Raw genomic sequence first — 543460 nt, forward strand, 5'->3', positions numbered from 1 at the left:
CAACTGCCTCCTAGGGGCAAAACCTATAGAAGAAACATAATGAAACAGTCAACATTTAAAAACTGCCTTCAGATGTCTTCTAAAGGTTGCATAGTTACTTATCTCCTTGGCTTGGGGGGGTCGCATAACTCCATACCCTCCAACATTTCTCTGATGAAAATAGGAATGCCCTAAGGAAAAGTGGGGCATGTTGGGATCAGATCAGAAACTGGGATAAATCAGGAATATTGAGACACTTGGAGGGTCTGGTGCTGGTGGGCCAACAACATCTGGAGAGCCACAGGTTCCCCGGATCCCTGGCTTAACACCATGCATGCGCAGGGTCTCTTGCCTAGGTGTGTCTCCCTAGGAGTGAGAAGGGGCAATTCTGTCATCAGAAATGTTTCTCCAGGCCTCTCTTCCGCCTCTTGTCGAGGTATGAGTCACTTCCAGCTCTCTGCTCAAGCGATGGGAGATGGCCCTCTTGCTGCAGTAAATGATGGGAGGCAGCAAAGTGAAGCAGGAACCTTGATCTCCTCCGCAGAGATTGGAGCTTTGCTTGGGGATCGCCGTCTTCCCCCGCCGCTAACGCAGCACAACGTTGCCTCTGCTTCCGAAGCTCAGAGGGGACTTTTTGGGTCTGGTCAATCCAGGACTCTCAAGCGAGTATTGCAATTGGTGTCCTGATTGCAGCATTGCAAGGAACTCTGCCAGGTCCCGAAACCACTGCCAGGAACAAGCCAAGATAGACTGTTTAAGTGGGAGTTAGGAAAACAGCCAGCCTGAGGGAAGGAGAAAACTCATCTCTATGATAATAATGATTGTTAACATAAAGAGAGAGAGGGGTCCCACAGGGTCACTATGCTTTATGAAATGTTTTATTCTTGTTTCCCGCATTTGTGCCTTTCCTCATTACTTGCTGGGATGAGAAGGTGGCAAGTCTTAAAAAGCAACCCCACACTTAACCTGGCCAGCTTCAAACCCAGGCAAACCCACACAATACATTTAAAGCACCTTTATTCTCCCTCCGCCCCCCAAAAATCCTGGGAACTGCAGTTTATTCACAGAGCCACAATTCCCAGCGCCCTTTATAAACTACAACCAGTATGAGGGTAGATGGGATTATCCCGTCATCTCAGCAACTTTGGGTTCATCTTGTCTCTGAACTGTTTCCATTCCACATGCTCCTAATAAGAACTTTGGAACTTGAAGAAGCACCGCCTGAGTTCCCCTCTTCCCTCCCCGTCCTTTCTTCCTTCTGTGTCGTGTCTTTGAGACTGCAAGCCGGTAAACAAGGACTGCCCTGCCGTTCGCCTTTGCGAGATGCTCTCAGAGCCGTGCTTTGTTGTTGTTGTTTAGTCGTTCAGTCGTGTCCGACTCTCCATGATCCCATGGACCAGAGCACGCCAGGCACTCTTGTCTTCCACTGCCTCCTGCAGTTTGGTCAAACTCATGCTGGTAGCTTCGAGAACACTGTCCCACCATCTCGTCCTCTGTCGTCCCCTTCTCCTCGTGCCCTCCATCTTTCCCAACATCAGGGTCTTCTCCAGGGAGTCTTCTCTTCTCATGAGGTGGCCAAAGTCTTGGAGCCTCAGCTTCAGGATCTGTCCTTCCAATGAGCACTCAGGACTGATTTCCTTCAGAATGGAGAGGTTTGATCTTCTTGCAGTCCATGGGACTCTCAAGAGTCTCCTCCAGCACCATAATTCAAAAGCATCAATTCTTTGGCGATCAGCCTTCTTTATGGTCCAGCTCTCACTTCCATACATCACTACTGGGAAAACCATAGCTTTTATTATATGGACCTTTGTTGGCAAGGTGATGTCTGCTTTTTAAGATGCTGTCTAGGTTTGTCATTGCTTTTCTCCCAAGAAGCAGGCGTCTTTTAATGTTGTGACTTTTAATTTCGTGCTAGGATGGGATAGAAACACTCTCCGTGAAGCGTTGGGATCAGTGCAGCAGCAAGGAGGCTGGAGTTACCTATACGAAGGATGCCCTCATGTCCCCACCCCTGAAGCTCCTTCGCAGGTGAGAGGAGAGCTCAGGCGCCACATGCATGCAAAACTCTCTTCTGAAGTGCGCTCAAAGGTGACCCTTAAAGACGTTTCCATGCCATGAATTAATAAAGAGCGACGCAATTCCGCAGAGTACATATTTACCTGTTACGATAGGAGGCCCATTTAGCCTCCTTGCGCTTTATCAAAAGATGAAAGAATATTTTCGCCGGCTTTCTTGGAACATGGTTCCTGCCCCCCCCCCATCACCGAGCTGGTGGCAAGTATGGATGGAAAGGAGAGTAGAAGAACCACCGGTGCTTCCCTAAGCTCCTTGGAGAACAAGCTGCTCCCAGTCCCTAAGAACCTGCAACCCTCGAGGTGTTGCTGGACACCAGCTCTCATCAGCTCCAGCCAGCATGTCCAATGGTTAGGCACGATGGGAACTATAGTCTAAATACAGTCATATCTCGGGTTACAGATGCTTCAGGTTGCGTTTTTTCGAGTTACGGACCGCCGAAACCCGGAAGTACTGGAATGGGTTACTTCCAGGTTTCGGTGGTCATGCATGCGCAGAAGCACCGAATCGTAATCCGCGCATGCACAGACGCGCCGCTGCGGGTTGCGGATGTGCATCCCGCACAGATCACGTTCGCAACCCGAACGTCCACTGTAGAGTGGTACCTTGGTTTAAGAACAGCTTAGTTTATGAACAACTTGGAAATAGAACGCTGCAAACCCGGAAGTAGGTGTTCCGGTTTGTGAACTCTGCCTTGGAAGCTAAACATATTCCGCTTCCTGTTGAGTGTGTTTCGTTTGTAAATTGAGTCCCCCATTGCTAATCAGAGGCTTCCTGTTGAGTCTGTCGGCTGTTGAGTCCCGAGCACCCACGCAACACAGAGGTGATATTTGGAGCTTTTGTTTTTGCTAATTTTTGCGTTTTTGTTTGTGCGGCTTTTTCATTTTTGTGACTGTGGCTTGTGACTTCCCTTTTTGTGACTTGTTTTTGTGACTGTTCAGCTACTGTTCAACCCAGTTCAGCTACTGATTGATTGATTGACTGACTGATTGATTGATTGATTGATTGATTGATTGTGTGACTGCAGAAATGAATAAAAGCCCCCCCCCATCCAAACAATGACTGTCATCAGTGCATGTAAGGGGAAAAAATAATCCTAATTTTTATCATCTCCAATGCTGCCTTATTTATTTTATAGTACAGTACATTGATTATTGCTTTCATTTTATGGATCAGTGGTCTCTTTAGATAGTAAAATTCATGCTAAGTTGCTGTTTTAGGGGTTGTTTTTAAAAGCCTGGAACGGATTCATCCGTTTTGCATTACTTTCTATGGGAAAGTGTGCCTTGGTTTTGGAACGCTTTGGTTTTGGAACGGACTTCCGGAACGGATTAAGTTTGGGAACCAAGGTACCACTGTATCTGGAAGGCACCCAGTTCCACACCCCTGACCTAACATAAGCATTTTGCTGAAAATCAGGACACTTAAGGGACAGACCTGCTAGTTTCCTCCCCAGAGGCGCCAGCTTGAGAAAGAGATTGGAGGAGGGGGAAATGTTATTCATGTGATGTCAGGATGTGGGGAGGAGTCAGGGTGGAGCTGAACCCAGTGGCCGCATGGCTCAATGGTCAGCAGCTCCTTCTCACTCTACGTGGGGCTGCCCTTGAGACTGACCCAGAAACTCCAGCGGGTGCAGAATGCCACGGTGAGACTCCTTACAGGATCCTCGCTGTGGGATCACATTCACCCGGTACTATACCAGCTGCGCTGGCTCCCAGTGGAGTACAGGATCAGGTATAAGGTGCTGGTTTTAACCTTTAAAGCCCTATACAGCCTAGGACCCTCATACGTACAGGACCGCCTCTCCTGGTATGTCCCACGTAGGACCTTACGGTCTTCAAACAAAAACATCTTGGAGGTCCCGGGCCACAGAGAGGTTAGGTTGGCTTCGACCAGAGCCAGGGCTTTTTTGGCCGTGGCCCCGACGTGGTGGAATACTCTGTCAAAAGAGACTGGGTCCCTGCGGGACTTGACATCTTTCCTCAGGGCCTGCAAGACAGAGCTGTTCCACCAGGCCTTTGGCCAAGGCACAGTCTGACCTCCTCTCTCCTTCTGTAATCCTCATAGAACTCTAGCCCAATGGTTGCCATGAATTTGATTCTGAATTGATTTTAGAATGAATTGATTTTAGAATGCTGTGTTACTTTTATTGTTGTTAGTCGCTCTGAGCCCGGCTTCGGCTGGGGAGGGCGGGACATAAATAAAAATTTATTATTATTATTATTCTCCACCTCATCTTGGTGCCGCCCCTGGGGGGAAGCTGTTTGGACCATCCTTCCCTTCCATGGCAGGAGGAGAAGGATGCAGCCACTGGAGGCACCCTGAACTCGGCTCCACACTTCAGATCTGTGCTTTCAGGACCTTGGAGGGACCCAGTCTCTATTCCCCCAAATATGGGGGGGAGCTAGGAGCCGGTACCCCATTCCTCCCTCTTTCTTCATAGGAATACGTCTTCTCCAGCTTATTGATCTAAAAATTAACAAGCGCTAAGTTCAAAGCTAGCCAGTAGGCTGCTTCTTTTTTAAAAGAGTTTTCAGAATTTTATGAAACCAAAAGTTGGGGATCAAAAGGGTTTTCAAGCTATCCTGCTAATTGGCCGACAGTGACAGAGCAAATTAAGCCCCGTGGTGTTTCCTTGGACGCAAGACGTTATCTATCAAGCTGGCCTTTAACCGGCAGATTCTTGCTGCCCCCACCCCCTTAATGATCCCTCGCTAGGAGGAAAGGAGCCAGGGGAGAATGGTAACAGAATGAAAACCATGTCTGTTTTGCTAAGCGGATCCAAATCTCTCCAGAGAACGTTGCGGAAACGAGAAAAACGAAAGGCTTTCTCTGCGTAGCCTGTAACCAATTCGTGGAATTTACTGCCGCAAATGTATGGAATTTATTGCCACAAACTATTTATGGAATTTACTGCGACTCTGATGGTTTTTACAAGGGCTTAGGTAAATTTACACAGGACAGAGCTAGCAACGGCTGTCAGCCATAATGTGGGTGCTGCAACAAAGTGTTGCACCACTAAAGGGCTCTTCGGGGTTAAAGTCACTCCGCTTTCATTCCCAACAGTCAGTAGGCACCCTCTTAGCCACCGAGCGTGCTCAGGCCTCATAAAGTTGTTTTTGAAGTCCTTCCTGCTTACATTTTTATATACGGTATAAAGGTAAAGGTAAAGGGACCCCTGACCATTAGGTCCAGTTGTGGTCGACTCTGGGGTTGCGGCGCTCATCTTGCTTTATTGGCCGAGGGAGCCAGCGTACAGCTTCCGGGTCATGTGGCCAGCATGACTAAGCCGCTTCTGGCAAAGCAGAGCAGCGCACAGAAACGTCGTTTACCTTCCCAGCAGAGCGGTACCTATTTATCTACTTTCACTTTGATGTGCTTTCAAACTGCTAGGTTGGCAGGAGCAGGGACCGAGCAACGGGAGCTCACCTCCGTTGCAGGAATTCGAACCGCCAACCTTCTGATCGGCAAGTCCTAGGCTCTGTGGTTTAACCCACAGCACCACCCGCGTCCCAGGTATATACATTATACCTGCTGATAATAGCTGTGTGTGTTGCAATTTTGCCTATGTAAAAGCAGTTGGCACTCAATGCCTGAACATCTGAAATAGAGGGAATGAGAGGGGACTGCAACAAAGTGTTGCTGTAGGGAGTCCTCCTTCTGCTGGATTCTTGTCACTCGGTTCCATTCCCTTTCCCATCCGATTTCCCATTTACCTCAACTACAGCGTTTCCTGCCCACTGAATTTGTGCTGTCCATTTTTCTTTTTTTTCTTTTTTTGGACACTTTATTTCCTTTATTGCAAAACAATTTACATAAAACATAATAAAACCACAAACCATAGACCCTAACTAACAGCATATCATTTGGCATCACACATACTTTGACTTCCGATTCACCTCATTGTACTTTTTACACATTGTTGGTCTATACGCACTTCCTTCCTTGTTTGTTTTCCCTGTTACATATCAAGAGAAATTTTTGCTTTTATAATTTCCTTGTTATTCAAGATTCAATCTAAATCTGTCAGGAGATTTGCATAGTCACAGTACTTTTTAAGATATTCTTTAAATATTGTCCAATCTTTACTCACTTTCTGGTTTGAGTTTCCTCTTATTCTCCCAGTCATTTTTGCAAGTTCTAAATATTCTACCATCTTCTCTTGCCATTCAAATTTTGGGGGAACTGAATCACCTTTCCAGTTTTTTGCTATTAAAATTCTAGCTGCTGTGGGTACGTACATCAAAACGGTTCTAAATGGTTTTTTTGTTTTTCAATGGACATAATACCTAACAGAAAGGCTTTGGGAGGGGGGGTTGAAAGGAAAATTTAAAGATCTTTTTGAATTCATTATATATTGCGTCCCAGAATTCTCGTATCTTCACACAGTCCCACCACATGTGCATGAAGGTACCTACCTCCTTTTTGCATTGAACTTGTGCAGTCAGTCCTCATTGGCCAGTTTTAGGAACCGCCCCACCTTAAAGGTACAAACCTCAGGGTTCCCTGTAGTCTATGAAAATCTCTCACTTCTGCGTGGGTGGTGCAATTTTGGCTACATATGGACTGTAGCTCAACGAGCTGAGATTCCTATGTGATGATGACTCAATGATGCCTCCATGGACAATGGCAGTATACCAACCATATGTTAGAATTCCTGCTCCATGATTGCAGTCATGGGATTGTTGTCTATCACATGACGGTGTATGTTTTGACTCCACAGAGTGGGAAGTGATGGAGACAGAATGTATGTGTTACTGTGTTCCGTGAAGCGGGACTATTGTCCTTTGTTCTTTTTCTCTTTGCTGTCTGATGCTAGAGAGGAGGGGAGCCATGTTGCAGTGCTCCATGTGTGTTTATGTGTAAATAAAGTAGATTAGGCAAAATGCTGAGTTGCTGAGGTCTGTTACGCAAGCTGCAAAGACTCTGCAGATCCCTAAGTGTGCCAGTGTCAGCTGGCATCGGTCGCTGTGATGTTCGGGCAGAAGAAAGCTTTTGAAGCTCCCAAACGATCGACCAGGAGGGAGAGAACATGCCAGTCGGGCATGTGTCTATGCCAGAGTCCTACTCAAGTGTAGGATGAGCTCCTGACAGCATATACCTCATGGAAAAAAGGATCGGGAACAATCAAGGTGGCCTATTGCTTCTGGGCTTCCCAGAGACATCTAGCTGGCATCTAAATCTGAAGGGCAGAGTACTGATTTTAGGGAGAAGATATATAAAATGATTGGCCCTCCTGTTTGAGGTGGACCTCTATAATTCTTCGAGTGTGGCCAGGACTCAAATGCAACACAACCAGCCGGTTCTCACCGCCTAATCCCAGGACTCCTTATTTCTGGCACTGCCTTACACCTCTGTGGATCTTCTTCTCCAAGTCCTTGACCAACGCAGGTGGCTGTTGGACTTCTTTGGCTAAACCGTCCTTGGCCATTGAGTGGCACCCTACGCAACAATAGCGGGTGGTAGGGTGGGATGTGAAGCCTGGGACTTATTGAGTAGTGCTTGGTGGATCAAGGTAGAGCTTTCTAGGGTGGGGGGAGACCTTTTCAGCACTGCTTCTATGGTGCTTGGCTCGTCTTTCCTGGTACAGGTTGCTGGGCAGGCAAGAGGGCTATAGCAGTAGGTTTGACTCAGTGTGCCGCTCTAGCTCTTCTCCATCTCTATGGTGGCCCCCTACTTCCTGTGCCACTCTAGTCCTTTTGCATCTCTATGCCAGTCCCCTACTTCCTGTGCTTCCCTGCCTTTGGCTCCATTCACTTTCTAGGCTGAGCAAGTGGTTCCATGACCTTCCACGCTACACATTATCTGATAGGGTGCCACCCTGTCGTCCATTCTCCAACCCCTGAGCCCCCCAGGAGTGGCAACACCAGGAGACACTAGCTCCTGTTAGCACTCCTTAGCACCGACTAGCGCATCATGTTTTCTGCGCTGGAAATGGGAGACCGGTCTTTTAAGTCATGCTTCATTTGCCATTGTTAAGCACAGGAGGGCGAAAAAGAAACGGCCACTTTCTTCCCCTTCGTTTTCGGCGTGTGAGGAGAAGCATGTTTCCTTAAACTCTCCGTGACACGCATTGCTCCCGACAGCTGAAATAAAATGAAATTTACGAGCTTTTGTCCACGGGCACCGAGCGCGCAATCGATTCCACAGAAGCACTCTTGCACGCCCGGCATAATTCACGGCCCTTCTTCCCTGTTCTCAAGGCAAGCTCTAATTTAATATCATTATGTTTTCATGCCCCCACACATTCCAGCCGTCTCATCCACTGACGCTTTATTGGACTCCGGATAATTTACGGTTGGATGGGTCGCCTTCAGCCTGTCCTATTTTTAGCGAGTCTCACATCTATACATATTCTTCCCTTCCTTCTCCACAGAACAAAGTGTGTCTGTACACACACGTAAATATATATATAGAGAGAGATATAACTGCTGTGTCAGGCAAACCATGGATAGAACCAGGTACATTAGGGTCCCCGAACCAACGTGTGGTGTTTAGTCAGGTCTGCGTATCGCGATAATGCTGTTTCCATTGCTGCTGCCGCTGCTACTGCTACATCCGTCAAAGTCCTAAATGAGAAGGATGCAAAGTGGGAAGATAGACCGACCAGAGTGGGGAGCCTGCAGCCCATGGGCCTAATTAGGCTTGCTGTGCTGGTCCTGGGGGCTAACCGAGAGGCGAGGTCCGAGTCCAGTCCGAGGTTGATGGTGCGGTATGGAGGCTGTCCGTCAAAGCTGTAGCTGGGTCCAAAGCAGAGAGTCAGGTGGGGTCAGGAACTCTGGCAGAAGAACAGGACAGGGTGCAAGCAGGAACAGGCTAGCAACAACGTTGCTCCCACAACCTGGGACTGGGGCTGGCTGGCTTTTATCTGCCCCAAGACATAGGGAGGCCCTGGTCCACAGGTGACTCACCTCTCCTGGCATGGAGGCGAGCACTCCCCCTGTGGGAACTTAGTTTCCTCCATCTCTCTGCCCTGAGCCTCTGCACCGGACCCATAGGCAACCTCAGCTTCCCCTGACAGGGCTGAGAGAGGTGCACCTGCAGGCAATGGGTCCTCCATCACCTCAGGAGCCAGAGCAGACTCAGCTGATGCCTGCACCTAAGGATCCAGCACAGGTGAGGACCCTTCAGGCTCAGGCCCCAGCCCGGCTCAGCTGGTTCTGGAGGCGGGGACTCCTGTGCAGGCTGGGATTCCTCAGGTTCAGCCTCTGAGTCCGAATCCCAGGCCATCACACTTGCTATTGATCCCCATTTGGCCTGCCAGGCTATGGTGGCCAAGCCACGCCCACCTCCTCTACCCCTAGAAGCAGTGGGGAGGGGAGTCGATTCTGTTTGCATTTAAAGGCAAGCCGATCCAATTTGCACTGCCTCCCACCGAAATCAGTTCTCACCTGAATTTTGCAGCGTATGTCTCCAGCGTAGTCACACGTACAGAGATGTGTGCTCTAGGGTAAACCCTGCGTGTAAATGCATTTGTCAGCCAAAAAAATAACATTTAAAAGTTAAATGTATATGGAGAAGGAAATTGCTTGGCAAAAAAAATGTGTATTTTAAGGCAGAATCGAAATACAAAAATGTGAATATTCAGAGAAATTGGTACTAAAATGTTTGTGAATTTTCACAAAACACAAAACACAAAACACACAAGCTGAAATGAAGGAAATTTTAAAACAAGAAAAGAAATGAAGGAAATGTAATTTAAGATTGGGAATAAAATGAGAAAATGACGTAAACTGAAGTGATCAGATTCACCCACACCCATTACTATGCCTGACATTACATTAGGTGTGTGGCTGAGAGGCAGCAGCTGGCCCATTGAGGTCACCCAGTGAGCTTCATGCCTTAGTGAAGATTTGAACCCTGGTCCCTAGACCACTGTTTGAGAACCATTTTGACAGAAATCATAACTTTCCAAAGGAGTAAGGCATGAGTGCTCTGCTGAAATCAGTCCTCCGGTTTCGCATAAGTTTCCTTCCTTTGCAAAAGAGGCTTCCGTGTTTTTCCAGGGAACTAGGAAGTGTCCTTAGAATGTTGGCAGCTGTGGGATTTTGAGCTTATTATCTCTCTCTAGAATAAAAATGTAAGAATGACATTGCGGAGTCTCCATTGGTGGACTTGTAGTGCCGGGTCACAGTCCTACATTTGCATGAAGTCAGAGCACGGCTTCCATTGGTGGATTTGTGGTGTCGTGTGTCACAATACCGGACCAAGAGTTAAGGCAGGTTGCACAACATCAGTGGTCATGACACAGGAGTGATAAGGGAGGAACACTGAGAGGGGGAAAGTAGTGGTGGGTTTTAAGGCAGAATTTCTGGTAATTTCTGATTTTTTTTAATGCAATTAAGTGATTATTGGTTGGTGGGATACAGGATAATTTATTTTTTTGGCACAACATGATAAGAAATGGCTATGCCTCCAATCATTCTACAGTGATGCAGCCAAATTGTTTGGCTCAGCCTGTGCTATTTACTGCATTTACCCTTCCTGGTTTTATAACAAATGATGGCATTGTGGCTCTGAAGGGTCCTTAGGCAGAATCTTTGAAAGCCTATGTACTGAGCAAATGAAAGGAAAGGAAAAGTTCAATAAGGAAAACACTCAAAAGAAATGAAACTCGGGAGAAAACGAGGCCGGAACCACCAAATTCATCCCACAGCTTGGTGTTTTCTTTACTTATTTCATTTAAAAACCACGGGTACATAGGGAATAGGATGCAGATTTTTGAATTCATTAAAAGAAAGAAAGAAAGGTGAAGGAGAGAGAGAGAGAGAGAGAGAGAGAGAGAGAGAGAGAGAGAGGGAGGGAGGGAGACTCTAGACAGACATTTCCCATCAAAGCCTGCACTTGATTATTCCTCTCCAAAAATAAGCATCTGAAAACAGGCAGCAGAAAGTTGTTTACTGTCTCAAGCACACACAATAAGATGCTGATGAGCATCTTCCTGGTTCGTTGTCAGCCCAGCGCATTAAGGGCTGGTATAGGTTCTGCCACCTCAGCTTTCAGGGCCTGCTTTTTAAGGAACAACAGCTGTGTTTTGCTGATGAAATCAGAAGCTCAGACACTTAATAATTTCCCCCACTCTCCACCCCGATGTGTTGTTGTTGTTGTTTAGTACTTTAGTCGTGTCCGACTCTTCGTGACCCCCTGGACCAGAGCACGCCAGGCACTCCTGTATTCCACTGCCTCCCGCAGTTTGGTCAAATTCATGCTGGTAGCTTCAAGAACACTGTCCCACCATCTCGTCCTCTGTCGTCCCCTTCTCCTTGTGCCCTCCATCTTTCCCAACATCAGGGTCTTTTCCAGGGAGTCTTCTCTTCTCATGAGGTGGCCAAAGTATTGGAGCCTCAGCTTCAGGATCTGTCCTTCCAGGGAGCACTCAGGGCTGATTTCCTTCAGAATGGAGAGGTTTGATCTTCTTGCAGTCCATGGGACTCTCAAGAGTCTCCTCCAGCACCATAATTCAAAAGCATAGCTTTTACTATACGGACCTTTGTTGGCAAGGTGATGTCTCTACTTTTTAAGATGCTGTCTATGTTATGTTAGTTCAGGCATAAGAACTCTGTGGCCGCAGGTTGCTCCCCTCCTATGTTATTATTCACTGATTCGCGGAGAGAGGGAGATGGACACATGGATAGATATTTATTTTAGTTCATTAGTTATTTCATTAAATTTATACAGCGCTTTTAAGGAGGTTCTTTTTTTAAAAATAGAGTCAAACAATAAAAATTTCAGTCAAAACTAATAATTTCAAAGAGAAAACCGGCAATAAACTCAAAATAAATTCAAACACACGCCAACATTCTGCTTGCCTGGGTAGGCTTGCTTAAACAAAAAATGTTTTTTCCACAGTGCAGGACTAGCTTGTAAAACGCTCATTATATATTTACGGGATGTAGCTAGATTGACAATCACCCAAGGATGGAGAAATCTGCTGGGCTTCTCTTCCCTTCATGTTCAGTTTCAGAAGGCTCTGCATATTCACAATTTCAGAAAAGTTGAGTCATTCAAAGCATGTTTCACAAGGCACAACCAAGCCAATGGACTATGGTATCACAGGGTAGATTTATTTGTTTGTTTGTTTAATGATATTTATACATCACCTGAGGGACACGGGTGGCTCTGTGGGTTAAACCACAGAGCCTAGGGCTTGCCGATCAGAAGGTCGGCAGTTCGAATCCCTGCGATGGGGTGAGTTCCCATTGCTCGGTCCCTGCTCCTGCCAACCTAGCAGTTTGAAAGCACGTCAAAGTGCAAGTAGATAAATAGGTACCACTCCGGTGGGAAGGTAAACGGCGTTTCCATGTGCTGCTCTGGTTCGCCAGAAGCGGCTTGGTCATACTGGCCACATGACCCGGAAGCTGTACGCTGGCTCCCTCGGCCAATAAAGCGAGATGAGCGCCACAACCCCAGAGTCGGTCACGACTGGACCTAATGATCAGGGGTCCCTTTACCTTTATACACCACCTGATTGTAAAAAATGGAGAGAGAGAAATCCTTCAGTGCAGCTTAAAGAGAATACGACAATAACATAAGGCATTATGTCCACTGAAATCCAAAAAAACTTTAGAACCATCTTTATGTATGCAACCACGGCGGCCAGAATTCTGGTAGCAAAAAATTGGAAAGATGACTTAATTTGTACAAAGTTTGACTGGCAGGTGAAGATCATAGAATAGCTGGAACTTGCGAAAATGACTGGGAGAATAAGAGGAAACTCAAATCAGAAAGTGAGCAAAGAATGGACAGTATTTAAAGAATATTTAAAACAGTATTGCAAAAATGCAAATCTGCTGACAGGTGTAGACTGGATCTTGATTATTAAAGAAAATTATAAACGTAAAAAAAAAAATTCTGGATATGTAATAGATATAACAGGAAGTGCGTGTAGGTTAAGAATATTCAGAAAGCACAATGAGGTGATTCGGAAGTCAAAAATATGTGTAGATGATGTGTAGTCAATTAATGTTTAGTTGTCATTGTGGTATTGTTTTTGTCTGTTTGTGCTGTATGTTTTGCAATAAAGATAATAATAAAAAATAAGGAGAATAGAACAATAAAATCAGCAATTAAAATAGTTCAAAGAAACTATTTAAAAGGTTCAGCAAAAAAATCAAAATCAGCAATAAACTAAAGCATATTAAAGCACACATCAACATTTTACATTTCCATTTAGACTTGCCTATACAAAAATGTTTTCAGTCCAGTGAAGTCCAGTGAAGGCACCCATCTGATGTCAAAAGGAAGGCTGTTCCAAAGCCAGGGTACTGCAACACACCAGTGTTGCATTTTTCTACACATTACTTGGCTGGAGGACTGCATGGCGAAATTCAGAGAAGTGTGAACCCAGTCGGATGAGCGGGGTACAAATTTTTTAAAATATCATTATTATTGAAGGATGGCTGGGTTTCGGTTCATGTAATGTTTTGAAAAAGTTCAATTCTGCCTTTTATCATATGTGGCAGACCTGTAAGGCAATAAAAACATATTGGGAGATGAGATATAATGAGCTTAAAAAAAATGTTCAAAACAACTTTTGTAAAGAAACCAGAAGCCTTTTTATTAGGAATCACAGGTGCTGAGATACCAAGGGAGCACAAAAGACTATCATGTAGGCAGCCAGGATACTCTTAGACCAAAGATGGAAGGACGATACAATACCTACAAGAGAAGAGTGGACGGTAAAACGGATGGACTATGCTGAGATGGCCAAAATGACTGGAAGAACCAGGAATCAGGACAATAAAAACTTCAGCAAAGACTGGGGGGGAATTGTAGTATATTTGACAGAACTCTGTAAATGGTTGAAAACATTAGCAGGATTGAAATAATGCTATAAAAAGAATTATAGGAGAAAATAGAGATTTATGGATAAATGGAGGATAACAGGATATGCAGTGAACATGATTATCATCGGATCCCACAAAAGGGAGAATGGAAGTCTGAGAATCCGGAGAATTCTATATTTTTGGATTGTATTTTTCTTTGTTTATGAATGTAAAACTAAATTGCAAAACCAATAAAAATTATTATCAGAAAAGTGCAAATCTGGCGGATTTCCCTTTCAATGTGACCAGAATAAAATTTCTTTCCATCCCCCTCTCAGCCTGCTGTTGCCTTCGCCAAAGTAGAACGCTCTGAATGGGCAGCTGTATTTCTATCCAATCAGAATTAATACCGCGTTCCTTCGCTGTACTTGATTTTCTCATTGGTCCGCTGCAGCCAATGAGAGAGCTCGCTGCACATTATAGCAGGTTTTAGACCTGTAGAGCTCTGAGGTTTTGGAGCCGAAGTACTAAGGCGCTACTCTTGGAAGGTGTGTCGCTTGGGATCAAGCGGGACTCAGACAGTGTGACTCCTACGATGACAGCTCCTGGCAACTCTCGATTTAGATATTAAGAGCTAATCTAAGCGTTTGGCTTCTTCCCTGCCCCTTTCTCCTCCGCCTGGAGGCTGATCCCAGCTTGTCCGTTCTCCAAGGTGGAAATAATGATTCACCCAGACTTTAAGTTGACCTATTGAGAAACGATGGAGGGATCGACACGCTTGCCAAGAAAGATATTTGAGGCCCTCGCTGCAGGGCTGACGTTATTCCAAGTCGGAGCATAGCGTGGTAAACCGAACCACTCTTTCCAGTTATCTTGGCACTGAATCTATTGGGCTTCATCTGCTGTGTTTACTATTATGTTGGGCACAGCTACCCATGTTGCCAGGCGGCGTTCAGCGCACCCGCGATAGAAAAAAGCTTTGTAAAAAAAGAGAGCGGCAAGGTCCTCAGTGAAGTGCAAACACTGGTTTTAACTCTGTTCCCTTTTTAACCCGTCCTCTCTCAGAAGATCCAAGCCGGTTTATAATTCAGATCAAGTTTTCCTCGTCCTCTTCTTCCTCCTTCCTGAATTTACTCTGCCCAAATGTTCAAAGGGCCCCACCAGTGACAAACACGCCAGCAATTAAAAGAGCTTCTATCAGAAACCAAAGGCACTGAGTGCATTTGAGATTATATGTTCCGAGATGAAGCATACCATTCCTTATTTGCTTTGAGCTGAAAGTTATCTATCTTCGTTATTTCTTGAGAATGTTCTCATTAGAAGAGTTTCATAATATCATGGCTAGCATTTAAATCAGCATCCCTTCTGACTCTGTTCACATTTTGCATATTTGAGTATTTAATAATGAGGTTGCTGCTTTCATAGCAAAGTTCGTGCGTGGATATAGATCAGCCTTTGCCAAGCTGGTGCCCCCCAGATGTTCTGGGTGACCATTCCTACCAGCTCCAGACAGTGCTTCTTATGTAAAATAAATGCTTAAAAATGCATTGACCAATAACTTTGTCTGCAGCCTCTACATAAAATAAGTAACGTATTTTTCGCTCTATAAGATGCACCCGACCATAAGACGCACCTAGTTTTTAGAGGAGGAAAACAAGAAAAGCCAGCAATAGCCGCAGATACGCTCACTCAGCGCAGCTCTTTAAAGCTAGAGCGGCTCTTGCTGGCTTTTTCAGAGAAATGGGAGAAGGGACTGACGGGTTGCTCTCCGTCCCTTCTCCCACCTCCCTGAAAAGCCAGAGCAAGCTGCGCTCCTCTGCTGAACCCAGCAGAGCAAGAGTGAGAGCTGTGCATCGCCTCTTGCTCTGCTGGCTTCCCAGCAAAGCAGGATGAGGGACAGAAGGGGCTCCATAAGGGCCCCTTTTCTCGTCTCCCTTTTCTCTGCTACGATAAGTGCGAAGTGTTTTGGAAGGGGTTCCATGCAGGTCTACCTATTTGTACTTCCTGAAACAATCCTGCTGCCCTGGGCTGCTTTGGGAGAAAGGACAGAGCAGAAAGTTAACAAATTAATTAATTAAAATTAAATATTTGACGTGAAACACAGCCATCCTTTGGGGCGGGGAGGGAACCTTCACAATTTGCATTTCTCAGGATTTTGCAGCGCAGTTCAGCAGCCGAGTAATCTGTGCAAAAAATCATGCGCTGGAGCGAATTGTATGTAAACATACATATATGAGCAAAAATATCATACAACAATGCACTTTATTGGAGGAAATTGCTTTACAAAAACATACATACATGATTTTTTTGTTTGACAAAAAACATGCATGCATTTCTTACTATATAATTCAATTATAAGCCAGCATCACTCTGTCTTCCAAAATATTTGCCTTTACGCATCCAGTTCCTCTTGTTTCTGCTGTGAGAGACAACCGTCAGTCAGTATTCTTTGCCTATTGGGCAAACTGAGTCTGGGAAAACTAATGGATTGTAGCTCATGTTTAGCACTCATCGTTGAGCTGGGGGGGGGGGAGGGAACTCCCCTCCCTTAAAATACTTTTAGCTACAGGTTTTATTTTTATTGAATTTCTGCAAAACTTAGGGTTCCCCTGAATCTGCTGATTGCTCCCTCTTGTGCATGGGATTGCTGCTTGGGCTAAAAAAGGAAAGACACTCACATCCTGGAGACTGGAAATAGGAGGAATGATATAATCGTTGGCCAATGTTAGAACAGCAACTTTGCACCAGGCATCTTGCAAAACTCCGCTCGGGTCACCCCGCAACTGATACTTGCCTACAGAGTCTGGATTTGCATCAAAATATCCCAGGATGTGCCCTTTGCCCATTGGGGGGATTTGGGCTTGGGGATCCGGGCAGCCTCACTTCCGCTCCACGTTCTGCAGCTGGAGATGACGGCTGCAGAGTCATTGCCCTTCGCCGTTCCAAATGTTAGCCTCAGAGGTTGACGCCGCTCCCTTGGCAACCGGACCACAACAGAGATTCGCTTTCAGTTGCCCCCACTTTCTCTAGACCTCCTCCTTCAGGGCGGAAGGTACACACAGAGGGGGGAGGGTGCTATTCTATTTAAGGTGTGTTGTCGTCAGGCCGTGTGAATGTACAGTGGTGCCTCGCAAGACGAAATTAATCCGTTCCGCAAGTCTCTTCGTCTAGCGGTTTTTTCGTCTTGTGAAGCAACCCTATTAGCGGCTTAGCGCTATTAGCGGTTTAGCGGCTATTAAAGGCTTAGCGGCTTAGCAGCTTAGCTGCTAAAAGGCTATTAAAGGCTTAGCAGCTTAGAAAAAGGGGGGGGGAGCGAAAAAAAATCTCAAGACTCGCAAGACATTTTCGTCTTGCGAAGCAAGCCCATAGGGAAATTCGTCCTGCGAAGCGCATTGAAAAACGGAAAACCCTTTCGTCTAGCGGGTTTTCCGTCTTGCGAGGCATTCGTCTTGCGGGGCACCACTGTATCTGGAGAATGAGCGATGGCCGGGCACATTTGAGATGGCTAAAAATAAGGCTGCTCCCATTTCAACTCTGGTCTCTTTGAAGGAGGGGTCCGGATCAAGTCTGCAAGATCACTCTGTGTATGTGTGTGTGTGTGAAAGGGCCTTCTATATTCCTTGTGTCAGAGGTGGGATTTCTTCTTCTCTGAGAGAGACCTAGACAAAGTATTTCCCCACTGCTGTGCTAGGCAGAGTCTGACCCTCTCCAGTGTGTGTGTTGTGTTGACTTTGATGAAAACCACTCGCTGCTGCCTAGATGATCTGCTCCAGTCAGCAGAGGTGGTTTTCCTCCTTTTTAAAAAATAAAATAAAAAAAAATTCATTGGTTTTACATAAGTTTTGACACAATAAATGTAACCGTTCCAAAACATAGAAATAAAAAGGTTCTTTCAAACCTACAGACCTTCTCCCCTCCCTCCATACGTTCCATTTCCAAAGATTTTTTTTCTTTTTTCTGCATCATTTACCGTTATCCATCTGTTATATAATCATCGTAACCAAAATTCGTTTCACGTTACAAGTGTCATTGTATCCCTGCCAATGATTTTAACTACAGGTAGGTAGCCGTGTTGGTCTGCCATAGTCGAAACAAAATTTAAAAAATCCTTCCAGTAGTACCTTAGAGACCAGCTAAGTTTGTTATTAAAGGGACGTGGGTGGCGCTGTGGGTTAAACCACAGAGCCTAGGACTTGCCGATCAGAAGGTCGGCAGTTCGAATCCCCGCGATGGGGTGAGCTCCCGTTGCTCTGTCCCTGCTCCTGCCAACCTAGCAGTTCAAAAGCACGTCAAAGTGCAAGTAGATAAATAGGTACTGCTCCGGCGGGAAGGTAAACGGCGTTTCCGTGCGCTGCTCTGGTTCGCCAGAAGCGGCTTATCGATTTTCCAATAAAAACCATGCAATTAATATATCCAATCATAATACTCCAATTAAAATAAAAAACTAAAATAAAAAAACCAAATTATAGTCCAAATTATAATTGTTAATTTTTCGGAGCTCTCCAAGGTCTGGATCTCTAAAGCATATCTCCACATCTCAGTCCTGCCTCTCCTTGTTTTTTCCATATTTTCCACATCTCGATTTTGACGCTTTATAATTCTCCGTCCCTGAGTCCACGATTCTCAATCATGTCAAACATCATATACTGTCGAGTACAGCTTTATTAGTATATATTTTCCCAACTGCCTTTTTTATCAGCGCAGCTTCCTCTGACTCCATTCCAATCCAGCATGTTGTTAAAGTCTGTTACCTGAAGTTTAATGGCGCAGCAACTCCCAATCATTAATTGTCCAAACCTTCCTTTAGAGCTTTATTGAACCAGTACCTTCCAAGTTGGGACGTGGGTGGTGCTGTGGGTTAAATCACAGAGCTTGTTGATCAGAAGGTCGGCGGTTCAAATCCCCGCGGCGTGATGAGCTCCCATTGCTCGGTCCCAGCTCCTGCCAGCATAGCAGCTCGAAAGGACATAAAAATGCAAGTAGATAAATAGGTACCACTGCGGCGAGAAGGTAAATGGTGTTTCCGTGCACTGCTCTGGTTCGCCAGAAGCGGCTTAGTCATGCTGGCCACATGACCTGGAAGCTGTACGCTGGCTCCCTCGGCCAATAAAGCGAGATGAGTGCCGTAACCCCAGAGTCGGCCACGACTGGACCTAATGGTCAGGGGTCCCTTTACCTTTACTGTAGCTAGAGACTTTCCACCCCTACTGTGGCCGGAGGCTATTCATGCCTACAGCAGCTCTTCATTGGCATGCCTCTCATCTCATCCTTGTGTTCATGGAGGGAATCATGCAATATCCGCTGGCGGGTGGTACATCTGCCGGTTTGGACAGAGGAAGGGATTTGCCCGTGGCTCTTTCGGAAACGAACCCTACTCTATCCCCAGTGTCGCTGTCTGCAGCTGTGGCTGACATTTCCTGATACGGCTCTTCTGATAATTAAGATCGGTCTTGACCTTGTGCTTTGTGCAAAGCCTCAACCGGATCTCTCTCTCTCCTCCTCTCCTTTAGAAGGAGCACTCAGCTCTAATGAAGGCTACAAACACCCTCCAGCTTCCTGCCTGATTTGTGACCTTAGCAGGTGTCCACTGAGGACTGGCCACTTGTTAATTTTAATTGATTGTCATGATTTACATTTGAGCGGGGCCTCGCTTTCGCGCACCTCCAGGGTCAAGGAGCGTTATTCCGAAAACCAGGAGACTTCGCGTTTCCAACGCAGCCTAGCTGGCAAATGAATGGCAATAAATAATAATTCCATCTGGGAGAGCAAAGGCAGACGGTTGAGAAATGAATTCATTCATTAGCCATGATTGCTTCGCTGGAGGAAGGAGGGGTGGAGGAAAATCTGGGAGACGGGACTGAGGAAATGTAAGCTTAAACTTTTGCTCTTTTTCTCAAGAAACATCCATATAGGAAAACAGGGTGCCGGGTTACAGTGAGTCAAAATGTTGGTCCATTTAGTTCAGTGATGTCTGCACTGCACATTCCCAGCCCTACCTGCAGAGGCTGGGGAACAGAGACCTTCTGCAAGCAAAGCAGTTATACTGTGATGGCCTGGGACTCGGGTTTGGGCTCAAAACCAGAGGAGTCTCAGTCTGCACCGGATCCTTTGCCTCAGGCGGCATCTGAACCTAGTCTGGGGCCTGATTCTGAAGAGCCCCAGTCTGCACAGGTTCCCCTGCAACAAGCACCAGCTGGGCCGAGTCAGGGGCCTGAGCCTGCCCTGGCTCCAGATGCGGGGATGACCTCGTTGCCTCCAGCTGGACCATCACTTACAGCTGCTCCACTACCGGTTGGGTCAGGGGAGGCTGAGGCGGCCCCTGGGTCTAGTAACCCACCGACGTCTCCCGAGTTGCAGAGACTGAGGTCTGAGAGAAGGAGAGACCTGAGTACTCGCAGGAGGAGTGCTCGCCTTTGAATGAAACAGGGAGGTGAGTCACCAGGGGATCAGGACTGGCCGTTACCCCAACAAAGATAAATGGCTGTCGGACCCCACCCCAGGTTGTGAGAGTAACATTGCTGTTTGCTAGTAGCTGCCTGAGACCCTGTGCCGGTCCTTGCCTGGTTTCCTGCCCGGTGTCCTGCCTTGGCCCTGTCAAACTGACTCCTCGCGGAACCCTTGGATGCAGGACCGGACGTGGACTGCGTTGCTCGGATTAACCCCCGGGCCCAGCACATACAAGCTTTTGAAATAAATATAAGCAGCAGGACTATAAGTCCGGGAACACGTTAGCAGAAACCTGTGAACTTAACAGAGAGGATACTTCTAGCTGACATTTCTGGGCTGGCTTCCACAAGGGCCACAGTCTCCATGTTGAGAGGTTACCTATCAGCTCTTTGAAGGGTCAGGGATTTGGGTAACTGGGTTGTGGAATGGAGGGGAGGGTGTTGTCCGTCTGAGGGGGCCAGAAACGGGCTCAAAGTCCAAACCAGGCAGCAGCTGAGTCCCAGGACTGCAAACAAGGATGGGAGAGGTCAGAATCCGGCTATTCAAAGCAGGGCGGGGGATCAAGAGGAGAGAGAAAATCAGTCTTTGCACATTCCAACGCAGACTTGCATCTCCCAGACTATCACGTGGATCCAAACACAGATATCTGCTTCTGTTTGCAGTTTGAAAATGTGCCGACGCGAGTTCTCAGCTCAAAAAACAGATCGACGTGGAACTCTCTCTACACCAAGGGAGGAGGCCAGAGCCAATGAGAGGAGGCAGGCGCTAGTATTGTTATTATATGAACAATATTATATATTTATTTATACCCCAGGGCCCAGAAGTCTGGAAGAAGAGCCCTGGTGGGGCCTGACCAGCTTGCCTATGTTTTGTGCCATTCTTAACAAAATATATATTTTGTGTTCAATGCATGCACGATTCTGAATGGCGGCGTTTGAATTTATGCCGCAAACAGAGCATTTCCGACTCTATACGAACATTCGCTTTTGCACTTTGACGGGCGTGACAGCGCAGCCCTCGTTTTCTTACGTGCATTTGAACTTTTCCCACGAGTGAAACACCGTGTGGATGCAACAAAGCTGTTGCGCGATGCATGTTGCGTTGTGCTACGCACATGAGTTGAGCATGTCTGGTTAGTTTGGCAAGAGTTGTGAGGACGTTTATATTATTGATATTACTCAGTAGAATCTTAATATTATGAAGGCAGGCTGAGGTCGAGGGGGAACCCCTGTGGGGCAGCCTCTACTGCCCCCCACCCCCAGCAGAAATCTGTAAATGTAAATTGAAAACTTGTTTCATCTTTTGGATCAAATGGAGCGCTGGTTACCCTGTAATAATCAGGCACAATTTAAAGTGCTGGCATTGAGCTAGACATGCCTACACAGCTTAGGTCCAAGCTATTTGAAAGACTGTATCCCCTCATATGCACCTGCCTGGGTTTTGAGATCTTAAGGGGAGGCCCTTCTTTCAGTCCCAACCCCCCCCCCTCACCGGCGTGCTTGGTGGGGACACTTGAGAGGGCCTTCTTGGTGGTGGCTTCTCCCAGACTTTGGAATTCCCTCCCTAGAGAAGCTAGACTGGCTCCCTCTTTGTGGTCCTTCCACTGGCAGTTGAAGGCTTTCTTGCTTCAACAGGCTGCTTTTAATGAAAAGGCTGGTGCTGTGCTATTTTTTATTATCTGATTTTAATTATATTAATGTTTAATTTATTTTTAATGATTTTAGTGATGGGGGGGGCATGATTTTAGCTCACATCCCTGCCAGGAAAAATGTCAGGGAATAATAATAATAATAATAATAATAATAATAATAATGCTCTGCTTCTGCTTCTGTTGGTGTGAGACAGCTTGGGAGGATTTGAAATGTTTTCAACGATGGATATTTGTGCTGCTACTTTATTTCATTTTTATTTTCATTTTTGTTTTATATAACTGTGTTTTGGCTTCCTGTGCTCCTTTTGGAGGTCACAAGGGTAAGGCTCCTTTCAGAGCTGGCATGGAAGAAGGAGGGAGGGAAGGGGCAGAACAGAGAGGGAAACAGCAAATTGATTTATTTATTACATTTATATCTCACCTTTCCTCTTAGGAGCTCAAGATGATGCACATGATTCTTTATCTCTCTCCCCCCACCCCATTTAATCCCCACAACAATCCTGAAATGTAGGTTTGGCTGCGAGGCAGTGACTGGCCCAAGGCCACCTAGTGAGCTTTATGGCTGAGTGGGGCTGTCAGCCCTGTGTGGGATCACCAGCCTCATATAAGCAACATGCTTAAGTCCATTTAATGCATGAAGGGGTTAAGACCATAGGGTAAGCTGTCCTGCCAGGCTTAGCTGACTTTGGGAGAGACTAAGGCATCCATTAGGGATGTGGGTGGCGCTGTGGGTTAAACCACAGAGCCTAGGACTTGCCGATCAGAAGGTTGGCGGTTCAAATCTCCGCGACGGGGTGAGCTCCGGTTGCTCGGTCCCTGCTCCTGCCAACCTAGCAGTTCAAAAGCACGTCAAAGTGCAAGTAGATAAATAGGTACAGCTCCGGCGGGAAGGTAAACGGCATTTCCGTGTGCTGCTCTGGTTCCCAGAAGTGGCTTAGTCATGCTGGCCACATGACCCAGAAGCTGTACGCCGGCTCCCTCGGCCAATAAAGCGAGATGAGCGCTGCAACCCCAGAGTCGGTCATGACTGGACTAATGATCAGGGGTCCCTTTACCTTTAAGTCACCCATTTGTTCCCCTCAGTCTACCTGAGAGGCTCCGCGTGTGGAGAGAGAGAGGGGGGGGGAGAAAGAGAGAGAGAATCAGGTACACAAATACAATTCCGGGGCTTGTGCAGCCAGGCTCTCTATGCAGGGATTTATGGAATAAATGGGCAACCACTAATCCTTTTGTCTAAAAGCAACCAATGTTCCCAGTAAAGGGTGCTTCCTCCTTCATTCAGATAATCTATCAAAGCAGCAACGCCTCCATAAAACCCAGGCACACATCTTGCTATTCACAGCCTCCCCGAGCAGACGTCCTCCCTTGCAAATATTCTGCCGCTGCAATTAAAGGAACATCTAGCCTTTGAAGGAAAACGTTGCACTCGCAAAGACCTCTCCTCCCTTCTGTTATCTGCATACCATTCATAGCGCCCAAGTCCTTGGACCGTTGTGCAGAAGCCAGAAGGCGTACGCAACAACAACGCATCCTGCGCTCTGCAGAGGAGGAGAACCGCTGCTTCAAAACCACAACGCAAAACGGAGCTGGGTCAAACTGAGCTGTGGACCTTCCTTCCCCAGCTTTAAGTCTATGGTTTTAAGGGCCTTGCTGGATTAGACCAAAGATCTACCTAGCACCCCGAGCCCAGTTGTAAGGAATTCTCATCGTAGCAAAGAGGCGGACCTCCGTGATAGTAACATCTGCTATGCATGCAGAAGGGCCAAGCTGCAATTTCTTGCATCTCCAGGCAGGATGCATCCCTGGAGAGCTACTGCCAGTCAGTGTAGATCAGGCTTCCTCAACCTCGTCCCTCCAGATGTTTTTGGCCTACAACTGCCATGATCCCTAGCTAGCAGGACCAGGGGTCATGGATGATGGGAATTGTAGTCTCAAAACATGTGGAGGGCCGAGGTTGAGGAAGCCTGGTGTAGAGAATACTGAGCTACATGGATCAGATTTTTGAGTCAGTGTAAGGCAGCCGTCAGGGACGCGGGTGGCGCTGTGGCTTAAACCACAGAGCCTAGGGCTTGCCGATCAGAAGGTCGGCGGTTCGAATCCCCACGACGGGGTGAGCTCCCGTTGCTTGGTCCCTGCTCCTGCCAACCTAGCAGTTTGAAAGCACGTCAAACTGCAAGTAGATAAATGGGTATCGCTCCGGCAGGAAGGTAAACGGTGTTTCCATGCACTGCTCTGGTTCGCCAGAAGCAGCTTAGTCATGCTGGCCACATGACTCAGAAGCTGTCTGCGGACAAACGCCAGCTCCCTTGGCCAGTAAAGCGAGATGAGTGCTGCAACCCCAGAGTCATCCGCAACTGGACCTAATAGTCAGGGGTCCCTTTACCTTTAAGGCAGCCGTCAAGGACTGGCAAGTGTGCATGGGGAGAAAGGGGTTTGAGTCTGACTTGGGAGAGGGGAGCAGTGATTTGTAGGGAACTGTCCCAGCCAGGAGGCAAGACGCGGAGTCAGGGGAAGCTTCAGAGCTGGAGGGTGGAGCACAGGATGGGGTGGAAGAAGAGATTAGGCAAGGTCAGACTGAAGAGTGGTGCTGTGGTCTAAACCACTGAGCCTCTTGGGCTTGCCGATCGGAAGGTCGGTGGTTTGAATCCCCATGATGGGGTGAGCTCCTGTTGCTCTGTCCCAGCTGCTGCCAACCTAGCAGTTCCAAAACATGTCAAGTAGATAAATAGGTACCACTGCGTTGGGAAGGTAAACGGCGTTTCCGTGCACTGCTCTGGTTCGCCAGAAGCGGCTTAGTCATGCTGGCCACATGCCCAGAAGCTGTACCCCAGCTCCCTCAGCCAATAAATCGAGATGAGCGCCGCAACCCCAGAGTCGGCCACGGCTGGACCTAATGGTCAGGGGTCCCCAAACATCACCCTCAGGAAAGAATCATCCACGTAGAACCAGAACCACCCCAAAGTGGTTCCACCCACCCCAACCTTGGTCAGCTGCTCCAGAAGGATGCCATGGTTGACGGTATCGAAAGCCGCCAAGAGGTCGAGGAGAGTGAACAGGGACACATTTCCCCTGTCTCTCTCCCAACAGAGGTCATTATGAAGGGCGACCAAAGCAGTTTCTGGGCCTAAACTGGGCCTAAACCCCAACTGAAGAGGATCTAGATCAGGAGTCAGCAAACTTTTTCAGCAGGGGGCCAGTCCACTGTCCCTCAGACCTTGTGGGGGGCCGGACTATATTTTTTTGGGGGGGGGAATGAATGAATTCCTATGCCACACAAATAACCCAGAGATGCATTTTAAATAAAAGGGCACATTCCACTCATGTAAAAACACGCTGATTCCTGAACCGTCCACGGGCCAGATTTAGAAGGCGATTGGGCTGGATCTGGTCCCCAGGCCTTAGTTTGCCTACCCATGATCTAGACAATCAATTTCCTCCCAGAGTGCCTGGATCTGGTCCATGACCACCTGCTCAAGAACCTTGCCCAAGAAGGGGTGATCGGCTGTTACTTAGATTTCCCAAGCTCAGAGAGCATTTATTAAGGAGCAGTTTTACCACCGCCTCCTTCAAGCAGGCAAGGACCAGCCCCTCTCACAAGGAGGCATTAATCACCACCTTGGCCCAGTTAGCTGTCCTCACCCGGCTAGTTTTTATCAGCCAAGAGGAGCAAGGGTCCATAGAGCAAGTACTGTATTTTTTGCTCTACAAGTCTCACTTTTTCCCTCCTAAAAAGTAAGGGGAAATGTGTGTGCGTCTTATGGAGCGAATGCAGGCTGCGCAGCTATCACAGAAGCCAGAACAGCAAGAGGGATTGCTGCTTCCACTTCACAGCGATCCCTCTTGCTGTTCTGGCTTCTGAGATTCAGAATATATTTTTTCTTGTTTTCCTCCTCCAAAAACTAGGTGCGTCTTGTGGTCCGGTGCGTCTTATAGAGCAAAAAATACGGTAGCTGCCCTGGCTCACCCAAGTACCTTGCCCACAACTTTGATCCTTACCAACTGAATACCAGCCTCTGGTATTGCAGAATTTGGATTAGGGAGGGGGTGAGACCCTGGCTCTGGCCCCTTGAGAAATGACAGTGTCACACAACTCCAAACCATTCCCTCCATCTATCCAAATGTTCGATTTTCTGTCCGCTTCCCAAATCGTCCCCATATGTCAGCTGGCACTAGCTTGTCATCAGGCTGACATCTAAGGGCAGACATATGAAGGCTTTCTCCATTCTTGGAAAAGGCTGTTGTTTTTTTTGGGTTCTTGGAAATGAAGATGTTTTAAAAAGAAGTCGTCGTTTGCAACAGATGTTCTGCGTAAGTGTGGGAATCGGGGGGTATTCGTATCGACGCTTGCCATCTCCCTAAATGAATCACCACCCTGTGATCCTCGGATGAAGGCCGGAATAGGGATTTAATAAATGACAGTAATAGCGATGCTTAGAAAAGCAAAAAAAGAGAGATGTAGCTGTCTTGAAATCCAAATGGCGTCTCTTGGTGCTCAAAAGTAAGGAGTAAAAAACCCCCAAAAAATCAGCATTTATGTCTGTCTCTTTTGTGGAGACGAGAAGAACTTCGAAGAAATTCCATGGTCTCCTGGTAAGGAAATAAGCACCACTGCAAGGATGAACAGGACTTTTCTAAATGCTTAGGAGTTTGCAGCTCTTAGCAATAAGTCTCTGAGATATGTCACATGGTCACTTGGTCCTCCCAAGCCAAAATGTCCCTCCAAACAGCTGGCTCATTCCATATACAATTGGATCCAGGATTGGCAGAAACATACAAAGTGATAATTGGGTGTCTCTGAGCCATGTACAGAGTGCTCCCTACGTATCACTGTGGAAACAGAGGCCAGCCACCACATTCAGGATTATGGGGAATCATGCCAGATTCTGGGCAAGCTTGACTTCTGGCCTCCCAATTTACAGAAAGTGAGTCCTTTTGCCATTTACAGGATTTCACCATTTCATCTTACAGGAATACAGAACATTCAAGCCTAAGATTATCTAATAGCCAATTTGGGGGCTGAATTCCAGTGGCTACATAGCCAAATCAGGGTCACTGAGGAACTAGAGAGATATCAGCAGGCTAAGAGGAACTCTGAGGTTTGCAAATATAGATACAGATATGGAAAATCTAAGGTGTTCAACAGGAATAAAACAGCCATTAAGGTTTGAGTATGTTAAGTGGCAATGGAGAGAGAGAGAAAGGAAAAGTACAGCGGACAGCAGGGGAGATGGAATGGAATATCATGAAAAGGGGCATGCCTGCGAGGCTGGAACCCTGAACAGGAGCATTTTACACTACAACATTTTGTTGCAGCCTCCGCTCATATAGTTATATTTCCAGACTCAGACAGGACTCCCATAAGCTTCCCAGCATGAGGGAGCAGATCTGTTCATCTTTTGCCAAGGGCACAGGAGAGGTTATCCTGAGGTTCTCTGCGCTTCCTTCTGGAATGTTCTCCGGGGAGTTACTTTTAGCTCTTCTCCCGAGACAGGGCCCAGCTAGTCTGTCTCCTCTTCCATCCTTCTCGCTGGGAAATGAGGGGGAAGTTCATATTAACACTTGGTTAAGAAATACAAATTTTGCCCATTCAGTGCCAGGGATCCATTTACAGCTGCCTCCAGCTCCTGATCTATTGCTTGGGAGCCGGACTGGTAAAATACTGTTGCCAAAACGCCATAATTAGTGACCACGCCAACAGGCACACTGGCAACCTTTCCCTCAGTCCAGTATGAGTCACAGTCCCTTCCGTTTTTCAGACGAACATGCCAAAACTTTGGCGCTGTGGGCAGCTGTGGCGACAGCAGCGCTGTGAGGCACCTAAATAGCTCCTTTTTCATACGAACAGCAGGTGATGGGATTTTGTTTTCCCTCAGTTACTCATTTGCTGTATCCCCCGCCTTCCTTTCGCCCCAGCACCGATCCTGCCTTTTTTAAAAAACAAAACAAAACAGCACTTTATACTTGAAGCGACGTAGTGGAGCCTTCAAACAGAAGCCTTATTATTTTGAGAGAGAGAGAGAGAGAGAGAGAGAGAGAGAGAGAGAGAGAGAGAGAGAGAGAGACTCACTAGCTCACCGAATCCTGGACATAGGGCAACATCCATTTCCAAGTCTCTTGACAGTTTTCAAAAATGTGAATTCTGTGGGATTAAAATGAAGGGGTTGGGAATCAAAGACCTGCGACACTGTGCCCAGGGGCCCAAAATTGCTTTATAGGGTTTGCTTTCCTAAAAAAGAAAAAAGTCTCTTCCTCACACCTCACAGCCAGGCAAAATACTTACGAATCCAATGGGAGTCTCAAATGGAGTTTGTGGCTCCCAGTACGTTTCTGAGCACAATTCAAAGTGTTGGTGCTGACCTTTAAAGCCTTAAATCATGGGTAGGCAAACTAAGGCCCATTACTTACATCATAGGAGCCTACACAACACAAAACACTGTTGCCGTATGTAGGTTTTATTTTATTTGTTTTTTATCTTATATTTTGGAAATGTACATCCAGGTTTTTTTCCCCTTTAAATATTTTGGGGGGCCCGAAGCTATAGCTTGTTTAGCTTATACAGTGGTACCTCGAGTTAAGTACTTAATTCGTTCCGGAGGTCAGTACTTAACCTGAAACTGTTCTTAACCTGAAGCACCACTTTAGCTGATGGGGCCTCCTGCTGCTGCTGCGCCGCCGGAGCACGATTTCTGTTCTCATCCTGAAGCAAAATTCTTAACCTGAAGCACTATTTCTGGGTTAGCGGAGTCTGTAACCTGAAGCGTATGTAACCTGAAGCGTATGTAACCTGAGGTACCACAGTACGTAAATCTGGCACTGGGTCCACCGCTTTTTCCCTGGCTGCTCCTGATGATGATGATGAGAATCTAGTGCCATTTCCCACCCACCCACGGTTTCTCCCTCCTTCCTTTCTGGATTAGACCCAGAGCTGATCACAGCCACTCAGGGATGTCAACATGTTACTTTTGTGGGGTACGTGGTATTAATCTCTGCAAGCACCCTGGAGCCCGTGTGTGAAATCCTACCAGTGGGCAACGCTTATAAACTCTGCAAACTTGCTTTTTGTGGATTTTAATGAGTTGGCATTTGTCTTTTGTATTAAAGACAGCAGCCCAGCTGCCTGCATTTGTGGACTCTTCGTGGGGGATGGCTAAGGACTCTCCTTCGAGGCTCTGTATCCTGCCCTGATTTGCTCCTGCAATTCAGAGTTGCCCTGATGCTGGCAGCAAGGCCTCATTCATGCATGCAAGCGTGAATTGGCCCTGCACCTCCACCTATACGCTCCCGCCAAATGAAAATCTTGTCTGCGGAGAGAGAGGCAAAAGCTCACCTCCTTTCCACATTTGCTTTGGGCTGCACGCCGTATGATGTAGGTTGTGTACTACCTACGGGACCGCCTCTCCTGGTATGTCCCACAGAGGAACTTACGGTCTTCAAATAAAAACATCCTGAAGGTCCCAGGCCACAGAGAGGTTAGGCTGGCCTCAACTAGAGCCAGGGCTTTTTCGGCTGTGGCCCCGATCTGGTGGAACGCTCTGTCACAAGAGACTAGGGCCCGTGGGACCTGACATCTTTCTGCAGGGCCTGCAAGACAGACCTTTGGTCCACCAGGCCTTTGGTCAGGGGGCAGCCTGACTCCCTCCTCTGGCAATCTCCACAGAACTTTAGCTTAATGGTTGCCAACAATTTGATTTTAATTAATTTTTATAATGAAATGTTTTTAGAATCTTGTACTATTTTATTGTTGTTAGCAGCCCAGAGCCCGGCTTCGGCTGGGGAGGGCGGGATATAAATAATTATTACTACTACTACTACTACTACTACTAATACTACTACACAATTCTTAAGACCCACCCACTCATAGATTTATGGGAACTGTAGTTTGGGAAGGGTGCTAATAATAATATTATAATAATTATTATTTATACCACACCCGTCTGGCTGGGTTTCCCCAGCCACTCTGGGCGGCTTCCAGCAAAATATTAAAAAACAATAATTCATCAAATATTAAAAGCTTCCCTAAACAGGTCTGCCCTCAGATGTTGTCTAAAAGTCAGATAGTTGTTTATCTTCTTGGCATCTGATGGGAGGGGGTTCCACAGGGCGGGCGCCACTACTGAGAAGGCTCTCTGCCTGGTTCCCTGTAGCTTTGCTTCTCACAGTGAGGGAACCGCCAGAAGGCCATCAATGCTGGACCTCAGTGTCCGGGCTGAACGATGGGGGTGGAGACGCTCCTTCAGGTATACTGGGCCGAGGCCGTTTAGGGCTTTAAAGGTCAACACCAACACTTTGAATTGTGCTCTGAAATGTACTGGAAGCCAACATACGTCTTTCAAGACCGGTGTTATGTGGTACCGGCAGCCACTCCCAGTCACCAGTCTGGCTGCCGCATTCTGGATTAGTTGTAGTTTCTGAGTCACCTTCAAAGGTAGCCCCACGTAGAGCGCATTGCAGTAGTCCAAGCGGGAGATAACTAGAGCATGCACCACTCTGGCAAGACTGACAGTGTGCGGGCAGGTAGGGTCTCAGCCTGCGTACCAGATGGAGTTGGTAGACATAAATACCTGGTTTGCCCCCAACCTCAGATCCTGACCCCTTTCAATACCCCAAAAATTGCTCCCCTCCCCGACGAAGCCAATGGGGAGACACCATGTGGGGGATTAGTAGTTTATTTTATTTTTTGGCATATTGCTTAGAGTGCCTTCGCAGCAGTCCCCTCTTGGCCTTTTGAACCTCCGATGCTATTTCCGGGCAGGCAGCCTGTCTCCCTAGCAGATGGTGATGATGGTTGAAGAGCCAGAGGAGGAGAACGGCTCTTGCATTGGACTGCCGGAGAGTGGAGGGAGGTCTCAGATGGCCCTCCAGGAATGTCTAAGTGGCACATGATGCCGAAAGGGTTATGTCAGCTCTGGCGGCGATGACTGAGACACTAAGAATAGCCCGTGCCCAGTTTGGAAAGGTGTGGGACACAGGGAACAAAGCTTAATGGTTTGAATCAGGGGGCAGAAGACCTGCTGGATGGTTGTAGAGACACAGTGTTGGAAGCTGCACGTGGCTTAGGCTTATTTAACTGCTTATATAATCTGTTGCCTTCATGTCCCATCTTTCATCCAAGAGCTCAAGGTGGCCTACGTAGTTCTCTCCTGTCAGTTTGCATTTCTTAGCGCAGAAAGTATTGATCTGATGTGTAGAGATCTTTCCTGTTCTAATTCATTCAACAGGGTTCTGGAAGCTACTAGAAGCTTCTCTGCCTGAGCGAAGCAGGCAGAAGGGTTAGTGATTGTTTGGGTTGTACCTTCTGGGAAGCTGGTTTGAGCTGGTTCTCTTATCTCTTCCAATTAAGGTCATGCTGACTATAAATATAGGCCAGAAGGAGTCTGGGTTTTACCTTTCTCTTTCTATCTCTCTTCCTTCTGGTGTGGTGTTCTGTACGTAGTATGCTTAGTACTAAGGTTTAGTCTTATTATGAGTTAAGTTTATAATTTTTTGTAAGTGCGGCAACTGGATTTTTATGGACTGTGCCAATCCTGAATGTACTGGATCGGTGACCATTATTCTCGTTTGCCTTCAGCACAAGTAAAAGCTCTGCTGGATGAAATATTGCCTCTGGTCTATTTTTTGAATCTCTGCTGTTGTGTGTCAGGGAACTGCCATCAGTGCCGGAGGGAGAGAGCAAAAGCCAGATGGATTATAGAGAGCCTCCAGGGATCGGGAGAAGTAGCTCCTCTTCCGGGGAAGAGGATAAACGCAGCTCCAGTGGAGAGGAGGTGCAGGAGTCGGAAATGGCGAGGCGGTCCCAGGACTCCTTGCCTGGGAGAAGCGAGGAGGGAAGGGGTCCTCCACTGCCCACACCCTCTCTGCGCAGAAGGCATTCGCGCAGAGAGGAGCAGCGCAGACTGGGCGTAAAGGAGCTTCTTTGCTGGGGGAAGTTCAAGAAACGCCCACACACGGATTCTGCCAGCGATTGAGTCAGCCACGGGTGAGTGGCGCTCCGGACAGATAAAGTTTACTTTGGCAGCCAAGCCAGGTATTCGCAGCCAGCCAGGGAGATATTTGCCTGCTTGCTCACGAGCAACCCCTTGGAATCATAACATCGTGTTTTAAGTTTTTTCTCCACACATATGACCTCTCCTCCTCCTTGTTTTATCTTCACAACAGCCCTGGGACGTAGCTTGGGCTGAGAGGGGCAGTGACTGGCCCAAGGCCACCCAGTGAGCTTCATGGCTAAATTGGGGATTCGAACCCTGGTCTCCTGGGTCCTAGTCTGACACTCTCACCACTGCAGCACACTTCTGGACTGCAGTTCCCATCAGCCAACATGGCCAAGCTGATTTAACTCTTGCGTTGCCAGAATGTTAAAATGAGCCTGCCAGTGACAAACATGAATGTCATTAAATGTTTTCCCATCATATTAAAAGATCTTCAGTGGCAAGGACGATGAATGACACTCTTGAATAGAAAAATATTTTTCTTGAAATTTTTGGCAGAGTGGTTTTTTTTATTATTATTAGAAAGGGCTAGCCATATTTTTGTTAATGTGTACATAGGTACTCACCTTCAAACATCTGGAGGGCTGTCACATGGAAGATGGAGCAAGCTTGCTTTTTCTTGCCCCAGAGGGTAGGATCCAAACCAATGGATTCAAGCTGCAACGAAGGAGAGTCTGACTGTTCGACAGTGGAATGGACTCCCTCGGAAGGTGGTGGACTCTGATTTAAGCAGAGGTTGGACGACCATCGGTCAGGGGTTCTTTAGCTGCGATTCCTGCATTGCAAGTGGTTGGACCACATGACTCTCAGAGTCCCTCCCAACTTAGCACTTCTATGATTCCATCAACATTTTTCTTTCTTTCTTTCTTTTTTTAATATATCTTTATTGGTTTAAAATACAATCTTACAATAAAGGTAAGTACAACAAAGTTAAGCACAGAAAAGAAAAGAAGAAAAAAGAAAGAAAAGAATTCTCCACATCAAAAAGTACAAAAAGTTTAAAAGTAACAAGAAGAAGAAAAATAACAATTAAAAGTACCAGATATTTATACAACATCATGTCTTATCCAATAAAGTCTTCTGTGAAAAGCTTCCAATCCTTCTCATTATGCTTTTTCTATTGTCTTGATTTTATCACACTGTTTTATTTCTTTTTCCATATATACATCTAAGATGTTTGTTCCATTTATTTATTATACACAAATATCATTCAATTCTGCTAGGATGGTATCATTTCTACAATATAGTCTTATATATTCCTTAAATGTTTTCCATTCTCCATATACTTTTTGATTTAAAGTTCCCCTGACTTTTCCACTCAGCTTTGCTAATTGGAAATACTCTGTCATGAGTGTTTGCCATTCTGCTATTGTTGGTGTTGTTTCGCATTCCATCAACATTTTTCAGAGGGAGTTTGGAGCTGTCCGTGGTCCTGCATGGAGCTGTCCGTGGTCCTGCAACCCTTGCCTTGCCTGAGATTTACCCCTGCTCCAACTTATACTAGAAACCTCATACACCTCCCAGGCCCAGCTTGTCATGTTCAACGAGTGATGAACTTCGGTTCCCTAATTTCTGTGGGTCGATTCTGAGCAGAACTTAGTTGGCTTGCAACCCTTTATAGCTGTGATCCGGGCGAGTCCCAACCCGCCCTCTTCACTAGAGCTGAAGTCCGTACATCTGAAAAGTGACTCGTGAAATCTATGACGGTACGGTCTGCTGGCTTCGGAGCTGTGCCGTGACTGGGAGCATAAATCTTATGCTTCTGGAAATGAATAATAGAAGGGGGAGAGCCATAAAAGAAGATGGCGAGGGGCAGAATTCACCTCACAAGCCCTGCAGACGGCCGCCAGAGGTTCCCCGCAGAGTAACGGGTGTTCCACAAGAATGGATCAGGGGCGCCGGACGTTACAAGAGTGATGAGGTTCAGGGGCTTGCACTTTCTGCCCAAGCGCAAGGGAGCAATAGCGAGTGACGGGGCATAAATCTCCCGCAAGGTCAAAGGCGCGAATGACGCTAAGGTGAAGCGGGGAAGCCATTCCCCTTAATAGGCCGGCAGCAGGATGCAGAAGCTTCGTGATGCATTGCAAAGGTAATTGCTGCAAGGGAGGGAAGTTAATGGCAGGGCTGAAGTCTTCTCCCGACGCTCATGCGGATACATGCACACACACAGTCTCCACTCTGGTCCTTTTCTTTGCAATAACGCGGCAAAATATATTCAGTCTTCCAGTGCAGTTGTGCTGGTCCTGGGGGTTAATCAAGAGGCAAGGTCCACGTCCAGTCCGTGGTCGATGAAGCAATATGAAGGCAGTCCGTAAAAGTCGAAGCTGGGTGGAGGACAGGGTTCAGGCAGGAACTGACAACCACCAACATTGCTCCCGCAACTTGGGACTGGGGCTGGCTGGCTCTGCCCCGAGGCATAGGGTGGCCCCGATCCTCTGGTGACTCACCTCTCCTGGCCTGGAAGTGAGCACTCCTCCTGCGGCAACTTAGTTCCCTCCGCCTCTCTGCCCTGAGCCTCTGCAGCTCAGGAGAGGCTGGAGGGTTACCGGACCCAGAGGCCACCTCAGCTTCCTCTGACGGGGCTGAGAGTGGAGCACCTGCAGGCAATGGGTCCTCCATCACCTCAGGAGCCAGAGCAGACTCAGCTGGTGCCTGCACCTGAGGATCCAGCACAGGTGAGGACCCTTCAGGCTCATGCCTCAGCTGGTTCTGGAGGCAGGGAATCCTGTGCAGGCTGGGATTCCTCAGGTTCAGCATCTGAATCCAAATCCCAGGCCATCACAGCAGTTTTGAAGAGGAAGGCAAGAGAATGGGAAGGAAGGGGACACGGCCGCTTCTTCCATTTCCCTGACATTTCCTTAAGTGTTTATTGAGAGCCGGTGCGGCCTAGCGGTGTGGTGTCAGTCTAGGACCCGGGAGACCTGGGTTCGAATCCCTGCTTGGCCACGAAGCTCAATGGGTGACCATGGGCCTACCCTACTTCACAGGGTTGTTGTGGGGGTTAAGCGAGGAAGCGGGGGAGAACTGCCTCAAGGTCCTTGGAGAAAAAGGGAGGATATCAATGAAGCAAACCACTTGGTGCTTGAAATTGAAACACTTTGAATTTTCCTTTCACGCTGATTGTGGCTCTAGGGCAGGGAGCTTCTTGCAGAAATAGTAGTGTTCACACACACACACACACACCCCATGGCCCCAGACTATTACACTACTACTGCAAATAGGAACATAGCAAGCTGCCTTCTCATGAATCAGACCATTGGTCTATCTCATGGGTAGGCAAACTAAGGCCCAGGGGCCGGATCCAGCCCAATCGCCTTCTCAATCCAGCCTGTGGATGGTCTAGGAATCAGTGTATTTTTACATGAGTAGAATGTGTCCTTTTATTTAAAATGCATCTCTGGGTTATTTGTGGGGCCTGCCTGGTGTTTTTACATGAGTAGAATGTGTGCTTTTATTGAAAATGCATCTCTGGGTTATTTGTGGGGCATAGGAATGTGTTCATTTCCCCCCCCTAAAAAAAATATAGTCTGGCCCCCCACAAGGTCTGAGGGACAGTGGACACTGCTGAAAAAGTTCGCTGACGCCTGGATCTACTTCAGCATTGTCTACACCAGGGGTCTGCAACCTTTAAGACAAAAAGAGCCACTTGGACCCGTTTCCGAAGAAAAAAAAACTGGGAGCCGCAAAACTCGTCATTATAAAAATAACTTTTTTGTCACTTTTTTTATTATTTCTTTGTTTGACCCCTCAGAATTACTCCTCCTCATAGAAATAAACGTTAAATTAACAAGTTACCTTCGTGTGTGTGTGTGTTCTTCACTCCCCTTCAAAACAGTGACCAGCGTACATGCCCCCTTTCAATGCAGTGACCAGCGTACATGCCCCTTACAATGTAGCGGGCGGGCAGGCGGGAAGGTGACGTCGGGACGGTGTGTGACTAACGCACGCACCGCCCCCATGCGACGTCACAGCCAGTACAGCGCCCGCCACAGTGGGGAGTGTCGGGGCGCACCATGCGCCTCCTCCCCTCGCTAGTATCCGCCCCGGAGCCGCGGCAAAGGTGTAAAAGAGCCACATGCGGCTCCGGAGCCGCGGGTTGCAGACCCCTGGTCTACACTGACTAACGGTATCTTTCCATTATTTTAGGCTGGGGTCTTTCCCAGCCCTATTTGGAGATACAAGGATATCCTCTACCACTGAGCCGTGGTCCTCCTCCACCACAGTCTTCTTGCCAGAGGAATCCCACTTGTGCCACCTGAGTATCCAAGTTCAGCTACACATCAAGAAGTAACTAGCCCTCAGGAACTAGGAGAAGCTGGGCACCACCAGGGACTGGGAAGCTTGACCCTCTGTAGCCAGAACCTCAACACTCATTGCATACCCTCCAATATTTCTCTGATGAAAATAGGGATGTCCTCTTCTACATCAGGGACACGGGTGGCGCTGTGGGTTAAACCACTGAGCCTAGGGCTTGCTGATCAGAAGGTTGGTGGTTGGAATCCGCATGACGGGGTGAGCTCCTGTTGCTCGGTCCCTGCTCCTACCAACCTAGTAGTTCGAAAGCACATCAAAGTGCAAGTAGATAATTAGGTACCGCTGCGGCGGGAAGGTAAATGGCGTTTCCGTGTGCTGCTCTGGTTCGCCAGAAGCGGCTTACTCATGCTGGCCAATAAAGCGAGATGAGCGCCGCAACCCCAGAGTCGGCCGCGACTGGACCTAATGGTCAGGGGTCCCTTTACGTTTACTTTCTACATCAGGAAGCTTTTCCTGGGTTTGATTTCCCATACACAAAGACGTCATACACACATTTACATTGGTCACTTTGAGCCAATTGCAGCCTCTCCACCAAACTTACCTCACAGGGTTGTTGTAAAGGAAAAAAAATGTGAGAGGGAAGGAATCATATATAATGCCCTCTACAGGTAAATGGATTGAAATAAAATTGTAGCTATCAGTTGCCTTGAGTCCTTGTCAGGGAAAAAGGCAGGAAATTAACAACAACAACAACAATATTGAAGAAATAAGAATAAGAATAATGGAAACTGTGAGAATGATCAGGAACATACCAGAGAGTACCGTATTTTTTGCACCATAACACTCACTTTTTTCCTCCTAGAAAGTAAAGGGAAATGTCTGTGCGTGTTATGGAGTGAATGCCTACGGATGGCGGGGGGATCTGCTGCAGTCGTGAGCAGAGGATCCATGGTTCCCCTTTCTTCCCTCCTCCGTGGCTCGCTTTGAAACAGCAAAGCGGGAGAAGAGCCGCTGAGTGGGGAGGAGAGAGGGACAGAGAGCCTGCTTGCTTTAAAGGAGCAAAGCGGGAGAGGAGAGGAGCCGCTTACACGAATCCGGAGCTGTTTTTTTCAGCGAGCCGGGGAGGAGGGAGAGAACAGCTCGCTAAATAGCAGCAAAGTTTTTCGCAAGCAGGCTCTCTGTCCCTTCTCCTCCCCACTCAGCTGGCTAAATAGTAGCAAAGTTTTTCATCCGGGGAGGAGGGAGAGAAGCAGAGCCTTTAAAAGAGCAAAGCAGGAAAGGAGCCTTCTCCTCTTATACCCCTCTTCTGCATTATTAACAGCATCCTTCTCCACCCACCCCACACATGTTCCTTGTCCCTTGAGTGCTTTTCCTCCCCTCCCCACTTAAAAAGTGGTCACAAAGCACGGATCCACATGGATCCTCAGGATTTTTGCACTGGGTCACCCCAAATTCACCATCAGATCACATAGCATGTCCATGGCTACAGCTTGCACCAAAAAAATCACGCACCCACTGTTGCCTGGGGCCGCAGTGGTGCAAAAACATGGTTACAAAGCATGGATCCTCAGGATTTTTGCATTGGGCTACCCCAAACTCACCGTCAGATCACATGTCTGTGGCCACAGCATGAACCACAAAAATCATACATCCACTGTTTCGTTTAGAATATTTTTTTTCTTGTTTTCCTCCTCTAAAAACTATGTGCGTGTTATGGTCGGGTGCGTGTTATAGAGCGAAAAATATGGTAAATCTTATTGAACTCAGTGGGATTTAGTTCTGAGGAAAAACGCTTAGGATTGCAGTGTAAGGCTGCCCAGTCTTGACCCAGTTACCTGGGAGTAAGCTGCATTGAATGGGACTTACTTGTGAGTAGACAGTACAAGGCTCAGTTTACAATAAAGAAATAAACATTCTACATGTTTGCTAAGAAATGGCTGGCTGCGGAAGCATTGCAATGAATGAATTTGAAGCAGACTGGTGATCTTTTCCTTCAAAATTATAGGAAGGGCTTCGTATGCCAACTTTACCATTTCCTTCATATTTTATTTTCAGTATTAACCTGGGAGGGGTGGCTAACACCCCAGAGGACAGGATCACACTTCAAAACGACCTTGACAGATTAGAGAACTGGGCAAAAAAACACAAGATGAATTTTAACAGGGAGAAATGTAAAGTATTGCACTTGGGCAAAAAAAAATGAGAGGCACAAATACAAGATGGGTGACACCTGGCTTGAGAGCAGTACATGTGAAAAGGATCTAGGAGTCTTGGTTGACCACAAACTTGACATGAGCCAACAGTGTGACGCGGCAGCTAAAAAAGCCAATGCAATTCTGGGCTGCATCAATAGGATATAGCATCTAGATCAAGGGAAGTAATAGTGCCACTGTATTCTGCTCTGGTCAGACCTCACCTGGAGTACTGTGTCCGGTTCTGGGCACCACAGTTCAAGAAGGACACTGACAAACTGGAACGTGTCCAGAGGAGGGCAAGCAAAATGGTCAAAGGCCTGGAAACGATGCCTTATGAGGAACGGCTAAGGGAGCTGGGCATGTTTAGCCTGGAGAAGAGGAGGTTAAGGGGTGACATGATAGCCATGTTCAAATATATAAAAGGATGTCACATAGAGGAGGGAGAAAGGTTGTTTTCTGCTGCTCCAGAGAAGCAGACACGGAGCAATGGATCCAAACTACAAGAAAGAAGATTCCACCTAAACATTAGGAAGAACTTCCTGACAGTAAGAGCTGTTCGACAGTGGAATTTGCTGCCAAGGAGTGTGGTGGAGTCTCCTTCTTTGGAGGTCTTTAAGCAGAGGCTTGACAACCATATGTCAGGAGTGCTCTGATGGTGTTTCCTGCTTGGCAGGGGGTTGGACTCGATGGCCCTTGTGGTCTCTTCCAACTCTATGATTCTATGATTCTATGAACCTTGGCCTGATCCAGCAGGGTCTTATTATGTTCTTAGGTGGCACAACTTTCTTTGGAAAAGCAGCTTGAGATCCCCCAGCAGGACTGCCAATCCTTCCACGCTTACAAGGGAGCAAGAACCATTTAACGTGCATCCGAGTCGATACAGGCATAAGATTTGGTGGCATGAAACATTTAAACAGGAAACTGCAGGGGCTCGTATCACATGAGCCAAATCCATCTTTTCCATCCTTCTCAGAAAACATGGGCTTTGAGTGACACCGTGACATCTTGTGTTTCCACTGCCCCCCTTCTCAAAAAAAAAAACACGTTTTGTTTGTTCTCTGTTTTATCTTCCTCAAATCACATTGTGCGCAGAAATGGGAAGAAGCTAACGGTCCAGTGAATGCAATATAAACTGCAGATACGCTTGTGTCCCCGATCTGGCTATGCCTGCATTGCTGCCTTATCTGGCCTCTTATCTTGTTCCCTCTCCCCAGAGGATCCTGGGAATTGATGTACAAGACTGAAGTGTAGGGAGTCTCAAGAGAGAAAGCAAATCTGTTCTTCCAGGGAGGGGGAAAAACACCATGCATTTTCCCATTGCTCCTTTTTGGCTCGATTGCCTTCAGCACTGATTGATGGATTGTGTTTGTATCCCAGTGTTTTCTCTAAGAAGCTCAAAGAGGTATGCATGGTTCTGCCCCCCTGAATTAATCCCTGTGCTGGGCCCGGGGGTAAACCCGAGCAATGCAGTCCAGGTCCAGTCCTGAATCCAAGGGTTCCGCGAAGAGTCAGCCCGACAGGGTCAAGGCAGGAAACCAGGCAGGGTCAGGCACAGGGTCTCAGGCAGGTTCTAGCAAACAGCAATGTTGTGCCCACAACCTGGGGCGGGGTCCAACAGCCTTTTATCTCTGTCGGGGTAGCAGCCAGTCCTGATCCCCTGGCAACTCACCTCCCTGTCTCTCCTGAAGGCGAGCACTCCTCCTGCGAGTATTCAGGTCTCTCCTTCTCTCAGACCTTAGTCTCTGCAGCTCAGGAGACGTCGGTGGGTTACTAGACCCAGAGGCTGTCTCAGCCTCCCCTGACCCAACCGGTAGTGGAGCAGCTGTAAGTGATGGTCCAGCTGAAGGCAACGAGGTAATCCCTGCATCTGGAGCCAGGGCAGGCTCAGGCCCCTGACTCGGCCCAGCTGGTGCTTGTTGCAGGGGAACCTGTGCAGACTGGGACTCTTCAGGATCAGGCCCCAGACTTGGTTCCGATGCCGCCTGAGGCAGAGGATCCAGTGCGGAGTGAGACTCCTCTGGTTCCGAGTCTGAGCCCGAGTCCCAGGCCATCACAATCCCCACAACAGCCCTGTGAGATTGGACTGAGGGGTAGCGATTGGCCCAATGTCACTTGGTTGTGTAGGGATTTGAACCCTGGCCTCCTGAGTGCTAGTCTGATGCTCTAACCACTCTGCGAGGCTGCCTGCTCATTGTAAAATCTGATAAACATTTGACGCTAAATCCTCCGTCCATGATAGAATCAGGGCCTAAACTGCATGGGATGTTTGATGAGAGATTTGCCCTCAAGGACAGGATTTCCCTTCCACAAACGTCCAGCGCAAGGCCTGTGATCTGGATTGGGACCCATGTGCACACACACAAATGCCTGCTGGATGTTGGAGGGTATGTATTTCCAATCCTTCCATGTCTGCATGGGGATCAACATTGGAAAATGTTGATCACTTCTCCTACCTGGGCAGTTATCTTTCCACAAGGGCCGATATTGATGCTGAAATCCAGCATCGCCTGAGCTCTGTGAGTGCGGCTTTCTCCCGATTGAAGTACAGAGTGTTTGAGGTCATTTGCAAGGAAACCAAAATGCTTGTTTACAAAGCTATTGTACTACCAACCTTACTGTATGCTTGCCAAACATGGACCACTTATAAACGCCATCTCCAATTCCTCGAAAGATTCCATAAACAGTGTCACCGAAAAAATTTACACATCACTTGGGAAGACAGGTGCACTAATGCCAATGTACTGGAAGAAGCAAAGATCACCAGTGTTGAAGCAATGGTTCTTCAACATCAACTTCGTTGGACTGGTCATGTTGTGCGGATGCCTGATGATCGTCTTCCAAACAACTACTCTATTCCGAACTTAAAAATGGAAAGTGCCATGCTGGTGGTCAACAAAAGAGGTTCAAGGACTCTCTCAAGGCAAATCTTTAAAAATGTAGTATAAACACCAACATTTGGGAAACACTGGCCTGCGAGCGCTCCAATTGCAGAAAAGCCTTTACCAAAGGTGTCATGGGCTTTGAAGCCACTCGATCTCAGGACGCAAGGGAGAAACGTGCTAAGAGGAAGGCATGCTTGGCAAACCCTCACCGTGATCAACTCCCGCCCAGAAACCAATGTCCCCACTGTGGAAGGACGTGTGGATCCAGAATTGGCCTCCACGGTCACTTACAGACTCACTGTTAAAACCGTGTTTATGGAAGACAATCTTACTTGCTATGAGGGATCGCCAAAGAAGATGTCTGCATGGGGGAGCCTCCCATTGAAGCAGGTGGGACTTCCCCCATCCCTGCAAAGCGCTGATGTGGAGGCCTGATCCATACTTGCCAAGTGCCTGGTTTTAAGCGCAATGACCCTGCTTTCTTTGAAGGCCCCCACCCCGGGCTCTGCCTTTGTCCTGGGGGGGGGGGCCCTCAACTTCATGCGGCCTAAGGATGGAGGCTGAGGAAACAGCTCCTGCGAAGGCAGCAGGATTCGCTTCCCCACCAACATGGCACCCTAATGGAACCACAACTCCCATCAACCCCTAGGAGAGGCGTACCCTCCAACATTTCTCTGACGAAAATAGGGATGTCCTATTCAATTATAATAGTTATTTATTTACATTTTTTATTTTTACTGTTCAAGTTTATACATTTCACTAATTTTACACTCATTTTGACATTTCAAAACTTGATTTCCTTCCCCCTCTTTCTGCGGTTCCTTAAATTTCTTTTCAACATCTTTTGCATATCCAAATGGACTAAATGTTCGAAAACCGGAACACCTACTTCCGGTTTTGCAGCCTTTGGGTTCCAAGTTGTTCGTGAACTAAGCTGTTTGAAAACTGAGGTACCACTGTATTTGGCTTCTCAGCAGTGGTGGGGGTGTAGGCCATCTTCAAGGCCCCTTCACCCACAAATGCCTGACTCTGAGGAAGGGTTTTTACATTCCCTACAGAGACAGTGAGAGATGCTAGCAGGCAGCAAAGGAAGAGACCACCGCCATGCAGAAATAGGTGGCTTTGGCCCACCTCCCCTCAGGCAGCGAAATCTCTTGCGCCAGCCCTGCGAGGCTGTGCTTGAGCGTGAACCGGAGACGATAGAAGATTCGTGGTTGAAACAAATTGCTAATTATCAAGTTGTCCCGGCCGATGATAACCCCGATAACGGCTTATTACCAAAGCCATCTGCCAGGGATGAGCCTCTTCCGAAAGGGGGTAGTGATCTTTGCTGAGCTGCCGTGAGAAAACAATTAAAAACTGCATAACGAGATATTTTATTAACGCTGCTTTTGCGAACGTTTCTGCAGGCCTCTCGCAGCCCGTCTCCCGGGGGGTGTTGCGCCTCTTTGCCACTGTTTTAATCACAACACGAGAAACAGCTGTGTAAACTCGAGATACGGCTTGCAAAAGGGAGAAAGAAATCCCAGCGCAGGATCGCACACAGCTGATACGATCTTTTATTTACCAAAGGCTTCCAGCCAAGAGTCACTTTCCATGAGAGGATGAGGCGTGGAACAAAACCACAGAAACACAAACAGGATTCTTAGGAAGTGTCGGGGGGGCTGCAACAGCATCCAGGGCAGGACCCGCAAGTTTTGATCGGACTCGGCGCCAGGAACCTGGTATGGCCCCAATGGGAGCATCACAGTGCTAGCAATTGCTTCAGGCGGCTGCTTAGCCTGGCCTGGCCTGGCCCTACCATTGGACAGACTGACTCAGGTGAGAGAGACTGCAAAGGCAACTTTCCCTATAGAACCCCCAGCCATTCCCCTTTGTTGTTGTTTGCCTTCTCCTGGGTCCCTTAATTTGTCGCGTTGCACTAGAGCAGGCATCCCCAAACTCGGCCCTCCAGGTGTTTTGAGACTACAATTCCCATCATCCCCGACCACTGGTCCTGTTAGCTAGGGATGGTGGGAGTTGTAGTCTCAAAACATCTGGAGGGCTGAGTTTGTCTATGCCTGCAGTAGAGCCTATTTAAGAATAAGAATAAGAATAAGAATAAGAATAAGAATTTGTTTGTTTAGTCGTTTGGTTGTGTCCGACTCTTCATGACCCCATGGACCAGAACACGCCAGGCACTCCTGTCTTTAATAATAATAATAATAATAATAATAATAATAATAATAATAAATTTTGTTTATACCCCGCCCTCCCCAGCCAGGGCCGGGCTCAGGGCGACTAACACCAAATATGAATTACAATAAATATAATGGGGAAAACAAACAAACAGTTAATTAAAATACGGCTTAAAATACAGCCTCATTTTAGTAGCAGCCCATAAATCAAGACCATAAAGGGAGGAAACATCAGATATTCACCTGAGCCAGCTATCCATGCTGGTCCTACAGGCACCAGCAAAAAAGCCAAGGGAAAATTTATATACCAAATCCCATATAAGGGGTCAGAGTGAGTCTAAGCCAAAGGCCAGGCAGAACAGCTCCGTCTTGCAGGGCCTGAGGAAAGATGTCAAGTCCCGCAGGGCCCTGGTCTCTTGTGACAGAGTGTTCCACCAAGTCGGGGCCAGTACTGAAAAGGCCCTGGCCCTAGCTGAGACCACCTTGAGACCATCTAACCACCTTGCGGTTTGGGACCTCCAAAGTGTTCTTATTTGTGGACCTTAAGATCCTCCGTGGGGCATACCAGGAGAGGCGGTCCCGTAGGTTTGTCTGCTTCAAAGTGTTCTGAAGCACATCAGATAGTTATTGAGCCGCCAGCAGGGATTTTCAGTGCCTGGCACTTTGGTTGGCATCTATCTGTCTTGAGAGACAGTGGAGTGCACTTGTGAAGTCAAACCGCTGCGTTAGCAGCGCCAAAGTAACCTCCCTTGGGTGCAAGCCTGGGCAGTGTGTCTGGAGGCCCTGGGCTGCCCAGATGACAAGACCTGGCTCGTGTGGTCCAAAGGAAGGCAGAGCCTTATTGGTCTTGTCTGTTCAGTCCACATGCAGTAATAATAATAATAATAATAAAAATAATAGTAATAGTAGTAATAATAATAATAATAATAATAATAATAATACTACAGTGGTACCTCAGGTTACATACGCTTCAGGTTACAGACTCCACTAATCCAGAAATAGTACCTCGGGTTAAGAACTTTGCTTCAGGATGAGAACAGAAATCGTGCTCCGGCGGCGCAGTGGCAGCAGGAGGCCCCATTAGCTAAAGTGGTGCTTCAGGTTAAGAACAGTTTCGGGTTAAGAACGGACCTCCGGAACGAATTAAGTTCTTAACCCAAGGTACCACTGTAATAATAATGGCAGAATAATACAACTACAAATAAAATAAAGATGCATTTAAAGCACACAACAACTATTAAAGCATCTAAAAGCTTGCAGAACATCTAAAAAGATGGGAAAGAATCACATACCCTGACAGCTAATAATGTCAAGGTTGCTAGGAACAATATCTTTCAGCCATATGCTGCCTGGGTAAGCATTATATATATATATATATATATATATATATATATATATATGAAAAGTTTCCTGTTAAAAGCTCATGATGAGGGAGAGAGATGCACCTCACCAGGGAGGGCACTTCACAAGCAGGGAGCCACCACCGAGGAGGCCCTGTCACAGTTTGACGCCAACCGGGCAGCTCCCAGAAGCAGAACCCAATTTAATAAGGTCTCTGATTAAAGGGACTTAGCTGGAACGTCGACCAAAATAGAGAACTCATATGCTTTGCTCCCACTGCTGCCCCTCCCCGTGACAGAATAGATGAAATATATATATTAAAAATGATAGAGGCATTACAGTGATAAGGAGCTATAAGTTCCTCCTGCGTAAGCAAATGATGGCATTTCATTCCAGACATAATTAACATGCTGCACACATAACCTAACCCCCTCTTGCTGAACTGCCACTAAAGCTTAGGATCATCTGGAAGCTGTCCTGCTACTTAACTGTATAGAAATGCAACTGATTAATGGGAACAGTAGTGATTATTTATCGTATTGTGGGAGGAGAGAGAGAGAAAGCTAGAATCGAAAGCAAACAAGATTTAAAGGTAAAGGGACCCCAGACCATTAGGTCCAGTCGTGACCGACTCTTGGGTTACGGCGCTCATCTCGCTTTATTGGCCGAGGGAGCCGACGTACAGCTTCCGGGTCATGTGGCCAGCATGACTAAGCCGCTTCTGGCAAACCAGAGCAGCGCACGGAAACGCCGTTTACCTTCCTGCCAGAGCTGCACCTATTTATCTACTTGCACTTTGATGTGCTTTCGAACTGCTAGGTTGGCAGGAGCAGGGACCGAGCAACAGGAGCTCACCTTGTCACGGGGATTCAAACCACCAACCTTCTGATTGGCAAGTCCTAGGCTCTGTGGTTTAACCCACAGAGCCACCCGTGTCCCAAACAAGATTTACCATGGCTATAAATCGCCCGACGCCTGTCACTGAGGTTGACAAACTGGACAGAGTGGGTGGGACCAAGTGTTCACAGGGCAGGGAGGACAGGGGACAACATTTTTGGTTGTACCAGTGTTGCTTGGTGCTTCAAAAGCGCCTTTTAACTCAGCATGCCCCAACCTGGGGTCCTTCAGGTATTTTGGACTAGAATTTCCATCCTCAGTTACCATTGACCATCTAGGAAAAGACTGATGAGAACTGTAGTCTGGACTAAAGGGAGGAGCCATGAAGGGATGTGAGCCAACCCCACAGCAGGTGTGATGGCCTGGGACTCGGAACCAGAAGAGACTCAGTCCGCACCAGATCCTTTGTCTCAGGCATAATCTGAACCAAGTCTGAGGCCTGATTCTGAAGAGCCCCAGTCTGCACAGGTTCCCCTGCAGCAAACACCAGCTGGGCCAAGTCAGGGGCCTGAGCCTGCCCTGGCTCCAGATGCAGGGATTACCTCGTTGCCTTCAGCTGGGCCATCACTTACAGCTGCTCCACTACCAGTTGGGTCAGGGGAGGCTGAGGCGGCCCCTGGGTCTAGTAACCCACTGACATCTCCCGAGCTGCAGAGACTCAGGTCTGAGAAAAGGAGAGACCTGAGTACTCGCAGGAGGAGTGCTTGCCTTCGGGAAAGACAGGGAGGTGAGTCACTGGGGGATCAGGACCGGCCGTTACCCCGACAGAGATAAAAGGCTGTCAGACACCCCCCCCCCGGTTGCGGGAGCAACATTGCTGTTTGCTTGATCCTGCCTGAGATCCTGTACCTGTCCTTGCCTGGTTTCCTGCCTTGGCCCTGTCAGACTGACTCCTCGTGGAATCCTTGGATTTGGGACCGGACCTAGACCGCATAGCTCAGGTTCACCCCTGGGCCCAGCACAGCAGGACCAAGAAAACAGAGAGAAGTAAAGCTGAGGTGGTCATCCTAGCTGACTGGAAAAGCCATGATGCTCTCTGTGGAGAGCACTGACTCACAGCCCCAGTGACTCTGATGCTGCAGGGGGAAGTACATTATGCAAAGCGAGAGTATTAACAGGGAGGGGGGGGCAATGTAATTCCACCAGGAAACAGTTCCTCCATAGCAACTGGTGAATAGATACCTTGGTTAGAACTGAAAGGACAACCCATAAAATGGGTATTTCAAAAAATACGGTGTTGTACATCCTGGGACACAAGTTGTTGAGCTTTGGGGGGGCAAAGTTGTTTAGATGAGCTTTTTTTGCTAAATCTAAAAAAAATAAGATGACATTTCCCCCGGACATTTTAACCAATTTTCAGAAATTCCACCCGGACACTATTTTCGACAGATGAATCCTGGGAAATTCCGGACATAGGGTGCTTTATTTGGCCACTCCCCTTGGGTGACGGTTTGCAGATGCTAACATATCATTTTGAGGACTGGCTTTCTGTAGTCACTTCTATTGCATCTTTTTAATGGAGCTGTAGTTTAGTTCAGGGGTCTCCTAACACCTCACAGCACCCTTAACGAACTACAGTCTCCAGAATCCTTTGGGCAGGGCAGTCACGATACTTAAAAGCGGTATAGGTAAAGGTAAAGGGACCCCTGACCATTAGGTCCAGTTGCGGACGACTCTGGGGTTGCGGTGCTCATCTCGCTTTATTGGCCGAGGGAACCGGCACACAGCTTCCGGGTCATGTGGCCAGCATGACTAAGCCACTTCTGGCGAACCAGAGCAGCACGCGGAAATGCTGTTTACCTTCCCGCCAGAGCGGTACCTATTTATCTACTTGCACTTTGATGTGCTTTCGAACTGCTAGGTTGGCAGGAGCAGGGACCGAGCAACGGGAGCTCACCCTGTCGTGGGGATTTGAACCGCCGACCTTCTGATCGGCAAGTGTGGTTTAACCCACAGCGCCACCCGCGTGGCGGGTATAAGAAGTGCTCAAATCCCAAAGAAATCCATGTAAGATATGAGTGGGTCAGCAGCAGTGGGAATCAAGATAGCCCTTCATTTGGTATTGAAGAACCGGTGGCCTCTTTGAAGGATCTGTGCAGTTCAGTGTTGGCTGAGGGAAGCTGAAAAAAAGGAGGTCACCTTTGGGAATTAGCCTTGGGATTGCATAAGCAGAAACTTTTAAATGACGCGTGCGGCCATAAATTTCCTCCTTAGCAAATTAAAGAAAGGTTTATGGGCTCCTGGCATGATTGCATCCATAGCAATCCGGAGTTGGGTTTCAAATAAACTTTGCTCCCATTAATTATCGTCCTGTAATCACAAGGGGGGGGAGGAGTCCCAGCAAGGGGGGGGCAGTTCCAAAGGAGAGCTATGAAGAATGGAGGGAGGGACATTCTTCCTGGAACCACATCTCCAGTTGCCATGATAATTGATTGATTGATTGATTGGTTGATTGATTGATTGATTGATTGATTGATTGGATTAAACCGATCCACTTAGACTGGTGATCCACCTCATTCTGAGAGTTTTAGATAAACGGGCTTTATGGTTTTAGAGGCCGATGGCCTCAAATGCCTCCTTATCACGCCCTGAGAAGAATGGTGATAATTTTGCTGAACATCCTTTCTTAACGTCCTTTCAGTGAAGCTTGTCTAGGTAAAAGGTAAAGGACCCCTGGACGGTTAAGTCCAGTCGAGGGCAACTATGGGGTTGTGGCGCTCATCTCGCTTTCAGGCTGAGGGAGCCGGCGTTTGTCCACAGACAGCTTTTCAAGTCATGTGGCCAACAGGACTAAACCACTTCTGGCACAACGGTACACCGTGACGGAAACCAGAACGCATGGAAACGCTGTTTACCTTTCTGCCGCAGCAGTACCCAGTGGCAGAGCTTCATGGTCCGACACCGGGGGGGCGGAGAGCAGGCGGGGGTGGGGCTGACGTGCGTCCTGGGGGCAGGGTGCGCTGCCCACAGGGGCATGGCGCAAGTTCTGGGGGCAAGCACGCCGCCTACAGCCATGGCGAGCATTCTGGGGGCATGGTGAGCGTTCTGGGAGCAGGGCACGCCACCTGAAGGGCAGGGCACCCAGCGCAGGCAGGGGGGCAGCTGTGATGGCACCTTACCAGGATTGCGCTGCCGGGGGTGGTGCGCTTCCCGTGCACTCCTCTTCCTCCACCAGTGGTGGTAACTATTTATCTACTTGCACTGGTGTACTTTCGAACTGCTAGGTTGGCAGGAGCTGGGACAGAGCAATGGGAGCTCAGTCTGTTGCGGGGATTCGAACCGCTGACCTTCCAACCAGCAAGCCCAAGAGGCTCTGTGGTTTAGACCACAGTGCCACCCGTGTCCCGTGAAGTTTGTCTGGGGATAGCCAAAATAGGCCTTTTTCTTTCACATCCACCTGTTGCTCCTGAGAATAGAGTTTGCCCTAAGAGGTTTGATTGGCAACAAGGAATGCGGAAAACCCAGAAATTGTACGTGTGACAAGCCAAGCCCAAGTCCAACTAAATCTAGTTTTAAGAGTAGAAGGGAGGTGTCCACATACTGGCATACCATCCAACTTTCTCCGATGCAAATCCAGGACCAACTTCATCAGCTTGTGTCAACTGGTTGCCTTGAGCTATTGGCTGCTTCGTTTTTGGTCCAGAATGCTACTACTTTAATTTCCTCCCTATTCTATTCTTCCTTCCCCCTTTCTCAATCATCCACATCCTTCTCTCTCCTCCTCCTCCTGCAGAGCCAATTACCCTGTCTGACTTCTGCATCCATAAACAAAGCCAATATCCATTTCCTAATAGCAAGGATTCATAATTAAAGCAATGCCCCTCTGAAAAACGTTTCATAACAGCCAATTAAGTTTTAATGAAGGAAGGAGTCTCACAAAATGGGGATGGCTGTTGGGTGGGGTGTCTGTATGTGTAAGTGCCAGAAAACTTTGTTGTTGTTTAGTCGTTTAGTCATGTCCAACTCTTCATGACCCCATGGACCAGAGCACGCCAGGCACTCCTGTCTTCCACTGCCTCCCACAGTTTGGTCAAACTCATGCTGGTAGCTTCGAGAACACTGTCCAACCATCTCATCCTCTGTCGTCCCCTTCTCCGTGTGCCCTCCATCTTCCCCAACATCAGGGTCTTTTCCAGGGAGTCTTCTCTTCTCATGAGATGGCCAAAGTATTGGAGCCTCAGCTTCAGGATCTGTCCTTCCAGTGAGCACTCAGGGCTGATTTCCTTCAGAATGGAGAGGTTTGATCTTCTTGCAGTCCACAGGACTCTCAAGAGTCTCCTCCAGCACCATCATTCAAAAGCATCAATTCTTCGGCGATCAGCCTTCTTTATGGTTCAGCTCTCACTTCCATACATCACTACTGGGAAAACCAAGCTTTTACTATACGGACCTTTGTTGGCAAGGTGATGTCTCTGCTTTTTAAGATGCTGTCTACGTTTGTCAGAAAACTATCCAAATCAAATATGGTGTCTGTGGATTCTGCTCAGGGTGAAGCTGTTGAGATCAGTCAGAACAACTCCGTGTTGGCCCGCCAGACTGAGGGTAGGGTTGCGTTGCTACAAAAGAGGGAATGCATCATTTTAAGATGGAATCTCATTTAAGATTCAGTATCTGCACAGCACTGGGTCAACTAGTGTTATCTCTGGATATTCTCGTCCTTTGCTCTCCCCCCCCCCCCTTCACTTAGCATGCCAAAGATAACCCACCAGCGGCACCCAAAGCATTTGGAATATTTTGTGTCACTGGAAACACGAAGGTCACATTCCGGCACTGATGGCTCAGCATCCGTCATATCTCTGCGTTAAGTAAATTGAGGGCCTTGCAGTTTTTTCTGTGGGGTGGCAGAGGAGAGGGGAGAGAATGGAGACTTCTGAACAAACATTTTAAGGCTGGGTAAAGACCTCTCCCCACCCCTAGGAGCTGGAGGGAAGTAAAGTGGAAGAGGAACTGGCATTCTCTTTGACGTATACACCAGTCCCACTAGCCTGACCAGTGTTTCATGGTTTGAAAACTAAGGAAAATCCAAGCTCAGTATGCCAGCTCTTGCAAAAGGTTTATATTGGATCTGATGAATTCTGATTCAGCTCTCATATACGCTGGACAAGTGTATTGCCAAGGCAGCTATCCTCTCCGAAATGGAGAATGTACAGTGGTACCTCGGGTTACAGACGCTTCAGGTTACAGACTCCGCTAACCCAGAAATAGTACCTCGGATTAAGAACTTTGCTTCAGGATGAGAACAGAAATCATGTGGTAGCAGCGCGGTGGCAGCAGGAGGCCCCATTAGCTAAAGTGGTACCTCAGGTTAAGAACAGTTTCATGTTAAGAACGGACCTCCGGAATAAATTAAGTTCGTAACCGGAGATACCACTGTAATGCTTATGACCAAGATCAATGTCTACCACACTGCTTTGTGGAAGTGAGCTGTGGGCATTCTTACAACTGCCTGGAGTGACATCTTAATGCCTTCCACAAGCACTGTGTCAGGAAGATTTTGGACATCATGTGGCAGGACAGAGTTTCAAACAAAGATGCACTCACCCAGGTCTACATCCCCAGCATATTTGCACTGTTGTCTCAACGACATCTACGTTGGCTTGGTCATGTTCACAGAATGGAAGACGGCAGAATCCCCCAAGGACGTGCTCTATGGGGAGCTGGGTCCAGGCCCCAGGCCCCATTGGCAGACCAACTCTGCGTTACATAAAGGTAAAGGTAAAGGGACCCCTGACCATTAGGTCCAGTCGTGGCAGACTCTGGGGTTGCGGCTCTCATCTCGCTTTACTGGTCAGCTTCCGGGTCATGTGGCCAGCATGACTAAGCCACTTCTGGCGAACCAGAGCAGCGCACGGAAATGCCGTTTACCTTCCCTCCAGAGCGGTACCTATTTATCTACTTGCACTTTGATGTGCTTTCGAACTGCTAGGTTGGCAGGAGCAGGGACTGAGCAACGGGAGCTCACCCTGTCGCGGGGATTCGAACCGCCAACCTTCTGATCAGCAAGTCCTAGGCTATGTGGTTTAACCCACAGAGATGTCTGCGAACGAACAATAAAGGCCGGCAACATCAACCCTGCTGTCTGAGAATTCCTTGCAGATGACTACAGCACCTGGAGACAACCAGCCAGGTTATGTATCCGCAGCAGTGACCAGAGGAGGAATGACCGCTGGGAGAAGCGCAGAGAAAGAAACGCCATGGTGTATCTGCAGCAACACAACTGGACGCCTTCATCTGCCCCAGCTGCAACAAAACATGTCTCTCCCTTATTGGTCTCTACAGCCACAACAGGTACTGTTACTTTCTAACACAGAGCAGGCACACTGTTCTGTGGTCTCCCGAGAAATATGGATGCCAGTCCATTCCCTGAGGCTAGCTTCAGGTTTTGCCTCAGCTCTGTCCTCTTCATCTGGTCCTGGCTCCATCCCCTGACCATGGCCCAGGAGGCCACCACTTTGAAATCAACCACTGACAATCTTGTGGCCTGCCCCACGGTTCCGGATTTGAGTGGGCTATTCATGTGACCCCACTTAATAATAAATAATAATAATAATAATTTTTTATTTATACGCCGCCTTTCCCGGTTCAGAAAACCGGGCTCAGGGCGGCTAAAACATTTAATTGATGCAACAAAAACAGTATAAAATACAGTATAAAACATGAATAACAATAAATTCAGAATTCAAAAATCAATTTAGGGGGAAAATCCATCCAATAAACATTAGATGATCACCAGGGCTAGCTGGCTAAATTAGTCCTGTTTGGGCCAGCGAGGAGACCAGGGGAGAATTAGCTGTGGGATCCCAGAGTGGGTAATCTTCATAAAAAGGGGAGTGAGTGAGGGAAGGAAGGGGAATAAAAGATCAGGCTAAGTTCAGATTGAAAGCCAGGCGGAATAGCTCTGTCTTACAGGCCCTGCGGAAGGAAGTTAAATCCTGCAGGGCCCCGGTCTCATGGGACAGAGCATTCCACCAGGTCGGAGCCATCACTGAGAAGGCCCTGGCCCTGGTGGAGGATAATCTGACTCCCTTAGGGCCCGGGACCTCTAAACTATGATTATTCATGGACCTTAAGGTCCTCTGCGGGGCATAGCAGGAGAGGTGGTCCCGTAAATACGAGGGCCCTAAGCCACAAAGGGCTTTAAAGGAGGAGAAGGGTACCTCATCCCATCTCTCCTCGCCTTGCATCCGTGGAGGATGAGATGCTACAACGAGACTAGCCTGCTGGCTACACTATTTCCACGGCTGGGCTTTGGGTGGTTTCTGGCGAATTGCATTTGCCTCCCCTCCGGTGCACAAACAGCATCCAAAGGGATACATGGAAAGCCATTGGTTGATGCGGTGAAGCTCTTAACATGTTGCCATGGTGTGATGAACGCAGTGGATATATCCCTGCCAACAGGCAGACGCTGCACAGCAATTTGCCGAGTACATGCTGTAATACCTACAGCCAGGTGGTCATTATTTTTCCCGGCGGGGAGCGGCAGCGCCTGCCTTGAATGACACGATGTCCTGGAGGACGCAAGGTAGAATCGCAAATCGCGGATCCCAAGATGCTAAAATGAGAGCATTAATGAAATCAAGCAGCAGTTTCAGGAGGGAAGAGAGAAAGCCTTTGCTGCCGGAGTGATAACTCAAACTCCCAGCTTTGTTTCTGCTAAAGGCTTTACTGCAGAAATCAGATTGGTCCATTGGCAAAGGCACAAGGTGAAGCAGGTACAAAAGAAGAAGTAGGGATGCCTAGCTAAGTGCAAGGAAAGAGGCCGATTCAACAGGTAACACACATAAGAAGAGCTTGCTGGATCAGGGCCCATCTAGTCCAGCATCCTGTTCTCACGGTGCCCAACCAGATGCCTGTGGAAAACCCGAAACCAGGATTTGAGCATAAGAGCAATTCTCCTCTTCTGTTTATTCCAGCAACTGGGATTCAGAGGCAATTACTGCTCTTGTAAACAAAAATTGCCCTTTTCCCTTATGGGGTATCCAAGAGCCCATATAGAGTCCTTACATAGGTAGGTTCCAAATTGGTAGGAGAGAATAACAGAGGCCAACCAGAGAATAATGAGAAGCAAAACAGCTAGTAAGCTTGATCTTTATTGATCTGTTGCAACAGGGTGCTCCCCTCACCCGCAGGAGAGAGGAGGGACCCAGAAAAATGGCGTCCAAGGCCTTATTAAGACTTTTGAAATTGCCACCCTGTAGATCAAGACCACCCCCAGAAACATCATACATACATCACAGAAGGGGTGTAACCTAAGACCACCCCTCGGATACATCATACCTACATCACAGAAAAGGCAGTCTTAAAAGAGAAATTTGAATGTTGTTTTTCTCCTGTCCTTGTTTATCTCCTGTCTGGCAGGTTACTTGATTGGACTGCCTGGGGAGCCTGGCCATTCTTTTGCAGTGATAAATACTTAGTTCCTGGGCCAGGTCACAGGCTCACACCCTATTCAAACACAGACATACCCTTAAGACAGGATTTGTGAAGGAAAAGACAATGGGGAGGCTTTTCCACTTTGACCATGCAGAGAAAACATTTGCTCAGTTTAGGAATCAAAATGGCTTCAGGCCGGTCTTCCTGTGCTGATCTATGTACGCGCGGTTATGAACATTGCCATATATCTAAGACCTCAAAATTCCTATCACACTGCCTCTGACTGCGGAGGCAAGGCAGAACCATTGTGGCTACTAGCCATCATGAGATGCGGGTAGCGCTGTGGTCTAAACCACGGAGCCTCTTGGGCTCGCTGATCAGAAGGTCGACGGTTCGAATCCCTGCGATGGAGTGAGCTCCTATTGCTCTGTCCCAGCTCCTGTCAACCTAGCAGTTCGTAAGCATGCCAGTGCAAGTTGATAAATAGGTACTGCTGCAGCAGAAAGGTAAACAGCGTTTCCATGCACTCTGGTTTCCGTCACGGTGTCCCATTGCACCAGAAGTGGTTTAGTCCTGCTGGCCACATGACCCGGAAAGCTGTCTGTGAACAAATGCCGGCTCCCTTGACCTGAAAGTGAGATGAATGCCACAACCCCATAGTCGCCCTCGACTGGACTTAACCGTCCAGGGGTCCTTTACCTTTACCTGCCATCCATAGCCCTCTCCTCCATGAATCTGGCTAATCCACCTTTTAAGCCCTAAATGGCCTCAGTCCAATATACCTGAAGGAGCGTCTCCACCCTCATCGTTCAGCCCGGACACTGAGGTCCAGCTCTGAGGGCCTTCTGGCGGTTCTCTCACTGTGAGAAGTGAGGTTACAGGGAACCAGGCAGAGGGCCTTCTTGGTAGTGGCACCCACCCTGTGGAACGCCCTCCCATCAGATGTCAAGGAAATAAACAACTATCTGACTAAGAAGACATCTGAAGGCAGCCCTGCTCTGGGAAGTTTTTAATGGTTGATGTATTGTGTTTCTACTAGTTTTTGTTGGGAGTTGCCCAGAGTGGCTGGGGCAACCCAGTGAGGTGGGTATCATCATCATCATCAGCCTAGTAGGTGGCCCTCACTGCCCCCTATCATTTAGATGTCTAGAGGCTTGTGTGGTCACCGTCACGGTCCAGTTCACGAGCGATCGAAGTCCCGGCTGGGGACGTTGGGACCAGGGGCAAGATGGCAGGGTGGGAACAGGAACAGGAGTCCAGAAGCCAGGAGTCAGGAAGCCAAGGGTCTGAAGGTCAGGAAGCAAGGAGTCAAGAAGCCAAGGGTCCGAGGATCAAGAAGCAAGGAGCCAAACGCAGCAAGGCAGGGAACGTGTTACTGTGGCAAAGAGCCAAAGGGAAATGCTGACCTTATATCCCTTCCCGGCTCTTGCCACCAGGTGCTGTGAGTTACCAATTGGCCTCACCTGTGCAGCCACACCTTGCCTCTTCAGAACCAACTTAGGAAGGCCCCAGTCCTGCAAAGTCCTACTGGTCACAGGGCCTGGCTCCTGCACGCACCCCTGACAGTCACCTCCTCCAACCAGTTTTGAACTACAGCTCCCATCAGCCCCAGTCCAACACACAGTCCAAAACATCTTGTGGGCACCAAGTTGGGGAAGGCTGTTTCAGAACACCCACCAAGCCCTGCCCCTTGTCCCTGATTGAAGAAATTGCTGCTGAAAACTCCAGTCAGGATTCCACCTTCCTTGCCCTGTGCTTCCCTCTCTCTGCTAGGATGTGGTTTGCAAAAATAAACACGAATGGATTTTCTCACTTGCTGGGGAACAATGGTTCAGTGTGATTTGCCAATGGGTGGCTTGTTAAGCTCCCCGCCTTGTTATTTGTCTGCACCACAAAAACATGTCTGTAGCATGATATATGCCACAACTCCTTTGTGCCGCTTATAATCCTGGAGGGGGTCCAGTTGCTTTTCGTCTCCAGGACTCATTCATCATTTCTGCTTCTGATCGGCTAGCAGAGGGGGGTGCGGGTGGAGGAACCGGCTCAGAAAGGGAAGAAACCACACGCATCTCGTTCACCCTTCGGAAAATACTGCGAGCATTGATAAAGCTGTTACATAAGAGCCGTTCCCTCTGCTTGTTTTCAAATGGGGCACATCCCTCCAGGGGCTGCGCCGTTTCGAAATACGGATGGAGGAACTCCGATGCAGAAACGCTCTCCGGTTTAGTGTCCAGAGGAGGGCAACCAAAATGGTCAAAAGCCTGGAAACGATGCCTTATGAGGAACGGCTAAGGGAGCTGGGCATGTTTAGCCTGGAGAAGAGGAGGTTAAGGGGTGATATGATAGCCATGTTCAAATATATAAAAGGATGTCACATAGAGGAGGGAGAAAGGTTGTTTTCTGCTGCTCCAGAGAAGCGGACACGGAGCAATGGATCCAAACTACAAGAAAGAAGATTCCACCTAAACATTAGGAAGAACTTCCTGACAGTAAGAGCTGTTCAACAGTGGAATTTGCAGTGGTGGAGTCTCCTTCTTTGGAGGTCTTTAAGCAGAGGCTTGACAACCATATGTCAGGAGTGCTCTGATGGTGTTTCCTGCTTGGCAGGGGGTTGGACTCGATGGCCCTTGTGGTCTCTTCCAACTCTATGATTCTATGATTCTATGAAACCCGAACGCAGGAAGTGAGCAATTGGAGAGGACGAGTGCGGCTTGCAACAAAATGTTGCAGTGTTTGCTATTCAGGATTCCGTTCCAACTGGCTTCCCGTCTGCCCCCAGGTTTCTGATACATAAAGGTAAAGGGACCCCTGACCATTAGGTCCAGTCGTGACCGACTCTGGGGTTGCGGCGCTCATCTCGCTTTATTGGCCCGAGGGAGCCGGCATACAGCTTCCGGGTCATGTGGCTAGCATGACTAAGCCACTTCTGGCAAACCAGAGCAGCGCACGGAAACGTCGTTTACCTTCCCGCTGGAGTGGTACCTATTTATCTACTTGCACTTTGACATGCTTTCGAACTGCTAGGTTGGCAGGAGCAGGGACCGAGCAACGGGAGCTCACCCCATCGCGGGGATTCGAACCGCCTACCTTCTGATCAGCAAGTCCTGGGCTCTGTGGCTTAACCCACAGCGCCACCCGCATCCCTTTCTGATACATAGAATTATAGAGTTGGAAGGGACCCTGGGTCATCTAGTCCAACCCCCTGCAATGCAGGAATCTCAGCTCTCCCTCTCTTTCAAATCGGAACCAGTGAAGGCGGTGAAGGTCCTGTGTGAGTGCCTGGAGGTGGTTGGAGGATGAATGGCGGCTAACTGATTGAGGTTAAATCCTGACAAGAGAGAAGTACTGTTTTGGGGGGACAAGGGGTGGGCAGGTGTGGGGGACGCCCTGGTCCTGTATGGGGTAACTGTGCCCCTGAAGGACCAGGTGCGCAGCCTGGGACTCATTTTGGCCTCGCAGCTGTCCATGGAAGCGCAGGTCAATTCTGTGTCCAGGGCAGCTGTCTACCAGCTCCATCTGGTACGCAGGCTGAGACCGTACCTGCCCGCTGACTGTCTCGCCAGAGTGGTGCATGCTCTGGTTATCTCCCGCTTGGACTACTGCAATGCACTCTACATGGGGCTATCTTTGAAGGTGACCCAGAAACTATAACTAATCCAGAATACAGCAGCTACACTGGTGCCTGGGATTGGCCGTCGAGACCACATAGCACCCGTCTTGAAAGACCTGCATTGGCTCCCAGTACGTTTCCGAGCACAATTCAAAGTGTTGGTGCTAACCTTTAAAGCCCTAAATGGCCTGGGTCCAGTATACCTGAAGGAGTGTCTTCACCCCCATCATTCTGCCTGGACACTGAGGTCCAGAGCTGAGGGCCTTCTGGCGGTTCCCTCCCTGCAAGAAGCCAAGTTACAGGGAACCAGGCAGAGGGCCTTCTCGGCAGTGGCACCCTCCCTGTGGAATGCCCTCCCACCAGATGTCAAAGAGAAAAACAACTACCAGATTTTAGAAGACATCTGAAGGCAGCCCTGTTTAGGGAAGCTTTTAATGTTTAATAGACTATTGTATTTTAATATTCTGTTGGAAGTATATATTCTGGGTGGGGTATAAATAATAAATTAGTAGTAGTAGTAATAGTAATAGTAGTACTAGTATTAGTATTATTATAGCATTCATGACTGATGGCCAACCAACCTCTGCTTAAAAACCCCAAAAGATGAAGAGTCCGCCACCTCCCGAGGGAGACCATTCCACTGTCAAACTATTCTTACTGTCAGAAAGTTCTTCCTGATGTTTAGTCAGAATCTCCTTTCTTGTATCTTGAAGCCATGGGTTCGAGTCCTACCCTCCAGAGCAGAAGAAAACAAGCTTGCTCCATCTTCCATCTCCAATGTTGCAACTCAGCTCTGTATAATTATAAGGCAACATCATGGTGGGAGAGCATTCCAGATAAGGTGGGGGGGACTGGTGTGTGCTGCAACATTTTGTTACAGATCCTGGCCATCTCATCACCAGGTTGTCCTCTTCCCCGACAGCCCTGGGTAGAGAGTGCTTTGGGACCCTGGCTGGTGCTTCCCTACATGTTATTCTTTCACCCTCCCTCCAAAACTATCAGTCCCTTCCAGCTAAGCCCAGGGCACTTGTAGTAGTAGTAGTAGTAATAATAATAATAATAATAATAATAATAATAATAATAATAATAATTTATTTATATCCTGCCCTCCCCAGCCAAAGCCAGGCTCAGAGCAGCTAACAACAGTAAAAATAGCACAATTTACATAAAATCACAGTCAATTAATTAAAATACATTCTAAAATCAATTCAGAATCAAATTAACGGCAGCCATTGGGCTAGAGTTCTATGAGGATTACAGAAAGAGAGAGGGGAGTCAGACTGTGCCTTGGCCAAAGGCCTGGTGGAACAGCTCTGTCTTGCAGGCCCCACGGAAAGATGTCCAGTCCCGCAGGGCCCTAGTCTCTTGTGACAGAGCGTTCCACCAGATCGGGGCCATGGCTGAAAAAGGCCTGGCTCTGGTTGTGGCCAGCCTAACCTCCCTGTGGCCCGGGATCTCCAAGATGTTTTTATTTGAAGACCGTTAGGTCCTCCGTGGGACATACCAGGAGAGGCGGTCCGTAGGTCCTGTAGAACTTCTTCCCTTTTTTTATCTTCTGGTGGGGCCTGGAAAACAGCCAGATTTAGGGCTCTCTTGATGCTTTCGAAGCACCTGGCCTGCATGACTGTGGGAACTATGGGAGTTGTAGTCCAAAATAGCTGCAGACCCACCCGCGTGTCCTTATTTTCCAGGGACAGCCCTAAATTTACAGAAGTCGTCCTGGTTTGTCACGCTTTTCCTTAGGTCATCCCTTTCTTCATCGGAGGAATGTTGGAGGGTATGGAGTTATCCACCGCCACCGCCAGCCATCTGAAGGCAGCCCCATATAGAGACGTTGTTAAGGTTTAATGTTTTATTACTTTTTTATATATATCAGAAGCCACCCAGGGTAGCTGGGGCAACCCAGTCAGAAGGACAGAGTATAAAGCACAAAATGATGATGGTGGTGGAAATAGGATATAGTTATAATAGGAGATCCGTATAGGAGGCCCGTATAGTTAAAGCTATGGTTTTCCCAGTAGTGATGTATGGAAGTGAGAGCTGGACCATAAAGAAGGCTGATCGCCAAAGAATGGATGCTTTTGAATTATGGTGCTGGAGGAGACTCTTGAGAGTCCCATGGACTGCAAGAAGATCAAACCTCTCCATTCTGAAGGAAATCAGCCCTGAGTGCTCACTGGAAGGACAGATCCTGAAGCTGAGGCTCCAATACTTTGGCCACCTCATGAGAAGAGAAGACTCCCTGGAAAAGACCCTGATGCTGGGAAAGATGGAGGGCACAAGGAGAAGGGGAGGACAGAGGACGAGATGGTTGGACAGTGTTCTTGAAGCTACTAACATGAGTTTGACCAAACTGTGGGAGGCAGTGGAAGACAGGAGTGCCTGGTGTGCTCTGATCCATGGAGTCATGAAGAGTCGGACACGACTAAATGACTAAACAACAACAAATTTTCATCGGAGAAATGTTGGAGGGTATGTACTTGCAGGGCGCCCCATTGGGGAAAGCCAACACAGAGTAATAAAGCGGCCAAGCTTGAGCGAAGTAATTTTATCTATCAGCCTTCATTTCGAGAAAATTAAAGATACCAACAGCCTGCGCCACCAGGGATAAAGGATTGCTGGACTGGCGTCAATCAGCACAGTTAAAGGCAATCAACCCCACAGCCTGGGTCGCAATTCTACTCATTCTTCCTTCCCTATAACATATTGGTTGCAAATGCTTTGTCCTCTGATTCACTTGGGTGCAAATGCTTTGTCCTCTTGATTCACTTGGGTGATGCCACCCGATAGACTTGCATTTCAGTTCCTTTTCCAGTGTGGTGTAGTGGTTAAGAGCAGTGGACTCGTAATCTGGTGAACCGGGTTCGATTCCCTGCTCCTCCACATGCAGCTGCTGGGTGACCTTGGGCTAGTCACACTTCTCTGAAGTCTCTCAGCCCCACTCACCTCACAGAGTATTTGTTGTGGGGGAGGAAGGGAAAGGAGAATGTTAGCTGCTTTGAGACTCCTTCGGGTATTGATAAAGCGGGATATCAAATGCAAACTCTTCTTCTTCTTCTTCTTTTCTTCCCATCACATCTAAAAAGGGGGTTCTCTACTCCGCCACCTCCCTTTCGCCCCCAAATATGTCCCAAAATGGCAGTTGCATCTCAGAAGCTGGTGTTCTTAACAGCGCTTCGTAAGGAAGAAGAGATGTCCTCACCACAACTTTGTTTCAAGCAATATCTCGTTACCGAAATCCACCCCCGTTGTGGCGTTTGTTGGGGAAACAATAAATGGACTGCAAGGGGGAAATTAAGAGGTAATCCTCACCACTTGGAAGTATACAAAGCAGTATACAGCCAGCAGACACTGTATGATTTAATAGCTGCAGCGATGCTGAGATGCTTAATCTATCAAACCATTTACTGGAAAGAGTCTAGCAGCAGGCACCCATAATAAACGCTTACAATCTTTCAGTTTCTTCCCACCCTGCTCCAGGGACAATGCTTTTCCTTCCCCCTGTCACAGCAAACTCAAGTGGCTGTGTACCAGTTGGTTTGGAAGCAAAAAAATAAAGGGCCACCCAAGCAGCAGCTTCTACATTATGTGGTGCTATAGGTTAAAATAAAAATAATCTTGCCTTAAGTTGGCATGCATCCATTTGCCAGGCTTATCGGTTTATTCTTCAGCACTGCTGCGGTCTACGGCACTTCACGGTATACATGGAAAATTCTATTTAATTAATTTACTTATCTGTTGCATTTATACAACAAACTTTTTCAGCAGAGGGCTGGTCCACTGTCCCTCAGATCTTGTGGGAGGCTGGACTATATTGGGGGGGGTGTGTGAACGAATTCCAATGCCCCACAAATAACCCAGAGATGCATTTCAAATAAACATTCTACTCATGTAAAAACATGCTGGGATTTAGAAGACGATTGGGCCAGATCGGGCCCCCGGGCCTTAGTTTGCCTACCCATGATTTACAGTTAAGAACTTACTCCATTCTTGAGGTCCGTTCTTAACCTGAAACTGTTCCTAACCTGAGGTACCACTTTAGTTAATGGCGTCTCCCGCGCGATTTCTGTTCTCATCCTGAAGCAAAGTTCTTAACCCGAGGTACTATGTCTGGGTTAGCGGAGTCTGTAACCTAAAGCGTCTGTAACCCGAAGTGTCTGTAACCCGAGGTACCACTGTATATCATGCCTTTCTTATCCAAGGAGCACAAGGTTCTCCCCCTCTTTGTTCCATCCCCGCGACAGCCCTGTGAGGTAGGTTAGGCTGAGAGGCCGTGAACGGCCCAAGGTCACCCAGTGAGCTTCGCGGCCGAGTGGGGATTCGATCCCTGGTCTCCCAAGGCCCTAGTTCGACACTCCAACCACTACATCACACTGTGGCCCCCTGCCCACCAGGTGCTTACAATGAAAAGTGTGGAAGTACAGAGAGAAGATAGGGACGCGGGTGGCGCTGTGGGTTAAAGCACAGAGCCTAGGACTTGCTGATCAGAAGGTCGGCGGTTCGAATCCCCGCGACGGGATGAGCTCCCGTTGCTCGGTCCCTGCTCCTGCCAACCTAGCAGTTTGAAAGCACGTCAAAGTGCAAGTAGATAAATAGGTACCACTCCAGTGGGAAGGTAAACGGCGTTTCCGTGCGCTGCTCTGGTTCGCCAGAAGCGGCTTAGTCATGCTGGCCACATGACCCGGAAGCTGTATGCTGGCTCCCTCGGCCAGTAAAGCAAGATGAGCGCCGCAACCCCAAAGTCGTCCGCGACTGGACCTAATGGTCAGGCGTCCCTTTACCTTTACAGAGAGAAGAGAAAGCAAGGTGGGGTTTGACTTGCAAGGGAAAGATGGGCAGAAACAAACCAGCAGTTTCGTGCAGTTACTGTTGCCGACAACGGAGCCTTGCGTCTTTTATGCTGACCTGCGTCTGATTCCAGCCCTAAGCGCAATAACCACCACTAGTGCAATGGGGTTTTCCCCCTTTCCTCCCCCCGACATGCCCCCACCAGGACCAGATTTAGGTTTGATGAGGCCCTAATCTACTGAAGGTAATGGGGCCCTTTATATGTCCAGCTGTCCTTTGTCAACAACAAATGGTCACTGTTTTTTGTGTTGAATATATGCTATATAGTAATTTATGAACGTAAAAGGTATCTCAAGCCATTAGCACCTAACAAAATATGTATTTTATCAAAATAATTGTTGAACTGAAATTAAGAAGAAGTATATTCATAGTGAAATACAATTTAGAAGAAGTACGGTATATTAATAGTGAAATAATTATTAAGCTCTGACTTAAAATGATTTTTTATTCATAACTTCATAATTCAAGCACATTGGTATTGGGCAATAACAAAAGTTCATTTTGTTTTCCTTTAATTTGGGGGGGGGGCCAAGACAGTGGGGCCCTAAGCTATAGCTTGTTTAGCTTATACGTGAATCCGACTGCCCCCCCCACTCCCCCAAACTGGCACAGGGGGTGGCTGGAGAACCCCCAGAATCGCACGCGGAAGAGGGGAGGTCGTTCTACCAGGCAATGATAAATGCTTTTGCAGACAGAATGACTGGAAGAGCGAGCTGTTTAATTTATTATTATTATTATTATTATTATTATTATTATTATTAACAACAGTAGAGGAAGAAGGAACCAGCTCACATTGTACCAACAGGCTAAGATCAAGCCGGGATCATCATCACCTAATAGCTAATCTAAATGCTAAACAGTATTTCAAATTCCTGGCTGCTGGGTAATGGGCCTCCATTTCCCTTATTCCCTTGTGTGCTGAATTAAGATTAGGAGGAATGCGGACCCGGGTCAAGTAATGTCAAGCACTAACTTATTTACTTTATTTTACGCATTTGCTTCCATTTAGCTTTTGCCACATCGGGAAAGGCTCTCCCAGAGTGTGGCACAACAGGGAGAAGTTTCCCTCCCCATAGCACATCGTCCAGACAAATGTAAATTACCCAATGGATAGTTTATGCATTAAATTGCCAAAAGCTACCAGCCTTGAGCCCGTTTAGGTGATTCTTGGGAAAGGTGCAGAGAGAGAGCGAGAGAGAGAGAGAGAGAGAGAGAGAGAGAGAGAGTCCTTTCCTCTTGCAGTGCATCCTAGAGAAAAAGTCTGGGGTAATTGTTGGATTTGGACTGCAGTGCAAAGCAAACTGGGGATTCAAATACCGTATTTTTTGCTCTATAGAACACACTTTTCCCCCTCCGAAAATGAAGGGGAAATGTGTGTGCGTCCTATGGAGCGAATGCAGGCTTTCGCTGAAGCCTGGAGAGTGAGAGGGGTTGGTGCGCACCGACCCCTCTCGCTCTCCAGGCTTCGCGCAGCTATCCGCAAGCCTTCTGAGCGCGGAGGGAAGTGTGGAACTCAAATCGGAAGTGTGACCCTCAAAACGAAGCACGTTTGGCTTCCAAAAAAAGTTCGCAAACCAGAACACTTAATTTCGGGTTTGCAGTGTTTGGGTTCCAAGTTGTTTGAGTACCAAGGCGTTTGAGGACCAAGGTACCACTGTAGTCGCCTTTGACTGGACTTAACCGTCCAGGATTCCTTTACCTTTTTACCTTTTATAGCTTGCTGCCTTTCCCCCGCTACAAGTGCCCCCCGTCAATGTTTAAAAGCCTCCATTGCACAAGTAGGCAAAGCGTCAACATGCTCAAGTTTTCGCCACTGCTGGAAGGGGTGGTTGCAAAATTGGCTGGCAGCTGCGCAGTAGAGGAAGGCAACCCTTTCAGACAGCCTTACTATTTCCCCAGCGGGCGTGAGAGGCCACCTCCTCCATTCATTCATTCGTCTGCGACTGCCTCTCCCTTATGACTTGCTGTTTTCCCACTGAAAAGAGAAATTGGGGCTACGTCGCGGGTACAAACATGCCCCGTGGCACTGGGAAGCAAGCCACAGCACATCGCTGAAAGCCAGCTCTCCCCGGCTGTTAAAGCAGGCTAGGGAGGTGTCAGGAAACTCAAGCTGGAAAATTAAATAAAAAATCGAAAACAAATCTTGTCGCAACAGGTACCACACGAAGTTGCTCAGAAAGGGCAGCTCTTCTGAGAAGCGACAAATAACTCTTTTTTGTCTCCAGATGTATTTTCAATACTTTTTTGGGGAAAGGAAAATAGTGGCATTCCTGCACGCTGCACCGACATGACGGGGGAGGAATGCGCTCTAGCCTGCACGTACAAAAGTAGTGTGGAAATTGGCAGTGCGTGGATTTTTCTTGCAGCACCAGGGACTACCAAACTGGATGTCGCTGCAAATGGGACTCCGGCTGACTGTAGCAGCTGTTAGAACCAACAGCTACTACAAGCAGATAGAGGCTTCTGACCGAGAGGGAGCTCCTTCTAGGCCTCTTGTGTGAGCCAGACCCATCATTCTTCGATATCTAGACCTAGCGCATGCATGTGTTGGGAACATAGCTGTCAACTTTTCCCTTTTCTTGCGAGGAATCCTATTCGTGAATAAGGGTATTTCCCTTAAAAAAGGGGGAAAGTTGGCAGCTATGGAACTTGGGAACCTCATACACTGGAGCAACATCTAAAGTATACCTGTATTTTGTAGCTCCCCTCCAAAAAAATTCTAGTAATTTATACATAATACTAGGGGATACAACATTTCAGGGTACATCGTTCATGAAACTAGGAAGAATTGGTCATGAGCAAGGTTTTTGCGAGCAAAATGTTTTTTTTTTTTATGGTGTCTAGGAAGGAGTTCCAAGCATGAAGGGAAAGGAGGGAAAACAGGAGGCCATATTCTCTCTGGTCCTGCTACTCACATTCCTCAGGTGTTTTTCCCTGGGTGGTATGTGTCCCAGATCTACAATAATGTTATGTACTGAAGTTCTCACCCTGGGCCAGCAGGGGGATACTGTAGATAGTTTCCACTCAGGTCCGCATATGCAAATAAGGAATTGAAAGTGACGTTCAGTGATTGGATAGTTACAGAAAGTTGTTACTGTTGCTTTGTAGTTGAGCTCTATATAAGCAGGTTGGCTGAACCTTTCAGTTCAGTTCTGTTCTGGTCTGTGAATAAACAAGAGCTGTCTGAAGAATCGCTGTGTCGTCTGACTTAACAAATAATACCTCTTGCTTGTCTGGAGAAGGAGTGCATGTGTGTGTAAAAGAGGGATAGATAATCTCAGGCCTGGAGCTCGAATTAAGACCCCAGGGCTCTCTCTCTCCAGCCAACATCCTCCTCTTGAGCGACACCCACTCTCGGCAGGCCATGCCCCCTCACCAGCCCTGTTTAGAATCGTAGAATGGTAGAGTTGGAAGGGACCCCGGGGGTCATCTAGACCAACCCCCTGAAAAGCAGGAATCTCAAGACTAGATGAAGTTTCTGAACCGTCTTCAGAGGTGATGCATTGCAGTGACCCACCCTATAGGTTACCAGAGTGAGGCCACAGAAGTTACGATATCCCTGTCCAGATAGGGGCATAGTTGGGCCACCAGCTGAAGCTGACAGAAGGCACCACTGAGGCCAGATGGGCCTGGGAGCGACAGTTACAGAGCACCCCTAAGCTTAGGTGAAGCAAATCAAATCAAATGGTGAAAGACACCAGCCTTTCCACCAGTCTTGATCTGCAAAGCTTGTGCAAGATGGGAGACTAGTTCAGAGCTGTTAGAGAACACTCGACAAAAGAGGTTTAAAGGCTGTCTCAAGGCAAATCTTAAAAAATGTAGTATAAACACCGACAACTGGAAAAACACTGGCCTGCGAGCGCTCCAGATGGAGAACAGCCTTTACCAAAGGTGTCATGGTCTTTGAAGACACTCGAACTCAGGACGCAAGGGAGAAACGTGCTAAGAGGAAGGCACGCTTGGCAAATCCACACCGTGATCAACTCCTGCCCGGAAACCAATGTCCCCACTGTGGAAGGATGTGTGGATCCAGAATTGGCCTCCACAGTCACCGACGGGCTCACTGTTAAAACCGTGTTTATGGAAGACAATCTTAGTTGGCTACAAGTGATCGCCGAAGAAGAAGAAGAAGAAGAAGAAGAAGAAGAAGAAGAAGAAGAAGAAGAAGAAGTTAGAGAACAATTTGCAGATCAAAAGATATCTTTCCATCTCTGGAGTGGAATGCATAGCCTGGGATTCCCCAAAAGTACCATGTGGATATTCAGACTATTCCTGAGGAATTTGCTTGAGGTGGGGAGGGCTCGGTTTGCTAAAGTGCAACTGAGGATCCACCCCAAAAGAAAACATTTGCAGCTGCGCCCTTAGGATGTAATTGTACGTGTGGTTATATCAAGATTAGTTTTGCACAGTGTTTTTCCCAGGGCACGAACTGGATGGTGTGTGCTACTGCACATGCTCCAGTCCTAGGCTTCGTTTTAGAAATTCTCCTAACTAAACCGAATTAACTGTCAATTATTAATTGGGAACGAGCAGGATCATCCCCTCTGTCAACGTTAAAAAGAAAAAGCACAGAGAATAACAAAGAATCCTCGCACAGAGGTTTACTCAAAGCCTATGGAAGAGAAAAAGAAATGTTTTGAAGTATTATTGAGACACACAGAGAGAGTTTCACTCGGTTGATGATTGCCAACAGACACACCTGGACAGAGAAAAGGGCCTGGGAAATAATAAAGCAGCCTCTTCCCTGAGGCAGTATTGCAGGTGTCTTCATTTCAACATAATGTCGAAAGAACACATTTTTTAAAATACGAAAACGTCACGTATTTTGAAGTCATGTCAGGAATTTTAATTATTCCTTTCCCCCACCCCATCAGGTCTGTCCTACAACTCAAAGCAACTGTGTCTGCTGAATGCTGATATTCTTTTTAAAACGGGGGGGGGGGGGGGGAGAACCTTGCAGATGTTGCTGAACTACAACTCCCATCACCCCCAGAAACCATGATCAATGACCAGGGATTATGGGAGTTGCAGTCCAACAACACCCGGAAGGCCAGTTTCAACACACCTGCTTTGAAAGTCCTCTCTTCCTGATGAGAGCAGAACTTTTTTCATTCTCTGAAAAATTCTAGAAGCCAAAAGAAAATGAAAAACAGCATATACTACTATATACCTTGAGTATCTTTTATACTGAGCTTTTACCTGGTATGCAAATATATTTAAATTAGGGCTGCAATTGGCTAGATTAACTGATTTAAAAGCTTCTAATCCAATAAAAAGGGATGCGGGTGGCGCTGTGGTTAAATCACAGAGCCTAAGACTGCCAAGGAGTGTGGTGGAGTCTCCTTCTTTAGAGGTCTTTAAGCAGAGGCTTGACAACCATATGTCAGGAGTGCTCTGATGGTGTTTCCTGCTTGGCAGGGGGTTGGACTCGATGGCCCTTGTGGTCTCTTCCAACTCTATGATTCTATGATTCTATGACTTGCTGATCAGAAGGTCGGCGGTTCGAATCCCCGCGATGGGGTGAGCTCCAGTTGTTCGGTCCCTGCTCCTGCCAACCTAGCAGTTCGAAAGCACGTCAAAGTGCAAGTAGATAAATAGGTACCACTCCAGCGGGAAGGTAAACGGCGTTTCCGTGCGCTGCTCTGGTTCACCAGAAGCGGCTTAGTCATGCTGGCCACAGGACCCGGAAGCGGTACGCCGGCTCCCTTTGCCAATAAAGCGAGATGAGCGCCGCAACCCCAGAGTCAGTCACGACTGGACCTAATGGTCAGGGGTCCCTTTACCTTTAATCCAATAAAATGGTGTGCCACCTGATTAGTTGGGTAACATATGCACAGTATTTTAAACTTGTTCATGAAAACTGCAGAAAATAAGCTCCGTTTTAGAAGAGATATTCTCCCTAGTCTCACAGTAGGAATTTTTCTTCTGAAAGGGATACCTACTACAAAATATTTTTTGGTGTTTTTTTTTTTTTACCAATATGCAAATTAAATATACAGATTACAATACGATACGATAATTTTTATTGTCATTATCCCAGACAGAACAACGAAACTGAAAAATCTACATTAGTTAATCAACTAAAATTATTTAAACGGATTGTTGGACTAATTGGAATCTGATCAGTTAATCTACTAATGCTACACAGTCTGGGAAGAATGTTTTTTTAAAAAAATACATTCTGTGCATGCTCAGAAGCACAGCCTTAAATCAGGCATTGCTTGGTAGTGGGCGATGAAGGGACCAGTCAGTGGTGAGAGCAAACCCACTTGCTGTGCACACATCATAAATTTAAAGCAAACCTCCCCCCGCCCCAAAGGTTCCTGGGAACTGTAGTTCGCACCTCCCCAGAGCTACAATTCCTAATATCCTGAAACCATTACCCCAGGATTCCTGTGTTGTAGTGGGAACTGTAGTTCGCCTCTCCAGAGCTATAATTCCCAGCGCCCTTAAGTCCCCCAGGACTCTTGGGGTGTGTATGCTGCCAACCTATGCGGCGCATCACCCCCCCCCCGCCCCAGACAAGACACGCTTCCCCCCCCCTTGAACGAGACCACCCGCTTTGCAGTAGCCAGCGTGTCCCCATTATCCGCGCAAGCCCCGCCCAAGCCACTCATTTTCCCCGCCCCTTTCGAGGATCGAACACGCCCCTCGGCCCAAGAACGCAATCAGAAGCAAGCCCCGCCCACGCCACTCATTCCCCCCGCCCTTTTCGGGGATCGAACACGCCCCTCGGCCCAATAACGCTATCAGCTCAAGCCCCGCCCCCGCCCCTTATATGGAGGACTGACACACACACACACACACACACCCACCCCGTCCACCCACCCCTCGGACGTAATCAGCGCAAGCCCCGCCCCTAACGCCCACCCCGGTTGGACGGGCCAGCCCCTTCCCCCGCCTTGACGGACAGCCAGCGCTGGGCCACGCCCCGTTGTTTACCGCTCAGGCAGGCAGGGAGGGAGAAACGGGTCGGGCGGGCGCGCGCAGTTCAAACCGCCCCCCCCCTCCCGCCCGGCGCGAGGCGCCCGCTCTCCTTCCCGCCTCCATGTTGTTGCCTGAGGGGAAGACGCCGCAGCCGCAAGGAGGACGGGAGGAGGAGGAGGAGGCTGAGGCGGCTGCTGTCCCGCGCGCGGCGGGCCTGAGGGGAAGGCAGCGGGGGCGGGCGAAGCCTGTGGGGCGCTGAGGGGAGGGAAGGCGGAGGAGGCGGCGCCTGGGACTGGCGCTGACAGGCGAGCGAGGAGGGAAGGCGAGCGGGAAGGCGGCTGCTGCTGCTGTTGCTGCTGCTGTGGCGCAGCGCGGAGACCGGCCTCCTCCGCAGGCGCTGCCTCCCCTTCTCCCTCCCCCGTTTTCTTCTTCTTCTTTTTCTTCTCCCCCCCCCTTTTTCCTCCTCCTCCCCCCTCCCTCGGACTCCCCCCCCCTCAGAGCTGCGTCGGGGAAGGAGGCGAAGGAGGGATGAGATAATCCCCGAGGGGAGGGGGGAAGGGGGGAGGACAGGGCGGGTGGGGGCTTGATTAGGGGAGGGGGCACGGGAGGGGAGGGGGGAGGGCTCTTTCTGGGTGGGGTGGGGAGCACCTCTTGCTCCTCCTCCTGGAAAGGGGCATTTTTTTTTCTTCTGGCGGGAGGGGGGAGGTAGGTAAGTTTAGGGATCTAAATAGAGGGGGGGGGGAGGAAGGTGCTGCCTCCAGATGAGGAGGGGGGTCTGAACCCTCTTTTTTTGGGCAAGGGGATTTTGGGGGGAAATGATAGATCAGTGGCACGGTTTGGGGGGGTTACATGTAGGGTGTTTTGAATTGGGATTTTGGGGGGAGGGGTAATACAAAGCCTTGGCTTTGGGGTGAGTGCGAGTGGGGTGGGGTTTTTTTTAGGGATCAGCTCAGGGCAGCCATTTAGGAGGCATAGGACAAATTGGGGGTGCGAAGGTGAGCCGCCGCCAAGACCCCGTATCTGTATTTTCTCTACTGCTGTCCTGAGGTTGCTGTTGAGGCGGGTATTTTTGTGCCTGGAGTAGGGATTTGGAGTGGCACTGGGTTTTTTCTTTAACTCAGAGTGGTACAGGGTTTTGCTTTAGGTGGGGTAGTCTTTGGATTTGGGGTTCCCTCCTCCCCCATCTTTTTTTAACTCCCTCCGTTCTTTGAAGAAGGAAAGAGGACAAGGCACTACAGAAGAGACCTGTATGCGTGCTGCCTTCTATAACATATTTTTTTGGCTTCGTTCCTGGAGGAGTTCTTTTTTCACACATAAGTCTGCCTCTAGATTTCCTAAAAGGAAAACGAATAAAAAGGAACCCATAAACGCACACCGAACCTGCCTCTGGGAGGGAAATAGCCAGGTGAAAACGCACTCTGTTTCCATGGACAACCCGTCCATTATCACCCAGGTGACTAACCCCAAAGAGGAAGAAATCCTGTCTTGCTCTCAGGATAAAGGTGAGAAACTGTTCTCTATGGGTACACAATACTGTCCTAATGGTTGCATACAAAATGGGCAAGCTGTTTTTTTTAAATTTTTCCTGTAATATTCCTTTCAGCATTGTGCCACTGTAGACTCGGGTTGCTGCTCTGGTGTAGCACCTTGAACCTCTCCACTTAACTGTTTTGCTTCAGTCCAGCAGTAAATTAAGACATCACTATAGCTATTGAAGTGGAATGCATTTTTGTGCCTCTCTGTGTTTTGTCTCTACTCCAATTGGTGTTGAGTGCAACTCGTGTAACCTTGTTGTTCCTCTGCCAGCTAGAGTTTGGGCCAAGTCCAAGCTCTAGGGAGGCAGACCTTTATTGAACTTAGTAGGATGGTTTTGAAATCTTGGCATTTGGGCACTGAGGAATTTGTGTTTTTTGGAAGAGGCTGGTGTAAACATCCTTCAAACTCTGGATTAAAATGATTGATTTGGAGACTTTTTGTTTAAGGTGTTTTGCGCTGAAACAGCTAGAAATGGTCAGGGAAAGCAATAAGGTGTACCAGTTTGGATGTAAAGATCCTACCCATAACATGCATTGAACGTTGCCCTCCAGTTCAAAAACCAGGTCAAACTGTTTTCATTTTTTCTTCAGCAAAAGCAAGGCTTGAACCAAGATCAAGGTGGATGGTCAAAACTTCAGAATTTAAGGGGCGTTTTAGACCAGTGAAGCATGAAAGAAGTCATTGACTGTGCTCTCAATGTGTGGTGGCATGAAATGCAATGGGCAGTCCTTAAAAAAAAAGGACATGAAATAAACCTGGTGGTACAAATGTAGTCACCTGAAAAATAATAAAGATTATAATCTTCCTCATGGCTGCAGATTTATTTTTCAAGGTGTTGTAGCTATCTCTTTTACTGTAGTGTATGGTGTCTGCTCCAATTCTCTGCTTGTTTGGTGTGGCTAATAGGTAATAATCTTTGTCATGATGGCTAGAGTATCCTGCTGTGTAGGGGTTTGATATCCTTTTCATTTTGGTTTACTTGTTTTAATTCTGTGATTTCCCTCATACCATTCATACTCATCATCACCATCATATAAAAAAGAAAGCCGTTATTTTGAAACCAATTTAATGCTGTTAGTTAAAGCATTCATCCATGTTGGATAATCCTTTTCCTTCTATAGTGAGGAAGCTTTCAGATTTTTCAGGTTTCCAAACCGTTCGTCTTGTTCATCATGCTCCTTGTACATGCTCTTGTAATAGGGAGTCCTGTTACTAAAGAGACCAGTCTACATAAAACAGAACTGTGTACGGTTTACATTGTTTTTGGAATATAAACCCATGTCTAACAGATTAATATAGTGGTGGCAGTGGAAAATGAGGAACAAATGTGAGAACTTACTAGCAACCTCTGTACTAAGGTGTTCTGTTCAATGTGAACCGTGGTTAAGAGGGAACAGGCTGTGGGGCGGCATGCTTGATTCCCTTCCCTGCCAGATCTTAACCAGGGTTAATGGTTGCTAACAGACATGATTAATACTAGCCACTGTTTTAGCTGGGGTTGGAACTTTGCTAGCAAACCATGATTAGTGTTAAGTGATTAAAACTAGAGTTTGAAACATGCTCATATGAGTAGAGGGACTGGTGGGGAAAGAACATTTGATTTTGAAAAGAAAAACCCACTAAGATACAAGAGCATTACAACTGCACTGGCTCGAGGGAAATTTCCTAGTACTTCTCACTACTGGTGTTATGTTGAAGCCGTTGCATAAACCAACACTTGTCAGAAACAGATGATTTAATTGAAAAACCTATTAAACGCAAGGAGTGAAGCAAGAGACCTTCTCCATCAAACTCTGGATATTGGAGACAATCAAGAGAGGACTGTCTCCTGTATTCTCTGCTTATAAGCTTCCTGGAAGTAGCTGACTGGCTACAGTTAGAAAGGCAGGGCTAGATGGGGCCCCTGATCAGATTTAACAGATTATGCTCCTGGAGACTACCTGTTAGGATCCACAAAGTTGGATTGCCTTGCTAACACGAGTCAGGATTGTGTCCCTCTTCAATGCAATCTCATGCATGTTTATTCAAAATAAACTTTCACTGTGCTAGGTGGGGTTTATTCCAGCATTAGTGTGTTGGGTTTTGGAAGCTGGAGCCAGGGAGATGAAGGTTTGGTTGGTTGGCAAGCAGCACATATGTTCCCCTCCGGAGTTCTAGTGAAAGTTGGGACTTGTTTTGGCAGCAGGTGATGGAACTGCTCCAAGTGCGTAAGTGGCCCACCACCAAAATGCCCAGCCACAACTTCCTCTAACTTGATGCTAGTGAGCTGTAAAAAGAAATTGCAGAATTACACAACAGAGGATTTTAAATTTCATACTTGTGGGGTTAGTGTATATAATTTTGTGGGTGTTCCCCCCCCCCGGTAGATTTTTAGATAAGAGGGTGGTTTCTTGATATGCACAAAGGCGGCGGGAAATAACTGCTTGTGCAGCTGTCTTTTTTCATGTTGGGCCTGTTTCTACAGCTGTTTATGATTCTTATTTGTTTGCTTTGTCTCCTCATCACCATTGCCAGAGGGTGATGAAACACTCATCATGGTGAGCGTGGGGAGTGGAACGGTGGACCCCTGCTACTAGTGAAGCTTTAGTAATGTGCAGGTGTTGACACATCTGCCTGCCAGTTGTAATTGCTCTGGTCTTTTTGGTGAACAAAAAGCCAGAAGCTCACAGGTTGCCATCCAGAATTCTCATTTTTGCTGAGGTTTGGAGTAGGTAAGAAGAGATTTTGTTGCTCTTACCTTCTCAAAATCACAGCACAAATAGGAGAAAACCCTGCCTACCAAAGCACTTGTTAATTACAGCAAATGGTATCTTCATAGTAGGCCAAGTCAACCTTCATGGACTATTTATCCACATACAATATTGACTTTGCGGATGGGCAGCATGTCTGCAACTAGACAATTTACAGCATAAGCTGTCTCTGGAGCTGCTTTATAAGTTTTTGTATGCTTTCTTCCTCTTGAAAAAATTCGTTCAGCATTTTAGCTTTGCTACAGATCTAAAGTAGCTTAGGATGAGAGAAAGTGGCTTGCCCAAGTTCACCCGGTGAACTTCATAGTTGAACAGGGATTTGAACTTTAATTTCCCACATTCAAACTCAATACTCTAGACCAGGCAAAGGCAAACTCGGCCCTCCAGATGTTTTGGGACTACAATTCCCATCATCCCTGACCACTGGTCCTGTTAGCTAGGGATCATGGTAGTTGTAGTCCCAAAACATCTGGAGGGCCAAGTTTGCCTATTCCTGCTCTAGACACTATAGTATGGAGGCAAATAACACCGCCTATGCTCCATATAGATAGCAGTTGGTAAGCAAGCCTGCTTCAGACCAATAGCTGGCGTAGACCTTCTCATGATGTGGTGTCATCATGTCACACAAAATGAATATGGGCTGGCTTTAAAGAATGACACAGTTACTGGTCAATAATGGTCACTCTTGTTGCATCAATGGAATAAGTGAATTCTTCCCAGCCTGATAAAGAAGTTGACCCATATTGATGTACACTATTTGGGCTAAAGCTCTTTAATTTATATCAGAATTTGTTAGGATCAGACTCATAAAATGACTTAAGAAAACAATGGTTTACATACAGTTTGTGTTAGTTTCTAAGTGTGCTCTGAAAACTTGATGCTAAAGTAACAGAAAATCAACTACGCATGCATGTATAAAGATACATAGTTTTTATATTACAATATGAATGTTTATATTTCCAATGGAGGGTGTGTGTGGTTTTTTTTTTTTAAACAAAACTCTGTTGCATAACAAAATTTCCATTTGTAATAATACAATGAATGGATACAGTGTTGATCAAATTTCTCATTTTCAAAGTTGTAATCAATGTAACTGTAAGGGCCATGTAATGTATATGTGAGCATGTGTTAGAAAGTCAGGTGAACCTGGAGACATTTCTGATCCAATACTGGAAAAGTATTCCAAGTTGTTCTAGAGACCAACTACATGTTCTAGAGACCAACTAAATAGGTAGTTTAGCACTGCGTGAATCTTTTTTTAAAAATGGTTTGCTGTGAGTGAGAATTGGGACAATGGTGTTCAAGGAGGAGTTTCCTAACTTTTCCTTACCACACCATAGTCCTGAGACAGTCCACATAAGAGTGTGTGTATTTCTGTTATGTGTCACCTTAAACTGTTATCTATCTCAAGCCATTTTGAAGGAGTTGGATAGAACCTGCAACAACGAAATCATAGCCTCATGTGGATATTGTGTGTTTAAATGGTCAAGCAATACATTAATAAAGCATTGCTTTCATTAATCAAAACCATTTCCTACAAATTACATCTCTTTGCTATTACAGGCCTTTAACTTTGTAAACATCAAGAGATTGCAATTTTGATCCTTTTAAGGAGATACAAAAAGCTTGTTTTTTGCGTTTGTTTGTATGCCTTATCTGTTTCATTCTACGTTACCCTGCTTTCAAAACGTGACCCACCTGTTTAAAGTTACAATTCTTTGGAAATTAATCTTCACAGTTTTATTAGCCAGACTTCAGAAACTTTCTTTATTGTGAACATCATTATTGGGCTATATCTTCTGTGCAAAATAAAAGTGCTGCCTAGCAGCTTAAGTATAAATTATACACAAATCATCTCCTGTAGCTTCTTCATGCCACCATGTTGTCAGCTGTGACCTACCCTAAAGGATGATCAGCTTTCTAAGCATTATAAGGCCAGCTATATAAATTCAGCAGTAGCCAAGAAAGGAAGGGGACACTTTACTACAGTAACTTTTGAGAGGGCGCCTAGAGGTGGGAGGTGGCTAATGAAGAGTGAATGAAATGCATGTGAGCTGAAATTGCTATGGCCTGAGTGGTAATTTGAGTTTTTCAAAGCATATGTTGGAATGTAACAGTGCCTTCCAAATAAGTATTAAATTATATAAACCCATTAGCATCACTGACTTTTTTTTAGATCTTTTGAAATTACAACTGAATGATATATTTAAAAAATGGCTCTAGGCGATAACAATAATGAATAAAGTACATAATAAATTTAGTACATAATGCTCCCTCCCCAACATTTTTAATGTTTGTATAATAGGCTTTGTATAATGGAAGTCGAGGTTATATGATGTTTGGTTTGTTACTCATTAGGGTAAAGCTTTTAAGATGCTGAATGCAAAACAAAAGAAATCTACATTATGAGAGCAGTGATGCTGTACTTCATCATTGGCTAGAGTTCTAGGTGTTAACAAAACCATTTGGGGTGGGCTTTTCCTTCTAGGCTACCTTCAGCTTCAGATACTTATGATTAATGTAGGGCTTTAAACACACAGTCATAAACTTCTCTGTAAGTTTAGGTGTGCAGGCTTCAGGCTTGCAGGTTCTACTTTGTGAGGTGTTTTTCCCCCCTAGATCCCTGAGATCCAAGAACCAAAGCCTGACATGCAAAAGATAAACACTTAGAATTAAAGAATTCTCAGTCCAACAGTTTGTTATGAGCACCACACACAAATCTAGTCATGCAGACCCCAAGCTTTTGTTATTTCAGCAGTGTAGTTTGGGAAGAGGGGAATAAATTTGTTCCTGCTATTGTGAAATAGTTGGGAGTCAGAAATCTTTACTGATCTATTGTAAACCACTCAGAGATCTAGCAGTAGATCCAGGTTTACCTTCTGCCCACTTCTGCTGTAGTTTACCACAATATTAATAAATAGTATCACACCAGTGTAATTCTCTGCAGGTGTAAGCCTTGTTGATTCAATGAGACTTATTACCAAGTACATGTGTATAGTGAGGAACCACTTTTGTCCAGAGGACCAGATCCCAAAGTAGTCAATTTTCTGCATGCCACTTTGAGAATTGTGTCATATGTTGTAAGGTGCAGGAAAAGTGGATATGGCTGGGCCTTATGACCCAAAGCCAGAAGCCAGACAGGCCTGATTAGGCACAAGTGCCAGAGGTTCCCAACCAAAGATGTATATGATTGCAGTTTGTAAAGTGGCTGGATGTGTCCTAGACCTTTAACGTTACTTATAATAGCAAATTGCTATTAAATAATAAACATCACTCCTGGCAATGTGGCAGATCATCTCCTGCATACAGAATTGTGTATAAGTGAATATCAGTCTGCAAAACACTTGAGTTGTTTGCTTAGACCAGGTCTATATATATATGTAGTGGAATAAAATATGACAGGAAACTAGGAAGCTGCTTTATGCCAAATCAGACTGATGATCCGCTTAATTCAGTAATGTCCACACTGACTTAGAGCAGCTCTCAAAGCTCTCAGACAGGAAGCCTTCCCAAACCTTAAATGGAGATTGAACCTAGGCACCTTTGGCATGCAAGGCAGATGTCCTGCTACTGAGCTATGACTGTTCCCCATTTCAGGTCAGCTTCATCCGCATTTAGCAGTCCAGGACTGCAAACCAGTAGACAAATGTGTGATTATCAGATCTTGATTCTAACACCCCATTTATTTATTCTTTATAATATTTATATGTTTATTTTCTCTTGAAAGCCCCCCCCCCGTGTGTGTGTACACACACACACACACACACACACACACGGAGTACCCATAAAAATACCAGAGAAGCAAAACCAAATGTATAAGAGGGTGAGACTTAGTAGTTCCAAAGTATAAAAGTATCAATGAATTTGTGGATGTATAAATCTAAATGTGGTGTTTGCTAACTGCAGGCACATCACATCTTCCAGAACTACAGTCACTTTTTTTTGCCTTCAGCGAAAACTTCCTCTCAAAAATGCATTAGATGGGCAAGAGAGTAATGTTAACCAATTATGAAATGCCCACAATAGACTTTTTAAATATATGTCTGTTATGTACTGAGTGAATAGGATCCAAACTGTAGCAGTCTGATTGGTCCTAGAACAATAGGATCCAAAAGGCAGCAGTCTGATTGGTCCTAGAACAATAGGATTCAGAATGCAGCAGTATGATTGGTTGGCAGGAACCACCCAATCCTGCTCCAGATAGAAGTGAATCCACAACCTGATTGGCTTACAGTAGAATTCCAGAATTAGCCAATCATGTGCAGCCCATTGTGTAAATAATGTATATAAAGCAGATACTGTGAGGGGACATTTATTCATTCCTCCTCACCACTATGAGCTGAATAAAGAGCATGAAATCACTTTGCGACTCTGAGTATATTTCACTGGCGACGAGGATGGGATCCCGCTGAGCTGACTGCCACACACAGCACCGCAGCACCGCCAACTGCCGCACCGCTGCCTCGCACCGTGTATCCAGGCTTCAGCTCCGGGGCACAAGGAACTCAGAATGGCAGCCAACAGCAGCTTCTCCCCATTCAACCCAGCATCTGGAGACTGGGAAGCGTACGCCTCCCGTTTCACCTTCCTCCTAGAAGCCAAAGGGGTCACCGACGAAGAAGACGCCAAGAAGAGGGCGATATTCTTCAGCGTCTGCGGAGAGGAGACGTTTGAAATCGCCCGGGCTCTCCTTGCGCCTGAAGACGTCGCTACTGTTCCATACAAAACAATAATGGAACAGCTGAAGGGGCACTTTTCGCCGCAGCCCTCAGTGGTGGCTCGTCGAAATGCCTTCTACGCAAAGCGGCAAGCCCCTGGGGAAACCATAACTGGGTTTGTGACCTCTCTCCGCCAAGCCGCCCGGTTCTGCAACTTCTCAGAGCTGGAGAACATGCTTCGTGACCGCCTCGTCGGTGGCCTGAAGGATGAGAAGCTGCAACGGCGCCTCTACGCTAAGAAGGACCTAACGTTCCAGGTCGCTCTGGAGGAGGCCCTGGCAACAGAAGCTGCCGAGAGGTCGACCCAAGAGGCACGGCCGAGCCTGCCATCCCAACCGAGGGTCCACCATGAAGACCTCACCGACGACTCAGGATCCGACAGGGAGGAGGTGCACCGAGTACAGCAGCGCACTCAAGCAGCGCACAGACCACAGCTGCCTCGACGAGAAGGAGGGAACTGCGCAAGCTGCGGGGAGAGTCACGAGAGGAGGACCTGCCGTTTCCGCAACGCAGAGTGCAGGCAGTGCAGAAAATCGGGACACATCGCCCGGGTGTGTCGGGCTCGGCCCACCCGACACCAGGCATCAGATGACCAATCCAAGAGCCCCAGGTCCCGGGGCCCAACGCACCAAGGCAACTCGACGGAGCTCACGGACTTCCAGGTATACCAGTTGCCCCACCCCAACGTAGAGAAAATTTATGTAGAGGTACAGATAGAGGGGGCCCCATGCCGCATGGAGCTTGACACGGGTTCAACTCTATCCATAATCTCGGCAAGGACCTTAAGGAAACTGTGTCCCACTGGGGGTCCCAAACTCAGGCCGGCCCCATTCACCCTCCGGGACTTCCAGAAACGTAAGGTCCCCACAATGGGGGTGGGGACCTTCAGGGTGCAATACCGAGGGCGGACGCGGCAACTGGACTTGCTTGTGGTCAAGGGCCCCTACATTAGCTTACTGGGATTGGCATGGTTTGGACCACTGGGGCTAGCTGTCACCGGGGTGAACCACACTAGCTTACAAGTGGACGTGGACGCCATATGCAAGGAATTTCCAGGGGTTTTCGATGGGAAATTGGGACAGTATACGGGCCCCCCCATTGCGCTACAGCTTGACCCCGCAGTACGACCGGTCAGGCTCAAGGCCCGCCGGGTCCCGTTCGCCTTGAAACCCCGTATAGACGAGGAATTGGACCGACTCGTAGAGCAAGGAGTGCTGGAGCCGGTGCCTAATGCTCCCTGGGAAACCCCAATCGTCACACCCGTCAAGCCTAATGGTTCGGTCCGCATCTGCGCAGACTACAAATGTACCATAAACAAGGCCCTCACGGCCCACGCATACCCAGTGCCAGTGGTCAGCCATGTCCTTGCCACCCTGGCTGGGTCGAAAATTTTTGGCAAGCTGGACTTGGCCCAAGCATATCAACAGCTGCCAGTAGATGAGGCCACAGCAGAGGCACAGACGATTGTGACGCACAGAGGAGCGTTCAGGGTAAAGCGGCTGCAATTCGGTGTCAGCGTGGCACCAGGCATATTCCAGAATATAATGGACTCTCTCCTTAAAGGGATTCCTGGCGTCACCCCCTTCTTCGATGATGTGTTGATTGCCGGCCCCACACCAGAGGAGTTTGAGGACCGCCTCCGCACCGTTCTGCACCGTTTCCAGACGGCGGGTCTCAAGGTGAAGCGGGAAAAATGTCTACTAGGAGTGCCTCAGGTGGACTTTCTGGGATTTATGGTGGACGCAGAAGGGGTCCACCCGACTGGGGACAAGGTACGGGCTATTTGTGATGCCCCAGCGCCCAAGAGCAAGACTGAACTTCAGGCCTTCTTGGGACTATTGAACTTTTACCATTCCTTCCTTCCCCACAAGGCGGCGGTAGCGGAGCCCCTACACAGACTCCTGGACAAGCGGGCCCCTTGGGTGTGGGGCCAGCGCCAGGAGGCCGCATTCCAGGCAGTCAAGGACTTGCTTGTCTCAAACTCGGTCTTGGCACACTTCGACGAGAGGCTGCCGGTGGTGCTAGCATGCGACGCCTCACCCTATGGCATTGGAGCTGCCCTGGGGCACCAACTCCCGGATGGAAGAGAGGTACCGGTGGCGTACTTTTCCCAGACACTCAACACAACCGAGCGGAACTACTCGCAAATCGACAAGGAGGGTCTGGCAATCTTAAAGGGAGTAAAAAAATTCCATGATTTCTTGTACGGGCGGCCCTTCACCGTGGTGACTGACCACAAGCCGTTGCTTGGCTTGTTTGCCCCCGAAAAGCAGACCCCCCAAGTGCTGTCTCCTCGCGTCCTCAGGTGGTCAATTTTCCTTGCCAGCTACCAGTACGCACTGATTCACCGACCTGGGAAGGCGATGGGCCATGCGGACGCCCTCAGCAGGCTACCACTACCGGAAACAGGCCCTGACCCAGCACCTGCACAAGAGGTTATGAGCCTGGAGCTGCTTCCCGACCGCCCCATTCAGGCACAAGAAGTTGCACACCATTCCAAGAAAGATAGGGTCATCTCCCGGGTCCTGGACTGGGTGTGGAGGGGATGGCCCAGCAGCAGCCCCGGGCCAGAATTCGCCGGCTACACAACCCGCAAACATGAACTGTCGGCCCACAAGGGGTGCCTGTTATGGGGAAGCAGAGTCGTTGTTCCCCAGCCCCTCCGCAAAAGGGTCCTCACAGCCCTACACGAGACACATCCAGGGGTAGTAAGAATGAAGGCCCTTGCCAGGAGTTATGTGTGGTGGCCGGGGATCGATGGAGAGATAGAGGCCTGGGTCAAACACTGCCAGGCCTGCCAAGAATCCCGCCCAGATCCCCCAAGGGCCCCAGTCCAGTCCTGGGAGTCCGCCCGAGCACCATGGTCACGCCTGCATGTGGATTTCGCTGGCCCCTTTCAGGGGAAAACATTCTTCATAGTGGTGGACTCCTACACCAAATGGCTGGAAGTCGCACTGGTACCGTCCACTTCCACGTCCGCAGCCATCCGGGTACTACGCAGGCTGTTTGCAACCCACGGGCTCCCTGACACTCTCGTCTCAGACAACGGGACTGCATTTACGTCAGGAGAATTCCAAACCTTCACAGCGCAGAACGCCATCCGCCACATCCGTTCGGCGCCGTTCCACCCTGCCACCAATGGCCAAGCAGAACGCATGGTGCGGACCACCAAGGACACCCTTCGCCGCATGACGCAAGGGGACTGGGAGTACCGCCTTGCCACATTCCTTCTAGCACAGCACAGCACCCCCAGCTCAACGACTGGCCGGAGCCCCGCTGAACTACTAATGGGTCGGCGCCTTGCAATCAGATTGGACCGCCTTCACCCCGATAGAGCTCAGGATGAGGTAGTGGTGGGGGAAGGCAGGAACCCCCGGACCTTCGAGGCCCAGGACCCAGTGTACGCAAAGAATTTTGGGGCAGGCCCAGCATGGGTACCCGCCACAATCACCAGGGTCACTGGCCCCGTGTCGTACGAGGTGCTAACGGATGGGGGGCAATGCTGGCGCCGCCACTGCGACCAGATACGGCGACGATTCCCGGGAGAAAACCAGGAGGAGGACAGGTCAGAGGAGTCCCAAGGGAACAGCGGGGCAGTGAGGCCCATAGAGCAGGAGGGGCCAGCAGGAGAGGCAGAATCAGTAAATACAGAGAGGACCCGTGAGGCCGAAAGGACACCGGAACCAGAACCACGACTGAGCGAGCCGGTTGCACCAGACCAAACAGCCGCATCACAGCCAGCATCCTTGGAACACGAGCCAGAACCCGGAGCCCGGACCAGGGAACACCCCAGGCCACAACGCACACGTAGGCCGCCGGCATACCTTGAGGACTATGAATGCGACCTCCCGGGCAGGACTGGAACTTAGAGGGGAGGGGTGTTATGTACTGAGTGAATAGGATCCAAACTGTAGCAGTCTGATTGGTCCTAGAACAATAGGATCCAAAAGGCAGCAGTCTGATTGGTCCTAGAACAATAGGATTCAGAATGCAGCAGTATGATTGGTTGGCAGGAACCACCCAATCCTGCTCCAGATAGAAGTGAATCCACAACCTGATTGGCTTACAGTAGAATTCCAGAATTAGCCAATCATGTGCAGCCCATTGTGTAAATAATGTATATAAAGCAGATACTGTGAGGGGACATTTATTCATTCCTCCTCACCACTATGAGCTGAATAAAGAGCATGAAATCATTTTGCGACTCTGAGTATATTTCAATGTCTTTGAAAATTTTATAGCCAAGGAACAATTTACTTTCACTTGTGTCCCCACCCCCTTGTTTCCTGGTGGATTATGACAACTCGTCCTACTCTTAAATATTGCTAAGCAGCTGCTGCTCCTTCCCTAAACTGGGGGATGTTATTTGTTTTCCAAGTACAGTTTGAGTTCTGTATTAGTTTTCCGCTTTCTACTTTGGAAAAATAGCAGGTTTTAAAATACAAATGAGTCATCTTGGTTTGAGCTGTTTTGTGTGTGAGCTGTTCTTCCCCCATCAGTAGTTGAGGGAGTTGTTCCTTTCTTAATCCAATGGCCAGGAATCCTTGTAGGAGTTTTTAAGCTGAGTGTGATTGACAGATTTATGGAAGAAAACTTGGATTAGTGTAAAGGTTTCTTCAAGTAAGACGAATTGATCACATTTGACAACTTCTCTGTGTTTTTATAACTTGCAAGCTACATGTAGATAATGTTGTGTGCGTTGCATATTTGTTCCTACATGAGAGTTTTACCAGTTTCAAATAATAACCAGTGGAAAAGTGCTCCCCCAGCACACACCCACACACATACGTATAAAATTTCATTTTCTGATAGTGGAATCCTATACAGAGTCCCCCTAAATTCAGTGGGGCTAGCTGGCCTAAGTGTATCCCATGAAAGGAAGTTTGCATTATGTTTGGCAAGTCACTTGTTATACATAGTTGCCACCCTTGTGCAATAAAAATAAACCTGTACATACTTGCAACAATTTTTCACCACTTGTCCAGTTCAGCTATTTTAGGATATTCTAGTACAGCCTGAGGATTGCTGGTTTTGGAAACGCTACGCTCAAGTTAAAATTACCCAGGCAGCCTTAAGAACCTTTCCATTCTAACGTTGTTTTCCTGTTATCTTGTAAGCTCTGTGTCCAGAAGGCAGAAGGTTTATATGTAGTACAAACTTGCTTAGGCCACAGTGTTGCTTAACTACAAAAGTGTAGAGTCTTGGTTTCTGCAGATCTGGAGCTTGAGGCCTAAATTTTGGGATGGTGGCAGGCCTGAAACTTGAAATGCAGACCTCCCTCAATCACTTGTAAAGCAGGGAGTGTAGGTAATATATAATACAAAAAGAAGTATTTGGGTGGAGTTGCTGAACGTCTATGCCTGCTGCACATTTCCCTAAAGTGCTTTTTCCAGTAAATGGAGGTTCAAGGGTGCTAGGCATTGGGGGAGAAAAAAAATGGCAGTCTTGGGTCAGGTTCCCTTTCCTTTCTGCCACTTTGGTGTCTTAAAACCTAGACACTTTTTTTACAGATGCTTTGAGGGTCTAGTGTGCCTTCTTATATGTTTTCACATTGTGAGATTTGCACATCTTTCAGCTCGCTGCTGTGTTTTCCTCTCCCCCCCATACTTTTTTTTTAAAAAATGTTGTTGCTCTGGAGCTCTGACCAGAAAGTGACCTAGTGTCCTTTACTCTGCATCTTTCATTCCTGCTCTTAATTCTTGGTCAATTCTTGGTTGGTATCCTTGGGGAGGTTTTTGTTGTTGTTTCATTGACAGAATCATTACTGCTCCATTAACATTGCTCTTCTCTTGACTTCTTCCTCTGCGGAAAATGATGGTGTTAGTATGCAGCGTTGGTTTACAGGTTAACTGTTTGGAAAATGCTTTGAACTGAAGTTTATCTATATGATTATCTCCCATAAATGCTGTTATGTTTTAGTCTTGATGGTGGCAGATGTTAGCTGTGTGTGCCACACTTAGCTAGCCAAATTGCCTCTAGAAAGAAACATTTGACTTGGGGTTACACAAGGGCATCATAAAGATTCCTGTAACATTCGCAGCTGTTGCAAGAGCTGTCCATTACAATAACTGCAATTTAACGTGTGTACGTAGGATGCCTTGTAGCAAGGTTAAAGGTGTTTTACACTATTCTCTGAAAAATGTGGAATGGCATTACCAGTGCAGGCATGAATTCTTCCTAATACTGGATACTTCAACTTTCTTTTTTCTTCAGTAAGTTTGCAGCTCAGATAGGGGGTAAAATGCAAGGAGCTGGCTGGTTGAAGGTTCATTAGTATTGCAGTAATAAAAATGAAGGACACTGCAGCAAGGAAGTGAAACTTGGCCCAAAGTATATTAGCTTTGTCAGCACTTTGGCAGGAAAATAAATTATCTGAAGTTCAGATATCTTGTGTTTGAAACCAGCTTTATTGTCATCTTAAAGGAACATCGAGTCTTTAAATTCTTTTTTTTTTCTTTACTGAATATTTTATTTTATTTCAAGATTCAAAGTTACACTTTGTCACTCAACAGTCATAATTCTATTCTACAATACTAATGACTTCCCGCTCACCCATCATCAATGTTTATAATCATGATTACATACAATTGCATTTTAAAATTCTGTCATATCCAGTTTCATCCTTTGTAACAGATGTCTTGCTATGTTCTCCTATTTTTTCTTAGGGTATTTAAATTTAAATAAAATAACCTGTGTATCCCACTGTTTTCAGTATTAGCTGAGTATTGCAGTATTAGTTTCTCCCACTTCTGTTTGCCTTTGTTGTAGGCTGTATTGTCCCAATGTGGATATATGATGCCTGGTTTATTTTAAAGCACTTCTATGCTCCTTAATATTTTAGAAAATATCTCAGTTTTTCATTGAGGTTCTGCTCCTAAGTTCCTTATAAATCATTTGACTTGTGATGATGCTTGCTCTGGTGGTGGTGGTGATCAGACTTCCATGTGCTCTTGTGTTTCTTGTTGTAGAGAGCATTGAGACTAATCTAGCTTACTTGCAAGGGTATCATGCAAAGTATACACATGCACAAAAAGTCTATGGAGTGAGTAGGCAGAGGGGAGGGAAATTAAAAGTGACTCTACAAGTTTAACATGCATTTCTGCCCATGCATGACATTGAGGTGGAGAATCTTAAGAGAGGTACAGTTCTCAGTTAGATACAAATAAGCTGCTTTCTTTTGAGTCAAGCCTGTAATCTACATAGTCCAATGTCATCTACCCTTTCAGCAGCTCTCTAGGATCTTTTCTGGCCTGTAATCATTTGACTAGTGACCTTGGACTCTGGACCTAGAATTTTCTATCCTCTCACTGATCTGATATGCCCCATCTGTATACATGGGTGCTGATGGTGTTTGTATCTTAAGCAAAGTGGGTCAAATGTAGGCCACCGATGCTTCAAAACAAGGCAAATACTTGTGCTAAAAACTAGTGTGGACGCAGTTTTTAAAAGCACAGTAAAGCACAATTAATATTGTAACCAAAGAATAGAGGCAGCAATATCATTGCAATTTGCACATTTAATCATTCATGTTTATGTCATAACAACTAAACTGAAATGGCTTATTGTGGTAGCTATATTCAAAATGATTGGGATGCGGGTGGCGCTGTGGTCTAAACCACTGAGCCTCTTGGGCTTGCCAATCGGAAGGTCAGCGGTTTGAATCTGTGCCCGTGTGACAGGGTGAGCTCCCGTTGCTCTGGCCTAGCTTCTGCCAACCTAGCAGTTCGAAAGCATGCCAGTGCAAGTAGATAAATAGGTACCGCTGCAGTAGGAAGGTAAATGGCATTTCAGTGTGCTCTGGCACTCGTCATGGTGTCTCGCTGCACCAGAAGCGGTTTAGTCATGCTGGCCACATGACCCGGAAAACTGTCTGTGGACAAACACTGGCTCCTTGGGTCTGAAGCGAGATGAGTGCCGCACTCCACAGTCGTACTTGACTGGACTTAACCATCCAGGGGTCCTGTACCCCTTTATCTTTTTACCTATTCAAAATAGCTCTAGATAGTACTCTAAGCCACACTGGGGGATAAGGATAGTAAGTAAATTTTCGTGAGGTGACAGTGTAAGCCAGAATCATTTTGTGTGTATGCCCCTAGGATAAAACAGCTAGTTTCCGTTACTGTTATAAGAAAATATGCTGAAATCCCAGGGACTTCTCTGGATATGCAGGCACTTTGCATTAAGAGTTATATTTGCAAAGTAGTTTGCAAATATAAAAGCAGCAATGATTCAGCCAAACTAAAAACAGCAGCAAGAAGATGAAAAGTTAGCCCTAATCAAAAGCTTGTTTAAAAAGGGATGTCCAAGTGGAATACAAATTAAGGAACAAAATAAACCTAACCTCTTTGGGCATGGAATTCCCCATATGGAACACCACAACAGAAAGACCTCTGTCATGTCTTGTCACCAGTGTTCAAAACTCCCATTGTTCTAGGTGCATTTTGCAACAGGGAATTTCATTAGCGCAAGCAGTTTCTGATCTCTGGGTGCAGTACTGTGCGTAAAATTTCAGATTAAAACTGCAGAGTAGAAGGAAAGAATGACCTTTTCCTGCTTCCCCACTTAAAGCTACTCTCCGAAGACATGAGAAAAGAGATCCTCCTAAGAATATTGGTGTGGTGGGCAGACGAAGGACTAGACCATATGAAAAATGAGCATAAAATTTTAGCTGCAATCCATTTGCTTTGTATTCTTGTTATAAAAAAGTGTACCTAGACATTCTTTGTTGTACCCATAACCTAGGTTTAAGATGCCATTTAGCTCCTGGCTTTCATATCTCCGTTTCTAACATTGTTTGTCACCAGCTTTGCTTTGGGGGATGATGGGACATGCAAGAGGGATGCAATGGCTAACCTCAAAGGATGGGCAAATTCACATAAGGATATGGACTAAGCAGGAGGAGAGTGTCTTACATTCAAACCCTAGCTTTTAATGCCTGCAGTTGTGATTCCTCTGAGGCACATCAGTTTATCAAATTTACCATCCCTCTTTTTTCTGGGTAGTGTGACTGTTAAGTTCTAAAGGAAAATGGCAATCTTCCAGTTCAGTGGTGCGTGGGAAGAACCTAGCAGCGTGGGGATCATGGTGTAAATGTTTCCTGCTCAGAAAAATGTCAATATGTATTAACATAAAAGAAATTGTTTACGGTGTAGGAATGAGGATGCATTCATGTCAGCTAATAATACGCTGACTTCATCTCCCAGGAGTTGTTAGCACATTGTCAAAAGGACCCTGGGATTGCTGGGACTCTCCTAGGCCTAGTTGGGCTATCCTCCATTAAACATTTCAAGTTTCTTGCTATGACTGCCTCTAGTTTAACATCATCTATCTGTTTTTATGAATATAGCAGTGGCGGGTGGACTGGAAATGGCCAGCAAGCCAAATCCTCATCTACTCTGCCCTGCACAGGTCAGGCAGGGCCCACCTGTCAACCATCAGAGCTTGCATTGTACTGTGCACAGACCATAACAATACAGACCTGCCTTAGGGAGCTTGCATAGCCATTGCTGCCCATATTCCTCAGTTTCGCTTTCTGTGTTTGCTAGTTATAGTTCTGTACTCTGAACACCTGTGTCACCCCCATCCCCGATTCTTACCCTCCTCTGAAACCTTAAGGTAAAGGTAAAGGGACCCCTGACCATTAGGTCCAGTCTTGACCGACTCTGGGGTTGCGGCGCTTATCTCGCTTTATTGGCCAAGGGAGCTGGCGTACAGCTTCCGGGTCATGTGGCCAGCATGACCAAGCCACTTCTGGCGAACCAGAGCAGCACATGGAAACGCCGTTTACCTTCCTGCCACAGCAGTACCTATTTATCTACTTGCACTTTGACGTGCTTTCGAACTGCTAGGTTGGCAGGAGGCTCTGAAACCTTACTTGCCTACTAATGCACTTCTTGCTTCTGTTCTCCATGCCACTGCCTTGCTGCTCTCTTGCAATGTTCTGTCCAGCTTTGAGTCTTCTGATTCTTCTCACCCGCCTAGGCTACCCAACTGGACATGCTTCTGTCAACATTCTCTTCCATCTACAGCCCTGCAGAGACGACCTGGTTCCTGTGCATTTAGTGTGGATGTTAAGATGTTAAGATTATATATCTGTTCATAAAATGACTCTTTCAATCATGGAAATGGACTCCCATTTTAGGTCAGTCAAGGTGGTTAAGTGTATTGTAGGTGCTTTATAACTTGGGCCTGCTTTGTTAAGTCAACATCTAAAATGAGGTTTTTGTAAACCATAAGCAAACCGCTAGAATTAGCAATGTTATGACGTTTAGTCTGATCCTTTTACAAAGTGGGTGGGAACTCCATGGAGACTGCAGTGACTAGTAGGTTCTTTAATGTGAAGAAATATGAATCACTAACGGCTATTCCAGATCTCTGGGCTGCTCCAAATATCAAACATTTTTTTGACTTTTTTGCAGTTTTTACAATGCAAGTCTTATTTATTGAAAGCTCGGTTTTGAATGTTATTAAAAATGCACTACTTTAAAAGATGCACCATGAAAGTAAAACCTAAAGCTAGAATTGCACTTTGTTGTTATATTTATTTAGGGCTGGGTCATGCATTTCAAACTGATCTGCTATTTTTTATATATGTATATATAAAATCCCACCTCTCTGTTATGTTAGATAAAGTATGTTAATAATTTTTTTTAGTGAAATAAAGCTAACATTCTGCTGGATAATACAGTATTCATAGCATGATTTCTTCAGGGGCAGCACTGGAGAAAGTAGCTGAGCTGCTGTGAGAGAGTAAGGTGAGAGCACTCCCCTTCTCCCCACCACTAGCTGAAGTGTATTCCACCTTAAGCCAGAAATATCCAGCAGCTTGTGACAGCTGAACTGAAATACTGACTCACCAGCTCTCTAATTACAGTTGCCCACATGCTGCAGCAGGGCACTTGGCTCAACCTTCCCTCAGGATGCTGCTTGGAGTAGGAGATAAAAGTCCAGTTTGTGCTGGGTGGACAGTTGGTGGGCAGCAACCTCCCTGATAAGAGACAAGGGCTATTTTTGGAACCCTAAGTGAGAGGCAGAAGGGGGGGGGTCACCCCAGGATGGTAGACTAAAGTCAAGGATGCTCCCAGATGATGGGTGGCAGAATCTGCCGTTTTATTGAGGTGGGAAACTACTGGATTATCATCAGCCTAGTTCATATGGTTACACACCTGCACTTTAATGTGGCTGCTGTGCTGTATCATTGCACCTAAAAACTGCTGCTGCACTGCAAAAGTGCTGGATGATTGTTGCATATTGCACATTGGCACTTTAATTGCCATTGTACAGTACTGTAAAACTGCTGGAGGATTACTATAGTTCATGCTGTGCACAATTGCAATTAAAATTGCTGTTGCGCTTTACATACGATGTTGCAAAAAGAAACCCTACCTTAGGTTTTGTAAGAAGTGCCTTTTGAAATGGCATACCTGCATTTTAATACAGTGAGACCTCTGGTTACGTACTTAATTCGTTCCAGAGGTCCGTTCTTAGCCTGAAACTGTTCTTAACCTGAAGCGCCACTTTAGGTAATGGGGTCTCCCGCTACTGCTGTGCCGCCGCTGCGCAATTTCTGTTCTCATCCTGAAGCAAAGTTCTTAACCTGAGGTAATATTTCTGGGTTAGTGGAGTCTGTAACCTGAAGCGTATGTAACCCGAGGTACCACTGTACTGATTATCGCTGCTGTTGTGCTAGCTGCTGTAATTTTAACTGGTTAAAAAAATGGTGGCAGAAGAGAAATTTTCTGTAACTTTGTAAGTTACTTTGAAATTTTGTTTTATGTTACGTTAACTACTATGCAGAGAAACATTTTTACAACTTCATTCCCTTAGTGTCTTCTGAACAGAGATGTGTTTGGGTTGTAGAGCTGCGGGAGGAGGAAAAAGTGTGATGTCATTAAAGGGTTGTTACCCTTCTCAGAACCAGCATAGTCATGCTGGTCCACCTAACTTGATGGTCTACCCTCTCACCTTGGTGATGCTGTTGCTAAATGTCAGGTCGGTGGAGAAGTCTTCCCCTTTTGGGATTTTTAGCTTTCTGGACTCAGTGCGTATCCCCAGCACTAAATTACTCTTGGGGTCTGGTATCAGCACCCACAATGGAGGAGTCTGCTGCAACCTGTCTTTGACATAGAGTGACACGGCCTCTGGTATTTCTTACTGTATGCTTCCTATTGAGTTTATATCCAGGGATAACCATGTCCCACGGGTTCTCTCCATTCCATTTGGAATATGAATTAAAGAGAACTTTTCTTTAAATGTGTATATAAAAAGTTCTAAAATAATGAAGCTTCATAAGCCGTTGGTAAAATCCTTGTGTTCTTTTAATATGGTGTAAGATTTATGGATGCATCACATTTTGGTTGTCTTGATAGCATAGGGCATTTTCATGCCACATACAGTCATACCTCGGGTTACAGCTGCTTCAGGTTAGGTTTTTGGGTTACAGACTGCCGAAACCCGGAAGTACCAGAACAGGTTACTTCTGGGTTTTGGCGGTCGCGCATGTGCAGAAGCACTAAATCGCGCTTTGCGCATTCGCAGAAGTGCCGAATCTCAACCTGCGGGTTCAAACGCTTCGGGTTGCGAACGTGCATCCTGCATGGATCACGTTCACAACCCAAGCATCCACTGTAGTTCCCTTTTAGTGGTGTACAAAATATTTCAAAGTTCCCTCTGTCATGATGAACAAGCAGCTGTGGATGGTGTAAAGCAGCATCGCTGTATTAATAAGATGCAAGCCTGGGGGCAGGAGAGTACTACCCTGTGTTTGTATGCTGGTTGGAGAGGAGAGCTTTTCTTCCACAGTAGCTAAAAACCATGCGGGCTGGCGGAGGAGGGACAGAGTGATCCATCTGTCTTCTAATGGGCTGCTTACTCAATCTGCATGGAATTCAATTCACTCACTTGCGTGTTTCTGAATGCCAGTTGCTGGAAACTGCAGGAGGGGAGAGTGCTCTTGTGCCGAGGTCCTGCTTTCAGTTTCCCCATGACATCTGGTCCATCCTGGGCTAGATGGGCCATTGGTCTGATTTGGCAGACTCTTTTTATCTTCTTACAGTCTTAAGCTTCTGGTCACCTGTGACCACCGGGAGAGATGTAGGCAAAATCATGATGGACAAGGGTGCTTTCGCTTTCTAACTTGGAATTTTTCCTCGTCATGTGGCTCCTTATCTGTGTTTTAAAACTGGAAATGTGTAGAATTTGATGCCTCTTTCTGACCTCCACACTGAGTACCCACAGGACACACATTTGGCCACGCAAATGTGAAAGAATTGCTGACAGTTTTCTTCCTGGAGGCACATAATTCCATTAGGAAGTTGTGATAACTGTAGCCTTCCCCACCTTCCTGTTGAAGTCAATACTTAACTTGGTAGGTGTTTGCAGATAATCTCCCCCCCCCCACCTCCCGCATGTGCTGGTGTGAGCAAGAGTGGTGGTATTTTGATTTTTTTTTTAAATGCTGGTAGCTTTAATGAAGCAAGGCTTCAATCTGCAGGATTAAATTTGAGGCCCAACTTCCTGTGCAAGGGAAGCTTGAGTGTGTATGAACAGCAAAGGCAGCCAAAAGGAAAAAAGGGTAATTGGACAAACATAGAAGGTTCAGTTTACTCTGGCATTGGCCAGCTACTGCTTGGTGGACTTCCTGCCTTGGGAGGAGGCGGACATTCTGGGCACTTTATGTCTGTGAAGCTGCTGTTTGACCAAGCCCAATTAGTAAGCATGTCAGGCAGCTTATTTTTTCAAAGCAATCTGCTTTTACCTCTCATAAAAGAAAAGAGAACATGGGTAGGCGTTTCACATATCAGTGTTGGGGGGAAAAGTATGGAGATGCTCATATTGAGTGTATAAAACAAATACTGTTGATGGGAGAACTCTGTGTATTTTGGAAGAGTGGCGTGAGGATTATAGCCCTTATTTTGAATTGAATTTGTTTTCTGCATTAAAGCAGCAATTAAACACATGATTTGAGTTCTTTAGAAAGATAATTAGGAGTTGCTATTAAACCTTTGTGCCTGCTTTTTCACACAGATAGTTCATATTTTGTCATGTACAAAATCTTCCATTCCCTTTAGGTGGGTATTCCACAGCATTCCATTTCAGATTCAGGTCAGTGACTCCTGTTCTTAGCAGATGCAGCTTCTACTTCTGCTACAACCATCTTTTCCCACCTTTGTATTTTAATATCCCCTTTCTTGCCAACAAGCAGGATCAGAAGATCAAAGAATCCTGCAGCCTTGCAGCTGTCCTTCAACCTAGACTTCAGTTCAGATGGTAGGCAAAGGTTTGCTGTTCAGTCATCTAGTTCTTACATGCTGCAGTTCCTTCCACTAGCTTGTTTTTGAGGCAGCATCCTTTTAGAAGACATTTCTTAAGACTTCTCTTTTTTTTTTTTTTTTAAATAATATTTATTAAAATTTTCAAAAAAAAAGAAAATACAGAAAGCAAGAGTTTACATATTTTCATATATCCTTATTTTCATATATCCGCTTTCTGGGACTCCCCCCTTCCCCCACCCCTACCATATTCCTTTTTCATATTGTTGGCTCCACAAGCTCTCAATTCTAATTAAAAACTTAATTTGTTAAACCATTATTCGAATTTAAAAATTCTGCACTCCACATCAATACCCTTAATAAAACACAAAAACTTTCTTTCCCAAGGCCCACCCCATTTTCATTCCACAATTTCCCTTTTTTTTAATAATAAAAACTCCCCACATAATAAAAGTATCAGAAATAAGAAATAAAGAGTATAATAGGTAAGACAAAGCTAATTCAAAAAAAAGAAATTAACAAGCCTTTGGATTATAGTTCTCCCCCCCTGTCCCCGGTTTAATTTCCCCCTGACCACCAAACCATGTTATCCGCCTGGGATTCTTACAATCCATAAATCACCTATTTCCCCCAACTCCTTGCTGGTTTTTTCTTTTTTTTTTTTTTTTTTTTTTTCCCTTTCATAAACATTTTTAGAACACTTAACTTCAGATCTGTAATAAAACTCCCCCCATTGTTCTTTCCAAATTGTAGTCCAGTTTTCTCTTGTTCCGCTGCTGAAACGTTCTAATTCAGAAGCTTAGTAAGTCTGCAGGGATTATTATTATTCAGGAACAAAAACTTGCGTTCAGTCCCTTCCTTTCTTCAATAGAAAATTCTATTGTCTCCTTTAGCTAAACACCCTGTAGACAAAATATTGTTTCCGTTTCGCAGCTTTCCCAGAAGATAACCAGTCCTGTAAAATTCCAATGGTGTTTTTTTTCACTTACGACCATCTTTGTAATGTCCCGAAACTCCTCTAGGGGGATTGTTGTAACTTTGTCTTCTCTAGTCCAAAAGTCCGATTGTTATCCATATTTTCGCCATTTTGTATCCAAGTTTTAACAAATTGTAGCAAATTGTAACAAATTTAGCCAGCAAAGTTCTCATAATAAAATCCTCTCTGCTTTCCGACTTTGACAGCTACTTTGACAGCTGTCAAAATCTCCGATTCTTTTCACCAGGCTCTCTCTTCAATCACCCCGGTTCCCAGGGGGGGGGGGTTACGTTTCTTCTCCCTCAGTTCATCCTCCAGCACAGTTCTTATAATTCCCCATCGTGAAATTCTTAGTTTTTATCAGCAAACAAATCTTTTTGGACCTTGGTTACCCCGTCCTTGTCTTGAAAGGTTTACAATAGGGGGGGGGACTGACTTCCTTTTTGGATCCCCCCCCGCTCGTATCCAATTCAAAAAGAAATTCTTTTTTTCCTCCTTTTAAACCCAGTTTCCAAATTACTCACGGGTTGTTGTCTAATAAGTCCGAATTTTCAATAGAAGAAGTCAGCGCTCTCCGCCGGATGGCATGCGGCTGCGCTCGGCAGGGATAGCAGAGGACTCAAAGCACCACGCTTCTCCCCGGCACCCGATCCTTAGCCTTTAAAAAGGCTCCTTCACGAGTCGGGAGGGCGCTAGCGGTGCCAGCCGAGTCTCCATGTCCACGACCCTCGTGGCCGTGGTTTTTAAGGGTCCCCGCATCGCCGGTGCGGTAGGACCCAGCCCCTGCCGAGCAGACTCCCTCCGGAGCTCGGAGGGAGTCCGCCATTCGGCGATGGCGCCAACCCGGAAGTTCCCATTTCTTAAGACTTCTCAAGATGCTTCAAAAGGCTTTTGGTGTTTTAAGGGGAAATGCCACAAAACACCTGACCCCTGAAATTACACTCTTGTGGCATTGCCCTTCTGTATTCCATGCCCTGACTTGGTAGTGCCACCTTTCATGACTAAAAAAAACAACAACAACCTGACAGTTCATCATAGATCTTCTACCCGTCATCTGGTTCATTCGGGATGGAAGGTTACTTATTGTGAGTCTAAGAATGGCTTGCATTTCTTTATCCCTATTTGCTGAACAGGCAAGGGAAGCTGACTTTGCAAGAGGCAAAAAGGGGTTTACCATCATAGCAGGAACCTGCCACGGGAAACTGTAAGCAAGTTTTGTCCGCAAAATTAATTCACCCTTCAGTCAATTCCAATGAACAGAGTGAGAAGTTTTGGCTGCACGATTCTTGTACCCTTCACCATTCACTGCCTGCAATGGATCAGCTGAAAGCATACCCTCTTCCTTGAGATGAGGGTTCAAGAAGGACACTGACAAACTGGAACGTGTCCAGAGGAGGGCAACCAAAATGGTCAAAGGCCTGGAAACGATGCCTTATGAGGAACGGCTAAGGGAGTTGGGCATGTTTAGCCTGGAGAAGAGGAGGTTAAGGGGTGATATGATAGCCATGTTCAAATATATAAAAGGATGTCACATAGAGGAGGGAGAAAGGTTGTTTTCTGCTGCTCCAGAGAAGCGGACACGGAGCAATGGATCCAAACTACAAGAAAGAAGATTCCACCTAAACATTAGGAAGAACTTCCTGACAGTAAGAGCTGTTCAACAGTGGACTTTGCTGCCAAGGAGTGTGGTGGAGTCTCCTTCTTTGGAGGTCTTTAAGCAGAGGCTTGACAACCATATGTCAGGAGTGCTCTGATGGTGTTTCCTGCTTGGCAGGGGGTTGGACTCGATGGCCCTTGTGGTCTCTTCCAACTCTATGATTCTATGAGATTGCTTCAATTTCTGCTCCAGAGTGGCCCCTACAGTGGAACACAAATGTACAACCTTCACATCAATATTTTTAGGACAAGACCTTAGGAACGTGGGCAGGTAGTATCTTGTCTGCATGGTGCCTTTGGCAGGGACGAAACTAGGCTCATTTTCACCCGGGTCATAGACCCAGTTTGGTGCACCCACCCACATTTGCACACACACAGAGGCTGGAAGCCTCAATGGCACCCCTCTGGAGGCTTCACCTGGGGCAAAAAAAGCTGGCTATCCCTCCTGTAGCTACAGCTCTGCCTTTGGGGCAGTTTTATCAAGGCTGTGTAGCTCATCCATGCTTTAACATATTGAGGCTTCTATAGCCCTATTGGAGTTGTGAACAAACCTTTACAACCTATTTTGCATCCGCGGAAGGGTATGTGTCATTCTGCCAAGGAAAGGTATAAGTTGCCAACCCCTGCTTTGAAAAGGCACAAAGAATTTAGGTATTCAATTATCATGCAGCCTATCTTTAAGCCTTATACAGAAATACATATAGTAGACTTCATTTGTATGACTTGCAAGACGTCTTTATTTTCATTGTGGTCAAAAACACTTTGCTGTTATCATTAGCAATCTTTTAGGTAGAGAGTAGTTTCAAAATTCAGAAGTGTTCTGCAGCACACAAGTTATTTCTAGCTTGCACAGTAATAGGAATTGAGTGCTTTGGAAGAAAAGAAGATACCAAAAGCAGTGAAGTTTAAACTGAATCTCTGGTGAGAGGCCACACCTTGCCGATTCCCAAATGCTGCAAACAAGCACTGTGTGATGTCTATCTCATTCCTCCTGTGCTTGAGAGCTAACTAGGGGGCATCTGTTTGACCACAGTTTGACATACTGCTGCTTGAGATGGATCTTCAGTCTGATCCAGGACAGTTACTGTACTGCTGTTATATCTACTGTCTTGAAATACAGTACACTTCAACAAAATCTGGTGTAGTGTGGTTTTGCAGTTCTTAGACCAAAGCATACACAGTTCCAGCATTATTTGCCACTTGGTGAATAAGCAATTGGAATTTCAGTGTATTGTCTTAACTGATACAGTGGTGCCCCGCAAGACAAATGCCTCGCAAGACGAAAAACTCGCTAGACGAAAGGGTTTTGCGTTTTTTGAGTCGTTCCGCAAGACGAATTTCCCTATGGGCTTGCTTCGCAAGACGAAACGTCTTGCGAGTTCTTGCGAGTTTGTTTCCTTTTTCTTAAATCCGCTAAGCCGTTAATAGCCGCTAAGCCGTTAATAGCCGCTAAGCCGCTAATAGCCGCTAAGCCACTAATAGCCGTGCTTCGCAAGATGAAAAAAACTGCAAGACGAAGAGACTCGCGGAACGGATTAATTTCGTCTTGCGAGGCACCACTGTACAAATCTGTTTGCAGGCTGATTCACATCAGGTTTTAAAGTGCTGTAGAAACTAATACAGAGAGGAAAACCTTTATGTGAGCAGACCTCCCGCTGTAGCGCAGCCATTTTCTGGCTGTCCCAAAGTTAAAAAAGAAAGAAAGTATAAAGCTGTTGTCAGAAAACTTCTAGTTAGTTTTAAGGGCCAATTACATATTCAGCAGAAGCCGTCGGTAAGGCTTTTCCTGAGCTCAACCACTACAGACCACTGGTGGGGATGGCAACTTTCATATGGTTGTGTTGTACATCCCTTCCCACAGTAAAATATCAAAGGAGATGAGGCTGAAACTTTTCATTAATGTGCCTACTTAGAGAGTGTTCTTGAGTATCAAAAGACTTCTTGGGTTGTATCCAGTCTGGCAGAGGAATTCCCTATCCTATCTGTCCCAGTACAGGCCCCCGCTCCCTCCAAAAGACCTCTCCAATGCATCGGGGCTCCCAGGAAAGGCATGGGATAGTGGGCCACAGTGAGCATGGGAGCACTGCATTGGATGCAATTCTTGAGAACTGCTGAATGTATAAACTGATCTTCAAATGCCTTTCATGAAGACTGTTACACAAATGACACTGGAATCCCTCTTTGGCTTATCCTTACAAGATGATAATGTCTGATGGAGCACTATGTTTTGCTCAGCCTTCTATTTGCTACATGAAATAAAATCCTGAGTAATCACATTCTGTTCATATATCTCATTGCTTAGTTTGCATGTCACCCAGTAACAAAAGGCTGCCATACACTGACAAATAAACATAGAGCCCCTTCTCTCTCCAGCAACTTGGTAAGAAGACTGTACTTTTACCAGGTTTTATCTGTTCCTGATTGTGCCCTTTAGTTTCGGCCATAATACAGTGGTACCTCGAGTTACAAACATTTCAGGTTACAGACGCTTCAGTTACAAGCTCTGCTAACCTGGAAGAGTTAATCTCGAGCTGAAAACTTCGCCCCAGGATGAGAACAGAAATCGTGTGCTGGCGGCGCAACAGCAGCAAGAGGCCCCATTAGTGAAAGCACACCTCAAGTTAAGAACAGTTTCAGGTTAAGAATGGGCCTCCGGAACAAATTAAGTTCGTAACTAGAGGTACCGCTGTACAAACACTATCTCGCAGTCCTTATTCCAGCCCTTGTGTTTATGCTTTCTTCTATCTTAGTTATATTGGACTAGTTTCTGGTGTATGTGTATCTGGTCTGATTTAGCTGACCAGGCAGTTATTGAACTGATTCTGCAAAATTGTAGACCATGCCAAGTAATGGGCTCAAATAGCAGCTTGGACAATTCAGCACTTTTATTTTGCTATGGTCTGATCATTAGATACCAACCTCCAGTTCTTATTCTGCAAAGGGGATTAATAAGCATCTATCTCACTGTGGTTGTTGGGGAGAGCAAGATTATTGTAATAATAAATCCTTGTCTGGGGTTGCTGTTACTTGAAGATGAATGCCTCTTGTTTTTCAGTGGCCTTCATTCACAAATCTTGCAAGCTTTCCCCAGAAACTAGGCTTGCATTATTTAGATCCCTTGTGACTAAACCAAGAAATTGCAGGGTAGGTGAGCTTTCATATATGTTCCCAAACATGTTAACATGCTTGGATCATGACAGGAGAGAAATCTTCCACATTCCCAGAAGTCTATCAGATATCTAGGTGACCAGGCGGAAATAAAATTATCAGCCTTTGTTTAGATAATAGTGTAAATGAGTGAAAGGCATCTCGCTGTGTAAATGACGACAATATTTCCCCCCCCCCTGCATTTATGCAATTGGCTATTGGCATTGCTTTTCATTAATTATGAAAAGCAGTTAATTATATAAGCACAGCCTCATTATTTGGTACTCAATCAGGAAAGTTTCAGGCATGCTGGGAGCAAATAAGCCTCCTCATTGCAATTCCCTCCATTAGCTGGCTTTGTAAAGACTTCAGAAGAGTTCGTTAGGGCTCAATTAGGAGTCAAGCAGCCTCAAGGATTGCAGGTGGCAAGCTGGTTCAGGCATAAATTGCATGGTTTCCAGAAGGCTTTTCTGTAACAGTTTCCCAAAGCTCTGGCAGGGGAAAACAGCACAGGCTGCGGCTGGGTAACAGCTGACCTAAATTTTAGGAGGTCACTTTGGATTACTTGGGGCTTAAACTGTGTGCTTATTAAATTAAATTTCATTACAATCACACTATCATTTTACTTAGTAGTGGTACGCAGTGGAGTCTTGGCCACTAGGGCTGCTGTTTTAGTATTTTAACCTTTGTATGTTTTATAGCAGGCATAGGCAAACTCCAGCCTTCCAGATGTTTGGGACTACAGTTCCCATCATTCCTCACCATTGGTCGTGTTAGGGATGATGGGAATTGTAGTCCCAAACATCTGGAGGGCTGGAGTTTGCCTATGCCTGTTTTATAGTGTGGGTGCCAATTTTTCTTAATTTTCTTGCTTTATCTTTTTGTAAACTGAGGGGTGTTTTTTTACGATCAAGCGGTGTATAAATTTATTTTATTTCCCTAATCACGGTTCCTCTCTAATGGGAGGCTGTGGTTTGTGAGGAGGAGTTGGTGGTGCTAATAGTTCAACCCATTAAGCTGCATCACACTTCGAGTAGAATATTGCCTGCACATTTTCCTTCTTGGTACGCCAACTTGAAAGAACATCATTGTCTTTACACCTTCTAAAAACACAAGCACACCAGAGGATCTGGAGACTTAAATATCCTCTTTGTCATGAAGTGCTATCTGTCTGTAAAATTACAGTGCTTAAGCATCCACAGTAGTTTGGTAAGGGATGAAGGAGAAAGAATCAGAACATTTTGGCCACATCCTTCTGATCTGTTGTCAGTCCCACCAGATCCAGTGGGCACCATCCACCATTGGTGGTATGTTTCTGCACTGGGACCACTATTCCAAGTGTAGGAAGCTCTCTTGGACACTACATCGTGGAAGGATGGGTAACAATATTTTAAATTATTAAGATGTTGTTTCAAACTTCACAATGGAAACATTTTATTTGCTAGCTACAGTGGTGCCCCGCAAGAAGAATGCCTCGCAAGACGAAAAACTCACTAGACGAAAGGGTTTTGCGTTTTTTGAGTCGTTCCGCAAGACGAATTTCCCTATGGGCTTGCTTCGCAAGACGAAACGTCTTGCGAGTTCTTGCAAGTTTGTTTCCTTTTTCTTAAAGCCGCTAAGCGGTTAATAGCCGCTAAGCCGCTAATAGCCGTGCTTCGCAAGATGAAAAAACCGCAAGACGAAGAGACTCGCGGAACGGATTAATTTCGTCTTGCGAGGCACCACTGTACTAATATTGTATATCATCAGCTGATTCCAGCTGACCTGGACCTTCAATCAATCAATCAATCAATCATTCCCATTGTAAAATAAGAACCCAATGTAGCTTAAAAAAACAACCCCAAATATAAAAATTTAGCATTGAAAATAAAATAAAAAAGTTTATTACAACATTGGTAGCATAAATGAAAGATAACATAGGAGCCAATGCCAAAACTGAAAAAGGGAAATATGTTTTTATTAGATTGTTCTTCAGGCTGTATTTTTACAAAATTAAATTTAAAAAACCGGGCTAGAACCTTGGATCAGTTATCAGCTTTTCCATTTATATGTGGGAGAACATATTCTATGGAAAACATATTTAGCTCTTCAGACACACCCATAATCTTGCAGCCTAAAAAGTTTAAAACAAACAGAGTTTTATAAACTTCCAGCATGCCTCCTGGTGGTGAGTTGGTGCTTGAAAGCTCCTTTGCAGAATGCTGTCAGAAACTTCGCAGCCAAGTAGGGTTCCCACAAGGTCCATTCCTGAGGTTGGCTAGTCTATTCTGTCAGCAGCTATTAACCCTGCACACTTACCATGGCCTGGTAGCCAAACTGCGGTAAGTGTCTATGTTTGCTTCCCTGTGACTAGCCATTTTCTCCAAAATTGCAATTTTCGCTGTAATAATAATAATAGGCTAGGAAAACCCCTGCCCCTGAATTTCCCATTCCTTTGCTTAAACACATTGGCAGTTTTCTTAACCAGTGTGCATGAGTTACCCATGTGGCAAATTGTTTTTTCACTTCTCACCTTACCTATCCAACACCACTGTGAATCATTTGAATCCGGGCCCTTGTATGTTTGTGCCTGCTGTCTGGTTGATTTCAATTTTATTCCCTTTTTATCTACTTTCTTGAGCATGTGCTCAGGTGTTCATAAACCTGCAGTTCCTCACTCCTTGTTTTGCTTTGGTGTAAAACTGGACTCCACCATCTGACTCTAATCCTGGCAACCCTTTGTGGGATGTTGGTGGTTCTTTTTTGCTTTCACTCCCCTTACTAAGCCAATGGGATTGGAGTGGACTTTCTTCTTCTTGCATTGTCATTTCTCTATTCTAGCCTTCACCAGCTTGTTGCCCTAGTGATACTTTGGACTACAGCCCCCATCAGTCCCAGCCAACATGGCTGCGTTGACTGGGGTTGATGGGAGGTGTAGTCCAAAACAACCAGAGGGCAACAGGTTAGTACTATTTCTTTGCCTCAAGCATGTTCTTCTCTTGCTTTTGAGCCTTTTATTGTCCTTCAAGTTCTCTTTTTTCCCTGTTATCCTCTGGGTTCCAAATCTAATTATTTACCCTTCTTGCTTTCTGAGCCTTCTTCTCTAGTTTTTATACTAGGTGATGTTTGGTAATGCTGACATAAAATATTTTCTTGCTCTTCTTGATTCCTTTGAACTTTCTACCATGTATACTGATTCTGGTAGTCATGCTTTAGATAGAGGAGAAACTTTTGCTTTTTCATCTCTCAGTTCCTGTTGATTTTTCCTTCCTATTACCTAATCATCATCTCTATTACCAGGCGTTGGTTTGCCTAATTGTTCTTAATCCTTTCAACAATTTGACATGCGTGTGATCCCACTTCTATTCCCTCTCGTTTAACCTTTACTTTCTCCTGTGTTTGCCTCACTTTATCTAATGAAAATGTAAAGACACTTCATTTTGCTTTCCCCATTAAAATTGATTTTCCACATTTTTATTTATTTTTGTTGACCTTTGTCCATCTCAACCTTTGCTTGCATTGTAATTGAAATTTTCACTCATGTGCTTGACCCACTAAACATCTTTTGGCACATTACCCATTTATGCTTACCTCTTCTTCATGTGCTCTTGCTCTGCTAAGCACGACTTTTTCTTGATTATTATTACGTTCTTCCCCGCCCCCGGTCATTTTTTTACACTATCATTCTCCTTCTCTTCCTCCAACTTGTTCTCAGGGAGGTTTTTCGTTCAGGTATTTTTTGGAGTGTATGTGTCAATTTTTATTCCAAAAAAAGCTGGCTGGTTTGTTTGTTTGTTTGTTTGTTTGTTTGTATTTTTAGTTTCCAGTCCTCTTTGTTCTCCATGTCATCATCTTTTGTACTCAATGAAATCTTCTTTATCATTTTTTCCCCATTTTCTTTCCTTCCCTCTTTCTTAGAAATTCGTCACTGTTCTCTTGTCATGAAGAGCTATTACTTGTCCCCTTGATCCCATTTCCTTCTTTGTCTTAAACAGATTTCTTTGCTTCCTTTGTATTCTCAGTCTTTATTAAGCTACTGTGTGTTTGCCATCCTACTTAACATCTGCTTTAGTTTCTCCTATTTAAAATAGCAACAAAACCTTCCTGTGACCGTTCATTGTTGGCTAACTACTATTCTGTTTCCCTCCTTTACTTGATTTCTAAACTGCTTGAATGTTTTGTGGACCTGTTGGTGTTCCATTTTTTTACGACACACACTTTGATCCCTAAAAAGCTCTTTCCAGCCCTATCATTCAACATAAACTTCTAACTCATTTCCTTTTTCTGTTCAAACATCAGCTTCAGTTCTCTGTTCTTATTTTATCTTCCACTTCTGATAATATATTCTTCTTTTGCTGATCCTTCATCTTGTCTCTGCTATTTCATCGTAATTGTTTTCTCTCCCACTTCAGTCTTTTTCAAATAATGTCCTATCTACTTGATTCTTTTTACCATGTTCCTTCTCTTTATCTGTCCCTGATACCACTTCCCTGGTTTTCAAGCTTTCATCCTCCTCCCTCTTTAGATTTTGTCAAAAGCTGTCATTTTCTATTGTTAAATATGGCTAAAGCTCATTCTCGTTTGTTTTTTGTCTTGTTTTCACATTGCTATAATGCACATTTAGCCACTCATCCTTACTTTGTTTTCAATTCCTGTCTTTTCTCTTACATCAGGATTATATGTTTCTGTTACTGATTTCTCTGCATATATTACCTTGTTCATATTTATTTTCACATGATTGACTTTTAAATATATCCACTCTCTTGCATCTTCTTCTCTGATAATCAATAGATTACCTCCCACTGTTCAAAAGATCTCAAGAAGCATCATTTTAACAATATATGGTTCTAAATTTGGAATTTCCCTTCTCCTTCTGAAGCATAATTATTCTGCATTTCATTTTTTTGCTGTCTTTTTAAACCTGTTTGGAGAGGGCCTCCTTTCCTATGTCTTCTGTATAGTCCCTAGTTGTTAAGATCCATAATAAACATGACATTATAGCTAGGCTTTTATCATTGTGGTTTTGAATAATTACTGTTGCTCTGGAGAGATTTGACCCTCTTGATTATTTCCCCTTTCAGCTTCCTTTTGAGCAGTCCCCTCAATTATGAGAGGTTTCCTCATTGGAATTCAAATCCACGTTGGACTTATTCGAAGTTGTTCAATTACATATATGTGGATTTAGACAGCATTGTCTCTAGACACATCTCACATTAGGTCCTGGGTACCATTTACAATTAAGTCCATGGTCTTTTCCCTCCCACCCAAACCCAGTTGGTTCCCTGACCAAAGGTGGGAGGTAGAATAATGGGATGGTATGTACAGTAATGGACGCGGGTGGCACTGTAGGTTAAGCCACAGAGCCTAGGACTTGCTGATCAGAAGGTCGGCGGTTCGAATCCCCATGACGGGGTGAGCTCCCGTTGCTCGGTCCCTGCTCCTGCCAACCTAGCAGTTCGAAAGCATGTGAAAGTGCAAGTAGATAAATAGGTACTGCTCTGGCGGGAAGGTAAACGGCGTTTCCATGCGCTGCTCTGGTTTGCCAGAAGCGGCTTCGTCATGCTGGCCACATGACCTGGAAGCTGTACGCCAGCTCCCTCGGCTAATAATGCGAGATGAGCGCCACAACCCCAGAGTCGGCCACGACTGGACCTAATGGTCAGGGGTCCCTTTACCTTTACTATGTACAGTAAATGCATTGTAATCGTAAGAATAAATCGGGGGGGGGGGTGTATAAAACTTTCCCCCAAAAAAGTCATAAATCTCCAACCCCCTTCTCCATGGAGCAGAAAATTATGGAAATACATTTCACCATAGTTGCAGGTGTGTGCCTGGTAGGTGCCAAACAATGGGGTTTTCAATCAAGAATGTTATGAAAGGATAATAAGTTTCCAAAAGGTCGTCCAATCTCATTTGTTGACCAAATCCCTCGGTTGTTCTGATAATTCTATCTTCCATACTTTTTGTCGCCACATAGAAATTTGTAAGGCCTTGTCCACACTTTCGCTTGCCCCATGCCTAGGAAGCATGGGCCCAAGTGGTTTGCCCCACACTTTCCAGTGGTTTTGCCTTCCCTCCCACCACTTCCCCCCAGAAAACCTGCTCTTTAGCGCTAAATCGGACGGAACAGCAATCCGTGGAAAATCCAATCACTGTTTGTTCCAATTCAGTGCTAAACTACGGGTTTTCCCAAGGGAAAGTGGTGGGACAAACAGAGGTGTGGATAAGCCCTGAGTGTTTCAGTCATTTCCAGTTTGGGGCTGTAAGCCGCCCTATTGCTACTAGAAGAAAAATAATAGGTCCCTTGTATTGAAGATCCATTTGTTCTTTCTGGACAATTGTTCAGAAAACTAGCCTTGGCACATGAATATTTTGTCTTGTGATGAGGTGTATTTCCTCAAAGACCTTTTGCTGGAAAGGTTCTACTTTGGTACACCACATCTGGTACCAGTGTCATTACATCTCCTCTAGCAAAGGAAGAAGGATGACTTGCTAATACAATTGCACTTTAGCAGGGTTAAGTGCCACCTATGCAATAATTTTAAAATATTTTCGTAATACATGTCGATGTGTATTAGGGCCTAGGTTATGCCAGTCCTCTTCAGTCTGAGCCTCTAGGTCTAACTCCCAAAGATGTTTCATAGAATTAAGTTGGCCTACTTGTAAATCACTGATTATCTTATAGATTATTGATAACATTTTTGATAGTGTACATTGGTGTACAAAATTAGATTTTCAGTTGGTATTAGAGACCTGGAGGCATGCAAGACAACAGATGGGTTGGATATAAAATAAAATATTCTTGTCCAGGCATATGTGGGGTAATCCCCTTGGTCAGGGAGTGAACCAATCATCTGTTTCAGTTGCAGGGTGGAGGGAGTTACCAGCTAGAAGCATGACTTGCAGCAGGTTGTAGAGAGATAAAGTAGATAGAGAGATAAGGTCCTTCGTGTGTCAATTGCCGTTGAAAAATCTTGTTACACATTAAACGTCATCTAGTTTGGGCTGGCATTTGTCTACTCTGCTGGTATATATGCTGTTATTTTGGGAAGTTTAGTTAGTCTTGTCCAGATTAGAAGGTAAATTCTGTATTTATTTACAGCCCGCCTATCCATGTAGATAACTCCTCTACAAATATAAACTGTAAAACATTGAGCATCCTTCCTTCATTTTAGATCAAGGATTTGATTGTGCTGCCTGGATTTTTTCCCAGTACATTGGTTTGGAACAGGAGTGTAACAGGAAATACTGCAGAGTCTGTGCATGCATTGCATTCCTTTCCCGCCCTGAGAGAGGGGCCAACAAACAAAGCTTTCTTCTACTAAAAAGAGACAAGCTGCACAAAGTTCAACAGCAGATGCAGCCACAGAATCCAAACATCCTTTTCTGCCGAGGGAAAGAATTCAGTCTGCTAAGTTTAACACACATACATACACACGAAACAAAACAGAGTTGCCATTTTGAGATCTAAAGCTGGCAAATATATACCAGCTTCATTTAGTTGCCGTTCCTTGTGGAAGTTTGCTTGCTGTGACGAGGCATCGGAATGACGCATAGAGTAGTAAATAGTAATTTATCTAAAATATAGAACAATCCAGAGAGCAGGCTGCTGGATTAAATGAGTATTGCTGTGCTTGACTTTTCAAAATTCAGATCCTTTTTTTAGTGGTGCACATTTAGTGCATCTCATTTGGTCCTGTATGGAAGACAGAAGTCTGGACAGGTTGCTTAATTCATGGGTAGGCAAACTAAGGCCCGGGGGCTGGATCCGGCCCAGTCGCTTTCTAAATCCGGCCCGCGGACGGTCCAGGAATCAGCGTGTTTTTACATGAGTAGAATGTGACCTTTAAAAAAATAATAATGCATCTCTGGGTTATTTGTGGGGCCTGCCTGGTGTTTTTACATGAGTATAATGTGTGCTTTTATTTAAAATGCATCTCTGGGTTATTTGTGGGGCATAGGAATTCGTTCATTTCCCCCACCCCCAAATATAGTCTGACCCCCCACAAGGTCTGAGGGACAGTGGACCGACCCACTGCTGAAAAAGTTTGCTGACCCCTGGCTTAATTGCTATAGGAGATGAAGTTGACCGTTTCACCCAGTGAAAGCAACTTTCCTACAGTAATTGGCCTATAAGCCCTTATCACCTTAGCTGGATATTTTATATCGTGTTTCTTCTGAAGATGTTGCAGTTCATGCCTCTGTGAAGTCTCATATTTTGGAATTACATACACACAGAGGCTCAAACCTGAAAGAACTCGGCCATAGTTGGACACTGCCTTATGCCGTCAATACATTGGTCCATCAGACTCAGTACTGTCATTGCTGATGGGCAGTGAATTTATAGGTTTCAAACGGGTCATCTCCAGTCCTTCCTGGACATGCTGTGAATTCAACCTGGGATCTGCATACAAAGATTGTGCACTGACCCTTTCCCCTTGGGCTTTTGGGGACTGAAAGAGTCATGTCTGCTTTCTTACAAAGTCTGCTTAATATTTGGTTTTCATTTAACTGTTCATGCCTGGTAATGACAAGCATGTTTTAAGCTTCAGAACAGTTCCTCCCATTGTGGCCTCCTTGGCAGCCAGGAGGGAAGTGGACAAGGCAAAGCTTAATGCAGCCTCCAGCTCACTTACTTTGCATTGGCCATCCAGAAGGATAGTGGACTGAGCTTCTATCTAAGCTCCAGGGCACTCCCAAATGTGTGTCTGCACCACAGACCTTGGGGCAATATTAACTGGAGGTAAGCAACTCCATTATTGCCTCTACAGAGCTTAACTTAATTTTTTTTGCAATTAGCATAATTTTAAGATCGCTGAAATGACTAATTCTCCTCCTTCCCAAACTGAAATACATTCTGGGTCAAGTAAAGACCCTTGAATTAAAACCTTGTCCAGGACTATAGAGGAACAATATTTGGCATGTACTTCCTTTCCTTTCCTTTTTAACTTAGCAATCCTTGTACTGAACAGGAAACACATGTTGAATTTACTAGTTCTTCCTATTGGGTCTAGTCTGATTTGCTTAGCTATGGGAATAAATTACATCATTTGTTAAGTATTTGACAGAAAAGAGGAAGTGTGCGTGTGTGGAGTGGGAACTGAAGTGGATGGCAGATAGCATCATTTTAGGCTTTTCAGTCACCATTAACTCCCTGCAACAATGAATGGGCGTTTTCAGAGCAAGAAAAGCACTTCCTGAACGGGACTGAGAAAAATATCAAGAGTGCATGCATGCTTATAAAGCTGAAATAAGTTCAGGTTGCTGCTCTGCTCTAGTTCTGATTTTTTTGGTGATGGTTCAGATAAGAGCCAAATGTTTGCCCAGCACTGAACTAACTTGAACGTAGTGATACTGGAGTGATTAAGGGAAGAATGTGATGCTCTACTCCCTGCCTAATTAAAAAAGAAAGAGACTTTTTATGGTACAAGTTAAACTTGTTAAAGGTTCCGTTAGCCCGGTCTGGTTATAGTCATGTATAAAAAAGGTATATATATTGAAAGCGATGTTCATTCAAATGCAGAAGCTCTGTACAGGTACTTGCACTGCACTGAACTTGCATCCTAGTTCCAGATCCATATATGTGAATGAAAGTCTATTTATACACAGCTGGGTGAGGACAAGGTGCTGAAAACATTCTAGATAACATAATTCTACATCTTACTGTGCACAGACAGATACTACAAGGGCACCCATTCCCCATTACAATCTCTGCTCTGAACCCAGTGCAAAGACATTTGCTGTTGTTGTTAAGCGTTTCATTTCTGTGCTAACATTATATTTTAAATGGAAAAAGTCTCAGAGCAGCTTAAAACACATGAAAATATCAAATAAAACCTTCCAGAGTAAAACATTACAAAGGTGATCAACTACAAAACGGACATTGAATGCAGAAAAGTTAACAAAAAAATTATCTTAAACATTTCAAAAGAAAGCATTACTAAAGGAAATAAGATATACAATTCACATTCAACTTGTTTCTAAAACCCAATAAAAAGTTATTTTAAAAATAACAATGAAATGCACATTTAAAACAGCATAATTAGCAAGAGAATAGCTGATTATCATAAGCATAGAACTTGACTGTTACTGTTGCTGCCATGGTGGTTCATGACAGGGGGCAGCAGTGGAAGCCCACACTCAGTGACCTGAGTCTGCACTAAGAGACAGTCAAGATGGTCTCTGGGTTCTTCAGCAGCCTCAACGTTTGTAAAGGTAAAGGGACCCCTGACCATTAGGTCCAGTCGTGACCAACTCTGGGGTTGCGGTGCTCATCTCGCTTTAGTGGTCGTGGGAGCCGGCGTACAGCTTCCGGGTCATGTGGCCAGCATGACTAAGCCGCTTCTGGCGAACCAGAGCAGCGCACGGAAACGCCGTTTACCTTCCCGCTGGAGCGGTACCTATTTATCTACTTGCACTTTGACATGCTTTTGAACTGCTAGGTTGGCAGGAGCAGGGAACGAGCAACGGGAGCTCACCCCGTCGCGGGGATTCGAACCGCTGACCTTCTGATCGGCAAGTCCTAGGCTCTGTGGTTTAACCCACAGCGCCACCTGCGTCCCCTCAACCTTTGTAGCTGGAGTCAATCAGGGCTTTGCCCTCCCAAGGCCGGTTTGGAAACAGGCTTGCAAAGCGAGGAGCTACCTTCCCTGCATTGTAAAAACACTGTGAAATATTTTTACAGCTAATGAATTTTGTATCTCCCTTTTAGTTACAATTTAAAGAAAAGAGGAAGGATTAATTGAATACATTGGTAGGATGATTAGTGCATTGATCAGAGATGAAATGTGCATTTAAAGTACTGGGGGTGGTAGAAGTAGCCCACCAAGCCCTTCCCTACCGCCTTACTAGAGATGTGTTCTACTTCAGGTAAATAGTATGTGGACGTGCGTCTAGACTACTTAGCAATTGTTTTAGACCAGATATATGTTGGAAAGTTTTTATTTCTGATTGGTTATTAGAAGGCACTGGGAGGATTCCCTTCAATGACTTTTGCTCTTCATGTTTTTAACCAACATGGCGTAAGATTGATAGTGTGTTCCATTGCATATTGGAATCGTTGGTTAAAATGATATTAAGAAAATGCCAAAAATTTTAAAAAAAAATTGCAGAAGAAATATTGTCTTGCATGCATAACATGGGGAGCTCGTCCTCAAGTAGATAACTAGCTTCACTGCTCAGTGCCATCCTGGAATCTGATTCTGGTGTAAATTATATTTTCTTGCTATTGGGAATAATGTGCATGTGTTATCTTGGAATTGAAAACCATATGGATTTCATGTGCATTTTCTAGGAAGGATTTGGAAGCAAACAGAAACCAGGTGATCTTTCATAGCAGAGCAGGGAAACAGAATTTAGGGTGGACATGTGTCCTTCTTTACAGAGGTCTGTCCTCTATTTGATGGGTTGTCAGGTCATATTCCATGATATTCCACATAGTATTTAAAAGAAAAGAGCTCTAAGAAGGGAGAGCAGGTGCCTTGAAGTCGGACGTCAACATTTAACAACAGCAGACTGAGCAGGCTCATAGGTTACTTGGTCACTGTTATCTCCATATTGGGGAATTGTATTTCTTTTTAAGTTACACTTACTGTTTCTAAACCTACATCCATATACTTGTTTTCTTACCTTTGAGAGCCAGTGTGGCAAAGTGGTTAGAATGTCAGACTAGGATCTGGGAGACCAGGGTTCAAATCCCGACCTGGCCATGATGATCACCTTGGGCCAGTCACTGCCTCTCAGCCTGTTTTTTGTTGTTGTTTAGTCGTTTAGCCTTGTCCAACTCTTCATGACCCCATGGACCAGAGCACGCCAGGCACCTCCGTCTTCCACTGCCTCCAGCAGTTTAGTCAAACTCATGCTGGTAGCTTCGAGAACACTATCCAACCATCTCGTCCTCTGCCATCCCCTTCTCCTTGTGCCCTCCATCTTTCCCAACATCAGGGTCTTTTCCAGGGAGTCTTCTCTTCTCATGAGGTGGCCAAAATATTGGGAGCCTCAGCTTCAGGATCTGTCCTTCCAGTGAGCACTCAGGGCTGATTTCCTTAAGAACGGATAGGTTTGATCTTCTTGCAGTCCATGGGACTCTCAAGAGTCTCCTCCAGCACCATAATTCAAAAGCATCAATTCTTCTGTGATCAGCCTTCTTTATGGTCCAGCTCTCACTTCCATACATCACTACTGGGAAAACCATAGCTCTAACTATACGGACTCTCAGCCTAACATACCTCAAAGGATTGTTGTGAGGATTAAGTGAGGAGCAGGAGTACCATGTATGCTTCCTTGGGGGTGGATATACAGGCAAATCCCCATTTGCTGGTGTTTGGCATATTCTTGGCACTGGAAGGGAGCAAGGGCGGAATGGGACAGGCTTATGCATGTCCCCCCAACTCATGCAGTGCCTTGGAGTGCAACCCCTGCATAAATGGGGAGTTGCCTGTAAATGCAATTAATAAGTAAATGATACTGTTTTTAAATTAGCATGTGGAAAGTCCATGCAAATTTCTGTCCTCTTTTGCCCTGTCTCTAGCAATGCGCACGTGTCTGCCCTAACAGAATTGTCCCCTCTTTGCTCTTTTCCTAATGTAAATCTGAGGCCAGGGCTCTAGAAATAACTAGCTGAGCTTCTCAGCAAACTGCATCATTAGCACCTCATTACCCTGGATATTACTAAGCAGCTATTCCAATATGTGCTGCCTGGGAAGTGTGTGCGTACTATGAGGTCACTTCGCAGCAATGAACTCCCGAGTTATTTGCTGAGCAGCGTTTTTGGAGTTAATTTACGAGCAGCATCCCTATGAACAGCTGCTCTTGCAGCATAATGGAAGTGTAAATGGGGAAGTTCAAAAAGGTGTTAGGAAAGGCAGCACAGGCTAACAGCACACCCATTTTGTATTTTTGGAAGACGCCTGTGCGTGAATTTGTTTTATTTTTGTGCACCAGTGTACGCTGACCAACGCACAGTCTTCGCAATAATGCTCTATTCCAGTGGCATGAGTATCACAACAGATTCTTATCTGCTGCAGCCTTCATCCGCCATCACAGCTGTTGTAACATACCACTTGTTATCTTTCGCATGTTCTGCTGTTGAGGACTTCTTGGATCATTCTTTCTATCTATTAGCACAGTGTTGAAAATTCCCTTTGCTAAAAGGAAGGAATGTGGTGTAGTGGTTAAGAGCGGTGGACTCGTAATCTGGTGAAGCTGGTTCGCTTCTCTGCTCCTCCACATGCAGCTGCTGGGTGACCTTGGGCTAGTCACACTTCTCTGAAGTCTCTCAGCCTCACTCGTCTCACAGAGTGTTTGTTGTGGGGGAGGAAGTGAAAGGAGAATGTTTGCTGCTTTGAGACTCCTTCGGGTAGTGATAAAGCGGGATATCAAATCCAAATTATTCTTCTTCTTCTTCTTCCTCTTCTTCTTCTTCTTCTTTAGAAGAATAGAATTCTTTCTTGGGAAATCGTAATCCCAAGCAATAAAAAGATGAAGCTCAATGCCATGTAGAACTTCACTGTAGAATTTAGAATCAAAAGAATATATGTGAAGCCAAAATTCACCTGTAAAACAAAGCCACGACTAGAGATCCACAAATGTGCCACCAGTGGCAATCATGTTTCTGAGACTCCGCGAGTTATTTTCTGCCCCAGTGCAAAATGGGCAAGACCCGGCCTCCAGATAAAGGGCTGAGGGAGCCAAAGGCATCATTGCTTCAAAAGGTCAACAAACCACAGTGCCTCCCAGCTGAAAGTTGTAGCAATCCTTCCGTGGATGCCTTTCGGAAAACTCCTTCGGAAGATTTGGTGAGCTAGCTTTCCTGGAATTGCCACTTTTTCTAGGACTTGTTGTTGGTTGCTTGAGCCCCAACAGAGGACCGTGAGTTCCCCTGTGCTAATATAGTGGCTGAATGAACTGTGAGCCAGGAAACCCCTGTCTCAGGAAACCTGTCAACTCACAAGGGGTCCCTTTAAGCAAGCTGCTGCTCTCTTGGATTCATCCTACTACCTACAATACGTAAATAGTGTTGGCCAAGCTTATTAGGCAGCCATAAGATAATGTGGTGAAAGGCTATATTACTTCATTATTTCATTCTCTTATTGGAATGCTTGAATTGCACAAAATAAGTAATTATTTACTGCTACTGTTTTCCTTGCTATCAGTTAGCATATATGTGTACCTTACTATACAGAGCTACTGCATATCCGTCTGCCACTTAACACTATATACATTGGGTTTTATATCCATCTGTAACTCTTCATTCGTTGCTTTATGATGCTGTCTGCATATTCTGTCATTTTAACTCTGCTGAAAAAGAATAGAATCCTAAGGGTAGTATGACAAGCCAATTTATCAGCAGGACTTATAACCACCTTACTTGCTCGTACATGTGGCACATACTTGGCTGCGTGCCTCTCCTTTAGTGCAGTTACTACTGTGAAACACTCATTTTGTACTCACGCACATGCACTTTAATACAGGGTAGCTCTTCACTGCTTGGTTAGGCAGCTGTTCTTTTGACTGATCTATATTTAAAGTCCAGTAAAAACATCTCATGCTTTTGGAAATAATAGCAATTTGGACGTGGGAAGGTGAGGAAGCTGTAGCTGGCTTTAAAAGCTGCATTGATGTTTTGACTTGAAAGTGTCTCCAGAAAAATGTCTTAAGTAGAGTGAGCATCTTGTGGAGTGGCTGCAAATGTGACCGAGAAAGCAAACAGGGGGTTTTATTTGTTCCTTAGTGATCGTTCTGCTACACCATTTGGAGCCTTTACTTTTTTGGAATGTCTGTCGTATGGAAGAATGAGTTTTTTCTCCCTTCTTGTTGCTGAGTTGGCTTCTCTAAATGTGAACTCCTGAGCATTTGGCATTTTTAATATAAATTTGAGTAAGATTTATAGCACCTGTGGAAACAAGTGTTGCAGGTGAGCTCCCCTCCTGCTTCTCCCCCAGCCCCAATTGGATAAACATGGCTGGGAACTCTAAATGCTACTGTCATGCACCAGGAATGCTAAGTGTGTTACCTTGGGGATTGGAAGTTGGAGTATGACACTGAGTGCTACCTTTTGAAGCTCATCCTGTATGCCTGAGTGAAGAAGGAAAAGGGTGGTCTGCAGGCATTTAATAATATAATGTTGATACATAAATGGAAGCTGATGTCTCCCGTGCATTGAGATGCAGAATGGGTAGGTCTTTTCTTGATCAACTCGGAACTCTGTAGGAGGACAAAACCAAAACAGCATTATGCATGGACCAAACGTGTTGTGATTGGTCCAGAACTGCAAATCCTGGTGAAGCATTTGCCTCTTTGACTGCATTGAAACAATGGCTAATAAGTGGTCCACAGATTAGGCTATTGTTCTAGTGTTAGTCTGGTCTACTGTTAGTGCCATTATGTGAGAGCCTTGTTTTCTTCGCTCTTCATCGCCTTTCACACAGAACCTGTTTCATATCCTTATTGGCTCTATGATGGCCCTTAGACAGTGGCACAAATGCAGCAAGTTCTCATTGTACACCACACTAAAGTGCTATAACAGCTTTGAATTGCAACTGTATGAACCTTGGATATCAATTCAGAATATTCACTATGCATTTAATCAGTAGCATACACCTTGAATATTCAAATGTAAATTCTGACATTCAGGCAATTTTTTTTACTGTTGGTGTCAGGGAACTGCCATCAGTGCTGGAGGGAGAGAGCAAAATCCAGAGGGATTCCAGAGAGCGTCCCGGGAGTGGGAGAGGCAGCCCATCTTCTGGGGAAGAGAATCAGCGTAGCACCAGTGGAGAAGGGGGGCAGATGGGGGAAGCGGCGAGGCGGTCCCATGACTCCTTGCCGGGGACCAGCGGGGAGAGGAGAGGTCCTCCGCTGCCTACGCCCTCCTTGCGCAGAAGGCTTTCGCGCAGAGAGAGTAGGAGGAGACTAGGCGTCAAAGAGCTTCTTTGCTGGAAGAAGTTTAAGAAACGCCCACTGACGGATTCTGCCAGCGATTGAGACAGCCACGGGTGAGTGGCTGTCCGGACAGAAAAGGTTCACTCAGGCAACCCAGCCAGGTGTTTGCACCGGCTTACGCACGAGCAACCCCTAGAACCACTACAGTTGGTTTGGGGGGGGGGGCGGGCGTGCTGTATAAGAAGTATAAAATAGTTTTCCAGGAATGCTTCCTATGTACATTTAAAGGTAATTTGTTAGCTGGCCTCTTTTTCTTAAGACAATAACCACAAGATATAAAATTAAAAGTTGAAAAGAGCTGATAAATTCATTTAAAAGGGTTTACATTCTCAAGTGTTATATCTCACACTTGCATCACAGTAACAGACATAGTCCTTGCATAATTTTGCAAAACTATAAAGACGTCAAAGGTTATTCCAGAACATCTTTCCACAAGGAAATGTGAGTCAGTGGTAGGCTCAAGTCGTGTTGCTTTTGAGGCACATAGACTACGAAGGAAAACCATTTCACAGTAATTTAAATGGTTTCTTGAAACTCAAATCTTGTGTAAGGTACAATATGGCCTATATGCTGCTGCGCTATGAAAATTCACCTTTGGATAGACTTCTGCACTGCTTGTGCAACACAAACATCTTCCTTGTGTAAGAAATTGAAAATTAGTAACACAGATCCACTGAGGCCTTAATAATGTACACATCTGCATCTTTAAAAAATATATTTGATCATAGGTAGGACCCATCTAGGGCAGCCTTAAGTACAGGCGTGTCCAATTGACTCGTAACTGCGCATTGCAGGCCTATTCATGCTCTGCCGGCACACACATGGGCCAGGAGCATAACCCCACATGAATCAGTAACCCTTCCTAAAAGAGGGTTGAATGGTCTAGGCCTGGATATGAAATGGCTCTCCACCCCCACCCCACCCCACCCCACCCCACTCACCCACCTACCCACTTGGTATAATGGTTTGAGGCTTCTTCCATTCACACTTGAGGTACTTGATTAGGTAGGACTTATTTTTCTAGGCCTTTTGCTTAAGAGACTTGCCTTATGGTTCCTTAATTCATTCATAAGGTTCCTTCCCCCCCTTTTATTTTTGTTTTAGAACCAATATAACTGCAGCTGGGTAATCGTTCTTTCTTATTTTAATTGGAGTTGGCCACACACAAACAGCCTGCATTTCTTGAGAGAGAGAACTGCAGGAAATAGGTAGTACTACCCACCACGTGCATGCCAAGCTGTGGCCCCTTCGGAAGAAAATTTGTGAAGATTTCAGCCATGTTATACAGCAGTGGTTGACAGTAAGGAAGCAGGTGGGCTGGAAGGGATAAAGTCCATTAGGCCTTCGTTGATCTGTTAGCCACCCAGGTTGCCTGCCACTGCATCTTGGGAAGGCAAATCATGAAGGTATGGGCCCCTCTTTTTGCTAACGCTCTACAAGAATTTTGCATGCTCTGGAGTGCAAAATTTACATACTAAGTAAAGACCTAACATGGGGCTTAGTCTTTGATAAAATATCATTGACCATTCCTTTTTGTTCCAAAATGTGTTTATTTCTGCCAGAAACTTTCAAAAGCCTGCATGATTTGCTCACATCTGAGTCGGTTGGAAGTAGACAAAGACCCTTCTGGTTTTGCAAGCATAACTCATTATTATTATTATTATTATTATTATTATTATTTATTTGTACCCCGCCCATCTGGGCGGCTTCCAACAAAGATTAAAAATACATTAAAATGTCACACATTAAAAATTTCCTTGAACAGTGCTGCCTTCAGATGTCTTCTAAATGTCAGGTAGTTGTTTATCACTTTGACATCTGATGGGAGGGCGTTCCACAGGGCGGGCGCCACTACCGAGAAGGCCCTGTGCCTGGTTCCCTGTAGCTTTGCTTCTCGCAATGGGGGAACCGCCAGAAGGCCCTTGGCGCTGGACCTCAATGTCTGGGCAGAACGATGGGGTGGAGATGCTGCTTCAGGTATAGTGGGCCAAGGCCGTTTAGGGCTTTAAAGGTCAGCACCAACACTTTGAATTGTGCTCAGAAACGTACTGGGAGCCAATGTAGGTCTTTCAAGTCCAGTGTTATGTGGTCTCAGCGGCCACCCCCAGACACCAGTCTAGCTGCCGCATTCTGGATTAGTTGTAGTTTCTGGGCTCCTTCAAAGGTAGCCCCACGTAGAGCGCATTGCAGTAGTCCAAGCGGGAGATAACCAGAGCATGCACCACACTGGCGAGACAGTCCGCGGGCAGGTAGGGTCTCAGCCTGCGTACCAGATAGAGCTGGTAGACAGCTGCCCTGGATACAGAATTGACCTGCGCCTCCATGGACAGCTGTGAGTCCAAATGACTCCCAGGCTGCGCAGCTAGTCCTTCAGGGGCACAGTTACCCCATTCAGGACCAGGGAGTCCTCCACACCAGCCCACTCCCTGTCCCCCAAGAACAGTACTTCTGTCTTGTCAGGATTCAACCTCAATCCATTAGTCGCCATCCATCCTCCAACCGCCTCCAGGCACTCACACAGGACTTCACTGGTTCTGATTTGAAAGAGAGGTGGAGCTGGGTATCATCTGCATATTGATAGACACCCAGCCCAAACCCCCTGATGATCTCTCCCAGCGGCTTCATGTAGAAGTTAAAAAGCATGGGGGAGAGGATGGAACCCTGAGGCACCCCACAAGTGAGAGCCCAGGGGTCTGAACACTCATCACCCCCCACCACTTTCTGGACAAGGCCCAGGAGGAAGCCTGAGTTTCCAAGCTTTTGCCTCATAATGAAAACTACTCTTTTGTTGCCATAAGATCTAGAGGGGTTCATTTCAGGCCAGACCTGGTCCTGTAGGGCAAAACTGTGATCTGAGCTTGCTTTGAGAACCTTTACTCATAAATGTTTGTTAGGGGTTTATCTATATAAAAGACATCAAGTGGTTCAGGAAGTAATGGAAGGAAATGGTGAATAAGCTATATTTAATCTGCCACAAAATAGCATTATTAGCACTATGCACATGCTGGCTAATCTGATGTGTGCATCAGTTACTCACCTCCTTAGTCAGCAATAACGATGCTAAAACTTCTGCAACCAGAAAGTTGCAACTAAAGCTGTTGAAGGTGCAAAGAGGTTTAAGATGCTTGAGCTGAGAAACATTGGAGAGGGAAAATATTTTGTATTGTACAGGGCAATGCTATTCAGTATTTTCTTTAAGTCAGACTTGTGCTTTGCCTCTATCTTAGGCAACAAGAAATTGCCTGCAGGCAGGTGCATGAATTCCATGTCCTTGAGCAAGGAGATCGGCAGAAGAGGGACATCCTAGCATAGAAACCAGACAGGCTTCAGGGGGGATTCTCCAGCCTTCCTCTGACAGCTTCCAGCAGGCCAGTCACTCCTGTGAGTTTATGTTGGGTGGCCATCCGTCATGGATGCTTTAGTTGAGATTCCTGCATTGCAGGGGTTTGGACTAGATGCCCCTCTGGGTCCCTTCCAACTCTACAGTTCTGTGATTTTATGTAAAAGGCTGCATGAATCCCTCTCAGTGTTCTCCAGGAACACAAATTGGTAGGCACACCTGGTACCTTTGGCTGATCCACACACCGAGTTTGTAGTGAAGTGCAGGTAGAGAGTGTTTAGGGTTATTTTGCAGGAATAGTGAAGCAAGTGTAAAATTGTTGCTGTGAATGCCTGGATCTAGGTCATTCAGTATGTTCCTGTAGGGCATTGCCACATTTTAGCTAAATGTAGGTAGGTGCTGGCGAAGTGGGACCAGACTGTAGCCTGGATAAGGGTCTTGATTGCTTGCCGTGCTAGCAGCACACCTCCCTGTCACACCATTGTACTAGTGCAGGAAGTGAGCACCATGTTGTCCACTAGAGCCAGTTGATACCCAGTCATATGCTCTGGCATGGGAACTCAGCTGAGGTACAGCGGTTTATAAAAGGTGGATCCAAATAGGTGGCTAAAATGTTTGAAGATTACGTTTTGGGCTTGTCTGACGCACTGCAGGCTCTACAAGAGGCTACATGAGCCAACAGAGGGACTCATGAAGCATCCTGTACCTTAACGGTGTGTGGGGAGAAAGAACAGCTTTGCAAGGGGGGAAATATTTCTTAACTTTAAGGAAAACTGCAGAATCAGAACGGGGGAGCTCTTCCGCGACTGACAGATCTAGCTTGTAGTCATAGGGAATGAAAATTAATCGCCTTCTGTCTCAACCCATAGTCAAATTCACAAATACCTAGCACCAAAGCCCCTGGAACAATTTGTCTGCAATTTGACAGGGTTTTCTTTTTCTGGCCAGGATGACTTCTCTGGTGCCTCCATTTTTAGACCAATTGTCCACAAACACTAAGGGAAAATAAATGATTCCCCCCCCCCCCACTTAAAATATTACTGGCCCCCTGGCAAGAATCTGCAGCTATCCTTCTGAAATTTGAGGTTTGGGTCCTCAGAAGGAGTAATCTGCCTGCAAACTTCATCTGGTTCTGCCCCAAAATGAAAGTTATAGCCTTTTTATGTTTTGAAAAAACAAAGTCATGTTTTAGAGACATCCAACAAAACAGGTCCTGATCCAATTGATCCATTCTGAAGGGACTAATATATCTGCTGATTTCATCAAATTCTGTAAACTGGGGGAAATGTTAAAGTGTGTGTGTCTGTGTGTTTAAATTTCCCAATAGTGAATTTTGGGGAGGGGGGAGCAAAGTGGATTCAGACACCCCAGCTGAACTGGAAAGCTTCGAATTTGGCCTGAGCCAAATCAGGCTATTTTACCAAGTGCCAAATGGGGAACCTGAGCTGAATTTTGTGGTCTCTACTGTGCTTGTGCTATGCTGATGGAGGGGGGGTGTTTCCATGCACAGCTGACCCTTTTGCCCAAGCACTATCACAGAAGGCCTTTGGAAAAACCTTTCATTTCAGAAGCAGCTTGCTATGGGGGCATAAGGTCCTGCTGTTTGTAGGAACACATTTAACCCTCCCCCCAACCATTTCGGGCTTGCATCACTGGTTCCCCACTTACTTAAATCCTAGCTGTCACAACTTAATTACATATACAGATCACATCCAAGGCCAGAGCTGTGTCCTGAAATGAACTTTTGAACAGGTGCTTTTGACAGTCTTTGAAATGCATGTGTCAGCAATTTGTTTGGTTGTTTTGTTTGGTGGTGGTGGTTGTTTTTCTGAAGGGCCGCAGAGGCACAGATGCCTTTCACATCTGCTGTGCCTACTCAAAGGTCCTGCCCAAATGGGTCGTAGATAGAACATTCTCTTCCCTCCTGTACTGTTTGTCATAGTGCCATGGCAATTCCCCATGTTTCTTTATTGCATAAGAAACCAAAGAACTGCTTCACGCATTATTCTCTTGCTTGTTAAATATAAAGTGTGAATGTGATGGGTGTCAGTGTTTGCTTCAGCATAATGTGTAGCTTTGCTGTAAAAAGGCATGCAGGGAGACACACAGCTTAGCAAAATTATGTCCAGTATATTTCTCTGGTATAACCTGGCACTGCTGTCTTGGCACCAAACAGCCTTGAAGAAAAGAGGCAACAATTCCTTCTGGCATAACTCAAAAGAAGATGATTAGAAATAAGGCTTTCACCTTCAACATTATGATGTTACTTTAAAAGTAGTATGAGCACATGTAAGATAACTGACCCATTTCCTCAAGAGCCTAGGAAGCTGTTACACACCTCACTTCAAATGTTGCTTTTCTTTACAGTGTCCCAATGTAATCTCAGTTTGAAGAAGCAGAGGAGTCGAAGCATCTTTAGCACTTTGTTCTGCTGCTTTCGTGACTACAATGTTGAGCCACCATCTACCAACAGCACCAGTGTCCTTCCTCCATTGGTGGAAGAAAATGGCGGACTTCAGAAGGTTGGCATCTTCTTGCTAACACTTGCTTTTTGGATTAATGCAAACAAACCTTCCGTTAAAAGTTGTGTGTGGCTGGATATCCTGCAATATCATTTGGAAACCACTGAGCTGCAACCATGACTACAAGTTTCTGAGGAGTGGGGGAAATGTTGCAAAGTATGGCAGTTGATGAAACCATTTCCCTCCCCCCATTTGAAACATAACAAGTCATTTGCAGGCTGCCACAGCTGTTGAAGAAAACAACATCACTATCAATTGCATGGCAAACCTAGCCTCTAGATGAAATGTCTGTGGTCTGGTTCAGGTTCACACTGCCCAATCAGCAGACAGGTTTCATGATCAGGAAGCGCTCTGCTTCCTCCTTTCCTTCCTTATTTTGCTGCAGTAGGTTTTTGTGATGTCACGCAGCCTTAACCAAGGATTTCTTCCCAACCACGGCTTGCTAGCTAGCATTTCCCTTAATGAATTGTGATGAGAAGGTGGAACGGTGTTGTTCCATTGCTGCACACAGCGTGGTGCTCTCTCTGACTTTCCTTCAAATCACAACATGCAAACACGCTTCAGAAGCCCAGCTCGAGGAGGCCTCCATATATTTCTTTCCACTTGGCGGTTGTGCAACACAGCTGGATGACAGAGCACTGCACTTGCTTTCTAGTTAGTGCCGCTCTCTGCTATCTGAGTCCGTTGCTCTCAGTGGTGGAGCCGTGCCATCTTTAAATCATCACAGGCAACCTAGCAACTACCAAATTACCAAACAGGGCTAAGCCTGCTGTGGATGTGCTAACTTAATATTCTCTCTCCCCCCCCGCTCCATTTTCCTTCTAAACTATTCCCAGTTGTTACTTAGCTCCACATACTAATTCGGGTCTGGAGTTTAAAGAGGAGCCTAGGAATTCCATGGCAGCCGTTTGTGGAAATGGAAGTGATAAGCGCATGCAGGTGCATGCTCTTGGGTGCAAGGGCAGAATGTGGTTGTGGATTGTTTTGCATCACAGCTCCTGCCTTTTAACTGATCTCTTTTCTGCTATGCTGGGCAGAAAAATTTGGCCATGTTGACTGTTTGGGAGGGGGGAGGGAACAGAGCTGATCCAACAGTCTTTTTTTCTGGTAATTATGAGAAGAAGCAAAATGTGACTTTGCCTTTTCCCATATTCTTCATGAAATTGTGGTAAAAATTCGAGAAGATTGAACTGATGACACTTAGCAAGCTTTCGGGCTGACAAACGTTTTAAATAGAACTCACTTGAGGATATCTTTTTCACACTAGAATAGAATGAAAATTTCCTGGCATTCGGTGTGACAGCAAACTAGCTTGAGCGGTTGTTGTATGAAGCCATCCTCTAATCGGGGGGTGTCACCAAAATTTTGGAGCATATTGCAAGCTAATGAAACTGTTAGTACCACACACACTGCAGGCAAGCACGTGCCACATCTTGTTCTATTATTTTGAAACAGAATGCTTCCTTCAAGCCTAATTTCAGCAGGTAAAGGTGTGGGTACCAGGGAAGGCCTCTTTGGTGATTCTTGCTCTAATGCTGGAATCCTACCCAACTGTGAACCACCAAGCCAAATGCATCCTATCAGCCATCTATTGTAGCTTGTCATGGGATTGACTAGAGGTCTCCATAAACAGAAGACTTATTGGGCCGCTTGTGGACCCCAAGTTGTGCTTGCCTGCTGCAAATAGTTGCAGCCTCCTGGCTACGCTGATAATTTAAAACAGACAGTTTAATGGCCATGTTCAGATAACTCAAACAAATCTCGTGGATTTCCTAATTTTGAATTAATACTAATACAACCTGATTGTAGGTGTTCAGTGATTGTATAACAATTGGCTGAATAGATAACCGTGGGTAAAACAGGAGACTGAACAGTAGTTTAAATAGAATAAAGTCAATTTTATGTTGAGGGTAATAATTAAAAGAATAGTTAAATTCTGAGTTGGAAGCTTAATGACAAAATCATCAAAGGAGATGGTGTGTAAGCTGCAGGTTCCTACATACTCTACCTCTTAAATGAAAAGGCCTATTTAGACTACTCGGGAATTTAACAATTATTCCTTTGGGAATTAATATCATGAAAATCCCACTTGAGCTGCAATCCTATACCCACTTGTTTGTGAGCAAGTGCCATTGAGCTCAGTGGGACTTACTTCTGAGAGTAAACACATATAGGGCTGCCTTCTTAGGCTCTGTAGAAGAATATCTGTGTTGGTTCCTGCCAGCGAGAGAATTGATGGTTATTTCAGAAACACGATTGTCAGCAGCAACTTCCATAGATTGCCTATTCCGGTGAAGTATAATCTTTCCATATATGAATTTACAGTAATCAGTGCAGGAGCTTGTCTCATAGACACAAAGCATTGCACTGGAGTAACTTCCAGTGCATCAGATTGTCTCTCTTCCTCTGGATCAACAAATCTATACCCTAAAACTGGGGGAAATGTAGAACAGTGCTATGACAGCTACGCTTGTCCCTCTTCTTCTGCCTGTAAGCCCTTTAAGGTAGAAGGGCAGGGAGGTCCAGTTTGTCACCCTGCTTGCTTGGGTGGACCTGTTATATTAAATGGAGAGTGGCAGGACCACACAACAGATGTAGACTGTTGATTCAGGGTGACAGTCTTCAGCCGTCAAACTAGTGCATTGCTAATCTCTGAGAAGGTAGTGTAGGATTTGCAGCAAAACATCGAAAATGTATTTTCCTTGTGTCTTCCTTGCTTCAAGGCAGCAGCAACAAAGATACGGAACAAATTTAAGAGGAAGGAAATTGGAAGCGGGTGGAATAAGATTCTGACATAACCACAGTGACTTCAGTTGCTCAGAAAATAATTAATAACTCATTGGCATTGACACAACTGGAAGCTGTAAGAAAAGTGGAAGGGGGTTAAAGTTATTTTTAAAAATAGACATTATGACAAAGTGAAGGAAGTGTGGTTCACCAAGGCTTAGCCCCAAGGCTTCGGAAAGCGTTTGTGTTATTTATTTTATCTTACTTGTTAGACTTATGTTCTGCCCTTCATCATAAGATGTCAGGGCCGTTAGAGTGCATACAGAGTGCCTTTTCTGAAACCTTGAACCAGCCACTGCACATCAGGAATCAGAAGAAGCAGTTTCCAAGTTCACAAGTCATCTCAAATAGGCTGGGCTCTCAGCACCTCTCATATCAAAAATTCTATTAAAAGGGGGGGGGGACTTGTCCAGTGTTTCCGATTCAAACGATACTTTGGCACAATCTATATAGTCCCAATCCACCAAGCCCTGCTTCTAGACAAGCAGAAGGGCTCTTGTTCAACTCATGAGAACAAATGGATGTCAGAAAGCATGAGCATCCGTTGGTTTTTCCAGTGAATGCTTGTGTTTATAGTGCAACACTAAAATAATTCTGAGTGGTAGAATTTTTAAAAGTTTGAAAGTGCACCCACCCACACGTGACAAGCCAGCCTGTCCTCTGTGTTTGAAAATATGGTAATTATTCTGAACACTAATTTTGGTTACTATTTTACTTTCTTGTCATCTTGCGGATTTAAATACTGCAGGACTGACTGAGCCCCTATGCATTTTCACTATTTACGAGGGTTTTTTGCAAATTTCTTTCAAACAATACTGTTGAGAATATAGGAATTAACAACTAGGGACCCACCTTTCTTACAAATGCTTCTGTTCTATTAACTGATAATTTTAGTTGCCATAGTGCTAGATCCTTTTTATTCATCTGGTTTCTTAAGCAACTTTTTGAGTTTCTGTTGGAATGGTTTGAGTACTAAACCTGATACTTCCACTTATTTTTATGTTCTTCTCTTTTGAAATACCTTACTCTGACAGTGACCTTTTTTTTTTCTCCTTTCCCCTTCAGGGTGACCAGATGCAGGTCATTCCCATACCAAGTGTATGTATTTTTATTCTTTTTCTTTTCTATTTTTGAATTTTCTTAATTTGGGGTTGGTTTAATCATTTATCTCTTGTGTTGAGTCTAGATTGATGTGGGTTTTTTTGTTGCATGCTGTAGGACCATTCTGTTATACTAACTGATAAGATCTTAAGAGGATGAAGTACCAGTAGCTGATGAATACAAATCATATTAACGGGAACCAAATGAAACATATAAAGGTCTTCAATCTGTCTTGAGCCATTCACTAAACCTTTGGCATTACACACTTTTAAAAAAATGGTTATTGCACAACAAACAGCGTCAATTCACCCACAAGGTAACAAAATATAATGGATGCTCAGTTTCTAGCACTGTGTACAGGCCTCCCTCATGGCCAAGTGTAAAGGAAATTTTGGCTTCTCTTTTTATTTTGATCAGACATGGGTGTTTTTTCTAGAGTGATAAGTGCCCATGACTACCTTAGCCTTATTGGATCAGAAGAGAATTGTTCCACATTCTTGCTGTTCCTTTAATCCGCTTCCCAGTGGGCTTGAGGGTTGCACCATAGATTTAAGCACCCTTCTATCCAGTGAATTTTTGTCACCTGTGTCAAGTACCTTCACCTCTATTTTATCTGCCCATGGCTGCCAAATTGTGCTAGCACCCACAGCACTTTTATCACAATACTGGCACCTTTTTTTTTTTTTAACCCCCAAAAGTACTGCTTATATCACTTTAACAGTCATGACTTGTCCCAAAGAATCCTGGGAACAGTAGTTCATTAAGAGTGCTGGGAATTGTAGCTCTGTGAGAGGGGTCCCCCGACATCCCTCAGCACCCTTAGCAAACTACATTTCCCATGATTCTTCAGGTGAAGTCATGGCTATTAAAGTGGTATAAAGGTAAAGGGACCCCTGACCATTAGGTCCAGTCGTGACCAACTCTGGGGTTGCAGCGCTCATCTCGCTTTATTGGCCGAGGGAGCCGGCGTACAGCTTCCGGGTCATGTGGCCAGCATGACTAAGCCACTTCTGGCAAACCAGAGCAGTGCACGGAAACGCCGTTTACCTTCCCGCCAGAGCGGTACCTATTTATCTACTTGCACTTTGATGTGCTTTTGAACTGCTAGGTGGGCAGGAGCAGGGACCGAGCAACGGGAGCTCACCCCATCGCGGGGATTCGAACCGCCGACCTTCTGATCGGCAGGCCTTAGGCTCTGTGGTTTAACCCACAGCGCCACCCACGTCCCTTAACCCACCCGTGTCCCTTAAGTGGTATAAGCATGCTTTAAATGCATGGTGTGAATGTGACCTTGGTGGCTATAGAAAATTGCTCACCCCACAGTAGCATGCAGCCAAAGCTGCCTATAGCGACCAGCTATGTGTCAAATTCCTACCACATCCCAACTACCTCACATTTCTGATCAGTTTACAACCAGCAGCCCTGTTGTTGCAGCACAATAAAAGGATCTCCATTTTCAGCTATCTGGCTACACGCAGAGACTTAAAATAAACACCCGTCAAAAGATAAGCCGCCCCATGCAGTTCCGCAATAGCCTTATTCAGCGGCCTGGCTTTTATTGTGTTGTGTGTTACATTGCAGTGACTGCCAGAACAAAAGGCTGTTCATGTCCAAAGTACATTTGCAAACACTTGGTGGCCACCAGGCAATGAAGGCCTTACAGTGTAGATAAATATTATGTACATACTGGTTGAAATCTGATTCTGTTATGAATCAGCCATTTGTGTGATTGTTTCCAGTCTGTTATCAATCGGAGGCCTTAATCTGCTACCCGTGCAGGTACTTTCCATGTGCATAAGGGGAGTTAGTTATGGTTGGCAGGGACTCAGTGCCTTGGCTCATTTGGGGGGGGGAGTGTTTGTCATGTTCCAGTTGGTTGAGGAAATGCTATCTGATTTGGCCATACCAGATTTCTGCGGGATTTGTTCATCAGCATAAAAATCATCACTTCATGGGAGGGGAAGAGTGGGCAAAGCTCCTGTCGAAAGATGCAGTAACAGCAAAACGATTGCCAAGAGAGAGGGAGGAGGGATCATGCTGCCGATCACCTCTTTAAAGCATCAGATGCCTCTGGCTCTTATACACACACATCCCGAGAAGTTGGGAGAGGACTGTTCATGCAGGGTTTTGTCACACCGGGTCCCATGTTTCAGCTGTGTGTTTGTGTGTGAGAGAGAAAGAGACAGAGAAGCCAAACAATGGGATAATGGATTGTCGGTGAGACTACAATACCTTGGCAGTGCTTTTCCTATCCCATGTTGAATTGAGGGGCCATCACACTCTGACCACAGAGTAGTAGAATCACTTGAGCTATAGGGAGATTTACTGTGGAGCTCAGCTTTGGGTTTCTTAAGAAAAAAGATTAAAAGTGAGATTACGCTAGGTTTCATGAAGAATCATTTCTCTCCTTGCATTCTTTTTAGTCCGTTATGAACTTTAGCTACTGGTTGCTGTGGAAGAGATTGTGATGGGTGGCGTTCTACGAGGATTATTCCTGAAGATCTCATCCTCCTTCAGAATGGAGATTCTCTTCATTCTCATTGTTTATGAACAGGATTTTTCATAGCAACACTGAAACCCACATGCTAACTACACAAATCAATTTTTTCCATCTGCTGCACTTTCCAAACACCTAAATGCTTAACAAGAGCCCTGTTGAATTAGGCCAAAGGCCCAACTGGTCCAGCACCCTGTTCTCACATTGGCCAGCTAGATGCCTTTGGGAAACCCAAAAGCAGAACCTGAACACAACACCGCTCTCCTCACTTGTGTTTCCCACCGACTGCCCCCAAAATGTCCATGTTACTCATCAGTGCTAATTACTACTGTAACAACTTCTCTGAGGATATGTTTCTAACAATGCTTGGTCTTCCTGTGTCTTCCATTCAGCCACCAGCTAAATACCTCCTGCCGGAAATGACAATATCTGATTATGGAAAGAAATGTGTGGTCATTGATCTAGATGAAACACTGGTGCACAGTTCATTTAAGGTATGTGTGTTATTTAGTACCCTTTGTGATAGGCTGGTAGATGGATGTATAGGCCATAGCTGTCTGAAGAAACACACACAAGTCCTACAATGGAACCTACTCCTACTTCCCCCGCCCCATAGTTGAAATATTAAGCATTAGGATCCAGTGCTGGATGCATCTGTTTTGGAAAAGGGGGCACATGTCTTGTGTCCAGCAACAACTGTGCCTCAGAGCAATGTTGTCATAGCACAGCATTTAGTGATGATTTAGATGTATGAATAACCATGGCAGAGAGAGAGCTTCCACATAGCCTCAAAACTTGGTTACTTTCAGTGAAGCCACCTCACACAATGAGCTCCAAGTGATGAGAATCCAGTGGGAATGCACATGTGAAAACTGTAGGCTTTCCAGTAAGGGAAAACTTCTGTAAAGAAACACTGCAGTCCTTTGTAAGGCAGAGAAGAGTTGAATGTTCCTCAGCTAGCTCTACAGCCGTTTCCAGGAGTGCTGGCGTAGGAACGAGGCTAGCCCTGATCCATGTTTTGTCTCTTGACCTAGCGGCCAGCCATACCTGGCATTTTATGATGGCACCAAGACTTCGTTTCCTAGATATTCTGTCTGATAAAGGGCTGCTGTGCAGGATAGTGGAATGAGAAGCTTCATAATGGGGGCTTTAGCTATTAACAAATCCCTGGGGGTCTCAAAAATGTATATAGGTGTGTGTTCTAGTTTTTCGATTTTCGTTTAAGTCTCCCATTTTGAACAGGCACTGTGTTTAAGTACTCATGATGCTACCTGTTTTATTTTGTGCATGTACTTCAGCAGACAGGTTATATACCCTCAGTCCCCATCTTAACTCTGTCATCGTCTCCTAGACTCAGACTCCGTGTGTGTGTGTGTGTGTGTGTGTGTGTGTGTGTGTGTAAGTGCAAAGTGACCACCCTCTTAGTTCGTTTCACCTCATGCGTATGTTGAAGTTGCCTGTTGCCCACAAAAACGTATGCTCAGTAAAACAGCCTCCATAAATTTTGCCTTGGCTTGGCAGCCAATCATTGTTTCCAGGAGCTAGTGAGATTATCTCACATCCTCTAAATTCAGCCTGTCTCTTTTGTACCTTGCTTTAATACTTTGAAGATGAGGTAAACAACAGTTTGTCACCAATGTTACAATAAACGGCATGGTTGCCGTCCAGCAAGAGGTCATGTGACATGCTTTTGGGAGAGCAAGCCATCTTGGCATAACATTTTTGACAGTCATTTAAAAAGGCTGCCACCTCAGAATTTGGGTGGGGGAATAGCAGTTCTGAATGATCCTCTATGTTAAAAAAAACACACACACACACACACTCCCCATAGCAGGGTACATGGTAGAATAAATTTCTCCCACGTCTGCTAGGGTCTTATTTGCAGTGATCTTTTTTTTAAAAAAAATAATGTAGGAAAGTATTCAAAAATGAGATTCTCCCAAATGCAATCTGAAGTGGAGCAGTAAACCTAATTTTGTTGCTATGTGTAGACCAGGCCTAAAAATGCATAGCCTTTGCCCATTAAACATGGACGTACCTTCTTTCAAAATGTTTGCAACATGTTCTGAGTCCTTGGTAAAGGGAAAGCCACCTTACTTTCTTAACACATGGTGCAGGAAAAGCTGGTGCAGTCCTCTCTTCCTCCTGGTGGTGTTAGTTGTTAGGACTGCACTTCCTGCTTCTTTCCCCCTTTCGGAAAGAGAGTGCATCACCAAGGTCCCCTCATTTCCTCTGCATTGTTAACCAACATTAACCAAGGCTGCTACTTTCTCCAATAACTGATCTGTGAATACGGATGTCAGAGAAATCCAGCAAAAATGGAAGCAGGAGTGAAAAATGACCATTTTTGCTTTTTTCGTGCTATGTCCTGAATGGAAATCAATCCAGTGGATAAGATCAGTGTTCCGCCCTGAGCCCGGCTTCGGCTGGGGAGGGCGGGATATAAATAAAAATGTATTATTATTATTATTACTTTCAGTCCACAAATGATTACGTTCTACCACCCTGTTTGCATTCTGTTTCCTTTGCGTTGAAATGAATGGGGTAAAACAGCATAAAGAATCATAATTTATGTAATAAGTTACATAGTTTCAACGCAGCAGACAAATAACATAGTTTTTGGTGGAAGGTGAACTGCAGCAGAAGGGGGACGCCGCCGCATGTCATGAATACAAAGCGGAAGAGAAAATGATGCCTTCTTCCATCCTTGCTGCAGGGCGGCCATTCTCAGTTTTGCTCAGACGAAGGGAAGGTTTCCCACCCTGCCCCTTCACGCAGCAGGCTGAAACCCTTATCTCAAAAGCTGGCATGCTTGAGAGGAAGATCTGCTGCCTGCTCTACCTGCTGGCTCTGTTTGTGGAAGCCAAGCAAGCCCCCCCCCCCCCGCCTGTGTGAGCACATGAATGAAAGCATCTTCCGACCCCCATTGTTTCCATATTGCAAAAGCTGAAAGCTCAAATGTGTTTGTGCAATAGATTTGGGTTTGTGTGTAAATATGCGAACAGGATAATTTTCCAGCTCTTTGGCAGTTGTTCCGAAGGAGTTTTCTGTGCCGGTTGTCACCAAGGTTTTGCAGGCTTCAACAGGAGCCGTCCTGTCACTCCCAGTATGTTTCCCTAGAGCATGTGCGGGGAGCTTACGATAGTACAGACTGTTCATGTTTTCTCAAACTGATTTTATTTTCACTTTTACCCCCCTAGCCAATTAGCAATGCAGATTTCATTGTTCCCGTTGAAATTGATGGAACTATACATCAGGTGAGCGTTGCTGTTTTCTATTCACCATTTCGCTGGTTTTGGGTGTGCTGGTATTCCCATGCAGCTTTTCATGTCTGGGTAGCTATTGCGGGACATTGTCTTTCCCTCTTTATGTTACTTTTGAGAATTTCAGAAGTCCTTTCCCATCATCAGGAGACACATAGTGATCCCACAGAGTAAACCTACCCTCAGGAAGGGGAAGGAAATACAGTGTACCTTGGTTTACGAACTTAATCCGTTCCCAAAGTCCGTTCTTAAACGAAAGCGTTCTTAAACCAAGGCATGCTTTCCCATAACAGCAGAGGACTCAATTTACAAATGGAACACACTCAACAGGAAGTGGAACATGTTCTGCTTCCAAGGCAAAGTTCACAAACCAAAACACCTACTTCCGGGTTTGCAGCATTCTTAATCCAAGTTGTTCATAAACTAAGCTGTTCTTAAACCAAGGTAGCACTGTAACTGTCCTGTCAGGATAGAAAATCATATAAAAGATCTCGTTGTCTCGAAAGACCAGGAAATGATGGAACATCTTTTAACTGCAACTATAACTGAAGAAAAATAAATGCTCCAACACTAGGTGGTTGGATGACTGGAGTTTGAGAAGTAGCCCAAACGATAACACTTGAGTAACGTAGTAAAAGAAGACAGGCAGCTTGACAACTGGAAATGGAGTCTCTTTATTATTTATTGGTGTTAACAAGACACCAGAATATGCTCATCAGTGCATATTATTGAGGACATTGTAAAAGTGTGTATAGAAACTGGACTCATTATCAAGTAAGTTTATAAAGTGTTCATATGTGTGTGTGGCTACATGTTGTGTTTTTTCTTTCCTGTTCCATTAAAAAGCCAATAATTGAATGCCTATGTAAAGAAAAACATTGTCAAATTGAAAGAAAAGAATGGATATGTATTCACCCTGGAGTTCTTTCCCACCAGTTGGGCATCTAAAGAAAGGTGTCAGATTATGAAAGGATGGAGTTTGAGAACTAATTGACACATTAAAAATAGCATGTCACTGGGGCCAGATGGCATTCACTTGAAAGTCTTTGCACTCGGATTTGAAATGGCTGAACTGTTAACTAGAATATGTAAGTTATCACTAGAATTGCAGAGGAAAGGGGATCTTGTGTGTGTGAAAGGGTAGGCAATAAAAGATTGCCCAATCAGTAACAAATTGTTCGCGCGCACTCAGAGCACATTGTTGCTGCATGATCTTGTTAAGAACTTTGAACACAGACTTGTCCACATAACTGATTCACTTGACTAGAAAACTTCTGCCTTTGTCCCATCTAGTTGATAAAACTGATTTCTCTAATGTATCTACCTAAATAGAATGGGTTAAGATATGGCCGTGGTTCTCAAAGAGTGTGGCAGGAGAGGATGGCAAGTGTGAGAAGATTCAAAGACAATCAAATAAACAAACATTTCAGTGTAGTATAGCATATATATATATATATATATATATATATATATATATATAGTTGTTTAGTCGTTTAGTCGTGTCCGACTCTTCGTGACCCCATGGACCAGAGCACGCCAGGCATATAATATATATATAATATATATATAAAATATATATTATTTGCAGAATGTGGACAGATATGGAACAGGGATTTTCAACTCTGACAAATATGAAATATCAGAAAATAGAAAGGCTTCTTTGTGTTGATGAGGATATAAGACTGTGTTTGTCTCCAATTAAACCTAATATAAATGAGATTACCCGGCAAAAGCAAGCTTTGCCCCTCTCATTGAGTTTGTATACATACTTAAGGTACATATATAAGAGGCTCGTTTCTAATTATTTGGGAATGATTCCTGTTCTTATGTAGCTGCACTGTTTTCTTCTTTCTGGATGTCCCATGATCATATTCTAAAGTAGTTGTGTTGTTATGTTACAAATCAAGCACTGCTGGAAGTTGTTTCTTTTTGTTTTACCGTCACAATGTATTTCTTGTCAATAACAAAATTCAGTGTGGTGTGAACAATTTTTTATTATGAAAGTGTTGCCCAGAGAAAAGCCAGGAGGAAAACTTCCACTAAAATGGCTTGCTTGTTACATTCTTGTTACTTTCTTGTTTAAATTGGTTTTATTGGAAACTGTTATATTTTATAAACACATTTTGTTGTTCAGCAGGATAAAAATGTTTTTCCAGTATGTATCCATACCATTCATTTAGTCAGTTGTATTATTTTATGAAATTTGCCCTTTCTCCCAAAGCAGTGCAGGGAACCAGTTCTCTCGCTACAGACTTAAAAGGGGTGGAACATTAATTCTTTTATCCAAAGGGGCCCTGGGAATGGTGGCTCTAAGAGGAGACCTGAAGTTCTCTTAACCATCTGATCCTTCATTCCCATGATAGTATGGGGCAAGCTATGACAGTCAAACAGATTTAAAACTAATATATATTTGTTGTTGTAACAGGACCTGGGTCACTTGCCACCCACAAATTCCAATCTTTATTTATCAGTTCTCTCTGCCAAATCATCCTCACGTGCCAAGGTAGCGCTTTCCAAAGATAAGAAGTGTAAAACGTATGGGGTAGAATTGTAAATTTCCAGCATAGAGCAAGACACTTTTTTTTTTAACAAGTGGGACAATTTTCTCTTCTCCCCCCTCCCCCCCAAAAAGAGAACAAGATAAGTTCAAGAAGGACACTGACAAACTGGAACGTGTCCAGAGGAGGGCAACCAAAATGGGCAAAGGCCTGGAAACGATGCCTTATGAGGAACGGCTAAGGGAGCTGGGCATGTTTAGTCTGGAGAAGAGGAGGTTAAGGGGTGATATGATAGCCATGTTCAAATATATAAAAGGATGTCACATAGAGGAGGGAGAAAGGTTGTTTTCTGCTGCTCCAGAGAAGCGGACACGGAGCAATGGATCCAAACTACAAGAAAAAAGATTCCACCTAAACATTAGGAAGAACTTCCTGACAGTGAGAGCTGTTCGACAGTGGAATTTGCTGCCAAGGAGTGTGGTGGAGTCTCCTTCTTTGGAGGCCTTTAAGCAGAGGCTTGACAACCATATGTCAGGAGTGCTCTGATGGTGTTTCCTGCTTGGCAGGGGGTCGGACTCGATGGCCCTTGTGGTCTCTTCCAACTCTATGATTCTATGATCATGATCCCATATTGTCCTCCACTACAGACAAGGTGATCCTTCAGCAGTTTTGCAGGTGCTGCCTACAATATTTGCCCATCTGAATAACAAAGCATCTTCTGCAGTTGCTCAGTAAATTTCTATTCCAGTCCCATGACCACTTGGCACTGCTTTCTGCCTTCAGAGTGCTGTGTCGCTGCCCAGCAGGCCTACCTACATTAGCATTGAGAAGGACTGAGGAGTGCATTAAAATTAAGAAACATCCAAGGCCTCCTTTCTTTGCGCAGAGAATCGCTGCTGTTTGAAAAAGTTTTTTCTCCCCCAGTTATGAAGTTCTGATTTAAGGGTGTTTGCGATGAGTTAAATTGCATTTCACAATATAAACCGTTGTACCACTAAATAATGATTGGAGAGAGCTGCATTTTCTCAAACACAGAAGTCATTCTCCATCCTCTGTCCAGGATGATCGGGATGGGGAGCTCAAACAAAATGTAGAACATCTATCAGTGTAGCTCTGCATAAGACCCAATGATCCGGGGCTTTGTTTTGAACAGTAGTAGTCTTTTTTTGAGCTAAGGATTCTGGTTTTTGTTGTTTTTAACCGCAAAAATAGCGAGCGGGAAATAAGAAGAATGAGGAACGTGTCATTTGAAAGCTGTGTGCATAACTTTAGTATGTGATGACTTTCATTCCCTGAAGGGCAGTGCTCCTTGAATGATCTTTCCAGAAGAGGCTGTGACCTGGTTCAAGTAATCCAGGATAGGCTGTGTGCATTCTAAATGGCCTATCCTTGATTACTTGCACTGGGAAGTAGCCACAACACAGTGAAGGCGATGCTGAGAGGTTCGAGTCCACGCGTCTTCTCCCAACTCTTGACAGCAAGAAGACCAACAACCAGATATACTGGGTACCAAGGGCAACTTTGCTATGTTTATCTGCTTCACCATCAAGGATCCAACGTTGCATTAAACATGGGGAGGGGGGGAGAGAACATGTGCTGTATTACTGTGATGCTCATTTTTCAGTGTGCAGATGTAACACCGTTTCAAGCAGATGTTCCTTGAAAGCACTAAATGTCCCAGATGTATTGCAGTTTCCTTGGCTTAGAAAGACAGCTCTTTTATTTGGTTCAGTTAAAAACTGATTGTTTGCAAATGGAGAAAAATAAAGAACAACCGCAGCTGCCTTGCTTTCCATGCCACTGTCAATTTTCTACTCCAGTTACCCACCTTGCAAGCTTGCTTTGCCTGTCGCCTTTTGTGCAGCGAGTAATAATAGGGCCCATCAACATCTCTTCTCTGCTGATTTAATCTCCACAGTGTGTTTCCACCAGAGTCTTAGCCTCTCTTCTTTTCCCACCCTCCCCTCCTCCCTGCGTCCTTCCAGGTTTATGTATTAAAGCGACCACACGTGGACGAGTTCCTTCAGAGGATGGGAGAACTCTTTGAATGTGTGCTATTCACAGCCAGTCTAGCAAAGGTAGGTCGTGTGTCAGTGCCTCTCTGTGTGCCTTGGTATATTTTACCTCCTTCCAGGTACCTCAGAAACTGGCTGGAGTAAACTTTCAGAACGGCTGGAAAACCTTTGCCACTTAATAAATAAGAGCCGCTTCTCTTGAGAGCCGCCTCTCAGAATTATGGGGCGAACTGCTTCAGAAGAGTGACCAAACAAGCGTCTTTCTAAACCCGAACCCAGAGCAGCTCAGCTGGGTCAAGGGTGTTGCCAACGTAGGCAGACCTCTCTCTCTCTTTATCCTTCGTGATGCCTGAAGTCCCCTTCGAGGACTTTAAAAAAATAAATATATTGGGTTTTCTTTCCCATTGAAGAGAAAATAATTGTCTTAATCTTCCCCCCTTTCTCCCCTCCTTGCTTTATTTGGCAGCGTGTACTTTTGTCTGCTAGTGTGTGGGTAAGTGTTCCCATGGTAACAATATCACATATGGGCTTGTCTCATAATGTAGCCTCCATGTATTGCTCATGATGGCAATATGAAAGGCCTTTTTTATATATATATAGTTGCCATGGTTATGGAGGGTGGGGAGGGGTGGGGAGGAGAATGGGAATAAATAGCTTATTACATAACGTAGTTTTCCTAAAGCTGCACACAAATAAAGTGTACCGGGCTCTAATGCAGTGCCCGTACAGGCAACGAATAGTCGGGGCTCCAGCTGATTGAAGACTACAGAGCACACCTTACCAAAGCAGCATTTATAACGTATAAGTGCTTGCAAAGCTTGATGGTGATATTTGCATTGGCGGGTTTGTGGCAGGGGGAGCCAGGGATAATTCAATATTTTGTGTGCACTTTGGAGTAGTTGTAGAAATGCTAGTGCGTAGAGCACAAGCTCTGCAGTAGATTTAGCCGTCTCTAGCAGCCGTGATGTTTGCCAGTGATGTCTGTAGTGGCAATAGCAGCACGTTCCTGTAGAAAACAAAGTCAAACTTTTGCAAACTCCCACCGTATTGGATAAACTGGGAGGCGGGGGCTAACTACGTTGCCTCGGTTAGCAGATAATTGGAAGAGGCTTTCCACGCATTGGCAGTGTGCTTCTCTGGTCATTGGAGAAGAGCGTCTTGTTTGCAACAAGGACTTGGGGGGCACATGTACTGCTCCTGCAAAGCAGCCTTTTTTGCTCCTGGCTTCACGCAAGCTCATTTTGTTGGGCGCAGTCTCTGGGTGGGCACTTGCCAGGAGAAAGCTCAAGCTCAATTCTTCCCCTTGTCGTCTTTTAGCAATCACTTTTCTCAGCTACAGCCTTCAAGCACTTCAGTTAAACTTGCCATGAAATGAATCTTTTATTCAAGTCAATATAGCCAGGGTTGATATACCTGCCATTCGTTTTTAGCATATGCATAGAAACACGGCTGGGGTGTGTGTGCACCCCAGCATTTGGGGTGTGAGAAATCGGGATTGGCTTAACTCCTCCCCATACCCTACCCTCCAGTAGACTTTTGCATACATTGCAGTGAGTGCTTGGGGGTGAAGTCGCCACAGCATCCTCGAGCTGGCCTATTAATTCTTCCTGTTCAGAAGATAGAGGCGGTTTCTGTAGCTTAGGAGGAGATGATAGCCGAGACTTGGATCACATCCACACCACATTTAAAGCACTGTTACGCCGCTCTAACACTTCCCCCAAAGAACCTTGGCACCTGCAGCTTATTAAAGGTGCTTAAAGTTAGTAGGAGAACCTTCCCAGAACTACAATTCCCAGCGCTCTTAGCAAACTGTAGTTCCCAATATTCTTTGGAGGAAGCCATGACAGTTAAAATGGTATAAGAGTGCTCTAAATATATTGTTTGGATGTGAACTTCCAGTTCTACGGAGCGTGAATTTTGTGGGCCTGGTGTTAGGATTTCTGTTGACCAAGGAATCTGCATTCTGTGCAACTCTTAGCCTAAATTAGATTGTTGCTTTTCAGTAATTTGTAGACTTTGCACTGATGAAGTATTATTTATAGTATTTATAGTCTGTTATAGCATACTATAATCACTAACATATAGTCTCCCTACAGTGTTTATGAATTGTTTGGAAAGCCCCAAGCTTTCTCTCCTCTTGGTGCCTCATCTATCTGAGTCCAGTGGTGCAAATCCAACATACAGTTCAGATTAGCTATGAACTGTCATTGCTACAAGAGAGCCTCTGCTGTCACCCCAAGAACCTTGAACCCAGGACAGCAGCACACGGACTCCTTCCTTCCTTCCTTCATCACTTGGGCAGCTTTGACCGTCTGCCTCACTCCTAGTAATGTTCAAACAGACTTCACCAATATACTTTCAGAAGTTTCTGGGTTGTCTCTTGTGCTGGACCAAAATAGGGACAAATTCATACTTTCCACTCAAAATCACCAGAGCCTCTTGTAGCTCAGGCTGTTGTTCTTCAGTTCAGCAATGAAAACAGGTTTCTGCTCCTGAAATTCCACCTGATGAAGCAAAATAGGACTTTTCTTTTTTTAAAAAAAATTACATTTATATCCCACCTTTCCTCCAAAGAGCTCAAAATAGTATAAATGGTTTCCCCTTTTCCACCTCCATATTTTATCCTCACAACAACCCTGCGAGGTAGTAGGTTTGGTTGAGAGATGATATAAAAGTTGAGTGTAGGGTTTGCAGTGCGTTGTTTTAATTTTGGCCTGCCTCGGCCCTAGTCTGTATCCCCATGTGATAAGGTACATTTTAAGGAAGACCACAATAAGACACTACTCCTTCATGCACCGGTAGCGCAAAGTATATTTGATATCTGTGCAGTGACTTTTCCCCACCTCTTCCTGTGAACTTTTTGAGGGTCCATTTCCTGCTCATGCCACCAACTTCTGCATATGGCGCCTTGGAGAAGCCACACCAGGATCCCCAGGCCAAGTTGGCTTCTCTCGCCTTTGTCTTTGGAACCAGACTTGGTACGAAGTAGCTTAGAACGGATATCGTGGCTGTACTTAACCCTGTGACTGTGTTTGTCGAATAATTTGCTAGACTTGTTGGGCAGCATTTTAGCTGAGGAGAGAGAGTCGGTGGCCAGGATCCCAAGAACCAGTGAAAGTTGTTCCACAAAATCGGGGGGGGGGGTGTTAGCCTTGCTTTCCTTGAAAATAGCAGCTCCCCACCACACCTTCATGCTTCGCGGCTGTTTTAGAAACTGAGCAGTGCAGCTGTTGAAACCTGCTGGGCTACTGCAAATTTAATGTGCAGTTACATAAAAGAGATGAGCTGCTTTTCCCCTGAGTTGGACTATCTGGGTCAATCTGGTCTCTTCTGAACATAAGGCCACAGGATGGGCACTGCTGGATCAGGCCAATGGCCCACCTGGTCCAGCATCCTGTTCTCATGCAGGATCCGAGCACAAGAGCCCTTTCCCCTCCTGTGATTTCCAGCAAGTGCTATTCAGAAGCATTGCTGCCTCTAACTGTGGAAGCAGAGCATAGCCATCATGGCTAGTAGCCATCGATAGCCCTCTCCTCCATGAACCAGCAGTGGCTCTCAAAAGACAGATATATTCTCCCTGAGTCCCTTTTAACCAGAAGCAACCTGGACTCGAGAGAACATCACCTTTATCATCATCATTGTTTACCAAAGGTCCCAGGGCAGGATATGACAATTAATAATAATAATAATAATAATAATAATAATAATAATAATAATTTATTTGTACCCCGCCCATTTGGCTGGATTTCCCCAGCCACTCTGGGCGGCTTCCAACAAAGATTAAAAATAATTAAAATGTCACACATTAAAAACTTCCCTGAACAGGGCTGCCTTCAGATGTCTTCTAAATGTCAGGTAGTTTATCTCTTGTGACATCTGATGGGAAGGCATTTCACAGGGCAGGCGCCACCACCGAGAAGGCCCTCTGCCTGGTTCCCTGTAGCTTTGCTTCTCGCAGTGAGGGAACCGCCAGAAGGCTCTCGGCGCTGGACCTCAGCGTCCGGGCAGAACGATGGGGGTGGAGACGCTCCTTCAAGTATACTGGGCTCCTTCAGGTATAATGTTAAAAGTGGTTTGAAGCAATTTACAATCCCAGGAATCAGGTGGGTCCTAAAAATATGCCTCTCAGGTGTCAGAAGCCAAGATACAGAGGTGTGTCTTCAGCGATTGCCCAAAGCTGTGTATTGAAGATACCTTACACATCTCTGCAGGGAAGGAGTGCTTAGGGGTTGCAGCAGAGAATGGCCTCTTCCTGGATCGGGCCCCGTTCCCGAGCTTCTGAGGGCAGTGGAACAACCAATAGGGCCCCCTCAGCCAATCTTAATATCCAAGGAGGCTGCAGCGAAGGACCAGGGGGGTGACTTTCAGGTATTTGGGGCCTGAGTTGCTTATTGCTCTGAACACTTAATGGGAGCACCTTGAATTGGAAGCGAAGCTGGCAGCATGGGCATCTCTTGGCTATTCCGCCCTGCCGTTTCACTGGAGAAAAGCATGCGGGCAGCTCCTCTGTCCTCCTTCTTCACGGTTCTCCTGAAAGATCCTCGGCACACTTTCAATTTGTGCAGCTTATTTCCCTCTGTATTCCCCTGTGGGAATCCTTACACAAAGCCATTTGGTGAACTTTAGCCTTAAGGATGGAGTCGGGAGTGTTTTCTTTCGCCTCAGAGCCTCTTTCGTAATCTAACGTGGCCCTTGGGGATGTTTTTAAACGGGCCTACCGTGTACTATCTCTCAGAAGTAAATTTTTAAATAACTTGCCTGTCGCAGATGCTTTGTGCACCTTGCCTTTGACTGCCCTTTCTGTGTTGAGACATTAAAAGTATATTAAATGATTGTTAACACATAGAACAAAGGTGTCTGTGTGTGTGTGTGTGTGTGTGTGTGTGTGTGTGTGTGTGTGTTGAAAGATTGGGGCAGTCACTCGCCCTTCTGTTGAGGGAGGGTCACTGTATTAAAGGATATCCACAGCACCTTTTGTGAAGGTTTACTCTGGAGGAAGCTATTTGGCTCATGTGCAGAGCCCCACAAACCCTCTTCACGGAGAGGGGGGGGGGTCAGGAGTGCTCCCCATTCCTGTTGCACCTTCATGTCGCAGGCATCTGACAAGAGTCTTATCAAAGCCATGTCTCCTCTTCTTCCTTCTGTCTCATTCAACATCTACGTCGAAAAGAGTTGCTTGGTTTTCACAGGGTTACATATGTGTTCACCGTGTGTCCTCCTCTTCTCCCACTTCCTTCCTTTAATCAAAGTATGCAGACCCCGTGGCCGACTTGCTGGATCGCTGGGGCGTCTTCAGAGCTCGGCTCTTCAGAGAATCCTGCGTTTTCCACAGAGGGAATTACGTGAAGGATCTAAGCCGGCTTGGGCGGGAGCTGAGCAAAGTTATTATAGTGGACAACTCCCCTGCATCTTACATCTTCCACCCTGAAAATGCAGTAAGTACTAGCGCTTTGCAATAGACGGGAGTCAATTCTTTTGTCTCTGGGTTTGTTTATTCAGGCATTTGCTGCTTGCTAAGATCGACAAGTGCTTGCTCTCGCTGCTGTAAAATGGAGCACGGCAACAGCATCAGTGCCTGAGGAGCAAATGCTACAAAATGCTTAAGTCATGGGTAGGCAAACTAAGGCCCGGGGGGCGGATCTGGCACAATCGCCTTCTCAATCCGGCCCGCAGACGGTGCAGGAATCAGCATGTTTTTACATGAGTAGAATGTGTCCTTTTATTTAAAATGCATCTCTGGGTTATTTGTGGGGCGTAGGAATTCATTCATCCCCCCCCCCAAAAAAAAATGCTCCGGCCCCCCACAGGGTCTGAGAGACAATGGACCGACCCCCTGTTGAAAAAGTTTGCTGACCCCTGGCTTAGGTGTTAAGAGGCAAGAGATGGGCAACTCTTTTGTTTGTGTCAGAAACTCATTGCATTCTGTTTCTGGGCTTGCTTGAAAGATGCCAAGGTGTTGACCAGGAAAGTGGGGTTTTTTTCTTTCTCCTGGATCTTCAGAGCAGACAACCTGGGGGGGGGGTGTACGTACACACACAGAGAGAGAGAGAGAGAGAGCACCCTGTATATATAAAGCACTGGGAGCATTTTAGGCCAGTTGATTTTGGTAGTGAAAACAAAATGAAATTTTATAATTTAATAGTGCTGGGAAGAACAAAACCCAGTGCCCCAGTGGGGATGCTTAAGGGCCCGCTGTGTCAGGTCAGAGGAATACCTAGTCCAGCATCCTCTTCTCACCGTAGCCAACCAGATGCTGTGCAGGAAACCCCAAAACAGGGCCTGAGCGCAGCAACACTCTCCCCAATTTCTTTTGAGTGGAAAAGCGGTGGCAACCCCCTCAACAGACACCAGTTGATCCGCACAGATTTGAGAGGCCTGCATATTTGGGGTGGCCGCACCCGCTTTTGGCTACACCCACCCCAGAGGGCTTGCGAGGAGAGCAGCCGCCTCCTCATTAATCCCAGATATCCAAACCACCATCTGCATGAGTTCGTGGTGAATTTAAATCAAGGATACAAGGATTATTACTCCGCAGTGTGCCAGTAAGGAGAGAGGATTCTTCTCTCGCTGGGTATTCTCCTCCTCTCCCTGTCCTCCCTGCCTCGCTTATGCAGAGGATCATGGCCACATTATTTTATTATTTTCTGCTACCTTGCACTATAATTAAGTTGCTCCAAAGCTCTGCCATAGTTTAAGGAATCCTGGAAGGGAATGGGAATAGGGAGAGGCGGCAAGAGAAGAAGCTGTGGCTCTTTTCAGCAGCCTATTTCAGAGCTGCCAAGCCCCCCCCCCTTTTTTTTTTAGCCTGATGGCATCTAGGCACCTGGATTTTAGGGGCTCCTGTTTACTCACCCCCTTAAAATTGGGGAAAGCTTGAGAGTCGAAGGAACAGTTCTTAACGATATTACACGTTTTTTACTCTTCCAACTGTTCAGCTCTTCGAGACCATTTGAAAGCTGGTATTTTCAAATTCTTCATTGGTTGTTTAATTTTAGAGCAGCTAGACATTATCTTACATAAGGTACCAAATGTTCAACCGGGGGGGGGGGCAGAATCTGAATGATACCAAATGTTTGTTTTTGTGGAGCTGTGAATGAACTCTGAAAGTGACAGAGAGGGAGAGGGAGGACAACAGCTTTTCACAACCTTACAGTTATCTGTATATGTCGGAGAGAATTAGCAGTACAGAGCCACCTGCAGAAGCACCAGAGATAATCGAGTTTGTATTGGTATGCGATTTTACAATGTCCGGGTTGGCATGTTAGCGTGAACTCGGAGTATAGCTTACTGCGACAGCACAAACAAGCCAGTGAAAAGCTCACAGCCGCTTTGCTCCTCCATGGATGTGGGGCAATACTGATGCTTACTACTACGTGGCTTAGTGGGTTGTCCAAACCTGGGATCGTGGTTCTTCAGGTCTCTTCTCCATAACCATGACCTGTTGGCAAACCTCAGCATTGCTGCTACACCACATGGTCCCATAATGCCTGTGGAGCAGCAAAGCGACTGCAATCTCTTCCCTGGGAGCCAGCGCACTCATCCAGTGCTCCAGTTTGGCTTAGCATTTGCCAAGGGAGCTTCGCAGCCAGAGGAGTGCACACAGCAGAGACTTAACTCTTCATTGTCAACGATAACACCGTCGCTTCCTCAGCTCTGGAGACCTGCGCGCACCTGTCTAGCACCCAGACAGTTGTTCCCAGCTCCGCGCTCTATGGAGCAGTTGCAGCAACTGGGGACCACTCCCCCTCCATCCGTTTATGTACCTCCCCTTGACGTAGCCAGAGACTGTGCTGGAACGGAAGCTGCTGCTGCTCTTCCCACTTCAGTTCTCTACTGCTTCTGGGAGAGAGTGGTACAGAGGAGGGTGGAGAAGCACCTGGCCCTTCACTAGCCTGGCCTGCCTCTTCCTCCTCTTCCTCCAGATCTGAAGCTTCCCCTGCCTATGATTCTTCCTTCCTGGCTGGTACAGGTTCCCACAGACTACTGCCCCCCTGCCCGAGTCAGACTCCATCTCCCCTTACCCTGGTGCACAATCATCAGCGTCCTACCAGTCACTGACATGCTGATGTGGCCAGTAAGAGTTCTTTACCCACTGAATTATATATCCCTGCCTGATCCCATAGAGTCTGGGGAGTCTGTGATGATGGTCTCTGTCCCCCCACCCAGCTACCCTGTGGCTCAAATGCACAGTTCATGACTACTAGTGGACATGTGTTTGGTGAAGCCCGTGGAACCCCCTCCAACTCAGATTAAACAGACTGGCACACAGATTTTGATGAGTTTCAGGCACATGACAAAGACTTCTATTATTTCAGCAGGCATCTTAAAGTAGTGTTTTGGTTTAAGTCCCATTTTATGATGGATTTTGTACCCAGTTTATTCTCTGCACAATTATTCTAACCATTATGCCGTATATGGGACGCGGGTGGCGCCGTGATCTAAACCACAGAGCCTAGGACTTTCCAATCAGAAGGTCGGCGGTTCGAATCCCCATGACGGGGTGAGCTCCCGTTGCTCGGTCCCTGCTCCTGCCAACCTAGCAGTTCAAAAGCACGTCAAAGTGCAAGTAGATAAATAGGGACTGCTGCAACTGGAAGGTAAATGGCGTTCCCGTGCGCTGCTCTGGTTCACCAGAAGCAGCTTAGTCATGCTGGCCACATGACCCAGAAGCTGTCTGTGGACAAACGCCAGCTCCCTTGGCCTATAGAGTGAGATGAGCTCGCAACCCCAGAGTCGTCCGTGACTGGACCTAATGGTCAGGGGTACCTTTACCTTTATGCCGTATATAAAATGCCTTGAATTAAGGTTTCATGCAAGACACTTCCTTTGGGGATGAGGGTAGCTGATTTGTTTTCAACGAACATGTTTAACATGACACTGTTTGTTTGTTTGTTTGTTTGTTTGTTTGTTTGTTTGTTTCAGGTGCCTGTGCAGTCGTGGTTTGATGACATGACAGACACGGAATTGTTAGACCTCATTCCTTTCTTCGAAGGACTAAGCAAAGAGGAGGAAGTCTACACTATGCTCCATAAACTCTGCAACAGGTAGCCTTGCAAGGCCACGCCTCTGCTTGACCGTAGCCGCTCCAGGACAGCCAATCCCAGCGCAGCACCTCAGAGAGGCAGCTCGAGTTGTCAAGAGTCACGATGCTCTTGATCTCCCTCTTAACTTGCTGTGCATGAAGGACAATCATGAATTGATGCGACTTAAATCATGGGAATATTGATGCCGTAAAAGCGACGAGACTACTTGGAGAGGAAGAAAATTAAAAAGAAGCCATTTTGAATGGGGACTGTTTTAATGAATTTCATAAACGGACACAATTTACAGGATCCACTTTTTTTCTTAAAAACATGCCAAAAATATATATATATTGAAAGCTTGATGTTTCAGCAAGTCGACTGGACCCTTTCCCCCCACCCAAGCCCTCCTGCTATGCAGACCATTTTTCCCACCCCCGCCCTGCTTATAAGAGCAGTTGACCTGACTCTGAACTTGTCTTTCTTCCACGATGAAGTGCCTTTTTGAATGTTGTTTTCAGATTTTAAAAAAAGAGACATTTTTGTATTAAGGCGTATTTCCAGGCATCTTTTAGTCTTGTATTGTTTAAATGCTTTAAGAAGAAGAGAGAAAGTTGGAAATCTTTTTATAGAGCACTGTAATATATGGAGACGAAGGCAAAAATTGAAAGAGGTCCTGCCTACAAGATGGTGACATTGGGGTTGCATTTGCTGCGCTTGTGTCACGTTTGAAAAGGTTCAGGAATCTATACGAGGAGAAAGTCATCTGGGTTATATATAGGTTGGTGACGCAACTGTCTTACTAATTTGAGTCATGTTTTGCACATAGCTTAGGGTATCTCTGCATTTTTTGACTGCATACGACAAAACGGAATGGGATAAACACACAGTGGCAAGGAGTTCTTCAGCACCTTCAAGAGGTGGGGAAAGAGAGAGGGTCTTGTACTGTCTTTGCTAACGCACAACTGCCAGGTGTTTCAGATGCTGTTAGCGGTGAGCTACCGATAAGCATCGACGACAAATGGGGGTTTATTTATTAAGCTTGAATTCCTTCCTTACCGAAAGATGCAAATTGAGCTGTTAAGAAGCGTGGGCCCAAGCCCCCCCAAGTGAAAGGAGTGCAGGAGATCACACAAGAGCACAACTCCCATTCCTGTCACAATGGGGTGTCAGTGTGTAGGAGACAGTTCCCCCCCCCTTTTTTTTGTGCCCTGTATATTTTGTTTTTCTTAACTGCTGCTACTGAAGGTTCACCAAACAGAGCTGAACCCTGGCTGTTATACTGTTCTTCGCCACTGTGCCTGTGCTACTGAAAACCTTTTTCTGTAAGCTGCAAAACATGGGCAACAAATGAAGTGCTAGCTTTGTGTATCAAACAGTATTATATATCATAGAATCATAGAATTGTAGAGTTGGAAGGGACCATGAGGATTGTCTAGTCCAACCACCTGCAATGTAGGAATCCTTTGCCCAATCTGAGGCCCACAACCCTGAGATTATGAGTCTCATGCTCTAGTGACTGAGCTATATAGGCTAGCTAAATCAAACGTGTCCTGCAAAACTCTTTCAAACTGGGGTTGTGTTCTCATGTGCTTCATTGTGGGATTTTTTAAAACTCACTTTCCCTGCTTTGAGAATTACAAAAATGACAATTCTATGCTTACCACGACCTTCCTCTATTTCATTTCATTTTATTTTCCCCACTTGCTAGATGAGATTTCAGATTATCATCCCTTTGCAGAAAAACTCAGACTAACAGAACTGAGGTTACCTATATCACGTACATGTTGGAGTTACCCAGTTGTTTGAAATTGGAGTATTTGTGTTAAGACTCTCAAAGTGTTCTCCATAGCTTGGGCTTTTATGCTTCTTGCATTTTCTATTGCCCCTGCCCCTAATTTGTTCATGTAAAGAATGTCAAGTCTTATCCACAGAGAGAGAATTTTTTTAATAGCAAAGGATTCTATCTTTCATACTCTCATCTCTCTCTCTCTCTCTCTCTCTCACACACACACACACACACACACACACACACACACCACTTGAAGCTCCAAAGACGACAAACCTAGCAGCACAATCCCATTTTGATGATTTGCCTCTCTGCTCTTTTCCTTCCCGATCAATATCTGAGGCCACTTTTTTTCCCTTTGCACCAACTTGAAATCTATAGTTGCTCAGATTAGCCATACTGGACAGGAATTGTCCAAAAGGAAAAAAGAGGGGAGAAAAACCCTCTTTGGTGCTTAGCCCAGTAAACTGTCAGGTGCAGAAACAGCTTGTCTCTACCTGCCTTTACCTGGGTAATGGCCAGTAGGAGCCAAAAATAGGATTTACACTATTTACACTAAAAACATCGAAGAAGCAGCTTTTAACACATTTATACGTAAGAAAAGCCAGCCTCCATGGGCATGAAATAGGTTATCACAGGCACAGCAGAAAACAGAATTGTCACTCCATAGTATAATTTCGCACGGTGTTCGCAGAGCCTCTTACAATTCCACTTGTCCCAAAATTACCGCCCACCTTTCCACCCCTTGCTTGCCCACCGGAGGTTATTTAACTGAGTACCGTATGTTTTGTCCGCCAGGAAACCTGGCAACGTAAGAGAAAACCTAGGGGTTATTTTTCTTTTTCATTTTGATTTTTTTTTTTAAAGTATGGATTCTGGCTAGTCCATTTAAAGCTTACCTTCAATCAAAATGTTCTTTAATTTTTGTATTTGAATGCAGAATAATGAAAAGCGGTTGTTACTGCCAAAGCGTGTTCTCTGAGCAGTATTTTTCCACTGTGCTTCTGGCCTCCTGAGCCTCGAGTAGAGTCTGCAGGGAAAAGTATTCAGGTTGTAGCAAGGGCAGGGATGACGGAGAATGGTTGGAACGAAGGAGAAGTCAACCGCGGGTGGTTATTCTCGCCCCCATGAAGCTTCGCGATCTTCCAACCATCGCTTGTCCTTTGTCCCGCCCTTTCTAGCACGACGTGACCTTCTGACAAGTTTTACGTGATCTGTTTGTACATAACGCAGGCCATTTTCATTCGATGTTCACTTTTTTATAAAAGGAAGGGGGCGGGGAAATCGTCGATTTTATCTCTTTAACCAGTTGCCTTAAATGTCTGTGAATGAATGTCGATATTAAAAGTGTCTTGTAACATTGTGGAATCCACATGCAATAGACAATGGAACTTCTCTTTCTGGTTTCTCGCCTCTCCCCACCCTCCTCCCCCCAACTCTATTGAAACATGCTGAAAATAACTCTGGGAAATTTAAAAATCTGCTAAATTCTTGAAATAAATAAATAAATAGCGGTTTATTATAAAGCCATGTGACTCCTTATGGGCGAATGCATTTGTCGTAGCATCGGTAGGTTCTGTGTGCCAAGATCTCGCTCTGCCAAATGACTCAGGAATTCAAGGAACCTCGGGGGGCGGGTGAAATCAGGACCGTTTGACAGGTAAATAGCTCAGATCCATTGTCCAGTGTTCTTGTGCATTGCAGAAGTCAGTACATGTTTAAGAGCCTCTGAAGAAAAATCAGCTGAAACCTGCTTTAAAGGTAAAGGGACCCCTGACCATTAGGTCCAGTCGTGGCCAACTCTGGGGTTGTGGCGCTCATCTCGCTTTATTGGCCGAGGGAGCCAGCGTACAGCTTCCAGGTCATGTGGCCAGCATGACTGAGCCGCTTCTGGCGAACCAGAGCAGCGCACGGAAACGCCGTTTACCTTCTTGCTGGAGCTGTACCTATTTATCTACTTGCACTGCTGGTGTGCTTTCGAACTGCTAGGTTGGCAGGAGCTGGGACTGAGCAATGGGAGCTCACTCTGTCGTGGGGATTCGAACCGCCAACCTTCTGATCGGCAAGTCCTAGGCTCTGTGGTTTAACCCACAGCAACCTGCTTTAGTGCACCATAAAATTGTCTGGGCCGTTATTTTGAACCCATCATGTGAGGCGAAATGGAGAAATATTATGGAGGAATACTCTCCATAATACGCAGTCCTGAGGTCGGTCTTTGCACTCTCCACTGTCCACTCTCACATCACGTCCGGAGTGCTTTACAGCTTGGCCAAAACTTGTTGATCCCTTGTCGGAATGGTTGCTGAATACGATCTGAAGAGAGACCCGAGTATGATTGCCAAATACCAAAAAAACAGAAACTACTGTTACTGTCTACATTTATTGATGGCGGGGGGTGGGGTGTCCCTAGACGTAGACCTCACTGAATATTACAATATTGAAAGTCCAGACTTGACATATCTTCCGGTTTATATGAAGTTTATATTTTTAGCGCCTATTTGCAAACCAGAGCTCAACCAAACTGGGAGAGATCTATTTCAAAAGGCCACGAGAACAAACAATTCCTTAAATTGCCGTGTGATTGACATTAATGCCCTGGTACAGACAATTATACTAAAGGAACATATCAATGATGCAGAATTTTAAACTAAATTTTTGTCAGTCACTCAGGCATGACGCTGAAGCTCTGTTGCTGGTTGTATGTTGGGGTTCTGGGTGGGTAAGAATAAAATGGGCATGGACCATCCTATAGGTACAGTCTCTGCATTTAACGGTACCCATAGGCTCAGTAGAGCTCTTTTCCCTTCACAATGCATACACAGGAAGTGTGAGGGGCCATCCAACCTTCCCTCTCACTTGATAAATCTACTGATGTTTCTCACTTCCACTGAGGAGAGAGGAAGAGAGCAGAAACTGATGGAAGTATGGATTTTTTTTCTTCTTAAAGTTGAATGGAGGGCAAAGAGAGAGAGATGTGTAGAGATTTGAAAGGACTACTTCAAGAAATACATATTGGAACTGCTACTTTGGATGGCTTGGGTGGTTCTGTTCCTTTTGGTGTGGTCATTGTCATTTTAAAAAGAAAAACCAAGCAGAGATTTTACTCCCCAAACTCTTCTAATCTCTAGTCTGTGCAATCTCTGTCTTTGCATCATTACGAATCAGGATGATTTGGGAGCAATTGCATATCAAAGAGCCCTGGCTTGTATTGCAGAGTTGAGAAAGTTTTGGGACTTGTAAAACACCTGCAGTCTATATATTTTTCCAGCCCACAAAATGTGCTATAGATCTGTTAGTTAAAAAAACAAAACAGAACCGCACTGCCCTGCGGTAAAACAAATGTTTTTGCCTCTGATTTCAAAGGTGCTACAATCCCACTTTTGAGTAGTGTGATGGGACGATGAGCTGCTTGTGTGTAAAATCCTAGTCCCTCAGAGTTTGGTCAAGTTTGCAAACCTCTGTCTGTAACGGAGCCCCTTAAACATGGCTCCGTCAGTCGCTGGCAGATTCCGACAGTGGTTGCTTTCGGAATCGCTTCCAACATAAAAGCTCCTTAACGGAAACACGTCTTCTGGACTCTCTGCGTGACAGTTTCCGGCGAGGAGTGGGTGTCCCTACAGGAGGTCCTGAAACCTCCCCACTGTTTTCGCTGGAAGTGTCTCTGAGCCATCCCTCCAGCTCCCTTTCCCTCAGCTCAGCTCCTCTCCCCCTACTGGTTCCCTCTTCAGCTGCTGAGTCTCTCCCAACCTGTGTGAGCCCTTTCACTTCCCTTCCTTCCGATGGCAGTTCCCTGGCATCCACCTCCCCTCCAGGGCCCCCTTCATCCCCTCTCGCCCCCTCCTCTACGGGCGGTGAGGAGGCAAAACCCCGGAATGAACTTCCTTCATCTTCCGATGTCCCGAACACTTCTCTCCACCTGTTGCGGTTCCTGGTCTCGAAGTACTCCTCCTCCTCAGAGTCCATCTCCCCTTCCCCTTCCGATTCCGAGAATCCTTCCAACTCCTCCTCCTCATCGGTGGTCCCAAAGTATTCCCTCCGGAACCTCTCCACAGGCTGAGGTTTCCTTGGGAACCTTTGATGGAACGTTTCTATCAATACCTCGTCATTGATATCTTCTGCCATTACCCAAGTGTTTTCTGACTCCGGTTCTCCTTCCCACGCTACCAAATACTCCACCTGATCCCCCTTCCATCTGGCGTCGAGGATTTCTGCCACATGGCTGCTGCATTCCCTTTCTTCTATGACCGGTCCCCGAGTGGCCATCCCTTCTCGTCCCCCCTCATACGGTGACAGTAACGACCTGTGAAATACTGGGTGCAGTTTCATGTGGTTGGGTAACCGGAGCCTGAAAGCCACTGGGTTGACCTGTTGAATGACCTCAAAGGGACCCAATCTCCTGGGTCTTAATTTCTTACAACCTCCTTTGAACGGCAACCCTTGGGTTGACAGCCACACCCTATCTCCCACCCTTATGGTTTCACCTTCCCTTCGGTTCTTGTCTGCCTGCCTCTTGTATTCTTCCTTCGCCCTTTCTAAGTTGAGTTGGAGCTGACGATGGATTGCTTCCATTTCTTCTACAAAATGCTCGGCTGCCGGGACACCCCATCTCTCCCCTTCTCCCCCTGGGAAAGCCCTGGGATGACACCCATAATTAGCCAAGAAGGGGCTCATCCCTGTGGACACATTCTCGGCATTGTTGTAGGCAAATTCCGCCAGCGCCAACTTTTCTACCCAGTCATTCTCTCTGTCATTGACATAACACCTCAGGTATTGCTGGAGGACCCCGTTTGCTCTTTCCGCCTGCCCGTTGGTTTCAGGGTGCCGGGCAGTCGAAAAGTTGACCTCCACCTGCAGTAAGCTCATGAGCTTCCTCCAGAACCTGGAAGTAAATTGTTTTCCTCGGTCTGAGACCACCCTCAATGGCACCCCGTGCAACCTAAAAATGTGTTCTACAAATAACTTAGCTGTCTCTTCCGCCGTGACTGCATGCGAGCAGGCTACAAAGTGGCACATCTTTGTTAGTAGGTCTACCACCACCATGATGGCTGTTTTCCCCTTGGACTTCGGCAGATCAGTCATAAAATCTATCGACACTGCCTCCCAAGGTCGTTCTGGGGTTGGTAAGGGTTCTAATAGCCCCGCCGGTGCCCGCCTCTCCCCTTTGGCTCGCTGGCATTGCTCACACCCTCTTACATACTCCCGTACATCTTCCCTCACCTTAGGCCACCAAAATTCCCTGGTGACCAACCACATGGTTTTGTGTTGTCCAAAATGCCCCGCCGTGGGGCTGTCGTGCAACTGCTTGAGTACCCTCCCCCTTAAGTCTCCTTCAGGGATATACAGTGCCCCTTTGTAATACAAAGCTCCATTTCTTTCCTCGAAACCCCCTGGTTCCTCTCCCTCACCCCTAAGACCTCTGAGCTTATTCTGGGCGTATTCATCATTCTCTGTTTCCTCTACCAGTTCTCTTTGTCCCACCAATGCCGCCCCACACACCCAGCGGTCCTCTGGAATGACATGTCTCTCTTCGGGTGCTCCCTCCCCCTCCAAATATTCAGGTTTGCGTGAGAGAGCGTCCGCCCTAATGTTCTCTGGGCCTGGCACGTAACAAATCTCAAAGTTAAATTTGGAGAACTCCTGGGCCCATCTCACTTGCCGTTGGTTGAGCACTCGTGCCGTCCTCCAATACTCTAGGTTCTTGTGGTCAGTGCACACTTGCACCTTATGTTGTGTGCCAATTAGCAGGTGCCTCCATCTCCGGAACGCCTCATGAATGGCTAGTAGTTCTCGGTCATACACCGTGTAGTTCCTCTCGGATTTGTTCAGCTTTCGCGAAAAAAAGGCACACGGTCTCCACTCTGACTCCTCCTTCCCTGGCTGCAGAAGCACCGCCCCAATAGCTCTGTCTGATGCGTCAGTTTCCACTCTCATCGGTTTTTGTAAATCCACATGCAGGAGTTGTTGTTCCGAGGCGAAGGCCCTTTTTAGTTCCTCAAATGCTCGCTCCGCCTCCTCAGTCCAAACGAACTTCTTCTTACTGCTGAGACAGTCCGTAATGGGCGCCGTCAGGTGGGCAAAGTTTCGGATGAACTTACGATAGAAGTTCCCAAATCCTAGGAACCTCTGCACATCCTTCCTTGTTTTGGGTGTTTTCCATTCCAGCACCGCCTGGACCTTGCCGGGATCCATGGCCAATCCCTTGTCTGACAGGCGATACCCCAGGAATTCCACCTCCTTGGTATGAAACTGACACTTCTCCAGTTTCACCCACAGCTGGTTGGCTTGCAGCCTGCTCAACACTTCTCTGACGTCTCTCACATGCTGCTCCTCATTCTCAGAATACACCAACACGTCGTCTAAGAAGGCCACACAATTCTTGTAAAGCAAAGGCCCCAGGACGTGGTTCATAAACGATTGAAAGCACGCGGAGCCTCCTTGTAGGCCGAAGGGCATAACTAAATATTCAAATGCCCCCAAAGGGGTGAACATGGTGGTTTTCCATTCATCCCCCTTCCTTATTCGTATCAGGTTGTACGCCCCCCTTAGGTCCAGTTTAGTAAAAATCTTTCCCTTCCTGACCCTTGTCAAAATGTCGTCAATCCTGGGCATAGGGAAAGCCACTGGTTCTGACACTGCATTTAAGGCCCTGAAGTCACACACAAGCCTCGGCTTGTTCGTGTTTTTTTTATCCACAAAAAACACTGGGCTGCCCCCCACCGCCCTGGACTCTCTGATGAACCCTCTCTTCAGGTTCTTGTCAATGAACTCTCTTAGCTCCTGCATCTCTCTGTCTGACATGGCGTACAGCTTGCCTACAGGGAGCTGTGCCCCAGGGAGTAAATTGATTTGACAGTCAAAGGGTCTATGCGGGGGTAGTTGGTCAGCTTCCCTTTCGCTGAAGACGTCGCGGAGATCTGCGTATTGTCGTGGTACCTTCACGTTCTCCGTTACTTCAGTCCCTGCTAGGGTGGCTTGGGCCCCTGCCAAACCCTTTCCCTCTTTGCAGTGTTCTAAGCAATATGCTGAACCAAAAGAAACCACTCTCTGATGCCAGCCCACCAGCGGATCATGTAACGCTAGCCAGCTCATCCCCAATATAATGGGAGCTCCTCCCAAGGTGGCCACATTAAACGCTATCAGTTCGGTGTGCCTTGCCACCTTCATTATCATTGGGACGGTCTGCAAGCTGACTTCTCCTCCCAACAGCTCCCTGCCATCGATCGTGGTCACCTGCAGGGGGTTGCTTAAAGGGATCGTCTGTATCTGGTGTTCAGCTGCAAACTCTTTGCTCATGATGCCTTCTCCTGCACAAGCTGCTCACGAAGACTGTCGGAATGCTGTGATGGGACGATGAGCTGCTTGTGTGTAAAATCCTAGTCCCTCAGAGTTTGGTCAAGTTTGCAAACCTCTGTCTGTAACGGAGCCCCTTAAACATGGCTCCGTCAGTCGCTGGCAGATTCCGACAGTGGTTGCTTTCGGAATCGCTTCCAACATAAAAGCTCCTTAACGGAAACACGTCTTCTGGACTCTCTGCGTGACAGTTTCCGGCGAGGAGTGGGTGTCCCTACAGGAGGTCCTGAAACCTCCCCACTGTTTTCGCTGGAAGTGTCTCTGAGCCATCCCTCCAGCTCCCTTTCCCTCAGCTCAGCTCCTCTCCCCCTACTGGTTCCCTCTTCAGCTGCTGAGTCTCTCCCAACCTGTGTGAGCCCTTTCACTTCCCTTCCTTCCGATGGCAGTTCCCTGACAAGTAGATAGAAGGGCAGTTTGGGTTGGAGCATTGCTTGAAATCTTATCGGCTACCTTTGCGCACACACAAAAGGCTATTTTTTCTACTTTGTTGTTAAAAATGGGTCGCTGGGCATTTCTGAAAGGGAGAAAACGCAAAAGGGTGAACTGCTTGTTAATATAATAAAAGAACTTATTTACACTTTTTTCATGTGTTGGAACAATTCCGCAGTATTTGAGAAACTTACTACCTTGCGAGTGTTCCCAGGGAAAGGGGGCAGAGTGTTGTCAGGGAGGGACCTGAATGATTTCTTGACTATTTCAAATAAAAGGTTTTTTAAACAGTTCAGATACTTGTGCATGTACCTTGGGGGATGGAAGGGAAAACTATTCTTTAAAAAAAACCACCAAAAAACCCCTCTTATTTCCCAATTTAAATTTAATTCCCATTGCTTGCCATCTGCACCACTACTATGAACTTTGCAACATACTAGCTTCTGAATTCTGCTGAATAAGCCAGTGATTTTTCCATTGCTCCAGTATTGCTTTCCGACTTTTTTTTATTTTAAAAAATGCTTCCCCCCCCCCCCAAAATCAGCTTAATTTAAGTTAGGTGTTTTAGGAAAACTGTGTCTAAATACTTCAAAATATTTGTTTAGATTTAGGAAATGTTAAAAAAGTTGTTCCAAAAGGGAAGAAGGTGAACTCTGGAGAAATTATAGACATGATTAAAAAGTGCCCAAAACAATATTGGTATTGTGCTTTATGCAAGTCTGGCTATTTCCCCATTTTCTCATTTAACTTTCCAATTAAAGGCAAACATTTTTAAAACTAGTCTTTTTTAAAAAATGATTTTATTTTTGAAAGGATCTTCCTGAATGTGCAGCTATTGACATGTCACACTGGAGTAGGAATAAATTCTGCACTATCTGTAATCTGGCGATTTTTTTGCCTTTAAAAGTTCGAAAAAGGCTCTGCTCTATTGAGAGGCTGGGATTGGCTGGGACTTCTTAAGTTCATGCAGGGCTTTTTTCAGTCCACTGGGTGGAAGACTTGAGCTAGTCTTTTCAGCTGGAAAATGCCTTCAAATGCTCCTCGAGATTAAAATTCACCTGCTCTTTTAAAAAAACTTTTATTTGGGGAACAGCCATCACCCCATCAGTCACGAGAGGAGGAGGGGAGAGTAGGTTTCACAAATTCGCCAAGAAGGTGGGGGAAACAGCTGTTTCTAAAATATCTGTCCATTGCACTGAATATCCACCTTTCTTCCCATCACGGAACTCAAAAGCAGGACGTGTAAAATTCGCAGGGCGCTCTCATCAAGACACTGACCAGATTCAGACCGGCTTAGCTTCAGCAACCTCTTGCAAAATTCGGAGGAGTGTGAATTTTGAACCGTAGCTTTGTTTTGGTCCACCCATTGTTTCACGAAGAGCCTGTGGTGAGTGCCTGAGGGCCCTGCTCCTTCTTGCCACTTCCCATCTGGCCTGGGGCGGGGCCTGAAGCCTCACAAGGACTGCTCTGCTGCCCAGGAAGACTCCCCTGTGGTGAGTGCCTGAGGGCCCTGCTCCTTCTTGCCACTTACCACCTGGCCTGGGGCGGGGCCTGGCAGGCCTCACAAGGACTGCTCCTGCCACTTACTATCTGGCCCAGGGTGGGGCTTCACAAGGATGGTTGTTGCCACTGATGCTGCTACTGCCCAGGAGGACCCGGAGGGGTGCAGAGTTCTTTTTAACATGTTTATTATTATTATTATTAAATATTTTCCTTTCCCTTTAGATTTTTTATATATGGGGGTGGGATGGATGTTTGGGTGGGCTTGGGAATTTGTTAGATTTTGATGAATTTGTAATTTTTGCAGTTTTTATTTGTATTGTTTTATTGTTTTCTGGGTTGTTTTGTTTTTTGTTTTTATTGTTTTAAGGTTTTATTGTTTTAGGCTGCGAAAGAATGCCATCAATGGAGGCTACCATGAGGCCTGGGATTGCTACCGTGGAGGGGCGAGGGAGGTATGGCGGTGGGGGCAGATGTTATAGGCGAAGGGGATCGAGATATGGATACGCTCGTACCCCTTCCAATCTGCGCCCCATCCCGAGGGACGAGGGTAGGGTGAGCAAGGATTACTCACCTCCGTCACTGGTGCTGTGCAATGCCAGGTCTATAGGCAATAAAACCGCCACCCTGCGAGATTTCTTTATCTCGCAGGGGGTCGACCTGGCTTGTGTGACGGAGACCTGGGTGCGCGAAGGGGCAACAGTTACCTTACGAGAGATGGCGCCCCCAGGTTTCTCCGTCCTCCACCGGTCACGGACTGTGGGCCGGGGGGGAGGGGTGGCATTATTAATCCGGGAAGATTGTCCTTTCAGGGCTCTACCATCGCCATCGATCCCCGGCATTGAATGTGTTGGCCTAGTGTGGGGCTCCGAGGAGAGCTTGGCTGTCTGGCTGGTGTACCGGCCACCTAGCGCACCAGCAGCCACCCTGTCAGGCCTATTGGAGGCAGTGGCCGGCTGGGCCTTGGAGTTCCCTAACCTATTGGTATTGGGGGACTTTAACATCCATGCTAATGCCACTCCCTCCTCACAGGCTCTGGACCTGGTGTCTTCCATGGCGACACTAGGGCTCTCCCAGTTTGTTTTGGGCCCCACACATCAAGCAGGCCACACGCTGGATTTGATCTTTGGCGTAGGTATAGATGTGATCATGTTTCCTTCGATGAAGGTGCCATGGTCTGATCACTACGCTCTGAAAGCCAGGATTGACTTTCCACCCCCACCCTGCTTAGGTGGCGAGCCGATTTGGGCTCGCCCGCAGAGGCTGATGGACCCTGATAGATTCTGCCAAGCCTTGCGGGACCTTGCTCCCCCTGGCGACTCATTGACTGAGCTTGTTGAGGGCTGGAATACCCAGCTCCTGGCAGCCATCGATGAGATCGCACCTAAGCGCCCTCTGCGACCCCGCAGAAACCGGGCTCCCTGGTTTACCGAGGAGCTCCGGGAAATGAAGCGGGACCTCAGACGGCTAGAGCGAGTATGGCGGGGTGCCCGTGACGGAGCCTCAAGAACATCTTATAGGGCTTTTATGAAAACCTATGAGATGGCGGTGAAGGCTGCTAAGAAGTCATACTTCTCGGCCTCCATTGCATCCGCTAGCTCTCGCCCGGCGCAATTATTTAGTATAATCAGGTCTTTAACGTCCCTTGAGGGACAGCCAAATTTAAATAATAATTTGACACACAGCTGTGAGGCATTTGTGAGCTTTTTTGCGGAGAAGGTCTTGTTGCTCCGCCATGACCTCCCGGCCAATTTGGATACAATAAAGGAACTGGAGGCCCCTCGACTGTCCTCGGGTCCAGTATTGGACCACTTCGACCGGATATCCCCAGCCAATGTGGACAGACTCCTCCGAGCTGGAAAGCCCACCACCTGTCCTCTCGACCCGTGCCCGTCTTGGCTGATTAGAGCGTGTCCAGACGAGGTGCGGGCCCTCCTGGGGGATATCATCAATTTGTCCCTTGGCACGGGGACATTCCCAGGGGAACTGAAGGAGGCAGTGGTGCGCCCGCTCTTAAAGAAAACATCATTAGATCCTTTAGATCTATCCAATTACCGCCCGGTTTCGAATCTTCCGTTCCTGGGTAAGGTGATTGAGAGAGCGGTTGCTGAACAGCTTGGTGGTTTTCTGGATGAAACATCGGCTCTGGATCCATTCCAGTCCGGCTTCCGCACTGGTCATGGGACCGAGACGGCTCTGGTTGCCCTAACAGATGATCTTCGTAGACAGCTGGATCGAGGCGGGTCGGGGCTGCTGATTCTTCTAGATCTGTCAGCAGCTTTCGACATGGTCGATCACGAACTTCTAGACCACCGCCTTGCCGACGTGGGGATCCAGGGCACAGTCCTTCAATGGCTGCGCTCGTTTCTCTCTGGTCGGGGACAGAGGGTGGCGCTTGGGGGGGAATTGTCATCGCGCCACTCCTTGGTGTGTGGAGTACCTCAGGGTGCGATACTCTCCCCGATGCTTTTCAACATCTTTATGCGCCCCCTCGCCCAGCTTGTTCGGAGTTTTGGGCTGGGTTGCCATCAGTATGCCGATGACACCCAACTCTATCTGTTGATGGATGGCCATCCTGACTCGGCCCCAGACACACTGACTAGATGTTTGGAAGCTGTGGCTGGATGGTTTCGTGGGAGCCGGTTGAAGCTAAATCCTTCGAAGACAGAGGTCCTGTGGCTGGGACGGGGCGATATGGGATTGGGGGGGCAACTCCCATCTCTTGCGGGGGCGCAATTAGTGCCAGCACCGTCCGTTAAGAGTTTGGGTGTAATCTTCGACACCTCCCTTTCCATGGAGGCGCAGATTGCAGCTATAACAAAGGCGGCATTTTTCCATCTCCGCCAAGCTAAGCAGTTGGCTCCTTACCTCTCTCGCCCTGACCTAGCCACTGTGATCCATGCGACGGTCACCTCCAGACTGGATTATTGTAACTCGCTCTACGTGGGGCTGCCCCTGAGACTGACCCAGAAACTCCAGCGGGTGCAGAATGCTGCAGCGAGACTCCTTACGAGGTCTTCGCTGCGAGATCACATTCACCCGGTGCTATACCAGCTGCACTGGCTCCCGGTGGAGTACAGGATCAGGTTTAAGGTGCTGGTTTTAACCTTTAAAGCCCTATACGGCCTAGGACCCTCGTACCTACGGGACCGCCTCTCCTGGTATGCCCCACAGAGAAACTTACGGTCTTCGAATAAAAGCATCTTGAAGGTCCCAGGCCCCAGAGAAGTTAGGCTGGCCTCAACTAGAGCCAGGGCTTTTTCGGCTGTGGCTCCGATCTGGTGGAACACTCTGTCACAAGAGACCAGGGCCCTGCGGGACTTGACATCTTTCCGCAGGGCCTGCAAGACAGAGTTGTTCCACCAGGCCTTTGGCCAGGGCACAGCCTGACTCCCTCCCTCGGCAATCTTCGCGGAGCTCTGGCCCAATGGTTGCCAGTGGCTTGAATTAATTAATTTTATAACGAATGATTTTAGACTGTTGTTTATGCTGTACTTTTGTACTGTTTTATTGTTGTTAGCCGCCCTGAGCCCGGCTTCGGCTGGGGAGGGCGGGATATAAATAAAATTTATTATTATTATTATTATTATATTGGGGTATGTTATTGTTAAAGAGTTGAAATCAGCCCCCTCCGTGTTTGGAGGTGCTACAGAAAAGGAGACGGTCGAGGCATTTTGCCTTCTACTCTTGCGGAATCAGATCCTCTTCCGACGATAACAACAATCGTCATAGGTAACTTGCGGGATGGCGAGAGAATATTGCTTGTTTTATTTCATTTGGACGCATGCATTTTTATTCCATCATTCCTTCTCTTTGGCCTTGCCTGGCGGGGGGGAGCTGTGGAATGACGCCGTTCTCCCCTTTGCAGCTTCCAGCACCTGGTACAGTCATACCTCATGTTACATCCACTTCGTGTTATGTTCTTTCAGGTTACGTCCTGCGGCGACCCGGAAGTACCGGAAAGGGTTGCTTCCGGGTTTTGCTGCTCACGCATGTGCAGACGTGCAAAATGATGTCATGCGCAGAAGCGGTGAGTCGCAACCCGCGCGTGCACAGATGCACCACTGTGGGTTGTGCTCTTTTCATGTTGCGAATGGGCCTCCGGAACGGATCCCGTTTGCAACCAGAGGTACCACTGTATTCAGAATCGTACTGCCTCATACAATCACCATGGCTGTTGACGGGCTTTGCGTGCGACGACACCTAATTCTTACGTGGTAACAGAACGGACCTCCTGATGAGATGGCGTACACTAGAGGCCTTCTCCTACACAACAGAGGGGGCAGTTGGGTATGCAAGATGTGATATCTTAGGAATCCTGGCCCCAAGACACATAGGACTCTGTGCACCGCTAGCAGCAACTCGAACTGAGCCCGAACTTGAACTTTGGTCAGCTGTTTCCTATTGCCAGGATGGAAAAGTACTTATTCATTCCACCCACCGCCATTCTTGGGCATTTTATATATACTACTGCAATGCTCTCTATGTAGGGCTACCTTTGAAGGTTACCTGGAAACTGCAATTAATCCAGAATGCAGCAGCTAGACTGGTGACTGGGAGTGGCCGCCGAGACCACATAACACCGGTCCTGAGAGATCTGCACTGTCTCCCAGTACGTTTCTGGGCACAATTCAAAGTGTTGGTGCTGACCTTTAAAGCCCTAAATGGCCTCGGTCCTGTATACCTGAAGGAGCGTCTCCACCCCCATCATTCAGTCTGGACACTGAGGTCCAGCACCCGAGGGCCTTCTGGCGGTTCCCTCACTGCGAGAAGTGAGGTTACAGGGAACCAGACAGAGGGCCTTCTCGGTAGTGGCGCCCGCCCTGTGGAACGCCCTCCCTTCAGTTGTGAAGGAAATAAGCAGCTATCTTATCTTTAAAAGACATCTGGAGGCAGCCCTGTTTAGGGAAGTTTTTAATATTTAATGCTGTATTGTTTTTAACACTTGATTGGAAGCCGCCCAGAGTGGCTGGGGAAACTCAGCCAGATGGGCAGGTGTAAATAAATAATAATAATAATAATAATAATTATTATTATTATTATTATTATTAAGCGAAACGTATACCTACCCAATTCAATCTTAGGCCAGTCTCTGGTGTAACGAGACGGCAATTTCAAACTAGTATTTACAGTTGTTGCCTCTCTCTTTTTCCCTTCCAGGGTGTTTCTTCCTCATTCCCAAGAACAATTCTTTCTCATGTCTCGAGCCTTGCCTGTTCCCTCACCACCACCACCCTGGCAGGACTGCAAACACAGTAGCTAAGAAACGCTCTGGCAACCGGATCTCAGGCAGAATCCTGCCCTGTCTGGTCACATGGGAATGGTTTTGTGGGGACCCAAGATTTTCTCTTTCCTTTCCTCCTTATCTCTTTGCTTCTTTATGCCCTTGGCCAACCCCTAAAGATTTCCTGTATGAAATGTCAGCTTTTCAGTCGGACGCTCCCTAAAGATGCACTAGTAGGTAGCTCTGTAATTCAGCCTAAACTGCTGGGCTCCCTCCCACCCACGGTGTGAAAAATCCTGTTCAACCATTGGTAAACAATGCTAGTTTATTCCAAATAGTGCACGTGTGAGAGAGAAGGAAGGAGAGGCAGTGTGCTGCAAGGTTGGTTGTGCTGCAGTGATACCAAGCCATCTTTTGGGGAGAGAGATGAGAAGGAAAATCATAGAATCATAGAGTTGAAAGGCACTCTGTGGGGTCATCTAGTCCAACCCCCTGCAATGCAGAAAACTCAGCTAAAGCATCCATGACAGAGGGCCATCCAACCTTTGCTTAAAAACCTCCAAGGAAAGAGAGTCCACAACCTCCCGAGGGATACCATTCCACAGTTGAACAGCTCTTGCTGTCAGAAAGTTTTTCCTGGTGTTAAGTTGGAATCTCCTTTCTTGTAACTAGAAGCCGTTGCATCTAGTCCTACCCTCCAGAGCAGGAAAAAACTTGCTGGTGCTCACTTCCTTGGGACAGCCCTTGAGATAGTTGAAGATGGCCATCCTATCTCCTCTCAATCTCCTCTTACGATACGATACGATACAATACAATACAATACAATAATCTTTATTGTCATTGTCCCATACAGAACAACAAAACTGAAAAAATCTACATCAGACATTCAAAAACCCACAAGCCTGCTATCCTAGCCTGGTTAGCCCCCCTAAAAACTCTGATACCCCATAATTGAATACAGTGGTTCCTCGGGTTAAGAACTTGATTTGTTCTAGAGGTCCATTCTTAACCTGAAACTCTTCTTAACCTGAGGTACCACTTAACTAACGGGGCCTCCCACTGCCACTGTGCCGCCGCTGCACAATTTCTGTTCTCATCCTGAAGCAAAGTTCTTAACCCGAGGTAATATTTCTGGGTTAGCGGAGTCTGTAACCTGAAGCGTCTGTAACCTGAAGCGTATGTAACCCAAGATACCACTGTACAATATACTCGCATAAAGACTACCTTACACTGCATTTAAAACCAAAATCGCATTTGGGTAGAAACTGTTTCTCAGGCAGCTAGTCCTAGTCTTTATAACCCTGTACCTTCTTCCAGAAGGCAGAAGCTGAAAGAGATCATTTACGGGGTGCACACTATCCTGCACTATCTCTGCAGCTTTCTTGTGACACCTGGAAGCATAGATTTGATCCAAGGTGGGAAGAGTGCACCCAGTTATTCTCTCTGCAGTCTTTACAACCCTGGACAGCATTGTTTTTCCCCTGACCGTGCAGCTCCCAAACCACACACACAGACCACAAGTCTTTTCCGAGCTAAATGTCTGGTGTAGAGAGGAAGAGAGCAAGTTGATTCGTTTGACAGTTTCCCCAAAACCCAGCTGAGCAAAAAATGGCTCGCAACCATCACAAAGGCATTAACAGGCAAAAGCAATGTTTCCTAATACAAAAGAAATGGACAGCAAAAGTGCAGCAAATACAATGAATGAATCGGAGCAATGCAAAATAGCAAACTCACAAAATGTCAGCTCGATTTCAGAAGGGCCTTGGAACCCCTGATATTTGGGGTGCCAAGTTGCGGGAACAGCAGCGATGGATAGTGAAAGGACTCTTGTGGAAACTCCAACGACTTAGGCTAAGGTTACCAGGTTTTTTCCAAAGAATCCGGGGACACTTTTTCCCCCCCCCGAAAAGAGAGAAAAAACTTATTTGTAAAAAATTATTTAAAAATATATATTAAGAAGTAATCTCTTCTGTGGTCTCCTCTGCCGCATGGCCTTCCTCTGGGCCCCGCCCTGCTCTCTTGGAGTGCTAGCCACCGTGGAGTAGGCTTAGTCAGACCTGGGCTCGGCCATGTGTCCTTGCCCTCCCGGTGCTCTCCTACCTCTCTTCCCCAATGGCAGCAGGGGTGCAGCAAGGTCAGGGCTCCCCTTTTTTCCCCTCCTTCCTATTTCTCTCTCTTCCTTCTCCTTCTCCTCTTCTCCTCCCTGCGTCAGCTCCTGGGTTTTCCTGGCCCTGGAGTGCCGCTGGGCGGGTGGCCGGGCGCTCTCGCTCCTGGCTCGTTTTGGGTCATGGAGGGTGGTCAGCGGTTCCCCCAGTTGATGCACCAGGTGTCCCCGGTTCCCCCTTGGCAGTGGCGGCGACAGTGGTAGTCTCAGCAGCTCGGAGCCAGCCTGGTAGCGCAGTTGACTCTGGCTGACTTCAGGAGCTGTTCGCTGAGTGGTGCCCACCATTTTGCCTCACTGGAAGTCCCCATATGATGTGTCTTGTGCCGTTGAACCAATCATGCAACCTTCATTCCCTACTAATAAATCTACAACACTTAAAATATAAATCCGGGGACATTAAATGAAATCCGGGGACATTCCAGGGACAGATTTTGTCCGGGGAGAGATTTGTAAATCCGGGGACTGTCCCCGGGAAACGGGGACGTCTGGTAACCATAACTTAGGCCCCAAGTTTCTGAAAGACCACATCTGTGCTGCAAGCCCTCTTGAGTGTTCAGATCAGCAAGGGTAACTCTTGCTAATTATGCCATATTGCTGCTTTATAGCGAGACAGACCTGTGGCCCATCTAGTTCTACATTGCCAACTCTGGCTGGCAGTGGCTCTCCAGAGTTTCAGAAAAGTTGCTCCCTGCCCTGCCTGGGACCTCCTGCATGCTCTGCTAATGAGTTGTGGCCTTTGTGCAGTTCCTGATCATGTGCAGAGAGCCTGTACCCTCGCTCGCTCACGCTCCCCGTCGTTCTCATGTGGGCTTGTTCCTCTCCACCTAACCCTACCTTTCAATGTTGTCGTCACAAGAAAAAGGGGCAGGAACTTCACAGATCCACCAGCTCTTTAATCCCTTGCAGGTAATAGGGAGATAGCGTAAAGGGACGACCCCTGACCATTAGATCCAGTCGTGCCCGACTCCGGGGTTGCAGCGCTCATCTCACTTTATTGGCCGAGGGAGCCGGCGTACAGCCAGCATGACTAAGCCGCTTCTGGTGAACCAGAGCAGTGCACAGAAACGTCGTTTACCTTCCCGCCGGAGTGGTACCTATTTATCTACTTGCACTTTGACGTGCTTTCAAACTGCTAGGTTGGCAGGAGCAGGGACCGAGCAACGGGAGCTCACCCCGTCATGGGGATTCGAACCACCAACCTTCTGATCGGCAAGTCCTAGGCTCTGTGGTTTAACCCACAGTTGCAGCTAAATGCAATCAAAAGCTCGTGCCACGTCAGTTTTTCCTTGTTTAAATCGCAACGGAGGCCGCAGGGGTGGTCTGTGGGATAAGAATAATGGGAAGGGAAGCTTGGGCAAGTATTTTAAAACCTTTAAATTACAGCCTTAAATCTCGACCCAAGTGTTAAGTGGCAGTGTTCCGGGAGAGAGCAGAGAGCCAGGGACCTCAACCGTGGCAGGGGGTTGCTTAGGGGGGCAGTAGCTTCAGATCAAAACTGGCTGGAACAAGGGAGAGAGAGACAGCCTGGAGGGAAGTGTGGGACAAAGACAATCGCCCGGCTGGGTCCCTGCACAATGGCACAGCTGCCCTTCCCCACAGCAGGGAGGCATTCCCTGGCTCGCTCACTCTCTCTCTGCTTTGACTACACAATAGGGAAACCTCCTGTGGTCTGTCCACTGCTTGCCAAGTTATAGATCAGGGAGCTGGTGCAGGAATGCAGGTTCTCGGGTTCTGAGTTCGCCATTGATGGTCCTGGTTCCCCCCTTCTCAGGGGACTGATCTTTACATTTAGCTTTGTTAAAACAAAATAAAAATCATTGCACTGAAATGGCCATAGATGCTATGGCTACCAAAATGCACTTGGTGACTGGCAGCGATTGGCTGAGCTGCCCTCGTGTCACAGAAGGCAGAAGAGTCAACGACCTCGTCCCTTCCACTGTGTAAAGCACCGTACAGTCGTGCCTTGGAAGTTGAACGGAATCCGTTCCTGAAGTCCGTTCGACTTCCAAAATGTTCCAAAACCAAAGCGTGGCTTCTGATTGGCTGCAGGAAGCTCCTGTGGCCAATCGGAAGCCGCGGAAGCCCCGTCGGACGTTCAGCTTCCAAAAATCGTTCAAAAACCAGAAAACTCATTTTCGATCGTTCGGGAGCCGATTTCTTTGGGAGCCAAGGTATTCGAGATCCAAAGTACGACTGTACATACTGGGACAGTGCTGGTTTTTAGTAGTAGTAGTAAAGGTAAAGGGACCCCTGACCATTAGGTCCAGTCATGGTCGACTCTGGGGTTGCGGCGCTCATCTCGCTTTATTGGCCGAGGGAGCCGGCATACAGCTTCCGGGTCATGTGGCCAGCATGACTAAGCTGCTTCTGGTGAACCAGAGCAGCGCACGGAAACGCCGTTTACCTTCCCGCCGGAGCGGTACCTATTTATCTACTTGCACTTTGACGTGCTTTCAAACTGCTAGGTTGGCAGGAGCAGGGACCAAGCTACGGGAGCTCACCCCGTCACAGATATTTGAACTGCTGACCTTCTGATCGGCAAGTCCTAGGCTCTGTGGTTTAACCCACAGCACCACCCACATCCAGTAGTAGTAGTAGTAGTTAATTAACATGCTTGCCCATGCCACAAAGAAAGGATAGGGATGAAGCAAAACACTGACAGCATCTCGTTTTCCAGTGTCACCATCCTGTTCATCTCTCCTGTTGTTAAAATCTGGCTCGCAGGCCAGGTGTGTAAACAGAGAGTAAACAGAAAGTAGCTCTCCCACCCAACGCCTCCCAGAGCGCACGCATTGCCTGGCCTCTTTTGAGCCTATAGTTTGAATTACGAGAGAGGATGAGTCATGAGCAAATAGCCATCTCTATTATGCAAGTTTGGAGGAACAGATCCCTTCCGCTTAAGGTTTAAAGTTTGCATTCATTTATGAACCGTCTTTTGTCCCTTCCCCCTAAAAAGACCCAGGTGATGTACAGCAGTTTTTTTAATTATTATTATTCTTTTGAAATGACGCACAACATTTAATTTACGAATTGTATTTTTTTAAAAAGCATGCATACACAGATGGTACCCATAGCTAAGTATTATCTGCACTTACTGATGGGTTTTCTCAAGGATTTCAAGCAGGGAGCATCTCCCAGCCCTACCTGGATTGAATGTGGGACATTTGCATGCAAAGCAGAGGGATAGGCAAATCTATCCATTTAGGTTTCCCTCTGTTTCTCATCTTTCCAGTCTTAACTTCAGTTCCCCCTATTTCCCACATGAGTACGTGACATTTTCTGAAAATTAATCCTCGTGAAATTTCGCCAACGTTTGCGTGTGAATTTCTCCGATATAATGCAAAGCACTTTCCCCCCAATACAACGCATTTGAGCATGTCCTTTTCACTATAATATGCACTCGTATGCACACTTTACCCTAGTATGTTACACTCCAACCCAATCTCCAAGAGACTCCAGGCGGTTCCAAGCACTGACATAGGGTTCGTTGTTCCTAGGAAGAAGAGTTTGGATTTGATATCCCGCTTTATCACTACCCGAAGGAGTCTCAAAGCGGCTAACATTCTCCTTTCCCTTCCTCCCCCACAACAAACACTCTGTGAGGTGAGTGGGGCCGAGAGACTTCAGAGAAGTGTGACTAGCCCAAGGTCACCCAGCAGCTGCATGTGGAGGAGCGGAGACTCAAACCCGGTTCACCAGATTACGAGTCTACCGCTCTTAACCACTACACCACACTGTAGGAAGGAAAGTCAGCAGAGACCTGTGCCGTCTTTTGGGTATATGTTTTTATTTACACCTCCATACAACCTGAGCATAGGGTGGAGGGGCTCTGAGCATTGGCACCCCCATAGATCTCGCTTCCCCTTTAGGTTTCCAGAGGAGCCTCAAAGTCCAACACTTAGCCAGCATGTCTCTGTGTCTGTCTCCAGTCACCACCACTCTAGCCACTGTTCTCCCATGTAGCAACTGGGTGGATGGGTGGGAAAAGGCTCACCCATGTGTTCTCTGTGCAGAGCAAGATTTTTGCTCTGCCGAATCATATTAATTCACTGTCATGAACTGGAGTCAGACGTAGAGCAGCAGTAAAACAACAAAGCACCCAGCGAAAATGTATAAAACTAGCAATAAATGTTGGAAATGTAAAGAAAAAGAAGGAATATTTTATCATATGTGGTGGGAATGTAAAAAGGTGAAATGTTTTTGGGAAATGATATATAACGAGTTGAAAAAAAATGTTGAAATATACATTTACAAAGAAACCAGAAGCATTTCTGTTCGGAATGGTGGGAAGTGATATAAATAGAAAAGAATGTAAGCTTTTTTTATATGCAGTAACAGCAGCTAGAATACTATTAGCCCGAAAATGGAAGCAAGAAGAATTGCCAACGATTGAAGAATGGAGGATGAAGTTGATGGACTATGCAGAATCAGACAAATTAACAGGAAGGATTTGAAACCTGCGGGACCAGAAATTTACCAAAAACTGGAGTAAATTTACGAACTATATGAAAAGTATTTGTGATGATCAGACAACGTTTGTAGGTTTGCAAGAAGTTCTGTGAGTATTGTTGGAAATATTGTAAAAATGGAAAAGGGGAGATGATAAGTTAAGAGAGGTAAAGACAATATAAAACTAAGTAATGCATAAAAAGAGGTTAAGACGGAAGATCATCAGAGGTGCTCCTAAGTTCCTGAGCACATACGAAGAAGATCTACAGAAAGGACTGGGAAAAGAGCCTGCCGTACTGGACAAGAGTCTACAAAAAAAGGCGAAACCAACGCCACCGATAGATATAGATAAACTCTTGGGGGCTGTTGGGGGAGAAGGAGAGTAAGTACAATATGACACTGCAAGTATTAAGTTGGAACATTAATGGTTTGAACTCCCGGGGAAAAAGGGGGAGAGTATTTCATATATTAAAAAAAGAACATTTGGACTTGATTTGTCTACAAGAAACGCATGTGACAAGGCTACATCGGAAAATTTTGATCAACAAAAGACTAGGAGAAGAATTTATCTCATCAGACAATGTGAAAAAAAGAGGAGTAGTACTCTATGCAAAGGAAAGCCTGTCACCAAAATTTTTATTCAAAGATGACCAAGGAAGATATATTGCAATTGAAATTCAACTTCATGGCCAGAAGTTTTTGACATTAGGTATCTATGCGCCAAATGAGGGAAAATCAGAATTTTTCAAAAAATTGCATGAAATCCTATTGGACTATCTGGATTACAATATAATTTTGATGGGAGATATGAATGGAGTAGTGTCTACAAACATGGATAAAGCCCAAAAACAAACGGTGACGAAAGATGGCAGACTACCAAAGACATTCTTTGAAATGACTGACAATATGGATCTTGTTGATATTTGGAGAACAAAGAACCCCTTGGAAAGAGAAGGAACCTTCTTCTCTGAAGCAAAAATGACATGGACAAGAATAGACCAAATTTGGATAACTAGGGAACTGGCCCCGAAGATAAAAAAAGCGGTAATTTCTCCTAAAATTTGCTCTGATCACAACCCAGTAAAGATGGAAATGGCATTAACGCCAATTGGAGCTTTTAGATGGAGGATGAATGACTCCTTGCTTAGGAATGAGGAAATTATCAAAAAGGCCCAGAAAAACTTGAGAGACTATTTTGAGATAAATATGAACACTACGACCGAGAAAAGAGTGATTTGGGATGCAAGCAAAGCAGTGATGAGAGGGTTCTTGATACAACAAAATGCAATTAGGAAAAGAGTTCAAAATGAGAAGAGGGAAAAAATCTTGGAGAAAATAAAGGATGGAGAAAAGAGACTGAGGGCAAAACCGAACTCACAGGAGATTTTAAAAGAGATAAAGTTACATCAAGTACAATATATGAAACTGACGAATCAGGAAATAGAATGGAAGATCAAACAGATGAGACAAAGGACATTTGAATCGGCGAATAAGTGCGGGAAATTATTGGCATGGCAAATGAAAAAAAGACAAAAGCTTAATACTATTACGAACTTGGTAGCAGAAGGAAAGAGTATACAGAACCCTGTGGATATTAGAAAGTGTTTTCAGAAGTACTTTAAACAGTTATACACGCAGGAGACTCAGAAAGAAATAGATATTGATCGGTTTTTGAGAACAAATGCATTACAAAAAATCTCTCAAGAGAGTAAATCGATGTTAAACTCTACAATATCTGATCAAGAGGTGGAAGGAGCCATTCAGGACATGAAATTGGGCAAATCTCCAGGGCCAGATGGTTTGACTGCAAAGTATTATAAATCTTTGAAAGAATGGTTAATGCAGCCTTTGAAAGAAGTTTGCAATGAAATATTGGGGGGGGGGGAAGGCACCCGAGTCGTGGAAAGAAGCTTATATTACACTTATACCGAAAACAGAAGCGGAAAAGACACAGCTTAAGAACTACCGTCCCATATCCCTACTTAATGTGGATTACAAAATTTTTGCAGAAATTATGGCTAAAAGATTAAAAAATGTATTGGTGAAAGAAATCCATAAGGACCAAGCGGGCTTTCTCCCGGGGAGGCATTTGTCAGATAATACGAGGAATATTATTAACATTTTAGAAAAACTACAAGTTAATATTAATACTAAAGCAGTTCTAATATTTGTGGATGCGGAGAAAGCCTTTGATAATATTTCTTGGAGTTTTATGAAGAAAAATTTACAGGGGATGGGGGTAGGCCAAAGTTTTGAAAACGGTATAGGTGCAATTTATTCGGAACAAAAAGCTAAGTTGATTGTAAATAATGTAGTTACAGAAGAGTTTAAGATAGAGAAAGGAACAAGACAGGGTTGCCCAATCTCCCCATTGCTCTTTATATTGGTCCTGGAGGTCTTGCTTAATATGATTAGGAAAGACCAATTGGTTAAAGGTATACAACTCGGAGCTAAACAGTATAAACTGAAAGCTTTTGCTGATTATTTGGTTTTGACACTACAGGAGCCAGAATCCAGTACAAAAAGAGTATTGCAATTAATCCAAGAATTTGGTCAAGTAGCAGGTTTTAAATTGAATAAGGTGAAAACTAAGGTGTTAGAGAAAAATCTTACAGAGATTGAGAAAGAGAGGTTTCAGAAGGAGACAGGATTAACATTGGTTAAGAAAGTGAAATATCTAGGGGTTCATATGACTGCTAAAAATGTGAATTTATTTAAAGATAATTATGAAAAATGTTGGATAGAAGTAAAGAAGGATTTGGAAATATGGTCAAAATTGAAGTTATCATTGTTGGGCCGAATTGCTGCGATAAAGATGAATGTATTGCCTAGGATGTTGTTTTTGTTTCAAACATTGCAGATTTTGGACAAGATGGACTGTTTCAAGAAATGGCAGAGAGATATTTCGAGATTTGTCTGGCAGGGCAAGAAGCCAAGAATAAAATTTAAGATTTTAACTGATGCTAAAGAAAGAGGTGGATTTGCCCTGCCAGACCTCAAACTTTATTATGAATCAGCCGCATTTTGCTGGCTGAAAGATTGGCTGCTTCTTGAAAACACGGACATTTTGGATTTAGAAGGGTTTGACAATGTCTTTGGATGGCATGCATATTTATGGTATGACAAGGTTAAAGCACATAAGGCCTTTAAGAACCATATTGTCAGGAAAGCATTGTTTAATGTCTGGGTGAGATACAAGGATTTGTTGGAAAGTAAAACACCAAGGTGGCTGTCACCAATGGAGGCTAAGGCTCTGAAAAAAACTAATATGGAGACAAATTGGCCAAAATATTGTGAAATTTTAGAACAAGATGGAGATAAACTAAAGCTGCAGAGTTTTGACAAATTAAAAACTAAAGTTCGAGACTGGCTTCATTACTATCAAATAAGGGAGGCTTATAATTTAGATAAAAAGATTGGTTTCCAGGAGGAAAAATCAAAATTGGAAACAGAACTGTTAGATCCTAAAACTAAGAATTTATCAAGAATGTATAACTTGCTGTTGAAATGGAATACACAGGATGAAACGGTTAAATCTGTTATGATTAAATGGGCACAAGATTTTGGACACAATATTATGTTTGCTGACTGGGAACAGTTATGGACCACAGGTATGAAATTTACGGCTTGTAATGCCTTAAGAGAAAATATAATGAAAATGATTTACAGGTGGTACTTAACCCCAGTCAAGCTAGCAAAAATATATCATTTGCCAGATAGTAAATGTTGGAAATGTAAAGAGACGGAGGGTACATTTTTTCGCCTTTGGTGGACATGCCCAAGGATTAAGGCTTTCTGGGAAATGATATATAATGAACTGAAAAAGGTATTTAAATATACCTTTCTGAAGAAACCAGAGGCCTTTCTTCTGGGCATGGTCGGCCAATTGGTGCGAAGGGAGGATAGAACTTTTTTTATGTATGCTACAACAGCAGCAAGAATACTCATCGGGAAGTACTGGAAGACACAAGAATTGCCTACCCGAGAAGAATGGCAGATGAAAGTGATGGACTATATGGAACTGGCTGAGATGACCGGCAGAATTCGAGACCAGGGAGAAGGGTCGATGGAAGAAGATTGGAAAAAATTCAAAATATATCTTCAAAAGTATTGCAATATAAAAGAATGTTAGAAGGAGGTTGGAAAAAGAATATTATGTCGTTCTGGTAGATATGATATAATGGAATAAGCAAAATTGAGTTGATGAAATTGATGAAATAGAGGAGGTTTAATTACATTATTTTAATTTTAAAATACGTAAATGAAAATAAGGTTAGAAGGATTTGCTGGAAACACGATCTGAACTAGAATACAAAATTGGGAGGTGAGAGGAGGTCATGGAAATAAGTAAAGGGAAAAGGTTATGTAAAGGTTTAATCTGCTTTTGTTTTATCTTAACTTAATGTATTTTTATATTTTGTGTTAAGTTTTCTTTTTTATTCTATCTTATTGTTTGTTTGTTTTTTACTTGTTTATCTTTTGCTCTGTTATGGTTGAAGTTTTCTTTGTATTTTGTATGGTTTTCTTTTTCTTTTTTGTAACTTTAAATTTGGAATAAATATTATTAAAAAAAAAAAAAGGAAGATCATCAGAGGTGCTGAGGGAAGTCCAAAAAAAAGTGTATTTGTAATAATTTGTGTGGTACGTTTTATAATTTGTATGTTAAAACTAATAAAAATGTATTCAAAAAAACCAACAACAACAACAAAGCACCCAATTTCAGTGACGTTATCTCTTTATTGTTTTTAATATTCGGTTGGGTGGGGTATAAATAAGATATTATTATTATTATTGTTATTATTATTATTATTATTATTATTATTATTGTTATTATTATATAAAAAGAAAAACAGCTCAGTCACAGTGAACAGAAGAACACTTCCAAGGAGGTCTTGCCCCAAACTCACAACACTATACTATTGTTATTGGTTTTTTGGTTTTTTAAATCAATTTTATTTCCCATTTTTCCCATTTTTCAACATCCAACTAAAAATATAAATCTACCCAAATCAAATAATATTTTCTGCAGCCTCCCTCCACCCCCTCTGTCATTTCTTATTTCCTATCACATTCTTAATGCAGACCCAAATTTATCATTTTTACACATTTGTCCTTTATAATTCCTTTAAATTTATCACCGCTCGTGTTTATGTCGATCCTGCCCATTGTTATTGTCATTTTGTTATTTTGTAGGCATTACTTGGATGGAGAACCGCACCGCAAAATTCGGGGAAGTGTACATCTTTGAAGTACGTTTCCTCTCCAGACGAACCTGGCAGAACAAATTCTGCCAGCTGTGTTCAGAGGTACGCATGTACCAGCTCTGATAAGAGAGGCGGTGCAATAAGCTGTTCTGTTTTCTAGCCTGATCTGCCAAGCCAAAACTTATTCCTTTCCTGACTAGCTCAGGAAATTTATGCCTGAGGGTGAAGTGAGGGGTGCGCACGCACGCACACACACACACACACACACACACACAGAGTGCCCATGTTAATTTCCTATTCTGTCACCTGATGCTCCACTTAAGCCAAATATCCTGGCTGTGTGACTCAGGGAGAGCAAGAGGATAAGGCAGCAGGGAAGGGAACCAGGCTGCTCTTGGCTGGTTGTCTAGGCCAGGGGTCAGCAAACTTTTTCAGCAGGGGGCCGGTCCACTGTCCCTCAGACCTTGGGGGGGGCGGACTATATATATATATATATATACACACACACACACACACACACACACACACACATACAGTGGTACCTCGGGTTAAGTACTTAATCCGTTCCGAAGGTCTATTCTTAACCTGAAACTGTTCTTAACCTGAAGCACCACTTTAGCTAATGGGGCCTCCTGCTGCTGCCACGCCGCCGGAGGACGATTTCTGTTCTCATCCTGAAGCAAAGTTCTTAACCCAAGGTAATATTTCTGGGTTAGCGGAGTCTGTAACCTGAAGCGTATGTAACCTGAAGCATATGTAACCTGAGGTACCACTGTGTGTGTATATATACAGTGGTACCTCGGGTTACATACGCTTCAGGTTACAGACTCTGCTAACCCAGAAATAGTATCTCAGGTTAAGAACTTTGCTTCAGGATGAGAACAGAAATCGTGCTCTGGCGGTGCGGCAGCAGCGGGAGGCCCCATTAGCTAAAGTGGTGCTTCAGGTTAAGAACAGTTTCAGGTTAAGAACGGACCTCCGGAACGAATTAAGTACTTAATCTGAGGTACCACTGTATGTATATATATATACACACAAAATGAACAAATTCCTATGCCCCATAAATAACTCAGAGATGAATTTTAAATAAAAGCACACATTCTACTCATGTAAAAACACAAGGCAGGCCCCACATATAACCCAGAGGTGCATCTTACATAAAAGGACACATTCTACTCATGTAAAAACACGCTGATTCCCGGACCATCTGTGGGCCAGATTTAGAAGGCGAGTGGGCCAGATCCGGCCCCCGGGCCTTAGTTTGCCTACCCATGGTCTAGGCACTGGAGGCTGGTCCATTAGGACTAAGTCTGCTCTTAGCTACTCCCTCATCTGCCTGCCTTAATCATAGCATTGTAGAGTTGCAAGGGACGCCTGGGGGTCATCTAGTCCAACCGCCTGCAATGCAGGGATCTCAACAAAACATCCATGGCAGATGGCCATCGAACCTCTGCTAAAAAAAAACACACCGTCCAGTGAAGGAGTCGGCTCCACTGTCAAAAACCTCTTCCTGTCCGAAAGTCCAGGATCTTGGAAGCAAATGAGAAGGGGGAAACCGCCCTCGTTTTTCAAATTCACTTGAGTGCTAGAATAATGCACAGGCCTGCTCCCACAAGAGCTGTTTCACACATTACACGGACACAAACGTGGGCACGCTGCTGAGGCAACTCATTGCAGGAATCCAGAGTCACCTACCACCTTGCGATGGACAGATTCTATCCATTTCGGCTCCTCTCTGCTTTCCGATCTTAAGTCCGGCACATCTCCAGATCCTTTTGCAAAACGAAGGCAAAGTCGTTCTTGCAAAAATGGCGAGAAGCCAAGTTACAGGGAACCAGGCAGAGGGCCGTCTCGGTAGTGGCACCCGCCCTGTGAAACGCCCTCCCACCAGATGTCAAAGAGAAAAACAACTACCAGACTTTTAGAAGACATCCGAAGGCAGCCCTGTTTAGGGAAGCTTTTAATGTTAAATAGACTATTGTATTTTAATATTGTGTTGGAAGCCGCCCAGAGTGGCTGGGGAAACCCAGCCAGATGGGCGGGGTATAAATAATAAGTTGTTGTTGTTGTTGTTGTTTAGTCGTTTAGTCGTTTAGTCATGTCCGACTCCTCGTGACTCCATGGACCAGAGCATGCCAGGCACTCCTGTCTTCCACTGCCTCCTGCAGTTTGGTCAAACTCATGCTGGTAGCTTCGAGAACACTGTCCAACCATCTCGTCCTCTGTCGTCCCCTTCTCCTTGTGCCCTCAATCTTTCCCAGCATCAGGGTCTTTTCCAGGGAGTCTTCTCTTCTCATGAGATGGCCAAAGTACTGGAGCCTCAGCTTCAGGATCTGTCCTTCCAGTGAGCACTCAGGGCTGATTTCCTTCAGAATGGAGAGGTTTGATCTTCTTGCAGTCCATGGGACTCTCAAGAGTCTCCTCCAGCACCATAATTCAAAAGCATCAATTCTTCGGCGATCAGCCTTCTTTATGGTCCAGCTCTCACTTCCATACATCACTACTGGGAAAACCATAGCTTGAACTATACGGACCTTTGTTGGCAAGGTGATGTCTCGTCAGCAGATAGAACCACAGATTTGCAGAGCTGGAGGCGACATTGAGAATCATCTAGTTCATCCCCCTCCAATGCAGGGATATTTCCCCCCAACATGGGGCTCGAACCCAGGACCTTGAGATTCAGAGCCTCATGCTCTACTGACTGAGCCATCCCAGCAATGTGAACACTGCCCATACCATGCACATTTTCATATGGATTCTTACCTAAAATACATTTTAGCAATATCTCTTTTTTCCTGATGTGACGCAGTCTGATGTGGTGGTTAGAGGTCAGACAAGGACCTGGGAGGTTTGGGGTTCAAATCCCCACTCACTGATTTTGGACCAGTCACCGTCTCTCAACTCTAACCTACCGCACAAGGTTGTTGTGGGGATTCACTGAGAAGTGCGGGGAAAACCACATTTGCCACCATAGCTGTCAACTTTTCCCTTTTCTTGCAAGGAATCCTATTCGGAATAAGGGAATTTCCCTTTAAAAAAGGGAAACCTTGACAACTATGTTTGCCACCTTCAGCCCTTTGAAATGCAATCAATAAAATAGTAACTTTTTAATATCATTTTTGCAAATGTCTGCGTTTTTACGCTCATTTTGTGCCCTTTTTTTCCGGCTGGTGAACAGCACCACAAAATTCAGAGGACGGTGCATTTGAAGGATAGCTGCATTTCAAAGTTTGTTGCATCCGAAACTTTGCTGAGCAGCAAACATGCACCGCCTCACATCTGCAATGCCTAATAGAACATCCTAGGTAAAAAGTGTGTGTGTCAGAGAGAGAGGAGGGGTCTTTTCCCCCCCAATAATATTTATTGAATTTCATACAAACACATAAGTTCAACAAAACAAAAATAAGAAAAACAATAAGAAAAGAAAAGAAAAAGAGATAACATATTACAAAGTTCACAGATAATACCCAAAAATAACACCACATACACAAATACAATAGAACTTAATTAATCAGTTAAACTCCAACTTCATAAACATATTACTTGACTTCCTCAAATCTTTTCCATCTGAATTTCCTTGTAATTGGATGTAGCAGTTTCCAATATCATTATTCTCTTAAAAAAACAATATTCAGGTTATAATCAAATTTCCTAACTTTTCTTATCATTCTATTTCTCATTTATTTATTTAATCCTAGGCCTAATTGGTTCTTTCAAGTAATTACAAATCTTTAATATTAGAATATTTATTCAAATAGTCTTTAAATTTCTTCCACTCTTCTTGATATTCCTCTTCTTTCTGGTCACGGATTCTCCCAGTGAGAGCAGCCAGCTCCATAAAATCCATCATCTTCATCTGCCACTCTTCTACCGTTGTTAATTCTTGTGTCAGAGAGAGAGAGGGGTATGCCTAACTGTTTTGCCCAGTCGAGAGAGCAGCAATAGCCTTGGTTTCATTTGCTTGCTCTGTGGAGTGCTGAAACTTTCCATCGAAAGCTGTTCCTGGCTGCAGACTGCTGCTCCGCCGATTCTCATGCGAGAGGATGGGTGTGACTCGCTGGGAGGCTGGCCTCCACCGCCCTGCTTAAGTACACTATTGAATTACCTTCCTCTTTGCCATGCCCCCTTCTGCCAGAGGGAGCCCAGGAGAGGAGAGAGCGTGTCAGGAGCCGGCAATCTGCTCAGTGGTGCATTTGGGGTGGCAGGAAGAAAAAGAAGAGAGAATCTGGATAAGAAGGTAAGTGGAATCTCCCAAGTTCCTTTGGCAAGGGACAGAGCTGCGTGAGGCTGCGGACCCGTTTGGCAGCCCGTTTGCAGACAAAGCGTAGTTAAAAGTCGCCTACTATTGCCCCCTTTGGAAGAAATGGGGCCTGTTTTAAAGTCCCTGCAAAGGACAGGATGACACAGAAACTCACAAAGTGACTTTAGAAGCAAACCGGTTTATTTGGATCGAATCCAATCCAAGGGAGAAAGGGCTACTTCTTCCCAAGTGTTTGATTTGAAGGCAGCATTTAGATCTGTGTTTTCCCGCTGCATTTATCGGGGTTGCCATGTTTCCTCGCCGCAGGGCTCCTACGCTTCTAAGAGTAGCGTGCTGTCAGGCCGAAATACGAGAGGTGCGGACTGGGACCTTTTCCAGCATGGCAGGGTGTGTGTGTAGATTTCTTCTTCCCGTAGTGTTGCTAATAAAAAGGGAAAGAGGTCAGTTGAATCCTCTTCAGAAAGATTTGCAGAAATTACTGTTTTTATTACACCATTGGAAATCGTGTTCTACGGCCTTTTGCTGGGTGGTAGAGGAAAACCTTTTCCAAACCGAATACATACATAACATATTTCCAAGACAATAGCTGGCTTTTTCTTCCAGCGCAGTCTAATTGCTTTGACTTTCACACAACAAGTAATTATCTCTGTTTTGTTCAGCGTCGGTGACTCATCTGACTTGCGGCAGGAGCTGGGTTTAATTTAAAAGTTGTTCTGTACACTTCTTGTTTCAGAAGGCAGGAAGGGGGAAGAAGAGATTGTCTAGATTTTCTCAATTGATAAAGGATTCCTGTAGCCCAAGCAACAGATCAGCTAAATATTACAGCTTGCCTTGTGTCCAGTTTTTTTTAAAAAATAATGAAATACACAAATACAAGGACCCCTGTAGCCTGGTTTTTCTACAATGGTTCCTCTTCCCTCATGCGCCCTATTAATTTGAGATGCAAAGCAGCCTCAAGAAGACCTGGACTCTTTATGTGATGGTTTACTTCAGAGTAACACTGGATTGTATCTTAGAAGGGGCGCTGGGCTATTTTTTTAAGGCAGTGCTAGCCGAGAGCACAAACTGTTTAATGTAGTAAAGAGGAAGTCGAGTGTGTGTATTTCCAAACGTGGGAAACTTTGCTAAAGATAATATTGACAAAAGGTGCAATTGAACTTATTTTTCCACGTAGTAACAAAGGCAGAATTGGGCAGGGAATCAGTTGCAGACTGCTGGGGGGCAGGCAGTATTTGTTAAGCTGTTGCCCTTCCAGTGCCACTGAATTCCTGGCCAAAATGGCGACCATACATCCATATGCAGTGTTGGGCCTGAGAGCCACACTCATTCTTAGCCAAGCTTCCAGGGGCCTCATCCCTGCCACACCCAGGTAAGCAGCAGGGATGCTGGTGTCAGGTTGACAGCTACACAGCATTGCCTCACCTTGTCAGTCACTCCTGCGAAACTCTGATGGGGAAACCAATCCATTGCATTCTCTCTCTCTATCTCTAGCTCTATCTCTATCTCTATCTCTCATTTTGCCTGCCTCCTCCCTAGACCAGCTTCATAATATTTCTGGAAGCATTTAAAGTGCTTAAGGGTGTTGTTCTTTTAAAATGAATTTTGTTATAATTTGGGCCAGTTCCAGTGCCTAAGGGGTCCAGTATGATGGCTCTGACAAGAGTGTCGGTGACTGTTGCAGAACCAAAAAGCACTTCCTACTACAGCCAAGTAGGAATTTCATAGAATTGTAGAGTTGGAGGGGACCGCAAGGGTCATCTAGTCCAACCCCCCTGCAACACAGGAATTTCAGCTAAAGCATTCCTGACAGATGGACATCTAACCTCTGCTTTAAAAAAACCCCCAGGAAGGAGGGCCCACCACCTGTCGAGGGAGTCCGTTCCGCTGTTGAACAGCTCTTACTGTCAGAAATTTCTTCCTGATGTTTAGCTGAAATCTCCTTTCTTGTTACTTGAAGCCATTGGTTCGGGTCCTACCTTCTGGCGTGGCAGAAAGCATTTATGATGATGATGATGATAATGATGATGATGATAGTAATAATAATTTATTATTTATTATTTATAGCCTGCCCATCTGGCTGGGTCTCCCCAGCCACCCTGGGTGGCTTCCAACAAAGTATTAAAATATAGTGGTCGGTTAAACATTAAAAGCTTCCCTAAACAGGGCTGCCTTCAGATGTCTTCTAAAAGTCTGGTAGTTGTTCTTCTCTTTGACATCTGGTGGGAGGGTGTTCCACAGGGCGGGCGCCACTACCGAGAAGGCCCTCTGCCTGGTTCCCTGTAACTTGGCTTCTTGCAGGGAGGGAACTGCCAGAAGGCCCTCGGCGCTGGATCTCAGTATCCGGGCAGAATGATGGGAGTGGAGACGCTCCTTCAGGTATACTGGACCAAGGCCGTTTAGGGCTTGAAAGGGCAGCAGCAGCACTTTGAATTGTGCTCGGAAATGTACTGGGAGCCAACGGGAGAAGACATTTCTCTCAGAGAACGCCTGAGAAATTTATTTGCAGACTTTCCCCTGAATATTCTCCATTTCTCTCCACCCCTTCACAACATCCTGGAACATTGTGGAGGATTTGAAATGGGGGCAACACAAGTTGTTGTTGCTGCTGTGTGTGTGTGTGTGTGTGTGTGTGTGAGAGAGAGAGAGAGAGAGAGAGAGAGAGAGAGAGAGACTGTGGAAGTTCTTGCCACTGTTGATGTGAAGCCCCGTTTCTGAGAATTTCCCCTCTTCTGGAGAAATTTGTTGAAATTGTTCCTCACCACCAGCATCCCTTCTAGTTCCTCTGCCCTCAAGTTGGAGGGTGAGATTTCAAGAAGCCATTGGCACAGAGCTCCCTCTTCCAGCACATGGCCTGCAACACAAGCTCCTCCTTTTTCAATAGCAGAATCAGGCTGATTTTTGCTCCGATAAGCCCCAGGGGAGAGAAGTAATTCGCAGGGCCTGTTCTATCCCGTTCCTGCTGGTTCTAGGCAAAGTGAGGTGGACTCCCCTGCCCACCACAGCTCAAACAAGCGAGCCCTTCTCCTCCCTCTCTTTCTCTGCCTCGCTCCCTCCCTCCCATGACATTCCTCCCCAAGGACTTGGTGGCAACGGTTGCTAAAGCCTTCCCAGGCGGCTGTGTGGAGACGTCGGCAGGTTTCAGAGCGGAGGTGATCCTTTTGCTTCCAGGCTGATTCCTCAAGGAGAAGGAGGCCGGGAGGCATTGCCATGGAAGACAACAGCAGTTTCCAACAGTTGGGAAAACTCTGGCAGCAAGTGATGAGAAAGGCAATCTGATGTTGCAGAAATTCAACACATTTAAGCATAGGAGCCCCTTAAAAATGAATCTAGCAGCCCTACAATGACACCTTGTTGTTGTTGTTGTTTAGTCATTTAGTCGTGTCCAACTCTTTGTGACCCCATGGACCAGAGCATGCCAGGCACTCCTGTCTTCCACGCCTCCCGCAGTTTGGTCAAACTCATGCTGGTAGCTTCGAGAACACTGTCCACCCATCTCATCCTCTGTCGTCCCTTTCTCTTTGTGCCCTCCATCTTTCCCAACATCAGGGTCTTTTCCAGGGAGTCTTCTCTTCTCATGAGGTGGCCAAACTATTAGAGCCTCAGCTTCAGGATCTATCCTTCCAGTGAGCACTCAGGGCTGATTTCCTTAAGAATGGATGTGTTTGATCTTATTGCCGTCCATGGGACTCTCAAAGGACACCTTACTGGGCAGCAAACAAGTCATTTGTATTTTATTCTCTCTCTCTCTCTCTCTCTCTCTCTCTCTCTCTCTCTCTCTCCCCCCCTCTCCTACATACACACACACACACACACACATGCATCCACCTCTGTCTTATTCCACCTTTCTCAACAGTTTGCAAACATATTTATTGCTTATTCATTTTTATAGAATCATAGAACTGTTGCAAGGGACTCCGAGAGTCATCTAGTCCAACCCTCTGCAATGCATTGGTGGTCCTCCAACCTCTGCTTTGAAACCTCCAAGGAAGGAGAGTCCACAACCTTCTGAGGGAAACGGTTCCACTATAGAACAGCTCTTACTATCAGAAAGTTCTTCCTGATATTTAATCGGAAACTCCTTTCTTGTAGCTTGAAACCATTGATTTGGGTCCTACCCTCCAGAGCAGGATAAAACATGCTTGCTCCTTCATCCATGTGACAGCCCTTTAGATATTTGAAGATGGTTGTCATATATTCTCTCAGTCTCCTCTTTTCCAGGCCAAACATACCCAGTTCCCTCGACTGTTCCTCATCAGGCTTGGTTTCCAGACCCTTCATGATCTCTGCACACTATCCATTTTGTCAACATCCTTCTTAAATTTTGGTGCCTAGAATTTTTTTGGTGTCTTTCAGTCAAATTGGTTCTCAAAGTTGCATACAACTGGTGGTGGTAAAAGGAGTATATGTAGCAATTAATAATAATAAACACAGATAAACTCTCTGCAGCTCCTCCTCATCTGGCCAATGGCTAAGGGCACGCTGCTTATCTTCCGGGGAGGCAGGGGGTGTGACCTTCAGCCCCCTGAAAGATGGCAGAAGCCAACAGTGTTCTTCCCTCTAGTTCTACAGTTCCAGGGCAATTCGCAATTGTAGCTGAGTGCTCTTTATGGTCAGAAGCGGTGGAAGCAAGTTCACCGCAGCTGGTCCTTCTCTGGCCAAGCTGGTGTCCCACTTGCTGAGCTAGTCTTCCTAGGAGGTAGAAGGTGCAATCGGGCTGTTGGATGAGGCCACGATGTTCGGCTTTCCGCCCCCAAGGCAAAATGAAAGACAGCAAATCAAACACACACCCACACCCTCAAATGAATAAAAGTGTGAAACGGTAAATCAAAAAGAAGGAGCTGGAAATCAAAAGGCCAGAGTGTGGAAGGGCATTTGTGACAAGGCAGAATCACAGTAGGCCTGCGGTGGCTACCCTAACTCCCACTGGGTTGCATCGTTGTGATTGTGGGTTCAAATTCCACCCTCCCCCAAACCAGGGAGTGAGGAACCTGTGGACCTATAAAATAAAAAAGAAGGGACATAATTAAAGGTGTCTTCAGAAGTGTCCAATATTGTGATGCAGCAGCCAAAGCCGTCATTTCTGCCCCCTTTTCAGATCACAGAATTGTAGAATTGTAGATGTTCCACTGCAGTACCTTTTGTGCTTTACTGACGTTATTTTCCATCTTCAAAAGCTGGGGTGGGGTGGGGAAGCCAGGCACCTGCCTCACCTTAACATCGATACCAGGAAAGGTCCTAGAATAGATAATTGAACTGCGAACTCATAGAAAAGAATGTTGCGATGACTAAGAGCCAGCAAGGGTTTCTCAAAAGCAAGTCATGCAAGACAAAGCTTATTTCTTATTTTGAGAGCGTTACAAGCTTGGTGGATCCGAGGAATGCTGTGGATGTAGTATGTCTTGATTTCAGTAAGGCTTTTGACAAAGTCATCTGTGATCTTCTTGCAGAGAAGCTGATATAATGTGGGCTAGACTATGTTCCTGTTAGGTGACTGACCAAACCCAAAGATGCTCATTTAATGGCTCCTTGTCATCCTGGGAAAAGTGACAAGTGGGGTGCCACAGGGTTCTGTCCAGTGTTGTTCAACATCTTTATAAATGAATTTCATGAAGGAATAGAGGAACTGCTCATAAATTTTGCAGATGACGCTAAACTGGGAGAGGTAACTAATATTACAGAAGACAGAAAAGAGCATTCAGTAAGTCCTTAACTGATTGGAGAACTGGGCCCAAACTAGTAAAATGAATTTCAGTTGGGACAGGTGTAAGGTTTGACAATTTGGCAGGAATAATCAGATGCACAGGGATGCGGGTGGCGCTGGGGGTTAAACCACAGAGCCTAGGGCTTGCCGATCAGAAGGTCGGTGGTTCGAATCCCCCGCGACGGGGTGAGCTTCCGTTGCTCGGTCCCTGCTCCTGCCAACCTAGCAGTTCCAAAGCACGTCAAAGTGCAAGTAGATAAATAGATATCGCTTCGGCAGGAAGGTAAACGGCGTTTCTGTGTGCTGCTCTGGTTCGCCAGAAGTGGGTTAGTCGTGCTGGCCACGTGACCCAAAAGCTGTACGCCAGCTCCCTCGGCCAATAAAGCGAGATGAGCGCCGCAACCCCAGAGTCGGTCATGACTGGACCTAGTGGTCAGGGGTCCCTTTACCTTCACTAATCAGATGCACAAATATAGGATGGTCGTAGTACTGCTCTATTCTACCTTGGTCAGGCCACACCTGGAATACTGTGTCCAGTTCTAGGCACCAAAATTTACGGACGTTGACAAGCTGGAACATGTGCAGAGGAGGGCAACCAAGATGATCAAGGGTCTGGAAACCAAGCCTGATGAGGAACGGTTGAGGGAATTGGCCTGGAAAAGAGGGGAGTGAGAGGAGATAGGATGGCCATCTTCACATATCTAAAGGGTTGTCACATGGATGATGGAACAAGCATGTTTTATCCTGCTCTGGAGGGTAGGACCCAAACCAATGGTTTCAAGCTACAAGAAAGGAGATTCCAGCTAAATATCAGGAATAACTCTCTGACAGTAAGAGCTGTTCAATAGTGGAACGGTCTCCCTCAGGAGGTTGTGGACTCTCCTTCCTTGAAGGTTTTGAAGCAGAGTTTGGATAGCCACCTGTCATGGATACTTCAGCTGAGATTCCTGCATTCCAACTCTCCAATTTTATGATTCTTTGGTATTGCATGTTTTCATTTTAAGTACCGGGGAAACACAGGGAGCCATATAGGTCAGTCGCACCCACGTAGCATCGAATATGTTCACAGGAGAAAGTAATTCTGAGTTCCACCCTATAACTGGTTACATATTAATGTAGATCTTTTCAATCGCTGCAGGAAGGTGGCGGCTTACTATAGCACGTCAACAATTTATGCCTAGGGTGTGTGTGATAGACTGTGTTGGTGTGACGGCGTCAAAGAAAAGGCGCCAAGGGATGTCTCTGTTCAGGTCATGGATAATTTTTGCCCAAGAGCTATGCCAAAACCTGCCTTCCAATTTCTTGAAAGTTCTCTTCCCCAGCAAACAGGGCTTCTGTTTTCTCAAGCCACTTTGGAATTTATTTCCCGTTCTGTGGCTGTGGGGTCGCGCTGCCCTTATGGCTTCAAAGTGTCTGAGGGTGATGTGTATGGTTTTCTCCTTCTTTCCACCGAACATTTCTCCAGCGCTTCTCAGCATCCCTGACTACTCATAATCCCTGAACTGGAAAAGCTTTGTGGCAGAATTTACCTCAGGGTGTCTTCCCCTGAGCTTTACCTGAACGGTGGCAGAATTTACCTCAGGGTGTCTTCCCCTGAGCTTTACCTGAACGGTGGCAGGATTTACCTCAGGGTGTCTTCCCCTGAGCTTTACCTGAACGGTGGCAGGATTTACCTCAGGGTGTCTTCCCCTGAGCTTTACCTGAACGGTGGCAGGATTTACCTCAGGGTGTCTTGCCCTGAGCTTTACCTGAACGGTGGCAGGATTTACCTCAGGGTGTCTTCCCCTGAGCTTTACCTGAACGGTGGCAGGATTTACCTCAGGGTGTCTTTCCCTGAGCTAAACTGAATGGTTGAGAGCTGGGTTGGAAGGAAAGGGTCCAGCTACTAAGTACCTGAGGTTGGTGCATTGCCTGATTTCGGCCACATCTGAACTGTACACTTAAAATAGTTTTATACCACTTTGAACAGCCATTCGCTTCTGCCAAACAATCCCAGAAACTGAAGTTAGTTAAGGGTGCTGAGAGTCGTACTGTTTTAGACGTATCGTGCAGGTGAGACCTTTGGGTTTTTTATGGCAAGTTCTTCTTTCTACCTTTAGAGAAAAGGGATAGGGAACTTCAGGGCCAAGTGTGGTCTTCCAGAACTTTCCGTCTGGCCCTCAGAGCACTCTCCTCAGGCAAATGCCCCTCACCAACTCGGCTTCACACCTCCCTTGAGTGTGTTTTCCTGGCTTGAATGCCTCCTTGAACTCTAATAATGCCTCTTGCTCCCCTCAATGGAGGACAGAGGCGGGTGTGTGGGTTTGTGTAGAAACTAGCCTACTGTGTTTTTGTTGTTTATTCATTTAGTCGTGTCCGACTCTTCGTGGCTCCATGGACCAGAGCACGCCAGGCACTCCTGTCTTCCACTGCCTCCCGCAGTTTGGTCAGACTCATGTTTGTAGCTTCGAGAACTACTATATTGAGGGGAAATAGACATCCATTTTTGCCCCTGGCCTGCCTTCCACTGGCGTGTGGCCTGTGGTAAGTTGCCCAGTAGCAAATGCAGACCTCGGGGCTGAGAAAGGTTCCCCACCCCTGTTTACGAAAATAAATCTTAAAATGAACAGCTTCCACGAGCGCAAGCCTGCCTGGATTCCTGAGGTGGCATCATGGTTTTCTTTGGAACTGGAGCTTGCTGGGAAGGCTGTCGAATGCAGTTCGTCAAGAAATGATTTGCAGGCTCTAGCTCTTGTTTATTCACAGGCCCAGAACTGAACTGAAGGGTTCAGCCAGCCTGCTTATATAGAGCTCCACTACGACGCAACAGTAATAACTTTCTGTAACTATCCAATCACTGAACGTCACTTTCAATTCCTTATTTGCATATGTGGACCTGAGTGGAAAACTACAGTATCCCCCTGCTGGCCCAGGGTGAGAACTTCAGTACATAACAAGGGCAGTTGCCCTCAGGTCCTACATGTGGGCTTCACTTTGGCCACTGTTCTGGGCTATACGGGGCCCCCTTTGGCCTCATCCAGCTTCCAAGCTCTTGCTTCTCCACTTTCCTAAGCAGGATAGGGGCAAGAGGAGCTGCTTTGTTTACACGGCATTTCCCTGTTGCGTGTTTTCTGGAGGGCTCCGCTGTCCTGTTCTGTTTTCTCTTTTGATGCCAGAGGATGAGCGCTCGTCCCCACAGATTGTGGCGCTCCTCAGTTGGCAAGGCCGTGTACAATTCATCCCAACGTCTGCTGTGCTGTGGATTGGGAGACTGGGGCCGTAAACTTGTAAAAGAATGGATGGGGATGGGGGCTTGAACCCCACTCCCACAAAAGTTTGAGATATAAGCATGTGAAGACAGGCTCTAGCGGATTGCACAGACGAGATCAATAGTGGGTCCATCGGTCAAGAAGGCAGTTTCTGCGCATGCTGTGTAGAAGGAAGTGAGGAGCAGATGGGGCTCATCCACCTGGGAAGAAGGAAAACTCTGGTCCGAAACCTTGCAGGATATCTTCTGGAGAAGGAAAGGCTCAGGAGTAAAAAAAAAAAAAAGACTTTGTCAAATCTGGAGTGGAGTCCCTAAGGCAGTTGGGTGGTGCCTTGCCTGCCTCCTTCCAGCAACTCCTGCAGCCAAGCTGGTGCCAAACGTCTTGCTCTGCTTTCCTTTAAGGCCACATATGTGAAGCTGAGAGGGGGGGGTCTTGTTGTCTGGGCAGCCCAGGACCTCCATACACACTGCCCAGGCTTGCACCCCAAGGAGGTCACTAACACAGCAGTTTGACTTCACCCCCAGAGGTGCACTCCATTGTCTCTTGAGACAGACAGGTGCCAGCAACAGAGAATTTCTGCTTGGAAACTCAGCTGTTAAAAGCCCCAGTTAGTGAAGCAGGTCTGAAGCCGGTTGAAATTTGTGACATTCTCACTTTCATTGATGCATAGGCAGCAGCCAGGCAGGGCTGGCCAGGGATTGTTTCATGGTGTTTTGGGCTTCCCTTTGTTTATGTCTAAATTCACCGCCCACAGGCACAGCTGAACCAAGGACAAGCAAGTGACCTTCTAAGACACTGTGCTAGTCTTTTGGTGCTTATTCAACAGTTCTCTCTACTTGCTTTCTACATACCAAGGCATCGGGCGCCAACCTTTTTGGACCAAAGGACACATTATGAATTTTGAGAGAGTGCTGTGGGCTCCAGTCACGAAATGGCTGCCATGGGGGGCATGACATAACACAAAATGGCTGCCATGAGGGTGTGCGGTAACACAAGATTGCTGCTTCTCCTCACCCCACCTCTCCCAGGACAACCTCATGTCTTCCTGAGGGTGCCAGTGAAGACTTTTGTGGGGGCCACGGGTGCCCACGGGCACTGGGTCGGTGACTCCTGAAGCAAGTGTTGTTGAATTGAACAGGACTTGGCTCCAGAGCATTTTTGCAGGAGGGATTCATCTGCATACCCCAAATGCAGCTTTAAAGGTAAAGGGACCCCTGACCATTAGGTCCAGTCGTGACCGACTCTGGGGTTGCGGCGCTCATCTCGCTTTATTGGCCGAGGGAGCCGGCGTACAGTTTCCGGGTCATGTGGCCAGCATGACTAAGCCGCTTCTGGCAAACCAGAGCAGCGCATGGAAACGCCGTTTACCTTCCTGCCAGAGTGGTACCTATTTATCTACTTGCACTTTTGAACTTCTAGGTTGGCAGGAGCAGGGACCAAGCAACGGGAGCTCACCCCGTCGCGGGGATTCGAACCGCCGACCTTCTGATCGGCAAGTCCTAGGCTCTGTGGTTTAATCCACAGCGCCACCTGCGTCCCTGTAAATGCAGCTTTGCACACTATTAAATTGCTCTGTTGTCCTGCTGCAACAAATCCACATGGGGAGGAGGAAAAATTGCCTTTTGTGGTGCGAGCGGTGGGGGAACTGAAATGAAAAAGTGTGGGAAGAACAAATGATTAATGGGACAGTGCACACACACACCCCACAAACGAAATCAGGACAAATGCTCATTGTCATATATACTCTCCCCATAAACGAATTAGAACAAATAAAGACCAAATCCAATCTAACCTCCTCATAAGCTTTGTGCAAGCAAATCAGGAAGAATTCTCGATAAACAGGTTGCCTGCAGGAGTCCCGTGCTGAGGATCCTGTTCTGAAAAAAACCAGAATGTGCATTTAAGGTTAACTAAGGGAGCCGTGTAAGGTCATGGGGTCAAAGGCTGGTTTTTGTAGTGGGATCTGCTGGTAGCCTGGCTGGTTAAAGAATGATGGGACGCCTACAGGAAAAGGTCCAAAGTTCAGTGGATGAGCATGTGGTTTATGCAATGCCCATCTTCAGTCACCAACATATCTGGCTAATCCAGGGGTGGGAAACTTGGTGCTCTCAAGATGTTGTTGGACTACAACTCTCATCAACTCCAAGAGCCTGGCAAATGACCAGGACAGCTGGAGTTGCAGTCCTACAACTTTGATGGGGAACCGAGTTTTCCATCCCTGACTTTAACAATCCCAGGTTGGTCAAAAACAAAATGGCCTGTCGTAAATTTGTAACATGTGAGCATACAGACATGGATATGAACATGTCCAGAAGGGAGCTCAGCTTGTAGTGATTATTTGCTTTGACTGCTCAAACCGATACTGATGATTATATATCCGCCTGTAGTCTCTTTGATGTTGTATGAAATAAGGTTCTCTGTCTGTGAGTGGGGAATCTAATTAGAAGCCGGCTGGTGTCATTTTAACCCACGAAACCAGGAAGTGGGAGTTCAAAAAACGTGCCAATTTTGGTTGTTGTGTAGTAATTGTCCATTTCTTAACGTGCCCGTTCCAAACCAAGCCATCAAAGACCACAACTCCCTAGTGTTACAGAGACTTGAAAAGAGAGTTGAGAAGGGAAGACTTTTATTCTCTCTCTCTCTTCAGTTTTAGGAACATTCAGAAGAATTCCTTCCCCACCACCGCCCAAAATATATTTTGACTTAGACAATGTCCTAGTCTGGGTTGGACGGGATGCAAATTCTTGTTGCTTTGTGACTTCTCTTTATGCCCATTTTCTTGTCTCGTTTTCCAAAATAATCCTTACTTTGTTTTGACCCAGGCATTCAGAAACTCTCTTGCCCCAAGCGACAAAGTATTCTAGCTGCTTAGAAATGCCTAATTCCTGATATATATAGCAGAGGGAAGGTTAAATAGTAGCTGGAAAGCCTACTTTGTATGGAATGACAACAATTGTATTTCCAGGACCTCCACTAATCTGGGCGCTGGGTACGACATTATTGACCTCAATAAAATATTGTAACCAGATTTTGCACACAGAAAAAAACCTAACTTTTAAAAAGTATACTTAAGGGCGACAGGTTTCAGTCAGTGTGGACTTTCACATGCTCAGAATCTGTGGAATAATCTAGGTAACAAGCAGAGAGTAGACAGAAGTAATTAGATCACCATATCTTGGCTTAATGACCCGAAATATGAGCAAGCCTTTAGGTTGTGTGTGAGGCCCCTTCCTTTCTTGCAAGCCACAATTCAGCAAAGTTATCCATTTTATCTGAACTTGGAAACAAACCTGGATCCTAAACCAACTTCAAACCCTGGTTAAGGATATGGGCTTGTTGTGAAGTTGGTGACCATGGTTTCTCAGTTAAGATGAAACAGGAAACTGTGGTTGGTTAGAGACTTCATCGTTGCATTGTGGTATTCCACTTGGGGGGGGGGGACAAAGGGGCTGTGGGCAAAGGCCTCATTCATATCTTGGCTTATAAAGCTTAAATAAGATCATCTGAAGCAGGTCAGAGTTTTACCACACCACCATCAATATTGGAGCTGTATAATTTATTTTATTAGATGCAGTAGTTGGATGCTTGAAACCAGTATTGTAAACCAGGGATGAGTAACCTGTGGCCCTCCAGATGTGGCTGTACTCTACTTCCCATCAGCCCCAGTCGGCATGGTCAGTGGCCAGGGATGATGGGAGTTGTAGTCCAACAACATCTGAAGAACCACAGGTTCCTCCATCCTACTGTAAACCATTGGAACATAGGAAGCTACCTCAGACTGAGTCAGACCATTGGTTCATCCAGTGCAGTGTCATCTACACTGACAAGCAGTGACTGTCCATGGTCTCAGGCAGAGGGCATTCCTTGCCCTACCTGGAGATGCTGGGAATTGAACCTACATTCAAGGCAAATGCTCCTCCACTGAGCTATGGCCCTTCAGAGATCAAGGGAAGACTAGGCCACAACCTAACGTATGGCCTTTATTATATTGGAGACTGTTCAGAATTGGCTTCCCCTTCTCTTCTGGTTCTGAAGTGGTATGGCCTCCAGGGAGGACTGTACCACACAATATCTCTGAATGCCTTTCTCCTCAATGGAAAGCCAGTCCTTAAGCAAACAACTCTCTCAGCTCTGGGTTTCGTGAGGGGTTACGGACTCAGACCAGTTTCCTCTCGCCTCTGTTTACTTGCGTCTTGAAATTGCAGGCGTGACTTTCATGTGAGGCAACTCTCTTCCCCGTATCCCTGGGCACAAAGAGCCAGCTTAGGAGAGGAGGGTGGGGAAGGGTGGGGCTTAAGCCGAGGAAATTCTCAGGGATTTTAGTTGACAGAAACCTGACAATAAAACTGTGAAGTCGGTTGCGCCTCGCGACACAGTTAACGTCTCGTGAATGGCTGGGCAGCCGGGAAGAAAGACGGCAAGGTGTGTTGGCACCTTGAGTCAGCCACACCTCAGGGTCAAACTAGATGTGAGATTCAAAAATGTTCTATGGCTCCATCTGCACATTTCTAGCAGTATCACTGGGGGCCAATTTTAATCCTCAAGGGCAAGTTTTAATAGGGCAGACTGAAAACGATGAGCATGCTTGAGGCTGTTTTACTGGAATAGGGAGGAGAGGGCGAAATAATTAAAAGAGGTATTCCCTGTGGAGTACGGCAGGTGGGCTCTGTCTTCATGTTGTCTAAGGCCACATTCACAGCATACATTTAACAGGGCTTCCCAAACTTGGGTCTCCAGCTGTTGCTGGACTACAGCTCCCATCATCCATAGAGAGCAGGACCAGTGGTCAGGGATGGTGGGAATTGTAGTCCAACAACAGCAGAATTCTCAAGTTTGGGGAAACCGGCTCTATGGTGCCACTTTAAACAAGCATGGCTTTCCCCCAAAGAATTATGGGAGTTGTGGTTGGTTCAGAGTTGCCAGGAGAGCCCCTAATCCCCTCACAGAACTACCAGATGTTGAGGGATCCAGCTTGGTGGTACAAGAAGGGGAAACATTTTGACCTCTCTCCCCCCCCGGGAATCAGAATCGCACACACATTTAAGCTGACATTTGCCCTGTGTTGCTGTGTGTGTTTTTTGTGCAACCGCATCTAATCTTGCCCCTTTCTTAAATTAATTTCTTAGTGTGTGTCCTTCTTTTCTGCAAATCTACCAAAGGACAAAATAAAAAATAAAAAATCAGGGTTAGGGGATTTTCTCAGGACGGTGGAGGGTGGGTGTGCTGTGTCTCTTTAGTGAAGTGGTGATGGCATTTGCCCCTCCTCTTTTGCTCAAAAATGGAGGGGATCAAGGGGGGGGGGTCGGTTGAGGTTGGGGGCATGAGAAATGTCCCTGTTTTCATCTGAGGAATGGTATGATTTGAATGCAGAAGAGCCTGACTTCAATCCCTTGCAGCTACAAGGGCCAGATCGCAGGAGATAGGAAGGAATCCTGTCTGAAATAATGCAGAGCAGCTCCCAGTCAGCATAGACCAGGCTTCCTCTGCCTCGGCCCTCCAGATGTTTTGAGACTACATTTCCCATCATCCCTGACCACTGGTCCTGCTAGCTAGGGATCATGGGAGTTGTAGGCCAAAAACATCTGGAGGGCCAAGGTTGAGGAAGCCTGGCATAGACCAAGTGCAGCCAATATGGCACCCTCTGGATGTTGTCAGACTACAACTCCCATCATCCCTGACCATTGGCCATGTTGGCTGGGGCCCTGGGTGCATTTCACTGTGGGTGCCCGGCTGGGCGACCCAATGCGTCTTGCATGTGATGTCAGACGCCAAGGAACGAAGGGGCACCATGTGACATCATCAATAATAATATACAATAATAATAATTTATTATTTATACCCCGCCCATCTGGCTGAGTTTCCCCAGCCACTCTGGGGGGCTCCCAATCGAGTGTTAAAAACAATACAGCATTAAATATTAAAAACTTCCCTAAACAGGGCTGCCTTCAGATGTCTTTTAAAGATAGGATAGCTGCTTATTTCCTTCACGTCTGAAGGGAAGGTGTTCCACAGGGTGGGCGCCACTACCGAGAAGGCCCTCTGCCTGGTTCCCTGTAACCTCACTTCTCACAATGAGGGAACCGCCAGAAGGCCCTCAGAGCTGTACCTCAGTGTTCAGGCAGAACGATGGGGGTGGAGACGCTCCTTCAGGTATACAGGACTGAGGCCATTTAGGGCTTGAAAGGTCAGCACCAACACTTTGAATTGTGCTCGGAAATGTACTGGGAGCCAATGCAGATCTCTCAGGACCAGTGTTATGTGGTCCCGGCGGCCACTCCCAGTCACCAGTCTAGCTGCCGCATTATGGATTAATTGCAGTTTCCAGGTCACCTTCAAAGGTAACCCCACATACAGCGCATTGCAGTAGTCCAAGCGGGAGATAACGAGAGCATGCACCACTCTGGCGAGACAGTCTGCGGGCAGGTAGGGTCTCAGCCTGCATACCAGATGGAGCTGGTAGACAGCTGCCCTGGACACAGAATTGACCTGTGCCTCCATGGACAGCTGTGAGTCCAAAATGACTCCCAGGCTGCGCACCTGGTCCTTCAGGGGCACAGTTACCCCATTCAGGACCAGGGAGTTCCCCACACCTGCTGCATTGTGCTGCATTGGGCCACGTCGCACTATGTGACATCACAGGTCAAAGTGCATGATGTCACACACACACGCCAGGAACCCCAAATGTGGGGTGGAACCCGGCATGCTTGGCTGGGGCTGGTGGAAGCTGGAGGCATTTGGAAGGCATTGTGTTTGCTGCCCCCTTGGTGCAGTCAATACAGAGATGGATGGTCCACAGATTTGAACTCGGTGCAAGGCAGGTTCCTGTAGGTGGATGCAATGCTTTTTCTGGGGGTACACGGGGGTACACATACCCCTAAACATTGAGTTGGATTTGTGGTGCTGCAGAGGGGTTATTTTATACTTGTTGGTGCAGCATTTTGACCAACAATTGGGAAACACTGGCCTGCGAGCGCTCCAGTTGGAGAACAGCCTTTACCAAAGGTGTCATGGGCTTTGAAGACACTCGAACTCAGGACGCCAGGGAGAAACGTGCTAAGAGGAAGGCACGCTTGGCAAATCCACACCGTGATCAACTCCCGCCCGGGAACCAATGTCCCCACTGTGGAAGGACGTGTGGATCCAGAACTGGCCTCCACAGTCACTTATGGACTCATTGTTAAAACTGTGTTTATGGAAGACAATCTTACTCGGCTACGAGTGATCGCCAAAGAAGAAGAAGAAGAAGACCCCTAAACATTTTGTGAATCTAAGTTTGGCCTCATTGAAGGGCAGTATTTCAATATGCTTCTTGGGAGAAAAGCAATGACAAACCTAGACAGCATCTTAAAAAGCAGAGACATCACCTTGCCAACAAAGGTCCATATAGTTAAAGCTATGGTTTTCCCAGTAGTGATGTATAGAAGTGAGAGCTGGACCATAAAGAAGGCTGGTCACTGAAGAATTGATGCTTTTGAATTATGGTGCTGGAGGAGACTCTTGAGAGTCCCATGGACTGCAAGAAGATCAAACCTATCCATTCTGAAGGAAATCAGCCCTGAGTGCTCACTGGAAGGACAGATCGTGAAGTTGAGGCTCCAATACTTTGGCCACCTCATGAGAAGAGAAGACTCCCTGGCAAAGACCCTGATGTTGGGGAAGATGGAGGGCACAAGGAGAAGGGGACGACAGAGGACGAGATGGTTGGATAGTGTTCTCAAAGCTACAAACATGAGTTTGACCAAACTGCGGGAGGCAGTGGAAGACAGGAGTGCCTGGCGTGCTCTGGTCCAGGGGGTCACGAAGAGTCGGACACAACTAAACGACTAAACAACAACAACAGGAAAGTGAGAATACCCCTAAATATATATTTTTTAGGAAAAAAGCACTGGGTGGATGAAACCTCAAACCACAACAGCTTGTCACTGATGAGTTGATTAGTTCCTCTGAAATAAGGATCAATGTCAATTCCACAGAAAAGGAGAAGTGAAGAAATTGTTTGCAATGATTCAGCGACAGTGTGTCTTCCTCCCACCTATTTCCTGTTGCAGCTCATGCCAGAAAAACGGTTTGACCTTCTGCCTATACTGTTTGGAACATGGGAGCATTAATGGCTGTCATTTCAAACACCTTAACAAAAAACCAGGAAACAGTGCAAGCAGGAAGGATAGACTCAGATCAATGTGGAATTTAAATGTGCAAAGAATGCTGATGTGAAAATGAAATGCAACGGAGTTTCGTGTGTCTATCTGTTTGTTTGTTTGACGACAAGCAAATCTGAAACAGGTGACAGGATCAAGGGAACTGCATTAAAATAGAAGCTTTTAAGGGGAAGGCTATTAGGGAGTCCAACTTTTTAATCTGAAATGCTTCTGGTCTGCCGTGAGGAATTTCAGCTTGGAGAGTTTTCTGGAACTATAAAAATTCAGGATAAATGATTTGCAAGGCTACTCACCCTTAGCTGCGGATCCTTTTGCTTCAGGATGTTGTTCTGTATGCTGGCTTTGGGAAAGGCTGACAAAAATCTTGGAGAATCAGTGTGCTGGTGGCTATCGGCTATTCTGTCTAGGTTTGGAGCTTCCATATGCAATGGCAGTACAGTGGTACTTCAGGTTACATACGCTTCAGGTTACATATGCTTCAGGTTACAGACTCCGCTAACCCAGAAATAGTGCTTCAGGTTAAGAACTTTGCTCCAGGATGAGAACAGAAATCGCGTGGCAGCAGCGGGAGGCCCCATTAGCTGAAGTGGTGCTTCAAGTTAAGAACAGTTTCAGGTTAAGTACGGACCTCCAGAACGAATTAAGTACTTAACCCGAGGTACCACTGTATACCTCTGGCAAAGGGATGGGGACAAATTTGCTTCAGCTTACTGTAAAAATGCGTGTATCGGGAAAATTGCATGTGAAGGGTGTGTGTTAGGAGAAATTTGCATTAAAATGCTAACGAATTTTCGAGAGGACTAAAAAATACATCAGAAACGGATGCAAAAGTTTGGAGAAGTGAAGACTGGAAAAATGACCTTCTAGGAAGCCATTCTTGATGTAATGATTAGGGAGGTCAGGGGTTCAACTGGCCCTTGTTCCTGTGTGTTTAACGGTACAGTGGTACCTTACTTTTAAAACAGCTTAGTTTATGAACAACTTGGATTAAGAACGCTGCAAACCCAGAAATAGGTGTTTCGGTTTGTGAACTTCGCCTTGGAAGCTGAACATGTTCCGCTTCCTGTTGAGTGTGTTTCGTTTGTAAATTGAGTCCCCTGCTGTTTATCAGAGGCTTCCTGTTGAGTCTGTCAGCTGTTGAGTCCTGAGTACCCACACAACACGGAGGTGATATTTGGAGCTTTTGTTTTTGCTAAAAATTTTGCATTTTTGTTTGTGTGGCTTTTTTTGTTTATTTGACTGTGACTTGTTTTTGTGACTGTGTGGAACCCAGTTCAGCTACTGATTGATTGATTGATTGATTGTGTGACTGCAGAAATGGATATACAGTGGTGCCTCGCAAGACGAAATTAATTCGTTCCGCAAGTTTTTTCTTCTTGCGAGTTTTTCGTCTTGCGATGCACGGTTTCCCATAGGAATGCATTGAAAATCAATTAATGCGTTCCTAGGGAAACCGCCTTCAGACCAGGTCCGGGGACAGTCTGTCCCCCGACCTCTTCTGAAGGCTGGGGGGGGGGACAAGGGCTTTTCTTCCCACCCCCAGCATTTTAAAAAACCCCGGGACAGCGGAGGACTTCTCCGCTGTCCGGGGCGATGTAAAAGCCCCTGGGAAGGCAGGCAGGGGGGACAAAGACTTTTGCCCCCCGCCCGCCTTCAGAAGAGGTCCTGGACCTCTTCTGAAGGCGAGCGGGGGGTGAAAGTCTTTGCCCCCCCGCCTGCCTTCAAAAGCCGTCCGGAACAGCGGAGAAAGGCGCTGCCTTTCTCCGCTCTCCCGGGAAGGCAGGCAGGGGGGAGCAAAGACTTTCGCCCCCCGCCCGCCTTCAGAAGAGGTCCTGGACCTCTTCTGAAGGCGAGCGGGGGGCGAAAGTCTTTGCCCCCCCGCCTGCCTTCAAAAGCCGTCCGCGATAGCGGGAAGCTCTTCCCTGCTATCCCGGACTGCTTTTAAAATGCTGGCGGTGGGGAGCAAAGCCTTTCGGCCCCCGCCGGCCTTCCTGGACCTCTTCTGAAGGCCGGAGGGGGGGAAAGGCTTTGCTCCCCACCGCCAGCATTTAAAAGAGGTCCCCGGAGATTTCCCTATGGGCTTTCGTCTTGCGAAGCAAGCCCATAGGGAAATTCGTCTTGCGAAGCGCCTCCAAAACAGAAAACCCTTTCGTCTTGCGGGTTTTCCGTCTTGCGAGGCATTCGTCTTGCGGGGTACCACTGTAAGCCCCAAACAATGACTATAAGTGCATGTAAGGATTTTTTTTTGGTCGTCTACAATACTGTCTTATTTATTTTATAGTACAATACATTGATTATTGCTTTCTTTTTATGGATCAGTGGTCTTGTTAGATAGTAAAATTCATGTTAAATTGCTGCTTTAGGGGCTGTTTTTAAAAGTCTGTAACGAATTAATCATTTTGCATTACTTTCTGTGGGAAAGCAGGCCTTGGTTTTGGAACGCTTTGGTTTTAGAACAGACTTCCGGAACGGATTAAGTTTGGGAACCAAGGTACCACTGTAGTTTGATCTGCAGCAATTTGCAGCTGATCATTCCCCCTGCCGCCTGCTAGAAATGTTGGCAACAGAGCTCATGATACTGTTTGCCATTCCTGCATAAAGGATGCTAAAATAATAAATAATAAATAATTTTTTATTTATACCCCGCCCTTCCCGGTTCAGAAAATCAGGCTCAGGGCGTCTAACAACAAATTTAAAACAATCGATGCAACAAAAAACAGCATAAAATACAGTATAAAACGTGAATAACAATAAATTCAGAATTCAAAAATCAGTTTAGGGGGGAAATCCATCCAATAAACATTAGATGATCACCAGGGCTAGCTGGCTAAATTAGTCCTATTTGGGCCAGCGAGGAGACCAGGGGAGAATTAGCTGTGAGATCCCAGAGCGGGTAATCTTCATAAAAAGGGGAGGGGAAAGGAAGGAAGGGGAATAAAAGATCAGGCTAAGTTCAAATTGAAAGCCAGGTGGAATAGCTCTGTCTTACAGGCCCTGCGGAAGGAAGTTAAATCCTGCAGGGCCCCAGTCTCATGGGACAGAGCATTCCACCAGGTCGGAGCCATCACTGAGAAGGCCCTGGCCCTGGTGGAGGATAATCTGACTTCCTTAGGGCCCGGGACCTCTAAACTATGATTATTCATGGGCCCCTACAAATGGAATAAATTGAACTGGATTTCCCCCCATCATTTATGCATTTATGTAATTATTTTATTGCGTTTATATCTTACCTTTTTTTCCTCCAAGTTGCTCAAGGTGGCATCCACACTTCTCCCCCTCCTCATTTACTCCCCACAACAGCCCTGTGAGGTAGACTAGGCTGAGAGGCAGCGAGTGGCCCAAGGTCACCCAGTGAGCATCGTGGCCAAGTGGGGCTTTGAACCCTGGTCTCCCAGATCCTAGCCCAAAACTCCAACCATGACACCTTGCTGCCTTTCATTTCATCAAAATATGTCCTTTTTAAAAAGAAAGCCTTCACCTCCTCTTTTTTTCTTTTTTTCAGTAATGATGGCTGACGCTGAAGCAGATGTGGGACTCCCCAATATTGAGAGGAAGCCAGGCCTCCAGATATGGACCATAGAGGTATAGTACAGCCAGCATCCTCCATACACCGCCTGTATTTTTTGCAGGGTGCTACAACACGGTGTCTACTCCTCAGGCTGTTAGTATTTTGCAGGAGAGACTCAGGCGCATAGCAGAAATTTCAGTTTGTGCACCTGAATTTGGGGCTTTTTGCGGTTAGGAAAGCGACGGGAGAATGCCCTGAGAAGTGTGGAATGAACAAATGATTTATGGGAAGATGCAGAAACACCTCACAGGCAAATCTGAAGACATCTGAAGGCAGCCGTGTTTAGGGAAGCTTTTAATGTTTGATGGACTATTGTATTTTAATATTTTGTTGGAAGCCGCCCAGAGTGGCTGGGGAAACCCAGCTGGATGGGCGGGGTATAAATATATTATTATTATTATTATTATTATTATTATTATTATTATTATTTTATTGAGACGAATGCTCGTTGTCATATATACTCCCCACAGACAAATCAGAACGAAAGCTCAGTAAAGTCTAACTGCCGCGTAAGCTTTGGGCAAGCAAATCAGGATAAATGCTTGATGAAAAGCTCGTGTGGCAGAGCTCCCCTTTTCATTTTAATTGGGTTGTTAAATTATACATTAATCAGCTGAACAGACTGTCTTGCCAAAGGCAAGGTGGTTCTTTCAAAATGAGATTCAGAAGCAATATAAACTACCCAAGTGAGTGAGAAGATAAAAGGCTTTATTCTAAAGCAGCAAGCAATATATACATACCAAGCACTTAAGCACTTACTTCAATCTGCCACTTGGAAGCCCTCAAGAAGTGAAGAAGCGGCTTCCCCAGGTAGCCTCAGTTTGCACGGCCCAGCAGCCAACCAGTCTGTGCACGAGCTTCAAAGAAACTCTGCCCAAACCATCCGATTTTATAGATAGCCACCCCCTGCCAATGCCTCACTTTCTCAAAACAATGTCCAACATCAAAGAAGGTACCCAGCATTATCCTCCACTACTGATTAAGGCAGCTGTGTGTGGAGTTTCATCTCCTCCCAATGTTCTCAAGACATCTAAGACTGTACTCACACCATCGAAAAAGTTCACAAGAGTGAGGGAGGTGGAAGGAACAGAGGCAGGAAGGAGTCCTTGTCAGATTGCTAAACTCCTCAATACATTTTGTTTTCTCATACACACATATTGAATAACACAACCGTTGTGATTGTACATGTAATCATACAAAACAGGACTGTTATTATGAGGATTATACTGTCTGCCGATAATCTTTTTACTGTGTTTTCAACTATGTTTTATTGTTGATGTTTCGTAATGTGTTTTTAATGTTGTACACTGCCCTGAGATCTTTTGGTAAAGGGCAGTATATAAACTGTAACAACAGCAGCAGCAGCAGCAACAACAACAACAACAACAACAACACCTTTGCAACAGGGAAGTGAGAGCTGGACCATAAAGAAGGATTGATGCTTTTGAATTATGGTGCTGGAGGAGACTCTTGAGAGTCCCATGGACTGCAAGAAGATCAAACCTCTCCATTCTGAAGGAAATCAGCCCTGAGTGCTCACTGGAAGGACAGATCCTGAAGCTGAGGCTCCAGTACTTTGTCCACCTCATGAGAAGAGAAGACTCCCTGGAAAAGACCCTGATGTTGGGAAAGATGGAGGGCACAAGGAGAAGGGGACGACAGAGGACAAGATGGTTGGACAGTGTTCTCGAAGCTACCAGCATGAATTTGACCAAACTGTGGGAGGCAGTGGAAGACAGGAGTGCCTGGCGTGCTCTGGTCCAGGGGGTCACGAAGAGTCGGACACGACTAAACAACAAAAGTGACCTTTAGGCTAACCTGACTGGTGAACAATGTGTTGTTTTGGTCCTTCTCCAGCTTGTTAATCTGGTGTGGGGAAACCGCAGGCCACCAGATGTCATTGGAGGAGAAAGCTATTCATGGCCTCTAGCCATGATGTAAGGTTGCAAGCGATGTCAGCCGTGTCGTTTTGGGGCAATTTCTCTCTCTCTAAAAAAAGCTCACTTATTGAAACATGGCAACCCTATAGGATGGCTCTGCCTCTACAACTGGGGGGAACAATGGTTCTGAATGCAAGCTGCTGGAAATTTCAAGAAGGCGATGTCTGCCAATTGGTGAGAAAAAAGATGAGCATATTATTACAGCTCTTCCAAAAACGTTTTTCTTACACCTCCGGATAAGGAAACATTTAACATGGACTTCATGACAGCTTCACTCCGTAGCATTCCTGCTTGGCCACAGCCTAGGCATGTGCTGGCTAGTCAAAACCCTGAAATGCATATGAGCTCCATGTGAATTGGCTCTAGGTTCGAAAGCTGCCTCCTGAGAGTCTGTTCCCGAGCTGCCCAGAACAGCAGCTTCATTCTTCCCAAATCATCTGACTTCGTTTCCTTGTGCCTTGGTGCAAAGGCTAGCAGCTCCCTAAAGAATTCTGCAAACATGGCCCAGGGGAACAGATGGCTGGAGATGGACCTCAGTCCTCCATCTCTGAAATGGATTTTTTTAAAAAATGTCCAGCCTCGCAAGTGAGTCCGCAAATTTACTAGTCCTCAATCATTGGCCTAGGTTGGTCAGATTTAGTACATTATTGCACTGAAATTAACTCTCACCTGTAAAAGCTCCCCTGGAGCAGGCTTACAAGTTTGCTTTCATGACGGTGTGATAGCCACCCTTTGGAATGGGAAGGTTTTGGGCGAAGGTTCACCATTTAGATTTCTGCCTGTCACCCAGCAGTTGAAAGCAGTTGCACTCTGCCAGAAATAAAGATAGGACTCGTTGTTCTGATTCTGGAATCGTTTGCTATGGGACTTTTATTTGCTTTTTGTTTTATTACATTTCTATACTGCCCTTCGTCTGAGAATCACAGGGCGGTTTACAACATAAAACGTCAAAAATGCAGAACGAAAAACAATACTCCCTATGTTTAAAAGGCTGTGGTGTTTCTTTTGTTTATTAAATTTCTAGTTGACTTTAAGTTGTCTTTGGTTAACTTTGGCCCACTATACCAAAGTCTTGCCAGATCAATCCAGAATGCTTTAAAAAAGGGAAGAATCTGGGCTTGCCATTTTACAGGCCCAAATGTACAAGCACACCTGTCTCCACCCTTTCGTGACCTAGGCTGAAGTCGGAGAAGTCAGTGCATCGTTAGTTCCTGCTTCTCTGCCGAACAAGTTTGTCCAGTTTTGCAATTCGGGCTAGAGGTGAAGCGGAAAACTTTTCACGATTAATTAAGCCGAGAAGGATGTGTGAGATATTCCAATTGTGTATGTTGAGCCTCCATTTGCGGAAACTTTGGCAAGGAGGGAGAGTAGGGTTTGCAGAAAGGTTTGCTTATCTATTTCACAAAAATTATACACCCCTTGATTGTAGGTGGGGGACTTTGAAGCAGGTTACAAAAAGAGAAAACAATAAAATCCATAAAATTTTACAGCCATACTTTAAAGCATTCAAAAGTTAAAATACTAACACGGTTTAAAGAACTGTCCTTGCACATAAGCTTGAGACTGATGTATTCTAAAACACAATGAATCACTAAAAACAACAACAACTGCTACTGTTATTTAAACATGTTGGCTTCCTTGTGTTCACATTATTTTATACAAATTCTTTGTGTATTTATTAACGTTTTCTTAGCCATCTCCCCACCTTTTGGCTGTAGAACTGAATCTCCTACAGTGAACGCTGTCATCCCATCTCTGCGTATCTTCTTAACTGGATTTTTATGCTTCTGTTGTTTGTTGTTGTTATTTTAGAAAATGAAAATGGTGCCTCTTCCTGAGAAGGCCTACGGGAGCTTTTTTGAAGGGGACTGTTACATCATCTTAAACGTAAGTAGCTCTGCTAATGGTGCCACAGGGTGGGAATGAATCATACAATCACAGAACCCTAGAGTTGCAAGGGATCCCAAGGGTCATCTAGTCCAACCCTCTGCAATGCAGTACTTTCATTAAATACATATTTTGTTATGTGCAAATGGCTTTAGATACCTGTTGGGTCCATAAATTACCATATAGCATATGTTCAACACAAAAAACAGCCACAATTTGTTGTGGACAAAGGACAGCTGGACATATAAAGGACCCCGTTACCTTCAGTAGCTTAGGGCCTCATCAAACCTAAATCCATCCCTGGCTGGTGCTCAGCTTTGAAGCGACTCTGGGGTTGCGGCGCTCATCTCGCTTTATTGGCCAAGAGAGCCAGTGAACAGCTTCCGGGTCATGTGGCCAGCATGACTAAGCCGCTTCTGGCGAACCAGAGGAGTGCACGGAAACGCCGTTTACCTTCCCGCCAGAGCGGTACCTATTTATCTACTTGCACTTTGACGTGCTTTCGAACTGCTAGATTGGTAGGAGCAGGGACTGAGCAACAGGAGCTCACCCCGTCGCAGGGATTCGAACCACCGACCTTCCGATCGGTAAGTCCTAGGCTCTATGGTTTAACCCACAGCACCACCCGTGTCCCTATATAGAAGTTAATTTTAATATGCTATTATTGAATATGTATGTTATTGAATATTGTATACCCAATGTATTGGAGGGTTTCACTGTTTGTGTTTTGGTGGCTGATAAGGAAAAGAAATTAAAAAGATCCCCCTGGAAACCTTTGCCATGTTTGCATAGTTCCCTGGATCTCACCATAGTCAGAAAACAAGGCTCCGCTTCTCAGATTCTCTGTGTTCACGGCCAAACTGTCCGCGTTCCCCTCCTCCCTCTTGCCCTCTGGACATGAATTTGCTCTCTTGCCATACCAATCACTATGGTAACCTCTACGAGGAGGTGTTTGGCAAATGTTTACTTTGTCGGAGAGCGAGAAGGTGCCAGAAAATGGGTTGCGGCGCATGTTGGGGCATGTATTGCGTTTCCACCTCTCTCTCCCCCCCCTTCTTCCTGGCAGTGTGCTATCTCTCCAGACCATCTTAAGGGTGCTGCCAAGGGGGTTTCGCCCATGGCGGGGGGGGGGGTCACCTTTAATACACAGGCTGGGGAGGGGTTTCACTTGACAAATCACGTATGTTTCATTGTAGCCGCATTCGCACCTTACGTTGAAAGCAGCATGATGGCATTTTATTTTATATTTTTTAAAAAAAAATAATTAATAAGTTTTCCATGATTGTAACAAATATAACATAGAGAAAAGAAAAGGAAACACACAAAGAAAGCACAATACAATGTTGAACAAAAACAAAAAACAAAAACAAGATGGGATCTTAAACGCCTATCCCTTAAAAACACCCAATTTCTCTTGCATTGTTAATTCACTTCCTCAGATCCCTCCCTTCTGAATTTCATTATATCTGCATGTAAAAGCTCTCCAATAACATTCTTAACGAAAATTAATTCCAGCAATTAACTATCTTATTCTCATTTCTTACTATTCTAAATCTCACTTACTTACAATCAAATCCTAATTTAATCCTAGGCCGATTTGGTACTTTCAAGTGACTTCTAATGATTTATATTACAATGTTTATTCAAATAATCCTTAAATTTCTTCCAATCTTCTTGATGCATGATGGCATTTTAAACAGTTATGGTGCCCCCCCTGAAGAGTTCTGGGAACTGTAGTTTGCTGAAGGTTGTTAGGTGACCCAAACAACCTACAGTTCTCAAAGTGGGTTTAGCACTCAGTGCCACTTCACAAAGAACTCTGGCCTCTGATCACCTCAAATCCTCTCTCATAACCACCTCCGATATTTTATTTTTAATGAGATTTGCTTTCTACTTGTTTCTGTGTCAGCTAGGGATGGGAGGGCAAGAGAAGTTCGACTCAGTTTCCCTTCAGAGACGAATCTATCACATTCTCATCTCCCGAAGCAACGTGAAAATCGAAGGCATCCCTTCGAAATTCGCAGCGACGTGAATTTTGCGGTGCTGTTCTTCCAGCCAGCGTTTACAAAAATGCATATATTAAGGGGACGTGTATGTAAAGATGAAAATATCCGTGAAAACAACATACAGAGATGCGCTGCGTTAGGAGAAAGCGCATGCAGAAAAATGCATGTGCCAGACAGAACAGCAAACCAGAATGTGTTTATTAGGGAGGAATTTGCACCAAAATGCTCAAGAATTTTCAGGAAGTTTTGGGTGTGTTTTTTTTTAAAAAAAAATAATAATCACAGATTCCTGTAGAAATGTGGAAAACTGAATTTAAAACTGGGAAAATGAGAAACTGGGAGAACTGAAATGGACACAAAAGGTAAAGGGACCCCTGACCATTAGATCCAGTCGTGACCGACTCTGGGGTTGCGGCGCTCATCTCGCTTTATTGGCTGAGGGAGCCGGTGTACAGCTTCCGGGTCATGTGGTCAGCATGACTAAGCTGCTTCTGGCGAACCAGAGCAGCGCATGGAAACGCCATTTACCTTCCCGCCAGAGTGGTACCTATTTATCTACTTGCACTTTGACGTGCTTTTGAACTGCTAGTTTGGCAGGAGCAAGGACCGAGCAATGGGAGCTCATCCTGTCGTGGGGATTCGAACCGCCGACCTTCTGATCGGCAAGTCCTAGGCTCTGTGGTTTAACCCACAGTGCCATCTGCGTCCCAAGAAATGGAAATATGCCCTCTCTAATTCCATTGATGCCCCCTTCCATTGCAGAACACGAAGACACGTTCCGGATTCGCCACCGACCTGCACTACTGGATTGGGCGCGATTCCTCCCAGGACGAACAAGGCGCGGCTGCTTTCTACGTGACTCAGATGGATGACCTGCTCGGCGGAAACCCCGTCCAGCACAGAGAAGTGCAGGGACACGAGTCGGCAGCCTTTAAAAGTTATTTCAAGAACGGCATCATGTGAGCACTGGGGAAAGGCTTGGGGAACCTACTCCATTTCAATGGGGCACCTGTGGGAAAACCAGATAGAATCAGGCAACTGGCTGCCTCCTTTTTAAACCTCTTGGACTATTCCCATACGGTGGTACCTCTGGTTAAGTACTTAATTCGTTCTGGAGGTCCGTTCTTAACCTGAAACTGTTCTTAACCTGAAGACCACTTTAGCTAATGGAGCCTCCTGCTGCTGCTGCGCCGCCGGAGCACAATTTCTGTTCTCATCTTGAAGCAAAGTTCTTAACCCAAGGTACTATTTCTGGATTAGCGGAGTCTGTAACCTGAAGCGTATGTAACCCGAGGTACCACTGTATTCCCATATTCAAAAGTCATACGAGCAACAATAAGGACTAGTAACTTTTATTTTTATTTTTTAAAGGCAAGATTCTAACAACAGCAGACAGTGTAGAACCGAGGCTCACCTCTTCCTGTCCACAGCTTCAGCCTGCTGTTCTCCCACAGCAGGTTTGGGGAAGCTTTGGCCCTCCACATGTTGCTGAACTACAACTCCCCACCCCCCGGCCATAGGGCATGCTTGCTGGGGCTGCTGGGAGTTGTGGTTCAGCCACATCTGGAGTGCCACAGGTTCCCTGTGTCTAGCTAGGACTACTGCAATGCGCTCTATGTGGGGTTACCTTTGAAGGTGACCCGGAAACTACAACTAACCCAGAATGTGGCAGCTAGACTGGTGACTGGGAGTGGCCACCGAGACCATATAACACCAGTCTTGAAAGACCTACACTGGCTCCCAGTACGTTTCCGAGCACAATTCAAAGTGTTGGTGCTGACCTTTAAAGCCCTAAACGGCCTGGGTCCAGTATACCTGAAGGAGTGTCCACACCCCCATCATTCTGCCCGGACACTGAGGTCCAGCTCCGAAGGCCTTCTGGCGGTTCCCTCACTGCGAGAAGCCAAGTTACAGGGAACTAGGCAGAGGGCCTTCTTGGTAGTGGCTCCTGCCCTGTGGAACGCCCTCCCACCAGATGTCAAAGAGAAAAACAACTACCAGACTTTTAGAAGACACCTGACGGCAGCCCTGTTTAGGGAAGCTTTTAATGTTTAATAGGTTATTGTATTTTAATATTCTGTTGGAAGCTGCCCAGAGTGGCTGGGGAAACCCAGCCAGATGGGCGGGGTGTAAATTATTATTATTATTATTATTATTATTATTATTATTATTAAGAAGAAGAAGCTACTGTTCTCTTAAGGCCTATGGGCACCTGCAGGAATTTTTCCTGGGAGGGTCAAAGTAAAAGTAAAAGACTGGCATAAGGAGCAGGTTAGTTTCACACCTGCAAAAAAAGTGAATAATAGTGCCCTATATATTTTACCTTCCATCTCAGTTTTTACAAGTGCTAGGAACTTACTCTGGAAACCGGGGAGCTGGATATCATGGTTCTCAACTGCCCATTTGCTCCCTACCCCACGGGTACACATGCCCCCATTCCCACCCCCAATTATTAAAACCTCCTTATCCCCAACAGCTATAAGAAGGGAGGAGTTGCTTCGGGGTTCAAGCATGTGGAGACCAACATGTACAATATCAAACGCCTCCTTCACGTCAAGGGGAGGAAACACGTCTCGGCTACAGAGGTAAGGAGCTGAGCGAGAGCCTGGGGTTGGTTGCTATTTGGATGGTGGCAGAAATTGCCAATGTTCGCTTATCCATCCACTTCCAAAACAGAAATCAATCCAGTGAATGTGATTGGTATTTGCTGCTGCTGTTGTTTTCACTCTGCAAGTCATATGTGATTGGGGGCGGGGGGGGGGAGGAATCAGCATTGCGCTTCCTCCTCGTTAAAATGAAAGGTGCAGAATTCTTTACATTATCCCACACCGTTCATTTTGGTGCAAAGAAAGTAGCTGCGTAGAAATTTGCCATAGAATAAGGTAAAGGGACCCCTGAGCGTTAGGTCCAGTTGTGGCCGACTCTGGGGTTGCGGCGCTCATCTCGCTTTATTGGACGAGGGAGCCGGCATACAGCTTCCGGGTCATGTGGCCAGCATGACTAAGCCGCTTCGGGAGAACCAGAGCAGTGCACGGAAATGCCGTTTACCTTCCCGCCAGAGCGGTACCCTATTTATCTACTTGCACTTTGACATGCTTTCAAACTGCTAGGTTGGCAGGAGCAGGGAACGAGCAACAGGAGCTCACACCGTCGCGGGGATTCAAACCGCCGACCTTCTGATTGGCAAGTCCTAGGCTCTGTGGTTTAACCCACAGCCCCACCCGCATCCCAATTTGCCATAGAATACAATGAGACAAATGCTTTGTCAGAAGTCAAATTGCAGCAGAACAGAAAGGGCACTGCCTGCGACAGATACAGGAAACCGATGCCTTCTGACACCCCTAATCGCACCACCCTGCGTTCTTTCTTGTGGCTTCTTGTTTTAAAAAATCCCTTTTCTTTTTCCTCCTGACAGGTAGATCTCTCCTGGAACAGCTTCAACAAAGGCGACGTCTTCCTGTTGGACCTCGGCAAAGTCTTGATTCAGTGGAATGGTCCCTCGTGCAACGTTGCAGAGAAATCGAGGGTGAGTGCTGGAAATCAGAGTGGCATTAATTCTGGCGCGGTTTTCGAGAAATGGCAATGCTTAGGTCCGTTGGTAGAACATGAGACTTTTAATCTCAGGGCCGTGGGTCGGAGCCCCACGTTGGACAAAAGATTCCTGCATCCCAGGGGGTGACTACAATTCCCATCAGGCTTTGGACTACAATTCCCATCAGTCTGTGCTATCTGGGGCTGATGGGATTTGTAGTCCAAAACACCCGGACTCCCAACTTCTAGGGGAGGCTGGAGGAGACAATACAATGTTAGATTGACCAACGGTCTGATTCAGCATTATGCATATTGATGCCTCCGTAATCTTCCCCATCTTCTAGGGCATGGTCTTGGCGCGAAGTATCCGGGATGGCGAGAGAGGAGGCCGTGCTCAGATTGGCGTTGTCGACAATGAGAAGGACTGCCCAGACCTCATGCAGATCATGAAAGCGGTCCTGGGGGAGAGGCACGGAGAACTGCGGGAAGCATTGCCTGACGAGAAAGCTGATGAACTTCAGAAAGCCAATGTCCGCCTTTACCAGTAAGTCTTGGGGAGTTGTTTCTCAGTTTCTTTCTCCCTCCCTCTCTCTCTCCCCAAAGGCAGGTGCCCCAAATTGGCCTGTTTTCTTTAGGGCTGGGAAATTTAAAAAGCAACTCCCATTGAATTTGAACCCCCCAAATTCCGTGATGGGAAAAGTGATGTAGATTTTTCGAGGGCCTCCTTTATATCACCGTAAATACCAGCTGAAGATTACAGTCACATTAGTCGCTGATAACGTGCCTTAAATTTGTCCATGCTGTGTTCAAATATAAGCTTGCGATCTAACAGGGCGCAACACAAAAGGAAAAAGCCGTGGGGAGGGAAGAGGAAAGCAGATGTTGAAGCTGCTGCTCTTTCACTGGCCAATGAGTGGGACCATGCTGGTTTCTCCCTTGTGGTGAGGAGATATGCGACCAGTCGTAGGAAGTCGAATTGGGCTTGGCAAGTCCAATGGAAGGAATCAAGGGCTGGCTTCACCTGGCATAACTGAAAGCCCACACCCCTGTATAGGGGGCCTCCATTCAGTCCTTTCCTGATTTCTGACATCAGAACCAAGCTTGGAGAAATGTTGGCAGATGGGGAAGGAAAAATTTTGCACCGGGGCGAGCTGTATGATTAATATAAAGTGTAGTTTGGCTCTTAGGTCTGAGGGTGAGAGTTTCAAGGGTGGCGTTCCAGCCAGACAAAAACTGTTCCAAGGGGTGCAAAGCACGGGTGGGGTGGGGCTGGCCTGTAGAGAGTCACAGGGGCCAGATGGGGAGTGTTGGGGGGCCGCATTAGCCTGAGGATAACTGGATAACTCCCCAAGGAATGGGTGGCATTTAGGCCTTTAGGGCTGAGGGCAAGGACTGTCTCCCGGCTCTCAGGCTCAAACCTTGGACAAGTCCTTAAGGATTCCTCAGTCCAGTATACCTGAAGGAGCAATTCCACCCCCATCGTTCTGCCCGGAAACTGAGGTCCAGCTCCAAGGGTCTTCTGTCAGTTCCCTACCTGCGAGAAGCCAAGTTACAGGGAACCAAGCAGAGGGCCTTCTCGGTGGTGGCACCCGCCCTGTGGAACGCCCTCCCACCAGATGTCAAAGAGAAGAACAACCATCAGACTTTTAGAAGACATCTGAAGGCAGCCCTGTTTAGGGAAGCTTTTAATGTTTACCCAACCACTATATTTTAATACTTTGTTGGAAGCTGCCCAGAGTGGCTGGGGAGACCCAGCCAGATGGGCGGGGTATAAATAATAAATTATTATTATTATTTTGTTATTATTCCTACTGTCCATTTCCTCCTGCAGCGTCTATGAAAACGGGAAGGATTTAGTAGTTCAAGAAATTGCTACCCGTCCCCTGACTCAAGACCTCTTGCAGCATGAGGTAAGGTCTGTGCATAATGGTTGTTGTGACATCCTCTCTCTTTTGGTCCCCCTGTGAGAGTATCTGTCAGTTTAGCAGATATGTGCCCTGGTCTACAAAGTCCTGGGTTCAAATCCAGTGAAGGTTCTTGTCACATACCCCCCTTATTTTAACAGGACTGTCACATTTTGGACCAGGGAGGTTTTAAAATTTACGTCTGGCGTGGAAAAGACTCCAGCAAAGAAGAGAAGAAGGCAGCGTTCAGCCGAGCAGTGGTGAGTTGGGCGTTCAAATAGCGGTGCAAAAAAAAAAAGTGGGTTTTTTATTCCCCTTAAAAAGGGGGTGGGTGGGAAACTCAGTCAGATCACGACAGGGACATTCGGACACAAAGCAGGCGGAAACAGCTAACGGAGGTGTCTTGGCATGGACAGAGTGCCAAATCTGAATCAGGGAGAGCTGGGTTCAGGTCTCTGCTCACGAGGCCAATACCTGAACCCACCTTGGAGGGTTCTTGCAAGGAATGTAAATATAATTAGGAAATTATTAACAATGGGCATTATAATTAGTGTCATGCCCTAAAGAGAGAAACACAGAGTGAAGTTTTAAACCTGGCACATGTTTGCGTGGCGAGTCCCCCCCCCCCAGTGGAAATAAAGTCACATGACACAATTATTAAGGTTAATGGGCTAATTAAGGCCACAACTTTATTGGTTACAGGTGATGAGCGGTATTGGCTTAGGCATTGGTCAAAGCAGACTATATCTGGCTTCAGCCCATCTGCTTGAAGTCCAGGAAGGGTTAACCACCAGTAGGGGGAGTCCTGCTGATGCACATCAACTAGGAACTCCCCCGGGGCCACCGCAAGGGGGCGTGCCTTAGGCCCTCACCTCCATAGGCTTTGGACAGGGCCACGCCCCCTGGAATCCTTTAACGGACTACCCTTCAATATGTGGGGCAGGTGATGGCGCTTCCTCCCCTCTTCCATCTACAAAACAATACCAATACCAATGCCTAACCGCCAATACCCAGAAAGTTGTGACGATTTGCTACGAGGTAGGTGAAAACGAAGTGGCTGGTGCCAATTTGCCAAGTGGAAAAATTCCTACCAGGCCCCTCAACGGCGACCAACCGAGGTCCATAGCAAGGTCAAGGAACGAAAGCCTTAAAGGGTGGGAAACAGGAACAGCTGGTAGGCGGGAAAAGAGGGAGATCCCCAGCCGCACCTGCGTTAAATAGAGCAGGCCACGCCCCCAGAGCCAGCCGATTGGCTGGCTGGGGGGTGACACGGCCAGGGATTCACCCAATCGTGCAGGGGCTGGGCTCCAGCCCTGCGCACATTGTGGGGCCGTGACACCCGCAATCCCACTTCCTCTGCAGGGCGGAAGTGGCTTTGGCAAATTAAAAGTCAATGTGCATGTGCTAAATAATAGCTGCATCACTTGTCTTGTTTTTGAGAGTCCGGGCAAAGGGCAAAAAGTTCTATAGGACCTGAAAGCTCCACCCCAAGTCCTTGTTCCAGCCTCCATTGCCTCTGGGGAATGCCCACGCCCTTAGCTGCCCTTAGCAGCCTTGAGGAGTAGAATAGAAGCACTCTTTTTATAACAACAACAACAACAAGGCAGAATGCTAATATTCCACTAATAATACAAATTCTTCATCCAGCACCAAACATATGCATCTGCTTTGCAGTAACAGCACTATAGCATATGAATGTTTTCTTGACCATCTCTGCACTCCGCGGGTGTCTAAGTTATAGATTTGCAGAATTATTTCCCTTTGGTGATTTGCTCACACATTCTCGGGGTCCTTTTAGGGTTTCATCCAAGCCAAAGGGTATCCCCCCACCACGAACGTGGAAGTCATGAACGACGGGGCGGAGTCGGCGATGTTTAAGCAACTCTTCCAGAAGTGGTCGGAAAAAGACGAGACTCAGGGACTTGGCAAGACCTACAACGTTGGCAAAATTGGTGAGACAGAAACACCCAAATCTCTTTCCTTCCGGCAAAGGTTGACATGATGTTAAATGCATTTTTGCACTTAATGAGCCGGGTTTTTTATATTTAAAAAAATGCTAATTGCTCCAGCCTTTTGGGGGGGGGAGGACAGTGATAATTAGGTCTGGGTCGCTCAGTTGCTTACAGCATGGTGCCGATAAGGCCAAGGTTGCAGGATTGAGCCCAATATGGGACAGCAGCATATTCCGGCTGTTATGTACTGAAGTTCTCACCCTGGGCCAGCAGGGGGATACTGTAGATAGTTATGCAAATGAAGGATCGAAAGTGACGTTCAGTGATTGGATAGTTTGTATGCAAATGAAGGATCGAAAGTGACGTTCAGTGATTGGATAGTTTTAGAAAGTTGTTACAGTTACGTTGTAGTGGAACTCTATATAAGCAGGCTGGCTGAACCCTTCAGTTCAGTTCTGTTCTGGCCTCTGAAATAAACAAGAGCTGTTTGAAGAATCGCTGTGTCGTCTGATAAGTTCGCCCACAACATAACACCGGCACTGAAGGGGGTTGGACTAGATCAGGCTTCCTCAGTCTCGGCCCTCCAGATGTTTTTGGCCTACAACTCCCATGATCCCTAGCTAGCAGGACCAGTGATCAGGGATGAAGGCAGAGCTCATCTGCTGTGTGTGAGAGAGGCTACGCACATCCTATAAATAGGCATGTCCCAGTCCTTATGACATATATTGCTTGCAGTGAATGCGGTTCAGTCAGGTGAGATAACATCTCTCTGTGTTCTATACGCAGCCAAAGTGGATCAAGTCAAATTTGACGTCACTCAGTTGCACGCGAGACCGGAGTTGGCTGCTGAACAGCGGATGGCCGATGATGCCTCTGGAAACGTAGAGGTGAGTTCTTCCCTGCCCTACCTTGGTGCCAGCTCCAGATTTTGGAGGATATTGGGCAAGACATCATTGCCATTTATCACCAGCTGCCATTTATCTCATATTTTTTATTTATTCATCCATTGCATTTATATACCACCTTTATCTTCCGAGGATCTCAGAGTGGTGTCCATGGTTCCCCTCTTCCCCATTCCATCCTCACAACAACCTTGTGGGGTAGGATAGGCGAAGAGATGGTGACTGCCCCAAGGCCACCCAGCATCCACTCCTAGCCATCTCTTCCCACCATTGTCTGGGCCAGTGCCAGGGAGAAAGGACATGCAAGCAAGTTGCGATAGTGTGATGGCCTGGGACTCGGGCTCAGACTCGTAACTAGAGGAGTCTCAGTCCGCACCAGATCCTTTGACTCAGGCATCACCTGAACCAAGTCTGGGGCCTGATCCTGAAGAGTCCCAGTCTGCACAGGTTCCCCTGCAACAAACACCAGCTGGGCCGAGTCAGGGGCCTGAGCTGTCCTGGCTCCAGATGCGGGGATTACCTCATTGCCTTCAGCTGGGCCATCACTTACAGCTGCTCCACTACTGGTTGAGTCAGGGAAGGCTGAGGCGGCCCCTGGGTCTAGTAACCCACCGACGTCTCCCGAGCTGCAGAGACTGAGTTCTGAGAGAAGGAGAGACCTGAGTACTCGCAGGAGGAGTGCTCGCCTTCGGGCGAGACAAGGAGGTGAGTCACCGGGGGATCAGGACCGGCCGCTACCCCGACAAAGATAAAAGGCTATCGGACCTTGCCCCAGGTTGCGGGAGCAATATTGCTGTATGCTAGATCCTGCCTGAGATCCTGTACCTGTCCTTGCCTGGTTTCCTGCCGTGGCCCTGTCGGACTGACTCCTAGCAGAACCTTCGGATTCTGGACTGGTCCTGCACCACATTTCACTGGTTACCCCCGGGCCCAGCACAAATAGTCAGGAAGGAGGAGGGCCAGGTCCAGAGGATATTTGTCCATCGGTCTGTTACTGGGGTGCTGCAACCTCTGCGGGCGCCTGGCTGGGTTAATAGCCTGCCTGCAAATTTCATCCAGTTCTTCCAACGACAACAAAGAAAAACCACCACAACTGTAACGATGCCCAACACAGAGACAAAATCCTGCACCTGTTTAACCAGATAGTTTTCCTTGGGCATGAGAAGAAGCAATAGGCAGGAAAGGACAGCCATTTCTACTCACTGCTGTTTTCACCAGCTGGGCCAAGAGGTCGTCAGTTCTACGTGCTCTGGGACAAGGTGAAGTGTGGCCATCTGCTGGGGGGGCGAGGGCGAGGTATCAGCTGGGCCCCCGTGATGAAGCTGGCATATGGCTGGGATAGCTCAGTTGGTAGAGCATGAGGCTTGTGATCTCAGGGTTGTGGGTTCAAGCCCCACACTGGGCAAAAGATTCCTGCATTGCAGGGGTGCATGAGATGACCCTCATGGTGTTTTCCAGCTCTACAGTTCTATGATATTCCTGTTAGGCCTCAGAAAGCCAATGGCCCACTTTGTAAAGTCCACCTGCATTCTCAGAGCCACCTAGGCCTACTTTGTTAACTGTAAGCAGAACCTCGCAACATTGAGACTTGGATGGCCGAGTTCACTTGTTTTCCTCTTCCCTCCCCACCCTTTTTTTCCTTTTGTGCCATTTCTTTTTTCCGATTGTAAGCCCCAGGGGCAGAGTCGGTGTAATTTCTACCGAATTGTATTGTGCTGAGGGATGTTTTCAAGCCGAAGAGCAGGGTTCAGATGCTTTAAATAAGAAACAAATAGGCACATTTCTGAGAACGAATGTTGCTTTAAATTAGCCGGCCCAGCGTTTTCTAAACTGTGCACACCACCTCATCCCCACAACCCTGAATTCCTAACTCTGTGCTTCTCTCCATAGGTGTGGAGGATTGAGGATCTAGAAATGGCCCCGGTTGCCCCCAGGACCTACGGGCAGTTCTATGGCGGAGATTGTTACCTCATCTTGTACACCTACACAAAATTAGGCAGGCCTCATTACATCATCTACATGTGGCTTGTAAGTAATGGCTGAGATCAAGAGGTGTGGTTTCATTATTTGGCAGTGTCCTCTGAGAAGGTGAATCGGGCCCGGTGGAACGCTGGTGTTTTTACATCTTAAGCCTCCTGTTTTCTTAGTGACTTTGAGAATCGACCTACAGCTTAAAGTGGAGAGTGCAGAGTGCTGGAGGCTGTTTGGCTCCAGAGTGTAGCATACAGTTAAGGCTACCAAGGTGCCAGAGAGAGCAGGAATTCCTCAATTTTTCATACTGTTAAACTGTCAGGTCCAATCAAATTATTATTATTATTATTATTATTATTATTATTATTGCCCTGCCCATCTGGCTGGGTTTCCCCAGCCACTCTGGGCGGCTCCCAACATCATCATTATAATGTGACAAAATATCAAATATTAAAAACTTCCCTAAACAGGGCTGCCTTCAGATGTCTTGTAAAAGTCAGATAGTAGTTTATTTCCTTGACATCTGATGGGAGGGCGCTCCACAGGGTGGGCGCCACAACCGAGAAGGCCCTCTGTCTGGTTCCCTGTAACCTCACTTCTCGCAATGAGGGAACCGCCTGAAGGCCCTTGGAGCTGGATCTCAGTGTCCGGGCTGGACGATGGGGGTGGAGACGCTCCTTCAGGTATACTGGGCTGAGGCTGTTTAGGGCTTTACAGGTCAGCACCAACATTTTGAATTGTGCTCACAACGAGTTGCATTTAACATAGCACTAAGCAAATTGTTCCGTTAGTCCAAATATTTCTCCTTGCATAACAGAATGCTCTCCCCCTCTCCCCCAGCCCCCTAAATCTGTTCTGGGGGTCCCTCAACCCTCCAGAGCAGACTTGGGGATGTTGCAGTGGGCAGAGGCAAGGAGAGAAAGTCCTGTTGCACTTGTACTAATCTTTGCACTAGCACTTGCAAAATTATTCAGTTGAGTTCACGTAAAGCCAAGCAAATAAAAGCCAGAATCAGTTTTCTTTAACGCAGTTAAACCAAGGATGAACTGTGAAATTGTTCTAACTGTATGCCACAACTTTGCAGCAAATGCTTTCTTAAGACCCACCCAAATTATCCGGATGCACCCTATGATACAAAAACGGCCTTATATCATCCAGCTCTTCAAGGACCAAGTCTAGCCCAAGCTAAACCAACTATTAGACACCCCACACTTCCCGGAGTGAGTCCTCTTGCGGTGCTGGGCAGTTTTCTTCCCTCTGGGGTGAGAATTAAGGGTGTTGGAGAAATCTGTTGAGAACTGAAATGGGGACAGTTTTCCTCACTAGGGTGAGATGTCTCTCCCCCCGCCCCATTTTATTATAGTAATTGTTTCTACATTTGCACCTATTGACATAAATTTCACTGTGCAAATTGGTTACCTCTCTTCTTCTTTTTAGAGGGGCGGGTGACACATTCCTTCGTTGGGGGCCATGCCTAAGCAGGCCACCACCCTAAAGCTTGTCATCTAGTTCCCTCTAAGTCAGGCTTCCTCAACCTCGGCCCTCCAGATGTTTTTGAGACTATAATTCCCATCATCCCTGACCACTGGTCCTGCTAGCTAGGGATCATGGGAGTTGTAGGCCAAAAACATCTGGAGGGCCGAGTTTGAGGAAGCCTGATCTGGAGGGCGAGGTTGAGGAAGCATGCTCTAAGTTGCATTCTCCAAGCTTTACAAAGCTCACGAAACAGCCCTCCCTCCCTTCACCTTCTCCGGTTTTGCCAGCCATTTTGGGTGACTCCTCCTCGGGTCTGAACAGCACTGCCTATCTGAGGGTGTCCCTCTTGTTCCTCTTCAGGGCCGCCACGCCTCGGCGGATGAAATCACTGCCTGCGCCTTCAACGCTGTGGAGCTGGACAAAAAATACGGGGATGAGCCGGTGCAGGTTCGAGTGACGATGGGGAAGGAGCCGAGACACTTCCTCTCCATCTTCAAGGGGAAACTGATCATCTATGAGGTAGGCTCTCCCGGTCCAAAGCCCACACCCACCAAGGGACCTCAGAGTCTCTTATTTCTCAGCCTCCCTCCATTCCCCCCTTCCTCTCTCTCTAAGGAGAGCAAAACTCCACATCTTTAAAACAAAAGTGGCTATAATACTATTTCCCCACCCAACAGGGCCTTCCTGGGGGTGGCTCCACAGTCGTAGAACTCTCTCCTTTCTCATTTGCTTGGTCCTTTCCAGGAGGCCATAATCTATTTAAAGTTGCCTGTCTTTAACACACTTCAGGCCAGCCTTTCTCAACCTGTGGGTCCCCAGATGTTGTTGAACTGCAACTCCCATCACCCCTAGCTAGCAAGGCCAGAGCTCAGGGATGATGGGAGTTGTAGTCCAACAACATCTGGGGACCCACAGGTTGAGAACCGCTGCTTTAGATGATCCAATTCAATATTTCCATGTGTTATGTGTTCCTCTTCCAGATCATTGCGGAAAAGCAGTGGCTCAACAAGGAATTGGGCAGATCTGTCCATTTCCATATCTCATTTTTCCAGACTTCTGTTTCCCCCCATTTCTACATCAGATTATGATACTCTTTTTACAGTGCATTGTGAAAATTTCACCAAAAGTTCATGTTAATTTCTCTTAACGTGCAAAACCTTGCCCAATGTGCACGTTGGTGCAAGGAACCTTTCCTGATACAATCCATTTTTGTACACCTATTTTTACTGATATCTGTATTTGCTGTATGCACTTTCCCCTGGTGTACACACTTTCTTGTATACCCCTCTTGGCTGGAAGACTGCATCACCAGAAACGGGAGACATGTGGATTTTTGCACAATGGTTCAGGAAGTGCAAATTTAGAAGAGTTTGCATTGAGATGCAAACCAAATGGATTTCTCTACCCTCCTGCTTCACAGACTGCTTCGTTTCTTCCAGGGAGGCACAAGTCGTGCCCAGAAGAGCGAGCCGGAGCCCGCCGTCCGGCTCTTCCAAGTGAGGGGGACAGATGAATTCAACACCAAGACCGTCGAGGTCCCAGCACGAGCCTCCTCGCTCAACTCCAACGATGTCTTCCTTCTCAGGACCAACCAAATGTGCTACCTGTGGTGTGGAAAGGTAGGTGAATTTTAGGGCGTATGCTCCAGCGTACCCCAATCTTGTGTCCCCATCCCCTAAAACTCCCACCATCCCCAGCAAGCTTGGCCAGCATCCAGGGATGATGGAAGTTGTGGTCCAACGAAGTCTGGTGGCCCAAGGTTGAAGAACGCTGCTCCAGATGACCTCTTTACTGAGCCTTCCTTGCACAGTGCTTATGTGAAGACTAGGTTGTATTTGGTCTTCCTTGAGAATTTGTTCCGATTTGTTTGCAGGGAGATTATTCAGACAATGGGCACTCGCAGGATGTTTATGCATTCATTCATCCCACCCTTTTCTGATGCATTTCCCCATCACTTTCCTAACCGCAAAAGGATCAGTTTCCTTTTTTTTTTGAAGTACCGTATTTTTCGCTCTATAAGACGCACCAGACCACAAGGCGCACCTAGTTTTTGGAGGAGGAAAACAAGAAAAAAAATATTCTGAATCTCAGAAGCCAGAACAGCAAGAGGGATCGCTGCGCAGTGAAAGCAGCAATCCCTCTTGCTGTTCTGGCTTCTGGGATAGCTGCGCAGCCTGTATTCGCTCCATAAGACGCACACACATTTCCCCTTACTTTTTAGGAGGGGAAAAGTGAGTCTTATAGAGCAAAAAATACGGTAGATTTCTTGCACTAGGGCAGTGGTTCTCAAACTTTTTTTTTTCCTCTGGGCCACACTTTCAGAATAAACATTTGCTCGTGCCACAGCGAATTTTTCTATCAATAAGAAATACATTGGAAAGCAAAAAGAAACAACTTCCAGCAGTGCTTGATTTGTAACATGGAACATAACTACTTTATATTATGATCATGGGTAAAGCAATGCAGCTACGTATTCTGCAAATTAAAAAATATGTTGATACTATACTGAAATGTTTGAATGTTTCTGTTATTGTCCTTGAACCTTTCCGCCATTCTCTCCTGCTCCACCTTTTGAGAACCACTACACTAGAGTGATAGAGTCCTTTAATCCACTTTAATTGCTCAGACCTACATTTCCCAGTACAGTGGACGCTCGGGTTGTGACCGTGATCCATGCGGGATGCACATTCGCGACCTGCAGCATTCGCGACCCGCAGCAGTGCATCTGCACGCACGCAGGTTGCGATTCAGCGCTTCTGCACATGCGTGACTGCCGAAACCCAGAAGTAACCTGTTCCAGTACTTCCGGGTTTCAGCCGCCCGTAACCCGTAAAAACGCAACCTGAAGCGTCTGTAACCCGAGGTATGACTGTATACAGAGGCACACTGACTGTCAGGCTTCGGGGAATTGGCTTCCTCCCCCATGGCAGTAAATAAGAAGATCAAACGAAAGGAACGTCTTACCAGTTACAGTAGATTCTTTACTAATCACAGTGAGAGACAAAAGAACACGTCACCCTAGAAATGGCAGTGCTCCCAATTAAGGCTACCTCGCCTCCCGTCCCTTTTAATCTACATCAATCCTATGCCTTGTAATCTGAGCTTGTAGCCTCTGTGCTTTCTGTTCTGAGACTTTCTGAGCGCTTCTCAACCTTGGGGAGGGCAGTGGAGGAATGCTGTCCAACAACTGTGAATCCGTTAACCCTCTCTCCCCCAGTGTTTCTTCTTCTAGCTGTTCCCCATCCAGTATTTCCCAGCTTCTGCCTTCTGAACTATGCCCCTCTGCAAACCACTGCTCCAAATCTATGCTGTCTTCCTGCTCCTGGGAAGATCCATGATTCCTCCTCAGTGCAGACTTCCTCCGGACGGTCCCTGACACTGACTGAGTGCAGAAGCCCCAGTTGTGTGGAGCAGGGCCACAGACCCTGTGGGTCCCAGTTCCACAAGTGTCCAACCCTCCCCCTGGCGTTTTGTGCCGACTCCTCATTTGCTCTGGTTTTGTGCTGCCTCTCCAGGGGTGCAGTGGGGACGAGAGAGAGATGGCCAAGAACGTGGCCGACATTATCTCCAAGAGAGACAAGCAGACCGTGCTAGAGGGCCAGGAACCAGCGGAGTTCTGGGTTGCGCTTGGAGGCAAAGCCCCCTACGCCAGCGATAAGAGGTAAGAGATGCCTGGTTCTGTAATCTCTTCAGAGAAGGGGTGTGGATAAATCTGAAAAGAACATCAGGTCCGAGGTTCAATTCCCGACATCTCTAGGTAGGAGTGGGAGAGACTCGCTGCCTTAAACCCTGGAAAGCCTCTGCCAGTCAGTGTAGACAACACCAAGCAAGATGGTTGAAGGGTCTGACTCAGCATAAGGCAGGTTTCTGTAGCCGCAAATGCCCACCCACAGACTTGAGGTTAACCCAGCTTGCCAGTGGCAAGGCAGGAGATAAAAATACATATACAATAGGAGCGTATGTGTGTTTCGGTGTGTGTTTTTCACAGCTCATAACGCTGGGTATCCAGAGTAATATGCAGTCGTACCTCAGAAGTCGAACGTTTGACTTCCAAAACATTCAAAAACCAAGGCGCGGCTTCTGATTGGTTGTAGGAAGATCCTGCAGCCAATCGGAAGCCTCGGAACCCGCATCAGATGTTCGGGTTCCAAAGAACGTTTGCAAACCGGAACACTCACTTCCAGGTTTGCGGGATTTGGGAGCCAAAACGTTCGATTCACAAGGCGTTCGACTTCCGAGGTACAGCTGTTCTTTTCCCACCAAGCCCTGACGCCTTTGCAGAAGGAAACGAAAGGAAGTCATTTGAAAGCTCTCATTCCGATATCTAAGTCGATGTGTCAAGGGCATAGATAATTTGGTGGCGGGACACACCCACCCACACCAACTTTGTCACCTCTTATTTTTATTTTATTTTATTTTACAGTGGTACCTCGGGTTACATACGCTTCAGGTTACATACGCTTCAGGTCACAGACTCCGCTAACCCAGAAATATTACCTCGGGTTAAGAACTTTGCTTCAGGATGAGAACAGAAATCGTGCTCTGGCGGTGCGGCAGCAGCGGGAGTCCCTATTAGCTAAAGTGGTGCTTCAGGTTAAGAACAGTTTCAGGTTAAGAACGGACCTCCAGAACAAATTAAGTACTTAACCTGAGGTACCACTGTATTTAAAAAAACCCTCATGGGACAAACGCTTCTTTGGATCGCTGAACAACATTAACCTTAAAACATACAAATCTACGTCCACCGTTAGGAGGTTGGCATCCTGATTGGTAGCGGTTTAAAAGGCCCACAGCTCACTTTCTTCCCCATTAGGAGTTAGGAGCCTGACCTCTAGTGGTTAGAATCGGCGTCGGATGTTAGAAAGGGACACGGCTTCATCTCATGCAGAGTCTCTCCCTCCCCACTGTTGCGGCATCAGGTTCCAAGAGCAGTTTGCCCAGTACCAGCCCCGCTTGTTCGAGTGCTCCAATCAGACGGGCCGGTTCATCATGACGGAGATTGTGGATTTTTGCCAGGATGACTTGGACGAGGATGACATCATGCTGCTGGACACCTGGGAGGAGGTCAGTGGAGATGAGCTATTGCTTCCGCAGAGGAGTTTTCCAAGCGTTCTGCTGCCACTGCGGCAGGTTTGCACGCATGCCTTGGGCGTGGATGCAAAAGCTCCCTCCAGAATGAACAGGGTGTTCTTCTCAGTAATAAATACCCGTCGCTCATTGAATGATATTGTCTAGAACAGAGATGGGGAACTTCATCTGGCTGGCGGGGCCAGATCCTTATCTTCCCTACCCCCTTTGCACCCACCTGTCCATCACTTGGTGTCACAATGTCGTCATGCAATGATTGCTGGAACTTCAAGGTATCTCACAGGGCTTGCAATGAACCCTGTGGGGTGATTGGAAGCACCATTATTCAGCAGGCTTGAAGTCTCCACCCATCAGCTGGTGGTGGTGACTTCAAGCCTGCTTTCTGCAGGTGTCGGTTGTTCCATGAGGAACTTGGTCCTGCAGCTAATTCTCTTTTTTATATTACATTTTTATTAAATTTTCTATTTTTTGAAAAAAATAATTTTTATTACATTTTCAATTTTTTGTAATCACAATCTACATACATAAATCAATAGGCTCAAACATCGCTCTATCCGCGCATCGACCTCCTCCCGCCCCACTTTCTGACTTCCATACGTATTTACTTTATTCTTAGCATTTCTATAGCCACTTTTTTACCTTCTCTCTTATTTTTATATTTCCCCTTATTAAATGTAAATCAGTTCCTTGTATTGTCATTACAAAACATTTCAACTCAAAATAAAAATCCCGGAGTCGTGGAGGGAGGCCTATATTACCTTAATTCCTAAACAAGGTACACACTTAACCCAAGTTTATTAAATTTTCTAATTTACATTTCAAAATATTCATTTAAACAACCTTAAATCAATGACTTCCCTTCTTCATTTTCCGTAGTTCATTTTGCATACCATACATCCCTGTATATTTTACATGAACTAAACCATTCGGTAATCCATTGTTACATCCATCAAAACTCATTCACACTGTTGAATTTATCTTAACGCTACCAGCGTTTTTAAATAAATACAATTTTCACCCATATATTCAGTAAACATTTTCCAGTCTTCTTTGAACATACATTCTTCTTGCTCTCTTATTCTGTAAATTAAATCTGCAAACTGCCCATATTCCACCAGCTTAAGTTGCAATTCTTCTTTAGATGGGACCTTGCTCATTTTCCATTTTGGGGCTAACAAAACACGGGCCGCAGTAGTAGCATACATGTTGTTGTTGTTGTTTAGTCATTTAGTCGTGTCCGACTCTTCGTGACCCCATGGACCAGAGCACGCCAGGCACTCCTGTCTTCCACGGCCTCCCGCAGTTTGGTCAAACTCATGCTGGTAGCTTCGAGAACACTGTCCAACCATCTCGTTCTCTGGCGTCCCCTTTTCCTTGTGCCCTCCATCTTTCCCAACATCAGGGTCTTTTCCAGGGAGTCTTCTCTTCTCCTGAGGTGGCCAAAGTATTGGAGCCTCAGCTTCAGGATCTGCCCTTCCAGTGAGCACTCAGGGCTGATTTCCTTCAGAATGGATAGGTTTGATCTTCTTGCAGTCCATGGGACTCTCAAGAGTCTCCTCCAACAACATAATTCAAAAGCATCAGTTCTTCGGCGATCAGCCTTCTTTATGGTAGCATACATAAATAACCTTTTTTGACACCTGGGAATTTCCCTCTGAATTATCCCCAACATAAAGGGCTCTGGAAAGTTACTTTTAAACATTATTTCTTTCAATTCATTATATATCATTTCCCTGCAGCTAATTCTCTACCTGGCATCACATACGACGTCAGGTGTGTGGCAAGTGGGCTTGGTTAGGGGGAAGTGAGCCAAATTGGGGCAGAGTTTCCCCAGCCTTTTTCTAGGGGGAATAAATGACTCTTCCTCTTTCTTTTCCATCTCCCATTTTCTGCCTGTAGATTTTCCTTTGGGTTGGCAAAGCCTCCAACGACTATGAGAAGAAGGAGTCAATGACCTCAGCCAAAGAGTACCTGAAGACCCACCCAGCGGGAAGAGACTTGGGGACACCGATTATTGTGGTGAAACAAGGTCATGAACCCGTCAACTTCACGGGCTGGTTCACCGCTTGGGACCCGTACAAGTGGAGTGTAAGTAACCGCAAGTAAAAACATCTCTGCGCTGAGGCCATAGTTTGGTAGCCTGTTTTTAATTCCACAGAAAGTTGCGCATTTCAAGAGCTCTTTCTCGTTCCACTAGGAACTGGGCTGCTCTGCCTCAGCTTCTGTGACACCTGAGCAGGCAAGCCAATGAGAGCCAGCAAATTGGTGACTCCTCCCTCTCACCTGGGCAAGCACCATGACAGCAGAGCAACACGTCTACCATTTTGCTGCTAAATGATGCTCACTCAATGTGCATGTTCACTAGAACAGGAGTGGGGCAGCTTTTTTGGCCTGAGAGCTTGGTCCAGAATTGGACCACACACTGCAGGGCAGTTTTAACAGGTGGGCAACACTACCTGTCTGGTATCATATGGTGCAGTGAAGGCTGGTTCATCAGGGCAAATGGAGCACTGTGCTACGTTCTTCTTTGGCAATCCCTCGTAGCAGAGTAAATTTGTCTTCCATAAACACAGTCTTAAGTGACTGTGGAGGCCAATTCTGGATCCATATGTCCTTCCACAGTGGGGACTATAGGTTTCCAGGCGGGAGTTGATCACGGTGAGGGTTTGCCAAACGTGCCTTCCTCTGAGAACATTTCTCCCTTTCATCCTGCGTTTGAGTGTCTTCAAAGCCCAGAACACCTTTGGTAAAGGCTGTTCTCCAATTAGAGCGCTCGCAGGCACGCCAGTGTCTCCCAGTTGTTGGTGTTTATACTACATTTTTTAAAGATTTCCCTTGAGAGAGTCTTTAAACGTCTTTTGTTGACCACCAGCATTACGCCTTCCATTCTTAAGTTGGGAATAGAGTAGCTGTTTTTTTGGAAGACGGTCATCAGGCATCCGCACAACATGACCAGTCCAATGAAGTTGATGTTGAAGAAACATGGCTTTGACACTGGTGATCTTTGCTTCTTCCAGTACAACTTCAGCTGCTTCCACCTGCCTGCCTCCTTCCTTACAACCAGCCCAGAAGGTGCCCTTGCCTCTCAACTTCTTCTTCCTCCTTAGTCTGTGTTACCTTTGCAGAACTCAGCAAGGAGGAAGGGGACAAAACAAGAATTTGTTGGCTCTGCCTGCCATTGACTCTGGCGCCACCTACTGTCGTCTTCCTGCCTTGCACCCCATCTGCCCCAATGACCACCAGACACTACTGCTTAAGTGCTGATTTGGAAAACAAGGTCTCGCGTCAAAGTTGCAACCGCCTTGCTCTTTGGGTAACTAAGGCTTCCTTGCAGATATCATAGCAGCTATTTTTCTTTCCTTTCCTCTCAGGATGGCAAGTCGTCCTACGAGGAGATTAAGAGCAGCTTGGGGAAAGTAGCCACCATTTCGGAGATCACCATGGTGAGTAAGCCCAGGGTGGAAGATGCAGCTTCCTTGTGCAAACGTTGCATCTGTCTCTTTACAGCAGGGGCCGGAAACATTGTCAATCAGTGGGCAGGGCCGGCCACTTGTCAATCACCTGACGTCACAACAGTGTCAGGTGACCGGAAGTAAACCTCTTCCTTTGTGGGCACAGCTTGAGTTACGACTGCATAGGAAGGTTCTTTGCATGACTTTGAATGACTTGCATCAAGTCCAGATCCCAGCTGGCTTGCTGTGAGCACCAATTACCGTATTTTTCGCTCTATAAGACGCACCAGACCACAAGACGCACCTAGTTTTTGGAGGAGGAAAGCAAGAAAAAAAATATTCTGAATCTCAGAAGCCAGAACAGCAAGAGGGATCGCTGCTCAGTGAAATCAGCAATCCCTCTTGCTGTTCTGGCTTCTGGGATAGCTGCGCAGCCTGCATTTGCTCCATAAGACGCACACACATTTCCCCTTACTTTTTAGGAGGGAAAAAGTGAGTCTTATAGAGCAAAAAATACGGTAGCTGGCCAGCGCTTTGAGCCAACCTGATTCCATCAGGGTTAGACTGTGCTAGGGGGTTCCCCATCGACAACTCCACCGTTCAGGCTCTCACAGCAGCCACGTGCCATTTTAGGGGGTGAAACTTAAATTTTTGCAAATTTCTTTTCTTTTTTTTCTTTTTTAATTTTTTTTAAAATTTTCTTTTTTCTCATTACAAATATACTTATAACATACAATTTACATAACGTCTCTCCCTCCCTCCCTTTGGACTTCCCTCAACTTCCATTTCTGATTTATTATCCTCATTATTATATTCTGCTATTTTCTACAAATATCATATTTTTCCGTTTATTACATTATTTATTCCCTAGCCATAAAGTTGTGAATGTTTATTTAAATCCTACCATCAAGTCAATGTTCTTTCTTTGTTTCTGAAAATATAATATAAAGCGTTCCCACTCTTTTTCAAAAAAAATTGCAAATTTCTTCAGTGAAGGGTCCTTTGGGTGTAAGGAATTCAAATTTGCTATTATTTTTGTGACTGGACAACATTTAGCTCGGTGAGTCTACATTTAATGAAGAAGCCCATAAACTGCCTTTGGAAAACCAAATAATTTTAATTTTACCTTCTGAAAATGTCAGGTAACGCTAAATACTACTACTACTACTACTGCTACTAAATATATAATATACCTGCAAGTACTTGGCACTTTAATGATTTCTATGCAATTTTTATGCACATTTTACTTACCGAGCAAAACTAAATTGTGCTAATTTAACCGAAATATATTTTGAATCCCTAAGCCATGTTACTTCTTAGCATGCCTTGTTTTTGGAATTTGAAAGTTGAGAAATTCAGTATGCGGCCCTAACGCTGTACGGCTTGATCAGTGTTAATAGCAATACTCACTTGCCAAGGAACCATCAGAGGCACACTTTAAAGGTTCCCAGTTGTTCATTGGCCGGATGGGACAGGTGGGTGTGGTTCTGAGGAAATGACCTCATTGGCCAAACAGATCCCCTTGCCGGGCTGATTTGGCCCGTGGACCAGCGGTTGCCCACCATTCCTTGACAGCCTGAACTTGTGTAAAGCAAAGGGGGGTCTTCATGTAAGTGCTCAGTGGCACTCAGGAAGCAGAAGGTTCCAGGTTCAACCATCATCTCCAGGTAGAGGCTGGGAGAGACTCCTGGTTTGAAACCCTGGAGAGCTGTCGCCAGTCAGTGTAGACAACACTGCGCTAGGCGTGGCTCAGTACAAGGCTATTCCCTAGGTGCAAAAGGGTGCTGCAAGAAGCTTGAACTTCACTGCCTGCCGAAGGCTGGCTCTCACGTCCTGCCGAAATCTGAGGGCTGGCCGAATGTGGTGTAGCCTTATTAAACTTTACCGATTGGTGGGCTCTGCGTTGCTCCCGGACGGGAGGAAGGAAGTCAAATGACACTGAGGGTTGGTTCAGAGAAAGAGTTCTTTATTTCTGCTCTCCGGAGCAGCAGAAAGGCACTTGCGTGGTCAATCCACAGCAAGTCCAAAGAAATGAGAAATTTCATGCAATATATATATCCTCCAGGTACCCTCTCCCCCCTTCCCCAGGAATCCAGCCAAGTAAGCTTGTACACGCAGGTTGACATCACAGATGTTCTTGCTCCGGTACTCTTAACCACAAAAGGGTTTTCCTTCCTGTACTTCTGACCATAAAAGGGTATTCCTGTTCCTATACTCTTATCTTGGAGCAAGAGGTCACCAACTCCAAGAACACACTCTGGCGCTGTTCCCGGACTAGGTCTGTGCGTCAGAGTGTGGTAAGATAAGACCCAGACATGTCATCCCTACTCCACTGGAACAGCCAAGGTCGTCCATTGCCGTGACTGATAAAGGAGAGAGTTTTGTTTATACAGCTGTGTTCTTGTTATGCATTTGCTCAACAGCTCAAGTTCATGCATTTTAGAAATGCTCTCTCAGAGAAAGAAGAAAAGGGGGGTTTTGCGTCCCGTTTCAAACTGACTGCACAGAAACCTATTCCTTCAGTGGCAAGGAACTTCTGACTGGCCAATGCTCCTTAGCAAGGTGTGCTTGCCCCATGTGAAATGTGCAGAGTGTCCTCCTGTTCACGGGCTTTTCCTATATTTTTGCAGGACCTTAAAAATGCCAACGTGAACAACAGGAATGCCAGCAGTAAGCCTGCCCCCAATTCAGCCATTTCGGAGACTGAAAGGAGGTCACCAGTACACCAGCCTCCCTCCAGTAATGGTGGTGGCAGTGGCAGCTACAACAACAAGAACCCCACCTCCGTGGAGACCAATGGGACTGGTGCATATCACAGAGATGCTTTGATCAACAAGACGGTAGATGACCTTCCAGAGGGAGTGGACCCCACCAAGAAAGAGGTAGGTGAATACACACCGAATATTGTTTACCTTGCCGATTGAGCGGCGCACTCCCTGGTCGTTTCTCACACTGTTTTCACCCAACCACTGTGGCTAACTTCGCTGGCACAGGAAGCAGCTATGTGAAAAGGGCAGCTCGCATGAACAACACAATGAGGCACTTAAATGACACATTTGAGTGCAGTCAGGAGAGGGTGTTGGGAATAAGTCGCACAGAATAAGGGAGGTTAATGTTTTATTAAAAGGAACAAGATCTGTTCAGGAACGCCAGGCCTAAGGAGCACAGCAATAAGGTAGGTCTTGTGCCTATGAGAGCCAGTGTGGTGTAGTGTTAAGAGCGGTGGACTCGTAATCTGGTGAACCGGGTTTGCTTCCCCGCTCCTCCACATGCAGCTGCTGGGTGACCTTGGGCTAGTCACACTTCTCCGAAGTCTCTCAGCCTCACTCACCTCACAGGGTGTTTGTTGTGGGAGAAGAAAGGAAAGGAGATTGTTAGCCACTTTGAGACTCCTTCGGGTAGTGATAAAGCGGGGTATCAAATCCAAACTCTTCTTCTTCTTCTATGAGTCAGTTTGGAAACCAAAGGTCCCCTGGTCTTGCATGCAAGGGACATTAGGACATCAGAAGATGACGTGCTGGACCAAGACAGAGGCCTTTTGAGGCCAGTGTCCTGTTTTCTAAGCAGCCATCCAGGTGCTTAGGGAGTGCAAGGTCCTTGTGAGTGGTAGCCACGCATAGCTTTATGGCCACATACCTAATCCTCTTTTAAAGGCCCCTGAGCTGGTGTTTAGGACGGTGAATGTGCCACAATCCTTGGTATGCGACAGGCTGAAAATTCCTGCCACCCGCTTGATCTCAAGAGAGGTTAAAAAGTGGTTGGACTGCAGATTGACCCTAATGTTGGTAGTTTCTCGCCCCAAATGTACCATATATTGGAGGCAAGTATGTTAGGAGGACCCGATATGTGTCTCTGCTTTCTTTATCCACTAGGTGGTGCTGTGTGTTATTGTTATTGTTATTACTACTACTACTACTACTACTACTACTACTACTACTACTACTATTATTTTATCATCATCACCATTATCATCATCAGTGCTTTTTTTTCTAAAAAATGTTTAGGGGTACTCTCATTTTGACTCAAGAAAACCGCCATTTATAGTTCAATTGGGGGGAAATAAATACAGTAAATGGACAAAAGTACAAAGATTCACAAAATGTTTAGGTGTATGCGTACCCCTGCATACTCCCAGAAAAAAACCACACTGATGATGATGATGATGATGATGATGATGATGATTTCATTCATTCAAGTTGTATACCGCCCTTCCTTTGCAGATCTCGGTGCGGTTCACAACATAAAAATACAATATTATTAGAAAATGCATAATAGAAACAAGAACAGAACAAACCAATAACCCCTCAGGCTTCTCCCCTCACATGTATCCCTTTCCTCTCACTCTCTTTGCAGTACTACCTGTCTGACGCAGATTTTTATGACATCTTTGGGAAGACCAAGGATGAGTTCTACCAGATGCCCAGGTGGAAGCAGCAGAATGAGAAGAAACAATTTGGACTCTTTTGAGCGAAGGAGCTTTTGGCCTGCACACCTGCCTGCCGGCTGGCTGGCTCCTTAGAACTCATTTTGGGATAACTCCACAGGTGTGGGAGGAAGTGAGCCTGGATAAAAGGTGCTTCCCTCCATCATCGCCCCCACTACCAAAAAGGACTATTTAAAGAAACCTCTCTCTCTCTCTCTCTCTCTCTCTCTCTCTCTGCCTCTCTCTCAATCAGTTTTGTCAAAGAAAGGCTTGGTAGATTATTTCCTTCCCCCTGCACCTGTGCCACTGAAAACGGCAATCTCTTTTGCCTGCCAAGATTTTTATAATTTATCTGCGCGGGGAGAAAGCTCCTTACATTTGATGAGTTTCGAAATCCAGGGATTCCACATGAAGTTGTAAGCTTCAGGCAATGTTGAAGGGAAAAGAAGGACTGGCTTCTAGGGCTGATTCTGGACTCTTTGGAAGTTTGGAAGGGGGAAAGTCTCATTCTCTCTCTCTCCCTGGATAGCTCAGTTAGTTAGACCATGGTGCTGATAACACCAAGGTTGCAGGTTCGATCCCTGTATGGGCCAGCTGCATATTCCTGCATTGCAGGGGGTTGGACTAGATGATCCTCAGGGTCCCTTCCAACTCTACAGTTCTATGATTCTATGATTCTCTCTCTCTCTCTCTCTCTCTCTCTCTCTCTCTCTCACACACACACACACACACACACACATTCAAATATACTCGGAGTCGAGAGTGACTTTCATGCTCTTTATTCAGCTCATAGTGGTGAGGAGGAATGGAGGATCCCCCACAATATCTGCTTTATATACATTATTTACACAATGGGCTCCACGTGATTGGCTAATTTCGGGATTCTCCTGTAGGCCAATCAGGTTGTGGATTCACTTCCACCTAGAGCTGGATTGGGTGGCTCCTGCGGACCAATCATACTGCTGCATTGTTCTAGGACCAATCAGACTGCTGCATTTTGGATCCTATTGTTCTAGGACCAATCAGACTGCTGCATTTTGGATCCTATTGTTCTAGGACCAATCAGACTGCTGCATTTTGGATCCTATTGTTCTAGGACCAATCAGACTGCTGCATTTTGGATCCTATTCAACTCAGTACATAACACATATACACACACCCCTTAGTTATGCAGCAACTGGCCTCCAATCTGAAGGCGTGGAATTGAATAGCCTGACCCATCCTCTCCTCCTCCTTTGTAAAGCAGCGCTGAGTGCAGTTGCCTCAGGCGGCAGAAGCCGAGGGGCACGCAGCAACAGGAAGATGGCAGGAGGACAGACCCCCATACGTTGCCCTCTGGTACAGTGGAGGACAATTTCCACCCTGTTGCCCCTGTTGAAGTTCATTCTGGTTGGCTTCTCTACATGGAATTGAGAGGACAGCGCCATCTTGTCCTTTGCCTCAGGCGGCTGTGTTTTGGGCTAGTCCTTGTGCTTGCAAGGACCCCGAAGCATCCGTTTGGGTACCACTGGAAACAATTCTCACTTTTCTTTCTTCTCTCTCTTATGAAGCCAGGATTGGGAAGAAAGGCAGCACACCAGTGGCCTCATCTGGGGCCAGGGGAAATTGTATCGCTCAAGTTTTGTTGTGTTTTTGGAGCAGTTAAGGGATATGAAGAGGAGGGAATCCCATGTGAACTGTCTGGGGTCACAGTCTTGACTATAGTTGCTAAGTTTATCATTGTTATACTGCCAGTCAGGCTAGGAGTGTAATGCTGGTGAAGTAACCGCTCTCATTTCGCTGGCAAATAAGGATGTGAGGGATTTGTGTGAATATCACAATATGACTATCAGGATATGATCAAGCTTCCTAGAGAGTCTTAAATAATGAGAATTGTAGGTCTTGGGCTTAACGTTTGTGGTACCCCAGATTGCTCCATGAATGTTTATGGTACCCTAGAAGTGTAAGGTTGTGCCCTGAGGGTTGTAACTCCACACAGCTTTTCTCCTCAAGGATTAATGGCACCTTTTCTCATCCAAAGGCCTCAAAGGCCTTTCAGAGCCTACATCCAGTAAAAACAGCACCGGCGGCAAAGGAATTCACACATTCCCCACAATTTCCATCACAACCACCTGTGGCCATTTCACTTTGTTCATTTCCGTGCCATGATTTCGAAATAAAACAAATCACAGTGACCGGTGGCGTACGTTTTTCATAAATCTACATGCGGTAGCTTCATTCATGACGAAATCAACAAGTGAAACTGGGGCACTCCTGTTTTGTCTTCCTTTTTGCCCCAAGAGGAAGGACTTGTGGTCAATCCCACCATGGTTTATCATGTGGTAGAGCTCCTTGAATGACTTTTCCCAATCTTAGAACGGGAGAAGGAACCAGTGTCTGGGTAGGAGACCCTGACATGGAGGTTAAAAGATACATAGAGCCACAGTAGTAGTCGCCAACCTATTTTGGCCAGTGGGCCATTTGGATTCTTAAGACGTTGCGGTGGGTTTCAGTAACAAAATGGCTGCCATCAGGCATAATACAAAATGGCTGTTGTGTCTGAAAGAGCAGAAAATGCTCCCGCCATCACTGGGGGGAAAGACTTCATTGTCCCCTGCCATGCTTGCTCAGAGAGCAGTTTCTTGAACCTCTCCTCTGATCAGAATAGATGGGAGGGTAGTTGTACAATCCTGCCATTCAAGAAAAAGTGAGCATTTGGGGGGGGGGGGTTTCAAGGTAGGAGAGCTTGAGCTAAGCCAGTTTAGTTGGCCATCAAGTGAACCCAGTAAGAAAAATAAACAGGAAAAGATGAGGCAGAGAAACACAATTCTTTTTTTTACTTTTCATTTTAATCGCAGTTAAAAAATATATTATTTATATCGTACTCTTGTCAACCCTCTAACTCTGTAGCTTTATATGACATTTTTTAATTTAAAAAAACCCCGCAATATAAAAGTCAGTTTTGTTTGCAGAATGATTGGGTTATATCTCGCGAAGCCGTACTCGAAGGCAGATCCGCTGAAATAAAGGGGCTTTCATTAGCTGCGTTCGCCAGTTCCAATGGGTCTACTCAACAGTATGACTGACATGGGATATAACCCATTTAGGCAAGATCCACTGTCATGTCAGGGCAAGAAGTGGGAGCATTGGTGTTGTTGGGCAAACTATTTTTGTCGTGTAAACAACAGGAGCACAACAGTACAAGACTGCAAATGATAGGCTGACATTGTTCATTGCAAGTTGGACTAGATGAATTGGCCTTTTCTATCCAGATGTTTTGGACTTTGGCTCACATCACTGTTGTAGTCTAAAGCACCTGGAAGACCCCAATTGGAGAAGGCTGATTTTTATTTATTTCTTGGATGGCAACTCTATGATTCTATGTCTTACACAAGCCCAAGATCCCCATTGGATTCAGCTATTGCATTATGACACAGTCAGGGCTCCACTTATGGAATATCTGTCAAAAGCCAGCTACAGTTGCATCTCAACCATCAACGTCTCAACCATTATTCAAGTTTACCACCCCGTGATTGTCTTCTACACAAACAGAATAAGGCTGGGGCAGTTATAAGGTCCCAATCCTTTTTTAAAAAGTGCTAGACCGGGACCTTACAGTTACCGCAATAAGGCATTACGTGGCTTTTCCATTACAAAATCCCAGATGGAAGTGTTTGGGGGGAAGAGGCGACACAGTTCATCATAGCGCCTTGAGAAATGAGATAATGTTTGCCGCAAGAAAGGGAAAATGGAACGGCTTTTAGAAACCACCTTCCCGTTTAATAAATTTGCAGTGTGTTTCATGAAAGTGGCTCTCAGGATTCCACCCCTCCCCCAAATTTATTTATATATATATATATATATATATATATATATATATATATATGGCAAAGCCTAACCCAAAACAAGAGGCTATGTTGGGTTAGAGGCACATGGATTTCCATGACACAGGATGAGTTCCTGTCTCACTGAGGCCCTGCTCTATAACAATGCAGACCCCATTTTGCGGATGAGAGGATTGGGGGGGGGTGGCCATTTTGTGAGGAGGCCGGCCAAGTCTCGAGGTAGCGAAAATGGTTGAGGAAAGAAGCTTGTGCCAACTTTGCTGACAAATGAACACCTCGATCCTGACAGGTGATCTACCCTGAGAGAGCAACTCTCCGCAAATCGAGGAATTCAAGTTGAGATCACAGATTCTCTCGGTCGGATCACTTTCAGGCACATCTGCTTTGATGTGGAACTGCAAACTGGCCAGTGCTGTTGACCAATTCTTATGTCTTGAAATGAAATCAGGGGCCTTTGGCAAAGCACCACAGCATAGGCACCTAAGTCTGAAGCAAGCTTTGGGCCTGTTCTCATGAGATAAGATTGCGTTTAAATGAGCCTTCAGCCTCCGCAGATTGTTTAAAAGGATTCTGCTCAGTGAAAAAGCAAAGGTTCTCCTCTCTTTTCAATCCAAAGTGAGTTTTGGAGGCTGGGCCCACATATAAAATAAGAGGATTTGCTATGACCTTGTCAGTAGCATAGCATTTTCACAATTTGCTATAGATCACAGTGTAACATGCAGCAAAGATCCAGAGCCATTTAAAACTCGTCGATATCACTGGGAGAATTAAGTGCATTTTTAATTCTTTCCCACTGAAATCTACAGAACGCTTAAAAAGCATTCAGCTTTAGGTGGATTGAGGGCATGGATTTTGTAGTGTATCTCACATGTAATGTAAAAGAGGCAGAACGGTGGCACAACAGGACTCTGATTCAAAGCTTTTTGATGTGAGGTTATGTAAACTCTCCAAAAGATTCTAGTCCTCACCATTTCACGGAAAACCTTAGATACAATTGCATCATGTTCAAAAACAGTAGTAATTCAGAACCAGCTGGGGGAAACCCAATATTTGAAACAACAGAATTATCATATTTTATATCAGTCAGTTTCTTTCAAGCGGCTGAATTTGCTAATGTTGGGATAAATTTCCACAGGCAACAATCATCTTTGGATAATGGCCTATGAGACTGATTAAACCCCAGTCTATATCCTCACCCCCTTCAAATTCAGAACAGTTTCCAAGCTACTAAGAAAAGAGAGGGTGTGACTGTACAATGGACCTGCTCCTTGGTTGCTTTCGCCTAAAAATAATGTAATAATTAATTCTAAAAAGATCGAACAAAATTACAAAATTTACAAAAAAAGGTAGCCTCTAGCAAATTCACAACGTCATGATTGATGCCTCAGCTTCTAAAACTGAAAAAGCCCAATAACCTGACACTGTTTTGGGAAAGTCTGAGGACAGTGCTTACATCTTAATGTCTAAAAAAAATTTAAAAATCACATTTTTACAGTTATGAAATCCAGCTGGGAGTACATTGCTGGTCCACTCTAGCGCAGCAGAAACACAGAATGTAGCACCGGCCCCAGAAATCAGCTTCTTGAGAATCTCTTGTTTCAGCCAATGGGTAAATTATCACTTAAAAGGTGAGCGATGCCCGGTTAAATTTCAGAAGTCGGAGAAGTTGCAAAGGAGGGATTTTGGTGGCTGCTGCTAGAGGTAGTAATAAACATTGCGCAAGTCTGCTTGATTGGAATGATTTACACAGCTTGCAGCACCCAGCAGCGGAATGTGTGCTTTCTTAAAACGATGTGTACATCGTTCAACACCTTTCCTTAGCTTTCGAAATTGCATCGGAAATCGCCTTTACGCTTTTAAGCTTGCCTTACTTTTCCTGAGGGCTGGAAACTTGAAAAAGTGAAAACCCTGAAAGGTGACGTCGGGAAGAACTGGCACCTTGCTGCCCGAGCGCACAAAGGAAGTCAGTAACCATCGGACATAAGGGAGGAAACAGAGGCATGGAAACAAGCGGAAAGGACACAGAAGTGGAGAAGCCACATCTGGGATCTGACTCAGAACATGCCTGACGCCAGTGCTACAGTCCAGATGAGGTCTTCAGAGACAACAGAGGGGGGACAGTAGCCAGTGTGTGGACCTCCCAGCCTTAAAGGACTGAAGTAACAATCTCCTGTGCCTGTCCCTATCTCAATTTTCGTGCTTCTCTCCATGATTGAAAAGCTAGCTCTTTTTCTCCTTTCTCTCAGAAACAGCAGCTAGGATAAGGGGTCAGCAAACTTTTTCAGCAGGGGGCCGGTCCACTGTCCCTCAGACCTTGTGAGGGGCTGGACTATATTTTGAAAAGAAAATGAATGAATTCCTATGCCCCACAAATAACCCAGAGGTGCATTTTAAATAAAAGGACCACATTCGACTCATGTAGAAACACGCTGATTCCCAGAGCTTCCGGGGGCCGGATTGAGAAGACGATTGGGCCGGATCCGGCCCCTGGGCCTTAGTCTGCCTACCCATGATATGGAGGATAGCCCAGCTTCCCAACCACAACAGAATATGGCCTTTTACAGACACTTGGAGCAGAACTTCTCCATGACGCTTTCTGAACGCAGCAAGGCGGTTTGCGCAACGACCTCTGCGGTGGTTGTGTCGACTCATTTGTCCATTTCCTGCTCTCCGGGGATGTTGTGGGGATTCCACATCGGCTAAAAACCAGGGTAGTGTTTGAGGTCTCTCTCTTCCCAGCTTGGTAGGCAAGTTCATTTGGAAAGGGAAAGCAGGGACCTGTCCCTTGAGCGGTCCGAGAAAATTGTCCTTTTAGTAAGCATCCGTAATATTGATGTGTACGAAGAGCGTGGCAGAAGGGTACTGGTCTCCGTTCTTCGTCAAGAGATGAATGTGGCGATAGCCTGGAGATTATCAGAGAGAGAGAGAGAGAGAGAGAGAGAGAGAGAGAGAGAGAGAGATTATATTGTGGTGTTCTCTTCACTTGTATTTCAATAGCTGGCACTGGGAGTGGCGACAATCAGACTCACACATGCCAGGGGGACTGGAGGACGCAACGTAGAGATGGGGGAGAAATTCAGTTTTAACGTGGCCTAATTCGCTCTTTCCAAAACACAACAACTTGAAAAAGCAGATAGCCTTTGAAACCTGTACATCCCTGAATTCTGCGATGCAGTTCTCCAGCAACAAATCTGCATATATTAAGAGAAAGCCAACTCCTTCTCTTACACGTGTCACCAATAATAATTCAGAAACGTGTGTCTTGGATTATCAGGAATTTGGGAAGCGCTGCCTGATCTGGGCAGTAGAGGGCGCTGTGCTCCTATAAGGCACCTGGGAGGTTCGTAAACAGTGTGGTTTAGCTGTTGTTGCAGACCCCTTGAAATTAACGGACCCAAGTTAGTCATGTTAATTAACTTCACTGGGTTTACTCTGAGTAGGACTAGTGTTGGATACGGCCCTATCCCCTGAATTACAGCCCACAAGGCAGCCCCCAACAGGGCTTATTAACTAAAAAGGTAAAGGTAAAAGGACCCCTGACCATTAGGTTCAGTTGTGACCGACTCTGGGGTTGAGGCGCTCATCTCGCTTTACTGGCCGAGGGAGCCGGCGTACAGCTTCCAGGTCATGTGGCCAGCATGACTAAGCCGCTTCTGGCGAACCAGAGCAGCGCACGGAAACGCCGTTTACCTTCCTGCCGGAGCGGTACCTATTTATCTGCTTGCACTTTGGCATGCTTTCGAACTGCTAGGTTGGCAGGAGCAGGGACTGAGCAACAGGAGCTCCCCCTGTTGTGGGGATTCGAACCACCGACCTTCTGATCAGCAAGTCCTAGGCTCTGTGATTTAATCCACAGCGCCACCCGCGTCCCCGCTTATTAACTACGAACCTTGAAATATGGGATTCCTTCCAAACCTGTGTCAAAGTTTTGCAGTCATTTTGCAGCATTTTGCAGTAAAAAATCCCCCACATTTTGCAGCACGCCTCCCCAATTCAGTAATTGATTCATCAAAGTGGGGTTCAAACCCAAAAATCCAACATTATTTGATTCACTCCAAACTAGTGCAAAACTTAGGCACAGGTTTGGAGAAGATGCCAAATGTTGGGGTTCGTAGTTCGTGAAGACCTCCCAACCATATTGAAAGAGACATTACACTTAAAAAGGAAAGAGAACTTTTAAAAAACAACAACCCCCAGTTGTTAGCTGGCCCCAGAAACTCCCTGTTACTCTAAGCTTCAAATGAAGAGTAGCTCTGAAGGTTAAGATGGAAAGACTCACCTTGCTTCAGACTTGTGAAGGGAGCTGTGAATTGCCCAATAAAGTCATTTTTGGTCGACGCGTCAAAGTCTTCCACCATGAAACGAACCAGAGCGAGCTGAGGGACGTCGATATCAAACTCAAATGCTTCATCCCATCTGGGGTTAAAGCCTGGGGGGGGGGGGGAGAGAGTGTTGGATGAGGAAGGAAGAAAAGACAAACACGGGCAACACAGAGATGTACAAGTCTGAACATCTTTCCAGTAGGCTAGATCCGTACAAGATAGAAAAATCTGGCCTCATCTTTGATTGATAGAAAAGATGTTCAGAGACTCGTTTTTCCTTTCTCTCTCTCTCTCTCTCTCTCTCTCTCTCTGGGCTGCATCAACAGAAGCAAAGTGAGCCAATCAAGAGAAGTAATAAAAAGATAAAGGGACCCCTGACCATTAGGTCCAGTTGTGGCCGACTCTGGGGTTGTGGAGCTCATCTCGCTTTATTGGCCGAGGGAGCCGGTGTACAACTTTCGGGTCATGTGGCCAGCATGACTAAGCTGCTTCTGGCGAACCAGAGCAGCGCACGGAAACGCCGTTTACCTTCCCGCCGGAGCAGTACTTATTTATCTACTTGCACTTTGATGTGCTTTCGAACTGCTAGGTTGGCAGGAGCTGGGACCGAGCAACGGGAGCTCACCCCATCGTGGGGATTTGAACAGCCGACCTTCTGATCGGTAAGTCCTAGGCTCTGTGGTTTAACCCACAGCGCCACCCACGTGAAGTAATAGTCCCACTCTATTCTGCCTTGGTCTGACCCCACTGGGAGTTCTCTGTCCAGTTCTGCGCACCTTTCTTGTAGCTTGAAGCCATTGGTTCGGGTCCCACCCTCCGGAGCAGGAGAAAACAAGCTTGCTCATCTTTCATGTGAAAGCCCCTGAGATATTTGTTGACTAACATATCTCCTCTTCTCCCTGGCGTGTAAGCTTTCCACATGCCAAGGAGATCGTGCCATAGCGGGAGTTTCCAAAATGGCAATCCCCTTCACCCCAACTCCTTTGCAAGGTGATATAGCCTTTTGAGAGGACTGTACCACATGCACACTTGAATCGGTTTTCAGTTGGGCTGAAAGCCAAGCAACCCATCGCCCAAAGCTGGGAGAATATACAACCAAGGCTTTTGCCAGCTATTGGTAGTTTTGGATTCAGGCTCCCTTTCCCCTTCCAGGAAGCAATGAAAGGCCCTTTTGTAAGGCGTCTTGGACAAAGAAGAACAGCTTCAGCTTTTTCCTTCACCGGGAAACAAATGAACAAAGCCGCTATTGAATCTCCATTTACCCAGCTACAGCAAGAAGAAAGACCCTCTGCAAGCTAGGAGCCAAGGGGTTTGTCAGAGTAGCAGCCCAGAAGGTATGGCGGCCAAAATCTTGGTCCTTTTTCAATCGCTATGCAGCAGAACCACTGGGCTGGACTTTAAGCTCATGCCTTGGTGTCAAGGACTGGTTGGATGCAGAATAATGGTGGGAGGAACCAGCTGGGGAACCCCTAAGGGAAGAAGGCTCAGAGCCCGGGGAATGGTGGTGGGATGACAATGAGCAGTCAGAGGGAGAAGACTGGGAAGAGGAAGTGTTGGGAACGGAAGAGGTAACAGGGTTTAGTGAGCAGGGAGAGTCTGGGGCAGAGAGAAGTCCAGAATGAGAGGCAGAAGCTGAAGCAGGAGAGAAGGAGGCCAAGAGGCAGTGATGAGTTCAGCTGGTGAAGACTCACAAGTGTCTCCTCCTCTTACCATTGTTGTCAATGACGGTGGTTTGCTTCTTCTCGTTGTCCCTCTGGACGCCGTGGATCTCGACTATCACCCTGGGGTCCACAATGGAGTTTTGGCTCTTGTTCACCTTGGGCAGTTGCTGGCCTGTGATGACCTGTAAGAGAGAAAGAGGGGGATAGTTGTTGGGTCTTGAGTTCCCATCGTGACTTGAAAGCCTTCCAGGGGACAATAAGGAACAGCGCTGGGGCACCAACTTTGGACTTCAGAGAAATGCATGCAATCCTCGTTTCCAATTCCTACCTTCACCTGGAGTTTCTTCCGGGTGCACCAAGGCCCTTCTGAGATGGCCTTGGGGTTGAACCTGGACTGCTCGTCCCGCAGAAATTCCGGCTTTAGGACGTACCCACAAAAGCCGTTTTCCTGGAATCGGCCTTGGTAGACATCCATATCGGTTCCCTTGGACTGAAAATTCAAGGCAACTGGGGGAGAAATACGTACAATTAATTGGCAAATTATTATTTTACAAGCCAATGCTTCATTTAGGTGTGTATGATCATTAGTAGCCCTTAACCCGTTGAATGGGGCACGATAGCAGATTTACAGAACATTGTCATCTTCTGGAAATAGAGTCCTTGCTTTTGTTTGCGCCATGGAGAGTTGCTGTACAGCTTCCAGAGAATGCTGAAAATGCACCTGTTTATCCTGGCTTTTGACACTTGAGGTGTACCGTATTTTTTGCTCTATAGGACGCACCGGACCATAGGAGGGGGAGAACAGGGGGAAAAAATTTCTCTAAAACAAGGTGCGTTCAAGGTGCATTCAAGAGCAGGTCAGGGAACAGCACAAAGGCTGCACACAGCCTTGCCGCTGCCCCCCGAGCTTGTGGGGCTGGTGGGGGGGGAGCGCTGCTTTCCCCCACCGCCAGCCTCAAAGATCCCTGAAGCCTTTAGAGCGCAGCGGGACCTCACGTTGCGCTCCAAAGGCTTCAAGTTCCTTTTGCTGACCCAAAGCCTTTGGAGCGCAGCGTGTGTTCCCACTGCACTCCAAAGGCTTGAGGCTTTGGGGACAGCCTTTGTAGACTCCGCAGGGCAGCAGGGTGAACGCACCCCGCTGCCCTGCAGAGGCTTTGCGCAGCCATTCCCAAGCTAGAACAGCGAGACAGAGCACTCCGTCTCGCTGTTCTGGCTTCAGGGACAGCGTTTGTAGCCTCTGCAGGGCAGTGGGGTGCCTTCACCCCGCTGCCCTGCGGAGACTTTGCGCAGCTAACCCCGAAGCTTTTGGAGCGCAGCGCGGTGTCCCGCTGCACTCCAAAGTCTTCAGGCGGCTATCCCTGAAGCCTGGAGAGCGAGAGGGGTCGGTGCGCAAAAGCAACGCGAAGCCTCCGGAGAGCAGCGGGAGCGCTCCCACTGTGCTTCGGAGGCTTCGCGTTGCTATTGCTGAAGCCATGGAGCCTGCATTCGCTCCATAAGACGCACACACATTTCCCCTTAATTTTTGGAGGGGGAAAAGTGCGTCTTATAGAGCGAAAAATACGGTAACTATCTGAGAGGTAGTTTAGTGAGTGGAAGTTATAGGTCTGGATATGAATGTAATTGACCGATACCGTTTATGAAACCACACGCCTATTAAACTGCAATAAATAAACAGAAGTTTATGTTCCAATTTAACCCTGACTGGACTCAGTATTGTACCAGGTAGGGCCTGGGTGGTGGCAGCAAGAAATAAAGTGATGGCACAGGGATCAATAGATGGTGAAACGTCCAGGGATCCTGTGTGATCGCCACACCCACCTCATTTTTAGGACTGTAATATGTTTTGAACCAATTTTAATATTGTGTTTTAATGCTGTAACCACTCTGGGGCCTTAAAGGGAAGGGCAGGTGATAAGACAAACAGACAGAAAGACAGAGATAAGATTACTTCACAGCCCCCTTTCACCCCCAGTTATTCACAACTAAATAAGCCATGTTGATTTTAACAACCCAATTTACCAATTTGGCACCCCGCATTCCACATGTCAACAGGGTTGAAGTTAGATGAATCCGTTCTCCATCCTGCAGGGTAGATTCTGCTCAGATGCCTGACGTTGTGATGGATAAAGTCGGTCCCTGGAATGAAAACAGAAAAAAAATGACAATTTCTTTCTCCTCCTCTAATCATAATGGAACTGTGGGAGAGCTGGGATGACCCAGAGAGACAGATTAGGGTTGTGAGGGCGGAAAACTCTTCTTCGTACAGTGGTACCTCTGGTTACGTACTTAATTCGTTCCGGAGGTCCGTTCTTAACCTGAAACTGTTCTTAACCTGAAGCACCACTTTAGCTAATGGGGCCTCCTGCTGCTGTCGTGCCGCCGCCGTGCGATTTCTGTTCTCATCCTGAAGCAAAGTTCTTAACCCGAGGTATTATTTCTGGGTTAGCAGAGTCTGTAACCTGAAGCATATGTAACCTGAAGCGTATGTAACCCGAGGTACCACTGTACAACACATAATTAAGGCTATCACACATGAGGCTCCAATAAGTGTTGGGAATGTAAAGAAGGCACTTTTTTCATATGTGGTGGAATTGCAGAATGATTGAAAATTATTGGGATATGATTTATAATGAAATTAAGAACATATTTATGATAATGTTTGCTAAAAGACCAGAAGCTTTTTTATTAGGCACTTCAGGTCAAGATCGGACAAGAGGAAAGAAGAAACTTTTTAATGTATGCTACGGCTGCGGCTAGGATGCTAGCCCAAAGATGGAAAAGTGATGAAATACCAACCAAAGAAGAATGGCTACAAAAACTGATGGAATATGCGGAAATGGTGAAGTTAACAGAAAGAATTAGAAATAAAGACAATAGAGAATTTTAAAAAGATTGGGAACCATTTATGTTGTATTTACAGAAACAATGTAAAGAAATGGACTCACTAGCAGGGTTTGAGTAAACACTTGCAATTAACAAAAATAAATACAGAAATTTTAAAGATGATGTTAAAATGATAAGAGATAATAACTAATATAAAGAATTTATATGAAGATATAACAAAGCAAGCAGGGGGAGTGAATATGTAAAAAACCAGAAGAGGAAGTTGAGGGAAGTCGGGGGTGGGGAATCTGGGGAATGTATTTCTTTGATTCTGATGAATTGAAATGTTGTTAAAAAGGTAAAGGGACCACTGCCCATTAGGTCCAGTCGTGACCGACTCTGGGGTTGTGGCACTCATCTCGCTTTATTGGCCAAGGGAGCCAGAGTACAGCTTCCGGGTCATGTGGCCAGCATGACTAAGCCGCTTCTGGCAAACCAGAGCAGCACACGGAAATGCCGTTTACCTTCCCGCTGGAGTGGTACCTATTTATCTACTTGCACTTCGACGTGCTTTCGAACTGCTAGGTTGGCAGGAGCTGGGACCGAGCAACGGGAGCTCACCCCATCGCGGGGATTCGAACTGCCGACCTTCTGATCAGCAAGTCCTAGGCTCTGTGGTTTAACCCAAAGCGCCACCCACATCCCTGAAATGTTGTTAGCATGATAAAAATGTAAAATTCAATTTAAAAAATTATTTAAGGCTATCACACGTGAATGTGGCCACCAGGATCTGACAAAACAAATATACCGAGCATTATTAGTGACGCTGGCCAAACAGCTTCCAGGTTCAGCAGCGGTATACCTGTGAATGGGTGGTGCCGGAAACGAGAAATAGGGGGAAGGAGTGGTTTGGCATGCCCTCCTTGTAAGCTTATAAGATGGGGGAGTTCAAAAGTAGGGGAGACACCCCCACAAAAAACAGCCCAGTAAGGACTGAGCATGATCAATAGCCATGGAATGCTGGCTGGTTATTAGCAGGGAATAAATAGAAAATGGGGGGTGGGTTGGAATGGAATTTCCTTGACGTGGGCATGGCTAGCTGGCTGGAATGGAGTATCCTGGGAATGGGAATGGCTGCCTAGCATCGTGAATAGCAGCGCACTCCACACTGCGGCGTTTTACTTTAGGTCACACACGCACACCATGTTCTTGGGTTATGTTCGGTCGGTGGATCTCTCTTTTGAGCACACCAGATGAGGCAAGAGGCTACTTACCAGATTCCTGGGCCAGCTTCAAAGCTTTGCTTTCGCTGAAGGATGACATTTCATTGCAATCGGTATTATTGAAACCTTGGAAGTGGACACTTTTGCAGTAGACCACCGTGTCAGATAGCTCCTGGGCAAGCTTCAGTTTTTCACTCTAAAAAGGGACAAGGAACAAGGTAGAAAACTGAGAATTCAGCATAGTTTCAGGGGTGGGAGGCAGGGAGTGAAACAACCCACTGGCCTCTCAATCTCCATGGTTGTAGACGGTGCTCATCTTACTCAGAGTAAGGTAAAGGTAAAGGGACCCCTGACCATTAAGTTCAGTCGTGACCGACTCTGGGGTTGCGGCGCTCATCTCGCTTTATTGGCCAAGGGAGCCGGTGGTTTTCTGCAGACACTTTTTCCAGGTCATGTGGCCAGCATGACTAAGCTGCTTCTGGTGAACCAGAGCAATGCACGGAAACGCCTTTTACCTTCCCACCGGAGTGGTACCTATTTATCTACTTGCACTTTGATGTGCTTTTGAACTGCTAGGTTGGCAGGAGCAGGGACCGAGCAACGGGAGCTCACCCCGTCGCGGGGATTCGAACCGCCAACCTAGGCTCTGTGGTTTAACCCACAGCGCCACCCGCGTCCCTAGCAGTTGCTAAGAACACGCAAAATCAGGGCCTGGAATTGCTAACATGGCCCACAAGGCTCACCGTCCTTTTCCTCTCCACCTCAATCTTCACAGTTTCGTCTTCCATTTCAGCCGCTTCATCCTCATCAGAGACTTCTTCCGTCTCTGGGCTCAGCTTCTTCCCTTTCACGAGAATTTTCCCCTTTAATTGCTAGAGGAAAAAGGAAAAGAAAAAAAGAGATATAACAGCGGCAAAGGGTGCAAATGGTGGAACAGGATCAGTATCTCTGGCCCTCCAGACATGGTGGGACTCCAATTTCCATCAGCCTCAGGAAGCATGGCCAATGGTCTGGGAAGGACCATTCTTCTATCATCCCAAACCATCAGTCAATGCTGTCTGGGGCTGAGGGGAGTTGTAGTCCCACAATATCTGGAGGGCCACAGGTTCCCCACCCCCAACTTAGTTTGTCAACCAAGATGGCAGCTGCAGCATTTTACATGCTGATAAAATGCAGCTGAACTCACCTCCGGCGAAGGGAGCTCGGAAGCACTGGAGTCGACTGGCGCCACCAACAGCATGTCTTCCAAGATGTTGTGCATGTGGTATGCCATCGTTTTCTGCTGCTCAAGACTACAGTGGTTCTCCAGGGATATGATGACAGGATAAGGAGAGGTCTGTGGGGGGGTGGGTAAGAGAACAGTGACATTAATACATGAATAACTGCTGTTTTCCTCCTGTACGAGTGACTCCAGCCTTTGAGCTCTTCAAGAAAGGTCCTGCTCTGTTGGGTGCTTGCTTCTGGGGAAGTAAAATTGAGGGGCCCAAAGAGCAGGGTCTTCTTTTTTTAAAAAAAAAAATTAATTTAAACATTTTCAAGAAACATTATCCAAACACTTGGTCTTCCCCCTCCCCCAGAACACAAGTCTAGGGCAACAGATGTCTTAATACATCTATGGCATGGGTAGGCAAACGAAAGCCCGGGGGCCGGATCCAGCCCAATCGCCTTCTAAATCCGGCCCGCGGACGGTCCGGGAATCAAGGTGTTTCTACATGAGTAGAATGCGTGCTTTTATTTAAAATGCATCTCTGGGTTATTTGTGGGGCATAGGAATTCATTCATTCCCCCCCCCCCCAAAAAATATATATAGTCTCGCTCCCCACAAGGTCTGAGGGACAGTGGACCAGCCCCCTGCTGAAAAAGTTTGCTGATCCCTAATCTACGGTATATGCTTATTTGGTGGTTGCCAAACATCAGGGTTTCCATTTGTCATATTTTAGCAAAATCATCAGGATCAGTTGCACCATTTTGGGTGTGTGCTCTCCCAGTTAGTTTCTCAGAAAAAGCAATTGCCCCAGATTGCAGCAACACCGGTGCCGAAAAGCCTCCCCAAAAAAGCCCATCGGGTTCCTGCATAGCTTGACTTTAGGCATGTAGGTTTTTTAAGCAATAAATTCACCCGGGCATTTTAACTGGGACTTTAAAAAAAAAATGTTGCTATTTTCATTTCTTGCTCGCGGCATGTCTCAAAGTGTCTTGCAATGGTAAAGGTAAAGGGACCCCTGACTATTAAGTCCAGTCGCCGTTGACTCTGGAGTTGCAGCGCTCATCTCGCTTTATTGGCCAAGGGAGCCAGCGTACAGTGTGGCCAGCATGACTAAGCCGCAGTGCATGGAAACGCCATTTACCTTCCCACTGGAGTGGTACCTATTTATCTACTTGCACTTTCGAACTGCTAGGTTGGCAGGAGCATGGACCGAGCAACGGGAGCTCACCCCGTCGTGGGGATTCGAACCACCGACCTTCTGATCGGCAAGTCCTAGGCTCAATGGCTTAGACCACAACGGTACAAAAGGCATAAAGAGATTTAAAGCTAGGGTGCTGGCTGGGGGGAGAGGAGCCGCCCTTACTTTGAAAGCGTAGTTCTTGATGGCTTTGATGGCATCGCAGAAGAGGATCTTGGAGGTGAGCGTGTAGCCGTGGTAAATGACAGGCTCCGAATTAGGCCCGTCCCAGCAATCCAGCTCTACACACCGGCAGCCTTTGGTCAGGGCTCTGCAAAGAAAACATCACAGGGTCTGTTGGGAGTTGTTCAAAACCAGATTCCCAGAAACGGCAAAAGGAGGAGGTGCCCATATATGTGGAGCTGCCTTATACAAAGTCAGACCCATGGGCTCCATCTAGCCTACACCCTTGTGCAAATTAATTGAAACAAAGCATGTTTTCTATCTGACTCGTCATCCTGTACTCAAAACAAACACAAAAAGTCAATTGATCATTATGGTGCCGGAAGCCGGAAGCCAATAGAAGGAATGATGTGCTTGCAACAATATACTGAGGTTCTACGAAGAGAGTTATTCCAGAGCTGGAAAAGAGGTATCCTGAAGGTCCTGGGATATTGCAGCAGGACCTAGCCCCATGTCACACATCGAAAGTGGTGAGGAAATTCACGACAGAGCAGCATATACAGGTACTTGATTGGCCAGGGAATTCCCTAGGCGTAAATCCCATCGAGAATTTGTGGGCTATATGCAAAATTCGCCTCCGTGCTGTAGACTGTACGACTATGGAGTAGCTCATTCAGGCGCTGATTCAAGTGTGGTACAGGGATCCGAAAATCAACAGTGGCTGTTCGAAACTAGTAGACTCCATGCCAAACTGTGTTCAAATGCTGCTTAAAAATAGCAGCGGTCATATCCGTTACAGATGTATGTATATGTGAGTTTTCTACAATAAACTACATTGTGTCTTTCAGTTAATGTGCGCTGACTGGCAGTAGCTCTCATCTAGGGTCTCAGGGAGGGAGTCTTTCCCAGACATGTCTGCAGATATTGGGGACCTTCTCCATACAAAGCAAATGTTTTGTCGCTGAGCAACGGCCAGAACGATGGCTGCTTCTCTCCCAAGACCTGCGGTTCCCAGAATGGTTTAGCAACCAATCTCTCCTCCCAGGGAACTCTGGGGATTGTAGTTCTAGGCGGGGGAATAGGGATCTCCTGAGAACTCTCAGCATCCTTAACAAACTACCGTTCCCATGATTCTTTGCGGGGGAAGCCACGACTGTTTAAAGTGATACCGCTTCTAATGTCTCGTGCAGCTAGGACCCAAGGCTGCTCACAAATTCTCCCCTTACCCCAGCCTTTGCTGACCTGATGGCTTCCAGATCTTTCGGACTACAGCTCTGAAACAAATTGTTTGCCCGGCACGCTGAGGAGCACCGAGTTGCTGGGACTGATAAGCGCCGCCCTTTTTAACTTCCCACAATGCCTTGGGTGATGCTGTGCCCCAGGGCACTGTGGGTAATTAAAATGGAAGCACCTCCTCCAGGCCCCTCTGACAACTCTCTTGGCTCTTCCATCAGAAGAGGGGAGATGATGCGCCACACCTGATGTAAGCCTCAGTGCTGCTGGGTCCTCTCAGCTGGTCCTCCATGAGGTAGGTGTTGTGCGAAGACGATATGTAATAGTGGCTCAGTGGCTGGGTCATGTCCTGGTACACGGGGATGTGAGCTTGATTGAATACGTTTCCGTGGGGAGACAGCAAATACATCTGGAAGCCATCTTTGGTCATGACATTTTGTCCCTTGACTGTAAAAAAAAAGGGTGGAGTACAATGGGGAGAAGAAAAGGACAAAACTGAGAATGGGGCAGGCTGTGACTAAATGGCTTTTTTGGGGGGGGGTTGCCAGCTTTTAGACATTGAATATTCAGTTTTAATTCTGATTTTCAGAAATTAAATCGTATTGTTTTCCTTTATTGTATTTATGTGAGCTGCTTTGATAGTGTTGCTGGTGAAAATTGTTGGTGAAAATTGAGAGAGAGAGAGAGAGAGAGAGAGAGAAAGAAAGAAAGAAAGAAAGAAAGAAAGAAAGAAAGAAAGAAAGAAAGAAAGTATAGCAGGGGTCAGCAAACTTTTTCAGCAGGGGGCCGGTCCACTGTCCCTCTGACCTTGTGGGGGGCCGGACTATATGGGGGGGGGGGAATGAACGAATTCCTATGCCCCACAAATAACCCAGAGATGCATTTTAAATAAAAGCACACATTCTACTTGAGTAAAAGCATGCTGATTCCCGGACTTTCCACGGGCTGGATTTAGAAGGCGATTGGGCCGGATCCGTCCCCCGGGCCTTAGTTTGCCTACCCATGAACTATAGCCTACTCATACCATCAGAAAGTTATTCCTGATGTTTAGTCAGAATCTCCTTTCTTATAACTCCAATTCATTGGTTCTGACCCGACCCTTCGGAGCGGGAGAAAGCAAGCTTGTTCCACCTGCCATGTGACAGCCCTTCAGATATTTGAAGATGCCTACCAGCTCAGCTCTCAGTCTCCTGTTCTCCATTCTAAACATATACCCAACTCCCTCAACCATTCCTCTTAAGACTTGGTTTCCAGATCCCTCATCGTCCTGGCCTCCCTCCTCTGCACGCATTCAGTGTAAATATTGTCAAATCCAAAGGGTTACCAACGTACCACTTCCGTTGGGTTCGTATCTCTCTATCAGAGAAAGCGCCAATTCAGGCCCTGCATTCTCCTCACGCTGTTCTTCTCGAAGAAACCTCACCAGATCCTCCAGCGACATCATGGCCTGGCCGTTGGAGTGCTCAGAGAAGATCTCATCGATCTCGCGCCGTTCGGTCAGTATCTTATAGAATTCCTCGATCTCGTCGTCTTCCAAGGTGTCCGTCTGGGATTTGTCGCATTGCTGTGAACGCAGAGAGAAGAGGTAAAAACCCTTCTTCTTTATGGGTTGAAACCTGAACCAGGGCTAGACAATGCAAAACAGATACGGGTCATTGGAAAAGGTCAACTTTGCAGCCTAGCATGGAGTACATGATTGGCAGATCTCGCCGATGTACCGGGCCTTTTTCTCTCTGTTTTAGGGCGGAATCGGAATTGGCTAAATAAAGTGGGGAAGGAAGAGTGGATTCTGGGAGCTGGAAAAGGGAGCTGCCATCTTGAGGGCTTCAGAATAGAGAAGAGAGATTCTCTCAATTTCGGTTTCCCTCAGTTTCTCATTTTTTTCCAACCTTAAATTCAGTTTCCACATTTCCGCATCACTTTGTGCCGCTGCTTCTTAAGTCCTCATGAAGCTGCATTAGCATTTTAACATACATTTATCCTAAAGTACCTATGCACATTCAATATGTGCGTGACCGCACACACATGCATTGTGTTGAACCCAGAAGTGACCCAAAAATGTCACAACAAGGGGAGGAACTGAGTGTTCGCAGGCTTCTCCAATGGTGTTTCAAATATACGTGATTTCCCTGACACGTGCGATGCCTCAGAATGTAACCCCTGCGTAAATATGGGGGGGGGGTTGCCTGCATTTTTGTATGCAATCTTGCCTAACATACACATTTCTTGCATGCTTTTTTGTATTTGTGTGTGTCCTTTTCACTAGCCATATGCATTTTTATTTTTTTTGCAAACTGCATTGCAAAATTCAGACAAGTGTGAATTTTGAAGGGCAGCTGTGTCAGTTCGGTTTGTGTATTTTTCTAGAAAGAATTCAGTAGGTTTGGATTTAAACGTGAACCAAACTGAATTTCTGCTCCATTGCTATTCGGTGTGCTTTAATCCGCTTTAATTATGCAAACCAAAATTTCCAGTATTCAACTGAATCCCTCCTACAAAATTCTGAGTCAAGAATACACACACACACACACACACACACACACACGTCTAATGAGTGCAAATCCTACCCTTTCCATATGCTTTACTCAAGAGAAGGCCCCACTGGATCCCATCAGGCTTCCTTCCAGAGAACGTCCATAGGATCGGGTCCCTTCCGTTTCACGAAACACCACTACCTCATAACAAAATACGCTTGCAAGTGAGCGAATTAAATTCTCCTTACCTCAAAGATATTCCGGGCATAGTTGTCATCGACTTGTATGTTGACTTCTTTCATGAAGTTCTTGAGCTCTTTAAAGCTCATCTTGTTGTCTTTGTTCTTATCTGCCTTCCGCAAGCAGGCGTGGATCCAGCTGTTCAGTCACTTGTTAAGGTGCCTACATCACACACACAAAACCCCTCCTCTCCTAATATTACATCCTAAGCTTTTTGGGGGTGAATGTCTGTGAAAGCAGGTGGCTCGGGTTTCAAAATACAGTGGTACCTCAGGTTAAGTACTTAATTCGTTCCGGAGGTCCGTTCTTAACCTGAAACTGTTCTTAACCTGAAGCACCACTTCAGCTAATGGGGCCTCCTGCTGCTGCTGCGCCGCCGGAGCACGATTTCTGTTCTCATCCTGTTCTTAACCTGAAGCACTATTTCTGGGTTAGCGGAGTCTGTAACCTGAAGCATATGTAACCTGAAGTGTATGTAACCTGAGGGACCACTGTAGGTTTATCTCGGCCTCTAGCTAGGCTGTTCGTCAGACTCCACCCTTAGTCACTTTGGGTAGGATATGCATCTCTGAAGTGGCATTGAAACAACATTGATGCTATGCCGACCCACTCATAAGACAAGGTGAATCAACCACCTCAGGTGGCAGATCCACAGAGGCAGCAGATCCAGCCTCCAATGAGAGCATCGCCTGCTCTTGAAGTGGCAACAGGAGTGTGGCGCAGGATCCGCCATCTGCAAGGCAGCCTGCCCCTTGCCACCTCTACCTCTCAGCAAATAGGGAATAGGGTTTCCTCCCACCCAGAGGGAGGAAATGGTATTAGTTGGCCCCTGGGGTCTGCACCCACCTGTCGAGATTCAGAGCAAGCCCCCTTTCCCCCGTGACGACATTTGATCCCCACTTCAACCGTCGGGTAAGGTTGAGTTGATTTCGCCCCTTGATCCCGACGTGGATTGCTACTCTTGCTTTGTCCCTGATATAGATTTCCACCCATCTCTTCTTTTCACTGGTGGGAAGGGGGGTGCCATTTTGTGCGCCTCGGGTGCCAAAATGTCTCAGGCCGGCCCTGCGTGGGGCCACCTGTCACCGACTGCCCTGTGGTCTGGCGCAAGAGACTGAGGGAGGCAGGAAAAAGATGGCCCCATATTGTGGTCCAACAAGATCGTCCCCTTCCCTTGCCCTGCAAGGACATCTGCCACCGACTGCCCTGTGGCACAGGAGACTGAGGGAAGCGGGGAGACAAAAGATGGCCTCACAACTGGGTCCAAATGAAGCACCCCTCCATAGACCCACAGAGCCAACGGACACCAACTGTCCTGGGAGAAGGATCCTAATGAACTGCTGTTCTTATATCAGCTGACTGCGATCATTTTCTTGTAGTGCTTTTGTTTTACCTGTAAACTAGCTAGGGCCGATCTGTATCCTTCAAGGTGGTATATAATGATTCAAAACAAAGCTGAGGTGCACAAGCACTTTTGAGAGGTAAAAACAACCAGCATGGATGTATTCTGAGATGTGTGTGTGTAGAATCTGGTTTAAAGTACAGTGGTACCTCTGGTTAAGAACTTAATTCAATCTGGAGGTCTGTTCTTAACCTGAAACTGTTCTTAACATAAAGCACCACTTTAGCTAATGGGGCCTCCTGCTGCTGCCGCGCCGCTGCTGCACAATTTCTGTTCTCATCCTGAAGCAAAGTTCTTAACCTGAAGCACTATTTCTGGGTTAGTGGAGTCTGTAACCTGAAGCGTATGTAACCTGAAACGTATGTAACCCAAGGTACCACTGTAGTTGTTTATTTCCTTGACATCTGATGGGAGGGCATTCCACAGGGCGGGTGCCACCACTGAGAAGGCCCTCTGCCTGGTTCCCTGTAACCTCACTTCTCGCAGCGAGGGAACCGCCAGAAGGCCCTCAGAACTGGACCTCAGTGTCCGGGCTGAACGATGGGGGTGGAGACGCTCCTTCAGGTATACTGAAGGCCAGACAGAGATATTCCGAGGGCCACCCCTGGGCCTGAGGTTCCCCATTCCTCTTCTAAACTGACAGGCTCCACCACTGGGTTGAGAACCAGCCATTATGTTTGCTAAATCAGTGCCCCAAAGGACGACATTGGTGTCTGGAGAAAGACCTTTCTTAATGGAGTGAAAACGTGTCCCTGTTTGGGTGTAGTTAAGCAGAGGAGAAAGACACAGCTCATTTGAAGGGGATAATTACCAGCATGCAGCAGTCATTCCTTCTAATCTGGGCCGTTTTCTTGGAAAACCCTGGCTTCTCACAGACAAGCATGAGTTTGACGCTGCTTTTGAAGTTCCAGCTTGGACTTCTAAATTTAGATATTCGTCGGCCAGGGGTTTGATCCAGTTCAAACAATTTGAAAGCCAACTGCCTTTTTGAGCCGAGGCTTGGCTGAGGTCAACTCCTGCTGACTCTGTTTTGCGCAAGTCAGAGGTTTTCCTTGAAGCTGCAATTACCTGTATTATAATTAGCTGGGCATTTTAATATTTGGGTACGCTTGGGGAAAGATTAGTAGTCCGTTTGAAATGCGCTGCAAGCCCTGTTCACAACACTGCTCTCTCTGTGTGTGTGCACACACACAACTGAGTGTGTCATTGCAACTTTTAAATGACTTCCTCCAGTGCATTTAGCATGCTGAATTTTGCTTTGCGTCTCACATGCACCATTAATATAAATCAGGGATGAGGAACCCTTTACAGATCAAGGGCCACATTCCCTTCTGGAGTCCACATTCTATTGGTGAGCAGTACCAGAGGCAAAATAAATGGGCAGGGTACAGCGGTACCTCGGTTTAAAAACAGTCCTGTTTACAAACGATTCGGTTTACAAACTCTGCAAAACCGGAAGTAGTGTCCCGGTTTGCGAACTTTACCTCGGTCTAAGAACAGAATCCGAATGGTGGAAGGGCACCGGCAGCAGGAGGCCTCATTAGGGAAAGTGTGCCTCGGTTTAAGAACAGTTTCGGTTTAAGAACGGACTTCCGGAACGGATTAAGTTCGTAAACCAAGGTACCACTGTAATGATTGAAATTTTTAACTTGTACAGTGGTACCTCAGGTTACATACACTTCAGGTTACATACGCTTCAGGTTACAGACTCCACTAACCCAGAAATATTACCTCGGGTTAAGAACTTTGCTTCAGGATGAGAACAGAAATCGCGCAGCGGCTGCGCAACAGCAGCAGGAGGCCCCATTAGCTAAAGTGCTGCTTTATGTTAAGACAACATCTGAAGACAACATCTGAAGGCAGCCCTGTATCAGAAGGTTTTTAATGTTTGATGCTTTAGTGTGCTTTCAATATTCTGTTGGGAGCAGCTCAGAGTAATAAATTACTACTACTACTACTACTACTACTACTACTCCTCTCCTCAGGCCACACCCCCTACTTGCCCTGCCTCACACCTTCCTTGAGTGTTTGTGCCTGGCCATAATGTCTCCTTGGACTCTGAAAACTCCTCTTGCTTCCCTGATGGAGGCCACAGAGGGTTGTGTGACTCTGTGTAGAAACTAGTCTTCTGTACAAAGGGAGCATTTGCATTTGACGCTCCGCCCATTTTGTTCCTGGCCCCACCCACCACCAGCAGGTGTGTCCCTGCCCCCCCCCCAAAAAAAGGTTACCTTGAAGAGAATGGGGCCCTCTGGTTACAGCTGGATATAAATCCAATAAACAAATGCTTATTAGTGATAATAATTCTGGAAGGAAACAAAAGGATACTGTTGTAATTTCTGCCGCTGGCTCATGGAGTTGCTCTTGGCGATGATCTTGGCCAGACCTGCCACCCAGTGATTGGCATCGGCTTCAGAGCCAGCTATGAGGTCCAAGTTCTTCCTGTGGTCTTTGAAGATGATAGAAAAGCAGCGATGCTCGGGTACATCCTTGCAGTATCTTTCCATCCCTTCCGTCCTGTGGCCTGCCCTGACGTCTTGGATATCCTCGATGGAAACTGCAAGAACAAACAGGTCGCTTTTTTATTATCAAGAGTGAGCTAAGAGCCTAGCCTTATCTACATTTTGCAGAGGAACAAAGCAACTTTGCCAGCGCTCCGATTTGCTCTTTTCCCACACTGTCTTAACCCAAGTACCTGCTTTTTAAAAAGGTTCTAAAGGTACCCCTGACCATTAGGTCCAGTCGCGGACAACTCTGGGGTTGAGGTGCTCATCTCGCTTTACTGGCTGAGGGAGCCGGCGTACAGCTTCCGGGTCATGTGGCCAGCATGACTAAGCCTCTTCTGGCGAACCAGAGCAGCGCGCGGAAACGCCGTTTACCTTCCCACCAGAGCTGTACCTATTTATCTACTTGCACTTTGACGTGCTTTCGAACTGCTAGGTTGGCAGGAGCAGGGACTGAGAAATGGGAGCTCACCCCGTCACGGGGATTCGAACCGCCAACCTTCTGATCAGCAAGTCCTAGGCTCTGTGGTTTAACCCACAGCGCCACCTGCGTCCCTAGAAAGGTTGTAGCACCTCTCTATTAAGACCAAAAAAATTATAATAAAGTAAAAGGAGATGTAAGGGATTAAACAAAAGATACAGAGTATCCCCTTTAATTGGGCTCGAACCACCAACCTTCTGGTTAATAGCCAGACACACTGACCCATTGCACCACAGCTGTAGGGTTAAAAACACACTTGCCACTCAACAAATCAGGACTTTGGTGATGGGAAAGTGATGGGAAATGCACAAGAAAGTTCAGGATAATGTTTGCTTGGCACAGCCTCCCTTCCTACAAATCAGAATGAGTGCTGCATAAACAGCCGATGCCATATAACTTCCCTGAAAACTTTTGCAAACAAATCATGATGAATGCTGAGGGAACAGGTTGCGTGGAATGGACTGGTTATTTATTCATCAGTCATTCTGATTTGTTTGTAAGGTGGTTCTACAATTGCCTGTAAAGCAATTGTTATCTCACACTTTCCGGTGGACTTTCGTCTCACTTTCCTTGCCACAAAAGGGGGGCTTTTCAGAGAACGAAACCCACTTTAAGTGCGTGAACTAAAGCCGCTGGTGCGCCACTGAGTCCCCAACCTGCAAAACAGTGAGCGTCTGGAACCGGTTTGGGTTCCTCATTGCAGTTTGAAAACAAGCCGACATGTGTTCCCACAAGGAAGCAGAGGACGGCTCCCTATAGACCTGTTTTCACACTTCTGCTTCTCATATGAGCTAGGAGTGTGGGGTGCATGTGAGATGCACACTGTGGTTCCTTGAGCTATCAGTCGCAAGAAGACATTTCAGAGAAAGGGGGTCAACTGGCTAGCACAAGCAACACCGTACAAAACGACTAGGGATAGGTGAGCATTAGAGGTTTAAAATGCAGCGAAATCGTTCCCCTCACCCCTGGTTTTCAAGTCGTGCTTTTAAAGGTGAACGTAAAGGTACCCCTGACCGTTAGGTCCAGTCGCAGACGACTCCGGGGTTGCGCGCTCATCTCGCTCTATAGGCCGAGGGAGCCGGCGTTTGTCCGCAGACAGCTTCCGGGTCATGTGGCCATCATAACTAAGCCGCTACTGGCGAACCAGAGCAGCACACGGAAACGCCGTTTACCTTCCCGCCGGAGCGGTACCCTATTTATCTACTTGCACTTTGACATGCTTTTGAACTGCTAGGTTGGCAGGAGCAGGGAACGAGCAACAGGAGCTCACACCGTCGCGGGGATTCGAACTGCCGACCTTCTGATCGGCAAGCCCTAGGCTCTGTGGTTTAGGTCACAGCGCCACCCGTGTCCCACACTGCTTTTACGTTGCTGTAAATGCCAGAGAAGAGGCAAGGATGTCATCGCCCATTGTGCAGTACCTGATTTCTTGCAACCCCACAACTCCTATTCCATGGAGTTGTCATCTGGGCATGTGCAACAGCTGTCACAAGTGTACACACCTCAGCTCAGCCCACCTCAGATTTGCATCGGAAGCTGGTTTGAGCGAAAACAAATCAAACAGCCGTATTTCTCAAGAGCCTTCAGAACGCATACGGCGAACGTCGTATGTGTTCGGCTTCAAATACCAGCAGCGGGAATGCACTGGAGTCAGAGTGAGCAGTAATGTGTACACAGCCTGAGCTAGCCCCGTGTAGGATGAAAGCTTTAGTGCAGGCTTCCTCAACCTCGGTCCTCCAGATGTTTTGAGACTACAATTCCCAGCATCCCTGACCACTGGTCCTGCTAGCTAGGGATCATAGGAGTTGTAGGCCAAAAACATCTGGAGGATCGAGGTTGAGGAAGCCTGCTTTAGTGTGAGGACAATCACACATGCCCTTCTTCACCATTCAGTAAAGGGATCTCTTTTGGAGGGAAATCATAGCTTGCTGATTGAGCACACGCTTTGTGCACAGAAGTCACAGGTTCAAATCCTGGCCTCTCCTGCTAGAGGGGTCATGTACAAAGGTGAGGGGCAGTGGCAGAGGAAGCCTCTCGGGCACCTGGGGCGAACCACCCATAGGGACGGCAGGGGGGCACAGCACCCACAGGGACAGGACGCGTGGTGCCCATAAGGACAGCACAGGGCACACAGTACCCATAGGGATGGGAGGCACAGTGCCCATAGGGAGAGACGGGATGGGACGTGTGACACCCATAGGAATGAGACAGGGCATGCGGCGCCCTTCGGGAGGGACGGCATGGGGTGCGTGGGCACCCGTAGGGACGAGGCACGCCGTGGGGCCTCAGCTGCCCGACAGCTGGGGGGGAGGCAGTGGGCGGACAGTGCAGAGCCTGTGGGCGCCCAAGACGCACAGCTCGGGCGTGCTGCAGGCCCTGCGGTGAGTGCCACCTGCCATTTTGTCAACCCCGTCAGGGTGACACCCAGGGCAGGCCACACACCCCGCTCCCACCTTCCTATTCCCCTGGTGATGGGAAAGACTTCTGGCTGAGGCCGTGAAGAGCCGCTGCCAGTTGGGAGTAGGCAATGTTGGCCTAGGTGGACAGTTAGTCTCACGGGATGTAAGGCAGATTCCTACGAAATGTACAAAGAGAGGCCCTTATCCCGCTCCCTCGCCAGCTGCAACATTGGCACGAAATTTGCACATGTAGGCCGGAAAAAAACCCTGCTAGATCAGGCTAATGGCCCACCTAGCATCCTGTTTTTGCATTTTCCAAACAAATGCCCCATTGTTAAGTCCCATAGCTGGACATGAGCATAAGAGCACTCTCCACTCCTGTGGTTTCCAGCATCTGGAATTCAGAAGCTTTGCTGCCTCCGCCATTTTAGCCTTCTCCTCCATGAATTCGTCCAATCCTCTTTTTAAAGACTTCCAAATTGCTGGCCCTCGCTGCCTCCCGAGGCAGCCGGCTCCAGAGTTTAATTGTGCGCTGCACAAAGAAGTACTGTCTTTTATCACCACACCTCTCAGCGGTGAATCCCACGCTTTAGCGAGACGTATGAAGCATTTGTTCACGAGACCAAAGTAACAATGCCCCTCAAAAATCACAGCATGATTTGTAACAGCCGGCTGCAGCGAGGGAGATAAGACTACAGCGCATTATCTCACTAAACCACAGGCCTACAATGACTCCTAAGATATATGTGGGCAGCTGAGATGAGATAGAAACCGCAAAAGGATCTTTTCTCCACAGGCAACTTTTAAAGCCTAAAGGGAGACCCTTATCAGCCATCCTTCTGTGTGAAAAGATTCAGTGAGGGGAAACCACCAGTTCTGGTGTTCTTCTGACCTCCCTGGATTGGAAAGGGGCTGGCTTCACCCCAGTCAGCCTTTCCCAACCTGGTGCCCTTCACTTGTTTTGGACTACAACTCCCATCAGCCCCAGCCTGATGGGAGTTGTAGTCTGACGCATATGAAGGACACCAAGTTGAGAAAGGCTGGCATATAAGGACAAAGGGGAAATACCCATTGGACCTTTCTGAGGCCATATCCAGCCTCTACATTTAAAGCAGTGTCACACCACTTGGCTTCTCCCAAAGCATCCTGGGAAACGTAGTTTGTGAAGAGTGCTGAAGGTTTCTTGCCCCCTTTCTCTCTAATATATTTTGGATCAGATCTTCCAGAGCACATCCCAAAAAAATAGAATCACATGCCCCCAAAATCAACCAAAACCCAGTCCCACTTTTACTGTATGCGGATGATGCGACCTTATTATCACTGAGAAGGATAGGTTTGAATTGTCTTCTACTCTCCTTGTTTTCTTACTGTGAAATTAACAAACTCTCTATAACTTAGGAGAAGACAAAAAATCTGGTCTTCTCTAAATCCCGGAAACTAGACGCTCCTGTAGCCAATCAGAAGCCATGTCTTGGTTTTCGAACAGTTCCGGAAGTCAGACAGACTCCCGGAACGCATTCTGTTCGAGAACCAAAGTACAACTGTAATAATGCCTAATGAAGGTTTGGAGAACGAAAGGGTGCTGAAGGGACAGCCCCTATTCCCCTCACAAAAGAGCTACGATTCCCAGAGTTCCCTGGGAAGAGAGGTTCCATGTTTAACCACCTATTTGCCCCTTTTGTGGTTTAAACCACACTCGCACACACCTGCCCCACTTTACAGGGAACAAGTGACCTTCTGATTCACAGGCCTGTCAACCTGGAACTTGCAGGGGCGGGGCTTACTCTGGTAGGTGGAGCCAGAGTGAATGCTGGGCGGAGCCAGAGCCTACGCTAGGTGGAGCCAACTAATCCTAGTTTAATCCCCATCCTCTTCTTCCCTGCTGAGTTCCATAAGGGCAGCAGTGAGACTCAGGAAAGAGAAAGCGGACAGCGACTTTCAGCCCCTTAGATTGGTTGCAAGGAAGAAGGTGGACAGGTGGGGGCTGGCTGAGGTTGGTGGAGCAATGCCCCATTCATCCTAATCCACCAGCCTTTGCAGCAGCCAGCCACCATCCTTGTGTGCTTATAGACATTTATACTGTAGATACTTAGCAGTTCTGTCTGTCATGGACTGCCTGGACACAGAGGAACAGTGGGAGGGATCTGCTGGGGAACCCCCAATGAAGAAGGTACAGAGCCCAGGGATTGGTGGTGGGACGATGATGAGTGGTCAGAGGAAGAAGAAGGGAAGGAGGAAGTGTCGGAAACTGAAGAGGTAACAGGGTTTAGTGAGCAGGGAGAGTCTGAGGCAGAGAGAAGTCCGGAATCAGAGGCAGAAGCTGAAGCAGGAGAGAAGGAGGCCAAGAGGATGAAGAGATGAGTTCAGCTGGTGAAGACTCACAAGTGTCTCCTCCTCCTGCTGTGACAAGCTCCACTCTCCCCTGATCTCCCAGAACCAGAAGAGGCATGAAGTGGGAACAGCAAAGACAGGCACACAGGCACAGTGTCTGATTGCTTGGGGAAAGGAAGAGACATAGCCGGCTGTGGGGAGGCAAGAACCTCTAGTCTCAGCAACTGATCCATGGGCCAAGACCTACCAAGGATAAGTTCCTGTGCTCATTGGGCCCGACACTCCACCAAGTCTGTGCAGATCCTGTTCTTGCTAATGAAGAGTTAACTCTACCTTGCACAGTGTGATTTACTGCTGGCTCCCTCCTGTCAATGATATTTCTGTTCTTGCTCCAGCTATTGAGTTTCCCACCACCCCCTCTGAATTTGAACCGGCAGTCGAAACAGCTAACAGACCTTGTCATGGCAGGGTGGCATTTGAAACAGAGAAAGGCTTTGCTAGGCAGGACTGAGTGGCGTTGATAAATGCCAGTGATCAGAAAGCTCAGCAGGCAGACGGGTCCTGCATTCACAGATCACTTGAGCTTGGCATAATATGCTTCCATCAGCAAATGGGTTTTTTTGGAAACAGGGTTGTCAAGCGCTGAGCGAAGAATGGCTAATGGCTGCTCTCCCAGACACATTCACTTCTGGAAGCAAGAGCCGCTTTGCACTCTGAAGACTCCCCAAGCAGAAAAACATTTTCCCGCAGAAACGAACAAGCAGCCTGCTCAAAGGTTCTCACAAAGTTTTGGGCCAAAGTTCTATCAACGCCCAGGTTACCGGTACATAAGAACCCAAGAGCCTGGGTCCGGTAGCCACTTCTTAAAGGTACAGTGGTACCTCGGGTTACATACGCTTCAGGTTACATACGCTTCAGGTTACAGACTCCGCTAACCCAGAAATATTACCTTGGGTTAAGAACTTTGCTTCAGGATGAGAACAGAAATCGTGCTCCAGCGGCACGGCAGCAGCGGGAGGCCCCATTAGCTAAAGTGGTGCTTCAGGTTAAGAACAGTTTCAGGTTAAGAACGGACCTCCGGAACGAATTAAGTACTTAACCCGAGGTACCACTGTAAAGGTAAAGGTAAAGGGACCCCTGACTATTAGGTCCAGTCGTGACCGACTCTGGGGTTGCGGCACTCATCTCGCTTTATTGGCCGAGGGAGCCGGCGTACAGCTTCCAGGTCATGTGGCCAGCATGACTAAGCCGCTTCTGGCGAACCAGAGCAGCGCACGGAAACGCCGTTTACCTTCCCGCCGGAGCAGTACCTATTTATCTACTTGTACTTTGAGGTGCTTTCGAACTGCTAGGTTGGCAGAAGCAGGGACCGAGCAACGGGAGCTCACCCCGTTGCAGGGATTCGAACCGCCGACCTTCCGATCGGCAAGTCCAAGTCTCTGTGGTTTAACCCACAGTGCCACCCGCATCCCTAGCCACTTCTTACATTCTTACAATTGTTGTGACAGTTGGTCTTTAAAACAATGTAAAACTTAAACAGGGGTCGCATCAATTACGATAAATTTCAGATCTGGGGCAGGCTGTTTGCCTAAAAACAGATTTTATTCTTGCGCGTTACGAAGGCCAAATACTTACCCACCTCCGCAGTCCTGATTTGAAGAGAGCCACTTAACGTCTCTGTTCCCCCGTTAATGGATGTGGCGGCACTGATAAGAGCACGCTGAAAACCAGAATGCCTGTGCGTGTTATTTCAGTGGGCAGCCCATCCCCACAATCGCTTTCCCATTCAGAGGTATCTGTTAGGTCTGCCACTCCAATGGCGACACGGATAGCTCAAACCTCAGAGCTGTTATCTAGCCCACAAATTAATCTCTCTCAGCCACTTCCTCAGCAAGCGGACAGAGGAATCGAGAAGCAAACTGGATAAGAGCTTTTTCTTTATTAAAAAAACAAGTTTTCCTACAAAAGAAACCTTTCATCCACTATGATAGTCACAGTCTGTCGGTGCAGATAAGGAGTCTCCAGAAGGACACCAGGGCAGAGAAGCTACCTCCTGGGGCTTTGGTTTGACGTAATTTGCCTGGGATGGAGTGTTAGACTTGCCCTGCATTTTTGCAGTGGCCCCTTTTTGTGCAAACGTCGGCAGGGAAGCTACCTTGCAGTGCCACGGGGAACGGTTGCTGCTGCTCCCTGTCCGCACAGGGCGGGACACCCACACAGCTTTGTGTGGTGTACACAAAAGGGTCCAACTTGTCTTTTGCCCAAGTCAGATCTCCCTTCCTGCTCACCCCGACCCCTCTCGCCACCAGGCCCTGCCAGATGCCCTGTAACAAACCGCTGGCATTTTCCAGTGCGCCCTTAGCTCTGTGCACACATTATAGATTCCTGGGTATGGTAAAAAAAAACAAAAAACAGCAGCCAGACATACGTAATCCATTGTTTTCTCTGCATCTAACGAATTAAACTGGACTGCTGCTCCCGCTAAGCTAGCCAGGACATTCTGCACAGCTTTAATCAGGCTGGTTTTGTGCCCGGCATTTTCCTTACCCTGTCAAGTGTGAAAATCATTCTTTGGGCGTCCTCCTGCTCTCCAGCACTTCCCGGGTGAAATCTTGTACCATCCCAAGGGCGACTTTGCATTGCTATACCTCCTCGCCTATGACACCCTCACTGCAGACACACAGAGCTGGAAGGGACCTTAGAGGTTTTCCAGCCCAACCCCTCCTGCTCACTGCAGGATCTACAATGCATCCCAGTGCCTGGCATGAATTAGTTCAGTTGAACAAAGCTCACTAAACAAGTTAAAAGAAAAAAGCTGAATGACACCTGAAAGTAGTTTCCATAATTGCCAAGTAAACAAAAGGTGAATTAAGTTCATTTGGGGTAGGACATTGAATGTTTTCTAGTTCATCTTCACAGTCATTCTGCCCTCAGCAGGAGACCCAGGTTGTTCGCTTTCGTTTTTTAAAACGGAAGTCAATTGGGAATCTATCAAGAAAGTTAGCAAGGAAACTGTGGAGGCAATTAAGCAGATATGGAGAATGCAAAAATGGGGAAATGGGTGGGGGAAAGGGATGGGGGAGGAACTTTATTCAGTTCATTTTATTTGCACTTTGCAAAACAGTATGATGACTGAAACCCATCCGTCCGTCAAAATTCGCACTGCAATGTCACTTTCCAGCCAAGTAATGTGTATAGAAACACATATACTTGGGGGAAATGTGCCTAAGAATTCATAAATTAGTGAAAATAACATACAATATAGCATTACATTAGGGGAAATTGCTTTGTAGAAATGTGTTCATTAGGCAAAATTGCATACAAAGATGAATATATTAGCCAAAATTTGCACCAAAATGCTGTTGAGGACTCTGAACAAAATGAAATCCATCTTTAGTAGGGAGGGGGAATGCAATGGAGTGTTATGGAGGTGGGCATGGCTGGCTGGCCCCCCTGAAACAGGAGCACTGGCTTTAAAGGGCCTTTAGACACATTTTTCTGCAGGCCCCACTTCTATGAATAAAATGTAAAAGGCAAGCATGGGAGCAAAATAGAGAATTTACCAAGGATAGACAAATAAAGATTGTTCCTGGTAGTTGGAACATATGCATCTGTTTTGCTGAGGCTGCAAACATGTGAAACTCACTGAGGTTTCCAAACATGTTTTATATGCCAAGTAATCAAAAAGTCTTTTGGATATACAGTATCTTCTGAGAGCTTTGATGGATCAAGTTAAAGCGAGCTGCAGATATTAAACAAATACCTTTGAGATGCTTTTACAGCATACATAATCACGAGACTGGTGCACAGATTAGGAGCCTTAAAACTGAATGGAATAAATCCTTATTATCATTCCCTGCCTGAAACTTTAGAGAGCTGCTGGCAGTCAGTGTAGACAACACTGAGAGGAGGAGGAGGAGGAGGAGGAGGAGGAGGAGGAGGAGGGAGGAGGAGGAGGAGGAGGAGAAGAAGAAGAAGAAGAAGAAGAAGAAGAAGAATTTTATTATGTGCACTTTGCCCATCTGACTGGGTTGCCCCAGCTACTCTGGGTGGCTTCCAGCATATATAAACACATAATAAAACATAAAACATTAAAAAAACAACTTCCCTATACAGGGATAGATGGATCATTCGTTTGATGCAATATAAGCTTCCTATGTGATCTTTCCCAGGGAGCAGTGGGAACTAGCAACTTGAAATACAGAACTATTTTGAAGAGGGAGAAAAAAAAACCTTTCTTTTGAAGAAAGGAGAGCTGGAATCCTTACACTTTGACTGTGAATCACGATTTATTTTTAGACTAAGAAACCTGCATTTGCACTGTAACATTATGTGGGAATTTGCTTCTCAGGAAGCCCTCCCCTGCCTTGGTGCACCTAACTTTGGCCAGGGCTTCGAAATAGCAAACAAGCAGAAACAATTCCAAGCACAAGCAATTCCACAGAATACTTGAAAATCCAGTTTAGGTCGGACTCAAGAAAGCCTTTCATGTACTGTATGTGTCGGATTCCTGTTTCTTGCAACAGAAGATATATTAAGGTTGGTTTCCTTTCCAAAGTCCCACACATACACACACACACCCTTATTTGCTTTTTAGCAGCTAGATGTTATCTAGGACTTTGTTTTCGCTTCAAGGCTGGGCACTAAACGAGCCGAGGGAACTGGGTGTTAACTGGAAAGTTAGCCAAGACTCTGTTGATATTTCTTAAGATGCAGGGCATTTCTCTGTGGCAGTTCATCGTGGGCTCAGGACTCCTCCAGACAGGTGTCATTTTGCAGGTGTATTGGGCATCGTGTCATGGATGAAATACTCGCGCATTCATGATGGGTTTATACTAGACTGTCCCCACATTATCCTGCTTTATTAGTTGTTCCGCAATGCTTCCCAAATGTTACTGCACCATTGCCATAACAGGGCACTCTTGCACTAGGTAAGGTAAAGGTCAAGGACCTCTGGGTGGTTAAGTCCAGTCAAAGGCAACTATGGGGTTGCGGCGCTCATCTTGCTTTCAGGCTGAGGGAGCTGGCGTTTGTCCACAGACAGCTTTCTGGGTAGCCAGCATGACTAAACCGCTTCTGGCACAACAGAACACCGTGACAGAAACCAGAGCTCACAGAAATGCTGTTTACCTTCCCGCTGCAGTGGTACCTATTTATCTACTTGAACTGGTGTGCTTTCGAACTGCTAGGTTGGCAGGAGCTGGGACAGAGCAACGGGAGCTCACCTCGTCATGGGGATTCGAACTGCCAACCTTCTGATCAGCAAGTCCAAGAGGCTCAGTGGTTTAGACCACAGCGCCACCCGCACCCCAAGTCTTGCACTGCAGTGCAACAAAAACAGCAAACCCCCACATCCCGAAAACTGCAGGATTTCAGCAGGAAGCTATAGGATGTGCACTGGTTGGAAACCAAGCAGCGTGACCACCCCAAAAGAGGGATTACAAATAACTGCTCCATCAAGAGCCAAAATCATACAGTAAATGCACAGTAAAGTAAAGGTAAAGGGACCCCTGACCATTAGGTCCAGTCGTGGTCGACTCTGGGGTTGCGGCACTCATCTCGCTTTATTGGCCGAGGGAGCTGGCGTACAGCTTCCGGGTCATGTGGCCAGCATGACTAAGCCAACCAGAGCAGCACATGGAAACGCCATTTACTTTCCCGCCAGAGCGGTACCTATTTATCTACTTGCACTTGACATGCTTTCGAACTGCTAGGTGGGCAGGAGCAGGGACCGAGCAACGGGAGCTCACTCCATCGCGGGGATTCGAACCACAGACCTTCTGATCGGCAAGCCCTAGGCTCTGTGGTTTAACCCACAGCGCCACCCGCGTCCCTAAATGCACAGTAAAGAGGATATATTATCCATATGTGGGCATCCATATGTCTTGAGAGACAATGGAGTGTGCCTCTGGGGGTGAAGCAAAACCGCTGCGTTTGCAGCACCGAAGTGACCTCCCCAGGGCAGAAGTCTGGGCAGTGTGTATGGAGGTCCTGGGCTGCCCAGATAACAAGATCCCCCTCTTGCCCTGGCTGGTGTGGTTCAAAGGAAAGCAGAGCAAGACGTTTGGCACCAGCTTGGCTGCAGGGGTTGCCAGAAGGAGGTGTACAACGCACCATCCAACTGTCTTAGGGACTCCACTCTGGATTTGTGCAGGGTTTACGCTTTAGCCTTTTCTTCTACCAAAGATATCCTGCAAGGCAGCAGCTGCACATCTAAACTAGCAAGTTCAAATTAGAGGCACATCTGTGCCCAATTTCATCCTCTCTTTTTTGGTGCGTGTATGGCGTAGTCAGTTGCTAGCCTGGCACTGTGGGAAAATAAAATGGTAGCTGGACTCACAGCCAAACACTGCTGCTTGGGGTGATGTAACAGTGCAGTCCAAAGGGATCTACTGACAAAGTTCTTACCTGAGTTCTTCTTGCCTAGGACCCGAATCCCCACCCATCCAGGAACCACCCCCTAACTACGTTTTGTTCATAGGCGGAACACACTGCATTAAAGATGGACTTACAAAGCTGCGATTCAGGAGACCTCAGCATCTTCTTGGACTCCTGCCAGATGGTCTTGCAGTCTTCCTGGAGTTTGTAGAACCTCTCTCTCCTCCAGGAGTTGGACTTGACCTTCAGCAGGTGGCCTCCACGCAGGAGAAACTTGAGGTCCTTGTCATCTTGCAGACCTAGGGGGCACCAGAAAGGTAGGATAATTAGTGGGAAGGGCCATAGCTCAGTGGTACAGAACCTGCGTTGCACTCAGGAGGTCCTGGGTTCAGTCCCCAGCATCTCCAGGTAGGGGTCGGAGTGCCCCCTGTCTGAAACCCTACAGAGCCATCGCCAGTTGATGTAGACAACAAGGAGCTAGATGGCGCTTGGTAAAAGGCAGCATCCAATGTTCTCGTTGTGCACAAGACTCTTTTGGACCATTGTATGCACATAATCCCTGAGAAGACTCCCTGGAAAAGACCCTGATGTTGGGAAAGATGGAGGGCACAAGGAGAAGGGGATGACAAAGGACAAGATGGTTGGACAGAGTTCTCGAAGCTACCAGGGGGAGTTTGACCAAACTGCGGGAGGCAGTGGAAGACAGGAGTGCCTGGCACGCTCTGGTCCATGAGGTCACGAAGAGTTGGACGTGACTAAATGACTAAACAACAACAACATGCACATAATCCCTGATGCTACTGGCCTTTAGCTGTCCTTGAGGCACCTGTAAGAACCTAAGCAGGCATTCTGGTGGATCTGACCCAAGGCCCATCTCACCCAGCTTCCTGAATCTCACAGTGCCCAGGCACTGATGGGAATCCCATGACAAGTGTCCAGGGGTAGAACATCTGGAATCATTACAAAGCTATCCTCATGACTAGCAGCCACAGCTAGTGGACAATTAGTACAGTGGTAGCAATTCCGGGGTGTTGACTACCATATTTGGCCTAAAGCAAAAAGGCTATTCCAGGGTGCCATTTAGAGATCACAAAATCATAAGAGCTGGAAGGCACCACCAGGGTCATCTAGTCCAACCCCCTGCAACGCAGGAAACTTTTGCCCGACATCAAACCAGAGTTAGGAATCTCATGCTCTACTGAGCTATCTCGGCTGATGATGGATGGGAGTCTCCCTCCCTCCCCACCCAGAGCTTTTATGCCAGGGGTCAGCAACCTTTTTCAGCCATGGACTGGTCCACCATCCCTCAGACCATGTGGTGGGCCAGACTATATTGGGGGGGTGGGGGGGGGAATGAACGAATTCCTATGCCCCACAAGTAATCCATAGATGCAGTTTAAATAAAAGGACACATTCTACTCATTTAAAAACACGCTGATTCCCGGACCGTCTGCAGGCCGGATTGAGAAGGCGATTAGGCCGTATCTGGCCCACGGGCCTTAGGTTGCCTACCCCTGTTTTATACCATGGGTAGGCAAACTAAGGCCCGGGGGCCGGACCTGGCTCAATCGCCTTCTAAATCCGGCCTGCAGACGGTCCGGGAATCAGCGTGTTTCTACATGAGTAGAATGTGTCCTTTTATTTAAAATGTACCTCTGGGTTATTTGTGGGGCATAGGAATTCGTTCATTCCCCCCCAAAAAAATATAGTCTGCCCCCCCACAAGGTCTGAGGGACAGTGGACCGGCCCCCTGCTGAAAAAGTTTGCTGACCCCTGTTTTATACCATACTTGATGGCTTATTCCTTGCATTCACCCCCACCGATGACTGACTCTCAGATTCCACATGTCAAGTGACTATTGTTTTGAATAATTAAATGGGACTGAGTGCTAGATATGCCTGCCAAAGAAACAGACACCCTCCCAATTTGTGCTTTTTTTTAATGAGTGACTCTTTGACCTGTGCTGATAACATTCCAATTTACTCTCCAAGATCAGGTAGAAGAAACCAGCTTGGAATCTATAAGGGAGAAGAGAGGAGAACCAGCCAGTGAGATGTAGTGGCTGGAGTGTCGAAATAATAAAATAATAATAATAATAATAATATTAATGGTGTTGGGGGGGAGCTCAACAACTTTTGGGTTTTCCTTAAAGAAGCTCAACAATTTGGAGGGTTTCCTTTAAAAAACTCAACAATTTTGGGGTTGGATATAACTGCCAGACTAAATAAATCAGTGTTGCTCCAGATGTTGTTGGACTACAACTCCCATCATCCCTGGCCATTGGGGCTGATGGGAACTGGAGTCCAACCACACCTGGGGAGCCATGAGATCCCCACACCTGTACCTGATGAAGTGGAATGCCCTGTCATGTGGTGCATCCATTACTAAACCCCTTCTCGTCACACAGTATGGTGATGTGGTTTTGCATCACTGTGACACAGAGAAGGAGCAGGTAGATCATTCCTGTAATGCACACAGAAGGAATTCAGACCATCTGCCAAACGCAACAGGAATTTGCCTCTGCGCCCAACCTCCTCTTATTGCAATTTAAATGGCGCTTTCTCAGAGTTAAGCTGCTGCTAAGACAGCAGTGCCTGCATGTGTCACTCAGGGCACGTGAAGAGCTATAATTACAGCCGGTACATCTTCTGTGATGCAAGATGAGCAAAACAGGCACGGCAGAAACCAGCGCGACTATGACCACATTTGCACCTTACGTTGGAAACAGCATGTACCGCTTTGAACCATCGTGTCTCCCCACAAAGGATCCTGGGAACCTGCCCAGAGTCGTTACGAGACCCCTATTCTCCTCGCAAAGCTGAAATTCCCAAAGGACTCTGGAAAGAGGGATTGGTCCGTGCAAGGAACTTTCAGGGACTGGTCAAAGCCCACCTAGTCTAGCACCCTATTCCCCTCCGTGTTCAACCAGGTGCCCATTATGGGAAGCCCAGCTAGAGGAGCTGAGTGCAGCAGCCCACTCCCCACTTGCAATTCCCATCGATTGGCATCAATTCCCAGCAACCGCTGTCAGGAGTGCATGCAGGAGCCAGGCCCTGTGACCGGTAGGGCCTCGCAGGACTGGGGCCTTCCTGCGTTTGGCCCGGAAGGGCAAGGCCCACACAGGTGAGGCTTGACAGAAGACTGGTGGCACCTGGTGGCAAGGGCCAGGAGGGGTATATAAGACCAGCATTTCCTCTGGGTATTTGCCACAGCAACACACTACCCACCTAGCTGTGCTTTGTCTTCATGACTCCTGGTATCCTGATGCTTGGAACCTTGGCTTCCTGACTCCTGGTTTCCTGACCCTCGGACTCTCAGCTTCCTGACCCCTGGACTGCTGATTCCTGTTTCCTGACCTCTACCCCGGTCCCGACGTACAGTGGTACCTCGGGTTACAGACGCTTCATGTTACAGACACTTCAGGTTACAGACTCCGCTAACCCAGAAATAGTACCTCGGGTTAAGAACTTTGCTTCAGGATGAGAACAGAAATCGCATGGCGGCAGCGGGAGGCCCCATTAGCTAAAGTGGTACCTCAGGTTAAGAACAGTTTCAGGTTAAGAACTGACCTCCAGAACGAATTAAGTTCTTAACCCGAGGTACCACTGTACCAAGCCAGGACTCTGACTGCCTGTAACCCGGACTGTGACACCGGCACTTGGGGCTAGATTCCACTCAACATGGAGGTTCTACTGAGCCATCATCGCTAGTAGACCCTGATGCAATTCCCTTCTGTGAATCCAGCCTTTGTCAACCTGGTGCCCTCCATAAGTTTCAGACAACAACTCCCACCAAACAGGAAAAGTAACACAGGCAGGCATTTGGATGCCAGTGATGTTATGTGCATGCGTGAGAAGCAACGATCCCACAACACTCACCCACCTGAAAGTGACCTTATTTGCACGCAAATCATCCTTCCTATAAATGAAGTCGCTGGATCCCGGGTCAAAACTAAATCGGTGAACTGGACTTTCAGTTTTTGTCTAGCTATGCACGTAGGCTAACCCCAAGTTCTGCTTTCCATTCCATCTCTGCTCATCTGCTTCCTATAAACTACAACGCAGTAGCTCCTGCTCTCTCTTCCGTATGGCGACTTTTCAAATAACTTCACCCCGCGGCCAGTTTAAACAGAGAGAGCCTCGTGAAGCAAAGAAATTGACCCAGTTTGCACAGAATGCAAACCATGGTTTGTTGACCCTAACTATGGTTTGTCTGACCGTGCAAACCTAGCCCGGGTGATTAACCATAAGGGCTGCTGGGAATCCCTGCAGACAGATAAGTAACATGTCAGGGAGAAGTCCAGACCAGAGCCAATGAAGTGCTCTTGGTCCCCAGCAGGAAAGGACTGGGGAAAATGTGTTCTCCAGGCAGTTTTGGAACAGCACCACAAATATCCTTCCAGCTCCCTGCTCTAAGAGGGGAAAGGCAAAAGAGAAAGAGAAATGGCTGAGTGAGAAGATCACAGCAATCAAGACCACAAAATAATAATAATAATCAATGGAGGGGGGAAAGCAGGTGTTCACTGTATGAACAGTCCCTGCGCCATGCAACTCACAAGCTGCTGCGAAACTATTGCCATAATAATAATAATAATAATTTATTTATACCCCACCCATCTGGCTGGGTTTCCCAGGCCACCCTAGGCAGCTTCCAACAAAAGAGTAAAAATATATTAAAACATCAGTCATTAAAAACTTCCCTATACAGTGGTACCTCGAGTTAAGTAAATTCATTCTGGAGGTCTGTTCTTAACCTGAAACTGTTCTTAACTTGAAGTACAACTTTAGCTAATGGGGCCTCCTGCTGCTGTCGCGCTGCCAGAGCCCGATTTCTGTTCTCATCCTGAAGCAAAGTTCTTAACCCGAGGTACTATTTCTGGGTTAGCGGAATCTGTAACCTGAAGCATATGTAACCCAGGGTACCACTGTACAGGGCTGCCTTCAGATGTCTTCTAAAAGTCAGATAGTTGTTTATTTCCTTGACATCTGATGGGAGGGCGTTCCACAGAGTGGGTGCCACCACCGAGAAGGCCCTCTGCCTGGTTCCCTGTAACCTCACTTCTCGCAGGGAGGGAACCACCAGAAGGCTCTCGGAGCTGGACAATGAGGATGGAGACGCTCCTTCAGATACACTGGCCAGACTGCTATTAGCATGCGTGACAATCTCCGTTCTCTGTGTGCTGGTCTTTCTACAGTCAAAATGGCAGAATACACAAACCTTTTGCTTTGCGGAAGCTCAAAACCAAACTTTAGGAAGAGGCTGCATCCCTTAGGCTGCAGGTGGAGAAATCGTACGTCTGAATGACTCAGCCAATATACCTGTTCAGAACACCCACTACCTCACCTGGACTAGATGAAAAAGACAGGTAGAGCTGGGTGTCATCTGCATAGCGATGACAAAGCAGCCCAGGTGTTAAGTAGCTTGGACAAGAGGACAGATCCTGTCATAGTGAGAGGAATAAATTCCCCAGCGCTCCTTCTGCAACTGAGCCGTGAAACAGGAGCAGAAACACTGGATCAGCCAGCCATTTATTCGTTTTTTTAAATGCGCTGACCACCCTCCATTCAAAAAGGATACAAAGAAATTTAAAATTACAAGTTGTTCAAATTTGTTTTAATATTGTGCTTTAATATTAATGGTTATTGTTGCAACCCACACTGAGACCTTAGGGTGAAGGATAGGTCATATATTTTAATAACAATAATATATTGTCATTAAAATAACATAAACAAAGAATATAACAAACAGCACTGATGAGATGCTACTATGAACTATGTAGGAACTGCCCCAAACTCTATCAACCATTGGTGATAGGTGTCTTGTTATTAATGGGCCCCTGCTGCTAATAACCCATTTTTATTTTTATTTTATTAAACAAAATAAAGCAAAGATAAAAGAGCATAAAGAAATGCTATTGCTGCAGGTTGGAAGCAGCATAAGGTTGGGCATAATAATAATAATAATAATAATAATAATAATTTATTATCATTGAACTTGTTGTTCCTAAACAATCCATGCCTTTGAGACAGTTGACAAGATCCTTGGCTCTTTGATTAATCAGTAACGTAAACTTTGGCTCTATTCTGCTGTAAATATCCTTCATAAATAAATAAGCAAAGCGTAGAGGAATGAAACCATGCCCTCCCAACATTGCTCTGATGAAAATAGGGACAGCCTATTCAAATAATAATAATAATAATATCCCACCCATCTGACTGAGCTGTCCAAGCCATGCTGGGCAGCTTCCAACATATATAAAAACATATTATTGAACATTAAAAGAACCTTCTCTATTCAGGATTGCCTGCAAATGGCTCAGTGGTCACATAACTCAATGCCCTCCAACATTTCTCCTGTGAAAATAGGGACTTCCTAAGTAAAAGCAGGACATTCTGGGATCAGATCATAAACCGGGACGGCTTCTGTAAATCAGGGACAGTCCCTGGAAAATAGGGATACTTGGAAGGTCTGGTGAAGCCATACATCTAGCTCAAAACATCATAATCTAAAGCAGGGCTGGGCACACTTCAGGCTTATGGGATCTCCTGCAACGATGGTGGAGTTTTTGCTAGATTCCCCATCCATCGCCTGTTGCAAACAACCAGGCGTTTTGTTCTGATTAGCAGAAAGGAATGGCGCTCATACAGAGAACCCCACTCCTGGTTCCCCTGCCAGCACTATTTATTTCAGCAATATAATTTAGGGCGAGAGGAGTCATATTGTTGCTTCAGTTGTTAAACAATTGGGTATCAGGTTGCTTCCAGGTGGCCTGTCTGCCTAGTATTCATCCTCCTCTGCTTGCACAAAGCATATGGGGAAGTCAGATGACATCACCTATTACTGAAAAGGATATATCAAGAACTCTGGCCAAAAGTTTCAATATAAGGAATAATTCCTACTCAAGAGTTGAAATGAAAAACGTGTGTATTCTGCTAAGAATAACAGTTTGAAGCTAGTAGTAGATTTAAACACAACGTATAAGTATGATAGTTTTAAAGTAATGGTAAGTTTGGATACAACGTTTAAGTGCAGAAATAATGTCGTTTCAAATATACAATGATATAGTACAAAGGTACATGAAATACCAGTGCACAACAATTGTTTTATACAAGTCTCAATAGCAGTCAAAACGAGTCCACATTATATAAAATTAGAATAAAGAATAAAGAATGAAGGATCAAATGGGGCCAAAAAGGAGTATCCGGAGTGTGAATCAGATGTACGGTTCAGTGGTGGTAACCAGGACAGGGCCCTGTTTCGGAGTACACGCCTTCTTCAGCTCGGTTTTTTGACGACTATAAATCTGTTGGAAGTCTGTATCATTTAGTTCTTTTATGTTTCTATTTCGACATGCGTCTTAGATAATTGCATCCAAGTTTTCTTGCGTTTCTCTGTGCGTTTTTCTTGGATGCAATTATCTAAGACGCATGTCGAAATAGAAACATAAAAGAACTAAATGATACAGACTTCCAACAGATTTATAGTCGTCAAAAAACCGAGCTGAAGAAGGCGTGTACTCCGAAACAGGGCCCTGTCCTGGTTACCACCACTGAACCGTACATCTGATTCACACTCCGGATACTCCTTTTTGGCCCCATTTGATCCTTCATTCTTTATTCTTTATTCTAATTTTACATAATGTGGACTCGTTTTGACTGCTATTGAGACTTGTATAAAACAATTGTTGTGCACTGGTATTTCATGTACCTTTGTACTATATCATTGTATATTTGAAACGACATTATTTCTGCACTTAAACGTTGTATCCAAACTTACCATTACTTTAAAACTATCATACTTATACGTTGTGTTTAAATCTACTACTAGCTTCAAACTGTTATTCTTAGCAGAATACACACGTTTTTCATTTCAACTCTTGAGTAGGAATTATTCCTTATATTGAAACTTTTGGCCAGAGTTCTTGATATATCCTTATCACCTATTACTGAGCATTCATCCTGGTTTGTTTGCAGGGAGGTTATACAATAGATGTGGCAAGGAAGCGTTATCCCACTTTTTCGAGTGGACTTTCCCATAGCTTTCCTTACCACAAGAAGTCCTGATTTGGGGATGGGAAATGGGTTTGTTGCAAATGATTTCCTCCTACCAAAGAACAACCATCTGTAAGCACCCCAGAAATCATTGCTGATTCCTGAAGAAGAAGAAGAAGAGGAGGAGAAGGAGGAGGAGTTTGGATTTGATATCCCGCTTTATCACTACCCAAAGGAGTCTCAAAGCGGCTAACATTCTCCTTTCCCTTCCTCCCCTACAACAAACACTCTGTGAGGTGAGTGGGGCTGAGAGACTTCAGAGAAGTGTGACTAGCCCAAGGTCACCCAGCAGCTGCATGTGGAGCAGGGAATCGAACCCGGTTCACCAGATTACGAGTCCACCGCTCTTAACCACCACACCACACTGCAAATCACCCAGAGATCTACCTTCTTTCCACCCCAATCAAAAATGTCTGGGCAAAGAGAGGAATATACGGGTGAGGAATACAGTGTCAGAACCAGACCTAACCCTTTCGGAGAGCATTTCTCACAGCGCTACTACCAAGGCAGCTCCCACTTCTCCAGAAGATGAAACATGGAGAATGGTCTCTTTATATCTAATCTCAAAGGGAAATTCAGGACAACACCGTTATCAATAGCAGCAACAACAGTTAAGTCATTGGAATGGAGGAGGGATCTATTTTAAATGGATTTATACACAGAATTTGGTGGCGGTTCCAACCCAATTGAGCTTTGCTTGTATCTGACATCTCTTATTTTGTCTGATGTCTGAGTCATTCATGCATATAAGTCCAGCTAATAATAATATGCAAAAGAAATCAAGTCCCATGCTGTAACATATTTCCACAGCATAGATTTATAAAATAATGCATATGTTTTTAAATATATTTATCGATGAATACATCTATTTATGTGATGGTTACTTTAGGAAACCTGGGATGCACAGGGCAAAGTCTATACATAAAATAATGCAGGCATAGGCAAGCTTGGCCCTCCAGATGCTTTGGGACTAAAACTCCCATGATCCCTAGCTAACAGGACCAGTGGTCAGGGATGATGGGAGTTGTAGTCCCAAAACATCTGGAGGGCCGAGTTTGCCTGTTCCTGAAATAATGCATATAATTTGCTAGATTTTTTTGCATTTTCAGTAGAACCAGAGAGTGGTGGCGGGGAGAACCTTGATTCTCACTTTGAGACTAAGGAGCAAGGCACGGAATTAGGGAGGGAAATATGTGCAAATAAGCTCAACATTGAGATTTTCAATAAATCCCATCCCTAGACAAGAGGTTTACCAAAATCAGCAGAGTCACACTGGCTCTCCTCTTTCAAGCCAGCAATGTGAGGAGATGTACATGCCTGGGCTCAGCTCAAAACCCAGACTCCATTTTGGAAACTAATTTTGTATTTTGTAATGTAGAAGTATTTTCGCCTGCATATGACTTTGATGTATTTGCTGCCTGCATTGAAATGTAAGTAAACCTTTTAAGTTTATCTTAAAAACAAAACAAAGTCACACTACTCCTAACTCTCTCCCAGAAAAAAGTCCTCAGCCAGAGCAACCAAGGTAGTTTTAGTTCCCAAAATGGACCAAAAGCGTCTACATCACAGAAGTCAGCCAGGGATGTGCGGAGGTGAACTATCACCACACACTTGAGAGCACTTCAGGAGTGGACTCTCCACCACTTCCTTCAAATGGGGGACCACCCCTTCACTCTTAAAGAGGCATTAGCCCATTCTTGCAACCAGACAGGCAGATTTATAGAAGCTGCCAGGAGCAAGGGTCAAGCGAGGAAGGGTCATAGCTCATCTGAGCAATTATGACAAATAAGTTATTGCAGGAACAGCCTGCCGCTGAACTGCATTTTTTCAGGAGTTCAAGTTTAAATGGGTGCAAGTGATTTTATCTGCCACAGTGGCCTTCCAAAAGTTATAACCCAAGGCTCCAAAAAAAACAAGAGACTTTTCACTCTGCCAAAAATGTTTCCCGGGTAGAACTGAGTGGAAGCAGTTATCAGGGGAGAAATCTCTCTTTTTTTCACCAGCATCACTGCCACAGAAGAAGGCACTAGCCTGTGTTTGATCAGGTTTGCTTCAAGATTTTCTCCACCTTAGAAAACCAGGATCCAGCCGAGAAGACCCAAGAATGAGCCCTAGAGGCCAATCTTTCGTTTCATAGCCCAAAGCAAAGAGGGAGAGAACATTCAGGTATTTGAGTCACCATCTATAGTATAGTATATCTCAGTGATACAGGTGGTTATACTTCTGCATTGAGAACTAGACCTAGGTTTATTTTTCCTTTATAAATTTTATTTATTGCATTTCAATTCCACCTTTTCCTTCAAGGAGCTCAAGGTGGCATACGCGGTCCTCTTCCTCCCCATTTCATCCTTCCCAAATTATTTTTGCCAGAGGTGGGGGGAATATATAAAGGAGCCTTCCTTGAAACCCACACACATATTCACACACACCAGAGTCCCTTAAATACAGTAACCAAAGGGAACAGACCACTTCTTGCCCCCTATAAAATCTGAGTGCTGCTTATTCCTGGAAATGACACCCCAACTGTTCCATGGAAGAGGCACAATCTGAGCTCATCCCTGGACTTTCTAGAAACCATCTCTGTGCCGTTTTCCTTACCATCAAAACATAGACTGCAAGCTTCTTGGGGCACTGACCTGCTTGCGTCAACTTATTCATGTATTTAGTTCCTTATGAAGCATCGTGCGCATTGATAATTCTGTATAAACCAACAGCAGCAGCAGCAACAACAACTGAACGGCTACCCATCAATGGGGTTGGGCCAGATGACCTTTGGAGGGCTCCTTTGAGCTCTTATCATTCTAAGAGCCACAATTCTTTTAATACAGTATATGGCTAAGTCTGGAGCCTTAGTGTTACAGCCCCTTGCAAGAGCCATTTACTGAAGCCACAACAACAAGGGAGAGAAGGAAACATAAAGTTCCTGTTTCTTTCTTTTTCAGTTTACAGTATTTCAGAGCAATAGATGAGACGCTGAGTTTTGCAGTAGTCGTGATAACAACCACCAGCACAACAACAACAACATTGCAATCAATAAACTACCACAGGCAGACCGCGGGAAACTCGTTGGGGGGAGCATTTCCTTAAATTTAAAAACAATAACAAAAGGATCCAAGCAGTTTCTCAAAATGTTATTCTCAAAATAACGTTTCTCCAAGCATTATTTGGCCCAAAACATAACAAAAACCTCCACTGCATCAAGTAGATTGAAGCGGAGAAATTGCATAGACACGTAGATTATAAATCACTTCCTATGAACACATCTCAAAGTGATGGACTGTTTTTAAAACGCATGTATCTACGATTTTAAAAAACCCGTTTTTTAAATCCAATCGAGCTACAGATTGAGATAAAGAAGATCTCCACTTTTTGATAAAAATAATACTTGGAAAGGGTAGATCTTCAATAAGTGCTGAACTGGATATATATATAAACACACACGTTTAAAAAGGCACAGAAACAACTTTGGTTTACTTTAAAGGTGCGGCAGAGATTCAAACATCCGCCACTGCTGTCAGAGAGCTGCCAGGAGCCTAAGGAGGCATTTATTTGGCTGTGACACCAGCCCCTTACCCAGTCTCTTCCCATTCAGAGCTGCCACTTTCCTGCTCTCTTCCAGCAAGAGGTTTTCCTGGGATTTGCTGAGCTTGGGCTGCCTTCGGAAACACTGCATGGCCCCAGAGAGAGGCAAGGACAAGCATTGGGGAGTCAGTCCCCAGCCCAGCCGGCTCCCTGGTCGCCCTGGGGCTGCCGCAAAGTCCTTGTGGTTAAACAACTGGCGCAAAAAACACTCCGGCAACAGCCGAAACAGAAACACAGGAGGAGGCTGGCTTCAAACGAAGGAGTGCGACGTGAGGCAATCGCTGTTCTCTTGCACTAGTCAGGCCAGGACAGGAGGATGCAACAGACTGAGTTACACTGCACTTGTGCTGCTCCAATCCCCAGGCAAGGGAGGGACAAAGTTCCCCAGCAATTAAAACTTGATTGCCAGGCATGTGACATGGCACTGGAAGGGCATTTATGGCATTGTCTTTTCTTTTCCCTTCTTCTCCTCCTTTCTCCTCAGTGCCCAACTGTTTTGTCTCCTTTAATGCCTCTCACATGTAATTAGGCTATAAAAGGTTGCCTGTGCCTTCCTGTCTTCAAGACCCATTTCCCTATTGGCCAAACTGCTCTGAGGTCACGGAATGTTCGCCGACATTCGAACTTCTCATACAGGATGTGGGGTTGTTTGTTTATTTATTTATTTATTTATTTATTTATTTTAAAAAATAGAATAGTGACAAGCAGTACAGGTTTTGCAAGGGGAATGAAAATTACTTTGCCTGGGGAAATTCTCTTGCAAAAGCTATGGGGCTGTGGGTAAAGGTGTTGCATAATTCTATCGGGGATGGGAGCAGTATTTCCCGCAATTCGCACGTCCGTCCGAGGTCGGGAACAGAAATCACACAAGCGATCTTGAGCAATAATAATATAATAATAATTAAAATTTATTATTTATACCCTGCCCATCTGGCTGAGTTTCCCCAGCCACTCTGGGCAGCTTCCAATCAAGTGTTAAAAACAGTACAGCGTTAAATATTAAAAACTGCCCTGAACAGGGCTGTCTTCAGATGTCTTTTAAAGATAGGATAGCTGCTTATTTCCTTCACATCTGAAGGGAGGGTGTTCCACAGGGTGGGTGCCACTACTGAGAAGGCCCTCTGTCTGGTTCCCTGTAACCTCACTTCTCGCAATGAGGGAACCGCCAGAAGGCCCTCAGCGCTGGACCTCAGTGTCCGGGCTGAATGATGGGGGTGGAGACGCTCCTTCAGGTATACAGGACCGAGGCCGTTTAGGCTTGAAAGGTCAGCACCAACACTTTGAATTGTGCTCGGAAACGTACTGGGAGCCAATGCAGATCTCTCAGGACCGGTGTTATGTGGTCCCAGCGGCCACTCCCAGTCACCAGTCTAGCTGCCGTATTCTGGATTAATTGCAGTTTCCGGGTCACCTTCAAAGGTAGCCCCACTAGAGCGCGTTGCAGTAGTCCAAGCGGGAGATAACTAGAGCAGTATTTGCTATCCTTTCGTTAGTCTGCTAATGTAAATTATTGTGTTTTTTCCTGCATTCTTTATTATGTTTCCCTTCAACTGAAATAAAATTTATTAAGTAGGTTTCAGCTATAGTGGACAGGGACACGGATGATGTATTTCACAGAAGCCGAACTGCAGCAGAACAAAAACAGAGCTGATTGTGACCCATCCAGGATGGAACGGAAACCGCGGCAGCTAAAAAAGCCAATGCAATTCTGGGCTGCATCAATAGGAGTATAGCATCCAGATCAAGGGAAGTAATAGTGCCACTGTATTCTGCTCTGGTCAGACCTCACCTGGAGTACTGTGTCCAGTTCTGGGCACCACAGTTCAAGAAGGACACTGACAAACTGGAACGTGTCCAGAGGACCTTTGACCAAAATGGTCAAAGGCCTGGAAACGATGCCTTATGAGGAACGGCTAAGGGAACTGGGCATGTTTAGCCTGGAGAAGAGGAGGTTAAGGGGTGATATGATAGCCATGTTCAAATATATAAAAGGATGTCATATAGAGGAGGGAGAAAGGTTGTTTTCTGCTGCTCCAGAGAAGCGGACACGGAGCAATGGATCCAAACTACAAGAAAGAAGATTCCACCTAAACATTAGGAAGAACTTCCTGACAGTAAGAGCTGTTCGACAGTGGAATTTGCTGCCAAGGAGTGTGGTGGAGTCTCCTTCTTTGGAGGTCTTTAAGCAGAGGCTTGACAACCATATGTCAGGAGTGCTCTGATGGTGTTTCCTGCTTGGCAGCGGGTTGGACTCGATGGCCCTTGTGGTCTCTTCCAACTCTATGATTCTATGATATCCCTAGCTGTGGCTCATGGGGCCATTCTGGTTGGGGCTGATGGGAGTTGTAGTGCAAAACACCTGGAGGGAGAGCACCAAGTTTGGGAAGGCTGCCGTTGAAGAATCCAGGGCTCCCCAGCACAGTTTGAAAAACCCTTGCCTCATAATAACTCCCTGATTAAACCCAAAGCAGCAGTGGCGGCCTTTATTAACCGATGCTCTGGAACTTAGGCTCAGTACTGATACAACACTGACAAATTAAGAACATAAAGAAGAGCCTGCTGGATCAGGCCAATGGCTCATCTAGTCCAGAATCCTGTTCTCACAGTGACCAACCAGATGCCTGTAGGAAACCCAGAAGCAGAACCTGAGCAGAAGAGATCTCTCCCTTCCAGAAACTGGAATTCAGAACCATTACTACCTCTGACCATGAAGGCATTGTGGTCAGTAACCATTGATAGCTGTAAAAGGTAAAGGTAAAGGGACCCCTGACCATTAGGTCCAGTTGTGGCCGACTCTGGGGTTGTGGCGCTCATCTCGCTTTATTGGCCGAGGAAGCCAGCGTACAGCTTCCGGGTCATGTGGCCAGCATGACTACGCTGCTTCTGGTGAACCAGAGCAGCGCACAGAAACGCCGTTTGCCTTCCTACCAGAGTGGTACCTATTTATCTACTTGCACTTTGCCGTGCTTTCGAACTGCTAGATGGGCAGGAGCAGGGATCGAGCAACGGGAGCTCACCCTGTGCGGGGATTCGAACCGCCAACCTTCTGATTGGCAAGCCCTAGGCTCTGTGGTTTAACCCACAGCGCCACCCGCGTCCCTAATATTGATAGCTGTACCTTCCATAAATTAGCTAAAGTGGTACCTCAGGTTAAGAACAGTTTCAGGTTCTGAACAGACCTCCAGAACGAATTCAGTTCTTAACCCGAGGTACCACTGTATTCTGAATCTCAAGGCTTCCCCCCACCCCCTCCATGGGTCCTATTGTCAACATTTACAACTGCATATTATTCTATAATCTATATTTTATATCAGTCCATATTGTCCATAATATATGTTGCATGACAAGTGAGATTAAAATCCTGCTAATGTTTCCATCTGCTTGCAGTGGTCTCCTAGGTAAATTATAATTTTTCCCCATTCTTTTTTAAAATTTTTGCCCTCAGTTCCTGAGCTTTCTAGTCAGCTTTGCCATTTCAATGTACAGTGGTGCCCCGCAAGACGAATGCCTCGCAAGACGGAAAACCCGCTAGACAAAAGGGTTTTCCGTTTTTGAGCTGCTTCGCAAGACGAATTTCCCTATGGGCTTGCTTCGCAAGACGAAAACGTCTTGCGGGTGTTCCGATTTTTTTTCGCCTTTCCCCCCCTTTTTCTAAGCCGCTAAGCCGCTAATAGCCTTTTAGCCACTAAGCCGCTAAGCCTTTAATAGCCGCTAATCCGCTAAACCACTAATAGCACTAATCCGCTAAGCCGCTAATAGGGTTGCTTCGCAAGACGAAAAAACCGCTAGACGAAGAGACTCGCGGAACGGATTATTTTCGTCTTGCGAGGCACCACTGTAGTCTATCAGCTTAGTTTGCCATTCCTCTCTGGTAGGGACTCTTTCTTCTTTCCATCCCTGGGCTTCTTTCCATCCCGTGCAGCTGTTGTCGCGTACATAAAAAATCTTTTCTGCTCCTTTGGAACGTCTGTACCTATAATTCCTAATAGAAAAGCTTCTGGTTTTTTAACAAAAGTTATTTTAAACATTTTTTTTTCATTTCATTATATATCATCTTCCAGAAAGCTTTTGTTACCTTACACTACCACCACATGTGGCAAAAGGTACCTTCTTCTTTTTTTTACATTTCCAGCAGGTATTTGTACTCGTTCTATACATTTTTGCTTACTTAAAGGTAAAGGGACCCCTGATCGTTAGGTCCAGTCGCGGACAACTCTGGGGTTGCGGCGCTCATCTCGCTTTATTGGCTGAGGGAGCCGGCGTACAGCTTCCGGGTCATGTGGCCAGCATGACTAAGCCGCTTCTGGCGAACCAGAGCAGCGCACGGAAATGCCGTTTACCTTCCCGCTGGAGAGGTACCTATTTATCTACTTGCACTTTGATGTGCTTTCGAACTGCTAGGTTGGCAGGAGTATGACTTAGCATTCGTTGGGGTGTGAACTGGTAACATAATATGCCATTTTGATGTCTCAGCATTCTTCCTGCTGACATTCCACGTTACACAGAGATCATATGATGTAGCACATGTGCACTTAAGTGGATATGGAAATGTTCCCTGCGTACACTAAGGGCGTAATCCTCCTCTCTTTACCTCATGCCAAGTCACCTCGCTGAGGAATTCAGGTGAATAACTTTCTGAAAAATCAGAGGGCCTGTAGTGTCAGTGACTCGGTCAGCAATTACTTAACTTTAACGGGGAAAAGGACTCACTGATATAACCTCAGCCCTTTCCTTTTTTTAACAGAATGTTTTGTACTGCTGGAGGCTGATCTCCAGCATATTCTTAAAGGCTGCCCACAGGTGTGGGTTCGGGCTTTCATTATTATGTTTTTCCTCAGAGGGGTGAGATCTGTTCGCATCATATTCCCTGTTCAAGAACACAAAGTGGATTATGAATTATTGTGGGTTGTCGGCCCTCCCTGCATGTTTCAGAGACACTACAGTGGTACCTCGGGTTACAAACTTCAGGTTACAGTCTCTGCTAACCCGGAAGTAGTACCTCGGGTTAAGAACTTTGCTTCAGGATGAGAACAGAAATCGCACAGCGGCGGCAGCAGGAGGCCCCGTTAGCTAAAGTGGTGCTTCAGGTTAAGAACGGTTTCAGGTTAAGAATGGACCTCCAGAACGAATTAAGTTCTTAACCAGAGGTACCAGTGTACAATGTTTTCCAAGTGTTTCTTATTATGTTTTTCCAGTGTGGTAGATTAGGGTTGCCACATTTTAAAAAGTTGAGATTTTCTTGGCAAAGCTGTTGAGCTTTTATTGGGGGGAGGGCAAAGTTGTTGGGCTTTTTTCTTTGCAGGGGGAGGGAGTTGTTGAGCTTCTTTTTGCAAAATCTCCCCCCCCCCAAAAAAAGAGAGAAGTTTTTCAGCTATCTTTTAGGAAATTTGCCAAAAAACCCACCCCCAACACTTCCGAAACGGCTTGCCATGGGATTTCCTGGACATTTTCTAGCCTGGACGTATGGCAGCCCTATGATAGATAGATAGATAGATAGATAGATAGATAGATAGATAGACAGATGATGATAGATAGATGGGTTACATACGCTTCAGGTTACATACGCTTCAGATTACAGACTCCGCTAACCCAGAAATAGTGCTTCAGGTTAAGAACTTTGCTTCAGGATGAGAACAGAAATCGGGCTGCGGCGGCGCGGCAGCAGCGGGAGGCCCCATTAGCTAAAGTGGTGCTTCAGGTTAAGAACAGTTTCAGGTTAAGTATGGACCTCTGGAACAAATTAAGTACTTAACCCGAGGTACCACTGTAGATAGACAGACAAACAGACAGACAGACATGCTTTTTATAACAATTAGAAGGGGGCAGGAGGTGAATCCATGAGTGACACAAAGCCCAGTCAATCTGCCCCATGCAAATCTGGCCTCTGCTACAAATGGTGGGAACAGGTTTGCCCTGAACTCTACCCAAAAGAGAAGACTGAAATAAGGAGGGCGCTTTCCTTCGCCAGACTCCTTGCTCTGTGTGTAGAAGGCCCCCCTAATGGAGGAGAACAAGGAAAGGAGTCTAAGCAAAACAGGGGAAGAGGGGCAGAAAAGAGATGTGGGAAAGGCTGGACGTGAAGGGTGGCAAAAATGGGGAAGCAAATATGGGGTGGAAGTGAAACAGGGAGAGTAAACAGGCTGTGGCCGTTTCCTGCTTCTAAAAGAAGAAAAAATTGTGCATAGAGCAGGGGTGGCCAATGTGGGGCCTTTGGGTCTGACAGTCCCTCCTATGGCATCCATGAAAGGCCTCAGAAGATGTTCCCCTCAAAAATCCAGTGCAGGAAGGGATACGGCTTGCTCTTATTGCTCAGTCCCTGTCTGCGCTGGCTCAGCTTTTCTCCTACGTTGAACTTGCCCCTTGAACCTGCCCACATTCACCACCACCCCCTCCGTACAGGAGAGCTGCATATTCCTTAAAAAAGGTATTTAAATATACCTTCTTGAAGAAACCAGAGGCCTTTCTCCCGGGCATAGTCGGCCAATCGGTGTTAAAGAAGGACAGAACTTTCTTTATGTATGCTACAACAGCAGCAAGAATACTTATTGCAAAGCATTGGAAGACACAAGACCTACCCACTCTGGAAGAATGGCAGATGAAAATGATGGACTACATGGAATTGGCGGAAATGACTGGCAGAATCCGAGACCAGGGAGAAGAGTCGGTGGAAGAAGATTGGAAGAAATTTAAAGACTATTTACAGAAATATTGCAAAATTAATGAATGTTAGAATGATGTTGGATTGAAGTTAAGTGGTTTCTAGCTGTAATGGTATAAAAGAATATGGAAAATTAGATTTTCAATATGTAAAAACCTAATGCTATAATATATTAAGATTAAAGATCAGGTTTAAAAAGGAGGGAAAGGAATTGCTGAACTAACAAATTGAACTGGAATACAAAAAAGGGAGGTATGAGGAGGTCCGGGAAACAAGCAAATGAAAGAGAAGTGATGAAAATATGGAATTGTTTTTCATTGTTTTCTGTTTTTTGTATTTTGTATTTTTATTTTTTCTATTTTTATTTTTCTTATTTATGTATCCTTCTTTTGAAACTTTAATAAATATCATTTAAAAAAAGAGAGAGAGAGAGCTGCATATTCCTTCATTGCAAGGGGGTTGGGCTGGATGATCCTCAGGGACCCCTCCCTTCCAATTCGACAATTCTGTGATTCTAACCAGAAAGAAGGCAAAAGCCTCTCTCTGTGAGCGAGCGGGCACAGGGGCCGTTTCCCCATTTGTCCAGCTGCTGATAGGAAAGGGGAAAGCCTTTCCCACAACATTTTCTGGTGTCAGGATGCTGTCAGCGGCTCCCAGATGGATGCCCAGGAAAGTACAGTGGTACCTCAGGTTAAGAACTTAATTCATTCTGGAGGTCCGTTCTTAACCTGAAACTGTTCTTAACCTGAGGTACCACTTTAGATAATGGGGCCTCTCGCTGTCACCGCCACGGGATTTCTGTTCTCATCCTGAAGCAAAGTTCTTAACCCAAGGTACTATTTCTGGGTTAGCGGAGTCTGTAACCTGAAGCATCTATAACCTGAAGCGTCTGTAAGCCGAGGTACCACTGTATAAAGACAAGGAAAAGTTTCTCACTGTCCTTTTTTATTTCAATCTTCACAGAGAGAGGCTATAGAACCCAGCCTCTTGAATAATGGTGTTGTCCCGAGTGAATCTCCACACCCCGTCTCTCCCACTTCCTCATTCATCACTTCTACGGCTGCTATGTGCTCTCTGTCTTTGAGCTCTTTGCTCTCCTACTTTCAAGGCTCGCCAGCTTCTGGGAGATGGAGGGTCTGGGATGCTTTCTAATGACAACGTTTCAGCCAAGTGTTATTCCGGCTCTCCCAAGATTTCCCAGCTTTTCCCCTCATCTGCCTCTGAGCTGCGACCTCCCTCAAACCCCTATTGTAAATTTATACTGTCTTCCTCCTCCTCTTTCCTGGAAGGGTCAGGATGGGGAGGCGGTCACACTACACCAGTGTGGTGTAGTGGTTAAGAACGATGGACTTGTAATCTGGTGAACCGGGTTCGATTCCCCGCTTCTCCACACGCAGCTGCTGGGTGACCTTGGGCTAGTCAAACTTCTCTGAAGTCTCTCAGCCCCACTCACCTCACAGAGTGTTTGTTGTGAGAGTGGAAGGGAAAAGGAGATTGTTAGCTGCTTTGAGACTCCTTAAAGGTAAAGGTAAAGGGACTCCTGACCATTAGGTCCAGTCGTGACCGACTCTGGAGTTGCGGCGCTCATCTCGCTTTATTGGCTGAGGAAGCCGGTGTACAGCTTCCGGGTCATGTGGCCAGCATGACTAAGCCGCTTCTGGCGAACCAGAGCAGCGCATGGAAACGTCGTTTACCTTCCTGCCAGAGCGGTACCTATTTATCTACTTGCACTTTGACGTGCTTTTGAACTGCTAGGTTGGCAGGAGCAGGGACCGAACAACGGGAGCTTACCCCGTCCTGGGGATTCGAACCGCCAACCTTCTGATCGGCAAGCCCTAGGCTCTGTGGTTTAACCCACAGCGCCACCTGCGTCCCTTTTTTGAGACTCCTTAGGGTAGTGATAAAGTGGGATATCAAATCCAAACTACTCTTCTTCTTCTTCTTCTTCTTCTTCTTCTTCTTCTTCTTCTCCTCCTCCTCCTCCTCCTCCTCCTCCTCCTCTGCCCAGTCCCTGAAATTCTGCCTCTTTTAGCCAGGGCAGCTGTTTTGTGGTGTGACACATCCCAGAAGCAATCATGTTGTGTACCATGGCAGCCATTTTGTGACTGGTGCCCACGGCACTTTCTCAAAATTCCAAATGCGACCATTGTCCCAAAAACGTGCCCATTGGTGACCTCCGGCGTACAGGATTGCAGCCGTATGGATCTGGCTGTATTCCCAGATGACCTGTTTACTGAGCACTCATTTAATCTCTCAGGGAGGTTACATATATGACGCCTGCTGTTTATTGAGCATTTATTCTTACTTACTTGCGGGGAGAATATAAGATGCTGCATACAGCACTTGTTATGTCGCGTTTGCCAGTGCGTTTTCGCTGCCACTTTCTTTTCTGAACAACACTAAGAAGACCTTACCTCTGCATTGCGGGACACGGGTGGCGCTGTGGTCTAAACCACAGAGCCTAGGGCTTGCCGATCAGAAGGTTGGCGGTTCGAATCCCCAGGACGGGGTAAGCTCCCGTTGTTCGGTCCCTGCTCCTGCCAACCTAGCAGTTCGAAAGCACGTCAAAGTGCAAGTAGATAAATAGGTACCACTCCGGCGGGAAGGTAAACGGCATTTCCGTGCGCTGCTCTGGTTTGCCAGAAGCGGCTTAGTCATGCTGGCCACATGACCCGGAAGCTGTACGCCGGCTCTCTCGGCCAGTAAAGCGAGATAAGCCCTGCAACCCCAGAGTCGTCCGCAACTGGACCTAACAGTCAGGGGTCCCTTTACCTTTACCTTTAACTCTGCATTGCATGAAGAACTATTTTCTTTTTTCTGTCCTGAATCTTCCAACATTCTGCTTCACTGAATGTCCGTGATTTCTAGGGTTGTATACACCTCCATCGTCCCTATCCCCAAGTCACCTTTTCTCTAAACTATGTCCCAAATGCTGCAAGCCTTCCTCGCAGGAGTGTCGCTCTGCAAAGTCTGGGTTTTTGGGGAAGCAAGTTTGTTGCACCAAATGCACTCCAACTGCACAACCTGAATTTGCTTCAATGAGACTAAATCCCACCTGAAAAATAGCAGTCTATGCTACCTGTGTTCCCCCAGCTGAATGCCCCTGCTGATAGTAATTTGAGTGATAATCCTAGAAAGCAACATGACCAGATTAGAGTTATGATCCTTCTGCGATTCGCTTCTTTCACCCGTCGCCCTTGCTTCGTAATCTAAATGTTCCACCTTGTGGAAGCATTAGGAATCAGCAAGGCAGAGCTGCAGTCCTTGCTTTAGCTCTGTGCCAATGTGCTTTTAACACGAGCTGAGAGTTTGAGGCAGGGTTGCCTCAACTCATCCATTTCTTTTGCCTTCAACCCCTACCCCTACTCCCAATAGCTTGCGACACATCCAGTTAAAGCACAATTGAAAACAACAGCACATTCAGCTTTGATCTGAATGTTGGAGCATAGGAAGCTACCTTAAACTAGGGTTGCCATATTTCAAAAAGTAAAAACCAAGATGGACGCAGGTGGCGCTGTGGGTTAAACCACAGAGCCTAGGACTTGCTGATCAGAAGGTCGGCGGTTTGAATCCTCGCGATGGGGTGAGCTCCCGTTGCTCGGTCCCTGCTCCTACCCACCTAGCAGTTCGAAAGCACATCCAAGTGAAAGTAGATAAATAGGTACCGCTCCAGCGGGAAGGTAAACGGCATTAATCCGTTTTGCATTACTTTCTAGGGGAAGCGCGCCTTGGTTTTGGAATGCTTTGGTTTTGGAACGGACTTCCGGAACGGATTAAGTTTGAGAACCAAGGTGCCACTGTATTTTGAACATTTGGTGTGAATGTCGTCTTAGTCACACTGAGGTGTTGCAATAGGAAGGATAGTGGTTCTGGGCACCTTTGCATGGGCACCATGTTCAACAGTGAAACAGTCTCCTTCAGGAGGTTATGGACTCTCCTTCCCTGGAGGTTTTTAAGCAGAGGTTGGATGGCCATCTGCCATGGAAGCTTTGGCTGAGATTCCTGCATTGCAGGGGGTTGAACTTGATGACTCTGGAGGTCCCTTCCAACTCTGCAATTCCATGATTCTATTTGTTGTTGTTGTTTAGTCATTTAGTCGTGTCCGACTCTTTGTGACCCCATGGACCAGAGCACGCCATGCACTCCTGTCTTCCACTGCCTCCCACAGTTTGGTCAAGCTCATGCTGGTAGCTTCGAGAACACTATCCAACCTTCTCGTCCTCTGTCGTCCCCTTCTCCTTGTGCCCTCCATCTTTCCCAACATCAGGGTCTTTTCCAGAGAGTCTTCTCTTCTCATGAGGTGGCCAAAGTATTGGAGCCTCAGCTTCAGGATCTGTCCCTTCAGTGAGCACTCAGGGCTGATTTCCTTCAGAATGGATAGGTCTGATCTTCTTGCAGTCCATGGGACTCTCAAGAGTCTCCTCCAGCACCATAATCCAAAAGCATCAATTCTTCGGCAATCAGCCTTCTTTATGGTCCAGCTCTCACTTCCATACATCACTACTGGGAAAACCATGGCTTTAACTATACGGACCTTTGTTGGCAAGGTGATGTCTCTGCTTTTTAAGATGCTGTCTAGGTTTGTCATCGCCTTTCTCCCAAGAAGCAGGCGTCTTTTAATTTCGTGACTGCTGTCACCATCTGCAGTGACGTCTTTTAATTTCGTGACTGCTGTCACCATCTGCAGTGACGTCTTTTAATTTCATGACTGCTGTCACCATCTGCAGTGATCACGATTCTATTATTCTGCCCTTGGTCCCACGGTTGGCATGAAGAGGACTCTGTTTCCCATGATTCCCCTGTTGCCACACTTGGTGGGGGATCCTCAGCTTCTAAACTACCCTGGCCCTTCCACACTGCCCTGTCAGCCTCAGCCAGAATGGGCAACAGACAAGAAGCATGGGATTTGTATTACTAACACCGCCAGGAGGGACATGGCTTCTCCCTTCACCGGCCTACAGGAGTCGTTGCCATCCAGCGGATACGTTGAAACCTGGCCCATCATAATGACAGACAATGTGTTAATGGGATAATAACAGCCATCATGGGATCAGAAGCATAGTTTTCATTGTGTGTGGCTGTTGCACATGAGAAAACAGGTCTTGAGAAGGAGGACAGGCAATGCGTAATTTGAGGGGTGAATCACAGAGGACGGCTGCGTTACTGGAGTTCTCTGGTGAAGGCCGAAAGCAAAAATGTGATTAGTCACACCCGAAGCTCCTTCTGGCGCACATGCAGAATTGTGCTTGCTTCAGCATCGCTGCCCAAATGAATTCGGCGCCTTGGCTATGTTATTTCAAATGCACTGCTTGCAATGTTTAGAAATACAGTGGTACCTCAGGTTAAGTACTTAATTCGTTCCGGAGGTCCGTTCTTAACCTGAAGTACCATTTTAGCTAATGGGGCCTCCTGCTGCCACTGCGCCGCCAGATCACGATTTCTGTTCTCATCCTGAAGCAAAGTTCTTAACCCAAGGTACTATTACTGGGTATGGGGAGTCTGTAACCTGAAGCGTATGTAACCTGAAGCGTATGTAACCCAAGGTACCACTGTACTCTTGATTTGGGAAGCAACCCTGAGTGGCTTTTAAAACCCCAGGCAGATTGCTTATTGATAAGTTACCAGAATTAAATGCTGCCTGGATTTTAATTGGGAGAGTCTAACACGTGTTGTGATTAATTGGATATAACTGCAATAAATAACAAACAAACAAAAATACAACCGCAGTTGCAAGCAGTGGCGTAGCGTGGGGGGTGCAGGGGGGGCCGGCCGCACCGAGCGCAACATCTGGGGGCGCGCGCGCTGGCACTCGCAGCTCTCTGCCCCTACTAAAATCCACGGGTTAGGGGGCGCAAATTACTTGCCTTGCCCCGGGTGCTGACAATCCACGCTACGCCACTGGTTGCGCGACAACTTGAGCCCTGCCCCATTATTAAGGCATTCTCGCTTCCCACGAAATAAGCACAATGGCTCTAAGTACGTCCTCCTAGTGGTGCGGCGACAAAACTGCTAGCACATTTGCAAAGAGATCATAAATGTTATTACTATTTAGTAATATTCTAATGATTGTTGAATGTTACTTTTTGATGTAGGTTGCCTATTTTAAAGTTATGTTTTATTATCACATTTTTGTATTGCATTAGATTGTTATAAGATGTACATTTTTTGTTTCTTCAGCTTGTAAACCGCCTTGAGTATTGTAAGACAGAAAGACGGTCTACGAATTAAAAATGATGATGATAAATTCGATGCCTCCAAATTCATAGATTGCTGAAAAACCACATCCAGAAGAAATGCACTGTTATTAGGGGAAAAGACTGCTTTACACAAATGTGTCAGCTGGGCACAATCATATGTGAAGACGTGTGCATTAGGAGAAATGTGCACTTTGATGTTGATGGATTTTCACAAGTTCAAAAAAGTGCAAAGCATTGTGGAGAACTGAATTTAATGGCTGAAAAAATGGGAAACAGAAAAATGAGAGAGTTGCAGATTCGCCCATATACTCTTCAATTCCTCTTCATAGTTATTTCCCCCCCCCCCTTCCTGCTCCCCCTAAACTTCCTCCCGGGTATCCCTCTCTCTCTTCCTCTCATGCCTGGAAAGTTTCTGGCTCAAAGATTTTCAAAGCTTTTCCCAGCCCCTCCGGGCCATCCTTCCCAGCTAAGTCAGTGTTTCCATATGAGGCTGCTCAGAGCAGGCCGGCTTCCTCCAAGGTCCCCGCCCTGACCTAAGGGGGGAAACGCGTCACTTTCCGATGAAAACAAAGAATCTGAACTCTTGGAGACGGAGAAGGGGGGGGGGGGGAGAGAGAGAGAGAGACTGTGAAATCAGGAGGAGGCTGAGTCAAACTATGTCGGCCTAAAAATCCCCGCTTCAGAGATCATAAAAGAAATTCAAGTTCAGTGGCAGTGAAAAACGAATTGCGCCAAAAGCTGCAGCACGGAAAACAGGAGCGATGTGTCCTCGCAGCAGAGGCGCATCTTGGGTTTTTGAACCCTTGTGTGTTTGCAAACTCGCTTGCAGGCCGATCCTAAAGCTGTTGACTCAGGAGGAAATCCCTCTGTGTCCCCGCAAATCGAGATTAAACTTCAGTCCAGTGTGCGTTTTGGAAAGAGAAATGGGACCAAACTGCGTGTTGTGTTAATAGCTGTGCCACTTAAATAATGATGATAATAATAAAAGCGACGGGGACGCAATCCTTAACACCAAGTAGCCCAGGGAGGGAGGGAGGGAGAGACCCCTGATCTGGATTGGGACCGTGATGTGGGTTTAAGGGACATTTAACCCTTTCCCTCGTGCCATTTTCCTGCCAGAAATAACCCACCCCATCCTGCGCTCTCCGCTCAAAGGTGAAATTGGCTGGTAGTTTGTTGATGGGCAAACAGGAATTTTGTCAGGGTTGTGTGCGAAATTGGGGGGGGGACAAGTTTTAACAACTGCCCCCGCCTCCTCTTTTTGCAGCACAGCCCGGATCCGGATTTGGCACACAACCATCACATTCTCCCCCCACACACACGTGGTGGGGGGGGGCCTTTCTTACCAAATAAATGCAAAGCCCTAACTGTGTGTTTTCAATAACATATAAAATATGAAGTGCAGGTTGGCTCCCAAAGAGCCATTGCAGGTATGTCTACTCAGAAGTAAGTCCCATTAATTTTGATGGGGATTTACTCCTGGGTAACTGACTAAAGGGGACGCGGGTGGCGCTGTGGGTTAAACCACAGAGCCTAGGACTTGCCAATCAGAAGGTCAGCAGTTTGAATCCCCATGACGGGGTGAGCTCCTGTTGCTCGGTCCCTGCTCCTGCCAACCTAGCAGTTTGAAAGCACATCAAAGTGCAAGTAGATAAATAGGTACCACTCCGGCGGGAAGGTAAACGGCGTTTCTGTGCGCTGCTCTGGTTCGCCAGAAGCGGCTTACTCATGATGGCCATATGACCCGGAAGCTGTACACTGGCTCCCTTGGCCAATAAAGCGAGATGAGCGCCGCAACCCCAGAGTCAGTCATGACTGGACCTAATGGTCAGGGGTCCCTTTACCTTTACCTAACTGAGTATAGACTGTAGCCTTGAATTTGTTTGGAGGTTAGACTACTGATGGGCAGACTACTATTCTAAATATTGAAGGGGTTATGAAGGGGCATGGTTGCCTATCTTGTTTGTTTGATTAAATTTTCATCCAACCTTTCCACCAAATGGTGCTCAAGCAGTAAAAGACAAAATAATCAGCAAGTCCAAGGCAGCTAAAACTGATAAAACAGCTCACTGCGAAGGCAGAAACCAGTGTATTTCTAGCAGCCATAACAAGGCAGTTTATGAGGTCAAACGTCCTTCTGAATATGTACAATCTAGCTACTGCTTTTCGATAAAAAGGTTGTGCAGGTTTTTGGCATTGTTTCAACACCTGCAAATCCTATTTGAGCTAAGTTCCCAGACGTCCCCGTTTCCCAGGGACAGTCCCCGGATTTGTGATTAGGTCCCCGGACAAATTCCATCCCTGGAATGTCCCGGGATTTCATCTAATGTCCCCGGGAAACGCAGCAGCGGCAGTCTCAGCAGCCTGGAGCAGTTGGCTCTGGCTGGCTTCAGGAGCTGCTTGGAAGTCCCCATATGATGGTGGTGAAGCTTCCAGGCTGCCTCCACCTTCCCTGACACCAGCAGCAAAGCTGTGAAGAGAGGCTTCATGCTGCCTATCGGAGCAGCCTCCCAACTCCTACTTGCATGCAAGCAGGAGCAGGGCAAGAATCTCTCAGCTGTGAAGGGAGGCTTCAAGCTGCCTATCAGAGCTTGTGTGCAAGCAGGAGGGGGCAGGGATCTCTCAGTTAGGCAACAGGAAGCCTCCTTTTCCAGCTGAGGAATCCCCACCCTCTCCTGCTTGCATGCAAGTAGGAATGGGATTGGGGCTGCTCTGATGGGAACCACTGCGCTGCCTGAGAGATCCCTGCCCCCCTCTTGCTTGCACGAAAGTAGGAATGGGATTGGGGCTGCTCCGATGGGCTTCCCCACCACCACCACCATCGAAGAACCAGCAACTCAGGGGCTGCCCAGGCTCATGGAGAAAGGAGATAGAAACCTCGGAGGAAGGGGAAACGTGGCGGTTGAGGTCAAGATGGCGGCTGCCTCTCTGCCACCACCATCGCTGCAGCACCAACGTCCCGAACATACATTCATTCATTCATTCATTCATTCATTTATTTATTCAAAGTGTCCCCGGATTCATTGAAAAAAATATGGTAACCTTAATTTGAGCAGGGATGGGACACCTCAGAACAACTCTAAAATGTGTGTACACAAAGGGTAGTATTAGTGACTCCTACTAATTATATTCTTCTAATGCTCCCAGCTAAAAGCAGAATTGCAACAGAGTTTCCACACTATTGGGGGTGTTGTACTTTTTGTGTGTGTACATCCTTCTATGTTCTTTCCATATCAGTGGGAGCGTCACCGTTGCTGCAGCTGGGGGAAGTCTAGTTCACTGAGGAAGTCATTTAAAAACAACAACCAAGTGATCCTTAATAAAAAATCTAAAAAATCAATTATTTAATTACAAACTATGCACTTATTCATTTAAGCGTACATAATTAGGAACACAGGAAGATGACTTTTACTGAATCAAACCATTGATTGCTCCATCAAGGTCTGTATTGTCTATTCTAGATGGTTTTAAAGGGTGTGTGTTTGTTTTTATTTGCTTATGACATCCTTCTGGACTCTTGAAGAAGCAACAAGCTTATTTTTCTCTCTCTCTGGAGGAAGTGGAAACATTGAAAGGAAGTTGGTGGGGAGACACACCTTCATTTTGGGTACAGTTTCATCTTCGGTGGTTCCGGCTGTAAGATCGTATCTCTACGCTGCTGAAAAACCATACGTATATATAACGATAGTTTTTATTGGACCAGCCTGTGTTGGTGTGGGAAAGAGAGGCCTGCAAGCTTCACAGGTCTCTAATAGTGATGTTGCTTGACATACAGTTCTGTAGAATCTGGAAGACTGCATGGGTTGTCCCAATGAAAGATATCTCTTTATCTATTTACTTAACCTCCTGCCCCTTTCGTGTGGGGGGTCTTCTGTCCTTTTTCGGCTATTACACAGTATGGAACTTGGGGGGGGGGGATCATTTCACTCAGAGGGGCAAAACCCGCACACAGCAAATTCCATTTTTGCAACTATTGAAGAATGAAACAACCTCACACTCCTCCATTCGTGTGTCGCAAGAATCTGATAATGTGCTTGGTGGTGCGTGTATACTCTATCACTTCTTTTCAATCCTTCAGTACAAATTCTTTACATACAGTGGTACCTCGGGTTACATACGCTTCGGGTTACATACGCTTCAGGTTACAGCCTCCGCTGTAGGGTGCTTCAGGTTAAGAACTTTGCTTCAGGATGAGAACAGAAATCGTGCTCCAGCAGCGCGGCAGCAGCGGGAGGCCCCATTAGCTAAAGTGGTGCTTCAGGTTAAGAACAGTTTCAGGTTAAGAATGGATCTCTGGAACGAATTAAGTACTTAACCTGAGGTACCACTGTACTTATAACTACATCCTCATATATTCAGCAAGCAGGAATAATTAGACTAAGGCTGCAATCGTATGTATGCTTCCCTGGGAGTAAGTCCCATGGAACTAAATGGGACTTACTTCCAAGTACTACTGGACCATTATGAGAGCTAGTAGAATGACAATAAGAATATGAGGCAGGAGAAGTTCCCAGTGCAAATCCTACCACCCATAAACTCCACAGGTGGTTTCAGAGAAACCCCACTTTGCCAACCTCAGACAACACAGTTGCAAAATGGAGTCTATTATTATTATTATTAATAATAATAATAATACCCAGCCCATCTGGCTGGGTTTCCCCAGTCACTCTGAGCAGCTCCCAACAGAATATTAATAATAATAATAAAGCAATAAAACATCAAACATTAAAAACTTCCCTAAACAGGGCTGCCTACCTTATACAAGCCTACCTTACAGAAATGTTTTAAGGATCGCTTAAGCTGGTGTTTGCAAAGGCCGTAGAGTACTGGGGTGGAATGCTACACAAATATTTAGTGTCCCCATTCTAATTTTAGACTGTACCTCTGGTCAATATGGCATTGAGGCAGGCAGCCAGTCGCAGAGCTCCCAGATAGCAGAGTTTTAATTTAGTCTTCATTGGGCTTAACTCGTTTTACATCAATTGTTTTTGTGTGGAGGACGGATGACTCTGGAGCTTTGGCACAAAATTGCAAAGAACTGGCCTTGAGTGGAGATGTTTTACCCGCCTCCTTCTACTGAATTTCAGACTGCCTAGCCCTCAAGGAAGAAACCTGTTTTCTTGTATTTTGTAAAATACCATGCACGCTGATGACATAATAGCGTGCGGTGTAACAACAAAAGTAATTTACCTTAAGTGAAAAACAAGAGCAAGTATGGTGATTAACAAATCTTAAAAAGAAGCCTTTTCTACTCCTTGGGCTTAGCCTGCTCTGAGTATGACCAATACTGGCTGTCAACTGGTGCCATTGCCAGTCAAAACTTTGAAAATCACTTCAGCACTGAGAACGTCTTGGGAAGGGCTGTAGCTTAGTGCCAGAACATCTGCTCTGCATGCAAAAGGTCCCACATTCATCCGCCGGCGTCTAGGGAGGCAGGACCGCAAAAGGCAACTTCATATAGAAACACAGAATTGTAGCGTGCGAAGGGACCGCAAGGGTCATCTAGTCCAACCCCCTGCAATGCAGGAATCCTTTGCCTAATGTGACACTCGAACTCACAACCGTGAGATTAAGAGTCTCGTGGTCTACAGATTGAGCTGTTCTTACACATTCCAAACAAATACAGATTTGCCTACAATCCATAAAATGCATTTTCAGATTTGGCTTTGTAAATAATGCTTTGATTGTGTTATCCCAGAAATTGTACTCTCCAATTAGTTGCTTTAAAAAAAAAAGGTATAGCAATTAACCAACATTTGCAAAGTTGCAATGGTCCAAATCCCAAACAGCTCCCAGGTTTCGATGAAACAGATACAATGACCCTGTATTGGTGCTAATTTTAGGTCTCCATGCATTACACGCCAAGATACTGTTGAGTACACAAAGAATAAAAACACTTCTCCTGTGAAAGAGGTTATACAGAGTTGTGGACTAAAAGAACGGCAGAGAGCCAGTGTACCAAATTGCAATCTAGCTTCACGAAATATCAGATGGTATTTCAATACCGTAACAAAGAATTACTTTTTCTTTGACAAAAAAGCAATTAAAAAGTTGTTGGTTTAAAAGAGTTTCAGCTGGAGCGGTCTCTTTTACTATCCTTAAATAAACGTTTCTCCAAAGCGGAGCCACAAACGGGAACAAATAAAATATTCCGCTGGGATGAACTATTTTTCTTCCCGCAGCAAAAACACTGATCAATAAGTGGCGCGATGCCTGGGCAACACATCGCCCAGATCTGCCTTTGCCAACCTGGTGCCCTCAAAAGTGTTTTGGAATACAACGGCCATGCTGGTTGAGGACTGTCCAAAACATCTGGAGCATGCCGCACTAGCAATGGTCGACTCAAAAATTCAGCGTGGCTGCGCATGGGAACTTTGCACACCCTGAAGCCAGAGGCAAGGGAGCATTTCTCAGCAGCGTTCAACCGTACACACGCCTGCCATAAATCACTGCAAGCCTCGACTTACCATTAGAGGCCAAGGGGCTGCCGTTGTGCTCCATTCTCTAGGAAAGCCCACCGGAAAAGGCACTTCTGCAGCTGCGGCAGATGTGGTTGCCCAGATGTTGGAAGCGAGCCGAGCGGACCGGTTCCTGCAAATAATTCTGCAATCCAGGCACAGCCTTGGCTCCTCGTCTCTTCTGTCCAGTGACTCGCTCTTTTTGCAGCACCATAGGTCCTCGGAGCGCAGAGAAGGGTTCTCCGAAGGAGGAGTCCAGGCCACAGCAGCGTGTCTCTCTTTTTCAGGCAAAGAAGGCCCTCCTCTGATACTGACGTCTCTGCTGGCAGCTGTGCAGGGGAAAGCAAGCCGGGCCTCCGCCCAATTGCTCATCACCACCCTGTCATTTGGCAGCTGGAATGAAAGTCTCTGCTAGTTGGGCCTTTTGGCATTGACAGGGATATTTAAAGGCCATGGGGCGGGGAGGGACAAAAAGGAGCGACACAGCAGAGAAGAGGGTCAAAGGGCAATGTTCCCAAACTGAGGGGGGGGGGGGAGTCCCAAACTATATGCATGCGTGGAAATCTCTAAAAACAGAAACAGAATTGCTATCTCGCTTGCTTTTCTAGACAGGCAAGCAAGTTCCAAGATGTTTTATAGTCGATCGCCCTTCCCTATGAAAGACACGGGGTGCTATTTCCTTTTTTTATGTATGTAAATTTTTATTAGTTTTTTAACATACCATTTTCAACAGTAATGAAACGTACTTTTACATCTTATACAATTTTTTGACTTCCATCAATCCTGTCTGGAAATTTTCCAATCTAATCTAATTTCTTACTTTCCCTATTACATTTAAATCTCATAACTGATATCTTTATTCTTTATCTACTTTGTAACGTTTCATATATTTCTCCTTACAAAACTTCTTGTAGTCCTACTTGCGTAATTTGTTGATTATAATTGCTCTTCAGATAGTTTGACACGGGGTGCTATTTCCAGCTGAGCCGTACCAGACCAGACTTGAAATCAGTGCTGTCTTAGCTCTTATTACTGCATTAAAGGAAGCAGCACAAAGAGGTACAACATCTCTCACTCATTGTATCTTCAAGCTGGTAAAAAGAAAAACTGACCAGCAAGCAGATTTATGCCATGCAGCTGAGAAAAATGTAGGAGCCTTGCCAGAAAAAAAAAACCCCAGAGCTTCAGAAATAGACATGAAACACACTCAGATTAGAGACTTGAAACTTCAAAGGTTTGAGGGTGCCTAAACAGGACACAAAAATAATTCTGGATGTCAGCTTTGTAATTTTGGAGATTTGCAATGGAAGAGAGGGTGGGAATTTGAAAAGGCAGGCCACATTCCAAAGGTTGGCAGAATAGGATAATGTCGCAACCCATCAATCGAAGCCATTATGTTAGCTCCCTCCCCGGGTTCCATCGCCCTCCTTGCTTTCCTCTTTGTGCAGAGAAAGCCAGTGAAAAATTGCAACATTTAAGAGTTTTCTTTGCAATTAGAGAAATGTTGACAATCTTGTTCTTGAAGGGTGTGTGGAAGTTCACCCAGCAGGGAACATCTTCTGGGGAGGAATTCCCCCCAGAATCCTGAACAGTGACATTCCTTTGAGATGATGAAACAATGTGCTCCCTTGGGTTTTATTGGACCAATGGAATGGATGATTTAAAAGCAGTTTAGTGGGTGCGTCTGTGCATTAATCAGGACTGATTGCTTTTCAAAAGTAAAATTGCAAGGTTGTTGTTGTTATATTAAGCCCACAACCAAATAACTGGCTGGAAAGTGTAAAGTCCTAGCAGACTCAAACAAGGGAATCGGATGCTAAGGTCCCAAGTATCTTATTCTCTGCAACACTATGTGCAAGAACAGGGAACTGAGGAGGTGGAGGCATGAATTTCCAGCTGCACAACTGCTGAGTGATGAGCAATGCTTTATTGCATGGGTAGGCAAACTAAGGCCCCAGGGCCGGATCCGGCCCAATCGCCTTCTCAATCCGGCCCACGGGTCTGGGAATCAGCATGTTTTTACATGAGTAGAATGTGCCCTTTTATTTAAAATACATCTCTGGGTTATTTGCGGGGCATAGGAATTCGTTCATTCCCCCCCCAAAAAAAAATATTGTCTGGCCCCCCGCAAGATCTGAGGGACAGTGCTGAAAAAGTTTGCCGACCCCTGAATTGCAGTGGCAGCCCATGTTGCAATTGCACTGTTTATTTTTTAAAAAATGCATGCCGCTGTTTCCTAAAACATATCAAAGCAATGTACAATGTGTGCATACAATACAAGCTACAGATCACTGCCAACCATAACAGATTTTTCTTTTCTTTAATTGTCTGCATAAGCCTGGTGGCACAGAAAGGTTTCCAGCAAACATTTGTTGCTATTCTTTTGTTTTTGTTTTTTAAAAAAACACTTAAAAATTAATACAAAAACGCCTACTGGATTTCCATCGGGAGAGCATGCCACAAGACCGGGCGGCTGACATTGAAAGTTCAGTTTTGTGTTGACCGTCACATCAGCTATGCCAACTTAGGGTACAACCAAAGAAGCTTCTGTGGATGATTTCAGTGATGGAACTGGCTTTTAACAGCTCAGAGTACCGGATTTGTTTTGGATTGAGGACCTTGCACTTGCATTTAAAATTAAATCAAAATAAACAAAGGGCATGATCTCTGAGGGTTTTTTCCTACAATCAAGTGGTATATATATTTTATGAAATTTCACACACACACACACACACACATATACCGATACATATAACTGCTACCACATTTGCAAAGCTAAGCAAGGTCTGGTATGGTTTCGAACTGAATGTGGGACTGAGTGTTAACAATAATAATAATTATTAATATTATTATTATTATTTATATCCCGCCCTCCCCAGCTGAAACCGGGCTCAGAGCGGCTAACAACAGTAAAAATAACACAGTTTACATAAAATCATAATCATTTAATTGAAATACATTCTAAAATCAATTCATTCTAAAATCAATTCAGAGTGCAATTAATGGCAACCATTGGGCTAGAGTTCTATGAGGATTACAAAAGGTGTGTTGATATTCTTGTGTTGCAAGGGTTGGACTAGACGACCCTCAGGGTTCCCTTCCAATTCTTGGACTATATATCCTCCTTGTGTGCACTGAAAGGCTCATAGGGGCGGCTAATTCTTTCCCTTCTCGCCACCCACCCTCTGCTCCTCAGCCTAAAAATGAAAAAAAGAAGAAGCGCACAGCCCCGTGCACATTCACCTAGGGGAGGAAGCCCCCTAGATCAGATCCGGGCTGAGTACTCATTTCAAAGCGCTGGGCTGAACCGTTTAAGATAAAACCGCGGAGGGCGGTGCAGCGGGGAGACGAAAGGCACTCTGCGCATGCTCAGAGGCATTCCCGCTGCAGAGGAACAAACGGGGCTCCGGGAGAGAACGTTAGGGAGCCTGCTCGGCCACGCCCCTCTCTGGGTGGGAGGGGGCGGAGGAGGAGGAAGAGCGGAAGTGAGGCCGGAAGCCGCCGTTGCTAAGGGCTGAGAGAAGCGGGCCCTTAGCAACGGGGAGGCGCTTCGCCCGGCGAGCCGGGAGGGAGCGGCGGAGGCGCCATGGCTCGCCAGAGCCCCGAGCCCTCCATGGGCAGGCACAGGCCGGCCTCGGAGCTGACTCAGGTGAGGGAAGCGAAGCCTCCCGGAGTCGTGGGTTCGAGACCCCTCGTTGGGTCAGAAGTTTCCGGCATTGCAGGGGGGGCTCGGCTGGATGACCCTCAGGGGTCCCTTCCGAGCCTATGACTCGCCGCCCTGAGTCCCTTCCACAAAACTCGCGCGTCATAGGCTAGAGCTTCTCTGGGCATGTGCAGAGAGCCCTTCATTCTCATATCTGAGCCCGGCCTTGGCTGGGGAGGGCGGGGTATAAATAAAAATTATTATTATTATTATTATTATTATATCTGAGGAGTTTGGTTTTTTGAGAGCAGGAAGTTTCGACTGCCACGCGCTTGCATGGGGGGCAGGTTTGCAGAGGCTTCTCTGAGCATGTGCAGAGCGCCTTTCTTTCTCGCTTTCAACCAGCGCGCCGCTGATGTTTAGTTTCTGAAGGGAGCTTCGCATGCAATTCTGACTCCTTCTCTGAGCGCGTGCAGAGTGCCTTTCTTTCTCGCTCTCACCCACAGCATATCCAAAATTTGATTTTGAGGGTGGAGTGGAAAATGTCCCTTATATGCATGTTAACTCGGCTGCATTGGCGTGTGTTTAAAAGGTTGCGCCTGGACACGCGCGCATACACACAGACTAGAGCTTCTCTGAGGATGTGCAGAGTGCCTTTCCTTCCGTAACGCAGCCGAGATTTAATTTTGAAGGTGGGGAAGGGTTATCCCGTGTGCTTTTTTATTCTGGTGTATTTGCATGTGAAAAGACTTGTGTAAACCAAAATGTATTCAATCTGAAAATCATTACTGCCACCTGCTTTCCAGAGTAAAAAATGTTAGCAGAGTACTTTGGGAGCTGCTTTGGTTTGCAGCAGATTTTGATATGAAGCTTTATGTTGTTTTATGTATTGCATGGTTTTGTTTTGTTTTTAAATGTACACTGCTTTGTTTTTATTTGTTTTTTTAAATGAAGTGGTTTATACAAATACCTAAATAAACTTTTTCATTCTGTCCAGCAATTTTTTTAATTCCACGTTGACCCTAAACAGTTGTTTTTAGCTGAATCTCAACTTTTTATGGAAGTTTGCTATTCATCCCGCCTATCAAGGTGATGGGTCATCATTGCAGACTGTGGTATTGTTTGGCCTTAGGGTTAACCTCTTCTGAGGCAGCTGCAGTTATGGTGATGAGATAAAGTCTTTAGTAATTATTTCCCCACTTTTACGACATTTTATTTAAATGCCTAGTCCTCCACACTCTGGGACCCTTCTGAAATATTCTCAAAATCACATCCAGTCTCCAAAGCTTTTTTTAAAAATCTTCATTTTCTTTCTCTGTAGGACATTTCCCATCTGCTGGCAAGTGTCTTTAAGCAGATGTATACTTCAGAGTTCATAGCAGCAAACACAGTGGAAAATATGATCAAATCCCGTGGAGGAGACAATTCCCACCATGAGCAGTTTGTGAAAGAGTTGCAAAAGGTAATCTCTCCATTCAGTCCTGTAGACTCAGTGCTATGATTTGAATCAGAAAAATGGGTTGTTTTGTGCCTGTTCAAAATGGAAGTACAGTGGTACCTCGGATTAAGTACTTAATTCGTTCCAGAGGTCCGTACTTAACCTGAAACTGTACTTAACCTGAAGCACCACTTTAGCTAATGGGGCCTCCTGCTGCTGCCGTGCCGCCGGAGCATGATTTCTGTTCTCATCCTGAAGCAAAGTTATTAACCTGAAGCATTATTTCTGGGTTAGCGGAGTATGTAACCTGAAGTGTCTGTAACCCGAGGTACCACTGTATCTCGAAGAAATATATATATATATAGAGAGAGAGAGAGAGACCAATATTATTTATTACTTTCATCACACCCGACCTACCTTATCTTGTGAAGATAAAATGGAGAGGAATCATGTACTCTGACTGGAACTCCTTAGAAGAAAGGCTGGATATAAAAGTGATAAACAAAAGCCTCACTCAGCCACAAAGCAAGGCTCTTTCCCAGCCCTAGCTGGAGATGCCGGGGATTGAACCAGTGAATTCTGCAAGCAAAGATGCTCTGCCACTGAGCTATGGTGGCAAAATGGGTCTTAAGCTGGCAGCAAAAACTCAGTAAGAGTCAGACGTACCTTGGAAGGAAACTCATATGCCAGGGTTGGAAACAGGACATGTTTGAGTTTGCTCTGAGCATGTCGTCATCAGCAAAGGGCACTCACTGCCTCTTGAAATGGAGCTTCAGTCTATTCCTTTCATTTAATCTATTGAATTTCTATGCCACAAAGAGGCTTACAAACAATAAAGGACAACGTACTAGAAGATCACAGCATAAATCATACGGAATAATTAACAAATCGCCAGTAAAACAACCACCTTCTATAAAACACTATTAACAAAACAACTTTAAAAATAAGCCGAACAGTGCGGCCACGACAAATGTCATATCCACAAAGTGTTACAGCACTCATAATCCACAAAAACAATACAGTGGTACCTCTGTTTACGAACGCTTCTAGTTACGCACGCTTCGGGTTACAAACTCCGCTAACCCAGAAGTAGCAGCTCCTGGTTGCGAACTTTGCCCTGGGATGCAAACAGAAATTGCACGCTGAGGCCCCATTAGCGAAAGTGTGCCTCAGGATAAGAATGGTTTCAGCTTAAGAACGGACTTCTGGAATGAATTAAGTTTGTAACCAGAGGTACCACTGTATTAACATCATTAACAAACTAACAACTGAAAACAAACCTAGCAACACTGTGGAACACACACACACACACACACAGACAGACATATACTCCACCCCCCATGACTTAAATTTCCCTCAGTTCATCAAAAGACACACGTAATAATGCTTTTGGCAGCAACTCCATTCTGAAGGCTGCTAGGGCTGGAGGGTGGGGCAAGGAAGGCGGAAAAAGCCACTGCCTAGTTGTCTGCATAAAGTCTCATTCCCCTCGCAGTCTATACCTATCATGTTCATTCATGGACCTACCCTCCATTAACCCTTTTAAAAAGCTGTTGAAGCTAGTGGCTGTGAGATCATCTTGTGGCAATAAGTCCCACAGGTTAAATGTTTGGTGCATAGCACTTATTTCTGTTTGCTCTCAGTCTGTTTCCTGGTTAGCGTGATTGAAAAGGGCCTGAATGCTAGTAATGTCTAGTAATGAAAGAGTAATGTCTTGCGATTCCCTCTTTCCACTTTGATCATAATTTAACAAGCCTCATTTAAAAAAGAAGAAGAAATAACTTAACAAGCCTCTACACGTGCACGCACTCAGTAATCTTTAATTCTTCAGATTGGCTGTTGGTGCAGACATTGCAAAGCTCTTCCCACCCACCCACTGCCGCCAATTTTGTAAAACAGGTGTTTGTATCTATTGCCTCCATCAAGGCAAATTACGATTGAGCGCTATTAAAAAAATGCTTTGATTGCTTTACAGATTCCTCTGGGAACCTGTTGAAGGTTTATGCCCACCTTCTGCAGTTCTCCAAACATTTTGGACTACATTTCCCATCAGGCTGTGCTGGCTGAGGTTGATGGGAGCTGTAGCCCAGTACATCTGTAGTGCCACTGGGCAGAGGAAGGCTGCTTTACATTAGTAAATCAGCAATTATCTGGTTGCCGCTTCAGGTCCACAAGGAATATAATGGCCGGCTGACGGAAGCAGACATGCTAGAAAGGCACATCATCCAGGCAAGGGCCCGAGCCGCAGCGGAAGAGGAAAGGATCGTGAACTTATGTCAAATGGAGGTTCCAGAGAACTACTCTCATATTAAAATGCCACCAGGTGAGGGAAGTGAAAGTTTGAGATCTTCTGGGGAGGCTTTTCCCTTGGTCCTGTAGCAGGAACCCCCCACCCCAATTCAGTTTGTACAAACTTCACACACTCACACTCACACACTACATATGCCACACTTCTGTTATAAATTCATAGAAAAATCAACCATACATCGGATTTGCACTGTTCCATTTTTATTTTACTCCATATGACAAGGACTATCAAAGGGGGGGTGGCTTGGTTCTGGTCAGCCATAATCCCTTCACCATCCCAGCACATCCACAGGAGCCCTGCCCAGTTGCTATGCCAACCCTGATGGTCCTAGACAGAAGACCATCAAGATCACAAAGAACTTGCATATGGGAGTGGATTCAGCATGGACTGAAACAAAGGACAATGATCAGATCTTCCCTCTGGGGGCAGGAAACTCCCAACTCCCCTTTGTCTCCTGGAAGTGACTCATGGGGAGGGGGAAAGGAGGAACCAGCCAGGTGACAGGACACTCAGGTTACCACCACAACTCCTCCCTCAACCCCTCCTTTCTGTAATGTATGCATGATGTTTCTGGGGGTGGGCTTGACCTAGAGGATGGGAATTTCAAAAGTTTTTATAAGGTCTTGCACACCATCTTTCTGGGTCTTTCCTCTCTCTGGCAAGTGAGGGGAACACCCTGTTGCAACAGTTCAATAAAGGCCAAGCCTACAGGCTGCTGTTTTGCTCCAAGTTATCCTGGTTGGTATCTTTGTTTTTGTCCAAGGGAGCCCTCGGATTTTTCCGGTAACAGTCCTGCCATGTTCACAGGCATCTTTGGTGAGAGCACAAGAGAAAGCCTTCTTGCTGACTGTTTCCGGTTATAGAAATCCCTTGCCTGGGAGGCTAGGCTAGACCCTTCTTGGCTTTACATTCTCCAGAAAGCAAAGGCATTTTTTGTCGCTGGCAGGCCTGTGGCCACTAAATGGCTGTTGTGGCAGGGACTTCTAAGGGTCAGGGGTTGTGTGCTTTTAGAATCATAGAATTGTAGAGTTGGAAGGGACACCGGGGTCATCCAGTCCAACCCCCTGAAATGCAGGAATCTCAACTAGAGCATCCATGACAGATGGCCATCCAACCTCTGCTTAAAAACCTCCAGTGGTTTTAAGTATTTTTGGTGCTATTTTTAATAGGATTGCTTACTTGTTGTTTTTTTTTAATATTTGTATTTATTGCGTTTTTCGTTGTGTCTGTTTTAGTTTGTGCTGTGAGCCACTTTGTGTCCTGCACTGCATAAAGAGATAGGAATATGAAATCAAGCATTGTGCAGCCTCCTATTTTATGTCAACAGGCAAAGGGAAAATCTTCCTTCTGGTTCACAGGGAAAGGGTTAATTTGATTCAGCAAAGTTACGGATTTGAGACAAATTTAAATTGCAGCATTACAAACTACTTATTTGACCCAAAATAGCACTAAGGGGATTTTCAAGATAATGATTTTAATTTTCAAGTTAATGATTTTAACTTTTAACCATTTTAAGTGTTCAACAATCTGCATTTCTGAATATTTATGTATTAATGTCTTCCTGGATTGATAGTCCTTTTTTGTATGTGTTTGTGTGAGTTATATTGAAATGGTCACTATAAACAATAAATAACTGTCTGATGGACTGCTGTCTTTCTCTAACATTAACCTCTCTTTAAATGTGCATGCCATAGTGAGATCTACCTTCAGATGGTGTGTGGATAGCAAGCTTCTTAAAGACCATAATTTAATCTGCCCTGAAGATTATATCACGGACCCAGAAATAATTTCCCGAGCACCTAAAGGTAAGCTTTCCAAGCGAGGCTAATACAGCTTGCTAAGAATATGATTTAGGAATCACATGAAATAACTATACTGTTTGAGATTTCTGTTTGTACTCCCTGTTCCCTCCAAGCATCACAGAGTGACTTCTTTGAAGTTACCCCTCTCAAGTTATATTATATTAGCCTACATCCATTTTATAGCTGTTTTGCTGTTGCCCAAAGAATCCTGGGAATTGTAGTTTGCTGAGGGTGTTGATAATTCTTAGGAATCTCAACCTCCGCTCATTGAGTTTTCAAACTTCCCTGAGGAGGGAGGCTGTTCTATGCCTGTGACAGAGAGCAAGCTAGATAGGTAGATCCTAGATAATAGAATTGTAGAGTTGGAAGAGAACACAAGGGTCATGTAGTCTAACCCCCTGCAATGCAGGAATCTTCTGTCCATTCATGATCCTGAGATTCTTTTGCCCAATGTGAGACTTGAACCCACAACCCTGAGTGGTGCCGCCATGCTGCAAAACTTTAGCTGTAACCTACCTATATCTATCTGAACGTATCTATATATTTATCTACACTCAGGGTAAATATTGGGCCAGAGAGGAGAGAAATGGCCAGGTTCAAAACTCTTTTTTCCCCTTAAGAAGAATGTGCTCAATTTTTTATTTGCATTTTTTAACCTTCTAGGTGCTTGATGGGGCATGCTGACAAAGGTAGGGGGAAATGCATGCTCTGTGTCTTTATTTATTAATTAAAGTATTCCCTGCCTTTTTATCCAAAAATTAGACCCTCAAGGCAAGTAATAACCATTCTAAAACAACAGTGAGTGGGCTAAGATGAAAAGCCCAAGAATGAACAGCTGCAGTAATAATAAACAGGCTGAACACCATGCTGACAAGCACATCTAGATATAATGGTTTTCAGCTGCCGCCTAGAGACACAAAGACACATCAGGTTTGCAACAGATAGTTCTGAGGCTTAGATGCCACCAGCAAGAAGGCCCCATCTGACACATTAAGACTCTCTCTAAATATTGTAGGCAGGTACATATGACTGGAGATGGCCTTTTAGGTATCTAAGCTCCAAATGTAGTGTTGGCTGCTTTTAAAACCTTTGGGTTTTTTAAGGGAGCACTCAGCTCCCCGCCCAAAGAAGCAAAAATTAAAAAATTAAAAGGGTCACAAAATAGTACATGGGTACTAGTTTAGTATTTCCTATGCAATATTCCTTGGCTGCCCTGCAGAAAGCCAGAACTGGCCATTTGGAGGGCAATCACATTTTACAAGTCTGAGCTAGCCCTCTTTGTGGTGAAGAGGCATCACCTGGAAAGGTCTTCCAAATCACAGTGGAATTGGCAAGAAAAAGGTTGACCAGACCACTGCCTCTTTTCAGTGCTTTCAGACTTTCCCTTTTAATTGCAGAATCATCCGAGCCTGGCTACTTGCAAGAGATACTTAGCTTCAAGCAGCATATTTCTAACAAACCAAATTCTCCTGGAGTTGGGGAAAGCCAGCGTGTTAACAAGATTCTGGAAAATCTACCAGAAGTATCATTATCCAGCATTACGTTTGAGTCTTCACCTTCTGCTATTCCGGATAAATTGAAGAAAACACTTTCTAAGGTATCTGTACGTATTTCATTGCCTTATTGCACATGTAGACAAGCTGAAAACCTCACCCTCATTTTTGTATCTCTCCCCCTCCCACCACTAAAGGCTCCTTAAACAGCCCCATTCTTCCATCCTATCAGAGTGCCTTCTGTCCTGTTTGTTTCTTCCTTATTTGCCTTGACTTTTAAAAGTGTTTCCACCTGCCGTTTTCTATCTAGTTGCAGAACAACAGGAAAGAGCAGTGTTTTATTTGAATTTTGGGTATACATCAGTTTATTTGTATGCTGCCTTTTCATAGTTGAAACTGTGCTCATGGCGGCTTACAACATGAAAAAATTACATAATTACAAACATAACAAAAGTAGTCATGAACAATAAATTAAACATCAAAAAGCACACAACCAAACTGAAACAATTTCCACACAAATCACAATAAGGTCTGAAATAAAGATTTTAATAAAATCTCAATAACTGCAACAACCCCCCTGCAACAAACCCCCCTAAAACAGTACCCCAGCCTAAGTGTCTGTTCAGCAGCTTCAGCTTCTGCAGCTGGAGTCAGTCCTGGCCTCGCCCTCCCAGGCCAGGTGGGAAAAGGCCTGTAAGGCAAGTAGCAGGTCTTCCAGGACCCACAGCCAAGATTTTCTCTGGCCTCAGCTTTTGGAGCTGGAGTAAAGGTATGTAGCCAGTGGGACAAGGGTCTCTTTCTTTTAATATTGCAACTATAACAGATATTTGTAGCAGGAAAAGCAAATTCTGTAACCATAAGGGGCATAGTTCTGCTAATTAGATAAATATGTGTATAAGTTATGTAATCTAAACAGTTGTGTACTTAAAAAAAACACAACTCCAACCATTTTGATTTGGGATGTTAAGTGGTTGTGAACTGTCCTAAGATCTATATGGCTGCATTGTGGTATACAAATTTTTATAATAATAATGGTCACTGATTCAATGGATAGTAGAACTGATGCATATAATAGAATATACATAGAATCTTTAGAAGCGATAGGTTTGTAAGATTTATAAGAACCGGAGTGATCAGTCGGGGAGAGAAGGTTCTGGGATTCAAAGATCCAACCAGCTGAACTCGAGCCCTACCCAACCCCACCTATGAACTGTGGAACTTGATCCTATGCATGTCTTCACAATATGTCCCGTTCAGTTCTATGGATTGAAGAGTACTCGTAGGATTACAGCCTTTACCAGAAATTTCCTGTCCGTTCCATTTCCATGTCTTTCTTGGCATTCATGAGCACCAGAGACTTGTTCTGTTGGGTGTAAACGTCTAAAGCAAAAGTAGTGATCTTCCTCTTTCCGACAGAGAACGCTGTGCTTCCCTCTGCAAAATGAGGTCAGCATATATGTTGTGATTTGGGGTGTTTATGCTCAGTCTTAATGAGTATAATGTGAGCGAATCCATTGTAAATCTGTACAGTGGTACCTTGGGTTACATACGCTTCAGGTTACATACGCTTCAGGTTACAGACTCCGCTAACCCAGAAATAGTACCTCGGGTTAAGAACTTTGCTTCAGGATAGAACAGAAATTGTGCTCCGGCGGCGCGGCAGCAGCTGGAGGCCCCATTAGCTAAAGTGGTGCTTCAGATTAAGAACAGTTTCAGGTTAAGTACGGACCTCCGGAACGAATTAAGTACTTAACCCGAGGTACCACTGTATCTGTAAGCGGGATATTTTCTTTTCCATCACGCCTGCTGCCAGAAGAAGGATCGTCCCTTGCAAAAATCAGCTTGGAAGAATGACATGTCCCGACCCCAAAGACAAAAAGACCGCGCTTACCTCCAGAGGCTGGAGGACCGCCACAACTTCCTGAAGAACCCCCGCTTTTTCCCGCCTAACTCTCTTTGCGGCGGCAAGTCCTTGATCTTGCCTCAGAAGAAGGTGCAGCGAATGATCGCAGGAAAGAGAAGGACCATGGTGGAAAGGTAACTGTGCTTTTCTTTTCAGAACAGATGAAAATAAATCAAAGCATTCCCAACAGCGATAATTATACTGAGCATTTACATCACCGTTTCAAGCATTCAAAGCCATCGTCTTCATTCCCCCTACAGCTCTTAAACAGTTCGGGTAATGTCAGGTAATGTTATCGTCGTTGTGTTGCAGGTGGAGGCTTGGGGGATAAATCATTTGCTCTGAGGGCTGAGTTTGCAGTTGAGGGCCAAACTGAATGTGACGCACAACACAGGCCTACTGCGGAAAATGACAACTGTGTGCCTGCCTCACTTTTACTTTGCCTTCCATTATATACAGTAGAATTTTATCTGTGCCCATGTGTCAAGGGCCTTAGCCAGTGCTTCTTGTTAGCTGGAGTGTGCCAGAGCACAGTTCCGACACCTCTCAGGTGGGTGCCATTGTGGGCTGGAGCTTCTTGCTTTTACATACTTCTGAGAAGCCCAAAACAAATATTTCAGGACAAAACTGAAACTGGCCAATGTGTGCAAGTCTCCACTTTTTTTTTTTTTTAAAGTTCTATGACTCCAACTAGTTCCTAGCTGCAATGGGTCAAGCTACAGGGTGGAGTCAATTCATATTTTCTTTTCTTTAATCCGTCTCCATGTAGTGGCAGCGGGCTTTAAGCTTTTCAGCCAGGCTTCTACAGTTGCATGTGTCTGCATTTATTTCACCTGCACCAGAACCAGGGGTGACCCCCCCAAACCAACTAAGGAGATAGTTTGCTGTAGTTTTTAACACCTTTGTGGACAGTGAATACAGCTGTTGTTGAACCAGCATCTGTTCTGGGTGTGATGGGAAGGACTTGGCAGCTCCATGCCTCTCAAAGAAAAGGAATTGGCGCTGCCACTGTTCTTACCTGCTATGTGCAGGCTGTAATCACTCCCTGGTTTTTCTTATTGTCTCACTTCATTTCAGCGGCTCCCAGTCTGTGCCCGTCTTTCTAGCAAACCCACCAGCTGTTGTGTTTTCTTATTATGAAGTTGGGCAGGTTTATGAGGTAAGAGCTTCTTGCTGTTCAGGACGTGAGTTTTGTGCTCTGCAAAAGTGTTAATTCTCTCTCTCTCTCTCTCTCTCTCTCTCTCTCTCTTATCTCCCACCCCGCCCAACCCCAGTCTCTGTTATTTCCTTTGCCTCTTAAGGCTCTGCATGTATCTCTTCCAACTCTTGTATGTTGGAGCCTCAATAATAAGCTTCCATTTTCTATTAAACATTTCATAAAATGTGGAACCTGCAACAAAATGTTGCAGTGGGGAGTTTGGGATTCCAGCCACTCTGTTCTGTTCACCCTTTCCTCCAGGTATCCCCCCCCCCCCCACCTCCCAGAAACCGTTAGTCAACATTGAGTGGAAATTGAGCACACTTAGTAGTCATGGCATTGTTGTTTGGTCCTTCCTCCCTTAATCTTTTTCTTTCTAAAGCGTCTATGTACTTCTGCAACCTTTGGGTTACCCCACACCTGCTGATACTTTGCATCTTGTGCGGGGGATGATGCCGTTTTTACCATCTCAGGAACATCACTTACAGCCCAAACTCTGGAAATAGTGGGAACGATTCTTTGTTGATTGAATAATGCCCAGTTCCACCGTGTTTAGGAAAACCTTCAGGGGCAGGTTGTTACAATTACTATTATTTATTCATTTTATTGCCTGGAATAATAATAACATCATTTCCAAAGGCTGGAAATGCCTCACAGGATGTATATATGCTGCCATATTTTTTGACCTTTCTCTCTTTGCAGATGACTGTAGAGTTACAGAACATGACTTCAACGTCTCAGTGTCTTAGAATAATTCCTCCAGCTACCGATGCCTTTTCCATTGGGCTGGGTGAGGTTCAGGGATGCAAGTTTACTTGTTGGTTGCTTTTCTGCAGAAATTGGCACTTTTAAAATGCCTCCTGATGGCTAGAAATTTGCTTCATTTCCTGAAAGAACAGGAAAACACTTGTCCTGAGAACTGCAAATATTGAGTGAGCCATGCTGCTGATCCCCATATTTTAAGTTATTCACAGACATAATTTGGCTGTCATTTGGACAAGCTCAGGGCACCCAGGTCCCACTTTGAGAGGCTCATTATCAGAAATATCAGTTATCAAAGTGCAAAGAATTATACCCAAACTTCGCTACAGGAATGGCTAATTCAGATATCCAAACAGCCAGAGTTTGCCCAATACTTCCTTACTTGGTTGTGTTTTGCTGGTCAGTTGCAGCCATTTCTGGCAAAAATCATGAAGGAAAGTCAGATAAATCACTTGTTAGTGGGACATGGGTGGCACTGTGATTTAAACCACTGAGCCTCTTGGGCTTGCCAATCAGAAGGTCGGCGGTCCGAATCCCTTCAGCAGGGTGAGCTCCTGTTGCTCTGTCCCAGCTCCTGCCAACCTAGCAGTTCGAAAGCATGCCAGTGTGAGTAGATAAATAGGTACTGCTCCAGCGGGAAGGTAAACGGCGTTTCTGTGCACTCTGGCACTTGTCATGGTCCTCCATGTGCCAGTAGCTATTTAGTCATGCTGGCCACATGACCCAGAAAACTGTCTGTGGACAAACGCCAGCTCCCTCGGCCTGAAAGCAAGAGGAACGTCACAACCCCATAGTCTCCTTTGACTGGACTTAACCGTCCAGGGGTCCTTTACCTTTGCCTTTTTAAATCACTTGTTCCTTTGTTTGGTTTTTGCTGAGTGGCTGCAGCAGTTGCAAGCAGAAAGCAGGGAGGGAGGGAGAACAGGCAATTATTAATGAGAAATGATCCCATCAGAAATAATGGAAACCACCAGCTCATTATGCAAATGTTTGCCTAATAAACAATTTCCTGGGAGTGTTCAGAAAGCAAGACCTGCATGTAGGTGCCAAGGCAGCGCTGGTTGCCAAATTCCTATGAAAATCTTACGATGGAAGTGTAATCCTAAAGTTGCAAACCTAGGAGAAAACCTATTGAAATCAGTGGAGCTTTATTTCCAATAAACGTGTATAATCAGGCAGTTCAGGAGCTGAGGAGGACCTGGATTGGAATGCTCCAGGGGTGAGGATGATAGAATTAATGACAATTTAAATGGAGAGGCATAGAAATAGGCATTGTGAGTGCAGGAGCACAAGATAGCAATTCAGAGAGGCCAAAGCACTGTGGGTCAAAATGCAATTTGTTCTGGTTTTTTGTTTTAACCTCTGGGTGCATATCGCTCCTCTCCTGGTTTCTCATTTGTGGTGAATTTAGACTGGTTGCTCAGTGGGGCAGCAACCTGTCATCTAGTACTCTCAAAAGTGCCTTTGCACATTGCTGGCACTATCTTATTATCAACAACAACATGCTCAGGGCAGAATTCTTTTGCAACCTTCTTGCGGCACCAGATGCATCTGTGATAACAAATTTTTCAAAGGACGCCCGTGCTCCTTCTCTAGGACACTTTCCAGGCGAAGGAGGACTTGTCGCCCCCGGAATGAGTTGCTACTACGTGGTCCAGTTTATTCCAGAATACCTGTCAGATTACAAGGATTACATACTAGTAGAGTCGCAAACAACCTACCCGCTGCTGGTCCCTTTGGAAGGCCGAAGGCCACCTCCCATCCTAACGTGTGAGTTTTCTTTTTTTAAAAAAGCACTGACTATTTGTGGGGCAAGTATGTGAGCTTCTGGGACGTTCTTAGGATGTCATAGGTCCATCCCGTTCAGCCTCGCATTTCTCAGCAGCTGATGCTGTGGAGTGGAAGCTGGAAAACAATGGAATTGGGAGCATAGAAAGGTGTCTTGTGGTGTATCAGACCATTGGTCCTTCTAGCTCCATTCTCGGATGAAGGGTGGTATATAGATTTAATGGAGAAGGAGAAGGAGGAGAAGAAGAATTTCACACCATGCCACCTGCAGAACACAGTGAACCCCCATCCCTGACTACTACCTCTAGACATAATAGAATGTATTGTCCTGGATTGAGAGTGCTTTTTTTTTAAAGCCCCTTTCCTGCTCTTGCTTCCCCCGCTCCCTTTTCTTCTTTTATTATAGTGCCTCATATTTTGGACTGCGGACCTTGCCTTGTGGGCGGAGTGAAATTTACAGAATTCCTGTGCAAAAATGAAGGGTCCAGCATTGGGAAGTTCTGCATAATGCCAAAGCAAATCTGGCCACCTCCTCACTTCCGGGTAAGTAAGAAGAGGAAGTCCCGCCCCCACTGTCATGCCCTCAATACCATCTGGAACGTTCGGTTGAGGCACAGATTGCATACAGCCATGCAGTGACCATTCTTCTTTCTTATACGAAGGCCGTTGCCACTTTAGGTTACGTGGAGCAAGAGCCGTTCGGGATCAGACCTGCCGTTTTTGAGCTAGCCCCAGGCCAGTCTACTCTAATTGAGGTCAGTTGTTGCCGCTCTAGCTCACATTTCAAGCATACACTCAAAATAGATGCACAATTATTAGGAAATCCGAAGCAGGATTCAGTGGGTGGTTCATTCATTTGAGAAAAAAATGAAAGCAGGGGTAGCAACGTAATGCCCTAAGAACTCTAGCTCCTGTTGTTTTCTTCCGTTTCTGTGGTGGCCCCCAAACGTTGGCATTCGCTTCTCTGCAACGGATTCCCAGCCCCAGCATTGGGGATGATCAGAAAACACACAAAGGCAGACTTCAGACTTGGAATTCTGCAATTATTCCTTGCTTTCTGCATGTGATTTTATCAGTGATTGCTGTTTTAATTGTTTATGATCTGTGTTTTATAGTTTTTACTGTGCCGTAACCTGCCCTGGGATCTTTAGCGATGGGCTGGTAACATATATGCCAACTAAATAAATCATCCTTTCCCATGGGCCTTGCTTGCTGGGCCTAATAACTGCATCCCTCTCCTGAACAGCCCCACATGGACTACTACTGATACATAAGACTGCGTTGTTGTGACACTGAGGACAGATTTAGAATGATATGGCGATCAGAGTCAGTGTTTTGCTTGTGATGCGAATCTGTCTTCTCCACTGATCTTGAAGACAGATGTAACATTAAAAGGAGGTGTTTGTTGCCACTTGTTGTTTTATACAGTGGTACCTTGGTTCTTGAACTTAATCTGTTTTGGGAGTCTGTTTGACTCCCGACACAGTTTGAAAACCAAGGCGCGGCTTCCAATTGGCTGCAGGAGCTTCCTGCACTCAATCGGTAGCTGTAGAAGCCGCGTCGGACATTCGGCTTCTCAAAAACGTTCGCAAACTGGAACACTCAATTCCGGGTTTGCAGCATTCAGGAGTCAATTTGTTCGGGAGCCAAGCCGTTCGAGTACCAAGGTACCATTGCATTTTGTTCTCTGTGGATTGCTGGTCTGTGTTTGAACTGTTTTAGGTTTTAGACATCATTAAGACCTTTTGGAGAATTATCAGCAGTCCCCTCATTGTGCAAAACTTCCAAGATTCTTTTGGAAGGCAATGATGAAACTGTAACTTAGCACAACACTCATGCCCATTTGTAGTGTAGCCTGCGAAACATTTTTCTTTTCATGATGCAGAAACTTCTCTTACAGGTTGTGTTCATGCCCACTGTGCCCGAAGTGGTGTCAGTGAAGTATATCCTCATTTGCGACAATTGCCAAATCAACGACCTTACAGTGACAGGTTTGCCACGTTCGCATCTTTAGCATTCAAATGCAAACGAGTTTAGCGCCAGGATTTGGGGACCGTGCAGGCAAGCTCTCATAAGCAGGACCTCTTAACTAGGGATGGGGGTCAAATTCAATCCAGTGTTCAGCAACAACTGGATCTACCTAATTCACGCTGCCTGAAATTGTGCCCCAACTGAAACGAAACCATCCTTTTCAAAACCACACTTTTCTCTGTATTTTGCAGTGTGGTTCTCCAACCAAGCTGTGCGTGCAAAAAAACAACAACATATACTGAGGTTAAGTGTGTGTGGAAATACATATAATCAGTGAAAGCAATGTATTATATTGGGTGAAATTGCATAGAAAAATGTGTGTTGGGAGACAGTCAAACTAAAGCACTGGTGATTTTTCACTAGGACTTTAAAAATATATATATATATATATCACGAACTGAAGTGGAAAAGTGAAGAACTGAGCAAGAGAAATGAAAATTGACAGATTTGCCCATCCCTAATGGTCCTCTTGGAGGGTCCTCTTAATTCACAGTGATTGGAGGGCAGTTGTGCAGTCCGTTGTCAGCTTAGATGACACCTGAATGCAAATCAAGCCTTCTGGAAAATCCAGTATCTCCATGGCATAGCACGTGCTACGAATGCAGTTTAGCATTTGCTGTTGCCAACAAGATTCTCAGGTGGTAGCTCTGGCAAAAGACCTTGATCTGTCATGACCCTGGAGACAGGCACCACTTATTCGGAGATGAGGTTGGGGTTTCGAGGTAGGGCAGGAAATGGCCCTCCTAGCCATCCCCAGATGTGCATACAGACCCTAAGCTATTGGTGGACGGGTAGCCTGTTGCACAGCGCCTCTCGGGCCCAAGGAAGTTGTGTTGCTGTCCTCTGAGGGTCCTAGCTTTGATGCCCTGTTGGAATCATAACCTTCTCTGTTCCATCGGAACCAACAGCTGCCAAAGCAGGCTGGGTCCCTGTTAAATCAGGAGATTAGCGAGCTAACAGCTGAGATACGTATGGCCCAATCTGAGGATTCCTGCTCCTGAAACGGCTTTGAACTCCGCTGTTGGCGTCCATTGAAATCTTGCCTCACCTCCGTATGGCGAGCCTGTTCATTTATTTCTTATAGAGTTGGAAGGGGCCCCGAGGACCCTCTAGTCCAGTGGTTCTCAACCTGTGGGTCTCCAGATGATGTTGGACTACAACTCCCATCATCCCTGACCACTGGTCATGCTGGCTAGGAATGATGGGAGTTGTAGTCCAACAACATCTGGGGACCCACAGGTTGAGAACCACTGCTCTAGTCCAACCCCCTGCAATGCAGGAATATGCAGCTTCCCCATGCGGGGATCAAACCTGCAGCCTTGGTGTTGTCAGCACCACGCTCTAACCGACAGAGCTTTCTGCCCAAGGTGGCATGCATAGTTCTCCTCCTCCCCATTTCATCCTCACAACAACCCTGTGAGGTAGATGAAGCTAAGAGACAGTGACTGGCCTGGGTTGCCCAGTGAGCTTCATGGCCAAGTAGGCATTCGAACCCTGGTCTCCTAGGTCCCTGGTGTGATGCTCTAGCTGCTACCCCACAGTAGCTTTCAAAACAGATCACGTTCTGAGACTTTGGAGAGCTGCCGCCAACTAGGGTGGGATGGGGGAAATCTATGACTTTGCAGATGTAGCTGGACTACAGCTCCCATCAACCCTGATTATTGGTCATTTGGCTTGGGCTGGAGTCCAACCACATCTGGAGAGCCACAGGCTCCTTCTCTCTGGAAGAGACACTACTGGCAGTTTCCTATGGTCTGATGGGGGTTGTGTGTTATACCCATAATGCAACTGGGTAGTCGCATTGGAAGGGCATAAGCTCAGTCAGGTGCATTTGCTGCAGGATGTTTGCATTCACTTTTGTTTCCAGGACTTGGGCAGCTGATAGCTCTGAAGCTTTTGTCTGTTACTGGAGGAGAAAGCAGCCCTATGCCCGGCGAGCTTGTCGATGTGACAGCTCAACACCTTGTGCGCTTTGGTTCTTTGAATCCCAAATCTAAGGCAGAGAAAACTCTGGTTCTAAGAAATCTGACGTATGTATGATGCTAAAACTGTATGGGGGGCATTTTTCTGGGCAGAAGCCAGTTGTCTTTGCACTGAACAATATTTATTTTAGGATAATACATTACAATTATTGCGTACACAGCGCTTTAACAACAAGTTTCTTAAAGGTTTAGTTCACCTCCCATAGGGCTAGCTGCTGAGGGACGACACATTGTGCTCATATGTTCCATCTTGTCCCCCACCCCTTGTGCTCCAACTGTGTCCCTGACTTCCTGGTTTGAACAAGCAACGGTTTGTTGTGACCTCTGAATTGGGTAAACTGTGGTTTTGAAAAATTTACCTCCAAACACACACTGAGGGAGAAAATCACATGATTCGGAATTCTCATTCTGGTTTGAAGGTAAATTATGGTTTGTGAAAACTAGAAAATTAGGATGGGGGGGGCATGGAATGACGGAGGTACAATTTCTGATGCCAAACGTCTATTAAAATAGACAATACATGGGAGTTGAGCCATTTCTCTTGGACCAGATGCTCTGGTTCTATATCCTCGAGGTGGGGGTGAGGACTAACAAAGGCAAATACTTAAGTCCCTTAATTGGGTGGGGGGGGGGCTAATTAAAAGGTTCCCTAAAAATGTAATTTTCCCAAAACTGCAGGATTGAATGCCTTCTTTTTCCCTTCTCTTTGCTCAGCCACGTGGATTTCCCTTTTTTCTGGCAGATAATGAAGCCTAATCTGCAGGCATCAATGTTGGAAGGAAAAGCGGACCTGACAAAGATAAAGTACAACTTGGAGACGGAGTCCGCTTTCTCTGTGACTCCTGCCGTGGGGGTTCTGCACCCCCATAGCAATCACTCGTTTACTCTCTCTTACCATCCAAAGGAGGTACAGTCTTGCTTGTACTTGGTTGATTCAATATTTGCCATCTATACTGTGCAATTTGTTGGACAAAAGTTTAACCAGCAGCTACTAAAGGGTCTGAATGAAACTCAAAAGCAAATGAGGTTATTGCTTTCCACGCTAAAAGTCATTCTTAGATTACATTATGTACCGTATTTTTCGCTCGATAACACGCACCTGACCATAACACGCACATAGTTTTTAGAGGAGGAAAACAAGAAAAAAAAAATCTGAATGAAACAGTGGATGTATCATTTTTGTGCTTCATGCTGTGGCCACAGACATGTGATTTGACGGTGAGTTTGGGGTAGCCCAATGCAAAAATCCTGATAATCCATGTGGATCCATGCTTTGTAACCACGTTTTTGTACCATTGCAGCCCCAGGCAACAGTGGTGCGTGATTTTTTTGGTGCAGGCTGTAGCCATGGACATGCTATGTGATCTGATGGTGAATTTGGGGTGACCCAATGCAAAGATCCTGAGGATCCATGTGGATCCGTGCTTTGTAACCACGTTTTAAGTGGGGAGGGAAGGAAAAACATAGAAGGGACAAGGAGCACCAAGAGGGGTGTGCGGAGAAGCAGCTGGTTAAGAATGCAGGAGAGGGGTTTTACCGGAGGGAGGAAAGGAAGGCAAAAGTTCCCCCACCCACCCACCCAAGCCAGCCAGCTCTCTCTCCCCCCCCCCCCCACCTGCATGTTGCCTTCGAGTCCCTAGACGCAGCAGCAGCAGCACCGGAGCACGGAGAGGAATTAGAAGGAAGGACGCTCTGCTTTCCCCTCTGCTTGCCTGGAGGGGAGGGGTTTTCTCTGCTCTTTGTTCCATTTGAGCAAACACAGTAACGAAACAGAAGAGGGTGGGCAGCAAGACCCTGAGGCAGAATGCAGGAAAGCAACAGCTTTCTCTCTCGGGAGGCTCGAACGCACGTGTGGCTGCCTGCAATCAGTTTACCACACCGAGAATGAAGATAAACTGGTAAAATAAGGGGGCTGGGTTAAAGCTAAAGGGAAAACCTCAAAGATCCCTCAAGAACAAAGCAGGGGTTCAGGGCTCCCAAAGCCGAGCTGCAGCCTTAGAAGGGAAAAATGGGGCTTTCGGAGGTGGTTTTTACTGCCCCACTGCTTCCAATTTTTTAAAAGGCAAATTGCAGGAGAAGATGCTGCAGTCAGTCACTCTTTCACTCCCTCCAAGCACCTACGCTAGCGAACAAACACACAGGCAACCACACACTCACAAAGCACACACACTATCAAACACACAGTCGTGCTGCACACACAATCAAGCGATCAGAGCGGCCAAACCTCCTAGCAAGCACTTCCCTGGCTTCTGCTGACCGCAACGAAGACGACCCTCGAGGAAAATGTGTGATGCACTCAGGCCAGTCGGCTCCAGGGACCACACATTCGCTCAATAACACGCATAGACATTTCCCCTTACTTTTTAGGAGAAAAAATCTGTGTGTTATAGAGGGAAAAATACGGTATGTGCTCAGTAAAGGTAAAGATACCCCTGACCATTAGGTCCAGTCGCAGACGACTCTGGGGTTGCGCGCTCATCTCGCTCTATAGGCTGAGGGAGCCAGTGTTTGTCCGCAACATGACTAAGCCGCTTCTGGCGAACCAGAGCAGTGCATGGAAATGCTGTTTGCTTTCCCGCCAGAGCCGTACCTATTTATCTACTTGCAGTTTGACGTGCTTTCGAACTGCTAGGTGGGCAAGAGCTGGGACCGAGCAATGGGAGCTCACCCCGTCGCAGGGATTTGAACCACCGACCTTCTGGTCATCAAGCCCTAGGCTCTGTGGTTTAGACCACAGTGCCACCCGCGTCCCATATGTGCTCTGTAGGCTGGTATGAATCAGGCCTGGCTAACTACTACTACTTCTTCCAAACTTCATTGAAAATTTGCCTTCCAAACTTGTTACCTGCCAAGCCAAGCTCTTTCTACCCATTTGCTGTGGCCAGACACATTCTTGGCACCGGTTTTGGTGTGAGACAATTAGCAAAACCAAAAAATCCCTTGCATTCCTGGTGGGCTTCCACACCTGGCTACTGATCTGAGATTGGCTTGTGTGGGTCTGGGGTGGCTGTTTGGGCCCCAATCCCACCTTCAGCCTTGACTTGGGGGCACATGCCAGGGTGGGTGTGGCTGCTTCCAGCTCCATGGCGAGAGAACACTTGGTGCAAAATGGCTCTCAGTCTTACCTGAAGCCTCAGCTGTTTAAACTACAAGAGGCTTTGATCTCTTGCAGCCCAGAGTCAAATGCAGTTAATGTAAGCCATAGATTATTTTGGGAGTTATTTTGATGTACATTAGTTGATTGCCGTTCTGGGTTTTCGTTCTCCTTGCAGCCAAAGTCGTATCACAGCGTGCTTCAGATTGTGCTGGAAGATATCCCAGAGCTACCTGAGTAAGTGATGCGTAAGGGGCACGTGAAAATGTTCTTATTTTTTTTTTTTTTAATCATATTTATTAGAGTTTCCAATAATATAGAAATATAACAGAAAAGAAAAGATAGAATATATTTAGAGCCTTACTTTCGTTATCTTCTTTCTAGGACTCCCTCCTCCCCCTCCCGACTATATTCCCCTTTCATTAATTTGATTCCACAAGCTCTCACTCCCAATTTAAAGCTTAATATGTTTAACCCATTAACCAATTTAAATTATACAATCTTACCATCATCCCTCATCATTAGCAGAAAAAGAAAAAAGATTTTTCCCCAAGATCTACCCCAATTTCCTTCCACGAATTCCCTTTTTTTAAACATGTCAAATCAAAATACCATAATATACAAAAATTATATAAAGAAATAGAAGATAAAAAATATAAGAAGATTCAAAAAGATGGTTACATAGCCTTTGGATTCCAAAACTCCCCCCTCCCTTCCCCGGTTTGAATTCCCCATGTCCATCAGTCTATATGTTGTCAGCCTGGAGGTCTCAAGTCCATGGCCAGATTTTTTCCCATTCCACCTTGCCGGTTTTCTTTTAATTTATTTATTTAATGATGTTTAACTTCAAAAATCCAGTCTAATAGAGGCCTTTAATTTCCTTGGTCTTTGCTGCTCCTCCCATTGTTCTTTCCGTGTCGTAGTTAGTCCTTTATTCTTTTTATTCCTTACTTTCTCAGGTTTCTTGTCTTGTTCAGCTGCTAAAACGTTCTTATTCCGAAATCTGGTATCTCTACAGAGGTTTGTTGTTCAGGAACAAAAACTTACGTCCAGTCCCTTCCTTTCTTCAATAGAAAATTCTATTGTCTCCTTTTAATGTAAACACCTCTGTAGACAAAATACTATTTCAGTTTTGCTGCTTTCCCAGAAGATAAGTCCTGTGCGAATCTCAGAGTAATTTTCCACATACGACCACTTGTAATGTCCCGAAACCCCTCTAGGGGGATTGTAGTAACTTTATATCCTCTACTCCAAAAGTCAAATTGTTGTTCCTTATTTTCCGACAGTTTATATCCATATTGTGTCAAATTGTAACAGAATTAGCCAGCAAAGTCCTTGTAACAAAGTCCTCTTTATATTCTCCAGCTTTGACAGCTACTTTGACAGCTGTCAAAGTCTCCGTCTCTCTTCGCCAGGCTCTACGAATCGCCCCGGTTCCCAGGGGGGGTTGCATTTTCCCTCTCACCCTCCACTCTTCTCCTCCAGCACAGTTCTTGTAATTTCCCATCGTGGAATTAATGATTTTTATCAGCAATAAACTTCTCTTTCGATCTTGGTTACCCAGTCCTTGTTTTAGAATGTTTACAATCGGGGGGGGGACTGACTTCCTTTTTAGATCACCCCCGCTCGTGCCGAATCCGAAAAAAATTTCTTTTTTTCTCCTTTTGTACCCGGTTTCCCAATTACTCATGGGTTGTTGTTGATAGTCCGAATTTCCAATGGAAGAAGTCAGCGCTCTCCGTCGAATGGCATGCGGCTGCGCTCGGCAGGGGAAGCAGTGGACTCAAAGCACCACGCCACTCCCCGGCACCTGATCCGAAGCCTTTAAAAAGGCTCCTTCACGAGTCGGGAGAGCGCTAGTGGTGCCAGCCGAGTCCCCATGTCCACGGGCTCCGTGCCCGTGGTTTTTAAGGGTCCCCGCGTCGCCGGCGCGGTAGGACCCAGCCCCTGCCGAGCAGACTCCCTCCGGAGCTCGGAGGGAGTCTGCCATTCGGCGATGGCGCCAACCCGGAAGTCCAGGGGCACATGAAAATGTTCTTAAATTGTGCCGGAGACGGTTGGCATTCTTGTTACTGTGTTGGTCCGAGAGATGAATTTATTGTCCTAATGGCACCTTCCTCCTTTGCCTGATTTAGCACCTTATTGCTGAACTGTGTGCGCGCTGCCACACAAACACAAGCATGGATACACACATGTTGCATTTGTTTCCGACTCAACCCTGGTCCCACTCCACCCCCACCTAATAGCAGATTTGGGGGCTTCCCTGGTCTCATGGCGACTTTAGCCCTTTAGCTGTGCTTAATTTCGGTGGATTGTGCTGGGAGTGCCAGGCACCTCACAGGTCCTTTGCATTCATGGCAAAAGGTGTGAGGCAGGTTTACTTCCTTACAGGGTAGATTTGATTTAAATGAAATTGATTTAAATCACGATTTAAATCAGTAGTCAGTAAGACTTGATTTAAATCATTTTTTTTTTACAGAAAGACTCATTCTTGCTTGTATAATCTTAATATTTACAACCAGATGAAGGCTTCATTTTTGGAATAATAAATATTTTCAGAGTAATTTTTTACAGTTATATCAAAAATTGCTGATTTGGTTATACTATTAGAAATACATAGATAATTATGAAATTATTGTGAGGTTTAATTTATTTGGACAACTTTTCTTCTCTACTTTATTGGAAGGTGAAAAATAATCATTTCCTTAATAACAACTTAAACAATTTATTTAACTAAAACAATAACATTTTAGCATATGTATCCATGTTTGTTAACTGATGTTGTTAAACAACTAAAAAAAAAACTTTGAGTTTTAGCACACATGAAAAACCTTGGACTATAATGTTAACTTATAAGAGAAACTATCTTTACTAAGATTTTTCCTCCAAAAGCATTTTATTTTAAAAATCCAATTTAAATTTAAAAAATCTAATTAAATAAAAAAATCTGATTTAAATTTTAAAAATCTGGGTTTTTTTAATTAAAAAAAATACTGGTTTTTATCCACCCTGCTTCCTGAATCCCGTTCCTCTGCATGTTTAGTCAGTCTCTATCCCATCACATTCAGAGGGGTTTTCTCCCAAGCGAGGGGGCAAAGCATAAGAAACAGAGAGGCGTAGACTTGAATGTGCCAAGAGGAGGAAGAGCAGTCCTTTTTTCCCCTCCTGGGATGGGAATCACATCCTTTATGCCATTCTAAATATCCACAACAGCAGCAATTCTAATGCCGTCCCTCACACAGCCCTCAAAAACGGGAGCAGTACGAAAGTGGAGAAAGGCGGCAAGAAGACGTGATTGCTTTGGAAATAGACGTCAAAGGCGATACGGAACCCTTCCAGATCCTTTTGGAGCCCTATGCCATGATCATCCCAGGAGAAAACTACATTGGTGTAAATGTTAGGAGAACATTTAGCGTAAGTCTACTTTTACTTCAGCCAGTATATGTATGCATTGATTGATTGCCGAAAAGTATTTCTGTATCGCTGTGTATCAGTAGTGTGGTGTACAATGTAAGAACATAAAACACCACTCACAAAATAAAAATGCATTTAATCCTTAAAATGACAGGCTACTGAAAAATATATAACTGGCTGCAAAGTCCTGTTGGCAAAGATAAGGTCTTCAAGAGACACCTGCCAAATCTCTGCTACAAGTGTGTCCTGTCAGGTGGGGGACCAGTGACACTAAATCCCCAATTTCGAGTTGAGGCAGTCGGGCCTCTGTAACCTGGAAGGCAGCAAACAGCCCTCCTGGTGGGATGTGCTGCTTGAAGGCTGTGTCTGTTCTGCGCGCTTGGAGGCCTCCTATACAAGTGTGAAATCTATTTCTTTTGTAGTCTGGAAGAAGCCCCAGTGCCTGGGAAGGAAGCCTGATGCTTGTCCATAGTCTTCTGTGTCTTCCTTCACCTTCACACATGTCAGAAAATAATTCTAAACTCTGCAAATTGAACAATGCAAGCAGATTAAATTGCTCCCGGTCAGAGCTAGGCTTTGGCTTTATATTTCTAGGTGTAAGAACCCACTTGTATGTTATCGTGGGTAGGATCACCGCCCCTTACACCCTGTATATAAGAAAATTGTATTACTTTTTCTTACCCCTTTAATCTCCACTACCACCATTCAGTTCTAAATAGTCTCATATTCATATAAGAATACTAATTAATATTAAGTATTAATAATATTAATACTTAATAAGTATTAATCTGTGGGTCTGTTTTGTATCTACCTGGCGCACCTGCTGTTGGTTACTTCAGTAGTCTGGAAATGGTGATTTGGTCATATAACGGCATTGACTGTCTGTTCATTTATGAATCTCCAGATGTACAATAACAGCAAATCATCCATCAGGTTTACATGGGAGAAAATAAGTGACTGCGACATAGTTGAAGTTGAACCTTATTCTGGAAAATTAGGTAACGCTTTTTCTGTCTGTTGCATCTGTGTTGCGCACACTGCATTAATCTGGGCAGAGGGGCTTCCTGGCGTGAAAGGGGGAGCCCGGTGCTGTGCTGAGAACCTGGACAGACACAGGTGGGCCATTCAAACCCCACCCATCTCACCTGCCCAGGTCTCAGGAATATGCACCTGGGCATCGTCTCCCTATCCGTGATCAAAGCATGAATGAGTGAGGACTGGCCTGGCATTAAAAAGCAGTAGCACCAGGCTAGAAAGCTTGTTGCCACGGCTTCTTACATATCATTGGATATGTATGTTCTTGATACTCCCTAGGCCCATCATAAGACCTTGGAGAACAGGGTGGGGAGGAAAGATTATACAGTGGTACCTCGGGTTACAGACGCTTCAGGTTACAGATGCTTCAGGTTACAGACTCCGCTAACCCAGAAATAGTACCTCGGGTTAAAAACTTTGCTTCAGGATGAGAACAGAAATCGTGCGGCAGCAGCGGGAGGCCCCATTAGCTAAAATGGCACCTCAGGTTAAGAACAGTTTCAGGTTAAGAACGGACCTCCAGAACAAATTAAGTTCTTAACCCGAGGTACCACTGTACGCATAAGTGCATATGCCACTTATCATGAGAAGGCCATGATATATGTTTTGGATAATGATGTTGGGTTTGGGAAACCATTCGGCTTTGAAAAAGCAACACCTATGCTTATTTTTTTCCCAGATGGAAGTAACAGATTTGTCTTCTCTAGGGGTAAATGAATTCCAAGAGTTTGAGTTCACCATTACCGGAGGGAAACCTGGGCGTTCCTGCCATGATCTGAAGTGCAAAATCACTCACTCCAAAGACCCCGTGGTATTGCACGTGGAAGCTGACTTTAAGGTGGGAATATCTGAACCTACGAAGCTGCCTTATTGTCTTGGCCCTTGGGGTGAGTGGAGCCATGTCCTTTGTTCCAGAGGGATGCCCCCCTCCCCACACAGTGCTTGCGGCCTTCCATCGGACTCGGCTGCCCCCCAGCAGAGAGTTCCACAGTCTCCACCCCAGTGTTTCACTCAGTGCTGTTGTGTTAGTCAGTTTGAGCATGCATATCCTTGTCTTTTAGATGCTTTTCACTGAGACTTCTGTGGTGGTAGCTGACCTGTTTTATGTGGTTCGCTTTTCTCAGGGACCTGTTCTTTCCATCGACGTCCCATCCTTTGACCTGGGCCTGCTTAAACTGGGAGAAAAAGTGCGGTTCACGTTTCAGATAGAAAATCTAAGTCAGCTGCCAGGGAAGTGGAAAATTCAGGAAAGCCCTGCTTGCTTAACTGAAAGAAATGAAGAGGTGTGTTGCTCAGAGATCAGCATTTGGCCGTTTCCCTTCCTGTGCCTTGTCCAAAGGCAGGGCATTGAATGGAAGACTTTTGATGCCCAGACCTCTGTTCATGGAATTACAATGGCTCTTGGGTTTCCCCCCTGCAGACCTCTCCATTCAAATTTCAGCCACGTAGTGGAGAATTGTATCCTCTTGGCAAGTGCAAGGTCTCTGTTTTGTTTACATCATACATGTGTCAACGTCTTAAGACCGTGTTAGAGATGGAGGTGGAAAATGGAGTTGGAAGGTGAGGACATGAAATGGGTTAGAGACTAATCTGGTAATCTCTCCTCAGTCTCCCAGAGGGCATTTCAAGAGAACGTTTCCATCTCTGCTGCAGAAAGGGTCCTATAGCGTTGGGCATGTGGCAGTTGGTCATGTGGCGCCAGGCAGAAACCATCCTATTTACCCAGGCCTTTGGCCATTAAATAATCTATGGTTTGTTAAAGCTGGGGGGTGGGTGGGACTGTTATTATGATTATTATATTATTACGCTGTCTGTTGTGCTTTTATTATGTTTTTATTATTGTGCTCCTTAAACTGTGATCTTAACGTTATGCACTGCCCTGGGATCTTTTGATAAAGGGAGGTATATGAATTGAAATAATAATAATAATAATAATAATAATAATAATAATAATAGGAGTATGGGTGGCCCAGAGGGAGGGGCTGCCCTGTCTCCCCTCTCCCCCAGACCAGCCCTGTCACATAGCAGGGTGCCTGCTGTTTTGCAGTAGAATCAGCAGTGTTGCTGCTCCTTTTAGAACTGGGCAGTCCGACTTTTCATACCGAGTGGGCCACAAGAGTACTTCGTTTGATACAGACCCCACAGACTGCACATTGCTTCGTTGCGCAGGGGTGTGGGGGTTTAGGTTAGAATTGGAGGGCACCCCAGCCCTCATGCTGCCTTCCAAAAGCCAGATAAGCAAGGTACCAGGCTTTGGGAAGGAGGCACGAGGCTCTAGCAGAGTCCTAGATCCCTCCCAAAGCTGGCTAAGTGCTAACTAGGCTTTGGGAAGGAGGTTGGAGGGCTCTAGGACCTTGTCAGAGCCCTCATGCCTCCTTCCCAAAGCCCAGCGCCTCGCTTACCTGGCTCTGGGAAGGCAGCGCAAGGACTGCAGGGCGTCAGATGTTGTCATGGACCGCCAAAAAAGACCTTGAGGGCCACATGTGGCCAATGGGACATGTGTTGGACCTGTTGAGAAAAATACCGTATTTTTCGCCCTATAGGACGCACTTTTTCCCCTCCAAAAATGAAGGGGAAATGTGTGTGCGTCCTATGGGGTGAATGCAGGCTTCGTGCACCTCTCCGCAAACAGCGGGAGCCCAGCGCTGGGCTCCCGCTGCTTGCGGAGAGTTGCCTGCCTGCTGAAGCCTGCCTGCGCTGAGCTCAACGCGTCCAGGCTTCGCGGACCTCTCAGCAAGCAGCGGGAGCCAGTGCTGGGCTCCCACGGCTTGCAGAGAGCTGCCTGTTTGGGGGCTGGGGTCGGGGGATGCTCGGGCTTCCCCCGCCCCAGCCCCGTGCCTGGGGGGAAAATAATTCCCCCCCCTTTATTTCCCCCCCCAAAAACTAGGTGCGCCTTATGGGACGGTGCGTCCTGTAGGGCGAAAAATACGGTACTTACTGTAGTGGAGAACTTCACCCCCTCTTCCCTGTATCAAAAGGAGTTAGGAACAGGAAAGGTGGTGTGCTCTCAAAAGAGGGACTCCTGTACCTTTGGATGAATAATGCCCAGGCTGCCATCACTGCAGCCTTGGCAATCTTAAAGGGACACTTACAGCAGAGAGGGGGCTGAATTTCACATGCTAATCCAAACTGCCCTTCTATGGAAGATAAGTGTTTATTCACTGCCTGCTGCTGGAGCTGTACTTTTTTCTGCTTTCAGTCACATCTTAGTTTTTGTGGAGGTCCAGACTCCCCACGTCTGCCTGCTGTCGAGTCATTTGCATTTTGACCTCTCGGTTGGAATCCCCGCAGAAGCAACCGTTCATCTTTTTAACCAGACGCTGCTCCCATCACGCTTCCAGTGGGGCGAGGTCAGTGGTGCTCCTACTCCTGATTAGTCAGAAGAGCGCCCCACTGCCTCCTGTTAACTGACCAGCCTTCCTGATTTGTCCGACAGCTCCTTGGAAGCCAAGCTTCTTCCTGCGAGCTCAGCATCTCTCCGGAAAGTGGCACTTTGGGTCCCAACGAAACGAAGGAATTGCGTGTGGTGATAACTACTAATGTTAAGGTTAGGGTTTTTGTTTTAGAAGTACTTGGCTTTCAAAATGCAGAATAACATTGCGATTGCTGCTTCATTTGTTTGTAGACAACCCCCTTGTCTACAACCCCCACAATGGGGTGGGATGTTGATGTTGATGACCCCTGGGACCATCACTGTGGTGTAGCGGTTAGAGTGCTGGACTAGGACTCGGGAGACCAGGGTTCGAATCCTCACTTGGCCACAAAGCTCACCAGTCACTGCCTCTCTGCCTAACCTACCTCACAGGATTGCTGTGAGGAGGAAATGGAGAGGAGGAAAGCCGGAAAGGGGGTTATTGTTTTGTTTTTGTTTTAACTATTTTGTGCTTTTATCTTATATTTTTACCCTGAGATTCAGATAAAGGACGGTGTATGTATTTTTAAAATAATAATAATGATAATAATGATAGTAATAATAATAATAATAATAATAATAATAATAATAATAATTGCACCATACCAACTTTGCCAACCTCCCCCTCCACGCAACCACCTGCAGGGAAGCAATGATGCACTCAAAGAAACAGGAGCTCCTTCTTTCCTACAACTGATTTTATCTGCTGCTTCTGTATTTTAACTGCTGTCCTATTAATTTTTCTGCTATTGTTGATTGTTCAAATAATCTTCGTTGGATTTTTACTGTGTGCGTTTAAACAATTAAAAGCTGCCGTGAGCTCTGCAGATGTCATGGGGGGGGGGGGAGAGGCAGATAAGTGTGTTGAATAATAGTCGCCCAAATCTCAAAACAGTGCAAGATTCCAAGCACTCACCCATCTTTCCTTTTGGGGATGAGGCACAGTGGAGGCTGTAGTGTCTCTATGGTATATGGTTTATTTACATACACATACAACCTAAGCCTACAACAGAGGGGTCCACAGCATCAACTCCCCAAAAGGCCCTTGTTTCTTCCATAGCAGTAGCCTTGGATTCAGACAGACGTCAAACCTTGCCCTGCCTCTCTCTCTCCTCCCAGCTTGCTGCTTTTTCCTCTGGCTCACGTCACTGCCGCTCTCTGCTTTCAACTCTGGCTCTGTCTTTCTAACGATCCCTGAGTTGAGGGAAGGTCCTCTTCCATTTCCCACGTCCCACAGAGCCCCTTCCTTCGTTCTCCTTACATTTCACTAGGAGGCTAGCCCGGCTATTCCAGGAATTAGAGACTTGGTTAGATTTTAAGACTTGCTGGAAACATGGATTAGAAGGGCCTGGCACACAGGTTAACATCCCAAACTCATAACAGTAGCCAAATAAACTACGGTTCATTTTCTTTTCTATGGCAAAATTGGTTTTGGTAAAACCTTTCTCCCTTTTTCTTCTTCTTTCATTGCATTCCAATATGTCTGTCATATTAAATGGGTGTGTCTTTTTGCTTCTGACTTGGAAGTGTTCCCTCCAGATTCAGTCCTCCTGATGACATTTGCTCTCTGACCTGCTGTTGATGATTCTTACACGAAGGTCTAATTCTTTTTCTGCCAGGAGAAACTGAGTGACCTTGCCCTGTGCTGTTGCATCGAAGACATGTTGGACCCCTTATTTCTGGCAATTTCTGGTGAAGTTAAGGGGCTCAGAATCACCTACTCCATACCTTCTGACAGGTGAAGGAAACTTACAGTTAATAGCTTAGTAAAATATAGCTATTAATTACTAGTGGCTCAAAATGACGCTTTCTTCGGATTATATTAGCTAGGGTATAAAGAAGCATTTTACTTGTATTTCCACTAAACTGTTCATGGAAGCCCAATATAATCACTCATTTTCACATTCATCTTTCTTTTGACAACCGTTATGTCTCTGAAAGTGTCTCGCTGGCAAACGAGGGAGTCCATTTAGCGTCTGTTGCTGTTTCTCTGCAGTGTTGAGGAGCATAATTCGGAATCTTCTCAAGATCTGATGCTAGACTTCGGCTCGGAAGTGGCATTGAAAAGTGTTATAAAACACCAGCTAATAATTACCAATCACTCTGAGTTAGCTGCTCTGTTCTCAGTAGGGGTTGAGTATTTCAGCCAACCAGGTCCACGTCCCTCAGATGAACAGGGACAAGATGGGTAAGTCTTAGATCCTATATGCAAGAGTCTGTTTGCGGGGGATTGTTTTTTGATGGAGAAATATTTTCTGTTGTAAGTGTAAGCCTCCTTTTCTTCCATTTCACCCTGATTAGCGGTGAGTAGAAAGAATGCTCTGGTTCGCCAGAAGCGGCTTAGTCATGCTGTCCACATGACCCGGGAGCTGTACGCCGGCTCCCTCGGCCAGTAAAGCGAGATGAGCGCCGCAACCCCAGAGTCGGCCACGACTGGACCTAATGGTCAGGGGTCCCTTTACCTTTACCTTTAGCTAAGTCTGAACGATAATCATTTTCAGTAGTAAATATTGATTCACCCGGCTGGCTTCGGGCAAGTGGCTAACACAGCTGTGCTGGTTGGGGCGAGCTCTGGAGGGCACCGGGTTCTTGAAAACTTAAAGCATGACATCTTAAGAAATCCCTGCACCCTTCAGAGTTCTCACTGAGACATCTTTTTCCAAGCTCCTCCAAAGCTGTTGTGGAAACCACAAGGCGAATAACGAGGCAGGCTGCAAAGAGGAAACAATCAGGTAGGCAGAGTCTGGCATTGCTATATTTTCAGATGCATTGTGAGTAAGTGGCGGGGGGTGGCAGGAATGCAGGGATAAATTGAAAAGAGTTTCGCTGGATGTGATCCAGCAAGAGGCTCTCCTCTTCCAGTCCCATTGCCTTGCTGCCAAACTGTTCATCTGCTCTGGTCTTACAGCCTTCAGAGCTGCCATGCTATCTCACGGAAAGGGAGCGACTTTCCATGTACACCCCTCTGAGGGGATCCTGAAGGCCTTCGAGGAGCTTGTGGTCAATATAACGGCTTATAACAACATGTGGGGGCAATACCAGGACACCCTCATCTGTAAGGTGCGTGGTCCAGGGGTTGCAGCTCTGACCTGGAGGTTGGGAAGACCGAAGCTTACCTGAGAGTTCAGCATCATTAAGCAGAGTGGGGCTTGCTTTCGAGTAAGCATGCATAGGAATGCGCCCGCCCCCAACTTAATAATAAATAATAATAAACTTTTATTTGTATCCCACCCTCCCTGGCCAAAGCTGGGCTCAGAGCGGCTAACATCAAATATATAACATTGGTATAAAATCAAACAATAATTAAATTACCTCCTAAAAACAAGTCAGGATCAAATTAAAATCTAATTAGATGGCTTTCCGCAAGATTGGGGTTGGGAACAGTAAATGCTCATCAGGCCCAACTGTTTACGCTGTTCTTATATGGGCCTGTGAGAATGCTGGGAGGCCTCTTTCATACTAGTTCTTATACAAAAGGAGAAGGGGAGTCAGGCTGAGCCCTGACCAAAGGCCTGGCGGGACAACTCCGTCTTGTAGGCCCTGCGGAAAGATGTCAAATCCCGCAGGGCCCTGATCTCTTGTGGCAGAGTGTTCCACTTACTAGAGGATGAGCCCCCCACTGTACCAAGAGGAGCTTAACTTCCAAGGAAATGGGGTGTATGAGACGCTGATGGGTGGCCTAGTTCGCACCCAAGGAGTTTGGAGCTCAGAATGACGGACACTTTGTGGTTTGCTTGGGCTTTGTCTGGATGTGGGAAGAGGAACTGTATACTGAGCCTTGTTCACAAGGTTGTGACAAGCGGCAGACATCTGAAGGTGTGCACATTCCCTTCAGCACAGTCAGTTATCTGCAATAAGCAAGTCTTTTCTTGCATGTAAAAGGAAAGAATGCCTGTGAATCATTTGTCTCCCAGGAGGCCTCAGGATTTAGCAGCTGGGTTCCATTGCTTACATGCAAAATATTTCTCTGTACAGGTGGGGGAATCGGAGCCGATGTTGATCCCCATCCAAATGACTGTGAAGGGCTGCCCAATCTTCCTGCAGATGACAGGACCCAGCCATCCAATGCCAACGCCTGTAATCAGGTATAATAATAATAGTAATATATTACTTACACTCCACCCATCTAACTGGGTTGCCCCAGCCCCTCTAGAAGGCTTTCCAACATAATATAAAAACACATTAAACATTAAAAACTTCCCGATACAGGGCTGCCTTCAGATGTCTTCGGAAAGTCGAGCAGTTGTTTTATCTGTTTGACATCTGGTGGAAGGGGATTCCACAGGGTGGGTACCACTACCAAGAAGGCTCTCTGCCTGATAAAAACCTACCTGCTCTTCACAAGGCAGTTGAGGCTGTGTGCGTTCAGGATGGGCAAAACCCTGTTCAGTTTCTCATTTTCAGATCTTAAGTGCACTTCTCCACATTGGTTTGTAAATTGTCAAAAGTATGAAAATTCACCAGCATTCTGTGAATTTCTCTCTAGTATGCACATTTTTCTGTGCCTAGCATACGTTTCTTTTTAATATCGATTCTCCCTAATGTAATGCATTTTTTGTATGTAATTTTCAGTAACGTGCATTTTGATGCACACTTTGCCCTAGCGTTTGAATTTTGTATACATTACTTGGCTGAAGAACCACACTGCAGAATTTGGAGTAGGGATTATTTTGAAGAACAGCTGCGTTTTCTATTTGCGTTCTGTTTCCAAAAGTGCGACTTAAGGAGGTTCACCTTTAAAGGGGATTCTCTGTCAGGATTCCCAAGCCCTTCTGACCCAACGGCTGTTCCCAGCTGCCCCGGAGGAGAGCAGAGCCTTGTAGCAGAGGCATGTCCCCTTCAACAGAAAGACCCAGAACGTAGACTTAAGTGATGCATACCCAGATGACCCCATTTTTCTTCTCCAGGTTTGGGGCCCACATCTCCGGAGGGGATACAGTCTCGCGATACGTCCGGCTCAACAACCCCACTCCCTTTGGTAAGCGAAGAGGATGTTTGCCCTTTGTGAGAAGCATTATGGCAAAAGCAGGGGTCCTGTTTCCAACCCAAGAGTTGCATTCAGTTCTGAGCAGCTTCCAGCACTGAGTGGGGCTGGAGGCAGAGCAATAGACGTACATTAGTTCCTTTGCACAGCAGGCTTCTTTCTGCTGTGCAAATATTAATGCACCCCTCTCTGTTCATCCAGCCAAGCAAGGAGCATTATCAGAGTCCAAGGACACTTTTCAGCAAAACACTTGGGCAAGGGAGGGGAGTTCCAGGCACCAGGCAGACACCTGCAGCAGGTCATATTTGTCTCATGGGCCTGAGTTTCCCCACTTCTGCATTACAGTGTTTTTGTTGCTGCGACGATGGCAAAGGCCCAATAGCAACCAGTTCCAGTAGGAAGCTTTTGATCACCTTTCACTGAGCTCTCCTTGCCTTTGTGGGGATACTGAATGAGCTACAAGAAGTGATCCCGGCAGTTTTGGAATTTCCATGTTAACCGACAGCGGTTCAAGGCTCCATGTGGTCCCATAGGCTGAGGTTTCGTGGTGAACATCCCAAGGGCATTTTTGTGGTCTGAGAACTTTTCCCTGCTCGCCCACTTCCAATGTTGTCTTTGCATCCTTGAGGATTAGAAACCTGCTTAATAATAATAATAATAATATTTGTACCCCGCCCATCTGGTGTCTTCTAAACATCAGATAGTTGTTAATTTCTTTAACATCTGATGGGAGGGTGTTCCATAGAGCTGGCACCACTACCAAGAAGGCCCTCTGCCTGGTTCCTTGTAACTTTGCTTCTTGCAGTAAGGGAACCACCAAAAGGCCCTCGGCACTGGACCTCAGTGTCTGGGTTGAACAATGGGTGTGGAGACGCTCCTTCAGGTATACTGGGCTGAGGCTTTTTAGGGCTTTAAAGGTCAGCACCAACACTTTGAATTGTGCTTGGAAACGTACTGGGAGACAAAGTAGGTCTTTCAAGACCAGTGTTATGTGGTTTCGGCGGCCGCTCCCAGTCACCAGTCTAGCTGCCACATTCTGGATTAGTTGTAGTTCCCAGGTCACCTTCAAAGGTAGCCCCACATAGAGCGCATTGCAGTAGTCCAAGCAGGAGAGAACCAGAGCATGCACCAGGGCATGTACTCTGGCAAGACAATCGGGTAGATAGGGTCTCAGCCTGCATACCAGATGGAGCTGATAAACAGCTGCCCTGGACACAGAATTGACCTGTGCCTCCATGGACAGCTGCGAGTCCAAAATGACTCCCAGGCTGCACACCTGCTCCTTCAGGGGCACAGTTGCCCCATTCAGGACCAGGGAGTCCCCAACATCTACCCACCCCCTGTCCCCCCAAAACAGTACTTCTGTCTTGTCAGGATTCAACCTCAACCTGTTAGCTGCCATCCATCCTCCAACTGCCTCCAGACACTCACACAGAACCTTCACCGTGTTCACTGGTTCCAATTTAAAAGAGAGGTAGAGCTGGGTATCATCCGCATATTGATGGACACCCAGCCCAAACCCCCTGATGAAAAGGAAAGAAAGCTGAGGTTTTTAGCTCACTGTGTTCTACACCAGTCCCAGTTCATTGTAGCATTGCACACAGCTTTGACTGAGACATGCTGTTGAGCAGTATGCAAGTTTTCTCGTCTGTGGCGCTTGCCTGGTCACAGTTATTTCACGCGTGCAAGACATCTTCTAACGTTGCCGTTGCTGAAGGATGAACATGCAAATACAAGCTCAACCTTGGTTATAAATCCTTAGCAACTCTGAGTTTCTTTCTGCATCCCCCCCCCCCCCCCTTTCTCAATCCAGACATTCGAATGGACTGGGAAAGCTATAACCAGGATAAAGATGACGACAAGCTGGTGGACCTCTTGGTTTTCTACGGAGCTCCTTTTCCTGTTAGAGACCTTGACGGCAATGAGATTGAAGTCCTCTGGGAGACTGAAACACCCCCAGAGAAAGTGCCGGTAGGGATCTATTGTGCAGTGTTTTCCTTAAAGGCAGGAAGGCGCCTTGCATGCAGCTCTTGGATATGAATGTCAAACAAGCAAGAATGCTCACATGAGTGTGTGCAATTCAACACAAATGTTCTTTACAACTCTCCTTCCTTCCAGTTGCATTTCAGTGGTGTTGCTTTCCAGGCTTGAAACTAGAGCAGGCTTCTCCATCCTAGTGAGCACTAGATGTTGTTGCGATTAGATTATTTGAATTCTATACTGCTTAATAAAAGGGACGCGGGTGGCGCTGTGGGTTAAACCACAGAGCCTAGGACTTGCTGATCAGAAGGTCGGCGGTTCGAATCCCCACGATGGGGTGAGCTCCCGTTGCTCGGTCCCTGCTCCTGCCAACCTAGCAGTTTGAAAGCACGTCAAAGTGCAAGTAGATAAATAGGTACCACTCCGGCAGGGAAGGTAAACAGCGTTTCTGTGCGCTGCTCTGGTTCGCCAGAAGCGGCTTAGTCATGCTGGCCACATGACCCGGAAGCTGTCTGCGAACAAACGCCAGCTCCCTTGGCCTATAGAGCGAGATGAGCACACAACCCCAGAGTCGTCCGCGACTGGACCTAATGATCAGGGGTCCCTTTACCTTTATGCTGCTTAATATATTAAAATATATATCTAAGTGGTGGACAAAAAACTGAAGCAACAACAGACAGACTTAAAATATTACAAAAAGACACAGCTACGTATAAAAATGCTATATTAATACAAAGTTAGTAATATATACAATGTGTGACCAGAAAGTTCGGTGAATGGTCACAGAAATCAGACAGCAAGAAATATCTGAATATACAGTTGGCATCAGAAACCCATGAAATGCTCACAATTGTGTATGGAGATGAAGCTGTAACTTGAAAGACAGTGTATGAGTGTTTTAAGCATTTCCATGAAGGGTGGCAAACCAGTGAAGATGACCCTCGGTCTGGAAGACTGGCGGCTTCAGATGTCGACAGAGTTCGTGAGTTATTGGTGTGGGATCGGCGTTTGTCCATCCGAATGATGGTGGAAGAATTGCATATTCCGCTTGAAATCGTTACTGCGGTTACTGAGTTGTCCCACTCTCCTGATCTGGCCCCACCGGATTTATTTCTTTTTCAAAAATGGAAATCTGCACTGAAAGGGCACTGATTTTCCAACATTTCACATGTCCAAGCTGCTGTGACAAGGGAACTGAAAGCAGTACGAAGAGGACTTCTCCAGAAGTTTCCAACAGTTCTACGAACGTTGTCAATGGTGCATTGTATCGGGGGGGGGGGCTATTTTGAAGGCCTGTATGTATTTCTCGAGGGACGCGGGTGGCGCTGTGGGTAAAACCTCAGTGCCTAGGACTTGCCGATCGTATGGTCGGCAGTTCGAATCCCCGCGGCGGGGTGAGCTCCCGTCTTTCAGTCCCAGCTCCTGCCCACCTAGCAGTTCGAAAGCACCCTTAAGTGCAAGTAGATAAATAGGTACCGCTTTATAGCAGGAAGGTAAACAGCGTTTCCGTGTGCTGCGCTGGTGCTGGCTCGCCAGTTGCAGCTTCATCACGCTGGCCATGTGACCCGGAAGTGTCTTCGGACGGCGCCAGCTCCCGGCCTCTTAAGTGAGATGAGCGCACAACCCTAGAGTCTGACAAGACTGGCCCGTACAGGCAGGGGTACCTTTACCTTTACCTTTATGTATTTCTCACTGTCCGATTTCTGTGACCACCATAGTCAGTATCAATTCATTTCCCTTCTGACACACTCTCCCTCTCAGCCTCTGGGTTCTCCTTGCTTGTTAGGGTTGAGAGGAATGTTGCAGTTGAAAACATCCGGAGGGAAACCAGGTTGGGAATGCCAGACCTTGAGAGTTTTGCATAGGGCTGGGGTTGCACTTCCAATTGTTGTTTTTCTTTAAGAGGAGCAAACCACGAGCCCAGGTTCAATTGGGTGGAATTGCAGAGAATCAACTTTTTCTCCTGGGATGAAGGCCCATTGTGTGGGTTATGGCTCCATCTGTCGTCCAGAGGCAGAACATGCACCTGAAGGCAGTTGGCATGACTCGGTCCTCCTCAGCCCCAGCCCATTTCCTGCCTTCATTCGAGGTGGTTCACCTTGGTCTTGACGTCTGTGTCTCTTCATGAGTTTAGCTTTCCCTCTGAACTTAAGAAGAGCCTGCTGGGTCAGGCCAGTGGCCCATCTAGTCCAGCTTCCTGTTCTCACAGTGGCCAGTGGGAAAACAGCAAGCAGGACCTGAGCTCAAGAGCAACTCTTCCCTCCTGTGGCTTCCAGCAACTGGTGTTCAGAAGCATTGCTGCCTCCAGGATGGAGGCAGAGCACAGCCATCCTGACTAGTAGCCATCAATAGCCACCCATGAATTTGTCCAATCCTCTTTTAAAGCCATCCAAGTTGGTGAGCATCACTGCCTCCTGGAGGACCAAGTTCCCTAGTGAAGAAGTCCTTTCCTTTATCTATCCTGAACCTTCATTGGATGTCCTCATGCTCTAGGGCAGCCTTTCTCAACCTGTGCTTCCCCAGATGTCGTTGGACTACAACTCCCATCATCCCTGAGCTCTGGCCTTGCTAGCTAGGGGTGATGGGAGTTGTAGTCCAACATCATCTGGGGACCCACAGGTTGAGAACTGCTGCTCTAGGGCCTTCTTTCCTTCCTAGATTTCCATTCTGTTTAAAAAGTAGTAGAAGAAGAAGCCCCTTTTGCCATTATGAATAACATGCCACTCTGGTGGCTACTGGCCTTCTATCGTCACACTTAATGGTGTGGTTCTGAATACCAGTTGGCCACTATGAGAACAGGATGCTGGGCTGCATGGGCCACTGGCCTGTTCCAGCAAGCTATTCTTATGTACAGAGGTACCTGGCGTTAAGAACTTAATTCGTTCTGGAGGTCCGTTCTTAACCTGAAACTGTTCTTAACCTGAAGCACCACTTTAGCTAATGGGGCCTCCTGCTGCTGCTGCACCGCCGGAGCACGATTTCTGTTCTCATCCTGAAGCAAAGTTCTTAACCCAAGGTACTATTTCTGAGTTAGTGGAGTCTGTAACCTGAAGCATATGTAACCTGCAGAGTATGTAACCCGAGGTACCACTGTAGTTTCCTCCCTCTCTGATCCTTCACAACCCATGTTTTTCATTGCCATAGAGTCTAGATGCAATTTTGGAGGACGATGAAGGAGGAGGAGGAGGAAGCAGCAGCAGCAGCAGTGATGATGACTCTTGGCAACCGACCGTCCTCAAGAAAATAATCTCGGTGGTCATCCGGCCCCACGAGGGGGTGCCCTCCGACTACCCTTTCTGCATCACTCCCAAGCAAGTGGTATGTTCTAGCTGCCCTCCTGTGACCTTGGAAGCCAAGGGGTGAAAAGATGGGAGAGAGGGAGGGAGGAGAGATTTCAACACAAGAAAGGGCTAAACTTTGGGGGGGGGGGATTTTCATGTATTTATGAATCCTTTCCTGTGTTCTCCAAATAGAATAGAATAATAAGGTAAGGGGACACCTGACCATTAGGTCCAGTCGTGGCCGACTCTGGGGTTGCGGCGCTCATCTTGCTCTACTGGCCGAGGGAGCCGGCATACAGCTTCTGGGTCATGTGGCCAGCATGACTAAGCCGCTTCTGGCGAACCAGAGCAGCACACGGAAATGCCATTTACCTTCCCACCAGAGCGGTACCTATTTATCTACTTGCACTTTGACGTGCTTTCGAACTGTTAGGTTGGCAGGAGCAGGGATCGCGGGGATTTGAACCGCTGACCTTCTGATCAGCAAGTCCTAGGCTCTGTGGTTTAACCCACAGTAGTAAATAATAATAATAATAATAATAATAATAATAATAATATGCTACCCATCTGACTGGGTTCCCCCAGCCACTCTGGGCAGCTTTCAACAGAATATAAAAACATAACAAAACATCAAACATTAAAAGCTTCCCGAAACAGGGCTGCCTTCAGATGTCTTCTAAAAGTCAGATAGTTGTTTATTTCCTTGAAATCTGATGGGAGAGCGTTCCACAGGGCTGGCTTTTTGTTTATTATTATATTATTCAAAACAAGGTGATGGACTGAAGTGGTTGGATTCTGGATTACAATGCGGGTTCAGGATATCACAAGTGCGGGGGAGAGTTACTTGTTTTGAATGCTCCTCCGTATAAAACACTCCCCATAATAGTCTACTTCACACTATGTGGCGGAGCATTTAAGAATGCGGTCCCTCCACCTCCTACAATCTCAGCTCTGAGGGCTCCGTATATTTAGAAAACTGGCTCTCATCAGGAACAGGACACGAGGTTGATCCTAGGCAGCTGGGGTTCAAAACACAACCTTTCCTCTCTCCCCAAAAATCAGAATATTTTTGAAGTCTCCCTGGCTTCGCAAGTTGTTTGCCACATGTGGGGGTGGAGGAGGGGGCGGCTGTTTCCGAAATACAAACCTCAAGCCCCCCTGGATATGCAGAACCACCTGCCCTCTGTGTTCCTAATCAGCTGTTTGTGCCCAGGTGGTCCCTGCAGGTGGTTCTGCTGCCATCCACATTTCCTTCACTCCGCTGATGCTGCCAGAGATCATCAATAAGTTTGAATGCGAAGGTTTTGCCCTTGGCTTCATGAGCCTGGATAGCAGGGTATGGATAAGAGAATAATGCCTTTCCTTTCCCTCCTTATCCATCCCATCTCATCTGACTCCTCTCTTTTCCAGCTTTGTTGTGTTCCTTAGGCTTTGTCCAGCACCCTGCTCTCACCGCCCTACCCAAACTAACACCCACTTGCCACCACCATGTGTCATCCTACCTAGTCCTCCCGAAGTAGACAGGTGTGCTGAGGAATGGTGCTGTTTTTCAGGACAGCCCATGAGCATAAGCCAGATTCATTCCCTGAGTCCTCCCCAGCGGGTGGCCCAACCAGATACGCAGGTTAGACTCATGGTGACACAGCCCCATCACCTCCTTATCAGGTCAGAAGCCTCGCATGGGTCCAGTTTCTTGCATCGCTGCTCCATGGCCAGCTCTTTGCACAAACTGAGATGGTAACCTAGGATCCCTGGCAACCTTGCAGTGCAAACAAAGCCATTTTCTTTCAAATGGAAACCATCTTGGGAAGCCACACCTCGCCATCCAAAGTGCTCTGGTCGTGGCAGGTCCTGCCTGTCCCCCGCTCCCGAGAATGGCCTTAACAGAAATTGAGCTGCAACCCAAATTAAGCCCAGCCCCGCCCCATCCCATCACTCGGAGGAGGCTCAGCACGGCTCTAAGTGCCCACAACGGACCCCCGTTGATACGTTTTTATTCCCCTCCACCAGATGGTTCAGAACGTCCCTGGGAAAGTGACTCGTGGAGACGGCTATGCCGTCGCGCCTCTGCGGATTGACCTGCAAGCGTTTGTCAAGCCAGCTTTGTAAGTGTTTGTCAAAGCCAGCTTTGTAAGTTGAGTGGTGAAGAAGAAGAGTTTGGATTTGATATCCCGCTTTATCACTACCCAAAGGAGTCTCAAAGCGGCTAACATCCTCCTTTCCCTTCCTCCCCTACAACAAACACTCTGTGAGGTGAGTGGGGCTGAGACTTCAGAGAAGTGTGACTGGCCCAAGGTCACCCAGCAGCTGCATGTTGAGGAGCGGGGAAGCGAACCCGGTTCCCCAGATTACGAGACTACCGCTCTTAACCACTACACCACACTGGCTCTCTTCCAGAAGGGCACCTCCTGGAATGGCCACTATGCCTCACGACCAGGATGATACTCTGATCATCCAGAAACAGAGAAGGAACTCTGGTCACCGTTTTTGGATGAATGCTACCCCCCCCAACCCCAAATGAGTTGGACAAGTCCGGTTCCTTCAGGGACTGGAAACCTGGTTTCGTGCCTCCATTTCCTGAAAGAGAGTGGCGATAGCTCACCTTGAACCCTGGGAATCTACAGAGGTGATGGACCAGAGGGAACTTGAGCAGAGCCCAAAGCTTTCCCAAAATGGAGGTGGGGTTCTTTCTGCTAGGCAAATACCTTTTTTTAAAAAAAACAACAACAATAAAATCTCAATCTTATTTTGCCTTTTATGAACTCCTTTGCTACTTTACGCAGCTTTGAGTTTTACTGCTTTATTCATTTTATAGTTGCTTTAGCTAAAGGAGAAATGAACTGCGTTTCATTCATAAACTGCTCTGCTATTATTATTAAAAGGTGGTAAACAAATGACTGTCATAAAATAACACCCGTACTAAATACAAGCAATGAATGAAATTATGGCTACAGTAGAAGGGCAGGGGTGATGGGAGTTGTAGTCCAAGGGGGGGGGGGGAGACAAACTGGGGAGTCTCCTTCAACCCCAAGCCAGAGATTCCTCAGCTCTGACTTTAAAACCTCAAGTAGAAGATACACAAAAGTTGGCTCTTTCCTCCTCCTATAGGCCACAATGACTGAGACAGCTGTGCGTGACGTTACAGCCTAGTGCAAAGTTTATGGACTTGTTCATAATTCCGCTCTAAGCTTGTTGAAAGCAGTCCAGAGCCAAGCTCGGTGGGCATGCTCTACACTGAAGGTGCCACATATAATCCCATTAGTGGGTTACGCTCCTGTTTAGACAAGACTGAACGGCCTTTGGTTTTCTTCCTGCAGGCTAACTGCTGAGATGGATCATGAGAGCGGATTGGTGTTTCACGCTCTGGCCAGCGCCCTTATCCCAGACGAGCCCCTCATGGGCGTAAGTAGTCCCGATTCCTTTCCTACTTTTGAGATCCTCGAAAAGTTGTGTCTTTCCTCCTCACGGAACAAGGCTTTGAAAGTGCACCATGAAAACAGTCACACTGAGAATCCAGTGCGGGGATGCATTGTAAGGGAAATGGAGTCACCTGGGGATGGGAAGCGGGTTTGATTTTGATCATTTGTTTCTCAACACTTCCCCGCAAATCACTGGCAACAATTAAGCACTGCCATGCAACAAATTGCTTTCGGGCTGTTTTTGCCCTTTCTTACAGTTTGAAATTATTTATTTCCCAGCACCTGCAGATATATGCAGCCGTGCATGAGCTGAATGCACATATGTGGGGAATCGCATGTGTATAATATTAATTAATTAATTTTAATTTTATTATGTATTTTGTGATTTTATATATGAACATGAAATTTATTACGGTCAGAGACCAGCATGAGATACACAAATGGAACTACAATCCCAATAGCAAAATAAACATTTAAAACAATATACAATATAAGGCAAAGACCATAAGATGACCTGGATTCTCGCCAGATTCTCGCACAGATCTGTAGGTGCAGACCATCCCCTGATTCAATCTAGTTTGTTAAGAAAATTCCCAAACCGTGGTCCATGGGCGACTTTGGGCCATTTTTCTTAGTCTAAAGTTTTTATATGTTTATATGCCTATCGCACTTTTAAACTTAAAATCCATTGCTGATTTTATATATTGATTTTATTCTGTGAACCGCCCTGAGACCCCTGGGTATAGGGCAGTTAATTAATTAATTAATTAACCGCCCTATACTCGGGGGGTCTCAGGGCGGTTCACAGATTAAAATCAATACATAAAATCACAAAATACTTAATAAAAATAAAAACAACCCAATAGCCCCCCCCCCAAAAAAAACACATTTTAAAAGGGCATAGATGGTATGTATGCCCTTTTATGTATATGCTCCCTCTCAATCCTTTAGGTACTGACACAGTCAGCCACAACCCTTAACCTGAAGCTCACCAACAACACAGAGACTCCTCTGTCCTTCAAGCTGGTTTTGACGACGCCCTTCTCCGTGTCTGGCGTAGACCCCAAGAAGAACCTGAAGATACCCCACAGGGACAGTGAAAATGGGGAGCAGCACCTTTTACTCTATCCTCTGGAAAATATGCTGGTAGGTTCATCTTCAAGCCTTAACCGGCAGTGGATTGGATGCGGACTAAGTAAAACTTACGCCCCATTGCTTTCACTGGTACCGAAGTTCTAGTATAAAGAAATAAAGTGACACGGACCAGGGAGGGAGACCAGGGCTTCAGATTAGAAGCATAAGCCGTTTTGCAAGGAAGTTTTAACATTTAAACTACTATCTTGAAGTAGGAACTCTGTCAAAGAAAAGGAGAAAACTATCCAATGTCTATTTAAGTCATTATTATTACTTAATACTATTTTCATTAGATAGAAACAGTTTAAAACAGAGGCAGCACACACATAGAATCAGTTCAAATCCAAGATCCCGACTGGGATAAAGTCTTCAGAAAGTGTGTTGAAAGAGGAATGTCTTTAGTAGGCATCAGAAAGGCAACAGAGCCAGGCACATGTCTGATACGCAGTGGCAGGGAGTGCTAAAAGATAAATGTCACCGCACTGAAGCACCCTCCTTCTCATTTTTTGCATTTAAATTTTTTAATTGCATTTAGTCCCTTCAGTTCAAACTCAGTATAATCATTAAGAGAACTGGTGTTGCAGGTCAAAAGAGGGCCCCTTTTTTAAAAGTAGGAACCTGTTTGTACTGGTTGATTAGCATCGATATGGTAATTGAACAAGCCACTCCCCTATGCAGAACGACTGGCTTGGCTTCTTCTGTTGTCTTCTATGTGAACAAGAGTTCTGTGTAATTCAAGAGCCTGCTTATCTAATCACCGAGAGAAGTTCATCCAGTAAAAGATAACGACATTGTGTTTTACTGGACTGCAATACCTCATATTCCATATGAACCGACCCGACCCCTGAGATCATCCTCTGAGGCCCTTCTTCGTGTGCCTCCTCCATGAGAGGTCCGGAGGGCAGCAACACAAGAACGGGGCCTTCTCTGCAGTGGCTCCCTGTCTGTGGAATGCTCTCCCCAGGGAGGTTTGCCTGGCACCTTCATTGTACACCTTTAGGTGCCAGGCAAAAACGTTCCTCTTTAACCAGGCCTTTGGTTGATTGACATCAAATACCCTTTTAAAATGTTTTTTGGGGGGTTTATTGGGTTGTTCGTTTTTATTTTGATTATGTATTTTGTGTTTTTATATTGTGATTTTATTCTGTGAGCCACTCTGAGATCTGCGGGTATAAGGCAGTATACAAATTTTAATAATAATAATAATAATGTACAGCACATCGTTTTTCCTGCAAACATGGTTCTGTCATTAACATATTTGGCCTGGCTTACACACAGGTAAAGGTGTCATTCCACACATCTCTGGAGTTACTAACCTACCAACATCTCCCGGAAGACCAGTTCCTGCCTGGGCTTCAAGTGCTACAGCTTGAAAACGGAGACAAAATCCTAGAGTTTAAGCAAAATCTCATAATTGAATACAGTAACAAAGCAACCCAGGTATGCAGATTGATGTCAGTGAGCCAAAAGTCCAGAAAAAAAGACTCGCAAGGGCTTCACAATGGCATATGGGAGCTACTCTGTTCAGCTGCTGTTGGGCAAGAAGCTGTATTTACTGCAACAGGGCTCCCCACTTACACACATTTTGCTTATCACCTGTACTTTGAAATATGCCAATGCAAGTATGGGAATATATTGATTTATCGCCTCTACCTGCTTAAGCCCACTTTACCACATATTGTTGCAACCTTCTTTCATATTTTAAAGTTATTTTATACACAACCTTTGGCAGGACAGGTTTATTAACCCCCAGACCAGTTACTAGTCTTCCAAAGCTTATTAGTTTTTAAGTACAAGTTTGATCTTTAAGAGGGGTGGGTGGCTGAGCAGACATGTCTGCCTTGCCGTGCCCACTTCTTTTTTTGGCCAGAAATATGGACTGCCAAACTGAATTGCAAGAGCAACAAGGTCTCCCTGACTGCAGCAGTGTCTGGTTGTGCGTAGAGCCGATTGGCAGTTAGGAAGCTGTTGCCCAGAGAAGCAGTCTTAAGATTTCTGCTCTTACCCTGCAGCAGAAACAAACAAAACCGCAGAAAACACTGGCTCCTGTGTGGAGGTCCACCTGAATGTACTTTATGGGTAGGTTGGATCCTGGTTAACCACTGGCGCTGGCAGAAATGCTTACCCAGCTTGGGAGAGTTATACTTAGACAGGGGAGAGTGTGTGTAATCCCACAACTCACCCCCAGAATTTAGCTGTTATTTTTTAAGCATCCAAAGAGATCTGGTGTCCACACCTAGAAGCTGCACTAGAAATGCTCTGGGATGCTTGCACCAAGCTAGCTTAACATCTTATGTATATGGGCAATTACCATAGATCAGCTCTGGCCTATCGTCTTCCCAGTCTGCTTTGCCTTGTCAATGCACAATTCCTCCTTTATCAAAGGCTCTTGCCCTGTTTTATACCTTTGCAGGCACTGCCCATGGCTGCATACCTCACTGTCCCAGTACTTGGGCTCTCTTGTGACACGATTGATTTTGAAGTCTGCCTTGTTAATCAAACGAGGTCCGAAGCTGTCCTTGTGATGAATACAAGTGGATGCAGGAGCTACTGGACAGCTTTGCTAGGTAAGAGAAATCGGGAGGTTGACATCTCCCACTCTGTTAAGAAGGCTCATATGCTTGGAAGCTGCATTGTGAGAATGTCCATTTATTTTTTAACAAAATCATAGAATCTGTTTAATTATAGAATCCTTTCTGCCCAAAAAAAGTGGGAGCTCATTGTGTTAATGGTGCATTAGAATGATAATGAAGGACACACATTTGCAAACTGCAGTGTATTTTCAAAACAATTTTGGATAAATTAGAGTAATGAATTCAGTAGACTGGAAGCCAGGACAACTGTTAACAACTTTCTCAGAAGCCGAGTGGCCATTTTATTCAACTGGTAAAGATGCAAGTAGACGTTAGTGAGACTTTCTTTTCATTAAGAATGTCAATATACCTTTTGCTCTTTCACTTCCTCTTACAGATAAAAATGAGCGGCACAAAGAACCTGAAGTGTTTTCCATCTCTCCAAATAACGGCGTTCTTGAAGCACATCAAAGTAGCGTGCCTACCAAAACACTTCTGGTGGTTCGCTTCACCCCAAGGTAGGACATGAAGCGAGTTAATGTTCTGCATGGCTTTTGTAGGGTTACCACCAAAGCTGCCAACCTGTTGGTAAATTAGGGGGGCTTTATGAAACCATGTTTCCTTGTGTATTGGCTGCAGTGACTGCATTCCTAAGCGCCTCCTCTGATAACTTCTGCAGTTCATGCTGACAGTGGGGAAGTAGCTGGAGCAGACCTGTTTTCCATACAAAAGGGTAACCTATGAGTCTTCAGTGTACAAGAAAGCAGTAGCTGCAGAAGTATCTTAGGGCAGATGGGCTCCCTGGCACTGAGAGCAGTACTTGCATATTAAATATAAATTGTGCCAAGGAGCTAGAATTAGGGCACATTATAAAGCTAAATTCACCACTTCCAGTAACCTCCCAAAACAAGGGTTACTAACCTTTGCCCCCTCCAGATGTTGGATTCTGAAGTCCAGTTTCCAGCAACCTCTGGAAGGCTGGAGGGTGAGTTAGCGCTGCCCTAAAAGACTTGAGGCAGATACAGCAGCAAGTTTTCTTTATCCACTTGGGCATGGGGGGTTTAAAATCAGGAGTGCAACACAGCTAGCATACAGTTGCAAGATTTTAACTGGCAGAGTACCACATAAATTAAGTAAGCAAGAGCTTAATCCTGCTACTTCTACCTTCCATAATATAGAGTAACTGCATACATTCAGGGCTTGCTCGCATGCTGCATCAGTGTTTGTGGCTGGAGATCCCTCTGGGAGAGTTTAAATGTACGTGGCGTGACATCGCCACTAGTAGGCAGCTCTAAGACTAGCAGGCTTCCACCCGCCTTCCTGGATTGTGTTTCTTTCCCTTTAAACAGGGAGGATGTGGAATATCAAACCATAATCACAGTTGTTGGGATGCTGGGAGAGGCACCCTGCCTTCTCTACGTCCGGGGAAAAGGATCGTATGATGAGAAGTATGAAGAAATGCGCAAAACGTAAAGTGCCCAACCAGTTTTCCAGTAGGTTTACCTGGTTTTTGGTGATGTATAGTAGAAAATAAAAGGCCATTATTTCTGTTGACTTGAGTGTGAAGGCTTGATTTCTGAACTAAGAAGCCGAGCCTTCAAATTTAAAACAGAATGTTAGTAAGATCCTAAGAGAGGCGAGCTGTTGCATTTTTATAAATCAGGACTAGAAAACAGTAGTTATTAGAAAACTTTATTATTTAGTTGCTATTAAAGGCTCAGGTTCTGACACTAAGTGTCTCGCAAAGGCAGCCATACTGAGGTTTTCATTAATGAAATTTCATTAATTGGTTAAAATCCTTAATGATCAGTGTAAACTTCTGACCTGGCATAATATTGGCAGGAATGTTTTAGGAGTTACAGTGGTACCTCGGGTTACATACGCTTCAGGTTGAAGACTCTGCTAACCCAGAAACAGGTTAAGAACTTTGCTTCAGGATGAGAACAGAAATCGTGCTCCGGCAGCAGCGGGAGGCCCCATTAGCTAAAGTGGTGCTTCAGGTTAAGAACAGTTTCAGGTTAAGTACGGACCTCTGGAACGAATTAAGCTCTTAACCCGAGGTACCACTGTATTAGCATATTGGAGGGGGGGGCACTTGGAGCCACCAAAAGTAAGCTTTTGAACTCTAATTATTAAGTCACCTTCCCATAGACGTTCCCTAAGGAAAGGAAAGCCACAGCCCTCCTCTGTTTCAACAGTGCTATATCAACCTGTACCTTTTATCAAAATAAAAAAAATCCTTCCAGTAGCACCTTTAAGACCAACTTTAAGACTACCTTTTATCAGTCAGTCCTAAGAGGACCTCTACTGACTGACGCTTGTGTCGCAGAGTTAGGCTGGCTAAATGAAGAAGCCAGTGCTACTGGAGCCTGCTCCCAAATACACGATTAGTCCCTTTAGGCAGAATTCCCCTCAGGAATGGGTACTCAACTTGTTCTGCCCCACAGGTCAAGATTTATGACACTGAGTTCCATCCTGCCTACCCAAAGCCTCTCTTGTCATGCCATCCCTGTGCAAGATTTAGCTGGAAGGCTGCAGAAAGGGACGACTGAACTAGAGCGCTGTGGCATGTATCCCACCTGCAGGCTACCTGAGCATCTTTTCATTGGACCGATTCATGAATCATTTGGGGGGAGGTGCTGGAAACTTCCAGCCGTTAAGCAGGCCAGAGTTCTGTTCACTTTCCAGGGTACTCGAACACCGCAGCTGCTCCCATCCCTGTTCCAATGCACATGGAGACCACGCCATATCCTCTGAAAGAAGGACACAAGTTAGTGCCTAACTCTGTTTGCATTCTCTAGTTTCATCGGACATGGTTTTAGAAACTGACTACTTTTGAACTCATACTCCGATTCATGGTCACACAGGTCAGAATTTGCAACACAGACTAAAACCAGCTAACTCTTCTGCCCTACGTGACAACTGGAATAAGTGGCACAATGGCAGCTGAATGCAGTTCCTGCCACCTGAGATACTTCAGCCCAATATTCCTAAACTGTGTGCTGCAAGAGCTAGATTTATTCAGAAGTACTCAGCCCAGAGGCTGCCTGATGTGTCTCTGTATGATTTACTGCTTGGACATACCCAAAGCAGTGTACGAGAGAAAACTAGAGCATGCACATCTTGGCTATCCAAAGATTGGGGGAAGTTGCTTTCATAATCATTTCAGTTACTGAGATTTGGGGAGGGAGAGAGAAATAGGTGTTTACTGCAGTAGAACCTAACAGTACACTTGGATTGCAAGTTTAAGGAGAAGTGGCAGGGACCAATCAAAAAGTCTGCCCCAAAAGGCACTAACACCAACAGCTCCACAAACTGTTGACACATGCAATAACAAAGTCCTTTGATGTGTCTTACATTTCTTCCTGCCAGTTAGAACTTGCGTAAGAAAGCTTTGCGATAGTTGTAACTCCTGAACAAGTTTCTCCAGTTGGGAAACCACCTACACAAACCCCTCCAGCACCAGGGCATAAAAAAGTACGTCTTTCTTTAGCAACATGCAGCATCAATACATACTTCAAAGTTAAGAGTTAATGCAAGTGACTCCACACTCACCTCTTCCCCCTACGCTTCAGCTCGTTGAGCAGAGTGACCACCTGCCGTGCCCCAGTGCAGCCCAGAGGGTGCCCCAAAGCAATGGCTCCACCAAGGGGATTGACCTTCTCCATGGGGATGCCAAGCTTCTCCACACAGTAGACAGCCTGCAGAAACACCACAGTCAGTGTTACCTCCACTTAGCCAGGGGTCTCAACATCTGAATCTCCCACCTTAAGACTTCTTAAGGAGATTCAACATTTTAAAGCAACTGAATAGAGTTACGCAAGTGGCCTGTTCCTATTTTCTCCGTCTCTGCATATAACGAAGCAAGCTAGGTGAACATTAGAATTACCTGAATAAACGCATGGCCAAGGAATATGAGCACCCCCATGGTATGTGCTGGATTTCTACTACTCACACCACATTATAAATGTCAAAGCTTTGGGAAGGATGTACAAGGGATGTACCCTATTCCTCCAGCCCAACTAGCAGAAACATCCCTGGAGTGGCAAAAATAAATGCAGTTCCAAGAAGTTCCCGACCTAGAGGACCTGCTGCTACTAAGCCACTCCACAGTCTCCTCAAAACAGAAAGCTGGGGGAAGGGGAATGTGGGTTCTGTCCAACTCCTCCTCTCATTTGCCAAGTGAACACCACAGGGAATGGTATTCTTCTTCTTGCAAGTCCTGGTGCAAATTAACAATATTAAAAGTGGGGAGCATGTTTAATTGGAAGTAGGATGTTCAGTTCCCAATGCTGAAGGTGGTAAAGGTAAAGGTAAAGGTACCCCTGCCCGTACGGGCCAGTCTTGACAGACTCTAGGGTTGTGCGCTCATCTCACTCTAGAGGCCGGGAGCCAGCGCTGTCCGCAGACACTTCCAGGTCACGTGGCCAGCATGACGAAGCTGCTCTGGCAAGCCGGCACCAGCGCAGCACACGGAAACGCCGTTTACCTTCCCGCTATAAAGTGGTACCTATTTATCTACTTGCACTTAGGGGTGCTTTCAAACTGCTAGGTGGGCAGGAGCTGGGACTGAACGACGGGAGCTCACCCCGCCGCGGGGATTCGAACCGCCGCCCATGCGATCGGCAAGTCCTAGGCGCTGAGGTTTTACCCACAGCGCCACCCGCGTCCCTGCTGAAGGTGGACCTTCAATTAAAACTCTGACGGCAGCAAAGAGCTCTTGCGTGAAACCCATTCTTGCACCCTCATCACAGTGCTGCTGCCGCCGCCTCTACCACTTCCAGGGCCTTGAAAGGGGTTCCATGGGGAAGGGTGGATGAATTGCAGCAACACTGTGCAAACTGGTTTCACACATCCCTGAAACGCTACTGCTTAAAGCCCCGTAGTCCAGTTCAAGCCAAATCGGTTGGGTAAGATCAAGGGAGACCATGGCAGGGGACGCTGCAAGGAAGAATGAATAGCCTGATAAAAGACAGATGCACACGTTTTCAGCCCAGGCTGTGTGTAGAATACAGGAACTATTATGTGTGGGCCTGAGGGATTGGACGCCCATCATCCAGGGACTACGAGAACCTTAAATGCGGTCTACCTCTTAATTATTGCCCTAGAAAGCCCTTATTTTTTGGCATTTTTCATCTATCCAAGATGCTTTTAATACAGATGCATTGCAAGAGAAGTAACGAGCCCTTTTGCTTTCACCTAAGTCCATCACCTCTGGAAAAAACCTAAATCCATTTGGTCCCAATACAGAGAAAAGGGCTTCTCCCTACCCCACCCTAAAAATGAAGTGCAACAGAATGGGCAAATCTCACCTGACTAGCAAAGGCCTCGTTGATTTCAAATATGTCAATATCTTTCACAGTCAAACCTGCAGGTTAGAGAGAGAGAAGATGCCAAAGTAAGCCTTTCCAGTTAATATTCGTAACACCGCTGTTGCAATTCATTGTGAAATTAGCCTGTTCCACCCTTTCAGTGTTTGACTCATCCCCCCAAAAGATATGGGAGGGAAATATGAATATGGGGTGGGACAGGAAGGGAGGGGGAGAGAGAGAGAGAGAGAGAGAGAGAGAGAGAGAGAAAATGAGCTTGGGCAGAAAGAGGGAGAAATATCTGAAGTGTGTGTGCAAGAGTTACGAGATGCTTGTGTGCCCATGGTTTGTTTGTGTGAGGTGTGTGCACGAGAGTGAGTGAAGTACAGTCACCTTCTGTATTTTTCCTGCTACTGGTAAATTCTCCCTGTTACTAGGTATCAGTGGCATCACAGTTTGTGTTGATGAAATTAATATTCGTGATCCCCACCAGCAGGACATAGTGGACTTCCTACCGTAAGCCTCAGGTTTTCTGGGTGGGGGGTGGACAGCGGCAAAGACCATGCTCTCTCCATTTTGTTTATCATGTCATGCTCCACAGCAGCCCTTTTGTGACTGGTACCCACAGCACTCAATGTCCAAAATGTGCCCACTGGCCCCAAAACGCTGGCAACCCCTGGTCCGAGGTTAACTTACCAGCCTTTTCCAACGCCACCGGAATGGCATAGGCTGGTCCTATGCCCATGACATCAGGTGGAACGCCAACGATTGCACACGACCTCAGCACCCCAAGGATGGGAAGACCCAGCTGGGACGCTCTGGAACGTCTGGCCAGGAGAACCGCAGCAGCGCCGTCACTAACTTGGCTGGAATTACCTGTGGCGAGAGATTTCCCACGCCAGGGCAAGGTTTCAGCATTGTGAGGCAGGTTTAGTTACACAGAATGCTGGCAAGCCCAGCACAAACCTGTTAATTATGACACAACTCTACCAAAGGGGGCGGGGGGAAGATTCAGACTATGTCTGTTCCCAGCCATTTGCAGGCCTAAGTTAATGTGGTCACAGGAGTTTCTGTTGCCTGTGGTGGTGATCTTTGACACAGAAATCCAGCAACATCAGGATTCGTTTGCAGCTACTGTGACCAGTGCTGCTGGCAGCTATTCAGAGCAGGACTAACCAACAGCCTTCAGAGAGGATCAATATACTGTTTACTTCTTTTTTTGCTGGCCTCCAAATGTGGGAATCATAGAATCTGATACAGGTAGGTAGCTGTGTTGTTCTGCCGTAGTCGAAACAAAATTAAAAAATTCCTTCCAGTAGCACCTTAGAGACCAACTAAGTTTGTTATTGGCGCTTTCGTGTGTGAAGTGTGCATGCACATGAAAGCTCCAAAAACTTAGTTGGTCTCTAAAGTGCTACTGGAAGGTATTTTTTTATTTTGTATAGAATCTGATACTGATTGAGAATTGCATTGGCTGCAAAACTCCACAATGTTCAGGAATTGTTGCCTATGCCTTCCCATCTAAAGGTAAAGAGACCCCTGACCGTTAGGTCCAGTCGTGACCGACTCTGGGGTTGCGGCGCTCATCTCCCTTTATTGGCTGAGGGAGCCGGCGTACAGCTTCTGGTTCATGTGGCCAGCATGACTAAGCCGCTTCTGGTGAACCAGAGCAGCGCATGGAAACGCCGTTTACCTTCCCACTGGAGTGGTACCTATTTATCTACTTGCACTTTGACGTGCTTTCGAACTGCTAGGTTGGCAGGAGCAGGGACCGAGCAATGGGAGCTCACCCCATCACGGGGATTCGAACCGCCAACCTTCTGATCGGCAAGCCCTAGGCTCTGTGGTTTAACCCACAGTGCCACCCATGTCCCGCCTTCCCATCTAATATATCGCTATTTCTTTCCCACAACCCCGCTTCAAACACACACACAAACTTCCACCATTAATAACCCTTTTAGAGCAATTTTATCTGTTTCCTTAAACATAATAAAAGAAACAACCTAGTCCATATTATGGGTGGAAAGGTGCTTTATACCAGGTCAGATGATCTGTCCACAGAACCCAGTATTGTCTACTCTGACTGGCAGTGGCCCTTCCTATTAAGATGGAGATGCTGGGGTGTCCAGCTGTTCTGAGCTACAATTCCCATCATCCCTGACCACTGGTCCGGCTAACTAGGGATGATGGGAGTTGTAGCCCCAAAACAGCTGGAAACCCAAGTCTGGGAATGCCTGCTCTAGAGTGTAAATTATGCATTCCACCACTGAGCTATGGCTCCTTCCAAACGCAAGTCACCACTGGCTTCATTATTTCAAACAGGTTTTTCTTCCTCTGCTGTTAACAGCACTTTGCATCTTGCAGCTACTAAGCATTACGTAAATAACAGCCAAACCAACGAGACTGAACTGGCACGTTTCACCGACGTGCATAACTGCAAATAGAGAAGACTCCTTGGCACAAGTTACAAATGCCTCCAGTTGCTTCATCTCCTGTTAATTCGGCCTCTGCTCCTGGTACTTACCAGCAGTCGTGGTGCCATTCTCCTTGAAGGCCGGCTTTAGCTTCGCCAACCCCTCCAGCGTGGTGCTTGGCCTGACCCCTTCATCTTGGAGCACAGTGATCGTCTTCTCTTGGCCCTGGTCATCCGTGAAGGTGGTGGTGACTGGGACAATCTCATCTTTAAACCACCCCATCTGCTGGGCTCGAGCTGCTCTGGAAGCACAAATGTACTTTTTTGCACATTTTTCAGAACATTGCTGTGTACTAAGCACAGGGTGAAGGCACAAAATAAGAATGTGTGTTCCTAAAGCTGTATGAAAGACATTTAAATAACATCACCTATGTTAGCACAGGAAGGGAGCAGGAGTTGTTGTCCATGCTTGCTCTAAGAGGAGTCCAAGCAATGTTTGCTGCTCTGGGACCCCTTCCATTTGACTGCAAGGTTTCCGCTCATTTCAATGGTGTTTTGTGAGGATGTTTATGTGAGACGGCGGTAGATCTGACTTTATACAAACACTCTATTCCTAGTCTCAAACATTGGCACTTGAGATGCTAAACTATGGCAATTTATTAGATGATCCTTGACCATTTGAGCCTGCACAGGTTCCACAAAGCTCTTCCATCCGACAGGATGACAAACACAAACCTAAGACAAACACAAACAGGTCTACAAACTTTTACAGCCCTACACTGCAGCAAAGACTGATCCGTTAAGATTACTGCCTTCCATGTTCTGCATACAAGCCAAAGCTAGCACCATAGCATCTGCTCATGCCAGGCAAGATGCGAAAGATTTGTATTCCTAAGCAGAACTGAAAGACTTCAATTAACTGGCTCAAAGGCACAGTCAGATCGAGCTGCGGAACCCAAGCGACAATATCTTACATTTGGAGAGTAGGTGCACTGCATTCCTGTGCCTGCAGAGCAAGCAGCACCGCATGAATCGAGCCAGCTAAGCTACACAACGTTTGACACACACCAGAAAAGGCCATAGATCACCAGCAAAGCCCAGGTCCCTACCAAGTCCATGGGACAGCTGGGAAAGAGCTATGCTTGAAGCCCGAGAGAGCCAGATTCAGTGTAGCTATTACTGAGCTGGCAGGACCAATGGAATGAATTGGTGTGAATGCAGTTTCTGGAGTTCCTACCAGAACACAAGTCAAACTGAAGAGAAAGGGGTGGGCAAGAAGACATTATTTCCCCTCTATGCATATCAGGACTAGCCCCCCAGGCACAAGCAAGCAAGAGGGAGGGTGTGAATGCACGAACTCTATGATTGGTGGTGCCATCGCAATGGCAAGGAGAAAGGCTTGAACCTTGAATTCCCTGGGAGGAAGGCCAAGTTCTAAAGGGCATTTGGCTTGGAAGCGACTTCTCCAACTACGCACTAGGAACGCAACCAAAAAGCAAAGTCCCTGCTGTGAGCCACTATGTTATATAATCAGGCAACCTGGATAAACCACTGAACCAAACAGGTCATTTTGTAGGAATGACACAGCATGATTTAATGCTGTCTTAGCCAAAACATAATAATAAGAATAAGAATAATTTATTATTTATAATCCACCCATCTGGCTGGGTTTCCCCAGCCACATAATATAGTCATACCATGGTTTTCGAACAGCTTAGTTCTCGAACATTTTGGCTCCCAAATGCTGCAAACCCGGAAGTGAGTGGTTCCGGTTTGTGAACGGTTTTTGGAAGCCAAACGTCTGACGGGGCTTCCACAACTTCCAACTGGCTGCAGGAGCTCCCTGCAGCCAATCAGAAGCCACGCTTTGGTTTCTGAACATTTCGTAAGTCGAATGGACTTCGGGAACAGATTCCGTTCGACTTCCAAGGTACGAATGTACTAAGAAATGCTGGATTCAGTAAGCTGCTCTGTCTTTGGGATGCTGGTGTTTGCATAGACACAGGTGAGCCATAAGCAGTGGCTGTGGCAAGCAGGACACAGAATGCAGGCAGCTTCCAAGTGAGAAAGAACCAAAGTCCATTTCTTTGGGGGCTGGAGGAGAAAAGCAACCACTTACTTTTGCTGAGAAGCCAAGGCAAAGGCATCTTGCTTTTTCCGGGTGACGTTAAACCTTTCGGCTACATTCTCTGAGGTTATTCTGAAAAACAAGATTAGTTATCAGGTGGATTAATCCACTGGTTCACAGCATATTTGTCTCTCTAAGGAAAGTGAAGGAAGAGTGGAACCAATGTGACTTTCGAAAGAACCAGGGGGTCCAGAATCATGCATGCTCAGGATCTGCCACCCCAAGAATCACAACTTTCATTATTAAAAAAGCAAGCTTCCAGTTCACATTACTGCAAGACTAAACTTATAAATATGTCAGTGATGCTCAATGAAAAACATCAAAAGAAGTAGGGAGGGAAAATAGACCAACTGGCTGAAGAAGACATATTTATTAAACACTTTTATAGTACTGCTTTCTGTAACAAAGTGACCTCAAAATAGTCTGCATAAAGCAATGAAAACAATACAAATTCTTAAATTGCAAGTAAAAATCACAGCAATAAAATAATTATAGTCAACAAAACAATAGCAAAAAGAAGAACTGGAGTAGCCTAAACATGGTTGCCAAAATGTTGGGAAAATACCAACCATGTCTTTGCTTTCTTTAAACAACTTACTCCAGTGGCAAGCACATACAAAACAGATGAGTTTGCTCAACTTATTATACAAAATGCATAACTTCCATGCAAACTTTGACTTTTTATTGTACACAAGTTGCTGTTATGTTTGCTGTATGCCTTTTACTTGCCTCTTTCATCATTCATCAGCTTTACCAGGAACCTGACAATTAACAATTTCTCAGAAACTCACATAGATGGAAAGTAGCATCAAGAAAGCCCCCCTAAAACCATAAGAAGAGATAAAAACGCCTACCCCATTGGGATAAGACAATCTCTGGCGTTGCTGTTGTCCATCATACGAGAACTGACGTCCCCAGGATTGCCAACGGTACGCAGAGACATGCTTTCTACTCTGGAGGGAAAACAGAGAGACAGAAATGCTTTTGCAAATATCATATGTATGAAAGAACCATATAGGGATCAGTAAAAGAGACAAGTACCTAACTGCTTTCATAGGAACGCTAAAAAAGAATTACCGTATTTTTCGCTCTGTAAGACACACCCGACCATAAGACGCACCTAGTTTTAGAGGAGGAGAATAAGAAAAAAAAAATTCTCTCCCTCTCTGCGCAGCGGCTCTCCAGTAAAGTGGGAGGAGAAATGGAAGGGGCTCTGTTTCCGCTCCCGCTTTGCTGAAGGGGCACTGCACAGCTTTCCCTCTCTGTGCAGCACCTCTCCAGCAAAGCGGTCAGAACAGCAAGAGGTATCGCTGCACACCGATCCCTGCGCTCCGAAGGCTTTCGGTGGCTATCCCTGAAGCCAGGAGAGCGAGAGGGATTGGTGTGCACCGATCCCTCTCACTCTCCTGACTCTCCTGACTTCAGGGATAGCTGCACAGCCTGCATTCGCTCCATAAGACGCACACACATTTCCCCATACTATTTAGGAGGGGGAAAGTGCGTCTTATAGAGCGAAAAATACAGTAAATAAAGAGAGCACATAACCAAAATATAAACTCGCTGCCTACATATATTTTTCCTGTTGGAAAAAATCACTTGAAGCAGCAATCTTATACCCACTTACCAGAGAGTAAACCCCACTGAACTCAACTGGACTACTTCCAGGTAGACATGTATAAGATGCTACTTCTCCACTCTAACGGTATCAATTTCTGCCAGCTTTCCTTGGATTGGTGCCCCCTAAACATTTTGGACTATAACTCATAATTTCCCTGACTCATTAAACATGCTTGCTGGACCCGATGTGAGCCAAAGTCCAAAACATTAGGGGAGCAACCAGGTTGAGGAAAGCTGTCCTGTGCTATCAGGTCAGAACTCTAAAAAAGACTGACGCCTCAGTTATATTTATATTAACTCTGAAGGATCCTATTGAAATCATTTCCAAGCAACAGTGTGTTGAAGGATAGCATTAAAGATATTAGGTGCCTTCAGATCTTACTCTGTACCAGCTGGGGTACAGACTGTTTGCATTATTTTCTGAAATGCTCCTACATGCAGTCTTAAAATATGTGTTTAGCAAGAGAAGCTGTGCATGTCACCATACCCTGATTTTATGACAGCCATCAGCCGAAAGTCTTAGCAGTCAGACTGAATAGTCCATGGCGCAAGGTTGGTTGCCAAACAGCCTCCACAAAACTAATAAGCCACCCGATGAAGCCATGGATTTTCCAAAGAGCAGGTTTTTAATGTCTGCAGTGTCAGTTTTCAGCCCCAGACCAGAAGATACCAAAAGGTTTACAGCTCACAAGAATCAACTACCACTTTTTATTTGTAAGGGCAGCATATCTGCCAAGTCAACAGTTCTGTAATCTCTACAGATGCAAGAGCAGTTCCTGGCTACACTTTAAACTCTTGATAGCATTAAACAACAGATCAATGTTGCCAGGGAGGCTGGTAGGTTAACTACAGCAATTCTCTACATAGCTTTTAAAAGTGGGCTTAGCGAGTCTTTCCCGGAGAAATCAATACAAAGCCACTCACAAGTGGCAACACTTGGCCTGCACTGCTCAACAGGAACTGAAGGTCAAAGTGCTCAGTTTCGGAATCCCAGATCAGCCTTTGTCCTACATTTTTCTGGCCTAGCATTTGCAAGCTATGCTTTCGCAACACATGTCATTGCAAAATTAAGACCAAGCTACGAAGCCTAGATTATAACAAGGGTGTGATCCTAAGCAGTATAAAGCTGAAACATGTAAACATCCCCTCCCACAGGAATGGCTTTTACGCTATAATCAGGAAATTGTGTGTGGCAGCACTTGGACCTCCAAAGAATGCAAGCAGCCCACTTTCAAAAGGCCCTGCGAAACTGGACTGAAAACTGAGTCTGAAGAATGACCTCAACCAGCAAGCTCAGGACTAGGAGGACTACACTAGGTCTGAATACCACACCCACTGGATCACCCCAACACTTATTTTCAGAGAGTAAAACCTAAGAAGCTTGAGTACAGCGCTTCATGGGTTCATCTCTTACACTAGCATAAGGGGCGTTTTGACCCTGTAACAACCAGTCATCCTGTGAGGCCTGCCATTTCACAGAAGTGGAACTGAAGAAGAGAGTTACAGTGGTGCCTCGCAAGACAAAATTAATTCGTTCCGCGAGTTTTGTCGTCTTGCGATTTTTTTCGTCTTGCGAAGCACGGTGTCGGGAAAGTTTTGGAAAAGCTTCAAAAATCACCAAAGTCTTTAAAAACCTCAAAAAAGGCTACCACACCGCGTTCTATGAGTTGCTCCTCGAAGTCAAGTTGCAACTGTATTAACGGTGTTAAGAGAAAGGAAACAAACTTGCAAGACGTTTCCGTCTTGCGAAGCAAGCCCATAGCGAAAATCGTCTTCCGAAGCAGCTCAAAAAACAAAAACCCCTTTTGTCTAGCGAGTTTTTTGTCTTGCGAGGCATTCGTCTTGCAAGGTACCACTGTATTTGCCAAAGACCTCCTAGGGGTTTACAGCTGAAGTAGAAGTTTAAGGCAAGCCCAAGCCCCACAATGAAACTGCACCACCCTGCCTTCATAAAACCAACTTTAAAACTAAATGTTTTAGAATATTCACGGTGCACAATACAGATGCACACAGTTCAAGAGCACGCAAGTTTATTGCAGTCTGACTTAAATGTTTTTTTACAGAGGTTGTAAAACCACGTGGACTTAAAACGTCTGCCTGTTACTGCTAAAAAACTTCAGCCACACCACATGTGGAATGAGTGGAGGCTGGAAGGATACACAGATACCTCAAGCTTTCTGGAAGACTCTCTCTGTAGGCTACCATTGTGGGACTGTTTGAACAGGTAGTCACAGAAATAATGGGAGAGGAAAGAGGTGCTGCAAGTTGGCTGTCTCACAGACTACTACCGGTAGCCACATGACTTGGAAGACAACAGACACATTATCCCTGCTATGAACTGCCATAGGTACTTGAGAGGGAATGAGTAGCAACTTGTGCTCTACAGCACCCTGGAAAAACCTAGGACTTAATCCTAGGAACAGGATTAGCAGGTGAAAGATATCTGTGCTACTGACTATCCTACTGATTTTCATAAAACACACAGTGAAACGTAACACCTATAAGGCCAGGCTTCAAATCACAAGTTTCAATGGGGAAGAATGTCAATTGGATTAAGTAGAACCGCCCTAAGTAAATTATAAATCAAATTTAAGTGGAAGTTGCATCAGACCCACAAGTTTCCATAATGGATTCGGGTGTTTTATTCTAGTGCAAACATTGCCTTGCCATTGCTAGCATGAAACACGGAGGGTGTTTTTACATTCCTAAAATGCCAGAATGGAAAAAGCTCCCCCTTCTGTACCGGCTGCCTCACTCGATAAAATACTATATGATCTGTGAAGAGAACGTGACTGAGGTTACAGACTAGCAGGGGAAGTACGTGAAAAGACTCGCCTTACCCACAGGCCAAGCCCATGTCGTAAGCTCCATTTCTGATGCCACCTACAAATAAAACAAGCAATAATTTAAGATCAACCTTGGTGAGCGCCCCTCTCACCAATATTGCACAGACAGAGGGGATTACATATTCTGGGAACTAAAACACTTCACTTATTCTCCAACATGGTTAATATTATTAAGAATTTACAAATCTCAGTAAAGTTGATTCCTTTAGCTACTAACTACAAGGAGCCTCTTCTGTTGCCTTCATTACATATCTTTAGGCACCAGGCAAAAACATTCCTCTTCTCCCAGGCCTTTGGCTAATTACACAATCTATATCCTTTTAAGCGGGGGGGTGGGGTGTGTTTGTTTTTATGGTATGTATTTTTGTGTTTGTATTCTAAACTGCCCCGTGAAGGGCAGTATAGACTGAAGGGCAGTATAGAAATGTAAAAAATAATAATGAACACACCCAGATCTTCATGGAAAGAAACTTATTGGTCTAGGAATATTAACTCCATCTAGCAACACGAGTCAATATACAAACTGCACAGGAAGTTCAGCTCCAGGAATTTAAGTCTTCACATGCCAAGCTGACACTTGCTTTGATCAGGATTTTCAAAAGCACTAAGATTAACCAGGCCTCTGAAAAGCCACAAGTGCAGAATTTTGAGGCAAGCTCCTTATGTGCTACAATATACACATTCCTGAGAATCTGGGGGGGTGTCTTAAGTTCTTAAATGTGAAATTGTATTTGAAAGTGTGCATGCAATGCCTGCAAAAACATTTGTGGGGGAAGGAGACAACTTCTCTATCCTGTTGCTACCCGTGCCTCTCCTCCCACCCTCAATATATTCCTTTATACACATCAATCACATTACACCACACATCCAGACTCTGCAAAACTTAAACTATTAATCAAAGATACAAAATAGCCATACCCCATGCTTAACAGGAATATATCAGATACAGATAGGTAGCCGTGTTGGTCTGCCATAGTCAAAATAAAAAAATCCTTCCAGTAGCACCTTTAAGACCAACTAAGTTAGTTCTTGGTATGAGCTTTCGTGTGCAAGCACACTTCTTCAGATACACTGAAACAGAAGTTGCCAGATCCTTCTATATAGTGAGAAGGTGGGGAGGGGTATTACTCAGAAGGGTGGTGGGAATTGGAGATTGGCAGATAGCTGAGATGAGCCTGCTGACGACTCTTAACGACTGTAATAGGTCTTACAGGAAAAGGCAAGGGGTGAGAAGGTGAGAAATGGCTTAGTCATGTATAATGGGATAAGAATCCAATGTCTTTGTTCAAACCAGGTTTCTCCATGGTTTTAAGTTTGGTAATGAGTTGCAATTCAGCAGCTTCTCTTTCCAGTCTATTTCTGAAATTCCTTTGTAGTAAAACAGTTACTTTGAGATCTTGTATAGAATGTCCTGGGAGATTGAAGTGAGATCTATACAAGATCTCAAAGTAACTGTTTTACTACAAAGGAATTTCAGAAATAGACTGGAAAGAGAAGCTGCTGAATTGCAACTCATTACCAAACTTAAAACCATGGAGAAACCTGGTTTGAACAAAGACATTGGATTCTTATCCCATTATACATGACTAAGCCATTTCTCACCTTCTCACCCCTTGCCTTTTCCTGTAAGACCTATTACAGTCGTTAAGAGTCGTCAGCAGGCTCATCTCAGCTATCTGCCAATCTCCAATTCCCACCACCCTTCTGAGTAATACCCCTCCCCACCTTCTCACTATATAGAAGGATCTGGCAACTTCTGTTTCAGTGTATCTGAAGAAGTGTGCTTGCACACGAAAGCTCATACCAAGAACTAACTTAGTTGGTCTTAAAGGTGCTACTGGAAGGATTTTTTTATAGGAATATATCAGAATTACTGAAATGCAGAATTTACTTTGAATGCACAATTTTCATGAGCTTTTTGCCATCAAGCCCAGTCACCAGCTCCCTTCTTACCAGCTATATTGATCAGAGCTTGCAACCCAGATGAGCACTGCCTGTTAACGCATGATATTGGTACAGTCTCTGGAATGCCACTGAAACAAGACACAAGCAAGATGATTCATTAGCACAGAAACAAAGTTGGAAGCCCATCTCAGAGATGTCAATTTAGAGGGATGGAGTCATTCTTTTGAGGGTCTGTTTATGCTGAGAGTAAGATAATGCAAGATACATAAGCTATTCTAGCCACTTAAGACTCCTTATTCTCAATGAAGATAGTAGGACCAAGGATCTGGTGTAGTTTTGGGAATTACAGTCTATACGTTATAGTTCAAGAAAGCTGACATAGTAAATCAGACTACTGGACCATCTAGCTTTGGGTCGTCTATGCCAGATGTGTAGAACCTTTAGCCTTCCAGATGTTGCTGAAATACAATTCCCACCATCCCTGGCCATTACCCATGCTTGCTGGCATTTATGTGTGACACCTGGAGGGCCAAATGCTCCCCACATCTGATGGGCAGCAGATTTTCAGGGTGACAGGTGTCTTTTCCAGCCCTATCTAGAGATGTGTAGGACTGAACCTTTGGCATGCAATGCACATGGTCTGCTGCTGAGCTCTTTCTCAAACTGCTACAGCTGAAAGACTCAAAAGCCCCTAGAAAGTGAAGAGCACTGATCCACCACAAACTGCCTTCGGGAGGTGGGGAAGCATAGCAAACCAACTTGCAGAATGTGATTCTGACTTACTCACCATGTCCTGACTGAACCAATTTGCAAAGTATTTTCCAAAATATTACCAAACGCCTTTCTGCACACATGCACAATTCTTTTATTCTAGTGATGTGTTGAATTTTAATGTACTGTTGTTTGCTGCCCTGGGAACCTCTGCATTGAAGGAGGAGTTACAAACTTAATCGTGATGCATAAGCTTTCATCAAGACCAGGAGCAAAAAAACTCTGATGGAGACACAGGACAGTGAGAGCCACATTATCAGACTGTGAGATGCCAAAAGAGATGCTTGTTGCCACTCATAAAGAGTAAGCACTCAATTATCTGTAAGTGAAAAGCCATTTGCTCGTATCTTTCTAAAGTACAACCTCAGTTTCATAGCCCAACCTCTTAAAGACAGGTGAAGTACACAATAAAGGCCTCACCTGTGGTGGTGTGTGTGTGTGTGGCAAAACAGACAACAGCACATCCCTAAACCATTACACCACTTTTCCTTGGCCTCTTTCAAGCCAGCTTGGAATTACTTAAGTTACTAACACTTGTTCCTTAGCCAGTGGAGTGACTATCAAGTTTCATCTCACCCAGTATTCCTCCTCCCCTGCCTTGCTATTTTCCTCTTGGTGTGTGGAGAACCTGAGATAGTTATCACCACACCTCCTATCTGCCCCACAATGCATGACAAAGTTCACAAAAGTACGACAAACCAGCAATACTCCTTCTGCGCACTCAAACATTAGCCAAAGCTGGCAGCCCCAATCTCTATCCTGTTTCTTATCTGGTATCAAGAGTGTTAAATAGCAAAGTTCACCTTAGAAATTGTCCAATCCTCGCCACTAAAGCTCCAGCTCCAGGTTGAAGAACATTTCCTAGATGCAAAGAGATTAATCTGCTTTTGTTATCTGCAGTTCAAATGCCATCTCCAGATTTATTTTTTAAGAAGGCACAATTCAGCATTTAAGAAGAAGATGACAGCCCATTTCCCAGACAGGAAGTCTCAATCATTCCATAGCACAAGGTTAGCAAATTTACAGTTACAACTGGGGCAGAAACAGAAATATGTACAGCGATGCAACTTCAAAATAAATTACTCACCTACACAGATATCTCCCAGCTTCTCAGGGCTTAGATTTAGGTCTTTAAGGACAGCTGTCATGACCGCAGCAAGAAGCTCATCAGGTGTAGTTTCCTAGATGGGGAAGAAACAGAAAACTGTTCTCTTGCGTGTTTCCCACACTAAGGGCTTTGCTATGTAACTATGTACTTAAACCTTTATTCTTTTTAAAAATTACTTTTCGTAGCACTGAATTCATTCGGCATCTGCCAAATTGCTAATTTTTGCCACTTTTGAGTTTACTGGCATGTCATGTATTTTGCACAATTGTATTTCCAATGAGCTGTATTCTGTTGTTTGGGCATAGTTCGTTGCGGAAAAGCAGCATATAAGTACACTAAATCTGTCAAATGTTTACTTATATCCCACCTTCCACCACCACCTGCGCCCCTGAACCAGGCCTCAAGGTGGCTTGCAACAAATTAATCTGTAATCTGTTGGGTAGCTTAATAAAGAGAAAGCCAGTCAAGGAACCACTTCGGACACTGTGTTTGCTCTGGGAGTTAGTTCATTTTTGCTGGGATAGCTCAGTCATTAAGAATAAGAATGTGAAACTCTTAACCTTAGGGCTGTGGGTTCGAGCCCCACACTGGAGAAAAAAGGGTTGGACTAAATGACCCTCGTGGCCCCTTCTACCTCTGCAATTCTATTTCTCTTTTTTCCACACACCCCTCCCAATCTCCTTTTCCCAGCCACAAAAAGTAGTTTACGCCTATCACGTCTGATCTAGTTGAGGTTCCTGCATTGCAGGGGGTTGTACTAGATGACCCTACCACCTCTATTTTATGCTTCTAAGACAAAATGCAAAAAAACCCCTAAAAGCTCATAAAAAGGTAATGGTTTTTGAACTAATAATATTAATTAATGAACTGAACTGTAAACGATTTAAAAAGGAAAAATAGGTTTTGAAAATGCAGAGAACTTGAAAGCATCGCAGCATTGCCTCAGCCGCCTCCACCTGCGCCTCCCTCTCCCCCCCCAACACCTGCTCGCTTCCACTACCTTGAAGCCGCCCCTCTTGGCCTTGGCGATGGGCGTCCTCCGCCCGTGGACCACCACCACATCCTCCGGGGCAGCCGCCGTCGAGAGGGCGGCCCCAGAGAAGCCCAGGCAAGGGCTGGGCCGCAACGAGGCAGGCCGGCCGCCCCCGGCCCCGGACAGGTGTCCGACAACCACCTGCAGGCGCTGCATCCTCCTCCGAACTGCGCCGCCCCTCGACTGGGCAGGTGAGGCAGCCCCAAAGAGCCACGCCCCTCTGCGCGCTGCATGCCGGGAGGCGTCTCGCTCCTCCCCTCTGCTGGGCGGGCGGGTGAGAGGCAGAGAACACCACGCCCCCTGCGCGCTGCATGCCGGGAGGCGCCCCGCTGCTCCCCTCTGCTGAGCGGGCGGGTGAGAGGCAGAGAACGCCACGCCCCCTGCGCGCTGCATGCCGGGAAGCGCCTTGTTGCTCCCCTCAGCTGGGAGGGCAAGATGAGAGGCAGAGAACACCACGCCCCCTGCGCGCTGCATGCCGGGAGGCGCCCCCTGCTCCCCTCAGCGGGGCGGGCGGGTGAGAGATCCAGAAAACGCCACGCCCCCCCGCGCGTACTGCATGCCGGGAGGCGCCTCGCTGCTCCTCCTCTGAGGCGGAGCCACGCCCCCTGCGCGATGCATGCCGGGAGACGCCTCTTTCCTCCTCTCAGCTGAGCGGGCTTGTGAGAGAGGCAGAGATGCCACGCCCCCTTTGCGCACGTATTGCATGCCGGGAGGAGCCTCACGGCTTCCCAATCACCCGCCGGCTCTGGGCGCCATCTTGCCACAGGCAGCGTGAGAGCAGCGCTATAGAAGTAGGAAAACGTCAAGAGTCGCGCGGGGACCTGAACCATTCTCTCAATCTACGTCGCTGAAGGCAGAATGGGGAGCTTGACAGATTGGAGGACTGGGCTGAAGTTAACCAAAATGAGTTTCAGTAGGGGCGGATGCAAGGGTCAGGAAGAAGCAGATGCACAAGTATAGGAGGGGGGACACCTGGCATGCGCAGTACATGTGAAAAGGATCTAGAGGTCTTGGTGGACCACAGGCTTAAGTCAACAGTGTGATGCAGAAGCAAAAAAAAACCATAATGGTATTTGAGGCTGCATCAACAGAAGTCTAAGTGTCCAGAACAAGGAAAGTCATAGGACCACTCTATTCTGCCTTGCTCAGACCACACCTGGAATACTGTGTACAATTCTAGGCGCCACAGTTTAAGAAGGATGTTGACAAGCTGGAATGTGTGCAGATGAGCAAGGTGATCAAGGGTCTGCAAACCAAGCCTTACAAGGAACGGTTGAAGGATCTGGATATGTTTAGCCTGGAAAAGAGGCAACTGAGAGGAGCTATGAGAACCATCTTCCAATATCTCAAGCGCTGTCACATGGAGGATGGAGCAAGCTTATTTTCTCCTGCTCTTGAGGGTAGGACTCGAACCAATGGCTTCAAGTTGCAAGAAAGGAGATTCTGACTAAACATTTGGAAAAGCTTTGTGACAGTAAGAGCTGTTTGACAGTGGAACAGACTCCCACAAGAGGTGATGGACTCTCCTTCCTTGGAGGTTTTTAAGCAGAGGTTGGATGGCCATCTGTCATTGGATGCTTTAGCCGAGTATATCCTGCATTGCAGGGGTTTGGACTGGATGATCCTCAGGGTCCATTTGGCTCTGTGTAGAAAACCTCTGACCTACCATAACCCTTTGCGTTCCACGGTTTTCAGCATCCCACTGCTTGCATCCAGAACGTATATTGTGTGTAGACCTCTGTGGACTTGTGGATGATCTGCCATGTATCTTGACAAATTGAACTCCAGTCTACAAAGGCTTATACTTACCACAGAAAACTTCCAGAAGGGCAGCTGTGTTAGTCTGCTGCAGCAAAAGCAACGGAGACTATTGTTGTTATGTACTGAAGTTCTCACCCTGGGCCAGCAGGGGGATACTGTAGATGGTTATGCAAATGAAGGATCAAAAGTGACGTTCAGTGATTGGATAGTTTTAGAAAGTTGTTACAGTAACGTGGTACTGGAGCTCTATATAAGCAGGCTGACTGAGCCCTTCAGTTCAGTTCTGTCCTGGCCTGTGAATAAACAAGAGCTGTTTGAAGAATCGCTGTGTCGTCTGATATGTTCACCCACAACTTAACAATTGTGGTACCTTAACAGCTAACAAATTTAGTGTGATTTTGTTGAGATTCCTGCACTTCAAAGGGTTGGACTAGATGACTCTGGGGTCCCTCCGAACTCTATGATTAGATTCATCATGGCACAAGCTTAAATAGGCTACAGTCAGCTTCATCAGACACATTATGCTTATGCCGTAATATATTTGATAGTGTTTGCTTAAGGTGCCACAGAATCTTTAGGGTTTTTTTAAAATATATATATATTTAAGGGACCACGAGACTCTTCGTCATTCTTCCTGAAAGAAGTTCTCACGAACTATCATGACCACACACAAAAAAGACCAGAAGCTACTGATCTGACAGTCAGTGCATCATCCAAGAATGTCAACTGGCAGACTTGAAACACCAAACACCTACAGCCTTTGCTGGTATAAAGGGGTAGCTTTATGTTCCTTACTAAATAAATAAAAATTAAGCTCTGATTTTTCCAAGCGTGGGTGAAAAGATATGATCAGACGTGTGATGCTTTTCCAGAATGAAACATTTCACCAGACTGCAATCAGTGTGTTTCTTATTCCCTCCCCTCTTTAAAAAAAATCAGAAATCTGCCCTCCTGTTACCACAAAATTTAAAAATATTTTATTTCATGCATTTGGGGAGGGAGAGAAGATAACAGCATTTAACAAAGTACATTCAACAATGTGCCCCACATGCCAAAACAGCAGTATCTCTTTTTTCTTCCTATCAACAAATCCTTCTAGAACTAATAATTTACAATATTTAAAATCATCCATACCATGTAGAGTATGAACATATCTCGAGGATAAAGCGCTTTAACAGTGGTATTTATACTATGATAAAGGTTTGCAAAGTGGGCAGTTTTACAACCAGGATTCAGCACGCAGCCCATGCCTCGTTCACGCTACGGTTTGGCAGTGTGTGATGCCCCATTGCTTTGTGGGACAATGTGACCCTTCTTATGTGCAAACGGATCTGGATGCGATGGGATCTTTTGAACTGGGATCCACCTGTTGAGTGCATGAACAGCGCAAAGGGGATATTGGCATTCTGCAAGCTAATTTCTCTTCAAGTGCTTGAGACCCTTTAAAAGCCTCTTCCTCCCCTTAGCTCAGACGCAAACAAATGGAAATGGATGGATACTTCATTTTTTCCTCAACTTGAGTCCAAAAATTAACCTCATAACTGTCTCACCCGTCCAGTTTTCAACGCTGAAGTTCGAGAACACTTGTTTCTAGAAATGAGTGCATATCCCTATATTGCATATCCATATATTACATTAAACTGCACGCGCAGTCCTGTTCTGAAAGGCATTCGTTCACATTTCAAGCTTCAGAACTGAATACATTGTTTTCCCTTTTAATTAAACCTCATTCCTAACAGGCTTTAATATTCCCCCGCTCCCCACAAAATAATGGGTAAGAATCCGTGTTAGTCATACTGCAGACCCACTGAAGTCAATGGAACTAAGCAATCACAAGTTAAGTTGGATTTCACCCAGTACAATTATTTATAGGTGTCTCAGAGGAGGCCATCTTGCTCCTGGTTATGTGGCAGCCAGGGTGGGGAATATCAGGCCAAATGTGGCCCCTGGGCTTCTTGGGTCAGGCCCTCGGAACTCTCCGTTATGCCTCTTGCTTGTCTGGATAGTAGAGAGGGAGGGTGTGTGTGTTGTGTAGAGAAACTAACCTAATACATAACGTACAAAATAAAATTTATGCTCTGCTCACTTTTGCCTGTGGCCTCCGTCGCCGCTGCCACGTGGCCCTTGGAAGGTTTCCCAGGGGGGAATGTGGCCCTCGGGCTCACAAAAAGGTCCACCAGCCCTGTATTCTAGCCTCAGAATGCAAAGAAGACACTTTTGTACCCAAAGCTATTGGTTTCCCTATGCACCATGTGGACAACAAGATAAAAAAGAACCCCAGAACTTGGGGTTACTTACTATCTATTTGGGGGGGGGGGTGAGAGGGAGTGAGAGCACTCATTTTGCAAAGTAAGAGAGTCACAGCCTCAGCAGTAGCTGGGCAGCAAAATAATAATAATATTAATGCACCAAGAAAGATCGTGAGCGTGGCTTGTAGTGGAAAGTCTGGTAGCTTTTCCTTTTGGGTGCAGCAAGACACTAAATGGCTCTTTGGTCCCTTCTAGCTGTTAGATCTGTGAGCATGTCTGCATTGTGAATTTAAACAACTTTCAATATGGGTTTTCCCCCCTGCCCTGGCTGCAGTAGCCTAGGAACTGTAGTTGTGTGGACAATTAAGGATCTGTAATTTTAGGTTTCCCAGATATGCAAAACCGCCACTTCCCCAACTTCTTGGCAGGAAGGTGCAACTGTTAATCCAGTTTCACACCAGCTTCAGAGATCTGCTTAAGGGCTGGATCTGTAAAGTTAGATATACAGTTTCACTCCTAACCCTTTTTTTCCTGTGCAAGGACAGACAACAAACAACAACGCCACAATCTATCTACATGATGACATAGTCTTTGGGATGAGATTGAAGTGCTTTCAAAAGCAGCCACCCCACCTTACACCTGGAACTTACCTCCTGATAGGCTATGCGCCTTTTGAACAAATCGAACAATTTGCTTCCCACCTCCCCTGCCTCAAACTTCTGTCTTATTCTCCCTTGTGAACCTGAATCGCTGCAAGAGATTTTGAAGATGAGAAAGCGAAGGTACCTGAGGAGGAAGGACTTCACAACTCTGTACATATAAACATGGAAGGGGAAAGGATGACATCAGTATATTGGTGACAAAGTCTGTGTATGCTATAGCAAGAGCCGCCAAAATAAGCAGGGGTGATCAATGTGCCAACTGGGGTAAAATCCTGTGTCATGAAATCCAGGTCAGCCCAGTGAAGACCATAAAGAAAAGAATTACCGTATTTTTTGCTCTATAAGACTCACTTTTCCCCTCCTAAAAAGTAAGGGGAAATGTGTGTGCGTCTTATGGAGCGAATACGGGCTGCGCAGCTATCCCAGAAGCCAGAACAGCAAGAGGGATTGCTGCTTTCACTGCGCAGCGATCCCTCTTGCTGTTCTGGCTTCTGAGATTCAGAATATTTTTTTTCTTGTTTTCCTCCTCCAAAAACTAGGTGTGTCTTGTGGTCTGGTGCGTCTTATAGAGCGAAAAATACGGTAGATTCCGCAAATGTGGAACAAGATAAAACTGCCTTGTGAGGAGATGGCTCTGTCAGAATCAGAGATGGAGAACCTGTGGCCCTCCGGATACTGTTGGACTCCGAATCCCATCATCTCTGACCAGGTTCACGTGGGGAGATGGGGAGTCCAAGCGCAAGTGGAGAGTCACGGGTTCCCATTCTCTGATTCAGAGCATCCGATATTCTGGCTCAACACTCCTTCAACTCATTTTAACCCTTGGATCTGCTCACACTTTTCAGAGGGCGAACTGAAGGCAAGAAGCAAGGCTAAGAAACTTGTGGTAAAATGAGCCACGTTTGGGTTCTCTGCCCTTCTTCATCCTCGGATAAGCAATCTCATACACAGGAACAGGGTTGTTTTTGCTTGGTGGTTCACAGTGCGACAGAGCACTCAGTATCCAATGAATGACTCAAAATAAGAGTTGGTATGACTGACAGAGCCTTTGATGCTGGTGTAGAGAGGGATCGGTTCCTCGCGGTATCAGTCCCGAGATACCAACCTCTGATTTTCCTGGGTGTGCGAATAAGGCCTTAGACACCATCTCGTGAAACTTGTGAACAGATCTTTTGGAAAGTAGGTCACGTTACAGCCCGGCCCAGGCAAAGCCTCTCCGCCTTTTGACATTTTCATCCTTCGGTATTAACATTTCCCCCAGCGCTCCCTGCGGAGCGAGAATGAAATCCAGATGGCAAGGGGTTAGAACTAGCAATCTGCAATCAAATTCTTCAGGGCAAGTGTTAATATATGGGGAAAAAAATAGCAACGGAGGAATCACGTCCCTTACAAAATGAAAACAGAAATTCGAATGAGAACTGACATACATACAGAGTCTGAGTGAACCTTCTCAAATCAAGAAAAGACCATTCTTTTCATGGACTAGTCTATTTTACCAGCTTACTGTAATTCCACTGCCTAGTTGAAACCGATTTTTGGAGTAGTACAGATAAAAAATAAATGAGTGGAATGCAATCACGCCCTCAGCCAGAGCTGGCTGAATCCCACTTATATTCAAACACATTGTGTCATCCAAAACAACTGATATCTGGCACAAAATTCGGCATCCAGACAATCTCTGCTTGTTTTAGTTTTTATGGCTGTAGAGGTGATCCGGAAAATGTGTGCCTTTGCCTAGTGAAATTTTAGGTGCTCAAAGGCACAGCCAGAATGTGGGGGTGGAAAGGAGCAGGGCTCCAGCGTCACGCTCCTCGTATTTCTACTGTGGGCAGCAGAAGACATCATGTAAACGAAGCAAAACATATGCAAAGAACACACATTTGCTTAAAATGCACAACTGACTTAGGCCACACAATACAGATTACACTTTGGAACACAATCTGTTTTGTTTGTTTTCTTTTTGTGGGGTGAGGAGATACTAAAAAAACCATAGCCATGGGATCTGCTGTTATTTGCCATGTTTCCAAAGGATTGCTAAACTGGCACTGAGCAACGTCGATCAACTCAGGAAGGAGATGACCAGATACAATTTTCTGTGACTGGCTGGTGGGACATCCTCTTGCGACTACAAATGAATATGAGGACATCCACTTGCAGGCTGCTGAACAGCCTTTCCTTATCAAGGTTCCTACCATTTTAATGCTCCTTAGCATGTACAGTGGTACCTCTGGATACGAACGGGATCCCTTCCAGAGCCCCGTTCGCATCTAGAAGCAAACCTAACTAGCGACGGCATGTCTGCGCACACGCATGTCGTTTTTCACCGCTTCTGCGCATGACGTTATTTTGAGCGTCTGCACATGTGCAAGCAGCGAAACCTGGAAGTAATGCGCTCAACCCGAAGCGCATTCAACCCGAGGTATGACTGTATATTCCCCTAAGCAATGCCTTTGGTGAAAAGTAGGGATGTCACCCAAATTAATCTTAGTTCAATTCTTCTAGGGGTTTAGTTGATTAGCCAACTAAACCCACATAAAAAAATGTGCATCTAAATAATCATTCCGAAGAAACGAGATAGAAAGATAGTACTTTCTTTGGTTTTAGAATATGTATAAATGTGCCACAACAGGCATCAACGTAGAAGAGGGAATGTTTCTTTTAAGACAGCACTTGACAGCTGTAGTTTGCAGAAGCGCTTCCATAAAAAGAAAATTATATATATAAAAAACCCTGCTGGCAATTAATGGGGGTGGGTGGGCACTTTTTAATCAATAAAAATAAACAACTGATTAATCCAATTGATCTGACAAAAGCTGCAACCCTGCACAGTGGCCTGGAAGGGGTTCCCATTGAATTTAAGACGACTTATCTCTAATGGCTAGGATTGCATTGCATATGTTGCAGCTCTGGTAGTAAATCATTTTGAAACATTACTTCCGCCTCAGGAAAATGTTTTTTTGAGAGCCTCCATTGCAAATAAGCAGGGCGGGGTCTTTAACGTGTAAACTGGCCCCTTACAATTGCACGAAGCAGAGCCAAGCGACAGCTTGTGGATTCATTAGCAACCTCCTGTTTAGGGTTCCGGGCAAGGGAATATATTGCAGAGACAGACTGCTGTGGTCTCCATCTCTGGGGATTTTAAACAATTATTTCTCTCCTAGGTGGGCTGGGTAGAACTGCTTCTCCTTTGGGTCCAAGGAAAAGATAGCTTTGCGGGAATCTTACAAGGTTCTACAATTCCCATAGTTTCATGTTTGACATGATCACTTTTGCAGTCATATCCCTGACTTGATAACTTTAGGATGGACTGTGGATACGTTTGCCCTCTGGATTATAATTGCCACCCAATATACAAAGGAATCCTCTTTGCTTTCTGCTCCCAACAGCCAAAGACAGTTCTATGTGCACCATAACTCTTCGCTTCTAGGACTTAGTAATGGCTTCTCCTTTTTCAAACAGAAGTAGATATGTGCCTTTGATCTTTTGTGCTGGGGATTTATTTCCACTGGCTTCACGCCATGCCTGCTTTTTTTAAGGGTTGCCAACCAGGTGACAAGCTAGTTCTACACAGCACCCGGCCCATTCTGCGGCTTTCAGCGCTTGTCTCCCGACAAGAGGCTGCCAAACAATCCTTCATTTTTTGTTCTTTCGCGGCTGATCAAGTCCGTGAGACCCTATCGGACACGTCACACAAGCAGATAATTCATTGGTGTTCGTAAGGCAAGATGTCCTTCCTTGCCAGCATCACCTCAGTTCCTCCCAATCCCTCCATCTCAGTGACCCATCAGCCCCCACAAAGCCAAGATGGCTGCAAGTACGCTTTGGAGACTTGGCAAGATGGACGCCGCCTGGCCAACAAGGCGTGATTGTCAGCAGCGCAGCAGATATGGCAGTAACCCAAACAGGAAATTGAGGCTGGATCTGGAAGTTTGCGGTTTTGGTCCTGTTGCTCAGCCCTCCGCGATGGTGTGAATCTTTGGTCCTTTCCCCGTCCCTCCCGATAACGGGAAGGTCTGCTAGAGGCTAAAGCTCACGAACGGGTGCCTCAGGAGGTCTTCTGCCGTGGGCCTTCTCTTCTCTTCCACAAAGATCAACTTGAGGAAGCTGCGGCAGTAGTCCGAGACGCCGTCTGGAAGCTGGGGCTTTGTGGGCTGCGTAGCGATCTTGAAAATGGCGGCCATGGCTTCAAATTCTGCCCAGGGTGGCTTCTCGGTCAGCATTTCCACCACGGTGCAGCCCACACTCCTGCAAGACGACGCCAAGGGGAAGGAAGGAATTAGGAAAGAAGAAAGGCTCTCTTACCCTCACAATTCATTGATTATTACATTTCAATCCAACCTTGCATGCAAAGGAGCCCAGGGCAGTAAACACAAACATGTTAATATTATATATAAATATATATATATATATATATACACACACACACACACACACACACACACCGTATTTTTCGCTCTATAAGACGCACCAGACCATAAGACGCACCTAGTTTTTGGAGGAGGAAAACAAGAAAAAATTATTCTGAATCTCAGAAGCCAGAACAGCAAGAGGGATCGCTGCGCAGTGAAAGCAGCAATCCCTCTTGCTGTTCTGGCTTCTGGGATAGCTGCGCAGTCTGCATTCACTCCATAAGACGCACACACATTTCCCCTTACTTTTTAGGAGGGAAAAAGTGAGCCTCGTAGAGCAAAAAATACGGTATTTCAAAACTCAATCAATCACACATATTATGGTTTTTATAGCATTTATATCAAGATACAAAATGCCTTAGGCGGTCCTATCTGATTTTTCCTCAAAACAACTCTGTGAGGAAAACCTGCCTGATAGAAAGTGATTCGGCTTGTTTCATCCATTGCCCAAAAGGAAGGTGGAAGTGAGAAGATTTGAAAATATTCTACCACGTGCAAGCCAAAGACTGTCACCAATACGTGTGAGTCCCATTTAATTTCCGTTCATTTGTAACTTTTCTTAAAAATCCAGCGCTTATTGTTGTAACAATCTTATTTAAACCACTTTGTGAGATCTGCCTGAAAACCGGTACATCAATACTCTAAATAAAATGACATTCACAATTATATACATTAGGAGATTCTAGCAATAACCCCACTCCTGCTACCCTTCCACCTCAGCAACCGAAACACATTTCTGGGATTAACTGAGATCTTACCACACGTCTGCTTTCCTTCCATATCCTTCCCCGCTGATCACCTCGGGGCTCATCCAGTATGGCGTCCCCGTGACGGACTTCATCCCTGTTCCAGACATACAGATGGTCTGAATGCGTTTGCTGGCACCAAAGTCTCCGAGTTTCACGTTCCCAGCAGAATCTCTCAATATGTTGGCACCTAAAGAAAGTAAGAAAAGAGCCCACTTCTGAAATAGAAGCTTAGTGGCAGAGCATCTTTGAGGATATGGTGGCACCATTCACACAGCGAAAGCTACCACAGAGATAGCAATGTTTTCAAAAGCAGGGGGTCCATGTCTTGGCTTCTGAAAAACCAGGGGTCTGCAGGACTTAGCTAATGGGGATCCTCTGGGCTAGATGGATCAATGGTCTAGCAGTCTTGCACTGTACAAAATGTTGAATATCTTGTTTAAATATTAGGGTTCATTATTGTTCAATCTTAAATAGCAGAGACATCACTTTGCCAACAAAGGCCCGTATAGTCAAAGCTATGGTTTTCCCAGTAGTGATGTATGGAAGTGAGAGCTGGACCATAAAGAAGGCTGATCACCGAAGAATTGATGCTTTTGAATTATGGTGCTGGAGGAGACTCTTGAGAGTCCCATGGACTGCAAGAAGATCAAACCTCTCCATTCTGAAGGAAATCAGCCCTGAGTGCTCACTGGAAGGACAGATCCTGAAGCTGAGGCTCCAATACTTTGGCCACCTCATGAGAAGAGAAGACTCCCTGGAAAAGACCCTGATGTTGGGAAAGATGGAGGGCACAAGGAGAAGGGGACGACAGAGGACGAGATGGTTGGACAGTGTTCTCGAAGCTACGGACATGAGTTTGACCAAACTGCGGGAGGCGTGGAAGACAGGAGGGCCTGGCATGCTCTGGTCCATGGGGTCACAAAGAGTTGGACACGACTAAACAACAACAAATTGTGGTCGTTGTTAATTAAATCTGTTGGTTGCTTTATCTTGCCCAAAGTGACCCAAGGTGACTTCCGGCCAACTAAAAAAACAAAACGGAAAACTCACAGGTACAACTAAACCTGGGGGAGGAAGGACAACAGTGAACCTTATGCATGGGTTCTGAACAAATATTTAACTTTCTTTGTACCAGAACCAGTGTTTTTGCAACATTACATGGCTGAGTCTTTCGCCCCACCTTCAACAATCAGAATGTTTGCTGGCATTTCTTAACATCAGTTTAACTCAGCTGGTTGGAGGTGGTTCTGGGCTCATGGTCAGTGGTATTATGTGTTGTTTTGCCCGCTGAGAGCATGCTTGCGGGTTGCAATAGGCCAGGCATAGGCAAACTCAGCCCTCCAGATGTTTTGGGACTACAACTCCCATCATCCCTATCTAACAGGACCAGTGGTCAGGGATGATGGGAGTCGTAGTCCCAAAACATCTGGAGGGCCTAGTTTGCCTATGCCTGCAATGCGCCCTTGGGGTTTATGCAAAATGTGCCTGCGCTGAATGGATTGGACTTCTTTGTCGCTTACAGTCAACGAGCTCACCTAAGCGAGCGGAACATTCCCCCTGGGATCTCCACCTACCTTTGATATCTCTGTGTACAATCATGTTGCTGTGCAGGTAGAAAACCCCTTGCAGGATCTGCCGTGTGTATTTCCGGGTCACGTTCTCGGTCAGGGCTCCGTAGGCTTTCAGCTGGTCTTTGATGGAACCCTAAAGAACACGGGGGAACAAACAAGGATCCGTTGGCTACTCTGGATAATGGAACCGTGTCATTTTATTAACGGCTCAAGCCATTTTGGTGAGGCTGGTCAAAAAGCAAGCTACATATCAAATAAGTAGCAACATTTCGAATCACAGAATCGTAGGGACCCCGAGGGTCAAATGCAAGCTGTCCCATACAGAGATCGAACTGGCAACCTTGGAGTTATTAGCTCACGCTCTAGCTAACTGAGCTATCTGCCAGGCATTTATGAAATGGAGAAGTGAACTATTAGCTGACAGGACTGAAGGATCCTTCTCGCACCTGCTGAAAAGGGGGATATTTTGCTGCAGTTTCCTCTGCTAAAGAGAGTTTAAATGCCAAGGGGAAGGGAACATACAGTACTCAATTAAAAATGGTTGTTGTTTTTTGATGTGGAAATTGTCTTAAAGTTACCTTAAACCACAGGACAATACTGAAGATTCCAAATACAGTGGTGCCTCGCAAGACGAAATTAATTCGTTCTGTGAGTTTTTTCGTCTTGCGAGTTTTTTCGTCTTGCGAAGCACGGTTTCCATTTTTTCAAAAAGATCTTCAAAAACCTCAAAAAAGGCTACCACACCGCGTGCTATGAGTTGCTCCTCGAAGTCAAGTCGCAACTGCACCTCTTCAAGCAATGCACCCTGTATTACTGTAACGGTTTTAAGAAAAAGGAAACAAACTTGCAAGACGTTTCCGTCTTGCGAAGCAAGCCCATAGGGAAATTCGTCTCGCGAAGCAACTCAAAAAACCAAAAACTCTTTGGTCTTGCGAGTTTTTCGTCTTGCGAGGCATTCGTCTTGCAAGGTACCACTGTACTAGCTGCATTCCTCCCACCGTAAATGAAGCATACTGACATTTTAACACACATAGGTGTGCAAACTGCGTTTTCTTTTTCCCCGAAAGCATATTGAAAACATTTCAAAAGAGATGCAAAATTGCTTTGGGAAACCACTGAGGAAGGGAAGGGGCCATGACATCACGAACACTGGCCAATCAGTGGCTTCCAAACCACCTCAGCCTGTATAAAATATTATATCTTTTCGCAGTTTATATCAGCTGTCAGGCTCCGATCTCTATGTAACATGTCTCCAAACAGGAGTACGTTCAAAATTATTTCAGGAAAGCAGGGGCACAGTCCACGTGGGCTGCAAGAAAAGGTTTGTTGGTCGAAGGAAGACGAGCAACACAGAGAGCGCCGGTTTTAGGGCAGTGCAGAAATTTCCCTTCCCTTTTCGAGTTGAGGAGGCGCAAAATAACAACAACAACTTCTGTTTTTTTTGTAATAATGTGAAGTTTCAATGAGCCTGTTGGGCAGACCCGTAACGAAAGCAACTGTGCCAAAAGGAATTATTGTGGAAATAAGCAGTATTTAGAGGGGAGAGGCACCAGATTTTGTCCTCCCCAGCCGAAGCCGGGCTCAGAGCGGCTAACATAAAATGTTTAACAAATTAACATAAAATCAGACAATCAATTAAAATACAACCTAAAATCAGATCAGGATCAGAATAAAATCCAATCAGATGGCAACCCGCAGATTAGGGTTGGGGACCTTAAATGCTCACCAGGCCCAACTGTTTGTGCTGGACTTATATGGGCCTGTGAGAAAAATTGGGAGACCACTTTCATGCAAGTTCTTACGAAAGGGGAGAGGGAGTCAGACTGAACCCCGACCAAAGGCCTGGCGGAACAGCTCTGTCTTGCAGGCCCTGCGGAAAGATATCAAGTCCCGCAGGGCCCTTGTCTCTTGTGACAGAGCGTTCCACCAGATTGGAGCCACAGCCAAAAAAGCCCTGGCTCTAGTTGAGGCCAGCCTAACCTCTCTGTGGCCTGGGACCTTCAGGATGTTCAGGATATGACCAAAGTCTGCTCCTGGGACACTGTAGAAGGGATGGAAAGGGAAAATAAGGAAGGTGGACAACAATTTGGAGTTTGTTAGAGAACTCCATGACCTTTACAAAAATGCCCATGCAGGCTGACTTACCCCTGGCATGTATTCCACGAAGATGGACAGCTTTCTTTCCTCGGCGTCCCGCAAGCAACCATAATACTGGACGATCCGCTCGTGGCGGAGGGTTTTGAGCAGCTGGATCTCGCATTCCAAGGCATTCACCTCCTGCAGAAAGACAGAAGCAGTTGCAGGTGGAAGAGGAAGGGGCCGTGGCCATAGCTAGTTGTTCTGGGGTGCAGGGCACGGATGGTGTTCGTGCAAGATTGGGCCTAATGTCCTTCAAACCCCGACGGTCCCTGAAATGTTGAGCAGCACGGCAAGGAACAGGCGTGGGCTTCCCAAAATAGAAGACGGTTTCTCCGTGCTAACTGGATTCACACAATCGCTTCCTTCTCCCAATATGAAGCCCCAACAGATAGGGGAGAAAATAATAAGAGCATCCTGAAGATCAGAAAACCCAAACGGTCCACCTTGCTTCAGCATCCTGTTCTCAGTCAGGTATCTCTGAGAAGCTCACATGCAGAACATGTTTGTTCCCAACACATGGTGTTGAGAGGTCCATTGCTTCAAAGCTGTTTATTATTATTATTATTATTATTATTATTATTACTACTACTACTACAGTGGACGCTTGGGTTGCGAACGTGATCCATGCGGGAGGCACGTTCGCAACCCACAGCATCCGCATCCTCGCACATGCGGGTTGCGATTTGGTGCTTCTGCACATGCGCAAAGCACGATTTAGTGCTTCTGCGCATGCGTGAGCGCTGAAACCCGGAAGTAACCTGTTCTGGTACTTCCGGGTTTCGGCGCATCCATAACCCGAAAACGCACAGCCTGAAGCATCTGTAACCTGAGGTATGACTGTATTATTATTGTTGTTGTTGTTGGCAATGGCCAATTTGCACGGGAATTACATTCCAGACCAATGTCAGTGGGGCCCTTGCAAGGCCACCCCATCCCATTCCGCCCCTTTTTTGTGACATTTTCGGGTCACTTCCGGGGCCGGCGTGATGCGCACGGTCACACACATATCGGACGCACCTAAAACATTCCCTGCCTGTACAGTGGTACCTTGGTACTTTAATGGCTTGGCTCCCAAACAAGTCAACTCCCAAACGCCACAAACCCAGAAGTAAGCTTTCCGGTTTGAGGGTGTTTTTCGGAAGCCGAACATCGGACGCGGCTTCCGGTTGAGTCCAGGAAGCTCCTGCAGCCAATCGGAAGACGCACCTTGGTTTTCGAACAGTTTCGGGAGTTGAACGGACTCCCGGAATGGATTAAGTTCGAGAAACAAGATACCACTGTAGTGAGATTTTCATAAACGGCCCTTCATCCAAAGATCCGAGGGTGCTTCGCAGCGGAAAAATACAAAATGAGAACGCACAATACACAATAAAACAATTAACTCCTCCTCTATTAAGCTGCCATGTCTAAGAAATATGGACACATCTATCCTCGACTTTTCACTGCAAAAGCAAGCACAAAGAACCAGGGTGCGCAATCTCTCTGCGCTTCCTCGTTGATATCCCAAGTCCTTCTCAATTGCTTATGACCCCTTATTGCCCCCTTCAGACCTTCCTGCCCCACAGAGGAACAAACACACACACACGTTAATTTGGGAAGGGGGGGAGAGTTCACACTGCGTCTTATCTGGTCCACATACTCACTTTGCTTGTCTCTTGGCTGTCAGGGTCAAAGGGCACCTGCTTTACAGAGAGCTCCCGGCCAGTGTCGACGTCGTAGCAAAGGTAGACCTCCCCAAAGGCACCTCGGCCCAGCAGCTTCCCAAGTCTCCAGTTCACTGGGGCCTGCAGCGCTACAAGGGAGGCAGAAACCAATGTCAGGGAGGGGTGGGGAGAAAGGCTTGAGACACCCTTGGTCTCCACACCAGTGCAGCCATCACTGTGTCAAAGAGTTGCAAAGTCTGCATTTTTTCCGCTTGCACATAATATGATGGCACCTTCAGAACACCAGTTTTCATTTCGAACAAAACCCGAAGATACCTGCCTCTTTCTGAGCACAAGAGGGAAGCAAGCCCCCAGTTTTGATTCAGGGGGGAAAAACACCAGTTCCTGAATTGTCAAAAAATTTGGCAGGGTGGCATTGCTGTAGCCTTTCTGACTCCAGGGGGTCTGCGAAGCTGCAATTACGATCCCAAGCCTGATATTTCATACACTGTGCAACTGGGGACTCTCCAAGCCAAACACAGCTGTGGCCTGCCTGGCGCTTGACAACGCTCCTGTTACTGCAAAAAACCTTCCCTTCCAAAAACAGCCAGACCTAAAGGGTTCTGGAGTCCTTTAATGGTTCACCATAGATGGGGTAGGGACGCGGGTGGCGCTGTGGGTTAAACCACAGAGCCTAGGACTTGCTGATCAAAAGGTCAGCAGCTCGAATCCCTGCGATGGGGTGAGCTCCCATTGCTCAGTCCCTGCTCCTGCCAGCCTAGCAGTCTGAAAGCACGTCAAAGTGCAAGTAGATAAATAGGTACCACTCCGGTGGGAAGGTAAACGGCGTTTCCGTGCGCTGCTCTGGTTCGCCAGAAGCGGCTTCGTCATGCTGGCCACATGACCCGGAAGCTGTACGCCGGCTTCCTCGGCCAATAAAGCAAGATGAGTGCCGCAACCCCAGAGTCGGTCACCACTGGACCTAATGGTCAGGGGTCCCTTTACCTTTATAGATGGGGTGCATTCTGCCGCCCCAGGAGTTTGCAGGGACTTTTTTGTTCCCTGTGACAACTGGTGGATCCCTCTAGCCAAGTACTACCAATGGAAGTTTTCCAGCAAACTCACAACGCAGGGGTTGGAAACCCATGGCCCTCCAGATAATGTTGGGATTCCGACTCCCATCAGCCCCAGCCACTGGGACAAATCCTGAGGGATGATGGGAGTTGCAGTTCAACAACATCTGGAAGGCACCAGGTTCCTTTCCTTTGCAGTGAAGCAATCCCTTCAAGGCCAGCTCACTTTGCTTTTTGAATTTAAGAACAAGACAAAACAAAACCCTCTTTGCTGGCAAAATGCAGTTCTGCTCTATGTTAACATCTCTGTGGGAGCACTAAGTTTCTGTGAATTTGGCAAAATGCAGACCCCCCTACAGATCACGTTCGCCCACCTCAACGGGCACGAAAGATCTTCACAATCTGAACAGCCTTTAAATGTGATTGCCTTGGAATGTTCATTACATTACGCAATTGCATCGGAATGTTTATCCTATTTGTCATGAACTGATAGGTTCAAATGATTGGCAGTTTGCTTGACGGGGACTTTAAAATGTTCTAGCAGGCCATGTAATCAAAATGAGAGTCATTTGCTGGGTTGCCATGCTATGCTTCGAAATGGTTGAGTGTCTCATCATTACTGAAACAGAACATTGATTGGCTTTTTCGTTTCGCTGGAAAATTTGCAGCGTGCAAATTCAAGGAACAAATAATAATAAATAAATAACCAGGCGTCCTGCAAGCTACGCCCTGATTTCTCCGCAGTCCAAGCGTTGGTTATTCAAGTCGGCATTCAGTTTTGCCAATGAGGCACAGAGCAAGGCAAGGTTTCGCAAACTTGGCTTTCCAGTTGTTGGTTTTTTTTTGGACTACAATTCCCATCATCCCTGACCGCTGCTCCTGCTAGCTAGGGATGATGGGAGTTGTAGTCCAGCAACAGCTGGAGACTGATGTTTGGGAAACCCTGGATTAGGGAAGGCCCTTCCTAGCCCACCCCCCCAACAGCCCCTTCGCTGGGGGGCCCACTTACTGTTCCTCGTCTTGGCTGGAGAGGAGCCGAAACCTTGGAATATCTTGTCGCAGTTGTGCCACCACTTGTTTCCCCCGCGTTCCTCGTACCGCAAGGTGACAAGCTTGTTGTCTCCGTTGAAGCTTTTCGTCCTGCTGGACGGCATGATCTGGAAGAGGTTCTCCGGCGGCGCGTAACTCCTGGGGAAAGTTCTCCGGCCTTTCGGGGCAGGAAGAAGAAGAAGAAGTGTTTGGATTCGATATCCCGCTTTATCACTACCCGAAGGAGTCTCAAAGCGACTAACATTCTCCTTTCCCTTCCTCCCCCACAACAAACACTCTGTGAGGTGAGTGAGGCTGAGAGACTTCAGAGAAGTGTGACTAGCCCAAGGTCACCCAGCAGCTGCATGTGGAGGAGCGGAGACGCGAACCCGGTTCACCAGATTACAAGTCCACTGCTCTTAACCACTACACCACACTGCTTCCGACTGCCTTTTGGCTTAAGTGAAGCTGCAAGTGGGTACAGTGCATGGCGAATGCATGCCGAGCTCTGCATCAGTGAGGAAGCTGCCTTACACCGAGTCAGACCACCAGCCCATCTAGTCTGAATATTGTCTACACTGACTGGCAGCATCTCTCCAGAGAGGGTGACTTTTCCAGTTCTATCTCGAAATACTAGGAACCGACACCTGGGCCCAACCATTTGCATGCAGAGGATGATGATGATTGGGTGGCGCTCTGGGTTAAACCACAGAGCCTAGGACTTGCTGATCAGAAGGTCGGCGGTTCGAATCCCTGCGACAGGGTGAGCTCCCGTTGCTCAGTCCCAGCTCCTGCCAACCTAGCAGTTCGAAAGCACGTCAAAGTGCAAGTAGATAAATAGTTACTGCTCCGGCGGGAAGGTAAACGGCGTTTCCGTGCACTGCTCTGGTTCACCAGAAGCGGCTTAGTCATGCTGACCACATGACCCGGAAGCTGTACGCCAGCTCCCTTGGCCAATAAAGCGAGATAAGCACCGCAACCCCAGAGTCGGCTATGACTGGACCTAATGGTCAGGGGTCCCTTTACCTTTACTATACCCACTCTGGGAGGCTCCCAACAGAATATTAAGAATATGAAGAACAAAATAAAGCATCAAACATTAAAAACTTCCCTAAAGAAGGCTGCCTTCAGGTGTCTTTTTAGAAAAGTCAGATATTTGTCTATATCCTTGACATCTGGTGGGAGGGCGTTCCACAGGGCAGGCGCCACTACCGAGAAGGCCCTCTGCCTGGTTCCCTGTAACCTCACTTCTCGCAGGGAGCGAACCGCCAAAAGGCAGTCAGAGCTGGACCTCAGTGTCTGGGCTGAATGGTGGGGGTGGAGATGCTCCTTCAGGTCTACTGGGCCAGGGCTGTTTAGGGCTTTAAAGCTCAGCACCAACACTTTGAATTGTGCTCGGAAACGTACTGGGAGCCAATGCAGGTCTTTCAGGACCTGTGTAATGTGGTCTTATATGGTGTTATATGCAGTGCTTCTTTTTTTAAAAAAATGTTTATGGGTACTCTCTCATTTCAAGTCAAGAAAATCACCATTTTATAGTTCAAATGGGGGGAAATAAGTACAGTAAATGGACAAAAGTTCAAAGATTCACAAAATGTTTAGGGGTATGCGTATCCCTGCGTCCCTACAGAAAAAAGCACTGGTTGTATGGAAGGATGTGCTCATGTACTCAGCTACAGGCCTTTCCTAGTGCGGATCAGGCAGGGTCCACCACCTGGAGTAGACAACAATGTGGTCTACTCACATTGACGCCACGTTGGGGAAGGAAAGCTATTACAGTGGTGCCTCGCAAGACGAATAGAATCCGTTCCGCGAGTCTCTTCGTCTTGCGGGTTTTTTTGTCTTGCGAAGCAAGCCCATTAGCGGTTTAGCGGATTAGCGCTACAGTATTAGCGTCTTAGCAGGCTTAGCGGATCAGCTGATAAGCGGCTTAGCGATCAGCTGTTAAGCGGCTTAGCGATCAGCTGTTAAGCGGCTTAACGATCAGCTGATAAGCGGCTTAGCCATCAGCTGATAAGCGGTTTAACGGCTTGGGAAAAAGGGGGGGGGAAGGAAAAAAACCCCGCAGGAACTCGCAAGACATTTTCGTCTTGCAAAGCAAGCACATAGGAAATTCGTTTTGCGAAGCACCTCCAAAACGGAAAACCCTTTCGTCTAGCGGGTTTTCCGTCTTGCGAGGCATTCGTCTTGCGGGGCACCACTGTATTTGGTGCCCACCTTATAGGGACCCCACCCTGAACGGCACCCCTCTCCAGAGCTCGAGAGCCAGTGTGCTCAACGCAGCTGCAACAAGCCCAATTCCGGTTCCCAGTTTCTGCCCAAGACACCCACCAAGCTGCCGTCTGCACCCTTCCCCTCAAAAACCCATCGATTTAAACAGCCTTACCGTCATTGTAGTCCTTGCGGCTCTGGGACAGGTGATACTGCCTTGGAAAAGTCCCTCCCTTGCCAAATCTCTCGCAAAACGGGATGTCAAAATCTGGCAAAAGTACAGAAATGATACTTGCATTTAGTTCCTCTCCCCATGCTTTGCCCACAACACTCTTGCATAATAAAAATCCAAGATGGCAGCACTTACGTTAAGATTGTACACGGTCATGTTGAGATATTGGATCATGTTTTGGGTTGAACTAAGAGCAGAACAACAAACTCTGGCCACAGCTGCACCTTGCATTTAAAGCAGTACCATACCGCTTTAAGCAACTACGGTTTCCCCCAAAGGATTCTGGGAAGTATAGTTCGTGAAGGGTACTGAGAGTTGTTAAGAGATCCCTATTCGCCTCACACATCTACAATTCCTAGAGTTGTTGATCCCTCTTCCTAGGGAAGTCTGAGAATTGTAGCTCTGTGAGGGGAACAGGGATCTCTTAGCGTAAGGTTACCAGATTTTTTCTGTCTTGGCACCCATAACAAGCCACACCTCCCAGGATGCTTTGGGGGAAACCACGCCCATTATAGTGGCATCATAGTGATTTAAACGTAAGGTGCAGACAGGGTCTCTGGATTCTTTTTGCAGATTTTGTTGTTGCTGCTGCTGCTCCTCCAAGCTGCTTTTGTCAAGAGGGGAAAGGGCTAAGAAATTACACGAGGGCCCCTCGAGGAAAATATATCTGTGGAAAAAACTGGGGGAAGTGTGGCTTCACCCTAAACTCAAATTCCGCCTTCTACGTGCCACATTTAATTGATGCAAGAATGCTGCAATGATAGCCAACTGCCTTTCCAAGGCATGACGGATGGTTCAAATGAAAGCAAGGAATGTGTGCGTGCTTGATGAAAAATAATCATTTTGCATATATATGCACACACACACACATACACCACAGATCACCAAAACGGATGCAACTCGAGGGCTATCTGCTGGCACAACATTAACCAGGCGGCAAATCTCAAAGGTATATTGTTGCAAAAAGTTTATCTCTGGGTTCACCGTCTTCCGCTGCCCAATTTTCCACTGCCGCACTTTTAACTCAGTCAAAAACCCTCCACTCACTGGCCTCACAAAGCAACTACTCAATGGTTACCCCTTTAGAGTCAGGTTTCCCAAACTTGAGTCTCCAGCTGTTTTGGGACTACAACTCCCATCATCCTGAGCTTGCAAAATCAGTGGTCAGGGATGATGGGAATTGTAGTCCAAAAACAGCTGGAGACCCCAGTTTGGGAAACCCTGCTTTAGAGCCAAGGGGGCTTTCCTCCCACCCCCTTCTAGGAGCAGAGCATGTAGCGATGGTCACACAATCAGCGTGAACAGCAAGCCAGGGAAGGGGCCTACAAAGCCCGCCACATCCTCAAGGCTCTGACGAACGGCCTTTTAAAGGGAAATCTGAGCGCTGCGACCCAGGGGGCATATTAAGACTTCACAGGATCCCTTGGCCTTATTTGACGCTCGACTTCCATGCCTCAGCCCAGCGGCACCTCCGCAAGCCAAACATTGTCTTTTCATCCTCTGGGCCCCTTGCCACGCATTCATTTTTTAATAGCAGAGGTCACTACGATGCAGCAATGATGAAATTTTCCGTGATTTCACCAGCTGCACATGTGCGCTGAAGCAAAGGCTTCTCAAACCAGAGCTCTGCGAGTTAACGTGTGTGATTTTGAAGTTCTCCATCTTGCAAAACGCCCGTTCTCTGGGTACGCTTGCCCAGCAGTGCAACTGCCCAATTTTTACCACAGCTCCATCTCTCTGGCTTCTCAGGGCTCTAGTCCTCAAGTAATTTGTTATCTATCTACGTGGGCACTTTGCATACTGCTGAATTGCAGTAACCTATAAGCAGCGCACAGTAAAGCCACTTCCGCCCTTTGGAGGAGGTGGAGTTGCGGGCTTCACGGCCCCACCACTAGCCCCGTGCGATTGGGGGGGATTCCCGGCCGTGTCACCCCCCAGCCAGCCAATCAGCTGGCTCTGGGGGCGTGGCCTGCTCTATTTAACGCAGGTGCGGCTGGGGATCTCCCTCTTTTCCCGCCTACCAGCTGTTCCTGTTTTCCCACCCTCCCGCCCTATAAGGTTTTCGTTCCTTGACCTTGCTATGGACCTTGGTTGGTCGCCATTGAGGGGCAAATTGGCGCCAGCCACTTGGTTTTCACCTACCTCGTAGCAAATCGTCACAACTTTCTTGGTATTGGCGGTTAGGCATTGGTATTGCTCTGTAGATGGAAGAGGGGAGGAAGCGCCATCACCTGCCCCACATATTGAAGGGTCGTCCGGTAAAGGATTCCGTGGGGCATGGCCCTGTCCGAAGCCTAGGGAGGTTAGGGCCTAAGGCACACCCCCTATCAGTGACCACGGGGGAGTTCCTAGTTGATGCGCATCAGCAGGACTCCCTCTACTGGTGGTTAACCCTTCCCGGACTTTTAGCGGATGGGCTGGAGTCAGATATAGTCGATTAGATCCAATGCCTAAGCCAATACCGCTCATCACCTGTAACCAATAAAGTTGTGGCCCTATTTAGCCCATTAACCGTAATAATTGTGTCATAATTTCCACTGATGGAGACGGGAACTCGCCACGCAAGATGAACAAATACAACAGAATCAGAAATGATTCTTCAGTACGGGCCTAAAGTTCAGCAGGGAGTGGGTTCCACAAAACTGTGCCAACAAAACGGAACTGGCGGATATGAGCTGAGCATGCAAGACTTCAAGGATCAGGTAGGGATATAAGAGACCAGACTTTCCAAGGAAAAACATGGAATGGCATCATTGCACTCAAGGACTTCTCACAGTCTAGCCTTCAGCAGTCTCATGAGATTCTCAGGGTATCTCCAGGGATGTTGGAAATGGAAACAGGAGCAGAAATTTCCACAATTTGCATGTTTGCCTGAGGTCAGGAACACAAGCGAAGACAAGCAGCACTCGCTGTCACTTTTTTTGTTGGTCCGTGAATGTTGCATTTAAACAATGAGAATTATGTACCACCATTCGTCACAAGATCTCAGGGTGGTTCACAAGACAAAAATACAAGCAAAAATAAAAATAGTTAAAACAAAAACAACCCCCCTCTCCCAAGAAATTATAACGTTTTCTGAATTGTCCTGATGTTTCCCTTCCACCAAAATGCAATGGAGTTAATTACGTGATTAATTGCATTCGTTTTGGCCACAGCAGCTAGCGAGATAAGTGACATAGTTTGGGCAGAAGCCAAACTGCAATGGAACAGAAACAGCGCTGATTGCAACCAACGTAGGTTGGGGTGGAAATTGCTGCCTCTGTACATCCCTAGAGACCTCTCTTGGCGACAGTATACAATGCTGGTTCAGAGAAACTTACCTAGGCAATCAAGGCTGTCTTTGTCCCTTCTTGAAATAGGTGCTTGGCTAAAGGGGGGACTGCATGAAGAGAAAGAGGTGCATTAGACCCAGTGATGTAGCCCTGGTCTTCAGCATCATTTATTCTAATACAACTATCGCCAAAACAATAGTAAAGCTTTGCATTTATATTGCGCTTTTATTGCAACCCAAACCTCATGGCTTCCAAATGTTTTGGACTATATAACTCACATCATCCCTGACCATTGGTCACACTGGCTGGGGACAATGGGAGCTGTAGTCAATAACATCTGGAAAAACACTGCCTGAGAGCAGGGGTCTCCAACATTTTTAGGGCCCAGGGCAAATCTGGAAATCTATGAAACTGTTGTGGGTACGTCAAATATATATATATGTACCCATTTCAGAGAAGGAAAGCTGGTGATGCTCGCCAAACATTGCCATGCACACTTCAAACAGGACCGCAATACCTCAAGGACCGCCTCTTCCCATATGAACCTACCTGGACCCTGAGATTATGTTCTGAGGTCCTTTTTCACGTGCCTCCTCCTTGAGAGGTCCAGAGGATGGCAACAGGGCCTTCTCTGCGGTGGCTCCCCATCTATGGAATGCTCCCCCCAGGGAAGTTCGCCTGGCGCCTTCATTATACACCTTTAGGCGCCAGGCAAAAATGTTCCTTTTAAACCAGGCCTTTGGTATTGACATCCAACACCCTTTTAGAATGTGGCTTTTGGGGGGGGGATATTGGGTTACTGCTTTTGGTTTGATTTTGTATGTTGTGGTCTTGTTGTAAACCGCCCTGAGGCCTCTGGGTATAGGGCGGTGTGTAAGTTGAATAAGTAATAATAATAAAAAAAATAAAAAACCAGACTAAAATGGAGGTAACAGCCTCACCCAACAGGCAACCCCCAACTATACAAGAAGCCCCAAAGAAACAAAAACATCTGGAAGGAGCAGGAGGCCTTGACAGGAGCCAGGGCAGGTGTTTGAGGGCCTTGTGTGAGTCTCACAGGTGCGACTTTGTGGACCTCAAATTTGGAAAGCGTTTGAACCAATTCATGCACGACAGACTTGCAAGGCAGGCCAATGATACAATTTTGCCGTTCACACGGCAGTCTCCGCTGACCAGCCCTTAGAGGAGGCAACCATACTTCTCCCTCACCTCCTGGTAACAACTAATGAAGCTAAATGGTGAATCCTGGCCTGTAGCGCTTTCTCACACCCCGAGAGCAAAAGCCAATTAAGTGTAGTGCGGGGAAACGGGAGAGAACAAATGTGATGACGTCCTGGCACATGTTTCTTTTACTGGACGTTGCCAGGGAGACCTAGGGGGGAGATGAGGGTCAGTGGTAGCCATACGTCTCCTGTAACAGTCAGTGAGGGCCGTAGGCCACCCAATTTGTTCACAGCTAAGGTGGCATCTGAGGTGGAGACCTCTCAGCTCATGTTCTTCATCACTAGAGAAACTACCAGAGACCCATCTTGAGTGCTTGTGGAGGTGAACTGGGCCTTCTAGAGTATCCAGTTCCCTGCTAAGTGTGCAGGAAAACTTGAGGCAGACGGTCTTCCCCAAAAGATGGTCCTCTGCAGCTTCTGCTTGAAGACCTCCAGTGATGGTGAGAACCTTCTAGGCTCTCCTCCCATCTTGCCACCTGCTGGACATCATCCAGACTATGACCTCAAGGACCATGTGGGCAGATATGGACCCTTCAGGTATCTTGGTCCCCTAGCCGTAAAGACGACCATATCTGGCTTACCTATCTCCAGACCTATCCAGCGACTGACAGCTTGATGAGAGCGAGTCGTTTGGGCTGATGAACGGCTCCAGCAACTTTTTGAGAGGAAAGGAGGACAGAAAGCAGAGGAGAGAGAGAGAGAAAGAGACAGAGAAAGACTCATAAATTTTTAAAGAAACAATGAAAGCTCCCTCTTTTTTTGGCACCGAGACGCACACAGCACATCTGTGCTCGGCTTCTGCCAAAACTCACCCGGAGCGATTTTGGATCTCGTTGTTGTCATGTTAAAAATATGAGAAAGGTCGCAATAGCATCACGGAACGAAAAGACCTCACCTTGCCAACGAGAGCAGCCACCGGGGGCTTAGTAGGAAAATGGGGCGCTCTCTGGGATGCCTGCAAGGAGATAATGACTGCAATAATCCTCTCCCCATTTGCAGAGGGGATCTGGTTTTCAGAGGGATGGTGTTTCCCCTGACCCCAGCCCCCAGAACAGGCTGCTATCCGCAAGCCTTGCGAGCCCGGAGGGAACTCCCGCCGGGCTCCCAAGGCTTGCGAATAGCTTCCTGAAGCCTGGAGAGCGAGAGGGATCAGTGCGCACCGACGCCTCTCGCTCTCCAGGCTTCAGCGAAAGCCTGCATTCGCCCCATAGGACGCACACACATTTCCCCTTCATTTTTGGAGGGGAAAAAGTGCGTCCTATAGGGCGAAAAATACGGTAGTTTTTGACGCCCAGTCTACGCTTCCCCTCTCTGCACGGAAGCCTACTGCGCAAGGAGGGCGTGGGTAAGAGAGGACCTCTCTCCTCCCCGCTTTGCTCAGGCAAGGTGTCCTGGAACCACCTTGCCTCCTCCAAGTCCTGCAGCTCCTCTCCGCTGGAGGTATGGTTATTCTCCTCCGCTGAGGAAGTGCCGCTTCCCATGATCTTTGGGGGCTCTCTGTAATCCATCCGGCTTTTCCCCTCTCGGCCCTGAGCCGATGGCAGTTCCCTGACAAGTTAAGTAGTACAGTGAAGTTTGTGGCAGGGGGCATGCGAATCAGGAGTCACTGGGCCACAAATGCTGCAACCACCTGCTTTGCATGAAGAAGGTCCTGGGTTCGGGTCCTGGTATCTCCAGGTAGGACAGGCGTGAGGTAGCTCCCTGCCTGAAATCCTAGCGTGCCGCTTCGAATCAGTGCAGACTATAGTGAGCTGTGAGGCCCAAGGGTCTGATTCGGTTCCCTGTGTTCCTGGGTGGAGGGGCAATTAACGGTAGGCCAGCTTCAGTCTAGCCCAGGGGTCAGCAAACTTTTTCAGCAGGGGGCCGGTCCACTGTCCCTCAGACCTTGTGGGGGGCCGGACTATATTTTGGAGAGGGAGGAATGAACGAATTCCTATGCCCCACAAATAACTCAGAGATGCATTTTAAATAAAATGCTCATGTAAAAACACGCTGATTCCTGGACCGTCCGCGGGCCGGATTGAGAAGGCAATTGGGCCGGATCTGGACCCCGGGCCTTAGTTTGACTACCCATGGTCTAGCCAGAGTGATGTGCCATAGGAACCCCTGCTACCCCTGGATCTGGAAAGTCAGATGATGCGAAAAGGCCAATTGGGCACTACCGGAGGATATTAAGACTTGCAGACCGGCTGCTATGTACTGAGTTGAATAGGATCCAAAATGCAGCAGTCTGATTGGTCCTAGAACAATAGGATTCAGAATGCAGCAGTCTGATTGGTCCTAGAACAATGCAGCAGTCTGATTGGTCCTAGAACAATGAAGCAGTCTGATTGGTCCGCAGGAGCCACCCAATCCAGCTCCAGGTGGAAGTGAATCCACAACCTGATTGGCCTACAGGAGAATCCCGGAATTAGCCAATCACGTGGGGCCCATTGTGTAAATAATGTATATAAAGCAGATATTTTGGGGGGACATTCATTCCTCCTCACCACTATGAGCTGAATAAAGAGCATGAAATCCACTCTCGACTCTAAGTATATTTCACTGGCCGACTTCCTTCAGTCTGGGCAAATCGTCCCTGTCCACCCCGCCCCCCCAAAGCTAGCTGACTTTTTGTATTGTGGTGCAACTCCGACATGAAGAATTAGTCTGCGATATGCTCCTTCCTGGACCGTACCATTTCAGGATGCAGTCCAGGAAACCATGGGATTTGAACGCTCCCCCGCGTTCAGATAAAAAGCCACCTCCCTGGATGTGGAAGGCTAGCAGTTCAGGGAAAAAGAGACTCTAAAATGATCTTCCTTGGCAGGCTAGGTGTCCGAGTGCAAGGCTTTTGGAACAACCATCATAATTATGATGATGCGGGAAGGCACATTCACTGAGGCAACCCTTCACTGGAACTGGTCCAGAAGGAGCTGCGCCACATAATAAAATTGATTCCAAGCAACCTAACCTAAGGAAAATCATCGTATTTTTCGCTCTATAAGACGCACCAGACCATAAGACGCACCTAGTTTTCGGAGGAGGAAAACAAGAAAAAAATATTCTGAATCCCAGAAGCCAGAACAGCAAAAGGGATCGCTGTGCAACGCTCCCTCTCGCTGTTCTGGCTTCTGGGATAGCTGCGCAGCCTGCATTCGCTCCATAAGACACACACACATTTCCCCTTACTTTTTAGGAGGGGGAAAGTGTGTCTTATAAAGCAAAAAATACAGTAGGTTGGAGAGCAACATGAGAGTGCTTCAACCTTGGACATACCCACATGTGGTTGGACTACAACTCCCATCAACGACGGGCCGTTACCCAACGGTCTGTGTTGACGGAGACACATGGTTGAAGCGCCTCCATTAGGAAGAATCGCAGGAGATCAGAGAAAAAGCCTCCAAAGGCTTTGTTTTTGCAAGGGGCACCCATTCACTTTTTGCCATCTTACACCCTTCCCCAAACAAAGGCAAGCAAGGCAATTGCTTCCAGGCTTTAGCTTACGTTTTGGTCCATCATCTCGGGGATGAACTCCCCTTCGCTGTTGATGCTGGTGTAGGAACCCTGGCGGGCAATCTGCTGCTGTTCTTCGGGGACGCTTCCAGGGGGTGGAGAACTGCGGCCGGTGTGCAGGGAGCCTGCAAAACAGAGAAAGGCCAGGGATTCAGGTGCAAGTCCCAGGAGCATGCAAAGGCTCTGTAACGCTGTGGCACTCGAGAGTCCTGTTTTTAACTGGACACACAAATGGCAGCTGTTAAGTTGTGGGTGAACACATCAGACGACACAGCGATTCTTCAGACACCTCTTGTTTATTCACAGGCCAGAACAGAACTGAACTGAAGGGTTCAGCCAGCCTGCTTATATAGAGCTCCACTACAACGCAACAGTAACCACTTCCTGTAACTATCCAATCGCTGAACGTCACTTTCAATCCCTTATTTGCATATGTGGACCTGAGTGAAAACTATCTACAGTATCCGCCTGCTGGCCCAGGGTGAGAACTTCAGTACATAACAGCAGCAAAGGAAGCCGTTCCTCTTGGGCCGCAGCAACACTGCAACCACAGAGCAGAGTGCGCTGCATTGGCTAGGGAGTCAGAGTTGGGTTCAAGTCCACACTCGGCCACCATGTTTTGTGATCTGCATCAGAGAGCAACACACAGGGATGTGTTGATGCTTGCTATTAGCACTAGGCTGTATTGCTATGTGCAATACGGTCCTGCTGTTTTGGCTTCCACCCACCCACTCCTGGGGAGGAGGACTTGAATGGTTTTATGTTACTTAGACAGCATCTTAAAAAGCCTAGACGGCATCTTAAAAAGCAGAGACATCACCATGCCAACAAAGGTCCGTATAGTTAAAGCTATGGTTTTCCCAGTAGTGATGTATGGAAGTGAGAGCTGGACCATAAAGAAGGCTGATCGCCGAAGAATTGATGCTTTTGAATTATGGTGCTAGAGGAGACTCTTGAGAGTCCCATGGACTGCAAGAAGATCAAACCGATCCATTCTGAAGGAAATCAGCCCTGAGTGCTCACTGGAAGGACAGATCCTGAAGCTGAGGCTCCAATACTTTGGCCACCTCATGAGAAGAGAAGACTCCCTGGAAAAGACCCTGATTTTGGGAAAGATGGAGGGCACAAGGAGAAGGGGACGACAGAGGACGAGGTGGTTGGACAGTGTTCTCGAAGCTACAAGCATGAGTCTGACCAAACTGCGGGAGGCAGTGGAAGACAGGAGTGCCTGGCGTGCTCTGGTCCATGGGGTCACGAAGAGTCGGACACGACTAAACAACAACAACAACATGTTACTTATGCAACTGTAAAATGAAATGAAATGAAATGAAATGAAATGAAATGAAATGAAATGAAAGGGATGGGGGCCACACCAAAACAGATCAGCGATCATCAGCCTAACTCATCCTCACAGGGTTGCTGTGAGGATAAAACGGGAGGGGGAGAATAGGCCAATGTATGCCCCCCCATGAGATCCTTAGAGATCTAGGAATCTAATCCTCTGCTGCTTGGCTTTCTCCCGCCCTTCATTTCTTTCAAAAGAGAGGGTTAAGGGGCAGGGAGAGAGAGAGACAGTGTGGAGCAGTGGTTAAAGTGTCAGACCTGAGAGACCAGGGTTCAAATCCCCACCCGACCACGAAGCTCACCGGATGCGACCTTCGGCCACTCACTCGGTTTTCTCCGCCCAACCTGCCCTGCAGGGTTGTTTAAGGGAGTTAAATGAGGAAGTTGAAGAACTGGAAGAAACTATCGAAGAATGGCAGATGAAGATGATGGACTATATGGAACTTGCCGAACTGACTGGGAGACTCCGAGACCAGAGAGAAGTGACGGTGGAAGAAGATTGGAAGAAGTTTAAAGAATATTTGAAAAATATGTTAATATTTAAATTCTAGAATAGCTTTGGAAGTGGATATAGGCTGTAGGGTTAGAAGTATAAGATAGTGTATTTTAAAATAGTATTATTTGTAAGTGATAAAATGTGAAGATTTTTATGGTAAAAGTAAGTGTGATTTTAAAAAATGGTTAAAAATTATGATATATGCAAACTGCTAAAGATGAGGTAAAATGAAAATCAGATGGGGGGACTTGGGGAAGCTCACCTAACAATGCTTAGAAAAAATAAGGATAAGACAAGAATTTGTTTGTATTGTTTGTTTTTCTGTTTGTGTTGTGTTGTTTAGTTGTGTTATAAAATGAATAAAAAAAAAAATTGGGGGGGGATGAGGAAGGGGGAGAAACCAGTTCTGCCCCCTCAAAGCTGCATGGAGAACAACACAAGATATAAAGGCAATAAACACATTAAGTCAGTGAATAAGATAGGGGCAGAGAAATATGTGGGGTTCTCCCACGCTCCAGGTTATTAAAAAGTACAGCGTGTCCCATGAAGAGAGATGCCATTCCAGGCTGGCAGGCCCTGGGGCTTTTCAATGTCCTTTTCCACTCCGTTATTTTACAGCCAGATCCACTGTGACCTCGCTTGGATGTTTCCAAAAAAGCAGGGGTGGTGCTTTGTGTGTGTGTGTGTGTTTTGCCTGGCTTCCTTCTCTGCCTGCCTCGCCACATCCAAAAGCTGCTCATCGGAAAAATGCCACAGTCTTGGCATCATTCCTCGAGGAGATCCAGCGAGGCGAAGGAAAGGCTCCGTTATAAGGATTCTGAACGGCCGCTGGCCATTCAGGGCGTCAACAACAGCAGCGCCACCCAAAGCAGGGCACCTCATCTGACCCTGGACCGCGAAGGGCGCAACGGGCGTGCTCGGTGCCGCACTTTGTGGGGCTCTGGGGTCTCGAACCAGGAACTCACGGGACTCAGCAGCATGCGCCACCATGGGCGTTTGCCACAAGGGGGAGCCGCGCCGTACCTCGCAGCCATTATCCTTGGGTCTCAGCCGCCATCTATGTAGCCGATGGCCCTGCAGCAACTGAGACCCAAGAGACCCCTTAAAATCTGACTGCACGTATGGGTGTCCACAGTGTCCGGGCAGAACAATGGGGGTGGAGACGCTCCTTCAGGTATACTGGACCGAGGCTGTTTAGGGCTTTAAAGGTCAGCACCAACACTTTGAATTGTGCTCGGAAATGTACTGGGAGCCAATGTAGGTCTTTCAAGACCGGTGTTATATGGTCTCGGCGGCCGCTCCCAGTCACCAATCTGGCTGCCGCATTCTGGATTAGTTGTATGGAAGACTATGAATGTAATCTAGTAATAGCTCCACCTGAGCAAACGACACAGTATTGGCCTGAATATAAGCCTCACTTCCTTTCTTTTTCCAAATTCCGACCGTGAAAAATTAAAGGGTGGCTTCAATTCGCGACCTTACAAGAATGGGCTTTTACCGCTGCTGAAACAGACATACGCTAAAATACAACGGGTGTGAGTGCCTGCAGAATTTTAAGGGAGCAGCTTATATTTGGGTATTGTCTTTTTTCCTCCTCATCCCCCTTGAATTTGGGTGCGGCTTATATTCGGTCCAATACAGTATTTGCACACATGCGCACACACTGAAGATTGCACTTATCTTTTTTTGTTTTTAAATACCTTACTGCAAAGTACATGAAACGCTGCTGTAAGACAGGCAAATTCTGCAATTCTGCTTTTCATTTCAAGAGTCGTTTTTCTTCCAAGAGACTGCTATCAAAACTTGAGGTGTATCTCCCTGCCCCCCTTCCCCGCTCCTTATAATCATGAGGACCAGAAAGTTGCTTTGTTTAAAGGAAACAAAGTTTTGATTTTCAGTATTTCCTGTCTTGGGGGGCCTACACCGCAGCCGTGAAAGTTTTCCATTCCGCCCAGGCATGCCCTAATAATAATAATAATTGCACTTATCGCCATAGTGATTTATTTAGGACAACTCAGTAAAATCCAGGCCTTGGCCTCCGTAGTAATAAATAATAAAGCAGCCCCATAAACCCTGTGTTGAGCATCGGTTGTCCCCATTACAGAAGGACAGGAAGTTTATGGGTTCTGCCAGCAACAAACTTGCATCAGTTCCAAATTCCATTGGGTTATTGGTGTTTGTGTGTGGCACAGAGAACAGGCTGGCAGTCCAAAGGGGAAAAAAATATTGTTAACTTTGTTCGAGTACAAGAAGAGTCTGCAGTGACTCGATGTAACAGCACATTTTGTTTCAGAAGGAACCATCCCAGAATTCTGGGCACAGTCTCAATGGCAACGTCGAGGGAGGAAGGCTTTGACAATTAAACAGAAATTACAGGCCCCTGGTTTGTGTCAGCAACTGGGGGAATGTGTGGCAACCTACCCGCTTCTCCAGCAAAAGACTGGGGCATTTGGTGGTAGCAGCTACAGGAAAAAGAGCAAGTTGCCTCAAGGCATAGCTTGTCGGCTGGATAACTGGATGGGGTCAAATCTGAAGACCTTGAGAGCAGAGCTGCTAGATGAAGCCCAATGCCTATTCAGTCCAGCACCCTCTTCTGACAGTGGCCAGAAACAGTGGCGTAGCGTGGGGGGTGCAGGGGGGGGCCGGCTGCACCGGGCGCAACATCTGGGGGGGGGGGCGTTCGCACTTGCAGCTCTCTGCCCCTACTAAAATCCACGGGTTAGGGGGCGCAAATTACTTGCCTTGCCCCGGGTGCTGACAACCCACGCTACGCCACTGGCCAGAAAGATGCATATGGGAAACCTGTAAACAGGCCAAGAATCCATCAACACCTGTGATTCCCCAAAACTGGTATTCATACTACTTCTGACAGTGACGATAGATTTATCTAATCAGATAAATCTCCGGCCATATACCCCTGCCCAGCGACTGTGCTCATCAGAGTGTTGAATGCTGAGAAGTGTGCTTAGCTTGCACTAGAAACCAGGCTTTTAGTGTTTCAGCTCCAGCCCCCTGGAATCAGTTGGTTCTTGAAAATAGACAAGGAAATCCACCACTAAGGCACTGTTACTGCATCAATGGCATATTGCAGAATACACTTTGGGGGGGCTGGGGACTGGAGCGGCCCCCTGCTTTCGGATGCGAAAAGGTGGCTGTCACTGCCCTGGCAGACCTTGTGGGAGAAGGAGAAGCTGTGTTTTACCGACCTGTGGAATGCTTCCGTGTCCTCTCCGCATCTTTGTACAGCGACCCCAAGATATCTCCCATCGATTTGGAGATCCTCATCTCGTGCTGTTTGCTGTTGTTGGGTTGCAGAGACTACGGGAGGTACGCGAAGAGAGAGTTGTTAGGTTTCAGTCTCCTCCGCAGGGAGGGATGCTTAAAATATTCCAGGCATACGCATGAGTGCCGAAGCCCAGGGTCAACTGGGACTCAGTCTCCCTGTCCGGAACATAGCTGTCAACTTTTCCCTTTTCTTGTGAGGAATCCTATTTGGAATAAGGGAATTTCCCTTTAAAAAAGGGAAACGTTGACAGCTATGGTCCAGAAACATATCGCTGGACCCTAATCTGTAGTGGCTGGTGCCCATGGGAACTGATACGGCAGAAAGCAGGGAGCCCAACAGTAGGGGGCGCCAGAGCCAACGACAGGCAGAGCCAATGGATTCATTCTTCAGTGAAGGAGAATCTACCACTTTCCAAGGTCAGCTGTTCCACGGTCAAACAGCTTCTACTGTCAGAAGGTTCTTCCTGCCTGATGTTTTATCAGATCCCCCTTTCTTGTAACTTGAACCCATGTTAGAAGGCATCTGAAGGCAGCCCTGTTTAGGGAAGCTTTTAATGTTTAATAGGTTATTGTATTTTAGTGTTTTGTTGGAAGCCGCCCAGAGTGGCTGGGGAAACCCAGCCAGATGGGCGGGTATAAATAATAAATTCTTATTATATTATTATTATGTGGTTGGACTGCAACTCCCATTGTCTCTGACGGAGGGCAAAAGGAGGCTGTTGGGAAATGCTCCCTTTACTCTATGGTCTTCACTGGCCCCAAGGCTGGGGAGCCTGAGAGATTTTGCTTTGTCCAAAGTGGCTCAGGAAGGCACACGAGGAGACTTGCTCTCCTTCCAAAAATGCTATTTTCCAGCTTCAAAATACAGTGGTACCCCGGAAGTCAAACAGAATCCATTCTGGAAGTCCGTCTGACTTCCACAACGTTCAAAAACCAAGGCGTGGTTTCCGATTGGCTGCAGGAAGCTTCTGCAGCCAATTGGAAGCCACGTTGGACGTTCGGGTTCTAAAGAACGTTCACAAACCGGAACACTCACTTGTGGGTTTGCGGCGTTTGGGAGCCAAAACGTTCGAGTTGCAAGGCGTTTGTCAACCAAGGTACGACTGTAATGGCAAGGGGTGTGGGGCTGTACCCTGGTCAACTGAGGAAGGTGAGAGGGAGACAGAAAGATTCGGTTCTGATCAGTGGGAACTATAGAGTGCAGGCTTGTGTGGAGAAATATCACACTACCACACAAAGTTCAAAGGGTTGAATCTAGGGCAGGCACGTTCAACAGGTAGATCGTGATCTACAGGTAGATCACTGGACGTCTATGGAAGATCACTGGTAGATCACGGACTGCCCCCAAAGAAGCCCAAGAACTTCGGCTCCCCTCAAAAAAGCTAAATATTTTAGCTCTACAGCCCATAAAAAGAAGCTCAACAATTTTGACCTGAACCCCCCAAAAGGGGGTAGATCACTGCGGGTTTTTAACTCTGTGAGTAGATTGCAGTCTCTTGGGAGTTGGCCACCCCTGATCTAGGGAATCCAAAGGGAAATCTATCTAGTTAAGCTGAAGAATTAATCACAATAGCCTTTTTGTCAACCGGGCGCCCTTCAGATGTCTGGAACTACAACTCCCATCCGCCCCAGGCTGAAAAAGTCCCCACCACAACCACTCCCACCTTGGTCTAGGTGGATCCTTGGTCTGATCCTGCAAGGGAACACTTATCTCCTTATCCCAAATACCAAGTAGGCTGGGTTTTGCTTGAGGGCTGCTAGATGCTAACAGGACGGCAATTGCATCGTGCAGGGGCTGTTCAGACAATGGGGTGGAGAAAAATGAACTCCAAAGCAGAGCTGAGTAAACAAAAAAAAAACCCTGAAACGACCAGATGCCAGTTCTAACATGTCCCTTGTGACACATTCGCCACCTGATACATCATTAAAACACGCAAGAGCGTTTTGACTCCCTGGGACAAGAGCATTGCGTTTTGTAAGGGTAAAGGGACCCCTGACCGTTAGGTCCAGTCGTGACCGACTCTGGGGTTGCGGCGCTCATCTCGCTTTACTGGCCGAGGGAGCCGGCGTACAGCTTCCGGGACATGTGGCCAGCATGACTAAGCCGCTTCTGGCGAACCAGAGCAGCACATGGAAACGCCGTTTACCTTCCCGCCGGAGTGGTACCTATTTATCTACTTGCACTTTGATGTGCTTTTGAACTGCTAGGTTGGCAGGAGCAGGGACTGAGCAACGGGAGCTCACCCCGTCGCGGGGATTCGAACCGCCGACCTTCTGATCGCCGACCTTCTTTAACCCACAGCGCCACCCGCGTCCCCACTGCGTTTTGCTTTGTACACAAATGGAAGGAGGAAGGGGGTGGTTGGGGAAAGCGCAGCCACTCTCTCACGTTTGTTTTCTTTGCCGTTTTCACAAACACTTTTAGGCTCTTCAGAGAAGGGCTGAGGTCCAAGTGTTCCACTGCCCGGTCCAAGTCTTCCTGGGATTTCAGGGGAATCAGGAGCTGGGAAAAGATTGAACAAACACCGTTGTTGCAGCTGAGGTACAAACAGAGGAAGCCAGAGAGCAGCCAGGGGCTTGGGAACTGGCGGGGAGGTGGGCAGTTGGACCCGGGGCACAGCAAAAGGAACCAGAGGCCCCTGGTAGAAAATAACAGCCAAACATCTGGGGGCTTTGACCTTTTCTTCCAAGATAGCATCCCCCCGGAGGAATCGGATAAAAGTTATCAAAACAACGGCCTTGTGAAAGGGAAGGTGAAGAAGCGCCGCTGGCTCCGCTGGAGGGAAGACCTGTGTGGAAAAAGTAAATAAAACACTCCGGAGACTTGGATCCGACTTGCAAAATGCTACCCACCAAGAGAGGGACACATAAACTGCAAAAGCAACATCCAGCTGCTCTTGCGTAGTTTGTCGGTTTAAAAACAAGACAGGCGTGCTTCTTAAAGGCAGCCGCTTCTGAACGCCGGGCTGCAGGGAGAGAACTCTGGAGAGAACTCTTAGCACGCCCAGAGAATTAAATTGGTTATTGAATTCATCAGATAATTGCAGGTTCCCCTGCAAGCCCTGAGTGTCGAACCACCAAGGAAGATGCTTGTTGTGTCTCTGAATGATTCCCTGCTCTGGGTTTTGTCTCCGTCCGGGTTTGTTCAGACGAGAGAGAGAGAGAAAGAAAGAAAGAAAGAAAGAAAGAAAGAAAGAAAGAAAGAAAGAAGAGAGATGGGCTCCTCTGAGAGCAAGGTAGAATAGTACTTATTTTGGATATAAAAGCTGCTCCAATTTCAATTCAGAAAACAGCGTGCTTTAGCTATCCGGTCGTGGAGGAACAGATTTCATTTGCGATTATTATTGTTAGGAAAACTTACATCTGTCTAAAATAAACACCAACGGCAGCTCACAATATAATTTAAAAGCAGATCAGTCCACAAAGAGGCAAAACTAACATGCAATTTAAAAAAACCAGGGAGAGCAGCTAAAAATTTGTAGAGTCTAATAAAAACCACTGAGAAGGGCCTCTCCAATGTCCCAACCAATTTTATTTCTGCTGTTGAGACTGGGATTCGAATCAGGTCCTCTTTTGCACTTCCCAGACTAATATAAGGATCAGAACTTAATTAAAGAGAGGCCTCATAAATGTTCAGAATGTGAAGCCAGGCCTTTGGCTGACTGACATGCAATGCCCTTTTAAATGTGTTTGTGGGGGGGGGGGGTATTGTTTTGCCTCTGGTTTTACTTTTATTACGTATTTTGTGTTCTTATTCTGCATTTCAATGTTGTGGAGCACCCTGTGATTTTTGGACGAAGAGCCGTATACAAATTTAATAAAGAAAGAGAACAACGGTTATCCTTAAGATGTCGCACTTCTTCATAATTTGCGATGAAGTTCTCTGCTCAAAAAAAGGTACTGCGATGCTTTAAAATACATTTATAATTGTGTGGATGGAGATGATGTATGTTTTTAAGCATGTGTTTCGTAATAAAATATTTTTTTAAAGAAACACAAATTGTGTGTGGATTTCTTTTTTTTTTTGAGAACAAAATCCACAGGTAATGCCAAAATGGGGCAGAACAGACTTATGAATATGCATATGTGAAAGTAACATGAAGTTAGTTTTGTGAACAATGGGAATAATCCACCCATTCCAACTTTGTATTTGAACATTTCCCCACCCCTAATCAGTCTGGCCTGGAATTTGGACCTGAAATTTGGGGGCAGTTCCCTGGCAGTCCCCTAACCTCACCCCCCATCCTCCACCCCCAAACCTACACAGGCCTTCCAAAAAACTGCCTCTGACTGGAATAAAATGTCCTACGGACTTAGGAGCCTCTCCACCAATGTTCCATGTGGTCCCGTGCCCGGTTGTCGAGACGCCAAAAAAAGAGACACCGTGTTTGAAAACTTCTGCCTGTGGTCCTTTTGCCTAATTGCTTGTGTCTAGCAAGAAGGTTTTCTGCCTCGCTTGCCAACGAGGCTGCTCTTTACATGAAAGTTCCCTACCAGACACGGACCTAAATATAGACACACGTAAACCAGAGAGAGAGAGAGAGAGTTGGCAGGTTGCAGGCTCAGGAAATGGAGCAGAGCTTTCTTACAGCCGGTAAAACTGAACAGCTAAGTTAATGAGCCAGGGCGCCCGTGGCAGGGGGAGAAGGGGGGGCACGATTTGCTGCGTGCTGATTCATCACCTCGCTAAGCTTCTCAAGCTTTGAGCCTGTGAGGGTGAAGAAGACAGGTGTAGGATATTAAGAATGGTGGAGGTGTCTTGGCCATCGTGCTGCTGCTCCCATGCAAAAACACATGTTTTTCAGCCTGAGAGTAAGAAAGAAAGCAGGTTGCGGGGAGTTCCGCAGGTTTCCAAGTGAGATTTACATTGAACTGGGGGGAGGGTTGCTGGGGAGCGGGGAGCCTACCTGAGATAACAATAAAAGCACCTTGAAAACAATTTGGATTAGATGATGCAACTCTATCGACAATTCCAGCACAGATGCAAACGGGGGAGATCTCCACATAATGATTAAAGGTAAAGGTACCCCTGACCGTTAGGTCCAGTCGCAGACAACTCTGGGGTTGTGGTGCTCATCTCGCTCTATAGGCTGAGGGAGCCGGCGTCCAGCTTCCGGGTCATGTGGCCAGCAGGACTAAGTCGCTTCTGGTGAAACCAGAGCAGCGCACGGAAACGCCATTTACCTTCCCGCCGGAGCGGTACCTATTTATCTACTTGCACTTTGACATGCTTTCGAACTGCTAGGTGAGCAGGGGCTGGGACTGAACAAAGGGAGCTCACCCCGTCGCGGGGATTCGAACCGCCGACCTTCTGATCGACAAGCCCTAGGCTCAGTGGTTTAGACCACAGCGCCACCCACGTAATGATTACTATTTATTAAGTTTCTGTAGATCCCAGGGCAGTTCACAATAGAAAGACACAAAAATACATACCGTAGTAACAAAGAAAAACAACACACACAATTTAAAAAGCCAGATAAGTTTAATGAGCCAAAAGCCTGGGAGAAGAGGAATGTCTTTGCCTGGCACCTAAAGCTACGTAACAAGGGTGTAAAATTATTATTATTTATTTTTTGTTCCTGTTCCTGTTCCTGTTGTTGTTATATTTATATCTTGCCCATCTGGGTTTGTTGGAAGGTATTTAGTAGGTGCTGAAAGGACAGCAGAGGTAGAACTTGTCTAATATTTAAGGGGAAGGTGTCACAGTGCTAAATGCCCAATTGCTAAATTGTGCAGAAAGGGTTTCCTGTTCAGGTGGCATTTGCAAGCCTCCCCCCAGGCAGAAATCAAAGCCAAAAGCTTGTGCTGCCCTGGTTGTGCTACATCAAAGCATAATATGGCTCCTGTGGCTTCCATAAGAGCAAGGGTTAAGTAAGCAGTTTATAATTATTGTTTATTAATGTCAGGGAACTGACATCGGAGCCAGAGGCGGAGGCTAGGCTCTCAAGCGATGCTGGAGAAGGGCCCAGCAGGGGGAGGAGGCAGCTCACCAGTTGAGGAAGGAAATCAGCGTAACACCAGGGATAAAGGGGGGCAGATGGGGGAATCGGCGAGGGGGCTCCAGGACTCCTCGCCGGAGACCAGCGAGGAGAGCACGGGTCCTCCGCTACCTACACCCTCCCTGCGCAGAAGACTTCCGCGCAGGGAGAGTAGGAGGAGACTTGGGGTCAAACAGCTTTTATGCTGGAAAAGGTTTAAGAAAAGCCCACTGACAGATTCTGCTAGCGACTGAACAGCCACGAAGTGAAGGGCTGTCCAGACAGAAAAGGTTTAACAAGGCAACCTAGCCAGGAGTGGCACCAACTTATGCACGAGCAACCCCTACATTTATTACAATTAATTTTGTTAGTTGCTCTTTATCCTGCCCAGGGCAACCCAAAGCAACCTGCAACCAAATTAATAGACCCATTAAATGTTAGGTGCAAGGAAAGCTTTGGCAGGTGTCATGAATGGCTGGGAAAAGCCTTTGCGCCCAGTTCTTAATTTATACTTAACAAGATATAAAAGGTAAAAGGTAAAGGACCCCTGGATGTTGTTGTTTAGTCGTTTAGTCATGTCCGACTCTTCGTGACCCCATGGACCAGAGCACGCCAGGCACTCCTGTCTTCCACTGCCTCCCACAGTTTGGTCAAACGCATGCTGGTAGCTTCGAGAACACTGTCCAACCATCTCATCCTCTGTCGTCCCCTTCTCCTTGTGCCCTCCATCTTTCCCAACATCAGGGTCTTTTCCAGGGAGTCTTCTCTTCTCATGAGGTGACCAAAGTACTGGAGCCTCAGCTTCAGGATCTGTCCTTCCAGTGAATACTCATGGCTGATTTCCTTCAGAATGGATAGGTTTGATCTTGCAGTCCTGGGTGGTTACGTCCAGTCAAAGGTGAGTATGGGGTTGTGGCGTTCATCTCGCTATCAGAGCGAGGGAGCCAGTGTTTGTCCGCAGGCAGCTTTCCGGGTCATGTGGCAGGCAGAACTAAACCGCTTCTGGCGCAACGGGACACCGCGACGGAAACCAGAGTGTATGGAAATGCCGTTTACTTTCCCGCTGCAGCAGTACCTATTTATCTACTTGCACTGGCAAATCTGGTCTGGGACCATAATAAATTTCATTTCATACTTGCACTGGGGTGTTTTTGAACTGCTAGGTTGGCAGGAGCTAGGACAGAGCAGCGGGAGCTCATCCCATCACACAGATTCAAACCACCGAACTTCTGATCGGCAAGCCCAAGAGGCTCAGTGGTTTAGACCACAGCGCCACCCACTCCCTAACAAGATATATATACAGTTTAATTCAAAAAAACCAGCCAACAAGCTCTAGGGAAACTTTCTTAGTTTGCTGTCACCCGCCTTGCAGAGAGGAGGTTGTTTTAAGCACACACACATACAAGCAAGCAGAGAAACCAACCTCGTTGTTGGCGTATTGCAAGTCCATCATCTGCCCAAAAGCGTCCATGGCTTTCTGCAGAACTTCTTTGAACTTAACTGGCCTCTGGAACTGCATAATCCTGCAAAGAAATAATAGGTGTTTTGTTATTTAAAGCGTCTCTCTGCCTCTGCTCAGTAATGTGGGGCAGCAGTACATTCTTCCATTGCTTTCACTTCTGAAAAGCAAATACACATAACAACATTGCATGCAATTAAATTAAACTCAATCAGTTTTAAACAAATTAGCATACTGTTAGAACGGGTTACTCCTTTTGGTTTTTAAGGATCCTGAAGGATGGGCAGTTTCTCTCTGTACGTGTGAAACAATTAATGGAAGGGAGAATGACTCTGGGCTTTATACGATTTAACGAAGCACAATGACACACATCAGTCTTCATGCAGCCAGGGAAGGTAATAATAATAATAATAATAATAATAATAATAATAATAATAATTTATTTATATCTCGCTCTCCCCAGCCAAAGCCGGGCTCAGAGCGGCTAACAACAGTAAAAATAGCACAATTTACATAAAATCACAGTCAATTAATTAAAATACATTCTACCTTTTCTCTCCATCGTGGTCAAATTTGATCCTGGCATTCCGCAACTGAGGAACAAAAAGAGATAGAAACCCATTAGCTACAGAGCCAAAGCAGCGTAGTGGCAAAAAAACCTGGGCTACACAAGTCTGGAAGCCCCAGATCCAAATCTCCACTTTACGGTGCTCTCACTAGATGGTCTTAAGTGAGCCGACTTCGGCCTCAGTCTGCCTCCCCTCCATCTGCAAAATGGGGGGAATAATAGCAAGCTGCCCTGCAGGGCTGCTAAGAAGCTCCAACGAGGAGGGTGTACACCAAACACTTTGAACGTTCTCTGAAGCAGGGATGGGGAACATCTGGCCCCTTAGACAAAGCTTGACTCCAACTCCCATCGGCCTCTGCCAGAATGGGCAATTGTTAGGGATGAAGGGAGCCGCAGTCCAAGAAAACCTAGAGGCCCAACACAGAAGAAAACTGCTCTAGGTGTTGTTTGACTCTAACCCCCCATTGGGAAAAGAGTACAACAAGGCTGTACAGTGGTACCTCGGGTTACATACACTTCAGGTTACATACGCTTCAGGTTACAGACTCCGCTAACCCAGAAATATTACCTCGGGTTAAGAACTTTGCTTCAGGATGAGAACAGAAATCGTGCAGCGGTGGCGCAGCGTCAGCAGGAGGCCCCATTAGCTAAAGTGGTGCTTCAGGTTAAGAACAGTTTCAGGTTAAGAATGGACCTCCGGAACAAATTAAGTTCTTAACCCGAGGTACCACTGTATATTGTCTCCCTGCTTATTTAACTTATATGCAGAATTCATCATGCAAAAGGCTGGGCTGGATGAATCCCAAGCCGGAATTAAGATTGCCGGAAGAAATATCAACAACCCCAGATATGCAGATGACACAACCTTGATGGCAGAAAGTGAGGAGGAATTAAAGAATGTTTTAATGATGGTGAATGAGGAGAGCGCAAAATATGGTCTGAAGCTCAACATCAAAAAAACAAAGATCATGGCCACTGGTCCCCTACCTCCTGGCAAATAGAAGGGGAAGAAATGGAGGCAGTGAGAGATTTTACTTTCTTGGGCTACATGATCACTGCAGATGGTGACAGCAGTCATGAAATTAAAAGATGCCTGCTTCTTGGGAGAAAAGCAATGACAAACCTAGACAGCATCTTAAAAAGCAGAGACATCACCTTGCCGACAAAGGTCCATATAGTTAAAGCTATGGTTTTCCCAGTAGTGATGTATGGAAGTGAGAGCTGGACCATAACGAAGGCTGATCGCCGAAGAATTGATGCTTTTGAATTATGGTGCTGGAGGAGACTCTTGAGAGTCCCATGGACTGCAAGAAGATCAAACCGATCCATTCTGAAGGAAATCAGCCCTGAGTGCTCACTGGAAGGACAGATCCTGAAGCTGAGGCTCCAATACTTTGGCCACCTCATGAGAAGAGAAGACTCCCTGGAAAAGACCCTGGTGTTGGGAAAGATGGAGGGCACAAGGAGAAGGGGACGACAGAGGTCGAGATGGTTGGACAGTGTTCTCGAAGCTACCAGCATGAGTTTGACCAAACTGCGGGAGGCCGTGGAAGACAGGAGTGCCTGGCGTGCTCTGGTCCAGGGGGTCGCGAAGAGTCGGACACGACTAAACGACTAAACAACAACAACCCACCATCAGCCCCAGGTGGTGCAGCCAATGTCTAGATGATGATGAGCGTTGTAGCTTCAACAACATCTGCAGTTCACACCAACACTCCAATTCCCATCATCCCTGACCATTGGTCCTGCTAGCTAGGGATCATGGGAGTTGTAGTCTTAAAACATCTGGAGGGCCGAATTTGAGGAAGCCTTGAAAATAAGGGACCAGCAGCCTCGAAAATAAGGGTTCAGCAGCCAAAATAAGGGATCAACAATTACTTTGATAAAATAAATATTTTGTTGCATGCAAGTGGCTTTAGATACCTATTAGGTCCATAAATTACCATATAGCATATATTCAACACAAAAAAACAGCAACAATTTGTTGTTGACAAAGCACAGCTGGACATAGAAAGGGCCCCATTACCTTCAGTAGCTTATTTAAGGGACATCATCAATAAGGGACAGCAGCGGGACATGGCGCTGGGATAAGGGACTGTCCCGCCAAATAAGGGACGCCTGACAGCTATGCTTAAGAGATGGACGTTGGGAAGGCCTGGATGATGCCATAGGGGCACAGGAAACTTGGCTAGTTTGCCTATTCTGCTTTCCAGAGATGGGAATGCTTCTGCGAGCGATTCCTGGGCCTTAATACGAGTGGAAAGTTTACATACTACAAATGGATCACAGTCCTGGTTTCCCAACACACCCTAGAGTTGCAGTCCTGCAGTCCTGGGGTTTTTGCCCCTCCACTTCATAGGCACAGGCAGTTGGGTATGTGTCAATTGTGGCTTCTCTTGGTTTCTCATCTTTTCTAGACTTAAACTCAGTTCAGTTCTCCACACGTCTGCATCAGTTCGCAATTCTTTTTTTTTTAAGTCCTCATGAAAATTCATCAGCATTTTAGTGCAAATTTCTTCTAATGTGCAACTCCCCCCCTTGCAATTTATCCTAATATACATTTTTTTTGCACAGCAATTTCCCCTGATGTAATGCAACTTGGTACGTTTATTTTTAAATGCACATGTGTTCATGCATATTTTATATTATTTAAGAAAATGCATATATTCCTTGATTGTGGCAAAACTTCTAAGTCATGGGTAGGCAAACTAAGGCCCGGGGGCCGGATCCGGCTCGCAGACAGTCCGGGAATCAGTATGTTTTTACATGAGTAGAATGTGTCCTTTTATTTAAAATGCATCTCTGGGTTATTTGTGGGGCATAGGAATTCGTTCATTCCCCCCCCCCCAAAAAAAATATAGTCCAGCTCTCCACAAGGTCTGAGGGACAGTGGACCGGCCCCCTGCTGAAAAAGTTTGCTGACCCCTGTTCTAAGTGTTTTACAAGCAATTACCCTAGTAAATGTGTATTTTTGTGGACATTACATGGCTAGAGAGATGCACTGCAAATTTCGAAACAGTGTCTGGGCTTTGGTTTCCGTGATGCTTCAGAAAGTATGGATTTGGAAGGTTCACCTTTCAGCATGAACGGGACTGAATTTCCCCCACATCCCTAGCAAGCGTACACATTCCTTGTGGCCTGAAACCAAGCAGCAAAGCCCATTGGTTGGAGGCCCCCCCCTATTAATAGATTTTTCAGAAATAAATAAATACAAAAATAAATTACAGCGTCATCTCTCTCCTCCCTTCCTTTCTTTTCTGGGTGGAAAAAAAATGTATTCCCTACCCTGGATAAAGCAGGCCTTGGAAAAATCAGCCACACGTTGCTTTCTATCAAATAAGGAGAATTCCTAGATGGGCGAGTGGGGTGACGTCTCTTCCTGAAAACTCTCCTTATCTTTTACTCATACTTTGCCCAGAGCGCAGTTGGCAGTTTCCATGCTCCCATCCATGCTTCCATGCTTCATCAGGGTTTTGAAGAACTTGAAAACTGCCACTATTTTGTGACATTCTGGTTATGGATACAGCTTTTAAAAAGAAAAAAACCTACAAGGAGGGTGGCAACACCAGAACAGGGCCTTCTCTGCTGTGGCTCCCTGTCTGTGGAATGCTCTCCCCAAGGACGTTCGCCTGGTGCCTTCATTATACACCTTTAGGCGCCCGGCAAAAATGTTCCTTTTTAACCAGGCCTTTGGTTGATCTGATTTACCGTATTTTTCGCTCTATAGGATGCACCGGACGATAAGACACACCTAGTTTTGGGGGGAGGAAACAAGAAGAAAAAAATTCTGAACCCCAGAAGCCAGAACAGCAAGAGGGATCCGGCTTCTGGGATAGCCTCTCGCTGTTCTGGCTTTGGGGACAGCCTTTGAAGCATCCGCAGGGCAGCGGGGTGAAGGCACCCCGCTGCCCTGCAGAGGCTTTGCGCAGTTAACCCAAGCTAGAACAGCGAGACGGAACACTGCGCAGCGCTCCATCTCCCTGTTCTGGCTTTGGGCTTAGCCGCGCAGCCTGCATTCGCTCCATAGGATGCACACACATTTTCCCTTACTTTTTAGAAGGGAAAAAGTACGTCCTATAGAGCGAAAAATACGGTACATCCTATGCCCTATTGAAATGTGTTTTGGGGGGGTGATTGGGTTGTTGTTTTTATTTCAATTATTTATTTTGTGGTTTTATACATTGGTACCTCGGAAGTCGAACAGAATCCGTTCTGGAAGTCCGTTCGAATTGCAAAACGTTCGGAAACCAAGGCACAGCTTCCAATTGGCTGCAGGAAGCTCCTGCAGCCAATCGGAAGTCGCGAAAGTCGCGTTGGGACATTTGGGTTCCAAAGAACGTTCGCAAACCGAAACACTCACTTCCATAGCTGTCAACGTTTCCCTTTTTTTAAGGGAAATTCCCTTATTCCGAATAGGATTCCTCGCAAGAAAAGGGAAACGTTGACAGCTATGCTTCCAGGTTTGCACCATTCGGGAGCCAAAACGTTTGACTCGCAAGGCGTTCGGGATCCAAGGTATGACTGTATCTTGATTTTATTCTGTGATCCGCCCTGAGACCCCCGGCTTTAGGGCAGTATAGAAATAATAATAATAATAATAATAATAATAATAATAATACGCACAAACTCGTATTCAGGTGGTTCCCTCCCCATCTCTCTGCTCACGAGTCACATGGCCTTCTTGATCCTGGCTGCAAAATGCAAAAGGGGCAACAGAGGACTCTGCTTTGTCCTGAGTCAGATCATTGGTCCATTTAGCTCAGTATTGTCTTCACTGACTGCCAGCAGCTCTCCAGGGTTCCAGGCAGGAGTCTCTCTCAGTCTTACCTGGAGACGCCGGGGATTGAACCTGAGACCTCCTAGATGTAAGGCAGAGCCTCTACCTCTGAGCTACAGCCCTCCCCATGCAAATCGTATGTCCTGGAAGTGTCCTACAGAATTCTGAAGTTTTATGCAATGAGCGCCGTTTGCTTCGCTGAGCAAGAGAGCTTTGAGCCGCCACCCCCGCCCACAAGGCTCAACGCCGTTTCTGCTGACCAGAACAACTCTGTTTAGGAACAACGTGTTGCTGGAAATCGCCAGAGCACTTGTTTAAAGCAGCCCCAGAAGAGCCCCAGAAGAGAGGGGGAAATAATGACTGCATCCTTCTTCTCCGGAATGAAACAATAACAACAACAGTGACCTCCTCTGGACGAGGGCCAAAGAAAACACACCAGCTGCCTCTCACATAACAGAACTTGGCTGGCGAGGAGACAAATGCGAGAGAGCCAGATGCAAAAGAAGGGGGGGGGGGGAGAAAAGATTTGCAGGATTTCGACTTCCCCTGCACTCAAGTGTCGCTCGCTAGGAAAACAACTATTTGAGAAAAAGGGGCCCAAAGATCAACTTCATTTGAAACGGGTGGATTCTGTACCCTTCGCAGGGTAAATGTGAGGATGGGAATATGTGTTTTTGTATATAGAGACGTCCAATTTTATGTAAGGGACGCGGGTGGCGCCGTGGGTTAAACCACAGAGCCTAGGGTTTGCCGATCAGAAGGTCGGCGGTTCGAATCCCCGCAACGGGGTGAGCTCCCATTGCTCGGTCCCTGCTCCTGCCAACCTAGCAGTTCAAAAGCACGTCAAAGTGCAAGTAGATAAATAGGTACCACTCCAGCGGGAAGGCAAACAGTGTTTCCATGCGCTCTGGTTTCCGTCACGGTGTTCCATTGCGCCAGAAGCAGTTTAGTCATACTGGCCACATGACCCGGAAAGCTGTCTGTGGACAAACGCCGGCTCCCTCGGCTTGAAATAGATAAATAGGTACCGCTCCGGCGGGAAGGTAAACGGCGTTTCCGTGCGCTGCTCTGGTTTGCCAGAAGTGGCTTAGTCATGCTGGCCACATGACCCAGAAGCTGTACACCGGCTCCCTCGGCCAATAAAGCGAGATGAGCGCCGCAACCCCAGAGTCGTCCACGACCAGACCTAATGGTCAGGGTTCCCTTTACTTTTAACTTTAACTTTAACTTTATGTGGATGGACTTAAGACGTAAGAAGTCACACCCATTGATCTGGCCACCTTGGCCTTTGACCCCACCAGGGCTGGCCCACCGAAGCAGCTGCCTCGGGCGGCGGAATACCATGGGGCAATGCGCAGCTCCCCCAGCGGGGTCATATGGCAGCTATACTGCAAGCGCTCCCTGAGATCTTGCTGGAAGCCACCACCATTGCTCACCCCATTAAGCAAGACATTGACGGCGGAGGCGGGGAGGGAATGCAACCGTGCCATCACATTTTGTCTCAGGCTGTGAAATGGGTCAGGGCGGCTCTGGGCCCCATTCGCCTTTGCCCCGTGGCCCCTGAAAAGTTCCCCATAAAGACAACCAGTGTGGCGTCACAGTTAATAAATAAAAGTAAATAAATAAATGCGTCCCCCTGGTCCAAAAGCCCCCCCCCCCCCGTTTTAGTAAAGTTATTCTTTATTAGGTATCCCATAATGACCAAACCCCTAAATGTTAATTGCAGGGGGCACGCTAATAATTAATTTTAATTTTTTATATTTAAATCCTTGTTATATTCATATTGTCCTCTGTATTTCTGATATTATTATTTTTTTTGTGATCTGTGATATTGTGTGTGTTGATGCTGGTCTGTGACCATATTAATAAATTCATTCATTCATTCATTCATATTAGGCATAGCAAACCACACATTATCAAACAGACACCGTATACAAATTGTGCAAAATACGAGCTGAACATAACAAGGTTTGTCCCGGTCAGATCTTTAACTCCATAGAAAATCAATTTGCATAAATAATACAATACAGCACTACCGAATCAATTAAGAACCACTGATTCTCTTTATAATGACCCAGTCTTTCTACATGGGCAGCACTCAAAAATTCAGCCACTATTCAAGTAATTTGATCATTCCTGTCCGAAAGCAGGTTCTGAACCGTTGGTGGCAAAGAAATCAGCCTATTGAGTTGTAAGGTCTCTAATAATTGTCTTCTGGCATAAATGCCAAAATCACAAGAAAAGAAAATATGCTCCAAAGTCCCCCCAGTTTTATCTGTTGCGCAGCAGCAACTGAACCGGGATCTTCTGAGTTCTCACCCCTGTGCTGTTTTCCCTCCCATTGCATCAAACTCAACCATCAGGAAGGAGCAAAGTACAAGATCCCTCTCCCCCTGGTACAGGGTCACTTTCTTAGCCAGAAACTCCTGGCCAGCTGCCTCTTTCCTTCCTGCTGGTGGCATCCTGGAAGCAAAATCAGGGTTTGTGGCAAGCTTGTGGAGGGCCTTGCCATGAGAAATGTGCCCAGGCAGGTCACCCCAGGCCAGGACATCTTGCTAACATGTGACGAAATCCCATCGCCGGGCAAGGACAGCTACTTCTTGGAGAAGCTGTGGAAGACTCGGGCGTTGGCCAGGACTTCTCGGAAGTGTGCCAATGGTAGGGTCAGTGGGAGCTAGCTTTCCACCGCTCAACGGGCTGGCGTGGGATGTCAGGGCAAGTGCCGTGAGCCCATTGCCTCAGGAGGAAACTGGGGGAGAAGCTAAGCTGGCCTCCTAACTCACTTTAATAGGAGGTAGGGACACACAGAGACATAAACACCCAACAAACAAACAGACGCAGAAAAGGACCAGTGTCCTTGCATCTTTTGTGGCTGGAGAAAAGGGAAATTCAGATAATACTCCTCGACTTGTTTCTTTGTTTACCCTAATTCCTCACCTGTTAAAGATTAATTAGTCAGAAATTGGTTTTTAATCGGCGAAGAACTTAGATGCGCCCTAACTCCTGCAGGGCCCTTGCCAAAGGAAAGCTTACAAGAACACTATTCTCTTGCTATGTGTGGCTTAGACTCGTTCATCTGGCCCAAGAGGCTGGTGTTAAGCACATCATGCAAGCAAGTCAATTCATTGCAGGGAGGCCTGTTTTCGGCAGAACGCTACATCACAACGCAGCATCATTTCTGGAGCATTCTTTGGGGTGGAGGGAATGGCTGCCCCCATGATCCTGCTCCCCCCCCCAAAAAAACCCCCAAACCCTAGAGCAAAGGTCAATGGAGCAACAAAGGCAAATTTACCTTCATACTCTACCTAACTTCCAACACCTCCTCATGCTCCTCTTTATATTATCCATCCTGGCAGGCAAGAGGCATTACCTGATTTCAAGGACACATTCCACCCATGTCAACAGTGATGCAGCAGCAAAAAAAAGCTAATGCTATTCTAGGCTGCATCTAGGCTATTCTAGGCTGCATCAACCACAGTCTAGTTTCCTGATCAAGGGAAGCCATTAGCACTGTTCTGTCCTGTCTTGGTCAGACCACAGCAGGGATACTGTGTCCAGTTCTGGTGATCAAGGGTCTAGAAGCCAAGCCTTATGAGGAACGGTTGAAGGAGCTGGAGATGTTAAGATTGGAAAACAGGAGAATGAGAGGATAGCCATCTTCAAATATCGAAAGGGCTTTCAGACAGAGGATGGAGCAAGCTTGGTTGTTGTTTTTTTCCTGTTCTGGAGGGTAGGACCCAAACCAATGGCTTCAAGTTACAAGACAGGAGATTCTGACTAAACATAGAACTGCATAGTTGGAAGGGACCCTAAGGGTCATCTAGCCCAACCCCAGGCAATACAGTATATGCAGGTGGCCCCTATGGGGATCGAACCTGTGACTTTGGTGTTACCAGCACCACACACTGACCAACTGAGCTAGCCACAGGCATAATTTCTGACAGTAAGAGCTGTTTGACAGTGGAACAGACTCCCCAGGGAAGTCGTGGACTCTCCTTCCTTGGAGGTTATTGAGCAGACGTTGAATGGCCACCTAACACGTATGATCTAGCTGAGATTCCTGCATTGCAGGGGGTTAGACTAGATGACCCTTGGTGTCCCTTCCAAATCTACAAGTCTATGACTTCTGGGAATAGCAGTACAAGGAAGGCAGCCCATTAGAACGTGAGAAGCGTCCTGTTTGATCAGGGCAAAGGGTCCAGCATCCTACTTTCCAAAGCGGTCAGCCAGTTGCTTACAGGGAAAGGGCTTCTTCCCAAGCAATTCTGCCTCTAAATTTGGAGGTGATGTATAGCCCTCAAGACGAATAGCCCTTGATAGTTCCATCTAACCTAAAGAAAGGGGGGAAGGAGCAAGACTGACGGCTACATTAGCAGTGGAATCGCTGGTATGTACGCCTGTCTTTTAGAAAATGAGGGCAGGAAGAAGATGGCCTCATCCCAAGGGAGGAAAAAACCATGGCAACCACTGTTTTGATGTATGTTTACGTTCAATGCGTGTAATATATATATGTGTGTGTGTGCGCGCGCACTCAAGGATCTAGCAAATTTCTGCTCAGCTTTCATTACAGCTTTGGAAGGAGGTGTGGAAAGAGCCAAGCTGGCTGGTTTAGATTAAGAGAACTGTTGGAAAAAACTGGGGAGAGAGAGAAAAAAATAATAATAACAAAGCGTCTCTGAATGAGGTGAATCATGATCTCATGCAGCATTCCCTGAAGAAATAGCTGCTGTTTATAATAAAACACAGAGTACGCAGTTAAAAGTTGCAGCAGGCTGTTCGGAAACTCGCAGAGAGGAACCGAATGTTTTCTGTGGGCAGATGAGTACAGATATAAGGACGAATGGAGGGCATTCTGGGCAGAGGGTGTGGTGCATTATGGGTAGCAGAAGGGCAATCTGGCCAAGGCATGAGGGGCATTATGGGTAGCAGAAGGGCAATCTGACCAAGGCATGAGGGGCATTATGGGTAGCAGAAGGGCAATCTGACCAAGGCATGAGGGGCATTATGGGTAACAGAAGGGCAATCAGGCCAAGGCATGAGGGGCATTATGGGTAGCAGAAGGGCAATCTGGCCGGGGCATGAGGGGCATTATGGGTAGCAGAAGGGCAATCTGACCAAGGCATGAGGGGCATTATGGGTAGCAGAAGGGCAATCTGACCAAGGCATGAGGGGCATTATGGGTAACAGAAGGGCAATCAGGCCAAGGCATGAGGGGCATTATGGGTAGCAGAAGGGCAATCTGGCCAGGGCATGAGGGGCATTATGGGTAGCAGAAGGGCAATCTGACCAAGGCCTGAGGGGCATTATGGGTAGCAGAAGGGCAATCTGACCAAGGCCTGAGGGGCATTATGGGTAGCAGAAGGGCAATCTGACCAAGGCATGAGGGGCATTATGGGTAACAGAAGGGCAATCAGGCCAAGGCATGAGGGGCATTATGGGTAGCAGAAGGGCAATCTGGCCGGGGCATGAGGGGCATTATGGGTAACAGAAGGGCAATCTGGCCGGGGCATGAGGGGCATTATGGGTAGCAGAAGGGCAATCTGACCAAGGCATGAGGGGCATTATGGGTAGCAGAAGGGCAATCTGACCAAGGCATGAGGGGCATTATGGGTAGCAGAAGGGCAATCTGACCAAGGCATGAGGGGCATTATGGCGAGCAGAAGGGCAATTTGGCCAAGACATGAGAGGCATTATGGGTAGCAGAAAGCCTGAGATGGGCAAAACCATCTGTTCCATCCCCTGCCACAGTGTTGAAATGGACTACAACCCCTTTTCCCGGAATATTAGAGGCTGTCCGCAATGCAGACAGAATGTGGGGTAACACACACAGGACCAAACTATGTTACACAGAAGCACATTTACTGGTAGTCCTTTTTCCAAATGCCACTTTGTGAGGGAGCTATTGGAAGCTGATAAGTATGTGTGGGTGCCTTACCTTTTTTCACTGCTTTACATTTCTCTGCTCTAAATGAATTCCACCCCTGCCCAGGTGGCTTTTCTGCCTGTTATGATTGGTCCTAGACCAATCGGATTCAGAGGGTGTGGTGCATTATGGGTAGCAGAAGGGCAATTTGGCCAAGGCATGAGAGGCATTATGGGTAGCATAAGGGCAATCTGACCAAGGCATGAGAGGCATTATGGGTAGCAGAAGGGCAATCTGACCAAGGCATGAGGGGCATAGGATTCAGAATGCAGCAGTCTGATTGGTCCGTGGGAGCCACCCAATCCAACTCCAGCTGGAAGTGAATCCGCAACCTGATTGGCCTACAGGAGAATCCCGGAACTAGCCAATCATGTGGGGCCCATTGTGTAAATAATGTATATAAAGCAGACATTTCGGGGGAACTTCCATTCCTCACTACTATGAGCTGAATAAAGAGCATGAAATCCACACTAGATTCCGAGTATATTTCACTGCCCCATGGGATGGTCGATGCACAATCAAAATCCCACAGAGGGAAGATAAGATGGCAGGGGAGGAGAGCTATCTTGATTGGAGAACGGCAAGGTGAAGACATGTCTAAGCAGCTCCCCTCCTCCTTGCCATTTTTATACACACATACATGCACACACAGCACAGTTGTCAGAAGGTGAGGCGTCTTATTTCCACGCTCACCTGTTGACACCTGCCGCAACCATCAGCTGCTAAAAAGCACAAGGCGGTTCCACAGCGAACCTTTGCTTCAGGTCTCCCACAAATCAATGGTTGGTGCAAGGAGGGTTTGGACAGAGAGTTTGGAAAGAGGGGAGGCCAGATATCTGAGAAAATTCCCGGTGTGTGGGTGTGTGTGGAACATGTGAAAAACGAAAACAAGGAAGGTGCAGCTTTTGCAAAAGAAACACACAACTTGTTGAACAAATCCCGACTTTCAAGCTGTTCTTCAGATCATTCCAGGGTGGTCTCCTGCCTTCAACCGTCACCTTTCATAAAACGTTAACCCACTAGCCAAACCAACAAAGTCTCACTGGGTCATCGGACATCACTGCAGCTGTTAGGGAGCCCACGGGTTTGCTGAACATCTTGGATCCTTTTCAGCAGCCGTCGGATCTAGTGACACCCTGGAGCAGCAGTCCTCAACCTGTGGGTCCCCAGATGTTGTTGGACTACAACTCCCATCATCCCTGAGCTCTGGCCTTGCTAGCTAGGGGTGATGGGAGTTGTAGTTCAACAACATCTGGGGACCCACAGGTTGAGAAAGGCTGCTCTGGAGGATGTGCGTGGACACGGACAGATGCATTTTGAGCTTCTGTCAAGCAGCTGTGCATCACTGTGGTGCGTGGAAGACCGACAGTAGGTGGAACCAGACCCAACGACAAGCGGAGACAACGGACTCTGGTCTCTCTAGGAGACCAGAGTTAGTTAGCTCTGCTTGTCGCTGGGTCTGGCTCCACCTACTGTCAGTGCCAGTGATGGAAAGAAGATAAAGTCCCTACCAGGAAAGAATGGCAGATCAAGTTGATGGAATATGCCAAAATGGCTAAAATGATAATCAGAAAGAAGGAAGACCAAAATTTTAATAAGGAATGGGGAAAATTGAAAACTTATCTTAAAGACCATTGTAAACAGTTAGTAGGACTGGAATATCACTCGTAGTTTAATGGCAGATTTTGGATACAATGGAGAGATAAAAGATTGGATTACAGTCATCCCTCATGTTACGTCTGCTTCATGTTACATTCTTTCAGGTTATGTCCCGCAGCGACCCAGAAGTACCGGAAAGGGTTACTTCCAGGTTTCGCCGTTCGCGCAGATGTGCAATATGATGTCAGCGCATGCGCAGAAGCGGCGAATCACAACCTGTGCGTGCGCAGACGCGCCGCTGCGGCTTGCATTCCTTTCATGTTGCAAACGGGCCTCCGGGACGGATCCCGTTCGCAACCAGAGGTACCACTGTATTATATAAGATGCAGGAGGAAACGATTAATAACAGGACCCACAAAGGAAAGGAGGGAAGTCCAGGAGATTCCTTGGAATCTCGTTTTTATGTTGTATGCTGGACAAGTGACTGTGAAATTTTAATCTGAAAAACCAAATAAATATATATATATATATTTTTAAAAAAACAACTAACTCTGGTCTCACCACCGGGATCTTCCTCCGTGCTGAGTTTTACCAAGACTAAAATGAAGGAGGGAGCCTAACAGGCAGTTCATTAGTTTCAATGGGTCTACTCTAGAGTAAAACATCATTGAATACCGCCAGTTGCAAGCAGAAAGGCGATGGCTAGCTGAGGGTCAGATTAAGGATGGTGGGGAAGTACCCCATTCATCCTAATGGACCATAATCCGGTGTTTGAGAAAGCACAACGTTTGAGCCCTGTAGGAAGGTGTTCCCTGCAACTCAACTCACCTGTTTGTTGGAATAGACGTGGTTTTTGTTCCGGTTAGTGTCCAAGAGGCCTCCGCATTTGCCCAAGGCTGCGAGATCTTTCATAATAGAGTTGAGTGCCTCCTCTTCGTCTGCAGAAGAAAGGAAATAGATTTAGTCTTGTGAAACCTGAAGCTCTCTCCTTCTGGACCTCTCCAATGCCCATACCACAGCACTTAAAAATAATGATAATAATATGCAGATTTTTCTCAATATCAGCAATTGGGTTAGAAGACCGGGGCAGAGGCTAATTCAAGAACGAGTGATCCGAGATTCCCACATGTGTAAAATAAGCTACGGCAAGAATCTTTTATTACTAGCAGAGCAGAAAGGAAGTCTACAACGAGAATCAAGTATGCGCAGAGAGATAAGTGCGTTTAAATGAGAACACTTCACACAATTTATATAGTTGCAAATTTGTTTGTATTTCCAGACAGTAACTCTTGAGTACATTTTTTTAAAAAAAATCAGTCATAAGTGCCAGTGTGGCAGACTGCGAAATCTATACATGTAGAAAAGGCTAAAAAAAAAATTGGGTACAAATATGTGCGTTGATACTGCAGATTTTAAAGGTTAATATCCAATTGAAGCCAGAACTTTTTTTTCTGTTAGGGTTAATGGATACACAACTGGAAAAGGACTGTGGAAGATTATTCCAGTATATGATTACAGCGGCGAATTTTACACACAAAAAGATGGAAAGATACAGCCCTCCCCTACTATGGAGGAATGGTTGATACAATTATTGGACTATTCTGAGATGGCAAAATTAACGGGTTTAATTAGAGAAAAAACATTATTGACATTTATTAAAGACTAGAAACTTCTTATGGACTTTTTGTGCGTAAGAGAAAATGAACTCGTAACATTTGGATTTGAAGATTGAAAAAACATTGGCTTATAGAAAACAGAATAGTTGGATGTTATTGAGTGAATACTATATTTAGCTGATATATATATTTTCCATTTTCTTTTTCTCTCCCTACTCCCCCCCCCCACCTCCCACTCCGCTTTTATTTTCTTTTTGCCCCTGTTCCTTTTTAGATTATAATTTTTATTCTGGCATATTATAAAAAAGATACTTTGAATTGGGTATGAACTTTTGTATATCTTTTGATAAGTATCAATAAAAACAGTGGTTGCTTTTTTCTTTTTCTTTTTAAAGGAAATCTATACCTGTAGGTTTCTCAGAAAATTCTGACAGGGTGCTTGGTGGAAAAAATAGGAAAATGCTCCCTCCCTGATGTTTTTGTTTGAGAAGAGGAGCTCCTGCTAGCATGGAGTGGAAGGAGTATTACCCTGGTTGAGCCTGGAATCCCCTTCTATAAGTTACCAGAATGGGGCAGTGTGGTCCTGTAATTGTCAGTGGTAAGGAGCTGTCATTACATTTCCCTGGGGTTCCCCACCCAAGAGAAAGAAGATCACCACCAATCTGAAAAAGCTGCAGAAGATGCTGCAAATCTAAATGTTTCCTTTATGCATGGAAACACTGAACCAGTTCACAGGTCGCAAGTAACCAGGCCTGGATGCCAGCAAAGGCTTTTGGCCGTGGGTCCCCATGTCTTAGAAGGGTGCCTGGTGATTCTGGCTTTGCTGTGCCACCTTAATGCCCTCTTTGCAGGGCTCCCAGGTGACATTTTAGCCACGGATGGGCAGCAGGGCCACTTCTCAACAGGAGCTAAACTTGGCTCCTGTCCGCGGTGGTCATGCACCATTTTAAATTGCCTCAAATGCGATGCCCCAGCAGCCGGTAAGTCTTCACAAATCTCTGGACTGGTGCGTTGCATTCTGGGCAGATTAAGATGGCAGGCAGGCACTGAGGATGAATCCCATTTCAAAGGTGGAGGAGCACCTCACCTCTGCTAAAATGAGGCAAGGAGGACAATGGAAGGTGTGACTAATAATAATAATAAGTGTTAAATTGTGGGTGAACATCTCAGACGACACAGCGATTCTTCAAACAGCTCTTGTTTATTCACAGGCCTGAACAGAACTGAACTGAAGGGTTCAGCCAGCCTGCTTATATAGAGCTCCACTACAACGCAACTGTAACACTTTCTGTGACTATCCAATCACTGAACGTCACTTTCAATCCCTTATTTGCATATGTGGACCTGAGTGGAAACTATCTACAGTATCCCCCTGCTGGCCCAGGGTGAGAACTTCAGTACATAATAATAATAATACAGTGGTGCCCCGCAAGACGAATGCCTCGCAAGACGAAAAACTCGCTAGACAAAAGGGTTTTGCATTTTTGGAGCTGCTTCGCAAGACGAATTTCCCTATGGGCTTGCTTCGCAAGACGAAAAACGAAAACGTCTTGCAAGTTTGTTTCCTTTTTCTTAACACCGTTAATACAGTTGCGACTTGACTTCGAGGAGCAACTCATAGAACGCGGTGTGGTAGCCTTTTTTGAGGTTTTTAAAGACTTTGGTGATTTTTGAAGCTTTTCCAAAACTTATTTTGCAGCCATTTGGTAAGTTAAACTTTTAAAACTTTTTTGGGGGTTTTTGGATTTTGGGTTGGGGTGTTTGGAATTCAAGGACTTGGTGTTGGGGAGGGGTTTGCAAGAATCTGGAAGCTTGTTTTTTTTTCCCCCTGCATTTTTATGATTTTCTGTGACCATTGGGCCACTCTGCTGTTTTTTAAAAAAAATTCTGGATTTGAATTTCTGTGTGGTGGGTGGCTGGGGGAACAGTTGAGGAGGGGTTTGCAAGAATCTGGAAGCTTGTGTGTTTTTTTTCTGCATTTTTATGATTTTCTGTGACCATTGGGCCACTCTGTTGTTTTTTTAAAAAAATTCTGGATTTGAATTTCTGTGTGGTGGGTGGCTGGGGGAACAGTTGAGGAGGGGTTTGCAAGAATCTGGAAGCTTGTGTGGTTTTTTTCTGCATTTTTATGATTTTCTGTGACCATTGGGCCACTCTGCTGTTTTTTAAAAAAATTTCTGGATTTGAATTTCTGTGTGGTGGGTGGCTGGGGGAACAATTGAGGAGGGGGTTCTTCAGCAAGAAGCAAAGAGTGGAAGAGGAACCTTCTTCGAGTTGTCCCCCAGAGTCTTAGAAAATGTACTGTACACTTTGTTGATTTTTAAATGTTTTTCTGTCATGTTTAGAAACTTAATTTATTGTTCCTTCAATTTTTGAAATGCTCTTTACAGTATGTGTGACTTTAAAGAGCACTTAATAAACTCTGGTTGTACCAAATTTGGCTTTGTTTGGACTTTTTTTGACCATAGGAACGCATTAATTGAATTTCAATGCATTCCTATGGGATTTCGTGCTTCGCAAGACGAAAAATTCGCTAGACGAAAAAACTCGCAGAACGAATTAATTTCGTCTTGCAAGGCACCACTGTACATTTTATTTATACCCTGCCCTCCCTGGCCAGAGGCAGGCTCAGGGCAGCTAACACCAGTAAAATTACAGTAAAAACATAATGGGGGGGGACCAATTTAAAATACAGGTTAAAATGCAATTTAAAATGCAGCCTCATTTTAAAAGTAGCCCATAGATCAAAACCATAAGGGGAGGGAAGCATAAGGGTCAGACTGAGTCCAAACCAAAAGCCAGGCGGAACAGCTCTGTCTTGCAGGCCCTGCGGAAAGATGTCAAGTCCCGCAGGGCCCTAGTCTCTTGGGACAGAGCGTTCCACCAAGTTGGGGCCAGTACTGAAAAGGCCCTGGCCCTAGTTGAGACCAATCTAACCACCTTGCGACTTGGGACCTCCAAAGTGTTGTCATTTGTGGACCTTAAGGTCCTCCGCGGGGCATACCAGGAGAGGCGGTCCCATAGGTACGTGGGTCCTAGGCCGCATGTGGTGGTCGTGGCAGCAGGGGGGAAAGTACAGCTGCATTGGTGCATGTTGGGGTTTGGGGGGGCAGTACTGTGCTGCAGGACCCCTGAAATCCCTGAGAGCCAGTGTGGTGTAGTGGTTAAGAGCGGTAGACTCGTAATCTGGTGAACCAGGTTTGATTCCCCGCTCCTCCACATGCAGCTGCTGGGTGACACTGGGCCAGTCACACTTCTCTGAAGTCTCTCAGCCCCACTCACCTCACAGAGTGTTTGTTGTGGGGGCGGGGAAAGGGAAAGGAGAATGTTAGCCGCTTTGAGACTCCTTCGGGTAGTGATAAAGTGGGATATCAAATCCAAATCCAAACTACTACTGAAATCTGGCACCAGGCCCTTAGTTAATGCTTTACTGTGAACATGCTGAATTGGGCTCTTTTCTCTGTCCCTGCTCATACTGGGGAGAAACAAGTCACGATCCCCAACAAACATTAGCATTACAACAAAACCAGGTCATAGTTTGTTTTGCTCCGAAGGAACCACAAGTCAGCAAGCCTTGGCTACAGACTGAGGTTTGTCATGAGCAAAACATAACACGATTCCTGGTTCTGCAGCAACACTTAGCCAGGGCTTGTGGTTTATTGATTTGATTGATTTAATTCGTATACTGCTCACCATCTGTAGATCTCAGGGAGGTTCACAACATAGAGATGCAAAACGAGAACACAAAATGCATAATAAGACAAAAACAAACCAATTGCACACACCTTTCCCACAAACACATTGAAAAGGCCAAAGAATGGTCAATCAGCCCAAGGCCCGGTGAAAAAGAAATATTTTCATCTGGTGCCTAAAGGTGTATAATGAAGGCGCCAGGCGAGTCTCCCTGGGGAGAGCATTCCACAAATGAGGAGCCACCACAAAAAAGGCCCTGTTCTCGTATTGCCACCCTCCAAACCTCTTGTGGAGGGGGCACATGAAGAAGGGCCTCAGGTGATGAATGCAGACGACTGCTTCTCTCCAGCGTGAGCCAGGAGGCATGTGTTGGAGCAAAGTGGCAGCAATTCCCTCGCGCATAATAAGCTCTTGGTTTACGGCTTCTCCAAATGCGCAAAACAGGTCTCTGTTTCCCTCTCCCTCACACGTGCAATATTCATATCCATAGAGATAAAAACCTAGAAAGCACAAGAGCTTGTGAGGATATCAAGAGTAGCCTTATACCAGGACATAGAATCATAGAATTGTCGAGTTGGATGGGACCTCCAACGGTCATTTAGTCAAACCCCCTTCAATGCAGGAATCTCATCTAAATCATCCGTGACAGATGGCCAACAGGTCAGATCACTGAGCTACCTTGCCTTTTCTCATGGGCAGTGGGAGATCTTTCCTCACCCTTCTACAAGATTTTGGTTTTAACCAGATATGCCAGTTGCTGAATCCAGGGGTTTTATGTGTGCAACTACGGCCTACGTGTTCTACTAAGCTAGCACGGTTTTACCCAAAACCATTCAAATCTTGCTCCAGGCCTTGTCCTGCTGGCTCTACTGTTGCCCGTCAGTCAGGTGGCTTAAAGACAACATCTGCCTTCAGTGACTGGAAAATGTACAGCCCTGTGTTTTTCTCCCTCAGCAGCAGTCCAGAAGGATGAACTAACCAGGGAAGACCACACTGATTCGCGGAAGAGTCGCTTCCCCCTCTGCTTGATCTCCAAAAACATTTGTACTTCAGGAAACCCCTTTCTCCTGAGTTCTGTAAACAGAAATAGATGACAGGATGCTCCTTCAGACAGTCCTGTGTGTGTGGCTTAAACAATAAGAAAACTTGTTTGTTAAAGCATCGGTGGAGCGATGCTCAACCTCCAAGTCCTCCCAAAATAATAATAATCAGAATTCATTGGAGAAGACAGATCAGAAGAGTTGGCATCACGGTTTGCAAAGCTGCTGCCAGTCCTGTTTACAAAGGATCTTGGGCAGAAATGGATTAATCCTGGCTCTTGGGGTCCACCTCCTACCCCCAAAAGCAAAAGGCTTCCCTGAAGGGGCAGGTGTGCTATTTGAGCAACCAGTTCAATCAAGGCCCAAACAGTAAGGGGTGGGAGGGGGAGAAATTTGACTCCGTTTGCATTTAAAAGCAAACCTATCAAATCTGAACTTTCTGAAATGATCTGTGGACTGAAATCCATACTTCAAAATCTGCAGTTCTCTGAATTTTGCGGTGCGGTTTTTCAGCCAAGTAATGTGCAGAAAAAGTGTGCCTGAAAATGCATGTGTTAGTGAAAATAACACACACAAAATGCACTATATGCTTAGCAAAAATGTATGCATTCGGCAAAACTGCATACAAGCATTTGCACGTCAGGAGAAATGTGCTCTGAAAGGCTGGGAAATTTTCCTGAGGATTTAAATAAATAAACAACCCACAAATTGTTGCAGAAATGCGAAGAACTGAATTGAAGATTTGAAAAATTAGAAACTGAAAGAACCGAAACCAACAGAACCACCCATCCCTACTTGTAAAAGTGGAATCAGGATCAGGTTTGAATGGAACAAACCTTCCAGTAATTGCCTCTGAGAACAAGCAGGACCTGCTGCGATGTTCTCCAAGTCTCTGCCCCAAACAGCTCTTTTCAAGCGGAGTTCAGGAAGCCTTTTGTAGTAAGTGCTTTATAAGGGACACAAGTTCCTCACTGACCTGCAAAAAGGTAGCATATGACCGGGAACCCTGAAACATGTCAGGTGAGCAAAAAGAACCGCCATCTTGAAGGCTTGCAGAATGACACAAGAACAGGGAATGGGGATTAATTGTCCCACATCAGAAAAAAGGCACTCCGCTATTAGGTAAAGGTAAAGGGACCCCTGACCATTAGGTCCAGTCGTGGATGACTCTGGGGTTGCGGCGCTCATCTTGCTTTATTGGCCGAGGGAACCAGCGTACAGCTTCCGGGTCATGTGGCCAGCATGACTAAGCCGCTTCTGGCGAACCAGAGCAGCGCACAGAAACACCGTTTACCTTCCCGCCGGAGCAGTACCTATTTATCTACTTGAACTTTGACGTGCTTTTGAACTGCTAGGTTGGCAGGAGCAGGGACCAAGCAACAGGAGTTCAACCCATCACGGGGATTCGAACCGCCAACCTTCTGATTCGCAAGTTCTAGGCTCTGTGGTTTAACTCACAGCGCCACCCGCATCCCTACTATTAGAAGTGCCAAATTATGGAACAATCTTCCTGGACAGGGCTGGTCCTAGGTTAGTTTTGATTTAGTTTTCTTCTGTCGCTGCAGTCCATTCATTTGGATAACTGGCTGTGAACCGTCCTTCGCAATCTCCTTTGGGAGGCTGTGGACTCTCCTTCCTTGGAGGTTTTTAAGCAGAGGTTGGGTGGCCATCTGTTATGGATGAGATTCCTGCATTGCAGGAGATTGGATTAAAGGACCCTCAGGGTCCCTTCCACCTCTAAGATTCTATGAATCTGTGGTCAGGGCGCAAGGCAAGTGGAATATGTTGCAATCTTTGAAAGCCACGGCAATCTGCTGATCCCCAGAGCTTTCACAACCGATCGTTGTGTGCTGGGCCCAGGGGTTAACCCAAGCAACGCGGTCCAGGTCCGGTCCCAAATCCAAGGATTCCACAAGGAGTCAGTCCAACAGGGCCAAGGCAGGAAACCAGGCTAGGTCAGGCACAGGGTAACAGGCAGGTTCCAGCAAGCAGCAATGTTGCTCCCACAACTTGGGCTGAGGTCCAGCAGCCTTTTATCTCTGATGGGGTAACGGACGGTCCTGATCCCCCAGTGACTCACCTCCCTTCTCACCCGAAGGCGAGCACTCCTCCTGCGAGTACTCAGGTCTCTCCTTCTCTCAGACCTCAGTCTCTGCAGCTCGGGAGACGTCGGTGTGTTACTAGACACACCGCCTCAGCCTTCCCTGACCCAACTGGTAGTGGAGCAGCTGCAAGTGATGGCCCAGCTGAAGGCAACGAGGTCATCCCCGCATCTGGAGCCAGGGCAGGCTCAGGCCCCTGACTCGGCCCAGCTGGTGTTTGTTGCAGGGGAACCTGTGCAGACTGGGGCTCTTCATAATCAGGACCCATACTCGGTTCAGATGCCGCCTGAGACAGAGGATCTGGTGCGGACCAAGACTTCTCCGGTTCTGAGTCCAAGCCCAAGTCCCAGGCCATCACACGTTGTTGCTCCCACGGCTTTTCAGCCTCGCCTTTGCCTGTTCCACCCATGAAGTCGTAACTGACGTCATCAGATGTAGCATATTGGGTTGGCAGGGCAAGACGGAAGCAGCCTCACAGGCCAAATGGGGAGGACCGGTGGGGCTAATCAGGCTCACAAGTTGGAGGTCCCTCTTCACTGCCCTCTCTCATCTTTCTTGCAATTTCCTGACCACTCAGAGAGAATAGTGGAACAGTGGCAAAAAGGAGGAGGAAAGCAGGGGCAGTGAGCTTTGAGGGGTTGTGGGGTGCCTCCTGCTGGGGTGTGGGTCTTGGTAATAATAATAATAGTAGTAGTAGTAGTAATAATAATAATAATTTTTATTTATACTCCGCCCTTCCCGGTTCAAAACCAGGATCAGGGCGGCTAACAACAAATTTAAAACACTTAATTATAAAAGCAGCATAAAATTCAGTATAACAACGGTATAAAAATTCAAAATTCAAAAATCAGTTTAGGGGAAATAAGCATTAGATATCTACACCTGGCACCTGCACCATTGCTGGGGCAGCAGCTGGCACAAGACCCCTCGCTAAGTTCGGGGCAGGGGAAGGTGAGGGAGCTGTGTGCCAGGTGCTGAAATTGACAGCCGTGGCAAGGAATTCAGGACAGCAACACAGACAAAAGCCAGAAGGCAACGTAACTCAAGTCCCAGCGCCAGCACAAAGACAGGACTGTCTGCCTTCTGCTCACCGAGGACATTGGTATCCGGTGCATTTGAAAACATTGGCACATTCCTCGTTCTTATGGCTGAAAAGTTAAGGCAGAAAATGTGTGGGGAACGGCTGGCAACGACCCCAGAAGCCTGCTTGCCAGTGGCAAGTGCTCTCTCTGTGTCTTCTCTGAGGATGGCAACACAATCATCTCTCCATGGAGAAGTGTTTCGGTGATGTGAGCCCTCTCTCCGCTTGCAGTGCAAAGCGGCACGGCCCAGGTGCATGTTTGGATTTGATATCCCGCTTTATCACTACCCGAAGGAGTCTCAAAGCGGCTAACATTCTCCTTTCCCTTCCTCCCCCACAACAAACACTCTGTGAGGTGAGTGAGGCTGAGAGACTTCAGAGAGAAAACTTCCGGTTGTGAGCGACGCCATCGCAAGCGGGGATTGCTTCCAGGTGGAGAATCCCGGGTTTTTCGGAGGATTTAGGGGGGTCTTTGGGCGCAGTGACCCCCTGAAGTAGTGTCTGGAGGGTGTTCAGACACTCAGGTTCCCGCGGAGAGCCATAACGCAGACCACCCGGCCGCCAGGTAACTCCAACGGAGCGAAGAGAGCGGCGGGGAGGAGAAGCGGGCTGAGGGGAAGCCATAGCTAACTCCGGGAAACGAAGCCCCGAGCTTGCCGGGGGAGCTCACAACTCTCGAAACCAAGGAATTCGGGCTCAAATTAATATAAAACAAATCAGAACTTTAAAGAAAAGCACCGGAGGACAAGTAAGCAATTGCAAGACCGGCGCTATCTCCAGTCAATTTATGCGCACTGGGGAAGCAAAGTTGCTAAAAGTGAAAGTGTGTTGCCACTAGCGGCTATTGTTTTTTTTTCCCCTTCAAGCTGCTACAAACTATCTGAAAAATTAATTCTTTGACTGTGTAAGAATTCAAGTTAGAAGGGGGAAACAGAGGGACAAGATTTGTTACTTCAAGGTCCTCTTTGGAATTTTGAAAGAGGAAGCTGAAAGCAGGACTGCAATTCTTTTTCTTTAAAAAAGTCTGCGTAGCAGAGGAAGTACTGTCGACTCCATTATACGGTTAGTTTTTTGGGTTTCCTCTTTTCCTGCCTTTGCCTTGTTTTGTAAAAATTTTTTTCTGGTGCCCTACAGATAGTTTTTTTTTGGACTCAATTTACAATATTGGCTCTCTAACTAGCATAAGAGAGTTGAAGAAAGGGCTTGGCAGTTTGAAATACCCCTCATTTTTACTGTACCACGTCTCATTTTTCCCCTCCTCCATACTTTGCCCAGTCAGTTTTCAGGGGCTTTAGCCACTCAGTGGTCAGGAGGATAATTACAACTTGTTTTCTATCTCTTCTCTTCAATTGGCCTTGCACCTGTTATTTGTGCTCCACTGGATCCCTCTGCTTGGAGGTTGGACTAAACAAGGTTTTACAACTAATCTACAAGATCTTATAAGGATTAGCCCAATTGGGGGCAGAAGGTTTTTTTTTTTTCCTTGCTCTTCTTTTTTCTGTGACTGGAACTCTGAACTTTGAATTTCTTTTCTTTTTTACTCTTTTTTTGTTACATATATTAGCTGGCACTCCCTGGCAATACAACTGATTATAATTGGGGAACTGCGATATCTAAAGGGAGTAGCCTAATTTGTGGCAAGAAGAATATTCTCCTTCTTTACTTTTTATTTTCCCCTTTCCCTTTTTTTCCTTCTCTTTTTTGGAGGCCTTCCGGATGTAATCAACCACCCTCCCTCGATTCTAAAGAGGGGAGGAATCTGAAACTTTTGGTAAAAAGGTTCAATATCGAACTTTTGGTAAAAGGTTTAATATTGATACTCCCAAGCCAAACTTATAGGGACTAGGGATACTGAATTGGATTTTGAATATTGTAACTGAGTAAGGTGGGAACCTATAAAAAGCTGAGTAACATTAGGGTTGTGTCAACCCCTACTAAAGGTTATTAAAGGTTATATTGGAAGGATGTCCCACATACCTAAGAAAGGCGGGGAGGGTGGAACACCAGGAGATAGGAGAGGGTCTAAACCAGATGCAGACTTCAAGACAGAAATTTTGAAAATGTTTGCTGAAATTAGACAGAGCGAAAAGAATATGGAGGATAAACTGGAGCATGTGAATACAAGAATAGAACAGGTGGATACGAGAATTGGGAAAATGGACCAAAAGATTGATGAAACGGTAAGAGAGCTAAGAGGTCAAATTAAAGATGTTTCCAAAAGAACACAATCTCTGGAAGAAGGAATGAAAAAAACAAGAGCAGAAATGAAGGAAGTGAAACGGGAAGAAGAGAAATTAAAAACAGGATTATTCGAAGTTAATAAAACACAAGAAGAAGTATGGGACGCAATCGCGATGAATGAATTGAGGCAACGGGAGGTGAACCTCAGGCTGAGAGCAGTCCCAGAAACACAAGGTGAAAACATCAGAGAAAAATTGACAATAGAAATAGCACAATGGTTGGCGATACAAAAAGAAGAAGTGGAAAGATCAGTTCAAAATGCGTATAGAATAAGAACAAGAACAACTAGAACAAAGAAAATGCCTGGAGACTGTCTGATTACCTTCAAAGATAAAGATATGAGAAACTTAATTCTGCAAAAAAATAGAGAAAGAAGACTAAATATTGATGGGAACTATATAATCATTTTTAAAGATATTCCAGTGAGATTGTTGAAACGAAGAGACCCATATAAGCCATTGGTCCAAATTCTCAAGAAGAACAAGATTGAATTTAAATGGGAATTCCCTCAAGGGATCTCATTTACCTATAAAAGCAAGAAACATAGACTGATTAGTCCGGAGGAAATAAGTAAATTTCAGAGGCGCTATAGGGAGTTGACGGTAGAAGAAGAAGAAGAAAGAGGAGCAGTAGGAGGAGTCGGTCTATTGGAGAGGAAGTACTCAGAAGGAAAGGGAAAGGAAAATGGAGAATCGGAAGATGAAGAGGAAGAGGAAGAAGAAGAGGAGGGAGAAGAACAGGAAGAAGCCAGACCATAATTAATTAGATAAATCTTTAATTGGGAAGGAAAGATGGCGCTAAAATTATGGAATTGGAATATTAATGGAATGAACGATAGGAGGAAACGTAATAAAATCGAACAATATTTAAAAAAGAAAAATCTTGATATCATATGCCTCCAAGAAACACATGTGGCAAAAAAGCATAGAAAAATTTTGATTAATAATAGACTGGGAAATGAATTTGTATCTTCCGATAAAGGGAAAAAGAGAGGGGTTGTACTATATGTAAAAAAGAAGATAGAGGCGCAACAAATTTTTAAAGACAAAGAAGGAAGAATAATTGCAATACAGATTAATTGGCAAGGCGAAAAAATAATAATTGTCGGGATCTATGCACCTAATGGGAATAAGATGGATTTTTATAAAAATTTGGAAGAAAAGTTGTTTGAATATATGGACCAAAAAATGATACTTATGGGGGATATGAATGGGGTGGTTTCACTGGAAATAGACAGGTTAAGAGAAAAAGATGTAAGTAGAGAAGGGAAACTGCCTAAGACTTTTTTTACTATGATAAAAAACCTCAACCTAATTGACATATGGAGATTGAGACATCCGCTGGAGAAGCAGTTTACGTTTTATTCCGAACCAAATCAATCTCTATCAAGAATCGATCAAATTTGGGTCTCTAATGAACTAACCCCAAGAATTCGACAGGTTGAGATACAACCAAAAATAATATCAGACCACAGTCCAATAAAAATGGAGGTTAAAGGATATGAAGAAAGATCATTTAGATGGCGTCTTAACGATTATCTCATGGATGATCAAAAGCTTATTCAAGAGGCAAAGAAAAAATTGACAGATTACTTTATGGATAATATGAATAAGGGTACAAAAATGAGTATAGTTTGGGACGCAAGCAAAGCGGTAATAAGAGGATTCCTTATTCAACAGAATGCGATTAAGAACAAGAATAGGGAGAGAGGGAGGAAGGAAATTTTAGAACAAATAATGGACAATGAAAGAAAATTAATTAAGAATCCAAACAGCTTAAAAATAAAAGAGAATATTAAAGTCCTGCAGACACAATTCGCAATGATTATTAACAAAGAGGTGGAATGGAATATCAAAAGGCTGCAACAGAAAAACTTTGAATTTGCTAATAAATCTGGCAGATGGCTTGCGTGGCAAATTAGGAAAAGGAAGGAACAAAGTACAATTAATAAAATTATCCTAGATGGAGAAGAAGTTGAAAACCCTAAAGCTATTAGGAAAGGATTCCTGGATTTTTATAAACATTTATATAACAACAGAGAAAAGAACAACATGAAGAAAATAGAAAGATTTCTAAAGGAAAAAAGTGTGCAAAAGATCCCGACAGATAAGAAAGACCGACTGAATGCCCCAATTGTAAATGAGGAAATAATTGAAACAATAAAAGAATTGAAGAAAGGGAAGGCACCAGGACCAGATGGTTTAACATCCAGTTATTATAAAGAACTGAGGCACGCCCTAATAGTACCAATAAAGGAAGTTATGAATAACATACTGCAACAACAGGATATTCCCGGAACGTGGAAAGAGGCCTTTATTACACTCATTCCTAAGCAAGACTCTGATTTGACACAAGTAAAGAATTACAGGCCAATATCTCTGCTGAACACAGACTACAAGATTTTTGCTGGAATACTAGCAAAAAGATTAAAGAAGATATTGCAGGAAGTAATACATGTAGACCAGGCAGGCTTCCTTCCGAGCAGACAGATGAAAGACAATGTTAGAAACATAATAAATATTCTGGAATATCTGTCTGTAAGGAATGAGAAGAAAGCCCTATTAATGTTTGTGGACGCAGAGAAGGCTTTCGATAATATATCGTGGGAATTTATGTTAAAAAATTTAGAAATGATGGAAGTTGGGAATGAATTTTATAACGGAATAAGGGCAATTTATTCGGAACAGAGAGCTAAATTGATTGTGAATAATATACACACTGAAGAATTTAAGATATCAAAAGGTACCAGACAGGGGTGTCCCCTCTCGCCGCTATTATTTATAATAGTCCTGGAAGTCCTTCTAGGCTCAGTAAGGAACAATGATAAAATAAAGGGGGTGACAGTCGGCAAAAATGAATATAAGATTAAAGCCTTTGCCGACGACATAGTAATTACGATTGAAGAACCCATAAGCAGTTTAAATGAGGTATTGGAGGAAATAGACCAGTTTGGTAAAGTGGCCGGATTTACGTTAAATAAAAAGAAAACAAAAATAATGGTTAAGAATATTGACCAGAGTCTAGTGGATGAATTGCAACGAGAATCAGGGATTGATGTGACCAAAAAGGTAAAATACCTGGGAATATGGCTGACCCCAAAAAACATCGATTTATATCAGAACAACTATATTCAAGTGTGGAAGGGAATTAAGAAAGATTTAGAAACCTGGGGTAGAATGAAACTGTCCTTTTGGGGCAGAATATCAACAATTAAAATGTGTGTGCTCCCAAAGATGATATTTTTGTTCCAAATGATCCCTATAATCAGGGGAATAAGTGTGTTTAAAGAGTGGCAAAGAACGCTTTCGAGATATATCTGGCAGGGCAAGAAACCTAGAATACAATTTAAGTTATTGACAGATGCTAAGGAAAGAGGCGGTTTTGCCCTGCCAGATCTAAAACTATATTACGAGGCGTCTTGTCTTTGCTGGCTAAAGGAGTGGATAAAGTTAAATAACAACAAATTACTAGACCTAGAGGGCCACGACAATAGGTTTGGATGGCACGCCTATTTGTGGTTGGAGAAGAGGAAAGTCCATAAAGGTTTCACTAACCATGTTATTAGGGGTTCTTTAATAGAGGTCTGGGACAGGTACAAAAATATTTTGGAATTTAAAGTCCCGCACTGGTTGTCACCACTAGAGATAATGTCAGTAAAAAAGACTAATATGAGACCAAATTGGATAACATATGGCGAATTGGTAGTGAAAGAGGGGGAGAAATGGAAACTGAAGCCATATGAACAAGTTAAGGACCAGGTCTATGACTGGATGCACTACTTTCAGGTGAATGCAATGTTTAACAAAGATCTTAAAGAGAAAGGTTATATAGAAAAAGTGTCTAAATTTCAATCAGATATAATTGATAATGATGTTAAGATAATTTCGAAAATGTATAAATTACTTTTGGAATGGCAAACAAAGGACGAGGAGATTAAGTCGGTTATGATTAAGTGGGCCAGAGACTTTGGTTACAGTATACAATTAGAGGATTGGGAAAAGGTTTGGAACGAAAACATGAAATTTACTGCATGCACAGCACTAAAGGAAAACATAATGAAGATGGTGTACAGATGGTATATTACACCGGTAAAATTAGCAAAGATGTACAAGACATGCAATAAGTGCTGGAAATGCAAAGAAAAAGAGGGATCTCTTCTTCATATGTGGTGGGATTGCAGGAGGGTGAGGGGATTCTGGGAATTGATTTATTGTGAATTGAAAAAGATGTTTAAATACTCGTTTGTGAAAAAGCCAGAATCCTTCCTGCTAGGTATAACAGGAAGAGAGATAAAAAGACAGGACTACAAACTGTTCCAATACGCTGTCACAGCGGCAAGAATACTGATGGCCCAGAGGTGGAGACAGGAGGAAATGCCGACCTTGAACGAATGGAGGATGAAACTCATAGAATACGCAGAATTGGACAAAATGACTGGAAGAATAAGATACCAGAAAGATCAAAAATTCATCGAGGACTGGGGAAAGTTTGCGGCATATCTGGAATCTATATGTGATCAACAAACAACGCTAGTGGGGTTTAAAGAGACTTTGTAATACTATAAGGTATATTGTATGACAGAATTAGAGAGGTGTAAGATAATGGTAAACCAGCAATACTATAAAGGAAATGCGGGAAAATAAGAAAAATGGATGATTGTGGGAGGTGCTGGTGGAGGTTCAAAAACTGTAAATTTGTAAACATGGTTGTAGCCAATATAAGCAAAAGGAAAACTGAATAAAAATTTATAACGCAAAAAAAGAGAGACTTCAGAGAAGTGTGACTAGCCCAAGGTCACCCAGCAGCTGCATGTGGAGGAGCGGAGATGCGAACCCGGTTCACCAGATTACAAGTCTATCGCTCTTAACCACTACACCACACTGGCTCCGGAACGGATCCCATTCGCAACCAGAGGTACCACTGTAAATATTATTGAGCTTAATGGGACTTGCTCTCCAGTGCAGGGCTGGAAAACCTCTGGCCCGCCTGATGTCGCTAAACTACAACTCCCATCAGCCCTAGCAGCATTAATGAGGCGGATAGCCAACAGGTAAAGCTGGTCCTATAAATGTGTTTACTGGGATAACGTTAGTGTAAGCTGGATGGGTGACACTCAAGGGGGTGAATCAACAGGAGGGAGGGGTGCTGCATATCTTCTGTACTCCCCAGTTATCTCCTCACACACACACCCCAATATGTTACGATACGATAATCTTTATTGTCATTGTCCCATACCGAACAATGAAATTGGAGGGGAAAAAATCTACATAAGACATTCAAAACCAACAAGCCTGCTATCCCAGCTATCCCAACCTGGTTAGCCCCCTAAAAACTCTGATACCCCATTTTTAAAATACAATACACTCCCATAGAGACTCCTCACACTGTGTTTAAAACCGAAATCGCATTTGGATAGAAACTGTTTCTCAGGCGGCTAGTCCTAGTCTTTATAACCATGTACAGTGGTACCTCGGGTTACATACGCTTCAGGTTACAGACTCCCCTAACCCAGAAATAGTGCTTCGGGTTAAGAACTTTGCTTCAGGATGAGAACAGAAATCGTGCTCTGGCGGTACGGCAGCAGCAGGAGGCCCCATTTACTAAAGTGGTGCTTCAGGTTAAGAACAGTTTCAGGTTAAGAACGGACCTCCAGAACGAATTAAGTACTTAACCTGAGGTACCACTGTACCTTCTTCCAGAAGGCAGAAGCTGAAAGAGAGAGAAAATGCCCCTCAGCTTGCATTTTCAGAGACTAATGGCAGGGGGAGAGAATTGAAGAAAACCTAGTCCATGGGTTCCTTTGTAGGGGATAATATGAGGCCAGGGGGAAGTCTTAAGCACCCACTCCTGTCTGCCACTCCCTGATGACTCTGCATTAACATTTCAAGGGAAACCCCCTCAAAATGCACCGTTCTGCCCTAAACCACCTTTCGGTGGGGTTTTTGAGATGAGTGCAAAATAACGAGCACGTCCCCTGCCCCACCCATAGGACTCGTCCATCCACCTTCACTCCCCGCCCCCCCGGCACCCCCAGCTAAGTGGCGCCTTCCCCTTGCCGACTTTCACATCACCTCAACTTCCCTTTTCAAGCAGTTCTTGAGAACCCGTTTGGCTTTCTCTCCCATTGCTTAGCTTTCAAATGCTATCTTTTGCCTCTCGGCCTGCAAGAGGAAATGAGAAGATTTGCAAAAAGCTGAGTTTAAGAAAACATGCACTGTCTTGACAGTGGAACGGACTCCCTCGGGAGGTGGTGGAGTTTTTAAAACAGAGGTTGGGTGGCCATCTGTCGTGGGTGCTTTAGTTGAGATTCCTGCATCACAGCGGGTTGGACTAGATGACCCTCGGGGTCCCTTCCAACTAAAATTCTATGATTCTACATAGTCCTGTTACTGCAAACATGAACCACACACACACACCCTAAATGCTTTTTCCACCTCACAACCATGTTGCTAGCGTAGTATTTAATGTGAGAGAGGAGGAACAGTAAATGACAGGCACAATAAGTGCTATTAGCCCTGCTTCCAAGTCTTCTCCACTGGCTGGCTCAGGATTGTTTACTTACAGCGCAACCCTGCGCGTGTCTCCTGAGATATACAGTCATACCTCATGTTATGTATGCTTCATCTTACGTTCTTTCAGGTTACATCCTGCGGTGTACCAGAAGTACCGGAAAGGGTTACTTCTGAGTTTTGCCGCTCGCGCATACCCAGAAGCACTAAATCGTGCTTCGCACATGCGCACAAGCGCCAAATTGCAACCCGCGCATGCACAGACGCGCCGCTGCAGGTTGCGCTCTTTTCATGTTGCAAATGGAAGAAGAAGAAGAAGAGTTTGGATTTGATATCCTGCCTTTCACTCCCTTTAAGGAGTCTCAAAGCGGCTAACATTCTCCTTTCCCTTCCTCCCCTACAGCAAACACTCTGTGAGGTGAGTGGGGCTGAGAGACTTCAAAGAAGTGTGACTGGCCCAAGGTCACCCAGCAGCTGCATGTGGAGGAGCGGAGATGCGAACCCAGTTCACCAGATTACGAGTCTACCGCTCTTAACCACTACACCACAGTGGCTCCGGAACGGATCCCATTCGCAACCAGAGGTACCACTGTAAATATTATTGAGCTTAATGGGACTTGCTCTCCAGTGCAGGGCTGGAAAACCTCTGGCCCGCCTGATGTCGCTAAACTACAACTCCCATCAGCCCTAGCAGCATTAACGAGGCAGATAGCCAACAGCTAAAGCTGGCCCCCGGAACCTGCACTGTGAGGAGCTGGGGTTTTAAAGAATATAGCCTTCTTCCACCACCCTCCTTTCATTCACATAACATTTCTAAACTGAAGTGTGCCAATTTCAGCTTGAAATCATGATCCGAGGTTGCCTTCTTATCACTTGGACTTGGGGCTTTCCCGCCCGGCCTGAGATTCCTAACCACAAGCCCGCGAACCTTTGCCACAAATCTGCCGCTGATTCAGCCACCTGGCAGAATACCAGCACCTGCCCCCCCCAACCTAGTTGTGACAGCTCTGGAAGGCTCAGATCCTGTCTAGATTTCCCAGGCTCCGCTCCTCCTTGTGTGTACGTGTGTCTGTGTGCGTGGGGAATCGCTAAGAGGAGAATCTGCGTTCCTAGTTCTTCTTCGCCGTTTGAGAGCCGGATGAGAAAACAGCCACGAGAAAACAGGGTCAGCATCAGACCACCCAAACAGCTTAGCTGTCAAATGTGGGGGGAATATGGGAGAGACGAAGGAACAACTTAGCAACATTTGGAAGGTCTAGACGAGCCTGTTATTGTTGGCTTTGCAAGCAGGCTATTAGTTGGGAGAAAATTTGCCGTAGGTTCCAAGGATCTGCTTCCATCAACAATGGGAAAAGAAACAGAAACACCCCGTTTCGAAAGATTTAGGGGGCAGATGGTCGGGGGCGAAAGGAGGAAAGGGTTTGCAGACTCGGTATAGAACGCTATATTTTCAAAATATCGATCCGAAAAGACCACCAGGGAGTTGTGGTCTCCTATCTATTTTAAAACTTGAAAACACAACAGGACCACCTGTGAGTTTGGTGGTCCTTCCCCAAGGACTTACGCTCAAACGTGGCTTATGTGAGGATGGGAGACCCCTGCAGTCCAGAGGGCACAAAGTGATCACTGAACAAAAGCCTCAGCATTCTGCGGTCACGGATTAAAACCTAGGATTAAGATAAGAAACTGCAGTCGTCACAGTCTTGGCTCTTTGTGGCTGCTAAGAGCAAACAATGACTGCTAACATGTCCTGTTTGTACAAATGCTGCCTTCACTTTTTACTGCAACAGCAAACAGGCAGCCAGGTGGCTTCAGGTCTCAGCTTCCTTGGTGGAATCTATGTACATATAAAAAAACCGCTGTGAAGATCCCTTTAAAAAAAAAAAAAAGTTTGGAAAAACACATTGAATTTTGCATAGCTCACTGTAGCCATCTAGTGTCATATTTGTATACTGCACGTCACAATACATTTAAAATGTTTTATTTGCAGCTGTGTAGCCGAATCCCTTCTCTGTGCAGATGTGTGGTAGTGTTTGACACAACAAAGGACATATACACCATATGTTCACATTCCCCCTTGCCTGCAAAAAATTGTGGAAACTGTAGTTCCCCCCCTCACAGGACTACAATTCCCGGTACCCTTAACAAACTACAGTTCCCATGTTTCTCTGGAGGGGGGTGCTTTAAATGTTTAGCTTTGGCCTAGCATGTGGTATGGTGGGACTCGGGAGGCGATGTGGTTTAAACTGCTGCGCCGCTTGGACTTGACAGTCAGAAGGTCAGTGGTTCGAGGCCCCATGACGGGGTGAGCTCCCGTTGTTCGGTCCCAGCTTCTGCCAACCTAGCAGTTCAAAAGCATGCAGTGCAAGTAGATAAATAGGTACCGCTCCGGCGGAAAGGTAAACGGTATTTCCGTGTGCTGCTCTGGTTTCGCCAGAAGCAGCTTAGTCATGCTGGCCACATGGCCCGGAAAAACTGTCTGCGGAAGCGGACAAACGCCGGCTCCCTCGGCCTGTAAAGCCGCAACCCCAGAGTCGTTCACAACTGGACTTAACTGTCAGGGGTACCCTTATCTTTACCTTTCATGTGGTATACATTTTACACATTCCTCCAGGGACCTGAGAGATATGATATGATATTCTTTATTGTCATTGTCCCATACAGAACAACGAAATTGAAAAATCTACATAAGACATTCAAAACCCAACACACCTGCTATCCCAGCTATCCCAACCCGGTTAGCCCCCTAAAAACTCTGATACACCATTTTTAAATACAATATACTCCCATACAGAGAGGCGCCATTTTGGGATTTGTACGTGTGGAGAGACATCTTTTTCTTGAGCAGGTGCATGAACACATGGAGGGCCAAGCAGAGAGGCTCGGAGGGCCACATTCAGCTTATGGGCCTGAGATTCCCCAGCCTTGCACTACAGTATAGGGACTGCCATCTGTTGCCTCTGCCCGTCACAATGGCAAACACATGTCACTAGTAATAACGATAAATGTAACGGTGGAAAACAGCACAAGTGGGCAATCAAAAGGAAGAATATCATTACTGGGCCCACACACTGTGCAGATAAAAAACCAACCAACCCAGAAATCCCTCCTCCCTCTCTCTCTCTCTCTCTCTCTCTCTCTCTCTCGTAATGAAATACTTGGGCAGCTGTTTTTCCTGGACCTTACAAGCGTTGTGTTCTCCGATATGGCTAAAAGGATATTTGAGTTCTAAAACAGGGATTTCCCTCCCCTGTTCCCCAGGCTAGCTTCCCCTATCACTTATCGCGGCAATAAAAACATAACCAGAGGGGTTTGCAATCCGTTGCCACGGCAACCGCCCTGCGGTCCAAAACAGAGCAGGCCTGAGGGAAGGCCAGAGTGGGCCGCGTTCCTTGCGTCCCACTCGCTCCTGGCTGAGGTTTCTGGTTTCTCGTACACGGGGGGGGGGGGCAGCAGCGGGAAAGCAGCTGCGTCAACACTTTGTGCCTTCGGTGTGGCGTGCGAATCGCCTTCGGAGCCGAATTGCACAAGGTTGATCCCCTGCAAACACACCCCGTTCCACCTTCCTCCTCTATTCGGGAGAGGAGGAATCTCAGCAGCTTCAGGGATCCAGCCCACCGACTAACTTCTGCATTTGGTGGTGGGCCTGCCCTTTGCGCCTGTTGGCTTTGTCCATGGAGCTTTTATGGCGCTGGAGGAGACTCTTGAGAGTCCCATGGACTGCAAGAAGATCAAACCTATCCATTCTTAATAGAAATCAGCCCTGAGTGCTCACTGGAAGGACAGATCCTGAAGCTGAGGCTCCAAGACTTTGGCCACCTCATGAGAAGAGAAGACTCCCTGGAAAAGACCCTGATGTTGGGAAAGATGGAGGGCACAAGGAGAAGGGGACGACAGAGGACGAGATGGTGGGACAGTGTTCTCGAAGCTACCAGCATGAGTTTGACCAAACTGCGGGAGGCAGTGGAAGACAGGAGTGCTCTGGACCATGGGGTCACCAAGAGTCGGACATGACTAAACGAATAAGCAACAACTGCCCTGTGTGAACAAGCGGACCCACAGCTGAGAGCCAGCCGCCCGCCAATCATCCCAGTCATTTAATCACAGAATTGTAGAGTCTGAAGGGACCCATCTGGTCCAGCCCTCTGCAATGCAGGAATACGCAGCTGTCCCATACGGGGATCAAACCTGCAACCTTGGCATTATCATAGGAATCTCATGGGTAACTATGGTCAAGAGGATGCTGAATTGGATGGGGCATTATATACCAGGGATCGGCAAAGCTTACCAGGCATGGGCCGGATCACTCCCGCGAAGATCCTCTGTGGGCCGGGCCAGCGCAGCGCAACGCCAGAAATCACTTCTGCGTATGCCCAGACCCTGAAAATTGCACCTGCGCAGAAGTGTCCGGGAATGCGCAGAAGCGATTTCGGGCACCACGGACATGCACAGGCGTGATTTCCAGGGTCTGAGCATGCGCAGAAGCAATTTCTGGAGCCGCAGAAGAGAGTCCCCGCGTCGCGCTGGTTTAGCGCCACGCTACGCTCATTTAGCGCAGTGCGCGGGGACTTGCCAAGTGAGCGGCTCAGTTCAGGGGTGGCTTGTGGGCTGGTTAAACGGGCCACAGGTTGGGGACCCTGTTATATACAGATGAAACTGATCATCCCATCCTGATTTAAGTTTATAACCTTGGTTGGAGCAAGCCGTCGGAAATCCGGCTAGATGGTGGGTTTCTTTAAATTTTCTTGTTTGATTAGTTTATTATCTTGAATATGGAAACAGAGTCTGTTAACCTGGATAATTAGTAGTGATGCTGCTATTTAAAGAGCCACCCACGTAGCGGTCAAAAGTAAACATCAGCATTCTGCTCAAAACATCTGTATGTTATCACTCTGGCATAGCATGCAAAAAAAAAAAGACTGTGGGAGTAAAATTAATTCAACTTTAATTAATATTTAGGATTTAGGTCTTTGTTGATTTGCTCCTATACATGGTGAACCAATGCCCAGGGTTCCTGCCCCTTTTACTTGTCGGTTACACATAGGAGGAATGCTGACAACTGAGGCTTGCAAACAAACAACTCCAAAACAACAGCCAGGTGAGAGACAGAAAGGTGAGACAGCCAGGTGAGACATTCAACACAGAAAAGGTGACACCAGTACAGACTCTGAAGGAACTCATCTATAGAAGCTAATGTTTGAAACTGATAATGGCTACTTATAATAGCATATTGCTGCTGAGAAGGGTGGTTTTTTAAAATGACACAGTATCTAAATCCTGTTAAATAAAATACCAATTCCCTAGTATGAAAGATGGCAAAGTTCACAACTCCACTCCCCACAAACCAGGCAAACCATCAACAGTTCAGTCAGCAGAGCATGAGCCTCTTAATCTCATGGTCGTGGGTTTGAGCCCCGCACTGGCAAAGGATTCCTGCGTTGCAGGGGGCTGGACTAGATGACCCTTGTGGTCCCTTCTAACTCTACCATTCTATCACTCTACCAGCACATGCAAATGCACAAAATGGGGAAAAACATGGACAAAAAAAGCAGGTAACACGCCACACACCCCATGCCACAAAAAAGCAAGCAACCCCTCAACTAAGAAAGACGGGGTTCTCTGCAGGCCCTAAGGTTGTTGCCTGATGGAACCCACCATCTTTTATTTTTATTTTTAAATAATTTTTATTGAATGATTTTATGTTACAAAAAACATTACAACCATACTACCACAAAATATAATTGACAAATAAAAATTACATACGTCAGTATTTTGTTTGTTATCTGTTATTTACCGTCTTATTTCCTCCCAGACAATCCATACAAAACACCCACCCACACAAACACAAAGAATAATGAAAAATAATGGAAATTTCATTATTTTCCCCCTTTTATCTTACAAAATCTTTTCTTCAATTTTGACTTCCTGTCAAATCCCTTCGCATATGTTTTATCTTACAACTGAATGTACACAATACAATAAACCTTTCTATATCAATTTCCCAATACATTCAGAAAACGTAATAAATCCTTAATTGTTGTCCACCATGGAACCCACAATCTTTTAAAGTGTCACAATCTGGGGCTGACATCTATTGTGATTCCAGTCATGGGCATCTAGCTGCAAATGCAAACTCTGCCTTTTGGTTCTCTCGCTTGATTGATGGCCCATGTACCACACAGAAGTGTTGGCAGAACTTAAAATGTCCGCCATTTTGCTCTGCCACCAGCAGGAAACCAAGGTTGGAAAAAGTAAGGGAGTCTTACCCATGGTCATATCTTCATCAGGTCTGTATCCCACGAGTCGAGGGCACTTGTGTCGTACAGGCCTTCAACTCCAAGGGCTGCTCCTGCGACAGGAAGAATGAAGATTATTAGATAGTGAACCTTGTAGACGGACATGGCAGAGTCAAACGTGGTCGCATCGCCTGTACCAAAAAAAGCATCTCATCATGACCTTTATGTGACTGAAAACCACAGCATTTTGCCTCCATCCTCCCCACGTGCTGTGTCTTCCTGTCACCCCTTTGGAGGCAGAACAACATATGTCACTACAGTCTGTTAATTCAGACACAGCACCAAACCATGGTTATTGCAAAGTCACTACAAACCATGGTTCCCCATTCTCAATGGCTGGGCAGGCACAAACCATGGTTTGTCAGGTCAGACGTCACGCCAAACCGTTGTAATACTTCCTTGTCTGAATTGGGCCCACGGTAGTGTGTCCTGCCTTAAATCACTGAAGGAGCAGCTGTTTTCAGCAATCAGTTGAACTATTTCTAGGGTTGCCATATGTCCTCCTTTTCCAGGAGATGTCCTCCTTTTCATGGGTATGTAAAATGAGAGTCGCCATAGCGATCCGTAGCTAGAAGCAGAAGTCAGCAAATGTGTCCTCTTTTTGCTCTTCGAAATACAGTGGACGCTCGGGTTGCGAACGTGATCAGTGCGGGAAGCACGTCCGCAACCCACAGCATTCGCAACCCGTAGTCTGCGCACTCACGGGCCGCGATTTGGCACTTTTGTGCATGCACACCGCCGAAACCCGGAAGTAACCCGTTCTGGTCCTTCCAGGTTCGGTACAGTGTGCAACCCAAAATTGTGCAACCCGAAGCGTCTGTAACCCGAGGTATGAATGTACGGCAACCCCAATTTCACTAGGTGCCAGACAAGTTCTGCTACAGCAACCAACGCTTTAGCGGCACCTAGTGGCAGAACACAAACATTGCAACACCAACAAAACACCTGCAAATTTCTACCTAGAAAGGAAGCTCCTTTAACATAAAACCCCCAGGTATCAACTTGCAGATAACCAACCACAGTAAGATATGTACACTAGTAAACTCACCCTGAACCCTCCCTCTCTGCATTTTCTTCTTAGACCTCATAATGAAAACTGTAAACTGTTCACAAACAGGCATGACAACCACAGACAACACAGAAATCACTTCAAGGTGCAATCTAAAAATAATGTTGTAAACACCCGAGACATCTTCAGACTCTAAAGCAAGTACAAGGATATTCAAACCTATTTTGAGATATATGGGCAGGAAGAAGAGATAGATGCATCAAGCCAATAATCTGAAATGGACATCTGAAGCTAAACATGTTGTTCCTTTCGCTCGCTGCTACTTCCTATCTGAGAAACCACATGGCTCTGTTTGGGAACCGAAACCTAGCTATGCCGCCACACATTCTGTAACTTTAAGCAAGAGGCAGAATGACGTATACGGCTTTAAAACAAACCCTGACCGAAAGGGTGACAGAATTCATCAAGGCTGGAGACAAAGACTTTTTAAGTTTCAGTCCTGTCCCTGATAACACCACATGAAAAAATCCCCTCAAACACTGACGGAAATGGAATTTGGAAACAATCTACGGGAGATTCAAACTGTGCATCTATGGGAAAGATACAAACGGGGACTGCAACAAAATGTTGCAGGATGGAGCGCTTCTGTTCAGGGTCCCAAACAACCAGCTTTGTCTTCTTCTAGAACACTCCATTCTGTTCTGCCTCCCCTCTCCAGATCCTCAGCATTTGGCGGTCACTGAGCATTTTCTTTTTTCTTTTTCTTTTTCTCAAAATTTTTATTCATTTTATAACACAAATAAAAAACACAAACAGGAAAGACAAACAATACAAACCAATTCTTGTCATATCCTTATTTTCCTAAACATTGTTAAGTGGGCTTCCCCAAGTCCCACCTATCTGATTTTCATTTTACTTCCTCTTTAGCAGTTTACATATATCATAATTTCTAACCATCTTTTTCTTTTCTCCACACTGACTTTGACCATAAAAAACTTCACATTTTATCACTTATAAAATACACTATCTTCTACTTCTAACCCTACCGCCTATATCCACTTCCAAAGCTATTCTAAGATTTAAATATTAACTTTTTTTTTTTTTTCAAATATTCCTTAAACTTCTTCCAGTCTTCTTCCACCATCTCTTCTCTCTGGTCTCGGAGTCTCCTGGTCAGTTTGTCAAGTTCCATATAGTCCATCATCTTTATCTGCCATTCTTCGATAGTTGGTAAATCTTGTTTCTTCCAATTCTTCGCTAGCAATATTCTCACAGCTGTTGTGGCATACAGGAAAAAAGTAACATCATTTTTGGGGATTTCACCCCGCACTATACCAAATAAAAAGGCTTTTGGTTTTTTAATAAATGTGTTTTTCCACACTTTTTTCAATTCATTATGAATCCTTTCCCAAAAGTCTTTTACCTTGGGGCACGTCCACCACATGTGGTAAAAGGTTCCTTATTTCTCTTTACATTTCCAGCATTTATTATCATGAGTATGACACATTTTTGCTAACTTCACTGGTGTTAAATACCATCTGACACTGAGCATTTTCAATCCTCCTTGTGTCTCTTCCTTTCCAATTAAATTTTTTCCAACTTCTGAAAACCTTGGGGTTTCCCCAGGCCTATTGACACCAACTTCTTGCATGTGGGTGGTGGTGTTTTAGCTATGTAAGGATCCACCTGACAAATCAGTTTGCTATTAGTATGTAAGATCTGCTCTTGGAACTTCTTTCCCATCACCACCGGGGCAAGCCGGGCTGCAGCTGCCAGCTGCAATGTGAGGCTACTCGGGAGGAGAGAGGGAGCACCGGCAAACACATGCCTGTCTCTTGCCAGGGTGAAGCAGTTTCAGTCTAAGATGCTTCACAGCTGAAGCAACAGCTCCCTTGTAGCTCCAAGCTGCTGCACTAAGCCTTCCTGAGCAGGAGAACTGGACACTGGGCTGTGATGTGGCTGTAGGCTCCAGGGAAAACCCCTGTTCTTCAGGCAACTCATTGGCTCACCCTGAATCTGGGTCACAGCAGACTCTGCAAAGCCCCCTGGCTGCAATCTTAGTTCCCTCTCCACACCGCAATATCTAGTCTCACTCTGACCCTGCCCGAGAATCCAGCATTGGCATGCACAATAACTTGCGGCATGCGATCTTCTCTGTACAGTGGTACCTCGGGTTAAGTACTTAATTTGTTCTGGAGCTCCGTTCTTAACCTGAAACTGTTCTTAACCTGAAGCACCACTTTAGCTAATGGGGCCTCCTGCTGCTGCCGCGCCGCCGGAGCACGATTTCTGTTCTCATCCTGAAGCAAAGTTCTTAACCTGAGGTGCTATTTCTGGGTTAGCGGAGTCTGTAACCTGAAGCGTATGTAACCTGAAGCGTCTGTAACCCGAGGTACCACTGTACACCAAACTTAAGAGGCAAGTGGCCTGTTTTGTACACTTGCAACTTCCGCTGTCAAAGAAGCACTTCTTCTAGACAGGATTTTCTGTTTGTGTATCCACATATTGACTGGCCTGGTTGTCGCATAATGCTAAGCCAAACTAAGTACAGTGGTACCTCGGGTTAAGAACTTAATTCGTTTTGGAGGTCTGTTCTTCACCTGAAACTATTCCTAACCTGAAGCACCACTTTAGCTAATGGGGCCTCCCGCTGCCGCCGCGCCGCTGCTGCTCGATTTCTGTTCTCATTGTGAAGCAAAGTTCTTAACCTGAGGTAATATTTCTGGGTTAGCGGAGTCTGTAACCTGAAGCGTATGTAACCCGAAGCGTATGTAACCCGAGGTACCACTGTACGGTGGTACGCAGTTAGAAAACCACTTCCCTGTTACTCCTGCTACTGCCACTAGGAGCTAAGCCATGGTTTGGCCTGTTTCATGCTGAACAAACTATTAACTGTATAATAATAATAATAATAATAATAATAATAATAATAATAATAAATTTATACCCCGCCCATCTGGCTAGGTTTCCCCAGCCACTCTGGGTAGCTTCCAGCAAAATATTAAAAACACAATAAAACATCAAATATTAAAAGCTTCCCTAAACAGGGCTGCCTTCAGATGTCTTCTAAAAGTCAGATAGTTCTTTATTTCTTTGACATCTGGTGGGAAGGTGTTCCACAGGCAAGGCGCCACTACCAAGAAGACCCTCTGCCTGGTTCCCTGTAACTTCACTTCTTGCAAGAAGGGAACCACCAGAAGGCCCTTGGAGCTGGACCTCAGTGTCTGGGCTGAATGATGGGGGTGAAGATGCTCCTTCAGGTATACTGGGCCATTTAGGGCTTTAAAGGTCAGCACCAACACTTGAATTGTGCTCGGAAACGTACTGGGAGCCAATGTAGGTCTTTCAGGACCAGTGTTATTGTGGTCTTGGTGGCCATTCCTGGTCACCAGTCTAGCTGCCACATTCTGGATTAGGTGGAGTTTCCGGGTCACCTTCAAAGGTAGCCCCACATAGAGCGCATTGCAGTAGTCCAAGCGAGAGATAACCAGAGCATGCACCACTCTGGTGAGACAGTCTGTGGGCAGATAGGATCTCAGCCTGCGTACCACATGGAGATGGTAGACAGCTGCCCTGGACACAGAACTGACCTGCACTTCCATGGACAGCTGTGAGTCCAGAATGACTCCCAGGCTGCGCACCTGGTCCTTCAGAGGCACAAAACCAAGGTTTGTTCTTGGTTCACCACTCATGGTTTGTTTGCAGGAGACAAACAATGAGCCTGGTTTTGCAGGTAACACTAAACTAAACCATAGCTTAGCTTCCGGTAGTGCAGGGACAGCAGGAACAGGAGGAGCAAAGTGGTTGTGATTTTGTAACTGTGTACTGTACAGTGGTACCTCAGGTTACATACGCTTCAGGTTACAGAAGCTTCAGGTTACAGACTCCGCTAACTCAGAAATATTACCTCGGGTTAAGAAGTTTGCTTCAGGATGAGAACAGAAATCGTGCTCTGGCGGCGTGGCGACAGCGGGAGGCCCCATTAGCTAAAGTGGTGCTTCAGGTTAAGAACAGTTTCAGGTTAAGAACGGACCTCCGTTCTTAAGTACTTAACCTGAGGTACCACTGTACCAGTATGCTTGTTCATTCACACTTAACCATGGTTAATGAGAATGAGGCACTGCCTGATTCGTGGCAATATTCCCAAGCACATGTGCAAACATTCATGTCTTAAGAGAAGTCACCGGCTGTTTATCTATAACTGAAGCTCTCTTATAAACTGGCACTAAATAGAAATTACAAAAAGTGCCAATTTGTTTCAATCCGCCGATCTGTTTTTTAAGCAGCTGCAAATACAGGTCAGTGCAAGCTGGAAAAGTCATCCGGATTTAATTCAATTTGCTAACGAAAAGGGGCTTTCCTTAGCTTCCTAAGCAGTGTTGAAGCAATAGACCGAGCCTGGAGTATTTAACAAGCAAAATAGAGAGTCAAACGGAAAAGGAAAAGAAAACTTTTCTTTAAAAAGATTCCACCACACTAACTTTCAGCAAGTTTCCGGGAGGCCTGCCAGCTAATGTGCAGGAGGTTGTGTGTGTTGTTGTTTTAAAATGTACTGTAGTACTGTTCAAAAATATTATTGTCAGAGTTTTTTTCTAGCGAACTTGGGGCCAGCAGAGGGATAGCACTAGCAAAAGCAATAACCAAATAATGAGAAACGGTTTCAAATGCAAGCTTATGCGCTGAAGAAACAAACTGTGTAGGGTTTGAAAAAGCGAGAAATCATCATCATTACAGTTTATTTGCAGCTGAACAATGAAACTTGCAGCTGGACACCTAAAAACAGCTTAAAATTAAAGACTGAACATTACTTAATGGATGGTGGGCATTTATCCTTCCACTATACATGTCTTTGCTAGCCATAAGTGCTCACAACATCCTCTTTTTGTTGTCTGTTAATCCCCATACTGTAAAAATATAGTTTAAAAGTACATTAACATCTACAAACACCAAAGTTTTGACCGGTACAAAATTGATACAGACAACTTCACACCAAAATAATATATCATTGAGCAAGTCTGCATCAGATGACTTAATGAGGCCTTTTCATCATTACGCCTCCAACATCTATCTGAGAATAGACAACACTTTCTTGTAGAGGTCTTGTGGAGCATATCAGATCTTTGGGGGGGGGACTGCTGTTAGGGGTCCCAATAACCCAAAAGCACTTGCGTGTGAAGACCCCCAAACCCTCTCCAAAATAAATCACACAGGACACAGCTTCCGATTGGTGCAGGTACCCCAGAAACAATAGCCGACAGCTGCATCGGATGTTTGGCTTCCAAAAAACGTTTGAAAACCGGAACACTTACTTTTGGGTTTTCGGAGTTTGAGAACCAAAACTTTTGAGAACCAAGGCACCACTGTATTGTGCTCAAATCCTGTTAGCTGGTTTCCCACAGACATCTGGTTGGCCACTGTGAGAACAGTGCTCTTATGTTCCCAATCTGGAAGGTACACTTCAGTCCCTAATAACGCTTTCTGGAGTCTTTGGTCTAGATTAGGGCTTCCCAAACTTGGGTCTCCAGCTGTTTGGGGACTACAGCCCCCACCACCCCTAGCTAGCATAAAGAGCCAGTGGTCAGGGATGATGGGGACTGTAGTCCAGAAACAGCTGGAGGCCCAAGTTTGGGAGATCCTGGGTCTAGACGCATTTGGGATTATGCGCAATGATTCTACCCTGCAGTAAACTTTCAGAATGCCCTATCACTCAGCACAATCATAATGAGGAAGTAGGCCATTCAACCGCTTTATAATCCTGCAGTTGAGAGGCTTTTCAGCTACACACTTTCAGACCCTTACGGGACTTTTATGCAGAAGTTGTCGAGCGATGGAATGTGCGTACTTGGCGTATCGACTTCCAGGTCTGACTCATCTCATTAATTTCACTACCATCTATGGAATGAGCATGGCTTGAGTCGCGAGGGGTTTCCAGGATGAAGGCGGCTGGAATTTCAAAAGAATATTTATAAGTCCTTTGCGCGCAACTTCGTATATATTCAGGGCTACTCATCTTCCAAATGCACATGAAGAATCCGAAAGGAAGACTAGCTTTAATTAAAACACTGCATCAGAGAAAGGGAGCCTGTGGTGGACTACAATTCCCATAATCCCTGCCACTAACCATGCTGTCTGTGGCTGATGGGATTCGGAGTCCAACTGGAGAGCCACAGATTTCCTCATCTCTGCACTAAAGCAGGCTTCCTCAACCTTGGCCCTCCAGATGTTTTTGGCCTACAACTCCCATGATCCCTAGCAAGCAGGACCAGTGGTCAGGAATGATGGGAATTGTAGTCTCAAAACATCTGGGGGGCCGAGGTTGAGGAAGCCTTGCACTAAAGGCACATGTTTCTGGCTCTCAAGGTTGGAGAAGCGTACCCAGCATGATGATGTGTATATTAATCTTTTAGTTTATCGCTTTTTATTTTTAAAAAATTGTTTTAAATAGTTGTTTCTAACTGATTTTACCAATAATGTTATTGTTTTATTCGTTTTGTAAAGTGTTTTGAGGCTTTTTTTAAATAAGAAAAACAAATCAAGCTGTTGATACGTTTTATGAAATAAATAAATACATAACAAATGCAAGCAGGAATAAAAAGGGGCAATATTGCAGGACTGGAATTACTGGGCTCCTCTCTAAAGGGTCAATTTCAGTTTCTCTCTGTTTCTCATCGTTCCAATCATGAGTGTAGTTCTCCCCAGTTCCACATCAGCATGAGATTATTTTTTTTAAAGTCATCATGCAAATTTAACAGCACGTTAGCGCTAATTTCTCCTGATGCACATCTCTGTATGCAATTTTCCCTAATATGAGTATGTTGGCAGAGCAATTTTCCTAAACGGAATGTATTTTGTTTTCTTTTTTTATATATTTTATTAAGGATTTTCTTGTTTTACAGAAGTAAGTGTAATGCCTCGTATTTTTTTTTCTCATGTAACATTTTTACAAATCCGTTTCATTTGTTGAGGCATTAGGGGGAGAAGAAAAAAAGGAAAAAAGAAAGGAGGGGTGGAGAGAGGGAAGATGGATGGGGGTGGGGTCGGGTGGCGGTGTTTCTATTATGTTTAATGTATGTAGAGTTTGGTGTCAGCGTTGCTTGTGCTGTTCACTTGTGTTCCTTTGGTGGTGAGAGAGGTTGGGGTTGGCCTAGGGTGTGATTGTTTGCTTGTGATTGGCTGTGGTGATCTTTGTTTTCGTGTGTGAGTGAGGTGGGTGGGTGTTTTGGATCAGGTTAGCCATATTGATTTGTATGCTGTTGGTGGAGGGAATGTATTTTGTTAAATGTTACATTCACTAATATATATATATGTATTTTTTATGGGCACTTTATCCCAGTATATGCATTTTTGTACATTTTTTGTACACTGGAGATCTGACGTGCAAAATTCAGAGAAGTGTGGATTTTGAAGGACACTTGTGTTTTGGTTCTTCACAGCGTTCTTGAAAGTGAAAGTTAGGTAGGTTCACCTTTTAAATGTGAACTCACTCAAATTTTGTTCCCATCCCCACACCCACCTCTGACGAGGGTTAGACTAGATGGCCCTTGGGGTCCCTTCCAACTGTATAATTCTATGATGCTACGATTTCCTTTCGCTCGTGTTGTCCTGCTGATACAACCACCAACACTTTGATTTATACACACCCTGCCTTCAAATATCCAGTTCACAATAACAGCATGGGCAAACACCACTAAAAACAATTGCTTTTATTTCCTCACATTTGCAAAGTGGGTGACATTAATTTTTATTTATATCAAATTTGTATGCCACCCTTCACCCGTAGATCTCAGGGCGATCCACAGTATAAAAATACAATATAAAAACACAAAATACATATTAAAAACAAGAACGAAAAAACCTCACAAATCCGCCCCCACAAGATATCTGTCACTCTCTTATACCACAAGTTTATCATATTTGTGGTTTCAAAATAGCAGGGGGGGGGGACTTCTCCTCAAGTGAGTGGCTGCCATTACTTTTAGAGTAGAGGTATGCAGACTTTGAGCTTCTGGGATCCACTTTGATTTTTACTAGGACCCCCAGATCCACATGCAAAATAGTGGCTCAGCTGAGCGGATATGTTCTAAGGATTGATGAACAGGAGACCTCCAGGCACATGTTCAGCCCAGGAATCTATAATCAGTTCGAGAACAAAGCTCAGATTTTGTTTCCCCCTCCACACAAAACCCCGCTCTCATTCCCACCACAAGAATTCTGTTTCACCGGCCTAATTTCAGAAAGCTTCCTAGTTATTTCTGTTGGAAGCTGCAGTTGGAAACTGCTGCTGCGGACCGTTAAGAGATCTCTAAAAGAAGTTCCTGATTTACATTCTGTTTGAGCACTCAGAGCAGGCGCTCCTGCACTTATCAACTTATTATCCTCTCCATGTCGGTGGGACTTATTTATACGTCAACCACCATTAGGCTCCTTCGTGGCTGCAAGGACTTAAGGCTCAGATACGTCCCCCCCACATCAGAAACTGAGAAAGCCCACAAACACCCACTTTGCTTTTCCAGGAAACAGGCACATTCAACAGAATTAATCCAAGCTCTCCAAAGCTCCTAGGATGTGAAAGAGGAAATGGGAATTTCAAATTCCGCCTTTCGTTCTGCATGCGTTTTCAAGGGAGAAAATTATACTCCTCACCTCATGGGCAAGGGGTAGGGCTCAGAGAGTTTATGGGCTACAGGAAACAGACTCAAGAGTGCCATTGCACCCATGAGTAGACACTAGTTGATGTAAAGGTAAAGGGACCCCTGACCATTAGGTCCAGTTGTGGACGACTCTGGGGTTGCGGCGCTCATCTCGCTTTATTGGCCGAGGGAGCCGGCGTACAGCTTCCGGGTCATGTGGCCAGCATGACTAAGCCACTTCTGGCGAACCAGAGCAGCGCACAGAAATGCCGTTTACCTCCCCGCCGGAGCGGTACCTATTTATCTACTTGCACTTTGAAATGCTTTCGAACTGCTAGGTTGGCAGGAGCAGGGACCGAGCAACGGGGGCTCACCCCGTCATGGGGATTCGAACCACCGACCTTCTGATCGGCAAGTCCTAGGCTCTGTGGTTTAACCCACAGCGCCACAACTGGAAATTTTATCTGCAATGAGTTTTGTAAGCTATGTGTTTATACCTCCGACAAGCACCTGCCCCACAGAGTGGGATCCTGGGGTGGGGAACCTCAGACCTGGGGCCTGAATGTGGCCCTTGACATCTTACTCCCTGGCCCTCAGGACTCTCCCTGGGCTACAGCTCTTCCCCACACACTCTTTCCCCAGACTACCACCAGAGGTCTGAAAAGGCACCGCTCACATGTGTTTTCTTCTTATATACGATAAGTTACTCCCAAATAACATTTTTTCTTCAATTAGCACCCTCCATACCCCCCCTACACGTTAGACCAGCCCTATTTAAAAGTATGGAGCAGATGGAGCCTAATAAATGTGCATTTTTTGTGTGTCTTTGTGCTTTGAGTCTTTCTACAGTCAGGCAACATATGAATGAAATGAAATGAACGGCGGCAAGAACTTTATTAGCCCAAAGGTGGAAATTGCAGGAATTACCAATTGCGTGTTCAGACCCAGAAACCTCCCCCCTAGATAAATTCACACTTGACTCAAATTTTTGGTTTGGTTTTTGGCAGAATTTAGGCCACGACTTTATTGATTACAGAAAGTGACTGGTTGCATAGGCTCTGTTTCGACTAGCTCCCTGCCAGGCAGGTAGCGCTGACCCAGGGCACCAGCATAGGTCAGCCAAGGGTGAACACCTGGATAAGCCGAAAGCCGGGAACGGGCTAACTCTGCCACCCAAATGTCCCCCTGGACTCAGGCACGGGCACAACCCCTTTACAGGGGTTGACCAAACCTTCGAGTCCCTGGATTCCTTTAACGGAATACCCTACACATAAGGATGGAGAGAGCATTCTCCCATCCCTATCACCTGAACCAGAGCCTACACGCAACCTTACAAGTTGTGACGATTTGCTACGCGGCAGGCGAAACCCAAATGGCAACAGCCTATCAGCCAGGTGGGGAAAATTCCTGCCGTGCCCCTGTCCCAACGACAGACGACACACGACGGCATAGCAAGGTCAATCGCAAAATTCCCTAAAATTAGGGAGAGGTGGGCGGGTGTTCCAAATGCACGCGCCGAAAGAGGAAGCTCTGGGTCACGTGCATGGGCATAAATAGGTCCCTCGAACCGTCTGGACTGTGTCCCATTGGCCAGATTGTACCCAGCTTCGAGGGACCTACCAATCGGGTGTTGTGGCTTACCAATTATACCCACCCACAACACAGGGTGTTGGTTGTCCAAGTCTCACTGCAATATGTGCCCTCTTTAAGGGAGGACCCAATCAATCGAGGAGTGGCAGATGAAGATGATGGACTATGCAGAATTCGCCAAGCTGACTGGTAGAATCCAGAACCAAGACGACCAAAAATTTCAAAGAGACTGGAGTAAATTTATTTGGTATATGAGTAATTACTGTAATTACTGTAAAAATGTGAAGGCAGGACTGAAATAAATCTTGCAACGATAAACTTTAAAACTTTTCTGACCAAAGAGAAAGAGTTGACTATAAGAGTATAAAGGTCAGAAATGGATGGCCTAAAGTGTGAATATAAAGACTTGAAAATAAAAATACCAGTTGAAAGGATGGAGGGAAGTCATGAGCTCAGCAGGGCAAAGAGTGTGTTTCTCTGTCAACGTAATGTTTGAAATATTGTGTTAAAAAAGGAATCAATAAAAATTATATTAGAAAAGAAAAGAAGGCACAAGAAACAGCCACGAGCACAAGAGGGATGCGTTCCACATGCATCAGCTCAGCCAAACGCAAACACTTTTTGAAACTTGCTGCCCACACGGCATACACATTCCCGTTCCATGTGACACTCCTGCAAGTGTTAACTACACATAAAACACACACACAGGCAGCGGAAATATTTCAAAAGCTACGGCTACAGTGACTCAGGCCTAGCAACCCTGATGTGGAAACCACAAAAGACAGTAAATGTATAGTGTGGGAGGATAAGTGAAAGCTGCAAGAAACTGGTTTTTCTTCTTAAAGCTTTGGGGTACAAAATCTGGACCGTAGACCAAAATATTTCAAGGGGCAGGGGGGAGAGAGATGCAGACCCTCCAATTGCCCCTATATTCCAGGGACAGTCCCGGATTTACAGAAGCTGTCCCGGTTTCTGAGTTGATCCCAGAATGTCCCGCTTTTCCTTAGGACGTCCCTATTTTCACTGGAGAAATGTTGGAGGGAATGGAGTTATGTGACACACACACACTCACCGAGCCAAGGAGATAAGGAACTAGACAACCTTTAGAAGACTTCTGAAGGAAGCCCTGTATAGCAAATGTTTAATATTTTATTATGTTTTTATATATGTCGGAAGCCGCTCAGAGTGGCTGGGGCAAACCAGTCAGATGGGCGGGGTAGAAATAGTAAAAATTATTATTATTATTAAATAGGACATCCCTATTTTCTTTGGGCCCGTATAGTTAAAGCTATAGTTAAAGTTATGGTTATAGCTATGGTTATAGCTTTAACTATGGTTAAACCTACGGTTTTCCTAGTAATGATGTATGGAAGTGAGAGCTGGACCATAAAGAAAGCTGATCGCCGAAGAATTGATGCTTTTGAATTATGGTGCTGGAAGAGACTCTTGAGAGTCCCATGGACTGCAAGAAGATCAAACCTATCCATTCTGAAGGAAATCGGCCCTGAGTGCTCACTGGAAGGACCGATCCTGAAGCTGAGGCTCCAATACTTTGGCCACCTCATGAGAAGAGAAGATTCCCTGGAAAAGACCCTGATGTTGGGAAAGATGGAGGGCACAAGGAGAAGGGGACGACAGAGGACGAGATGGTGGGACAGTGTTCTCGAAGCTACCAGCATGAGTTTGACCAAACTGCAGGAGGCAGTGGAAGACAGGAGTGCCTGGCGTGCTCTGGTCCAGGGGGTCACGAAGAGTCGGACATGACTAAACGACTAAACAACAACAACTTTCTTTGGAGAAATGTGTTGCATCAGAAACCAAAGCAAAACAGACTGCCTTTATAGCTAAGATTTTGCTAACAATCCTGACCTCACCTACTCAGAAGTAAGTCCTATTGAATTGAATGGGGCTCACTCCCAGGAAAAGGGGAGGGAGAAAATAGCAACCCAAACATATGACCTGGAATAGCTCAGCTGGTAGAGCATGAGACCCTTAATTTCAGGGTCGTGGGTTTGAGCCCCACATTGGGCAAAATATTCCTGCACTGCAGGGTTGGATGAGATGATCCTCGCCGTCCCTTGCAACTCTACATTTCTATGATTGGCTGCAAATCCTCTGCTCAATGGCCCGGGAGTGAAAGTTCCAGTGAACTCAATGGGGCTTTACTCAAAAGTAAACTCAGTTGAATTCAGTGGCACTTTTAATCCCAGGTAACTGAGCGGAGGATCGTGGTCACGTATAAAATTGCACTATGAGTCTGTAATCCTATGCACAGAAACTCCAGAATGAGCCCCACTAAACTCACTGTAATTTACTTCCAAGCAAACCTGGTTTTATTTTTTTAAAAAACTCCCTCCCTTTAATTTAACCATAATATATAATTTTAAGAACACCGTTTAAATTTTAATAACAGTGTTTTAAAATGTAAGTGCCGAAGAGCCGTCAGTCATCCCGGTGACATTGCATTTATTAGCTAGAAGCACCATAATCAGGTTTTCACTTTCCTGAACAAATGGACTGAATACAATAAATTCCCCTTAGGTCATCAGGGCTAACAAAGAGATGGAGAATCTGTGCCCCTGAAAATGGGGTTGAACTCCAGTTCCCATCACCCCCAGCCAGTATGACCAGTGGTCAGGGATGATGGGAGCTGTTGTTGGCATGCATCTGTCTCAAGAGACAATGGAGTGTGCCTCCAGGGGGCAAAGCCAAATGGCCGCCCACCAGCACCCAAGCGACCTCCCCGGGGTGCAAGCCTGGGCAGTGTGTATGGAGGTCCTGGGCTGCCCAGATGACAAGACTCCCCTCTCGGCTTCACTTATATGGCCTAAAAGGAAAGCAGAGCAAGACATTTGGCACCAGCTTGGCTGCAGGAGTTGCCAGAAGGAGCACGCAAGGCACCCTCCAATCGCCTTAGGGCTTTGTGTGGGGTTTCCTCCTTGTGGGAATGTTCAGGGTGGCAGGAGAGGATATATTGTTTATTAATATCCTTCCTAATCTGCGCTAGCAAGTTCCTTTACTTAGCGGAGTTTGCATTCCCCTTTAAACAGCAGAAAACTAGTTGCAAACTTGTGTGAGTTTCTTAAGACAATACGCAATTCAATCTGGCTCTTCCGGATTGAAATGTGTTCTAGTATTTTCCTGGTAAGACCCCTTGAATCCCTCCTAAAAGAATAAAGACACTGTTATGTATTGAAGTTCACACCACAGTCTTATTCATAAGCAATAAAAAGAAAGTTTACTCGTGATCAGGCAGAGAACAGTGTGATCCCTGAAGGCGGGCTTAAGGCTTAAAGCAGGCGTGACCAAACTTGGCCCTCTAGCTGTTTGGGGACTACAGTTCCCATCATCCCTGACCACTGGTCCTGTTAGCTAGGGATGGTGGGAGTTGTAGTCCCAAAACAGCTGGAAGGCCAAGTTTGGCCATGCCTGGCTTAAAGTTACAAACATATACCAACAGGTTTACTCCATAAGGCAGATGACCTGGGGGGACTGCTTGGCTGGCAGCCAGCATTTCAGTCCAGGAAGTTCGCAGGATGAAAAGAAGATGGAAAAGGGAGAGAGTGGCAGCATGCCTTAGCCTTTTACCAGGTCTGGGAAGGTCATGCCCACCCACTAGTCGCATGCAAGGAAGGATGCTCCAGGCCAGGAGGAAACAGGAAGTTTTGACCGGCTGGACCAAACATTCCCTTGCATGTCCACTCTAGGAAAACAAGGAATGTTGTACTTGACTGCTCCCACTGGATTACATCCCACACTCCTGAGCCTTTTCTTCTCCCAAAGATACCTTGCAAGACAGCAGAGGATTAGGATCAGAGACTTCCTTTTCCTAGATGGGCTTCCTTCCCAGGTGGAAAAGCTCCCATCTGCCCCTCACTTCCCTCTACGGCACGTGCAGAAACCACCTTCTTGACCACTGACCCTTTATTGGTCTCGTCCACTCAACCTGCTGGGCCCTGTCTTTGCAGGCATTGTAAACCTAAACACACTGGCTACCCTCACCTGGTTTAGCTGGCCAGGGTATGGCCGTTGTCTCATGCTGACAGCATCTAGGAGCCACGACGTGCCCCCCACCAGAGATAATACTCCTCCCCTAATACCCCAAATAGTCCCTGCCCAAGCTTAACAGCATTTTCAGAATTAATGGTGTTTCAACCTCTTTGCATTGCCTATGTCTAAAGGTGGAATGTAAAATCTACTGTCTCACTAGAAGACAAGCTCATTTAAAACAACAACGATAAACTGATTATTCTTCTTTCTGCCCTATGTGGACAGTATTTCTGCTTTCCAAAATATACAGGCCTCACACTTACCTGGGAGTAAGCCCCCACAAAGCATAGTGGGGCAATTTTTGGCAAACGTGTTTAGGTTTTGCAAAGTAATGACCAGCTACTACAACATGGAATTGACATGCTAGTGACTTATGACAGGACAAGATTATTATACCCTTGTTGCTAGGACATTAACCACTGGCGTACGAGACATTTTTATTTGGTTTGTATAACTTATATACCACTTGTCTGTAAAAAACAAAACCTCAAAGATTGTTTCCAAAAAAGAAACCCAATAAAATTATCAACAATAATTTAAAACTTTTTGAAAGGCTGGTATAGGAGAACAAACATTCAGGAGGATCTAAGAAAAATCACAAGCTCTATAAATCCAACCAGTGGCCTGCCTGACATGTGATAAACACAAAATGTGCTTCTGGAACTGTATCTTGACTCCGTACTTCTCGTGTTGTCTTAGTTCTTTTTTTATAAAGAGGCGAGGAATACTTAACACCTTCCTTCCACTCCTCGATCGATACCCATTTTTGAAGTCAAATTCCAATTTGGGCAACAGAGCACAGTCCTTCGTAATGAGCTCCGAGCGGCTCCGTGTCATATCGGGCTGGTTGAAACGGCAACTCCTAATTGGCCGCCCATCTCAAACGTGCCAGACGCCTATTGACTGGGCCGGATTCTGCATGGCTTCAAGGAACTTCTAATCCTTGCAGAGTTCCTGAAAGCGTGCGCTTTGTTTAAACTTCTTTTTTTCTTGGACCCTGAAGAAAATAACCCGGGTGTGAACCAGGAGACAGTTGTTACATAAACGAGAAGAAACTGCTGTTGCTCTGTAATAATCAATGTGCAATAACTTCAGCTCTCTAAGGTGGCCTCTGATGCAGGGGCAAAGTTGTTGAACTGCTTTTCAAAAAAAATTGAAGTTTTTAAGCTCTGTTCCTGGCTTGGACCTTCCTTTCGTTCAGCTCTACCATCGCTGGCCACTGAGAGCTTTCCTGGTCCCTAAAGGGCTCTCTACCTGTGTTTTATTTTATGTATTACATTTATATACCACTTTTATCTTCCAAGTGGGACGTGGTTGGTGCTGTGGGTTAAACCACAGAGCCTAGGGCTTGCCGATCAGAAGGTCGGCGGTTCGAATCCCTGCGACGGGGTGAGCTCCCGTTGCTTTGTCCCAGCTCCTGCCCACCTAGCAGTTCGAAAGCACATCAAAGTGCAAGTAGATAAATAGGTACCGCTCCGGTGGGAAGGTAAACGGCGTTTCCGTGCGCTGCTCTGGTTCGCCAGAAGCGGCTTAGTCATGCTGGCCACATGACCCGGAAGCTGCATGCCGGCTCCCTCGGCCAATAAAATGAGATGAGCGCTGCAACCCCAGAGTCGGCCACGACTGGACCTAATGGTCAGAGGTCCCTTTACCCTTTACCTTTTATCTTCCAAGGATCTCTAGCCTGTGTACATGGTTCTCCTCCTCCCCAGTTCATTCTCACCACAACCCTGTGAGGCAGGTCAGGCTAAGAAGCAGTGACTGGCCCAAGGTCACCCCGTGAGCTTCATGGCTGAGTAAGGATTCGAACCCTGCTCTCCCAGGTCCTAGTTTGGCACTCTTAACCATTAAGCCACACTGGTTCCTTTCTCCCTTGTTGCCTCTTAGGCCTGAAAGTGTCTCCCAGAAGACCACACAAGGCCACTCTACCTCTTTCAAAGGTAAAGGTAAAGGTACCCCTGACCATTAGGTCCAGTTGCGGACGACTCTGGGGTTGCAGCGCTCATATCGCTTTATTGGCCGAGGGAGCCGGCGTACAGCTTCCGGGTCATGTGGCCAGCATGACTAAGCCGCTTCTGGCGAACCAGAGAAGCGCAAGGAAACACCGTTTACCTTCCCGCCGAAGCGGTACCTATTTATCTACTTGCACTTTGACGTGCTTTCGAACTGCTAGGTTGGCAGGAGCAGGGACCGAGCAACGGGAGCTCACCCCGTCGCAGGGATTCGAACCGCTGACCTTCTGATCAGCAAGGCCTAGGCTCTGTGGTTTAGACCACAGCGCCACCTGCATCCACCTCCTTCAAAGCCCTCCTCAAAAGCCACCCTTTCCATGAAGCCTATAGGAAACCTGCCTTTCTCGCAAGAAGGTCGCAAGTTCAATCTCTGGCATCTTCAGGTAGAGTCAGGGGAGATCCCTGCCAAGAGCCTCAAGCATCCTGGGCCAGTCAGTGTAATCACTGATCACTCCATGGATCAATGGTCTGATTCTGTATAAGGCAATTTCCTATGTTCCTAACCCACTCATTCCCAAATAACTAAGGCCAAAGTAAATGTAACTGAAACAATTGCATGTTCTTTTCCAAACCATCCTTACCTCTACTTCCTCCTGCTTCTTCCGTTGTCATCCTCCCCTCCCCAGGCTTATAGTAATCTCCCGCTTGGACAACTGCAATGCACTCTACGTGGGGCTGCCTTTGAAGGTGACTCAGAAACTACAACTAATCCAGAATGCGGCAGCTAGACTGGTGACTGGGAGTGACCGTCGAGACCACATAACACAGGTCCTAAAGGATCTTCATTGGCTCCCAGTACGTTTCTGAGCACAATTAAAAGTGTGACCTTTAACTATAGCGACTATGGGTTTGCGGCGCTCGTCTCACTTTCTGGCCGAGGGAGCTGGCATTTGTCCACAGACAGCTTTCCGGGTCATGTGGCCAGCAGGACTAAACTGCTTCTGGTGCAATGGAACACCATGATGGAAACCAGAGCACATGGAAATGCCATTTGCCTTCCCGTTGTAGCGGTACCTATTTATCTACTTGTTCTGGTGTGCTTTCAAACTGCTAGGTTGGCAGGAGCTGGGCCAGAGCAACGGGAGCTCACTCCATCACGGGGATTTGAACTGCCGACCTTCTGATCAGCAAACCCAAGAGGGCTCAGTGGTTTAGACCACAGCGCCACCCGCGTCCCATATTGACCTTCAAGGCCCTAAATGGCATCGGCCCTGTATACCTGAAGGAACGTCTCCATCCCCATTATTTAGTCAGGACACTGAGGTCCACCGTCGAGGACCTTCTGGTGGTTCCCTCAGGCTGGTGTCAGGGAACCTTGTGATGCTACAAAGCTCCAGCCTGTGGGACATATCCTGCTACAATTGCCTTTTGCCTGCAGTTTGTAGCACATGTAGCTTGTGGAAAAGAAATATGAAGTCAGGTGCTCAGGCTCTGGGCTTGCCAAGCCCCTGACAGGCAGCAGGCAAACACCCTAGTAGTCCTCCTTAGTAATAAATGGTCAGGGGTGAGGATGTACAGTGGATCTGGGCCATTTGTAGGAGCCATGTCATGAAGTCACCCGATTCCCAGGCCCAAGAGGAACTCTGAGGCTCTGCTGAGAGCGCCCTGGCTTCGGCTGCAATTCCTTCCTCGGGCTAGCAGTGCAGGGAACCAGCGCCTGACCCACAAGGCTCCCAGCCCATTTTGACCACATCTTGGGATGCATCTACGCCGAACAATTTCAGGGCAGTTCTTTCACAACTGGAAATCTCGCCCTGCACCAAGCTCATCCCAAAATTAAAATGACGAGAGCAAGCCTGGGACGATAGGATGACAAACGAGGCTACTGACCGGGTACTCACATGACTACAAAAAGGAAATCACGATGCTCCGTTGTTGGCAAGAGTGAGAGGTTGCCTCTGTGTGTGCTGAATTAGCTCATCTTCAGGATTATGAGGAAACCCGAGCACACCTGCTCAGTATGATTGTTGAGAACTGCTGATAAACTTTTTTGGGCTGCTGTCTTTCCTGCTGCCTTTGCATGCAGGACGGAGGCGGAGGGAATGTTGGACAGGATTGTGCATTAACAGAGAAGCTCCACAAATCCTCTTGCTGGGTGGCCGGTGACATGTGCGCACTCGTCTAACGTTCTTCCGTCAGCTTTGCAAACTTTGAAATTCACACTTATCCGAATTTTGCACTGCAGCTCCCAAAAATGTATATATTGAGAATACTGCATATAAATGCATATATATATTAAAAAATGCATTATAGTAAAGAAATCTGTCATGCAAAAATGTGTACGTGTGTAGCAGGAGAAAATTGGGCAAAATGCTGAGGAATTTTCATGAGAACTTTAAAAAATAATAATTGCAAACCGATATAATGATGTGGATAATTAAATCAAGATTGGGGGAAAATAAGAATCTGAGAGCAACGGAAACTGACCTACTCACTTATCCCTAGCCACAGGTCAGTCACATCTACTTTGCATCCTTTTCCCCACAAAATGAATCATTGCACTCTCTTCTGCCATTCCTGCACTGCTCCTATCCCGGGTTGCTTTCAAATAAAGTCCCATTTTACTATTAAGGAGAGGAGGGGAAATGTGAGGAAGCCAAGAATTAAGACCCTTAGAAAAGAGAATGGGAGTTGACTACAGTTGAACAGGGACAGTTCAGCATCAATCCCCCAGACACAATGAACAGATACAATAAAAGGTGCAGAAGCTGCCAACAGGAAACTTTTAACTAAAAGGCACTGCAGCATCTAAAAACCTAAACAGTGCTTTGTGTGTCCATACTAGGCAGGCTGGCACTGCAACTGCATTTAATGTATTCCTTCCTTCACAAAATCAACACAAATACGGTATGGGGGGGTGGAATGGGAGGAAAATAAACACTGGAATGTCTTCTTCTTATTTGGCGATCACTCATAGCCGAATAGGATTGTCTTCCATGAACATGGTCTTAACAATGCGTCCATAGGTCACTGTGGAGGCCAATTCTGGAACCACACGTCTTTCCACAGTGGGGGCATTGGTTCCCGGGCGGGAGTTGATCACGGTGTGGATTTGCTAAGCGTGCCTTCCTCTTAGCACGTTTCTCCCTTTCGTCCTGAGTTGGAGTGTCTTCAAAGCCCATGACACATTTGGTAAAGGCTATTCTCCAACTGGAGCCTCGCAGACCAGTGTTTCCCAGTTGTCAATGTTTACACTATTTTTTTTTAGATTTGCCTTGAGACAGTCTTTAAACCTTTTTTGTTGACCACCAGCATTACGCTTTCCATTTTTAAGTTCAGAATAGAGTAGTTGCTTTGGAAGACGGTAATCAGGCATCAAACAAAATGACCAGTCCAACAAAGTTGATGTTGAAGAATCATTGCTTCGACACTGTTGAAGAATTTTTGCTTCTTCCAGTACATTGACATTAGTTCGCCTTTCTTCCCTAGTGCATAAAGCTTGGCCTATCACTCAACATCCAAAAAAATGCTGGAATGTAGTTAGATGACCACAATGCTATCTAGATTCTCCACTAAGAAGTGAGTGAACAGATGGCAATTCCAGAGAAAAGGGCTGATATGGAAGACAACCATGGCTGCAAGTTTCCATATGATACCACAAATATGCATGTGTGTACAGTGTGAAGAAAATTACTCTCCAAGTAAATACACCTGAGAATAGGCAGTACATACTGCCCACTACCCAGGACAGGAGCCATGACAGTTAATGTGGTTTGAAGCTAATTTTAAATGCTGTTGTGTAAAGTTAAGACAAGTGATCTTTCGGATAGGTTACAGGTTGCTTTCTCTATTCCCCCAGGTAGCTATAGCCAGCCCACACCCTTCTGGGATTTTAGGTCAGAGGGAGTGGCTCCTAAACAGCATCTCCTAAGAGATCGGCGGCTCCTGATGGACAAAAGCAATGGAGCATCCTGGAGAAAATGGACAGAGCTTATTCAAAGCCATTTGGGGGCATGTAGGTCAGGATAGGAAAGTGGGTGGCGCTGTGGTCTAAACCACAGAGCCTAGGGCTTGCCGATCAGAAGGTCGGCGGTTCGAATCCCCACAAGGTGAGCTCCCGTTGCTCGGTCCCTGTTCCTGCCAACCTAGCAGTTCGAAAGCACATCAAGTGCAAGTAGATAAATAGGTACCACTCCAGCGGGAGGTAAATGGTGTTTCTGTGCGCTGCTCTGGTTTCGCCAGAAACGGCTTAATCATGTTGGCTACATGACCCGGAAGCTGTCTGCAGACAAACGCCGGCTCCCTCGGCCAGTAAAGCGAGATGAGCGCTGCAACCCCAGAGTCGTCCACAACTGGACTTAATGGTCAGGGGTCCTTTACCTTTTTAGGTCAGGCTATGAGATTGAACAAGGAAAAGTGAGGAAGAGAAGGTCAGTTGGGTATGGAAGATGCACACTCCTATATTTATTTACCAGAGCAATTCATTTTGTGAGCACTTTAGGGGTTATGGCAATACTTGTCATACTCAAGAGTAAAGGGTAAAGGACCCCTGACGGTTAAGTCCAGTAGCGAACGATTCTGGGGTTGCGGCGCTCATCTCACTTCACAGGCCGAGGGAGCCAACGTTTGTCCACAGACAGTTTTTCCGGGTCATGTGGCCAGCATGACTAAGCCACTTCTGGCGAACCAGAGCAGCGCACGGAAATGGCGTTTACCTTCCCACCAGAGTGGTACCTATTTATCTACTTGCACTGGCGTGCTTTAGAACTGCTAGGTTGGCAGGAGCTGGGACCGAGCAACGGGAGCTCACCCCATCGCGGGGATTCGAACCGCCGACCTTCCGATCGGCAAGCCCTAGGCTCAGTGGTTTAGACCACAGCGCCACCCGCATCCCTACTCAAGAGTAGACCCACTGAAATTAGCAGACATGACTGACTTAGCTTTATTAATTTCAGTGGGTCTGCTCTGATAAGAACTGAGTTAGCTACAATCCTTAGATGTCTGTTTCCATCGACACACCTACAGCTGTGCAGATTTGGTGTTTCTGTGCTCCAAAAAAAAGGAGGATCTGAAAAGCTGCTCATTTCTAAAATGCAAAGAGATGTGGCTCGCCGTTGTCATTCCGATCCTCGAAGGCTTCCTGTATCCTGTTCACGTAGTACAGAGCTGTGCAGTGCAACAAGCGTCTTAAAATAAACCCCCACAAAAGTAAGTAAAGGGCCTGGAAATCCCCCGTCGCCCTTCCACACAGCCTCCTCTCCAACCATTCACTAAAGAAACCAGATGCTCCAGATCAGCCCAAATAATGAGCTCATCCAATCTTAGCCGTTTCTGCCTAGCATTTCGTGAGTCATGGAAAACACGAGTCTCGTTGCTCGGGTAACTGCAAAGCAAGCCTGTTGCCTGTGGGTTGCACAAGACGGCGTCCAGCCTTCATCCGAAACAAATAGGCCCATTTGTCTATGGAAGCTCCATGGCATGTGGGACTAAGACACCTTGAACTGAGCTCCCTCCTCCTCGTGAGAATGTAGTGGCTGCGCCTGGGCAGCGGCCATGAATATGGGCAGGAAAGGTGCAGTTACTGGCACTTCAGGCTTAGCCACCTATGGTAAGAATCAGCTCCAGGCCTGGAATTGGCACAAAGCTTTTTGACTTTTGCTTTAAGTCAGGGGTAGCTGAGCCTCCAGTTGTGGCTGGACTACATCTCCCATCATCCCTGACTCTAGTCATTAGCCATACTGATGGGAAATGCTGCCCAGAGGTCGCACACTAAGAGATAGGTATGCATAAGTGATTTCTGCAAGCATGGCAATGCAGGCATCTATCCTGCCCCAACTCTGTGACTTGTGCTTAGGTAGCCAGATGCCATGGAGGAAAGGAAATCTTGTCCACTTAATAAGGCTGGCGTGGCTAACCCATAGCTGTCAATGTTTTCCTTTTTTTAAGAGAAATTCCCTTATTCCTGATGTTGTGGGTGAACATATCAGACAACACAGCGATTCTTCAAACAGCTCTTGTTTATTCACAGGCCAGAACAGAACTGAACTGAAGGGTTCAGTCAGGCTGCTTATATAGAGGTCCACTACAACGTAACTGTAACAATTTTCTAAAACTATCCAATCACTGAACGTCACTTTCGATCCCTTATTTGCATAACTATCTACAGTATCCCCCTGATGGCCCAGGGTGAGAACTTCAGTACATAGCAATTCTGAATAGGATTCCTCGCAAGAAAAGGGAAAAGCTGACAGCTATGGGCCAACCTGTGGCCCCCCAGATGTAGCTGAACTACAACTCCCATCATGCAACTGACTACCAGCCATGCTGGCTGGGGCTGATGGGAGTTGTATTCCAAAACACCAGGAGGGCACTAGGTTGGTGAAGGCTGCTGTGGAGCAATTGCTTTGGATATTGAGTTGCTCAGGCTGAAGGGCGGCCAAACCTGTACTACACTCATTGCTATTTATATCTCAGATCATGAGACTCTGAGTCTCAGGGTTGTGAACTGGAGTCCCATGTCGGGCAAAAGATTCCTGCATTGCAGCAGGTTGAGCTGGATGACCCTCGTGGTCCCTTCGGACTACCATTTTGTGGTTCTATGAAAACAGGCCCAGTTCTATGGGCCTTACGGGCTCCCCAGATCACCAGGAGAGGCTGGCCTGACAACCTTTTATCCATGATCGGGGTGTGTGTGTTGTGGATCATCACAGTTTCCTGCACCCAAGGTAAGGTAAAGGTAAAGGGACCCCTGACCATTAGGTCCAGTTGTGACCGACTCTGGGGTTGCGGTGCTCATCTCGCTTTATTGGCCGAGGGAGCCGGCGTACAACGTCCGGGTCATGTGGCCAGCATGACTAAGCCGCTTCTGACGAACCAGAGCAGCGCACGGAAACGCCGTTTACCTTCCCGCCGGAGCGGTACCTATTTATCTACTTGCACTTTGACGTGCTTTTGAACTGCTAGGTTGGCAGGAGCAGGGACCGAGCAACGGGAGCTCACCCCATCGCAGGGATTCGAACCACTGACCTTCTGATCGGTAAGCCCTAGGCTCTGTGGTTTAACCCACAGCATCACCCGTGTTCCTTCTCCTGCACCCAAAAGCTGCCCCAAATAAATAAGGGCGCATTCCACTGTCTGAGCCCACTGGAACCTTATAACATCACAGCCTCGCGAGAGCGAGAAAAGGCACGCCTTCTGCAATTCCATTTTTCAATTCCGTTCTTCACTGCCTGCTTTCTATTGCACAAAGCCATCTTCATTCAGGGCAACACAGCTGCCTGTCTTATACAGAGTCCATCTAGCTCATAACTGCCTACACGGACCGGCAGCCGCTCTCCGAGTTTCCAAACGGGTCCTCTTTTTCAGAGCTCCCTAGGGATGCTGAGGGCTGGACCTCAGCCTTTCCGCATACAAGCAGGTGCTCCACTGCTGAGCTACAACCTTCCCTCAGCACCTGAAAACACCTCCATGGGCTTTGCACAGGTATAACGCCCACCGTCTCATGCAGATACGACCAGCCAAGCTGACACATGCACCATAATGTGGAGATGTCGTATGGGAAGGGAAAGGAGGAGACGCCCCTTACCTTACCAAAAAAAAATCTCTGGTCCAAGCACCTGTTATGAAGCCCAGTCCTGGTTTAAAGGTGGCAGCTCCAGGAAAGAGAGAGGGGGCCGTATCTCCATGGTAACCAGGCCTCAGAGCACCAAGGCCTTCAAAATAGGTCAAAGCCGCATGCAAAATGGTGGTAAATGAGTGCAGACGGTAGGTGTGAAGAGGTCTCTGCATGAAGCCAGGGCCTCGGAACAAAACTGTGAGGTGAACTTCTTCACAGAGGCGCAAGCGACAGCGAGGAGGAGGTGAAGTCGCAACCGGCTCTCTTCCTGCCGCCAAGCACCACGTTCAGCAAAGGCCACGTGGCGCGGTCCTCCCTGGACTGCGCCACAATTGCGTCTCCTCTCTCAATTGCGTCGTTTTCACGGTACCATCTGCAGATTCAACCCTCGTGATGTTGTCGGAGGCCGGCTCCCGCCAGCCCCAACCAGCCCGCCTACCCTACAGCTCTGGGGTGATGGTGGGAGTTGCAGCACCCCCCCCCCAATATGTGGAGGGCCACAGATTCAAAGGCTGGAGAACCTAACAGAGGAAGACGGGCAGCTGAGCTCCATGCTCCTGAGCTTAGCAAGGAGGGCTTGGAACATAGGAAACTGCCTTCGACTGAGTCCGAACACTGGGTCCAACTATCTCAGCATTATTGTCGTAGTCCCATGCTGCTCAGTGGTGGGAGAGCTCAGCTAACCAGCCAAGTCTCGGGGGGGGGCACTGCCTGGAGGCAACGTCCCTATACAGTCATACCTCGGGTTGAAGTAGCTTCGGGATAAGTATTTTCGGGTTGCGCATTGCGGCAACCTGGAAGTAACAGAGCGCGTTACTTCCGGGTTTCACCGCTCGCGCAGACGGTCACATGCATGCGCAGAAGCGGCGAATCGCAACCCGCGCAGACGTGGGTTGCGTTCGCTTCTGGATGCGAACAAGGCTCCGGAACAGATCCCGTTTGCATCCAGAGGTACCACTGTACAAGGTCCAGTCAAGTCCTAAGGTCAGGTGTATATCAGTTCACATACACACAGTAATACCTCCTTGCGAGCCCTTCAAGCATGGGTAAGCAAACTAAGGCCCGGGGCCCAGATCCGGTCCAATCGCCTTCTAAATCTGGCCCCCGATGGTCCAGGAATCAGTGTGTTTTTACATGAGTAGAATGTGTCCTTTTATTTAAAATGCATCTCTGGGTTATTTGTGGGACATAGGAATTCATTCATTTTTTCTCTCTTCAAAATATAGTCCGGCCCCCCACAAGGTCTGAGGGACAGTAAACTGGCCCCCTGCTGAAAATGTTTGCTGACCCCTGGGCTTTGGGTTATGAGCTCCACTAACCGGGAAGTAGCTGCTCCCGGTAGCAAACTTTGCCCCAGGACACAAGCAGAAATTTCGCGCTATAGGTGCGTGCGCAGGGAGAGGCCCCATTCGCGAAAGCGCACCTCAGGATAAGAACAGTTTCCAGTTACGAACAGACCTCCAGAACAAATTAAGGTCATAACCGGAGGTACTGTAGTCAGACGGTCCACAGGTCAAGAAAGCAGAGTGTCCAAGGTCACGAGAAGCAAGAAGCAGCAAGGTCTAGCCAGAAACGACAAATGTTGTTTCCAGCAACCGACTGAGGCTGGAAACCCAGCTTATGGAAGCTGGAGGCAGTTGGTTCACATCAGGAGCAAGAAGGCTGATCACCCGCAGGTGGAGTCACTCTGCTTTCTACGCCTTCAGGCTGCTGTTCAGCAGGTGAAGCCGACTCCTGGCCAGTGACAATTATCTACACTGGCAGGCAGTAGTTGTCCAGAGTTTCAGACCAGACTCATTCCTCTCTCTACCAGTACAGTGGTGCCTCGCAAGACGAAATTAATTCGTTCTGCGAGTTTTTTCGTCTTGCGAATTTTTCGTCTTGCGAAGCATGGTTTCCCATAGGGTATTAACGGTTTTAAGAAAAAGGAAACAAACTTGCAAGACGTTTTCGTTTTTCGTCTTGCGAAGCAAGCCCATAGGGAAATTCGTCTTGCGAAGCAACTCAAAAAACGAAAAACTCTTTCGTCTTGCGCGTTTTTCGTCTTGCGAGGCATTCGTCTTGCGAGGTACCACTGTAGTTGAAACTCAGATATATAAGCGAGGCACCAAATGGATCCTTAAACCAAGGTTGTACTCACCAAAACAGAATGTCTAGTTGCCATTTGGGGGCAAGATATAGTCTTATTTTTCAATCCCCAAAATCTCCAGGTAGCATTGGGAATGCCTCCAGTCCAAAACCCTGGACAGCTGCTGCCAGTCCGTGTGGACAATACTAAGCCAGGTGGACCAATGGCCTGAATCGGTACAAGACTGCTTTATATTCTCCCGCGTAGGAAGTTTCAAATGTAGCTTTGTTTTTCAAATCCTGAGTTTTAAATCCCCATGTAGATGACATACCAAGAAGAGACCTGGGTGAGATCTCTCTTGCTGACATGCTAGCTTTCTTCTGTCAGAGCGTTGTATGTGAGGAAGCGTGCAAAATGGAGGCAAGCCTTCAAAATGACACACTCCCACAGCTGCAACCTGGAGGACTCTTTGCTTTTTGCTAAGCACGCACTCTCACAAACCCCGAAATCTTGATTGCCCAAGAGGAGGCAGAATATAGATCGGAAGACACCCTCTTCTACCTAAGAGCTGGTGAGATCATCGCCCATATCTCTTCGCGAAGGCCTAGTAGATCTCAAAGCTGTGCAGCCACTGGCTGCAATTCCTTGCCACCCGCCCTTGTATGTTCTTCTGCTATTTACGTATGAACTTGCTATGAGCTGAGTACACAACCTCAAGGCTTTTACTGCCAACAGAGGCAGGGGCCAAGTGCAACGATTGTGCTACTCCCCTCTCTCTCACACCGGCCTGTGCCTTTCACAACTGCGTGGTCCACAAAACTTTTGCAGGTGAAACATCTGGAACCCAGGAGCAGGACCAAAAAAGACCCACCTGCTAAAATTTATCTGGGTCAGGAAGCTGTCGAAGGCCTTAGAAGCGTAAAAAGTAAAACAAGAGCACCTCTGCTCTCCTTACCATCAGGTAGACTTTGTCCTACATACCATATCCTGGCTCGGATCCCAGTTTCTAACATCCTCCGCCCTCCCGTCCACAGTCTCGCTCTTACTTTTCCTTCCTCCTCGCTTTCCTCTCGCCGTTTTCCATCACAGTTTGCAGGGCAGGAACGTGCTGTCTATAATTAAGGAGGCTGGGTGGAAAACGAGGTTCCTTGGTGTAGGCAGAGGTCGACAAACACAACATCGCCTCGTAAACAGTTTCTGCAGCTGCAGCGCTGCACACTTTCCTGGGAGTAGGCCCCGTTTTACTCAGCGGGGCTGACGTTGTCTTATGCCTACCTAGTGCTAAGGGCGGCCTCAGTGTGGGACCCAGGTTACTTAGAATCACTGAATCCCAGAACTGTAGATTTAGAAGGGACCCCGGGGACTTATCCAGCTCAACCCTCTGCAACACGTGGGGTCCCTTTACCCCATGTATGCCCACTTGATTGCATCTGCAGATAATAGTGCTAATAATAATAATAATAATAATAATAATAATAATAATGTCAGCTGCCTTCAGATGTCTTCTAAAAGCAATGCCTGTTCTGCCCTTGCAATAAATCAATATTTTATTTTACAGTTTGGAACTCCCTGCCGATTGACAGAAAGCAGGCATCTTCCCCATACACGTCTTACCAACTGCTTAAAATTTTTTTGTCTGCCTATCCCAACTGATAAGTGCTTTATCCCCGTTTTAGTTTTCTGTTAATTTTAACTATATTTTGAATTTTTCGAAATACAGTGGTACCTCGGGTTACAGATGCTTCAGGTTACAGACACTTCAGGTTACAGACTCCGCTAACCCAGAAATAGTACCTCGGGTTAAGAACTTTGCTTCAGGATGAGAACGAAAATCGCGCGGCAGCGGCAGCAGCATCGCAGCAGCGGGAGGCCCCATTAGCTAAAGTGGTGCTTCAGGTTAAGAACAGTTTCAGGTTAAGAACGGACCTCCAGAACAAATTAAGTTCTTAACCCGAGGTACCACTGTACCTGGTTTTTAAATGGTATTTCATGGACAATGTTAATATCAGGCGTTTGGGGGTTTTTTTTGGTAAACTGCTTAAGTGTTCTGTTTGCAGTCAAGTAGCATGTAAATTTTATCATAGAATCATAGAGTTGGAAGAGACCACAAGGGCCATCGAGTCCAACCCCCTGCCAAGCAGGAAACACCATCAGAGCACTCCTGACATATGGTTGTCAAGCCTCTGCTTAAAGACCTCCAAAGAAGGAGACTCCACCACACTCCTTGGCAGCAAATTCCACTGTCGAACAGCTCTTACTGTCAGGAAGTTCTTCCTAATGTTTAGGTGGAATCTTCTTTCTTGTAGTTTGGATCCATTGCTCCGTGTCCGCTTCTCTGGAGCAGCAGAAAACAACCTTTCTCCCTCCTCTATGTGACATCCTTTTATATATTTGAACATGGCTATCATATCACCCCTTAACCTCCTCTTCTCCAGGCTAAACATGCCCAGCTCCCTTAGCCGTTCCTCATAAGGCATCGTTTCCAGGCCTTTGACCATTTTGGTCAAAGGTCCTCTGGACACGTTCCAGTTTGTCAGTGTCCTTCTTGAACTGTGGTGCCCAGAACTGGACACAGTACTCCAGGTGAGGTCTGACCAGAGCAGAATACAGTGGCACTATTACTTCCCTTGATCTAGATGCTATACTCCTATTGATGCAGCCCAGAATTGCATTGGCTTTTTTAGCTGCCGCGTCACACTGTTGGCTCATGTCAAGTTTGTGGTCAACCAAGACTCCTAGATCCTTTTCACATGTACTGCTCTCAAGCCAGGTGTCCCCCATCTTGTATTTGTGCCTCTCATTTGTTTTGCCCAAGTGCAATACTTTACATTTCTCCCTGTTAAAATTCATCTTGTTTGTTTTGGCCCAGTTCTCTAATCTGTCAAGGTCGTTTTGAAGTGTGATCCTGTCCTCTGGGGTGTTAGCCACCCCTCCCAGTTTGGTGTCATCTGCAAATTTGATCAGGATGCCCTTGAGTCCATCATGCAAGTCGTTGATAAAGGTGTTGAATAAGACCGGGCCCAAGACAGAACCCTGTGGCACCCTACTAGTCACTCTTATCAAACCAAAACCTGGCCAGGCCACTCCCCAGTCCTGCTCTGCACGCCCCACAAATGCTTTTGCACCTTGCATAAAAGCATCCTTCAACCATGATAATCCCTCTTAGTTGCCTGGATGGAGAGAGGCAAGAATATGCGTGTCAAAGAGAAGAGTCATATCTGTTGCGCCACACACTCTTTTTCCCTGGTCCTACTCCTCACCGCCATGCGGCCCCCAGAATATTCCCATGGGGGAAGGGTGTTGCTTTGGGGCTGCAAAGGGTCCCCCACTCCTGGACCAGGTCTAGGAGATCCAGGTTCAAATTCTCAGGCAGCCATGAATCTCAATGGGTGACCTTCGGCCAGCCAGTCTTTCTCAGTCTAGCTTACTTCACAGGGTTATTGTGAGAATCAAGTGGGAGGGGAAATAAACGTGCTCCCCTGAGCGCTTTGGAGGAACAGCGAGATAAGAATCAACGCAAACAAATAAACAATGACTACTAACCAATGACTAGTACAGTGGTACCTCAGGTTAAGTACTTAATTCATTCCAGAGGTCCGTTCTTAACCTGAAACTGTTCTTAACCTGAAGCACCACTTTAGCTAATGCTGCCGCCGCGCCACCAGAGCACGATTTCTGTTCTCATCCTGAAGCAAAGTTCTTAACCTGAAGCCCTATTTCTGGGTTAGGGGAGTCTGTAACCTGAAGCGTCTGTAACCTGAAGCGTATGTAACCTGAGGTACCACTGTAAAAGCGGAATTGTGCAAAACGGGGATGAGGAGGAATGAGATGCTCAAATTTAGAAGCAATCTGGCGATTTCTTTAACTCAAATCTGCGCCCGGAAAGATCTGGCTTTCTCAGGTGTGGAATTTTGATAGGTTTTTTAGCATTCCGGCCAATGTTGGTTTCGCATTACGAAGACGTTTAGGCAGGGAAGAATACGCAAAATCAAGTCCTTTCGCTTGCATAGGAGAAAATGTCGTAAAAAGTCGGCTTCTCTTAGTCCCTTAAAGCAGAGGTGGGCAGGCTTCAGTCTTGCACAATATACTTTGGGATTTTTTTTAAACTAGAACCTTGCAAAAGGCATGCCATTAAAATTAAAGAACTCTCAGCCCAATAATATTTTCCGACTATCAGACATGAACTGAGATGGCATACAAAAACCCCCACTCCTCCTTGCCTCCTGCCTGCCTGTGCATTCTTCCCCTGGGGGAGGGGAACTAATTACGTCGCTGCCACCATTAAGAAATTGGGAATCGGAAATCCTTTCCAATCTACTTCAGATCACTCAGAGATCTTACCAGTAGAACCTGATGTGCCTTCAATGCCGTGGGAGACTACCGAAATAGCTTTCCTGGTGCTATTTCTGACCCAAATGCCTTCTATCGCCTGCAAGAAAGGCCTACACCTGAATCCCAAAGAGATGCTGCATTCGGAAACCGCCGCATAACCAATGTCAGCGTCCCGCGATCACAACTGGAAATGAGCGAGCAGGTGAAAAGCAAGACGTCCTCAGCTCCTCATCAGCCACATAGATGGAAGAAGCAACGCAGCCTTGGGGTTGTCAAGATCTTTTCTAGGAGGGCTCCTATGCCTGTGACTGCTGCTCAGCCACCAGAAACATGGGAGGTAGAAGTTTATCTCCATCACTGAATTAGGATACTGGGAAAAAGCTTCACCTATTGTCAAGTGGGTTCCAGGTTACTGAAGGGCCAAACTTGGCCCTCCAGCTGTTTTGGGACTACAACTCCCATCATCCTTAGCTAACAGGACCAGTGGTCAGGGATGATGGGAACTGTAGTCCCAAAACAGCTGGAGGGCCAAGTTTGGCCATCACTGCTCTAAGTCACCTTGGCCAACCAATCATATTGCTCTGACTGGGTAGGAAGGGACAGCAAACTTCTAGTTCTCCGGATATTGCTGGATTACAACTCGCATCAGCCCCTGCCAAAATGGCAAATGGTCAGAGACAATGGGGGTGGCAGTCCAAGAGCACCTGAAGGACTACAGGATAGCCACTCCTGACCTACATACAGCACAGTCTGGGGACTGAGAAGGAATGTGGGTGACGTCACCGGAACCAGCCAATGCGTCCCCTTCTATAGCTGGCCTTTCCTCGGTTTGTTGAACTGAACCACTCTGAAAACTTGTGGAATTGGATCAGGATACAAAAGAAGAAGCACATTTGTACGGAACGTCACAAGGCTGTCTCCAGATCAGGTACACGGATCTCAAAAACGAAACATCGGCCTTCATCCTAGCACATGAGACTTGCAGGAAAAGCAACGGACTCGGCGTCTACAACAACCAGTGCACTGGGTGGCAAAGTAAGGGGTGTCTCATGGCAGGAACAGGTGTGAAATCATCTGTCCATAAGAAGCCAACTTCTTCCTTGCCGCTCGAAAACACACCGCCTTCCTTTGACTTCCCTTGAAGCGATTCTGAGCGCAGCGTGATTAGTCATTTTGGCCTACGCTTCTTTAGATGAACGACGGGGGGTTACGGGAAAGCCACAGCCAGGCCTCGCTTTGGGACCAGCAGCCTACGTATCGCTTTCTGAGAAAAGCAAACATCATGTCTGGCGTTTCTGCACAAAGAAAATAACTGAGATGAATCCCATATTTCCTCCCCGGGCTCACATAATCTATTTTCCAGAACACGTGGTGCACAGAAAAGACATTCAGTCTGATTCTCGTGGAGGGGGAAAGTTTGCAATTTAATCGCACACAAGGTTTCCATCGCTACAAACGCCCCGGGAACAGAGGCAGCTAAGAGGGATTTATCCAGCTCGGCCTTATGGGACATGGAACCCCGAGAGAAGAACAGCCTCTTTCAGCACATCCCCTTTCCACATTGACTTGGACATTTCTCGGTCAAGGATAGGAGAAACTCTTAGCTAAGGAACTTAGTGGCCTTGTTCCTTCCTGGGCAACCTCCCAGAAGCCACATGCCATGGTTTGGCACAATCAGAGGCGAAGGTGAGCGTAGCAAGGGATGAAGATTCTCACTTTGTGCAGGAGACTAGCGTCAACACACTCACACATCCCTCTGAAGCCTCTATCCAGGGAAGCAAGAAGCATTCAAGAGTTCAACTTGGACCCATTATCACCAGGTAAAGGTAAAGGGACCCCTGACCATTAGGTCCAGTCGTGGCCGACTCTGGGGTTGCGGCGCTCATCTCGCTTTATTGGCCGAGGAAGCCGGCGTACAGCTTCTGGGTCATGTGGCCAGCATGACTAAGCCGCTTCTGGCGAACCAGAGCAGCACATGGAAACGGCGTTTACCTTCCCGCCGGAGTGGTACCTATTTATCTACTTGCACTTTGATGTGCTTTCGAACTGCTAGGTTGGCAGGAGCAGGGACCGAGCAACGGGAGCTTACCCCGTCGTGGCGATTTGAACCGCCGACCTGCTGATCGGCAAGCCCTAGGTTCTGTGGTTCAACCCACAGCACCCAAAAGGTACAAAGCCAGCTGCAGAAATTCCCAAGCGCCAGAGAAGCCCGGAGGACCACATTTGCCCCTCACCCTGGACCTGAGGTTCCCCATCTCTGCTGTACGTGGTCAGGGAAGAGGCCCGACCCCCTGGCACATCTATTCACACACACACACCTTCATTTCTTTGCCTTGCAAACGATGTAAAAATATGGGCTCTGTGCATAGGCACGCAGACAAGACCTACACTGTCCTTACTTCTCAGAATGGCAGGATACAGGGTGATTATTATTACTATTAAATTTCTATACTGACCGTCATCTGAAGATCACGCAATGGTTTGGAATATAAAAACACAAAATACGTACCATAATCTCAAAAGCAACACACACACCCTGTTTCAAAGGCCACAAATGGTTTTATTAGTCAAAGGCCTGGGAGAAGAGGAGTGCTTTTGCCTAAAGATATGTAAGGAAGGTGTTAGGCGAGCCTCCCTGGGCAATAGCATTCCACAAATGGGGAGCCACCACAGAAAAGGCCCCGTTCTCATGTGGCCGCTTTCTGGAGCTATCACAGAGGGGTCACACAAAGAATGTGTATATGGCAGCTCAGCACTATGGATTCTATGCGTGTATATCTCAGTGGTAGGAATTGGCAGGGGGGGCGAAATGGTTTGTTTCACATTTTTAAACGTGAACCTACCTAATTTGCACTTTGCAAATTGGCCTTACACCATTTAGGGCTTTTTTTAAAAAAAAGTACCACCAACCAGAATCAGTGTGCTGGCTGATCCCAGGGGAATTCCCCTCGGCCACTTGTGTGTCACTCTTAACATCCAGAGTCTTGGATGGGATGCTTCAAAATGCTCTGTTTGTTACAATCCAACACACACAAGCCCCACGAAAACATTTGCATGTGTGTCAGAAGTGGGACATTTCAGCCGAGGAGGGGAAATCCAGGCGTAGTTTCAAACCCATGAAATAACACGCAGCCCAGGGAAAAAATGCCTGCAATCTGCACGTAACAACGTCAACCTCTGTTTGACAAGACCGCAGAAGGACCCACATCTCAATCTAGTCCAGCAGCTATTAAGAGAGCCTTTCCCTCTTTGCTTCAGGTTTCAACCAGCTCCAATGGCCTACGACATAAAGCATCTCTTTTTAGCACTTGCAAAACACAGCGCCAGTTGTGGCTTTCTGAGCACTGAAAACCAAGACACATTGAGGAGGAGCAGGCGGGGAGGAAAAGACCCAAAAGACACCACTTTAATGGAGAGGTATATAAAGGGGCCTTTGAAATCGACAGCGGCACATTCTCCTGGAAGCCGCAGGAATCCCACCGAGCTCAGAGACGCCTTCCACCAAAGAGGTTTATTTTTCTGCGTTTCCACACAGTCCAAATCAATTCTCGCTTTGGCACAAGGCGGGCGAAACTCGTCGCGGCACGTCCGTCCGCTGGCCAAGCAGCGACTATATTTAACTGTTTCGGAAGTCCAGCCTGCCCCTTGTGTGTCCCTAGGGTCAGGAGGCGGTCTTAAAACACACATACAAAGAAACATCTCCGGAGGGAAGCTGGTCAGGTGTGCCACATGCGTGAAGCAGAAGTCTTGCAGGTCAGAAAAATGATCCCCTGCTACGGGAAAGGAGCTGGAGGAAGGAGCCGCAAGCAAGTCAACCAGGGATTCCGCCATCACATCCCAGAAGCCTCTCAATGCTATCAATCACTGCCCAGAGAGCCAGTCTGACCCAACCTGTGTTCCCCTCATTCTGCTTTTAGACTGTCCAGCCATCAACTCTGGCCCAGTTCTCACACGCTAATAACCCATCCTGTAAAGGTGAAAAGGTTATGTCCAGTCAACGGTGACTATGGGGTTGCGGCACTCATCTTGTTTTCAGGCTGAGAAAGCCGGCGTTTGTCCACAGACAGCTTTCTGGGTCATGTGGCCAGCATGACTAAACCACTTCTGGTGCAATGGAACACAGTGATGGAAACCAGAACGCACAGAAACGCCATTTACACTGGTACATCAGGTTAAGTACTTAATTCATTCCGGAGGTCCATTCTTAACCTGAAACTGTTCTTAACCTGAAGCACCACTTTAGCTAATGGGGCCTCCTGCTGCCGCCACGCCGCCGGAGCACGATTTCTGTTCTCATCCTGAAGCAAAGTTCTTAACCTGAGGTACTATTTCTGGGTTAGCAGAGTCTGTAACCTGAAGCGTCTGTAACCCGAGGTACCACTGTGTATATATATATGTATATATGTGTGTGTGTGTGTGTGTGTATTTTCCCTGGACAAGTGACTTTTCTTTTTTAAGCTTTCAAGGTTCTTAACCTAGCTCAAGATTGCCTCCTGAACTAGCCAGGTGCTTAACTGATAATAAATCACAGTCAGCCCATCGTTTGAAAAATAAGACTTTCGAGCCATCTTGCCCCAAAATGGCAACTAGACATTCTGTTTGGGCGACTATAACCTTGGTTTAAGGAGCCATTTGGCACCTAGCTTAAATATCTGAGTTTCTAACACTGGGAGAACCCCAATGACATGGAGAAACAGAGAAACCCTCAATAATCCCAAGGGAGCCCACCCCTCCAATAAGCTCCTGTCCTACCCTCAAGAGTGAAGGGACCAGAAGACCCAGGAAGAAGCACAGAGTGGCTTTAGGAGTGCCCATTTGGCTTCCAGGGGAGGGTCTGCAGAGGAGGGGAAGGAATGTCCAGTTGCAAACAATGACCCAGCAGCTCATCAGAGAGAGAAGATGCTGGCGGTGAGAATATAAGTCAGGGTAGGGAAGTTTTTTCAGCTTAGGGACCACATTTCCTTGCTGTCAAATTTCCATGGTCCACGTAACAATGGTGTTTAGGGTGAGAGGCAAAAAACCAGGTACAGTGGTACCTCGGGTTAAGTACTTAATTCGTTCTGGAGGTCTGTTCTTAACCTGAAACTGTTCTTAACCTGAAGCACCACTTTAGCTAATGGGGCCTCCTGCTGCCGCCGCGCCGCCAGAGCAGGATTTCTGTTCTCATCCTGAAGCAAAGTTCTTAACCTGAAGCACTATTTCTGGGTTAGCGGAGTCTGTAACCTGAAGCGTATGTAACCTGAAGCGTATGTAACCCGAGGTACCACTGTAGGGCCAGAAGCAAAACTGGGCAGAGCAATGGATGTGACTTTTACCTTTGTACAGCTGATTGTACTGAAAAACACACAGTCCTCTCTGTCGCCAGTCCAGGCAAGCAAAGGGCTCCAACAGAGTCGAGACTCCACCTGGGTTTTGTACACCTCCCCACAATTGGGTCCACAACCGACTGAGGTCAGAAACACAGTGCCATCACTCAGGAGAAACCCAAAAAACAAGCGTATCTGTATAGCTGAGGTCAGCAACCTCAAAGACCGAGAGGCAAGGTCTTTGAAAGGTCAGTAGCACAGAAGATCAGTCAATGAAATCGAAGCACAGTTCAGAAGAGTCCTGTGACCTGAACGACGTTTGTCCCAACAGCTAGCAGACTTCAATTGAGAGGCACAGCTGCAATCCTCAAGCCACTGACATGGGAGCTTGCCCAGAAAGTGTCAAAATCCAGTGTATTCAAAAGGACTTCTGAGTTGACATGGTAAGGACTGCTCTGCTCTATAGTCTGGTGCCTCAGGCTCCACCCAAAAACAGCTGCAAGCACTTAATTCTGCTTTCATTGAGTCCCTTCCTCCCAAGGAATCCCTTACTCATGAGTCGCTCTGTCCCCCTTGGGCTTCAAGACACACGTTCCTCCATGATGTGGCCAATTGACTTTGGCCTCTGTGGCATCTACATTCTCTGAGGCTGGGAGGGATTTTTTCCTGCCACAGGTGAGTCATAGACACCCCCCTCCATGGGTCCTTCCATAGCAACAGGCTTGATGAGGTCTTCGTTCGGATGCAAACCATCCTCAGTGCCAGAGTTGGGGGCACCATCTGTTCCCCCAGGATCTCCTGGATCTGTGGTCACTCTGGGTCTTTTGACGGAGGAAGAGTTTGGGGTCAGGCCAGGGCCTGGCAGTCTCCTCTGGACCCATGCGAAGCAACAGCTCCTATTGACCTCCAAGACATGGAGCTCGCTTGTTCCAGCTCCCACACTAGGTGCTAGTCATGGCCACCCCAAAAGCTTAGAAACAGCACATGGCAACTCAAGAAAACAAAGCTGATCCTGCAGGATCAGGCCCATTCTAGTCCAACATCCTGTTCTTACAGCAGCCACCAGATGCCCCAAACAGAAACAAGAGCACTCCCACTCAGGCCAGTGGCTTCCGGCAACTGGTCTTCAGCAGCCATTGATAGTCTTCCCCTCCATGAACTTGTCCAGTCCTCTTTTAAAGCCATCCAAGTTGGTGGCCCATCACCGCCTCCTGTGGCAGGGAGTTCCACAGTCTACCTATTTGCTTCATGAAGAAGCCCCTTTCTTTTATCTGTCCTGAACCTTCCAGCGTTCCCCTTCATGAGATGTCCCTCAGATCCAGAAAGTCTTCTCTACCCAACTTTCTCCAGGCCATGAATAATTTTGTAACCAGAAAGGGCCTTCCCGGTGGTGGCCCCTTTGCTTGTGGAATGACTTCCCCAGGGAGGTCTTCCTGGTGCTTAATTTAATGTCACCCCCCCCCTACAGCAGCCACATAAAGGTAAACGGACCCCTGACCATTAGGTCCAGTTGTGGACAACTCTGGGGTTGCGGAGCTCATCTCGCTTTATTGCCCGAGGGAGCCGGTGAACAGCTTCCGGGTCATGTGACCAGCATGACTAAGCCGCTTCTGGCAAACCAGAGCAGCACATGGAAACGCCATTTACCTTCCCGCTGGAGCGGTACCTATTTATCTACTTGCACTTTGACGGGCTTTCGAACTGCTAGGTTGGCAGGAGCAGCGACCGAGCAACGGGAGCTCACCCCGTCGCGGGGATTCGAACCACCGACCTTCTGATCGGCAAGCCCTAGGCTCTGTGGTTTAACCCACAGCGCCACCCCCGTCCCACACCAGCCATATAGACCTGTTTATTCTCACCAACCTTTTAGTTCTGATCTTTTCAGCTGTTTGAGGTTGTGATCCAATGTTGTTGGCATGGTTTTCACACACACACCCGGGTTTACACTGACCATTTCAGTGCTGTGTTGTGGACTTAACACTCTAGGGGTTGTATTATATCTGGCCCAGAAAATGCTATTTTTTAAGGTGACTTATAAATACAGTTTTTAGAAAGCAGGTGGGATGGGGATAGGGTAGCCCAGAATCTTTGTTGAACTGAGATGAACCAAAAGGGTGAAGCTGGAAATCCATTCAACAAAATCAAAGCAACATACATGGGAGCCAGCAGAAGTTTCCATCCTCTGTTGCAGGATCTTAGGATGAAACCAGTTCCTATTACAGGGCTGGTACCAAGATTCCAGCAGGATTCTTCCAGGGTGCCCCACAGAAGCTCTTTTCTCCCGAAACAAGTTCTGACGCAGCACTGGAGCTGTGTGTGTTTTTGTAGCACGAAGAATCCAAGGTTTTAAAATGCTCTTTTCATTCTGTATGGAGGTTTCTTGTGTCAGTTACTGAGTCAGAGATTACCTGCCAAGCCCAGCACCCCCACCTCGATTAGAGGAAGGTAGCAACAAATAAATATAAGCCAAGCAATGGCTACCTAAGTGCCATACCTTTTAGAAGACATCTGAAGGCAGCCCTGTTCAGGGAAGCTTTTAATGTTTAATAGGTTTTTGTATTTTAATATTCTGTTGGAAGCCACCCAGAGTGGCTGGGGAAACCCAGCCAGATGGGCGGGGTATAAATAATAAATTATTATTATTAAAATAATAAATTATTATTATTAAAATAATAAATTATTATTATTATTATTATTATTATTATTATTATACCCTCAGCCATTTGCTGAGCTACTGTGATGTCACAGAATGCCCACCCTCAATCTAACTATCCATATTCTAATTTTTTTAAATGATATTTATTAGAGTTTCAGAAAAGATTACAAAAATAAGAAAAAGGAAAAAAGGAAAAAAGAAAATACAAAATACAGAAAAATAAAAACAATTAAAAACAAATCAATCTTTCCATGTCTTGTCTTTCATTTACTTGTTTCCCTGACCTCCTCACACCTCCCTTTTTTGTATTCCAGTTCAGTTAGTTAATTCAGCAAATCCTTTCCCTCTTTGCTTTTATCCTAATCCTTTATCTTAATATATTATAACTTTAGATTCTCACCTATTAACAATCCATTTTTACATACTCCTTTGTAACATTGCTGTTAAAAACCACTTAACTTCATTCCGACATCATTCTAACATTCATTAATTTTGCAGTATTTCTGTAAATAGTCTTTAAATTTCTTCCAGTCTTCTTCCACTGACTCTTCTCCCTGGTCTCGGATTCTGCCAGTCATTTCCGCCAGTTCCATATAGTCCATCACCTTCATCTGCCATTCTTCCAGGGTGGGTAAATCTTGTGTCTTCCAATACTTTGCAATAAGTATTCTTGCTCTAACTATCCATATTCTAAGTGAATGTTCTGTTTTGTGTTGCGAACGGCCCCGTGAACTTTGGGTGAAGGGCGGCGTACAAATTTAATTAAATCAATACTATTCTTAATTCTTATCCTTTCATCTGCATGCTGCCCTATCCTATATCTGAGGGTAGTTTGCAGCATAAATAAATAAAATGTAGCCGTTCCAGCTATTTTCTTTCCTCTCCCTGCACTATGCTCCTCACTTGTAATGGATTTTAGTCCAATGCAATAAATGAATGAATGAGTCAACCACTATTCTCAGATATATTTGCAAACATCTGGTTTTGTATCTTGATTTTATTCTGCGAACCGCCCTGAGACCCCCAGGTATAGGGTGGTATATAAATTCAATAAATAAACAAACTAATAAATAAAATCTGGTTGGCGCCTGTGGGAACATGATGTTGGAGCGCATAGGCCACCGCCACTGGTCTGATCCAGTAGTCTCTTCTTATGTTCTGCCCTTTAAAAAGGGAGGGACTTATTGATGTACCTTCTAGGAATGTAAGGAGAGTCTGTCTCCTGGATCAGGTCAATGGCTCTTCAAGTTCAGCATCCTGTTCTCACAGTGGCCAACCCAACAGATGCCCTTGAGAAACTCGCAAGCAGGATCCGGCCACAATAATACTCTCCCCTCCTGCAGTTTCTAGGTAGTTTCGCTCCCATATATTGTAGCGTTGTCACTTTTAGTTTTAGAAAAATGGGGGAAATGCAGCTAATACTGATCCTCATTTGTTCCTTCCTCATTAATCCAGAATAACTACCGCCAAACACTGCTACTCCCTGCCCAAATCCTTCATTAAGAAAGCAGATTAAGACTCTCCAGCCAATACTTACATATCACGAATTGAAAAGCGAAGGGGCCAGAGAACACTATTTCCCTGCCCCTCCTGGACGGCCTTCGCTTATTTTGTCGCTTTAAAAGGTATCCGCGATACGCCACAAAGCAATCAAACGTCTGTTAAATTACCCGGAAGCTGCATCCAGCTGAACTAATAATGGAGTCTGAAGTCTTTACTGCTGTTCAGATTATCTAACTGCTTTGACTTCTTTTCCTTGAGTTATGGCAAGAACAAGACCAGGGTGGAGCAGGGGGAGGAAAGCAGGAGGAGGAGGAGGAGGAAGAGGCATCCCATAATAAATAAATCCGTGGGAAACGGCAAATTCAAAGCCAGGTTTTTCTCATTCCAAATTTCCCCAAATCTGTGCAGGAGATGGGATTTGTAGATAATCAGTGCACATGAGTGGGGTGTGGTTTTGAAACAAGTGCTATACTGTATATGAAGAGTGAGGGGTGTGAGTTGAGCGCCACACCCCTTATTTCCATCATCCCTGTGTTGCCAGGATGACACCCACAGATTATCCACAAAATTGTTGTTGGCTGGGCAGGGCTATTACATGCCAAGGCTCACGAGCATGTCTGAAATTGACCTGCAGTCTTTGTTTTAAATCCAGATCCGTGCAGGAGTTGGGAAAAAAAATTCTGCACATGGGCAGAAGAAACGCTCTTTTTTATTATTATTACTCCCCTGTCACAGGGCTGGACTCCAGCCTTCAGGACAGGTTCAGAGGCTCCTACTCATAACGAATTTCCTGGACTGGTTTCCAGTTGCAAAAGCAACACCTGCCGCAGCAATGCCAAGCTCTGCAGGAAATCACTGTTTAACACAGCTAAAGTGGTATATAAAAAAATAAATATATGAACTCCTCGGAAGCACGTCAGCCTGGTTTTGCAGGAAACGATGCAGCCCCAAAGTCTCTCTTGCATACTGCTGTGTATGCAGATTAACTAAAGTTACTTCCCGCAACGCCCAAAAGAGAAACCTTAAGTAAATATAACAGACAATAACATACACACACATATATAAATGCAGGTTTAAAATGAAAAAAAAAGGGGGGTCTGGTCCAAGCCAGAACTTTTCCCCAACTTTAGAACACTTTTTGAGATTATTCTGTGCTAAGTGAAAGGCACTCTGTACATGCACATAGGCACCCACTTAAAAAAAATTATTTCATCAGAATTTTCAGAACTGAACCTGGAACTTCTGGATAAGGACTAAGAGGTTCCAGAGCAAACAAAGTTAGTCATATTTTAAAATCCTGCTTTCATATGATGAAAAAAATCATGGATGCAACCTTTGTAGAGTTTTAGACAGGACTTTGGAAGGTTGTGCCACCGATCGCTATAGTTAATCCCGAAGTTTTGCAGCTCTCGGACTCGATCTCCGCAACCATCACTGACTTAGCATTTCATAACCCAAAAGGTCACTGGATTATGGTGAATCAGGGGAGGGCTGGGTGGCTGATCGCGGAATATCTGGCAAGCTTTTTTCGGAGCGGCGCGCGTTAAGAAGACGACGCTTGTACTACAGTCTTAGGAGCCAACAACACGAAACAGGAAACGCGAGACGCGGAGAGGAGAGGAGAAAAAAAGTTTTCAGAAGAAGCAGAAGGTGGAGTCCCAACAAACTTCGCTCGATCCCGCAGCACTAAAAATAAAATAAAATAAAGTCGTCGTCCCCCCCCCAAAAAACCCCCCCACACACACACAACCTAAACCAACCACCCCTCCATCAAAGCAGATTGTGACATGGGTGGCAGAGGAAAGATATTAAGGCTCTACCCCTCCATGAAAAGCTGCAATAAATAAAATAAACCTTGCCTTTTTTCGTTTCTGCAAGAAGTCGAGGGCAGTTCTTATGAGGTCGTCCTCGCTTCCGTGGGCTCCATATCCGACGCCTTTTTCCCCGATGCCAAACTTGGAGAGGAGGCGGAGGAAAATTGGCTGAGATGGGGGGGCCCCACTCCGCACACCAGGATGGGGAGGGAGGGGAGCGCGGGATCGCGACTTCTTTCGCCTCCAAGCCCCCTCAGAGGTCCACGGCAGCTGAACACCCCACCCCAGGAAAAGAAGGAAATCCAGAATTTGAGCGCTTTCCCCGGCTGCAAACTCCTGATGCAATCCGTCCGTGCGCACCTCTTCGCGGAAAGGGGAGGAAAAACTCCGCGCAACAAGTTTCCTGCTTGCACGCAAAGAAAAGAAAACGAATCACGGAGGAGAAGGTGGAGGGGTTCAATAGGCCCCCCTGGATCAAGCCCGGGTGGGTGCAAAAACAAAACCAAACAGAAAAGATGCGAGGATTTAATAGCCAAGCGCCTGGAAACTTTTCGCTCTCTCGGGTTCGTCCTGCACAGCTGCAGAGCGCAGCTCTCGGCAAAGGGCTCGGGGACAAAAGCTACAGGAAGAGATGACGGCAAAGGCGCTCGCAGCCAATAGGAGCCCGGGAAGGCTTCTGCGGGGTCGGCGCTTTTCGGATCCGGGCGCTGGACCCTTTCCCACCTCTTCTTCTTTCTTTTTGCAAGCTCTCCGGAGGGAGATCTCGCTGCTCAGGTGGTTCCCGCTCGGGGCTGGCCGAGCCAGTGCTGGGAGCACGCGATTCTCTTTTTGGGCCCCCCTCTAAAAGCTGTAGATCTGTGATAGTTGAAAGATTAATATAAAAACCTGTTGAAGGGAAGGAGGGAAGTCCGTGCTTGAAAGCTTTGGAAAACAAGTGTATATAGGATTGTTGAACATTAGTGTATTTGTTTTGTTTTGTTTGTGTTAATAAAAACAAAAAAAATAAAACCTGTAGATATTTTTATTATTTCAATCATCATAACAATTTTATTATTTAATACTACAACATCTGCCTGGTTGCTGCGGCTTCTGGGCGGCTTATAACAAAATACAGAGGGAAAAGGGGGGAAATAAAATATAAATCAATAAACATAATTGTCATCAAACATTAAAAGCTTCCCTAAACAGGGCTGCCTTCAAATTATTATTATTATTATTACTATTATTATTATTATTATTATTATTATTATTATTTCTACCCCTCCCATCTGGCTGGGTCTTCCCAGCCGCTCTGGGCAGCTTCCAACAAAAGATTAAAAATACATTAAAACATCAGAACATCAGTCATTAAAAACTTCCCTGAGCAGGGCTGCCTTCAGATGTCTTCTAAAAGTCAGATAGTTGTTTATTTCCTTGACATCTGATGGGAGGGTGTTCCACAGGGTGGGAGCCACCACTGAGAAGGCCCTCTATCTGGTTCCCTGTAACCTCACTTCTCACAAAGAGGGAACCGTCAGATGGCCCTCGGAGCTGGACCTCAGTGTCCGGGCAGAACGATGGGGGTGGAGACGCTCCTTCAGGTATATAGGGCCAAGATGCCGTTTAGGGCTTTAAAGGTCAGCACCAATACTTTGAATTGTGCTCAGAAATGTACCGGGAGCCAATGTAGATATCGTAGAATCATATATTGGTAGAGTTGGAAGGGACCACAAGGGTCATTTAGGAACCTTTTTGTGCAACGTATGCTTTAAACAACAACGATCATAGCTAATAAATCCAAATCTTATTTATTTATTTGCATTTGTGTCTCGCCTTTTACCTCCAAGGACCTCAAGGCGGAAGCACACACTGTTCTCCCACTCCCCATTTTGTCCTCCACAACAACCCTGTGATGTAGGGTTAGGCTGAGAACAAGTGAGGGTTATCACAGGTCACCCAATGAGCTTCATTCCGGCCTAGTGATGTTTGGGAATGCTGGTCTCCTAGCTCAACACTTCTCCACACTGGCTCTCTTAAATGCTGTGAATGTAGGTGAGTTAATCAGGATTGAAAGCGGAGTTAGATGGCTTTCACTAAGAGACAGTGAAAGAGGCTTAGACAAATTTGTGGGGGTTAAAGGCTATCGCTAGCCGCTAACAGTGATGGTTGGACTGTTCCAACCAAGGTGGGATGAGATAATTACTGTATTCTGAATTCCAGTTGCTGGAAGCCGCAGGTGAGAGTCCTGCTGTACTCAGGTGCTGCTTGTAGACTTTGCAAAGGTATCTGGTTGGCCGCTGTGAAAACAGGATCCAGCAGGGCTTTTCTTATACCTGAAGGAGAGTCTCCACCCCCATCGTTCTGCCCGGACACTGAGGTCCAGCGTGAGGGCCTTCTGAAAGACACACACTGTCTGTGGATGATGGGATTTGTAGTCCGGAACATCTGAAACATCTGGTGAGTCCCTCGCTGCAAGAAGCCAAGTTACAGGGAACCAGGCAGAGGGCCTTCTCAGTAGTGGCACCCGCCCTGTGGAACACCCTTCCACCAGATGTCAAAGAGAAGAACAACTACCAGACTTTCAGAAGACATCTGAAGGCAGCCCTGTTTAGGGAAGCTTTTAATGTTTAACGGACCACTGTATTTTAATACTTTGTTGGAAGCCGCCCAGGGAGACCCAGCCAGCTGGGCGGGGTATAAATAAATTATTATTATTATTATTATTATTATTATTATTATTATTATTATTTTATTCTCTGCATGGCTACTCAAAAGTAGGAGACTTTTGGAACGCCCAAGCTTAAGAGCATCTGATCGTGTGAAACAAAATCTCTTGTTTGTCTTCTCAACGAAAATAGAATATTGCTGAAATTGGTGGGGGGGGGGGGAAATATTGCTTTAAGATTTGTGACCTTTAATAAGTTTACAAAAGCACGGACATTCACGCAGACCATTCACAGGGGAAATCAGAGCTCTGTTATAACATTACACTACGTACAGAGTTGGAACAGTTTCTTTCGAGCTCTTCCAAATTATTCCTTTGATCGCAGCTTTTCGCAACCTGGAAATAAGCATTATCGCTTAATTTTGCGGCTCACACGACTGTTACAGGCACAGGAGAGGGAGGGAACAGAACAGGCTGCTATAGTTTTTGGTGAGCTGGCCATTACAGATATAGGATCCTGTGCCTTTAATGAAGAGGCTTTTCTTTTCTGCAGGAAGTGTCTGTCCCAGCCCAGCAAGGTTCCTGTCCCTGTCAGTTGCATCTGGCCAAATATTGCACAGCCGCATTGGTGGGACTTGGGACTTATTCTTTCATACTGAGATTTCGCTGCTTGAAAATTCAGACAAGGAAGATCCTTGCTCCCAGAGGCCCCTCCCCTCCCGGTGCCTCTGGCCTTAGAGGAAGCACAACTCGCGTTTCCTGCAGCTCCTTTAGAATGGCTTTTCCGGTATTGTTTGGGGTCTGCGTTTAGTGGTGCGAATGCCATGTATATGGAGACAACTGGTGGTTGGCCGCAATACACTCTGCCTTGGTCCACCTGGTCTTTTGGGAAGTAGCAACAATGTTGTAACACACAACTGGGTTGCAAGAAGCTTCTGGCCCCCTCCTGCCTCTGTGGGGGGGGGGCGGATGGCAGCATTGGGCCATATTACTGGGGCTTAGCAAAATCTATTATTATTAACATGGACCACTTATGGAGAACAAGAAGTACAGTGGTACCTCTGGTTGCGAACAGGATCCGTTCCAGAGGCCCGTTCACAACCTGAAAAGAACGCAATCCATGTCTGTGCACGCATAACATGGCATGAGATCATCTCCCACATTGTTTTCAGAGGGGACCTGAATATTGCAAAATGGAGTATTCAGATATTACAAACAGAGTGTTGCCTTCCTTTTTAAAAAACACTGGGTTTTCTTCCAAAAGGGTACATCTTTTTTTTAAAAAAATAATATTTATTACTTTTATAGATTACAAAAAGAGAAAAGAAAAACAGGGAAAAAAGACAGAGAAGAAAAGCAAAAAGAAAAAAAACAATACAACACAATATATAAACAATGCAAAACACAACCTAAACTCAAAACTAAACACATTAAACTAAACTAAACAAAAGGGTACATCTTGACTGAATGAGGGGCTGGCTTTTGGATGCCAATGGTGTGCATATAATGTAAAAAGAAGAAGAAAACCCCTTAAAGGCATGAGCAGCACTGGTTTTAAGCCCCTTTGCGTTGCCTGGGGCAAGATAAACCAACTAATTCAATTAAGAAATGGATAATCCCACAATAAACACCTGGCTGGAAGCACCCTTTGTCTCCCTGCTCCACTCCCTGAAAAAGGAGAATAATAATATTGAATCATGTCATTCTCGTCTCCTAGCAGAGAAGGAGGTGCGGGACACTTGGCCCCTGAAGCTGAATGTGGCCCTCCAAGCCCTTCTATCTGGCCCCTGGGAACTCTCTTTGGCCATGCTCCCTCAGCAGCCCTGCTTGGTGGCCCCTGCAGAGCTTTTGTCTGCTTCAATCACGTCCTTGAACCGTGATGAAGCCTCTTGCTTGCCTGGTTGGTGAAGGAACGGCTGAATTTTGCATCGGTGGGATGTAGTCTTAACTGTAGTCTTGTCCATTGCTCTGCCTGAATTTGGCCACGCACGCAGCCCGGGAGGAAATCCCGTCCTGGGCTGAAGAAAGTTGCCCGGCCCGGCCCTACTGTAAGAAACGTACAGTGCAATTTTAAAGGACGAGGGTGGCGCTGTGGGTTTAACCACAGAGCCTAGGGCTTGCCGAACAGAAGGTTGGCGGTTCGAATCCCCGCAACAGGGTGAGCTCCCGTTGCTCGGTCCCTGCTCCTGCCAACCCAGCAGTTCGAAAGCATGTGAAAGTGCAAGTAGATAAATAGGTACTGCTCTGGTGGGAAGGTAAACGGCGTTTCCGTGCGCTGCTCTGGTTCGCCAGAAGTGGCTTAGTCATGCTGGACACATGACCCGGAAGCTGTACGCTGGCTCCCTTGGCCAATAAAGTGAGATGAGTGCCGCAACCCCAGAGTTGGCCGCGACTGGACCTAACAGTCAGAGGTCCCTTTCTTTACCCCCCCCCCCTCTCTCTCTCCACACACACACACACAAATATCTGGTTTGAAAAGAGCACAAACATCTCCGCTGCATCTTCTCCTTTGACATTGTCCTGGAAAATACGATTCCGCCAAATCACAACGGCGGCAAAGTCCTCGGTTTCTGCATTGTCTCCTGCGCGCTGGTGCTGCCCTTCCTCCTGGCTAACCCCTCTTTCTGAGAAGATAGAGCTAAGCTTTCAAAGACAAACGGCAGATCCAGTCTGCAGACGAAAGGAGTGCCAGGGAACCTTTCCTTGTGGCTGCTCATTTCTCAAGGGAGAGAGACACGCCCCAGACACAGGGTAAGGAGGCCTTTGAACTTGTTTTAAAGGCCCCCAGTCTGTATACTTTAGTTTTGTGGGGTTTTGCAGCAGCTGGGGAGGTATAAACTTGCATTCGAAGTCCGGCGGTGGGCATTGTGTTCTGGGACACAAAGCTGACACACTGGTTTAGGCAAAAGCCAGAACTGATCAGAGGAGTAAGTACCGTATTTTTCGCTCCGTAAGACGCACGTTTTTCTTCCTGAAAAGTAAGGGGAAATCTCTGTGCGTTTTATGGAGCGAATGCGTGGTCCCTGGAACCAAATTGCCCAGGGACGAAAAGCAGATCATGCTCTTTTTTTTTTTTTTTTTTTGAAAGAGGGAAGTGGGTGTTGAAAGGAAGCAGCTGATCGGCAAGTGATTGGGGAGGGAGATAAGGGATGCTAGAGATAAAGGAGGCTGCCTGGGAGGGTGGAGGTAAAAGCCCATGGATCCTCAGGATTTTTGATCACATGGCATGATCATGGCTACAGCCTGCACCACAAAAATCATACATCCACTGTTTTGTTCAGAATATTTTTTTTTCTTGTTTTCCTCCTCTAAAAACTAGGTGTGTCTTATGGTCAGGTGCGTCTTATGGAGCGAAAAATAGGGCCAACAGCTTCAGTGTTTAAGACCTTCTGCAAGTTCCTGCTCACTCAAAGCATTTTAGTGGTGGGCTTTCCCCATCCCTGGAAGTTTTCGAACAGAGGTTGGGCGGCCACCAGTCAGGGATGAGAAGGATATCCATCTATGCTCAGCCTCCACATTTGTAAACAAACTGAAGTATTACCAGTGGCTTATAACCCTTCAACACCCTCTTTCCAAAGGAAACCATGCATTCAACCAAGCGTTGAACCTCTGGAACTCCTCGTCCCTTGAAAAATTGGAGTGAGCTCTAATAGTGCCATTATTTGTAATATTTTTAAAAACATAGTTGCAGACCCTCCAAATGTCCCTATTTTCCAGGGACAGTCCTGGATTTACAGAAGCCGTCCCAGTTTCTGATTTGAGCCTGGAACGTCCCTATTTTCGTTGGAGAAATGTTGGAGGATATGGAGTTATGCGACCCCTGAGCTGAGGAGATAAGTAGTAACTATACATATACAACCTTTAGAAGACTTCCAAAGGCCGTCTCATATAGGGAAGTTTGTTAGATGTTTTATTATGTTTTTATAGATGTTGGAAACAGCCCAGAGTCATATGGGCAGGGTATAAATGTTAAAATTATGATGATGATGATGATGATCGAATAAAGGTAAAAGTAAAGGGACCTCTGACCATTAGGTCCAGTTGTGGCTGACTCTGGGGTTGCGACGCTCATCTTGCTTTACTGGCCGAGGGAGCCAGCGTACAGGTTCCGGGTCATGTGGCCAGCATGATGAAGCCGCTTCTGGCGAACCAGAGCAGCGCACGGAAACGCCGTTTACCTTCCCGCCAGAGCAGTACCTATTTATCTACTTGTCTACTTTGACATGCTTTCAAACTGCTAGGTTGGCAGGAGCTGGGACTGAGCAACGGGAGCTCACCCCGTCGCGGGGATTCGAACCGCGACCTTCTGATTGGCAAGTCCTAGGTTCTGTGGTTTAACCCACAGTGCCACCCGCGTCCCATTATGATGGAATAGGCCATCCCTATTTTCCTCAGATAAATGTTGGAGGGTATATAGTTACTAGGTAAATTTCATGGATAACTACGGTATATTTCTCACAGAGGTTCAGTGGTGGGTGGCTTTCCCTTGGCTGGTTTTCCAACTGCCCTCCCCCCCCCCAAAAAACTCTCCTCTTTCTCCGTGTAAAAAATAAATAAATTGTTGGATGGAGGAACCAACTCTTTGCCCCCTTAATTAAAACCAGTGTTCTCTAAGTACTGTCGTCTGCTGAACACTTCTGCCTCTTGTTTCCAAACCAGAGTGGGTCTTATTTTACCTCCCAGCGAGGAAGTGGGAACATATGGCTTCTGAGATAAGAGATTTATGTGTGCTGTCTGTGGAGCAGAGCGGCCACTTTCCACACAAATCCATTTATAAACTAAATTGTGCGTAAGCGGCCCATCGGCTTGTGATTGTTTTCTGTGGTTTTTCCATACCGCGACTCGGTTCCCCCCACAGCCCATATACCCCTCCCCCCTCTTCACCATCCTATTTACAAAGGGAAAACCTCCAAATTTCCTGCGGGGTGATCGTTTTGAAGCAAATGGGGATTTGTTGCAAATGAAGGGGATGTCAGGTGCTTGGGTTAGTTAAAAAGAGCTCTTGTTTTGTTTAAATAATGAGTTTAGGATTGGCTCAGTGTTGCTTTTATACAGCAGGGGAGAGTCAAAGGTGTAAGCAGCAATTTGTAGGACGCACAAAAAGGGGGGGGGCTACAAATTTTGGGCTTTATATAGATGCAAATCCTGGTCCTTTAATAAGGGTCTCTGTGGGGCAACTGAATGACAGCAGTGATTCCGGTTGTAATATGCTTGCGCTAACTCCTTTCCCGACACCCCCTAAACAGTCTTTAACATTGCACTTTAGTGAGCTATGTCCCGTGTGTCCAGATTCTGCATGCAGATAATTCTGGATTCCGCAATGTCAATATCTTGAGCAAATCTACACGTCTCCTGTTAAGCACAGCTCGTGAATGCTACTTCTGCTGGCAGTGGGAAGAGGTGAGTTAACACAAGGTTTTTAAAATCTGCCTTCTGAGTACAGTGGTACCTCGGGTTAAGTACTTAATTTGTTCCGGAGGTCCGTACTTAACCTGAAACTGTTCTTAGCCTGAAGCACCACTTTAGTTAATGGGGCCTCCTGCTGCTGCCGCGCCGCTGGAGCACGATTTTTTTTCTCATCCTGAAGCAAAGTTCTTAACCTGAAGCACTATTTCTGGGTTAGTGGAGTCTGTAACCTGAAGCGTATATAACCTGAAGCGTGTGTAACCCGAGGTACCACTGTACTGCTCCTGTCTCGCTTCTTAGATCTCACTAGGCCATGGGTAGGCAAACTAAGGCCCGGGGGCCGGATGTGGCCCAATCCCCTTCTAAATCTAGCCCGCGGACGGTCCGGGAATCAGTGTGTTTCTACATGAGTAGAATGTGTCCTTTTATTTAAAATGCATCTCTAGGCTATTTATGGGACCTACCTGGTGTTTTTACATGAACAGAATGTGTGCTTTTATTTTAAATGCATCTCTGGGTTCTTTGTGGGGCATAGGAATTTGTTCATTTTTTCTCTCTTCAAAATATAGTCTGGCCCCCCACAAGGTCTGAGGGACAGTGGACTGGCCCGCTGCCGAAAAAGTTTGCTGACCCCTGCACTAGGCACTGCACATATTTTCAGTCAAACTTCTCCACAGGCACAAGAGCTGGAAAGGAACTTTGTTTTTGTATGTGTTTTATGCTAAGGCCTCCACTAGGCTGTGGGTTTGTTTGGTTTTTGTACATGTATTTTGCAACATCTGATGCAATAAGAGTGTACCATCTACATCTCGTTCCACTTTGTTGGCTGTTCTGCAAGACTCCCCCAAAGTCTGGAGGGACTTCTAGTGCAGCAAAAACAGGAGAACCCGGAACATTTGTGGTATAAATGGATTTCAGCAGGAAAATATGAGACATGCACTGCTTGGAAACAAAGCAGTGTGTCCGCCCCTGAAAGTTTTGGAGCTGCAAATAGCAGTGAAAATCACACTTAACCACCCTGAGCACAAATAATCGTGAATCATTTCTAATTCAGCTCTAAGATCCTCAAGATGCGGTGAGGGGGAATGCAAAGGAATGAAAGACACGCAGCCTTGATTCTAGATGGTTAGTATTTAAATCCTGCAAAACCAAGACATTGCTCCAATAAAGGGGAGTAATGCTTGTCCTCCTTGACAGCGAAGGCTGCAGAGAGAAACGACCTAAAACCCAGAAATGAAACTGCATCCTCCAGCGACACCTACTGGCGATTGCCTTTTGACAAAACTTAACCCGTAAACCACAACACTTTTTTGAGCCAGTTCACATACGAGGTTTTTTGCTGCCTCTGCATTTTGGGCTGCAGTTAGATGTATTGGGAAGCAGCTAAGAGGAATGTGTTGCCGAAGTATATTGTGGTTAAAATGGGCACATTCACCTTTTCCACACGCTGGCACACAACCAGGGCTGGCACACAACCAGGAGTGTCTTGTGTCCTTGAAGGAAGAACATAAATATTGTAGTTGTTTAGTCGTTTAGTCATGTCCGACTCTTCATGACCCCATGGACCAGAGTACGCCAGGCACTCCTGTCTTCCACTGCCCCCCGCAGTTTGGTCAAACTCATGCTGGTAGCTTTGAGAACACTGTCCAACCATCTCGTCCTCTGCCGTCCCCTTCTCCTTGTGCCCTCCATCTTTCCTAACTTCAGGGTCTTTTCCAGGGAGTCTTCTCTTCTCATGAGGTAGCCAAAGTATTGGAGCCTCAGCTTCAGGATTTGTCCTTCCAGTGAGCACTCAGGGCTGATTTCCTTCAGAATGGAGAGGTTTGATCTTCTTGCAGTCCATGGGGTTCTCAAGAGTCTCCTCCAGCACCATAAATCAAAAGCATCAATTCTTCGGCGATCAGCCTTCTTTATGGTCCAGCTCTCACTTCCATACATCTCTACTGGGAAAACCATAGCTTTAACTATACGGACCTTTGTTGGCAAGGTGATGTCTCTGCCTGGATGCAAAGATACCCAGGAGAGCAAGGAAACCTTTGCCTATCTCTGACCTATAGAAAACATAACTCTTTACCCTTTTATATCATTATTTTATTTATTTATTTATTTATTTGTTTATGTTATAAAGGTAAAGGTAAAGGGACCCCTGACCACTAGGTCCAGTCGTGGCCGACTCTGGGGTTGCGGCGCTCATCTCGCTTTACTGGCCGAGGGAGCCGGCGTACAGCTTCCGGGACATGTGGCCAGCATGACTAAGCCGCATCTGGCAAACCAGAGCAGCGCATGGAAACGCCGTTTACCTTCCCGCCAGAGTGGTACCTATTTATCTACTTGCACTTTGATGTGCTTTCGAACTGCTAGGTTGGCAGGAGCAGGGACCGAGCAATGGGAGCTCACCCTGTTGCGGGGAATTGAACCACTGACCTTCTGATCGGCAAGTCCTAGGCTCTATGGTTTAACCCACAGTGCCACCCGGTTCCCTTTTTATGTTATAGTTTTGTTCAATTTTGAGCGAGACAGGGGCGCTGTGGTCTAAACCACCAAGACTCTTGCGCTTGCCGATCAGAAGGTCAGCGGTTCGAATCCCCGCGACGGAGTGAGCTCCCATTGCTCTGTCCCAGCTCCTGCCCACCTAGCAGTTCAAAAGCACACCAGTGCAAATAAGTACCGCTGCGGCAGGAAGGTTAACAGCATTTCCGTGTGCTCTGGTTTCTGTCACGGTGTCCCATTGCACCAGAAGCAGGTGTCTGTGGACAAACGCTGGCTGGCTTGGCCTGAAAGTGAGATGAGCACCACAACCCCAGAGTCGTCTGCGACTGGACTTAACCATCCAGGGGTCCTTTACCTTTTCACCTTTACTCAGTCACTATGGACACACACAAAGTGCAATTCTGAGTGCGATATTAAAGGAATGGGTTACTGGCCATGAGACCAAATTTATCTGTGAACTGCTTTTGTTCCTCAAAACATGGAAACAAAAACAACTAAGGTAATGGTACCCACCAAAAGGTAAAGGTAAAGGGACCCCTGACCATTAGGTGCAGTCGTGACTGACTCTGGGGTTGTGGCGCTCATCTTGCTTTATTGGCCAAGGGAGCCGGCGTTTGTCTGCGGACAGCCAACCTTCTGACCGGGAAGTCCTAGGCTCTGTGGGTTAACCCACAGCGCCACCCGCATCCCCACCCACCAAAAACACAGGCACGAATCCAAAACGACCAATCAGTCGTTGAGTGCCCAAGGCCCAAAGTCTAAATGCAGACCTCCATGGTTTTTCCATCTGATCCTCAAAACTGTACCCAGACTTCACTCAACCCCAGACCACCTCTCCTGCTTCGCACCCCAAGTGGGTTGAATTTGTCCTTGAACTCCGATGATGATGCCTCTTGCTTGTTTGGACGCAGAAGGAAGGTGTCTGTGCAGAAAAATAGCTTACTGTCCAATGGCAAAGTTTACCTTCAAGACCCCACCCACTTTTGCCTATGGCCCCGCCCACCAATGACTCTTAAAGAGCATGATTCTCTTCATCTCAGGGCTGTGGGTTCAAGCCCCACATTGGCTAAAAGATTCCTGCCTTTAGTAATGATTCCTGCTCTTATGCGATCTCATAATCATAGAATTGGGATGAAGATGATGGACTATATGGAACTTGCCGAACTGACTGGGAGACTCCGAGACCAGAGAGAAGAGGCGGTGGAAGAAGATTGGAAGAAGTTTAAAGAATATTTGAAAAAAGTATGTTCATATTTAAATCTTAGAATAGCTTTGGAAGTGGATACAAGCTGTAGGGTTAGAAGTAGAAGATACTGTATTTTAAAATAGTATTATCTGTAAAGGATAAAATGTGAAGATTATTATGGTAAAAGTGTGATTTTAAAAAATGGCTAAAAATTATGATATATGTAAACTGCTAAAGATGAGGTAAAATGAAAATCAGATAGGGGGGACTTGGGGAAGCTCACCTAACAATGTTAAGAAAAAATAAGGATAAGACAAGAATTTGTTTGTATTGTTTGTTTTTCTGTTTGTGTTGTTTATTTGTGTTATAAAATGAATAATTTTTTTTTGGAAAAAAACCTTAATTATAGAATTGTAGAGTTTTAAGGGACCCTGAGGAATACGCAGTTGTCCCATACGGGGATCAAACCTGCATCCTTGGCATTATCAGCACCACGCAATCTCAGCAGAGAGGAGCATTTCTGAGCCTCCTTGGGCTAACGTTCCCAAATCATGAGTTCAATGTCAGAGGTAATGGCCTTAATTTCCCCTGTGATTGTTGTCCAAATGAGCCGTCCTAGCCTTCCCACAATCTCACACGAAGTTACATTGCCCAAATCAGGCTGTTTTATGGTAAGTCATTACTCAAACCACGTTACATCAGATGTGAAAAGCGAGTGAACAAAGGCAGACTTTTAAGATGAGACGATTACCTCCCTGGTGAACAATACAAATATGGTAGAAGTGTTAAATATAGCTCCATTGCAAATAGGAAGTCGAATAAATCAACAGGGATAGAGGAAACATGAATAATTTTTGTTTTTTTAAAAAAGAATGCTTAAACTTATTTTGCAAGAGGGTGGATGTTCAGACCCACAGAAGAATGAGGACAATATCTAGGATTTAAACAATACCAAAAATTTGGTTAATAATTTGGCATTTGACATATCCATTCATGGCAAGAGATTTATGGTGAGCTTACACCAGTTTCCAGCAAGGCAGTTGTGATAGTCTTTAAGGTGCCACGAGACTGTTCCTTGTTTTTGCTGCAACAGACTGACACCTCTTATTATGGCGCAAGCTTTCCATGTAATCATTGAATGTTACCATGAGTAGACAGGGGTATGAGGCAGTACTTTATTCCATTTTCTTTCTTTTTTAAAATAATTTTTATTAATTTTCAACACAAATATACAATCTTATCCAAATTTTCACAAATTTAACTCTGTTTGGACTTCCTTCAGCTCCTCTGACAATCATCCGTATTTACCTCTCAATTACGCATTTCTTCTGTTTTTTATTGCCATTAGTCTTCCCTCCCACCATCTATTTCTTTTTAACAATATATCTCAACTTTCACAGTGCTTCTTTAAAACCCACTAGCATTGTTTGCACATCACATATACTTTTCAGATATTCAACAAATTTTCCCCAGTCCTCGATGAACTTTTGGTCTCGAAGATATCTACTTTATTCCATTTTCATGACATCTCCTTCCTCAAATAATTTTCACATTTTATGTGATCTTTCACATGGCGGAAAGCCAATTCTGGAATCTAGCAGAATCTAGTGCACATTTCTGGGTTAACAGCTTCCCGAAAAAAACCCATTAACCTGGAAAATTGTGGGATGGAATTGGGGGCAGGATTCCAGAATGCAGCCCTTTCCTGCCTTCCTCCTGGGGGAACAGAAGAAGCATGCATGCACTTGAGGGGTGGTGACATGCCGAACGACGGTCTGCTGTTGGGTCACACCACAAACACTGCTGCGAACTTGGCGCAACTTGGTGGCACGTTGATCAAAAAGCCATGTTCCCAGAATATTATGAAAATGATATACAGGTGGTACATGACCCCAGTCAAGCTTGCAAAAATCTACCATTTGCCCGATAATAAATGTTGGAAATGTAAAGAAACTGAAGGTACATTCTTTCACCTTTGGTGGACGTGCCCAAGGATTACGGCTTTCTGGGAGATGATATATAATGAATTGAAAAAGGTATTTAAATATACCTTCCTGAAGAAACCAGAGGCCTTTCTCCTGGGCATAGTCGGTCAATTGGTGTCAAAGAAGGACAGAACTTTTTTTATGTATGCCACAACAGCAGCAAGAATACTCATCGCAAAGTATTGGAAGACACAAGATCTACCCACTCTGGAAGAATGGCAGATGAAAATGATGGACTACATGGAATTGGCAGAAATGACTGGCAGAATCCGAGACCAGGGAGAAGAGTCGGTGGAAGAAGATTGGAAGAAATTTAAAGACTATCTACAGAAATATTGTAAAATTAATGAATGTTAGAATGATGTTGGAATGAAGCTAGGTGGTTTAAGCAGTAATGCCATAAAGGTGTATGTGAAAAAGGATTGATAACAGATGAAAATTTAAAGTTATAGTATATTAAGTTAAAGGATTATGAGGAAACAAAGAGGGAAAGAAATTGCTGACTTAACTAATTGAACTGGAATACAAAAAAGGGAGGTATGAGGAGGTCCAGGAAACAAGTAAATGAAAGATATGTGATGAAAAGATGGCATTGTTTTTAATTGTGTGTTTTTTTGTATTTTGTATTTTTCTTTTCTTCATTTTTTTTTTGTTCTCATCTATGTAATTTTTTTTGAAACTTTAATAAATATCATTAAAAAAAACAACAACAAAAAGCCATGTTCCCAAACACAAGTAACGCAGTACAAAAGAAACATGAGAAACTGCAGCAGAATTGCCAGCGGTATAACCAGCAAAACAATAATCCCAATGTCTGTATGCACTCTTGAGTGTTCAGTGTACACAAACACACACACAAATGTGTGAGTACCGGATACTGTAGATAAAAGGTAGCTCTGAGGTCGGATGGGAAACAAAATACAGGCCGTAATCATTGTGCATAGATGTCAGTGATAGAATCAACACAGCTTTGTGCAATTATTGTCACACAAATGATGGGTCCTGCTAGTAAACGTATACTGCATTTTTCCAGTCTGGAAAATAGTCTGCATTCTTTATTTTCCAAATATACTTTTTGAGAGAGGGACAGTCCTTGACATTTTCTTCCTGTTGGTCCATCAGGTAAGGTTATTCAAGCAGCTAAATATAGGAAGGCCCAGTTAAGCTTTTTTGAACAGGTAAATATAGGGAGGGCCCAGTTACTTAACTGGAGGGCTGAGTTACACAAAAGCTTCATACAGCTGTCAGACTGCGGTAGTTTAGCTCCGCAGTGCAACCAACACTGTAACATTGTCCATCGCTGTAGGATAAAAGGGACAGCTGTCGCTTGATGGTAAATGCCAACATGTATGCAAAAGTATCCACGTAGGGCATTGTTTCCCATGTCCAAATATGACTAAATATAAAACTTCATTGTGCAACCATAGACTCTCGAGGCCGGCTTGAATGAATCAAATCAGCGTCTGACTAGCTGGTGAGTCACACAGTTGCTCTGCACATTTTAATTATAGGAACAATGGAATGGAAATCAAGGAAGCTCTCGACTCCCAAAGGCTCTTTGAACTGCCATGTTTTGGATAACCCCTCAAAAAGGTTTATTTGGGGAACGTGTGTGAGTGAATTATCTGCCTTGGTGGAGGCTGTTCTCTGTGTTTCAGGGAATCATGCAGAGTTGCAGCAAGCACCCGCTCCTGCAGGATGAGTAATCTCAGCTCACAGAAGTCTTTCCCTAATGGCAATTTATTTCCGGTGACAGCACACAATTTGAGAGGAAACCGTTCAGTAACTTATTTAAGTAACCCAGCTGCAATCACCGAAGCATCAGTCTGCATACCAGTGAAGGCAGTATACGTTACCCCTCTCCTTAGTGTTTACACAATCCCTGGAATCCTTTAATCCAGGGATGGGGAGCTAGATCTGGCCCTAACCCTTTTTTCCCACACTGGCCAAATGTGGGGGTCTTCAGATGGTTGTTGTTGTTTAGTCGTTTAGTCGTGTCCGACTCTTTGTGACCCCATGGACCAGAGCACGCCAGGCACTCCTGTCTTCCACTGCCTCCCGCAGTTTGGTCAAACTCATGCTGGTAGCTTTGAGAACACTGTCCCACCATCTCCTCTGTCGTCCCCTTGTCCTTGTGCCCTCCATCTTTCCCAACATCAGGATCTTTTCCAGGGAGTCTTCTCTTCTCATGAGGTGGCCAAAGTATTGGAGCCTCAGCTTCAGGATCTGTCCTTCCAGTGAGCACTCAGGGCTGTTTTCCTTAAGAATGGAGAAGTTTGATCTTCTTGTAGTCCATGGGACTCTCAAGAGTCTCCGCAATGCACTAAATAAATGAGGGGCCAGAGGAGCCCCAGAAGTGACTTTAGTCCACCTTGCTTAACATTTTTGGGTCTGGTAAGCCCAATTTCATCATTCTATGATGCATCATGCATGTATAAAATTCTCCCTAATTTTCAGCCACCCACCCTTAACTTGGAAAATATAAGGCATTGGAATTTCTTATTCACACCTGTTGACATGTGAGATAAACCAGCAGAGCAATTCTAATCAAATTACGAGATGCGGCTGATATTTTTAAAATGTGATGTGTCGTGGAACCCCGCTGAGGATAAAAGGAGTCCCCATAACAGCTCAAGCTTCAAGGCGCCCAAAATGTCCAAAAATGCACTCTTCCATTGTCTCCCAACGGATGCCAAGAAATGGGGCAAGTCATCCCTGCAGCGTTTGGAGACCCCTCATGCTCATTCTGCTATGTGCAGGGGGGGGGGCGGTCATAGACCTTTGCCCCGCAGTCCTTGCCCCGGAGTAGACCCTTCACACAGCCCCGCTTTGGCCTCTGAACGCGCCAGGCGCGCAGCTAAAACACGCCACCCCACCATCCCGCGCCTCTCCAGGGAGTCCTGCAAAGGGTGCGCCGCGGAAAGAAGCCGGGTGCGGCTCCTCCCCTGTGGGCGGCGGGCTTAGGGCACCTCCCGCCCCCTTGCAGTGGAAGGCCGGGGAGCTACAGCAGGCTCCGATCGCCCCCATGGCCGCGCTGAGGACAGCCCTGTGCGTTTTGCGGAACGACCTGCGCTACCACGATAACGAGGTACGGGCTCGGACGGTGCGCCCTGGGCGCAGCCAAACAGCAGATCGCGGGGAAACCCCCCCTTCAACAACGCCAGAGCAAAGCAATTGGGAGAGACATGGGTTGTCTAGGAGGGGGACCTCGGTCCGGGGGAAGCCGGGAGGGAATGACCCTCGGCGGCCTTCAGCGCGCCCCGCTGGGCTGGCCAGAGCAGGACCTCTCCAAGAGCCTCGCCGGTCCGGCTTTTGCGCTCCAGAAAGCGCGGCTCCGAAGTTTATGTAACTTTGCAGCTGGCGCTCGAAGCCCCGCCTCCCCCATGTGCTGCTTTTGAAGTGCCCGTGACGTCACGAGTTAAGTTATCAAACAGCGTGGGGGAGGGAACAAGGCGGGGCTTGTTATGAAGCGCAGGGACCAAGGAGGAGGAGGCAGCCTTCCCTTCCACTGAGCAAAAGCATCTTTGAAGAGGAACTGGATAGGGTGGGTGTGTTCATCTGTGCAAGTCAGAAGCACCTTATATGAATGCGGGCCCTTGGTCCAGCTAGCTGAGCAGTGTGGTGTAGTGGTTAGAGTGTCACACTAGGACCTAGGAGTTGTTGTTGTTTAGTCGTTTAGTCTTAGAATCATAGAATCATAGAGTTGGAAGAGACCACAAGGGCCATCGAGTCCAACCCCCTGCCAAGCAGGAAACACCATCAGAGCACTCCTGACATATGGTTGTCAAGCCTCTGCTTAAAGACCTCCAAAGAAGGAGACTCCACCACACTCCTTGGCAGCAAATTCCACTGTCGAACAGCTCTTACTGTCAGGAAGTTCTTCCTAATCTTTAGGTGGAATCTTCTTTCTTGTAGTTTGGATCCATTGCTCCGTGTCCGCTTCTCTGGAGCAGCAGAAAACAACCTTTCTCCCTCCTCTATGTGACATCCTTTTATATATTTGAACATGGCTATCATATCACCCCTTAACCTCCTCTTCTCCAGGCTAAACATGCCCAGCTCCCTTAGCCGTTCCTCATAAGGCATCGTTTCCAGGCCTTTGACTATTTTGGTTGCCCTCCTCTGGACACGTTCCAGTTTGTCAGTGTCCTTCTTGAACTGTGGTGCCCAGAACTGGACACAGTACTCCAGGTGAGGTCTGACCAGAGCAGAATACAGTGGCACTATTACTTCCCTTGATCTAGATGCTATACTCCTATTGATGCAGCCCAGAATTGCATTGGCTTTTTTAGCTGCCGCGTCACACTGTTGGCTCATGTCAAGTTTGTGGTCAACCAAGACTCCTAGATCCTTTTCACATGTACTGCTCTCAAGCCAGGTGTCACCCACCTTGTATTTGTGCCTCTCATTTTTTTTGCCCAAGTGCAATACTTTACATTTCTCCCTGTTAAAATTCATCTTGTTTGTTTTGGCCCAGTTCTCTAATCTGTCAAGGTCGTTTTGAAGTGTGATCCTGTCCTCTGGGGTGTTAGCCACCCCTCCCAGTTTGGTGTCATCTGCAAATTTGATCAGGATGCCCTTGAGTCCATCATCCAAGTCGTTGATATAGGTGTTGAATAAGACCGGGCCCAAGACAGAACCCTGTGGCACCCCACTAGTCACTCTTCTCCAGGATGAAGAGGAACCATTGATGAGCACCCTTTGGGTTCGGTCAGTCAGCCAGTTACAAATCCACTGAGTGGTAGCATAGTCAAGACCGCATTTTACCAGCTTCTTTACAAGAATATCATGGGGCACCTTGTCAAATGCCTTGCTGAAATCAAGGTAGGCTACATCCACTGCGTTCCCTTCATCTACCAGGCTTGTAATTCTGTCAAAAAACGAGATCAGGTTAGTCTGACATGACTTATTTTTCAGAAATCCATGCTGACTATTCTAGGTGCATTCCTTTATAGGTGCTCACAGACTGTTTGCTTAATGATCTGCTACAGAAACATCCCTGGTATTGATGTCAGACTGACTGGGCGGTAATTATTTGGGTCCTCTCTTTTCCCCTTTTTGAAAATAGGGACAACATTTGCCCTCCTCCAGTCTGCCGGGACTTCGCCTGTTCTCCAGGAATTCTCAAAGATGACTGCCAGTGGTTCTGAGATCACATCTGCCAGTTCTTTTAATACTCTTGGATGCAGTTCATCTGGCCCTGGAGACTTGAATACATCTAAACTAGCCAAGTATTCTTGTACTATCTCCTTAGTTATTCTGGGCTGTGTTTCCTCTGCTGAATCATTTGCTCCAAATTCTTCAGGTCGGGCATTGTTTTCTTTATCGGAGAAGACTGAGGCAAAGAAGGCATTGAGGAGTTCAGCCCTTTCTGTGTTCCCTGTTTGCATTTCACCATCTTCTCCTCTGAGTGACCCCACTGTTTCTTTGTTCTTCCTTTTGCTACGAACATACCCATAAAAGCCTTTTTTGTTGCTTTTAACCTCTCTAGCAAGCCTGAGTTCATTCTGTGCTTTAGCTTTTCTGACTTTGTGTCTACACGTGCTGGCTATTTGTTTGAATTCCTCTTCGGTGGTTTCCCCCCTTTTCCATTTTTTGTACACATCCTTTTTTAATCCTAACTCAGTTAAAAGTTCTTTAGATAGCCACCCTGGCTTCTTTAGGCACCTTCCATGTTTCCGTCTCATTGGTATTGCCTGACGTTGTGCTTTTACTATCTCCCTCTTAACAAACTCCCAGCCATCATGAACTCCCTTTCCTTTTAGTATTACTGTCCATGGGATCTCACAGAGCACTTCCCTAAGTTTTATGAAGTCGGCTTTCTTAAAGTCAAGAAATTGAGTCCTAGTATGCTTGGCTGCTCCTTTCCGCTGTATAGTAAACTTCAGAAGAGCATGATCACTCGCGCCTAATGATCCTTCCACTTCTACCCCACTAACCAGGTCATCAACATTGGTTAGGACCAGATCTAAAATGGCTGTTCCTCTTGTTGCTTCTCCCACTTTCTGGACAATGAAGTTGTCTGCAAGGCCAGTGAGGAATCTGTTTGACCTTATGCTCTTGGCTGAGTTTGACATCCAACAAATATCCGGGTAATTGAAGTCCCCCATTACTACTATCTCCCTTCCTTTTGCATGCTTGGCCATCTGTTCCAGGAAGGCATCATCTATGTCCTCCGTTTGGCTTGGGGATCTATAGTAAACTCCCACAATGAGGTCACTGTTATTCTTCTCTCCCTTAATTTTGACCCAAATGCTCTCACTTTGGCTTTGAGGTTCTAAATCTTGGATCTCTTCACAGGTATACACATCCCTGACATATAACGCCACTCCTCCTCCTTTCTTGTCTGGTCTGTTTCTCTGAAATAGATTGTATCCCCCCATTATTACATTCCAATCGTGGGACTTATCCCACCAGGTTTCAGTGATGCCTATTATGTCATATTTAGTTTGCTGTACCAAGAGCTCAAGCTCATCTTGTTTATTTCCCATGCTTTGCGCATTAGTGTACAGACATTGAAGTCCATTAATCATTCCCCCGTGTCTCTTATTTAAGGATTTTTTTCCTCCCACCACTAGGTCTGCGTGCTGTTTGCTCCATTTGGTCTATGACATTTGGATGATCATCTTCATCAATTGATAGACTCCTACCTTCAGGAGCACTGTCTCCCTCCCTCACATTAGTCAGTTTAAAGCCCTCCTGATGAGGTTTCTGAGATTTTTGGCAAAAACATTTCTCCCAACCGTTGTGAGGTGCAGCCCATCACTTGCCAGAAGTCCATCTTCAAGAAACTGCATTCCGTGATCTAAGAATCCAAACCGTTCCTGTTTACACCATTTGCGAAGCCAGCTGTTCACTTCCACTATTTTTCCCTCTCTCCCTGGGCCACGTCGTTTAACTGGGAGGACAGATGAGATGACAATTTGTGCATTTAATTGCTTCAATTTCCTGCCCAGAGCCTCGTAGTCTCTTTTGATCTTCTGGAGGCTATTGCTTGCAGTGTTATTGGTTCCCACATGAACCAAGAGGAAGGGGTATTTGTCAGTGGGTTTTATGATTCCTTGCAGTCGTTCAGTTACATCTTGGATCTTAGCCCCGGGGAGACAGCACACTTCCCGAGACATCTTGTCAGGCCCACAGATCACTGCTTCTGTTCCCCTCAGTAGGGAATCCCCTATCACCACTACTTGTCTGACTCTTCGTGACCCCATGGACCAGAGCACGTTGGTAGCTTCGAGAACACTGTCCAACCATCTCATCCTCTGTCGTCCCCTTCTCCTTGTGCCCTCCATCTTTCCCAACATCAGGGTCTTTTCCAGGGAGTATTCTCTTCTCATGAGGTGGCCAAAGTATTGGAGCCTCAGCTTCAGGATCTGTCCTTCCAGTGAGCACTCAGGGCTGATTTCCTTCAGAATGGAGAGGTTTGATCTTCTTGCAGTCCATGGGACTCAAGAGTCTCCTCCAGCACCATAATTCAAAAGCATCAATTCTTCGGCGATCAGCCTTCTTTATGGTCCAGCTCTCACTTCCATACATCGCTACTGGGAACCTAGGAGACCAGGGTTCAAATCCCCACTTGGCCATGATGCTCACCGTGTAACCTTGGGCCAACCACTGTTTTCCCACCATCCTAACCCTACCTCACAGGGTTGTTGTGGGGATTAAATGAGGAAGGGGAGAGCTGCTGCCAGTCTGTGTTGACAGTACTGAGCTAGATGGACCAATGGGCTTGAGTGTTCCTGTGTTTTTGACGCTAATCCCATCTGCCCCCACAGGTTCTCCACTGGGCACACAGCAACGCAGACTTTGTCATTCCACTATACTGCTTTGATGCCCGGCACTACGCAGAAACCCATTACTATCAGTTCCCCAAGACTGGCCCCTATCGCCTCAAGTTTCTGCTGGAGAGTGTGGAAGATCTCAGGGAGACGCTCAAGAAGAAGGGCAGGTGTGTGCAGCCTCATCAGTGCTAGTTTCGAAACCCGTTTTTGTATACAGTGGTAAAGGTAAAGGTAAAGGTAAAGGGACCCCTGACCATTAGGCCCAGTTGTGACCAACTCTAGGGTTGTGGCGCTCATCTCGCTTTATTGGCCGAGGGAGCCGGTGTACAGCTTCTGGGTCATGTTGCCAGCATGACTAAGCCACTTCTGGCGAACCAGAGCAGCGCACGGAAACGCCGTTTACCTTCCTGCCGGAGCGGTACCTATTGATCTACTTGCACTTTGACATGCTTTCGAACTGCTAGGTTGGCAGGAGCAGGGACCGAGCAACGGGAGCTCACCCCGTCGCGGGGATTCGAACCGCCAACCTTCTGATTGGCAAGTCCTAGGCTCTGTGGTTTAACCCACAGCGCCACCCACGTCCCAGTGTATACAGTGGTACCTCGGTTTAAAAACAACCTGTTTATGAACTATTCAGTTTACGAACTCTGCAAAACCGGAAGTGGTTTCCCAGTTTGTGAATTTACCTTGGTCTAAGAACGGAAGCCGAATGGTGGAAGGGCACTGGTGGCGGGAGGCCTCATTAGGGAAAGCATGCTTCAGTTTAAGAACAGTTTCGGTTTAAGAACGGACCTCCGGAACGGGTTAAGTTTGTAAACCGAGGTACCACTGTATTTCGTTTGATGCAGTTTGCCGTTCCAGACACAGCTGCACTTCATCTGCTAAATGCCTTTTCTAGTACAGTGGCCAGCAGACCAGAGAGATAGGCAGCCTGATCCGCTCCTGCCCTCGCAACCGTAATTTGATCTGCCGGATTTAACTGATGAAGCTTTTCACAGCATGGAGGCATTTCTCTCCTGCTAATGTCTGCAGGTGAAGCTGCTGTGGTCTAACAATCAACCCTTCTTCCTAGGGAACTCTGGGTATTGTAGCTCTGTGAGAGGAATCAGAGTCTTCTTACAACTCTTAGCAGTCTCGGCAAACTACAGTTCCCAGAATTCCTTGGGGGAAGCCGTGGCTGTTTAAAGTGGTACGGTGCTGTATTCAATGTCTTAAGTGCAGATGTGGCCAAGTGGTTTCAGTGGGATCATGCTGCTGTTTAATTTTCTGCTGGCCATATTTCCTCCGTAGTAATCTGGTGGTGCGAAAAGGGAAGCCGGAAGATGTCATCTGCGATCTTATTTCCCAGCTCGGTTCCGTGGCTGCCGTGGTCTTCCATGAAGAGGTAAGGAAAGATCTCCCACGGTTTCAGAGCTTAAACCAGTGATGGGGTATCTCTGGCCCTCCAGATATCCTTGGGACTCCAACTCCCATCAGCCCCCAGCCAGAATAGCCAATACAGTGGTACCTTGGTTCTCAAACTTAATCCATCCAGGAAGTCCGTTCCAAAACCAAAGCGTTCCAAAACCAAGGTGCGCTTTACCATAGAAAGTAATGCAAAATGGATTAATCTGTTCCAGACTTTTAAAAAACAACCCCTAAAACAGCAATTTAACAGGAATTTTACTGTCTAACAAGACCATTGATCCATAAAATGAAAGCAATAATCAATGGACTATAATCCATGGTACTATAAAACAGTATTGTAGATGATAAAAATTAAAATTAATTTTTTTTCTTACCTGCACTGATGATAGTCACTGTTTGGATAGGGGGCTTTTATCCATTTCTGCAGTCACACAATCAATCAATCAATCAATCAATCAGTAGCTGAACTGGGATCCACACAGTCACGAAAACAAATTAACTGAAAATAGTTTTTACAGTTATATCAAAAATTGCCGATTTGGTTATACTATTAGAAATACATAGATAATTATGAAATTATTGGGAGGTTAACCGTTTATATTTGGACAACTTTTCTGCTGTACTTTATTGGAAGGAGAAAAAGAATCATTTCCTTAATAACAATTTAAACAATTTATTTAACTAAAACAATAACATTGTAGCATATGTATCCATGTTTGTTAACTGATGTGGTTAAACCATGAAAAAAAACCAGACTGAAAACACATGAAAAACCTAAAACAAATCCTTATTTCCTCCAACATGCACAGTGTGATTTATTGCTGGCTCGGTCTTGCAGTTGTTGCACAGATGGGAGAATGTCTCTCTCTTATGCTTCCTGCTTGCTCTAGGCGACAAAGGAAGAGCTGGATGTGGAGAAGGCGCTGCTGCAGGTGTGCTCTGAGCAGGGGGTGGTGGCCCAGAAGTTCTGGGGGTCGACGCTCTATCACCGAGACGACCTGCCCTTCAAGCACATTTCCAGGTGAGCTGAGCCCCTAGCCCTAACCTTATAGTAGTGACTGGGTACCTGTAGCCCTCGATATGTTAGTGGGACTCTGTTTTGCAGGTTGCCCGATGTGTACACCCAGTTCCGGAAAGCCGTGGAGTCCCAGGTGAAGGTTCGGCCTCTTCTGCAAATGGCCTCTCAGCTGAAGCCATTGCCTCCAGGGGTGGAAGAAGGGAACATCCCCAAACTGGAAGATTTTGGGATGCAAGGTAAGGATGGTTCCGCCCAGCATTTTTCACTGCACTGGGGTGCCCTTCCACCAGTGTTTATGGTAGAATTGGCACTGCTTGTGCACATATAGAATCATAGGGTCCTCTAGTCTCAGGGCCGTCTTTACCATTGGTTCAAGGGGTGCGGGGCACCTCGGCGCCGAATTCTGGGGGGCGCCAGATGGCTGGTGGGCATGCAGCTTCCCTCCCAAGCCTCTGCGGGGATAGCTCTCTTGTCAGGTGTGCGTGGAGGAGCCAGGCCCTGGGACCAATAGGACTCTGCAGGACTGGGGCCTTCCTAAATTTGTTCTGGAGAGGCAAGGCGCGGCTAAACAGGTGAGGCCAATTGGTAACTCACAGCTCCTAGTGGCAAGAGCCGGGGAGGGATATAAGGGCAGCATTTTCCCTTCAGCTCTTTGCCACAGCAACACGTTCCCTGCCTTGCTGTGTTTGACTCCTTGACTCCCTGCTTCTTAATCCTCGGACCCCTGACTTTGTGACTCCTTGCTCCTTGCTCCTTGGACCCCTGACTTCGTGACTCCTTGCTCCTTGGACCCCTGACTTTGTGACTCCTTGCTCCTTGGACCCCTGACTTTGTGACTCCTTGCTCCTCGGACCCCTGACTTCGTGACTCCTTGCTTCCTGACCTTCGGACCCTTGGCTTCTTCACTCCTGGCTCTCTGACCCTCGGACTCTTGGCTTTCTGACTCCTGGACTCCCATTGCTGCTCCTACCCTGCCATCTTGCTCCCGGTCTCGACGTCCCCGTGAACCGGACAGTGAACCGAACTGAATACCAAACCGAATCGCCTATGAACCGGACCGTGACATCTCCTCCCACAGCGGCATGAGCTGCCCCGCTAAAAAACCCTCAACAACTTTGGCCTGCGGTTTTTTGCACCCCAGTGCCGCATATGCTAAAGACGGCCCTGTCTAGTCTGACCCCCTGCAACGCAGGAATCACAGCCAAATCTCCCCATCCCCTACCCACTCCGGCAGCATCTCCGTCTAAACAGGAGTACTGCAGCATTTTGTTGCAAATCCTGCTTTGTTTGACTGGATAGCCAACCCTAACCCTAACTGCCGGATTTGGAGGGTGTTTTCAGGGCAGGAATCTCCCCCCCCCCCCCGCTTTTTGCTCAAGTTGATTCTTCCCCCTTCCTTAGCAGAACCGTTAGCCGATCCCCGCACTGCCTTCCCTTGCGGTGGAGGAGAGACACGGGCCTTAACGAGGCTTCAGCATTACTTCTGGGACACGGTAATTCATAGAATTGTAGAACTGGGAGGGGGCTTGCTTTGGTTTTGAGAGGAGGGCAGTGGGAGAGACAGTGCTTTGCGTTCGGGGAGGGGGGCAGCCTGGCTTAGCCCCCAATAAAGGTAAAGGGACCCCGACCATTAGGTCCAGTCGTGGCCGACTCTGGGGTGTGGTGCTCATCTCGTTTTATTGGCCGAGGGAGCCGGCGTACAGCTTCCGGGTCATGTGGCCAGCATGACTAAGCTGCTTCTGGAGAACCAGAGCAGCGCATGAAAACGCCATTTACCTTCCTGCCGGAGCGGTACCTATTTATCTACTTGCACTTTGAGGTGCTTTCGAACTGCTAGGTTGGCAGGAGCAGGGACCAAGCAACAGGAGCGCACCCCATTGCGGGGATTTGAACCGCTGACCTGATTGGCAAGTCCTAGGCTCTGTGGTTTAACCCACAGCGCCACCCGCGTCCCTAGCCTCCAATATCTCTAGCTAAAAAGTCTGTGTTAGCAAGGTTGCAGAACAGTCCTGATCTGGAACCCTGGAAAGGGGCTGCCAGCCCGTGCAGACAATCCTGGGACTAGATGGAACGATGTTCTGACTCGGTGCAAGAGAGCTTTACCTGCTTGTCCGTCCGTCTGCTCTCCACCGCCAGGGTGTGTGTGTACGCATGCACACATGCGTACAACCTTTAGTTGGGGATTGCGGAGCCCCGTTTAGCTCAAGGGCCACATTCCCTTCTGGACGATCTTCTGAGGGCCAGAGGCAACAGAGGAAGACTAGCTTGAAAAGCAAGCCAGTTTCTATGCGCACCTCTCTGTCCTTCATGTAGGCAAGCAAGAGGCACGATCCGAATTCGTGGACACATTTCGGCGGGGCCAAAACTCTTGAGGCATGAGTTGGGGTCAGTGGAAGGTAGTGGTCAGGGGAGAGTTTTGAGGGCCAGATGGTGGCCCTCAGGGCCTCTCTGTCCCCCCCTCCCCCCAGGCCTGACGTTCACCTCTGATTTAGTGAATTGCGGTGTTGTTTACTGACAGCTTTTAGGGACCCTTGTTCTGCAATTGTTTTATTTGTTTTAGTCTTCTTGTCATTTTACTGTTGCAAATTCCCTTGGCATTTATTTTTAAAATGAAAAATGGCCCAGAGATTACCTATTTTACGATCGTTGAGATCTTTTTATTGATTACAAGTCACGCAACACCCCCCCCCCCCAATTAATCAGGCTGCAAATTCTGCATGTGTTAAAAATGAATTTTATTTAATAAGGGCAATATGGAAGTTCTTCCTAAGAAGAGGCATCTCCCTCTTCTTTCTCAGACAGGCAGGAATGCCTCTCCTAAGATGGTTTGGCCTGGATAAAGCAAACAGGGAAGGCTTTCCCTGAAATTGAAGTGTTGCTAATTCACTTGCACGTTTCTGCAAATTTATTCGGTTAATTAGTTAGCTAACTGAAGACCTTATGGCTTGCTAAGGGTTCTTTATCTGCCGATCTCATTTACACAAACCTGCCTGCCCACCCCCATATAAATAATGGAATCCTCCAAGTTGCCCACTTATTCTGATTGGAGGGACCCATTTCACGGCTGCGTAACCCCTGATCCCAGCCACCAGAGGGCTCTCTTAGATGTGGAAATCTCTGTCTCAGAAGTTATGTTCATAAGCTCGATTTGTTCTACGCTGTGCAATTTGCAATCTCTGGCATTTATAGAAAAGGTGTTGTTGTTTTTAAAGCACTTTTATGTTTCCTTTGAAATGCCTGACGTGTACGTCCTTTTGCACAGAACCTAGTCGCGTCGTACAAGGAGACACGGAACGGATTGATAGGAGTGGATTATTCGACCAAGTTTGCACCCTGGTAAATAAATGTCTTCATGCACTTAGGATCGGGTAATCCTGTTTCAGCGACATCCGCCTTCTCAGTGGGCGTCACTCAATGTGCATCCCAATGTGGCTTTGGACAAAGAGCAGCCCAATTGCCTATTAATATGCTTTTTTTGCCTGCATCCATTACAATGTTGTACGAAAGCCCACGGTAAGGTTCGCTTTGCATAACCTCACAGCTCTGAGCCACGTGATATGCAAGTAATAGAATGCTAATTGTGGTTTTCAGAGTTGATTTAATTAAATATGAACTGGGATTTAATCAATGCAAGTGGGTGGTGGTAACTGAGCATGTTGTTATGCACTTAAGATGGGCTATGCCTCAAATTAAACAAACAGTGGATGTTCTGAGTTCAGGTCCACCACCTAAATGATGGCATTCCACCCTCAGAGATCACGTTCCCTCATGACATCCTTGATTTGTCTTCTAGGCTGGCTCTGGGCTGCATCTCGCCCCGGTATATTTACGAGCAGATCCAGAAATACGAAAAAGAGAGGACAGCAAATCAGAGTACCTATTGGTAGGATATGAACGACATGGCCTGGTTTGGAAACACGGGAGAGAGAAAATTATCCTCTTGTTCACGTTCTGCCTGCCTCTCCGCCTCCCTCTCTTTCTTAGACACACGCATACATCACTCTGCAGCCATTGGCTGGGTTTCTGTGATGTCACGGAATGAGATAACTGACAGTGCGGAATGTGGATAGAGCAGGTTCAGAGAGGGAAGTGAAAAATCAGTTTTAAAGAAAACCCTCACACAAGATGCCGGCCAGATGTTTTTTAAAAAAGGTTAAAAAATTTAACGTTTATAATTTGTTGGAAGCTGCTCATAGTGGCTGGGCAACACAGTCAGATGGACAGCATATAAATAAAAAAATATTATTATTATTATTATAGGTTGGGTGGCTGTCTGTCAGAAATTATTTAGCTGAGATTCCTGCATTGCAGGAGGTTGTAATATCTGTGTGTGTTTGTGCGTATTTTTTCTCTCCCAGGGTGCTTTTTGAACTGGTGTGGAGGGATTACTTCCGGTTTGTGGCTCTGAAATACGGCAGGAGGATTTTCTTTGTGAGAGGTAAGCGGGTGAATTGCCCTTTCCGGTCAAGATGGTGGAACGGAGCCAGGCTTCTTTCTTGCGTGGATGAAAAACAAAAACCTCTGACTCGCAAATGGCTGACGTCTGCCACATCTGTGGCCATGCCCACTTTTGCTTGTGCCACGCCCACTTCCTGCAAATGGCCCCTCCCACCAGGGTCATGTGGCCTCTCAGAAGGTTGGCCAAGAGGGAAAGCTACCTTCGGGAAGGAAGAGGTTGCTCATCCCTGATCGAAATACAAGGAAAGAATTCTTCCTTCCCGTTTATTCCTAGGCAAATTCGTTCAGATCTTATCAGTTAAAAGAACAATTAAAACCCACATCTTTTTAATCCCCCAAGAAAATGCAAGGTTTGCAATGCAGTCCCATGGCTGCCTATGCATTTGTCTCCATTGGGTCCCGCTCTTGGGTTTTACCACTCTGCTGTTGACTCAACAATATCAGTTATGTGTTATGAAATATCAGTTATGTAGTTATCTGCACTGGGTCCTTAGCGCTGGAGAAGTTCCTCGTCACTTTTTTTATTGAACTTGGGCAATAAAGTCCAGCCTGGGTGCAACTTGAAGAGAAATGTGTTTTTGTAGGGCTTGGAGGAAGCTAGGTCACATTTTAAACAGCAATTACCGTATTTTTTGCTCCATAAGACTCACTTTTTCCCTCCTAAAAAGTAAGGGGGAAAGTGTGTGCGTCTTATGGAGCGAATGCAGGCTGTGCAGCTATCCCAGAAGCCAGAACAGCAAGAGGGATTGCTGCTTTCACTGCACAGCGATCCCTCTTGCTGTTCTGGCTTCTGAGATTCAGAATTTTTTTTTCTTGTTTCCCTCCTCCAAAAACTAGGTGCGTCTTGTGGTCTGGTGTGTCTTATAGAGTGAAAAATACGGTATATTCAAGACCCTGCCACCAGAAAGGAAAATAAAAATAAAAATTTGGATGAACATTCCCTAAATATATGCAGGAGAAAAATGTGAACCCTAGTCTGAGAAAAGTACATCTGCATACATTGTACCTCTTGGTTTTGGATGGCAGCCTAAGTCTCAGTGCTGTGCCTGAAGAGGATTCTTTGAAGACCTGCAGTCTTGTATGGGAAATCCCAGCTGCCACTTCTGGAATAGAAACCCCTTGCCACCTGGCAATGCCCCCTAATGCCCAGCCAATCTTGTCTCCCCACGTAGGGCTCCAGGACAAAGCTGTTCCCTGGAAGAAGGACCCCAAACTGTTTGACTCTTGGAAAGGTCAGTAAACCAATGAGGGGCAAGAGATCTGCTGGCACATCCGTCATCGCCTGCTTCTCCTCCACGGTCGCCTACCCTGCTCATTCCAATGCTGATAATCACTTTCTCCTTTAATTCCGATTTTCACTCCCCTCTCTCATCTCAACTGGCAGAGGGAGGTGCCGTTTTGTGGTTCGCCTCAGGTGCCAAAATGTCTTGTGCCGGCCCTGGCCAGCCCTACCATTAGGCAGAATGAAACCAGTGGAGTTTGGTCCATTAGAGGGTAGGTTGGTCAGAGTGAGACCAGTGGAGGCTGGTCCTCTGCCTGACCTCCGGCATCTCTCCCCACACCTGCCTGCCTTCTTAGGCCACAGATCCTCAGCTTTCTCCTCCTTATTCCATGTACGAAGAAAGGAAGGGAGGAAGATGGGAAAATCCACTTCTGGGAATGCAGAGGAAGCTAGGCGTTCATTTCCTTGTTGATTTGTTTCCATTAAAACAGGCACAGGCAAACTCGGCCCTCCAGATGTTTTGGGACTACAACTCCCATCATCCCTGACTGCTGGGCCTGTTTGCTAGGGACGATGGGAGTTGTAGTCCCAAAACATCTGGAGGGCCGGGTTTGCCTATGCCTGCATTAAAAAGCCTGTTTGCAACCCCGTTAATTCAGGACGTTTGCGTTTTGATTCCGCGTGATGGAATCTGAGGCAGCCTCCCATCATACGGTTATTTACTGCAGTTTACAATTTAACACGACGTGGTGGTATATTGATCAAAAGGCTGCATTTCCATAGCGCAACAGGTACTGCAGTATAAACAGAACGTTAGAAAACAGTGTTATTACCAGTAAAATTGAGGCAATAAGCCTAGTGTTTATTGTAGCCTGAGTTGGCTCCGCCCACCGTTGGCTGTGGCTCCGCCCACCATTGGCCTCCTTATCTCCGGCCCTACCAGACCCTATTGGCACCAGCCACCACAGAGTGAGACAACTGCCTTGGACTGCAGAACATCAGGCGGGTGGCATTCGTGCCCCCATTTCTCCTGAGTCCCTTAAGCTAGGCTACCCTCCATCTCTCGAGCTAGCCTGCTATCCTCAGGTGACTAGTCCATCACCATCTTTCAAGTAAGATATGAAGTGCTGATTCGTTCAGATTATGTAGGTGGGGAAACCAAAATGTTAAGAACCGGACTATAGCACGAAAGCCCTCTTTCCCACTTCTCTGTTTGCAGAACGAAGCAGTATCTCAGTATTTATACAGGGACACGGGTGGCGCTGTTGGTTAAACCGCAGAGCCTAGGACTTGCCGATCAGAAGGTCGGCGGTTCAAATCCCCACTGGGGTGAGCTCCCGTTGCTCGGTCCCTGCTCCTGCCAAACTAGCAGTTCGAAAGCACGTCAAAGTGCAAGTAGATAAATAGGTACCGCTCTGGCGGGAAGGTAAAACGCTGTTTCCGTGCGCTGCTCTGGTTCGCCAGAAGCGGCTTAGTCATGCTGGCCAGATGACCTGTACACCGGCTCCCTCAGCCAATAAAGCGAGATGAGCACTGCAACCCCAGAGTCAGCCACGACTGGACCTAATGGTCAGGGGTCCCTTTACCTTTACCTTTACCTCGGACTAAGAACTTAATTCATTCTGGAGGTTTGTCCTTAACCTGAAACTGTTCTTAACCTGAGGTACCACTTTAGCTAATGGGGCCTCCCGCTGCCGCCACGCCACCAGCACATGATTTCTGTTCTCATCCTGAAGCAATGTTCTCAACTCGAGGTACTATTTCTGGGTTAGCGCAGTCTGTAACCTGAAGCGTCTGTAACCCGAGGTACCACTGTACAAAGGTGTGTGTGTGTCTGTGTGACTTCTTGCTCCCGCAGATGGAAAAACGGGGGTTCCCTTTGTTGACGCCAACATGCGTGAGCTGGCTGCCACGGGCTTCATGTCAAACAGAGGGCGCCAGAACGTGGCCAGTTTCTTGACCAAGGATTTGGGTTTGGACTGGAGGATGGGAGCAGAATGGTTTGAGTCCCTGCTGGTAAGATGGGAGCATCTTTGTTTATATCTTAAGGCCAGCTGGTTGCTGGAATTTGCCCTGGGTTTTGAGACGTATGCAGGATTGGAATAGGTTCCCAGGAGTCGTAGAATGGTAGAGTTGGAAAAGGGACCCTGACAGTCATCTAGTCCAACCCGCTGCAATGCAGGAATAATGCAATACATGAGTCTTTGGAGGAAGTATTGTAGAGTGTGCACAGCCTCACAGGCACTGTGGAGATATAGGTGTGTGGTGTATTTTATTATTTATCCATTAGAATATTATAAACAGCTTAATAAAGATAATAATCTCTAGCGGCAGCCACCCAACTGGGGTAAAGCCAGGGGCAGAGGATGTTTTCTTCAAAGAACTGAATTATTATTATTATTATTATTATTATTATTATTATTACCCCGCCCATCTAGCTGGGCTTCACCAGCCACTCTGGGCGGCTTCCAAAAAAATATTAAAATACTGTAATACATCAAACATTAAAAGCTTCCCGAAAGATAAAATGTATTTTCGGCTGAGCACTTCATGTCATGCACAGCTGGGAGGTCAAGATACCTTCCCGAAATCCCTTGGAATCGTCAATGCACCTTTAGCAAATTGGGAGCCATCTCAGAAAAGGAAGAGGATTGCACTGAATATCTGATCAAGCCCCTTTTAACAAGTCATTGTGAGATATATATATGTGTGTGTGTGTGTATATACACACACACACACACACACACACACATATACACACTTATACATATATGTCTTTCCTAAATTCAAGGTGGATTATGATGTCTGCAGCAACTATGGCAACTGGTTGTACAGCGCTGGAGTCGGCAACGATCCGAGGGAGAACCGGAAATTCAACATGATTAAACAAGGCTTGGATTACGACAGCAACGTAGGTTCTTGCTGGGAAACCCTGACACTGAACACACACGTTATCCTGCTTCCTTTGTTGCATTAGACTGAAACCCGGTTTTATGGGATACCACCAGGTGTAATAGGGGGAATTTGGTATGGTCCACCATTTTGCTTCATTAAAGTGTGTGAGAGGTGTGTTCTCTTAAATGGCCCAGCAAAACTGGGGAGGGGCAGGAAGACCTCTGTGGCAGAGCATCTTTTTGGAAGTGCGTAAAGGCCTCAAGTCCAACCCCTCACATCTCTAAGTAAGACTGACAGCGATAAAGCCAGCATCTCAGGAAGAAGGCTAGGTTAAAACCCTGGAAGGCTAGCTTTCCATTTGCAAGGAAGTACTTTGTTTTACTTAATGGGCAGAGTACTCAAATATGTGATTCCACTTTCCTAGCCAGTTTGCACTCCGGCACAGAACAATCCAGGAAAGTTTATACTGAATATTTTTCTCTGTATGGCTGCTCTCTGGTGGTAAGTACAGAGGAGCATAAAATAGAGCATCTGTGATAGCTGCCAATGTACTGGGGGCGGATAGCCTTGCTGACTTTATAAGGAGCTAACTTACTGTACATACTTGTAAGATATGGATTTGGGTTTGTTTTGTATGTTGGTTTTTGTGTATTGTTATTTTTCGATATTTTTTGTGTTGTTGTGTGGAAAAGACTAATAAAATTTAAATTATTAATTAAAAAAAAGAAAGACAGGCGCCAGAGATTGAACCAGGGATCTCCTGCCTTCCAGGCAGGTGTTCTGTCACTGAGTTGCAACCCTTGCCTCACCAACAGGCAAGGACCAGACTGAATTGTTTGCCTCTGCAGGGAGACTACGCCCGACTGTGGGTTCCGGAATTGCAGGGCATAAAAGGAGGAGACGTACACACCCCGTGGGCCCTGAGCACTGCTGCCCTTTCTCAGGCTGGCGTGAGCCTCGGGGCCACCTATCCTCTGCCAGTCGTCATGGCCCGGGAGTGGAGCAGGCACATCAACCAGAAACCGGTATGTGCTAAGTCAGTCAATCTTACTTGCCTTGCCCTGTGCACCACTAAAAACCGCCCTATGATCTTCTGAGGAAGGGCAGTCTATAAACTTTTTAAGAGGTTTAATCCCTTTTGGAGACCCACCCTATTCTAGGGACTGCAATTTGTTTTACCTGATTTTTTAATATTTCTCACATTTGTATATCGCCTTTTCTTTCAAGGAGCACCAAGTGGTGTACAGTTTCTATCCATATGCGATTCTGGTTTTAAATGCAGTGTAAGGTAGTCTTTGGGACGTGGGTTAAACCACAGAGCCTAGGGCTTGCCGATCAGAAGGTTAGCGGTTCAAATCCCCTTGACAGGGTGAGCTCCCATTGCTCAGTCCCTGCTCCTGCCAACCTAGCAGTTCGAAAGCACGTCAAAGTGCAAGTAGATAAATAGGTACCGCTCCAGCGGGAAGGTAAACGGCGTTTCCGTGCGCCTGAAGCGGATTAGTCATGCTGGCCACATGACCCGGAAGCTGTACGCTGGCTCCCTCAGCTAATAAAGCGAGATGAGCGCCGCAACCCCAGAGTCGGCCACGACTGAACCTAATGGTCAGGGGTCTGGGGTAGTTTTTTTCAATTTCGTTGTTCTGTATGGGACAATGACAATAAAGATTATCGTATCGTATACACGGTTCTGCCCTTTTATTCATGACGGTCCTGTGGGGTAGGTTACGCGGAGAGGCAGGGAATGGCCCAAGCTCTCAACCAGTGAGCTTTGTGGCTGAGTGGGGATTCGAACCCTGATCTCCCAGGTCCTAGTCCAGTACTCTTAACCGCTTTACATTGCTGTAACATGCTCTGGGACTTTCTGGTGCAGGGCAGGTAAGAAACCAAATTAAATAATAATAATAATAATGGTAATAAATATTAGAATTCCTGACCATTTCCCTCTTTCTTGCAGAACAGCCAAGGTCCCGCTCTGAAGGGGAAGAAAGGTCCTTCGTACACCCCAAAGCAGCACAAAGATAGAGGAGTGGATTTTTATTTTTCTCGGAACAAAGACTTTTCCTGAGGAGAGTGGCTGTGGTTCCCTGGGGAAATGACCCAGAGGTGAAGGGTCCCAAGGGGCCTCTGCTACTGGGTATAGCTGGTAGCCTTTTTTGGCCCTTCAGGGGCTGGGAAACCTGTGGTGTGGTAGGCCACTTTTTTGGGCAAAGCTTTGTGTGTAACTTGAAGGCTTGCAGAGGCAAAAGCTACTCGAACTGAAAATTTGGCCTCCTCTGGAATCTTGCTATTCTGACAAACTTAATATGGCCGCCCCTTGCTAAAACAAACCGAGGGATTCCAGTGCATTCTGGGGAAATTTAGGGTTGCACAATTACAGCAGATCAAAGTGCTCAGTCGTCCTTGTGCCACAAAGCGGCTTTAAGAAACAGACTTTTGCAGTTAGGAAAGTGATAGGGAAATGCATTGAAAAATGTGGAGAGAAAAAAAGGATTAGCAGGAAGATGTACTAACACCCTGCTGGCAAATCAGAACAACTGCTCAACAAAGCCTGGATATATTCTAACCACTGCATAAACGTCGTGCAAGCGAATCAGTATGAATGATGGAAGAAAAAGGTTGTTTGGAGGAGTCCAAAGTTATCACTCACATAGGAGTTACAAATCAGTTGTGCTAAATGCTGTTCTATGTAGTCTTGTTTTTAGCTAGGTGTCCTACCTTTGGGGGAAAGCATGGAGTTCAGAAAATAGTTTTTGATATTAGCATGGGCTTTATTTTCTACCGCAGAAATGGTTTGGGCTATTAAAAAGTGATCATGACAAATAAACTTGCTTTCGGCATCAAGATTTTCCTGAGTTTCTTTCCGTTTTCTTTTACCATCCATTGATAAACATTTTGCAAACGAAGCAATGAAGCTTTCTGGCAGGGCAGTCAGCCCCAGAGTTCAATGGGGTGGGGAAGTTTTTTCAATAGCTATGGATGGCTCTCTCCTCTATCAAATTCAATAAATAATAACTGTGTGTTGGAGGGAAGGGGGGTTATTGGTTTATCTTCGTTTTGTATTTTGTGTTCTATTTCCTTGTTGCAGTCTTTGGGCTAAGGCAGAGCTTTCCAAACTTTTCCTGATGGTGACATGCTATTTTTGCACGCATCATTTCACAACACAGTAATTCAGTTTTACTTGCAAATTGTCGGTTAAACTAACCCCTTTCTAATCCCCGGGAGGAACGTGGGGAGCGTTCGCGCGACAAACCTACACACTGCAGCTGTAACGACAGAGTTTGGAAAGCTCTGGGCTAAGGACAATACTCAAATTTTAATAACTAATAACAACAATTTTAGAGCCGTCTAGCTTGGCGTGGCCATCCCTGCCTCTCGCGGGAGCGCGCGTCTCATAACGTTAACCACTAGGCGCATCTATTCTGAATTTTCCAATCTGCTGGACGGATGCGTCCAGCAGCTGAGCCGGCACCAAAAGCGAAACCGGTTTGGAGGCTCATCATCTCCTCCTCCTGCTCCGCCCCGTCGGGGAAGTTGCGAAAGCGGCCGCGGGGGCAGGAAAGGGAAGGCGGCGAGGCGAGAGAGAGCCCAGGCGCGCGATGGCGGAGGTCGCTGCTGTTGGCGCCGCTGGCGCGTCTCCGTCCTCCCCGTCGGAAGAAGACTCGGTGCCGCTGGTGGCGCTCAACTACTCGGTGCGCCGCCGCCTGGGGCTCTTCCTCAACCCGCGCGCCCCGGTGGCCTCCGACTGGACGGCGCTGGCCGAGGAGCTGGGCTACGACTACCTAGAGATCAAGCACTTCGAAAGCAAGGCCGACCCCACCGAGAGCCTCTTGGCCGACTGGCAGAAGCGCTGCCCCGGCGGCGCCACCGTGGGCCGCCTCCTGGGGCTGCTGCGCCTCCTCGGCCGCCGAGACGTCCTGGCTGACCTGGGGACCAGCATCGGTGAGCAAACAGGGCCCGGGGACGCCCCTGATTCTCGCCCTCCCCCCGTCCCGTCGATGCCCCCTCTGCCCCAGTCCAAGGGGGGAGACACCTCTCCTCTCTCTCCCCGCGCCCTGTTTTACGCACGGCCTCTCCAGAATGAGCGCCCTGTTTTACGCACGGCCTCTCCTTTCTGTTGCGCCCCAATACCCAGTTCCCAACAGAGGAGGCTTTGCGCCCATCCTCGGAGCCGCCGGGGCGTCGCCGGTTGGATTTCTGCCTGTAAGGGAGCAGTTTCCCGGAGAGAGAGAGGAAATGGCCACTGATATTCTTCCTCCCTCTTCCTAACGTCTTGGTTTTGTTTCCTTCTTGACGCTTCCTCGTTGTTTAGCACTCCTGTTTGAAGCTGTTTTGGTTCCGGGTGTGTTACTGCAAAGCTGTTGCTTTTGTTTGTTTGCTTTAACTTAAAAACATTTCATAGGATCATAGAATTATAAGGTTGGAAGGGGCACCCGGGGTCATCTAGTCCAACCCACTGCAGTTCAGGAATCCCAACTATTGACAGATGGACGTCCAGCCTCTGCTTCTAAACCTCCATTAAAGGAGAGTCCACTCCCAAACAGCTCTTACTGGAAGACCTTTCAGTGGGTGTTTGAGCTCTCTGCTCTTAGCATCATAAAGTTCCTTGTGCTGTTTAGCCAGAATCTCTTTTCTTGTACAGTGGCACCTCGGGTTACAGACACTTCGGGTTACAGACTCCGCTAACCCAGAAATAGTACCTCGGGTTAAGAACTTTGCTTCAGGATGAGAACAGAAATCGTGGCCTGGCAGCAGCGGGAGGCCCCATTAGCTAAAGTGGTACCTCAAGTTAAGAACGGACCTCTGGAACGAATTAAGTTCTTAACCTGAGGTACCACTGTAACTTGAATCCATTGGTTCCAGCCCTACCAGAAGAAAACACACTTGCTTCATCAAGAGAAAGCAAGTCTTTCTTTCTTTCTTTCTTTCTTTCTTTCTTTCTTTCTTTCTTTCTTTCTGTAGCTGAAGAGTTTTTAGGGAGCTGTACAGCTGAAGGGTCCCTGCTCCTGCCAACCTAGCAGTTTGAAAGCACGTCAAAGTGCATGTAGATAAATAGGTACCGCTCCAGTGGGAAGGTATACAGTGGTACCTCTGGTTAAGTACTTAATTCATTCCAGAGGTCTGTACTTAACCTGAAACTGTTCTTAACCTGAAGCACCACTTTAGCTAATGGGGCCTCCTGCTGCCGCCATGCCGCCGGAGCACAATTTCTGTTCTCATCCTGAAGCAAAGTTCTTAACCTGAAGCACTATTTCTGGGTTAGCGGAGTCTGTAACCTGAAGCGTATGTCACTTGAAGTGTATGTAAGCCGAGGTACCACTGTACGGCGTTTCCGTGCGCTGCTCTGGTTCGCCAGAAGCGGCTTAGTCCTGCTGGCCACATGACCCGGAAAAACTGTCTGCGAACAAACGCCAGCTCCCTCAGCCAGTAAAGCGAGATGAGCGCCGCAACCCCAGAGTCGTTCGCAACTGGACTTAATGGTCAGGGGTCCCTTTACCTTTTTACAGCTGCATTCCCGAGTACCTCTACCCGGCTATGGCATACCCTTTGTCCATCATTACAAAAAACACAACAGCAGCACCAAGGAATGAGAACCCAAACTAGCGACTGATATTTGAAGCAGCAACAAAATCTAAAGCTTGGCGTCATTTTGTGTTTTGTTTGCTGCATTTATATCCTGCCTTTTTCTCTCAGGGACCTCAAGATGGCATACCCGATTCTGCCCCTTCTGGGCTCTGCCCCTCCTCTTTCAGTCCCAACAGCAACCCTGTGGGGTAGGTTAGGCTGAAAGACGACTGTGACTGGCCCAAGGTCACCCAGCGAACTACATTCCTGGGTGGGAATTTGAACCCGGGTCTCCAGGGTCCTAAGCCGGCACTCTAACCACTGCACCACACTGCCTCTCTTGCATGGCTGTAGGTTGTGCTTGCTCCTGCAATCCTCAATCTGCATGTCCTTTTTTAGATGCTGTTGCACTGTTTCCCACAGGGTAGATTTGATTTAAAATGAATCAATTTAAATCACTAGTCAGACTTGATTTAAATCATTTTTTTAACAGAAAGACTCATTCTTGTTGGTATAATCTTAATATTTACAACCAAATGAAGGTTTCATTTTTGGAATCATAAATTTTCAGAGTAGTTTTTACAGATAATTATGAAGTTATTGTGAGGTTTAATAAGTTAACTGTTTATATGTGGACAACTTTTTTGCTGTACTTTATTGAAAGGAGAAAAATCATCAGTTTTATTATTTAAACAATTTATTTAACTAAGACAATAACATAGCATAGGTATCCATGTTTGTTAACTGATGTGGTTAAACAATTTTTTAAAAAAACTTAGACTGAGTGTTAGCACACATGAAAAACTTAAAACAAATCCTTATTTCCTAATGAATAGTCTTTGGACTATAATGTAACTTCAATAGAAAGACCTTTTCCTCCAAAAGCATTTTATTTTAAAAATCCAATTTAAATTTTAAAGGAATCTGATTTAAATAAAAAAAATTATTATTATTTTTTTAAAATCATTGATTTTTATCCACCCTGGTTTCCCAACCAGCATGGCCAATGCTCAGGGATAGTGGAAGATGCAGTTCAGTAACACCTGAGGAGCCCAGGCTCCTTATCCTTGCCCCAGAGTGTTCCCCAGCGCCTAACAAATCCAAACCCCTCTGTCTGTCCCCAGTGGCAGCCTAGTGTTTGCTACAAGAAAGTTCCCAACCAGAGCAGGTGGAGATCTGCACCCTCTCCATTTCCGTCCCCCAAGATCTTGCAAATCTGAGATATACTGCCCCAGGACATGGAGGCTCCACTATCATACAATACTCACCTGACCTCTGCATGCTAGTTGCATGAGGTTGAGCTGATTCTTTTTTTAAAAAAATAATTTTTATTCATTTTAAAACATATTAATTGTCGTACATACCACAAAACTTCACATCTTATACAATTTTTTGGACTTCCATCAGCACCTCTGATGACCCCCCATTTTTATGATTTCTTCTGCATTTCTTAAATTCATATTGCCTTTAATTATCTTAACTAGCATCGTCCTTTTCATCCAATTATGCAATAATTCAAATTATTCACCTCACAAAACTTCCTGCAAACCTACAAATGTAATCTGATCATCACAATTACTTTTCAGATAGTCCGTAAATTTACGCCAATCTTCTGTGAATCTCTGGTCCCGCTGGTTTTCTTCCCATTAGTTTATCTAATTCTGCATAGTCCATCAATTTCATCCTCCAATCTTCTTTCGTCGGTAATTCTTCTTGCTTCCATTTTTGTGCCAGTAATATTCTTGCTGTCATCATTGCGTATAAAAACAGCTTACAATCATTTCTATTTATATCATCCCCTACAATGCCCAATAAAAAAGCTTCTGGTGTTTTAATAAATGCATATTTCAACATTTTTTTCATCTCATTGTATATAATTTCCCAGAAGTTTTTCACCTTTTTACATTCCCACCACATATGGTTAAATGTTCCTTCTTTTTCTTTACATTTCAAGCATTTATTGTTTACCTTATACATTTTTGCCAATTTAACGGGTGTAGAGATTGAGCTGATTCAGGGTCAGTTTGGGCTTGTGAGTCCCCATCATTGGCTTTAGGGTATTGGCCCAGGAAGAGAGATTTAACCTCCTCCTGCTCCCTCTAGCCCATGTTTCCTGTGTTTGTGGTTTAGCACTGAGCAGAGGAGGCTGTCGTGCGGACGGGCCCCAAACCGCAAACGAAGCATACCCAGAAACAGGCCTTATTATTATTATTTTTGTTCTCTGACTCTTTGCAGAAGAAGATTGCAAGAAGTACCTGCGGAGGAAACAGCAGGAGGAGGCGGAGAGGCCCGTTCAGGTCCCGGCAGTGGACAGCAGTATCGCACGGTCATCTGAACTGCAGGGCATCACTACGCGAGATGACCCCCTTGGTAAAAGAAATGAAAAAAACCATAAGATTATTTGATTCGGAAAAGATGGTCTGGGTGAGAGCGAACAGTGTTTATGCAGACACTGAAAGGAAGAGGAAATGAGATGTGCTGGTCCCGGGGGGAGGTTATCGTGGGGCGAGGTCCAGGACCTGAGTCGAGGGGCGGCAGACAGTCCTCCACGGGTGAAGCGGGGTCCGAAGCGAGGAGCCGGGCAAGGACAGGAACTCTGTGGGAACAGGACTGGGTGCTGGCTGAAACAGCTCTTCAACGACGTTGCTTCCGCAACCTGGGACCGGGCTGACTGGCCTTTATCTTCTCTGAGGCCAGGGGCGGTCCCGGCCCCCAGGAGACCCACTTCTCCTGGCCTTAAGGCGAGCACTCCTCCTGGGAGAAACCAGTTCCCTCCGCCTCTCTGCCCTGAGCCTCTGCAGTTCAGGAGAGGCTGAAGGGTTACTGGACCCAGGGGGAGACTCACCTTCCCCTGACAGGGCTGGGAGAGGCGCACCTGTAGGCAATGGGTCCTCAACCCCCTCAGGAGCCAGAGTGGATTCACCTGGTGCCTGCTCCTGAGGATCCGGCACAGGTGCAGGCGCTTCAGAATCAAGGCCTTGCCCCAGTTCAGCCGGCCCTGGAGGCGGGGACTCCTGTGCAGGCTGGGATTCCTCCGGTTCAGCCTCTGAATCGGATTCCCAGGCCATCACATGAGATAACTTTCCCACCTTTTGTGGCTAGGGCTGATGGGCGCCTAATTTTCTGGCAGGGCTCCTGAACCTTTAACAGTTTTGCAGCACAGGCAGAAATTCAACAGATAAAGCTCCTGGCATTGCACCTCTTTGAAGCACACCTGTTGAATTTGCTTGCTGTGCAGCTGTTCAAAAGCACCAGGTAAAACGCCGTATACAACGCTAACGTCTCGTATTAAACGTAACTGACCTGCAGAAAAGACTTTATAACCTGAAAAAAAGAGACGGATGTGCATACTTTTGCAAACAGAGAAAATCTTTAATAAAAATTATTTTAAAAAGAAACAAAGAGAAAAGCACCAGGTAAAATGAGCACAATCTATCACACTCTTTTTTAATATATATATATATCATGGTAGCTAATGATTATTATTGGGAAATTAATAACACTCTTGAAAAAAGAAAGAATTAAAATGCTGGGTTTTGGGAAACCGGTGTAACCCTTGAGCACAGCGACATGATGATAAACGTGCAGCTAAACTAAGAGGGAAGACATGTGCAAGCAAGTTTTTCTTTGACCTCAGTGTTACCGCCCATGGAGGTGCCTGCATAGCTCATCGGCCTGTCTAGAATTCTTCCTGGAGGAGGGTGCTCTGTAGAGCAATGTGTTAAATGGATTTCGAGCTACGGGTACCGTATTTTTCGCTCTATAGGACGCACCAGACGATAAGACGCACCTAGTTTTGGGGGGAGGAAACAAGAAAAAAAATATTCTGAATCTCAGCAGCCAGAACAGCAAGAGGGATCTGGCTTCTGGGATAGCCTCTTGCTGTTCTGGCTTCTGGGATAGCCACTGAAGTGTCTCCTGGGCAGTGGGATGAAGGCTCCCCCTGCCAGGAAGAGGCTGCGCGCGGGTAAGCTGCCCTCTGTACCTTCTCCCATCTCCCGCAAGAACTGCGTGCTCTTTAAAGGGAGCGCGGTACTTGGGGGCTTTTCTGGGAAGTGGGGGAAGGGACAGAGTTTCGCGCTCTGTCCCGTCCCCCAAGAGCCACGCAAAGCCTCCGCAGGACAGCGGGGAGCCTTCGTCCCGCTGCCCTACGGAGGCTTCGCGGGGGCTATCCAAAAGCCAGAATAGCTAGAGGGAGCACTGCGCAGTGCTCCCTCTAGCTGTTCTAGCTTCGTGCGAAGCCTCCGCCGGGCACGGGGAGCCTTCATCCCCGTCCTACGGAGGCTTCTGGGACAGCCCGCGTAGCCTCCGCAGGGCAGCAGGGTGCCTTCATCCCGCTGCCCTGCGGAGGCTTTGCGCAGCTAAGCCCGAAGCTAGAACAGCGAGATGGAGCACTGCACAGCACTCCCTCTCCCTGTTCTGGCTTAGCCGCACAGCCTGCATTCGCTCCATAAGATGCACACACATTTCCCCTTACTTTTTAGGAGGAACAAAGTTTGTCTTATAGAGCGAAAAATACGGTAATTGCCAAGCATCTGTTACAACCGGGATAGTTTACATCCGGTTTGCAAGCAGCTAGTTTCCTGCTCTCCTGCGGCGAGTGGTTACATCCTCCAGGTGAATAGCAGGGAAGGTTTACAGCAATTTTCTTTTAGGTCTGAGGACGTTTCACAGCTCTATGTGAGCCGGGGGACGGTATTTTTTGAGAACTTGTGTGCAAGGCTGGCTCAGACGGGTAACACTTCCCCGCTCCCTCCATTCGCGCCAGTGTGGTGTAGTGGTTAGTGCATTGGTCTAGGACCCGAGAGACCAGGGTTCGAATCCCCACTCTGTCATGAAGTTCACTGGGTGGCCTTGGGCCAGTCTCTGCTTCTAAGCCTCACCTACCTCACAGGGTTGTTGTGGGGTTTAAAGGAGGAGGGAGGTAGTCCATGTTTGCCACCTTGAGAAAAAGGGAGCATATTAATACAATGAAGGCCTAAATCAGGGATGTCCAGCTGGTCGATCGTGATCTACTGGTAGTTCCCCACAAGGTTTTGGTAGATCACGGTCGATCTCTGGCTCCCTTTCCTCCTGCCCCACCCCTTCGCCCCGCCCATTAACCCCTCCCAAAAGGAACTCCCCCCAAAATGGGGCTTTCCTCCTCCCTAAAAAAAGCTCAACAATTATTTTGAGCTGAACCCCCCAAAAAGGGGGCAGATCACTGCCAGTTTTCAATTCTGAAAGTACCGTAATTTTTGCTCTATAAGACTCACTTTTTCCCTCCTAAAAAGTAAGGGGAAATGTGTGTGCGTCTTATGGAGCGAATGCAGGCTGCGCAGCTATCCCAGAAGCCAGAACAGCAAGAGGGATTGCTGCTTTCACTGCGCAGCGATCCCTCTTGCTGTTCTGACTTCTGAGAGTCAGAATATTTTTTTTCTTGTTTTCCTCCTCCAAAAACTAGGTGCGTCTTATAGAGTGAAAAATACGGTAGATAGCAGTCTCTTGAGAGTTGGCATAAATGAATGCATAATCTCATCTAGTGTTGTTTTCGTTGTTGTTTTAATTCAGGACAAACGGTAGAGATGTTTGATGCCTTCATCTGTTACTGCCCGAACGACCTTCACTTTGTGCAAGAGATGATCCAAGAGCTGGAACAGACAGAGCACAAGTTGAAGCTCTGTGTGTTCGACCGGGATGTTCTCCCCGGAACGTGCGTCTGGTCCATCACCAGCGAGCTTATAGAGACGCGGTGAGTTGAGGAATATATACCCAGGTGGGCAGCAATGGAAATATCCATTGTGCCTCCCGCAGCTCTCTGGGTTTGTTCCCAGCTAAGTTCTACTCAGGAGTAGACTCTTGATTTATAACGAGCTTAAGAAAATGTTCAAATGCTCTTTCCCTAAAAAAACCCTGAAGCCTTCCTGCTAGGAATTATAGGTCACGACATCCCAAAAAAGTTCAGGAGAGTCTTTATCTATGTGTATAGTTGCTGCCAGGATTCTAATCGCAAAAGGCTGGAAGGGAGAAGATATCCCATCTAAATCAGACTGACAAAATAAAATAAGAGAGTACGTCGAACTGGCGAGACTATCAGCAAGGTTACGAGACGTCACTGACGAAAAATTTATCAGAGTGGGACATACGTAAAAGAACATTGTCAAAAATACTAATCTGTTGGCAGGTTTTGATTGAATTTCTGTGTGCAAATAGGATAATTTTATAAAACAAAATTTATAGCAAGTTAAATAACATGGAGGAAACAAAGTTAGAGTGCGTATTTAAGGAATTTAAGCCGGGAACACAATGGGAAGATCAGAGGTCATGTTAAATTTAATTACAAATGGATGTACAAAGCGAGTATCAGTTAAGGAAGGAATTATTCTTTATTTTTGTTTTTCTATTTTGTTTTCAACATCTATTGAACATTTCTGTTATAAAGTTTTTAACCAATAAAGCATAAAAAACCAAGAGTAGACAGTGAAATCAGTAGAAGTCCACTGGATTTCAGTGGATCTGCTCTAACAGTGGGTTCAGCCTTCTGCCCCCAAACACCCCCCCCCATTAAATAAAATTACTTAAAAGAATGCAACTCCCAATACAACTGCTTGTTCAATTCATTCTGAAACAACTGAGACCTTACAAAACTTGCTGCGTTTTTCCAGTAACTTGTTGGAACATTGATCAACAATCAGCTGGTAAATACCTTTATTCTAAGCAATCTAGAATAATTAGGAACTAGTTAACAAGCCTAGTTTTTAAAAACGTATTGCATTCCTTTTGTATTATTTTAAGGCTGGGGGAAAGTGGCTGTAATATTTATTTGCTTTAGGAACTTTTATGCTGCCCATCAACACTTACTTTATTCATTCATTTATTCATTCATAATTGAATTTATAGCCCACCTTTTCCTCCAAGGAGCTCAAAGTGGCTCACATGTTTCTCTCCCTCAGTTAATCCCCACAAGTTTCTCCCCCTCACATGTTTCTCTCCCTCAGTTAATCCCCACAAGTAGCAGAAAAGAGAATCTATTGCTGTGAGTTAGGTTAGGCCAGGGGTCTGCAACCCGTGGCTCCGGAGCCGCATGTGGCTCTTTTACACCTTTGCTGCGGCTCCGGGGCGGATACTAGCGAGGGGAGGAGGCGCATTGTGCGCCCCGACACTCCCCACTGTGGCGGGCGCTGTACTGGCTGTGACGTCGCATGGGGGCGGTGCGTGCGTTAGTCACGCACCGTCCCGACGTCACCTTCCCGCCCGCTACATTGTAAGGGGCATGTACGCTGGTCACTGCATTGAAAGGGGGCATGTACGCTGGTCACTGTTTTGAAGGGGAGTGAAGAACACACACACACAAAAAGGTAACTTGTTAATTTAACGTTTATTTCTATGAGGAGGAGTAATTCTTGTCAGGAAAAAGCACCAAGGCAAAAGCCAGCTCCAGATGGCTGGAATGCAAAACAGGATGTTATGGTTTACAGATGTACTGTTAGAGAAAAGGTGGAGCCTATTCTCTGTACTGAGCACCGGATGTTAGCTCAGTGTGTCATATGACCTGTGCTGGAAGTACAGGGGAGGAGGTGAGACTCTTCTGATGGAGTCTGAAGGGAACAGTCACATTTCTATGTACTGTTGAGTGACAGGAATAAAACATGTAGAAAGGACTCCTGTCTGTCTCATTTCTCCTCCCTGGGAGAATGCAGGGAGGGAGAGAGAAGCAGAGAAGCAGAGGGTGTGTTCTATCTCACGACTAATGAGAAGAATCGCCGGGTTTGTTTACCTAGCCTGCCGGGAGACGCAGCGGAGAGGTCATCAAGTATCTCACTCAGTTGCCCGGGGGAGGCCAGTTTACCTCTGACTGTGAGTTGAAGATACTAACAATTCTGAGGGGTCAAACAAAGAAATAATAAAAAAGTGACAAAAAAGTTATTTTTATAATGACGAGTTTTGCGGCTCCCAGGTTTTTTTTCTTCGGAAACGGGTCCAAGTGGCTCTTTTTGTCTTAAAGGTTGCAGACCCCTGGGTTAGGCTGAGGGGCAGTGAGTAGCCCAAGGTTACCCAGTATGTTTCATGGCAGAGTGGGGATTCGAACCCTGGTCTCCCAGGTCCTAGACTGACACTGTAACCACTACACCACACTGGCTGCCGAGGGCCTCTTCACAATGTATTTTTATTACACCTACTTGTTTCTAAAGTTTGATTTTTACTGGTGTTTTAAATAATATTTTGTGCTATTTTATGTAAATCACTAGGATTTTCATTTCTTTTTGATCAAGTTTTGTTGAATAAAAATAAATAAAACACTACCCCTCAAAAAACTACACAGTAAAAATAGTAGTGATGAAAAAAGGAATTGGCAGAATAGAACAGCCCAGAAAAAACTGAGAATGAAATCGGTGCTGAAAAGGTTGTAATTTAATGGATTTTATCATTATCTATTCAGTCCAGCATCCTATTCTCACAGCGGCCAACCGGATGCCTGATATTTATTTATTTTGTTTATGAATTGCTTCCAGTGAGGCATCCCAAAGCAATTTAGGATATAAATTAAGTAAAACAGTTACATTTAAAAAAAAAAAAAAACCCCACCTGCATGTGTCATATATAAAATAAATTGTAAGGCTGTTGTCATGCTGCAGTTCACATGGCTGCCTGTTGGTGGCTGTAGCAACTCCAGCATGACGACAAAACAGCAGGCAGGCAAGTCAGCCAGCAGTGCGGGCGGAACATAAAACCACTGAAATCCAATAGAAATACCAAGTGGAATGAAGATCTCCATGTAGAAGTCTTGCTATGGCAAGCTCAGAAGCAGGACCTGAGCACAACAGCACTCCCACACACACACACACACACCCCTGCAATTTGCGGTAATTGATTCCTTACTGTATGCCATTCCCAGGCGCCACCTGGATATCGGGAGATTGTGGTCCGTGCATTTTTAAATAAATAAGTGGTCTTCAAAGCCCAGTGATGTTTAAGATGGAGACAGCCAGAGGGAGCAGCTTTTCCTAAGACTGTGTAACAGTAAGCCGGAGATTTGGGATCCCTATCTACCTCTGCAACTGGTCCCATCCACCTCCTGGCAAATAGAAGGGGAAGAAATGGAGGCAGTGAGAGATTTTACTTTCTTGGGCTCCATGATCACTGCAGATGGTGACAGCAGCCACAAAATTAAAAGACGCCTGCTTCTTGGGAGAAAAGCAATGAAAAACCTAGACAGCATCTTAAAAAGCAGAGACATCACCTTGCCAACAAAGGTCTGTATAGTTAAAACTATGGTTTTCCCAGTAGTGATGTATGGAAGTGAGAGCTGGACCATAAAGAAGGCTGATCGCCAAAGAATGGATGCTTTTAAATTATGGTGCTGGAGGAGACTCTTGAGAGTCCCATGGACTGCAAGAAGATCAAACCTCTCCATTCTGAAGGAAATCAGCCCTGAGTGCTCACTGGAAGGACAGATCCTGAAGCTGAGGCTCCAGTACTTTGGCCACCTCATGTGAAGAGAAGACTCCCTGGAAAAGACCCTGATGTTGGGAAAGATGGAGGGCACAAGGAGAAGGGGACGGCAGAGGACGAGATGGTTGGACGGTGTTCGCAAAGCTACCAGCATGAGTTTGACCAAACTGCGGGAGGCAGTGGAAGACACTGGCGTGCTCTGGTCCATGGGGTCACGAAGAGTCGGACACGACTAAACAACTAAACAACAACACCATCTACCTTTGCATATGGTCACAGAGAAGAAGAGGAGGAGAGGCTGACAAATACTTTACAGTCCGTATTCGTATAGTCAGGCTCTGCTTTGCAGTTTGGGTCGGATGCAGTTTTGGGGCTAGATTAAGATGTTTCTTGTCACTTTAAAGTATTGGGACTAGGCAGATGCAGAAAGGGAAGGCAGATGTGCGGAGACTGAAGAGAAGATGTGCATATGTGGGGAGTGCCTTGTGGCCTATGACCCACACATCTTTCAGGCTCCCCGTTACCCACTAGGCCAGAGGTCCTTAATCTTTTTTCTCTGGGCCACACTTTCAGAATAAAAGTTTGCTGGCGCCGCACCAAGTATTTTATCAACAAGAAATACAGTGGTACCTCAGGTTAAGTACTTAATTCGTTCCGGAGGTCTGTTCTTAACCAGAAACTGTTCTTAACCTGAAGCACCACTTTAGCTAATGGGGCCTCCTGCTGCCGCCGCGCCGCCGGAGCATGATTTCTGTTCTCATCCTGAAGCAAAGTTCTTAACCTGAAGCACTATTTCTGGGTTAGCGGAGTCTGTAACCTGAAGCGTATGTAACCTGAGGTACCACTGTACACTGGGAAACAAAAAGAAACAACTTGATTTAAAACATACAACACAACCGCTTTATAATGTGATCACGGGACATCCAGGAAGTATAAAACAACACAGCTACAGAAGAACAGGAGTCATTCTCAAAGAGTATTGACTGTCCTTGAATCTTCCCACCATTCTTGCCATTCTCTCCTTTGAGGACCACTGCACTAGGTCGTACATAGAGCTCCGAAAACGCCCCGTTCCCTGTTGGTCAGAACACTTCCAGTTGCCTAGGCTTCATCCTCTCGGTTGTCCGCTCACTTTTCACAAACGTGTTTTCTCTGTTCTGTGTTTTTTTTTAAAAACTTCAGGTGCCGGAAAATGGTGGTAGTGATTTCGGATGACTACCTTGATAGCGAAGCCTGTGACTTCCAGACCAAGTTTGCCCTCAGCCTCTCCCCAGGTAAACACCTGCATGGGCTAGCTGATCCATATTGTTCCTACTTATTTGTTAAATTTATTATCCGCTTCCTGTGAGGCACCCTGGATCCTGTGTGTGTGTGTGTGTGTGTGTGTGTGTATGGAGGACGGAGTAAAGGTAAAGGGACCCCTGACCATTAGGTCCAGTCATGGACGACTCTGGGGTTGTGGCTCTCATCTCGCTTTATTTGCCGAGGGAGCCGGCGTACAGCTTCCGGGTCATGTGGCCGGCATGACTAAGCCACTTCTGGCAAACCAGAGCAGCGCACGGAAACGCCATTTACCTTCCCGCCAGAGCGGTACCTATTTATCTACTTGCACTTTGACGTGCTTTCGAACTGCTAAGTTGGCAGGAGCTGGGACCGAGCGATGGGAGCTCACCCCGTCATGGGGATTTGAACCACCGACCTGATCAGCAAGTTCTAAGCTCTGTGGTTTAACCCACAGCGCCACCCGCGTCCCTTATGGGGGGATGGAGAGGAAGGGGTAAAAGGGAAATTCTCAAAAAAAGGTTTTCTGAGAAATTTTGACTCTGCTCTGACGCAGAGCCTCGTTGGAGCTCAGAAAGGAAAGTGGGGGCAGCTGTTTCCTGCCTCTCTGTGAAAGAGAGAGGAAGAAGGTCTCAGGCCATCTCTTATGTCACATTCCCATGTTGGCTTCCTCTTTCAGGAGCTCGCCTCAAGCGCCTCATTCCAGTTAAGTGCAAAAGCATGAAGAAGGAGTTCCCAAGCATCCTCAGGTTCATCACGGTTTGCGACTACACCAACCCTTGCACTAAGAAATGGTTCTGGATGCGGCTGGCCAAGTCCCTGTTGCTCCCATGATGCAAAGCCATGAGGCTGAGTGTCTTGCGTCGTGACTTGAACTGCGTCTTGAAGAAGGGATGTTTGGGGGGGGGTGGGCCTAAGTCTTTCTTAGGCTTTGCCATGAAACCAACTTGCGCTAAACCCTTGCCTCACGGAGTCTCCAAAACAACCCCGTTCCTCGGAAGCCCGTCCATTTTAAAAAGGAGGGCTAGAAAGTACTGAGAACTGCAGCTGCTCCTGAGCTTTTGGGTCAACGTTTCCTGATTTCAGCTGATTTCCTCCTTGTGAAACAGGGGAATTGAGAAAGAATGAACACGGGCAGGAGAAAGCTTTCAACAGCTGCGGCTCGCAAAATGGCGGTGATCTTCTGCAAAGTGTTCAGCGGCCTCTCTTTCTGACAACTCAACAGCAACCTTTTTTTTTACTAGCACAAACCAACAAATGGACTAACGCCCCCTTCCCCAGTATCCTGTTTCTGACAAGCCTGAGTTCCTGGTGCCTTAAAATAGAGATGGATCACTGGTCTCCCAAGATCCACAACTTAAACCTGCTATTGTACAGAAGGATAACCAGATTCCGCAACTCTCCCTGCCTGCCATTTGCCGTGGGCTGGAGAATTATTTTAAGTGTATGTGGGGGGCATTCCTAAGGAGGGGTTTAAGTTTGAGGTGGGCATTCCTGGAGGATCTTAGGCAGCTGCCAAGGTGTGTTTGATCCCGCCCTCACCCCAACTGCATGCCTAGAATTGGACCAACAGCCTGCCAATCCAATCCATTCTCTCTTTAATCAAAGCACTGCCTGAATCTGCGTGCCACAGCACTTCTCAACATTTTATAACGGCCAGTGGGGGAAGTGGGTTGAAACTGTGGTCTCTGTTTTCTTTCAAGCTTTCTGCTTCCTAAACCTTGCCCTAGCACTTTTAAAAGCATGTTGGGATTTTCTGCTCTTTGGGTCCGTCGAGTTTCCCAAGAATCTGCCTGCCTGCGAAGCTGTGGATAGGAAGGAACCCCTACAATTCAAACAATATGTTTGCACTGCAATATGTTTGCAATGGTCATTTGCATTCTTTGCATAGCAGGCCTTAATTTGTGGAATTGCTGTCTGAGGGTGCTAATCAGCACAGGGGCGCTCCTCCTTTTAGATATCACACTTTGTTTTACAGAGTTTTTTGCAGTCCTCATGGAAGGGCAGAAAGACTAGTGGTTATCTGGCACAACCCATTCTCCACGCTCACAAATGCACTCATCCTGTCTGGTGGCAGAAGAGAATGTGGCTCAGGCCACGTTTTAAAGTGACCTGACCTATGTGGACTGTAATGCAGTTATTAGTCAGATTGCTCACTTATCTGAACTTTGCAATGTAGTTTCAGTTGTTGTTTTTTTAAAAATGCATTTTCAGACACATTTAAAGGAGGTGGGGAGCTGCGTGGAAAAGCGTAACGTACATAATTTGGAGGGAAGCACAAAATGTGTATTTTGTGAGGAATGCATACAGCCAAAATGCAAGCCCATAGGACAGGCCAGATGTAGGACGGTGCATGTGAAATTGGCACAGACCTAGAACTGGCTCATCCATCCATAATTTGTTCCTTCCGCCCCCATCCATGTTTGCAGTCTGGACCACTCTGTGCCACAGCTTAAGAATTCCTTGCCAGAATTCTGAAAAGTAAGTTGCAATTGCTTCCATTGTACACATGGGAGTGTTGAAACTTTCAGGAAGCAACCCCACCCCCGAGCCCACCAAATGAGTCCATGGCAGAAGTGAGACCTTTAGGTCTTCTCTAGATCCATTAATCTACCAGCAGTGGTGAGGACCTTCTTCCCCATAGGCCAAGTAGGGGGTGGGATGAATGCTACATATATTGCATACTCCTTAGTGCTTCATTGGTAGATGGTATAGTCAATCAGCCCTGAGTGCTCACTGGAAGGACAGATCCTGAAGCTGAGGCTCCAATACTTTGGCTACCTCATGAGAAGAGAAGACTCCCTGGAAAAGACCCTGATGTTGGGAAAGATGGAGGGCACAAAGAGAAGGGGACTACAGAGGATGAGATGGTTGGACGGTGTTCTCGAAGCTACCAGCAAGCTGCGGGAGGGTGGAGGACAGGGGTGCCTGGCTTGTTCTGGTCCATGGGGTCACGAAGAGTCAGACATTACTAAACAACAACAACAACAGTCAATCACGATTAACGGCACACCATGGTTTGGTGTTACATGTTTGAGTCTTGGCTCTCGAGCTCTCCATGCTGCTCCCACATACTCTGCTTAATTAGTTAATTCCTGGTTTGCAACAAACCATAATTTGCCATTGCATCTGACCCAACAAACTATGGCTTGTGCTTGTTCTGCAAAACTAGAGCTCAAGCAATGGTTTGCAGGGGAAGCACAAGCCATAGTTTATGGAATCATAGAGTTGAAGGGAAGCAAGAGGGTCATCTGGTCCAACCCCCTGCAATGTAGGAATCTCAACTGAAGCATCCCTGACAGATGGCCATCCAGGTTTGCTGCAAGCCAGGAAGTAACTGACTAACTGGATCTTGCGAGGGGAGGAATGAGTGTACGAGCGCTGAGTTGAGGACCAGGGGTTAGCCAGTCTTCTACTATTATAAAAGCACAAAAAGAGATCTCATAGATGTGTCCCATGCTGTGCCAAACTTTTCCATGAGTTCTAGCCCAGATAGCAATATTGAGAATAGCTTGATAGGAATAAGGGCATTTTCAGAGAAGATAAATTGTGGATATTATAAGGAAAACAAGTGGGTTGTACAAAAAAAAGGCACATTCTGGAATGCTGCTGTTCAGGATTGCTCTGTTTCTTCTCCCTCTGTCTAACAACCAGCATTTTGTTGTGATGGAATATGCTTAGCCCCCATCAGGCCTTTTGTTTTTAAGGGTAGTCCTCTCTTTGGTACTTCTGCAAACTTTGGGGTCCCCACAAGCCAGCCTTCCTTGTGCGCGCGATGCCATTTTGGCACACATGTTTAGGCAGACACAGGCTGAACATCACCAACAGATTCTCTCCAAATAATGTGGCAAGTCAAAATAAAAGTGCCTTAGTTTCGTTGGGGCAAATTGAGTTAGAGAACAGTTCTGCTGCATTTCCTGGTAGACGTGTCTCTAGTTTGCATCTGGGAGGCTGCCCTCGGGAGACAATAGGAGAGCCAGTGTGGTGTAGTGGTTAAGAGCGGTAGACTCGTAATCTGGGGAACCGGGTTCGCGTCTCCGCTCCTCCACACGCAGCTGCTGGGTGACCTTGGGCCAGTCACACTTCTTTGAAGTCTCTCAGCCCCACTCACCTCACAGAGTGTTTGTTGTGGCAGAGGAAGGGAAAGGAGATTGTTAGCGGCTTTGAGACTCCTTCGGGTAGTGATAAAGCGGGATATCAAATCCACTCTTCTCTTCAATGATCAGAGTTCATTGAGGCTCTTTTTTATTAAAAAAAAATCCTGATTGATCTACCTCTCCTTGCGTGTGTTTACACAGGCTGGATTTGGCAGGGTATTCTAACCGCACCCTGTTGCTCACCATTTCCAGTTCAACTCGGCCCACTACGTGCTTGCTTTCAAATTTTTTGAACTCCACTCAACCCTGCCACCCCGAAAACGTTTTCCCTGTGACCTCCAGAAATGAAAGACTGGGAGGAATGGGTGCTCGGTTAATCCTTGGATTTTTCTCTGGGTGTGCATTCCATATCCATCTATGTACAGAGATATGTCCGAGGATGAGGATATATTATGTGCCCAAACAGAATAATTCTAAGCCACGATAGCTGATTGGAACCTCCATACAGAGGGACACTGTACTTCTGCTTACCAAATACTGTGGGAAACAAGAAGGGCAGCCTGGCCCTGGAGTTGCTTGTGGTATTCAGGCTCTTTGTGGTGGTTTGCAAATAATAATAATAATAATAATTATACCCCCGCCCATCTGGCTGGGTTTCCCCAGCCACTCAGGGCAGCTCCCAACAGAATATTAAAAACATGATAAAACATCAAACATTAAAAACTTCTCTAAATGGCTGCTTTCAGATGTCTTCTAAAATTCAGATACAGTGGACGCTCGGGTTGCGAATGTGATCTGTGCGGGATGCACGTTTGCAACCCGCAGTGGTGTGTCTGCGCACGCACGGGTTGCAATTCGGTGCTTCTGCGCATGCGCAAAGCGCGATTTAGCGCTTCTGCGCATGCACGACCACTGAAACCCGGAAGTAACCCATTCCAGTACTTCCGGGTTTTGGTGGGTCCGTAACCCAAAAAAACGCAACCTGAAGCGTCTGTAACCTGAGGCATGACTATAGTTGTTTATTTCCTTGACATCTGATGGGAGGGCGTTCCACAAGGTGGGTGCCGCTACCGGGAAGGCCCTGTGTCTGGTTCCCTGTAGCTTCACTTATCGCAGTGAGGGAACCGCCAGAAGGCCCTTGCAGCTGGACCTCAGTGTCCAGCTCTGCTACTGGTATACCTTCCAGGGAAAGGTGAATCTTAAGCTAAACGCAAGCTCTTTACAAAATGGCGGTTCTCAGCATTCCGAAGAAGTGGGCTGCAGCGCAATTATTCCTAGGCAGGGAATAATACCCGATGTGATGTCTGTAAACTAAATTGGTGCATCGTCTGTTGTCCTTGTGTTGTATTACATTCCTGAGTGTTGCAGAGACCTTCCTTCAGATCCCATGCACTTTGAAATAGTTCCTATCATTATATATGAACGAGACAGACTGCGACAGCTACTTAGAAAACAGGGAACTGTGTTTTCAAAGAAAATAATGATTGAAAACTGCAGCTGGGTATGCACTTAAACCACTTAACTCAGTGGAACTAACTTCTCAGTAATAGCACTGCACAGTCATCCCCTCCCCTCATGATTGCATGGTTCAGTTCTGCAATCCCAAAATGGTTTATACTCTTTCCCCCACTTCTTCACATGTTAAACTGTGGATCTTACAAGGTGTAAGGATGGCCACTAAAAATACATGGAGGACAAGGCTATGAATGGCTGCCCACCATGATGGCTGTGTTCTTGGAAACCATGTGCTGGGAATCGCAGGTGGGCAAAATGTTTTGCATTCATCTCCTTGCGAGCTTCCCCTAAAGCATGGGTAGGCAAACTAAGGCCCGGGGGCTGGATCCAGCACAATCGCCTTCTCAATCCGGCCCATGGATGGTCCGGGAATCAGCATGTTTTTACATGAGTAGAATGTGTGCTTTTACAGTGGTACCTCGGGTTAAGTACTTAATTCGTTCTGGAGGTCCGTTCTTAACCTGAAACTGTTCTTAACCTGAAGCACCACTTTAGCTAATGGGGCCTCCTGCTGCCGCTGTGCCGCCGGAGCGGAGCACGATTTCTGTTCTCATCCTGAAGCAAAGTTCTTAACCTGAAGCACTATTTCTGGGTTAGTTGAGTCTGTAACCTGAAGCATCTGTAACCTGAACCGTATGTAACCCGAGGTACCACTGTATTTAAAATGCATCTCTGGGTTATTTGTGGGGCATAGGAATTCGTTCATATTATTTTTCAAAATATAGTCCGCCCCCCCGCCAAGGTCTGAGGGACAGTGGACCGGCCCCCTGCTGAAAAAGTTTGCTGACCCCTGCCCTAAAGCAACTGTAAGAACAGGACGCTGGAGGAGTTGAGCCTTTGGTCTGATTCTTGTTCCTAAATCACTGCTGAATTTCTGAATGTTGCGGGACTTTCTTGTATATTTACCTTTGTGCATACATTTAAATAATCCAGTCCCGGGTTGATCTATTGTTGGCAGAGTGCTGCCTTTGAGGAATTCGGGTTCAAATGTAGGTCTAGGGTGGCCCTGGGCAAGCTGCTTGCTCTTGTGTTTATCTCGGCTTAAACCAACCACCCAGGTTTGCGATGTGAGGACCCACCACTATTCTGAGCTCTTTTAAGAAAAAAGAGACGTACAGTGGTACCTCAGATTAAGTACTTAATTGGTTCAGGAGGTCCGTTCTTAACCTGAAACTGTTCTTAACCTGAAGCACCACTTTAGCTATTGGGGCCTTCCGCCGTCACCACGCAATTTCTGTTCTCATCCTGAAGCAAAGTTCTTAACCCGAGGTACTATTTCTGGGTTAGCAAAGTATGTAACCTGAAGTGTATGTAACCTGAAGCGTATGTAACCCGAGGTACCACTGTAAATGTATTTTTAACATTAAGGTCAAGGAGAATGCTTTGTATTAAAACCTTGGTTTAGCCACTTCGAAAACACTGGTAATAAACTGGTTTGGTTTAGTTGTTTTTTTTGGGGGGGGGGGACTGCTTGTGGTTTAGAAAATGCTTACTAGCAATTGTAAGATGGGTGCAGAGTTGCACATACTTTATAGCAGCCCTCGGTAGCCATATTTTTGGGGAAAACAATGGCTCATGCTGGCTGCTGCTGATGGGAGTTGTAATCCAGAGCATCTAGAGGACACAGAAATGAAAAACCAGTGTTTGAATTGTGCTCCGAAATGAACCAGAAGCCAGCGTGGCTGTTTTAAAATGGGCAAGGTAAGTCTCCGTACCCAGCAATCTAGCTGCAACATTCAACAGCCTCAACTGTTTCTAGTAAAGGGCAGCCCTGTATATAATTCAATGTAGTAGCTCAAACAAAAGGTTACCAAAACGTCCTCAAAAAGAACACACTAGAGTTGGAAAGGGTTTGGGAAAGCGCAAACGCAATGATAAAGGGAATGCAGCGATTCCCTGGTAAGAAAAAGTTGCAGCATTTAGGACTTAGTTGGGACGCAGGTGGCGCTGTGGGTTAAACCACAGAGGCTAGGACTTGCCGATCAGAAGGTCGGCGGTTCGAATCCCTGCGACGGGGTGAGCTCCCGTTGCTTGGTCCCTGCTCCTGCCAACCTAGCAGTTTGAAAGCACGTCAAAGTGCAAGTAGATAAATAGGTACCGCTCTGGCAGGAAGGTAAATGGCATTTCTGTGCACTGCTCTGGTTCGCCAGAAGCAGCTTAGTCATGCTGGCCACATGACCTGGAAGCTGTACGCCGGCTCCCTCGGCCAATAAGCGAGATGAGCGCCGCAACCCCAGAGTCGGTCACAACGGGACCTAATGGTCAGGGGCCCCTTTACCTTTACCTTAGTTTAGAGCAGGGTTTCCCAAACTTGGGTCTCCAGCTGTTTTGGGACTACAATTCCCATTATCCCTGACCACTGTTCCTGTTATCTAGAGGTGATGGGAGTTGTAGCCCCCAAACAGCTGGAGACCAAAGTTTGGGAAACCCTGGTTTAGAGTGAAGGCAAGTTTATAAACTAGGACTTGCCGATCAGAAGGTCGGCGGTTCGAATCCTTGTGATGGGGTGAGCTCCCGTTGCTCGGTCCCTGCTCCTGCCAACCTAGCAGTTTGGAAGCATGTCAAAGTGCAAGTAGATAAATAGGTACCGCTCTGGAGGGAAGGTAAACGGCATTTCCGTGCGCTGCTCTGGTTCGCCAGAAGCGGCTTAGTCATGCTGGCCACATGACCCGGAAGCTGTACGCCGGCTCCCTCGGCCAATAAAGCGAGATGAGCGCCGCAACCCCAGAGTCGGCCACCACTGGGCCTAGTGGTCACGGGTCCCTTTACCTTAAGTTTATAAAATTATGTATGCCATGGTGGAAATGGATACAAAAATGTTTTCCTCCCTTTTCGGGATTCGTGGACACCCAGTGAAGCGGAATACTGGGAGATTCAGGACAGATAAAATACTTGACTCACTAAGAACTTTGCTCCTACAGGAGGCAGTGTTGGATCAAAGCTTGGATGGTTTCAAAAGAAGTAAGACACCTCTACGGAGGATAAAGCTGAGGATAAGGCTATCCGTGGCTACTAGTCATGATGGCTATGTTCTGTTTCCACCGTTAATAATAATAATAATAATAATAATAATAAAACTTTTATTTATACCCTGCCCTCCCCAGCCAAGACCAGGCTCAGGGCGGCTAACACCAAATATAAAAACAATTTATTGAAATACAGCTTAAAAAACAAGATTAAAGTACAACATTAAAATGCATCAGATCAAAAACTTTTTTGGGGATAAAAATGTCAAGTCTTCACCAAGGCTAACTATTCAGACTAGTCCTACATGGGCCAGAAAAAAGCCAGGGAAGTCCCCAAATAGGAGTTCCAACACAGAAGGAGAAAGGAAAAAAGAAAGAGGGGGAGGGAATCAAATTGATTCCAAGCCAAAGGCCAGGCGGAACAACTCTGTCTTGCAGGCCCTGCGGAAAGATAGCAGATCCTGCAGGGCCCTGGTCTCATGAGGCAGAGTGTTCCACCAGGCCGGAGCCAGTGTTGAAAAGGCCCTGGCTCTGGTTGAGGCTAATCTGACTTCCTTAGGGCCCGGGACCACTAGGGTGTTGCTATTTATGGACCTTAGGGTCCTCCGAGGGGCGTATCGGCAGAGGCGGTCCCGTAGGTATGAGGGAATGAGACAGAATGCTTCTGAAACCACCTTTTGCTAGGAATAACAGGTGGGGAGAGTGGCTCTTGTGTTCGAATCCTGATCGCAGGCTTCCCACAGGCATCTGACTGGCCACAGGATGCTTGGACTAGATGGCCCACTGGCCTGATCTTGCAGGGCTGTTCTTATAACAAGCTAACATTTTGTCATATAGCAAATGTTGGCCGATTTCTTATTACACGGGCCTTAATCATTTGGCTGTTTCGTCTTGCTTCTCTTGGGGTAAAGCCAGGCCTAGTTGGGTGTAGCCTGCATGCTCATACAACATGCTCAGAAAGGCATAAACGTTGACTACAATAGCCGAGAGGTACGCATTCTTGGATGTATCAGGAGCAGCCTCGACCTTATTGGAGGACGAGATCCCTTTCTTCCTAATATAGTCATTCGTTTTGAAACCTCAGCTGCTGTGAAGCTCTTCCATAACTATCCAGAGATTGGTTCCATCCTCAGCCTGGGGGAGTAGGTTTTGCACCCAGCCCTGAAAGGGGGCTGCAGTGTGGGGATGGAGGGGGGTGGGAATAAATTCAGTTTGTGTTTAAAGGCAAACTGACTTAATGTGCGCTTTCCAAAACAGCATGCAAAGAGAAAGACAGCCATCTTTCGAGATTTATCCAAAATCTGGCAGTGCAGTTCTCCGGCTGAGCAGTGTGTAGAAGAATGTGTATGCTAAAGAATAGAATGCAGGTATTAGTAGCGATATACAAAAATACATTATAGCATATAGAAGGAAACGGCTATGTATAGTGAATACCGTATTTTTCGCCCCATAGGACGCACTTTTCCCCCTCCAAAAATGAAGGGGAAATGTGTGTGCGTCCTATGGGGCTAATGCAGGCTTTTGCTGAAGCCTGGAGAGCGAGAGGGGTCGGTGCGCACCGACCCCTCTCACTCTCCAGGCTTCGCGCAGATCTCCGTAAGCCGTGGGAGCCCGCGCCGGGCTCCCGCGGCTTGCAGAGAGTTGCCTGCATGCCGAAGGCTGGGCGCGCGCGCCCAGACTTCCCGCAGCTCTCCGCAAGGCGCGCGAGCCCGGCGCTGGGCTCCCGCGGCTTGTGGAGAGTTGCCTGTTCTGGGGGCTGGGGTCGGGGGAAGCTCGGGCTTCCCCCGCCCCAGCCCCACGCTTGGGGGGTAAATAATTTTTTCCCCTTTATTTCCCCCCCAGAAAATTAGGTGCGCTTTATGGGACAGAGCGTCCTATAGGGCGAAAAATACGGTACTTATCTACTTTTAAAAATTTTCACCTATGATTCTTTTCTTTTACTTCTTTCTTTTTTCTTTTTTCTGATATCTTATCTTTCATTTCACTCCTTTATTGTGAATAGCATTTTATAGAGGTATAAATAACTGTAAATATGAAAAGAGACAAAATATTCTCTAATTTTTTTCCTTGGTTATATATATTTTCTTTATCTTTTGTATTTTCTTTTGTTGTAAATATGTATGTTTTCTAATTTGTACTTAATAAAAAATAAAAAATATATACAAAAAATACATAAATACATTATAGCAGGGGAAGTTGCAGAATTGCATATATTAGGCAAACTTGCATGTTAGGAGAAATGTGAAGTTAAAGGGTGAGGAATTTTCAGGCAAAGTTTTTTTAAAAAAGAATAAATCACAAAGTAGTAGTAGTAGTATCAGACCAATCACTGACCCATAACGGCGCTAGATATGATTTAAAAGCCAACACAACAATTTCCCAAAGCTATTATAATTGGGGGCAGGGGGAAGCCTGTAGCTCTCCCAATGCTGTTAGACTGCGACTTCTATGAGCCCCTTCCACCGTGGCCATTGGTCAAGAATGATGGGAGCTGTAGCCCAGCAACATCCTTAGGCCCAGAGGGTCTCCTCTCCTCTTGCAGTCCAAAACATCTGGGACAGAAACAGGGCTAAAGTGAGAAGCTGCCATCTTTTATTATATGATAAAGGCTTTTGGAGGGGGATAGGGCCGTGCAGTCAGAATTCCCTTATTGCCGTTAATGAAATACAGTGGCACCTCGGGTTACAGACGCTTCAGGTTACAAACTCTGCTAACCCAGAAATAATACCTCAGGTTAAGAACTTTGCTTCAGGATGAGAACAGAAATCGCACGGCGGCGGCAGCAGGAGGCCCCATTAGCTAAAGTGGTACCTCAGGTTAAGAACAGTTTCAGGTTAAGAACGGACTTTCGGAACGAATTAAGTTCTTAACCAGAGGTACCACTGTACACGTTCTACAGTCTCCATCCTACTGCTCACCTTTCAGGCGCAACTGTAAAAAATTAAGTAATTTTTAAACGGGTGGTTTTTCTTTTCTTTTTTTCCTCCCCCCCCCCCAACACACACTGTAGCAGAAAGTCTTCTAATAGGTGGGTTGTCCTTGTTTTGCTTTTTTTGGCAATGCTCCCAAATTTCATTATTGGCCCTTATTTCCTGCTTCTCTCCTGCATAGCGGGTCTCTCTCTCTCCCTCCCTCCCCCCTCCCCCCATGTGTTCGATTCTGATCCTCGGTTTTTCTATACACAGAAATGTGCCTATTTTTAGCAGCCGTCACTCAGCTCAGTGACATTGTCCTTGGCCTTTAAGCAAAAGCCACATCATAAGGAGGGGAGGAAAGCTTTTTGCAGTGTGCAAATTTGCTGAGAAGGCACTAAGAGAGGAGACCCTCCAACAAACCTGTATGAATTGATGAGATGAAAGCGAGATCGCTACTCCCGTGGGGAAGGCTGAAGATCAGCCAGAGGTCAAGGAGAAGCTCAAGGTGTCTTGCCAATCTCTCAGGGATATTGTCCCATCGTCCAGAAAATAGTCTCCTTTATTTAGATCCAGGGAGTTGGGGAGGGGCTACTATATGACCTTCCAGGTGAAGCTGGAACTGCAAGCACCACCATCGCTGACCATTGGTGATGCTGGCTGGGGCTAATGGGAGTTTGGAGGGGGGCACAGGTTAGCCACCCGGATTTAGGTTTTGAAGCTCCCCTAGCTTCAGAGTTGTCAGCCTGTGGCTTAAAATATATCTGGTCTGTGGACAGAACCAATGGAGAAGTCAGGACAGTGACTCCTTTCTCTTTGGCATTGGATGTTTCTGTTGGGAGCAAGCCAGCAACAAACCACAGAATAAGCGAAGCGAACTCTTTATTAGAAGAAACAGGATTTCTACACAGGTGTGCCAGGTATAGTGAGCACAGCAACTCTTCTTGGTAGATCATGCCCCATGAAGAAGTTGTGGAGACTGAAGGTCCCCAACTTTCCTAAGTCTCCTCCTCTTGTGAGTCTTTCCCAAGCAATCTGAGATTACGTCTGCCTTTGTTCATACCTCTCCTGGTCCTGGGAGATGAGGAGGGAAGGGATTTTGTTGCAGCAGAAGGGGGAGACACCCTTGCTTCTTCTGCAGCCTGAATCATCTCTGCCTCTTGGCCTCCCTCCTCTCCTGTGCCTGATTCCAAACTTCTCTCTGCCACAGACTCTCCCCGCTCACTAAGCCCTGTTTCCTCTTCATCTTCTGGCACCACCTCCTCCCAGTCTGCTCTCGATGACCTCTCGTTGTCCCACTACCACTCCCTGGGCTCTGAGCCTTCTTCCCTTGGGGGTTCC

At 46.3% G+C, this 543460-nt stretch overlaps 8 protein-coding genes and 1 long non-coding RNA gene across 11 annotated transcripts; 6 read left to right on the forward strand and 3 right to left on the reverse strand.

Annotated features, from left to right (window-relative positions):
• The first annotated feature begins 70746 nt into the window (after positions 1 to 70746).
• On the forward strand, positions 70747 to 146737 carry CTDSPL (CTD small phosphatase like). Its single transcript, XM_080974323.1, has 8 exons — positions 70747 to 70907; positions 120087 to 120241; positions 124094 to 124126; positions 127019 to 127120; positions 129827 to 129883; positions 134373 to 134465; positions 139652 to 139837; positions 143325 to 146737. Exons 1-8 carry the CDS (start codon positions 70832 to 70834, stop codon positions 143448 to 143450), a joined length of 828 nt encoding a protein of 275 aa, XP_080830449.1. The 5' UTR covers positions 70747 to 70831; the 3' UTR covers positions 143451 to 146737.
• On the forward strand, positions 127137 to 128519 carry LOC308459233. The gene is made up of 2 exons (XR_013977931.1): positions 127137 to 128004; positions 128037 to 128519. It is a non-coding gene; the product is annotated as an uncharacterized lncRNA (long non-coding RNA).
• A 28856-nt stretch (positions 146738 to 175593) lies between the features above and the next one.
• VILL (villin like) lies at positions 175594 to 227526 on the forward strand. Its single transcript, XM_080974038.1, has 20 exons — positions 175594 to 175768; positions 196403 to 196482; positions 200221 to 200295; positions 203064 to 203260; positions 204778 to 204886; positions 205717 to 205827; positions 206177 to 206376; positions 207664 to 207742; positions 207898 to 207996; positions 209535 to 209688; positions 210475 to 210575; positions 212481 to 212618; positions 214398 to 214556; positions 215477 to 215656; positions 217553 to 217698; positions 218957 to 219101; positions 221025 to 221213; positions 222497 to 222568; positions 225208 to 225459; positions 226931 to 227526. The coding sequence occupies exons 2-20, from the start codon at positions 196405 to 196407 to the stop codon at positions 227042 to 227044; spliced, it is 2598 nt and encodes an 865-aa protein (XP_080830164.1). The 5' UTR covers positions 175594 to 175768; positions 196403 to 196404; the 3' UTR covers positions 227045 to 227526.
• A 1332-nt stretch (positions 227527 to 228858) lies between these two features.
• On the reverse strand, positions 228859 to 294170 carry PLCD1 (phospholipase C delta 1). Of its 2 annotated transcripts, none has more exons than XM_080974074.1 (15): positions 293818 to 294170; positions 262997 to 263161; positions 251098 to 251326; positions 247376 to 247505; positions 245986 to 246217; positions 244899 to 245100; positions 243424 to 243568; positions 242040 to 242189; positions 241597 to 241725; positions 240905 to 241049; positions 238827 to 238943; positions 237136 to 237314; positions 236857 to 236989; positions 235104 to 235253; positions 228859 to 233727 (listed from the first exon to the last, which is right to left on the reverse strand). In XM_080974074.1, exons 1-15 carry the CDS (start codon positions 293849 to 293851, stop codon positions 233636 to 233638), a joined length of 2232 nt encoding a protein of 743 aa, XP_080830200.1. In that variant the 5' UTR covers positions 293852 to 294170; the 3' UTR covers positions 228859 to 233635. The 2 variants fall into 2 exon arrangements, with proteins under 2 accessions (XP_080830200.1, XP_080830199.1); XM_080974073.1 differs by lacking the exon at positions 293818 to 294170 and adding an exon at positions 274487 to 274797.
• A 3141-nt stretch (positions 294171 to 297311) lies between these two features.
• Positions 297312 to 344036, forward strand: DLEC1 (DLEC1 cilia and flagella associated protein). Its single transcript, XM_080973973.1, has 38 exons — positions 297312 to 297457; positions 298773 to 298913; positions 301056 to 301212; positions 302892 to 303002; positions 304397 to 304596; positions 306306 to 306529; positions 307473 to 307554; positions 308296 to 308383; positions 309952 to 310125; positions 310550 to 310686; positions 310806 to 310898; positions 312044 to 312134; positions 314042 to 314204; positions 314871 to 315063; positions 317429 to 317487; positions 320493 to 320664; positions 321569 to 321662; positions 322407 to 322537; positions 322824 to 322982; positions 323120 to 323259; positions 324899 to 325049; positions 325136 to 325246; positions 326731 to 326849; positions 327108 to 327299; positions 327776 to 327843; positions 328020 to 328171; positions 329087 to 329196; positions 330019 to 330089; positions 331909 to 332066; positions 335220 to 335393; positions 336570 to 336692; positions 337367 to 337461; positions 338674 to 338758; positions 339727 to 339921; positions 341188 to 341349; positions 342323 to 342476; positions 342880 to 343000; positions 343832 to 344036. The coding sequence occupies exons 1-38, from the start codon at positions 297395 to 297397 to the stop codon at positions 343953 to 343955; spliced, it is 5037 nt and encodes a 1678-aa protein (XP_080830099.1). The 5' UTR covers positions 297312 to 297394; the 3' UTR covers positions 343956 to 344036.
• Positions 344037 to 344157: 121 nt separating this feature from the next.
• ACAA1 (acetyl-CoA acyltransferase 1) lies at positions 344158 to 361794 on the reverse strand. The gene is made up of 13 exons (XM_080974191.1): positions 361580 to 361794; positions 360559 to 360652; positions 360275 to 360332; positions 358749 to 358828; positions 356790 to 356832; positions 353187 to 353285; positions 352324 to 352404; positions 350316 to 350506; positions 348488 to 348667; positions 347795 to 347850; positions 346038 to 346183; positions 344759 to 345235; positions 344158 to 344698 (listed from the first exon to the last, which is right to left on the reverse strand). Exons 1-12 carry the CDS (start codon positions 361766 to 361768, stop codon positions 345160 to 345162), a joined length of 1293 nt encoding a protein of 430 aa, XP_080830317.1. The 5' UTR covers positions 361769 to 361794; the 3' UTR covers positions 344158 to 344698; positions 344759 to 345159.
• Positions 361795 to 364327: 2533 nt separating this feature from the next.
• Positions 364328 to 482474, reverse strand: LOC308459058 (mitogen-activated protein kinase kinase kinase 3-like). Its single transcript, XM_080974116.1, has 17 exons — positions 481903 to 482474; positions 439308 to 439384; positions 415588 to 415697; positions 402442 to 402485; positions 401857 to 401956; positions 396845 to 396958; positions 394377 to 394488; positions 389322 to 389455; positions 386417 to 386490; positions 384661 to 384719; positions 381284 to 381376; positions 378878 to 379075; positions 376796 to 376944; positions 375159 to 375290; positions 373017 to 373146; positions 371452 to 371629; positions 364328 to 370529 (listed from the first exon to the last, which is right to left on the reverse strand). The coding sequence occupies exons 2-17, from the start codon at positions 439315 to 439317 to the stop codon at positions 370301 to 370303; spliced, it is 1866 nt and encodes a 621-aa protein (XP_080830242.1). The 5' UTR covers positions 439318 to 439384; positions 481903 to 482474; the 3' UTR covers positions 364328 to 370300.
• Positions 482475 to 498506: 16032 nt separating this feature from the next.
• Positions 498507 to 517197, forward strand: LOC308459080 (cryptochrome DASH-like). Of its 2 annotated transcripts, none has more exons than XM_080974164.1 (14): positions 498507 to 498661; positions 503349 to 503521; positions 504645 to 504738; positions 505652 to 505782; positions 505867 to 506015; positions 507181 to 507272; positions 509042 to 509115; positions 509573 to 509662; positions 510138 to 510217; positions 511410 to 511469; positions 513318 to 513475; positions 514251 to 514370; positions 515203 to 515379; positions 516309 to 517197. In XM_080974164.1, the coding sequence occupies exons 1-14, from the start codon at positions 498599 to 498601 to the stop codon at positions 516417 to 516419; spliced, it is 1572 nt and encodes a 523-aa protein (XP_080830290.1). In that variant the 5' UTR covers positions 498507 to 498598; the 3' UTR covers positions 516420 to 517197. The 2 variants fall into 2 exon arrangements, with proteins under 2 accessions (XP_080830290.1, XP_080830291.1); XM_080974165.1 differs by having other exon boundaries at positions 507184 to 507272.
• Positions 517198 to 517879: 682 nt separating this feature from the next.
• MYD88 (MYD88 innate immune signal transduction adaptor) lies at positions 517880 to 537684 on the forward strand. Its single transcript, XM_080974268.1, has 5 exons — positions 517880 to 518293; positions 522152 to 522286; positions 525467 to 525647; positions 530531 to 530622; positions 531309 to 537684. The coding sequence occupies exons 1-5, from the start codon at positions 517951 to 517953 to the stop codon at positions 531461 to 531463; spliced, it is 906 nt and encodes a 301-aa protein (XP_080830394.1). The 5' UTR covers positions 517880 to 517950; the 3' UTR covers positions 531464 to 537684.
• Positions 537685 to 543460: the final 5776 nt, after the last annotated feature.

Source organism: Podarcis pityusensis (genome assembly GCF_964106645.2).
Source record: "Podarcis pityusensis genome assembly, chromosome: 12".
Lineage (NCBI taxonomy): Eukaryota > Metazoa > Chordata > Lepidosauria > Squamata > Lacertidae > Podarcis > Podarcis pityusensis.

Bases quoted from the DNA above. Each gene is read 5' to 3' on its own strand.
- VILL (XM_080974038.1), top strand. From the start codon at position 196,405: ATGATGGCTGACGCTGAAGCAGATGTGGGACTCCCCAATATTGAGAGG. The intron at 200,296-203,063 runs GTAAGTAGCTCT...CTTCCATTGCAG, and splicing joins ACTGTTACATCATCTTAAAC to AACACGAAGACACGTTCCGG. The intron at 204,887-205,716 runs GTAAGGAGCTGA...TCCTCCTGACAG, and splicing joins AACACGTCTCGGCTACAGAG to GTAGATCTCTCCTGGAACAG.
- PLCD1 (XM_080974073.1), bottom strand. From the start codon at position 274,586: ATGCAGTGTTTCCGAAGGCAGCCCAAGCTCAGCAAATCCCAGGAAAAC. The intron at 241,050-241,596 runs GTGAGCCTTGTG...GTCCCTTTTTAG, and splicing joins AGGTGGAGAGGAAAAGGACG to AGTGAAAAACTGAAGCTTGC. The intron at 233,728-235,103 runs GTGAGTCTTTCC...GATAATCTCCAG, and splicing joins CTTCACAAGTCTGAAGCAAG to GCTATCGCCACATTCATCTC.
- ACAA1 (XM_080974191.1), bottom strand. From the start codon at position 361,768: ATGCAGCGCCTGCAGGTGGTTGTCGGACACCTGTCCGGGGCCGGGGGC. The intron at 350,507-352,323 runs GTAAGTGGTTGC...TTGTGCTTCCAG, and splicing joins GCCTTGGCTTCTCAGCAAAA to AGCAGCTCGAGCCCAGCAGA. The intron at 345,236-346,037 runs GTGAGTGTGGAG...TCCTTCTTTCAG, and splicing joins CTGAAGCGTAGGGGGAAGAG to AGGATATGGCGTGGTCTCCA.
- LOC308459080 (XM_080974164.1), top strand. From the start codon at position 498,599: ATGGCCGCGCTGAGGACAGCCCTGTGCGTTTTGCGGAACGACCTGCGC. The intron at 511,470-513,317 runs GTCAGTAAACCA...TTGCTCCCGCAG, and splicing joins ACTGTTTGACTCTTGGAAAG to ATGGAAAAACGGGGGTTCCC. The intron at 514,371-515,202 runs GTAGGTTCTTGC...TTGCCTCTGCAG, and splicing joins GCTTGGATTACGACAGCAAC to GGAGACTACGCCCGACTGTG.
- LOC308459058 (XM_080974116.1), bottom strand. The intron at 375,291-376,795 runs GTGAGTATGTGG...GTCTTTCTGCAG, and splicing joins ACAGCCAAGAGACAAGCAAA to GAGGTGAATGCCTTGGAATG. The intron at 371,630-373,016 runs GTAGGTGGAGAT...TACTTTCTTTAG, and splicing joins TGTACACAGAGATATCAAAG to GTGCCAACATATTGAGAGAT.
- CTDSPL (XM_080974323.1), top strand. From the start codon at position 70,832: ATGGACAACCCGTCCATTATCACCCAGGTGACTAACCCCAAAGAGGAA. The intron at 127,121-129,826 runs GTATGTGTGTTA...TTACCCCCCTAG, and splicing joins TGGTGCACAGTTCATTTAAG to CCAATTAGCAATGCAGATTT. The intron at 134,466-139,651 runs GTAGGTCGTGTG...CTTTAATCAAAG, and splicing joins TCACAGCCAGTCTAGCAAAG to TATGCAGACCCCGTGGCCGA.
- MYD88 (XM_080974268.1), top strand. From the start codon at position 517,951: ATGGCGGAGGTCGCTGCTGTTGGCGCCGCTGGCGCGTCTCCGTCCTCC. The intron at 522,287-525,466 runs GTAAAAGAAATG...GTTTTAATTCAG, and splicing joins TACGCGAGATGACCCCCTTG to GACAAACGGTAGAGATGTTT. The intron at 525,648-530,530 runs GTGAGTTGAGGA...TAAAAACTTCAG, and splicing joins AGCGAGCTTATAGAGACGCG to GTGCCGGAAAATGGTGGTAG.
- DLEC1 (XM_080973973.1), top strand. From the start codon at position 297,395: ATGGCTCGCCAGAGCCCCGAGCCCTCCATGGGCAGGCACAGGCCGGCC. The intron at 304,597-306,305 runs GTATCTGTACGT...GCCTGCTGCCAG, and splicing joins TGAAGAAAACACTTTCTAAG to AAGAAGGATCGTCCCTTGCA. The intron at 341,350-342,322 runs GTATGCAGATTG...ATACCTTTGCAG, and splicing joins ACAGTAACAAAGCAACCCAG to GCACTGCCCATGGCTGCATA.